Below are 564,423 nucleotides of genomic sequence, written 5' to 3' on the forward strand. Positions count from 1 at the left end.
GTAAAATCCCAGCGGCTAAAGGAGGAAATGGGTGTATAACCTTAGCAACATCTATAAATCAGCAGACATTTCCTCTTTTACTAACAAACCCTTTTTATTTTGTTTCAACAGTATTCAATAAATACAAAATACAAACCTGCTTCATATTTCACAATGATGAAAAAAGCAAAAACAAAAATGACTTAAAGCAAAATGGGAAGAACCAAAGCTGAGGCGAAATGATATAAACAGAAGGTGTTTTAATGCTCTGTCCCAGAAAAACTGAGCGATCCTGTCAGAAATGAGAGTCATACAGAGTGGAAATATTTTCTTACATCAGACAAAAGCTGTAGGCGTGTGGGCACAGATACGCTTCTTCTATTCACTTACTCACACTTTAAAAAAAAAACCCAAAGGAAGTAAAAGAAAGACACACGGATACCTACATTCACACACTCACGCCTTCTTAAGTAACATTTTCCATCGCTGTGTCCAGTGGGAGCCGCAGTAACTATGGCTGTGCTTCAAATATAAGCTCTGTCGATACAAACTGCTTTTTTCTCCCAACACTTACTATTTAAAATCCACCTGGATTTCAGTCCGATGAACAGCTGCGTTGGACCTACAGCTTCACCTTTCACCCGTTTAGGAACGGCTAAACTCCAACAAACATTGAAGGCAGCATGTGAGTAACGCTAGGATGGTCCTCTCCAAAGCTTTACCGCTTCACTTAAAGTCCTTATTTTGTATTTGAACTCCCTTCAGTCTCTGCACGGCTCTCCTCTTTACAATCTTGAAGCTGATAACAGGGTGGGTATTGGGTCAGGAGAGATAAGGGGGTCCCAGTGTGCAGCTCTGGGTATAGGTCCATGTGGGATGAGGAGGAGGAGGATTTCTAGAAAAGGGTCTGGGGCTCATTTCTAAAGTGGGGACATTCCACATCCTCATTGTTTCCAGGTTCGTCTTTTGCCTGGTGTTTTTGTCATCAGATCAGCTTCCTCTTTCTGATCTACGAAGAAGATAAGAAAATGAATGAAAAATGTGACGCAAAATTATTTGTTTGTTTCACAGATGTAACTGTTCTAAAGGATCTCTGTTGTTCTAAATGTTCTAGCTCATGTTTGATAGTCAGTCGTTCTGTATATGATGAACAAATATCGTACAGATACTTTAAAAACAGTCAAAACAACAAATCAAAAAAGCTTTTGAGTTAAATGTCAATAAAAAAGCTCAGAATCAGTTGCCAATGCTTGCTTGGTTAGCAGCTAACAGCTAGCCAGTTGTGGTTTTCCCACAGTGCTCATAGATTATTTGATCTTGTCTGTCACTAATACTTCTTTCTAAGACTAAAAAAAACAAACAATAAATGTTGCTGCACAAGCAGTTTTTAAAGTAGAAGGCGATTTTTTAGTGCTTATGTAATTGCGTGTTGTCAACCAGTATGGCAACAGGGTGTTAACAGCTGCCTCTGCCAACACAGAAGTGCAACGCTGTTGCCAACTCCACAGCAGGGATTTAGTCAACTGACCTAAAAGTTGCTAGAAGTCGCTAATAAGATTAAGGCCTAATTTGCAGACAATGTGCCTGGAAGCAGCAGCAGCAGAAGAGATGAATAATGTTATGGGTGAGACAAAAAAGATATGTAGAGAAACGAATTCAAATATGTTTAGAACTTTTCATGTTGGTTTAGTTTTCTGTAGGAAAGGTTGTTAGATTTAGTCTTATTTGATTTATTTAAAAAAAAAGGGTTAGATGGATCTGAAAACTAGCTAATAATAGCTGGAAACATTGCAATACAACTCAAGAACTACAACAAACAACACTTTCACATCTAGGCGGTGTTGGTCTCGAGAGACTAAGACCGGTCTCGGTCGACTCGGGATTTTATTTCAAGACCAGTCAAGATCGCAACTGTGAAAATATCACTAAACTTACAGCATACTGTCCAGTTTATTTGTTAACATGTTTGTTTTCACTGGATGCAAAACGCACCGATTAAAATCCAAGCAATAACTTGACTTACCAATTAATGTTTCTGTTACCCCCCTGCTCCCCACCTTTCACTCACACGCGGCGCTCCAAGACATGCGCAGTGGTTTCCTTTGAGAGGCAGAAGATGTCTGTCTAATCGTCAGTAATAGAATGGGCTCTTTGCACCTCAGCTTCCACGTTCGGGGAAAAGCGGCTCAATCTTTTCTGATCTATTGAAAAAGGCTCTTTACACTGGGTGTTTGCAGGGCTTGTACAAGGTAACAATTAATGATGAACATCGATCCGAAGCCCCAACAAGTAAGCTGGAGAAAGGTTTTAAGATGTTCGCCTTGTTATACACAGATACGAAGGTGAGTTTTACTTTTTTTAAACTTTGTGGCTAACATTAGCTTTAGCTTATGCTAGACATTTTTCTTGTAAAAATGTGCTATTTAAGTATCTAAACATTTTTCATCCATTCTAACAGACAATGTTTTTACTTTGTTTTCAAGTATATTATGTGCGTTTATTGGTTAGTGTCAGAGACCAAGTAACGGGGAATTTTACAGTTCAGGCTTTTAGCTTCTGAAGCCTGAGGAACAACAAGCCCATAGCTTAACAGTAGAGCAGCTCTGGTGTCAGAGTTCTAGTTGAGCTGACTGTTCAGGTTCAGAGTTGTTGCTTTTAGAAAAATATGGCCGTGTTCCTTAAGGTCTCCATGTTATTTAGCTTTATTAGTTTTGCATGCTTCTTGTGAAGCAGGACGGTGTTTACAGCAGTGTGTACAGGCAGATCAGTTGCTCGGCTGTCTGGCTCTGGTCTGCTCTCTCGTACACTCGCTCTTTCAGGCTGAATACATAAGTGATTCCATGGAAATAACACAGGAGGCTCCTTTACCTTCTTCTTTAGACTGAAGAAGCTGATCCGGAGTGAAGTGAAGGCTGTAAACCTTGCTGTGCAGCGTTAGCTTTAACTGGTAGCACCTCAGGACCGCTTGGAAATCCATGAAAACTTAAAAGCCCATTATAGTAGGAAGACAGCAATGTTCATAGTATTGTTTTATTTGCGTCTGAAATGAGACTTTGTCTTTTCTAGCTGTCATAGTAACTCAAAGCGGAAAAAAGAGAGCCGCATTTGCGCATGCGGTTGTGACGTCAGCGCAGCAGGTGCAAAGAGCTGCATAAATCATAAGAAATCCGACGGCGACAGCTAATTCTGCAGCGCTTCGCTTTCACAGGCGGTGGGGACTACGTCTAACGTTTTTCGTCACTTAGAAAAGAAGCTCAAAGAAAGGTAAGCTCCATTGACGTGATGTTAGCACAGCTAGCTGTATAGAGACACGTAAGCATTTGTGATGAAAAAAGAAGACACTCACTGCGCTGAATGTGAGGAGGTGTCGCCTATATGGGACAACATTGTGTCCAAAAGTCTGCAATATAGTTATGTGACATTCACGAACAATCCGAGTCTTCTGAACTTTTCTTTACTAAGAAGACAGGACTGTAGCCTCTCTGAGAGCCGTTCTTTGTTCTTGTAATGCTCTGTGTACACTACACTGCAGTAGCTATCATTATTTTATTTAATTATATACATTGGTATTTATTTAATTAGCAAATAAATAAAACACAAGAACGAAAGAGCACGCAGAGCATGCGCCTTTGATTGTTTTCTTTCAAAGTGTCAGCTGTAATGTTTGCCATGATGGCAGACGTTACAGTATTGTGCTGCCTGGCTTCATGCAGAGGGAGAGAGGGTGAGAACGGTCATGGTGAGCGCCTTGTGCTTGGTTACTTCTTGCGTGTTGCTCTTTGGCCAGTGTTCATAGTTGAGCGTTGTTTACCTTCAGGGCATTGCCTCAATTGCTATGTTTAATGGTGCAGACAGTGGTGATTTCTGACATGAATGATATGGGCAAATGCCCAGGGCATTATCTTTTTAGAGAAGCAGAACAAAGAGTTTGTTCTGCTTTTAATATTGGTTAAATTTATTTCAACTCTAAGTATTTAATATCTAGGTGTTTTTATGGGAATGTGAATCTTTCAGATCAATTTGATTAGCAATTTTGATCATATTTCCCATTTTATTGTGTCATGTAGCATGGGGCTTTGGTCTTGGTCTTGACTTGGTCTCGGACCCTAAAAGTCTTGGTCTTGTCTTGGTCTCGGGTTAGGTGGTCTTGACTACAACACAGCATCTAGGCATGCAGTAATAGTTTAGATTTGTTTTAAAGACATAGATTTGCATTTAAATATAAAATTTTAATGCACTCCTCATAAAAATATTGTCACTTTGCTAAAATAATGGCCTAAGGTATTATTTGCCAAAAATGATTTTCTAAAAAAAAAGACTTAGGTCATTATTTTATGAAGGTGACAATATGTAAATCAACATGTGTTCATTCCTTACCAGCACATTCAGGACAGCATGAGCTCTCTGTACGGGTGATATTAGAACAGGCCAGCACAGGACATTGTTTCCTTTGACACTTGGTAACTCCATGCTGTAGAGAAAAAGAGAATGAGAAAGCAGTAGTAAGAGTTTCTTCATTTGATGGGAAAAATTGGATTTCATTTGGGTTTCAGCAAAAACATGTAGCTCCTTCATGCTTACATCACACCAGCAGTTGATGCACTTCATCTCGCCCACCAGCGGCACCCAGGGGTGCCAGCTGTCGCTGTTCTGGTAGAAGTTCTTTCCAAATTTGCAGTACCGTGGGCCGTCCGCTTGCATCATGTCGCTGTGCTCCAGGCCTGCAGGGGTCCTCTCTTCTTCTGGACACTCCTTGCAGCAGTCAGAGGGGCTGCGTCTCACTGGGTGACTGCAAGTCAGTACGGGACACGTCACCTTCTCACAGTGGACCTCCCCAGTAGAGCCCTGAGGTTAAAACAACAACATATTGGAAACAGTTTTTCTTTAGAAAAATGTGACTTTTCTTTCCAGTTGTATGGACATTCTTAAAGTACAGAGGAGAATTTTCTCTACCCTTCACATTCTTTGCAGCCTAATACAACACAAACGACCCGTAAAGAGCCCCTGAGATGTAAACTCAGCCAGATGTGAGCCTATTTATTGATGTTTATTACCTTGCAAGTGCAGACCGCACATTTAATGTATCCAAAGGGAGGAACAAAGGGATGCCATGTGGTCCCTGGGGCATGCATCTTCTGGTCGCCCTCAAAGTAACAACCTGAGTGATGGGAAATGTAAGCCAAGAGGGTTGTCAGGGGTAAGACAGGGGCTTTAGAGTTAATCTGTGAGCTAAAATCTCATAAACAAAACAGCAGTTAGAAAACATAAAAGACAAAAGAAGGTAAAAAATAGAGTAGAGTTATAACACCACCTTCTAAATGTTCCTCCACCATCTCTGGTGTTTTTATGTCCTTGGGCTCCCTTCTTTCTGCACATGGAAAGAATAGTCATAAAACGATTAAACTTATGGATAGCAATGGAGAGCACTCTAACATCTATGAATTACTTTAAAATCCCCAACATAATGTTGACCGTACCATCACAGACGGAACAGCACTTGTCCTCGGGTTGAATGGTTCTGGAGCAGGTCAGCTCTGGACAAATAACTGGATCACAGATCACTGTTCGCTTCTACAGATGGAAAAAAAATGTTTTATGAAATCAGAGTAAATATGCTAATGTTAGATTAGAACTTCAGCAAAATGTCTTGCATAAAAACATTGCCATGTGCAGCAAGATGTGAGTGCTCTCTTTACCTGGCAGCTGCATGTGAAACACTTGTCATAGCTGGGAGTCCAGCGGGAACCATGAGCGTGATACTGGTTCTCAAAGAAGCAGGTGTTTGGGTCTTTCTTCAGCTCCTCTGGGTCATTCAGGAAAAGGTCATCAAACTCAGCCTCCTCTACCTCTGCTGGGGCACCAAGTTTACAGCTGTTTGGTACATGGACCTGGAAATGCATCATCAAATGGAGTCAGATGGAGAGGGATGGCATTTGAACAAAAAAGAAAAGTAAAAGTGTGTGTGAAATGTGTAGAGAATTAAATTGGGATGAAAGACGACCTCACAAAGTGATCAACCATTACACCTGTGGGGTTTACAGCCAACTGTGGTCTCTTTGTATGTTCCTGTGGGCCAATAAAATGAACTAAACGTCCTGTAGAGAAACAGCTGCCAGTGAAAACAATAAGTGATTAAAGAAGCTGCAGGACTTTTATAATGCAGAGCACCTTCTCTAAATGCCACATTTTAAAAAGCATAGTGCCTAGCCACTTTTGTGGATCAGGTCTGCCAGAACCCCCTCACCGACTGTTTCATAGCTATTTGGGAACCAGCAACCACTTTGATTGTTTCTAGCATTTACTCTTCCTGATTCTCAGTACCAGTGTTTAATCTGTAAAATCCCAAAGGAAACATGCAACAAATTATGTCATTAATTGCTAAGACCTTAGTAAGTATTGTGGAAGTTTGTGGCTTAACATCTCACTAAAGTGAGACAACGACATTAAAATTAGTGACTACGTGACTTCATTGCATACCTGTCCTCGTATTTCTCCCTGAGGATTCAGCTTGGTGCTGACTTGGATGAAGGCTGTTCCCTGGTCCAGATGTTGCAGTAGTTCAATGCTCATGTCCTTTAAAACCCCCTGAGCCTGCCGGGTAGATACAACACTTTAGATATCATATTTTATTGAGACATTTTTAGAGTGATGCTTGAAGAAAAGAATATATATATATATTCAAGTGTTTTCTTTCATTGTATATCCTACTTCCATTTAACCCATTTGACTGATGCCGAGTTAGAGATATTAGCAGTATTTAGTTTTCTTTTCCAACACAAACTTATCTTGTTTCTTATCAGGCACCATGTTTGATGCCAAATACTGGCTTGAATGGTAATAAAAATGTTTAATAGTAATAGTTTAACATTGCATATTTGCACCTAATAAGTGAGTCAAATGTGATTATTCATTTCCCTGCTTTAAAATCTAAATATTTTTGCATCGTTAATGTCTGTTAATATGAAATACAACTTTTAATTTTTTTATATTCAAAGCAAAACAAAAACTTTAACTTCTGACCTGAATGGTCTACAGTAACATTTGTAAGCAGACAAGCAGACGGACCTGAGAGCCATAGAAACCCGTCAGGAGCCTCTTGTGATTTGTGCTGCTGTCATCCAGCTCTCCGATCTCTGCCAGTCCGTGTAGGTGGGCGTTCATGGTCACGTCGTCCGTCTTACTAAGACCTGCGACGATTATCTCGTAGTGCAGATGACACTGTTTATCCACAGACACCCAGGCATGGCCAGATGCTCCAGTTCGTACCGGTGGAGACACAAAATGCCCGGCCAGAGGAGTGGGAAGCTCTTGAGGAGACAGAAAATGAAAGAAAAAGACAATAAATGTACGGTAGTATATTTTCAAAGCAGGTCAATGTGCTTTTTTTTTTTCTACTGTTTAGATGTTTCTTAATCTGTTTCTCCTCACTCCACTGGTCCTCACCATGTCTGGGTACCTCCAGGCCACTGTAAGGCAGGACTTTGATTTGCCCCCTGAGCTCCCCCTCCTGGCTGTGTGCCGTGGCCACATTGATGAAGAGCTCGTTTTGCAGCAGCATGTGGATATGTCGGGCCTCCGGTCGACTCCAGCTGCCCACCGACTGCCCAGTCGTCCTGCTGTACTCCGCAGTTAAATCGTAAAGGACAGAGCGCTTGTTTCGACGCCGCGGCTTCAGTTCTATTGTGAGACCCACAATGTCACTTGTGAGACCTGCGACCTGAACCTGCAGAGCACCAAGAGACCCAAGCATTAAACACCCCATTAACTCTAAATGTGCTTTTAGAAAAATATGAAGATTCTGCTATTTGACCCAACAACATTTTAGTATACAGAGAAGGTCATTGTTGAGTCTGTGGAATCAAAACCTCAGAAAGGGAAGTTTCCTGAAAACAAAAACACAAACATTGTTTATGAGTGAAAGAGACTGATACCTGGTAGTCCAACGTCCCGTTGCCATGGAGGTTAAAGATGGCAGAACCCACCCCTCCTGTCTTCCCTGGGATCAACGCATCGCCGCTGGACATCACACTCTGAATAGCTGAATTGGACAAAGACATATTCATGTAAAAATATAAATAACAAGGACTTCATAATTTCTCTCATCCATTTATCCATCACACATAACAAAAGCAGTGGAAATTAAGTTTTCTTTTTAGTTGAATGAAGGAAAAGAGACAAGTTATACCTACTTGTGTTCTGCAGCAGCAGAAGCACACATCTGAGTTATTTTTTCTTATAGCTTTGTCTCTTATTATGAAAAATTAAGTTTAATCACAGCCAAGAATCTATGTCTGCTTATGTCATACCAAAAGCATCCATGCTGCTGCACACAAACAACTTTGCATAAGAAAATGCTGAAGGTTAAATCTGAGATTGAGGTATATTCTGGTGAATGAAGTGAGCCTTATAAAGACTGAGCTGAGGGGGACAGAAGGTAATAAGTAACAGAAGTGGAGAGAAAGTTTTCAATATGAGACACAGAGGGAACAACAGCATACATGAGAACTGATGCCAAAGCTGCACAAAGAGGACAGCGGACGGAGGGACTGAGACATGGAGGAGACAGAGAGGGAAAGAAGAACTTTGGACCTGAATTCTTACCAGATTACGTCACATGCTGTTAATCAAAATGCTGGAACACCGACACAAGGAATCAGGTCCAGCACACTGACCTTGGCAGCAACCATGTGTGCGTGAGTGTGTGTGTGTGTGTGTGTGTACACATTTTACAAACAAGCATATATTTTTGTGATAAATCCCAGTCTGTGACAATAAAATTTGAAATCAAAGTATTTCACAGCAGTGGACACATGATGATTAAGTTCAAATAGTACTAGTGTGTCGCACAGAAAAGGACATGTGTTCATGTTTTTATATTTGAAGAAAACTTGGGCAGTCCACAGCATTCCTAAAACCCTTTTCTTACGGCTTCAACCACACACACACCCACACGTGTGCAGACCCTCTGTGAAGCAGCAAGTCCAACATTAGGTCTATAAACATAGCTTTCCCCACATCGATAAGACTTGAAAGGAAGGACGCAGAAAGAAAGTATTTTATGGAGGATGACACAACCAGCCACAGATGGATGAACCGAAGTACCGCAGCAACACAACCCCTGTTTTTAACTGTGTTCTTTTTCTCTGCTTCTCAGAACCAGATCCAAGAGTTTTAAAAAAAAGTACTTCTTGAACCTTTTCACATTTTGTCAAGTAACAACAACAAACTTTATTGTGCTTTACTGGGATTTTAAAATGGAAGAAGACTGCTACATCATTTCCAGAATTTTCAACAAATTAAGACATGAAAAGTGTGGCAGGCATCTGTATTCAGCCCACTGTAATCTAATACCTATAAATATAACTCTTAAAAAACTGCACAATTCAGCCATTAATCCTGACCTCTACAAATCTGCTGTTCATTAAAAATGTAAAAATTAAAGCCATTAGTTAAAAAGAAAACACATTAGAAGTCGTGTTTGGTCTAAGTCTAAAACATCATGAGTGAAACATGGCAGTGGAAGCATCATGCAGCATGGATGCTTCTCCTCAGCAGCGAAGAAGCATATTGACATTAGTATGACCCAGTCAAAGTTTAGACCCAAAACTAACTCAGAATCTGTGGGAAACTTCACAAGATGCTTTCCGTCCAATCTGATGCTGTTTGAGCTGTTTTGAAAAGAAGAATGGGAAAAAACTTGAGTCTCTATTTAAGTCTTTACTAGCCAGATGTCTGTACTACCAAAACTAGCAGACATGCCCAAGATTTGCAGCAGACTCCAAAGAATGAATACTAGTTGAAAATAACACTTTTTGTAAAAGATATGAAAAACCATTGAGCATTTTGTTCCTTTTCACAATAATGTGCTATTTAGTGTTTATCTAATACCTGTACCCCATCACTTAGTATTCAGGTTTCTTAGAGCAACATCACTCACTGTCACAAGATTTTCTCCCAGTGATGAAGCCAGAGATTTGTCGGGGATCCTGATCCTCGGTTGCCACGGCGATTTCCAGCTGACCACGAGATAACCAAAACAGCTCTCGGCTGTTCAGGTCTGTCAGCACCTCAGCAAAGTCTGGATCCTGCACAAATTTAAATTGTTAGCACAAAGCTAAAAGAGTTTTTGTGTCACAGAAAGCCACAAATGGTAAAAAAAAAAAAAAATACTGACTTCAAAAGCAGGAATGAAAATGTCACAATGAATTGTTACATCTTCTTGACATGAAATTTATGCAACATTGATTTGTCACCAGAGTAACCACCCCCCAACTTCTTTAAATGAAAGACAGGCTCGGTATTTGTGTCCAGCTCCATTTGTTTGTGTTTGTTCTAAACAAAAATGGAACAGAGAGCAAAACAAATCACGTGGCAGCTAAATCATCTTGAGGTTGAATAAATACGACAGTCGCAAAGACATGACAGAGTCCAAATCCATTAGAGACGCAAACATTTCTGCTACGCAACAACGCAACCTCATAATCACCCCGCTCACACACGCGCAATTCGACTTGAGGCAAAAATATGGTTCATATTTTTTTCACTGGTTTCACACTGAGAGGCCTCTGACTTAAAGCGGGACTGACAGTATTCCATGAAGACGTTGAGAAATGTTGGATTAATAGGACATATGTATGAGTGTGTCAAAGAAATGTTACTTTTATGACCCTCAGGCCTTGGTTCAATATAAATATACACGAAGCATAAATCCACAGAGCGAGCAGCCAAACAGCTCAGAAATAGAGGAGGGGAGGCACTGAGAGAGGGTTATGTTGCTGGAGAAAAAAAATGGACCGAATAATGAGGGGGAGGCAACGTGCAGATGGATATATTAGGGTCTGATGTTAATGGAGCGGGGCAGCAACACAGCAGTAATAAGGCTGCTTGTCTATGTCTACTATTTCACAATATATCAAGTTATAACCACAAGCTTTAATATACCTTATTGGGATCTTTTAAGCTAGACAAATCTAAAGCACGCTTTTCAACATATTTTTTTACAAAATAAAAACCTGAAAAGGTCCAGCAAACAATATCTGTAGATGCGAGCCTTATGTCTCTTCCAGCTTTGCACATTTAAATTCAGAAAATTTATACACATCCTTTTATACAAAGTAGCTCAAGCTCAGTCAAAAAGGAACATGAGCATATGTGAACAACAATTTTGAAATCTTTCCACAAATTCGCAGTTGACTTACTAGACCATTTTATAATATGCATGGCTTTATATGTTTAGAATCGGCATCCTAATGTAAACTGGATGTTTGCCTCAGATGATTTTGTTTCCAGTTCTGCCCTACATTTTCTGATCAGCTTCCTTTTTCCTGCAGGAAAAAAAGCAGGAAAAATGTTCACAGTGTAATGCTGGCACCACCATGTTTCTGTGTTGGGATTGTTACTGTCCAGAGTTAGTTTGTGTTTTGAAAATCACTCCAGTTTTGGTCTAATCTGATTAAATAATTTCCTAATTAATGCTGTTCTCCAGATGTGTCATACTTGCAAATGACTTTATTGAAGGCTATCAGAGGAAACAGGGCTGAATACATATTCACGGGGCATTTTTTAGACTTTGATTTGCAAAAGAAAACTTTACAGTAATTTTCCCTCCACTTTAGTGTGGCATCATATAAAATTCTAAAAAATACACTGATGTTTAAATTTGTAATGTCTTAAAATGTTAAAGGGTTTGAGAACCATGAACACTTGAAGCATATAATCTAATATTGTCTTGGGTTTGAAATAATACATTATATGTTGGGAGCTTGGCTTCTTAGTCATTGTGTAGTTTAATAGGTCAGAAAGCAGTGGCTAAGCTCAAATCTTACACAATATTTGTCAAGGACACATTCTGTAAACAGACGGATCAAAGGAGAAACATCGTCCCTTCCTGGCAGAATTAAAACCAGACGCACCTTTCAACACCCCCTCCACCCTCCTCTCCTTCTACTAAGCCCACAGACCACTAACCACTGACATGTGTGAGAAGTGGCGCATCCTTTTTTATCCCCACGCTTCCCTTTATGTCTCAGACCCTGCCACTATCTGTCTCATGCCAAACTCTACACACACACTTTCCCTTTTCCTTTGTGTCCTTGCACCTCCATAAATTTTCCCTCACTGTCTATCAGGATGCTGAGCTGTGATACAAGCGCCACGATAACTTCGCTAGGATGTGGCGAGAAAACCACATCCATCTCCTTGAGTAGTTGGGAACGGGGCGGGGGCAACAGTGGGACTCTGGCGATGTGACATACGTTTCTAACCCGAAACAAGACTTTTCTCCTAAACATTCAGAGCAAAATGTTTTCCCCTAAAACTCTGCCACTGTTTTATAATAGTCAGCATAAAACAAATCTTTCTCAAAATGGTTATTAGTTCTTTCTGTCTCTGACCAAACTGATAATGATGGATGTGTAATTGTTACTCACGTTAGATGTGATGTTGGACCGGATCTCTCTTAGGACATGTTGGCGGTACACCAGCTGGACTCGGATTGGGACCAAAACAGGTTCTGAGGAGAAAGAGTTTTAATATATTTTTTTCATTTAACTGACATAACTTTATTAAGAATCACATCTTAGTTTCAGTGTCCACTCTTGTGTGTCTCCTTCACCTTTGTCCTTGTGTCTGATGAGACCCTGCAGGATGAGGATGAAGTGAAGGTTGTTCTCGCTGTCACTCAGCGTTAGCATGGCAATGCCTCCCATTCCTGCATTCTCTTCCTCTGAGGTCAGCACTGAACTGAATGTCTCTGCACATAATAAGCATGCACAGTGGCATGAGTTATCAGCCCACACATTTAAACATTTTCAATCAACTTTCTTTTGCAATCGATGCGTTGAAGACAACAGAAATAAGAGTGCATGCATTGAAAACACACATGCAGTCTCACCAGCAAACAGCGCTCTGTGTTTGATGATCTTTCCAACCACCTCTTCTCGTCTGCCTGTGGATATGGTCATGCTGATGCGCAGTTGCTCAGACTGCAACTTTCGCAAGAGAGGTTTTGCCAAATTTTTCCAAACTCCACAGATCTGCAAACAAACACCGACCAAAACAGGTGCAGTGTTGGAGACATTTAGGATGCAAATGCACATGAACAACGGATTTAGAATACATCAGACCCTTTTCAGTTCTTCCTGGAAGCACATTTAGACAAAGTGCCTGCAGTGTTTAAAATTTCTTCTCAATATGAATCCATCAGTTCTGTGAAGGCCTCAGAGGCTAGTTGGAGAACATTAGTGAAAAAAACAGCATCTTGAAACATACAGGAACAAAGCAGATAGGTGAGGAAAAGTTAGAGCTTTAAGTCCCAAGTTTGGGATATTTTTATGAAAATGTGGCAGAAACATCAATCCTGTTTGGAATTTGCCTCAAGTCATGTAGGAGTCATATAAAAGTAAAACTGAATGTTTACATACAAAAGCCTATGTGTTGTGTGATGGGGAATTAATAAAGCACATCACTCCATGGTGGCAGCATCATGCCTTCGAAATACTGTTATTCAACAGAAATATTAAGGCTAGTCAGAGTTAAATCGGAGATATCAGACAGTTCTGGAAGAAAACCTACATTATGCTGCAAAAGACGTAATACAACCAGAGCTACAATGGAATGATTTCGATCAAGGCATTTCCAAATGTATTGAAGTGATCCAGTCAAAGTTCAGATCTAAATATACTTGAAAATCCAAGGCAAGCCTAAAAGGTTATACTCTTCAAAAATGGTTTCCATCCACTCTAACTGAGCTTGTCCTATTTTGTCAAGATTGAGGAAAAATGTTTCCATTTCTGTAAGTGGTAAGGGCATATACCAACGAGACTTGCATCTGTAATTACAGCCAAAGGTGATCTTACATAGCATTGATTTAAGGGGTTTAATAAAAACAAACATGCTCTTCAACGGTTTACTTAAAAAAAACATTATTTTTTTATTCCACTTCACTTTTATGCACTACTTTTTTTTTTTTTTTTGCCTTGTCACAACAAATCCCAATGATATACATTAAGGCTTGCTATAACTTGACAATATGTGAAACGTTTGAGGGTCATGAATACTTTCGCAAAACACTGTAAATAAAAGCAGATAGGGAACCCTTTGCCATCTGCTAGATCCATAAAGTTTTGTGATCGTGCATTGAACTCTTGGCCACAGGGCTTTAACATAAAACCAAAACTTCTTCCTCTGAGCTGAGGGAAGAAATGTGGCAGACTGCCGACACCTCATAACTCCGAGTTCAGGAGTAATCTCCATTTTAATTAGCAATACTCTCTGTCGCCATGCTAAGCAGTGATGTAATGTGTGAAAAATTCCCTCTCTTTCTTTCTCTCTCTCCCTTAAAGTCCTGCTTCAGCAAACTCCCCTCCTCCTTTCTATTTCAGAGCCACAGTGTTTTCTCTGAGGTCCTCTGGAGCTTGACTCTGACATTTATCTAAAAATAATAATAGGCCAATTTCTGGGACCTGTATTTAGGGGGCTCCTGTCTCACTGAACAGTGTTTGTGTTCAAAGTGGAATGTGAAGATGTGTGTATTTTGGCAGGAAATCACATATAGTAATGCAGACAAACCTGAGGGAGCATCCAGTGAAGTATAGGTAACCTGATTTATCAATACAAAACTGACTCAAACTTGAAAAGCTGTTGTGACTGACTGTGTGCTAATAATGACTGCAATCAGTTTGAAGTTCAGAAACGGGGCACTAAAGCCAATAGGAAGTGTCACCGACTCTCTATGTGTGTTTATTGTTTATGATGTTACTGTGAGTTATGAGAAAACAAATCAGAGCCTGAGCACACAATCCCGCTGTAAAAGCATCCATCATGTCGCTGCTTGGTTTCCCGGCATCTCTCAGGAAACACATGTGCGCGAAACCAAATACAACTCAGATGGAGCCAAAAGGATATGATTGTCTGCTCCCATGAAAGTAATGTCTTACCATGTCTGTCTGTCCTTTGGGGACTTTATATTCAAAAGCAGGAGTCCCATCTGAGTCCAAGATGGCTATTTTACTGGGACGGCCGATTCTGGAGAGCGAGGGTAAAGTTTCACTTATATGCGAGTATAAAAACAGGCAGCAAAACCAAAACAAAATCATTCTCATTCAGATTAAGAACACTTTCTCTACTCTATTTTGTCAACAGTCACAGCAAAAAATAGTTTTTGAACAGCAGATACAACTTGTGACACCAAAGAAAAGTCAAGGGAAATTAAACAAAAGACTTGTTTCTTCTGGAGAAATCTGGTTTTACCTTTGGTATGTAACAGAGAAGGTCAGCATGGTTCTGGTCAGAGAAAGACGGACTCTGGCAACTCCGCTGGAGCTGGGCAGCCATGAGTCTGTCACTCCGGTCAATAACGCCACAAAGTCTGTAGAGGGTAGGAAAGGGCGTAGCAAACTCATCACTCTACTCTGTCGATAGATGTGGCAAATTAAATATTATATTTCCATTTATTTTCCCCACCTGCATAATGAAAGAGTGAACATTGGATTTTATCTATTTGTGTGTGCGGGGGTGCGTGCGTGTGTCCTGTACCTGTGCGGCTTTCTCCGAGGCCTGTGTCCTCAGAGCTCAGATAGGATCTGTCATTGTAGGATTTGTGGAGGTCGTCCTCTTTGCCCTTTTCATGGAAATACTCAAAGGTCTCCAGCATAATATCAGTCTGCTTTTTGTCAACCGCACCTGCAGAATATAAAAAAGAAGTCACTTTATTGTGCTAAATTAAGCAGCTGTCCTATTTGTTGCCTTCCACTTATCAAAGATGGGTCGAAGTGGTGAAAGGTCAATTGACCTGCTTGATCCATACCTTGTTACCATATGTGGGTGTCTGTGGTCCTGATACTAGTATATTGAAATTGGCTCAGCTCTTTGTTGTCACAAAAGACAGGAACAGAACCTAGATTATTACAAATAAGTTTTCAGTCTGTCTATTCATGTCCCACTCCTTCCTACCCTCACTTGTTAACCAGACACTAAGATACTAGGACACTTTTGCTTTAGCCAGACAGAACATACTTAAAGGTTTCCTTTCTTAAAACTCAGGACAGAACGCCAATCTGCCACTCCAGTCTCTGTTTGCCATTCTAACTTTATTTTTAATTTTGTGAAGTCATTGTGAAGTCATTTTTGTTTGGATTCCTGAGATTAAACACTTTTTTATTATAATATTTTGGTTTTGACTTAGTACTCATCTTGGAAACAAGGTCAGTACCAGGTAAAATAAACCACATAAATCCAAACAATTCAAAACACATTCTGTCAGAGTGTCCTCTAACGTCTGGCCCACATATGAACCCAAAGCCTGGCCATTGTGCAAACAGTGTGACAGATAGGTATGTGAGATCTGGCAGGATTGAAACTGATTTTGGCTGATTAGACATATGACCAAAATAATATGGAGGTCTCCATCTTCCTGACATCTTAGACTTTCTCCCTCCTCATTTCTTGGCCAGGAACAGCTATCCAGCACTGTGTCTTATAGCTGATGAGCTTCAGGAGGATTGGAAGTGACACTGGCGTGCGATCTCAACAAAGACCCACTGTTCCTCACAAACTGCTGTGCATCCTGATGTAATGTGCAACCCTCACAACTCCACACACACATGCACAAACACATAGTAACACATGCAGGGGTGCTTGTTCAGCCAATTACAGTCTTCTGACATGTTCTTGAGAATGAAAACCACACGCTGCCTCTTAGTCATCCAAATGTTATTTCTCCCAAGGTTGTTTTCTGACATGCTCAGTCGAACTGTCTGCCTATCCTTCCTGTGTCTGATTTACACACACACAAATATCACAGGGGTGCACAAGTATATATATACAGTATATATGGCTGGCACAAAACACCCACAAGCCTCCTTCAACTCTTCTCTGAAGTTCTTCTGGGTTGCGTCATCCTCACTTCTCCTTGCTTAGCTATACTGTATCTTCAGGTGCACCAAGTAATAAAACACGCACATGTGCATACACAAACACACATTTTCCATCACTTGTACAAACATACCAGGTGTGATGGTGCCAAGGCTAAGACAAACACACTCGACCTTTTCCTTAAGACGTAACCACAACACACACACGCACCTCCCCACACACACACACATGCATACATAAAGGGGGTTGAACAGTTCTTACGAACACATACAACATAAATTACAACAGTGCTCTACCTTTACTTTCCATTCCATTACCAGACACCCATGGCAGAAAAACACCCACCCAGTGTGTGTTTGTGTGTTTGTGCAGGGCAGCTCTCCAGCTCTGTAATAAGGTGGAATTGAGTGTGTGCAGGATTGCAGAGGCAAGGTAGGTGGCTTTCACTTATGGTCAAATTAGTGGAAAATCAATTAAGATGTTGGATGCATTCACCAGCTGTTCTGAAATCTAACTAGTGAACATGTGACTACATCATGAATATTCATATGAGGTCAAAAAAAAGGAGACAAGTAAGAAAGGGAGTGCTTATTTTTTGCTGTTATGGTGGGATGGAATGAATGTTAAATTGTATTTTAAATATTTTTGGCTGAAACGTTTGGAGCGCATTTGTAATCGGGCACCTTTGCTGTGATACTTCTAAACACATTTAATAGCAATCAATTATTCTCATCAGTTTCCCAATTAGTAACTAGAGTCCAGTTGTGTGTAATTTGTTCTCAGTAAATCCAGCTGTTTGAGAATATTGGAGAACAAACAGCATCATGAAAACCAAGGAACACTGCAGACCAGTCAGGGAGAAAGTTATAGAGAATTTAAGTTCAAAGAATGATTTGGCTATCAGAGCAAGCTTTGAATATTTCACAGTGCCGTTCAATGTATCATCTGAAAATGGAAAGAGAATGACAAAACTGCAAATTTACCAAGGCATAGCTTCCCAATTACACTGAAAAGCTGAGAAAAGACTAAATTAAACTGAGACCAAAAGGTCTGTGGAAACTGCTGGCTGCAAAATGCTTAAGACTGACAGAGCTTCATCTTTCAGGACGACAAGGACCATGAACAAGCAACCATAGCTAAGATAAAACACTTTACACAAAAGCATATCACTGTGACATAAAAGCATTTTTCAGACCTATTAAAGCCAAAAATCATTGGATAGACTTGTGTGTTTGTGATGTTCACAAACACACAACATTTTTTTTCAGATTTCTACTTGAAATAACAAAAAAACAGGTATAGTTTTCCTTCTACAACTTGGTGTTTGTTTATTATCCAGGATCCCAATAAAATACACAAATATTTGTGGTTGTAATATGAAAAATGGAGAACAGCTCAAAAGGAAGCTTTTGCAAGACCCTGCCAGCCAAAAGATATATGCATTTAGAACAATCTAAACTGATCTTTTGTGGGGAAACAGGTGTTGAGTTTGAGGCAGAGCATGAGTACCTTTCTGACAGGTTCTGCAGCAGTGTCCGGGAAGCAGAACAGAGTCGTCACAGTCCAGGGTGGGACAGTCCTGTTTGATGTTTCTGCAGTTCACTTTACCCGACACCTTCCTGCGACTCTTTTGCTGCCAGACAAGCAGATACACCAGTAGGTTGAATGTCCTTTTCATTAAATAATGCACAATCTGCGATAGTACAGAGTGGAATCAGAGTCCAACAAGACTTACAGGTTCGCAGTGGCACTGGACACAGTGCATGACACCAAAGGGCTCCCCTAGATCTGGGTGCCAGGTCTCCTCCAAGGAGTAAAATCGACCTCCAAAGGAGCATCCTGTGAAACACCCCATACTGATTAAACATCATTTGTTTGAACAGAAAATAAGTAAATTAGAACACATATAGAACTTTATTAACAAATACATGAAACAAAAAAACAAAACAAAATGAGGAATATGGCTTACCACAGTATGCCAATCCACTAGAGGGCGTCACAAGTGTTAAAAAAACCCCAATTAGTTTTCCTTTGGTTATTCGCTTTTTCAGTCAAAATGAGTGTGCTTGTGTTATATGTGAGAAATATGTGACAGTATAAGTAGTGTGAACTGCATATGTGGTCAAAATATAAAATACTTATACTAGTTAGACTCGAATCAGATTGATCCACACTGATTGCAAAGATTAGTGTAAAATTAATTTGATTTTTATTTTAATTTTGAAGAAAAAAAAGGAAAAAATGACACGTCCTATGCTTTTTTAGTCATTAGAACCTCCTTGGAGTCATAATAAACAAAATAAACTGTTGGGTGTAAAAGTGGAATAACTGGTTCCAGAATTTAAGTAAACAAACCTGCATATTTTGACATTTTTCTTGATGACAGATTACAAGGACTAAACCACCATTTTAATACTTAACAAGCAATAGATCTCAAAAACTTTCCTGCCCAGGCATGTAGGAGTTGAACAAAACTTCCTGGATGCCTTTGGAGTTTTGGTGCCCCCATCCTGTCTAATCTAAATGAGCCAGAAGAAAACATGGGGGAGACCATGCCAATATTTTTTATAAAGTCTGCCATAAATCGCAGGAAAAGGCTCTTTCAGTTATCTTACCGTGCACTTTAAAGTTTATAGATAATACGACACCATAAAACACCAGTAAGACTTGGAAATAAATAGGAACACTTTTGCTTATGTACAGAAAAACTGTAAAACTTCAATACCCAAGAGAATATGAAAACCTCTTGGTTATCATGATAACCAAGAGGTTAATCAAATCCACGACGCTAAAATGTAAATGTGAAGTTTCTTGTTAGTTTAAGGCTCCTCAAGTACAGTCATGATTCTAAAATGTTCTAGTTGATCGTATATTGTTTTTATAGCAGATAAAATAGCACTTTGTGTTATTATTATTATTATATTTCTACAAGGATAATTGAGCCTTTGTCACATTGAGGCCCTACAGGAGTATTATAGTTACTCGTGTTTGGGGAACTGCCCACAAGCAGTGTGTATAACACTCACAAAGTTTTACCACGTTATAATTACAATAAAGTGACTGCACACTTTAAACACACCAACTAACTTACAGAGCCAAACTGTGAGCAGCTCGCTTCGCCTGCCACTTGTCTGTCTCTGCTCAAATAAATCATTCTGCAGGAGCCAGCGCTTGTAATGGAAAGTCGATTGATTACAGTTTCCAACTCTGAATTACATGGTATAAGGCGGTGGTTACCACGAAGCCCCTCACTAGTTTGAACTCTTAAGAGTAGTTACCTTATAAAAACCACATCGAGTCCTGCGTGAATCAAAAGGCATTCGCAGCAGTTATGACTCAGATGTGTGGCGCTTGCTTTAGGAGAAAACAGGCAGCAACACTACAAGAAGTTTGAAGGGAAACGTGTGAAGATAAAACATGTGTCATTAGACTGGGAGACTTTTAGATGTTATCTTTATTTTTATGTGAGTCTTACAGCCTTGACTTGTAGGAGCCACTTAGCAACACTCAGAAATTAGCTTACCATTTCTCACTTTAGCAGAGACTCAGAAATTGGTTGCCAACTTCAGCATTGTGGCCAACTTCACAAAACCCGATTCAAATGTTGACCAAGACTCTGAATTTGGCATCCTATATAAAATTTCAACATTGGACTAAAAAGTTATTTTAAATTTTTTTAGCCTGTTCACAACATCAGAGAATGCAATCATTTTATAAACTACATGTTAAACCTGAGGTTTAATTATGCTGCATTCAGGAGAGATTCCATAAAACACAGCCTGTCATTTGTTAAACCTTCATTTATTTGAAGGATTTGGGTTATCATTATTATTATTATTATTGTTATTTAGAAAAAGTCAATTTTAAGGCCATTTTGGCTTGTTTGCAACCTTTTATCTTAAAAACCTACAATACTATTAAAGCCCAAAAATTGCCCTCATTGAGTTTCCACAAACTTATTGAAGGTTTCACAAATCACACTGTTTTATAGTGTTACAAATTTTGACTAATTTATTCCAGGTTTGACCAGTCTAGGTAATATTGTTTTTAAAATGAATCCACCTTTACCTAGCAAACCAAAAAGAACACATTAGAACAGTTCCATCCAAGAAAATTACAATGCCAGATGTGACATGTCTAGTTTTTGTAGTTTTTGTTAAGACAGACGACATTCAAAAGACCCTAATATAATCACGTTTCCGTTTTCACAAGTTAAATTACAAGTTACAAACTGCATTTTAAGAAATCTGTAATGATTATCAAATTATAAATACCATTTTATAGAAAGCATCTTAGATTTTGCAAGAGCGAAATAAAGTCAATCCAGAGTTTTTACATGTGTTAAAATAGCCCTTTAGACATTTGACATATAAGAAAATAAGTTAAGGATTATTTTAGTTAGTTCTGTTTTCCATTGAATAGACTAATATTTATTTCTAAGCTTTCATTTCTTAAAAATCCACAAAATTTGAGCTTAAGCCACATCATGCTCAATGCTGCCCTCGGAGTCTGCTTTATGAAACGTTTTAGAATAGGTTTTGCGCTTTAAATAAATGTCTTCATTGGCTCTCTGTGTGATTTGCAGGCGGTCCAGAAGGCAGCCATATTTAAAAAACGGAACACATATGTAAGGAGTTTCGCTAGCCTATCACAGGGTCAAGTTCAGAGGCAGACAGTAAATATGGTTAGTGTCGGCAACAACGCTGATTCACTCACCTGCCAAGCCTTTGGAGGGCACCGGCTCCCTCTCGGACTGGATGGGCAGCGCAGGAGTCTTGAGGCGCGAGGCTGTCCCGGTGGGAAGCCACCACGCGCAGCTCAGCGCGCACAGCAAGCAGCGGAGCGCGCGGGAAGCCAGCATCCCAAACCCTCCACAAAGCAGGCTTTAGTTTCTCTCTCCTCAATAAACACCCAACAATTTCTTATTCTTTTGGAGCCTGTTAGCGCAAATTCTCACTCAACCTCACGGAAAAATTGTAACGCTTCCCCGTCGCCTCCAACTGTCCGTTTTTATTAGGTTAAAAGTCGCCTGTTTTAAATCATCAATCTCAGCCAAACAGAGGTATTTTTTCCCCTCAGTCAGGACACAAAGTAACTGTACTGTGTGTATTTCCCCCAAAAATGAGCAGCCTCTTCAGAGCCGCCCCTCTCTGTTTTATAGCCTCCTTCTGACAGCTTGAAGCAGCCACCGGTCGGAAGGAGGAGGAGGGAGAGGGGGCTTGAAGAGATGAAGGATGGGTTAGGGGGGTGATGGAAAGGGAAATGGACGCCTTGACAATTCACTACAGCCTAAGATATGGAAATGAGTCAGCGTCTGATTTATTGTGTCTACAGCTGCAAAGATCAGGTAAAAAAAAAAAAAAAACTTGTGGGAGAAAAGAAATTCCAATTTGCCAATGTTTTTTGACGCTGGATTGAGAAAAACAAATTTACTAATAAAACGTTTAAACTAGATACAAAAAAATAAATGTTGGAGTGTGTGAAGTATTAGGCATTAGAATGTTTTAATTTCAACTAGGCACATTAGTTTGTAAATATACTGTTCAAAACCTAACAATTGTAAATAAACATATGTGGTTTTCCAATCATATAAGAGGGTTCAGTTGGAAAAGGTGCGGTATCAATGATCTTATTGATACTGAGGACTGAACTGAGGAGACTGTCTGATTGAAAAACAGCATTTGCTTAAATCATTAAAAACAGTTTTTTTCCCTTTATGCTGCATAGCGCTACTAAAAGAAGTTGGGAAATTAAGTAAATTTAACTATAGCTTCTTATTTAATAAATGTAACATTCAATAATTGTTCAATTTTAACATTAGTTACTGATAACCAATCTTACCAAAACAATTTTATTGGAATTTAACTGAAGATGACAGCTTTTATTTCAATTGTTGACCAGCAGAGAATGGTAAGATTGATTAATATGGATTATAATTAACCTGCCAATTTATTAGATAATACTAATTGTTATATGACTTGTGATTGCTCCAAGACAAAAAAGGATGGATAAGTTTGTACCCATCTTTCTCGATAGCCACAGAGCAAAATTCAAATATAAAGAAGGTCAGATTTGCTCTAAAGCGTAAAATGCATATCTGACCTTGTTGGAAGTTTTAAAAAGTTTATTTGTAGTTCAGTAGCAATCTGTACCTTTATCTCAAACCATTGCCTTTGTGAGTATTTTCCCTATTAAACTCACATAATTTACAGATCATTTAAATTGTCCCAAATAGAATATATGGAAATTCTCACACCAATTTTATTGCCTGAAATTGCAACATTTTGTTTTATTGTATGTATGCTAAGATTTTCCAAAGATGAGAATGACTCTGAACATATATGGGAAAGGCATTTCTTTCCGTTTTTGTGCTTTAGCTTTCCCTAAAATTCAGTTTGTCCTGATTCTGTAATGACTATAAAACTAAACCTTGTATATGCTCTTTGATCATGCCAGTGTTAAAAATGCATCTGTTTAACACTGCAAGGAAGACGAATGTATTTCTCTAATTCAGTGTATTTCAAACCTGCTTCTCAAGTCACAATGCCCTTCATGTTTCAGATATTTCCTTGCTTTAACACACCTAATTGTAGTTCAGCAAAAGTCTGTTAAACAGCCATCAATTGAAATTAAGTGTGGTGAAACAGTGAAATGTCTAAAACATGCAGGACAGTGTGCCCTGAGGACCAGGGTTGAGAAACACTGCTCTAATTTAAGCAACCCGATTAAAATCAAGTCATATAAAATGTATGCACATTTCTACAGCAGTCTTACATTAATTAAATTGTCATTTTATTTCTGATAGAAATTGGCTTTTTTTTCAGTGTTTGGTTTTGATTGGTTGGCTTTCTGTGCACTTCTCGTTTGTGTCACTCTAATAGCTTTGACAGCACCAAATGCTCCACTACTTGAGTTAACTGCTCGTCTTTTGGTCCCTTCATGGATTTATGACTATCCTGCGCCTATTTTCACGCTCTGCAGCAATAAAGACTCCTCAGTATGATGGGAAGGACATCGAGGTCATCTGACACCCACACACAAAGCGCAGCTACATGATCTCTCCTGTTGAGTGAACGAGTGAATCTCCAGATCATGTACAGTAAGGAATGTCTGAGTGGTCGCCTTTTATTTTTATTTTTTTCAAATGTTCTTGGAGCTTCAGGGCCTAAGCTACTTAACAGAAACAAATGAAAATAGTTGAAATGCTTCACGCCAGGTTTTCTTGGCATTCTGTTCCTGCTGGATCGCCTAAAAGCTGGAGGAAGAATCTCTTTTACTGTAGTGAGACTTGCATTTAGGCAGCCTTGGCTGGACGCAGGTGCCCGAAGGCTGTTTAACCCCAACGATTTTACAGTTCACCGAGCTCAATATGGGGCTGCACAAGGGGGGGGGAATTTATTGGGACCTATTTAGATCTGCAAAATGTTCCCATCAAACAAAAGCTGCATGTGAGGTAACAGTCCAGTTCCTTGCAGTGGTCCCTTTTGGAGGGGGGCAGTGGGGGAGAGACAAGTGACACAGGTTTACATTACTATAGCTGCCCCCACTTGATTTATGGTGGAGAGTTCAGGAATTGTCAGGCCAGCTGTGTCCCTGAGCTGTTTGGAATAAATGATTAATCAAGGAATGTTGGGAAAGGATATTGATTAGGTTTGTGTTTTGGCTTGAGAGAGCCAAAAATCACTCAAAAAACGGGCTACTGGTTAATCTCAAGAGTCGTCTATAAAGGTGCCAAGAGTCAGAGTCAGAAGCGCATGAAGAGGTGCGAACTGAAGGTATCGTTTTTATGCACATTACGTGGCTCCTGTGGGAGCCACATAATGGCTCCCACACCCACTTCCACCTAGGTGTGAGGATTCACGCAGCCTACAGACTCTGTGTCCCACCCTGCCATTGGGATCAATGATGGGCTGTTTGCTGTTCATCATGGAGCGATAAATGACTGCTTTTGTTAAGCGCTGCGGTGATTCATTAGGCAGACTGGATGCTAAGTTGTCTATTAGTGCTAACACAACGCAGTACACACTGGGATGCTCACTGGAGCGTTTGATGTGTATTGAAGGTGGCCAGTGTGATTTCATAACAGCCATTTATCAAAAAATGTCAGACATGACCTTAGAAAAGTCTTGACTCTGACTGCGTTGCAGGCCTGTTTCCGGTCTATACCCAGCAACCCCATTGCGGTGGACTATATGAAGGAATTTTGGAGGGTGTTAAATATTAGCCATTGACATTATCTACACAATAACTAAGCATAATAGGATATACAGGGGTTGGTTGTCACACTTTTTGCTGTCAACACAGATACACTTTTAATTTTTCGCAATGAATTTTCACCAAAAAAAATACCCATCATTGACATTCTTAACACTTAATGACAAGCGAATCCAGCTCAGTTGGTTATTTGCATATCAAGGTGACTTTTATTTATTTTTTCTCATAAATATGTCAATAGGGTTAGACATGGGCTAGAGAGACCAGATCAATCAACACATATTTTCATGAAACAATGCAGTTTAGTTTATTTTTCAAATTACTGAAGAAGATGAATCTGGCAACAAAACTGTTTGCATTGAGTCACTGATTTGCAGGAAAAACTGCTGTTCGATTTTCATTAAAGTTATGAAACAGTAGTGGTATTCTTTTGTTTTTGCACCCCCCAAAAATGGTTGCTTTTGATGCTATTAATAAATTCAGGCTGTCAGGGTTTTTATTTTTATTATTATTATTATTATTATTTTGGTTTTTCAGTACCTGATTTGCCAATCATACAGCAAAGTTCTTATTTTTGTTACATTAGTGTTGTTAACAAACAAGATAAGCCAAATGATCTTAATTAAAAAGTATATTTCAAGAATTGGTCAAAATTTAAGTCTTTTAGCCTTTACACTTGCACCATTTTTACCCAGGAACACTGATTCAAGTTGACCCAAATAAAATGTACCACTTTTTTTTATTACTCTAACAGCTTGCCTTATCAGAGTAGATGTTGCTTTTCCAAACATCAGACCAGCTCCTTACAGATTTGAGAAAAGCCATTTTCATTTTTTGTGCAGTAAGATTCCTGGAAATTCAATGTTTGTGCAAAATCTGCCACGATTATTAAAACAAACAATTTATTAGCACTGTACGCATATTTATACTAATAGGCTTTATTTGTGTAAAGCTCTTGTTGAGAAGAAGGATAATGAAATCCACTAATTTATAAGTGTATTTTGGCCTCAGAACCGTGGCCGTCATTCAAATGTGGTATTTTAGTTTATTTGGTGATTACATAGTAATTTAATTTCAATTCGAAAACAATCCCATTGCTTTTGGACCGATAAAATCAACAGGGAAATGGCCAGAAGTCATCACTGATAAAACAAACATTCAAACCCAGAGAAATCGATTTAAAATGATCTGCGCGCCTTCAACTTTATGAGCCTTTTAACATTCCGATCAACGTTCAATCAGAAAAAATAATATATATAGTTATTCCTGCTGCGATCCCTGGAGAGCTCTCAGGACAACCTGATATGAATTCACGGCTGAAGCGGGGGAGATGGGGGGAATAGACGGAGAGGATTTTTGCAAATGTGACACCATTAAAATGATATTATCCGCCTTGTGTGCGTGGGAGGCAGTAAATCACGCACAAAGTTGCAGGATGGATCCCTGAATGATCGTGGAGACTTTATTCTCCCCTTGGCGCGCTGTGTCTGCAGCAGACATTTTTAGTTTGCAAGTGATAAACGCTTCTCCCTGCTGCAGGGCGCAGAGAAGCGGGGGACCGCATCCTGTTTGCTGCTTGGACGGGGAGGTGCGAGTCGCGGATGGCCTGGCAGATGTGCCGCACACACCCCACCTGTTCCTCATCACACGTGGAACTGCAGCGCTGGTGTGCGTGCTTGAACTGTTTTCTCTTCCTTCTGGGAAAAACATAGTCCTGTGGTTATTTAGGCCCTCAACTAATATCTCTCCGTCAACTCTCAACACCCTTTCATACCCGAGTGTGGCCATTTCGTGCGCTTCCTGTTCCGTTTCGTATCCACGTAGGCTATACGTAGATCACGTCAGTTAATTTTTCTGTTAGTATTTCCGCATTGATAAAAGAAAATATTTACTAATACTCAGATACAAATTGGTCAGATTTAGCCTATAGTGTCCTATTTCAATGAATAATTTGGATTTTTCCAACTCGTATCCTTTTGTTTTGCGTACAGCCCAAATACTTTACCGTACAACCCATACAAAACACCAGATAATCAACTTATGACCTCGATAACTCTAAAAACACACACTTAGCTTAAAAACTGACTACATTAATATTTACTTGAGGATACTGGGTTTACAAGTACGAAATGCCAGTGTACTCATTTGGCAAAAGTGCAAAAATGACCCCAGCGCAACAGAAATCTTCACTTCACGACAAATACTGTCCGAAACAAGGCGTGAAACGGTGAAAGTCCCTATAAGCTCTAGAAATTCTTGGAAACGAAACAACCGAAAATACAAAGGCAAGAATGGTGAAAGGGCTGAAATGACGAGCATTTTTTAAAACCTAAGCTATTTGTTTATAGGATGATGACATTTTGTTGCTGCAAAAAGCAAAGCGCGCCAAGCTTTTTATGGTGATATAATCTGATTTTTCCTTTCTTTCTTTTTTTTTTTTCCATAACAGGAAAGGGAACAACTCGCCTTTGCACTCTTTGGATTTGGTGCGCATTCAAGGTTATTGCATCAAAGGCGGAGATGCAGAAGAGGACGGCTCTCTTGTTCTTTCTCAAGAGCTGCAAACCTTCTCGTTGGCTGCACCAGGATGTAAGGCTGTAAAGAAAAGAAAGAGAACTAAAAAAGAAATGGCTCTAAAAGGCAAACCGGTGGAGTGACACAACAGCGGTGCGCACTGTGCTGTTTCCATCCACTGTTATGCTGATGCTCATCATGATGGTAACAAGAGGCAGCCCGTTCAGTTGTAAAACTAATTTCGTGGGACTGCTGTCCGCCTGGCAACTGGGGCAGGGTGTGGGAGGAGTGGCAGGGGGCTAATGGCCCCCTCTGTCCCTGACACAATATGCAAACGGGGGAAGTCTTGCGGGGCTGATGTTTATTCAAACAAATGGGATCAATTGGCAGACATGGTCGAAACTCTGAAAAGAAAAGTGCACCTCCTTTCTTCTCACCATCTCTAATTTCCGAAGCCAGAGAGGCGATGGAGCGGTGTTACAATAATTACTGCGCGCAATTAGCGACTGAGAGCCAGAATATACCGAGACCTGGGAGTGGAGGGGCCGCTTAGTTTATTTTGACACCTTAGAGAGAGTAGCTGAGCATAGGGGGAAATGTTCCCAACATTCCCAACATTAGACATCATGCGGTAAAAAGATATTCCTGCAGAGGGAATATGGCACGAAAGGCCATTAATTCTGGATGGGTTTCCAATAGAGAATCATTGATTTGGCACATAGAGCGAAGTGAGGCTTAATAAAAATAACAACATCCCACTGATTTAACTTTAAAAGTATTTACTAATTTTATTTTCAAAACAAAACCGGCCACTTCTCCTCACATTTTTTTTGCTACACTCCAATTTGCATTATGTGTTGCTATGAAGTATTGCAAAAGGAAGGAGCAAGAATGTCTTGTTTGAAACAGTGGCAAGGAGAAAACCTCTTCTTGTCTTGTCCTCTGCTATACAGGGAAGCTGTTCCATTGCTCACGTGCCTGCTGATTATGTCTTTCTCAAGCCAGAGTATGGGAGAACCAGCATGACTTTCATGCTATGTCAGATTATCCATCTTGGTTGAGATAATCCAGGCCTCTTGTGTTATATCTCAAGTGATGCAAAGTGGCTGGCTTTTTGTTTTCCTGTTCCCTATACACTCAGTTGGAGTTTACCTAAAGCCTCAAGCAGAGCATCTCTCTTACTTTCAAGCCACACCCTAGTTCAGAAACACTACCTGGAAAATTCACCTCATATGAGCTCATCAGCGGTTCTACACATTTGTTCCACTAATCCTATTAGCCTGCACATCTGCCCTTAACAGGAAACAAAGAAAGAGAACATTCATCCCACTAGGATCACTTATGTCCCAGCAAGCACCCTGCCACAAGTACGAACATAGTATTATTATTTCACCCTGCTTATTAACGTGTCATATTTTAATATATTTCTGTAACAAATTCAAACTCTCCAACTCTCTCAAACAAACACAGCAGCACAATTTAGGTTTGTACATTTGCATCCGAACGAAAAAAGACAGAAAAGATGTCCGTCAAACTGATGAGACCAAATTAGAGTTGGTTGGCCATAGTTCCTAGTGTTGTATCGGCTACAACAAATAAAGCAGCAGAACAAACAATTCTTCCCAGCAGTCAGGCAGAGTGGTGGTGATTTGGACAACTTGCAATGACTGAATCAGAAATGAACTCATCTGTTTCCAAAGTACTCCAGAGTCAACGGTCCCAAAAAAGCCATATAGAAAATGACTTAAAATATCTGAAAGTCAATGCTGTTTAAAGGCTGTTTACAAACTATTGGATGGGATGTACTTAATATTTCAAACACAGACTGCACAATTGTCTTTATCTTTGCTTTGTAAATACAAGACTGTGTGAAATCTGTTGTGATTTATTGGAAACCTGGCGTCATATTTAAGTAATTTTAGAATCTGGTAAAGATGAGATCATCTTTATGTCCCACTATGTAAAACACCTGGAGTTCTATTTTCTTTTTTAACCATCCACTCTTAAGCCCCATGTAGATTCTCTTAAAGCTCACATTCAGATAGCCAGAATCCATCCAGCGGAAACTGCCAGATTCAGGCACACAAGCCACAATGCATTATCCATCCTTCCTGGCAGACAAACCCCCATCCAGTCGGCTCTTTGAAATCTGCATCACTTTGGTCTCATTTCTGTTTACAAGAGTCAAATTGCTTCCACACACTTTATTTGTGAAAGCTGAAAAATCCACAGAAAGAGAGAGAGAACAAGGACAGACAGAGAGAGCTACACCAAGAAGCAGTCACAGCAGATGCATTTCTTAAAAAAAAAAAAAAAAAAAAAACTAGTGTGGTAAATACCTCAACCATTAAACATCAACACACACAGTCATTCCCAATGAGTGGCCAGAGAGGCAACAGGCTAACAAGCTTCTCTTTGACTCAGCACTTCTTTTCCCCATCTTAACCAAGTTCATGCAGCCACAAAATGATGGTCCCTCAGTGGAAAATTAGCTCAAACACCACAGACACTAGCAAAAGCTCCCCTTAATTATAGGACTCCTCCTGATATATGTTGTCTGCATATGTCAGAGCTCGTTGTTCAAGTCGTCATTATCAGTAACATTAAAATGCACTTTATATGATCTGGGTAAACACACTCGAGATCCCAAAAAGGCACGGGAAACAGGAAGCTTAGTATGAGCCTTGAAAGGATTGCTCACTTGGCTTGACCCAATCAGACAGAATGAGTGAGAACATAAGTTGTGCCAAGTGTGAATTGTTGTCGGCACCAGATTGGGCTTGCAGTCATGAAGATGGAGGGAAAAAAATGGGGAAAGTTTATAAGATGATTCGTCACTGTGAGTCACAATAAAAGAGCCGGATCCCAACACACAGATCCAGACGAGTGCAGAAAAAAAACACAAAGATGAAAGTACAAATGGTCAGCTTTTTCCTTCATTTGGCAAAGCAATAATGTGCAATTTACTTCTTTTTGTGCACCAGCTTAGAAACCAGGTAAGTGGATTTCATCGTCTCAACCTTTTTTATTCAGTCCATGATCAAGGTGCAAAATGAAAGAATGCACTTCTATAAAGTTAAGAAAAAAAATCTGGATGCTGTGACAAGAAACTAACTCACAGATCACAAATTATCTCTAGAGTTGGAAGTTAATAGGATTGCACAAACTAAAGGAGTCCTTATGAAAGCTCCTAGAAGCCTACCACTGCTGTTTCATAAATCAGGTCATAAAGGATGCAGTGGTTGAGTTCTGCATAATAAATTTGCCATAACATGAACAATGATTATACACATAACATAAAATTCAAAGAGCTGAGGTGGCAGCTTGTAAGACATGAAAAACTAACAACATCTTCAAGAACAATAAAACTTGAACGTCTGAAAAATAAAAAAAGGATCATAAGTCAAAAGCCTAATCTAACCTTTTGGCTTTTCATTAAATGCTTTACTAATCTCTAAAAGAAAGGCTGTCATCCAGTAAAACATAATATTTTCAAGTCAATCTGCTTTTTTTCTCCTGGATTAGAAATACCACATTTTTCTGGGGTCTGGAAGTGATTTCTGGAAAAAAACATTTATTTAGTTTTATTTTCGATGGGCAATGCCTTGTTTCACCATTTAAAAAAAAAAGAAATCCCATTCAGTTGTAAAGTTCATTCTGTTCTTTTGGCCACACTCTGATCCTCCACCAAACCTCATAATGTTAAACTGATTGGTTTTGGTCTTATTGTGCAGACAAATGACTGTTGTAATGCTAACAAGTGGTGCTGTGTTCGTGCTGTGTTCTTTCTAATTTGTAGTCTCTGGTGCCAGAAGGATTAACACTGAGACAATCACAGATGCTATTAACAGAATGTTTTCTTCGGAAAAATGAAAGCACTATGCAAAGAAAGCTACAATTTAAACACCAGAAAAGAAAATATAAAACAACAGGACACAGGAACAGAATGTAGACGATGAAAAGAAAAACTCCAAGTCCATTTTGAGAAAAATAAATTCTGACTAATCCTGGACCTTCCAGACACAAGAGTCTCTATGCTACAAGCAATTGAAACACAGTCACTGCACTCAGGTGATCTCGGAGATCACCTGAGTGACTGGCCACACTGACTGAGAATGGCCATTCTGCTCATAGAGAGACAACAAGCACTACTTAGGTGAACCTCCGTTGAATTGCGTTTGTCACTTTAAGGGGGGTGAATATCTTTGCAAACACTTATTTTTTTTTATCTTACGTCTTTTTTATTTATTATTATGCCTTTTAGAAAACAGTTTTATAGAGTTTGGCACAAACAAATGATAAAAACACATACACTCACATACATCATGTCACAGGAGGAAGTCCTTCAGGGTTACTTCTTTATATTTTCTTCATTTAACATCTAAATTACATGCTCTGTTTAGCTCCAGATACTGATCCTTACGACATCTATAACAACATTTTTCTCATGACTTTATCACAGTCCAGCATTACATCCCCCCAAACATTCACAATTTTGAGCCAGAAACTTTTACCACTGAATACAGACAAAAAACAACTGTTTTATGGCCCCAAACAGATTCGATCAAGTGTCAGTTTCCACTAATCTTTTATACAAACTTAACATGCTAAGAAATTGAACACAGTTGCACAACTTTTCTACTGTGACCTTTTGTGTTCAATCTACTTACTGATAAAATGAGCACACATAACCATTCACAGATTATTTATAAAAGTAAACATGTCATAATTATTTTTTGCTGCATCTTAAACATTGCATCCTTGAAGCAAAGTTTCTGCTGCTACATCTTTCCTACGTATTTGGCATGGAGCCCGTTTGGAATGCCTCTCTCGGCTTATTTTTTTATATCAATTCATCACCTGCTGACATGCATGCTGTTACTCTTTTTCCCTCTCTGTTCTCTGGCTTTCTCTTGGCTCTTTTGAAGTCGTTGGGTGTCCTGTGGTTTTCAAAAAGGTCAGAAAGGACAGCCCTACTGTTCCCTCGAAGACAGGCGGTGGGATAAATGTATGTTACCACCTGTCATTGCTGCTCCATGTCAACACCACTGGTGTCACTGTACTCACGCCTCATCACCTCACCCCCTGCCGCTCATGCATTGTTTCCTCCTGTGCAAACACACACCAAAATGCACGAGTGGCTGGGCAAACCTTTAAAGCAGCGCTATACACAACGTGTGTTTCCATAGTGTGGGACACCTACTGTCCAACAGCCGGCACACAGAGACAAATCAAGGAATCCTGCTGGTAAAATCCCACCCTTTCCTCACACTTCATATAACCCAGGACTCTTTCTGGCCCAAGCCCAAATCAGTGGGGGTGGTTCAGCTGAGAGAAAGGGCTGGATCCCAGGGAGAGAGTCAATTGCAGGTCCGGGTTCAAGTAGAGAATGAAAAAGGGCAGCCATAGTACGCCAAGATGGAAAATTAGCCTTTCAAATGGCAGTTAAACATCAAACCAGCCAGAGAAGCTGTGGGTGTTCCCTGTGAACAGAAGCTTTTAGAAGCTCTTCTTATTCTAGATGAATTTCCTTCAACAGACTCCACAGGATGATCCAAAAAATAAAGAAACTTTTAGTTTGATAATGCCAGCTTCTCAAACTTCTGGATCACTGTTTTCACTGACTGGAATGGAACCTCTCTTGTGGTCCAAACACTATTTGGACCACAAGGACCCCTAAAAGTCGAGTCCTTACCCAGAAATACATAAGGAGGTGTTGGAAGGCCGCAGTGTAGCCTCAGCTTGCCTTGTCCTAGACCCAGAGCCGGGAGTACCCCGGAAGGGCTGAAGCTGGTCGGCAGTGTGACAAGATGCTCCTGGGTCAGAGGGTTGTGGAAACTCAGAATCCCACCTTCAAAACTGAGGAATATCCCGAGGGTTTTGATCCTGGGTGGAACAGTGCCGATAGGCTCACAGCTTCCGTCGTACACTGCATGAAAAGCCGAGACATTTCTCTCCAGCCACCAGCCGCTACATCCATCTGATGAGATTAAACCTAGGAAGACAAACATGCAAAGATTACAGAGTGAAGTTAAAGAGATGTTCCTGCAGCCAATGCAGTGTTTAAAATTTACAATTTACAATCAGATGAATAAGACGACTTGAATAAAGTACATTTTGTTAAAAGGATTTTATTACTACACAGTCATTGTGTATGTCATAGTCAGCCTACTTAACCCTGGTGTTCACTTAGATCTGAGGAATTTTCCAATAAAGCGAAGAAGTGACCTAATTAGAAATCCCTCGATGAACATTAGATTGACATTTTGTGGACTTGTTTTCTCAGTTACTGCTTTTGAGATTAAGGTCACGTTTCATGACCCAGGATTGGCAAAGCTTCAGATGTTGGACAGACAATACACCTTCTGACTCAAGATAACTTTCTCCACGTCGGGTGATGGACTTCGAATAGCTTAAAAATGACCTCAGAACCCATCAGAGTTTAATGGGTTTGCTTCTCTACGTTCATCGCTGACGTCTTTAAGTATAGCTTGGTTAGCACGCATGTTTATGCTCGAGAGCACCTGCTTTTAAGAAGGCCGACCCATTTGCTAATGATCGGTAATAAGTGTAATTTGAGGTGCTTTTCCACTGGCAAGTCGTGCACCAACCGGTTAATGTGCGGTTCGGTTTTACCCCAGGTGGTGAGCTTTTCCATTATATGGTCTGTTCCTCACTATGGTGGGCGGTACATGAGCGGGCAGCAGCTGTGGTCAACTCTCCGCTGATGTTTGTACCAACACTCGGTATTGGAGAACCATGAGGTTCTGGTCCAGAGAGACTCAAATAAACCCAGATATTTCATGTTGTCATGTTGAAATTCATTGCTGGTCCAAACATGATGACAAAGACTAAGATCAGCTGATTATTCTGCTATACAAATAAATATATGCACATTACAAATTATAATTTTAAATGTGCAACCTTTTGGATTTAGGTAATGTAGTCAAAAGATGTAAACCAATAGCCATGCATGAACTTTATTATTATTTTTAATTCAAATAAAAAGTAAAATTCACATCATAATCTAACATTATGTAGGTCCGGTGTTTCACAAACTACATCTCCATCAGAAAGCTGACCACTGTTTATCTCTTCTTTATTGCTGACCATTTCACTGTAATCATCTTCTAGCAGAGTAGAAGTCTTTACAAACCAATGTTGATCGTCTTTGTGACTTTTCCAGCCATTGCAGGAGCCTAGACAACACTGAAAGGATGAGAAAAATAATTAGGATATTTTTTTCTGTATCCTGTTTTTAGAATTTCATCCTACCAATCGAACTCCTTGCTCTTACGTACTTAGAGATGGTGCACTGCAGTTACTCAGGTCAGGAGTATGGACTGTAAAATATTACACTTTGAATCCTAGAGACTATCTGAAGTGCAGCATTTGTACTTCAGTGAATCATTCACAGAAGAAAGCCTCTTAGGTTATCAACATTTTTGTCCACATTCTGTGTTTAGATTTGTGTTTGTTGCGTAATACCAACGGAGAGACATCTGATTTGTCCAAAATTCCCTCTGTTGCATGACAATAAACCCAAACATGCAAGGAAAAAGAAAAACAAAGAGTCGTGCAACAGATGGTACAGAGCCCTGATGTCAACATCCTGGAGTCAGTCCGGGGTTACATGAAGGAATTAAGGATGCTGGGAGTTTTCCTGGATTACTGTAGTGAGTATTGCTACCAATGCTTAAATAATGATCCATAATTGGTCAATGCTTCCAACACCTTTATTCCCACGACCAATGAAGGTGAATCAGAACGAGCCCATGTGTGTGTTCACTGTCTTTGTGCACTTTATTGTGGGTGTAGGTATAAACAAGCGCAGTCTTGCTGAGTAAGGGTGAGGGCTTCTGGAAGGAATGAATCAACTGGCATCAACCCAGTTCAACCACAACCAACAGAGTTCTTACCAACCCTGTAGACGGAGCTGTTACAGACATCCACCTCCCAGTAGTATTGCCCCCGAGCAATGATGACATCAGCGCTCACATGAGGAAGAAGCACCGTGGAGTCAGGGGTCAACGCAGGTTTTCTGATCCTAGGACGTAGATCTGAAGAACCACTGTCACTGTAGGTCACTGTGAGGAGGGTGTTGGACAGACGGAGGGGTGGTGGGACAGATGAAGGGTCCAGGGAGAAGCGCAGCCCTAAAATGATTCACATCAAGTACAGCGCTTAAATACTTATGCACATATCATCCCTCTTTTGTAGGCAGGAAAATTCAGCTTGATTTCTGACCATAGACACTCCGCTCCATCTCCTCTTCTAGCAGGTCTACAGCACCATCCTCTGGCAATACAAAGGAGCTGCGCGCAGTGGAGCCTGAGTCAAGCAGAAAATATTTGGTGAGCAGGTTAACTGATCCTAAAAGGCAGTAGGTCAAAAGACAGCTGAAATCATAACTTTTTGTTAGGGCACCTAGTAGATGTCGCACTCAGACAGTTAAATCCTTTCAGCTGTAGAAGGACTGGTCAGCCTCTACAGTGGTACTGGTCAATTGTGTAGTTTGCTTGGAAACATCTAGCCACTATGGCCACAATGACTAGAATGATTGTTGCAAGTTTATCTGAGCATCCCTCCACATAAACAATAGTCAAACTTTGTATAAAAATCTTAGAAGAGCTGAGAGTACTGTCATATCACAGAGGTAGATGTATTTCTGGGAACAATGCAGGAAAAATCCCCCAAGCAACAACTGAGCTTTTGCTTTCTTTTTAATGTTTACAGGATATGAGACAAAAAATGTTTGCATTCTGTCTTTTTTGTCTTTTTGTTTTGTTGAAACTAAAGAAGACAACCTTAAGCAGAAACTCAAAACTGCTTTACTTCTTGACAAAACTATAAACTATTCCTCAAAAGAAGCATACTATACTTACACCTTTTACTGCTTAGTGTCGATTTGCAATTACTGTCCTCCTATGGAAAACAATGACAATTCATTTTAAAGACAGAGCATGAAAATAAATTCATTGTTGGCACAAGACTGACATCAGATAAATTAATTGTATCAACGGAATTAAATAAAACCCTTGTATTGTAAATATTGAGGCAGAAAAGCAAACCTTGATGCAAATATTCTTCTTTTTGAGTTGTTGTACATGTCAGGGTATGATTTTAAAAATCTCCAGTTTCTGCAGTCATTACAATGTAGACCAACCTCAGCAGAATCCTCAGTCATCATTTATTACCCATACATGAATCCAGTACTGAAAAGCTTCAGTTAAAGTTAAATATCCTTGAATAGCCCATCGTCTAACTGTTTTTTCTTGAAAATAAGTTAGCCAGTGTTTCAATGAGTTTTACCGGCACAAGGAAAGATGAAGTTTAAAAGAAGCACCATTAACAACATTAAGTCTCAGAAGTTATCCTTCTATCTGACTCATTGAGTTTTTGCCGTCACTCTGGCGGAATTTTTCCCACACTGTTCTTTCCAAGTTTGCCTCAGGGAAGTTTGCTGGATGATTGTTTTCTGATAAACACTACACGACTGCTTGTTTTTCATTGAAATCCGGTGGAAGCAGCAAGGGTCTACTGAGGCTCACAACTTTAAAAAATATATTTTTTATATTTAATAGTGACAAAGTGAATTCTGTCTTGTGTTTTGTTTGCTGTGGGTTAGTTTTAAAACTTTAAACTTCCAAAGGAGCAAGTCTAGTACCACAAAACTCTAGCATTTTTTTTCTTATTGAACTTTTTTTTTTTTTATCATAACTGCTTTGTGAAAACAGTCCTACTCTGTCTAATTTTAAATAAACCCATATTATCAGCTCATAAAGCTGCCTACTCATGTTTCAACCTGCATAATTACTTAGCTACAATCTGTTTTCTAACTTTATTGTCATTTTTAGTTAAGTAATGCAAATTGATTGCACATTATTGAGTAGGAGAGTAATCAAAAATTTTTATTACTGTAAAATTTGACAAGTTGGACTTCCAGCCTCACAGACTGTGTTCTTGTCACTGAAGAGAAATAATTTAAAAAGTCATGAAAACATGTTAAATCCTGTTCAGTGATTATATGAAGGTTTTGGATGCTGTAATGCTAATAGATATTTTTCCATTGATTCTTTTTAGAAAGGGAACACATTTTTTATCAGAAATCTTTTGTGTTAAATGAACATAATTTCAAGTCGAAATCTACCCGAGGTAGCAGTAATTTTAGGCAAAATTGTATGTAAATTGTTTTTTTTTAAATACTGCTTGGTTACTGTACGTCCAATATCTCTTTAATTGTGGCAAGTATCTTGATCGGATCACATGGTTTACCTGTTCGTGGTGAGACCTTGCTGATCTGTATTTGAAGCCTGTATCCCAGTTTGCATATTCGGACCTCAGAGTGGGATGCTGAGGGAGACAGGAAGCGGCAGATGACCACGTCCAACATGGCAGCTCTACTGGTTGTCTGCAGCATGGGCACGGCACCGAGCAGATTGACCGTCGTGGGTCACGGCGACACACAGGATGCGACCCGGTTTCCTCTTCAGCTGCCACACATCGACCACAGATCGTATGAGAACAAGGTAAGATCAAAATGACGTCATATTCTTTGTTACAAGCTGGACACTGTGAGAAATCCTCCAAGCAATCCATGGCATGTTTACTTCTGGTCCCAGCATCTCTTTGGGTTTCCTTTAAGTTCTTTACTTTCTTTTCATTTTCTTCATCATTTGTCCGATACTTCTGATGCATTTCAAGAGAATAAAAATTCAAAAATGTGGCAGATTATCAAGTTTTTCAAGTATTTGGAAAATAAAACCTGATGAATCCATAACACTGGCTACATCTTGGAGCAAGAGGCCTCAGTCTCTTTCTTTGATGATTTCCTCTTCCTGGAAAACCACAAGCAATGACAAAAGACGTGTTGCTGCGGCACATAAAAAAAAAAGAAATAATCTATAAGGATAATGTCCTGGAACTGAAGTCTTCCTGTTTTGCTTTGTTGCCAGTCTCCCAGCTGGCTGGTATGGAGTGAAATGAGCAGGATGGGCTGAAAGATAAAAGAGAAAGAAGGAGAGGCCAGGCTTTTGAAAAGGTACTCATGGCTTGGTGTTGCCATGGTCACGGCTCATTCTGAGGAGACGCATATATAAATGTAAGTGTGTTGCATAGAACACAAGTACATGTATATCCACAAAGCCTTGCAGATGTTTTCACATTTTGTCACGTTTAAACCATTGTATTTCACTTATTCAATTGGGTTTGTTTTTTGTGTGAGACTACTGCACAATTCACATGTGGAAAGACGCTTAAATATGAAGTGGAAGTGAACTTTGTTTTATACTGAATGAATTTCCAAATATGTGTAAAGCATTTGTGTTCGGTTCCTTTGTAAATAAACTCCAGTAGAACAATTGCCTCCAAAAGTCACAGAATTAGTAAGGATTTTCTATATCAACTCCACAGAGAAACAGAGTGGTGGCAGCATCATGATGTGAGGATGTATAAAGCAAACTAAAGGCCAATCTTGGAAGAAAACCAGTTAGGAGCAGCAAAAGACTGCAAAAAACTGGGGAAAATTACCAATAAATTCAGTAAATCACTGAAGTTAGTGGTTGTATCACAACTATCATTTGTGTGTGCTCTGTAAAACCTAACGTGTCATTAAATTCAACTACTGTCATCAGTGAACAATGTTACTGTCAGTCAGACACACCTTTTGTGAGGATCTTGGGTTGGTTTTAGTTTTTGGGGACTTGTAGTTCAATTCATTTGTTATCTCCTCTTATTTATGCAAGATTAGCCTTGTTTCTGTTTTACTTTAGTTCGGTCCACTCTTAGTTATTTCAGTTATATCATGTTTATTATTTATTTGTTATGCTTAGTTTGTTTCTGTCTTGCTTAGATTTGATTTCCCAGTTTTCCTGTTTACGTTTAGTCCTCCTCATTTCTCTGTGCTGTACTTAATTTCTTTTCTCCCCACCGTCGTACTGCATTCAGACTCCCAGCATTTAATTACATCTCTTTCACTCACTCATTGCTGGCTTTCATGTCAACTGATTTATTTGAACGTGCCTTCCCTTCTGTCTCTCCGGTCTTACATAAAGTCAGGTTAGCACAATAACCTAATGTCACCTGAGATAACATAATATTTTCAAGTCACAGTGACAAAACAATATGGGCAAAAAAAAACTTCGAAAGATTATGCAACAGATAAGCTTTCCTAAGTCATTTTCCAGAAGTGTTACTCTCCCATGTTAAACTCTGATCGGCCTGGAAATCTGTACATCATTGAAGGAAGAAAGCAAAAAATAAATAAATAAAAAATTGTTTTCAATTGCCCATAATTCTAAGCCATTACATATTCCGAAATGTAACACTCTCCTGCATTTTCCCCAAATTGGTTGAGTTGCAAAGAGTTATTGCAATGCTTGACTGAGCAGACGAGGAGATGAGAGTATCTCCTCGTCTGGGAGGCGGGGTGAGGGGTGGATTTGCTGGGTTGACTTTGAAACCTATTGATAGCTTCTTGCAATTCAAGTTTAATTTTGCTGTTCCAAAATCAGATAAAACTTATGCGGATAACAGGACACAAACAGCTTATCCTTTTTTTTGTTTTTGTTGGAGTAAATGACTATTTCCTAACACAATATGCCTATGAACTCTGTTAAGGGTTCCAAGACATTGTGCAATATCCTACAAGTAAAAGTTTCACAACAAATACTGATGCCAAAGATAAGAGTAGGAAGAGAGGAAATCTTTTGTTTAACTTTCACATCTTTCTCACCTTGTGTGTTCATGAGTACTTTGTTCTGAAATACACTCGTAAAGTTACAACAGATTGTGGCACCAAAACAGAGAATCTATCTGTTTGTCACTGGAAAAGTTTGCCCAGTGCAATAGTTTTAAGTCATATTTTAATTATTTTAAATTTGGTTTCAGGAAACTAAAATTTGTTTGCATGTCAGCATGAAAAAGTGTTTTTTATATTACATATGAGAAAGATTTAGTATGCCTAAAAACTATCAAAAAGAGAGAATCTGATCTTGATTTGCAGATCCAGACATGTTTAATGATTTTTGAAACAGATTTTTATGCTTACTAAGAGTCAAACATTTTTTATTCCTTTTCAATTATATTTACAACGAAAACGAGACTCCATGTACTGCTGGAGATTATTAAGTGAAACAACTTTCTCTTTGTGCTATATGTTTCAGAGACAGATGTCTTTCTCAAGGAAAACCTGTAGAAGACAGTATCAGATTTCACTGGACAGGTTTTTAAGTGAAACTGCCACATTCCTTTGGTGCTTGCTTTTTGATTTTTGTAGTCATGTTGGTTCATTTCTTTATGTTTAATAGTTTTTTTCTAGGTTGTGCCACAATAGGAGACTTGTTTTGGTCATGAATAACTAAAAAAATAATTGTTATTAATAAAGCAAGACACTTAGATCAAAATGACAAATTCAAGGCACAAGAAAATATGAATTAAGTCTAGTACTGCATGGCGTCCCTTGAACATCCAGATGCAACAGAAAAACAGACATTTCTCACAAATATACAAGAGTTTCTTAACAAAAACAATTCAACTCTACAGTTAAATATATAAACAAACTCGTTAAACTATCAGTGTGCAAATTAAACTACTAAGAAAACAATAAAATGACTAAACTAACAAACTTTAAAAATAAACAGTAAATATATATGAACTAATAACATAACCAATGAAATGATGCAGTGGTCTCACAGTTCAGTTTTTAAAGGCGGGCTATTATGTACAATTGACTTTTTGGATCTTGTTATAATATTATTCATTCCCTCATCAAAAACAGACCTGAATTGTTGCTTTGAGTCTTTCATACATGTTTGAGAAATGCTTTAATCTCCCGTGGCAACAATTTGAGGGTGCCTAAATGCTTGCTCTCACAAAGCTTTTCTTACAGCCGCAGTCTCTAACTGAGCTTCTGCTTCACGCCTTCCCCACGACTCCACCACTCTGCTCCTCCAAACTAGCGGTAGCACCAATTAGCAAACACCTGGTGGAACTGGAAATTCTGGTGCGCTCGTCATTTGAACTACTTCTCAGTCCAACACTCTTCAAAACATCTGAAAACGGCATAATTGAGAAACACTGTTGTGATGATGCGCTGAAAGTGAAGTGTATGAAAGAGTAGGAGCTTCTTAAGGAGACAGAGGCCAATTTCAAGATTTCACATTGCATAAAGTGAAATTTCTCTTAAAAGGGCAGTATTATGTGTGGCCCAGGCTACAAAAAATGATGGATCTGCAAATTATCTGAATAAACTTCATTTTTATGTTTGTTGTTCTGATGTAAGGATGGCTATCTATAAGGTTAACTCTACCTGGCTAGAAAAAAAAACTTCAATTATGGGCTATCCTGTGTGTTTTAGAGTTCCTCTAGTCCCTGTAAGGCCTTGGAAAGCCTAAAAGATGATTAAAAAATGGATTGATGTAACTCCTTCAGCAATAGATGACTCTTTTTGGAGCCCTCCCAAGTTATTGTCCACGAGTCACTTATAGAAAAATGTCTGCGATGAGAACCTTGTGAATTGTTTGCCACTGTTATTTCTGCCTTCTTGAGGCAAAGTGGATAATATGGGCTTATATTACACAAACAAAACATCTGTTCGCTACCTAAACATTGTTGTTGTTGTCTTGTCTGCTATACATTTGTTTGCATTTGTCCTAAAGGAAGATTTCCATTACTATTTTTATAATATCACATTCTTTTGTGAACATGGCCAAAAATCTGTGCAGGCCATGCTAGTGATTATGAAAGTGGCATAGACAGTGCTGGAACTTGGGCAGCGTCTACGCTAATCAAACTAAACCGACAGACGGATCTCTCTGACAAATATGGTCAAACGTTGTCTCAAACATGACACAGCTGATCAGCATCAACATAACTAGGTTAGTACGATTTCAGTTTTATTTGTTTTGGTGACACAGGGTGAAACATTAACTTTAGGCTTAGACAAACAGACAGTCTACACACTCTGAGAAGTCATGCAGTAACACACATCACTCACGACATAGCATTTTCTCAAAGTGGAGGTGAATGCTGCTCAGCACCATCTCCACCTGGTGTTTTAGGTGTCGATTTGATTGAGATTTAAGGGCATAAAAAAACTTGCTGAATGTAATAGAATGACTTTCGCCTCTTTGTGACCTGAGGTGATTCTTCTGAAAGTTCATGGAAGAGCGATGGGGGCCAAACAACCACAAGTGAGAGACACCATGCCTTCAAGGACGGGTTATGGCTTATAGCAGTAAGTTATCTACTTTTTTATGCCATGCTAATGACAAGGGTTAGTTTATGTGTAAACTTTGATATAAGGGATGATGTTACTAATTTGCTATGTATTATAATTAACACAGACGAAAGCTTTTCATATGTTACTTTTAAAGGGGATTCCCCACATATCACAGTGTTTCCTGACACATTACTGGTATTGTTAAAATCCCCATGCCCACTAATGGAATTTGCTAGTATGATTTCCTAAACTCATTCAATTTTAAGCACATTCATTTAAATGCAGTTGCCTAATTTAGCAGGAAACACGTGCAGAGACATCTGCGAAAGTGAATTTGACAAGGCAACTTGTTGAGGCAAGATCTATGGGTGGAATTCTGGCAGAAAGCAGTAACGACGGGATCAGAACGAGTGACACTGTTCACGCTGTTGACTTCAAGGCAGACTATTAACAATAAAAGGGGGAGGCAGTATATACAATAACAAATACAGATAGGTTATACTGTGGTGCAGCATAAATGAGCTGGATGGCAGCTCCTCCGTTACATCCACCATGTGCTGCTCCAGGACTGCTGCTGCTGCTGCTGCTGATAGGAGCGACTGTCACCCACCTGCCTCAAGTAAGCGCAAGACCGATTGCCTTTTGGTGTAACACTGACGCTAGACAGCGCCTGATGATGAATTTCAAAGTTGAGGTGAGGAATTACATTTGTTTTTCTTGCATAAATGGAATTTTGAACCTCTGACATGCAGGCAACATGGCTTGCTTTCTGTCATTGTATTACCAAACCAAGTTTATGTGTTAAAGTGAATGGAAATTAATCTATTCCGTTGTACATTTCAAGTAATCTGCTTCACTGTATCAGTGCATCTGACAAAACTTCAATATTGATGTTTTCAGGGTAACTGCTCTGACACCCTGCTCTCTACTGTTGCTGTGCCAAGAGTGGGTGTGAATTCGCCAGAATATAAAAATTACACAGTAAGTAATGCACAGCATTCTTAAACACTAAACCTGCGTTAATCACAAATCTTTCGCCCAATTGTAAACGTTGAAAGACGGTGCATTTTGCTGTTCCTCTTCTTTGTGATGAAAGAAGAAGCGGTTTCTGCTTTCCCAAATTCCTCCATGCAACCTGATAAAGTTACAACAGCTGGATCCAGGCTTTAAATAATATTTTTTTAAAGATCAACTATCAGTATTTTGAATGGCAGATCAGCTTTCTTTCTAAGGAACAATCAACAATTTGTCAAAGAAATTTCCACGACATCAAAACTTTAACCTGGATGAGATCGACCTCAAGAAATGTTATAGCCTATATCAGCAAAAAGTAGTAGCATGTTATGTTTTGAGTAAAAAAAAACAAAACAACACAGAGACGTTTTTCCAGAGAACTTGTGTGTGGCTTCCCTTGTGCTGTTGCCAAAATTCACTGCTCTTCCGGGTTGGCAAGAGCTGGTTTCTCGCTCATGACTGTCTGGCCTAGGATTTCAAGAACATATTTGTAGAAAACAAAGACAGAGCAACACGCAACTGCTGCAAAATCATATCAAAGACACAGTCCACAAGAAAAAATGTTCATAACAAGTGTGGGGAAGGAAACTGACCTAACTGCACTGCTGCCAAAAACCTGCAGATTTTGTGTTTTATTACGCATAAATGCCCCAGATCGTCAAGCTGATACACGTATATATATATATCTAGATATATATATATATCATGACATAGTCATGTCATCTCTCAGTCAGAAAAGGGTTATACAGACATACTTATATATGTATAACTTTTTTCTAAAAGTTAAATACAGGAATTTACAACTGGTGAAAATTAGGTCAAAGTTTAGGTCACATAGATTGAAATATGAATTTTTGTGCATGGGTCAACAATTTAAAGTTCTCCATTTAAATCATAGTGGCACAATAAACCAGTTCACTTGTCCATACTATTGTTTGGAATGACAGTCCCTCTGTTAGTAGGTGCTGAACCTTTACAACTATCACTTTTAGTAGTCATGTCATCATATTTGCCACCTGTTCTTATACTTTTGAGTCTATTTTTAGTTGTACAGAGGGTACAACATAGCTGTTGTTCATTTGTCTTCTTGCCACTGTTCTTTGAAATCACAGAAATGAAATGATATGACTAGAACAAAGTTATTATGGAATTATAGAAAAATGCTGCCATTTAGAACACTGGTTGATGATCCCAAAGGTACCAGCCTTAAGTACCAAGAATGCTGATAAGCATTTTTGTGTAAGCTACAAGCAACACCAATTAATCAATAATATGCACTCATCAGGCATAACATCATGAACCACTTATTAGTAGGTAGGTATGGAATACATCAGACATTGAACTGATGTGATGGAAGCAGACAAAATGGGCAAACAGGTTTAAATGAGTTTGACAGAAAGCTTACTGTTATGGCTTAAAGACTGAGTCAGAGAGCATCTCCGAAACTACAATCTGCGGGAGTGGATTCTAATCTGATAGTCAGATTCTATTCAAATTAGCTCAAGGGAGGAATGACTTTGAACCAAAGACAGGATTGTTGATGGGGAAGGTTCACTGACTGATGTGTGGTTTGATCTCAAAATGAGTTGCTGCAGTTTTCATGAACTCTCTGAAACCATTCATGCTGGTTGTGACAGTAAGGCTTCTGAATGCTCAGAGTATTGCAAGTTATTGTGGATGGGACCAGATAGTAATTTCAGGGTACACATGCTGTCACCTGTCCATTGCTAACAAGAGTTAGCAGTAACAACAGTTAGCAGTAACAACAGTTAGCAGTGGACAGGATCTGAACTGGATCAAAAAGGAACTGCAGAGGTGGTGTGAAGCTTTGGACAATGTTTTACTGGACTATTTTGAGGCCTTCCCTCCATTTGGATGTTAGTTTTGCACAAAATACTTCCTAGGGAATTTCTATACACCATGTGCTGAACAAACAAGCCTGCTTCACATGAACCCCGTTTTGTTTTAAGTTACTATGTCACTCTTTCAGAAGTCTTCTGGAAACTATCATGATGGTTGCCATGATGTTATGCCTTCTCTATTTACTTTATATTTTATCAGCTTCCATTTTGCATCTTATAATTATATATTACAATTTTGCAGAAACAAAATTCTAATATAAAATATCAACAAAACGAGGAAGAAAAAAATTTCAATCATTCATGCAGTTAAGTTGAATTAAAGTTCAAATGAGTCATAAATTAGGCAAACCAAGCGTAGCATGCACAACTGAGGCAGAACATAAACTGGCAGACAAAAGTGTGGTGGAGGCTGCCAACGTACGTATTAAATCAGAAGTTGTAATCAGTTCACACATTGTTGGTTGGTGAGATATGTTAATTGTTTCCCCTATTTTGACTTTGTGGTATCAGGCTACTTCAACTATGTAGCCATGCAGGCAGATCAGAATTTGCTCTTGTTCTTTTAGCTTGTATTGGAATTGGTCCATTATTTATTGTGGAAAAAGCTCAAATTTTCTCCCATTTGAAGATTTGTTGGGTCTTGCAATGCTAGCTAGCACAAGTGTGCTAGCCTGCTAATTTATACAATGAACAGCATTGGTGTCTATATCCAGATGTCATTGGGTGAGTCATGGGGTACACACTGGACAGTTCAGAGTAAGAACATGTGAAACAAAACCTGAAAACCTTGTAAATTATTGATATTGTTGCAGCATTGTGATAGTTGTATGTACATCTGTTTGTCTAGTTACAGGAAAAACTGTCTGAAGTGCTGCAGGACTTCCAGGCATTCCAAGAAACTATCAAACATCTTAGTAATCAAACCAGCGCGGAGTGTGAGGATTTTCTGGAGAAGTTTAATTACAGTATTAAGCATTATGTAATGATTCTCAAACACCACCCACAGGTACAGCTCAAAACATGTTGCCATTCTATATATGGGCATACCTTGAATTTTTCTCACATTTTGCCATGTCATAACCACTAGCTTCTAAGAAATTCATAAGGATTTTATTTGAAAAAACAAAGGCAATTGTGACATTGTGGGGAAGGAATTATGCTATTTTTTATTAGTTATGCTACTAGGAATTGTGCCTTTTTAAAATAAAAACCTGAAAATTATGGATGTGGATTTGTATTAACCTGCTCTAAATAGAAAAGCAGATTTATATTTATTTGAAATAATCGAAAAGAATAAAAAAATATATATTTTCTTTCCCTTTGACAGAAATGCGCCACTTTTGTGTTGGTCTTTCACATAAGATATTAACAACATAGATTGTTGATACATATAATGTGACAAAATGTAAAAAGGTTCAAAGGATATGAATATTTGTGGAAGACTCCGTTCTAGAACTTCGCAATCTCCAATAGGAGCAAATCGTTAAATATATAAATCTATGTAGCCTTTAATAGTTGCTGAGTTAAAAAAAAAAACTTTTTTAAAAGTGTAAAGAAAATCAAGAGTAATATTGATTACCATGAAGCAAAACTCTGAATGAGAGTACTGTATTTGTAAACAACAGAGCAAGATATTAAGCTGAATTTAATGTACCTATGTACTTGTTGTTGGATCCCTTGAAGGAGCAATTATTGCCCAACCTTTCCTGCCACTGTATCATTGGTAAAGAATTCATAAACTGATCCAAAGACCACAAGTGGATAATGACCGGTTTTAAAGCACCTTCTTCGTTGGTGATTCATCATTTAGGTTTCTTCTTTGGACTATTCTTTGCCTCGACAACAGCAAGGAAAACCTGAATTTCTATTGTCCTTAGACGCTTTGAGCTGCTAAGTTGTCATCCTGCTACTGGCACAGTGATGCATTCTAGGTCTAGATTTATGGCTGTTTTATAACGGCCAACATTATGGTACCTGCTTTGAGGATACAAATGGAGTGTTTACCAGAGACTAAATATTTTAGCATTGCTTTGAAAAACATAGCATTAGCTGTACTATTGTTTGCTGTATTTGAATAGGTGCTGCTGGCAAAGGAATAGAAGCTTGATGCTAAAATTGTGAGTCTGCTGATATATGTTTACAATTGATTGTTCATTGTTTTTTCAAAGCTCTACATCACTAAAAGTGACCTCTTGATGCATTTTTTGTTGCATCAAAATGCATCAAGAAGCTAAAGCTTAACTCTTTTTTACAACTACATAGAAAAACACATAACAAGTAGAGAATTAATACTGATATAATAAAATGCATTCATTTTCTCATATTATAAATTTTTCATTATCTTAGTATAAAACTGTAAGCGGTTTGAACATGTGCTAGATAGTAATATCTTATGTATTGTTGCTTTCTTACAGAAAAACGGCCCTTTGCCTACTCCAGCTTTGCCTCAAAAATGGGATGGAACGCAGAAACTTAGTGTAATCTGGAAAATATACAGCAGGCTAGTCACAAAGAAGCTGGAAGGAGTTGCTTTGAAAACTGAGTGCAGCCATTACAAGAAAAGGAATGTAAGGCAACTTTAACCAAAAGGACCCTAATTATATAACTGTGTTACCTCGGACCAGATTCAACACAAAGTTGAAGCCAGAGGATGCGTCATGGTGACAAAGATGCAAAAACACTTGGAACGAACCTATAGGAATCAATCTGCAGTCAAAGATGAAGAACTACAAACCAAGATAGCAGAACTGAATCATAGGCTGCACAATGAGGAAATACATATTTATTGGGACGTCAGATGTTCTTCTATGGACTGCTGTTTCACAGCATTGGTTTCTACACTTGGGATTGAGGGTTCTGGTGTTCTGGAGCCACGATGACTTGCTGGATGTCACCAATATGTGACGAACTTCCATTTGGCAGCAATTACAAATCCTCAATATTCCACCAGAAATAATCTAGGAAATGCAATTTCAGAATTTATTTTATGTAATACCATGCTAATATTTGCAACAGAGCAAATGAGGGACACAGACTTTTTTTTCATTTCATTTCATTTGTGTGGCTCAGTTATGAGTGAGCTATTGCAATCCAGTCACAAGTTTGCGGAGAAGTGGGCTTTCCTAAGCTATATCTGTAGTTTACAGCAGCAGATATGGCAGCTATAAGCTGCTATAGCTAACATAGACATTATGTTAGCTATAGCATAACATAATGTTTGTAATCTGGGAAATACAGATTACAAACACCATGACGTCACATCATGTTAGATTTTCTACTCAAATACTGAAATGATATGTTCACTGAAATGTCTTAGAACAGTAATATTTTAGCATTTGAAAACTGAATTAAATGATGTTGCAGGAAATGTTGAATTGATACAAGATATCAAAATGTTCGAACTAGTTAAGTTCCACAAACCTTTTCTACATTAAACAACAATGGTAACAGTAAAACGTGAAATGCCCATTGCAAGTATCCCTATAGACAAAATAGCTATTCACACTCTGTTTAATGTGACATTAGCTTTTATATAGATGCTAAGGCTCACCAACAAGGGCGGCATCGCATTGGGAGAGTCACAAGACAAATGACCTGTCAGTTTTGACCTGAACAAGTTTTGCATTGTTTATTTGCTAGAGAGTGGGTAATAGATGCCCCCTCGTGTATTGCATAGTGTAAGCCTGCTAAGCCTTAAATCCCAACTGGACAATGAGTTTAAAGTTTTCACTTAATTTGCATGTTTCTATTAATTCTAAACTATGGGAGTACTTCTTACAGTTTAAGGAATATTTAATGGATTTGATTATCTTTGGTTAAACTTTATAATTCTACACTGAAGAGGGGTCTATCGAAAGTACAATTTCATATTCATAAAACATTTGAAATTACACACAACACATTGAAATCTTTTCGATATTATGACCACCATAGATTGCACTTTTCATATTTTTTTTTAAAACTTGAACTGAATTCTTTTTTTAAACACTGCTTACAAATTCACAAAAACAGTTCCTGATTTGCCCCAATATACTCAGTTTTCTCAGAAATATAGGTAAAATCCTCTTGTATTGTCTCATGAGTGAATGTACGATAACAACCCTAGTATTTGTGTATATACTGTACATTGGCTCAGAAGAATGGGATCCCAGAGCTACCACTCACTGTAGTTTCTACGAGGCGCGAAAGACAAACAAGCTATTGTTTTAGATTTCAAGACTGAACTTAGACTGACAGGCTGCTCTGAAGCTAAAGTAGTGTATCTGAGCCTTAAACCAGCTTCAATATTTACTTTAACCATATATTGCACAATCAGCTCATAGTGCAGCCAAACTTTCACTTATAGGTTGTTAGTGTGGCCTCAGTCTCATGGAAACTAATCTGAAAAGATTATGGTTCTATTAGTTTATAATGTGATTATCTCTAAACTGTGAGTGCTTTAGACAAATGACCAACCCTTTCTGAATGTGCTTCTGCAGAGCCTTTTAAACTTGTAGTTTAAAGCTACTGCAATATTGAAATCAAACTGAGAGATTAGCGCCCTCTGTAGGTGCTAAAATGAGAAGTGCAAGTGGTCAGATTTAGACTCAAAATATTCATCATCCTCATCACTGACTGCAGAAGAGTTGGAATTAAATCACATAAATTGCACTCTGATAAAGATCTTGTGTTTTTTTTTAAGAACACAATTTACTTTAATCTGCAAATGATCAATGTAATATGCAGTTTAAAATGTAAAAGGGAATGTTTTCTCAAAGTTCATAACGAGGTGAAAGTCAAATGTGAAGTATGTATAACTGCAAAATGTGAACAAAAACATTTATTCTGTCTCTGTACATATAAGTCGAATGTATTATAACTTAGATCATGGGAAAACGATCAAGAACATGCCTGTATATGAAAATAATTTATCCGTATTACTTTCAAATTAATCCTAAAATGACTATCTGTGAAATGCAGCTGAGTGTGTACAGTTTGTAAACGTTAAAAGGCTGTGTTTAAGAAACACTTACAAACTTATGTGTTATTTATTTACTGACGAGGACTTTGGACTATTTTAACTGGACATGGGCCATTCTTCTGCTGTGTGCGGCTCTGTACCACTTGGATCATCACTTTCATTATTAGCGTTCAAAGGACGCGAATTTTTCAAAATAAAAGCTATAGAAATTAAAAAGAGAAATCAATGTGGACTTTTATTTTGACATATATAAAAAAAAAAAAGAAAAGAAAAAAACTTGTCAGCAAGTGCGTTCAGCAACGTAACCCTCCTATTGGCCCGACTAACTTCATCATATGACCGAAAGCAATAGGGTGGAAAATGTGAAAGCAGGAAATCTCAGGAAAGCCCGAGTGACAAGTGCGAAAGTAAAGTTAGTTAGAATAAAACAGGAAGTTTTGCATAAAAAAATAAAATAAGATATAATCATACATGGCTCTTTTAAACTCTTTCCTAGTTTTTTGTTTGGTTGTTTTGCAAAGTTTTATAAAATCATTGCCCTCTTCTCACTCCTCCTCTTCATCAACTGTGGATTATAGCTATATCACAAACAGTTTGTTTGTGTCTTTGTGAAGCACTTTGTGGTTTTAATATCTGTGACTGGTGCAATTTAGATAAATACTACTGAAGCACAGACCCCACAAGACATTTGGAGGTGTGTGTTTTTATCTAGCATCAAGAGGTCAGCAGCAGATCATTTTGGTTTGGAAGGTGGAGTATTCTGATTTAGCTGATCCCAGAGAAGTTACATTGGATTAAGGTCTTGGGAATCTGCAAGCCAAGTTAACAACTCACAATAGATGTTGTTTATTCCTAAATCATGTTTGCTTCTTAGGATGGCACATAATCCTGCTGAAGGATCCCACAACAATCAGAGAATGGTGTGAAAGAACTCCCACACCCAGACTGCAAGAAAATAACAACAAAGTAATTTGCCCACAACCCTTGGAAAAACATAAGTGTGTAGTGTATATATGGACATTGTGTTTTATTGTTTAGTAGTTTGCAGCATTTTGTTGGAATTTGGGGTGGGGGGAATTTCATTCAGATTTATCCTGAGATACTTGCTTTAGTAAAATGGGTCTGGTACCACCTATCACCTCCTAAACAATCACTTTGCCTCTGCCAGCTTGCGTTCTTCCTGATCTGGATCTTGGTGATATGTTTTTCCCAGGGTAAGTGATGCATGTAGCTAGGCACCCATGCAATGTAAAAAAAAACAACCAAACAAACCAACAAAAAAAAAAAAAACACAGCCAGTGTTTTTGTTGACGAATCTTTGACCCTATAAACAGGATATACTGACAGGATGTCCAGTTGAATCTAATTCGTCATTAGATGCTATTGTGAAGAAATAATCAGTGTTTTTGACTTCACTTGTTAATGATCATAATGCTGTGCCTGACAGCATGTCTAAGGTGATGAATTGTTTTGCTCTTATGAAAAAAGTTGCACTAAATCGTAATTGGTTTTATTGTGAAAGGGCAAAACAGAAGTTTGCAGCAGAGACACGCATTGACGTTGCGGCGTCACATGATATTCTATTCCGTATAATCAGAGAAATGACACAGAACTACCATGGCCTCGCGCAGGTATCCTGCCGGGGATTTTATCTAACATTTTATTGATAAACGATCGAAATTTGTGCATCAGCGATTAGGCCAAACACGCTCTATTTAACTTATTGTGTTTATGACCGAAGCACTTGTTTGTTTTGCTATGTAGATACTGAACTTGCATTTGAAGCGGCTGACAATAAGGACGCGTCAATTCTACAGGGTTTTTTTTTTAATCCATCGCAAGCATTTATTTGCAAACTCTTGAGCTGTCCTGACAAAATACAGCGATTTTTCCGTCCCTAAATTTATCCGGGTTACTTTTTAAAGTTCGAGTCGACCTAAGCGAGCATTTGTTTTTGTTTTTGCAATGACGGAGCGGACTCCTCTCCTGAACTACCGCCTTGTCGCCAGCGTCAATGAGTCCGAGCCGCTGTCTGCTCCTGCCAGCCGGGCCCCGGAGGAGCTCCCGGGAAGCCCTCGGCCCAGGTCCTCGCCGAAGGGGCAGCCCAAGAAGCTGTCGGTGTTCTTCGGTGTGGTGATTCCCACTCTGCTGTCAATGTTCAGCGTAGTGGTCTTCCTCAGAATAGGTGAGTGGTGGCAGCAGAAATCACTACACTCAGTTTCGCACCGAAGTAGTAGTCAACAGTAGTAGCCTGTCACGGTTTCTATATTTTACTACTTCTGTGGTTGTTTGCAGTAGTTTTGGGAATCATTTTAGGGCTAAGCAATTATAATTTCCATTTCACACACCTCGTTTCTGTAATCTGTTTGTGGTTCTTTCTAAAGTTCAAAATAACTTTCGCTTTTTGTAATAAATGGAACTGCTTAGCAAAGATTTAAACATCGTTAAAAAGTCAGTTTTTAAGGTTAAATGCAAACAGAATATCTCTAATTATTGTGAACTTGTATGTAAAAACAAATGCTGCTTTCCAAATAGTGCACTATGCTACAACTCCCTTCATTTTTGCAATTGTGCTCTGACATGTGGCACAATTATTTTGTTAGAAACTGTGGAGTACTCACTTTTAACCCAGAAAAGGAATTAGAACAAACTTGGAATCCAGAGACTATACTTTATTAGTCTTTAGCTTATATTTTAGAAACTGTAGAGTACTCACTATTTAGATGCAGAGAGACTCCTATTATTGCAACCCAGAAAAGGAATTAGAACAAACTTAGAATCCAGAACAGGAACATTTAGTTTTTATTATTACTTAGAATCCATGGAGTACTCATTACTTTTACAAATTTAGAGCACACTTAGAAAGCCCAGAGAATACTTACTTATACTTATACCTATCTAGCATCCCAGAGGTCCAGAGGATGCTTACTTACTTACACTTATTTAGCAACCCAGAACAGGGATTAGAACTTGGAACCCAGAAAAACTACCTCAGCAACTACTTTTTAGAGTCCTATTTGTCCAAACCAGAAAAGGAATTTGAACAGAGGATACTTACTTATCTACCAACCCTGAATATGAGTATCTAGTTTATTTACCTTGGATCAACATCATTAGCTTTCTCTTCTTTTGCTCTTTCTTTTGGTTAGTTATTTTGTTTGTATTTCCTCTTAAATCCTGTAAGTTTATTTCTTAGAGCAGTATTTTGTGAATCTCTTACTGTGTGCAGTAATAGATTTATAGCCACAAGGCTGATAAATTTTAGAGATCCTTTTGTTGTCAGCTCCGTAATTCAGAAAAACATGATGCTGCACTTTTAAGGCCATACTGACTATTATTAGTATTGATAAAATCTTTTCTGTACTTTACTTTCCCATGCCCTTATATGGAAATGCTTTGTATGTTCCATCTGTAGTATCAGGAAGCTCACCAGAGGTGCACTGCCTCCAATTTCAATTTCTCACCTAAATAATCATTGACTTCTGTATAAATAATGCAAATATGTCAATGGTTTAAGAGTTCATAAAACACTCTTTCCTTTAAAACTGCTATGACATTTAAGACTGGAGTTGTTTTACAACAGTTTTTGCCTCCCTAAGACTAGATGTGCTCCTAGCCTTTAAGTTTAACTGATCAGCACTTGAAATGGCAGCGCCAACTGCTAGTTAAAAGATTAACTACTTAATCTTTCAAAAAAATCTCACTTAAAAAATTCTGAATGATCCATTTAAGCTACAGCTTTTGAAAGTTCACTAATATTTCAGCAGCAAACGGAGACTGTCGTGACTTTATGCTGTGAAAATCACATTCGTAACTCAGGTTTAGGTTTTGGTACAGTGAGGACTTCATGTCTGATTGTAATCAATGAGATATACTGTAAGTTCTCCTTTTTCAGTAATATTACTAAACTAGAAATTATTCAAGCCCATGAAATCCATGCTGCTGCAGAGACCACAGTTGGATTTGCAGAACAATAAATCAACTTTTCATAACCAACTTCATCTTTTCTCCTCACTTTTCACTTCTGCTTTTCTTTCTGATTTTTTTGTTTCCTATAAGTTTTAACTCTTTCAGTATTCTCATCTCCTGTCCTCCCAGTTCCCCTCCCAGTTCCCCTCCCAGTCTCGTGAGATGTCAGCTGCTGAGCAATGGATACTCAGAGAAAAAAATCACACACACACACCCACCCACCCCGACTCACATGGGTATATGTAGCTGTTGGCTGAAGACTTTAGACATTGTAATCTCAAGTTGAAGTGTAAGATTGCACAGGAACTGTGAGTGGTTTCAGTGCGGATGTGAAACTACTGTAAATTTAACGGTTTGACAAAGTGTCTCTTGTCCTGACCTGGATATCTTTAGGGTGTACCACCAGAACATGCAGATGCTTCGCAAGTTGAGTTTATTTCAGTTGAGCTTGAAATTTCAGCTCTTAAAGGAACAAAGTGAATTTTGTTTCCTAGTGAGATTTGGGTTTGTGTCACAGTGGACCTGACTGATGGCAGAAACATGCTGATAGTTGCTGATCAAAGATTAATGAGTAGCGTTAAGGGTCTAAGTGGAGGAATGGTACGATAATGTGGATAATTTGTGTGTTTGCGATACAGTTCAAAGTGACTGATGTGACGTTCACCTTGATGAGATTCACAGCATTGATCAATAGGACAAATTTGACAAATGTTTCAATTTGGAAAAGCACAAGATCGACTTGGTCGCTTTAGGTTTATTTACGTCCTCTAATTATTTGGATATTTTAGCCTATATATTATCTACCGTATTTTTCGGACTATAAGCCGCTACTTTTTTCCACACTTTGAACCATGAGGCTTATAGCCCGGTGCGGCTTTTCTGTGGATTTTTCTTTAACCACCATGGAGCTCTTTAGCAGGACGTGAATCATTGGAAGCCAAACTTGGAAATCAAAGAAGAAAGTGCTCATTTTCATTTAGAACAAGCACATGATAGCAATAGACATGACTGAGAAAGGTTTTCAAACTCCTACGCCCTCATCATGGAAAGCACACGAAGAAGTTCATATGATATGGAGTGAAAATAGTCTCAAAATATCTGCCTGTGTAAAAGTATCTGGGCGTGTGCAAAAGTATTTGTGCGTGTGTAAAAGTATTTGTGTGTGTGTAAAACTATTTGTGCGTGTGTAAAAATATCTGTGCGTGTGTAATCCTGGATTTGTAAACCTTTAAAAATAAAATAAATCTTCTACACCTTCAAATATTGAAAAAGTACTCACAAGTCATCTGGTACACACACACAAAACTGCATTTACGCACAGATCCAGTTACAAGTGCACAAGTATTTTTGAGACTCATTTCACGCTTCAGGAGCTCCCAGATTTGTGTGTAGATGGTGCTTACATGCTAGTAGAAAGCTGCGTCATCTGAATTTTGCTCTGAATCTAGTGTTTTTATCCTCTAAACGTTTCTCACTGTGCTTGTACCGAAGTGGCAAATACGTTAGTTCGGTCGAAAACGGTGTATCTCAGCACTTCCTTACAATATCCCAAAATTATTTATAGACATATTGTACATTTTTGAGCGGTACGGGAGACTAAGTGGTCTGAAAAATGACCGCTGGGTGGCGGAATGGTTCGCTGGCCGGAAAAATAGGCAGCCAAACCAAGAAGCAAGACTGAGCGTCCCGGTGGTCTGCCCTCAGAAGTAAGTAGAAGCTAAACCTGCAGGCTTTGCTCTCCGATTATAATGAGACATGGAGTAATAATAAATAATTTCAGATTACGTTTTATATGTCTGGTATTTTGATACTCTGCCCTCTTCATATGTTTCTGTTAGCGGGAGCTAATGTTTTTGTGAGCTATGCTACTTTAGCTGTTTGCAGCTAAGTCCGTGTATTTTTTAGTGTCACACTCAGCACAGTTTGAGTCTTTAATCCATAAAAATTATCTCTGGGTGGTTCTTACAGTATCTGTTTTGCCCAACAGGTTCCAATCAAATTCCTAAGTCATGTTGCTGACTGATATTTGTATTTATAGTTTGTGAGATATTCTGATTTGCCTTCTACTTTATTCACTAAGTGAATATAATTAAGTGAAATAAATTGCCTTTCGATTCTAATTTATTGAATTTCTATGTGTATAAATAACATTTTATATTTATTTGTACACAGGACAAAACGACTGACTGATGGATTGGGTCTCGTGTTATTTTACTTTCTGGAGGATCAGGATCTTTCAGATCTCGTCTACTCTCTGATCTGATGGAGCTGTTGCAGGAACACACTGATCCTCCAACAGGATCCTCAGATCCAGGCATCAATGTCTGGTGTCCTGCAACATTTAGATATGTCCTGGTCCAACACACCTGAATTAAATGGCTGCTTAGGACAGTCAAGTTCCCCAGAGTTGTGTTAATGACCTCTGACCTCATGATTTGACTCAGGTGCGTTAAAGAAGAGACATCTAAAAGTTGGAGGACACCGGCCCTCCTGAACTGGAGCTAAAACCCTGCTGTACAATTTTCACTCAATTGTAATCACATTTACTTGCATGCAGTGGAAACTTAACCTGTGTTGAGGTATATGAGGAGTATTCATAGTGTCTTTACTTTAAAACCTTTTTGGTTTCCATTTGTTGAAAGTAAATAACAAACATTTACTAATAGTTTGACCACTGCTTTATGGCAGAAAAAAAGTTTGATGTCACAAATATATGATTTTAATAGAGGCATGTTTCGATTTATAATGTAGAAGGAAGAAGACAAAAGTGTTTTCTGAATTAACTTTAATGTTCATTTTACTGCACACAAAGGACAGATTAAATATTTAAGATCGCAACAAATCTGTTGAATCGTTAACAAAATAGGTTCAGATTAACATGGGTGGCTTCACAGCTATCTAAAGTTAACAATGACATGTCTTAAAACTTACATGGATGTAAGGATAATGTCTACCAACAGAACAGGTTAACTACTGTAGTTGTTTGAAAGGCGTCTTGGTCCAGTTGATGGCTCAGTTTGAAGCTTGAGGTTTTGGTGTTGAAACTCCCAGAATCTCAGCTGCTGCAGACTGTCTGAAGATACAGAAAAAAGTACAAATATACAGTTAGTGTTAGAAAAAATTTATGTCGATTTTCCTGAACAGCTGATGCACCGACAAATCTGACCTTGACAGAACATTGCTGAATCTGGAAATTACTTGAATCATTACAATGTATGTAGAAATTTTTCTTTTTATGTCGATCAAATGTTTATGCATTAAATGTTTTGCTGTGGAGGCTATTTTTGCAGTGGTGCTTTAAATAAATGCATAAAATATTTATTTTCTTAAGTATGTGTTTATTAGCTGTTAATTGTGACAAAATATCAATTGAGAAAGAAATGTACTGCTTGTAAAAATCTAAACCATCTGAATACATTTTACTATCTACATTAATCAACTTGAATTAAGACAAACGGCAACAGCAGGTTTGTCCTGGTTTGCAGATGAGGTATATATTTGTTTAATGGCCGATGAAATGGGGTCTCTGTTTATTTCAGAGATCCATACACAAACGTGGTTTAGTCTGAATATTCTGAAGGATGTGTGAATATGATGTGCCATGATGAAAAATTTTACTGTATGATAAATTGTTCCAGAAGTTCTCAACAAACGATAATATTGTTTTTATGAGACCATTTTTTGAGTAATATAATGGTAATGACTAAATAATAATGCAAGAACACATTCTCAAAGGTCATTAAACTTTAAATTCTAATGAACATTTAACACTGGAACTGGAAGACGTTTTAATATCCAAAATAAATAAAACTAATGAATTTTGAAGTCTTTGTAAACAAAATTGCCTTTCAAAATGAGGGCTAGTTGAGACCAAAGTACCAAACTGAAGACTTTTATCATCCAGTTTTTGGTAGAAAGAGAAAAAAAGAGAATCGATAAATCAGGCCAATGGAAATGATTGAGTTTGTTTTAATTTATCATCCGATTAATTGATTTATTGATTATTGTGACAGGCTTATGTGTGGACATTAGACTAAATTCTTAAATATGTTGAGAAGTCAACATAGATGAAGTACCTTTCAGTTTGTTCTGGTGAATAAAGTCTAGCAGCAGATGATGTTCTTGCTGGTCCTGCAGGAATTCAGTATTACTCTATCAAATATCTGAACATAAAAAGAAAGTAGAAAAACTGCCTAATCCGTTCACCTAAAGCTGACATCCTAGGCAAGGTGAGCATTAATTAAACAACCAGCCAAGAGACCCACAGTAACTCTGAATGAGCTGCCAAGAGCCACAACTCAGATGGGAGACTCTAATCTAATCTACCTTCAATACTGCTGAAGCAACAAAATACGGTTTCAGTGATGGTGACTGTCAGGTTTATACACCTAGAAAATCAAAATACAGGCACAAGAAAGGACAAGAGAGGGTTAGTTTCTTGTAGCTCACGAGAACAGACAGAGATGTGTTTCAGTTACGACCTCTACCTATTCTGAAAACACATTCTGCTGGACCTCTCTTTTTATTGAAAATCATCCCTAGTTACAATGCACGTTCCAGCTCTTATCAAAACATATGCAGCTGCAATGTGATTCACAGTTCCAGAAGATAAACTAGAACATTTACTATGAACAGTATGACTGTATAAAGTTAATCAGCACCATTATGCTATAAACTATCTTATTATAAACATGAAGAATAGGATGTCCTTCTGCTGAGCAGCCTTCCGATTAGACAAACTGGTGCCGGCTGTCTCCACATCCTTCAGCAGGGCCTCCTTCAACATACTCAGAAACATACTGATTAGCATTTATATAGGTTATTATTTTAATTCTATCAGTGGCCAACATCCATAACTGCCATAATCTCCTGAACATGCCTGCTGACTTCGGCATCATAAAACTAGATCAACCTGGGTTAAAGTTAAGACTGAAGATAAACTATCAAACTGTGCTGAGTGTGACACTAAAAATACACGGACTTAGCTGCAAACAGCTAAAGTAGCATAGCCCTTCGCTGCGTCCACAAACTGAGAGCGGTGGAGATAGCGGCTTATGGCCTGGTGCGGCTTATGGCGTGGTGCGGCTTATACAGTATATGTACATTTCCATTTTTTTGTTAAAAAAAATCTTTGTGGGTGCGGCTTACAGGGAGGTGCTCTCTATAGTCCGGAAAATATGGTAATTGATTTTTTTTGAGTGTAGTTGAGGCATTAACTCCTTGTTCGTCAGACTAAAGAGATTTCAAATTGGTTTTATGTTCCAGATAGCAATATATCTACGTTGCAAGCATGATGGTACGATGTCAGCCCTATTTGGCTGAAAGAAGCAACGTTTAAAAAAACCTGGCCTTATGTGACCATTAATGGCTTATTCAGTAATTAGTAGTTATGTTATTCTATTTTTTATTTATCTCAGTATTCCTACAAGCAAACATCACCAGTCTATTGATGGTGTTCTAAACAACAAGCAGTATTTATAAATGTGACACAATGGCTAACAGCTAATCTCTAACCAGAACCAGGAATGCTGGAAAACTTGAATATTAGTTCAAGTCTAAAACTCTTTATTTTTTGGATAAATTCTGGGCAGTTCATTTCAAAGCATATTCTGCCTCATCAGCTGGTTTTTGGATCAGTTTATTGTGAGTTGACTAAAATACTTTTCCAGCTACTTAAAACCTGGAAAGCACAGACGGCAGACTGACCAGACCATCTGGTAGATTGATACAACCAGCTGGTTTGACCTGTATGAATTCACAGAGAACAGGCTTTCAGCTAACATAGCACTATATCTTACTGATTCCCACATTCTCAATTGATTACCATAAATTAAATCATGCAATCAGCTAAAACAGACTGCATGACTGTTAGTCTCCACTTCTCGAAAAATCAACTTAGTTTCCAAAAAAAACTGAGCTTAATTTCTGCTGCAGGCAAATCTATGATCAACAACATCTTCAAACTAAACCTTTAATCAATACAAATGTGGTCGCTTAAGATGACATATACACAAAGAAATGATGATAAGAAAACATTAACACCAGTTTAGTACTGGAACTAATTCAGTTGAGTCATCTAACCTGTACAGCAGAAGTACTGTATGGTCACAATGTATACAGACAATTCAGAAGCTGGAATCTCTCCTAGCATGTGATATTCCAATTTCACTTTTACAGAAAGTGAAACATTGTGGTGAGTCATTTAAACTGAAGGCTGTGTGATTTTCTTTTTTATATTTTCACTTTTAAATTCTTTGAAAACTGTTTGAAATGTTATCTAGAATTAAAAACCACGGACAGACATCTGTTGAACAAATAGATCTCTTGTGATATGTTGGCTAATTGTACTTTCACGATGCCTTAAAAAACCCCACATCCTCTTTTATGCTGGAACTTCCCAGAAATCCTTTAATTATCAGGCTCTTTCCACTCTGCTCCAGTTTATGGTTCTGCTTTCACCCAGGCACCAATCTCTCAGTTTAATTTACTTGTTCCTATTTTTTTTTCAGGGTTTGTGGTGGGACAGGCTGGATTGTACCAAGGTATTCTCATGTTTGTGGTGGCCTACTTCATCATCTCCATGACTGTTCTGTCAGTGTGCGCAATCTCCACCAATGGAGCACTGGACGCTGGAGGAGCCTATTGTATCCTGTTCACACACAAGCATCATCATATGACCATCTGCATGTGACAGTCAGTGTAGCGCCATTATAACTGTCAACAGTCAAGTATACAGAAAATCAGGGTCTGTTTCAAACAAGTGCTGTCTGTCACACACTACATTTCTATCCACTGGAAAAGTATAAATCAGATTTATTTCAAGTTAGGTTTGCTTTAATGTTCTGTGACAGTCAGCTTGACTACTTCAGCCACAGCTGAGGGTAAAGTACCAAGCTGAAAAAAAAAAAAAGAAATATTTTTTTAGTATCTGAGTAGCAAACCAGTGAGATTGCTTTTCACAGTTGGGAGTATAATCGGTCACTGCTGCTTAAGTCACAGAAAAATGATTTCTGATGTTATTTAACATACAGTACAGACCAAAAGTTTGGACACACCTTCTAATTCAATGGGTTTTCTTTATTTTCATGACTATTTATAAGGCAAGAAATCCCACTTATTAACCTGACAGGGCACAGCTATGAAGTGAAAACCATTTCAGGTGACTACCTCTTGAAGCTCATCAAGAAAATGCAGAGTGTGTGCAAAGCAGTAATCACAGCAAAAGGTTGCTACTTTGAAGAAACTAGAATATAAGGGGTATTTTCAGTTGTTTTACACTTTTTTGTTTAGTGCATATTTCCACATGTGTTATTTATAGTTTTGATGCCTTCAGTGTGAATCTACAATGTCAGTAGTCATGAAAATAAAGGAAACTCATTGAATTAAAAGGTGTGTCCAAACTTTTGGTCTGTACTGTACATGCTTAGACATGTTCACTCTCAGATATCGCTGTGCAGCATTAAGTTTGGATTGTTTGCAACATTTTACAACTTTTCAACAACGTTCATTTACAAATCTTGTTTTAGTCAGATTTGCATCTAAAGCTGTTTGATGACAAGGTGGAAATCTCAAAGTGTGTTTCTTTAAACTGAAAGTCAGAATTAGACTTGTAATGTGCTTTAGCATTAAACCAAGAGAAGGAAGCGCATGATTTAGTATAAAAGTTGTGAATTACCTGAGGTTTCTTTAATATATTTCAAATTCAGGTTTTGCAAAACATCAAAATACAATAAGTACATTTATACTTCAGTTCATAAAAAACAAAACAAAAAATGGTTTATTATGACCTGGTTATTATTGCTAAAGTTGACCAATAGCTTTTTGCATTTTGAGTGTATTTGGCAAGCCAAGCGTACCCCTTTCAAACACTTCAAATATTTCACATCAGTTCATGAGTTTGTTTTAAATGCCATGTACTTTGCCCTAACTTGAGGCACAGACATGATCAGCCGAGCTCTGGGTCCTGAGTTTGGTGGCAGCATCGGCATCATGTTCTTCTTTGCTAACGTGTGCGGAAGTGCCCTTTTTGTGCTGGGTCTGGTTGAAGCCATAATGGGCACCTTTGGAATACCAGAAGGTAAATTGAGAATTTCTTGATTTGTGTATTTATCTGTACCATGTCTTCCCAAAGTATTAAAAGTTATTACTTTAACAATGAGGACTCTACTTTAACAATGAGGACTCTTTAACAATGAGGGCTGATTGAGACCAAAGCACCAGACTGAAGATTATCATCCAGTTTTGGAAGAAAGAGATGGAGAAATGAGAACACTGATAAATTATGCATATGGAAATTATTACGTTTGTTTTAATTTATTATGTGACTAATTGAGTTATTGCTTTTTGAGACAGTCCTAACACAGGTGAAAGACTGGAAAACATGAGGCAGAAACTATCTGGGATTCCTTTTGTTATACCATTGTCTATCAGATCACAGCTTCCTAGTCATTACATTGCCTCTCATGTTTCATTTTAGATCCAACCGTGGTTCCTAGTACACATCAGGTCCTGCCATCAGGCTACTGGTGGTCCTTGCTGTACGGCACCGCTATCCTCTTGCTGTGCCTTATAGTATGCCTGGTCGGAGCCCACATCTACGCCAAGGCCACTTTCGTCATCTTCCTGGTGGTCATCCTTGCTCTGATCATGATCTTTGTCAGCTTTTTTGTTGTGAAACCTAAAATGGTCACGTTGCCAAGCCCCTTCAAGCCATCCAATGGAACGAGCCCTGTGTATCCCACCACAGCTAATTTTACTGGATTCAAGCTGGAAACACTGCTGGGAAATCTGAAGGGTAAGATTGAGTGACTAGAATAGAAAGCCTTGATTTTTTTTCTTCTGCCAAGTATTTTATTAGAAATGCAACAATCAGAGATTTTGTGACCACTTTCAAATCAATGATTTTTATAAAGCGCTGAGTTGCTTATATAAATTTTGACAATTTTGAATATTCCTCAAATATTTTTTTCACTTTAAATATATATTTATAAGTAATCAGGTCAGGTGCCAATGGGTGTTACATAGTTCTGTAATTAAACAAGATTTCTCTAAAACTTTAAAATATATTAATTTTTTTTTCTGACAAAATGGAGATTCCTGTTGGTAAAGGCTAAAGTCAGCTATTTTCAGTTGGATTTTTAGATGCATCTCTAATTATTACTTAAAGTTTTGGATCGAGCCTAATGTGTCATGATGGCAGCAGATGTTCTTGTGAAACAAGGGAAAAAGGAAGTGAGGGTTTGTTCACACAGTAGCCTCATAAGTTCTGAGACTATCAGCTCGTTTGTGGGTTTAAAGATAGAGTTTTACTAATGTTGACATCTGATCAGTGGCAGCACACATGACCATTAAACACTCATTGGTGATTCAGAAGCTTAAAGACATCTTCTAAAACATTTTAAAGCCATTTTTGTTTTAATGTGGCTTATGTTCTTTATTTCATAAGGTGCAAAATCTAAGTTCATTAAATGAATGTTTTCCTCTTTTAAACCGAGCCTGCTGTCCACCGGCTGTATATGTTCACCAGAGCAGGAATAATAAATATTATGGGCTTAATACCTCATTAACTCTGATGATTATTGGCAGCCGTTTAACCTTCTAGGATCTGAACTGGTTTCCCCCCGCAGGCCACACAGGAAAGAGCAGAAGGCGTTTCGCCTACACTTCCTGGAAGATCACAACATATTTGACTCATATTTGAGTGATGTAGGGCATGTTCTTTGGATGAGAGGATTTAATTTCAAGCACATGATTACTGAGCTAATTGCTTGTAACTCAGGCCTGTACTCATGAAAACTTTACACACACACATATATAATAATCCTGATTAATTTTACCGGCTGTTTACAAAAGCAATGTAAACACATTACCATTTCATGGTTTCAGTGAGCATTGTAAAATGTATCATGTTTATTGAAACCCTGTACTTTTAGAGAGAACTAGTTAGCTAAATGTAAAGAAGATTAAGGGTCTTGTATATAAAAATGAATCAAAAATGCACACAAAAGGACTGAATTAGTTAAAATCTAAGCCATTGAGCTAAGATTAACCTCAGCCTTATCAGAGTGAGTAATAATATCAAAACATTTGTTCACACATGAATGAAAGAACAGAATATATTTCTGTATGAACCTTTGTGGGTGTGAAATTAGATTTTTACCTGTAAAACTTGATTGTCGATACTGTACTCGATAAAAAAAAAGTTTAAAGAGGGTTACTTGTTCAGAGGCTTGCAGAGATTAAGTTTTAGATCCGGAGGGTTGCAGAGCTGTGTCTGTCATCAAACCAAGTTAAACTTACTGATGATGATGATGATGATGATGATGATAGAGGCAGAACTACAGTGACTTACTGGTATTTCTTCCAGCTGGCTATGTTGAAGACTACACCACTGGGAAGATGATGTCCTTCGCCACTGTATTTGCTGTGATGTTCAACGGCTGCACCGGCATCATGGCAGGCTCTAATATGTCAGGTAGATGTGGTCATGTTATAGCCTGATTATCTGTGAAGGAATCAGTCATCTACAAAAATTAGACCGTTTTCATTTCTAATAGAATTATCTTTAATAATAAAGGCTATTTCCAGAAGCACATTTATAATCTGCTTCTGAACTCAGAAGCAGATTATAACCTTATTAGTCTCGTTGAATGGGCCACATCACTGTGTCAAAACAATCAATTAGTCAGTTGAGGTCGATGTAGATGGCCTCATATTTGGCGCTAGAACATTATGGAATATTCTTGATTGACAATCAATCGACCCCCTGATGAATAAGGATGTCTGATGAATAAGGATGGAAAATTTTTTTTTTTTTCCTTCCATGTCTTAATTTATTTTCCACATTCCATTTTTTCCTGCTTATTTTTTCTTCAATATCAGGTTTAACAGGTGGAAATGCATATGTCTTCATAAGCTTAATGTAAAGAATCTCAACAATTTAATGGAAAAACTGATTAAATGTCTGTCAGTTTTTTTAAATAAGTGTTTTCTATAAAAGTAAGGGGAGCACATGTGTTTAAGGAAAATATTAAGAACTTGTTCCACTTTACTCATTTTCAGGGTGTTGCTTCTGTGTTTTTGTCTCCTTCGTCCACAAAATCTTTGCTGATCAGCTGTCTGGTTTTTCCACAGCTGCCTTTATATTCTAACAAAGCATTCCCAAATACACCTAGCTTTATCATTTACATATTAGTATTTATTTCTGCCACTGTTTGAGTTGGCAGAAGAAGTGTTACAATAAATTCAGTCCAGGTGCATTTTACTTTTGCTGGTCTTTGCAGAGTGAGGGGGTGATATGATGGGTTGAGAGTTTGCTTTTCTGGTGGTTCTACATCATTTAACAGAGTGTTTATCCAGCTTCATAAACTAACACTTTGCTTTCGACATAATTATTAATGACCTGTGTTATAGCAGGGTTTCACTTTTACTGTAAATGCTGTTGTAAAGGGTGAAATCTCTTATTGTTCGGGAAAACCTGACGTTGCTTGACTAAATTCATAACTTGTACAATATTTCACATTATACACTAGATCCCATTTTAATTGTTGGATTCTCCCCACATTGTCTGATACAGACTGTGACATGAGATGTTTGTTCATGTTGCTGTTCACCATGAACAAACATCACCATCAAAGACATTGTTCAGGACATCTTGTGGTGTCCATGGCCTGACCTCAAGGGGGAAGTTCCTGGGAGGTTGGATGATGTCTTAAAACTCTTCTACTTAAAAACTATGTTTGTCTTTGTTGAATCATGGACTCCAAATAGCTGTTAAATGACTTTAAACCCATTTCCTGATTAAATTACACCACTAACTGTTGATTGGAAATGTCTTAACACACATGAATTTTTCAGGCGAACAAACTCTGTCACTGCTAATCTAGTAATTTGTTCATTACATTAGCAGTCTAACCTCTTACTGAGGTAAGGATGGAATAAGTTTGTCAAAAATATTTCCCAGAACGATGCCATGCACTGCTGATCACCTGAATTTATATCCACCAAATTGTAGGACCTGATTAGTACCAGATTAGGTTTTTGTATTGAGATACGTAGATATTTTGAATAGAACAGGATGTACTTCTTATTTAACATGACTACATTTTAAACATGTACTATCCACCAGGTGACCTGAAGAATCCCAGCTTCTCTATCCCTCGTGGCACCATCACCGCCGTCATCTTCACATACATCATCTACAATATGCTGTGCCTTATGGTGGCCTGCTCCTGTGACCGGTTTGTAACATAGATTTTTTTTCATCCCCATCTATTTTTGCAATATTCCTTACTTTTAGTACTATTGATGTAATACACACCTTATTTTACAAGCAAAGCATAAGCACTGAATGTTCCCAAAATTGCCCATAAATCAACACATATTCAAGACAGCTAATTAAAGCTGTGAGTATTAACGCACGGTTGTAGTAATGGATGTTAGCATATTGTGTAGAAGAAATCAAATGCTTGGAGCCTATCAGATAATGCAGACAAAGTAAATTTTCTGCTTCATCAAACAGAACTGAAGCCTCTGAAAGAGGAATCCCATTTCAAACAGATTTATGCCGTCTGAGTGTATACCGATAATCCATGTGGGACTCTTTGCTTTTGCTCATTCTCAAAGCTAGATGTTGGGAAAAACTGGAAATTATCTGATCTTTTAATTAATGGCTTTTACCATGGCTACAAAGAACTCCTTCTTTGGACAATTTTGTGACAAAATGAATCAACTACCTTGGCTATTGTGACCAGTAAATTAATTTACCAAATAAAATAAGTTTGTTGTTTGAGATAACTTGACACCTAAACACTTAGAAACTAACAAAATTAGAGGTAGTTTGAAATTTTCCATAGTAGTATGCAAAATGGCATTGATAAATGCCATGGATTACAATATAGTGACTTCAATATTTATGCAAAGTGCAATATGAATAATATTTTTTTTGTTTTTAAGCTCAAAGAATTGGGTCATTTTTATTTTAAATTTATTGACAAATACTGTGAAACCATAGTAAATAATTCTACATTATTATAAGGTTGTCATATCTTGAGAATTAGATACTACATCATGCATATACAGATTATGTCCTGGTTTCTAACGTTTTATGTTGGGTTATTTAAAATGAACACTGATATTACTTGAAATGTGTGAAGACCCATCTGTAACCTGTTTACTTCAGTGGCAAGTTTTGTGCATTAACTGAAACATTTTAAAGTGTTCTTAGGCAAATTTAAATTAAACTTTGTCTTGTCAGGTGGATAGGCCGTATCATAACCTGGCACACAGTTTTTGATGCATGGCATTTTTTAATTGAGGGCTAATAGCCAGAATCAGGATGATCGGTTTGCAATAAAAACTCATGTTAGCGTTAGATCTACTAGGTCTCTAGAACTGTTAGAGCCAGTGTTCTGGTAGGTCTATTTATGATCTTAAAAATTTAAGGTTTGCCTGGAGGATTCTCACATCTGGGAACTAGAACAGTGAACAAAAGGCCTTCTGATCAGCAGTTTTTTAAAAAGCAATTGATGACAGGAGAATCCAGTATATCCTAAATAGTTGAAAGTATCATTAATGCATTTTTCAATTCAGCATGTATAGAGATCATTGCCAACATTGAACATTATTCTTGATCCCTTATTCATGATGTAACAGTGTTGGTTTTTATGAACCAGTCTTTAAGAACTGTTGAGAGAACAGTTGCCTGCTATTCTGCAAAACTATTCAAAACGTCTGAGCGATGCTTTAATCAGGCTGTGGTTGGCAGCTTCTTATTATTTGAGCTTTCAACTGTTAAAGATTTAATCTCTTCCAATCGGTTTCTCAGCTTACTGTGGTGGTTGCGTCTTCACCTTGCTCTTAAGAGAAGGACTGATAAGTGTTTGAGTCCTTGAAGAGGCAGTTGTTATTTACTTTTTTCTCTGTTTCTAACCATCTCTCTCTGGCTGCCAGCTGCAGAGTGCCAGAGTTCGGTATTGATGTAGCTCTAACAGCGAATGTTGCCAAGGTGCTAAACTGACATGACAGGGCTATAAAAGAGCATTGGAGATCAATATGGCCATCATTTACCCTGATGCACCGTCCTCCCTGCATCTACCTGCCACGCTTGCTCTGAGATAAGAAGATTCTCTAAACATTGCCTCTCTTTCCCTCTGGATGACTTGCATACATTCATACCTTTTGAACCGCTTCACATTTTGTCACAATACATCTACAAATATTATTGTTTGATATTACTGGGGATTTTATGTAACAAACTGATGGAAACCAGCACATACTTTCAATATGGAACTGGAATAATACATGATTTTCAAATGTTTTTACTAATAATATATAAAATGTGTGCCATTTAATCAGAGTTTAAGTCAGACAAGCATATTCTGGTCTGCAAAGGCCTTTTAAAGCGCCTGATTAAGCAAACAGCGTCATCAGAGTAAAGTTGTGGTTTAAGACGCGGCCAACCCAGAATGGATTGACCACGCATGCAAACCTGCCAACGCATGGTCTTCTACCTTTACTCACCCGCCACTCATTGTTTAGAGAGGCAACCAAGAAGGTCATCTAAATATCCAAAATAAAACACGACAATTAAAAACACAATAAAAAAAGAATGAAACCACACACAACCAAAACCCTGTAATAAAATGGAGTAAGATGTCTTTGTATACAAAATGCCCTTTACAAAATATTGATGGTCAAAATGGATATTATTGAGTTAATTTTAATTTATCATTTCATTTAGTTGATTTATTGATTTATTGCTTAATGTGATAAGCTTGCTTTGACTACACTGAACCCGTTATGAAACAATCCTGGAAGAAAACCTTTCAGAGGCCCTGGAACACTTGAGACTAGATTGGGTGTTCATTTTCCAGCAGCATAATGTCCCTAAACATACATCCAGTGCTACTGCTTAGGTTATGCAAAAACAAGTATGAAGTGGAGTATAAATCTTAATAGTTTAGCTACACAAGAAGATCTTTCCCAGTTAGAAACATCTGGCTTTGCAGACAGACTTCCTAGATACCTGGTGTTGACTTTAGTTCATTGTATCTCTGTCTTTTAAACAAAAAGGCTGGTAAATACTAGCAAACTCTATGCAGTATTATGTAGGTATACATAATACATCCGGAAAATACTAAGTAGGTTTTAAAATTCCTCTGATGTCACAGACTATGTTCTGTAAATCCAACCATATTTATGTTTTGTGTAGAATTCATGTGAGCTGGCTAAGCAACTCAGCACAGTGGCAACAGAACAAGTTCTTATTAATGTAGGACAGATTAGGGAACACCGGTGAAAATAAAACAAGACCTAGCTTCTCCATACCTATTGTTGTGTTACTTAATTCACTCAATCGTTGTTTGATTTTTGACTTTCTCAAGGATATTTGGACTAAATGTGACTACAGATGAACTCAGTGGGATCTAGCTAAAACAGTTACTCTAAAAAACATTATGTAAACAATATCTGACAGCTAGATCCTATTTGAAAATTTTTTTTTGCTCACCTGCACGTATTCCAAATTCTGTTTATGCAGACGTGATGTCAGAAGCAGAAAGAGAAGCTGTTTATTTAACTTTAGACTGGCAAAGTCTGATTTACATGTTTGCATTACTTATCTTGTTTTCTGGATTTTTATTTACAGCTGTGACTCAGACCATTTGTTTGCAGTTTTTCGGATGTACTTGCTCATGTGATTATGCAGTGCTGAGATAAAGTCACCAGACTGTCACCTCTCTCATAAAAAGCAGTCAGTAAATTCCCAACCGCCACAACCAGGAACTAAGAACTCATACTCGGATAGTGACTGCTTCCTCTTGTCAACAATTCATCAATTATAATATCGTTGAAATTTGACATAATGTTAGAAATCTAGCTTTACCTGTCTACATTCATAACACTCAAGGAAAAATGTTCTGACATTTGTTTGTTTTAATGATTATGGCTTAAAGTTAATATTCAGTTTCTCAGAATTAGAGTATTTCATAAACCCCATCAAAACTCAGTGGACCAACACCGGTAGGTGACATGGCTTCCCAAAACATCACTGATTTTGAAAGTTTCACACTAAACCTCAGTAAATTGGTCCTATGCTTCTCACTCCTTCTTCCAGACTCATATTTTTCACAGATCTTTGAAAATGAATGTTTCTTTTGAGATTTATCGCATTTGCATTTCATCTCCAACTTGTAAATCTTTTAATTGTTTAATGACGAAAACCTAAGGAAAGGGTTGGTATTTTACCAGACACTTTGGTGTCTCTTACTAACAGCCTAGCATTTCAAAACCCACAGTGTCCCTGTGTCCCACATGGACCATGTGGATCATTACCTTAACATTTTTAAATTCATCATGTTCAATGGTAGAGTTGAGAAAGCAACATAGAGCAACGTCAGTGTACCTTCCTGTAATCTGCTGAAGGCCTTCTGCTCTCTTGCTCTTGGTGCTAGAACTACAGACATGTCTCAACATGTTGTAGAAAATACAGTTTCCCTTTAAGTAGCATCTTGGATTTCTGTGCTTCCTCTTACTTCATTTTAATCACCTTGCCAACACTGTGAATATCTAACTATGAGCCTTCGTCACTCTATTGCACTTCAGATAACCAACAATTTTCTGTCTCTAACTCTAAACAATGCCTAAGAAACTATATTGAGTTTGTGCAAAGAATTCCTAGAAAATCAACCATTTTTTAAAACATTGTTTTAATTTTTCTAACATGCAATTGTTTTAGAAATCTGGGGGACAAAAATTGCAATGGGAATCTTTGTTTTTTGAGAAAACGGTTTTGATTTTTATAAAAGCTATATTCTAAACTACACACTCAGAAATAAAAGCTCTAGTTGAGTAAATAGACTTTGTTATTATAAACAATGATGCATGGTTAAACAAGTGCTTAATTTCTTGCAAATATTAACATCTTCTGCTCTTATGCAGGGCAAACTCAGTCTAATTTATGCACCATACACATAATTAGATAGAAGAAAACACTTTTTCATATTCATAAGTGCTAAATGATTCTAGAGGCAATTACACAGCAGTTATGGCAAATAAAGACCTTGCCAGCAGCTTCATAAGAAGAGTTGTAGTTGGCAATTATAGAAAACAAAACCATGCTGACAAACGGGCTCATTAAAGCCCAAAAGCTTCATGACACAAGAATACCAAATCAGCTTTTTTTTTTTAGAGAAATGACTGAAATAATTTGCATATTCTATGAAAATAATAAGCATAGAGATCAGAGAGTAGCTGTTATTTCACACTAAATGCAGACAAAACACTACATGCAGTGATTTCTAATGATAGCTTAGATATGCAGGAGTTAGATATTGACTGTATTAGGGTGTTATGAGGAAACTCCTTACATTTAGACCATAAATGTATCAGGTGCTTGCTTTTTATGGAGAGTGAAATAAAAACTAAACATGTTATTACAGCTGTCACCCAAAGGGTGGCAGTCATGCTCTCTCAACAAAGTCAGCGAGTCCTCAGCTGGTCAAACTAAAAGTAAGAAAAAAATTTCAAATCAGACTATTTATTTAGATTTCTGCCTCATGCAAATTCAAGTCCTTTTCCAGTAGAGCGGTATAGATTATAAACTTTTAGAAGCGAATAGGTTCATGGGTGCCTGGGCTACCAGAGCCGAGACAGTGGACGGTTTCCCAGCATCTCCCTTCACACAGGTGTGAGCCGTTGACAGCATGCACTCATTATAACAGGGAATGAGGTCAGGAGACTCAGAGTTGACACCTACTGAAATTGATTAGGCAGTGGTGTCCAAAATCAGTCCTCAAGGGCCGGCATCCTACATGTTTTAGTTCTTTCCCTGGTTCAACACACCTAAATCGAATGATGGTTCATTAGCAGGACTCTGCAGAACTTTATGACATGCTGAGGAGGGAGTTGGACCATTTGAATCAAATGTTGTTGAAGCAGAGATGCATCTAAAACTGGCAGGACACCGGCCCTTGACGGCTGGAGCTGGACAAACATGGGCTACAACATGTCTCAACAATCAGCGTCTTTCAAAATGTTGAGATATTTGTTTAGTGGGATTTTTAAAATGTCAGGGTAGATTTTAAACAGACAAATCACTTATTATTGTATGTTACCATACAGAACATTATGGAGTTTGACTAAAAACATTTTAAAAAAGTTTATTTTCTGTACCCAGTCACAACTGTCACAAATTTCCAATTTAGGAAATGTTTTATATACCTGCTTATAGTGAATCAGGAACCATACAACGTAGATACTCCTTTCCAGCTGCTGATAATTAACATTGTTGAAAGAAAAAAAGCTTTAGTTGTCTGTGCGTCTTCTTACAGACTAATGTTAATAGAGTGGACACAAATATAGTCTGTTTTGAGAAAGCATGCCAGAACATTAAAAGTACCGGGGAAGGAAAGGAGACTACCCGAGGGTATGTGAGGGGGGAATCTATTAACCTCTAGTGACCACCCAACCAGCCATGACTGATTGCCCTGTCGCTACGCTATCAACCTCTTTTAGTAGTATGTATGTAATGTGTAAATTTTATGTCTGTACTCAATTGCATCTACAAACTGAGTTGTTTTACTCTGATGTTGGCTTGGCATAGACAGGTATGACATTCTGACAGTTTCATAACACTGTGTGAACTGTTACCACAAAAACATAGACCTAAAATATATAAAATGATTGTGATTTGTCTAAAACGGCGACGCAGCAATTCTTATTGAGACAATATAACATATTGTAACATGTTAATTCAGCTATAATAACTTTTTATTATGATACTTATTTCAAAAGCTTTATTTGGCACTAGTGACCTTTATTCAAGGTCAGGAACTTCGGCTGATAAAGTGACGACATGCGGTAAATAGAGCTAGGAATCAAACCCAGAGTAGCTGCATCAGTGACTCCACACCGTCTCTATCCATGTTTGATAAACATCAAGATTTGAAAATGTAATTGACTAGCAATGCACAGCAACAAGTGGGGGAGGGTAACAGTGTGATCATTTATGCTTCAGGCATTAGTGTAAAAATTCCAACAACTCCAACACTTTCTCATTCCTTTGCATCTCAGGAAGAGTGTACATCCATTAGAGAGTAATGGTTTTGAAACTAGAACCTTTTACAGCTTTTATACACCTTGATGCAGTAATCAGCTCATAATATTTCTTAAATATGTACTTAGCTGAATAAGAAAGTTAATTTGCATTGGGTTTGTTGGGAAGCACCAATATAAAAATTTGTACTGGTATTAATATTTCTGTTATGGCTGATAACTGATATTTACTGATATAATATACATATTTTACTAATATTTTGTCGGGTTGAAAAAAAAATTACCACACCACTGACCACACTGTTAACATGGACTCAGTTTTATTTACTGGACCAATACACATACTTTAAAAAAGCTAAGATCAGCCAATACTGATGTTATTGACAATATCGCTTGCATCCCTAGTTTATTTATTTATTGTAACACTGCTTCATTATAATTTATGCTGCTCCACATGTAAGAGAGAATCCATTTGTGGGTTGAGCAGATGAGGAAGTAAGCAGGCTTTACAACAGGACAAGATTTACTGCTGAGATTTGTTACAACTAAGAAATCATCAGTCAATCAGTCAAGTTTATTTGTATAGCATATTTGAGCAACAAGGCAGTTCAAAGTGCTTTACATCATAAAAACACAAGAACAGTAAGTCATAAAAACAATATTCAGTCAGCAATTGAGAAACCAGTGATAAACATTACACTTTGAGTGACATCATCAAGCGCACCAACACACACGAATATGTTGCTTAATTTTTCATTCAGTGTAGTTCAAAAGCAATTCTAAATAGACAGGTTTTTAGCCTGGATTTAAAGGAACTCAGTGTTTCAACTGTTTTGCAGTTTTCTGGAAGTTTGTTCCAGATTTGTGGTGCCTAGAAGCTGAATGCTGCTCCTCCATAGTTGGTTCTGGAGATGCAGCGCATGCCAGAACCAGAAGACCTGAGAAAGAAATAATCACCCAAACTCAAACTTCTGTGCTTTTTGCATATAGTTTTTAAACTCTTTTTTTATAGTAATAATATGCCTTCCTTGCTAAAAATGTCTTATTGAATTATTTTCTATTTGACTTGACTGACTTCTTTGTGTGTGTGTGTAAGTGAACATATAATTGACTCCCACAATGCTGCATGTCTGTGACCTGTGGGCTTATCCTACCCTGTGCTACAGACGTCTTTGTATTAATAACCTGACTTGATAATGATATTAATTTGAATCTGCCGGGCCTTCTTTTGTGCTGCTATCTCTGACATGCAGCTTTGTGAATCTGGGTAAAATCCGCTCACCCCCTCCTCCCATACGAGGTGCTTCTGTCTATCTTGTCTTCTCAGCTCTTGTCTCCTCACATTCTGTGTCTGATTCATCTGTTTTCAAACAGTTTCGTTTGCCTCCATTCTCATAAAAACACATTTTCCATGTCCTCTCATGCTAACTTTGTACAATTTGTTTTTACTCCTCCTGAACCTCTGCCAATAATATGAATTTTCACCTTATTTTCTTTCTGCACATTACTGACTTTATCCCAATTCTGATGATAAAAATATCCAGTTATCCTTAAGATAGAACACATTTCTGGTGCCTATGTTCATTGGACCCTGTCTTTACCAACACAAGTATTTTCCAAAGCAATTACTTTTTTTGTGATATTTGAGCCTCCCATCCACATGTAATTTAAATATTTTTATAAAACAGGATCTACAGTTGTTTTGGAAGATTTTAAAAAAAAATCTTAAACCCTGGACTTCATGCTCAGGATCCTGTTCTTTAAATGTTGATGTTGTTGTTACTGCCACCTACTGACACAGAATAGTTATAACATTTTTGATTGAAATCTGGGAGACTGTCGGAATGTAGGTTTTTTTTTCCTTTTTCAAAACCAGGAAAAAAGAAATGTGAAACTGTAATTCCTGGACAGAGATAAGTCTAACATCCCTGCTCTGCTTTTTCCACGCTCTCGTCCTCCCTGTCCCATTGTCAGGTACTATCACCCAACAGCAGCTTTTTTGGCTTCCACTTCTCCTTCCTCCATCATCTCCTTGTCTATGATCCAACCATCCATCCATCAACCACGCTCTCTTTTTTGGTTATCTCTTCACTGCAGTGATTATGTTCACTTTTGAAGAAGGGAGTTTAACAATGGCAGGATCACAGGCCAAGTCTTCCAATGCTGTGTTCTTTCTGAATAAAAAGTTGCTTCCCTTAGAGAATGGAGCTAAATGAGAAATGAGAGTTGGACTGAATCTTGAAGATCTTGAAGAAAAATATTGGTCTTCTTTTTGCAACCCCAACAATCCATGCTTTGGAGCAAATATTAATATCCAAGTCAAGATAATGACATATGAATGCACTGATATGAGAATTTGGGACAATATTGATATCAGATATAACAATATTGACTGATTGTACTTACCAGTATTATTCCCTTTCTGCGAGAAAAATGACCATGCCATTAATATTCCTTCTCCGCTTCAGTGAAACAATCCTACATGAGTTGTTTCACTGAAAACATCACATGGCCACCCACTCAATGATGATATTAATGATACCATTGGTTGATATCAGCTCAACTTATAGGATCAATAAAGATATATTAAAAACATTACTTACATTGGCTGTATTGATGTTAATTCAAACACCACCTATCATGTAACCCTAAAACATAACTCCTTCATCTATCTTCTACTCCATGGCTTCATGCGCTGTTATTGAACATAATAATGAAGGAAAACATGACTGAATGTTAACCAGGTAGAGGAGAGAAAAAGATTTAAAGTCACGGTAGAAAGAAACTGTGCTCTCTTTAAATTTTATACAGCAGAACACATGACAGTGATGTGATCTAGTTTAGCTTTGTGCTGATTAAGTCTCAATTATATTGGCACAGGGATGCCATCCAGTCATTTTTGAATAATTTGTAGCTGACTGCAACTCAAAAATCTGTGGCCCTTTACTGACCATTGTTTCATGTTAATTGCACCAATTGGAATCAATCTTAAAATAAAACAGGAAAGCAGTTTTGTGACAATTTGAAAACTTTATGGTTGGAGCATTTTCTGTTTTGGTAGTGAAAGAGCTACAAGGTCAAATTCAATGAATTCATCAAGGTAACTATAAAAGCTGATTCAATGAAGATTTTCACTTTAGAACTGAAGAGATTAGAAGTTTTCAAAGGACATCAATGAGTCTATAAAAAGATGAAAAATATGAAATACTTTGTCACTTTGGGTGAGCAGCCCACCGCTGTAGTGAATGGTGGGTTTCAACACCTTTGGGAACTTTTGGTGTTTTATTAGGCCCAAACAGCGAATCACTCGCGAAGGCCTATTGTATTTGCAAGATTTCTCGATTATTATTTTGTTTTTTATTATTTTGTCTTGTGACACAGAGCACAGAGAGATGCACGTTGACTGAATTTGGCTATCACACTTGAGGTCATTTGATATGATGAACTATATTTACTTTAGCAAAAAACATTTCTAGTTTGGAGGTTTGTACATTGCCATTGCTTAATGTCACATTGAACAGATTTGTCATTGATCATCAGATCAGCAGGCTGCTTGCCCAACAGTTTCATAGATCTTACTATACAGAGCTTTGAATCAAGCAATTGCGGTGATGCTGAACAGATGGGGAAGCTAAGTGTTTCACCATCATCTTATGCAATAATGGAAGACAAATGAAAAAGGGGGCTTCACACACTTGTGCAACAAGTGTCAGAAATACCTCAATCAAAGCAACCTTATTTGAGGTACTTTGCTTTGAATCAAGCAGGTGATTAACAAGATGTTTCAAAGGGAGGATTAGTCCCTCTTTGTTGTTGACAATCCATAGTGTGTTTTGTAGTTTAGTTAAATAAGTATTTCTAAGTGTAAGAAAGTTGCTATTGCTGATTGGTTTTATTTTTCAGTTGTGTAGAATCTGGGAAGTAAATGCAGGCATTTGTTCCTCTTTGTGTCGCACCCATGTTAAATACTTTAATCACAAATTTTGGGCTCATAGAGATCACTATTTATGTGTCCAGAAATAGTGAAAAGGAGCGGCTGAAAACAGACTAAATGGAAAGCAGTATCAAGGAAAGATGTTCTAAACATGTACAAATATAAAGGAGAAAGACAAACCAATAGAACAGCTTAGACTTGCATCTGCAGTTTTATGAGGGAAGAAAAGGCTTGGGACTGAGGAGAGGATGATAGAGGGGAAAAAAGGGGGAGAATGTGTGTGTATGGGGATGTGCACGCAGAGGCCTTGTTAGTTATTGATCCCATTTAATAATCCTTAACCACAGTCTACTCTCCTGAGAGCACTTAACTCTGCTCCTCCCCTCTTGCCTCCCTCTCTGTCTCTTCCATCCCATCATTCACTCCGTGTTTTTGCTTTCTGTTTCGGTCCTTTCCCTCAGCTACTACTTGCTCCATCTCTGTGCATCATCCTTATCCCCAGTGCACTGTGGCTACACTCTGACACTACCTACAAGGTCAAGGAGAACTGGGTTTAAAGACCAATGTTAAATCCCAGCGGTGAAGGGTCTAGTTCTCTTCTGGTGCATTTGTTGCTATGGAGTCAATTCAGGCGTCTCTGAGAAGCTCATTCCAAGAAAACTGGTTTCAAATGCAGGCACTATAAAGTAACATTGGCCTTCTGTGAATATAGATCTGTGTGTTCAGCCAGTTTCTGCTCGGGTTTTTATTTTCAAATTGTGCTCGGAGGGTTTCTATTCTGCCTTTCCTTGCAAAACGGGTTCTTTATTGTACTTCACCACTGGCGTAGTGTAAAGTAGTCCCCCTTTTCATGTCTTAGAGCCGAGGTGGTATGCTTTTATATCACACTTGACATTCAACAATAGTTATGATTACGCTGCACTTGTAAGAACCTGGCACTTTTATTCAGACTGTTCTCTGTGAAAAATCTGATTCAACATATTCACACTGAAAAATTAATACGGGTCTTTTCACCTTGATCTTTAGAGTTTAAAGTTTGTAAAAGAGAGATTGCAGTAGATGGAAGGGGGCTTTTTACAAGTACCCATTTAGGAAATGGAGGCATTTAGTAAAATATGCATTTTAAGATTGTGGAGTTCGACCCATGCCAGATTTGAAAAAAACATCAACTTACCTTCCCTCTTACTAATAGTGAGTTGTTTGTTCCCTCTCTCCATGGAGTGCAGTAATTACCATCACCTCTTATACCAGGATCACCATTTACTTTTTAATTGCTGCACAAAATAAATGCAGTGGTTGCTCTATATAATTTTCTCACTCTACATGAACCATTGTGGAGATTGTTGCATGGTAAAATATTTTACACCAAAGGACTTGTTGAAATATGACCAAGGTTGAGTATTTCAAGGGCTTTTCTTTAATGTGGTGCTTTGCTTGCTTGGGTAAAGGAATGAGCACTTAAGGATTTCTTCATAACCTAATATAATGAAGCAATCCATTGAAATGAACCAACTTTTTAATTACACCAAGTTATTAACAAAGTTATCTTACAGTGTAAATAGCAGAGTATACTTGGAGAGGAAATTGGATTTCTTACATTTCTTTACTCTTGTATTGGACCATAAATCAAGATGCAAAGCCCTTCATAATCAGTTATTTTCTTTGATACAATAGTCTAACTTTACCTTTTTTTTACTTTACTCAGGTCCAGCTTGCACAGATTTTTCACAACATATGTAATCGACATTTCAGTTCCACATTTTCTGTTAAAGAAGTGAAATTTAGGTAGTTAATCATCATTAATGACAAGGAGGAACAAATCAGCAGTGAAATGGGAGAAGAAATTATTCCTACTATGATTAGTGGATATATCTTTGTAAAACTGTTAAGCTTTCCTGAAAGTATTCTCAGTTAAATGCATTACCAGCTGCCTCCAAGATTTTTTGATTATTTTGAAATTGACATTTCATTATACAGTAATTGTTAACATCCAGGATTTAATGTATTTACTTAGACTAGGAATTGTTAAGTTTTTACATATGTTTGTTTTGTAGCAGGACAGATGTAACAGACTGAAATTGTAATTTCTCATGTCTATTGTTTTTGTATTTATACTTTTTAGTTAGTTCAGAATAGTAAAACAGTTTGGGAGGTTCTCCTGTTTCTCCACCTCTCAGATGCTACTGAGCAGTGCCTACATCTGCTCTCCTACATCGTTGAGTAACAGAAGAGGGGGCAAGAGTGGAGAGAGAGTGCATGCGATGTATTACTAACTTCCTGCAGTCTTTTTCTCTCTGACGCCTATTTGAGGCCATGTCCAAACTCAGGTTCATTTTAATGAATATTGACTTTTCTGTTATTCATGTATTCTTTTAACACTAATGATAACTTAATGATGCTGTGAGTATGACAGCAATGTTGACTACCTGCCAAAACCCTCTGTGTAATTAGCGCTGATCACATCCGAGTCGTCAATGGGCATTCTACATGTGCATTAGACTGGATGATCTTTAATTGTTACTCTCACTCCAAGAATTACACAAGAACTTCTTGTGACTTCCAGTTGGTTTCTAATTTTAACACCTAAACGCATGTGTGCCGCCCGCCCTTGGTGTCAGCGCTTAATTTTTCATCCCATTTGAGAAATAACACATAATTAATCCATAATGTTCGACAAAGGCGCAGGTGAATTATCAGACACACAAACACACAGGATGATGGATTAAAATATGAATACGCATGAATACACAATTGATGGCATGAATAAAAATGGTAAGCAAATGAGCTGAAGGCTGGAGCTTGATGGCAGGAGAGAGAACAATCGACCGAACAATCTCAGTGGGCTCATTTTAGTCACTGAGCTGTGTTTCCTCCTCTTTTCTAAACAAGCTCCTTTAATCTCTCGCGCTTTTGTTCTCCTCTTTATTTCTACAGCAGAGCTCATTTGAGCTGGATGATCTGATCAATAATTACGATCACTAGCACAACTACATAGCCACCCACACACAGTCACATACATACATGTACAATATTCCCTGAGTAATGAATACACAGCTTGTAAAGGGGGAAAAACTTACCTCCATAAAAACATATTGTGCATTCTGCTTTAACCCGATATATTGACTTTACTCTCTCTCCCTCCCTTCTCTCTCATACAAACTCATACCATTTATCATCACTGTCGCCCAGTTTGCTGCCTCTTTGTTTTGGAGAGCCATTTAGGAAATGTCAAGCTTTCCAGATTAATTTAGCTTCTGTTCCACATCAAAGAAATTAATATTCAAGTGACATGTTTTGACCCTCTTCTCTGATAAACACACACACAAAGTTAAAAATATTTAAGTGGTTTGCACTATTTTGTTTTACAGACACATTCAGTTTAGTGACTTTCTTGTCTGTTGACAAGTATATTAATTGCGACCAGTTCCCTTAATTTAAGCTATCATAGATTTGTGATTATTTGTTGCTTCACGCTGCGTTCATTTGGAAGTTTAAATTCCAACAAGTTCTAAATTGTATAAATCCAGCAATCATATTTGAAGTTAAAAAGCTAGTAGTTCCTCACTGACCTTAACACCATTAAGGATCACCATTAAGGTCGGTCATGTTGTCATAACATAAAAACTTCACACTAGACCATGCACTGTGTCAACCTCCCTTGGAAAGGTAGGGTGCATTCAGACCAATCAGGATTAGAGTCCTGAATCAAACTCTAATCCGTTTGTCTAGAAAGTCAGATTTTTTGGGGGGAGGTCAGAATGCAAATTTGAATTCCAAAATGGACTTAAAAATCGAACTCTAATCCTCCTATAAACCTAGGTCTCGGTCCGGTTGAAGTGAACTCTAAAATGGTAGAAAACCTGTCTGAATGCAACCTGACTAGAGACCGTTTCAAAAGCAGGAAGTTGGCAACAGTGCAGGACATTCTGGTCAATATATTACTCTCTGCTCTGTGGGTTAACAAAGATGTTGGGTCGGTTGTCATGGCAACGGGTCTGCGTGCCAACACAGAAAGCAAGGAAAAGCAGAATATGAATGGTTTAAAGTTGTTTTACTGTTCAGCTTAAATCCCCATTACTGTGGCGCTCTGCAGCTGCTGTAATTTTTAAACCTTTAATAAATGACAAAAACGGGACTAATTGCCTCGGTTGTTTGAATATTTAATCATCAAATAGGATGACGTATTTCATATGTCCCATACATAAAGTATGTGAAACATGGTTTGTTACATTTTGACAAACTAATAAAATTAACAGCAATTATGTAATTATTCACCAACATAAAATAGCAATTTGCTTAGTCCTCTCTTGCATCTTGATAGAAATCAAACTGCTTATAGATTTATATCAAGGGAGAATACTTACAAACATCAGCAATTTTCTCAGCTTTAATTTAAGCCATATTTATGGAAATCGAGTAAGAAATAAAGGCGCTGCGATCATTTTGTGAGATACCTGCTCATCCCACATTGGAACAGCCTGGTTTAGTGGACAGACTGATGGCGTAATAATGGAGCCTGCAGGAGTGTCGCTATCGTCAGCGGCTAACTGGCGATGTCCAAACCAGTAATGTATATGAATGAAGAAGTCCTACAACTGCTAAAAAATGAGACACCTCTCCTTTTTTGCTTACTTTTTCTGAAGAAGGAAATTGCGCTGGTCTTCTTAGGAGGTTTTGTGTCGATTTCTTCAGTAGTTCTTGGTGCAGCGCCCCCACAGGCGACGGGGGGAACAGGTTATTCAGTTAGTTTTAGTCGTTTGACAGTGCAGTGTCAACGCAAACTACAGTTTTGAAAATGTAACAAATGTTGCAATTTAAGTCCCCAATCAAACCAAGTCTACCGGACTATCCGGTCTGAATGCACCATTATAGAGGGTTAAGATGACTTCTCCATGCCACCAATAGACAAGAGAGACTAATGACTAGGCATGCTAATCACTAGCCTCTCCATCGCTAATACAAGTTGACCACTCAGTTACTGGTGCCATCCTATCATTAATCATATCAGTAGCTGGCTTCAAGCTGGAAGTAGCCACTGCCATTTGTACAATACTCTTAATTTTGGCCCTAAACTCTATGCAGAAAGACTTTAGGCTGGGATTCAAAACCAGAACATTCTTCTTGTGACAAAACAGTGTTACCCAATGAATGGGTGCATTTTAGGCAGAACTGTAGATATCATCCTATTCCAAAAGCTTGGGTGATTCTGATTCACTAACAGATGTCAAGTCCCAACAACTACGGTAATTAAAAATTGACCTTAAAAGCATTTTACCAATATATGTCAGTGTATTTACTATTGACATGCTGGTAATATTCTGCATCCAAGTGGCAATGGAAAACTGTAGCAATGTGGCTTCTCTGCAGGGTCCTGGTTCATACGATTCACGCTGAAATCCTTTCTGTCGGTGTCTATGTGTGCTTGTGAGTGAGTGTGCTTACTGCCTTTTGGACTCCATATGAAATAATAATGTTCTCAGACATTTGGATGGAGTGAACAATACCTAATAGGGCCATAATAATAAGTATTAAAATCAGTGGACCTGAAAGAAAACGTGATGAGAGTATTAATTAGGAGGGAAGAAGGGGAGGGACGAAAAGAAAATGAGAGCCGTCACGGATCAGAGTTGAAATAAAATGAGGAGGACTGAGACAGAAAAGCTAAAAGACCTCTCAAACATCAGAATCAGGGAGATGGAGGTGATACAGGAGGGGAATAGATGGATTGGATTTGTGTGTGTGTGTCTGCAGGTGTGCGGGCGCGTGTGTGTGTGTGTGAGAGAGAATTGAGCCACAAAGAAAGATTGAGATGGATCAGGGGAGGGAGAAACCCTGTGCTTTAATTCTCATCTCCCTAGCTGTGTTGTATTGAAAGGAGGTGGGGAGCAAGCTATAATCACACACACCCTTCAGAGTTTTTTGTACTTTCTGATCTCTCTTTCTTCATGTATCGAGCACACACCCACGCACATTCATTGTGGTGGTGGTCTCTGTATATCTGGACCTCCTCATTAGACATCCTCAGAGTAATCATCACCTCAATCTTGTTCTTTTTCTAGTGGACACAAGCACATTTTACCCCCAGAACAAATGAGTTTTAAATGACAGCTACTCTCATTCATTTAGAGTAGGTGTCACTAATAAATGTGACAAAAAAGCTTTTTTATGTAGGACTTTAAGTTTTGTTTTCTTTGCTGTTCTGTGTAACACAATACTTTGCATTGATATATTGTATAAAACATCTGTAAAGTACATTTGTGGTTGTAGAGGAGGGAAATGGGGAATATTGAAGAGGAATGAATAGTTTTGAAGTCACTGTTTAAATGTTTGGTGAAAATCAGATTTACAATCCTAATTTAAGGGTTTCTTTCTGTTTTTCTCTTTATTTTCAACCCTGATGTTATTGGAAGGAATGCTTTTACCTGATTTACTAGAAGATTAACCTGAAAGTCAAGACATACTGGTATTTGTATCAGAAAAGCAAATAATTTACTTGCTTCAGGTAATTTATTTGTAATGTGCTTATATATATATATATATATATATATATATATATATATATATATATACTGTATGTATATATATATAGATTAGTATTTAATCAATTGACATTCAATGTTTATCTAATGTAAGTAACCTAAATGTTTGTAATGTTTTGAAATTTATTTTAGGTTCACAAATTTTAAAAAAGGCTGAAAGTGTTTAAACTTCTTAAAAAGTTCTGCCTCCTCGTGCTGCTTATTGTTCCTACAAGCATGTCTGCTCCGCTTTGTCTAACAAGGACCTGCTTTGATTACAAAGTGATATCATGATCATGTGGGTTAAACCTTTTACATTTTACTTTTGCAGTGTTCTCCTTCAGAGGGATTACAGTTTTCTGAGGGCCATCAACATCTGGGAGCCCGTCGTCATCATTGGAGTTTATTCCTCAACAATCTCTGCCTCAATGAGCAATCTCATCGGAGCCTCTCGCATCCTGTATGCCTTGGCGAAGGATGACTTATTCGGTGGGTAAAGCGACAAAGCTATGCAGTGGAGCAAATGCTCTTTTTCACGCTGATGCCATTTTGAAGCTTTAACATTAGAAGCTCCTGAGTTTTTGAAAGGGCGATGAGAGAGCTGTTTAAAGCAAAAGCTACAGCCTACAAAGTGATCCGGATATCTCAGGACAGTGAGGAGAAGTACGTGGTATTTCTGATGGAAATGTAATTTACCATTTGAAAGTTTAAACACAAACTCTGTCTCTGTGAAAGTCACTGGCATATCAAGTTTATGCAGCACGTGTGATTTCCATTACTTCTCTGTGTGAGTCAGTCCTGCCTGCTGTTTTTTCATTATTAATAATTGTGAGTGCCATCCTTCTCCTCTCTTTTATTATTTTTAAGCATATTTTATTTGTCCGCCTGTTTCCATTTGCATGTACTCAAGCTCCGGTGTGTACTTTAGGGGAGATAAATGAATTTATTAGCACAAGTTTGTCTGTAGAGTGATCAAAAGAAGCAGCTGACTCAGGCTTGCCTACACCCCAACAACCAAAGGGTTAACATAAATCAAATGAATTAGTTTAATTAGAAGTTGGCAACTGTGGAACCATAAAAGTTGAAGAGGTACAGCAGATATTTGTGACTGTGATCACACCGGTTGTCCGTTTGTGTGTGTTCTTGTTGTCATTCATGCATGCAGCTCGTTGCTTAACCTTGCCACTGTCCTATGTGGACTGACTGATGGATGTGCCAGTTTCCCAACACGTACACTCTGGAGTTTTCTTCCCACACATCTCAATCTCTTTCTTCTCTACAACTTGCTAATCTCCAACTCCTTCAGCGTTGTCCTGCCTCTCTCCACCCCCTCCCACATCTGCATCGATTTGACTTAAAAGTCTCACTGATTTAATTCAGCTTCTTTATCAGGTGTGAAATTTACTCTGAAACGCAGATTTCTCTCCATCACCCGCCACTTCATTCTACCTCCATACAGGGCTGTGTGTTTCTGTCAGTCAGTCATGAGTCAGCCAGCCACCTCTTAAGTCAGAATGTGATGGCCGAAAGAGAAAGTTGTCTGAGGTATGACAAGTATGTGGGAGCACTGTCTCCCAGAAAACCAAGTGGCGGTGAGTTATTAAATAAAGTAACTCATCGGCCCAGTTTATCTCTCTCACCGAATCTGCCGCCTACTCCAGCTCTCTGTTTTTAGATCAGACGTAAAGTTAATTACAGAAATCTGTTTAAATGTCAGGGTTATTAAAGTTTACCATTCCTAGTCTAAATACTGATGTACACTGGTGATCTTGTAAAAATTGCCAGGCCACTTTATTAGGTACAGCTTGTTAGCGCAGGTGTTTGACTTTGTTTCACCTTCAGAAATGCCTTAATGCTTATGAAACATTACAGCAATCTCCAGGTCAGGTATCCAAAACTTTCCCCAGAGTTTCATACTGATATGATTACATCACCCGGTTACTGCATGTTTTTTGGCTGCACATCCATCATGCAAAGATCCTGTTCCACACATCCAGTTAGTGCTCTGTTGGATTGGTGTGTATGTGTAAAAGATATGAGTACAATTACCAAATTAAACAAAAATTATTTTGAGACTGTTCAAGGTTCCACACTGTTAGACACCACCAGTCTGAACCACTGATTCAAGACGGGATCCAGGCTTGCATGTTGTTAATGATGAATTCTGGCCAATCCATCTCAACGTCGCAGTTCAACAGGCAATATTTTTCTGATTGGTTATTGTAAACAGTAGCAACAGTTTCCTGCCCTTATCTGATAAATGTCACACTCTACTTATGAGTGACAAAATTTTAAGTTCCTCAAAGTGCCCCTCATTTCTTCAAATACAGACCTTCATGTAAAAACTAGTTTATGGACGTTTTGGGACTTTTATTAGTAATCTAACCCTGCTTTGGTTAAGATTAAATTTTCCCCAAACTGATAAACACATTTGAGAATTATGGTGAGTTTATTTTAGCTGGTGGTCATTTTGTCACCTTTTGTACATTGCTTAACCTCTAATATTATTACACGCCCCCACTAAAGACATGTAGCATAGATGTCTTACATCTGCATCGGCATTCAGAAAACTGAAAATCTCCCCTTGAAATTTTAGTAATTTTTGAGGTGCACTTAATACTTACTTTATCTGTCTGGCTTCATTGTTGCTGGATAAACAATATGGTGAAGTTTTTCTATCAAAATTAATATTAAAATACTCTAACTTGGCAGAAAGCTCACCTGTTTTCCACTAATGTGGCTTCTTATGACCATTTAAAGTTAGTCAATTAATGTTTTTTTCCCTCTGAGAACTTTCTTATAATCTTTTATATTTGTCACTTATTCCTCCAGGTAAGGTGCTGTGTCTAGCTAAGAAGACATCTCAGAGTGGCAACCCCTGGGTCGCTGTGCTCATGTCCTGGTTCTTGGTGCAGGTTAGTAGAGATATACCAGTTCAAAACAAGAGATTTTAAGACTTTTAGAAGCAAAGAAACATTTCTTTGTGGTTAGAATATTATTTGTGGTTAGGTAGTTTGTGCAAAGTAGTCTTCAAAATGTCAACTTGGAGTGTCCTTTAAAGGAATTCCAACTTATGCCTCTGTAAAACAATATGGTATTTTCTTAAGCTAATTTAAAATCCCAAATATTAGACGTACAAAAATTTGCTATTAGGAAAGAAAATAAAGTGAAATAACCTTGTGGCAGAAGTGTGCAAAGGAAGGAGTCTTATCAGCATGTCACTTCTTGACTTTTTAGTATTGGTATATTCTAAATTTTGAGAGTTTTCTAAATCTATCAAAAATCTTATCAAATTATGAGCATTTTATTTTCAGTTTTCTGAATGCTGTCAGATGTAAGACATGTATGAAGGAAAACTGGGCTGTCTTGAATGATTTTCTTGATATTTCATTATTTGCATCCTGAAATGAAAGTCTCTGAGAGGTTAAAAAAGATAAAAAGTATCTCAGTGTTACATCAGTCAGGAGACTGATGAACAGTCTCTTGTTTATCAGGATTTTCATGACACCCCACAGACTTGTTTTCATATTTAGTTCTGGACTTTGGTGAGGCCTTTCATAAACATTTATTTTCTTTGGAAAATAAATTTGTTAGTTTGACTAACAAAGGAATGGCTCAATATGATGCAAAAAAAAAAAGGAAACGGTTGAGGTTTGGATCAAAACTACACACTGTGTGATTTTATTCTGCTTGACCTAAACCCAGTCCCATGTAATAAAGAATAGCGGGTCATGATGCCACCACCACCAAGGAGATATTCTAGAGTATCTGTTTGATGGTTTCTAAATTAAACATAGTTTAGAAATCAAACTTTATTTTTGATTTAATCAGATTTTGCAAGATTTTTGTCAATTGAGCATAAAAAGTCTCCTGCATTGCATCTTTACTCTTAGGTTTACACATCTGCAGAAAACAGAAGATTGTTCCCATATTTAGAACAAAGCTATGTTTCGTCTTTATCATTTTTTAAAGAAAATACATTTTTTTGTGTAATGTGACTTTTGTCTAATACTTTCTTTGACAAAAGAACAGTTGTTACAGTCATTATTCTCCTCACTGATAAACACTGTGATACTTTTTTCTTTTGTAACCTCTCAGAGACTTTAATTTCAGGATGCAAATAATGAAATATCAGGAAAGTCATTTGAGACAGCCTAGCTTTCCTTCATAGATTTCTTACATCTGACAGCATTCAGAAAACTGAAAATAAAACAAAAAATGCATATAAAAAAGAAAAGTGAATACTAAAACTGTATCAAGACTAATTTCAACTAAGTGTAAGCTTAAGCATCATGTTTTTTTTTTCCATCAGAAAAACTTTAACAAGTGTGTGCACCTTTCTATATCCACTGTATTTGCTACTTCTTTCAAATAAAAAGAAAATACCAACAGACTAATGACGACACATCTACAAAATACAACATTTGTGTTTCACCGTAGTCAGTTGCAAGTGATTGTGTTTGTGAAGTTGTTTTTTACAGGAATATACTGCACATTGATGCTATTTTTTTATAGTTCTTTCAATCTTTTTGCACATTGGCCTTTTTGTCTAATCGTCCTTCTTTGTCCTTTTAAAATAAAACACACTACTCACATATTTAATCATGAGCATGCTCAGTGACAATAAGTGTATTTTTACAGTTTATAAAAAGAAAGTGTGTCAATTATTTAATGTATGAAATTAAAGATTTTGCATCAAAGAATGTTTTTATTGTGAGTTAGCTGACAAATCCTTTGAATCCCAAACATAATCAAGCTTTGAAACAACTAATCTGTTCCTTTAAAGATGGCCCTTAAAGTAATCAGGAAAACAAAAAGATGCAGCAGAAAGTCAAGGAAATCTGTGTCATATTGTTGATGTTCATTTCAAAGCATTTTGTACTAACTAAGATTATATGTAGCTTTTAAAAGTTCAAACTTCAATTATTTCTTTTGTGAAAAAGGATTGAAAGCATAGCAAGCCAAAGAAATGACTACAGAAGAAATTGCAGTCCTAGACTTTTATTAACATAGTTTGCTGAAGTCATTAAAACAAAGATAATTCCTGCTGAGCTCTGAAAGCAGCAGAGTTCAGAGCAACATGAAGCTTCAAATGAGCGTCTTTTAGTTCTGGCGAATAAATGAAAGGTAGCCAGGATAGAGTGTGAAAATCAGCCCAAACTCTTGTTGTTTGTAGTGTGAAGTCTTGTCAGAAGGTTTTCAGCACTAGAGATCAGAGACCCTCTCTTCTTATACACCAAGCCTTTTGCTTCAGATTGAACAGCAACAGTTGGATTTCTGTATTCACTCTTGTAATATAGTTTAGTACATTTTGTAGACCTAATTAACCTAACTGTATCCTAAATCTAAACTTAAAATTTCAACCACAAATTTAGTTTGTGTAAAATTTATATTTGGATAATGTACTGTTTACAAATGGTTTACAACCAATGCCCTGATGAGTAATAAGGCTTGTGGAACAGAATTTATCTGTTTAAAAATCCATTTTCTGAAACTGGCTTAGAATGAATTCCAATTAGAAACATTTTTATTTCAATATTCACTACCAATTCATTGATCGTATATATTTAAAGTGATTTGGCATTAAAATGTGGATTTATAATACATAGTTTGTGCTGACCCATCATGACCTGGAGCTTCACCATAGAGTGTAAGAAGGATGTGGTAGCCAGGTAACCTAGAAGTGAAAGATCTTGTTAATTTTCCAGAGTTGAATAACCCCAATGTAGGTTGTAAAATGCTATACTTATTGCTGATGTTATTAAATAATTATAGGCATTATTTATTTTTTTATACACAGGTCTTAAATTGCAATCGTAATGGCCCTGAAAGCCCCTAAAACGTCTTGCATTTAACCCAATGAAACTTTCAGTAGGCTAACCTTGCCAATATCACAAAATAGCAGGCTGGAGATAAAGTTTCAAAGCTTAAACACAAACCGCTGTGCAAACCCAGGAATATTATTAGAGCACAGTTGAAAGAAACAGCTGGAACACCTTGTGGTGGTATTCATATATCACATGTTAAAAGTGGGGGAAAAAAGTAAATTTGAACTGAGGAGGAAAATATTGGCAAAGGACAGGAGGGTAAGGATAGAGATGAAGAGGAGGCGGAGGATCATACAGGCAAATAGCCCCGACTAAACCATTATTATCAGAGGTGAGTGTTAGAGGCTGAATGGCTTGTCATTATTGGCACCCTCTCTTTTTCTCACTGTCTGTGGCCCTCTTATCCTCTTCTCCTCAACCCGCGCCACTCTCTAGAAGCCGAGGAGAAGCAATTAGATGGAAATCGTTAGCTGTGTCGTTGCCGCCATCAGAGATCATTTGCTCTCGTCCTCTTTCTCTGTGTGTCTTCCTCCACCATAAGGATGATTAACTGATGACAAAAGTCTGATTGTAATCTGGCTTTGAACACTTGGACAATGCAGAATTGAAAAGAAAGAGGAGGGCGCCTTCTGTTATTATAGTTCTCAGAAAAAAAAAAGACCACGGGAAAAAAAGTTGGACAAAAGAAAAATGAGACGTACAAGAAGAGATTAGAGAGGATAAGGTTGTTTTTGTTTAGACCCTTCTTGACTGCACAATATTAGATTTGCAGTATTGCATTTATAGAAATCTGTTCTTGTAGCATTTTGTTAATCCCAGCTAGCCGTTTTGTCATGCCCAGAAAATTTTTTAATTCGGTGTCAAAACTTTAGATAAAAACAGAGAAACTGCTGCTGATAAATGATCTATACAACAATGCACGAGATTCATGGAAATTTGCCCCTATTTTTTTGCAGCTGCATGTAAATGACTTTCCTCTCACAGCTCCTCTAACTTCATGTAAATTCAAGTCATCTTCACTGATCCACTCATTCTCCGCTGCTCTTCATGGGTCAAGGATGCAATAACAAGGAGCTAAGAAAAGCACTCCTCCTTTCTAACCTCTTCTCCACCTCAGCGTTGAGGTCCCAGAATCACACTCAGACTGTGCTTAAGTGTATTCTGAGTGTGATCTCCACCCAGTTGGACATGCTGTTAACTGTTTCTCAGGGATATGTTCTCATTAGATGTCTGAACCATGTCGCTAGAGGCCATGACTCACTCTCGTTCCGACTCGATCCTTCTAGCACTTTGTTTCCAGATCACCACGGACTATAGTTATGAAGAACTTTAACTCATTTCTCTACTTACCATATTTCAACTACATGTGTTCCTAATATATCATCAAAAAGTGAAAAAAGACCAAAACATAGGGATGCAACCCTAGCAAAAAATAATAAAAGAGAAATTTCACCCTACAATGTGAAGCTCCTTTTTCAGAATACACTGGTCAGCAAAACCTTTAAACTGGGGGAAAAATTCTCAGACATTTATATTTTTGCAACTTGATTGTGACCAGTTGAGCTTGAAAATAAACTGGAAGCGACAGAAAGGAGAGCAGGGAAATGATTGAAAATGACATTAGGACTGAAACCGACTATTTATCATCCAATCACGTTTGTACCATACCCAACAAATCAGAACTAAAAGATTGAAAGAAAAAAAAAAAGGACTCCGCACTGATTAGTCCCACTGTCCTGGTTGATTACTTCAAAAATCAATGTAGGCACAGTTGACATGAGTTTTCCCAAATGGCACTGTTGGAAGTAACATTTTGTGCAAATATACTGTAGATCCTAGATCATAAAAACATGCGAGATGGTAGAAAAGTGTAAATAGGTTTAACTCAAAGCTCTATTGTTCCATTGGAAGACAAAGCTTCCTGATCATTAAAAAAAACCATTTCCAGTGGGAACTCCTGGTCATGGCAGTAACATTGGAATAATAATTTCTTCTGATTGGAGACTAAAACGTTCTTCCACCTCTAAATGTCTCTTGCTTTGTGCTCCCTTACAGTCCAGCCAGCCAGGTTTGCAGAAATGGAGAGATGAAACCCCAATTGAAATTGAGACATTGTGAAAAAGATAAATAAAAACAGAATACAATGACTTGCTAAGTATTTTTGTGCAAATACATTTTCACATTGCTCCACAAATTAGTTGCTACATTTTCTTTAAAAAAAAAAAAGTTAGATATTTAGCATATCCTTTGATTTGTTGAGAGTTGCATGTTATTTATAGTGTCTTTTGATTTCATCAAGGAGAACAAATTCAAAGTGTTTACTGTCCCGTTTGGCTACCAACATAGTTGATTTGCTCTGTTAATAATAAGCAGCACCTTTACAATTTGGGGTCTGTTGGTTAGCCGCTTTATTCAAAAACTCTGATAAAAGCTGTATGTTACTCATATCATATTTTGGTAACCTAAAAAACATACATTTAAAGTTGATTTAGAATCCATGTTTAATGTTAAAAAAAATTACTTGCAGGCACTGGAGCAGTGCTAAAAGAATCTCCAAAGGAGGCCCAGAGGAGGAACAGGCAACCTCCAATGTTTTGTTGTTAACCAACTACTAGAAGCTCTTACTGCCCAGGCTCATGCCAATCAATTTAAACTGAAGCTGGTGAATAAATATTTACTGAAGCTTTTGCCAGAAGGTTGTTTTACACCCTTATTTGCAGCTTAGCCACTCAATACTGCAATTGTTTAGGTATTAAAACATTAACATTAAAGCCGCTGTTGATTTTATTTTTGATCATATGCTCCAACAGTGGGACTATGAGTTGTTGAAATATGTATGATGACTGCCTAAGCTGTTTCACCTGAGCTTTTCTGACCAGTTTCTTCTCACTTTGTTGCATTTAAAATGTTTGAGCACAGATGTACTTTAGTGAAATGCATGACTATTTATGTGTGTTGCTTTCCAGTAAAATATCCCTCAGATGGGCAAGCTTGAATAATTCCCTCAGTGATTTATGATGCTCGCATGCACACTTGCACACCTCACAGTCAATGTACAGTCACAGCAGTCGTCTCTGCTAGCCTGTGTTTAAGTTAATGGCTAATTAATGCTCTGGTGGAGCAGGCTCCCAGGGGAGTACTGGAGAAACATCCACTAACTTTCACTGCCAGAGGTCAGGATGTTCTCTTGCCCACTTTCTCATTTTCATTTTTCTTTCCGTCTCCTTCACCTCACATGTTTCCCCTTTTTCTCTACTCACTCCTCCTGCTGCTCATCCCAAGACAGTTTCTCCCTTTTTCTAACCACCTGTCAATGTTACAACATTAATCTCAACTTCCTGTCATTAGCAATCCTCCATTCTCTCCTTTTCTTTTTACCTCAGCGTCATAGTTACAAAGTTAGTCTTCGGCAGGCTGGCACATCCCTCTCCACTCTGTAAACACCAACAACATGCCCTTGAGCTCAGAGAAATATGCTCCCACTCAGTGGAGCTTCTTAACAGCCAGTCATAAAACACATGATAATTGGAGAGAAAGCTTCTGCTCTGTGTGTGCACAGTGCAGCAGTTATCTTTCTGTTCTGTGGGATCAGCCTCTGCAGCTTGTATGCAGATAAAGAAAGCACACTTTATTATGGAAAGCCCACAGAGCTCAGTACAGTCGACCTCACGCTGAGATTTACACACCATCAGGGTGGTTCGTTACGATGGAAAATGTCCAGTTTGTTAAATTTGAACGTGTTGATGCCATAGACAGAAATACAGCTCATTGTTTGTAATGAGTTTCAATCGCACAGTGAACACACTAAATTACTTTGATGGGTCTACCTGATTTTATGCTAATGAAAATTGTCCAAATGTCTGAGTACAGCATTAAACCTAGAGTGCCTGTGAATAATTGACTTGAGCTGACGTTCCATTTTGTTTACACTTTGGATCCTGTTGTGCTTTAGTTTCAATCGTTCAGTCAAACTTAATTTATTCAGCACTTTTAAAAACAAAAAACATGCAATTACCAGCAATTAACAACACAGAGAAAATGAGAGAGGAATCTAGAGGCTAATTGGCACCAATGGAAATGTTAGTCCGATAAACTAGAATTAAATGGTTTTGAATCACATGCAATCTAAACTCCAACAAAAACATAGTAAAATATTAGAGCTTAAAATAAAGAGAGATTTTGCTGTTAATTACTTGCATGTGGATTTACTAACTTTGAAGGCTCAATACTGTGACGTCAATGTTGTTTTTTTTACAGTTATAAAAACAAAACCAAGATAAGTATAAAAACAAAGCACATGCCTGGAGGCTTGGCATTTGATGGAATAACTATGTTATTATTGTTATACATATGTTATTTTGTTGTTTGGATTTAAGCCATGTTTCTTTATCAGTAGGAAATGTGTGTTTATATGCGTGTGTGGGGGTGTGTGTGTGCATCGCGTCCAACTGGGATCTAGGAGTAAGGACAGAATACAGGACTTGGAAGGTGTAGAAAAAAATAATTCATTGTCATTGTGTTTTAACCATTCACATAGTGATGTTATGAAACATTCCAGCTGTTGAAGATTCTGGGAAATGTTCAGAATAGTTCAGTGGTAAGCGAACCAAGATCTTCATCAGCTGAGAGACGGACTGGTTGAGAATTCTACACATGAAGCAGACAGGATTTAGATAAAAAATACGACCCACTTGGTATGAAAGCTGGGGGTTCTGAACGATTTTTGTGGCTATGAAACTTGTGTTCAAAGCAGGTGTGCTACATTTATTTTTGTTATTTGCCACTTTTCACTAGCATCAGGCACACCCATTTTCCCTTGCTAATGACCCCATCAATCTTTTTAATTTAGTGGCAGAACCCAATTGTTTTTGGGTCAAATGTAAAGGACAGCTGTCCTTGAAAAATATAGACTGCTTAACTTTTTCTCCTGTGGTATAACATCGGGACACTAAAATGTCTCCAAGTTATATTTTTAATTATAGCTGAAATTCTACAGTTAATAAAAAAAAAAAAATTTATATATATATATATATGTATATATATATATATATATTTTGTCTTTATATGTATATATATGTATATATATATTTATATATATATATATATATATATATATATATACTCAGATTGCATCTGAGTTTAAATCTGTGTGGCCATCTGCATGACATCTTTGAATATTCTAACAATACATCCCCTGCAATTTTATCCATCATATGAAATGGAGAGCCTTTATAAACGTAATCCTTGTAAAATCAGAGCAAAATGAGCTGACATTATTCATTCAAAAATCTAAATTATTGAATGTTTTTAATGTATTCTGTGGTTGTGCATAGTGTTCCCAGGGTTTTTAAAAGTCCTGCATCTTTTTTAAAACTTATTTTAATGATTACTTGGCTGAGGGGGGCTTGTAAGAACCACAGGGTGCAGTGACTCCACTGAGGAACCAACTGGTTAAGTTGTCTGTGGTTTTTATTTGTAGATCTAATTAGAAATGTCACATAAAGTATTTTCATATAAAAATAACCCACAGGCTTATGAATTAGTTTGCCACAGCTTATCTGAGTGATTTATAGTTTAATTCTGGTTTATATTTCTGTTCTTAAACTGAGCTTATTAGCATAGCCTTGAATTGTGACTCTACATATACTGTACATTTGTTGTCCAGATATGAAAGCTTTTGATTTGCATTTGGTTTTGCTTCATAATCTCTTTGCTAATGTTACAAACATTTATTCAGCAACTTTGTGTATTTTTGTTTAAAAGTTTATAAACTATACTCACGATTTTGTAAATTACCAACATCTGACAATAATTACATCTGGCTTAAACTAGGTTTTACTCTTTTCTTTGTACTTCTGGAGTAGCTAAGGGTAAATTGTGCTTAGCTATGTTCACACATTTTGATATCAGTGGACATGGCAGGGAGCAGTACTCATATCATGGTCATCTTCAGAACAAAGCTTCTGCACCTCCAGTCTTATGCAGCAAGTCTCATTAGATGTACAACTCTCCCTCCAAATGAGCTGCTTTGAATTTAAATAACAAGGGACCAAACTTGGCTGTGCTGTCACGCAGCTGTCACAGCTAACATAACTGAGTTCATGTAGCCCAGCAGCAGCTTAGATACCATCTTAATTAAAAGTGAACCTTTGCCTCAATCAGTTGGTTCCTCACTGGAGCCACTGCACCCTGTGGTTTTTACAAGCCCCCCCTGGAAAATGCAATAACATGCATTTTTGAAAGTGTGTTACTCCTGACACGATGTATGCCTTATGTGATGACCAAAATTAACCAAAGTGTAACCAGGTGATTATAAGTAGTGTTAACTCTATCAAAAGTTTGGCTTTCTGTAATGTGTTTTTTCAAGAAATTTTGCTCTGGCTGAAAAGGGTTTATTTAGAAAAGCATTTCTTTTTCACAGGAGTCTTTTTGGAACCCTTCTTTGTTCGTCTCGGGACCAGTAGATTGACATCACGGCAGACACTTTCAGGTTCACTGTATTTATTCCAACAGGAAATCGAGTTGGTGGTTAACTTCAATCCAGTAGCTTCTGCTCGTATACATTAAATAAAATAAAAATAAATAACCCCAAACAAACTACTAAGCAATAGCTCCCACTGAGCAGTTAGCAGCAATTGACAGCAGTTAGTAGCAGTTTGCAACAGTTCACATTTGTAAAATTAAACATAGCTAAAATGGATAACATTAATAACAGTTAAAACATATATAAAACCCAGCATAATTGCTCGTGAAACACTGCACCATCAAATTTGTCTAAAATATATGTTAAAATATAGTACCAGTTCCCTTCTCTGTCGGGTAGCTGTCAGTTACTGGTTACTATGGTAACCACCAACTGATAAGTGCAACATAACTGAACTTAAAACACCAATAAATGTTTGAAGAAACAACTTGTTGATTAAACAGAATAAATTCAAAGAATAAACAAACAAATTTTGACAAACTTCACATTTATAATATTGCTAAAATGAAACTGTTACATTTTGAATGCACCACATTGTTAAATTAGCTTGCAGTTCTGTGTCACATGACGCTGCAGTATTTTGAGTATATTTTGCTTGATCCCAATTTTCCTTAAAGAACTGCAATAAAATACATAGCAGCATCTGTTTGTTTTATTAGTCTCCCTAAGTTGCAACTTATCATTAATTATTTTTTAGCAGATGTAGTGGCCAACTCACAGCAGTCACTGTAAAACATTTTTATTTTAAAATGAGGATCATTTTAAACTATCATCAACATTAGATGATAACAATTTAAGATGTCATCATCAAATTATGATTTGATGATGACATCTTAAATTGTTATCATCTAATGTTGATGAATTAACAGCCAGCATTACTAAAAAATGTCTTCCAGATTGTCGGAAAAGAGAGACATAAGGTAGATAATTACCTTAACTCTGAACTTGAAAAGCTCCATTGTATGAAACAGAGCAGCTTTGTTGTTTGTACCAGAAGAAAAACGGCGAGTGACTGAGGGTCACTGCGCGTAACACAAACCCTGTAAATTCTAGACACTAACAGGTACCATAGAATTGCACAAAAATCCGTGAGGGACGGCGGAGTCCTAGAGCGAAATTCCATGAAAGAGGTGTACAGAGCCTGGTGCCGGAAGAAAACCGGTGAGTGACTGAGGGTCACTGCACATAACACAAACCCTGTAAATTCTAGACACTAACAGGTACCATAGAATTGCACAAAAATCCGTGAGGGACGGCTGAGTCCCTGCTCAAAATTCCGTGAAATAGGTGTACGGAGCCTTGTGCCAGAAGCCCATTAAAATGCTGTCTACATCGTTTTAAACTGTGTGATTGTGAGCGTGAGTGGGAATAAAAATAGCAATAGGTATTTTGTTCCATATAACACAGTAGGAGTGTAACAGGTAAACTTTCTATGGATGCAAACTCGACTAAAAACCCACCTGTTTAGGATTGTATTTGAAACGTATTCAATTACAAATTTATTGATGGAACCTGACTTAATGTCGTGTTTTGATTGTTGATTCTATCTTGCATTGTGTTTCTGTGTTTGATATGATGCAAAGCACTTTGAAATGCCTTGCTGCTGAAATGTGCTATACAAATAAAATTTGATTTTGATTTGTACTTCGTAAAGCCTATATACTGAAAGTCTTGCTCTTTCTCGTTCTCCTTCAGCCTGAAATAGTAGCACTCTGAAAACTTCAAGCTTTTCAATAAGGCTTGAATTTAACCAAGCCACTAAAGGTGTTGTTATAAGCACGGCCTGTTAGAATATTTGTTTAGTAAGTTCACTGACCTGAAATAAGATTTGCTTTTCAAGTTTCTTACCAGCAACTGATGGATCGGGGAGTTCAAGTTAAAAATTAACTGCTTCCAGTCACAAGGCTTTTTACAAGCACATTGGACTAAAATGTTTTGCTAAAATGAATTGGGGTCTAACACTTATAACTCCACTTTAGAGGAACATCGCTGGTAGTTAGTGCATGTAACTCTAGTTTTGTGTGTCCTTTTAGTAACGAAGCACTGCATTTAATTGGTCTGTTTTTGTGAGAGCATGTGTTTATAAAACTACTAAAAAATGCACATTTCTTATTTTATTTGGTAAACGTAAAATAAAAAAGGAGCAGTTCAATAAATATTCAGAGGCAAATTTTAACTTTCTTTTAAACATCCTTCAAAAGGATTAGCATAATGACTTTTTCACTCCAATCCCACATAAAATTTAACGCTAAATGTTTGTATTTTATTTTAACTTGGTAATGATGTTTCTGTTTCTGAATGTTAATCCTCTCTTCCTGATTTTCCCCTCAATGTTGTTTTGTCCTTCCTTTCTCTGTAGCTGGTGCTGTTTTCAGGAAAGCTCAACACCATCGCCAGCATTGTGACCATTTTCTTCCTGCTGGTTTATGCTGCCGTGGACTTGGCTTGCCTTGCCCTGGAATGGGCCTCTGCACCTAATTTCAGGTACCCATACAGAACAGACACACACCCCAATTTGTTCTGTTTTTTTTGTCTTATTCTCTGACATTTTATATCTTTGTGTGGGAGAGGTTGTTTGCCTGCTCACTGCTGCTACAGTGATGCTACACTAATTAAAAAACATAAAACTGGCCAGTGCTTACAGCCTCATGGAGAACAGGGACTAACAATAAACCGACTGAGGGTGAGACCTGAGCTAGATGTGGGGGTAACGATGCGTGGTGATGCTTAGAGATTAAAATTTACAGTGTTTGTGTGTACAAGTCAATTCGTATTCCTTGGTCACTTGCAGTGATCCTGATTTATAAGAGCTCGCTGATAATATCCTCTTGCATCGCTCAGATTACCTGTGGACATGGTGGAGGTTTATGTGACTGGATGATATTATGGCACAGCCAGAGTTTGGAATTTGAATCACAACACACCTTTTTATGAGTCATTTCACATCTCCCTGTCAGCTGCTGATGTTGTTGTGTAGAAAATATCCTCCTCAATCCAGGAAACATACTGTTTATCCAGAGGGGGCTTCATCTTGCAGGAAATATTTAAAAAACTTGAGTTTTATTTGCAATGGAGGAATGAAATAGTATAAACATCACATGTTGCTTTATTGTTCTGACAGATTGCATCCAGTGCTGGTTTAAGAGTTGGATACTTTTCTGCGGCAATACTCAGAAATGAGTTGTAGTGCATGTTAACGACACTTAAGCTTCTGTTATCGCAGACACATCAGCAGACTGCAGCTCAAATGATCTTCTTGAAATAGGGAGATGCTTAAAGGATCCTAAACAATATGAAGGACTACTTGTTAAATACCTTTAACATTTAGAATAGCAACAAGCTACCTGAGTCACACTCAATAATAGTGATTATCAATTATTATTAATACAAGTCTGATCACCATCCAATCATCTGAATCCAAGTAGAGAAGGTTAGGAATGTAGTAACTTACCTGAATGGAAAGACTCACCTGTAAGATGTTTCCAATGCCACCTCCTGGCTTAATTAACTTCTGAGAAAAAAGGATGCAAAATATACCCATAAGCTAAGACATAAGAATTATTTTTAGTGGGTATGTTCTGGTTTTTCTTAAGTAAACATTTCAACTTGGCAAATATAAAGAAGCCCATCACTTTTGATTAGTTATTCCAATATCCCTTTCAGAAGTGTGGTCCAAAACTGCTTTACAATTTCTCCTGCAGTGTCTATTTTCTTAAAAGCTATTTAAAAAACTAGCTGTTTTGTTTTCAGCTTCCAGAGCAAATGCTAAATGAAATAACCAACTTCTGAAGATATTTCTTTAAACCATGTTGAACATGAAATAGAATAGAATATGAATCGATTTTGTGACTCTGTCTTCCACTGTGCTTTAGTACATGTGTGTCTGTGTGCCTGCATACTAAAGATGGTCATATTTACATTGCACAACTGTAGGAGCATCCAGTGGTGTAATGCAGCAGAACCAATTTTGTCTGGCTCTTTTGAATTATTTCACGATGAAATGGCAGTTCAGGTGCATTGTCAAAATTTTTTATTGGATTAGTGAAAGTACAGCCATGCCGGTTCTGCATGAATGAACTAGGCTGACAGTTCAGTAAATGCCTTATTCTGATGTATACCTGAAGCAGTGAAGCAGGGCTGGAGCATTGAATACGCACGGATGCCCTAATAACAATGGTTTCAGTCCTCACAGTAACAAAATAACATGCCAGAATGACTGTCATTGAACAAAGAAATGACCTATAAATCTGGTCATATGTAATGGATGGTTCATGAGCCTAATTATTCTCATTGTCAGATTTCCACGTCTGGTAATATCAGAACAGGAGTCACTGGTCTGTCTTTTGAAGCTCATTATACATGGATTTTTGCTCATCGTCGTCTAGGATTTAAACAGTTATCTCCCTTCCTTTGCTCAAAAAGAATCCTATACATTCGCATTCATGCTTTAGTCCCTAATGTAGAAGTTGCGTTTATCACAGGTTTTTAAAAATCATGGCCTATTTTGGTGTGTGCTGGTTGTAAAACAGTAGTGCAAACTGTGGATTTTATTTTGTTAATATTTTTTTCTCTTTTAACAATGCTTTTCACAACAAAAGAGAGACTGTACTGACTGCTGCCATCATCTGTATCCAGTAATCTGTTCTGATTGCTGTACTTAGCATTTCATTTATGAAATTTCCCATAGAAGCCAAATGATATTTTAATTGGTTACCAATTTTATGCCATTTTTTTAATGTGTTTGTGTTTATGACCCCTTCTTTCTATCTTTCTTTATGTTCTGACAGAACACTTTTTCTTGTATGAATTATGCATTTATACAATACTCCATAAACATCATGAATAATGCAAAACTAAAAGATCAAAAAACAGTTTAAAAGAAGCAGCACTTGGAGGACAGAATTGGGGCCACCAAAGGGGCCCCAAGTAAAATTTCTGGTCTGAATATGTAAAGGTGATGAAAAAAGGACATTTATTATTAACTGTGTTTTGTACAGTTAGTCAAACTACACTCCTTATCTGTGTATTCACACTTAATGATCTACTCAGAATCGATTGAATATCAAGGAAGAATATTGTACACTTTAGTTTGGAACAAAATCAGTGATCATTTTGAGGAGCAAGCTATTAAAAGTTACACTGCAAAAAGAGCAAAAAGTAAATAATAGCATTATTTATATTTGTCTGTTTTCTCTCTCAAGGTTACAACACCAGTGAGTGTGAGTTATTGAGGGTGAATGTTGCTGTAGTGTAAATCTATTTAAGTAGTTGGTAGGACTTAAAAAGTACTATACAGTATATGCACTCAATTTGCCTTTTACTCTTTTATATAGCTCTGCAGTTCAGTATTTAAGGTATTTTTAATGTGCATTCATCTGATTCTGAGTTTTCTATTGGTGCATGTATCTCGACTGCTTTTACTTAAACATTACACATTTTAATATACAGTTTGAGATTTCTGCAACTTTTTTTTCTTTGTAAAACCCAAAAACAACATTCTCAGTAGTGTTCTGTCATTAGGATCACCTCAGTATTAGTGTAAGAACTGCGGTATACACACTTGTCTCTTCAAATCCTACCCTCATGCTGTCATGAAATGAGTTGTTTATTCTGTATTGAAGAGAAAACATTCCCTGTTATCTATCTTTATGAAAAACAAACACACATGCATTTATGCTGAAATGTTTGCGGGTGATTAGTTTTTCTGGGAAGTTAAAAGATTTTGCTTTAGTCTCCAAAGTTAGAGTAACTTCTATTATCACAAACGATCAGAACCAGACTGCCAGGAAATAATAGTTTTCTCCAACAGTAAAACACTTCTAAGTTAGTATGAGAGAATAAAGCCAACATTTGCTTTGGTGCTTTGGATGTACAGAACTATGTACTATCGGCTCAGGCCTCATTATCAGTATGTGACCGCTGGCAAAGCCTGACACAAAGTTAGCTCTCTAACTTTTTCTACTGTCCCCTCCCTGTTGGCCAGGGGCCCTGGGGCTCCCAGAGCCGATAAGAAGACTTGTTGTCTGGATGCTTGCCTATTTTGGGCCTTCTCCCCTGAGTTGTTAATTCAGTTAGTTCACTGTTGCTGTGCCACCAGACTAATTTTAATGCCAGTTGTTTGTGTTTATTGGTTTAATTTTTCTTTTTTCTCCTCACATTTTTGGTGTGTGCTCTTTTCTCTCTGTTCTCTGTCTGGCGCTTTCCCACATCTCTTTCCAGGCGAAAAGAATTAAAAGCCATTTAGCGCTTTCTCTCCCCCTGAGAGCTGCTCTGTAATTAGCATAACTAATTTAGCAGAAATATTTCCCTTTCCCTTGAATTTGCTGCTGTGTAGGGGAGGGAAGGGGCTGAAATTATGATGTAGCGGAAAAGATGCCTGTTTGTTAAGTGTGTCTGCGTGTCTATGTGTGTTTCCAACAAGAGAACGGAAACTTTGGAGAGTGCTTTGTCTGTCATCATAGTCAAATTTTCTTTTTTCCGAAAAGTGTGTGGTTGAACGTTCTCATCTTAAGAATGTTTGTATTTTTATCTTTTGTGAGTGTGTCTTGTGTACAGTGACTGGTACTGGCTGCATCTTTATCACTGGTTCTTTCAGCTACAGGAAGTGTTGCTCAGAGGGTGCTTTATGTCCTGCTTCTGTGGCCACTTGGACTACAGACTCAAACACACTTGAATATTCACTATGAAAAACACAAATGCACACTATATTACACAGTCACTGGCCAAGATTTAATACACAAGTGTCAGAGGATATTTGCTGAAGCCAAAAAATAATAATAAAAAAAGCAAATGCTGTGACCTTGAGACAGACAAATAGCAATGTCTGAGAGACTTGACAAATTGAAAATAGATGTTCTTTATATAGCTTTACATAGTCATACCAGAAAAATACACCTGCTGGCAATCCCCATTTGTAACTTAGATGTTTTTTTTTCTTTGTTTTCAGTTTGTTTTATTTATTAAAAATTGTATTAAAACATATCTACATCAATGACAAACAACACAACTTCTTCGAACTTTAAATTTTTGTACCGCTAGATATTAACATAATTAAATTTGAATCACATTTGTATTAATCTTCAGATTTAGACAGCATTCATTGTATTGATGTGATGTAACTGGCCTTCGAAATATGCAACTCCTGAATTTGGGAATTTGGGAATTTTGGTACATAGAAAACACCATGTTTTCTATGTACAGCAGCCATATTAGAAGTTGAAATTTGGATTTGAGTGACTTCTGTGACAGAGATACTAGTTCTAGCACTGACTTCACTGGCATTCTTGTTTCTTCTTATTTTATTTCAAACTGACTACTCAAAATCCAACACCTTTACTTTTAAACTGGACACAACATTCATTCTGATTAAAGGGAGATTAGTTTTAAAGCTAATGGCAACAAAAATAGTTTCACTCATCTTAAAATACTTTCAGTCTCAACAAAATGCCACTTTAGAAAATCTGAAATACACACATTTTTGAGGTGAAGCGGCTTTTTTATTTTTCTTTTATCAATTGTCATTGATTAAGTTTTTTTTCTCTTTTCTGGCTCACAAGAAACCGTGATCAATGCCATACTTGAAATTTCAGAATGACCATTAAAATGCCTCCTTTAATATTTTTTTTCAGGTTTGGGTCCTTGACGGTTCACGAACCTTGAGGCTATATTTTAATAAGTTATACTGAGAAAAGCACTGTGAAATTTAGTCATTAATAGGTTCACAACTTCAAATCTTAGCTAAATTTCTCCAGGCGCTTTAAATACAACACTTGAGAGAATCTTTACTTTGCCCCATCCAAACTTGAAAGTAAACTCCAATTTTAAGTCACACTCTCCTTCATACAACCCTAATGAGGAGAAATAGTTGTCATTTACCAGGCTGATCCAATATCAATTAAGTACAGATTTCTTAAGGTCAAATCGGTCTAAGCTGGTCCCTCCCTGATGTTAGAGGCAGCCTGACGTAATGTCTCACACACTCAGACCTCTCACTTATAGAATGTGGCATCTCCTGGCAGTCTTCCCCTGAATGTGTGTCTGTCCCCACTTTCCCTTCTGTTATGACGTATGTTTTTTGGCTGCAAGTTAGCTTTCCACTCTCTATCTTAGCTGCTCCTCCTTTTTATATCTCCAAGGACTTGATCTGTGGCAAGTTTTTTCGTCTAGGGTGATTTTGCTGTGTCAGCTAAGTGACATCAGTTGCGGGAGAGCAAGCAAGATGGGAGATGGGGAGGTGGCTAAGTGGAGCCCTTCTGATCAGCAGCAACGGTTCCTGCAAAACTAAAAGGATGAGTGGGGGATGGTTTACCAGGTGGGCAGGCTTTTACTGTAATTAATTCCACTCTCAGATGGGACGGATGGGGGGAGATTGGAAAATGGTGGCCAATGCTTGCGTTAAGTGATCAAGTCAAGGGGAAATAAAAGTAAAGTTTCAAGACTTATTCAACAGCCAGAACAAACAAGGATGGGCTAAAATCTCTACCAAAGTGGAGCCCTGTATAAAGTTTTCCTTTATATAATAGCAATATAATAGTTTTTCAGGTACAATGTTAATGGAAAGTAAACAATGTTGGAGAACCTTAGTGTTTATCCCAGTGTTGCACATTCAGAAAGCATGAAATTCCAAATTATGACTGAATATTGCAATAGTGATGGGGATTGTGATTGTCCAACATTTTTATCACAAAGATTAACCATAAGCACACTCTCTCTCTGAATTTTATTATCTTGTTTATTCTGATTCAAATCAATTGGGAGCCTAAATACAATTAGACGTTCATCTGATGTGTCCAAACGCAATATTTGCAAGATGCATTGGAATTCATGGACCCTGAAATATTATACTACTCAAAATGGCAAGCAGTCCTTTTCCATTTTCCTGTTGCTCATTTTTGTTTTTACTGAGAATTGATGTATTGTCCGGCTCATGTTGGGGAACTGTAAGGCAATCAAATGCCCATCATTGTTTATAATTCTTATTGCATGTTAAATAAGACATGTTATGTAGGTAGAGAGAACTTTTTCTTTGTTGAACTTTTTCTAATATTGCCATTGTCCATTGCTGTCATCCTATGAAGGTTAATGTATAGTTAATGTCCCATTTAGGCTATTTAATGAAATACACAAGACCAAATTGTCTTCTGGACAATTAGGACATGAGTCAAAAGTAACACTTATTTGCTATTGGCCATTTTTTCCCCCAATCCTTAACATTTTTGATTTACTGTTGGTGGAGTCTTTAATTTCTGCTAAACACCAAATACAACTGAGCCTAAAGGAAATGCCAGTATTGTGCTATTGATTCATAAATCAGACTATTGGACAATATTTATCAGCGTTCACTTCATAAGGAGGGGTGTGGATGATTGATCAAGTAAACAAATTTTATTTTGGTCTCATTTGTCACCAACCGAATCTGTCAGTAAATGTAATTATTCATCTTTGATTAATGGACAGTTGTGGCTGAATGTTGTTTACAAGATGTTAGACAGTAACCCGATGCTACAGCCTCATCTGGCATTGGATATCTCAGTTAAGAAACTGTTTTAACTACAACGTCCTTGAATGACCTTCTGTGATAACTGAACTTTATTGGTCAATTGAAGCATGACTTAAAAGACAAGCAGACTCTCTTATGATTTTTTTATTATAAGGGAGGAACATCCTTTCTCATTAATCTTCTAAATTTTATAGGCCAATACTTTATTACAATTTGTATCTATCATAAAAGGTTTTCTGCATACGATACTGAATTTTCTATGAAATACCTTTTCAGTATTTATTCCGATATTTTAATCTGGACTTGCCTGGCATATGATGATGTTCAGGCACAATTACTGTCTGTTTTACAGAGGGAGTTTGTTTCAAGCCCATTACAAGAAATTACCTTTCACCATCTGTGAAAGGTAATTTCAAAATATCCATTTTCAGATTTATAAATTTAGATCCACCCAAGTTTTCATTGGTCTCATCTGTCAATCCCTCCACGCTCCAACTATTTTAACAACTTTGTGTTCTCAGTTCTCTCTTCTCTGCTTAGAGCTACTCATTGCTTCAGTTTCATGTTTATTGATTGTTCATTTTTGCCTCTTAGTCAAAAAATGTGTATTGATCTATGGAGGAAGCACCCACCATGTTTCATTTGAGATGTGTAATTAAAGCTTCTTCCATTTTTATGGCTGTTCATCTACACGCCTTCAGGTGCTGCAGGAAAATTGGGGTCAATTACATGATCCAGTAAATATTTTCACTTTCCATCCAATGTGTATCTCACACCTCCATCTAGTTCCTAGAATGTGAGATGAACAGATCTTTGTTTTACTAATTATAGGCGTCTGCACACAAACTCTAAGAAAGCTACAACAGCAAGCAGTGGTTAATTATCTGCATCGCTTTGGGTTTAATTGATCTCGTCTTCGCATTAATGCCACACTTGTTTTGATCCTAAGTCAATAAAAAAGGAATCTAACCTCTTAGCGACCAAGATCATAAAACTTAGGAAGTGTTGTGGGGGCTTGGTGTGATATGGAGGAGAGTAGTGAAGCTGATGCGGGCCATTTCATTGAAATATTAAACAAAATTGCAATTTCATGTTTCCTTAATATTATGCTGCCTGGGTAAAAGTTTTCTAAATGTAAAACACACATTTATTAATGGTAAATAATGATACAATTACACTTCTGTAGAGTAAACTATGAAGTTCCTTTTCTCATAGATTTTTGCTCCCTTGTGTTGTTTGTACCTAATATTTTGGAGAGTTAAAAAATAAATACAATAATATTTTTTTTAAAAATCAAGCCATATTTCCAGGTTTTGAAACTTGTAACAAAATGTGACTAAATATTGACAGTCTGGAGCCCACACTGAATGCTCTTGCTCAGCAGATGCCAAAGTCTTTCCCCAGCAGTAACAAGTTCCCCACTGATTTCCATTATGTCCACATTCAGCTACCAACTCTCATATGTAACCTACACATTAAACTTGGCTTTAATGTGCATTTTGATGCATATCTACAAAAATATTTAGTAGTTAAACAACTCCATCCAAAAGATGTCAGTCATTTGTCCAACAGGTCTTTCACCCAACAGGACAGGCCGTGCTGTAAATTGTCCCGTTCCGGTCATTGACTGATGTCTTGGTGCACCTCTATTTAAGATGTCCCATTAAACGTCTACTTTATTTAATTAAAATGTTTGGGGTTTTTTGAGCAATTACAATCTAAAGCACAAGGACAAAAGTTTGTTCTTGTAATTAAATCTCATTTACTTAGAGGAGCATATTAAAGTACATTACAGCTGGCAAGTGATGTGACCAACAAGTTCTAGTTCACTTATGATTCCTGTGTCTGAAACAAAAACAAGATGATTTGCTGAAATTTCATCCAAAACATACTTATCAAATAATTAATTTCAAAATGAAAACACCTCAACTAAATTGGAGACCAGAGACATAAATATCCTCTGGGGTATTTTGTATTGAAAAAAGTCTCTAAAATGGAAGTTTTTTATGTTTTTTTGTCTTTTTTCCCCATTGTGCTCTTCTTCGTGGAGATATTTTCAAATATCACAGGCCGGCATTTCTACTCTCGTGTTTATTCATTTTCAATTTTCTGCAACTTCTACTATGAGATTTACCTCCATCCCTCTTATTTCCCTCTCAGGCCCACGTTTCGTTACTTCACCTGGCATACCTGCATACTGGGCATCATCGGTTGTGCCATCATGATGTTCCTCATCAACCCCATCTACGCCTCAGCTAGCATTGCCTTCATGCTGCTCCTCCTCCTGCTGATTCACTACCTCAGCCCCACGTCCAGCTGGGGATACATCAGCCAGGCTCTCATTTTCCACCAGGTCTGACAAACACACACACACACACACACACACACACACGCATTCACACGCACGCCTACAAACGCAGACATGCTCTCAATACTGCTTGTCATTTCTATAGCAACTAAAATCTCATCCCCTCCGCTTTACACGATCCTGTAGCTCTGCCAAGCAATCGTTCTATGAGTTTTATAGATGCCCGTATACACACACACACACCCACCCTGTCTCACTCTCCACTGCCCCTCCCAATCGTTTTACATTTAGCAGAAGTACACACACGCGTTCTCCCTCTGCTTTTTTATTTTTCTCTACCATACACATTAAGGCTTGTCATTCCTACAGCCGGCATCTATCAAGTTTATATCAGGCTTACCAGACAGAAAAGCACACAAACACACACATCTGCATCTATTCCCTCAGTAAAACTCTCTACATTTATGGCACAAACACATGCTCTCCATCATTCAGCTTGCTGTGTCCTCTGTTGCCTGTTTTCAAGAAGAGGGGCCAATGTTGTCAGAAGGGCCTGCAGCCGAGGGGAGCCGTTGCCAATGCTTCAGGCGGGAGGTTACAGGCAGGGAGGAGGATGTTGGCTGGGTTTTCCAGCAGCTTGTCAAGAGACAGAACATTATTACAGTTACTTAAGTTATTGTGCTTTTCCTAACACGATTTTCTTTTTCTGTGCTTCTCACAACCCCTCCCTCCTTTGGTTTTTCTTCATCTTGACACAGTAGCCCCAACAACAAACTTTGTTCAGCAGTACAAATTTAATAGATGGATACATGTTCAATTCCACAAAATCATTATCAGATATAGATAGAGAGAAATAAATTAAAGGAATTAAACTGCAGTCACTTTAATTATTTTTATTTTGACCAGAAAAATATAACATTTTTCTTATCAGTTTTTCTGGTCTTTCACAGTGAAATCCATCTTAATCCATTGCACAGATCCCCTTCATATTAAAATAGAGAATCGAATTCACTTCAGATAATTCAGTACATGTGCAATATATCCAGCTTTAGCAGCTTGTAAAACAGGAATCAGTTAAGTTTTTCAAGGTTTGATTGCTTCGACTCTTTCTTCCATGCACTTTAATTCTTATCAAACTAGATTGAGACTGGAGAAGAACAACTACCTCTAAGCAAGAAGAAACCTTTAACAGGACATCTGTTAGCATAGCAACCCACTCCCTTTACCAGCTCAGACATGAGAGAAACACAAACAGAAGTCATGGGTCCAGAAGTCTATTTATTCTCATTTCTAATAGGGGAAATTTGAAAATAATTACAGCACTATAAATAGAAATTAAAGACAGTAATGACAAGGGAGTGGAGAAAAGTGGCCAGTAAATCATCCACCAGCATAAGAACAACAATTTTATTTCTATTATGTTTCAAAAATATTAAACTTTTGCAAAGAGGGATGGAAAAATTTTATTCTGTGGGATGTTGAGGAAAGTGATGTTAAAAAGCACACACTTTCCAATCAAATGACTAGAACAATAAGTCTTGAAAAATGTTTCTGGTAATTTAATTGTCATTCTGTTTTGGAAATCAACTGCAATTACTGTATTCTATAAAAGAAACTGCTAAAACCTGTTTTTGTTATTATAGCTTCATTAGTTGGTTCTTCATCAAGAGTCAGTGTGGATGGTACATAGAGCAGCAGGTTGGAGAGACCAGCTTTAATCAAAGGCAGCATAACCACAGAGATAGCTCAAGTTAATTTAACCACACATGCATTCCCAATTGATCCTTGTTGTCAAACAGTGCATTAAGCGCAGTTTGTTTTTCAAATTACTTTAAAAAGTTTTCTAAGGAAATGCAGGAGAACATGGCTCAATGCAAGCTGTTATCTACCACAACCGACTGGGGGTTTCAGAAGACAGAGCAGAATGCTCAAAAAAGAAACAGAACAACTGATATAAGGGTACTTTCTATGTTAATGAAAAGTAAAACGTTAATAGTTGGAGAGGGAGAATGCTTAATTGTTGACAGCATTATCTCAGCCGATGCCTTCCTCCAGAAAAGGCACGACAGCCAACATTAGACCAGGTGCAGCTTCTATGGAGAGAAAAACACTGAGAAAATATTAATTTAACAGTCGAAATAGCAACAAATAATGAAAACTGGAGAGCAGTAGAAGAAAAAAGTGAAGAAAAGCAGTCTGTTCTTTGAGAATCTCTAAGAAGCAAAGTCATTTTTGTTTTTATTGTAGATTTTAAACAAGCTTGAAGTAGCGTTAACATATACCTTAGAGTAACAATGGAGAACAATGATTGTATGGATTATATGTGGTGGCAGCATCAGTAAAAAAAACATGGTTTCCTCTTGAATTATGGAACAAATTGGTGTGCAGACTTTAACTCTGACCTCTGATTGGGATCTTTGTGTTTTTTTGTTGCTCTCAACGTAAATAGGACATTTGTCCACAAGGAAACAATCCAATCAAAACAAAACATGACAAATCTTGTGCTGTTCATACAAAGTTGCTCACACTCCTTTTGTTTTTGATATTCTATAAAATCACACAGGCAGAGCTATTTGTTTGACCACCTACAGTACATGGCTTCAGACATGCAGACAAGACAAAGACAGAGGTCTTTTTGCCACCATGTAATAGCAGCAGCTGAGCAGTTTAATGGTCATATTGAATGTAAAGTAGAAGTAAAATTAGCATTCAGCTGTTTTAAGAGTTTCACGGGCTCTTAAAACAGCATGTGAAGCTGTTTTAAGAGAGAGCTTTTTATATATTGATAAGAAGTATTTTTTTTTTGCTCCAGATGCATCATTTGCTACAATAGAGCATTTAAAATGGTAATACCATGTCAATGTAATAAACTGTTTGTTTGTTTTTTATAGGAAATTAATTATTTATTTGCATCTTTTACTTTATTTCTAATATTGTATAAATAAGGCTAATGGGTTAAATAAAAAATCTTCTGAATGTGCCAATATGGTTTTTTTTTTTTAGATTAATTGTCAGAATAATTAATTACTACAATAATTGTTAGTTGCAGCCCAAGTTTAATTTTGGTGTTTTTTTACTAATTAGAAAAGTATCTAATATTTGGGTCAACCAAACTAAAAAAATTTGTTTTTATTACTAGAAGACTTTTGTTTTAGTACATCTCCGATAAAAAATTCCAAAGGAAACTTTGGATTCAGACCATGATTTCAATGTTATTACCACCATTCGGGAGGAAAGGTCAGCGGGTCAGTGAAGAGGAATAACTTTATTAGGAAGAAATCTCAAACCAAACCAAGTTCAGGATGGGCAGCCGCCATTTTTATCAACAGGCAATAAATTATTGATCATAAGTGGAATCTGTGAAGTTCCTTTTGAAGTACAGACCACTCCTTCATATTCTGGTGCCACTGGACCAGAACCTCAGTATTAAAAGACACCAGTTTTCTGGTCAGTGTTGGTCTCAAGCCGTAGACAGTAACAAATAGCAGTTATTAGCTGATTTAAGGCATGTTGAGATAAGCTACATTATGTGGCATTCATTTAGCACCCTGAGTACACAACGTAAATATGGCTCCTGTATTGGGTTTAATGTGCTTATTAGGTAATTAATCATTTCTATGAACTTTAAATCTATGTCTTAACATCTTCTTATATTCATTTTACAAATGGGCCTTCTCATTTCACTGCCCCCACTTCTCATCATTCAGTGGAAGTGGGTTCTAAACCCGCCTCTAGCAAGAAGCCCACTTTGATAAAAATAATACAAATGATAGGCTGAGCTAAAGACCCCATCTGTGCATGTACACTGTGCCACATGCATACAGTTGCACCCTCCAGCAGTAGCCGGTGTACCGGAGTGCCAGCGGTGTGACATTGAGACGGGGATGAAAAGCACATTAGTGCATAACAACAAAGAAAGGCAACTAGATAGTAGGCGGTCGACAGCTGTTTTTAGGAGGGAATAAAAAGACAAAACGGAGGCAAGAAGTGCTGATTGTATCACAGGGAGAGAAGGTGGGAGCAGAATATAAGCAGGGGATGAATGATTGAAAAACTAAGTGATGGATGAGATAGAAGCAGCAGTGAAATGATGATAGTCTGATGGATGAGAAGACAGGGAAACAGAGATAAAGGGAGACAGATGATTAGCTGAGTGGAGGCAGTCAGACTTTGCTGCTGGGACCTTGTCTTTTTGTCTTTTACAGTTGGAGAGATTATGATGGTAATAATGGTGTTTGTATCTTGGTTTTTGATTGATAGTCACGCGGACACACATTAACTTGCAGTTTCGGGAGATTGAGCTGAACTTGCATTGCTCAGACATTATCGGAATGATTTCTTGTCTATTTTTTCAGGCTGAATCCTAAATCGAAACTCCAGCTCGAAACACTTTTTTTTTAAGGAAAGTTCCAGCATCACCACAAGCCAATAAAACATACCCTGAATGTGTTTTTATAATAAAATCATTTTCAAGTGTTTTTATCATTTCACATGGTGTTCTTCCTGTGTAGAGGTTTCCTCAGGCCAAAAAAGTGCAAGCTCTTTAATTGGCGGGAAGCACTTGGGGCTGTATTCATGTCCCACTCATCTAAATGCGAGATAACTGGATGACTCATCCCAAGTTATCTTTGTTCATATCACCTCTCTGCTGGTTTCTTCTGAGAAATGAAACTCTCCACAACTTTCCAGTAACTTCAAGTTTTATTAGCAGCACTCAAAAAGGTCAGAAGTCCCCAGTAGGATCAAATTCTCAATCAGCTGGACTTTTCTTCCAGAGTCACACTTTTATAATGCAGCTTCAAATAAAACAACAGACTTCCCAAGATTGGCAAAAATTCATTTTAGATTTTGGTTTTAGTATTTAATCCCACATGGATATACTGTAGTTCCTAAATAGTTCATTGATTCTTCTCCAACAGTAAGCATACTGATCAGAGTCCATATAGTTTGGAAAAATAGACTATTTGGCCATTTTCCATGTCTGGATTAGTCTGAACTTTTTGACATCTTTAATTTTCTAAAGACTAAAATCCTAATGATAAAGTGATGTATAGTAAAGTTTTATATTTCAGGGGTTTTTTTGTTGTTTTTTGGGGGGGGGCAAAAAGGGGCTCAGAAATTTATACTTGCATGGCATTTTGTCTTATATTTGTCACATCACAAATTTGAACATATTACATGTTTCAACATTTGGGTTTTTTTTGTTTTGTTTTGTTTTTTGACTAACTGGGCCACTTTACTACTTTTTGAACTTCCAGCTATTTCAAATTCATGTTGAACTGGACCTGTGGTTTTTATATATTTAGTCTTCATTAAAGGTTAAAAGGTGCTAAAGAGACTCGTATATCTTCTCCCAGGGCTTTGACTCACATGTAAAATTTCTGAATATGTTTTACCAAAGTAAAACGCATAACTGCAAAAAATATTAGCTGAATAAAATGTGTTTACACCAAATACAAGACAGAGTAGACATACAATACATTAGGCAGATCTTGAAATGGAAGATAAAAATAATGGTTTGTGTAAGACTGACAAATCAGTCACTGGTTATCTATCATTAGTCATAAAATGACGTGTGCTTGACTTGTCAATGTCCCTTATTAACTAGTTGATTGAAAACACTTAACTTATTTAAGCATTTAGGATTACGCTGGTTGAGATCAAATCATTTTCTAACCCATTTTTTCCTGCTACAGGTACGCAAATACCTACTGATGCTGGATGTCAGGAAAGACCACATCAAGTTCTGGAGACCTCAGATCCTCCTCATGGTTTCCAACCCTCGCAGCAGTGTGGGCCTCATCACTTTGATCAATGACCTCAAGAAGAGCGGCCTCTATGTGCTGGGACATGTCCAGCTAGGAGACCTCAGTAAGAAAATACTCCTGTTACTTTTACTTTCTGCTCTGAGAAAAGCAGACTTAAACAAAGTAAAGACTGTTTAAAGGGGACATATTATGTAAAATTCACATTTTGTATGTTTTTGTACTTCCATTTGGGTTACTACTGCTTCTCAAACCAACACAGGTGCTTAAAAAAAACACCCAGCTGGTTTTTAGCAGTAAGTTGAAGTTTTTTGGTGTCCAATTCAAAAACTCCTGGAATGTAACGTCACTAATGAGCAGACACTGCTCCTCACTTAGCAACCCCACCGAAAAAGAGCCCGTCACCTAGCAACCCCAGCAAAGGCCAGCCCATCACCTAGCAACCCAAGTGGAGCTCCTGCAAGTTTGATCAGCTGATTTTGCTGTATGCGCTGTACAATGGCTGCTGGAAAAGACAACAGTTTTGTTGTTGAGTCATCATCCACAAACCACTTGCTGCATTCTTGTTGGTTGTGTAGGAAGCTCTACTAATGCTTTTCAAAGATGTGCAGATGTATAATTGCCCATCTGTTTGCAACCATTTCAGGCGCGAGTGTAAACGTTGAGTTACACTCAGCCAGTGGCCAGCAACAGCTTATTTGAATTTAAAGTGACAAGAGATCCTAAAACAGCTCACTCTGACGGGAGTTCAAAATAGGCAAAACTGAGACTGTAATCTCATTATCTAAAAATGAATTTATGCAGAAAATGTAATGAACATGTTTTACATAGCACATAGACCTATCCTACCCTGTTCAAGGAAGCATAATAGGTCACCTTTAAGCTTTGTGTGGCATGTCTGAATAAAAGAATTGCAAAGTTTCACACCTTTCATCACACACCGTTGAATAGAATACTTGGTGCTTCTTCATGACATTGACTGACCCTCTACTGTCTTATTGTGAGAGCTGTATATAGTGGAGAACCACTGGAGAATCAGCTTTCTCTGACATGACGTCAGTATTCTGAATTATTTCAAGTAGCAGGGTCATTGTCGGACCTTTTCTTTGTCTTTGGAGAACATGTAAGAGGTTTGTGGGAAGAGCAGAGGGGAAGAAGGAAGCCGCTCTGAATGAAATCTTCTCAATCTGAATTCTCTTAAGTGTTGGGCAGCGGGAAAAAAATGTTTACTTGCCACAAAAGAGCCCTTGTCTGGTTCTGATGAACCACTTGGTCTTTATACAAAGAATCCATTCATTTAGGCTATAACAGGAGAGAAGATTTTTTTGTTCCAACATTCTCTGCAGAGGGGAAGAAGGAAGCCGCTCTTAATGAAATCTTCTCAATCTGAATTCTCTTAAGTATTGGTTAGTGGGAAAAAATTTGAAAATGTTCATTTACTACAAAAGGGCCCTTGTCTGGTTCTGATGAATCCATTAATTTAGGCAATAACAGGAAAGAGGAATTTCTTGTTCTGACATTCTCATTACACTCCTGGAAAATTTTACAATCTGTTTATTCAGTTTGTCTAGCAGCTATTTGCTGTAAACCTGAGAAGAGTACTTACCTATAATTTGCAACAATCACACTAAGAGCCCCAAAGACACTGGCTTTGACATTTTTCCAAGTACCTACAGTTGCTTTTTTGTGAGTGATAGATTACCCACCTTCCTGTTGTGTCTCTCTGCATCTTTGCTCTGTCCAACATTCTGTCTGCGCTGTCATCTGGAGTTCGATCTTTGTCTCTCTTTCTTCGCTCACTCCCACTTTTCAGCATCTTGTCTCACATCTTCGTCTCCCTCTGCCTCATATTTTATGTCAGCTATGGAGTTTTTCACTTCATATCCCGGTACCTTTGGGTACTAAAAATCTATATTTTATTCAGACCTGGAGACACTTTGTTTTACTCGTCTGTTTTTATAAACTCTAATAGATTATTTTAGTTTATTAGTAATATCAGAAATTGTGGAGTACGCACGATTTAGATCAACATTATACTTCCTAGATAACTTTTATGCAGAGACTCAAACTGCTACAGCCCAGAAAAGGAATTAAAATTAGAATTAGAATTACAACGAACTTAGAATCCAGAAATACAGGAACAGTCACTACTTAGTTACTTTTTATACTACTACTTGTTAGAAACTGTGACTACTCACTTTTAACCCAGAAAAGGACTTAGAACAAACTTAGAATTTAGCTACTCATCTTTAGATTATTATCAGTTATTTAGAAACTGTGAAGTACTCACTTTTAACCCAGAAAAGGAATTAGATTAGTCACTCTTAAGCTTATTTTTTCAGAAACTGTAGAGTACTCACTATTTAGATACAGAGATACTTTTGGATAGAGAATACTTTTTAGACTCCTGTTCTTCCAACCCAGAAATGGAATTAGACCAGAGCATACTTGACAACCCTGAACATGAGCACTTAGTATACATACTTCAGATCAACATTAGATTCTTTTTCTTTTTTTGCTCTTTCCTTTGGTTTATTTTGTTTGTATTTCCTTTTAATTCCTGTAAAGCACTTTGTATTGCCTTGTTGCTGAAAATGTGCTATATAAATAAAATTACCTTTACCTTTAATAAATAAATATGTATGCATGTAAGATTAACTGGTCATCCTTCTGTAAAAATATCTAGCTGCAAAATAAGCAAAACATGCAAATGGAAGGCAATCAATTGCTAATATGAAGTGGAAAAAAGCACTTCTCTGCTAAAAGCACTGCAAATGCATATTTTTGCAAACAAAAAAAAAGAAAGAGGACGTAACATCAACATTTAAAAAAGGAAAGTGGACGTAACATCTAAGTCATCTACTTTAGTAGTAGATGACTTCTGAAGGTCATCTACTGTATGAGCCCTTTATGTCGTTTGTGTTGTGATTACAGTTGTACCTGCATGCAGCATGGCTCTTATCCCTTCTGATTGGCAGTCAGTTGTGGTGGTGAAAAGGGAAGAGGGGCTTGTAAAGTTTCAGGAAATCCCCACATTTGCAGCTATTTTCCTGTTTTGTGAAAATATGGGCACAAATGACAACCCTAACAGCATTAAGATGTTGCAAGGGACACTCTAAAGATATGCACAGCGCCTTGCTAAAGTATCTATTCCCCCTTTTTTGAAGTGGAATTGATATGCTTTAACAAAACTACAAAGTTTTTAATACAAGACAGAAAAATGGCCCATTAAATAGAAATGTACAGTAATGAAGCTCCCTGATGGGGAAGCCCTGAAAGACTTATCATCCTGAACTGACCTGTTAGCAGTGTCTTTAGAAAGACAAAAACAAAAGCTTTATTAGGGATTTATAATAATCTCCTATTTATTTATTTGGCCTGAAGTCAGAATTTCAGGTAACTAAAACTATCTATTAAACTGTAATGAAGCTTGTTATAATCGCTGTTGGAAGGTGTTAAAACTGTTTGACCTAATAAAAAATATATGTCTGAGATAAAACACAATTTTTAGTTGAGTGGATTTAAAAAAAAAAAGATATTCATTTGGTAAGTTACTTGAGTTCACAAGTTTTGTTTTATTTTAATCATTCCCATGAGGTCTAAAATTAGCAAAGAAGATTTGGGCCAATATGGATATCCAGTATTGATATTGCTACTTTGGCTGATAACTGATATTTACTAATATATATTTCTCTACACTTCTGCTCTGCTTCTCTGCTTCAGTTAAACTCCCCCACAATCCTGTGCTGCATCAGAAACAAACATCAACAAGGTGGAAATAAACATGTTGTTATCGGCCCAGTTTCATTTATTTGACTTACACAGATGTGGTAAAAAATGTCTAACATCAGCGGGTACCAATGTTGGTGTCAATATATCGAGCAAGATGTGTAACTCATTATGCTCTTTGAGTTGTTTTACATTTAAGTTACTAAAACTTGCACAAACCTTGTCCTTTCCTGTCCTGACTATCGTACCTGATTCTCACATGTCTGTTTTTTGGTGTGTTTTTCTCTCGTTCAGGCACTTTACCGTCTGACCCCTTGCAGGCTCAGTACGACTCCTGGCTGGCCCTGGTAGACCATCTGAACATCAAAGCTTTTGTCAACCTGACTCTGGCAGATTCTGTCCGTCATGGCGTCCAGCATCTACTCTTCATCTCAGGACTTGGTCAGTACTGTTGCCAGTATCGTCGTGTGTGGCTGCAGCTGCACACCATGTTTGTGTCGTGTGTGAGTTTAAAGTTGCTGACTGACTTGGTTTCATATTCTAACATGATGAATAATTATGATGTCTGTTTCCAGTCGGTTTGATTGTTTAGTTTCTCCTTGTTGCTCCTGTTCTTCTAGGTGGGATGCGCCCCAACACCTTGGTCCTCGGTTTCTATGACGACTGCCTTCCAAAAGATAAGCTGATTGAATCGTCGATGTCTTCCACCGAGTCCACAGATCCTTTCAGTCCTTCTCAGGACCTCGAGCTGCCCCCTCTGCACCGCTTTGCCTCCCTGCGGGGATCCAGTGACGGACAAGATTATGGTGAATTTGGGGATGGGAAGGTTTTAGGCGCCCAAGAGTACGTCTCTGTTATTTCTGATGCCATGAAGATGCTCAAGAATGTGGTTCTTGCTCGATATTTCAATGACTTTGATAAAGCTCGGATCCTTTCGCCTCCCTCCATCCTAGCAAAAGGAAATGTGTTTGTTGATGTTTGGCCAGTAAACCTGCTGCGCCCGGATAGCTGCAGCTACGTCGACACCTGCTCCCTGTTCCTGCTGCAGCTAGCATGCATCCTCAACATGGTGAAAGCCTGGCGCAAAGCTACTCTGCGACTCTTTCTGTGCGTGGAGGAGGGGCGAAGCGTCAGGGGCCCAGAGGCCAAGCTCGGCCAGCTCCTTAAAGATTTGAGAATTAAAGCTCAAGTGAAAACCGTACCCTGGGACCAGGTGGTGGCGCTACACTGGCAGCGGCAAAGTGGAATCAACAAGAACCTGATGTCCAAGTCTCCAGACTTGACCGCTGATGAGATGGAGGCCAGAGCCATCGAGGAGGAGAGCGAAGAAGATTACGCCAACAGCTTCCCGAGCAACGCCACGCGTGTCTCCGATGACTACCTCGTGGCTGTCAACAAGCTGATCCTGGATCAGGCCATGCCACCTCCTGCCGTGCGTTTCCTGTATCTGCCCCGCCCCCCAGCCGACACCCGGCGGTACGCCACATACTTACACCAGCTGGATCTGCTTACTCAGGATTTAGGACCCACTCTGCTCATCCATGGGGTCACGCCTGTCATCACCACTGACCTGTGAGCTCTCCTCTTCCTGACGCGTTCAGTGAAGGGTGGCTTACACTCTGACAGCGAGCGAAGTCTGCAGTGTCCCCATTAATGTTGTGGACTACATCTCAGCATTGACCTCTCCATTATCACTGCTAGCTCACTGACATCACCTTCTCTGCCTTTATAATGCTCCTATTTTTTTTAACAATTTCCTTTTTATATGTCTTGTAACTTCCAAATAACTTTGCACACTCATCAAGTACCAGAAGGAACCTCTGGGGAAACCTCACTGTAGTTTTAAGCTCAGCCTAGAGTCTGATTTCATTGCTCCAAATGACCATTCCAGATGGTCAAAAAGTGCCTTTTTTTACTTGGGAAACAGAAGTTACACAATGTAAATGCTTAAAGCAGTCATTTCATTTTTCTTTTTCAGGTAATAATACCAGAGGTACTTCTACAATGTGCTCTTTTTTTATTCCCAAATGATATTATGCAGAATCTCAGGACATTATTCCTTTTATCCAAATGCACTTTTGTCCTCCCCCGCATTAGCCAAACTGCACACCGTGCAGGTCTTCAGAAGAAAACTTGACATTTTTCAACTCCACTAACTGTTCCAACTATCACAGAGATTTTCTCCATTTGTTTTTATTATCTCCTACAATCTTGTCACTTTCGGTTTACTCTCAGCGGCCATGTTGGTTGACCGGCCTTGTGCTAAATTGCCTGTATGAATTTAAATATCTGCTCATGTCTGCAGTCACACTCATTACCTAAAGTGCTTGTAACATTGAAAAAGAGTTTATGTAAATACTGCTTAACTGTGTGGACAAAGGAGGATTTATTGAATGTATGTAGGGGCAGAGCTGTGGAACCTCATGCCGCCTCAGTGTCAGCTTGCATATGTGAACAACTCAGCATACTCTGACAATAATGCTTCCTTTGTTATGCACTTTGTAGCATCTGTAACAACAATCTCAATGGTTTGATAAACCTTTCCTTTTGAATCATAAATCAGACCAGCTGCCCAAGGACTTCAGCACATTTGAAGCCAAACTTTTTTGCTGAAAAGAAAACCTGGTGCTCTGATTTCACTCTTAACCTGACATACCCATGCAATTTTTTAACTCATTCCGAATTGTGCTTCCTTGTGATCTTTTTACTTCCATTGTTTTTCTACTGATATGTTTGTGCTTGGACACTACACTCCTCTTTGAACCACTGGCAAAGTAAATCCTTTGTTTGGGATTTTTGTTCTCCATTTTAAAGGAGAACAATAAATTCAGTTGGACACACTTTCGTGACGGAATTAGTATTTGTATTACTCTTGAATTATGCCCAAACTGTAAAAGAGGTTGATCATGTTGATGCAAAAAAAATAAATAAAATAAACATCTTTTTCCTTTTCCACTTGCACAGTTGATTCTTAAAACCAATAGCAAACCCAGCAACCAGTCAGAGCGTGTGGACAGCCTTAGACCAGTTTATGCCACTCTGTACAGAGAACTGGGAGTTTTTGTGCCTTTGCTCACTTGTTTGTTCGAGGTAAACTTGAGAAATAAACCCTGAGATTGCTCAGCAGCTCAGACAGAGAGATACAAGAGGGTGCCAGCCAGCCAAATTACCTTGTCCCACAGCCTACCTCACTGCCAAGCAGACAGAAATGGATTCCATCTCTGTTCTGAGGTGAACAACGAGATTGGAGAAATAAACCCAAATAACCACTGGTATCTATAGGAGGAGAAAGCCTGACATTTATCAGGGAGTGAAAAACCCCAGACCCCAGGAGAACTAGCCGTGTAGGTTTGTGCTTAGGGAATTTAACGTAGACTTTCATGGCTAGCAGTTTTTTTTGCTTTTTGTTTTGCTTTGTAGGAAACATTTGTATAATACAAATCAAGCAAAGGACATTCAATGATAATCGGAATAAAAGTTGCATCTGCATCCATACTAAACTGAACAGACTAGGACTGTTTCAAAATACTCATGCTTATTTTATCATTGGTCTTTAGAATAAAGAAACAAACACTGCTGAATTTAAGGATATGTCTCCGTTGCGACAATTTATCAAACAAAATTGTCAGAAATCATGGAAACCCAATTTTCCATGATTTCTGTCATATTCAATAGCAAACCACAAGTAACTTCTGCAAATCTCCAAACAAATTGAGGACTAGAGTCAACTTTAAAATTGTCAACAAATAGAGACAGATGGACTTTATTGTCTGTCAAATAACTGATGTCCACCTACAACAGGGCTACATTTGAAAACGGATAACTTTAAGGATAAATCATAAATTAAATATTTTTAAACTTAAGTCTTAGAACTTGAGTCTGATCTTGCATCATAATTTCAGATAAATGGTACAACAACTATGTTATTTAAGACAAAACCATTGATGAATATTTCTCAAATTAACTAAGTTTAACTTAATATCTGGATGCATTTTACATTAAGGTGTCAGATCACAAAATAACATGCATTTAGGTTGCAGAAGTATAATGCAATCCAAATGCAGGAGCGCCAGACGGTGTAAAATAATGCCAAAGTCTTTTTTGTTGTTGTTTAAGCACCAAACAATTAAAATTATTGCAGCATGCAATTCATTGATCAATCATTTCTGTTTAAATGAACATCACATTTCACAAACTCAAAAAATTAGTTGGATATATTTTAAAGCATCAAATGTTTACAATTTGTGGCTTAAAAATATTTGCAAGCTATTGAAAATATAACCGTTTAATAAATAACACAACACCACATACTGACATTAAGTTAGCTATATTTAGCTAACTTAATATAAAAAAATGAAATTCAGTCACCATAAGAAGTCAAGAATTTTTATATGGAGGATCTCATGCCTTAAACAAGTCAGAAAAATAATGGTAGATTAATTGTCAGACAGGAAAATGGTCTTTATATATAAAAATAATCAGTCATACCATATATCCACACCATTACTGGAATGGCAGATGAAGCCAATTATCACAACAAAGCTCCCGGACCAAACAAAAGCTCTTACTGCGAGGATGCAGAGAAGCATAATAAGGAACTTTCTCGGTTTCTAAATGACACTTTTGTCTCTTCGGTTATTTACATGACGCACCACCTTTAGTGTTGGAAAATGTCAAAATCCTCCACCGCTCCCCAATTTTTTACAGGTGAATGAGAAGAGAAAGTGCTGGGGAACAAAAGTTGACTTGGTAATGATTAGAAAAGCACGGTATTTCTTTCAAGGTGTAAAGGAGAAAGGCAGTTTGGAGGGTAAATAAGATCTGTGAGGGAAGAAGAGAAGGAAAAAAGATGTTATTGTAGGTTTTCAAGACAGTTACTTCCTTGAGCTAAATGGAGGGTCTGTCAAGGCTGTAACACTCATTCATTTCCAGTTCTCAAGGGCACATGAGAATGTCACATTGCTCCTGATTGCAAGGATACAAGAAAAGGGACAAACATATATGCTGTAACACAGCCTCTTACTTGAGGCCTTGGAAAACTCCTGCTTTATACTCCAAACAAGGCAATATAGGGACAGGTTAAGAGAAGCGAAATGAAAAATAAATATTGAAGTATCTTAAGTAATTTTCCTTAAAAATTAAAGCCATTTTAATAACATATATTTATGTTTGCTGATCTGTAAATAACTTTAATTTCTTCTTGTTTTCTCTATATATACATTAAGGTTCAGAGATGATGAAGCTCAACTGTTTCAGCCATTGGTGTTTTCAAGCAACAACAGACTGTAGAATGATTAAATTCACCTCAACAAACAGGAAACAGGCAAAGTACTGCTTGAGTCATTTGTAAATATGCAAGAAACAGTCATGATGACCAGGAATTAGTGACACAGCTGAATGCTAAGTTTGGTTTGTCTAGTTTGTGAACTTCATTCTAAAACCTTGCTGCTGGCTGGGAGCCAATCAGGTGAAGCATTTTAAAAGCAACTAAAGTAATAATGTGAAGAAAGACCGGATGTGATAACAAACCTGTTCCTTTTTAAGGCAGAGGTTCTCTGACTCTTACACCAAGTATGGAAAATGTTTAAACTTACAGTTTCCTTCCCCCATTCTGTGATCTGAAAGACAAAAATTCTGAATTTCAGATTTCTTTTTGTATTGATTTACATTATCAACTCATGAGCCAACTGAGAACCCAGAGATAAATGTCCACACATTCACATATAAAAGAGTGCCATTATTCTGTTGGACCTGGTTTCACGCTGGACCTGAGATCCAGCTGCAGCTTTCAGCAAGAAAATCTTGACAGACAAACACTTGTGGCAACAAAGCAGCACAACGTCTATTTGTGATGTAGTGAAGGAAAGGCTCCCTCATTGCTGAAAGAGCTCTCAACTCTTTCTCAGCTGCAGTTCGCCTGACATGAAGAGAAACCATTTGCACAAGATTCTTTTCGAGGTTTACGTGACACCTTTCAGCATGTGCTCTTAAAGAGCCGAAATATAACGGCACACAATTGTTGTGCCTTTCCTGGGAAACAAGTGGCGCGACTCAGTTGGGCCAAAGTGCACAACAGATGTATCACGGCAGTGAGGAATGCTTTGACTGCCACTTTAATGGTAGAGTTTAGGAACTTTAGAACTCTTTAAAAGTGACTGTTTGGTTGTGAACTCCAACTTTCTGCACATTTGAATGCAAAAATGATTCACGGTAAGAGCCAGCGGTCTGTTTGACCTCAAACTACTTTAACTTGAAATGGAATCGGGGCGTAACTCTGCCCAAATCCCACTTGACATCCCCACCTTCATCCCTCTCTCCATAATCCATCTGATGACTTTGGTAATCTGCATGCCATGTACAATTAGGAAGATGCGGAAAGGCAATGAGGGAGATGAGATTTTCAAACGCTGAAGTAATCAGAACGCGGGCGATGTGCATGGGTGTGCTCGCCGATGGCGGGCCTGTTGGTTGGGACCATGACAAGCCGCAGAAGTGGCAGCGTTGTGACAAGTTTCCTCTGATCAGGACTGCAGACACGACAGAGCAGAGTGTGAGACTTGGAGGCGAAAACACACTCAGCCTTATGGTCTCCATCTTTATTTGGTTTGTCTCCCTCTCACAGACGCTCACATATTTTGGGAAACCCCTCAGGACGAGCGGTTCTTCTCCACTACCTCACCCACTCTCCTCGTTCCTGTCACCGTCTCCTCTTCTAGTTATACCCTACAGCTTCTTCTTCTTTTTTTTTCCGTTAAGTTCACCAAATCAAACACTTAAATTCAAAATCCGATTTAAGAGCCTTGAGTATAAATAAACAAAGTAGGGTCATAAAGTCAAGTGGAAAAAATTGGGACGAGGTTGAAAAAGAAATGTTCATATATCAACGATTGATCATTTTTAAAATTAATATTTATTTATTCATCTTTAGAAAAGAAAGTGATTTCATTTCAGGTCAGCACAAAGAATAACCTTGTTTTACTCATTCAACAAAAGGCGTCAAATTGCGAAGTCAAATTTTTTTACACCATGACTGTATGCTACCACCGAAGAAAAGTCAAATAATGCATGCAGTAAACTCTAATTCAATCCACTCAAATTCAAATGCACCTAAGGTGTACCTAATGTGGATGAGGAAGTACCTGAGGTAAAGTCACCATCAGTGCACAGGAGAAGTGAGGAAGGAAGAGCAAGCAGGTGTGGATGTTCACTGATGAGGTTTGATAGGAGAGCTGCAAATAAAAGAGGAGGTTCATGGAACATTAGTGAAAGCTGTTATGATGTTTGGTTAGTAGAAGGTGTCACTAAGAAAAAAGAAACCCAGCTGGTAGAAATGAAAATGTCAAGATTGATCGTTCATACTGGACAGGATTAAGTGAATATGTCAGAAAGGAAATGTTTTATACACATGTAAGGAGGGACAGAGGACATGTTGGACAAAGCTCCCTGGCAGAAGGATATGTAAGAAAAATACAAGGATTTATGGTTGAAGTGAAAGACAAGAAAATGAAAGAAAAATACAACTTGAACAGATTGGGTAACATTGTGTTTAAATGGTGCTTCAAGTTTGTGATATAATACAACCTACTGTGATAAGCTTCAGACTCAAAACAAACGTCCTGTCTAAATCTTGTGAATCCTATCAAGGATTTTCAGCTTCTTATACTTGTTTCAGTGGGTTCGTTGGACTCTTGGCAATCTTTGAACTATTTCAACCTTTGTGCTGATATGGTATCTGGGTAAAAAAAAAAAGCTCCCCGTTAAAAAATTAAGTTTGTATCTGATATCAATTTAAAGTGGCTCCTTACCAATGAGATTCAATGTGACATTTGGAAGAAAAAATAGTTCATTAAAATCTTCTGTGGACTGCAGCTCTCATATTTCAAAGAAAGTTCCTCTGGATTCCTTTGATGCCAGTTAACATCCCATGAGATTTGTATAATTATGAGTCCACTTCTGCTTCATCAATCCAGAATGAGTTTTGTACAGTTGTTTCTCTAATGGCCATATTACATAGTTGGATAATGTTGTTATGAATTCGAATGAGATCTCAGCAGATGTACTATGTTGCCAAAAGTATCGGATCACTTGTCTTTACCCACACAGGAAGTTGAGCTGTTATTAACCCAAAATATTATTTTGGTCAAATCATTAGTGACTATGGCAGCTTCAGCTCTCTGGTAAGACTTTCCACAGGTGTCTTTATGTACTTCCTTTTATGCACTGGTTTGCAGTGACATGGATACAAAAGTCACCATCCAAATAATTAATATTCTGCTCAGAACACTGCTGTGATTGAAGAACGGGACTCTAACAATCCCAAATCAACCTGGTAATGTTAGAAAGTGAAATAATTAAAGGGGCAGTATTTTCCAGGCACGTAGTGCCATTTTATAGTATAATCAAGTAACTATGTTGCCTTCAATTTCTGTATGTATCAAATATGACTTAAAATAAATTGGACTTTGTAATTTAATGCCGAGAAAAGTGTTTGTCTCTTAAAGAACTCCTGCCCTTTCTGATACTCTGCCATTAGGAAGTGATCACAACATCACTCCTCTGTTAATCTTTTTTTACCAGCGTTGCACTGAGAAGTAGCTCACATAATGAGCTCAGCAGATGTGCAGTTCCTCCAGGTGTCTGCTAATTGCTTCTGGCTAGTTTGAAGGAGCTTAGTGGGAGAGACGTGAGAGAGGGCAGCTCTGTAAGGCAGAAGCTCATAAGTTTAGAAACTGCAGTGGAGCTGCTTCTCAAAGGTGACACATGTTCCCCCCACCGTTGTGAACTGCTGAATGGTTGCCATGGGAGATTAAAGAATTTCTCAAACATGTCTGAAAGAATCAAGGCAACACTCCATGTATGTTTTTGATGAGATCACAACAATAAAAATTTGGATATTTGATCAAAAAACGCCCCAATCTAAATCCCACGAAGGAGGTGTGGTCAGTTCACGAACATGAAGATAAACAACAAGCGGTAATAGGAGCAGAGTGAGAATCAGTCAGGATTTGGCCCAGCAGATAAAAATCTAGCATTCTAATCTGCAAAAGATATGAAGTTGAATGGTCAACACTTTTTCTCTCTTCACACATTTGACATCTTATTACCAACAAATAATATTGAAAGCTATAAAGCAGAAAAAATTGTCTGTATCTTGAATGTGCTTTAGTGAAAAAAATATGTAAAATACAAAGTCCTGCAGCACATTTTAAAAATGAAAGCTTTATGCCCACTGGACCCTTTTACTCATCTTTATCAGGAGTTGAATAAGAGTGAATATATGCCGTGTGTCCATCAAGATCTTTATTTTAAAAAATACATAAAAGCAGCAGAACCACCATAATTATTGGTCAAAAATATAGAGAATGATCCAAATTATAATTAATTGTAATTACCCTATCATCCATGAATGCTCATCTGTGGCTCTAATCAAAATCAATTATATTCTACTGATGGTTTCAAGTGTTGTAATCAGGTCTGTGGAGAAGATGGAGCAAAATGAGGCAGTGACACCTCCATTCTCTGCTTTAACATCAAGATTTAGAATAAAAAAATATTCTTATGAGCTGATAGCAAATTTATGGCCTAAAAACCTGCATCATGCAGAACGCAACAGCAGTATCCCTCAATACTGGCTGTCCTTACAGCAGCTTTAAAATACTTCAACAGTTAAACGTAGTACATTGTTAAGTTTCTTGATTAAGGGAGTTTATTTGAGAAGGAATGTTTATTGACCTCATTACCAAGTAAGACTGAAATGAAAACAGCTTAAACAATCCTTTTTCATAAAGAACCTCCTCTGTTTTTTCTATATTGATGGCAGTGTCTCCTCTGAAACAAGAATAGCTATTATTATAAAATAAAATAATTGTGATTTTAAAAAAGAGGTCATTCGAATGGGCCTTGCTTGTTTCAGTATCTATTTATTTGTGGTTCCAGTGGTGAAGGGTCCCATGAAATAATTGAATGTGTCTCTGTAGATTATTGCACCCGAAATCTGATTGGTTAATCTTCACAGTAATGCCACATCTGACCAACTAGCTTGACTAAGTATGAATAGCATTGCTGGCTTGGGTTTATTGTTTAGACTGCTTAATTATAGTAGAAGGCATATATTTAAGTACATTTTACCTATTTAATTAATTATTTAGGTTTTCATTCCCGGTGTTAAATAACTAATGACTAATTTAAGTCTTCATTTAGTGGTACCTTTTTAATTGGTCCTACATGCCGAAAAAGTCATTTTGGGTATTTTAGCACAAGGAAAATACTAAACAAAACAAAAAACATAAAGAAAAGAAAAGATTGAAGACAGCAGAAATTTAAATTGTCACTGAAAATAATATTAACTTTAATAGGTTTATCAGAATTCTGTTTGGTTGTCGTCAGACTGTTGGCCGTAGAGTCTGTGGCTCTTAAAAGTTTACACAGCCCTGCTGAAAAGAAATGCTTTTGTGACGTTAAAAATTAGATCATGACAGTAGCAACAAGCACAAGAGGAACCCAGAAGCATCTGTATAGAACATCAAATACAATAGTAACAGTAACACAGGAAAACTGTTTTGGAAAACATAACAGGATCTGACAAGGCGGTAATAAAACTGATTAGCTCTAAACTGATGGGAAGGTGATTGAGTGGCATGAGAAGAGGGAATGAGACTGATTAATACAGAAATGAAACAATCTTACAAAACCAAATCTAAAGACTGACAGTATAACACACAAAGAACAGAACACAAGAAATGACAAAATATCAGAAAAAAAGAGTGAACCATGACACCATAAGTGACAAAAATAAAAATCTAGAATAATCCAACTAGAAAATGAAATGCTAAAATTTAGACCCAAGATCATGATGGGGGTTTTCTTTACATCTTGAAATGTCCACACTGCTTCATCTTTTGAAATTCATTTTTGTGTTGTACTTTAAATATGCCAGCTTGGATGGATGGACTTTACATAAACAGTTTTTAGAAAACTGATATCTTTGAAATCACAGTTGTGACCTAAAAAAGGAAACAAAATCGAGTTGATGGACCTAGTTGCTCCGTTCTACTTGAGTCTCATCAGTTTGTCATTATTTATTGCCTGCCTGTCTCCTCCTACTTTCGCATCACCTAAGGATGTATTCAGTAGTAAAGATTAAACTGCCCACCCCCTGCATCTCCTCCTGCTGTAACCGTCCATACCAGTAGAAACTAATTCTTTTGTTGTCGAGTGAACAAACAACTTATTAGTACTTACAAAGCCAAGACAAAACTGATGGCCTGAAATGAGCCAGAGTGGAGCGATAGAGAGGCAGGACAACTGCGGCACAGTAAAATTAGGAAAGGACCATCAGGGTTTGGATTTGTGTGTACTTACAGCTGTCATTATTGAATATTGCTGAGAGCAGAATGCTCGTGTTGGCAATAGAACAGGAGCAGACCAGTAATGGAACAGTCCCCACGCCAAAGCACACCCACTGGTTTCATTGAGTGCACAAGATTCACCCAATAAATGCAGAAAGTAGATGTCTCTCCTGCTAATGGCAGGCAAAATGTTCATTGGTCTGTGTGTATTTAATCAGACTTCAGGAGCTGAAAAGGCAACTTAAAATCATGCAAATTTGTTAGGAAGCAGTAAGAAGTGGATCACTGTTTTGGTTTCAGTGACTCTGGGTCAATGAGGAGACCATCACATAAACATTAAGGCACAGAACTGATTCCCAAAGAAGCCACTCAAGCCATAAATGGATGCATTAATGTCTCTCTGATGTGCAATGTTTTTTTGTTTTCTTTCACCTTTGCCTTTTACTACAAGACCCTGCAAACCTTTTCATACCCCTGAAAAATGTTTCCATTTTATCACAATACATACACAACCTTTGACGGATTTTATGCAAAAGAACAAGGCAAGAAAATTATTGCAATTTTTTAGTTTACATTGGTATTCAGTTGCTCTTGGACAATACTTTTGTAGAAAGGGTGTTTCATCCAATAGAACTACAAGTCTTTTGGTCTGTACCAGCTTTGTACAACTAGAAATCTAGCATTCCCACAAAATGGTGCTGGAATATAGTCATAAAGTTTTTCTGGAGATCATTTAAAAGTTTTGGTCACTTTGAACAAGATGTAACAGTGGTCATAGTTTTTTCTCCACTAAATATACAAATTGCATTTGGAAATGATTTCACACAGACAGCATTAAACCTCAACAAGGAATGACATGATGATGGATGAAGTTATCACTTGCTGAAAAGTCTAAGGACTGAATATGAAATCGAAGTGCAATGCTTGTTTATTGTGGGAGCTGCATAGGTAGACTGATTTCTCCTGACACTTTAATAGTGTGTTCCTTCGGCCCTGTGGAAAATAGGACTGTCGCATAAAAGCCAGTCATGCACAGCACAGTTCATACTGGCAAAAGGCAGGAAAAGAACCACACAGGACAGGGGGGAGGGAAAGTAGAGAAACATGAGGCATGTGGTGATCTTGGGCAAAGACCTGAAGTACATTGAGAAATAAGATAGAACATCTTCATTTTGTCTTAACATTGGCCTAACTGCACAGTATACCTTGCTCTACTCTGCTCAAGCATACTGCAGAAGCCTCAGCCATTCACACTAACAGATGGATTTAGACTCTGAGACTCAGGCACTCTGTAATATTTGCTGCCTCAGGTGAGATTTTTGAATTTTGGATTGAATCAAACATTTTTGAGATATGAAAAGTCGGCGTTAAATGGGATTTTCTTTTTTAATTAGTCAATCCAAAGCCATATTTGAGGGCCCCACCTGTAAGGTTGGTTGCCCGGAGGCTGTGAATTTGGTATATCTCTCATTTAGCTGCTATGAAAAGAAGGAGTCAGAAAAGCAGGTTCAGCATCTGAGCCCATACTAATGCATCCTGGCTGCTCAGAGGGATAAAAACATATTTTATCGCCATTCAGCCCCATCTGTCTCAGTCTGCCATAAAGGACACTGATAATCATTATCTTTAATCCTGGCTACAAAACTGGAGATCTACGACTAAACCATTTCGTTAGTCATGTTAAATTACAATATTTATCTGTCATTAGACTACTGGCTAGAATGTGGTTTGTGTCAGTGGTAAATTATTCAAAACAAGTCTATTGAACAGAATGCATTTTGTTAATATTTGGAAAAACAGTCACAATAATTTGAAAATGGCAGCGAACAAAAAAAAATTAATTATCTATTTAAAAAAAAAACTGCAAAATATAACTTCTTAATCCTTATGTATAAAAACAGCAGTTGATATACTGATGATAGAATATTTTGCTGCTGCAGGTAGTGTGTCATAAATTTTGAAGAGTTCTTTCGCGATGTTAACATACTCTCTCTGTTCTGATAAAAGCCAAAAGGGTTACATTTCTTATTGTAATATTTTCCTATTGCAAAATAGTGCAAAGAGTTATGAAATCACTCATCTGACCAGAGCATCTGTTTCACAGGTTTTCTGTGCCTCCTTCATGCCTTGTAAAAAACAGCAAATGTGACTTCTTATGACTTTAATTCATTTAAAGCCTGTGGTGTCCAAGCTGGGCTTATAATTTCCACAACAGTTCAAAAACTATGTAAACCACTATTCTCATCGACTATTATTTAGTGCTCATACAGAAGGATAACTTCAATCACCTTCCCTGTAACCCATTTTGTCTAAAAGGTAGGAGTTTTATGGACGGAATATGCAGCAGGAAGCCATTGAAAATAATGGATTTGAAAGAACTTTGATGTCATCTTGCCAGCAGGCAAGAAATGACATTTTATTTTCTGGCAACTGTTCAGTCTTTTACCCTTTTCAAAAATACACCTACCTTTACAAAAACCAGCATTAACTTTTCTGCTTAAAGCACTGAGACATATTTAATCGGTTTGCTGTAAGTCAGGTAATTTCCACGAATAACTTATAGGGCAGTTGAGTCATGATTACAAAATACTAATAGCTTATTTTAACATGACATCATATTTATTTTATCTTTTTAGATTTACGATAAGCTGTTTAAAGCTGTAGACTAAGGAGATAAATGTTTGCAAATTACAGTTAGTGGAGCTGACAATTAGCTCTTCAGATTCCCTCTAAGACAAACAACTTACATGTACAAAAATTAATGCCTCAAAAATCTTTGATTAAAAACATCCCAAACTGGATTTACCTATTACTAAACTTTAGGGATGACTTGATAACTTTCAGTTAAGACAGCACTGAAACAAATTGAGGGTGAGAGCGTGTCTTGCATCTGATGCGCGATAGATCTGCTGGGCCGAGTAGCTGCAGCCGTAGTAAGTCAGCTTTCCTGTCACCTGCTCCAATGCACAAACCCACCTCACTATATTTATCAGCTGGTGGTGGTTTATGAGGCAGTACTAGACCTGTTCATTATGGTGCTAATTTCATACCTGACCACCTAGTTCTCATGCGTGCCTGCAAACCTCATCAACTTTCCTTCTCAGTTGTGTGGTTTTATAAATAAAAAAAACATTTGCTAAGTAAATTATTATATTCAGTTCCAATGTGAGATTCGTGGAAACATTAAGACTGTACTTACTTGGCTCCAATAAAAACATAACAGTGTGTGTGTGTGTGTCTGTTTCTCTGTGAAGTAGGATTAAAAAAATAAGACAAGAGATGGGGGAAAACAAAGTCTTCACTCTGATTGAATCTGTTGAGGCGTGGCATTGAGATAGATAGGAGAAGATGTGTGTGTGTTGGGGAGTTGGCGCCTGCGTTGCCAAGTCTGACCAAAGTGGAAAAAGATGAAGCTTCACCTCCATATCACACACATGTCAGTATGTCTTTGTGTGTGAGTCTGTACTGGCACATAAACAGCCACTGTGGGACTATGTGTGTACGTGATAAACACATTAGCATGTGCATCCGCATTCATGCAGCTCAGTGTGTGTGATTAGATATTTACTCAGTGCTGCAGTGTGTGATTAGGTGTTCTTTGAAGCCAGTGCCTTTACACTACACCACGTCCTGGACTTTTCCAATCACAACAGCCCACATAGGTGCAGAAATCCCTGTCAAAACAATGCATCGTTTAATATTTACTGTAAAAGAGTTTGTGTCATTCATTGCATTACTAAAAACTGATGAGATAACTCTCCATAATTCGAAAACAATTTCGCCCAAGATATCAGTTAATTAGATTGTTTAGCTGTGGAGTTGTTCACATAAAGAAAAATCCAAGGTTTAGGTAAGAAATGTTGGGTCAATCAAGGATTTGATAGCTGAAAAACAACTATTTATAAGAATCTGAAGTCATAGCATAAGGTTTAAGAGTCATCTGTGTTAACAGACACTATAGTTCTGAATAAGATGACCAAGAGAAAGTAGGTAGTTCATACCTGTTAAAGAAAAAAAATAGTTTAAGCAGACTGAAACAGGCCGTTGTCATTTTTACTATGCTCCTTGAATGTCACAATCCTTCATTGTTTTAATCTTCTTCTGTTTTGTCTTGCATTGATTGGATGAAGCATTTTGCCTTGCCCAACTAGATGGGAGTGGGCGGGACTAATGGTAGCTACGTAAAAGATAGGTCAGTGTGCATGTGCAACCCAACAAGTTAAAGTACAGAGTGGAGCAGATATGGGACAATAACAGACTAAAGCTGTCCAATACTATGGTCAATGCAGAGTTGACGACTATGACGGACTTAAAAAACACATAAAAGGTAAATGCCTTTGTCTGTATGTTTTAAGCAGTTTCACAACCTTCAGGTGTACAGAAGGAAAGAATGCCAAGTGCAGCTAGCATTTTAGCATGCTAGTGCAGCCGTTTCAATGATGTAGCAGCTCGTGGTATTGTGTGTTTAGATGTAAATGATAATATTAGTGGCTTGTTAAACTCGTCATGGCACCATATAGGAAGAAAGTGAGTGTGCCTAAGGAATAAATAAGGACTGAGAACTGTTAATGTGTACAGTGAACCAGGAGTTACTCTTTGAACCTGCTGCAAAATCAAGGGATCTCCACATCTGCTTTTCCAGATCCAATCTAGAACTCAGAAGAATTTGTGAGTACAAAATTAACTACTGCACAAGCTTTTTATTTAATTGCTCAGAGAGTTTGTTTTTGGCTCCCACACATCGAATCATGAATTAGCCTGTACCAATTTATTTTGGGGGTTGATTTTATGTTTGCAAAGCTTTGGCTGAAGTGTGGTGGATTAATAGCTATAGCTGTAAAAATAAAATAAAACAAAAAAAATGCTGTTGAGATTTTTATTTCTATATTTGGCACAAATTAATCAATTCTGATTACATTTTTGATTTTACTAAAAGTTTTGCATCTGTGTTTTCAATACATATAGGCCCGTTATTATTTGCCCACATTATTGCATGTTTTCCTGCAGCTATCACTACAGCAGTGATGCTTGAAAACAACTTATAAATGTTAGTAAAGCTCATTCATCTGCAACAATAAGGTAGTAAATCTTTTGACAGACATAAGCTAACACTATCTGTTTAAATAGATGGTGTCAGTCAGTCTGAGTGTCGTCGAGATGCGCTTCTCAGCTACAAAAATGTTAACCACACAATGCTCTTTTTAGTTAATACAGGAAAATTATAAGCTGAAGATTCAGTGGGCTACTGAATTGTGAAGCAACAAAACAAACCAGTGCAACTCAGTGATGCTGCAGGAGTTTATCACCAAAGAAAACATAAAACCTGAAAATTTCTGTAAGACAGAAATTCCACAGGGCTCTTGCTGATTACATTTGCATGGAACAGTTCCTTCTTTACTCGGTAAAAAAAATGTTTTGTATGCTCTTGATCCATGTTTGTTTTGCAGGACAATTTATTTTAGTATAGAATGATACTTTAGTTGTCCCTTAACAGTAATATTTATTTTTATCAACAGCAAATGAAAACACACAATGGCACTAAAGGTAAGCAATTATAAGAAAATCAAATACTGTATTGGCAGAACTCAGAAGTGTATATTCTTCCATAAAGTACATGAACATTAAATGTTATGTTATCTTCTCTACTGTTTTCCAAGCAGAAAAGTGATTCTTTTGAATTACATATTTTTATAAATGGGAGCTGAACTGTTTCTATTTATTCTTTTTTCTTGTCAAGTAAAAATTGTCATTGTAATCATGTTTGTTGCTTTAAACTAAGAACCCTTTTCCTCCAAAAATATTGCGGTATCAAAAATCTTAGATTGTTTTTCTTAACATTGGTATTGAGCTCAAAATTTTAGTATAAAAACAACCTTAGTCTAAACCAAGGTGTTGAAAAGCAGGCACACATGTCTCATTTGATAAACCCTAACAAATTTTCAATTACAATTAGATGTTTAGATTGTTTCACTTACATCTATGTTATGTATTTTCAGTGACATTTGCCCTGAGGGAACAGTGTCTAAATATTTGAAACAAGTAAGCGAAAACCACCACAGCTTTAAAGAACCAAATCTAGATCATCTGTTTGTGTATGCAGGGATCTTATAACTGCCTGCACAGTGAAGACCTAAACTCAAATCTTTCAAAGCAGAGGTTTTTGCCTTTCTTGTGTTAACGGACTGCTTCGACGCTTGGCCAGAAAATGACCTGCTGAGTCCTCATCATTGAAGGAGTGTTATTCTGGTCTATTCAGCTCCTCTAGATGGCTATAAAATGACCAGACAGGGTTGGACACTGACAACCAGATTTAAATTGTGTTCAAGAAACTAATGTGGCTTTTCCCAAATTTTCCCCTCCCTTTAATACAAGAATATTATCTACACCAACACAAAACTGTGTATGTTACCTGCACAAAATAGGCACAAACCCAAGAGTCTACAATTTTGACAATGAAAGCAGGATGTTTGCCCTGGAAACACACACATATAGCTTCTACTAAAAAAGAAACATCTTGTTCTACAGACAACTTTCTTCAAACAAGACATTTCTGCAGACTAGTTTTTTTCTAAGAAGTGCATGTTTCATTATGTGCTGAGAGGTATGAAGTGAACATCAGTCAGAGCAAAAACAGCTACTGGATAAGTTTTTTAGCATTTCAAACAAATTCGTGCATTTGCGTTTGTAAAAAAAAAAAAGCAAGTGTGTGGAAATGAAGATGGAGTTGTCATCTAAAACAAGTTTATGTTCTGGGGGAACAGCTGTGTGTCTTTCAGATTGTCTCACTAAGGGATAAATTGCAACATCTGAGGCGATTCGACTCATCCTTTTTTTTTTTTTTTTTTTGAATTACCAGCTTCCAAATTGCCTCAAAGTGTTTGTCTGTCTGTCTTGTATGTTGCATGCTGCAGCTCATGTGACTTTTGAGTCACTGTTCTAATTTGCTCATGCAGTACCCAAGTACTACAAATGTACACTTTTAAATATTTCTTCTGCTTTTAAATGTTTTTTCTATATTGATAATCAAAGGTTTACCTTTTTTAGTATTCACATATCCTGAGCAAATACAAAAAGCAATAGGGTTAATTATAGGCCTAGTAATCGGCTGGTGTTGTGATTTATTAATTTGCGACTTAAGATTTTTTTAAATGTTTTGACTGGTGCCTTAAATGTTAATTCATACTGACTGACATGAACCAAGGAATAAACATTAATATTTGCGACTGCAGAGAAAGCTAATTGTGGGATGAAAAGAAGATGGTCAGAGAAACAAGCCCACAGAGAAGACACAAGAGGAATGTTTTGGAAGTTTTATAATCTGTTACATCTGGAGTAAAACTAACAAATACTTTTTCAATGCACTGTACCTTCCTAAGCCTTGCGATGACAGTAAATTCTACGCTCTAAACCTCTTTGGGCCAGTAGCACGGGCGAGGCCGCAAATCTTCACTCTTTCTTCCTATTTCTCATTTCATCTTCCTCCTTCTCCCTGTGTCTTAGTGGTCACTTCTGAAATACAAGCGTGTGTGTTTCTGTATGTGTACAGTGGGACACACAGAGATTTATAGGCCTTGAACATATGCTGGAGCAATCAAAGAATCACCTTCGACTCATTTCCTCTCTTCTAATAAAAGGAGACAGAGAGTGTGGGAGTAAAACGGAGGGAAGAAAATCATCAAGATGGAGCAGAGTGATGAGAGAGACCAAGAAGGAGAAGAAAGAAAACACTCCAGACACAGAGGGAGGGTTGAGAGCAATGGTGGAAATGAGCCGAGAGTAAAAGGGTGCTGACAAACCTGGTCTCATGGTTTTAGTTCAAACAAAAAGAGGATTAAAACAAATTAAATAAAAAGTTGGGACAAGAGGAAATTTGGCAGTTGTAGGAATGAGAAAAACCAAAAGTGATGGAAAGGTTGTCTTAAAGTGTAGGCAGATGTGGTTATAACTCACTTTGTTATAAAAAATGACAACTTGTTTGTAGCTTAACCTCCGTCGTCAAAAGATTGATGATTTCCTCGACTTTTATCTTTGTTTATATGTTATAAAATATTATGTTGTGGAATATTCTTAAAATGCATCAAACCAGTTTCTTTTGTCTGTACTGTTTTTGTCGTTAGAAAACTTCGGCATGCAGATGCAGTTGAATTTTGTTTGGCTCAGACGAGTCACTGCCCACCCACTTCAAATAAATCGTTTTACACACAGGTCCTCTTAAACCGCTGCATTATAGGCATGGACATAAAGGCAGTATAGGAAGCTCTGGGGATGTCATTCAACATCTGTATTTCAAATAAATACTGCACATCTTCTCTGCTGTGTTCTGTCCCTTTGCCTGTGGTCAGTCGCACTCAGTTAAGTAGGAAGGAGGAGCAGCAGCTTGTTTCTTAATCAACCACAGCAACAAAAAAATATTCGGCAGCTTGTAACCGAGAGTTGTTCCGTATCATTCATACTAAGATTACAATAGATATGATTCTGTCATGAATGTCAGTGTTGCATCATATTGTGAAATGCATGGTGGCAGTTTGTTGGAATATCTTGGTTACATTAGTTCTATTTTTTTCTTTTTGCAGACATTTTTTTGTTTTGTTGAGGTGTTGCATGTTTGGATAATTATTCCCTCTTGTTTTGGGTGCTGTGAAACTGGAAGGATTTTTGCTCTTAACTTTTTTACTTTTGAACAGTTGTTATGAAGCGAAACGGTGGAAGAAATGAATTGTTTTTACAACTTGGAGCAGCTTATTAGCATCTCGAAAGCACAAATAAAGCATGAACTATGGCCCCAAATCTCAGAGACATTGAATAGAAAGCTTGAGTATACAAAGCTGCACTAAAGAGCAGAGAGGAGGAGGAGGAATTTCAAACCATCTATTTCATTGATCATAATGAGCAAGGATCATATCCCTGACTCCCATCTCTCTGCCTGGCTTTCCAAACTTGTGGCCAGACAGAAATGAGAAAATGAGGTTGATTAGCAAAGATATCCAACAACTGAGGGCGACATCCAGGCCTTGTAGCTGAAATTTGTTGATGATTACTGGAAATCAAGCTGTTGGCATGCCACGACCGTCATGCATGACAGCAACAGTTTTTTGTTGGAGACCCCATCAAATTGGTTGGAAGATTGACTGCTACTGTAGATTCTTCGTGCTCACAGTATCACCATCCACAACAACTCTTTGAATATCCTTTCATGACATTAGTAAAATCCCCATCTGGGATAAATGAAGATTTTTTTTTATTGAATTTTATTGTAATTTAAATATTTCCTGGCTTTCAACCCTATTTTCTCCAAGGTTTCTCCATTAAGCTATGCAATGATGCTCCAATTGTTCCTCTGAAATTATAGAAAGGTATGGCAGCTCTGATACTAATAAATATATTCCCATTTTTACAGAAAATAACTAGTTCTACCAACACACCAGGATTGCATTGCTGCATCCTGGTTTTAAGGTCACCCAAGAGATTTCCTACCGCTTTGAAGAAATCAAAATCCAATTCAGTCCACAAAGTCAGCTTTTCAGATTGAAACAGAATATTACTCTTTCTTCTCAGCAGCTTTTTTCAATAAGAATGCATTCCTCTGACTTTCTAACACAGAGGCTTTAGAATAGGAGTCAGGTTTAGAACTTACTTCAGTGTCCTGCTCTCATTAAGTCTGAAAACCTCTGACACACACCATTACTTAACCCTGTGAGACTTGGTCACCCATTGTCTTCACTTGTTCGCGAGCTGAACATTTTTGACCTTTTCTTTTGAATTTCTTGGCTTCTCTGACTTTTGACCTTTTCTTTTCAAGTGTGTGATCCTTTTCTTTTGTTGTTTTGAGGATTTTCCAACTTTCTTTGTACAGACTGCTTTAGTACACTTCTGTCTTTTGCTTGAATATTTATTTTTTTATAATCTTGTTTGCATATTCCCTGCTAATATAGTTTTGACATTTCTTCAATCAATGTTTATATTTGACCACACCAGTTCTTTCTCTCTTCCTCCTCACAAATGGTTATAATCTGGGCTTGAAGCTAAATCTTTGCAACCCCTTAAGAAGAAGCAGGTTTAGAAGGAGGCTTTTTCTTTGAACAGAATCACATTTTGTTGTTGCACATATGCATTTCCAAACATTTTGACAGTGAGCTCTCTATCCCAAATATTTTATGAAACGGACTAAATCAACACAGAGTGTGAACAGAAAAAGATAATTTATCAGCAAATGTTAAACAGTCGTGATAAAGTAGATTACACTCTCCTCATCTCGGTCATAGATTTGGACAGTACCTGATTATTTTCAACTGATTTATTTAATTTACATGTATAAATATATATAAATAATCCCCCACAACCATTGAGGGGTTAATTTCTGTTGGGCCACTCTGAGTCAATGCTTCTTGTCCTTGTTTGTGGTTTTCTCTTTATATTGAGTTTTTTTTTTTTTGCATTAAAGCTTGGAAATTAATATTTTGAAAATGCAGAGGAAGTGAACAATGACATTCTCAAGTGTACAATGAAGAGCCATATCATTTGTCCCATGCAGTCTATATTCTGTACATGCAATTGTTTATTAGCTTAATACAAATGTCAACCTGATGAAGCAGATCTTTGTTAGATCCTCCCAAGCAATCATGGCACGTGTGACAGTGAGTGAGCAGAGAGGAGGGCCATCTGGTGTTTCAGATAAGCACAGAGTTCTCTCAGCAGCGCAACGTCTCAAATCACTCCTTAGCCTCTATCACAGACGAGCACAGACACACACGTTCACACCCAGAAAAAAATAAATAAACAGAGTCACTTAGAGTCAGCCATCAATCACTAAATTCAGATCTTGACCTGATAAAGCATGCTCATACAGCACACCTCAGAACTGACAGATCAGACAGTTTTTGCAGTGTGTGGGCTCCTCATAAAGCAGTTTGTGTAACTTGTGCTTCATGTACATCAGTGGCTCAGTTCTTGCAGACCAGATACTGCGAGTCTAAACAGACTCGCGGCAGTGCTTGTGAAATTCTTACTCTGCAACATGTGATTGCACTATTGATTTTTTTCACATAGTCTTACTAACTATCCTGCTCCTAATGTTGTAAGATAGGGGATGTAATGTGGACCGTGTCTGTTAGCGCTAATTGCCAATAAAACACATCAAGTGCAACCATATGCAACATTGAAAATCTAATTTTAATTACCACAGCTGAAGGGTTCACCATCTAAATTTTAATAATGAATGATCCAGTGTACATTCTGGATATAATTTAATAATCTACGATGTTACTCCTTATTCTGCAATACTACAAGTAACATCTTTCTAACAGGAAACAAAGGACTAAATTTATTTCCACTGTGTTTTATATAACTAAAACTCTCACTTTACATCATTTAAGTTAAATATGTTCAGCTGTTAGCAACAAGCAACTATCAAAAATGTCATTACATAATGCTATATTCTTATAAATATCAAAAACTATACTGACCATTTACACAATATCCAAGTCCAAGTTTTGTCAAGTGGTTTGTATTTGAGGGAGTGTGATGTGATCTGAAGTAGATCTGTAGGTTGATATTTGATGACAGTATAAATATATAGTAGGGTGACCAATGAAAGACGACACTTGACCCAGTCTGAAGAATGTCCATCATAATCTGTTTACTTTAAAAATACTTTTAATCTTAACGTATTTAAAGTGTGCCTTCTATGTTTGGTTAGAAATAATAGTTAAACAACAAATTTTAGATAGGTATGCAAAGTAAAAAAAATGACAAAAAAAAACTAGAAATGAAAAAAATAATATATAGAAATAGCCACTGGGGATGCATGGCATACCAGTATCCCTGATGGGAACACCAGATGATCCCAAAAATCTTCTTGATGCGCCTCAGACCGCTCCCTTGACAACACCCACCTTCTTTCCTCATTGCACCTGACTCCACCCTCCATCGCTCTCCATCACTGACCCATCCTGGAAATAAACAAAGAGGAAACAATCACCAGCCGAACACTCGCCTTGTTCTGCCAAACAACTCACTTACAGCCTCCACAGATTTGTCATCTCAGTTTACGAGTAGAACTTCTCCTCATCTTCTCCTGTAAATCGTCATCCAGCCTCCAGCTGTAATATTAATCAGTCACCTTCCCTCCTCTTGTGCACCTGGGTTAATCTTTTTCCCACTGGCAGCTCCTTCCTTCCTGAAAAACCAGTTCCTCGGAATAGAACTGTTAACCTTTCTTTTCTCTGTGTTCCCAATTGTTGCCTGCACCAGAGTCTATTTAAAATCAGTCATTATGACAGACACAAAGTGTGAGAAATTTACAATTTATGTTTTGAAGAAGTAATATTTAAACTTAAATAACAGTTTCAAGCAAAAGTGTGTAGCTTCTCGCTTTAAAGAATAATTCTCAAAAATATTTTTTATTTTAATGCATTTATCAGTATGCTGATATTTTAATTGAGTACCAGTTATCATACGATGCATTGCTCCTGTTCCGTGTTGTAATCTGAAATCATTACTTTGATTTTCCACCCGTCTTTTGGAAATAGAAAAGTGCATGTCTTGCAGCGAGGGTGCATTGCTTTCTCAGGACTAACACACTGACATTGTATTTATGTCCACACTGCTTCATGTGCAAAGGCTCCAAAGGTTTTAAGAATTAGAAGAGTTCAAAAACCTTAAATGAGATTATTTGCTTCTTTGTTGGTGTGTCTGTTTGTCTCAATCCAGCACCGTTCTCTGTGATTGTATAATTAAAAAGTAGTTTGATCACAACTTTAAAGCACAGATTTACTTCAGACATTTTATTTGACATAGAATTTTAGATGCATTGAAAATGACTGAATGACTTTTTTCTGTTATGTGCTATTTTTGCGTAACAGTCAATAAGCAAACACACATTACATATAATAGTAGGGAGCAATACTTCTTAAATGAGCTAAAAGAAAATGGCATGGCTTTTGCAATGCAATTGTCTAATGTTTGCAATCAGTGTGTAAAACCATACAATTCTAAAAAGAAAACACAAGAGACATATCTAATTTTTTAACTGATTTTTTTTTTTTCTTTCATGGCTAGGTTTTTATTTTTAGATTTAGACACAGCTGCTTAATAGGCAGTAAAGGAAAACAGTTTGCTTATGCTAGAAATATTGTCCATTTTCCTTACTGACTCATCCCTTCAGTGCGGCTGTTGTCTAACTCAATCTGTCAATGGCTGAGACGCAGGGTAAACCCTGGAGAAATCAACAATCTACCATAGCAGGATGACATAAATATGAGCAACAAAAAACAAACTTTTGGTAATGAAGATTTCTATGTTCTATTTGTTTCATGTTGCTCCACTGTTTTGCTCTACCCATTTCTGGTGACTGCTGATTGCTCCCACCCATGCTGCTGACTATATAAACTTCTGCTCAGCTCTCACTCAGTGCAGGATTGTCTGTCAAAATCTTTGTGATAGCCTTCTAGCGATCCATATCTGACTTCCTGATTGTGTATCTGACCCGTTTTCTGCCTCCTGATAATCAGCCCTGCCTGTTCCCTGACTGCTCTGTGAGTTACTCTGATATTGAATTTGAACCTTGCTTCTTGTACCTGGACTCTGATTACTGCCTTATGGATTCTCATTCTGTTCTGCCTTCCCTACCTGCTTTGTTGTTGACCTGGACCGTTAACCCGACCATTGAGCTTTGTGTTGCGGACAAAGTAACCTCTCACTCTCCCATGGTGAAACCAGAACACTGGATTGGAGTGTGTTATCCAACTTAACCTGAACTGGAGTTTCTGTGCTGTATGACATCATCGATCCTGGTTTCCATTGTATAGTAGACCTTTATATGGTCCGGCAAGTTAAATGATCCAGAGTATAAGAAAATATTCCAATCCTCTAAAGTTAATCTCCTTGGATTCAAGTTTGTAGAGGTCAGATTCTCCAAAGAGCATTTTCTGGAAAAGCACCTCTGAGTAATCTGCTACTTCTTGTTGTTTTGCAAGTCTGTCTTCGTAATAGAGTCTGACCAGAAAGTCAGTCGTTGCTGTCCGTCTTGCGCATTCAGATTTTTGTCAAAACTTGTTGAACCTTTGCAAATTACAAAAATCTGAATCTTTTCTAATTTTCACTGTCGTTTTTTTAGTCTGTCATAACTCAGGTTAACTGCAAGATTTTCCTTATTCCATATCCCGATTTTTTTTCTCTCTCAATCACAAAGACCAAAGTTAAATTTATAAAACACTGGTTCAAATCTGAGAATCTAAAGTTGTGGCATCAAGCTCCATGAGCTCCCACAGGGTGCGTTGGTGACCTCTGTAGTCCTGTTACACTTGAAGTATATTTATGATCTGAGTCTGAATCCATCATGTGAAGAGATCCTACTGCATAAACGCACATGAACACAACATTCAGTCACACAGCCAGTTAATGAACTGCCCATATTGTGTTGCCAGTGTGTGTGAACTTGTAGTCCGCCTCCCGTGTGGCACTTTTATGGATACAATTTATTGTCTACCTCTTTCTCTAAAGAGAATATTAATAGATTTATAACGTGGCAAACTGTGCAATTCATTTTATGTATGAAGGAGAGAGAGATCTGGTCTGTCAAAAAAAAAAACAAAGTGATGGTGTGAGAGGAAAATAAGATGATGGTTGGCTTCTCTGGAGAGCTGAAGTGTCTGTATTCATCTTTGCAAACCAAAGATATTTAATCAGCTGTCAGCTTGAAATATTATTTAATGCAACCTTTAAAACCACAGATGGAGATAAAAAGTTGGTCTTGCGGGTGACATGCAAAAGCAGCTTGTGGTCGGAGACAAGTGCCTTGCAAGAGAAATATTAATCAAACAGGAAGGGCTATTATAACTCTGGAGGAGCTACAGAGTTCCACTGCTAAGATAGAAGAATCAGTTAACACATTCATGTAGCTGTGCACATCTACAGATCAGAATTTTAAAGGATTTAGCTGGACAATGCCTGTGATCTGGAAGTCTCAAACCAGGTTTTTGGGTTTTCTTCCACGATTCCACGATTGTTTTTCTACAGCAAACACAAAATGTTTGCTGTAGAAAAACAACCCCAACCCCATGACATGAAACATGATGAAACATCACCAGGTTTCATCATGAGGATGTGATATTTAATGTGATGTGAGGTGTTAGTTTCATAACAGTTCATTGTTGTTGGTTCATCATGCTACAACAACCCAAACATTAAGCTGAAAAGAAAGAGAGAAATGTGGAGGAAAAGGAGGAGTTTAGGGTAGCGGAGGCAAAGAAGAATAGAGAGTGTACAGGACATCAAGTCTGCTTCTACCTGCAGAAAGAAAAGACAAAAGGCAGAGAACCAAGAAACCATAGAAACAAAAAACATGTGTATAACAAATACGACATCACTGATAAGGACACAGTACTAGTTGATACAAGACTTTTTCAGGAGAAGAAATTGTATTTATATAGCACTTTTTCAGCAACAAGGCAGTTCAAAGTGCCTTCTAATTTTTTTTTGGTGGCAACCACAGCCCAACATATCTGAAAACACCTGAATGGGTGTGTGTAAACATGTTTTTGCATAAAAGATTTCTCCATAAGAATGTTAAATAGAGAGTGTGGAGACCTATGAAGTCACCCATCCCAAAGGACACGAGGCAGACATAAGAGAGATTGGAACTGGTGTACTCATGACAGCTAAGCGGTTGAGAGAGAATATTTAGAATAAATAGTTAAAAGACCCAAATATATATGAGATTTATGCTTATAATGAGTGGACGTTAACCTCTGACCACAAAGGACACTCAAAGAGCAGTCTTTAATGTATTGACCAAAATGTCTTTGGCACGTATGGGGCAAATAATTAATTAATCTACTTGTTCAATCACACAAAAATGCTTAGGTCTTCTGCTGGGATTGGTTGAGCCACACTTCTAAACACCTTTGAATTATAAAGAAAAAGAGATCGAAAGACACCATTGACAGTTTAAGTGAGTATCTGTGTGTATGCAAGAGAACCTAAGGCTCATTAACAGGATTTTTTAATAGATGATCCAACTGGTTGAAGGTTGTAGGAAGGATAATGCTGCTTCTTAAGTGTGTCTCTTCCCCCATCTTTAAAGAAACCAGTCCTTTCTCTTGGCCTGCTAAAAGCACAAAAATACAATTAGTTTTGGCTGAGCTCTGTGCCAATGTTTTAAGAGTGGGGAGAAGAAAGGAGAGGGAATAAAAAGATGGGAAAGTGACAGGAGGAATTATATATATATATAAAAAAATATTGCGAGCTGTTTTATTTGTCTTGAGAGCAGCAGGAGTATTAGTACACTTTTGATTGATCCTCCAGTGGTTCTGTGTATCGCCAAGTGGAAAGCCTTGTGCTCTAAAGGAAACACACGTTTCCATCCTTTTGTCTGCCACCTCTACTGACTCACTGCTGCTTGACAGCGATCCCAGTCAGCTCCCACTTTGTTCTGTCACAACTATAAAAACTCATGGTGTCATTAGTTGATGCTATACGTTGTCATTAGGCATTTAGATTATAGAAGCAAAAAGAAATCATTGTTTGACATTGGAAACATTGGAATGTCTAGAGATGCTATGCTATTTTTTAGGATATCCTACCCCCAAAAAACACTCTATCGATAGAACTAATCTAAGACTCTTACGAGAAATCTGCAAACCCTAATGTATAGGCCATCTGCACATGTTGGTGTAAAGATGTAATTGATCACAAAGTCACACAGATTAAAAGAAAGCAAAATTTGCTTCATTCTTGAAATGTACAGATACAGTTTACCTGCAATCTGTTGTTTTATCTAATGTAAAAACAACAATTTTACCCCATTGAGTTAAAAGCAACTAGAATGCTCAGCAGCTTCGGTCTGCGGGCCATAACATTGTTGAAGAGTCCTTAACATTCATTTTGTCCAAGAAATACATGAACATATACCGGTACTACCTTTCAACAGGTAAAAATGTCTGTGTTTTAAAGAGCATCACAAGCCAGATGTTAATACCACATTGTCAACCGTGGTAGTTCATTCTAAACATATTTTGGATATTTTCTTTCTTTTCAGTTCTACACAGTTTAGGTACTGTTGAATATCTTAAGGAAAACATCTTATGTAGCCATTGTGTACTTTTCAAGTTGCTTCATTCGCCTATTTTTTTGATCTGCCAAATTATCTTTTTGAATATTAAAAGGGCCAGTTTTCAAGAGACCTTGGGTACCCAAAGGAAAGAAAATAGCAATGTTAGGAACAAAATAAGGATGGGAACTGGAAAAGAGGGGTATTAACTCAGACATGTTAACCCCCAGTTTAGACCTCTACTCACTCACAGAAGTGAAAGCTTTTTTAGATTTCTACATTGGATAAATTTCTTCCTGTACTTCTATCGGTATCATACATAGGAGTAGAAATTGTAATATTTTACTGTAAGAACATTCTGTCAGGAAATAGTAAAGTTCGTCTCTAATTTTAGATGAACTTGCTCACCCCCCCAAAAAAAAAAGATTTTACACATAATAGTAACATATAGAACCAAAATTAACTGCAAATCCCTGCATGTGAGGAGGTGGAATTAACATATGTATGCTTGCTAAAAACATAAGTGGAACTGTCACCCTTTAATCTCTGTTGTTTTTACAAATACTCCCTACCTCGGTGTCATGTGACTGCTGCAGGCTTTCGTTCTGACAGTAACAACAAAACATGTAGCTTCAACCTAATCTTCTACACATGCTCGGGTTTGTGCATCTCAAACAGCAGGACGTCCGTTGACACAGAGGGATTGAACGGTGTTCTTCTCTGAAGTACATACTCTAGACTAGAGTATACAAAGAAATAAAACTGTCTCATTCTTAACACGTTCTGTGACTTTACCTTACTGCTTGACATTTTGGTGACTTGTTATGTTGTAATCACTGGCTACGCTAGAATAGCAAATTCAAAATGCATCAAGTCCGATATCAAGACTGGGCTTATTTATTAATTTATTTTTTATATATATATATATTACATCCCATAACTGTAGAGGGAGCTCAATGGCAAAAATATCTGCCACATTCCTTTGTGCTGCTTCTTAAAGTGGTGTGGTTTGTCAGTTTTGTGAAATTCCTCTGTTATTCTAGAAAGTAAATAAATTCCCACATCTGTGGGAGGCAAACAGCTAGTCAAAAATTCAGCTTGTTTAAGCTGATTTTATATATTTAAAACAATTTAAACTTTCTAAAGAGAGCATTAGCAAGCAGCCATCGCAAGTTCAAATCCCGGCCTAGTACCTTTGCCACATGTCTTCCCTCATTGCTACATCATACTTCCATACTTCTTTGCTAGTTGAGTTTTCATGGGATTAAAATTTAGAATTTTGCATTAGACAGTTCCTCCGGCATGCCATTGAAGATGGATGAAGATAGATTTCTGTGCTTTTTGAGGTCTTGTAGTTGTTTTGGACATGTTATGGTCAATTAATAATGCAACCAGTTGCCATAACATGTGCAAATATATGTAGCAACGTAGTGGTTTTGTTGTGAAAACTGAGAAACATTTTTTGAGGGGAGGGGATGGATTCTAGTGGCCTTTATTAAAAAATGCTCATACAGGAAAGTAGGTAATGAGAGAGAAGACATGTCGCAAAGGTCACCAAGCTGGGATTTGAACCTGCGACGACTATGTCGAGGACTAAGGCCTCCTTATGTAGGTTGTGCTTAACCCCTGCGCCACCAAAGCACCCAAAACTGAGACAAACTTATCAGTATTAGTCATTTTAAATTTAATTTGATAAGCAGCTTAAATTAGGGGTTTCACTGTTATTTTCTACAAACTGTGTTATACTACAGTTATACTACTTTCTACTACAATTGGTAAATTTCTACTTCACAGAACATTCCTTCAAAAAATTTAAATTACTTATTTAATGGCATACACAAAAATTCAATAAAGTGAAAAACTTTTAAAATCATATATTCCTCTAGTCACACAGGGAAACCAGCAGGACTGAAAGTAAAAGTAGTATATCTATTTACTCCTGTGGCTCACATCCACTAATCAGTAATCTTCCTTCAACAGAGCTCATATCATATCAACTGCAAAATGTAAATACTAACTGCTGAACTGCATCCACAATGAAGTTTCAGGATTGATATGAGCTCATGGAAATTAAATTATTAAATAAATGTTATTAAGTTTTAGAATTTAAATATATACATACCGGGAGGAAAATAGTTAAAGTGATAATAGATGTGGTCCAAAATGTAGAGGCTGAAATATGAATGCAAAGAATCCCCAAATAAGAAAAATCCATTTCAGGATTCAATATAGCAAATATCCACTGTTGGTTCAATCTGTCAAAATGAGCTCTGTTGCTACTGGAACTGCTATGATGATTATTAATGTTGCCTACAAAGTCAGAAGCTTTTATTAACCCACAAATACTGCAGATACACTTGAACATTTTCCTGTTTTTTCACCTTATAAACACACTTTATCTATGTCATTGTGATTTTTATGGGACAGACCAGAACAAAATACCACACTGGTTTTAAAAAAAATAATAATGCAAACAAGAAAAGTGTGGCCTATATATGCATTCAGATCGCTTTACCACTACATAAAATCCAGTCAGATGGGGATGATTTGCTTAGAGTTTCAGCCTCTAAGCAAATCATCCACACCTAAAGTTTTCTATTTCTGCAAAAAATATTTTATTCTTTTATCAAACGCCAGTAATGTTGCATTTCTATTAAGCTTCTTTGTCCTGGCAACAGACTCTCCACCTGAACTTTGGGTCTCTGCAGCTCTGGCAGAGGTTGCTCTTCGTCTGGTCTGTCAGTTAAGATGGACGGCCATATATTGGTTGGTTTGCAGTTGTCAAACTTTTTGTTTTGTGTTTAATAGACTTAACTTTGCTTTGTGAAATGTTCAGAGTTTGGGATATTATTTATTAGTTCAACATGGCATTGACTCAGGAGGAAGCTGATTACATATGCATTTCAGTCAATTTTTAGAATGTCCTTTACCTTCCAATGTGTTTGCATTGTATTGCAGAGACAGTAACTTAAATTCTGATTCATACAGTGTACAGTTAAACTGTGGTATATTTTTAAATCAAGATCAAAGTCTTAGACTGACCTATATCCATCACTTGATTGCTTTTGTTTTTCTGGAACAGGCAAGACAATTAGGAATGTTGTGTTTAGACCATATTTTCCCCCTTTTTGGTCACTTTTTTTCTTGTTTAGGTCTAGTCCATCTGTTTATTTTCAGAGTTTATTTTGCAAAAACACTTCACAAACATTGATAAATCTTTTAAACGTAAAATCCCTTAAATTCAAGTATAAATCATTAAAGTGTCTGCACATAGCTGACATAACAATTAATGCTAGTTGACTGTAGCAAAGCATATTCCCTATGTCTCTGAACTGTAATTTCTTTCTGTGTGGATAGTTGGAGGTAGACCAGAAAAGGTGAGGGTAAAGTAAGAGTGATTGCAGAGCTTGTTATCAACAGATGGTTTCCTTCCTGGAAGTGTTTGTATGAGGAATCATCTCTGTAGCCTGTGCAGTTTGCTCATGTTGGCTCCAGTGACAGTTCACCTGTTATATTTGCAGAGGATGCATGTGATGTTATCAGGTTTTTTATTCTGCAACACCAAAAACAGTAACTCCCTCAAGGCTTGAAACATTTTTGCAAATAGTTTACTAGTCTTTTTATTCTGAATGATTTGTCTTTTTGGATTACTCAGTAATTAGTAAACTGGGTTAAATTTTAAACACAAATCAGACATACGTGAAAGTTGTTACACATGACTGAACAAAATAAACAAAACATATGGGATTTTTTCCAATAGGTGTGGAATGCTCCACACATATTGGGAATTTAAAATCTCAATAGCTTGAGCTTTTGCTTGTATATGTGGTTGTCACCTGACTTCAAACTTTGAAATATTGGCATGAAGCATTAACTTGTTTCAAATAAAAATGTTGATCTAAATATCATATACATACACTGCCTGGCCAAAAAAAAAGTCGCCACCAAAAAATGGTCACACTCTCTAATATTTTGTTGGACCGCCTTTAGCTTTGATTACAGCCCGCATTCGCTGTGGCATTGTTTCAATAAGCTTCTGCAGTGTCACAAGATTTATTTCCATCCAGTGTTGCATTAATCTTTCACCAAGATCTTGTACTGATGATGGGAGAGTCTGACCATTGCGCAAAGCCTTCTCCAGCACATCCCAAAGATTCTCAATGGGGTTAAGGTCTGGACTCTGTGGTGGCCAATCCATGTGTGAAAAAGATGTCTCATGCTCCCTGAACCACTCTTTCACTATGTGAGCCCGATGAATCCTGGCATTGTCATCTTGGAATATGCCCATTCCATTTGGGAAGACAAAATCCATTGATGAAATAACCTGGTCATTTAGTATATTCAGATAGTCAGCTGACCTCATTCTTTGGGCACACAATGTTGCTGAACCTAGACCTGACCAACTGCAGCAACCCCAGATCATAGCACTGCCCCCACAGGCTTGTATAGTAGGCACTAGTCATGATGGGTGCATCACTTCACCTGCCTCTCTTCTTGCCCTGATGCGCCCATCACTCTGGAACAGGGTAAATCTGGACTCATCAGACCACATGACCCTCTTCCATTCCTCCAGAGTCCAATCTTTATGCTCCCTAGCAAACTGAAGCCTTTTTTTCTGGTTAACCTTACTGATTAGAGGTTTTCTTACGGCTACACAGCTGTTCAATCCCAACCCCTTGAGTTCCCTTCGCATTGTGCGTGTGGAAATGCTTTTGCGTTCACAATTAAACATACTCCTGAGTTCTGCTGTTGTTTTTCTTCGATTTGATTTGACCAAACGTTTAAGTAATCGCCAATCGCGATCATTCAGGATTTTCTTCCGACCACATTTCTTCCTGGAAGACGATGGTTCCCCATGTTAAGGAAAAATGATTATTTTTAGTGCTTAATACAGTTAATCTTACGACATGTGTAAAAGGTATAGTCAACACTCTTAGTTTGAACAGGGCTGTGTTGAGCATTCAAAATTAAGCCAGATGGGAAAGCACCCACAGCACAGGAGGCCATAAAATTAGCATTCCCGGCAGGGCAGAGAGACTTTAGATTTCACAGGTATCTGTGAGATTTTATCTCAGGATTGTTCTGTACCCAGAATGGCCGTGGGAGCCACGGGGGGTCAGGGCCAGCGATCCGCTCTTTTGTTTTGTCGGAGACCAGATGGCCCTTTGATCTTTGCCGTAAATTAAGGGGAGTTCCAAGTTTCTCTGAGTGCTTAAGGGAGTTTCCAGTTGGTCAACAAGAGGAACGCCTTGAGTGCATAAATTAAATAGAAAAACACCTCCTTACTATAAGATTTCGTGTCAGGAGGAAAAATACAGAGAGCGGCCAACATTTTGCCTTTTTTACATCGGCTCTCTCCAAAGACGCGTCTTTGCTTTTTTTGTTCGTCTTTGCTTTTTTTGTTCATCTTTGTTTTGTGTTTGTCTGTCTTCCCCTTGTTTGTCTTTGTTTGTATAAGGTAAACGATGTATATCTCTGTTCCTCTGCAGCTTTGTTGATTGATTCATGCGTTGCTTTGTATGGAATTAAACTCTGTGATATGTGACGTCAACGCGCTTTGTTGTTGTTTCACTTTAGCAGTACGCCGCCGCCCGCTGAGGATCCGGGAGATTTAAGGAGGAAAGAGCCAAACGTTTTGTCCAAAGTTAGCATTAAATTATCCTCCTTTTAATACCCACCATCCTTCCAGTTTTTAATGATGCGTTGGACAGTTCTTAACCCAATTCTAGTAGTTTCTGCAATCTCCTTAGATGTTTTCTCTGCTTGATGCATGCCAATGATTTGACCCTTCTTAAACAGACTAACGTCTTTTCCATGACCACAGGATGTGTCTTTTGCCATGGTTGTTTAAGAAATGAGGAGTTACTCATTACATCAGCTGGGGTTAAATAACTTGTTGCCAGCTGAAAGATAATCGCCTATGCAGTACTTATCCAATGGGAGGCTTGTACCTATTTGCTTAGTTAAATCCAGGTGGCGACTTTTTTTTTGGCCAGGCAGTGTATATCATTTGAACTGCATGAAACCATCACTCCTGTGAGTATCACAACTTCACAAGATTGATCTACATTGCTTTTCGAAGCAAAGAAGATTATTGGAGCCATAGTACAACACTTCTCTGCCATTTTGGATCCAATATGCCATCTTGTGAACTTTTTCTGTTTGGGAAAACTCCTATCCTTCTAGATTTATACTTAACAAATTTAGGAGATATTAAATTATGTGGTTGTGATCAGGTTTTAATATCTGATTCCTAGCTGGGATTGTTACACTTCCCACAAGATCTTAGCTTAACCTAAGTTTCTATGTGACACCAGTCCTCCTTTGGCCCCACTCCCTGGGAAGGTCTTATGATGGATGCCCTTTAAACTTATCGGTCATAGTTTCTAAATTGTATCCGATCGCAGACCAGTTAATGTCACATTTTCCAAACATTACATTGAGTAGGACCTTCCTTACAATAAACATGCAATTTCTTCCAACAATTTGCTGAATGTAATGTTTACAGGGGTCGGGGCTTAGTGCTGTCTGTCAGCAAAGTGCCACTGTGAAAACAAAAGTCTACACCGCAAAAATATAATTTGAGTTTGGAAAAAAAAAGTTTCAAACAATATGATTTAATTCAGTGTACTTGGTAGTGGAAAGAAAAGGCACTAAAAAAAGCTAGTTACACAATTTTGTACACACTGCAAACATACTACACAGAAATGCAGAATTTGGTTCTGGTCGCTGATAACTGGCTATCTCTCCAAGTGAGCAGACAGGATAAACCCAGTTGTGGATAAATCTCTTTCACATGCTTTCTGTCCTTTTCAGCCTCTCTCCCTCACACACATGTAGCAGCTGATCCATTTCTTTCCTCCCTCTATCTGTCTCAAACACACATACTCGCTCAGTCTCACTTGCATTCTGTTACACCTCCCTGCTGCCCTCGCTCGCATACACTTTTTTTTTGCTTTTGACCCCATTTATTTCATTTATGTACCATCCCTCTCTCATCCCATAACTCTTATTCCCACTCACACTTCTTTCGTGCCTACATCTTCTTACCGTTTCTTTCTTCATATATCCCTCAATCTCCTTTGCTTACTTTTGCATCTGATGCATTATGGACTTTTCTTCCTCCATCCCTTCTTCCTCTTTCCCATGCCTTCTATTTTTCATCAGTCTCTAACACCCTAAGGTGCACCATGTGCTCTTCTCTTCCTAAGAGTGTTTTCACACCTAGTTGGTTTACAGTAGTCACAGACCTGGAGCAACAGCATCAGTTTGTGCTGTGAACAAAGGTCCCCCGAGAAATCAGTTTGCAGGCCCTGCGTACCACTGATATGACGGCTGGCTCAACATAAACAGGGTCAACTGAGAGTTAATGCTGTCGCTTTGCTTTTCCGCTCAGTGTACCGTTACTGTAGACTGAAAAATGCAGCAGGAAGGTTAGTCGTTTTTCACTTGCCTCAGTATTAAAGAGGAAATCCTGTACCATCTGTGGTTTCAATCAAAATCCTTCACAATTTCCAATGAAAACACATTTGTGGAGTTCTACCAGAGACTTCGTATGCATTCAGATTTCTACCATCACATCTGGAGAGAAGAGCCTTGTTGAAAAAAAGTGACTGGAACCTCTCCAAACATATCAGAGGAGTTGTAAGCTGTGAAAACTTGATCCAGCTAAAACATTATTCCTGCACTGTAAAGATTAATCAACTAGTCACTCTCAGCAATGATTAGTGAATGTTCCTGCTGGCAGAACATTGGAGCAAGGGTGCTGAAACAATATGCTGGCACTGCAAAATTCATATTACAAGTAAATTAAGTTTCTTAAAGATGAAAAAAACAGAAAAGAATTGGGGATTTCACAGATTTTAAGGTGAAGACAAAATTTAAAAGGCAGGTTTTAATTCGGGGCATTGATTCTTTTCTATCTTTTCCACTGTTGTACCTATTTGTTGGTCAAGTTCAGATCCTTTAGTTTAGACATCTGTACCAGATTGATAATGGGAAAACTACAAGCTGAAATGTATTGCCTGCATATTTTACCCAAACAAGAACAGAAAATCAGAATTTTACAGTCAAAAACAATCTATATTTCAAGGAATCATAAGAGAGACAAACACATATATAGGTAATAAACCCTTAAAATCTTCAAGAGGTTTGAGAAAACAATGAATTGAGCAACATTTATTTCAAAGCAGGAGTTTTTAGCATCCAATAATTATCATTGCACTGCTAGGTCAAACTGATGCTGTTTTGTCCCTTGTTTTTTAATGTGTCAAAAATTACTTAGTCACTGATGTACCACTTAGACAATATAAACTCAGAGTAAATTTGTATTAAATAATGTTAAGTGTGTCATATAAAGAAATCTTGAAGATTGTTCTTTGTATTTAAATCACTTTACCGTTTACTCTGATCAACCTAAGAAATTGTCCATAGTAGTTTGTTTTCTTTAGACCGAAGACTCTCTTTGCAAGCAAAACATAATATTGCATCCAGATTGTTCTCTTGTAACCAAGGCTCCCCCATAAGAAATAAAAATTTGACCAATTGTCAGCCAAGACTAACTTTGTGTGTGCTGGTTAATATCACAAGATATTAGATATTAACCAGATGTGGAATAGATGTGCACAATGAATTAATATCACAAGATATTAGATATTAACCAGCACACAGAAATTATTCTGATGATACCCTGGCCATTATGACGTGGCACACCAGCAGCTTGGTATTGAAATGTTTCTGTAGACCAACTAAGAACTGTTTGGTTGGGTCTGATTCAAATCTGCATATATCTTACATCTAAGAGTCTTGTATTTTTACTAATAAGATATCTCTTGACTTGTTCAGGGATGTAGAATCTAGAGCAACTGAGAGAGATTGATCCTCTTCTGACCAGAGCACTGGGGCAGATGACAAGAGTCTGACAGTTATTGAAATAAATTGTCTGCTGGCAGTTTGGAGATTCTTTGTACAGGGTAAGAAATTTGGAAAGCCATGCATTCCTCATCCAATAGATGAGCCCGTACTCTGTCAGGACCCCACTGACCTAGGAAGTATGTCACTGACACAAATATCAGCTACTGCAGCTCGTATACGTCCTCTCAATTGGTTTCAGAACAGATGCCTACCCACACAGAGCTTTTATGGACTTTACATGTGGTCCATGTCTCCTGGATCTATGGAAACATGCGCTATACGTGTGATCACTTCTCCAGATGTGGTGGGGTTTCCTCTATAATGAGCTCCAAAGACTGGAAAGCATGGGAGTGGCAGCAGCTTACCTTTGATGTTAACATTAAAAACACTCTGCTTCTTTACTGATATTCTCATTACTCTGGTCATACATATTCACACGCACACTTGACTGCAGTAACATATGTCAACCACTTCACATGCAACACACACACACGCAGAGTGGGTCTTTTAGGAGCAGAGTTCAGTCTGACTGATGGACTGACTTTCACAGATAGCTACAATCTGATCTGCTTTTCTTGACTTGCCCCCACACACACACACAAACTCACGCCTTCACGCACACTTGTAGAGGAGTCAAGGCAGTGAGCACAGCAGTCATTCACAGCAGAATGAGCTCTTCTCGGGTTGCAGTTTGAGCTCAGCACCACTGATGGGTCTGGCAAAGCAGGTCGAAACCATAACACGCACCATATGTCTCCTGGAAACCATCAAGAACAAAACAAAGCCATCAACAGACTGCCAGCAGCGTGCACACCAGACTCATTCGCCCCCAAAATGGCCTCAAATTCATTGTAGCTCACTCTGTGTTGACACAAGAATTCTTAAATGTTCTCGGCTCAGCTCACAAATGGGGAATTTATTCCTGCAATAGAACGCAGGCTCATAAAGACACAATACTGAGACCTTTCAGTAGCAGTGTGCCCTCTATTATTCATAAAGCAAAGTCCACAGCTGAACAATCAAAAAGTAACATTGGGTCAGTCTGCCTGCAGTTCTAATTAATATGTTATTGTTGGAATAGATGTGCGCAATGAATTAGCACATTGTACACAAGCACTCACATATCACATTAAAAACCTGGGTCAGAAGTAGCAGATGATTTCTCATTTATGTGTTTACAGTATATCCACTATCTTTTAAAACATGCATATTACTCAACTGCTCACATTTCAAATGTGGCCCTTGTCTCAAATACACCAGTCCAAAACACCTGTAAAAAGTTTCAGAACATCTGCATAAGTTACGTCATCTGCAACTTGTTTTGTTTAGTATTTTTGTTACAGGTAGTTCCCAGCAACTATTTATACATACTGAGCTAATATACAATGCCTTACAAAAGTATTTATACCATTTGACCTTTACATTTTGTCACATATTTTATTTAGATTTTTTGTGGTAACCCACAAAGCAGTAGAAGTGAACGATGGATGGTGCCTTGCAACAGGAAGGTCATGGGTTTGAATCCCAGGCTGGGGTACTTTGATATGAAGCTGATATGAATCTGTCCTTTCTTTGCCGTGCGTGTCTGTGTTCCACAATAATGGACAGGCACCCTGATCAAGTTGTACACCTCCTCTTGCACAATGACTAAACCAGCCCCCCACCACCCATCAAGATTAAGTGGATATTGACGATGGATGGATAGAAAAATTATCATCAAAACATGACACATTAGAACACTGAACTAACTGCACAAAGGCTTTTGTGATATCAGTATTTTTGTTCTAAAAATCTCTTTGTATAGCTAGCATAAACTTCTTTGGTTCCTAGTTTGTCCTCTGACATTTGAGAAGAGTTAGTAACTGCACAGAAACTCCCCATTCCATATGGCACTCATGAAAAAAGAGCTAAAGCTACCAGGTGAAATGAGATTTGGATATTTTACTTATTTCTTTAACTGACTTCAAATTCAGCAATGTACATTTATATTCTTTGTATTTACACTGATGTTCTGAGTGTCCTTCCACAAGCTTCTCACAGTTTTCTGGAGTTCAGACCCATTCCTACAGATAGGACTGGTTTGTAGACTGCCTCACTCACACACAATTTTTTAGATCTGCTCACAAACGTTCTGTGACATTGAGATCAAGCTTGGATGATGCCCACTCCAAAACTTGAACTTTGTTGTCTTTAAGGCACTTTGAAACTAATTCAATCGCATGCACTTTCCCCAAGCACAGGTTTTATCCAATACTCCAGTTACCTCCTATCCAAAATACAGATTTTAATAGGACATTTCAAGATGAGGGTTCAAACTGGATTGGGTGTTTGGTTCTATGCTATTTAACAAGGGTCAGCTTTTACATCATGGAGTAACAATGAACCACAATCTGGGATGAAAGGCTTTCAACATCTTGTTATCTAAAGTACTACAATCTTTTCTTTACACAGTTTGTGAAATTAGAGCTTTTGATTTTAGATGTATCTATGAAATTATAGCTATTATTTTAATCATTCACACATGATGTTCAATACAAAAAGTAAATGGACCAAAAAGAGTTATATTGAAAAGATCATTGTGAATTTTGAGCTTTACAAATGATTCCTAATTTTATGCCATTACAAATGTACAGGTCTATTTTAGGCTAAATATAATTGCAACAACCAGAGCTATTATTTACATTACAGTCAATGGATATTATCATCCACTGAGGAGAGTTCATGGAACCATACAAATTGGGAAAGTTGCCTCTCAGGAGCAACTTTCTCACATTAGATTCCACTGTGCAATTATATATGGATAAAATATAAAGGGTATGCAGTTAAAGAAAAGCATTATGCTGGTTTATTTGTCTGTGCAAAGTTGTGCTGAACATAAAAGTCAAACAATTTCTCAACCTTTGTAATCCAAGGACCTTTTTCAGGTTCCAGTTACAAATTACATTACCAATAATGTTACATTGTAAAGTTTATTTACCAAAATAAAAGCATGCCAGTTCGTGTAAATGTTCGCGAAAGCTGTTAAGCTACCAGTAAAGTTCCTGATTGTCATGTTAGGTCCAGTTTAGCTCTGAAACAGTATTAGCCTGGGACACAAAAACAGGTTTAAAAGATTGGACTGCAATGATTTTAGTGTTATTTCTTGATTCAGCTCCAACTTGGAAGAAACGAGATTACACTTCAAAAACATAACATTTTACAAAGTGCTTTTATGTAGTTTCTAGTGCAAATATCTTAATTATCGAATTATTAAATATCGAAATACGATAAAATTTACTTACAAGTAACTTTTTAACAAGATAAAGGAAGTTGTTTTAAGTAAATTCCTTAATGCTTATATTAAAAAGTACTAGTTCCACTCAGATTTTATTTATTACAAGACATTTTTCCAAAATTTTAATAATCTGCCAGTGGAACTAGTATTTTTTAAACAAATATTAAGAAATTATTGACTTAAAATAAGCTCCAATATCTAGTTGAAGAGTTACTTGTAAGTTGACATTATTTCGAATCTACCAAGATATTTGCACTAGAAGCTAAACAAAAATACATGGTAAGATTTTGTTTTTGTAGTGTAGCCCACTGGAACAGTCAGCAACTCAGGAAGGAAGGAAGAAAAACAAAAATAAATTTCTCCTAAAAAATAGTTTATTAAACATGCTCAGTCATTTACTTTGTCAAAAAAGCCACATTTTTGTTTATTGATATGTAAAAGCAATAAAAAAATGTAATAGCATCCTTGACACTTGAGCTCTTTGATTTGAAGCAGAAATGGTTCTAGAATAATGTCTCCTGCTGAACCTGCAAATTCATTTAATTATTTTATATTCCTATTTCAAGTATTTTATCACTTGAGTATTCAAGCCATTAAAGCATGTTGACAATATGAGAAGGAAAAGTACTCCAGCTTCAGTGTCCAATGAAAAACACCGGTCCTTCATATCAAGGCCATGACTAAGTTGTGTCTCTGTATTCCAGACCCTTAAACCACAAATGCAGCAACTAAATGAAGCAGATTTAAATCAAATGCTCTCCAAGTTTGTATGAAATGCATTCAGCTGTTCTTTGCAGCCTGATGCACCAAACCATTAAATTGAAGCTGAGTCATTGTGCTGCTTCTAAATTAATGAGGCCACTTTGGAGATTTATTCTTAAAGCTAATTACAGCATCTATGACTCTATGGCAAAATCAATCTCTGCTGCATTAATGACATCATAAGTGACTAAGCCACTCAGACCAATGACATTATTTCATAAATGAGTAAGAAATAGCTTTATCAAAGCTACAAAAGTGTGAGCATGAGAAGGCAAATGGATTACCAACATCTGCAAAATGTTTCAAGTCCATAAGATTCAATGTGAGCACATTTATCAGTGGTTGCAATTAATTAAGCACTTAATTCTAACGAGGTTACCGCATATTTACAGAATAGTTGTGTATTTTGATAAAACAAGTTAATGTCACACAAATGGATCACCAGACAACCCCACTGCCTAATAATCCCACCATTATTGTGATGAAATGCCGTGAAAAGTAAGAGTCTTTGATACATTTGTAATAAGGTACTATTTACAGAACATCACCAACTGATGCACACTGCTCTCATAAGAAAAAGTCACAGAATGATGATATACTTTGTCTGTTTTATACATTTAATGGAACTTTTCAAAGGATCTCGAGCTGCATGCAAATCGTTTTTTATAACTATTTGCTGCTAGGATTAAGGCTTGAGATAACTTGTTTTGGTTGCCAAATTGCCTGACTCTGTGCTTCTGAAAAGTAGCTTCCTCTGTAAAATTGTCATCACAGCGTACATAGAAGCATACATCACAGATAGAGAGGAATACAAGGAACAAAGGTAGAAAAGAGGACAAACAGAGTTAAGAAGGCATTCAGGGAGTATGGCTGCCTTGCAGTCAGAAACACAATGGGTAACAGCTTTCTAGATAAAAAGATTAACAAAAACAGGTAAACAACATTGGAAATAAAATTTCCTCCTTCTGTTCAAAGGTTTAGCCAGTAAGCACAGGAAGAACATGGAAGAAACTTAATCATTTATTCCCAACATTGCCTTTTTTCTGCTGAAAACAATTCCAGTAAATAATTGTATGGCACAGAGGGAGCACTACTAAAGTCAGAATGGGATCTAATTATGAAATGAATTTAATGTGAACTCACTACAGAACGCATTAAGATAAAAACACACGTCAGAGCTGTATTTTGAAAATCTCTTTATGAGTACAGAAACATTGTTTGTTATATTTCTTAAAATTTATAGAGTTAATTTATCAGCTATTCAAACATCATACCATCTGGACTAATATTAAAATTTGACTGTAGGCTATTGGCATTTCTTCTGTTCTCATTCATCTATTAGTCAGTTTAGTCTTTAATATACAAGAATATAATCATGTTTTCTTTTTTTTAGCAAACCAAGCGACTAGGCCACTCATAAATCACTTAACAATGAGATTCTAGATCATCAGACTTTCTGATTCCTGTCAGTATCAGATATTTAGTTCCAAGCAGTCTTTCTGCTGTTTTTACACATCGGACAATTTTCCAGGTAGTTGTGTTTAAACTTTATGTTTGTCTCCCCTCAACAGAATCTCATATTTTCCACTTCTTATTTTGTGTTTGAACACTGCTTATCCTAGTTCTTTAGGTATCTTTTTATCTGGCTTTCCAACTTTGTAAATTTCAGTTGCTATAATCACTCCATTGCTTTCTTTCCATGGTTTAGAATTAAGCAACATCAGTTCAACAGTATATGAAAGTTGCCAGAAGCCAAGAAACATACTGCCATTTTAGACGCACACTAATTACAAGCAGACAGGTCGGACTTGAGGATGAGGTGTTAGAAACCATATCAACTGTACGTTTCTTGGCCATTCGGGTCATACCCATATGGCCAAAGTAAGTAACGCTTCCAGCATAAAGGCAGACTTATCACTTGAATTTGACAGAAAAATTAATTTTGATATAAATCTTGTCTATCCGATTCCAAAATCTAAATATCAGAAGACAATAAGGCAATATACTGTATAAAGTTTAAACAATATGGCTTACAAAGGGTTTCTGTGGAGTGGACTCTTTGAGGACTGAACATTTCCTTTAAATTACATCACATCCCACCAGATTGGCATCCAATAAATTACTCAGATTTTATTTTCTCTTTGTTAATACAAGTTTGGGTCTCAACTCATTTATTTGTTTTCCACTTACGTACTCATTAATCTCTTTCTCCTCTTCTATTTCCTGTAATTCACAAATAGTTTACAGCTTATCATGATAATCACTGCTAGGATAATGGAAGGACAAATTATGTCTCATCTAGTTTATATGTAGGAGGTAAACTTGTTATTAATTACGTTTTGTTATTAGGACAGAGATTAGCTTCTGTGTGAGGGTTATTCCCTGAAGTTTTGAAGTCTCATATAGGAATAATTCTGTTTAGAACCAGGATGATGACTACTGCATATTATTGACCTGAAAACTCCTGCTAGACACCCCAAATCTGTTCTCCATGTTTGGCCTATTTGTGACTATGTGTGTGATACAGCTGCAGCTCTGTCAGAGAGAGGCTATGAGCCAGTCAGTCAGTCAGTTAGTCGGTCAGCTGGTCAGCAGGGGGAGCACAGCATCTCCAAGACACTGATTTATTGGACAATTTCACAGCAGTGTCCGTGGTAATGGGACAGGATAAATGGCTGCCCTCTCACTGGCTGAGCTTGACTCCTGGGGAAGAGCAAAGCTGGCTCTGGCAGTGCAACTTTGTTCTTTGCTCATCTTTTCTGTTTTTGTTTTTTTTCTAATTTTCAAAGTGTTTAGTCTTGTGACTGTGTGTTTTTTATACATGATACTGTGTAAATCGTCTAGAATGAGCTACCAACGCATGCTAAAAATTTCTCATGCCCTCTTTATCCCTCTTGACTATCCTGTTATGACTTATTGACTTTCTGTCTGTCGTCTTTTAACTCCATTTCTATCCATTTGCTCTCACACAACATTTGATTTCTGTCCCCATGATCCCCATTTTTTGTCCATTGTCCTACCTAATGGGTGTCTGAAGTGTGGATTTCTAGTTTTATTTTAACCTCATTTGAGGTTAAATTGGTGTAAACATGAAGGGAGACATGTAAATATTTACCAATAACTGTATGAGTGTATTATAAAAATTCTGTCCACACAGAAGACTTGAAGTGATTCATTAGTAAATTTTAGATATGTTTTTGCAGCCATTCACCCAGTTTGATCAGTGTCTCTATATGCATCAGGCTAGTTAAAATATTTAGCTTCTACAAACTTTTCAGTGGCTACAAAAGAAAACCAGGATGGTACATTTCAGCATCATCTGTAAACTAAATAATACAACAGGACTGAAACAATTTAAGTAACTCAAATGACTTCGGAAAAAAAAATATTGAGCAAAAATAGTTTAATCCTCACCAGCTGCCATTGTGTTTCAGGGGGGACAATTATTATGGTCACCCAACGTCTTTCTGTTTAGATTAAATGGGACTGAGGTAAACGGAAGGGGAAAAATCACCCAAATACCATAAATTTGTGACATCAAACAAAAGAAAAGCAGCATATTGGACAGTAGATTGAGAAAGCTTTGCATAATAAATCAATGTCAACAGCAACTTTGCAGATGGATGCATTTCTCATTTTTCTGCATAAAAACGGCACCAACCTTTTCACATAATGCTTAGAGAAGTTAGAGGATCCTGCATCATCTGCTATGATCCTGGTGGGTTGGATTCATTTTTTTGCTTCCTCCTTCCTTCTTCAGTGGAGCTGATTCTCCTTGGTAAAGTTGGTGGACCTGCAGGTAATCGGCATATCACCAGCAGATTATTTAGGATCAGTTCTCATTCTTTTTCATTACCTGGTTGTCTGCTCAGGTCATGGGGATTTCCAGGTTAAAACTTGGTATCCCTAAGGATGCCACTCTTCTGTGACTTGCCTTCAATAACTCGCTCTGTCCTCAAATGCTTGTCTTCAAGAATTAAGCCCAGAGAGGTTTGATACCTTCTTGTTCCTTTAGCCCAGTTCCTGAACTCCTTGTGGAGGAAAGGGTTTTGAAACCATCCAATATCTACTTGCCTTACCTACCTGTCCACCCTCCAACAATCAACCGTCTCCACTCCTCAGCAGTCACCTTCCACGCTCAACATTGCATTTAGGAAATAATTTATTACAAAACTCCTGTTACCATTGAAAATAACAAAAAAATATTTCTATTTTGTTTGAAAAAATGAAGTTAGAAAAATGCCACATAAGGATCCTGAGAAAAAATTAAGTCTCGTTGTAACAATGCTGATTTAAATCTCGAGTTTGTGGACTTCTGCCTTTCTAGCATTGAATATCTATGTGGCGGTATCAAGCCTTTAAATGGATTTGATATCAAATAAATACTTTTAAAACAGAAGGTTTTACAGTATCAACAGCATGCTGTTACACTCAGGATTTAGATTATCTTCTCACTTGATACCTGTTGGGGATCTAGCACCTTATTAGCCTCTGACATGTACATAGCTAGGCTTTAAGAAAAAAAAAGTAAAACTATTAAGAAATTAGAAATATTCACAGAAGCTTTTCAGCTGTTGAGTAAAACTAAAATGAAATTTAATGATAACACTGAAAGATATCGAAAGATGAGATGTTAATCTCCACGTCTTCGATCAGAGAGGTAGCATTTGATAATCATCTCTTATTTCCATGCATCACAGAACAAAGTGATTAAATGATAAAGACTTGAACAGAGCAGCAAGTTAAGCTGCCTGAAGATATGCTGTGATTTAGACATAATGTTGGTGCACTTAAGTGCTAAACACAGCAATGACATGTAGTGTGTCAGGACAGATGTGAGAGCAATACCTGTGTGTGCAGTATATCTATGGCAAGATTATATCCAATCAAATGCATAAACAGCATTTTAAGATATTAAAAAATTAGACTATAAAGTTGATGGTTCGTTAATGAAATGTGGTTTTGTATTAAAGGTATCAGTGATTATTTATGGATTGAAAAACTGTTTTATGATAAAACTGCATCATAAAATGCTCTAAGAACTGATTCAAAGCAAAGTTTTCTTGGGCACTATTAGACCATGTAAGCATACATACCGCAAGCTGACATCAGGCACATGCTTTCTTGTGCCGCACGAAACACGTTAACTGTAATGCTGTATATCTGTATTGATTGAGATTGTGCATAAAAAGTGTGAGACACTTTTTAAAAGAAAATGAATGAAAACAACACTTTCCCTCAGTTTCACATACGCACACAGGGGTGTATTTACCATAAACAAACACGCCATGCATTCTGTAATGAGACAGCTGCTGTAATCTCATTTCTAAGAGGCTGGGTTGTTGGCTGGATTTGGAGATAGAAATGGATAATCTCTTTGAAGTACAATCAATACATTTGTCATGAATAACGCCTTAGTTTTAAAATGATTGCTGTGACTTTATTCCTTTCATTTACAGTTGTTTATTAGTACTGTATCTGAGAAATGAATAAATTGTAGCAATGTAGAAATCAAAATCAATTATTTATTACTTTATGCTGTAAATAAATAGACAACTCACCTATCTAACCACCATGAAACAAATTAAATGTGGGCTACGAAGGTTTTGAATGTAGGTTCAGAAAGTATTCTTAAAAAAGTGCTCCAACTCAGACTGACATAGAAAATCATCTAAACCACATTAGGGAAGTTCCCGTCACACAAATCACTAAAAACTCCCCACTTGTTTCTCTTGGAAATCATCTATTATAAGTCAAGTGATTCACTGCTTCAGTGGTTACTGTTCCTCCGATCAGGTTGATAAAAGAAGATGCTCAGCGCGAGGTAGGACAGAAAAACCGTCTTCTCATCCATATTACATTTCTGTACCCACCTCTGTGGTCACCTGCTAACCCCTCATGTGAAATCCAGAAGTGCCTTTCTGCCTCAGTAACTACGAGGATGTCTCTGGAGATGAGATCTCTGATCCGCGCCCTGGGCATATTTACAGAGCTGGGTTTTGACAGGAAAGAATGAAGGAAGCATGGTGAAGACGAGCCAGATTGCAGTTTCCCGACAAAGAGAAGTTTGAGACCGAACAGGTTTGAGAAGCTGTCGCATTGTGTGTTTTTTGTATTTGAAAACTTATCTGAGGAAGTTAGATCTAGATCAAAAAGTTCACAAGTACACCTAAAAGTTCACTATACTGTCATTAATTTAGTGTTAGCAAAACCTTGACCAATGTCAAATAGTCATATCTGTTCTTTTTAAATTAAATAAATGTTACTATTTACAGTGTTCCCAGAATCCAAAAAAACTGACAGAAAATCAGAAAAGTCACTTGAAGAGAGCTGTGGATAAGAGATGTCGTCACAATCTGTCAGATTTGGAGAAATTTGCGAAGACACGATGGGAAAATACTGTCAGGATGTGAGACACTGACAGCCTGCTGCCAAAGAAAAGTGGATGAAAAGGTGCTTCAGCAAAGTGTCAGTTTAAGGGTCTGCACACACATGCAGCCAAGACATTGGACTATTTTTGTTTTTAATTTATTTTTTCTTCTGATAGATTTGCTTATCTAGCTGTCACGTTATATGTGGGACAAAGTATTTAAATCAAAGTTTCAAATTCTATATCACAGAAGCTTGGTATTGAAACAGGGCTGTATACTTCTTAGAGATACTTTATAAAGTACAGAGTAACTTAACGCATGCAGTGTGCTTAATTCCTTTTTTATTTAATGAAAAAGAAATATTCATGTTCAGTAAATTTCACCAAAACCATCTCCACTTTCTTCTAGCTTTGAGGTAGATGAGAGGGAGAGAAATGTTTGGTTTATGCTGGAGAAATCTGCCTGTGTGCGACTCCCCGGACAAGAGAGACCGAATCTTCTGGTGCCAAGGTGGGATTGTTTATATTACTGACTGTAGTGAGATAAAAAGGTCACAGATATTATTGCCACGAGTATTGCCTGTCTCTTCACCCTTTGAGAGTCAGATAGGTAATCAGTCAAGGCAAGGAGAGTTTCTCACACAGAGCAGAGAGAAAAGTCTGAAAACTCTGAGTCTGATTTGGTTATATGAGAGTTGTGTTTCAGTTTCACATTGTGCCTTTTAAATGAAGTTGAAGCTCAAAGTTTAAATGAGGAGTAGAAAATATTTCATTTATTATTTAAACTCTCAACAGTAGATGTAAATTGTTTCTTTCCTAACTCAATTTATGTTTCTCGTCATATAGACTAAATATATAGCTAAAAGCAGCTTTTAGTTTTTTTTGTTTTGGTTTTTTGTCCTCACAGCTTATATGTTATCTCCCTCTCTAGTTGCAGAAATAGATGGACTTCTCAGCTTTTTAAATGTTTGTTCAATGGGAGAAGTAAAGAATTAATCTCAGACTAATAATTAGGTTGTTTTAGTTAACAGTGAAATATGAGAGGGATTTAACTGTTATTTGATTGTGTAGTGTAATAAAAATAGTGAAGCAGAACAAATATTTAAAACATCAGGCTGTGCATTCTTCTAAATAAGGACGTTGGGTTGCTGCAGCTTTAGACAAGAGGGTCTGGTGGTTTCTTAAGAAAACGGAAAAATGCGATTAGGACAGAGAGAGACTCAAAAGGAGAAAAGATGGAGAGAAAAACAAAGAGCACTGTAAGAAAGAGAGAAGAGCAAAAGACAGCGCAGACAGTAACAAAAAGACAAAACAAAACCAGTCTGGAGTGTGAAAATGGCAATGTCAAAAAGGCAAAGAAAGAAAGGAGAAAGAGCGCAAGAGAAATTGAGGATAGAAAGAGCGAGGGAGTAGCAGTGAATACCTAATGGAGAGTGGTGGAGTCTATTGATCCAGTCGGCAGCGCAGGCTGTTTCATTTGGTCATTCAATTATTCAGTCATTTGGCTGATGTTGTTTCCCCCAGCAAAGGTTCAGAGCTTCCACTTCAGGCCACCCATGCAGAGCCGCTGAGCCACTCTGAAAACCATGAAAGTTATGAGTCTGTGGGAGAGTGATAGAGTGACACGGGGCTGTAGACTGGAAAAATGGAGTGCTTTAGCAAGTGTAGATCTGTCTTTATACAGTAGTCCCCAAAATGCTTCAATTCAGTGGTTGGCATATTTTCCTTTCTTCATACATTTTTCATTTTTGTCTCCCATTTTCTGGCTTCTGGCTTTCACATTACATTAGAGAGCGAGAGAGTCGGTTGTGAATTGAAAAGCTTCCTTTACGCAGATGGCGGTTGTGACTAAAAGCCTTTTTAAACCCCTTTCTGCAGTTACAGTTTTAACTTATATTTATGGTTACACTTTTCACTTTATGTTGACTTTTTTCCAAACAATTTTACAAATATGGAAAAATCTAAAATTTTTTTGACCAAAGAAATATTTAGCCAAAAACTGCTGAATATATGATGCTAGCCAGTTCTGTCAGTGGCAGCTGCAAATTTGCTGATTTCCAGAGCAATATCCCGATACCACCTAAATAATAATCCCAAATTATCAGTCATGATCAGCATAATTGGACCAGGAAAACATCCAAAAGAAGCAGAACATCGGACATCAACGCCTGGAACTGAGAACCTCTGGTTAGATCATAGCACATCCATGTGTTTGAATGGCCCAGTCAAAGTCCAGACCTAAATCTAACAGAGCATTTGTGGAAAGAATTGAAAACTAATGTTGAGATACCCTCCATCAAGTATGACCAGTTTTGAGCTAATCTGTAAAAATAAATGGACAAAAAATCCAATGTCTCAAAAAGCAAAACATACAAAAATGTACCTCAAAATACTTGGAACTGTAATTGCCTGAAAGGTGTTTCTGCATCGTACTGATCTGGTGAATACTTGCAAATGGCACACTCTACATTTTTATTTGAAAGTAAAATGTGAAAGCCATGGATTATTTTGCCCATTTTCACAAATATCTGCAAACATCAGATGTTTATTATAGTAGGTTTCGTGAAGTTAGCCAAATCCGGTTTACCATGATTCCATCGTGCTCTAAATCCTTTAAAAGACGCATTACGTTGAGTTACTGTCCTCAGTGTCAAACTTACCTTTCTTTGGAATTCCTTTTACCTTTAGCCAAACTGTTAACTGACTCAGTCGTCTGACCTTGAAGAAGCAGGCGGTCCTAGTGTTTAGCTCGGTCCTGTTGTCATTCGCCATTAGCTTCACATTAGTCCAGGAAGATTTGTGGACTGACCTCTCATCAAATCATTTACTTCAATGAATCAATTTAGCCTGACACATGCAGTATATTAATCAGCCGCCTAGGCTGGCTTAATAGCTCAATCAGAAGCTGAGGAGAGACAGAGAGAGAATTAGAGATTGAAAGAAGGTCGTAATGGAAAAATGCTATCCTCAAGTAACCTGCAGTCTGTTTGGATCACACATACTTACCAGACTCTCCTAGGCTTACCAAAGAAAGCAGGAGAAACAACAGGAAGCAATTCTTTGGAATGTGATTTTTAAGTCAATGGAATGGTTGGTGTATGAAATGTTCTACAATTTCAGGGTACAATTTCACATAATGCCACCCAGTAAATAAAGGTAAAAAGATAGAATCAAATAGATTTTTTTCAGGCATTTTCCCTGTCATTGCCAGGCTGCTTAAAAAGTGTAAAGGTTCCTGCAGGGCCAGCCCAAAGTTTTTGGGACCCTTTGAATATTTTCATTTGCACAGGGTCAAACTTACAACAAAAGTTCATCATTCCTAAACTCTACTTGTATGTGTAACATACCTGCTTTCAGCGTAATTTGTAATTGGCTTACATCATACTGGTGTTACTATGTCTGTTGATTTTAACTTTATAAGAGTAGCAAACTAAAGAGAAATAATTTCAGTTTTAAAATGCAGAATGTTATTTAAGTGTTTCATATTATTTTAACTATTTTGAAAGTGTCAGCAGACAAATACTGAAATCACAGTAAATAAGGTAAGAAATGTAATTATATTTCCCAATTAGAGGCAACAGGGAGAGATTAACCTATTATTTTTGTACCTACTATAAAAATAATATTGTTTTTTTTTGTTTTTTTTACGTAATAGCATTTAGTTTGAATTATTCAATGTTATTTTAAAATCCTAAAATCAGTGTCATTTCTTTAAAGCATGCTATATTGATGTTCTTGGTGGCCCCCTGGTGGAGTGGGGGCCCTAATTAGCTTCATTCCTTTGCTCCTTTGGCTGGCTCTGGGTGCCTAAACCCTCAAATCCATAACACTGCTAAACCTGAAGCTAAAGCTTATCCCTGTGTTGATGTGTTGGTGTATTTAGGTCATTGAATTAGTTATTGACACGGTCATACATGACTGAGTTGATTGCTGGCAGATATGGCAAAGCCCTGTGTTAACACACAGGCTCACACGACTGCTCACCATGGGCCGTTAATTCATTGACGGATGGCAACGTTTAGCTGCCACCCGTCCCTGCTCTCGCCATCTGGTCTAGCGCTCCTTCCATTCTTCTTTTGGCCTCTGCTTTTTCATTGTGTCCGTGATTGAGAAAATATGCAGAACAGTGGCAACTCATATGTTTGTCCTTCTAATACTTTATTCTTATCTGCCACCTCCAAACTTATCCGTTCACCCTGATACTACTATTATCTTCTTTACTCTTACAATAGATCACCTGTTCTTTTCCTTCATCTTTACTCTAGGACAAGCACCTTATGTGTGGAAAGTCTCCTTTTCTACTGTCTTTGTATACAATGAGCCTCCTCAATAGTCTTTGGCTTACACTCCACACTATTACCAACACATGCTTGTGTGCACATAACTGCACTCAAAGCAGAGATTACACTCACATCAGCCCGGAGAGCTGAGGCGCTAACTGGCTAACTTTCAACAACAAACCTGGCATCTATCTCACAGCAGCTCTTTTCAAGCAGACTTAGTTATACAAAAACTGCCCACTGTACAAAAGTGTGTTTAATGTGTTAAAAATGTTAAACGTAGCTTAATATCAACAATAACATGCTTTCAATGTTTGTTTGTTTTTTTTTTTTAAATCTACACATAGTTACGGAAAAAGTTTTCAACAATGTTTTTTTTCTCCTACTGCTTAAACGTTTCCTGTGTTAAGTTGGATTATTTATAAGATCATTTGTATTTGCTAAACCCTAGAAAAACAAGTAAGATAATTCCACATTTGTTTTAGCGTTGGACAGATTTAGACATTTACATACATTTTATTAGTATTTAGTAGAATTGCCTTTTAATCTGTACAACTTGGTTCAAACTTTGGCTCATTCCTCCTGGCAAAACTGCTGTAACCATAGCAGTCATGTAAGTCGCTCTGCTCCCGCACAACATACATTTTCTGTGGGACTGAGATCAGATGAGTGATAGCCACTAAAAGTAATTATTTTGTTGTTCTTCAAATTATTTCTAACTAATATGGGCATGTGCATGAGATCATTTTTCCTTTGGCAAGCCCATTCCTATCAAAGCTTCAACTTCCTGGCTAAATAAAGACTTTGCTTCAATATTTTGTCATTTTGTTCTCATGATCATACCTATTTTGTAAAGTGCTGTGACCCACACAGCATGATTGTTTATTGTGCTTCACAGTACAAAAGTAAAACAAACAGCAAATGACTAAAATGGTTTTCTTGTACTAGCAAGCTTCTCCCTTTTCCTTCTGAATGTGACAATGGTCATCATGTTTTATCAAATCACACATTTTGCATCAGTTTAAAATCATCTCTGGGACACAGGCATCGTATGTTTCCTGAACAATGTGATCACTGGACATCTAATGGTCTTCGTACTTGCATTTGCAGAGGTGCATCAGTTTAACTCAAATTTTGTGAAATATGGTGGCTTTGAAAGCCATGACCTCACTGAGATGTCCCCATTTATTTAAAGGTATACTAATCCTAATGTATGTGAACCTTTGACTTTCAAGAAAGTAACAAAAGAAATCCAAATTTAGCTAAATGAAATAAGTTTGGTAATCCTAACTCACCTAAAATGGAATAATTTTAATCACTGGACAGAAAAAAAAAAGTTCTGTGTTTATTACTATGCTACAGTGAATATACACATCTGGTTTTAGCTGTACAGAAGTGAACACCAGAAAACAGAGATGACTCATACACTGGTAGCTTTCAAAGATGGGGGAAAGGGAAAATAAGTTAAGTGTACTGCTGTTTCCTCTTTGGACCAAGAAAAGTCCAAGGGCTCTTAAGATAATCAGTCGATGTTTTACTCTTCAAAAATAAATATTGGAAATAGATGGAAAGCTAGTTCCAGGAATGCATCCAGTGAATGAGAGATGGTTTGTTCACAGAATATTTTAGCAATTATTACAGGTGCAGTAGTTTGGAACCAGCTTCAGAATGAAATGCAAACAAAGCAGTTAAATGATTATGACTTACTGTCATTTTACACAATAATTTTTTATGGTTGTTTTCATTGTAAAGTTGTTAACCAGAAATGTAACAGACACATCTAGTACATCAATTCTTGCACAATGAAGCAGGTCTGTTACCTTCTGTGCTTATAAAAATGCTGTATATATCAAACGTATCTTAAAAAAAATTTGACTTTTTGATTTAAAGCCTTGAAAATGGCCACTGTCTCTTTAAGAAGTTCCTGCTCTGACACTCCACCTTCAGTGTTTCATCACAACAGTGCATCTTATTATGCCGTTTACACCGTTCCTAGGAGTGTTGGACTGAGAAGTAGTTTGTATGATAAGATTTGCAGCTTCACCAGGTGTCTGCTAATTGCTGCTGCCGCTAGTCTGAGGAGCTGCGTGGAAAATGGCAAGCGTTTAGGCAACCCCAAATAGCTGCCACTGAAGATTCAAAGATTTCTCAAACATACGTAAAAGAGTCAAACACTCCAAGTATGTTTTTGCTGAGGGACTAACATTATAACATTATATAAAAATCAAAAATGTCAATTTTACATAAATAACCACAGCCTTTTTTAAAACATGTTTTTCCTTCTACTTCATAACTACGCACTTTGTGTTATTCTGTCACATAAAATCCCAGACAAATCCACTCAAGTTTGTGGCAGTAAAATGACAAAATGTGGAAAAAGTTAAAGTGGTGCTCCTAACCCACCCTGCCACTTCACATAATGCTTTTAATGTTTATGTTGTTCCACAGCAGACAGTCCCGGTAACTTCATTACTGACCGACCGTCCATTACAGTTCAGGGATACTTATGATTATTTATGCACATTTATGCCAGAGTGCGCCTCTGTGTAATTCACTGTAAGGAGGCTTCATTGGAATTGCAAATCAATGTCCCAGCAGGCTTTTCCTCAACCCCCTCTGGAAATACCTCTTCTCCTATGAAACCAACCCTCTCCCTCATTGTTTTCCCTCTAGCCAAACATTCCCCTCTCTGTCTCTATCTCCTCTCCACCTCTATTGGGTAGTTTGTCTTCCAGCCACCTTCTTGCCAGCAGTGCAGGTAGAGCACTTGTACCTGGGCACTTGGCCAATATCAGTCTGGGGTGGATAAGGAGGGAAGTCCATGGGGACAGAAAGATACTACGCCTTCCAAAAGTATTCATGCATCAAGAAGATTTGTACATTTTGTCCCATTACAACCATAGACCTCAATGTATTTTTATTGAGCTTTTATGCAATAGATAAACACAAAGTAGAACCCAAAACAGTGTAAGGGATACAATAGAGGAACCCATAAATTTAATATGAAAAATATGATAATTGTGGAATATATTCTGCCTCTGTCTCCTAAGGGTCATCCATACAACTAAAGAGAATCTACCTGCTTGTAATTTAATCTCAGTACAAATGCAGCTGCTCTGTTTCAGTGACTTATTAGGGAACAAACAGCATTATGAAGGCCAAGGAACACGTCAGACAGGTCGGAGAGACCGCCGTGCAGAAGTTTAAAGCAAGGTTAGGTTATAAAACAATATTCCAAGCTTTGAATGTCATGCAGAGCTTTGTCTAATCCATCATCTGAAAATAGGAAGAGTATGGCACAACTGCTTGTGCACTCTACAAATCTGGCCTTTAGAATTGTTAAAGGAAGCCATAAGAAGTCCCATTCAAAGATGCCATGAGCCATGTAAGGGAAATAGTTAACATATAAAGCAGAGATGCTCAAGTCTAGTCCTCTAGAGCTACCATCAATTACTGATATCTCCAACACACCTGAATTTTGCATAATGCTAGAAAGTTGTTTTAAGATATTTTTTAAAGATAGATGCCTTTGGTTTTCTAAAATGTAAGGCTTTGGAGATCATCAAATATGTAGCAAAACTGTATTAAAAATAAAATCTGAATATGTCTGGAGGGTAGAGTTCACATTGTTTCCTGTCTGTGGAAATTTACAAAATACTTTTAGGGAATAACATTACAACATGATCCAAAGCTTGATTTTACAAAATGCCCCTTTTGCAAAAAGGAGCTAGCAACACACACAGCTAGTATCTACTGCAGCATTATTAGGCAACCAATATTTTAATCTGTTTTCTGCATAATATTAAAATGAGGGCAAAAAGTAAAATTTACTTTTTTACAAAAATGTGTGAAGCATAACCTTGAATTTCTCCCCTCTGCAATTGCAATTTGTTTCACAAAGCATGCCACACTTTTCAGATTTTGTGCATAAAAAGGTGCCTTTTTGTGTTCAAATTCTTTAAAACGCATTCAAGTTTGTGTTTTCAACAGGACAAGCTGTAAAAAGATTTGTTGTTAAAGAAGGCTGGGAAGAGGTGGAAGTAGTGCTAATGTTATAGTACTATTTTAATATTTGTGTTTTGATTTTGCAGCAGGTCTGCAGATGATCCATCTTAAAAGTTACTGACATTGATGCTGGCCGTGGTCCTGAGAGCCGACTTGAGACTTCTCTAAGTGCTCTCCTGGCATGACTTTCCGGCTGGTTATGAATTGATGCAACATGGTTTACAGTTAAAATGTCTGGACTAGACTGCGCCTTTGCCATCTTTGATCATGACATGTTTTGGAAGAAGATGTCTTCCTTTTATGGTTCCACTTTGAATGAGAAGGCAGACTGCAGCTGAAAGAACAAATCGAAGGAGAGAGATCAGAGGAGGAGGGGGTTATTTATGAGCAAAATGAAAAAACCTTAGAAAAGAATATTGGAGCTTGTTCTAAACCAGAGCTGAGAATGTGATGGGAAAACCAGAGAATGCTGTCTCTTCTCCTCCCTTCCAACACAATTTCAGCCTGCCATACTTCTTCCTTCGCCTCCTGTAACTGAGTGTATCCTTCAGGCTTCTCCTCACTGGCTGCTGTATTAGAGCAACCTTTTACTGCTGCCTCGGCCGAATCAGTCACACTGGCTTCTTTCACTCTCTCTTCCACTTTTTTTCCCCCCAATCTTTCTTTTATCTTTTAACCTGAGATTCTCCATAGCCTACACCCATTTCTCAGACACTTTGTTCTTCTTCACCCTACCTTCTCTCTGATAAGTCACATCATTCGTTCCCTTCCTCTTCTCCATTACACACTGCTTGTTTCCTAAGTTTACAAATGGCAACATTTTTCTATCTGCCTTTACTACAAGCTGCTATCTCTCTGTTTATCCCTGTTTAACCTCTATTTACTCTTTCAATCCATCCTGCCCAGAGGACACATCTCCAAGGATCCCTTTCTTCTTCTCTCCTTTTTTCCTTACATTCTTCCTTCCCCTCTCTCCACCCCTGTGGATTTTATTTCCTGCAATTTCCTTGCATTCAGTCTCTCCCTTCACCAAGCTGAGCTCCACCATATCCTTGACAATTTTTTTACCCTCTGTTTTGGTTCCATTTTTGACCCTCAGCATCACATCCCTTGCCCTTCTTCTCTGCTGCTATTTATTTATTTCTCTCGTTCCATCACCGAGTCCGTCTTCAGGTCCTGCCACCAAATAAGATTTGGGGGCCGAGGCCCATGTGCTCCTCTCTGCTCTCAGATTATAGTGTGTTACTGAAGGTTGTATTCAGGACATTTTACTGAGTGTAACTCCCAAAGAGGAGAGGGAAAAGTTGACATCTGATCTGTAGTATTTTTTTAAAAACATATTTTTTGTTGTTTTTTGCTCTAAATGGGGGAAGAGAAATACCAATACCTGCAAGTTATTTATAAAAACTAAATGTAGAAGTTATGATTTTTTTATGACTTCAGGTTTTGTGTGCTTGACATGTGCCGTTTTCATTGGAATAAATTGTATTCGCAGTCCATTGTTGATCCTACATCAGCTACCCTATATTTCCCTAAACTCTCTACTGTACTGTCTTATCTGTATTATCCTCTGTCTGTATCTTACTTTTACTCTGTCTGACTAGTGGTCTTCCTCCAAAGGAGCTTATTGTTAATTTTGATATTAACTGCATCGGTACATCCTCATTTGCAAGTCGTTTTTGATAACAGCGTCTGCCAAATGCATAATTATAATCATCTTTTGATAGTTACTCCCAGCACTGCTTCCCAGAGCTTATACCATCTCTTTCAATGTTTCTTAAGCTTGAAAATGAATTCAACGTAGTCCAATGGCCTCTAACGTGATCAGATCTCAGTCAAATGAAATATGTTTAGGGTGTCAGTTTCATCATGCATGTGCTGCCAAAAAATAATAATAATAATTTTAACAACTCTGTGCTGCTCTCCTGTCAATATAGACTGAGATCTCAGAGGAATACTTACCACCCCTCTGTTGCATTGATGCCCCAAAGATTTAAGGCAGATCTGAAGATAAATGTTGATCCAAACCAGTTTTAAAAAGGTGTGCTTAACAGAATGTCCAGTTAATGTAGTGCCCACCTTAATCTATGTACAATTGTTCTGTGAAGGCCTCAGAGATTTGTTAGTGAACATTAGTGAATAACCAGCATAACAAAGACTGAAAACCACACAGAGGCTGAATACAAATGCATGCCACACTTTTGTTTTTGTAAAGGAATTTGAAAATCGGGTATCATCTTCCTCTCTTTATAATTATGCACAGCTTTTGCTGAGCTGTCTCAACATAGCACCCTCCTCCCCCCAAAAGGTTTAAGTTGGACAAAATGAAAAAATTAAATTTAAAGGATGCAGACATTTTTACACAGCTCTAGGTCATACGGACAGGTAAAGTTGAAATCTGTCGCGCGCAACCTCATTAGCATCATTTGTTCTTCTTTTTGGGTGTTTGTACTGACTGATACAGTGAGTGAGAACAGTAGTCGACACAGAAAGCAGGAACTAACTCCTCCTTGGCGATATCCAGTGGAGTCTTTACCGGAGCCAAACACTAACTGTCCATGACAGGTCATGGCAGAGGGTTGTTCAATTTTGGAAAATGGAGCTTGACTTATTTAGGTTTTTAAGCCCACCTAGAAATGTCCGCCTGTGTGGGAAACAAAGTTGCCTGCTGGGTGCAAACATGCAAGTAACAGTCAGAGGAGCTTCAACAGCTATTTTCAGAGATTTCACATAAATGACATCCAAGCACTGATCTGACAAGACACTTTGAAGAGAAACTGTTACTTGATATTTTGTCATGTTTAATATGTTCAAAATGATACGCCTGTGATAATATATGATGGTTATCTCTACTGAAATGACATGCAACAACAGTTTTCCTAAAGCTATGTTATAAAAATTACAATATTAGGAAAACAGTGGCCCAGGTCAAAAGTGACTTACAGTGATGGGATCATTTTAGTCGCAAGATGTTTTTCCTAATAAACATTTTTTAGAGGAGGTTCCAACCAGAATGCATCTAAGTCTGTTTTGGTCTATTATGACCATCCGTCAGCTTGTAAATGTGTTTCATCTTCCCTGCTTGAAGTAATGCGGGAAAGACCTGATTTGTAATTTAAAAGGCAAAATTAGAAGAAAAATGCCTTTATTTTTGATTCAGTAAATTAATTAAAGTCCAGTTTAACTCTGAACTTTAATTGATGGGGTCAACTTTTTGCTAAGTGCTTCAATCTTTGAGTAAAAATAAATTGTTCTGCCCATGTTTATTACCACTCCTGGTAAAGAAGTGTAAAAAATTTGAATTTTTTTTATTTTTTATTCAGTGGTATATATTACCACAGAAAAGTGATAAGACTGTGAGGAAAGCAATCTAATGAAAAAGCTAAATAAACTATTGTCTCTAACAAAACCACCTGTGGATCAAGTTTAGTGTCCCTGATAATGCATTGAAAATCATTTTTAATTTATACCTTTTTTTTTTTAGCTGATGAGTTTGATTAGCATCTTGTCCAGGATGTACCTATTGCCTGATGGATCGTCACCAGCACCCCCACAACCTTGCAAGAATAAGCCGGTTTAGATGATGGATGATCAGAGTTTTAAGAACATTCTAATTAGTAACCCATGACTTTGAAACAAGATTTTGTATGGTGTGACACGAAGGCTTGTTAATTTTAGACACTAACCAATATTAACTTGTACTTTAGCCATGATGTTAAAACCAAGTAATTTGGCATATCAGTTGTAGCAGGTGTAATCTATTGATATCATTACAGCTGTATCCCTTATTTGGTCATTTTACATATATTTGTGTCTCCAATTCCCCTGAACTAGCACACCTCTGGCTCCATTTCCCACCAGCAGGAAACTGATCCATCAAGTCAGACACAGCAGGATGCCAGCACTGGCCATTGCCAATATAACTCTTGGCACAGTGAGCCGGCCTTGTGCCACATCATGCCAGGAGGCCAGATTAGATCCACTTCACCTCATCCTGCTGGTATGCCAGTTTTACTTCACCTCGGTGCTCTGCCTGCGGGTGAAGAGGTGCCAATCCAGCTGTGTCTAACCCCTTTATACACTAAGCTGTGTGTGTGTGGGAGTGAGGGAGGGAGGGATGGAGCCAAAGGGCCAGAAAGAGAGAGAGAGAGATAAATAAATGGACAATGTTGATGGATATGGTTGTCACAAAGACAGGGAGCAGGATTGTAATTTTTAGCTTAAATGCTTTTTAAACTCATGTTTTCCATCTTTAGAAGGAAATATGAATTACAGAACTAAAATACCGACACACATTGATGCACCCATTCCATGATGTTCATGTCTAACAGTAAAATCCTAAATTCACCAAAAAAGATTAAAAATAGCAAAAAAAAGAAGTTGTGATTGTCATTTCATGTGCAATACCGACAAAGGGAAGCAATAGTGGCCATTTTTGTAAACAGTCACGTTATTGTTTTGCTTCGTCAGTCATCTAGGACACCACGATCTTAACACCCCCATCACATTACAAAATGTCTGCTTTGTGTTTCAATGCCCTGCTTTGCTGCCTTAGGTCAAGAAAACCTCATCATCAACTCTATGCATCTGACGCTGCAGCGTATGCAGTATGACCACCAAACAAGTCAGGCTGAGTTGTTTTTGGAAACAATTCTGTAGTATGACCAACACAACTTAAAAATTTCACAAATATACAATATATTCATAAACAGTAAATTGAGAATTTAATCATCAGAAAGAAATTATGTTGAGAATCAATATTTGTTTTTCTTTTTACGTGGTGTTGCAGATTTTTGTAGGCTGGATCTAAGGCTGGGTTAGTTTTTAGTTATTTTCCTCAGTGAAAGTTATTAGTTGTGGTAAAGCAAAACATGTTTGTTGTGACTTCATTCACTCCCTGACTTGACTCACCTGCTGTGTAAAAGCCTCTGGTTCAGATTCTTTTTGCTGCATTTGCCCATCACTCTATCAACTTTGCCTCTCTTCGTTTTCTCTACATTTTATATCACACTTTGCTTTCTCCTCTTTACCTCGGCTCCATTTCATCATTTTCCTCTTTCACGCTGTTTCCATCTTCCCCATCATCCTTTCCCCTGCTCAACCAGACTCCTCTGCATTGTAAATGGATTTATAGATACACACACAATCGTAGGTAAATGCACAAACACACATGCACATAGATATACACAATAATTTGCTTTGCTTCTTGTTCCAATAACCTAAGAAAATTCATATTGACGCTTCACGTGAACACACACATACTGAACAGTGTTTAATCAGTCTGGACCCACAGGCAGGAGCCCCTCTGACTGATGATGTTTATTCATGCAGCCAAATCTAGAAGCATATTTTTCACCCACACTGATATTACTGGATGTTAATTTACTCAGTGAATGGTCATGAATTTAGCTAATAGATAACTGTTCCTTAAAAGGACTCTTAGTATGTTACATTTAACATCAAATTTTTAGTTTGGAGACTCACATACTTCTATATGCAAAGTTTCCCCATCACATCTGTAAATTTAACATAATTAAGAATGTAAAATAATAACATATAGTTTATAGCCAAAACATGTTGTCCCAATATATTTCAGAAATTCCTTAAAATGAAGGAGAGAGAAATTACATTATGTCATTTCTAGTTTAGAAATCAGTCCCTTTTCTTGACAGCAGGAAGAGTACCTTCTTCCTCTACGGACATGATTTTCTAATATGTGCAGAAAGTGAAAATAAATCGACGCCCCTTATACAGAGAAAATGCAGTCGTGAAAGCAGCAGTATTTTTGCTCTGAAATATCCGAATACTAAAAGTTTCTTGAAACTCCTTTTTAGTATTGTTATTATTGGCACAGATGTGGGAATGGCATTGGTGTGAAAGAGGACTGGTGCAATCATTGGTCTGCAGAACATAACATTAGTTTCCTCTGAAAAATGCATCAGGAAAACGGATTTGTCTGACCGCTGTCCTAGTCCATGTCTTGACAGAGAGAATTTAGAAGCCTCAGAGCCCAGATAACTCAACAATTCCTTAAGTCTATTTAAGGATTCCTTCATGGAAAATAAATCTTGAACTGAAGCATCTGAATGTAAATAGGTGTTTTCAAAAGTAATGCCTTGGGGTGCATCAGTTTGGTTGTAGGTCACATTTTAGCTAGTTAATAGTTTATTTGCAACAATAGCTTTTTTAGGGCCTGATCTTCAAAAGGTTTGCATGTACAAAAACAAACCTGAACTGCAAAAAACACGCAGACAGGATTGTGTCAGCAAAAGGAGAATAGTAGGTGCAGTCAGTTTAGTGTGTTTGTCTCCATCAACATTCAAAACGTTTAATTGTCAGAAAGCACAACGGAATGAGAGGAGGATATGCAAATGTAATGACTTACCACCTGCAATGCAATTTATTAAACCAGAACCAGATAACAGGTGCTGTTTTTTGCGTCTACAATTTAGCATGGTTGAAAAGCAGGATTACAGAATAATTCCAGTCTACCGTTACTTTATGATATCACACTGTTACGTCTTGCTCGCAGGATCCCAGAAAAGGTGAGGCAGATTATATTGGTCTGCTGTATGTTCCCCAAATCTCTTCATGATGACAGCTCGTAGCGCACACACACAAAATCCTCAGTAAAAGAGGGCGGTCCGCACCACTTTTCCAAACACAATATCTGTAGTGAGCATGCAACATGCCCAGTTATTGTTTGTAAATTTTAGGGTGTTGGTTCTCCTTTCACTCGCAACCTAATGAAGTATGAATAGGGTGTGTACAGAGGCTGTGCTGTTATATCCGGCACCATGATTTTAGTGCCAGATCATTCAAGTGTTGTAAGTTGTAAGATGAGGCTTCAATTGATTTGTTTGTCCAGCATATTCCATGAATGCTTGATTGAAATTACCAGTCAATTATTTTGTGCTCCTCAAATCACTGATAAATAATGTCTGAATTGTGGCAGAAACAGACTACAGCCTTAATGAAAAAAGCTCCATCCATAAAAGGGTCTGCCTCAGTGTTTAGGTCAGAGATATATGTTAAAGCAACATGGGATTCGCAGCAGAACATTGCCAGTGTCACAATTATAAGTATGACCCTGCCTGTACCAGTTTGTCCCCTTTTAAAGTGGATTCCCCAGATAAGTGAAATATGTACACCACAAACCAAGAGATATAAACCCACAGCTTTAGAGATATCCTGATCTAGACACCAGGCATCACATTTTGACCCGTGTTTGTTCTATTTTTCCCAAAACAGACTCAGGGAAGACAATGTTCACTGGAAATGTTCCATTTTGAAGAAATAATCTGTAATATTCACTTCACCTCACTTCAGAGGTCATAATGTTATGCCTTATTGAGGGATTTTACTTTGTGTGTTTTTTATTTTTTATTTTAGTGATTTGAATAAAGAGTAAATATGTCAACTGAGATCTGTCATCATTGCTGACATCTCCCGTCGCTGATTTGCTCTAAGACATCTCTCACTGAATAGAATTATGGTCTTCTGGTCTCTGTACTTTCTGTGCTCAGATTCTCACTTGAAAATTATATGTAATCATCTAAATTACCTTTTACAAAGCCTTCTCCAACACTGTCATTTTATAACCACATATATTACTTCTCAACTCAGACATGTAAACATCAGCCATACATAAGAAAGTTTCCTCACGTCACAGATTTTAAACTCTCAAAAGTGCACTCACTTCAGTAAATATACCTTCATGTCCTAGATTGACCCTTTTTGCCTTCAGAACTGAATAAGTTCATTGTGCCACAGATTCAACAAGATGTGAGAAACATATTGATATGATCACAACATGTTCTCCATAGTTTTTTTTTTTTTTAATAAGCATCCATTGCAATGCTTTTTCTTGCAAGGTCACAGTTATCAGTTTAGGGTGTCCCGGCTGGAGACTGGAGCTCCTAGCTTTGGATAAATAGGTGGCACTTTGTTTGAGCAGACCCTAAGGGCTTGTATTCCACAAGAGAGTCAAGGATTTCTCAAACATACAGGAAAAAAATCAGAGCAACACTCAACTTATGTTTTTGAAAAGGAAATCTTATAATATGATATTAAGCTTAAAAAATATAAATATTGTGTAACAACTCTTGACCCGAAATTAAGATGTTTGGATCTTTTTGATACAGATTTTTGATTCATTTCCAGCCGAAAGGTACGATTAGAAGAAGCGTATATAAAGGAATGGAGATTCTCAGTCACAAAACTAAGGTAAGCTTCTCAGTTGTTACCACAATATACCAAAAACAATCTGAATGTTGCAGCTGCAGTCAAGATTTATCAAATCACACGATACTTTTCTAATCTGTTACTGTTTGATTCTGTTGTCTCAATCTCCTGTCCCTGTTGACCGGAGTGATCCAAGCTTTCCCTGCTCAGCCAGTCGTAACATTCATGAACAATTAAAATGGTTATTTACAGTGAAGTAATTGATAAAATAGATGAAGAATCCATTTTCCCAAAAGGTTATTGATTTCTGTCAAAAACTAATAAAGCATTCCCTCCTCATAATACAGTTTTGTCTTTGCATTTTGAAATAGAATTTGGAATACATACAAAGTGTCCAATAACCTAACATGAACATTTCTGGACTTTGGGAAGAGGCTGGAGCACAGTTGAGCATGTAAACTATACATAGATTTAAAACCAGGATGTTGTTGATGCAGCTCTAAAAACATTCCCATTTAAATTATTATGTACAATTAATCCATTGAAATAAATTCACCCCACCATGTACAGCAAACACCAGCTAGCACACCCCAGTGCTGCTTTCTCCTCTTAGTAAAGCCTGGGTAATTATCTAGTTTTACAGCTGTGATTACCACAGGCAACGACTTCAGGCTGCAGTATTAGTACATCCATTTCCCTTTTCCCCCTCTTCTGTCACGCTGTGGGTCTCCTGTATTCTTCTGTATTGATCTTGTTTGCCTCTGTGATGTGATCAGAGGCAGGCTGTGAGGCTATATCCACTCAATGACCAGCTATTCATACCCCTTACCTCAGCTGTGGTATAAAAAGCAACCCCCTGCTGACTAAATGGCCCTGACACATGCAGTGGCTGGGTTTTCAGTGGCCCAATAATATGCCTCCCTGCTGAGCGAGTGATGCTGGAATCGACTTGGTGTGAGAGGACACGCCCCTCAGCATCTCTGCGGTAAGATGCTGAGGGGAGAAATTCACATGTATGATGTGCACTAGGATTTGCTCATATTCAGACATTGAAAGGCGCATGAGCATCATCACACATGCCTTCATTGTGTGTTGGTGGAAGAATGTGGAAGAGTGTGCATGACAGGTGGGGTGCAGCAAGTGCCATTTTAATTTTAAAACTCACTGAAGTAGAGATGGCTCTAATTTGCTGTGGCCTCCCAAGTGGCCCAGCATAATGGACTGAAAATGGGCTCCAAATTAAAGTTAGGGCCCTCCAAACACAGCCAAATGGACTGGCCTGAAAAAGCCTCGCTCAACAAACACTCACACACTCCAGTACTCGCTAACCTTAACAGCACAACAGGAGTTTAATCACACCATCAGCAGGGTTACTGTAGATGAGCAAAAGTTGTTGATTTTGTTTACTCATTATATTCTCAGACCTCAACTTCAAACTTTTAAGAGACCACCCACCTTTGTGAGTTTTTGAAGTAGCAAATTATGTGAGCAATGGGTTGCCAGAACCTTAGGTGATTTAAGATTCACTTAAGTCCAATTAAAAGGAACTGGAAAAAAAAGTTTTGTTCAACAAAAGTTATGATCTTATTATTCAGATGCCAGGACATTGTTATTCAAGGGTTTATATCTTGTTTTAAAGGCTTTTTTTAAATTTTCTGCGTATAATATACTAGGGACTTTAAACGGTATTAAAACATAGTTGGCTCCTATAATCTGATTAAACTGCAGAATTATAAAATCATTTCCCTTTAGAGGTAATATAAAGTGAGTCACTTGCTGGCACAAGCAATAAATGAGTCTGTACTTTGACTCCACCAATCAGCTTGAGCTGAGAAAAAAAATCTCTAAGACACCGGAACATTCTTTAGCTGGTTTTAGGATTTGAGCTAAACGGGTGAATGCATTTCAATTGAATCCAGAATGTTGGAGGTCCACTGCCCTTGTTAGCTACTTTTGACATTTATCAAGAGATAAAACTACTTAGCAAAAGCAGTTCTTGCTGCGGTAGTAGCTTGTAAATTTTTTTGAACCAGGTTATCAACTTTTTTGATAACCTGGTTGTAAATACATTTGGAGGTTGCTCTCTGCTCTGTTTTGCTCAAACATTTTGTTTTTACATACTGACTGTAAAACAACAAATTATTTTAATAAAAAGACTGATCTTTAATTAAAAAAAATCTGTCATTTGATTACAGAATTAAGAAGGTTATGGCACCATTTTAACTATGAGCTTTAGCCTCATCACTACGCTTTCGGTGGTTGTTTTGGTCCACCTAAAGCGTAGTCCGACATGCTGAAGAAGATCTGCAGCAGAGTCTAGTCTACTTTAGATTCAGGCAATCATTTACGACATGCAGGACACAGGCCAGCAGGTACTGGACTTACCACCTGTTCTAGGCAGAGTTTTCAGGGCAATAAATCATTTGCTTTTAACAAAGCTTTTAGACATTCTGAGATCTAGGCTTAATTGCAAGGGGAATAACTTACAGTCCCAGTCTTCTCTTTTGAAGATTTTGAAAATTTCTTGAAAAATTCCTTTTCAAGAATTTTTTTGATATATAGTTTTTTCTATGACTTGGTGCAGCACGGTGGTCCAATGAGGTTGTTATAGGAAAAAAACTGGCTTGACTATTCATCCTGATCCACTTATTTCAGACCTTTTCTGAAAAGGCAGTTGGAAATAAAGGCACAATTACAGTAGGTAAGGCAGAAATGTCTCTTTTTTCCTTCATGGCCTTTGTAAAGCTCAGCACGTTGTCATTTGGATGACCTAGTGATGACAAGGAAAGGGTCAATTGCGACACTTCTGTGTTCTGTAGATTATCTGGTTTCAAAGTTCATGTCAAAATGAAAAATGTGAGTAACAATATGCGCTTATTATGAAGGCATCTTTTCACAGCCAAAACCAGGACAGAAGAAATATCCCTTAAATGAAATTAACAAATATATGTCCACTACTACATGTTTCACCATTGTCGGTTTTGTTTGTCAGTAATTTCACAGCTCCTAAAAAACAAACAAACCACTAGGTCCATAAGCTGACCTTTTTGAGAAGGAACTCGGAACAAACTGCCTTGCTTCACAGCACCAAACCACTCTGATTGCAGGTGGTAAACAACGTGGCGCCTCCTTTGTTCCTCTTATTGCGGTGTTTGTTCGCGCTTTTTTAGCAAATCTGCAGGTCCAACAAACAATGACTTCAGACGTGAGACATTTTTAGACTCTGATTTGTGTACCAGCTTTAACTGCTTCCGCCAGCTTATTTGCAATTCAGATTTTGACCAAACTGTTGGAATCTGAAAAAAACCCTTTATGTTTGTCAAAATGAAACAAAGTGCTGTGAATAGAAGGATGAAATCCCAGGTTCTCCCTGCAATTTGCTGGTGTTTGGACCTGCTTCAGACAGCTATGCTGGTGATGCGTGGAGTGAGTTAATTACTTTGGGTGCTGGACATGTCAGCAAAGACACTAACATATAGTTAGTACAGTAAAGTCTAGTTTGTTTCTGACACATTTTGTACCATACATTTTGGTTTTATCTTCACAATAAAAAAAAAAACAGGATTATATTCAGACGCAGTGTCTCTTGGCAGATTTAAATTCTTGTCAGCCAAAAACAGAGTGACAAAGTAATTCAAGTTCATTTGTATTGCACATTTCAGCAACAATGCAGTTCAAAGTGCTTTACACGATAAAAATATAATAACCAATCATGAAACAAGCAGAAAATATTTATTTATTTCATTTCCAAAAAAGTACAGGTTAATATGACATCGTTCTATGACGAGTAAGGACAGTTTTACTAATAATAACTTAAAAAAAAAACTCACATTACAAAAAATAATACTTTAGAAGATTAATCAAATTAGCAGAATTTGTCAACAGGTAATTTTCCCCCAAATCCCAGTACAGTTTGATTTCTTTGAAAACACAATTGCAAAGCCTGCTGGGAACTTCCTGTTGCAATCTGAGAGCTAAATTCAACAGTCAAGTGTTTTGAACTTCTGTGGTCAGGGTAGTGGAAAAGAAAACCAAGCCAAACTCATTTCCCTGTAACTCTAACACAAGATGCAAGTGTATTTAAGTGCAAGCAAACCAAATGATTAAATAATTTATTGAGCAATTATTGCCAGTTTTCCAATAAATGATGAATATAATATTCTAATAAGTTATCTTATTATAAAACATGTCTATGCCCACAGAACGCTGCAACTTTTCAGTTGCAGTTTAAATTTCTTAGAATTTACATCATTATCATTATTCTTAATACCAAAATGGCAAGACCTTGCCAAATGAAATGTCTGCTGAGTTTTGCACACAGTGCTGCTCTCCATCATCAAACAGGTGTCTTTGTGTGTGTGTGACCGAGGAGGAATGGATGCCCCGAGACTCCAGGGTCTGCTCTCTCTTCCAAACAAACGTTGCGCCAAAGTGCCTGTGAGCCTGAAATCTCAGCCTGAAGCCAAGCAATCTATGAGTCATTTGTATTGATTATCTGTGCTATCAGCTCGGCTCTGCTGATATGTTGATTTCCTGCAGTGAGAAAGGACAGGCGTGCATGCTTAAAAAAGGAAGAAGGCACAGCAGTTGAGCCACATTTGATCCTGATTACTGTGCAGTAGCACTAATTCAGTTTGTCAGGTTTACATTAAGGACAAAACACTCACAGATCCAATATGACGTGCTTAGACAAACAGAGGTCGACAGACGCATGCAGCAAAATAAAGAGCCGTTGAGATGAATGTCATCCAACGGCCCTGTGACAAACACAATTTATTAAATCATGCAAGGTCACGGCTGCCAATTAAGATTCACAACTTTGAAATAGTGTTACATGTAGAACAGATATTTTTTAAAGTAAATAAAGAACACTAGAAAAGTTTGATCTTTAACAGCATTGGACTCGGGTTTTAAAGTTAGCAATCACTGTTATACTTATACCAAAACTCAACTTTGTAGTACTTCCAATTTGATATAAATTCAATGTTGTTAATTTGATAAATTGAGCAACATGTGTTCTGTAGACTGAAAGTTCAAGTTTCAACAAAATAAACGTAGCTTTCTTTGGAACTGTCCCGAGTTCGTGAGTGAAGTATTCACAATTTTAGTAATCTAAGTGTCAAAACCCAAAGCTCCCAGCAGCTCAGCAATATATCTCCATAATAATCAACCTATATCTAATCAATGATAAATATCTGACTGATCTGTCAGCCAGCTGACGTATTAGTTGACCTTTAATGGTAGGTTCATAATGAAATGATTCTCATTTCATCATCAGAAACAATCTTAAAGATTTAAGATTTTGGAATAAAGTCAACTTCTCCTACAGGCTGAATGTGATGTGTTAGCAGTTATCAGTTCTCAGGCTGCCGCTGTGTCCCAATAAACTAGAGTGGTTGCAGGGCACTGACAACACATGGACAGAATCAATCATCACTCCCAATCAGGTTAAATGGAAAACAGTGCTTGGTTTAAGTCCACGGGTGTGGCTTTGCTGCTCTGAGTGTGAGAGCAAAGAGGCAATGACCTCCCATTGCTTGAGAATTAGATTAACACTCTCAGTAATCACTCTACTTGTGAGAATTTGTGAACTGATGAGTATCATTTTGCTGCACTATTCGTAGGTTCATTTTGTATGAACTAAATGTTATTTATTGTTATATAATGCAGATTAAGAAGAATCCATAGGTGTACATTGGCACATTGGCAAGAAATTGGTAGCTATTGTTATTTTCAACTGTCATTATTACTATTATCATTATCTTTAACCATTACTTTGTAACCATTTTGTCTATGTAATTTATTTGTTGGCTTGTTAGCACAGTATATTGAACATGCCCATAAATATTATTAATGGTTTTAATTACAAATATTTGATAATTGACTTTGTAAATAATATATTTAATTAAATTGAGATAAAATTGACAGGTGTGAATTTTTTGAGTTCACGCCTGTCATCAACAACCTGTGTCTTGTCTGAGATGAGAGTCAATGTTTCCCTAATAGGACCTGCCTTTTTATGGGTAGGGTTTAATGTGTTCACTTCTTACTCTTTTTCAAACAGGAAAGTAGTGGTAAACAAAATACTTTGTTCTTGGTTATGTACAGTAAGCCCATGTTTTCTCTGTTCTATGGATTACTTGTCTTCTTGTTTTTGAAAACCTGCTTTAAATAAATAAATCCAATCAAAATATGAAGCCCAGGAAAACTTTAACTTAACTGATAACTATGTAATTTGAACTGGAAATATCATAACACAATTCAGCCAGGTGAAACTCTTTAGACACAAGAAACTATTGGTTATGATGTCATAATGATGCAAACACTTGGTGGTACATGGAGAGTCATATGGATAGGGAAACTGCAGGTACTCCTTTTCAGAGGTTTCTGATAAATCATCAATCATTAAGTTCAGCTGAAACAACAACAGATCTTTTAAGCAGAAAAATGTCAAAAAAAAAAAATCGGAAACTAAAAAAGGTTGCACTCACAAACTAATTGAAAATTTTTTTGATTCAGATTCTCCTCAACATCTTTTTGAGTTCACACCTGGCATCAACAGCATGTGTCTTGTCTGAGATAAGAGTCAGTGTTTCCCTAACAGGACCTGCTTTTTTATAGGAAGTTTTGGTTGTACTTGAAATATGTCAACAAATATAAATATGACCAAAAAACACCAACCCTGAAAGTTCCCTTGACGAGGGTTGTGGACAAGAGCAGTTCTCACATTGTGAAAGATTTGTAAATCTTTTTTGTAAAGTAGAGAAAGTAAATATAGGCAAGTTAAGAGAGAAATTGCTCCCAACAACTGAATTCAACAAATTAATAATAGGATGAAAACTAAACCTACATATATTAAAATTTTGACAAACAAATTGATATTAGATATTATTTTTCAGTTGAAGTCTATCACATTAAAGGTGGGAAAAATAAACAATTGTGATCAGAAAAACTTAGCATTTCAGTAGTGTTTTCACTTTTTAGAACTGCTATGTTTCTGTGATCAGCACAATACTAGCGATTATTATCAGTAAACATACACAATATTTTTGTAAACCTTTAGTGTTTTTATTACTCTTAAAACTGCCCAATACTGTATCAAAACTTTACTTTAGTGATGTGATGTGTAGTAGAGCAGCTTATTCAGCTAATCGAAAGACAACACAAACAGGCTAATAATTTTTAATTAGCCTCACTGCACAGCATCTGCTGTCACATCTGCTAGGTGTCATCAGCAGTTTGCAGTGATAATGATAATGCTATTGCTGTCAAATATGAAGCCTAATTGTTTTGGAGAAAGCTGACATTTAACTGTCTCCAACATTTAAAGGTTTGGGGTTTCATTTCTCTGTGAGTTGATTATTAGACCTACCAGAGGTAGTTAATCAGAGTCACTGAAAGTCTAATTTAATGGGTTGTAACCTTTCAGGTTCTCCTTTCCCGTTCCTCTGACATCATTTGGACTCTATATGGATATCACATTTTTTTAGCATTCATATAGTATCACTCTCACATGCATTAGGGCAGGTCTGCAGCTCTTTGCCAGATCTGGTCTGCTGCTTAACAATCAATATGTGTCAGAGTGTAACCTCAGCGCTGCCCAGAGGGGCCTCATTCTGGTTCATTCATTCTCATTCACACTTTCTCACTCACTGTCTTTGTCTATCTTTCCAAAATTTTAGTTGCCTTGTGATGGATATTCTTCTATTATTTATATCAGTATGATTATTCTAACACAGCTTCCAAGCTGAACTTGCCACTCATCACTGTCCAAACTGCACTTAGAATGAATTATTTTATTTCACATCAATTGATTTAAGGTATTTCCTTAAGTTGACAACTATTTTGTGAAATGTTGAATCTAAATATGCCTTTCCCAGCTTACAGTTTGAATTTGGAGATAGAATATAAAGGGTCCACACAGGGTGGTCAAAAATAATCTAAAATTAAAGAAGACAAAGCTGCGTTGGATTGTGATCAATTGAGACAATGATTGTCTTCTTTCAGGAAAATTACGACAGAGAAATAAAACGTAGCTGAAGTATAGTGAAATACGTAATAAAGGACCAACATATACTTTTTGGTTTAAACGTTTAAAGAAAAAGAAAGTGAGGACCATGCTAAAGAAAAAGAGAAAAAGTTGACCGAAATGCTTACATTTCTTCAGAAGTAGGTCTTTTATAAACTACGTGTAACTACTGATGGTGGTAAGCTCATCTTAATTTCATTCGCTCGTTGCTTGTAGTGTTTGAAAATGATGTAACAACTGCTGAGTCAACATGCTTCCCATCTTTGCTCAGAAAATGCACATATCCGGAGGTCTAATTTCCCAAGTGAATCTGTAGTAATTAAGTCCAATTATCACTGATAGAGCATTTTTATTGATATAGAAATGATGAATTATGAAAACAACAACATGACCAATTAAGGTCGCAGCTCTGGGCTCGCACATTTTTTAAAAATAAATCATGTTTTTAATTGTTAAGTTGTGTTAAGTTTTCATAAAAGTTTGCTTATTCATTTCATTAAGGAAGATGAGTGTCAGCTGGTTCCTCTTCAGTCAATATATCTGAAGTGCTCAAGGCAGAGGATAAACACTCAAACAGAGCCAGTCCTGGGTAAGTAAAGGTAATGTAAGATCTCAGGTTTCTATTGGTGTGAATTTCTTCTTCATGTATTGTTTCAATACTATAAGCGGAGACTTAGGGAAACTTAGTCAGAGTTGGTATTCTGCAGCCCTACCTTGGTTGTAGCAAACAGTCAATCAGCCAGTTGTGGCAGTAGCTAAAAGCATTTAGGTATCTGGAGGTTGTTACGACAACTTGTTGGTGTTCAAACAGATTAACTGGTCTAAATATTTCAGAAGCTGTTGATTTGCTGGGATTTTCACTAGAAATTGTTTTTGTACTTTAGACTGGTCCAAAGAAAATGTCAATTTGTCTGGATAAAAATGCCTTATTGATGTCAGAGGTGCAAGGAAATGGGCAGAAAGGTTTGAGAAATCAAATAAGTGCTCACTACAGCGAAGGTCTGCAGAATACCAACTCTGAACAAAACTGTTGAACCTTGAAGCAGCCAGGCTAAGAGCAGGAACTGAGGCTACATTTAAAAATAGGACAACTTCAATATTTGGATGGATGAGCTTGGAGTGCATAGCAGGAAAGCATGGATTCATCATGTCTTGTATGTCTGGTGTAGGTGGTGCAATGACGGCCGACTGGCAATCTGTTTACTCTGGAGTAATCCGGAACAGAGTGAGTGAATGTGGGCACAGGTGGAAGCAAAGTGAAGTGAGGAAGGTTGTAGTTAGCGATAAAACCTGTCCTGATTTAGAGTAGCCTTATACTGTAGTTACTTACAGCGAAAAGTATTACAAAGTGAAGGCTTCTTTGATTCAGTGTATCTTGTAAGAAAAACGGGTGCAGTGTTTTACATCTTCAGTATGATCTTTGCTTGTTTTTTCTAATCTGCTCATAAATTTAGCCGACTCACTCTAGAGAGTGCTGAGCTGCTGTGCATTCAACACTGGTTGGCAAAATTAAGTATTTCGTGGGTTTATGGGTTTACATGCATATGTTCTACCTGCATTTTATGTCTACCTACACTGACCTTCATTGTGCCTCTCGTGAATGTTGCCACAGGAGATTCCTTGGTAAATTGGAAAGTTTGTTCTTTGTGAAAGTTGATGCTGGTCTGACCGTCGCCTCTCGTGACATCAGTCAGTCGCAGCATTACACACCCAGCTGCCCTCCTGCCAACCATTGGTTTTCCTTCCTCTAGTCTATAATAATGTAATCTTGAATCTACCCTCATTGCAGGATTCATGTTGCTCCTCCAGCTTGATTTGTTTCTACTCTGATTTCTGCTCTTGTGCTTATATGCAATGTCAGATATCTGCCTCTTGTAAAGCCCACAAATTGACCTCTCTCAAGTCCAATCCCAATTAAAAATTAGTAGTACAAAGAGATGTTTGTTGTTTGTGTATGTGATATGTGTACATCTTGGCCATGTGCACAAAAAACAGAGGCAAATTATTTTAGATTGCACAGATACAACCTGAAGATGTGAGGACAGTATTGTACATTTTAGATCTGAAAGTCTCTGGAATCATTTGGTTTATTTTATGTTTCAATTTCAGTCTCTGAAAATATGCAGTACCAAGAAACATTACTTAATCACTACACTGTAACTCTGCTGCAGCTTTGTAAAGGTTTAAATGACTTCAACTGCTTAGTACCTAAACTAGACTACAATTCTGTCTGTAGTGCCTAAAAATGACAAACCCATCTATAATAAAAAGCATCCCAGGAAAGTTGATTTAGATTGTTGTACACAGCAGGATTTGAATAAGATCAGAGTGGAATCAAAGCTGACTGAAGAATAAGTGGGCAACTGTAATTTGTGTCACTGGATTCCAAGAAATGATCACAATTAAATTATTATCAGAGGAACAAACCAGCAGTCAGTAAGACCAGAGGGAAGTGGTTCTTCTGCGAACTGAAAAAATTTGTATCATTTTGTTTCTAACCTGCATTAGGCTTGATGCTGTTCTGAAAAGTGGGCACGAATATTATCCTCATCCATTTAGTAAGAACTAAAGTCATAATATAATGCATTAAGTCTCCTCTCTTACCAAGCAATCTGGGTCACAATTTATGAGCAAATATTAGCCAAAACTGTCTAACCACCTTCCTAACAGCAAAAACCCTGCATCTGGGTTAAAATAGTAACCCTGTTTTTAATGTGTGATTTGGGGGTTTCTGTGGTGCATTTTGCTTTTTATGAGCTTTTTAATTTTTACTACATCTGTAATAAATAGATAGTGAAATGAGTGGTTCTATTTGTGTTTTACACCTACAGTTAGACTAAAATACTTTTAGAATCTGGTAAAGATCAGATCATTCACATTGTAAAACCCAATAAATGACAGAGGGCGTACTTTCTTTCTACGTTTTCAGTTTATTAGAAATGAAAGACACAAATAAATCTCTGAGAAAATGTTAAACATGTTTTTGGCTTTTTTTCATCGCTGCAGTGGGTAAAAGAAAAGACGACACCATATATGTGCATCACGTACTTTGAATTCCCCATCTCACATCACAATCACAGCAGGACTGAGACAGAAGATTATTCCTCAAGACAAACATTAATTCATGAAATGTTATTGACTCAAGAGAAGATATATCTTATCACTTGGTATTTTGGATGAGAGGTGAGGTGAATTAGAAAAGATGAAACATAATCCCTAAATTCATTAGGGTGTTTTAGGAATATGAACTCTTTCTCATTAAATATAACAAATAAGCTAGACCGGTTTTGTTCATGATTTGCAAACAAAACATCACTGTCACTACTCATAATATACCATATTATTTTTCTCAAGCATAGTTTTACACACACGTGTAAAGAAATGTATTTACTCTTCATTTCATTTACTCTAGTAGGACAAGAATGTATTTAATTTAAACCTGTGATTCAGTTTATCTGTTTGTTTTTTTTCCAATGAGAGTTAATAATTCATAATACAGCTCAAGTAATTTTAAAAGAAAACCATTGCATACACAAGTTTGATTTCATTGTGAGATTTTTCTAAACCACAAAGGGTTAAGACTTTCACCTCACTGAAATATTTACCCAAATCCACAATAGTTGTTCTTTTTGTTTGTTTTTTTCTTTCAAAGTCATTGAAATCATATGATTCATAATCAACTTGTCCCCCACCAAAAAAAGTTAAAATATTTAAATGTACAAGATTTACATGACATTCATACTGACAATGAACGAACTTTTAGAAGAAAAAAAATTACAATTGAACTCGTAACACTCCTTGATGCAATATTCACACATTTTGCAAACATTAGTAATTACACCTTGAAAAGAATACGTAGACACAGACTTGACAGCAAATAATTCCTCTTTAAACCTTAAACTTTTTCCAATTTCACTCTCAAAACTAAGAAGATCCTTGCAATGACCCTTGATAGTCATTGAGTTACTGGGTTTGCTGGTCCTTGGCATAAACAGAGACGTTGGCCTTAAGGCAGCTGGATGTTTCGGAGCAGCATCACAGTGATCTCTCAGCATCGCAGCTTCTGCCAGCAGTCATCCACACACATGCCATATGCCATGCTTCCCTCCAAACACTTCAGTAATCCTTCCCCTCCCTGTCTGCAACAACTGGAACAAAACTGCCAGCTCCCACCATGCAGGGGAGAAAAGAGAAAAGGCACCAACTTAATATTCTTTATAGGGATCGTTCAATTATGAGATGAAGGAACATGAGGAAATTGAATCCATGACCAGCAGAAAACAGGAAATGTGAGACTTCACTCACACATCTAGGATTAATAGTCTGCTGCGATGATCTATTCTTTATGAACTCAATACAAGCAATGAGGCTGAGTTCACATACTGGAAATGACTTGCTCACAGGATATCACTGAATGCACTGCAAAAGTTCCAATAAAATATCCACTGGGTTTTGCCGCCTTATTATTCTTTGTGTTAGCTTTCTCTTTGTAAATCTGTGTTCAGAGCTTTATTTGGTTTTTGAATTTCTTCAACTCTGCTTCTTTTTTATTCCTTCTTCATTGTTAGATTTAGCCCTTGGATTTCCCCTTACCTTAGCTAAGTTTACATTAGCAAAGTTCCTTGACTGCATAAAATGTATTTGGAATAAATAATCAGAATGTATCATTTACATGAGCACAAAATTAATTAATCTGGCCATGATGTGCGTTTACATGCACCATTCTATTCACATTAGAAGCACCGACATGCACAGAGTTGTAAACGTTCCCTAAAAACCCACACAGGAGTTGTAATTTAATTTGTGCTGAACTTAAAAACAAACGCAGTAGTGTGTTTGATCTGTCTTCTGAGTGCCCACAATCGATCCATGCCAGGTTCTGACAATTGAGATGTATATTTTCCAAGCACATAGTGCTATTTTATACCACAATCAACTAACTGTTACCTTTAGCTGTTCTAAAAAAAATGGTAGAAACATAAAAAAACAACTTAAATGAAATGTATCTTTTCATCATTGCTGTATCTGACATCTTGAAAATGGCCTCTGTCACTTTAAGAATCACTTACCGTTTGTGCCATTTCTCCTTCAGCATGCTATCACAATATTGCTTTATTGAGGCTGTTTACAATTGTTCTTCTGTAAAAAAAAAAATAAAATAAAAAAAATTTCAATTTAATCTCGGTTATATCTATTTTCAATGTCAATCTGAAATATCCAACTTCCAAAACTGGACTACAGAAATACTGTAAATGCAGAGAAGGATTTTCTTCTCCTCAGGAGTGGGAGGCTCTTTAAGCATGAAACTGAACACTAAATCTATAGTTACAGTTTAATAATTAAGACACAATGTTGTGAGTAAAAGAGACAATAATAAATGTCTTCATAATGACACATTTAGCTTAAGAGCAAGAGAAAGTTGAGGGTAAATTAAACTTTCTTTGTTTCATACAGCACTGAGTTGGAAAGACATTTAGTCATTCTCACTGAGCTGAAGGTAAAATGAACAAATTTTCATTAAAAAATATGTTCATTGGGTTTACCCTTTACAAAATTCAGTTCTGTCATATTATAATTAATTAATTCATGCTCATAGTTCACTATCCAGAGATTCTTAACAAAGCTCACAGCTCAAACAAGAACAAGTTCCCCTTCATCCAACATGTTTTGGCTGAAAAAAAGTTTAAAACAGTATTTAGTTCATGACGTCATTCACAAAGCTGTATATCGTTTATGCTAATACCTATGATCTGTTTTATTCAGTCTTGTTGTCCTTGCCCACATAATCTGCATGTTACAATGACTGAATTTCAAAAACAGCTGTTCTCATTCACAAATTTTAATGTTGAGTCTGAAATTGTGATTGAAAGCCTGTCAGTCCATTTAAACTACATTTGTAATTGTGGTCACTTTCAACCCTCTTATTATCATCCCATCAGTGCAGATAGAATTGGAATGAGCTTTTACCATTTTTTTGTTTGTTTTTTAGTGCAGTTTCACTGAATAACATCTTCATAATAAAATCATGTAAACTATAAACTGTACTGTTATTCTAGCTATTTACCTGAAGTGTTTCATAACATAGATAGACCTATATCTCCCTCCTATAAACAATGAAATTGCAAGCTAATTTCGAGACCTCAGTGAATATTCCTGAGTCACAGCATCGTCAAGTGTAAAGTCAGTGGAGACAGATTAGACTATCAATATTTTGTCCTCACAAAAACTTAGCAAAAACTGGGTCCAACAGCTGCTCACACCCAGACACACAAACACTCAGGTGTCAGGTTGCCTCATAGGAAAATGTTGTTGGTGTTTCTGCATGAAGTATACAAAGAGACAGCTTTTTTTTCACAGCAAATGATGCCCCAGGAAGCAATATTAGGAAGAGATGTGCTCACTGCTACTTAAGTAAACACAACAAAGCAAAAGAAAACATAAACGGCATCATCCCTTCTTAGACAAGATGTAGTGTAGCAAGTCTTTGGTGCAGGAGTCCATGTCAAGTCTGACATTGTCGGTTTTGTGACTGAAGTGCAACGTAAGACCAACGTTAAAACTTGAGTCACCATCTCTAAAATAGATATTCATATGATAAATTCACATTCATAACCATGTTAATGAAGGGTGAAAATGAGTCATTGAGTATAACATTAGACAGAACATCTGTAAAACATGGAGGTCCTCTGCCCCCTGCCTGTGGTCCTACTGCCAGCTGCAGAAATGCACCGCTTCCAGTCAAAAACAACAAAACGGGGACAGGAGGTAGGTCTGAGCTCTGTCAATCAAACTCATGTACGCGCTGCAGCTGTGCTAATGGGAGAGAAATAACTTGGCATTACAGGAAAACTGTTTATCAGCTGCCGTCGTTTCCATGCTAACTAGCTAGCTCCATTGTATGGGTGTGTGAGTGGTGTGAACACAAGCATGATTGACAGAGCCTCCTCCTGACTTCGATTGATTCATATTATACTGTCAGGAGACAGTGACAGTTTTAAGAAATACATTTTTATAAAAGTTACATGCAGCAGCTCTAAGGAAGGAGATTATTTAAATTAACATATATAGAAATCATGCTGATTACAATGAGCTTAGATAACTCAAATAACCAGATTTTTATTTTTTCATAGCGACTTTTATAAGGTAACTATGATTGCGCTAATGAAGTTATTTTGCTGTTTGACATCAAAAGGCTGGAAAATATGTTTAGTTGTCAGTAAAACAAAAAAATAATAAACCTCATACTCTTGTTTATGGTGATAAAAAACTGAAATTAAGGCTCTCTGCAACATCAAATGGCACTTAGGATGAGAATAAAAGGCAAAGAGGGGGAAAATAAATTTTAAATGAGTGGAACATTCTGAAAGGAAACAATCAGAGTAAAGTGAAGAAGCATATTGGATGTTTTAAGGTGTAAAAATTGAAAACGATGGAATAAAATCAGGATGAAACAGCCTGTTTGTGTCTGGGAGAAGGTGTGTAAAAACAATCGTTCAGCATCAGCTGCATCCTTTAGGCAAGGCTGTATTGACAGGTGTTGTCAGCAGGGGTCCTAATCTAGTTTGAGTTTTTTGCCAGCGGCGTTTGTACCTATGTGTGGGCAAAGACTATAAATTGGGTGGGGCAGATGTCTCTACATTCATTTTCTGTATCTAATATTTGTGGAGCAAACTATTGTTTATTCATGAGGAATATTTTATGGTTTGTGTGTGTAAGTTATGCTATGTCTATCAGCTGAATATCAGAATTTAAATAATTTTTTTCCTTATTATCCTGACTGTGTCCAGTTAGCTGTCTCCAACATCAAACAGCACCTGAATTATTGACAAGGGAATCAACAGACAATTAAAAATCAGATGGAAGACAGGGTTATTAATTATTGATGTTTGTGTGATTCGTTGAAATCAGTCTGCAAGATGTTGATCCTCCTCTCTGACAGCCCCCCACCCGACTGACTGAAGGCAAAGGACTTATGAGGCATGGCAGGAGGACAGCCTGCAGCTCCCTGCAGCTTTGATTGCCCCATTTGGTGGAATAGAACTATACCAATACCGATGATGGATGAGTAGGAAAATCGGATGGTGGCTAACCGTGTCTGAAATAACAACAAATATATTTTCAGAGATCAGAACAAGCTGTAAACATTAACTACTATATGTGGAGAATTGAACACTGTGCTGTGGCTTTCACTTTGTATGCTTTCAGCAATGATGTAAATGTGTGGAGATCAGATGACTGTTGCAGTTTTTAACCCCAGATTTTTAATGCAGCTATGCCTTTACATGTTCCTTATTTATACATTTGTAGACAGTGTTAACTACTAGTTTTATACAAACATGCTTGAGTGCCTGACAGTAGATTAAAGCAGCATCCTGTGAGAGAGACAACACTGTGACACTTTTCATTTGCGTCTTCATCATGACCTAAAGTTAAAGTCAGCAAAGGATAAAAATGAGAAAACTAGATTTGTTAATATGGGGAAAGGCAGAAAAAAAGTTTTGTAATTTTGATTCAGCTTATCCAACTGAATTATATATTTTTAGTGTGGGACTTTAAGTTCTTTGACTGCATCCAAATTTTTGCTCCCAGTAGTCAGAAAAAGCAAAACTCTCATTTGACATCTTACAAATGCAAACTGCTACATATACTTTGCACATCCCAGTTATCCTAGGATATGTTTTGAATCCATATACTGGACTTCCCACTCTCATGCATGAGTGGGAATGTGTAATAGCCACAGATGGAGAACCAGAGAAGCCAGAACATTAAATTCAACTCTGGATGTTACTTTTAATTATCAAAAAGACAATTTCATTCTAACATAATTAAGAAATAACAACACAATAACTGTCGGCTCATAACGGTGAATAATAAAAATCCCATCATCTTGTCAGTCTTCCAAATGCCAACTTCAAGCACTAGCTGTGATCACACAGCCAGTCCCTCTCTACCAAAAGAAATTACAGCAGATCGCCGAGTGGAGGCTCAACCAGTAAGGTTTCAGTTTTTCTGTTTCTTATAAGCTCAGTTGGGAAGGGAACTGAATTATTGTTAATGTCCTTTGAATAATTTGTACACTTTATGTTAAACTGAATCAGTTTGTGCTGTGCAGTTAATGAAGATATAGCAGATTGGATTGCTGTTTTAGCTCTGTCTGAACCTCCCTGACCCTTAAATCCCTTCTATCGCCTCTAGAAATCATCTTATTAGTTAATAGAGCACAACTGTGTGTAATTTAATCTCAGTGCAAACCCATCTGTTCTGTGAAGATCTCAGAGGTTCGTTAGAGATCATTAGAAAACAAACGGCTTCATGAAGACCAAAAATCAGAGCAGGGAGAGAGTTTTGAAAAAATGTAAGGGGGTAAGTTATAAAAAAATATTCCAAGCTTTGAAAAGTTCACAAAACATCGTTCAGTCTATAAACTGAAACAGGCGGAATTTGGCACGATTGCAAATGTTCCGCGTTTGTGGGGAAAGGCTTAGCTCTGGAGGATCTGCAGCGATCCACAGCTCAGGTGGGAGAAGCTGCTGGCGCGACACAACACAAAGCCTATTTGCAAAGCAAAGCTCAACACAAGACATATAGGAGACATGGCAAACATGTGAAACAAAGTAGTAAAACTGAAGTTTTAAGCTAAGTGCAAAATCCTGTAGGTGGCAGCAAACTATCACTTCATTTTCCAGTTAACGTAACATCTCAATGGTGAAACATGGTGGCCACATCATTATTCTATGGGAATTTATTTAAGCAGGGACAGCAAACTGGTCAAAGTAAATGGGAAATTGTATGGAGCTAAATAAAGGGCAGTAGTGGTGAACAAAATAGATAAATGCTGTAACAGACTGAAGAATGGAATGAAAGTTTACTTGTGAGGAGAATATTGGCCCAGAACACACAACCAGAGTAAAATATGGTTATGATTGAAGCATATTCATGTGTTAAATGATTCACTCAAAGTCCAACTCAATCTAAATGAGAATCTCTCCCATTACTGTAAGAACTGTAGCGCAAGCTCAGTCTGACTGAACTTGAGCTATTTTGCAAAGAAAATTTGTCTTTAGATTTGCAACGTTTGTAGAGCTATACCACGAGACACTTGTAGCTGTATTTTCATTAAAATATTGACTCACAGGAATAGCAATGCATGCCATAGTGCTTTATTTACAAAAACAGTTAAAAACCATGCATAGCTTCCCTTTAACTTCAAAATTATACGCTACTTTGTGTTGTAGTCACATAAAAGTAAGTCAAAAACGTTTATGTAATTTTAAGACATTGAATGTGATATTTATTTCAGTACCTGATAAGACACACATTTAAAGTGATACAATATAAATAGAAAAACAAGTTTATTAAGAAAAGGGTGATAGCAAGCAAGAGCTTGTTTGATTGTGTGAAGTCCAAACAGAACCTTATATGTGAACTGAATATCTTGACCATCTACAAAAATGGAGACACGCACACTGAGGCAGTGATGGGAGGAGGGCGATGTGATCTCTGGGAGCACATACAATTTAATTACAGCTGCCATCAGACTGATTTACAACTATACCTACACACCAACCTGTACCCCAGCCTTGCTTTTCTTTTGCATTAATTTAGACCTTCTCACATTTATCTCCGGACTTAAAACTCTGCCACATCTACTCCTCATACAGACACAGAGGTACATTTATGCCATCCAAGGGAGAAAAAGCTAATATGATATGATGGGTCAACTACTTGCAAGAGCACAACCAAGGAGAGACATGCATACGTACACTTTGGTAGTTTTTTTTTTTTTTAGCTTTAATGTAATCTTGCCTCAGCTGCTGGCTTCGTTGGACTGATGTAAATGAAAACGGGTATTTATGGTTTTCAGAAAAGATGGATTGAGTGGAAGGGGAGGTGGGGAGTGTGAGGGGGTTACAGCCCTGAACTGACTCCACTCAGCCTATCAATTGGTGGCAAGGGATGAGAAAAGGAGAGAGGTACTGTGTGTGTGTTATCTGGGGGACTGGGGTGTGTGTGTGTGTGTGCATTGGATCAGAAGTGGAGGATGGGTAAAGACTTGTTAAATGGATGGAAGGAGAGGTGGAGAGATTAGTAATAAAGGGGGAAAGGTGAAGAGATTGCATGAGGAGAAACGGAGGAAGGAGATGAAATAGAGATTGGAGACGGTGTAGATTAAACAGATTGAAAAGCGAGGGATTGTTTTTCCTTTTCATTTCACATTGGTTTAACTTGCCAAGAGGAGCAGTCAAGTCCAACTGTCTGAGTGTGAGTCTGTCTGTGGAGAGTGCAATGTCGCAGGGGAGTGTGATATACAGTCTGACTATTACATGCAGAAAATCCTCCCAGGAGGATGCTGTAATGTGCGCAGTAATGTAACACTGTGTCAACAGAGGAGAAGCAGGAAAAGCCAACCTATGTGTTCTGCAGAGATAACAATGATGACAAATGCAGAGGTTGCACACTGTCATGATCAAACAACTGACTTTCTAAAAGTTGAGTGCTTCAAGGAAGGCTTTGTGAGCTTTTATCACTGAAAGAAAAAAAATTGTCCCCTCTGTACCTACAAGAGTAACTCGACTGTATAAATAATTCACCTGGGATGGAAAAATACTTAAATACTAATAGAACTCCAAAGAGAAATCAGACAATGCTGAGACTGCAAAGTTTCAATTTAGTTTATCTATAGAGCACCAATTCACAACACATCATCTCAGGGCACTTAACAAAAAAAAAGTGAAGTCCATCCAATCACACATGTGTTATCTGAGTTTCTTTAGTCTCTATATGTGGTGATGGCAGCTAGAAGAAGAAAGAAGAATGCGCTGTTGCAGTCTGCGTGCAACAAGTCAGAAAGTGTTTCTGGCTAAAGACAGAGTTATTGTATAGTGCAGAGATTGCTCAGGACTGTTCATCATGTTTTCATGCTATGAAGCATCTTTCTCTTTGAGGCCATTCTCCACTGTTTCTTTAAACAGTTCAGATTTTTTAAAGTCACTGGCTTTGATGTTTCTAGTGTTCCTTTTATATGCATCACTTTTGCATCTTCAGTCTCGTCTGTTGTCCAAGGAAAAAACTTGAACAACAGACTTAGACCATAGATAATGACAAAGGTATTGATATCTTTCCTCACCTGCACCTCTTCTCCCTTGATAGAAATTTTGGTTCTGATGTTTTTGCTTCCTCTGCAATCTACAATCATCTCCTTTGTCCTTTTCACATGTTGTTTGGAAGTAAGAAAGATCGCAGTTCTTGACTTTTCTTGTAGTGCTGCTGTCTGACTACATTTGGTTGTAGTAAAAGAATTGAAGAAATCTCCACCTCTCTCACATCTTGTAAATGGTAGCATGATACAATTTGTGTCATCTTGTTGTGTCATCATGCTGTGAAAAAAAGAAGTGTGGATGGAAAACATACACCTGATTTCTAAGCACTCAAAATCCAGCTATGGGCTAATCTTCAGCCCCCAAATGAAGCTAGGATCCTATTCCAAGTTTCCTCTGACCTTTGAACTAAAGACCCATTTCACTGGTTCTAATAAGTCTGTGCTGATATTGTAATCTGTTTTTCAAGATCTAAAATACCAAAACTAATCAACGCTGAAGTGGATAATTCCATATTTAACAAAGATTGTTTAATGGTAGGGCTGCAAAGTATGCAATATGTCTTAATATTGATGAGCGATAGTCATTTGCCTTGAGATACATAAATAAAATATTCAAAACTATATTTCTGCTTTGGGTTCATAGCAAACATAGACCCTAGATAATGACAAGTCTGTTAATCTCAGTCACAAAGTTTCATTGGAAAACTTGCTTCTGTCTGACTTTTTGATGTTTTGGCAATGAAACAGTTCAGCTGTAGTTTCTTATTGACTTGGCCACCTCTTTAGCTTTTAAAACATTTTATGCTGCATTAAACAACAAAAGTTAGCAGATATATTTGGAGCAAACAGACTCTGAATGAATCATGCTTAAATAATTACCTAACACCTATTGCACTCCAGTCAGGGGAAGCACTGCCTCACTTGTCATCATGACATGTAAAGTACTAATAATGATAAGAGAAAGTCAATTTATTCACTTGACTCTTTAATAAATATATTTTTGCGTGATTTCAACATTTCTGTGGTTAAAACTGCTGAATTCATGCATTTCCTGTTCAAGTACATTTAAGAGGGAGGTGAGGCGGTGATGACTGTGACTCACCTTAGTTTTTATGTGTTTATTGTATGTGATAAAGCAAACACATGACTAACAAACTGTTAAAATTTGGTTCTAATTGCCAACCAGAATTAAGTACACAAAAGAAATTGAGTTTGTGGACAAAAACATGAGCAACAATGTGTTAAGATATTAAGATTTAGATACTTAATGGCTTTGGAAAATAACAGAGTTGTGGGAGAATAATCAAGAGATGCAATGTGGATGGAAAAATAGTATTAAATATGCACATTAGCACATAATTGAATCAGGGCATGCCAACCAAAAAGCATCAGAATGTGTATGAGAATGAGAAGAGGGGTGTAACTAGTTTAGAACAAACCTTACAGTACCTAATTAGAGAGCTCATTATAAAACACTAAATGTATTCTTTCACTTACTTTTAACCTTTATTTCTGTCATAGACAATTAACAATGGTCTAAATTTATTAAAAAATATCATCATGAGTAATGAATTATTATGGTTAATTTTCTGTTGCTGAGAGCATCAATAAAAATCAGTTTTAAAGATTTATCACTAGGTTAACACTTTGACTGGGTCATTCTAACACTGTTCAATTCATCAACAAGGACAGCAGTAAGCAATGTTACCTGTTAAGAACAAACCAACCTTTGTTTGGTACAAAGGTTTTCTAGCCACAGGTTCATTTGAAACCCATTTCTTGGTTGGACCTTTTTTAAAAAGGCAACAAAATTAAAATGAAACATTCCCATCACATACACAGATGCTATATTACGTTGACCATTAACTCATACATGAAAATTCATATTAGAGAAAACTAATTCTCCACAACAAAGTAAGTTGGTATCTATCAGCGTTCACATATTTAGTTTTCTTTCAGCCATGGATTCACTTGGGAATTAAAAACTCTAAGATCTGTTAACATTTTTAATTCTGATAAACTGTTCTAGATATGAGAACCTGTAAATAAAAAGGACATTTGAAGTAAATGATGTCTTGGATCTTACTGGTTTCAACAGATTATCCCACCAGGGCTGTGGATCTTCTGCAGCTCTGCAAGAGTAAGAATTGGACTCTTGGCTGCTTCTCCAATTTATGCTCTTCTTAATTGATATTCAGTATAGGTACGCCTAAGTATACCCATGGCTCCCCTCTGTTTGTTCCTCAAAGACAATGAAATACATTAAAATGTACAGCCCTTAGATGTTAACAGAAGGTTTTAAGAAAAAAATATTTTATTTTATTGAAGCACTTTACTCTCGTCCTCTTTGTCTTAATGTGATGGTGAGCAGTGATCAGGATGAGCTTCTGTCAGTGGGTTGCTGGAACTCCACAGTCAAATTAAAACCCAATTATGTTCTCATTTCACGCTTTTTTATTGGACCCATAATGGAGAATTTGGAAATCGACACAGTGGGGAAGGAGGACAGAAAAGGAGGGAAAATTGAAGTAAAAGAATCCAAACGAGGTGTAACAATTAACTAATCCTTCCTGGTTTCTTTTATTTCTCTCCACGTCTCTGTGTGTATATTTGACTTGCTGCTCTGAAAACCACAGTAACGCTCACAGGGATCATAAAAAATCAAACAGGCAACCAACAATGAACAGGATGCAAATGAAGGACTTGCGTACCGCAGCATTTCTATGTCAACATCCAGATTCAGCTGTTTTTTGTAGGTAAGAGTAGATGATATTTTAACAAGCACTAATTGTGACATAAAATTGCTTTCAGTCCTGAACCGAGATCGCAACACAACAAGGTGGACAGACTTTGTTTATACACCAGATACTGTTTTATTACTAACACAGAGACCCGTGTATTTTGGAGTTCGCTGAATCATGGTTCTGTCACAAATTTGTGCAATTTTAAAATTGTAATTGGCTTTATTAAGAGAAAAACCTACAAAACCCAGCCTAAGTATATGTAAATTAACAGTCTTAACTGGCCTGAAACAGACAAGTCATGCTGAAAAATCCTCTTTGGTTGACTTAAAACAACTCTGCAAAGAGAAGTGGAGCAAAATTCCACTTCTCCACTTCTCTAAACACAGATGTAGACTGATGTAAAAGAGTGACCTGACATTTGTTGCAAACTCTCGATTGCAGTTTTTTAATATGTTGTTTTATAAATAAATACGCAAACAACTGTAGATATTGATTAAAAACAATAAATTAGTATTTTTTGTGTTTTCTCAAATCAACACAAGCCACACAGGCTCAAATATATGCCCATACCCCACTCGTATTTAGTTAAATACCTTTAACAAGTTGCACTCACTCATACTTTTCTACATAAATGAAACTTCTGACAAAATCTTGGAGGAATATTTGACTTAAAATGCTTTGTTCCTTGACACTGGGCAAGTTTTAAAGCCCAGTTTATATAAATAAACAAAAAAACAAAGTGTCTATGGCATTCATTCCAAAAGAACCACCATAGTGATATTCCTAATAATTAAAAGTAGAAAAGTGGCTCTTCCAAGTGTGTGTGTGTGAGTCACATTCATAACAAATTCTGGATTGTGGATTATGATTCTTTAAAAGTAAAGTTGAAATAACAACATCAAATTTTGTCATGACTAAACACAGATATAGACTGTGCAACTTTCTACTGTTCTGCATCATTAAGTTTTCTAAACAACAACAAAAAAGATGCATGCACTCAAGCAAACACACATCTTCTCCTTTTTCCCTCTGGTGTCCTCTCTGGGATGACTGATTGATTGTACAAGAGAACACAACCAGCACAATTAGTTCATCTTGTTAGTGCTTCCCTGGAGGCCATGTTGACATGTTAGCCTCCCTCTTCACACAGACACACAACGGTTTCTCTTATTCCCTCCCCCACCCCTTTTTCATTCTCCCTCATCTTTTTACACTCTGCCTTTTGCCTTTTTTTGTCCCCAGCCCTCATTCACCTCATGCCCCTGCCCCACCTTTTCTCTGTCAATCAGCCAAACAGCACCTTATTAGCCAACACATCCACATCCTTGCTTCTCTCCCGCTGCTGCTGCTGTAACTCTTTTAATTACAATGAGTTAAAAATTACGAGCCCAGAACGCCGAGCCGCTTGGCAGGTTTGCTTTAATTGGCTCATGTAGTAATTCTGGACAGAGGAATGGGAGTGGGTCGCAGGGTGGGTCGCACATGGGTGGCAGAGAAAGAGATATAGAGACTGACTTTCAAATGACCTCCTTAATCAATTGACAGACGATAGGGAAGCTACTGCAGCGCTTGTTTCCACTTGCTCTACCCCGCCCTTCAACCACCCCTGATGAAGTTCCCTTCCTCAAACACTCATCTGAATATGTGCTGTGTAATAAGACCTGCATTGGCTCTGGTTTGCACTTTTAAGAAAAAGTGATGGCTGTATATCAGTGTTTGCCTACCAGCACCTCTACTGGTGGTCGGTTCTGTAATTAAATCTAAGCTGCGGGCCCCTTTTGGACGTCGTACGTTTTTAGATTCAAGATGGAAAAGGGTCCAAAGAAAAGTCGCACATACACATCCCAGCAGCATTCCACTTTCAGCCATGAATTCATAATGATTTGAAATGATTTATGGCTCCACCCTCCCTCATATGGTAAGCCACCTCTGGAAGCACTCTGCTATATTAAAAAGGAATGCACTGCTCCTCCACACCGCTGTAAGAGGTAAGGCTGGTCAGCCTAAACAAGTCATAAAGCTCTTCTTGCCTCAGTAGATCCTGAACTGTGGCTGCTCCACTGCAGTTCCTTCTAGGCTGGCTCCGCCCATGTAATAATACAGATATATTTGTGTCCTTTGCAGCAAATGTGCATTAAAATGTAGGTCGCTCAGAGGCTAAGTGGATATGTGTGTGCAGATGGTGACAGTGACAAAGATGTAAGTGATGATGGCAGCTGACCAAAGGATCCATATAGGGATGACATCATTCTCCAAAGGAAAAAAAAGAGGAGGGTTGCTTTTTATGTGCAAACAACAGGCTCAGAATAATAATGTAGGAGGAGATCTCTGATCACTGCTGCTCTTGAGGCTTCTAGCCCTTCAGTGTCCATAGCTCTTCTGTAGCTAGCCCTTTATCATGGGGTCCTGACACCTGTCCTTTTCACATGTTCACGAGTTTTTCCTCTGAAAGTGCAGGTTACTGGCCGCTAATCAGGTCTCTGCCTTCTCCAATCACTGTGGTGCCACTTCCCCTTCAGCTCCAATCTGTCTGTTTTTTTCTTCTGGTTTGTTGCATTCAGTGAACTGCTTTAAAGCTGAGCAGATGCCGTCCCTGACATCTTGATGAACATGCCTTGTTTGACTAATTAAATTAATTTCTTTATTGTATTATTGTAGATCTCTACAGTTACTATAATATTCTAGGCTGTTTGTCTGATTAATGTTTTTCAGAGGTGGGTATAATATCCAAAAATTATTTTCAAATAAGAGCAACAGTACTTCAACATATATTTACTCGGTAAAAGTAAAGAGTAGCCATCCATGAAATTACTTATTTAAAAGTAAAAAAAGTATTTGGTAAAGAGGCTTCTCGAGTACTGGGTAAGTGATCAAAATATCAATCATGTAATATTTTAAAATTGCATAATCAGACGGACCAAAATATAAAATTATGTGGAACTTTTTGTATTTTTAGAAACAAAATGAAAATTGTTATAAATAACATATTTACAAAATAAATAACTGAAAAAAAAAATCCAAATTATTTTCTTTCAATGTAAAACTTATGAAACTTTTTTTTTTTTTTTTCCTCCAGGGGGTCTTTTTGTGGGCTCCAGTGTCCCTTATATGATAGTAGGCTGACAGGAAACGGGGAAGGAGAGGGGGGAAGACATGCGGCAAATGTCATTGGGTCCGGGAGTCGAACCCGCGACGGTCGCGTCGAGGACTCAAGGCCTCCAAATACAGGTCGCGCTACCCTCTACGCCACCACGGCACGCCCAAACTTATGAAACTTTAACAAAAACTGCAGTTGTGTGTCTGTATCTGGTGAATTTTTGGTTAAAACAAGCTTCATTTAGTCAGACATTTAACTCAAGTAAGAAGCCCGATACTTCACAATAAAACCTCTCAAACAAAAGTAAAATAATACATGTTTAAAAATACTCCTAAAAGTACTTTTTTCCCACAAAGTTACTTAAATAAATATAACCGAGTAAATGAAGTTACCACCCAACTGTGAGGTTCTTCTTGCCCAGCCTGTTTGCCCAGGTGGGCTGCCATGTATTTCCAATTAAAGATGGCGGGTTGAACTGAAACTGGTTGCACTGGATTTTCTCTTGAGGTATCAGAGCAAAAAAGGATGACTTATCAGATTTGTGTCTGTAAAAAGAGAAAAAGAAAATCCAAGTATCATTTTCCTTCTATTTCTCATTTATTCTCAACTTTCTGTTGATCAATTCTAAAAAAAAAATGTAAATTTGTGTTGAAATGTTAGGTGCGGCACCCCTGCAGAACAAAAAGTGTTGCGTGCGTGTTTATGCTTTGAAGTTGTGAAGGTGTGAGAAGTCAGTAATCTGTAGGAAGTGCAGAAGCTGCTGTAGGCTGCCAGTCATGTAGAAAATGCTCTCATTTGTTTAGATTAATTATAGCAACATCTCTAAGCCATCGCCTTGCTTATTTCCTCAAGTCAAAAGGCTTCATGTTTGTCTGAAAGTTTCTTCTTGTGACTTTCTGCTTAGTTTACTTTCCTGTTTCTCCTCCCTTCACTTATCCACCAATTCTCTCCATCCATCTCCTTCTTTCTCAGCATATCTATCCTATCCATGTTGCCTCTCTTTCCGGCTGTTTGAAGGAGAGCTCTTTGAGGGTCCGCTGACTTAATTAGTGTAATGGGGTTTTGACACTTGAGACTGAACAAGTAAAAAAGATGTAGAAGAGGGATGGAGAAGGGGGCAAATGAAAGGACATTGTTATTAGTTTTATACAAAACCCTTGGTTCACAAATCTAACAAAAAACACTCAGTACTCCATGGAGGAATGGTTGGCTGAGACATTTGTTGCATTTTTTATAATTCCTTCATTAGTATGAATGCTTAATTGTTCTATTTATGTTTGCAGGAAATAGCAACTTTTTGGGCACATTTCCTCAGCAGTCAAGCATTCCCAAGCCTTTCTCAGAAAAAGAAAATCCTAATTATCTAAGTTTGTGATATTCACCTTTTTTATGGTCTCTGTTCTTAACTGCAGATCAAGAACTTTTCAGGGACCATTGAGGGGATTAACTTAGTTTGCTGGAAACAAATTTGTCAATTTTTCTTTTCCTATCAGAAGGAAGCTGAATATTTTGACATGCTTCTTGAACTTTTGTGTATTTTGTCACACTGAAAGGCACAAACATGTGTATTTAATTGGCATTTTATGTGGCAGACCAACAGAAATTAAGACATTACTATAAAGTAAAAAAAAAATGAGACATGGTTTTCAAAATGTTTCAGAAATTTGAAAAGAGTGGAGTTTATATTTACTACTTAAGTCTCTTTGGATCAAAGTTTGTTGTACTTCCCACACAGCTTCTGGTGAACAGCAAATAATACTCCATTCAGCTTTCTTTCAACAAGGGCTTTGTTTTTACAAATATTACCTAAACTTTACATTTAAATCCACAACTTATATTTGCCAACTCTCCAGATTCATTAAGGGCCTGCTTTTGTGACTAATAATATTTAGTCCCCATTAAAGCAGATTGAAGGTTGTGGTTGTTGTGAAAAAGGTTCCAGGGGTATGAATTCTTTCAGAGGTGACTGTAAATCTAACAAGTTTATATTCCTCTGGAAGTCTGGTTTCTACATGTTCAGCAGAAGATATTATTTACAAATGCTGTCCCTGGCTACACAATTTAAATCTGGACCTAAAAGAAAGAAAAGTAAACAAGAACAGATGAGTAAAAGAATGATATGCACAAAACAAAGAAGTCAGGAAGAAGGTAGTGGGAAAGAAGAAAATTGAAAGCCAAGTTCTTGTCCATCTTCGTTGGGGTTTATTTACATTTCAGAGATTTTCTCTGTATGCTGTCTGGCACATTCATAAGACGGAAAATCATGTGGCTTTTTAAAGCAAAGTTAATGTAGTTATTGTTTAATTTGAATTGAACTGAACATATGCAGTCCATATCTTTAAGCATATGTTTACTGCCATAAACTGTCGGAAGTCTTATACTATGACTGAACTGTGCTTTAATTCTACAATTGGTGAAAACTCATGCTTAGTTATATATCCACAGATCCATTTTCTCTGACCTCATATCTACTACTCATACTCATACAACAGTATATTGTGGTTTTACTTTTTACTCAGTTCTTATTGAAATGTCTTTCAATTATAATGTTGGGTCAGTATGCTATTTGTTTTCTATAGTTGACAGTTTGATACTGATCTGTGTACTCTTACAAACTGGAATACATTTGTTATCATGTGAGAATGAGTCTGTTGTTGTTCGGTCAACATATTCCCCACCTGGTTGTGCTGCTATGTTGTGTTCGGCACCCATAGTGGTACCACTGTGGGTGTCTTTAGAAATATAAGACTCAGATCTTTGAGGACCACAAATGTAGGCTAAGTGGGAGGAAAATAAGAAGAATTGAAATAAGCAGAGACTGGTTTTTCAAGGCATTTGTGTGTGCAGTGTTTGTAGAAATGTTTTGCAATATGCAAAGACAATTAGAAGTTATACAGTCATATTTCTTTAAAACTCCACCTCTTTTGGAAGTTGAGATCGGATTTTAGTTTTTCTTGCACGATCCATGCTCCCCTCTGCAGCAGGATGCAGGCATGACTAGGAGTAAGGTACTCTTGCTGCTTCCATAAGAGGGAAAATAATCAAATGAACTTGATTAATAAACTGCATTATCAGTAAATGTGACCACCTCTAAAAATTCAGGACTTTTAGCAGTTTGCTTATTTATTGCTTGAAGACGTTTTACTATGCCAAGACGGAAAGACATTAGTATTAACATGAGAAATGCAACTGTTGCCTGCCATCAATTTCAACCAGGGTTAAATGGCAATTTCCAAACAATCTATCATACTGAGTGAAAGGATGTTGAGTCAGAAGATGAATGTGACTTTTTTGGAGCCATATTCACCAGTTGACATTAGTAGTTGGAAAAAGTATGGATTGGATTTTCAGTTACTATTCAATGAATCGCATTACATCTCAAACAATATTTTCAGTATATGTCAGACCAAAGTAAGGCTGTTGGCCCACTGTGTCCTGCACCATTTTTGGGGAAAAACAGACAGAGCACATCGGCGCTAATATACCTACTTTCAGCCCTGGTGGTGGAGGGCTGATAATTTTCGGATTACAGAGTCAATTCCTGTGTCAAATGTAAAATTATCAGCAAGGCTGCAGAAGCCTGGCAGAAAATGGATCATATAACAGGACAATGATCCTCAATTAAAGCTGAAAATCTTCAATAGCATGGCTGGCAGATAGTTTATTTATTGAGTTTAAAAATATATTGTTCTGCATAAACACTCTTTCTCTCATAAACCTACACAGAAGTGTTGACAAAGCTTCCCAGCCTTTTATTTCAATTGGAAATGGAATAAAAGATTAAATAATTTGTATGGCTTCACATTCCTGCCAAAAATCTGAGGTGTGTATTAAATATGTATTAATCAAGAACACACAGAGCTGAACGTGGCCGCCATTACATTCATTAAAACAGAGAGTGAGCGGTTTATATGTTCCTCTGGCTTTTGGTAGGAATGTGATGCCATAAATTTCCTTAATATGAATTTGTGACTTACAGAACATAGAAATTACTATATTTATACAATAGCTGATTGACTGCAGCTGTAGAGTTTATTCTGAAACAATTGAAAGTGTCTCACTGGTCATTGACACTGTTCATAAACCTACGGTCATAAATTCCTTGTTTCCTCCCATGATTCATGTTGCCACTCTGTTCACAGCTCCTCCCTTTGCTGCTGATTAGCTCTTTGCTCTCACCTGTGCCTCTGCTTTAGTGCTGCTGATTACTGAATACTCTCACCTGTGCTGCTCTAAAACTCCTGCTCTACACTCACTCAGAGTAAGATTGTTGTCAGTCATTGAGTGGTTCTGTCCCATGGCCTTTCTTAAGAGAAGGTTCCATCACCCCCAGCCCTGCCTGCTCCATGTTTGTACTACTAGTTTCACGTACCTGAATATTGATTATTGCCTCATGGATTTCAACTTGTTCTGCCTTCCATGTCTACCTGTTGCTGGCCTTGAGTATTCGACCCACCATTGAGTTAAAGATTACAAGCACTTGGATCATTCATGTCCTCTTGGTAAGGCCAGATCAATGAAGTGGAGTGTGTGAATCACTTTACCCCTCTACTAAAGTTTTTTCTCTCTCCATGACATAGAGCGCACACAGTTCCCAGCGTAGCGTGTGTCCTTCACTATAAGGTCTTGTGGGTGAAAAAATCCCTGGATATGTTGCTTACCTCCAGGGATTCAAGACAATCAAGGTCAGAGTCACTGTATATCTGAAGAAACCACCTGTCAGTTAAACCATTACTTACACAATTCTGCTTCTTTGCTGCCATTCACTCACTATCCTGTCTTCTTCGAGTCTGACCAGGTGACTGCTTCTGAGAGACCGTTATATTCCAGCTTATGCATTTCCTATTGTTTCAATAAACATTGCTTTGACCTTTACTGGGTTGTAATTTACATCTTGAGTTCAACTTGTTGATCTGTAAGACCTTATACAAACTAGTGCTTTGTATTTTCTCTAAGAAATGAACACTAAAATTGTCTGAGATAACTTAGGCTTAGATGGACATTATGTCCCTCTGATTTATCACCCTACTTCAATCAACCAAACTTATAAACTGGGGATCCACAAATCTGGACCTGAAAAACCTACCGGTTTTATATTTGGCTCTGTTTCACCACACGCAAGTCAAATGATCAGGTCATTAGCATGACTATGGAGAAGTTGACTGCATACTGAAAAGGTAATTCAGCCATTTACCTGAAGAAGGTAAAAAGTCAACCATTTGAATTTCTCTCTTAGACAGCAACCCACTTCCTCCATTATTATTATTATTATTATTATTATTATTATTATTATTATTATTATTATTATTATTATTATATTCACAGTTCTGATTACAGATGCTCTCAGTGAGTGCCAGCTGGAAGAGGGTCCAAGTGGAAAACTACTTGGACCAACCCATTGATATAATCTGCATCAGAGGAAGGCCTCTGTTTGCGTAAACGGCAAACAGGCTGCTGCTGTCGCACGCTGGCATCTGCGTGCGACATGTTGAAGTAGTAACAAATCTAAAATTTGCAGAACACTGGATCTCGAGGCTTGGATTTGAAGACCCCTCCTATAAATGATCAATAAGAACAAATGGTATTTTGCTACCGGCCACTTTGTTCACTCTCCGTACTGATCTCACTCTGGTATGCTCATTCCTTTTCTCTGCAGCTCATTGCTGAACTCTTCCAGTTCCTGCTGGATGTCTCCTTTTGCCGTTGGGCTCATCCCTGAGTTTTGCTCCTGTCGGTCTGTCTCCATCCATCCTTCTTTGCCCTGGCTGCTCGGTCTGTGCCCTTGCTGCTCATTTTTTCTGCTTGTGCCTGCTGTCTTGTCAATCTGGTCTTTCTATGCCACTGCATCTTTTGAGGAAACACCTGCACATTCAGTGTCTTCTGGCTTGAATAGTAATTGGTAATGGCCTAAACTTTAACACAAATATAAAAATATATACTCAAACTAAAACATATAACACAGCGAACTTAAATAAATCCAAAGTTTCCATCCTCAGTTTCTGTCTGCCCTAAAGCTAGTGGGGAATTTTCATTTATTTCTCCACTGCACATTTGTGAAGAGATAAACTCTGAGGTGATTGCGAGAAGGTGCAAATTCACTCTCTGCCACATTGTTTTTTCAAAAAATCTCTACATATCTAGTGCACATATTCCAACTTTTAAAACTTATATTTAGAAAGCATAAGGAGGACAGATTAAAATGCAGCCTATAATCTCAATTTAGCAAAATATCTAACAGTGCTTTACAATGGTACACACACAGAGAGGGAGACACACACGCATCTGTTTTAACTCCTCCAGGGGCTGGAATCAGCCTATCCGACAGCTGAGGCAGGGTCCCAGTAGGGGTACAAGCAATATAAATGGTGCTCCCAGCTCCCCATTAGTCTGTCTGAGAGGAAGATGTAGGGGGTGGACACACAGGGTGGGGTGAGGCTCAGGTGCTGAGCAGGCAGGTCTCCTCTCGTCTTATCTAAGTTGTTGTACCTTTTGGGCAAACTGCCTCCATCCATCTTAAGCCAAACTAAACCCGAGAGTTACCTGGAGGCTAACTATCCAGTTCTGTTTTAGCCTTTGGACAGGAAGCACAAGTATATTATCAAGTGTATTATAATGTGGTTCACAATGGTTTGTGTATTCCTTTGAAATCAATTAGCTTAGTTTTGTAAGTTCTTGAAATACGATAGTCTTTGTGTTGGACTCCTCTCTCTGAGATTTCAGCTTCATTAGGGATCTTGGTGAATCAAGTGAACCAGGTCAAAGGAATATTTTTAGAAACTCAGAAATAGCATTGCAGTATTGAGCTTATTGAAACTCTTGGATAACTATCAAAAGATGGTACGTTTGCAGAGGTTTTTCAGACCAGCCTTTTTGTATGGTATTCAGTTTAGCTACTTTAACAATCCCCAGAGCCAATAGATCCCATCCCTGTTGCCTCAATATGAGGTAGTCTGGATTTCTAACTGAGAAGTGGTTTTGTGTACATTAAGGCCAGAAGTGAGCAGGTTTATTTGCTTGTCCTGGTGGGAACAGGTGTGTAAATAACATCCCAATATCAAATACGGATAAGTCAAAGAGCTGAAGGACTGGAACACACATTGCCTTCCCCTTCTCCTCATCAGCACATTGCTCCCTCTCTCACTCATGTGCTGGGCCACTTGTTATAATTCTGGGTCTGTAGGCCGCATGTGTTGCAGCATAATTTTGCAAAGTGTCCTGCTTACATGCAGGCTGACAGCTGCCCACATCCACTGCTTCACTGAGCCGAATTACAAGCCAGCAGGCCTGGTTTGCCTGACATTATTGTTTCCTGTTAGGAAAATCAGCGCATTGCATGGTGGGAAGAGTACAGCAGAATGGACCCAAAGAAAAGGTAATTAGGAAATCATTTTAAAGCAAGTTGTCAGTCTTGCAGTGGGTTGCAAAAAGTTATTATACTGTAACCTTTAAGGTTTTAGTACATTGCCGTGTTAGAATGTATATCACTTTCCTAAAATAATGGCCTAAGTCTTTTATTGCCAAAAATGATTTTGTAAAAAAAATCCACCTCTTTCTTTTCAAAAGATGTTAAAGGTAACAATTTGGGCAAAAACTTACTTAAGCCATTATTTCTAGAAAGGTGATATGTAATGGTGTATTTTTCTGGGATGTTTTGTTATAGACTATCATAAATAATACCTATGAATTGTGAGCTTATACTAGATCTAACATTTTTATATACATAAATCTGTAAAGTGTGCAATGTTGTTCAGTCCACAGAACAGAACACCTCTGTACACTTTGTAAAAATAATTTGTTCAATTCTTCCCACAAATCCTCAGTTGGATTTAGGTCTGGACTTTGACTAGTCCATTACTTGGTCCATTCTACAAATGATTTTGTGCTCATATTTAGCTTGACCCAACCTCCCATCACCTATCACCTTCTTCTCTACATCTAATGAAGAAAAGCATCCCAACATCATGATGCTGCCACTATGCATAGTGTTTTGCATGAAAAAAAGTTCTGTTTTGGTCTCATCTCACCAGAAAACATTTTTTCCAAATGTTTACTATGATTTCCCAATCTTCAAAACATCTCCTAGAGCACTACCCGATTCATCATCCAAAATTGAAAAGCCAGTATACCATCAATGGTGTCTAGCTAAACTTATGGGTGAGCAAGTATAGCATTAGAGAAGCACCTATGAAACATCATTGCTTTGTAGGAGCTGCAGAGATCGACAATTCAGGATGGGAGAATCTGCCAATAGGACCATTATTAGTCATGCAGGGGAAACAGAAAATATTTGGAAACACTTGTTCTGGTCAGATGTGACTAAAATGTAATTTACTGGTTTACAACTAACAGTTAATATTACCCTGAACACATCATTCCCATCATAAAAATAGTGGTGGTAGGATTATTATGTGGGAATGCTTTCCTTCAGCTGGGACAGAGGAAATGGTTAGTTGATGGGGAGACGGGTGATGCTGCTAAATCATGTAAATATCTTGGAATAAGCCTTGATAGAAGCTGCAAAACACTTTGCAGACAAGAGAGACTGGGGTGGAGGACAACAACCCTAAACATAAATCCAGAGCTATAGAGGAATGAATAATGAAGTTTTTAAGATAACAAATTAACATTCATGACCTGCAGATCAGTAAAAGGATTGATTTTATCCAGAGGTTTGATGGTGGGCCATCCTTTATTTTCGTCAGGTTTGAAAACTGTAATTGAATTTTAGCATTTCATGTAGAAAAACTGGTGTGTTTGTGTTTGTAACTCCCTGAGGGGCAGTTTATTTAAATATGCACGTGTGCACGCCTGCGTGCGTGTGTGAGTGTGTCTCACCTTGTTAATGAAGCATTCCCTCCCTCTCTCCCTCCTCCTCTGTCCTCATACATCGGAGGCTGTGCGCTGCAGCGGCCACAGAAAGCGCCGCGGATCCTGGTGTGTGCCGATCTCCGGAGGGTCCCGGATAATCCAGCTGGACCCTCAGTGGACTGGATCTCCCTGCTTACCCGTACTAAGCAGAAGTGGGGCTTTCACATTCCGTGCGGGGATTTTTAATTCACTCAGCGCAGGTAAGCCGTTTTAGTACCATAAGTTTTCTTCACTCCGCGGACACTCACGTTTCCACCGAGGCTGCTCCTCTAGGGGTTTGCCGTCTGAGAGTCACCGCAGATGGGGTTCAAATGATAGAGAATTATGGTGGAACAAGTGTTAGCGTTCAGAGATAAAGTGAATAAGTCGGAGACTGTGCCCTGGTCCGCTCCTGTCTCTGCGCACATGGTCTCAGTTTAGGATGCGCAAGCAACCGAAGTTTTTGTGTAGTCACCTGCTCATATGGAGACTGAGTCTAATTGTTAGACTAAATATGACATACTTTCTGCTCTTATTCTACATCAGGCATGCCACATTTAAATGCTCTGAATGCATTAATTTGCGAGCGAACCTGTTTCCAGTGTGAATTGTTGCGTCCTTTCAGAGTTAATTGAAAGATTATCGGAAAACATTTGTGAACTGTAGTGATTCAGATAGAATATATATTAAAAGTCTTTTGTACTGCAATGAGGTTGGATCCCCAGGCTCCCACCTTCCCCAAGTGCGTCTTTACGCGCTGTCAGTTCAGTCGCCACGGAGAAGATCGGACACCCAAGCGAGTGTTGAAGGAAAACAAATAGAAGAGTCATTTTTGTCCTTTTTGTTTCTTTTAAAATCTTTATACTCTACAGAAACTTCTGGAAAATTAGTTTGTAAAGCAGATCAGATTTTCTGAATACACAAACTGATGGTTCTCTGCGCGTTTGAGTCAAACTCAACCTTGTTTAAAGTTGACTCAAACCCCTTTATATCTCTAAATGATTTGTTTGAACTTACAAATGTTAAACGGTGGAAATGTTAATTGTTACAAGAAATATTAAGTGAATGTTTAAAATACGCAACCTAGTCAAAGAATAAACAGACGCATCAGAGTAAAAGTCCTCAGTAGTACGCTCTCACTTTTGTTTAACTTAAGTCTTAAATTATGTTCATAGCCGAACTACACTGATTTAAAATACATTTACCCAAAATGTTTGGTGTAATAAATAGCAAAAGTGTTGTCAATTTTAAACAATACATCTAAATATTAATTCAGCATAAATAACAAACTATTTTTCTCATTTTGTTATCTGGTTGGCATTCTGTGTTAAGAGAAACAAAAAGCTGAGAAAAACATAAAAAAACTGAAAGAAATGAACTGTTGTCATCTTTATTGCCAAGGAGACTTGTAAATCTTTTCCCTGACAAGATGCGCTGTTCATTGGTATTGACTGGCTCAAGATTAAGGAGCTCAGCCAGGTACCAAATTTCACTTTTGAAACCAACTAAAGTGGATTCAAGCTTACATTCTTGTTCCACCACAAAAACAGTCTCAATCAAAAGCCTGCTGGCAGTTCTTAGGTTTAGTAAATTATTACATACCTTCATACTAGAGCCCATAAACACTATCAGTTTTATCCTACTGTTTTCTGCTTGTTACCACAGTTGGCAACATGTTCATTTAAGGTTTAGGCGAGATTTGTTAACAAAATGAACAAGCTGATGTTTTGAAAATTGAACCATTATCAAATATTACATTTAAAAACTGATATGATTGATTGCATTTTAATTTGAATGGCTAATATTTCATGCTGTCCAAAATTCATTCATTCATTTTTACAGTGTATCAGTTGAGATTGGAAGCAGGTCGTGTATTTTCCCAGAAAATAAAGGACAGATCAATAAAAAGGGATTTGCATCAGTGTGGATTCAGAAGTGGCTACATTGTAAATAAAAGAATAGACTCTACTTCATTAACATTTTTAGATGTTAACATACCGTTACTGTCAATCCTGATACGTCAATCATATTTTTCATGTCAGAAATTATCTTCATCCAAGATATTATCACTTTGTGTCTTCTAATAAAGTATCACAATCTGACACTTGTCATTTTTAACTATTGTTATGTTATAATTAAAAAAGAGAACAATTGAACTATTAGAAATGCTTTAAATCATCTTGTGTGCAAGATTCAATACATTCGTGCTTAAACAGCTCCGCAGAGGAAGTTCTGCTTGAGTACAACTCTAAGTAGAATGTTAGTGCTCATGAGCAGTGTGTCCAAATGGGTAGCCCATACAAATGCAGCGCAGCGCTCTGCTGCAGCCTCTGGCGACTGGTGATAAGACTCAAGGGGTCTGACTTTCACTCTGAACCCTCCGAGTGTCGTAGCTATACTGCTCACGGGGAAAAGCTCGGTGACCATTTTTGATTAAGGGATAATAAACCCATTTATAGAGGGCTTGCAGGTGATGCAACTTGGCGGAGAGAAGATAAAAGAAGAGGGTTGCTTCTAAGCCCTTATTTCTGGGTACCACAAAATATCATTACAAACTGCAGCAAAGAGAGAGCAACTTTTTTTTTTCTTCACAGAAAACTTGCAGTTTCTGCTTGGAGTAAAACATGAGCATGATGTGTTCTGACCAGTAATTAGATGATGAGTGGTAGAGTTATTATTAATGTATTAATATCATATAATGTGTGACTCTGCTGTGAAGAGTTAACAGACAGTTTTAACCTCAACTGACTTTCATCATCAGAATGAAATCTACGAGACCACAGGGAGCAGTTCGGATCTCATAAAGTCTCAGCTTCCCACGACTCCAAAGCGAAACCATAATCAGCTTCCATTTGTCGAGAACAAGTGATATTCTCATTTTAGGTATCTGAATTATGTGACAGGTAACCTTTATGATCTGAAAATCGTCATCCATCAAAAGTCTTTGTGACAGTGATGTGAACCTGGTGCTGCACAGATGCTTCTAAATTAAGTACAAATGAATACAATGTGATTCAGAACTTCAACCACTGTTACTCTTAAAATAACTTTTAACATTTCCATCCATATTTGACACATTTATACTCTGACTTAAAGTTTGTTCTGTTTCTTGTTGAAGTTAAAGAAAACATTTCGTTTTGTCCCCAGTCACCACTAGTTCTTGAAATATTTTGTCTGATCTTTGAGAAATTCATGAATTTGTTGCTCTTGGTTTTGCAACAATAATTTACTATTTTTTGTTGCATCAAATGACAGTCATGTTGTTTGGCTGTCATTAACAAATACACAAAAGCAATTTGTGTATTTGTTAAAAATTAATTAATGAATGGCATTAAAGAGTTTGGATATACAACATGAAACTTTCACAATTCTTTTCATAAAGTTAAGATGACCTTTTTTTTGTTGCTTTTGCAAATAAAATTATTTTTTTTAAAATAAACACCAGCTTTTAATCTGCAGCCATTGTACAATAAAGATAACAGAATCAAAATATTTTCTAATTATAGAATGGTTCTAATGTCAAAAATACTTTCAAAAAATGCTTGTGCAGGTTTCAGTCAAACTATTTAGATTTTGAACAAGAGATGATCAGATTTGTTCAAGACTCAATAAAGAAATGTGATACATCCCCTTTGTTAAATGTCAACACTTCAAAGTGGAACCCCAATTAACAGTTTTTATTGACTAAAACTTGTTGTATTACCACAGTGTTTACAAAGTATTTTAATCTTGTCATTTTGTCAGTATTTCCATTTTCTAGTTAGTACCAAACTGAGGTGAGAGCGACAGCTGTGAGCGCTGGCGTGTTGCTACTGCAAGTGACTCTGTTGCAAATTGGTCACAGGTCCGTACCTGCAATGCTCTGAAAGGTTTTCTGCTGCATTTTATCTGATTTATGATGACTGCGAGAAATGCGTTGTTGTAACTCCTAAAAGCTAGTTCAGGTTCTGCTCATTTTATCTTTTCTGTCCACAGCTGTAAACTGTCACACAGAAGAGATCATGTTGAGCAGAAATGATTTTGTTCTCCAAATCAAACTGATGTTACAGCTGGGCGAGTTGGGTCCAATCAACTCAGTGTGAGGAACTGAAATATAGATGTTTTTTTTAAGAGGGTGTCATGAGAATTAACAGAGATTGTGTATTTATTTTTATTTTTGTCAGATTTGCAGGAAGTGCAGACTTGTTTGTTTGGGTCAAAAAGATTGATCTACAACTTTTAAAATGTTCAAGCTGTTGCTGCACTTGCTCCATTGTTTAGTCAAGTGTATTCATGCAAATTAAATGATAAAGAAAAAAAACAGTTCTTACCTACAAATGATAAAAGCAGTATATTAGCTGTTGTTACTGTTTTTTCCCTACTCCTTCTTTTAATTAGTATAAATGCTCAACAAGGAGTTGGAATCAGGAGTCTATTTTATTTATTTTTTGGGTCAAACACTGAAAAGTTTGCAAATCATTGTGCTAATGGACTACTAATGGGTATACCTACATGGAGGAGGGTCAATGTAGTGTTAATGGGATCTCTGTTCCCCCTGAATATTCCCTAAGCCACACTTTATATCAATAAATAACTGATGTATGGCGACTTTTTGACAACTGCTAAGGAGCGGACCATCAGCTGTGCTGTATCAGTGCAGCATTTGAAGGTGCATGTGACAAGCATGAAGGAGAAAGAGGGCGTGCATGTGTGAGTGTGCAGCTGCATTAGTATAACTCTCAGATATTAGGCTCTGTCATGTTTGGTAAATAGCCATTTATCACGCGAACCTCTCACTGCGATGGTACCCACAAGATCCAATCCATTAGCCATACATTAAATGTCCACCCAGCATGCGATCATCTGTTGTGTGTGCATGTGTGTCTCATAATTTATTATCACACTTGAGGAGTTGTGACACAGAGATGGTGTTTGCAGCGGAGGGAAGTTGCATGGAGAGTCGGGATACTTCATATTTTGAATTGCAATCCAATTTCCTTCACATTATAGTGAACAGAGGGCAGGAGTCTGTGTGAGTGGCTCTGCTTTCCTGGACCCAGAATGATTCTCATGGGGTGTGTGCATCTGTGTAACAATGCAGAAGATTGATGGATGATAGGGTGGAGTGATAATGACTCTCCACAGACACGGTATCCTTGAATCTCACTGAGTTTTCTTTCCTATTCTTCTCACTTTGATATACTCAGTTTGTCCTGCTCTGGACTTTTCACCTGCAAGTCGGGAGCAGCATTAAAATGATGTAAAGAGCAAGAGGTCACCATAGTTCCACAGGCTATGTATAGAAGATTAACGAAGCCTGAGTGTAAGAAAGGAAGCCTTGTGTGTCTGAAATCTTAGGCAGAAAGGGAGATTCCTCTGTGGTAATGAGAAATGTGTCGCTTTTATTACCTAGTAAGCATTTTCTGATGTTTTATCATTGCTCTTAAAAGTCATTCTCTGTAAACTAAAATAATCATTTATTTGATTATGATAATCAGAAAAGGTCATTTTAGATACCAAAAAGCCATAAACATATTTTAAAGTCACATGTATATGATTCTAAGCTGAAAGCTAAAGGTATTTGCAAAAGCAAAGACAGGAAAGCAAATCCTTGTTGGTAGTAAGAAAACGCTACATTTACACTTTGTGTAAAACGTGGTAAAATTGGAGATTTATTTTCAAATTAAAAATGACAAGTGGAGTTTCTTTCATTTTATTTGCCTTTGATTTAATTCATATATATATATATATATATATATATATATATATATATATATATTGTAATGCACTTTAGTTAATGCAAGGCATTATAGACTTTATTTAGGTGCTAAATAAAGTCTGTTATGAGTTTATTATTGGAGTAAAAGTACATATCCTTATTTCCTGTATTTAGCTATTAAACCAATCATCCACTAATCTTACAGAGTTCATTATTATCCCTCATAGAATAAAAAATCTGGGTTCCACTTTTCCTTGGTTGTATTTTCCTTATCTTTGTACAACACTTAAAAAAGTCAACCAACAGCTTGTAAAACAAATCAGAGCTGAACCTGCATTCTCAGTGGCGATAACAGGGATCAATTTTTACGAACTGCTTTCAGCAAGTGGGTTTCCACACACTAAGACACACTCACACACACTTTCTTTAACACTTGATTAACATAATGCATCATCCAGCACTTTCCACTAACATCAGCCATCCCAAAAAGTCTGTCCCTAATGAAGATATTGAAAACTATTTTTCCATTTTTTTAATCCCCTGTTTCAAAATTTTAAACTCCTTAAGTCTTAATTAGCTTAGGTGCCAAAGAAAGAAAACATTTCCGACTGTTTGTTTGTGATTATTAATTTAATCTAATAGGTCATTCTTTGAACACTGTCTTCTGTGGGACAGAATCAATTCCTTTTGTTTTAGAATTTGGGTCTTGCACAAGTAAGCTTAATAATACATCAAAAGAGAGAAGAAAAGCTGAAAAGAGAAACGTATGAATTACATAAAGAACTTAAATTCTGCATTTACTGTTTGAAAATATTTGTGTAGTGTAGCTCATACCTAATAAATTTTACTCTTTTGCATTATTCCTGGCCTCTTTTACACACTGTATGAGCTCTTTAAATAAGAAATTTGAACTGATGAAGGCTGGGTTATGAATAAGGGAAACATGTATTTGCAATTGCAAGAATTATCTACTACTTTTGTGTAAGTAGGAAAACCCGTTACCACATTTGCAGAACTATATGCCCAAAGTCAGGATCTCTTTTTTTGCACAATTCTACACAAGAGATTTTGCAGAGCAACCTGTGAATAATGTGATACAAATATTCTATTTTTAGTGTGTAAGTTTTGCAAATTTATTTCATTTTGCAAACAATCTGCAAAGCTATGCTAATTGTTGGAAGTGCCTGACAATATTTTCGGTTTACTTGTAATTCTAAGCAATCCTAAGAAAAACTGTAAACTTTTTTACTTTGACTGAATCAGCATGAGAAATAAAATAAATCACTGATTTAAAACATCTTACAAGTAAATGTATTAGAAAATAATTGTTGTAGACTAATTTACACTGAGATTATTGAAATATGATGGCATAAAATTCAATTAAGACTTAGGATGGAGTAGTTAAGAGTAAACCAAAAATCATCTCCCTACCAAGGATATTCAGTGTCTTACAGTGAAAATCTGGTTTTGTTCATTTAGAGATTAAGTTAAAGGAGATGGTTGTTGGTTGGGCTGGTTTTCTAGAGGTGGCCCTAGAAAACGACACTGAATCAAAGAAAAGGTTTCTGCTGCGCCTTTTGCAAGATCTGATCAACAGAAGAAAATTACAATGCTTGCTTTTTATTTAACTGACATAAATTTAAGCCATATAGGTCACAAAGTATTGAAAAACAATTAGTTCCTTAACTGAAGTATGATCAATCAACACATTAGAGATATTTTGAATTAAATCTTTATCTCCAATTGGCTAAAGGTAGAGCACAAATTCACACAAGAAAAACAACCATGCAGACACACATGACTAACATTGATTAACTTAAATGAACAGTATGTATTTTCAAGACACATAGTGCCATTCCATAGCACAGCAAGGTAACCCTGCTATCTTTGGTTTTAAAAATGTTGCATACATATCAAATATGATTTAAAAGAAATTTGACTTGGGAATTTGACCCCTGAAATTAGGTCTCTGTCTCTTTAAGAAACTTGTGCTCTTTGCGATTCTCCAACTTCAACACGTCATCGCAACATTTTTCCATTAATAGTTTAGCAGTACTCTTAGGAGTGTTTCACTGAGAAGTAGTCTATATGATCAGCTCGGCAGATACGCAGTTGAACCAGGTGTTTGCTTTCTGCTGCTGCCACTAGTCTGAAGGAGCTGAGCAAACTAAATGAAGGTAAATAAAAATGTCCATCCTTCATCCAATTAAACCAGGTCCTCGATGCATCCTGTTGTGAAAATGGCCTATTTTTTGTTAAATACCCCAAATAAGCAACTTTGCTGGTCTGATAAATGGTGGACAGGGTGAGAACATCTGTTTGTGCCTGTTGATGTGACAGAGGCAATAAAGTCTGGGTCCCCCTCCAGTAATATTAGTTTACATCAATTTGGACTGACACAAGTCAAGTTATGGTTATTGTAACACCTCTCCATGGTCCAGCTGATGCCCAGCTCTTTGCTCACCGTCTCCAGTGATATGCAGGCAATTTTAAGTCACCCGAGGGATACTCTCTGTCCCCTGAGGGATGACTAGCACTAATCAATTGAGCAGCTTGAGCTGACAAACAGAGGCAGACAAAGAAGGGAAAGAGGCGGCAAAACGGATGCTATTCTGTCATTCTCTGTTGTTGTGATGTTGGATTCAATTTCCTATTTCTCTTGTGAGTTACAGCCCTCCTCTGTCTCATTTCTATTTTTATTGACAGGTGACCTGAAACTGATTGCAAAGGAGGAGGACGGGAGAACAAATGGAAGGAGAGCAGAGAGAAAGTGGATAAGAAAGAGACCAGAAACAGGACCAGAAGGTTTCCTCGTGCAGAAGGGAAGTCTCTTTCAATACAGGGCTTTGACTTAAAAAGCAGACAGTTGGCATTACCAGAATAAAAAAAGGTAGGCTTTAGACACATTTTAGTCATGAGGTCCTTATTCTAAAGACAGAAAAAGTTAATATTCCAACTTTTTTTTTCCCTAAAACTTTCAGTTACTACCAGATCTGTTATAATGGAGAAGACATACTCCCTAACTGCCCACTACGATGAGTTCCAGGAAATCAAATATGGCGGTCGCTACAGCAGTGACATCCTCAGCAATGGCATGACCCTTCACCTGGGGGGCAGCCTGGACCGCCATGTGGTCCGAGGAAGGGGCAACACCTGGTCAAACAGCCGAAACAAAGACCTGAGCGGCAACAGCAGTAGCGGGGGCCTTCCTCGCTGGAGCAGGAGGGAGAATTGTCTCCTGTCTGCATTGGTCTTTGCTGCAGGCATGTGTCTCATCCTGGGGAGCATGCTGGCTCTCAAATACATTTCACTTGATGACGCGGACTGCAGGCAGGACTGCCAACACAAACGCTCCCTTATGCGGGCAACTCGCTTCGTTCAGGCTAATATTGACATAACCATACAGCCTTGCCAGGACTTCTATTCCTTTGCTTGTGGAGGCTGGCTGAGGCGCCATGGTATCCCCGAAGACAAGCTCAGCTATGGCATCATCACAGCTATTGGAGAGCAAAATGAAGAGAAGCTACAGCAACTCCTTCTGGAGCCGGTTCAGAGACATGGGCCAGACTCCGCAGAGCGGAAGGTCAAGGAGTTTTATCGGTCCTGCATCAACATCAAGGACATTGACAAACTGGGGTCAAAACCCATGACAGAGGTGTTAGACAGCTGTGGAGGATGGGACCTGGAGGGAGCACCTTCGGAGAAGGAGGACGCCCCCCAGAGGCCTGATTTTAATGAGCTGCTCTACAGGACGCAGGGGGTTTTTAGCACTGCTGTCTTCTTCTCCCTCACCGTCAATGTGGACGATAAAAACTCCTCCAGGAACGCTATCAGGGTGAGCTCAGAAAACTAATTAGGGCTTATAAATGGCTTATCTGTATTTGCGTGCTGTTGGCTTTTTATTGGCTCTTTAGCAACTTTAATGGCATAATCACCTACCTTAACAAGTTCTACTGTCTTGAGAAAGCTCTGTTTTAAATGCATAATATAATTTTTTGGTGAGGAAGGGAAAAGTTTGCAAGTTTTATGAATCTCAGGGTGTGTTTTAGCAATCTCTGTTCAGTGTAAAATTATCCAGTTCAGTCAGCTTAATTAGATTTTGATCCAGGGGTTGTAGGTCAAGTCCAGATTTCTTTTATAAAAATTGTGAAATCACCAATTAGCTTAGTATCAACAGGTAATTCTGATACAAATGTTAACATGACATGAAATTGTAAGTTTAGTTGTAAATTCCCACACCACACGTTCATCAGGTTGTATGTGTATAGAGAGCATGTCTGGATAAAGTTAGCCTAGTGGAACAGCACTTTGAGCCAGTAAGACTAGAAATGTGTCATGTAAGGTCAGCATATTTACCAGTTATTAAATTAGTCAGTTAAAGAAGATAAATGTTTCAAACATAAAAAAAGGTTGGCGTAGCCATATCTGGGCTCATTGTCATAGCTTAAATCCTGCTGACAGCAGCTTGACACCACTTCAACTTTGACATACATCACTATGTAGAAAAACGATGTTTTATTAACATGAAACCTCATGCAATGAGACTTACACCTCTGGTGCTGTGTAATTTTGATCCAGTCACAGTCGCATTTTGAATATGTTATGATGAACAATTATTAAATCTCAGAGTTCATAGACAAATGGATTCCTTGGCCTGTGGGAAAACTCAAGGGTTCAATTAACCTGAAAATAACACAACCAAAATCCACAAATCATGTTTTCCACAATTAACTGCAAAGTCTTTATCTTGGTTGATGTGTGAAAATAAGAGTTGCTTAACTGTGTTAATTATTAATTAAGTGTTATGAATAATTCTGACATTAGGCATTCAGTGTGTTGAATGAAATGTTGATGTTACAGCAAAGCTTTTAATCATTGACTAGCTCTGAATGTGCACCTATGGTGTGCTTACAGAGAAACATAGAAGAAAACATACTTAAATTTACATCAAATTGAATTCTTAACTTTTTATTTTTCTGTGTTTTTGCAGATTGATCAAGAGGGACTCACTCTGCCAGAGAGAAGCCTCTACCTCGGTCAGGATGAGGACAGTGTGAAGGTGAACAAAATTCAGTGGTTTTGCTTCTGTTTTATGTTATCTCTTATCATCTTTTCACCTCATTTTAATCCCTTCATTTCACCTATTTTAGTCCCCTAGTCTCCTCAAATTACTTATTCACAGTGCCTTTCAAACTTATTCATTTGAAACATCAACATTTTCACGTTTTGTCTCTTCACATACACATACTTCGATGCATTTGCCTGCTCTTAAGTGACAGACTAACATAATTGCATAATTACAACATGGAAGAAAAAATTGTTTAAAAATCTGAAAAGCTTGACATACATATGTTTTATCCTCCTTTATTCTGATACATTTTTAGAAAATGAGACGCAACCGACACAAACATTTTTTTCTGGTTTGTGTCACTTCACATCTAAGGGTGTTTTCACACCTTATAGTCCAGTTGACTTGGTTCGATTGGGAACCAAAATTGCAACATTTGTTAAATTTTCAGCTGGCAAGGTTTGCTTTCACGCTGCACTGTCAAATGAAGACATTAGTGCAACTTCCCTTTTTATGAAATGTAAATAAAACTGGAGTGGTATTAGATTTTAGCATTTGTAGGATTTGTCTTTTATTCTTGGTAAAAGACAACATGCCATTTCTCATGCCAGCACTACACTAGACACCTGCATTTGTTTTGGTTGTTTTTACCCAGAATTTCCTGCACTATAATCCGATTTGCTTGCCATTCACATTATGCATTTCAACTGTACCGGAGTTCCCTTCAACCAAACCAAGACCGAGGTTTCTAAGAGGACCAGAGTTTGCTTTTTTGGTCCACATCAGTTTTATTTTGCTTTCACACTTCCCCAAGCGAATCAGACTTTCTAGGCAAACAAACCAGAGTTTGATTTAAGCAGACTAAACAGGGCTGGAGTGAACTAATGACAGATAAAGCTTGGGATGTTCAAGAAAGATGTGCAGGGAGACTCTGTCCATTTCCTTACATCGCAGGAACAGGTTCAGGTTCAGGGACAGTGAGATGTTTGTTGACTTTAAGCTCATTGTAAAAATCCTAAATTGTTGTGATAGGCTCAGTGTTGGATAGCAGCTAATCTTCATTCAGAACCAATTTCTTATCACAGATGTCAGGAGCTTCTGAAAGGGAGTCATACAGCACTATAAATTGGTAAATGCTGGGCATCTCCAAGCAGGGAGTGAAAAAGAGTCAAATAAAAATAATCACACTGCGTTCAGCTTCTGTCTGCTTTATTCAAATCAACATGGAGGGCTTTTCCACTGCATCTGCCTTGTGCACAACTTGCATACTCACAAATCTCCCAGAACCCCCAGGGTTCATACCGAGTGAGTCGTATTTATGCTAGAGCCTGTCTGCTTTTTGTGAGTGTAGAATTTTCTCCCAGTCCTGTCCTTTCTTTAGCTGACAGAGATCTGTTGGCTTGCTTCAAGGAATCCTTAACTACGGTGGCTGCTTAAAACACAACAGCTCAGTTCATCTCTCTACATCTCGTCAAGTCCTGAATTCCTTCCTAACTCTCCTAACACCTGGTATCCTGCACACTCATTTCCTTCTGGTAAAAACCACTGCCTTAATTCAAAGCAACCACAAAGTGTTGAGTTGGGCAGCTGATTATAAATACATACATAAATACATAAGAGGCTTATGTTTTATAAATAAAAATAAACAGTGAGGAATTTTTTTCTTCACTTCAAAATTTGGCTGGTTTTAAACAACATTCTAAATAAATACCGAGAGGCTGGTCATCCCATTATAACAAATTGTGAAAAAGATGAGAGCTGTAGGAAAACTAAGAGTTCGTTCTCCACTCTCCTCTTAACCTCACCTGTAATATTTATTGTTGTTTTTGTAACTGGCCTTGATTGTTTTCCCTGCTGCCCCTCATTCAACCATTTTCCCCTAAATCCTCTCTGCCTTTTCTTGCCCCTCCATCTGGCCCAATTGACTCTCCCCTCATTCTTCTTCATCAACCCACCTGTTTTCTTCAGCCACCCACTGTGTTTTTGTTATCCCTTCCACTTTGCCACATGTCACCATCGCCACCAGTCATTACTGGTGCCGTCGCCGTGGCACCTCCTGTCCTTCAGCGCTGATGTCACTGTATTTCCCAGATCCTGGCAGCGTACAAAGCCCTGATGGAGCGCCTGCTGAGCATGCTGGGCGCTCACAATGCCACACAGAAGTCCAAGGAGATTATAGAGCTGGAGACCCAACTGGCCAATGTGAGCTGAAAGAGCACAGCCTTGTGCACATGTGCAATCATGCATGCTGATGCGTGTACATATGCATTGTTTAACCATGTGTTTCTTTCAACAGATCACTGTGTCAGAGTACGATGACCAAAGGAAAGACATCAGCACAATGTACAACCGAATCACCCTTAGGCAGCTGCAGCGCATCGCACCTAGCGTGAGTGTAGCACGCACAAACACACACACAGACAAGGCATTTATATAATATTTAGGTATACTGCAGGAAAAACGTATTTGTCTCCTGTTTTTCTTTTTTCTGTTTTTTGTCATGAAACATTTTCAGATCAACTTTGTTTTTAATCAGACAAAGATAACGTGAGTAAATATGAAATGCAGTCCTCAAATGAGGATTTTATTCATTTTGAGAAAGAAACTACTCAAACCAACCAAGCCTTATAGTTTAAGGCACAATAGCCCTATTGGGTTATCTTGGTCTGATATTTAAATTATATTGTATATCTGAATAAAAAATTAAACAAAAATGTTTTTTAGATGGGGAATCATTTTTCACAGCACTGTACATTCAGTTGTTTTTGATAAAAATTGGTTTAAAATTTGAGTTCCAGCAGAGCATTTTGTGTAGTGATGTTAGTGTGTATGGCTAAGAAACAGTGAACACACACAGAAAGAGAGAGGCCTAAGTGGCTCTCAAAAGCTGAGGTAGGGAAGCAGTCTGAGATGCAGATTGAAAGAAAATGTTCAAGAAACAGAGAAAATGAGGACACATTGGGGGGTATTCACAAAAATGGAGAGAAGTAGGAGGAAAGGAACAGGAGGTAAAGGTTAGAAGGAAAACAACGGGAAAGGAAGGAGAAGGAGTCTCTTGAGGTGTTTCTCCTTGCTTGGAAAGGATGGATGAAAGTTGACTTGGAAGAAATGGAAACTCGGCAAAAGACACAGAGCTGATTTTAAGGAGATAAGCAAACAACAGCTGCAATAAAAACTTTGCAAAGGCTTAACACAAGTGTCAATAAAGGGGTGTGAGAGAGCGTGACTGTTGTGTAGCAGATTGGATGATGCTTCTTAAAAGCAATTTGTCGCAGCAATTTATTCGGAATGAATTACTAGTTCCTCGCTGCTACCTCATTAACTGGCCAGGTTGGTCTTCTCAGTAGCAAGTCTGCAGCACACTGATACGCTAACTCTTGTGGATTTATACAAACATATATTGTAAAACAAAGTTACATTAAGAGGAGTGTTGGGGGACACTTCAAAGGTGGCGAGTAATGGCTGTGAATGCTTTGAAAAAAGGGGGAAGAGTTCAGGGTTTTTTTCCCCATCTTACAAAAGCTGACTGACAGCTCCAGGTAGCAAGTAGAACAAGAAGGGATAGTATTTTACGCTATTTTTAAAAAATTACATCGCTTTCTCTAGCATCTTGTAAAGAACAAAAATAATCTGTGAGAACACAATGATGCAAAAATATCCTGGAACTAGAAACTGGTCATGCCTGTTATTTAGTAGGAAATAACAGGATAGAAAAATGTTAAAACCAAAGCTCTAATCAGTGGAAAAATGCCTGGTTATCAGTAAAAAGGGCATTGTTACACACATAGTTGACATTTTTACCTCACTTTGGATGCACCATGTTGAGGTTTTCTGAAGCAGACCAGATTAAGAGCAGCTGTGGATAATCACCAATCAGAATGTGGACGATTTCTGTTTTTTGGAAAGCTTTGTTTTAAAATACCAGTTTTGTCTGATTCTGATTTATCAGCAACTTTCTTCTAACCACTTCAACCTCAGAAGCTGTGAGCTTTCAAAGCTGCCATGTGCCATTATTAATTATGCATATTAGGAGCAGGGTGGATGTAATGTTGCATATGTGGGAGAGCACTGGTTCCAAAATAGGGTTCAACCTTTTTAAAACAAAAGCACAACAATTAACTGTCATTAGCGTCTCAGATTAGCAATTACCAAAGTAAGTAAGGATATTATGAAAACCCCAGACTCCATATGCATGTGAAGAACCAGAAACTGCTTTATTGTGTGCAAAATATTTGAAGTTTGGAAGTGCTGACATCACACAGACATAAAGCGTAAATATAGTTTAGAGGAAATAAAATGAACAGCCACCACTTAATGATCTGTTTGATAACAAAAACAATCATGTTATGTGTTTTATATGATTCTAGATAAATACAGGCAGTAAGGTCTTTACTGAAAGTTGCTTTTGAGAGGGAGTAAGACTTTTGTGTTTTCTTCCACAGCTTCACTGGAAGCGATTGTTGGACCGAATTTTCCACGACAACTTCTCTGAAGACGAAGAGATCGTGGTGCTTGCCACTGATTACATACAGAAAGTCTCTGACATAATCAAGAACACTTCAAAGAGGTGAGGAAAGTAAAAGCAGTCCTAAGTGTGGAGAAAGGGTGGGGGAGAGTACAATGATGGTGGGGAAGTGTATGGAAAATTGATTTCATTAGACTCATGCAATTTAGAGTCGGGTTGTTTTGTATGTGGGCGTGTGTGTGTGCGTGCATGCAGGAGTGCACGTGCGCGTGTGTGTGTGTGTGTGGGCTGCCTGTGGTTGAGGCCTGTCACTGGCATTTGGAGCACAACACCAGTCACCAGATGTATAGATTAGCTTTTTAGTGCTGCTGTGCATGTATTTGTGTATATATTCATGTTTGTGCGTGTTTGGAGAGAGTCACTGTTGAGTGAACTTCCAGTTCTACTGCAGCTGATTATTATTGATCTACACCCACACCCTCCACACCTCCTGCAGTCCCAGATAGAGGCACATGAACAGACCCCAGTGCATGTACACATTTTCACCTCCTTCTTCTTCTTGACAGACTTCAGGGGAGGCCTTAGAGGGCTGCTGCACGTCAGGGTGTGTGTTTCAGCCAGTGACAGCTCGCCAATAGTCACTCTGCTCCACACATATACACAATGGCTCTCAGCCCCCATGCATGGCTGACTGGTTGCATGACTGGCGGGTGCATTTCTTGCTTGTCATTTCTGTCTGAGGCAGGATGCATGTCCGTGTAACAACATAACCGCTTTAGACATTTTGGTAATTTCATGAATGGCCGGTTCATGACGCTACCGTCTCATTTAGTCCTGCCATTCCTTCACCTCCTCTCAATGATTCAACCATGCCTCCAAATGTTTTATCCTGAAACTTCTGATTGATTTTGTGCAAATCTGGGTCTGGATAACATATTGATTGCTTATACACAAGATATAAAATCAATTTACCAGAAACATTTCCACTTAATATCATGGTATGAAATTGCAAATTGACAAAAGTCAGACTACGGTTGGAGATGACTGATGGCTTTTGTTGGTGGAAGCTAAACTAATCAGCTAATGCAGTAATAGATTACCTTATCAGAGAGATCAATGGAAAAAGTTCTTTGTTGACCTGTGTGTTCTTAGTGGTTTTCTAAGGATGAAATACCCCAAAGTGGTTCTTCATTTCTTTTAGCCACGGATTGTTTGTTTGGTTTCTGTTCTTGCCCACTAATCGGTCGCATTTTTACACTCAACACTGCTTTAAAAATTAACATAAAATTTTGAAAAATCACCCAGCAAGTCAAGGTTGTGAAATGTCTGTGTCCTGTTCATCCTAATGTGATTGTTGCTTTAAAAAAAAAAAGTTTATTTTGGAACCTTTTTTGTAATTAAAGACAAAGGATTGTAAGAGCAGTCTGAGATTTAAAAATTAAAAAGGATAATAGGCTAACTGTACCAAATATTTGTGCTTTGTGAGTTAAGAATTGGACAATGAATAATGAAGTAAATAATATTAATTTTGAAGATTACTGACACCAAATGAAGAAATGGGCCTCTTACCTGACATGGGTTTTAAAAAGCAAGACTGTCCACTAAATCTTCCTGCTGAGGTAGTGCAGACACAGGTCACTGGACATTTAGCGGTTCTTCACCTGCACAAGGAACCATAACTCAGATTTCTGCAGTGATCATTCATCTGCACTTTGATACCTGGAATGAGCAGATCTATTTCAAAAAGGTCATTGTGGTTATCATTGCGTTTTCAAATGTCAGCTGACTAATTTGCCTAATCTTTGCAGATAACAAAGACCAGCAGAGACCTTTTGTCTCTGAAAAGATATCCAAATGCTTTTGTCACAAGCAGCTTGAGTCTTTTGCTCACGATCAACTTCATTCTTCTTCAACATATGAACTTGTAGGGATATTAATAAATGTAGATTGTAATTCACTGTTAATAAAATGTATTGTTTTGCCAGGTTGAGTTCAGGATGTTCACCAATACTTTTGCTTTGCTGTGTGTTTTGGTTCTCCTTATGCTCTTTGAAGAAAGAATCTGATTGGTTCTTGAATATGTAACCTCTGAGCTCATTTGATCTGGTCCCTCTCTGGCCTCGTTTACACTGAGCTAAAGCTTAGATCAGGTCTAACCCGTCCGAACCCAATCAGATCTGACTAATTAACTTTAATTATAGATTAATTAAAGCTCAAAGTAAACCAGACATATTATATTAATTAAAATTGTACTGCTTTTGTTTAGAGCATAACTTGAGTAAACAGTGTAACTTCTGGTGTTTTTATCTTTTGTTTCACACCTTCCAACTCCATCTTCTCACTTGATCTAACTTCAGGGTGAGTTAAGTGCAAATCATCTGGGATGTGTGATTGATAGGAGCGGAGCAGGGCGGAGCTGTATGCGCATTAATGTGCAATGCACAGCACTCGCTACAGTCTAATGAATGTCTGCATCGTACTTACTTCTAATCACCTACTTAGACTGAAGTAGATTTGCACAACTTTAAATGGTGCGTTTATGTTTGGTCTTCTCTTTGCTGGATGTATTGTAGGTTTTTTTAAAGTCACCACAGAAACCATCAAGCAAATAATTTTTACCCATCCCGGCCCAAATTTTGGGTAGAGTTCAACAACTGTAACGTTTTTATTGTGATTCAGTCGTTTGTTTACACGTCTCCAGTGATCAGGGTCTCTGACATCGGCACTTTTTGCAACAAGGACTTTTGGGGAATGCCCCCCATGGAGGGATGAAGTTCTCTGCAGGTGTGAAAGGCCATACAGGTAATGTAGATACTGAACAGACCTGTGAGGCAAAGCAGAATTGTCGCCAGATGCTAAAATAACAGCGCCAGATAGTGGGCTGGCATGACATTGGATTTAAAGATTCTTAGTCTCATCTACAGTGATGTAGAGCCATGTAATTCTGGAACGTCTCCCCAATCGACATCAGAAAATACCAGCAGTTTCCAGACAGCGTTCTTGTGTAAACAAAGCCTCTGTCTTCTAAATTCCCTTCTAGCTGGAGTTGTCTGTGAAACAGCAGTGCTACCACTGGAAAGCATTGCTGTCTGAGCCCTTTTTAGGAAACTGAATGCCTTCTTGGAAATCAGAGGTTGTCCTCACCCCTGGGGCAGCTGGAGTAAAGCTGTATCAAAAGGTTCACCCTGGAGAGCAGGAGTGTCTCCATTTAAGTAAAAAATAACTGGGGAAAACAATTGTGGTTTTACAGTAAAAATAAAAGAATTTGGGCTAAAAGCTCCATTTGCTTTGCACAAATAATGTTGATGCAGGCAATACACAATAGTCTGCAATAATCAAAATAAAGACAAAACCTTTTACTGTATAATAACAACACTCTCATAAAAAGGCTGAGTAATTTCATCTGTGGATGACTTGAACATTGAATCCAAGTTTTGTGGAAGATGACTGTCCTAATGACATCATGTGGACTTGACATACTGTACGTAGCTGCTCTTTTTCATCCTAATATAAGAATTTTTATTTTGTGAGGCATCTAGTTGCTTCTTTAAATGCATCCTGTATTTAAAGAAGTGAATTTAAAAAGCAGCAGAGTATTTTTCAGAAGCTTGTTTTTTAGTCTTGTTTTCAGATATTTGATTTTTTATTTTTGTTAAATATGGCTACACCAGCTTCTCCAGACACATTTTCATTAAAGCACAGGCGTTGCACGTAAAAGAAATGAAAAAATTTAGTTAAGGGAGAAACTTATTTCCAAATGTAATAAAGTTAGTCTGTTTGCACAGATTCTCCGTCAATCTTTCGTACATGCTGTTTGCTTTAATTATGACTGCTTTACTGCAGGCCAGGTGACAGCCTGGTCTGTTCACAGAACAAGATAATCTTAAATGGATGCCATCTACAGTATTTTGCAATTTGTAGAAAATTAACTAATATTTAAGATTTTAAGACGTGATTGACACTGCATTCTGTCTCCCTGTTATTTGCACCAAGATATGTGCAAATACTGTCATGCATAGAGATGTTACATGGAAATGACTCATTAATATTGTATAGAGAAAGAGTAGCGAATGCTGCAAGTCAATGTCTGGTTGCAGTCTACTCGGTTTCCTTAGAAACTTTTTAAGCTATTTTGAAGAATTAATTTAGCGTATTGTATTGTTTGATAACTAGAATCAATTTGAATGTATGACTGAATCAAATATTTTTATTTTTTCTGTAAAATGCTTTGAGAAAGCATTTGTTATGAATGGGTTTCATATAAATAAACTGAATTGATGAAGAAACATCACATTTTTTTCACGTTTTCACAAAAACCTTTTTTTTTTTCCTAGGGCAAATTTGTTGTTGTCTTGTGATGTGATTTCAACTTAATTTTAGTTTTTTTTTTTATTTTGCTTTCCTTTTTGTCAATTATGTGCATGTTATCTTAAAATTTTGTTGGGTTTTTTTTGTTGTTGTTTTGCCCAGATATTAAAGGATAATCCACTTTGCTAAGTGCAGTACCATCCCTGCTTTCACATCCATTAGGCTTGTTTAACTCCTCTTGTAATGCTAGATCTGGTACCATGTTGTTCACCAATGCTGCCTCTCAGCTGTCCAACCATCCATCCCTCTTGATGGCTTTCGTAATGAGTTCTTCTCTCTATTTCAATCATCCCTCTCTACCTGTCATTTGTTTTCTCCAGGAGTGTCTATCTGACAGTATGCTTTTTCCATTTTATCACTCAGTCACCGTTTGGCAGAAATGGGTTCCGGTTTAGAGGTACAAACACTTCGTGCTCAAAAGATGCATTCATCACCTTGGAAAACTTGACTCTCCCCAGCCTTACTTCCATAAAATGATCACTGGTAAACTGCAGTGTGTTTGCTAGTTTTTTCCTCTCTTCCTGTGTCTGTCTGGTTGGTAAAACTCTTGTGAAGCTTCAGTAAATTCCTGGTTGAGACTTGTTTTCTAGAGCAGAGGGCCAGTTTTGATTAAACTTGGCCATTTGGGAACATCAAGGTTTCTCATGCAGCTACAGTGGTGAAAGAAAGATTGGCTGAACCAGGACTCTGTCAGAGTACACATTGTTCAATAGCAGTAAGGTATGCAGCTCGCTTTGCCAAAACTTCTCATATCTATAAAATATAAGTTGGAGGTACAGTCAGTTGTTAAAATATCAAAACCACATCAAATTAATATTTAAAAATTTCCAAACTTCAACACTCACCATTATCAAGTAGAAGTATTGTATAATAACACAGACATAGGCTATGCCTGCTTATGCTACCTTATATATTTCAATAAACCTAACCAAATCTCCAGTCATTTCTATTCTTTAAAAGTTTTGAATTTGAGAGTACAATTGAGTCAAATTAATTTCAGAATTTGTAAAAACATGCAATGAATATGTACTAAACCATGCTTGTTGTTTACTCTTACACTCATATTAGTTAATGTTGCTGTCCTGTAATGTTGCTTGCTGTTTTAAGTGCTGTTGTATTCCTCCATATCAGGGGTCTCAAACTCCTTGAGGGCCGCAGTCCTGCAACTTTTAGATGTGCCTCTGCTGCACCACACCTGAATAGAATAATTAGGTCATTAGCAAGGCTCTGGAGAACTGATCTACACAAGGAGGAGGTAATTAAGCCATTTCATTCCAGTGTTTTGTACCTGTGGCACATCTAAAAACTGCAGGACTGCGGCCCTCGAGGACTGGAGTTTGAGACCCCTGCTCCATATCTTTTGTCAGTGTTACTATGATGTTGCACTTTTACTTTCCCAGCATTAATAATTTACTCTAGTAGGACCTTGCTCTCTTTCCGACTCCTCCTCAGTCCTCCTGACTCAAAGTTTTCTCCCCCTCTCTCTTATCCTCTTCAAACTTTTTATCCAATCATCTGATCCTCCCATTGTGCCCATCTGTTTTTCTTCTTTCCAAACCTCTCTCTGCATCTGCCACAACTCTGTCTGATAAAATCTCTTTCCTTTCAGTTCATTTTCATTTCCCAAGCAAACTCTCCTTTCACTCTATCTAGAGTTCATCTCTGCCATGTCTTTCTTATGTGCAAATCTTTCTTTTCTCTCTCAGCTTCCTGTAACAATTAATATTTTCTTACACATCATTCTCTGTGAACTACAGAACTGGGTTTTTTTTTTACCTGGTTCTGATTCCTAAAAGATAAATTGTTGGAATTTTAGACAGACTGGGATCATAGAATTGATATCGCTTGTGTCTTATTTGTGTTATTTAGGACTTTAAATAACGACTTAATTAAACTCAATGTCCTCATAACAAAAGTTCTGTTTTCATTTTGTCTGCTCTTTTTTCTTTTTATAAAACGTAAGAAAACTTTGTAAGAGATGCATCCACGGTTGCCTTCTTATTGCAACTATATGAGGAGTTTGTGCTTGAAAGTTTTGATTCCTTTAATCAATGTAGAGCAATGTTGAACATATGAAATTTCACAAAGATGGTTAGCATTGATCTTTTTTTAATTTAAGGACAAGTCTGACATTTTGCTGCTGAGGGGAACCAGTCATAAAATGCGGCTTGTGCAAGTCAAACAAAAATACTCTAGAATAGATACTTCACTCACCTCTTAAATTAAATATACAAAATACTTTTCAATCAGGAGTTCAAGTTAATTGTTGCACTACATTACTAAAATACATTCATCTTTCTACTATGACTAGAGATTCCAGAGTCACCCACAGAACAGAGCCAATGTTTTATCAGATTGTTCCATTTATTTCTCCCATTTGTTTTACTGATCCTGGAAAAATACAACTCTTTGAGGAAGCTTTACGCAACAACTTGGTGCCAACACTAAACCTCAAATGTAGAGTCTTTCTTGCTCTTTCTTTAAAACATTTGTAACACTTCCCACTGAGCAGTACGGCATGGGTCGGTGTGGTCCAGTACGCTGCCATTGTGAAAGTGACCCATACAACCAATCCGTACCTCACCATTCCTGTGCCCCTTTCTGTTGTAGGACAATGGTACAGTACAATTAATGCAGCGCTACTTGGGTCACACAAAGTCTTTTGACTGGGGGACAGAAAAACTTCAGTGCTTGACTCCACAGCTCCAGGGTCATCAGTGCATCACGTCACACCCTGCTTTAACCTCACCGCCCCAGTGAGAGTCTAACTGGTGGTGGAAATGCTTTTTTGAGTATACAGACCATAAAATACTATACTGAACCGCACTGACCCATGCTGTACCGCTCGGTGGAAATGAGGCATCTCAGTATTGCATTTTCTCTCTAAGCTGTCCAGGTGAACAGCTGCACCTTTCCTCTTAACGGAGGATATTATGTATTTTCCAGGCACATAGTGCACAATGAAGTAACTATATTACCATCAGTTGTTGGAGCTCTCTGTTCTTGAAAGCTCAATGTGCAGTTTCACTAGGTGATCCCTAATTATTGCTGCCACTAGTCTGGAGGAGCCAAGTGTGGGAATCATGTGACAGGAGTGCTGTGTGGGGTGAAAGTTCAACTGGAGACTGAAGCTCCAAGGAGTAGCTTTGTGGAAATAGGCAGCTTTTTTCCACAAAGTGCTCCCAAGGATTTATGCACCCCTGAATGGTTGCTAGGGGAGATTAAAGGATTTCTCAAACATGCATGGAGGAATCAAAACAACACTTAAGCATGTTTTTGAAAAAATAACACTACAGCATGACGTAAAGCTTAAAAAAAATGGATTTTACATCATACCTGCCCTTTAAGATGAAAACGGGGTTATGATCCTTTCTTCTAATAAGACAAGCTTGCTTTTTTTCCACCTTCCAAGATGAGGTGATTGTATTCTCATCATGACACAAATCACACCACTAGTTCGGTACTCAGCAATGACAAAGCCCACAGCTCCAGGGTCATCAGTATGTTCAGTAAATGACCAGACTGTATGAGCTTTAATGATCCTCTGGAGCGAGGGATCGCTCTCTATGATGCACAACCTGTCCGTTTTAAACACAGAACCCTTTCTGTCAGGTAGTGAATAAGGTGTAGAGGCATCCACCTGTATTTTCTGACTAAATTGTGTCATAAGCACCGGGGAAATCAAAGAACATGATCCCCACAGTGCTCCCTGAAGAAGGTGGATGATAGCATCTTGAAGAACTGCCCCATGGCAAAAAGCAAACTGCGGTACGTCCTGAGAGCAGCCGACTTGCTTTCCAAGGTGCAGAATTTGAATTGGGCCAGGATTCTTCATGGCTCGGCCGTGACACACGCTTTACGCTGTGTCCTCATGGAACAATTGTCTCTCTTTGTCTCTGCCAGTGCCTGAGTTTGAGTTCTTGAAGTTAGCTGCTGTGAAGTTATCAGAATTAGGTCCCTTATGCTTGGATGTCGGATGTCTTTTGAGCTGTTTTTAATTGATTCAATCAGTCCCAGGATTCATTGATATTTTCAACAAACTCAGTGATATGACATCTTTCTACTACAGGTGAGAAAAGGCATTTTTGACAATAACCGCACAGAGATTCACTTCAGAAAATCCTAACCAACCAGCATTTTCTGGGCTGCAATTTGTGATGAACTAAAGCAGAAAATGACTAAAATAAGGGCAACACAGCATCTCTGATTTTAGTTGTAGAAAACACCATAATTTTCTATTTGAAGCTCTTGGTTAAATGAAAATTATTTTAAATCTGAGTCTGTGGGGGAAATTAATAATTTTAAACCATAAATCCCAATGGATGGGGTTACTAAAAAAGTATGTGACTATATTCTTAATCTCTTACTTGTTGCTTGTTCGCGTTTATTTCAGATCACTTCCTGTCTTTTTATCATCCTCTCCATAGTTACATCACAAATTCTTAATTTTTCTCCCCCACCCCATCATCCTCATACTTTCAGATTGATAAAATTCCCGTCATATAATTCTACTGACAATAACCGTCACCCCTTGATGTCTCCCCTTCATCCATCCATCACTTTTCTCCTCTTCTTTCTCCCTCTTGTGTGTGTGAATGTGTGTGCTGTTCCTCTCGTGGCTGTGAATGCAGCCAATCCCATTAGTCAGATGAGCGGACCTCCAATGAGGGGGAAAGCGTAATGACAACACCAGCGTCTCCTCCACTTCCAGCTCCCTCCCTTGCCACTACCGTCTGTTCTCTCCGTCACTCATGAGGGGGTGTGTATGCGAGTGTGAGAATCCAGTGTGTGTGTCTGTCTGTTTGGGCCTTGCAATCCAAAGCCTAGCAGGGGTAGTCTGTTCGCTGTGTGTTTACTTAGGTGAGTTGGCGTGCACTGTGTGAGTGTTCATGACTAATCCAGAGATGTAAAACAGCAGCAATTGAGAGTTCACTCCCTGCTGGGCCCATCAAGTACTTTCTGAGAAAGCTTTTCCCCAAACAGTACATTTTATTTTGCTGTGGCTGTCAGCTGTCAAGGTTGGAATCCCAGCAGGGCCTCCTGAGCTGAAAACACATGCCGTTCAGCTACCGTAAGGTATTATGTATAAAAGTCTTACTAAAAGCCTTTGTCTGTCTGCGTAGAGTTTGGGTGGACAGCCTGGGAATTAGCATGTATCTCTAATTACTCTAATTTAACATTCATAAAGATCAAACTCAGAGAGTTGCCCCCTAAGTGTCCATCTAAAATTAAAACGTAGCTGGAGTGAAGTTTGGAATAGAGGAGACCCTCCCTCCTCCATTACCTGCATGGTCATTACCTGCAGTAATGTGTTAATGTAGTGCAAAGGGACAGTGTCTTTTCATCTCCTTAACTAGCTCCATTAAAACCCATTCAGCTAATGAGCCTTCAGTCAGTTCTGTGGTAATTAAAGCCTATGCTGCTTAAACTGTGCAGCTCTCTGACAGACACTTTCATTCCCTTCTGTTGTGGCTCCTTATTCTCTGAACAAAATCTACTCTAATACAGTTTCTTCTTGTTTTAGTTTGTGCACCATGCAGGATTTCTAGAAGCAAAAGAAGATGCAAATGATAGAAAAATCTATCATTTTTCTAATGTAAAAAAGTAGGCCAATCAATAATTTCACAACTTTTTATACATGTGAACTATTTTGAAAGAAATTATATTTACATATTAAAAAGCTCTAACAACCTTGCTGCATAAATGTGCAAACTCCTAAATTGTTGGTGTCCAAAGATTTTGCACTGTAGGCCAAAATTTGAGAGCGTAGAGATTTGAGAGAGGATTCAGGGTCATTTTTTTTCCAATTAAGAGCAAAATAATTTTGTTGTTCTTTCTGTTTTACCTGCTTAACTATAAATAAAACATAAAATATTTAACAAAGCAAAATAAAAAATATTACATCTAAAAACGAGTCTTAAATAATGGTGAACCCTTTAAAAACATTGTCTAATGTTTTCTCTTTATTTGGTCTAAAATATGTTTCGTCTATTGCCAGTGAGTCATGCAATCACCTAGTAGTGACTCAATGAGCTTATAAATTTTGACATGGTAAAAATAAATAGCTGAAGGTCAAATTTCACATCAGAATGAGGGAGAGGAAGATTTCGAACATGTCATGGTTTTTGGTGGCAGGCCAGATGTGTTGCTTACTTCAGAAACTGTTTATCTACTGGGATTTTCTAACATAACCACCTCTCATATTTACAGAGAATCACAATGTTGCTTGTGTGTCAGATTTAGAGGTGTACCATGAACACATAAATGCAAAGGTTCCACTTTGTACTTTTGTATGTACAAAAATAGTGACTAATTGTGTTAAAATCTTTGACATGCTAAAATCTATCTAATTAATTAATCAAAATGGATACTTTAAGGTCCCGACCCTAAACCAAATATGAATAATTTACACAGACCACGCTTACTCTGTTATTGTGCATGCATCTTGAATTGTACTTGATTATTAAATAACAAGCCACAGAATTATTCATATACACCTGCAACAATGATAGGCAACAGAAAGTTGCTAAATCTGTAGGCAAGCGTCTAAGAAGGAGCACAACAAATTTCAGATTTTTAAAAAGCTGTTTTCAACTCTGTGGCTTTAATGGGGTGTATAGGTTACAAAATGGTCTGGAAAGTTACATCATCCAGCAACAAAAACACTCTGTGTACTTTAACCAATCTTGACCTTGGAGGGAGAAACTGCATTAAGCTACAAAACGACTGAGTCTTTTATTCTAATAAAAGACTCAGTCTTTACCTCTTTTACCTCAGTAAAAGAGGTCTTTACCTCAGTTTTACCTCTTTATGATGAGCAACTGTACTCATTAGCCCAGTCTGCATTGCTAACTCAAACATCACCCCCATATTTATATTCTAGATATTTACATCTTGTGTCAGTCTTCCAACAGACTGCCAAGTTTTTCAGATTCTACACGCTTCATGGTAAATCCACAAGAGAGAAATATTCTGCATTAGTTACCCTCATGCTTCCTCTGAAGTTGTGTGTTGCTGCTGCAGAGCTCCAGTTGTCTGTAACAGTCCCACACAACTTCCACTGCTCTAAATGTCTGCAACCGGTACACGCTGTAAGTGACGCCTGCCTGGCATTTTCTCCCTTTTAACACCAAAATATCTCTCTCTAATAGCACATCATTTACTGTTTCCAAAACAGACTCTGTTTTTTTAACTTTTAATTGTTTTGTAGAATCAATCAAATCCATCTACTCATGTTTGAAACATCTATTCACATGCAACATATAAAATGTATCCATATATTTTATTGTTTTGGTGTGTAGAAGAACATAACTCAAAATATGCCCTGCATCAACAACACAATCATGGTGTTGGAATTTGTGAATTGGTCGATGGCCTCAACCCACATTCAATCTAAGACTGATGTCAGCATGGGGTCTGATAACAATATTGAATCTGACTGGCCACGCTCCGCAAGAAGCAGGATACAAGTTGAATATGAGCCACACAGAATACTTTTCCTTGTTTATGTCACATTTGCAATAAGTATTTCTTCTTTTCAATTTGGCGAGCCATGCAGATGTCTAAAAAAGCGAACCTGAGAGCAGACTCTACTCCAGTAATTCTTGTTTTGCCACCTGCTGCATCATATGCCGCTATCTTACAACGATCCCAATGTGGCAGTCGCAAAGAACAGTAAACAGCCAAGAACACCCAACCACTGCTTTCCTGTTTTACAGTCTTGAATAACAAACATCTATAAATTAAATGGTTTTGTGGGGTTGGTTTTAATCATAATTACCTCATTGTGGAATGTCCCCAGACTGTCATCACTTTTCTTCAGAGATGCATCAAATAAAGCTGCTCAACCACCGCCCCCAGATACGCATCAGAGATATGTCTTAGTTTCACCATTATCATATAGATGACTTCCACATAAGTATGATAGCTTTACTTTACACACACACACTCCCAAACCTACACCTAAACCTAGCTGCAGTAAAAAGAGCAAGTCAAACCTGTAACTGCACTAACAAATATATTGTTATCAGCACATTGTCCTCAGCTGTTACCAGAAGTCCAGTAATTTACTAAACCACCCACCTGTCTTCCTCCTCCCTCCTCTTTCTTTGCCAGTTAATTAAATTGTCCTCACAATTCTGCTGTTGGACCTCAGGGTGGTGTTGCCAAGGCACTTTTGACTTAACATCTGTCATGCATAAGCAATATTATTCATAAAAACAGCAACAACAAAAAAACAGCAACAACAACAACATGCCTGAAGTTTAGCATGCAGCTTCACAGTAGGAGCAGGGGGCATTTGTCTCTGCAAGGCATATTGGATGCACGGACCCAGTGGGAGCACGAGGACACACCAGCGCTGCATCGTCTGGGGGGCAGAAGACGCAGCTTGAATACATACATGAATGATCCATTTTCTCTTCCTCTGCTTGACATTTTCCTCAGCCCTCTGCTGCCTCGCTCCTGTTAGTCAGTCTGGATCGGAGGGAGCTCTTAACTGCTGGATCCCGCTGATTTCTCACTGTTCAGCAGTGTTTCTCTGACTCTGCACATGAGAGAAGTAGTAGGAGGTGTGCTCAAGATACAGAATCCTGACTCAAAAACTCAGGAATTAAATAAATAATTAAATAATACACCTTGTTTTAATTCCCATATTTTCACAATTTATATGAAAAATAAGACAGGTATTGTAGTTGGATAATGCTGTGAATTTAGCTGCAGATTTGTCAGTTTGGGCTTAAAGCAAACTAAAAAAATGCATCCTCAGGCAACACTCTGAAGTTTTTCACATTTATAAGAGGATTTATCAAAATTATTTGCATTTAATCTGCCACCAAATAGGATTACTAAGGTAATGACATTGCATCAGTTGAATAAAGCTAACCTGTCTCACAACAGTCTAATTGCAACTCAAGGACTCTAGCTCTAGCTCTAATTGAACTCTAGCTTCAAGGAAAAAGTTAATGTGTAGTTTTTCTATATATGAAGCTTTAGGTTTGATTAACAACAGGAATGAAGCTAAATCCCTCAGCTCTTGATCTGTGATGGAGTGGTGGAGCAGCAGTACTGTGAAAGAGAGACGCATTCAGGATCTTCTGTAGGATAACATCACTAAAATTAAAAATAAAATGAGTGATAGATGAATAACAAAGTCTGGATTTCAGAGGTTCAGTTCAGAAAAATCATCACCCTTGAAATATAAATTTTGGCTTTTGAAGATCCCATTTTCAATTGCTGTGCATATACACCTAAATAAAGTGACACGGACAATTCCAAGTTTGTCCGTGTCCAAGTGACACAGACAAACTTGTCCGTGTTTGTAGAAATATACAAACTTTCTACATTTCAAAGTTTGTATATTTCATACTTTAAACTTATTTTAATTTTGTAACAACCATAAAGTATTTTTCCAGCCTCTAGCAATTTTTTTTTTTTTTTGCAGGATTTTCCTTCATTTCACTCTTTCATATTCCTATCATTGTCCAGCTTCCCTGTCGTGTCGAAAAAAAATCATATCAACAGCATTATGCTGCCATCACCATTTTTCACAGTGGGCATGTGAGCTAAAAAGTCTGGTTTAGGAGGAATTTCGTCAACATAGTTTTGGTTTCCATACACGACTTGCTGCAACATTTAATTGGGACTTATGTCTTTCTTTCAACAATGCTTTTCTTCTTGCCACTCTTGCCTAATGTAATTTGTGAAGTGCACAACTAGATGGTGGTCTGACATGTCTTGCTAGGTTTGCTGTTTTGTTTTTATTTTTGAATGAACCAAGGCCTTCCAGATTTTCACAACTAGGGATACCAAACTCTGCTTTGAGCTTCTCCACAACTTCGTCCCTGACCTATCAGGTGTGTTTCTTGGTCTTCATGATGCTATTTACTCAATAATGTTCTCTAACAAAGTGCACTGAAGCTTTTTTTAAATCATTTGTGCATTTACAATCAATAGAATAGAAGAGAAATGTAATTTATTGTCTCACAATTTCTGTGCAACAGTTTCAATTAAAGCAAATACTTAGATGCAAAATGAACATAAAATGTAAAAAAAACCAAACAGAATATAAAATAAAAATACTCTAGAGTACAGTCAACATTACATCAATACTGTGTAGTTTTAGAAAAAATAGTGTACTTACTCCAGTCAAAAAGAACATGCAACTGAGTTGGTTAATTTAAAAATGTGCAAAACATGCATGTCTGTAAAATATAAATAACTGCAACAGCAGAGATGTGCAGAGATCAGCAGAAATGTTATTCATATTGAGTAAAGTTGTACACATACCAGCATGGATGTAAACACTTATTGAGTTTGTTGGGAGCAGCGATGCATCAAATAGAGCACAGCAGTGTCAAATAAAACAAACCTGGACTTTGAAGCATGGTGTTGGCAAAATGTCCATTCAGCCATTTTCTTCTCCCAGATAATCTGGTTCAAGGGTTATAAGAGATGGAGATATTCCCAGAAGTCAATGGGTAAGAAATGATCGACATGTGTCGATCATGTCCACATGATGTATGTCATGGGAAGTGGAAGTAGTGTGTTAAAATAATGTACATGTTTTTGGGTATTATTATTTAATGTAAAATGGTTTATTTCGAAAAACTCTTGACAGAAAAAATGTTGTGGCAAAAGACAAATAATGTACCTATTTTCTTCTCTTCAGGGTTCTGCATAACTACATGCTGTGGCGCATTGTGGCCGCGCTAAGTGAGCACCTGTCCACCGCCTTCCGAAGCACCATCCACGAGTTTTCTCGAGAGATTGACGGCACCGAGCAGCAGCTGGAGCTGGGCCGGCTCTGCCTCACTCAAGCCAACAAGCACTTCGGCATGGCTCTGGGGGCGTTGTTTGTCAAGAAGCACTTCTCTTTAGAGAGCAAAGTCAAGGTTGGAATATATGCAGACACGCCTCTCCGTCTGATGGCTTTAATTTAATCCTTTATTTTTTTTAAATCACTTGTTTTCATGTGTCATAAAATATTCCACATTTAGGCTCACATTTCTGCCTAGAAATACTATACACTTACTGGCCGCTTTATTAGGTACAACGTGCTAGTAGGAGATTATTCCATTTCACCAGCTGATGGTGGTTATGGCGACCACTGGAGTGCAGTGAACTCACTGTCATTTTCAATGTAACAGTTTGAGATTTTTTGCCCTTTGGTGCATCATCCTGATGTAAGTAGTTATCAGAGGACTGTGGTCGATAAGGGATGAACATGATCAACATCACAACTAGTAGTTGTGAAGTGTAAACTCTGCTCAGTTGGTTCTAAAAGGCCCAAAGTATATTTGTCAATATTTCCTAATTCTAGGGAGTCTTACCATCAAAATGATAGAGGTCAAACCTTTTTGTCTTTTTTTTTTTGTGATCTTTAATGGATTGTAGCTTCAGCTTCTTATTTTCATCTGGAAAGTCTGCCCTGATCTCTGATCCCAACCAGACATTTTCATCCATTGAATATATTTATCTCTTTTGGACCACTATTTGTAAACCAGAGAGAAGGTAGTGTGTTTAAATCCAAGTAGATCACTAGGTTCTGAATTACTCAGAGCATCTCCATAAACAACCATATCACATTCAAAATTACCAAAATCCTCTTTTTTCAATTCAGCTTTCAACTTTTTACACTTCTAGAACAAAGTGGGTTTTTTTTTTAAAAAAAAACAATTATTTCATAACAAACAGTATCATCAAAAGACAGTACCGTAGACCAGCTGTTCTCAAACTTTTCCATGCCATGGGAAAATTTGGGCGACCAATGCAGCTTGACCACCCAAACTGCTCTGGCTTCTTGCCATGGACTCCTCTGCAAACTAATAATGTTATAAAGTATGAAAAGAAACATGGACTTTTAGAACGCTTTTCTCACTATAATCCGCTATTCAATAATTATTCTAACTTATATTTGCAGGATGATTGAAAAACAGATTTGATTTCATCTGACATAAATGTAGTTTAAAATTAATGTTTAAAAAAATTGTTGGATAATTTATTTATTTATTTATTTATTTTGCTTTGTTTTCCTCATCTTCCCTCCAACTTTTTGAGGCCTCAGTAGTGACTCCTGGTGACTGACTCTTTGAAAAACACCATATATCATAAACCACTAAAGGCAGTATGAATAAAAATGGTAGTAGTCCTTTGTCAGTTACGCATATTAAAGTTTTCAACAATTATTGTTCTAGAACCACTAAAATATTCTTACTCTGCTGGCATCTTGCCTGGCTAATTTAAATTAATCTCTATAAACACCTAAACCAACATATTAAAAGGACTTTGAAAGGTTCTAAGTTTGCTACAATCACTCTAACGTTATCAGAAGGACCCAGTTCGTTTTCTGTGAAAAATGATATTTCCAAAATGCGGTAAATATCATTTTTCACAATTTAACAGTGAACAAAAACACAATCAGCTTTGACAGCAGAAAATAACAAAGACTTACAGAAACAAAGCTTTTGTCAAAACACATTCTAGCCTGCAGTTACGGCAGCTCACACTGTGAAGTCTGAATACAAACATAAGCATATGCTCGCTTTCTGGTGAATAATAACTCTCTGTTTTACTTAGCAGTATTTTCCTGAATTCAAAATGTTATGTAATAAAATGTCCACTCTGACCAGACAAAGCTGAATGTATTTCTGCAATGGAAACATTCAAATGCATTTCAGCAGCCCACATCATACCTTCAATTAGATGTTTTCTAATAGAAAACTAAATCTCTTTTGGCTAATGTATCTTCATAGAATAACAGAAACATATTTTTGATTCAGCGAAACTGTTATGAACATCTATTTTCATTTTCCTTCTTTTGGAGGTCATCATTGTATTATCTTTATTTGAGTCTATAGAGATTATGTCCAGCAGAGTATTTTGTCATGGCTCAATGGCTCTGATGGCTGAACTGGGATGTTGAAATCCCACCAGCACTAATCTCAGGCATCTACCGTCTAGTTTTGTTTGCTGCTTTTTTTCACTTTGCTCTCTGCCTTGGTCAGTCCAAAACATTTGGCATTTACTGCTGTTTCACCTGAGTACTCCTCCATGATTTCCTTTGTCTGTTGTCTGTTCTAGGTCATGGAGATATGGATCCTAACGGGATTTCTAATCTCTGTAACTCCATGTTCATTATTTAAACCCCACCTTGTGTTTCCTTCATCTCCTCCAATACAGCTACTCAAGTCATCACACACATAGTCTCATATACAGCATTTCTGTTCTTTAACCTTTTAAACTTCTGCCAAACTGAATTTTAAAGCATGAAGCATTTTGACTAAATAAGCCGTAGATGCTAATTAATTTTTCTGGATGGTATCTTAATTGAAAGTTAAATTCCTGAGCTCCTTACGTTCCAGTTAAGATTCTAATAAGATAACAAAACTAACTTTCAGAAGTGCTCCAAACTAATGAAGCCTTTTTGATTATTGCTAGGGATGAAAGCTTTTCATGATCAAGCATTTAGCAGCGGCTGCTTAACATCTCAAAACAACAATGGTTTTGAAGCTTCATGCGTGTAAATCTTGTATTGTGTGGATGGGATAGAAAGGTTTGAGTGAACGTGCTGCATTTTTGTCATTGGCCATGCCAGCAGTGATTGATTCTTTGTTTAGCTTGCCTGTTGTTGTCATGACCACACAGGTAGCACACCTCATTAAACATCACTCAGGTACCCTACCTTAGGCCAGTGACATTGTGTGCAGCTTTCACTCATTTACAGATGCTGCTTACCTCAGCATGAACAAGAATTAATGAGCCTTCAGGAGCTGCAGCTGAACAACAGAAGGCTGCGCAAAGAATGACTGGCTTTCTTGCTAAGCTTGTTATGGTGATTGGCACATGTAGAGACATGAGCATCTCGTAAAAGTGGCATTTTAAAAAACAGACCTATAATATCTAAATAGGTAGCAAAAGGTTAAACACAAAGCACTTCTTCAGGAGCAGAGATGCTAACAAAATGTTGTTTGTGCAGATGCTCTGATTTTCTGGCAAAATTCAGATCAGGCTTCATAAAGTTTTGACCTGCTGATACTGATGTTATCTAATTTCTCTTTAGGAGCTGTTAAGCAGATATGTTGAGCGGTCAATCATATTTAAAGCTCAAGCAATCTTACACTGTAGAACAAAGAAGTCAATTTACTCTTACATCAAATACAAAATCATTATATTTTTGGAATACAAATATTTTTTTATTGTTAACATGATTAGCACTATGAAAAATGCAGTCAGTGTGCATACGATGAAAGTAAATACAGCTCTGGAAAAAAACTGGAGACTATTGCACTGACCCCCATTAAAAACCTCATGGTTTTTCCACCAAACATTGATTTCTGAACTCTTCCTGAGTTAAAACATTAGTGTTGTTATTTCTATATGAATATGATCATTTCTCATTCTCTGCAAATAAATACTCTATTTTTGCTTGGAATTTCAGAGACATGCATGTCAGTAGTTCTAAGAAGTACTGACATGCATGACATGAAAGAAAATTATTCTTTTATTCTAGTTCTTAGAATAAAGGAATAATGTTAATTTTACTCAACTATCCATCCATCCATCCATCCATCCATCCATTTTCGAACACCTTTATCCCTTATAGGGATTGGGAGGGATGCTGGAGCTGGTGCCTATCTCCAGCTGACGTTCCGGGCGAGAGGTGGAGTCCACCCTGGACAGGTCGCCAGTCTGTCGCAGGGCAACACAGAAACAGACAGGACAAACAGCCATGCACACACACTCACACACTCACACTTAGGGAGAATTTAGAGAGACCAATTAACCTAACAGTCATGTTTTTGGACTGTGGGAGGTAGCCGGAGTGCCCGGAGAGAACACACGCACTAACAGGGAGAACATGCAAACTCCATGCAGAAAGACCCTGGGCTGGGAATCGAACCAAGGACCGTCTTGCTGCAAGGCAACAGCTCAACTGCGCCACTGTGCAGCCCTTTACTCAACTATATACTTATGATCATTTTAAGTGGTCTCTTAATTTTTTCCAGAGCTGTATGTGTCACCAGAAATTGAATAAAAAATGCCACTGAAATTTTAATGTTGTATATTTGTACTTATTCAAATACTGGTGACACATATTCCATAAAAATGCTTATTAGTAAGCCCAAATATTCCAACCAACTTTCTAAAAGAAACAAAAGTATTATTTACCAAATCTAAAATCCACCATCAACTCTAAATGCTTTCTGAACCTTTTTACAAATTTATTGTGAATAATTAACAATTTTTGGCTGGATAAGCAGAGTTCACAGGGAGAGCATTGCTGAAAGGCTCAAACAGGGTGAATGGGCAAATGAGCTACTATTACAAACCTCCACTGTTACCCAGTTTGGACACTTATAACTTTGATGAAAGTACTTCCAGTTAAACAGGCTCTTGATATTATCTGCCCATTACAAATAATCCTTTTACCACCTTTTGCAGGAATCCTCTATAACTGCTTCTCATAGTTTTACATCAGCGGGTCACTTATTCGGGCAGATCAAGATAATAGTTGGTTGAGTCCACTCACTCTCCAATAAGCCTCATCATTGAAGAAAATAAAAACAAATAATAACCTGAAACACAGTTTAATTATAAATATATTAATACATCCCCAGGTGATATAAAAAATCCAAAGAGTGTTTATGAGCAAATGTTGTTGATAAATTCAGATGAAAGTAGTGGCTGGGAGTGAAACTGGGAGGTCCAATTACCCAACATCTTTACGTGATGTTTGGTAATAAAACAAATAGCAGGAAAATGAGAGACTGTGAGCTTGTGTTAATCCAGTGCTAATCTGTGCCTTTTATAAATATGGAGCTCTATATTTTAATTTGGGAGTTTTAAACATGTCACAGAAAATTTGAACTGTGTTTGGTCTCCAGGAGCCCACCTTCAATTCTTGATGAAACTCTATTTTTCTCTTCCTCAGGAAACATGGTGTCTGATAGTTTTATTTTGTTTCGGACTCAGTGCTTCTGGTGCGTGTAATACAAACTAACTGGCCATAACCAAAACAAGCTTTTGCTTGACATTTTCCAATTGTCTCTCGCCCAAAACATTCACTGATAGGCACCAGCACCCCTCCAGACCCCACTAGGGACAAGGGTGTACAGAAAATGGATGGATGGATGAATTTTCCCATTGTATTATATTTACCGAAGTTTGGTTTATTTTAGTCGACTCATTTCATAGCAACAAGTTTTCTGAAAGCGGTCCATCTGACAGAAGGTTCTGTAGCAAACAAAGCTCTGTATCAAATACGTGTTTCAAGGGAAAGTGGTTGGCCGGTGGACTGTTGCACTGACTTTTTTTTTCCATAGAGAATGCATTATGCAGACAGGACCAAAAGGAAAATGCCTGGTATTTATCAATGTGATTGGGTCAGCCTGGTGTTAGTGGGCTAGTGATCTACTGGTTTAGTGGGTTGGTCAGACCATGTGCACTTTAATAGCATTTTGGCCCACCGGGAAAATGCTCTGTACGCCAGATGGCGTACAGAGCATTCTTGTATCCACGAATGTTGATTTATATAACTTTCTTGAGCCTATATTTCAATCCTACCAATATCCCTGCTTCCCACTCTCCTACAAAGGATTACTTTTGTAGTTTCGCAATTATAAACTTACTGCTACTAGATCTATTTTCCCTCCAGGTACAGAAGTTGGTGGAGGACATAAAACATGCCCTGGATCTTCGGCTGCAGGAACTGGACTGGATGGATGAGGCCACCAAGGAGGCTGCCAGAGCAAAGGTTTGAATCCTAAACTGAACCCTGAAATCACAAACACGACTTCCTGTGAGATCCGATTAGTACTTGAAAAGGTTTTAATAACTTCTTTGTGATTCTTTTCTTTTGAACGAGACTAACTGATTGCTTGGTAAGATAGAAATGTGATAGCATACATCAAGGGCTTGACATTGAGAAGTGAGGATTGCCTAATCCGGATCTCTCTGTGGTGCTGATTTAGGGTCTGCACTGCAAGATATCCTTCTAATACTTTTACAATCTAAAGTTATAATCCTTTTACAGGGGCATGCTGAATATAAAGAGCTTCTCTGTAATCCTATTAGACTGGGTTTGCTTGATTAGTTGATGCGCACAAGAGAGCGGGTCAGAAACCAGGCACATATGTGTGATATTCAGTTGCTGTAAAGCGGATGTGGAATTTTGTTCGACCGATTTGTTTCTTTCTTTTTTCCATCATACCTCACTAATTTCATCTCCTCTTCTCGCAGCTGAAGCACATGATGGTGATGACGGGATACCCAGACTTCTTGCTCAAAGATGAACTCATTGATCAGGAATATGGGGTAAGTCATGGACCTCCTATTTCACTTTGGCCCCGTGCAGTCATCCAGTACCCACACATCATCCCCTCCAGTCATTCTTCCCAGCATCCAGCTCTTTCTCTTGAGCACTGGAAGGATTTATCTTCAGGTGGAAACATCATGCATCACCGTGATTGAACTCAGTTAGAGAAAAATCCACCATCATTTACAGAATGGTGATGGGATTATTTATAATAAAGAAGCAGTTACAAGGGTTGTTGATTTAGGTCCAAATAAAACTCTTGTCAAACAATATGTTTATAAAAGATGGCTGACAAATAACTCAAAAGAAATAAAGGATTTTCATTACAATTCTGCATCAAAGTGGTAAACATGAAAACTAGAATTAACAATGTCCTTAGGAGAGGCAAACTCAGAGTGGTTGGACACAACAGCTACTTAAATATTTACACAACTGGATATTTTCAGATTTTTCACATTGCATTTTAAGGTTTGTAGTTGTGAAAATCTGGACATTGGCCCCCAGACATAACAATTTGAAATGGGAAGACAATCTAGCTTTCCACTCAAAATATTAGCTAGAAACAACACTAGTGACCAATTACAGCACAGGGTACACTCGCACTGCATAAGTAGTATTAATTGTTGCTGTGAAAGTGTAGTTTCAAGACAACAAATGTTGATTTGAATGTGTAGATGTAAATCAAGTACATAGAGATTGCAGAACTTTTCTGAAAGCTAATTATGCTGTAGGAATTGGTCCTGATGATGGAGTATAATAGCTAAAAGCATGGAAGCTTGTGGGAACATTAGCTACAGAACAATTGCATAAAATCTCATCTGGAAGACAAACTAAGCATTTGTTTTAGTTTACTTATTTTCATATTTTACCTTTAACCGATTATGAATAACTGCAACCTCCAGTGTCACGTCCAGCTAACTCAGTTCAAGATGCTTTGATTTTCTAATTAATATTATGAATCTAGCTTTACCAATAAACACTGTACCACGTCTTCTTGAGAATTAGCTCTACTAGCGACACATCAACACGAAATCACTGCATAATATGGAAGTTAAAGTTTCCATCTTTAGCTAGAAGATATTATTAGGGGAGAGAAAGTTAAGTTTATTCTGTTACTTTTCTGAGTAGTTTCCTCTCCAAAAATCCTACAGCATGTTTTTAGTAAGTTTATGCAAATATAGTTCCCTATAGTTTCCTATCATAGCCCTTCAATCCGACATCTACATTTCAATTTCTGAGTTGGTGTGCACTGCCTACAACATCTGCAAAAAAAAAAATCTGCTTCACCTTATCAGTCCTCTGCAATTTAAGTAGGTAAACCAAGCTTGGAGAGATGCCTGTCCAGGGTGAAGAGGCAGATTCACAGTGAGATAGTGTCTAGCCTTACTGTTTTTTCCTTTTTTTAAAACCTTCCTGCTGTGAGTTGTAACAAGTATTTGTATTAGAATCAGTAAAGGAATCCAACTGCTATATTAAACAGTGTTTTACTAAATTTCCAATCAAAAAAAGGCGGGGGTGGGGTAGAGTTTGACATCATATATTACGATTATCAGGGCTACCATTACTAGAAATTTGTAATAGAAATTCTTTTTAGGTCAGTAACTACTTGTGAATAGTTTCTGATGAAGCAATGTTATTAGTGTCTTATATCACAATTATTTGTTTTATTTACCTAGCAAATACGTGAAAACACTGTTTCAGGGGTCAATGAAGTCGACCAAAGTGATTTTTTAAAATGTTTTTTGTAGCCTTGCTGATATTTTCTCTCTGTAATGTTCCCTCTCATTCTGAATAAACTACAGACAACTTGACAAAAAAGTTTTCATTATGTTGTCTACATGTGTGTTCTTCTGACTTCACCTTACAGTAGCACCCTTTACTGCTACTTTAAATGTTTACATTGTGTCACTCGGTAACAGCATCGACACTGAAAGAGTGTTGTCAGCTGGATCTGGATGGGATTGTACATGGTGCATTCAAAGACAGGAAAAAGATCATATTTTTATGTTTCCTACCGGATATTCACTGGTTAGAGCCGATGAAGCTAAAAATGGAAAGATTCTGGTTTATCAGTCGAACTCAAAGTAATGTTTAGAGCAGGAGTCTGCAAACTTTACAATCCAAAGAGCCATCTTTGTCTTTAGTTCAGTTACATGAAATTTGTTTAGCGCTGCAAATGTTACGGGATGTTTTTAAGAGAGAAATTATAAATATTATGAAAATCTACTGCAGGAAATGTTGCCATTCTTAAAAAAATTATAATTTATTTAAATGTTTGGTGTTTATAATAATTAACAGCATAAATTCTTTGCAAAACAGAGGATGAATATGTTTTCTTCTGTGGGATATTATTTTTTGGAAAACTATATTAAAAACACAGTTTCTAACCTAATGCAAAAACATTTAAATAGATCTAAGATGTTGTTCTTTTAGTGTCATTCTCTTGAAATTGCTACATTCTGCATTTTTTTTTTAATATAAACTCATTCTTTATTATTTTCACCTATTATTACCTTGTAAAAGGTCCAAAGAACCACTTGTAGCTCCAGACCTGCTCGTTGCAGACCCCTGGTCTAGAATATCCAACATGATATGAATCACATTTCTGAAATTTCTTTGTTTTTAACCATTTATTCATACTCAAATCTACACTGTTCCCTTGCTTTGCAGTTTGATGTGAACAAGAAGACGTACTTCAAGAATATCCTCAACAGCATTAAGTTCAACATCAAACTGTCTGTCAGGAAAATACATGAAGAAGTGGACAAGACAGCGTGAGTGTCACCTTTTAGTTCTGTAATTCCCAACATTATCCTGCATGTTTCAGATGCATCCCTTTCCCTGCTACGTGACTCTCATGTGTCTAACATGCCTAACATATGTTCCCAGAAATCTCTCTATTGCCACATTTGCTGATGTACCTCTAAATTAAACAAACAGATCCTAAATCAGCATAAACAGCTGCAGAAAATCCATTTGACATACTTATCTGTAGCAGCCAGGCAGCAGAAGAGTGCTGTGGGACATACGGTTCATTTTTCTAAAATACAGCCCTGCTCGGCTTGGATTGAGTGCATTTCTGTTATGACAACACATTACTGGCGCATTAGTATTCCAGCATGCTTGACACAACAGTATCGTTAGCCCACACTCACATACACCCTCTTTATCACCAAAAAGTGGACGTTCTATCACTCACTAGGTTTTGTCGGTGTTAAATAAAGACAGAAACCGTCTGTCTTGTCGCTCCACCGTCTCTCCTCAGTCCATGCAGAGCCATCACTCCTTTAGCTGGAACAAGGGCATCTTAGACTGTCGGAGTAAGTCATTTGGGGGATCTATGCCAATCGATTTTACTGGCTTTAAGTGGATTACCATAAAGGAACCATCCATGTTTTTGTATGCACAGAGGCACTTCAGCTGTGGAATGTTACAGAGTGGCTATCTCAACAGGGGGTTTGGAGGGATAAAGGCAGCAGTGTTTGTGATTCTGTTCGGTGTGTTTGGAGTGGATAGAGTGTGAGGGGATCTTGTCTCTAAAACCTTTTTTTGTCCAATTTTTTTCCTCAGGTGGCTTCTGCCCCCGCAGGCTCTTAATGCCTACTACCTCCCTAACAAGAATCAAATGGGTGAGTGCATAACTTTTCATCGGTCACAGCCATACAAGTGGCGGATTCTGCCACAAACAAGCGCACACACAAGGGAACCCTTCCTGTGTTTAGTCACAGACAATTACTCCATGTTGCTGTCTGTTTACAGCAAGTCAAAGACAATGACTTCTGGAGGAACAAAACAAAAAACATGTTAATCTCGCCATACCATAATCCCCCTCATTCCTCCCTTTCTACAGCAGTAGGATGTTTAATGCACCCCTGAAGGAAAAACAAGCAGTATCACCTTCCTGAGCTTTAACAAATCTAGTCTAGCGCTATCACCCCTTCCTTCGCTCTTCATCGTCTCCCAGGATCGCCCGCCGTCTGTGTCTGCCTGAAGGATTCAATCTCTTCCAGAAAAATCAATGGCCTGCTCACAGATTGATGCTGGGGGACAGAAGGAGTTTGACAAACGCAGTCATCAGATCCACTGGAATATTTTTTCTTAGCAGATAAGCTCTTACTCCTCTCAAGTTATCCACATTTTTTTCATTTTCCTTCTTTGTGTTCATTGTTTTTTCAAGTGTAGTCAAGTTTGATTTTAAGACCAAGGATTTCTGCTTTCTCAAAAGTTGCTGCTGTATCAGATTTCTGTCTCTCAATGTGAACCTTTGCAGGGCGTTTCTGAGAAAACAACTTCCAGTTGTAGTACCAGAGTGGTTTTGATAGCTCTACTATAAGCTGCTGTAGCATCTTTTCTTATCTTCCCATGTATTCTGGCAGATTAAAACCTAAAAATGAAACAAATTTTGTGAAACACCAAGTTTTCACCTTTGAAGTAGTTAGGTCGTTTTTAATGTACTCCTAGTTGGAATAGTCTGTGTATGTCTGGATCAGTGGTGTGGAGTGCATTTTGTTCAACTGAGTCAGAAAGGCATATTTTACTTTTCCATGACTTAACTTTGCTGTTTTTCATTTTTCAAAAATGTGCATACTAAGCTGACCTTCTAAAAGTAAAATTCCAATGATTAATAAAAGTTACAACGGAGTCAGATAATTACTCACTGAAATAAAATGAATGTAGCACCAACAGTCACGTTCACTTTTCAAAGGTATCAATAGGCATCCAAATGTGAAAAAATCTTTGGATTTCCATTATGTTACATGAAATATGAAATGTAAATATTGTGTGTGAGGACGGCGGCACACGTGTTTTGGACGTTTTTGACATTTGAAAAAATTCATGACACCTTGAATTAGACGAAGATCAACTTATGTAAGTAGCAGAGTTTAGAAGTTAATTCATTAGGAATGTTATTTACTAAGGCTATTCAAATGTAAGGTGGATGTGCAATAGTATGACAATGTATTAGAATTGTAAGCAAAACACATAGGCTTAAAGGCAACACAGAACTGCATTCCATTAAATATAAACTTTCTTTAATCCAAAACATATTCATGGATGGATGGATTTCTTTATATATTTTTGCTTTTTGAGAACATTAAAATAAACATCTCTTGTTAATTTTTGTATTCTTACCACCTCATTCATGTTCTGACCTGAGCAAATTATTCCCCATCTTCTTTTCATTAATGACTGAGTGGTTATATTCGGGTAGGATTTTGGCCTAATAAATTTCTAAACACTTGTAACTCTCTCATGTCACCTTTTTTTAATCTGTCTCACAGTTTTTCCTGCTGGCATCCTGCAGCCCACCCTCTACAATCCTGAGTTTCCACAGTGAGTATCCCCGCTGCCTCTCCACAGAGAGTCCACAGTCGCTCCACAGCTATAGCAACGGTCGTTAAAGACCACATTAGTCTGGAAACCCTCTGCTTCTCCTGATGTCCCAGCACACCTGATTAAACCAATTTAACTACCCACCAAGAGCTCAATTACTGAACAAGCCACTGCTAATGGAACAGGTGTCATTGAAAGGTCGTCTCCCTAAATGTAAGTCCGTCGAGTAATTTGATGGTGCATGAAAGAAGATCACTTCCCTGTCTGTGGTTGCCTGATCTAACTCTCTCACTTGAGTATCGGATGAGATTTTTCTAATAAAGTACTAAGGAATTACAGTAACAGAAATATTGGCTACAAAAATTTGTAATATTCAGTTGCTGTCAGAGGTTAACATATCATCATTTTAAGCAGATAGCATACAATAGAATAAAATTATCTTCTATTTGTCACTCAGAGAGAAAATTCAGGTCTGCTAGCAGCAAAGTGAGGCAGATTAAAGAACATATATACATTTAAAATGAAGAAATCCTATAAAAACTTTACAGTAAGATCACATATACAGTGTATGAAAGACTGTACAGAATAAAATAGCTGATGCAGAATCTAAGAAATGTGCAGAAGCACTAAGATGATCACCGATGCTAAAATAAATGAGAAACTAGAACGTCAGAATTAAAGTCCGTAGTGATTCTACTTTTACTGCACCATAAACTGAGTGTGCTGATCAAGAAAGAAAACCCTGCTTCAAATATAATATCTTTAAAGTTGCATTAGGTAACTTTTATTAAAGAAAATCATGTTTTTTTAAATTAATTAATTAATACCGTCACTATGTCATGACAATATAATATAAGACATAATATCTGTGAAAAAATTGGGCCCCTCTGCCTTCTCCATGTGATCCTACTGCCATCTCCAGAAATACACCGCTCCCGGTCAGAAACAGCCAATCATAGTCAGGAGGAGGATCTTAGCACTGTCAATCATTGTCTTCATTGTTGGCCATGCTAGCTAGCCCCATTAACGGCAGGCTCCGCTGCGAGAAAGGAGCTGTAGTGCAGCAGAGAGCAAGGGGCAGGGTGTGAGCAGTGCATACTCGAGGATGATTGACGTGAGGTTTCACAATGTAGTGACAGTTTTAACAAATATGTAAAACAAAAACAAAGAAAAAAACATTGTTTCTAAAAGTTAATTACTTTAATTTTGACTGAAATTTACCCACATAAACGTTTTATGGACAGATGAGTTAAAGACTCAGTTGTTGACCTCAATGACAAGAACATATGACTAGTCTAGATAATTCTTTCAAACAAAAATATAATTTTTCAACTCTCACATACTGTGAGACTACACTACACTATATCACCTGTAGTTTTATAACTCTCCTGAACAACAGAATACTCACAAGCGTAAAACAATTAGACCTAGTGGCTGGCGCATTCAGCTTTTTCTTATATTTTTATGTCTTCATTAGAGGTTATCACCACTACTTTTGCTAGTGGTAGCTATGCATGCGAATCGATTTTAATTAATGGCTGTAAAAACATACACACCCCCCACACACAGACACATGTCACCATAAAGTTATTACTGCAGTAGCCTCAACCTCCCATATAGACTCTCTCACACACACACACACACCTCTGCACTGATGTTGAGTATAATGAAGCTTCAAACAGCCTGTTAGTTTAGCAAGGGAGTTGGTCCAGTGTGAGGGAGCTTATCGACTAGCTGTCAGAAAGTCATTTTCAGATGTAGCCATGTGAATAGCCTTAACTCTACCCTCTCATCGCTCTCTGGATCTGCATGTACAACACACACACCTCTCCCGCTCACCACAGGGTTCAGGGAGAGGGAGGAGCAACGTGAGGCTTTTTGGGGAGGACATAGGAAACTTTTGGGAACTTACATGATTTGTGCCATTTATTTTTTCTTAATCAACAACTAGGGAAATTAAGATTTATGTTCCAAGTCCCTCTATGGGTTTGTGCATTGCTTGTGAAACATATATTTGATCCTTTCTAATTAATACAAGCATAAAAAGGTGGCATTGCTTTGATTTGTATTCAATACAAATCCAAAACACATGGATTCAAGCAAGGTCTCATTTGCTCAGTTTTGTAATCCTGCTTGGCTAAGCAGAATTTCCAATGAGGACAAAGGGACACAAGCAAAGAAAGCCAAGTAACTGACAGCAATGAGACACCGTAAATCGGTCAAATTGCTTTTTTTGCCAGATGCTATAAAGAGGTCAAGTGTATAGCATTAAATTTGAAAAATCTGTAGGATATTAATTGTGGGTTGTTGGGGAAATGCCTCTTAGAGGGCAACTTTATGAAAAAGTATACGGACAAAGTGTGGCTATTAGTAAATATTGATAAATGTCTTACGACATTATTTATCAATAAAATTATTCCCATCGCGCTACCAGTCAGCTACATTAGTCTTAATTTGTCAGTCTGTCACAATATGACACTTAAAGTGCTAACTACCAAGGTTATAACATCACAGGGTTTTGAACTAGCAAATTTTACAAAATACAAACAACTTCTTTTCAAAAACATTGGATTTTATTAAAGTAACAATTGAAATCATTGAAACACTTTATCTCTAAGTGCCGGTCTATTTACTAGATTTATAATTTGAAATATAATAAATATAATAATGTCTATGTATGATGGTGTGATACAAGGACAACAAAACATTAAAAGATTTTTCAAATTGCTGTCATCACCAGGTGGTCACTCCGTTCTTGAAACAAGATGGCTGCTGTTGCTGTGGCATAGGAATGTTTAAATAAGACCAGGACAAACTGAACTCATATTGTCTGATTCAAAATGTAAAAAGTTCTAATCTAACTCTCTGTAAAGTTCATCAACAGTTACCAACGTGAGCACAGCAGCTCATAATTTTGACTTTCCATTTTTTTAAAAAACGATTATGTCATCCTCTTTGTTGTTCAGGTATGTGTAGACGTCGATTAAGTTTCAATTTCAGTAATTTTCCATTTTCCCATTCTGCTTCCAGATCTCTGAACTATGGCGGAATAGGAGCTATCATTGGCCATGAGCTGACACATGGTTATGATGACTGGGGTAAGAATGAAAACCTCTCTGTCCATGTTTTATTACATAAACAAATGTTATTTTTTGCCATTTTTTACTTTGCCTCCTCACTGTGCTTCTTTATTATTTATTTATAACTTTTGATCCCAGTCAAAAACTACTATGATGCTCGTTTGATATCTGCTATCCACCTAGCAATCAATTGGACAACATAAGCTTCTTGAGATGGTGCATTTTGTGCTTATTTGCGAGATAAAGGGGTTTAATCTACAAACAAAGTAAGGGGAACTTACAGTATAATCTGTTCTCCAAAATCTGGAGCGACAGCATGTCTGGCTGTTCTTTGACTGTGAAGAAAAGTTATAATTATGCTGACTTCATGCTAATATTCAACATCCACCCTGCACTTTTGCCCTTCATCTTAGTGATGCAATGGTTCATGTCCCTAGGGGGCCAGTACGATCGCTACGGCAACCTCAAACAGTGGTGGACTCAGGAGTCCTACAGAAAGTTCCAGAAAAAGGCTGAATGCATTGTCAAGCTCTACGATAACTTCACTGTATATAACCAGAAGGTGGGCTTTAATCCATACAACACAAGTAACACTGACTGAAAATGCATTTATTTTTATTTTATAATACAGTTGATATTTTTACATACCTCTCATTGAAATATAGTGATTCTATTTGTTGAAATAACTTCTAAGCTCTTAATTTTTGTCCTGTTTAATGGAGGCAGGTGACTCTCACAATATATGATTGAAACTTACGATACGACTTGGGACAATTGATCTGAGTGTCCCGGTTCTGCCTGTTCTGCTTTCACTTCATTCATTTGTAAGAGATACAGAGTTAATAGCATTCTAGTGGACAAACGGCTTGGTAGTGGCAAAATCTTATTCTGCGGCTTCAGTATTTTTAGGTGCTTTTCAATATTTTGGGTAATAAAGACGTTCATTTCAGAAGTTTTAAGTGTTTTATCAGCAACAAAATTATGTACACAGTCAAATTACAGTGTTGATGCTTCTCCCTGACTGATGTTGATCTAATCTTTTGTTTTATTATACTAGTTTCATGAAAAATAATTAGAGATTCTCAATGGAGTACAGATCTGGAAACTTTTCCAGTAGAGGTGGGCAGATCGATTCAAAATATTCATAATATTGATACCGAGTCTATATCAGTATCCAATCAGTACTGCCATAAGATGGATACTGTAGTTTCAGATCCCCTCTTTAAATTTTACATTATTTTTGTATTGTATTTTCTCAACTCTGAAGTAAAAATAATTTTGCTTCAATTTGCTCTCATGACAATTTTTTGTACTTTTTTTAATTAGAAAACAAACCACAGTTAGTTTTGTCTTTCTGTTGGTTTTCTTTATTGTGTTAATGTTATTGAAGTATTGTTTTAGACACCAATAGTCTTTATCTGAATTCTGTCCTAGGTTTTACCAAAATATTTAAAAGGAAAAACTACAGTTTGTTTGAACATATATCATATTTGAATAACAAGTATCGGTAACTGTATGGGCAATGCTGGCTCTGAGTTTGCTTGGTTTCAGATCGGCATCAAAATATACAGTACCGTAACCTCAATTTTCCAGGCAACTGGTCCTAAATATCAGTTTTATTTGAGCTTCTTAGTGATCACTTTTTTCTTGTGACACCATGTTCTGTCATGGAAAATATTCAGACATCACTACATTATATTGATTCTCAGGATTTGAGTCAGTCTGCAGGTTCCCATGGACAATTTTTTACTAATTACATTTTTTAATTAACTGAATTCAGTTGTATTTCATTACAGTTTAACTAAACTGAATCAGACTGATCTGACCTACTTCACATTGAATTGTATTCAACATAATGAAGAGTTTTGGTCAGAGGACTCAATGCCGGTTGCATGACAGCCTCACTTCTGTCAGTCTGCCCTCTTACTTGATAAAGTACTATACAAATGCAGATAATTTCCCACTATAAAATACATAAGTATTCAAAAATGCCATTTAGAAAGGATTTGTCCACTTTAGTACGTCTCACAGGGTTTCAGTCCGTTCTTGATGTTTTTATTGGACACGACATGGTTTATGATGCCTTGTAAACAAGATGTCTATCTGAAGGCCTTCATTTCAATTTCTATTCAGACTATGCTGAGCAAGCTCTGCACTGGTGGGAACACACTGTCGTAGTGGGGTCGTCTGGAAGAAATGGTTCTGAACTTTTTTTTGTTGTTGCTCCACTTTTTGATCATCTTGAAAAAGTTGTATCCCATGTTAAATTCTTAGCACCATTTTCTTTATATGCAAGATCTTTTTTGTGAAGTGGTGAAGGCTTAACATTTTTTTCTAAAGGTTACTATTGTAAGCAACTATCATTATCATCAGCTGCTCATTCCTACTTAGGAATGTCTCCAGCTGTCAACATGTGAGAGAAAGTGTAGCCCATGAGCAGATCTGCGACGTGAACCCATGATCTTGCTGCTAGGCAACAGTGCTGCCCCATTCCTACCTAAAGATGCTGATGGTGCTTTAAGGATATCTGTTCTTTTTATAGCAATCTATCAGTGATTAGTTTGATAAACTGAATTCAGCTGGACTGTCTTACAGCTACATTTCTGCTTTTGATTAAATTCAAGTTTATCGTTAGCTCACTATTTTTCAGCTGGGTAATGTGGGGGTTTTGTTGTAAAATGAATGTTTTTAAATAAATCTCTGACTTAGAATAATTTGAAATGCAAACATCTTATAAATCTAAGCATCTAAAACACTATTAAGCATTTTAGCCACGACTGCATGAAGTCAAAGCTAGGAAATAAAACAGGAAGTGGTTCCAAGAAATCACAATATTTGTCCAGGGAACTAATATGATGACACATAACAAAAGAGCAATGTCCAATTTATGGCATCGTTTTAAAATTGCAAAATCAAAACAAAAATAACTGCTAGCTGTTTCATCCTGCTTCCAGATGTAGCTACATAAACTTGACTCCATTGTACACAACATGAAGGTTTGACATGCAGAGTCAAAGTGACCTTTGACGTGAGTCATGCAAAATTTCAAGCCCCAGTGGAGCATTTACCGGTGTTTTGTAGCATAGATCTCCTGGCCGGAGTGAACTTGATATTACAGCCCTTTAAAAAGCATTTTACTCTTTATTAATCTTTCGTCCTTCCTGTGTGTGCAGGTGAATGGCCGCCTGACTTTAGGAGAGAACATAGCTGACATGGGAGGACTAAAATTGTCGTACTATGTAAGTAAAAAAACTTTGCATTTATAATTCAATTTTTCCCCCGTAGCTTTCTGAACACTTCTTAAATCCTGTATTTGGTTTGAATTATTCTTTATAAACCACCCTAGTTTGTTTTATTAAATGAGTAAAAGCTGAACTGCACTAAACTCAAGATAAAAGATCTGATTTATTTCAATTTCATTCCTTCAATATTTGAGTTTCCTTAGAAAGACAAATGTGGATCTTGTATAATTCTCCGAGAATATCAAGTCTCCACTGAACTGAGGAGTATTTAATACTGGTAAATACAAAAGTTAATCTCCCTACAGTTACATAATTCACCTATAGTGCCGTGCAAAAATATTCATACCTCTTTTTCCATTAATATCATAAACTCTTATGCTGCTCTTTGGGATTTTATGTGACAGATAAACACAGAGTGGCACACAGCGACGGGCGGTGTGTACAAAGGGCAGGGACTTAATCAACGCGAACTTGTGACCCGCGCTTACTGGGAATTCCTCGTGAAGGAAGTACAGATTTTTCAGAAGAATAGGGTGCATTTTTATTCATTCTTAATTACTTTTACACCTCTAAATAAAATCCAGCAACACCAATTGTCTGCAGAAGTTACCTAATTACTAAATCAATTCCACTTTTGAAGGATTTATTCTCAGCTTAAATGCTGTAAAGAGAGAAAATGCACCTCCAACTTTAAAAAATTGCGGTAAATGATCACAAGTAGTGTTTTGTCAAAACTACTTTATTTATGTTTGCTTAACTTGACAACTTAATAATTAGAATAAATTAAGTTGGATAAGCTAAATGTGATTCCTTGTGACTAATTAATGGGCCTGACAGGTTTGTTAGAGTACATTGGTGAATAAACGGCATTATGAAGATTTTTGAACACAATAAACAGATCAGGAAAAAGGTTGCAGAGAAGGAAGAGTGGTAAGAAAAAAGCAATAGTTAGGAAAAAAATGGCCATAACAAACCTTCTTTGCAGTTTTCTAAAAGCCGTGTGGATGAGACAGCAAACGGGATACAAATACATCTCACACTTTTCTATTCACAATTCTGCACTACTTTGTACAGGTTCATCATATAAAAACCCCAATAAAATAAAGTAGTATGTATTTTGTAGCATGCTTGAATATTTTCTGTTTTCTTACTTTCCTTTGAAAAGTGAGGAACATTCTAACATCTAACCTGAAGGTTATTTGTTTTTCTATTTCCTGTCAATCATTATCCCTTCACTTCTCCTTGCAGGCATATCAAAAATGGGTGAGGGATAATGGTCCAGAGAGGCCCCTCCCTAAGCTAAAATACACCCACGAACAGCTGCTCTTCATAGCCTTTGCACAGGTGAGGAAGTTTGTCTGCGGCTCTGTTTTTCTTTACATTTACATATCAAATCATATCAGGTGCCACTCTCAGCTGGAGCTGGAAGGTAGAGGACAGGTTGTAGGTGTCACATACCAGCATTAGCTGATAGATACATTAAGTATTAGAGGGATTAAATCAGCAGAGCCTTGATGACAGCATGGTGTCTCCGAGCGCTAGACCACCCCTGATCCTTTTAAGTATTACAAGTCATCATTGAAATTCAATGGTTTCATTGAAATTCATAGCTTAATGTAACCGAGGCGGAATCTGAAAACACTTAAGAATGCAACGTGGTGTGTTTAGGCTCATTTTTTAAAACTCCTGCCCTGGGGGAAGTGTTATGAAAATCAGGAATATGTGCTTACATTCATTTCAAATGTCATATGCAAGTGTGAATAAAACGCTTGAGGCGATGCAATCACCTCGAACAAAATGAATCCGACCCTCCAACCTCCACAGCAGGCTGACACACGTGTCTTTTAAACAAAAGACTTATTAGGTGTAACTGTAAAACCCAAAATAAGTTAAGTTAAGTTAAGAGAAATGTGATCATTACAGCATGAGGACTTTAAAAGTATTAATCACAAACAAATAGCAGGGTTTTATTCCATTTAATTTGTCATCACCTAAGAAACAGAGTCAGACCACACAGTTACTCAGTGTTCCACCACATCAACAATAGAAAAACGTGAACCAGAAAAAGCTGTATTAGATATTTTTTTCTGTCAACATTTCTGGTCACTGTACACAGAGGAAGATTAGAAAGTATTAGAAAAAGAAAAGAAACTTTTAAACTAATTATTTTTTCTGTCACAGTACCATGATCCTACTCTGAAATTTCTAAACATGAAAGCTTTACCTTTATAGCTAACCCTTGAGTACTTATTTGTTTTTAATAAAGTGGCACAATTATTGGTATCCCTAAAATCCTTTTTAATGTATATTTAAATATTAGATGAGCATTGTTTTCAAATTATCACTATTTTATGTTGATCAGAATTCTGAGATCGAAGTAGGATCTACTGTTTCCTGACTTCTTGTTTCTCTGGGGTATAATTATGACATGACACAAAGACCAATTTCTCTCATCTACTGGCTGCTTCGCTGAACGATGACACTTATTTATCTTGCCACCATTCACAACATGTAATAAAGGTATAAAGTTGACAAAACTCTAACAGGTGAGTTTAGATGAGATTAAAGTTTAGTTTATAAGCATCAAACACCTCAGGTGGACGAGGCATGCATATTCTTTCAAGAAACAATGCTATTTTTGTTGATCCAACTCTATAAATAACTAGAGAGTATTTCAAAAACACATTTACAGTTTCGCCTCAAATTGTGTTTTTTTGGGGGGCGGGGGGTTGACATGTAAAAGAACCCTAAAGATGCACTTTATAGTTGATCACAATTTGTTGACTTTGGCTTGTCTTCCAGCTTCAAGTACTGACCATAGATTCTCAGAGGGGTTAGGATCTCAGGCCTTTCTTGGCTATGGGTCTGGAGTTTGTTTCTCATCATGGTGCTTCATTTTGCTGGAAGATGTTCAAGATAATCACCTAATTGTTTCTGGATCGTTTCTGGTCTGCCCTGCTGGGCGTCTTTATCCCACTCTTCATTCAGCATTGTGTCAGGCTACCTCACAACCATGGTGGCTCTGCTGTTCTTGTACTTCCTGCAGAGTTTCAATCTTTAATTGATGTCTTTCTTAGTTGTCCTAAGCTGAGAAATCAATGTTCAATGTGTTAATATACAACTAGCCACTCTGTGACTGCCTTAACATTTGTATGAACACTTCTCTCGTCAACTTTTTACTTGTGTGCTGTCTCGCTTCGTTGCACATTTGCTCAGCAAAACTGATGTTTAAAAGGCATAAGAATTTATCACGAATGCAGAAAAGCTGATTAAAACACCATAAAAAGTGGTTAAATAAAAGCACAGCAGAAAATATCAAGAAAAGCATAAAATGACCAGAAATACAGCTGCAGAAGCTCTGGTATTTTTTCTAATTTATTGTGATACAGGGATGCTTATAAGGTCAATGCAATAAAACTAACTGGAATTATATGCTGTATTCTTTTTATAGCTTTTCCATTTCAATTCTGTTCCAGCCTGTAGCTCTTGATATGTATATTTATTTTACATGATCACAAATAAAAAGAAACAAAGCTCGCACAATACAACCGACACAAAAGCTGTTGAAAGAGTGATGACATGGTGTTTGGAGCATTGACCTTTGACACCAAGGCATCACACTATGGCCACACAAGGCTAAAGAAAAATCTCCGGGGCGTTTTTATTATTTTTTTTTTCTTTTAATTGCAAGATTCCAGTTTTTTTAATATTCTGAGCAAAACGTCTACACCTTAGAGTTCTCAGTCCATCCTTTTTCTGAATTGCCAATAAGCCGCCACATACTTTTTTTGAGAAGGTCTTTTTTAAAAATCAAGAAAACAGCTTGTTCTCTGTTGACAGCCAGTATGGTTGTTAAAGTTACTATTTAGAAAAAAATCATTCTTAAGTCAGACTGTGATTTAAAAGTCTCTCATCCTTTACTATGTTTTCTAGCTCCAAAATGATATAAACCTTTCAAGCCACTGTTGTGTTTATTTTGTTTTGGGTTGTTTTCTGTCAGAACTGGTGTATGAAGAGAAGATCTCAGTCCATCTATCTGCAGCTGCTCACTGACAAGCATGCACCAGAGCACTGCAGGTGACATTTTTATTTAATTTTGGTTTTGAAAAATAATTCTACTATAAAACATTCATGAACAATGTGATGTTTTACACATTCCACATCACTTTTAACTTTATTTTATTCCTGTTTGCTTCCCCTGCAGGGTGCTTGGCAGCGTTTCCCAGTTTGATGAGTTTGCCCGTGTTTTCAACTGTCCCAAGGGTTCTCCGATGAACCCTGTGGAAAAGTGCTCTGTTTGGTGACCCAGTGACCCTCAATTTTCAAGATCCACACAAAACTCACCGTTTCTTCAGACACATCACATATTCCCATAGTTCATCAGGGAGGAAACAGTGTTCAGACCACTGCCTATGGGTCCACATCATCATCACCGTCAGTGACTGAGTACCACTGGTCAAACCAAGCATGAGTCATGTGACTGTAGCTTGTGTACAAATATCATGTGATTATAAATATTTTTCTATGTTTACATTTATTTTGAAATCATCTATTTTTCTATTTAGCAAATATCTCATACATTATGTTTAGGATTCATAGAGTTTTGTTTCAGGTTAGGCATTATGTTTTCTTGTTTGTTTTTTGTATGAAAAAGGCTTATTTCATATGTAATGAAAAAACAGTCAACTTAGAGTAAATATGGATTTGTAGCATCTTAGTGCCAGCCAAACATTCAGGAAGTATCCATCTGCAGATGCCACTCTCAGGCTCACTACCATTTCCAGTTCATAAATTGTTTGCTCTCATGCCAGGAAATTAAACCTCATAGTAACGTTGCTGTGGCTAAATTCCTATTTTTATTATCCTCCAGAGAAAACACGTTTACGGTACATACACTTTGAAAAGATGCGTATGCGTTTTGTTCGTTTTTTTCTCACTGTGTGGTATTAAAGCTAACTGAACTTTTTCTGTTTTAAATCAGTTAGGATTAACAAACTTATTTCAATTCGCTACATGGAAGATATTAAAGAATTTGAAGAAATCCAGATGATGTCATCCGAGTTAAATGGAGGCATACGTATAAACATACTGTTCAGGAAGGAGACAGGTTCTGTGTCCAAAAGATGAGCGTAGTTTGGTGTAAAATATTTTAAAAAACCAGAAAAAAAGCAAACCTTGTAAAGATGCTGACTGAAGCTTCTAGGAGAGTCATTATCTGCTGTGAAATGAGTCCTGTACCAGCATGAGGAGAAAGGCCCTTTAGAGAGGAAGAATCCTCTCCAGAAGCAACTCAAAAAAAAAGATTACAGTTTGCAAATGCACAGAGGGACAAAGATCTTAGTGTTTGGAAACATGTCCTGTGACCAGTGAAACCATCCCAACTGTGTACCACAGAGGTGGCAGCATCATGTTGTGTGTATTATGAGACAAAGGCACTTCACACAATAGATGGCATTTTGTAGAAAGAACATCATGAGTAAAAATCAAAGCAACATCTCAAAACCTCAGTCTGAAAGTTAAAATTTGGTAGCAAATGAGTCTTTCAAATTTACACTATACTATACTGACAATTAGTTACAAAGTAAGTTAAGAACATTAAAGTTAAAGTTTTGGAGTGGCTAGTAGAAATCCCTGATTTCAGTGGATTTGCAGACAGAGTTAAAAAAAAAAAAGTGTGTGGGTAAATAATAAGTAATAATAATATAATATAGTATAATTGGCTAAAATTCCCACAGTCCAAAAACATGACTGTTAGGTCAATTGGTCTCTCTAAAATTCTCCCTAGGTGTGAGTGTGTGTGTGTGTGTGTGTGTGTGCATGGTTGTTTGTCCTGTCTGTCTCTGCGTTGCCCTGCGACAGACTGGCCACCTGTCCAGGGTGTACCCCGCCTCTCCATTAGCTGGAGATAGGCACCAGCACCCCTCCTCACCCAACTAGGGACAAGGGCGTACAGAAAATGGATGGATGGATAAAATTCCACCAACCTATTTCGAGTCTCATGGAAAGAAACCCTAAAACAGTTTTAAGGCAATTCCACCAGATACTAAACAAATTCATGCTAACCTCTTATTTTAAAGTTTTTATAAAAAGTATTATAGTATTTAGCAAATAGAAATAATAATAATTCTGGTAACCATAACTGATCTAAACAGAAAAGGGTTAGTCTAATTTAATAACAGTAAGAAAAAAAAGATGTTCTTTTTCACATTTGTATGTGAATGTGTTTTTAATCATGAACTAAAGAACTTTGAACGGATTTATCCTTTCCAACACAACAACAGAAAATGACATAATGCGGATTGTAAGGCCCTGGAGTCGGGAACCTACAGTTATTAGAAAACATTGGTGTTTTCTCGCTCCGGGATTGGAATTTAATATGTGTTGCAGCGCTGCCCTCTTGTGGCCGCGGAGAGCAATGGTCAGTGTTCAGCTCGTCTCGACTGTTGTAATTAATGTTTGCCTGCATTGGTCTTTCGTTACTGTGAGTGTTTGTAAGATTTTTTTTTTTTTTTTTTGAAAAAACAAACAAAAACCTGTTGACTCATGCTGAGTACTTTTCTCAGGATTTGTAGCAACACGCAGCACCAAAGAGAGAAATTGTCTCTTCAGTCCATGCTGCCAAAACAGAAGAATTATTGGAGGTCACATGTTACATGTAACTCATCACAAAACCCAACTCCCTGTACAATAAAGTCCAACTGTAATTATAAAGAATCATACATTTGTAAATAGTGTTACTTTTCTATGAAGAATTTGTTAATTTCAAAACAGAAGAATGATTAGATTCTTTGTACAGTGAAGAAGTATATCAGATGTAATGGTTGTTGAAGTGAGTGCATGTTTCCATCCAGAGCAGCATTAAATCCTGATCGATTAACATGGAGGATCACACATGTGCTTCAGTGTACAGCTGCTAACAAACATGTGGCTGCTCTCTTTTCCTCTCTGTTGGTCGCTGTTTAATGTTCTAATAAAAAAACAAAGGCTCACTCACCATGTCCAGGTGGTTAAATAACTGCATTTTCATCCAGGTTCTCAAGCTCTGAGTGATGTGAAATAAAACACTTGGCTTAACATTGTCAGGCATTGAAAGTTCACCTCTCTCACTCTGCCTCTGGGTTGTTTACAACATGCAAAACCTGCCAGAAATCAATACAACACAATCTGTACACGCTAGGACTGTATGTTTTATACGACATACAGAGTCTTGCATAAGTTGTTACACCATGAACCTTTTTTATATTTTGCAACATTACAAAAACAAATAGCAATGTATTTGAGCTGGAGTGACTCTTTATTATTTTCACCCATGTTGCTAAGAATAATTGTGAAAAGTCCAAAAATCTAGCTAATATTTTTAAACATAAATAACATAATAAATGCAAGTTTGAGCAGTTTTATTCGTTGAACAAGTACAAACATTTTTTGGATCTATTTTTCTTGTCATTAGGTTGGAGTCTTTTTAATATCATTTCTTCAAAAATAACGTCCCATAAAAAAAAATTTATTCATCCTCTTCTTGCAAAGGTTTTATGCTTTGCCTTGTTATAAAACTCAAAAAAATTAAAGAAAGTGTTTGTTCTTTAAGAATGACAACATATTTCATGCTCTTCTGGATTAAAAATTATTCTGTTTGAGCAAAGTTATCGAGAGTATTCAATAAAGACAATAAAATAGCAGTAACTTCATAAACATGTTCTCACTGTCGCTGTGTAACATCCCTCCTTTAAACACAGGCTTCCCACTGGCAGCACAGAAGCAGTATTTAAAACAAATGCATTCATCGATAGATTTTCAAATTTGCCATTCTGTAACATTTAGGTGTGTGAGCACAAAGATAACACAACACAACTTGCAATTGCATTACCAAATTTTAAACATTTAGTTATTTTTTATTTGTCACACATTGCTATATAAATTTGCATGTTTTTTTTTTTTTTTACCATGTATTGTAAACAAAGCAAAAGTTGGTAGAAAAACGTCTTTAGTCTTCCAGCCTCCACTGATCTGTGTGCTGCATCAGAAAGAAGCAGCTCAGTCAGCACTATGGATTTTTAATAGATTGTGTGGAGGCATGAATATTTACACTGATGTGTAAATCACTCAGCAAATGATTCCCTACAAATAAGAGACCCTGTATGGAAGATTATGTTTGCAGAACAGTGTTTGGTGGCATAATTTCAATCTAAAATCACTGTCATTTTCTTAACCAGGATAAAACACCTGCGTTGTTTCTATGCTTGTGTTAAAATAGAAACATGACTGGTTTCTGCTTATGCTCCAACTAAAAACTTTTACCTTTGGGAATATGCATCTCAGATCTTCTGGAAAATAGTCGAGAAATTGAGATTTAGGAAGCTGGTAGATCTAGAAAAGAATTGCTGGGCTTTTTCTCATTTTGATTGTAAAATTTCTCACATATCCTTAAAAAAAGTGTGCAGAATTAGAAATAATCTGATGCTCCCAGAAGCAGGTAAAATATGCCATCCTTTTGAAGTGGTATTTCATACAAAGAGGGGACCTGATGACTTTAATCTAAAGTCCTCCTCTTGTTTGTCATTTTGTAATTAATAGGTCGGAGCCCATAACCAAATAAATGCAGATGTAGCAGCTCCCCAGCACTTGAATTACTCAGCCAGTCTCGACGGGTGAATTTAGCGTTTTATTTTTTTCTTTGATGAAGATCCACCATGATCATCACAGTCACCACAGTTACCTCAGTCACCGTGAAAACTAAAACATATACAAATATTAGAATACAAAACATAAACTTGCAATACAAAGAACAAAACAAAACGTACCTCGCTGCTTTCACTGGGGAACACTAACTGTTGATTTCTTTGTACCAAACATCTTGACAGTTCAAATCATTCATTGGTACAATGATTCTACCAGCTTTTATAGGGCCTGCCCTCATTAGCTACGGCAGCCTGTGAGGTACATACAAAAAAAAACCCCAAAACATTACAAAGTTTGGGGGAGGTACCAAATATCATTAAACAAAACAAAATATAAACCACCAACAGTGCTAATCAAAACAGACAAACATCCATAAACAATCTGCAACATTCTTAATTTAGAAAATTCACTTTGAATAATTTACTTTAGTCTACAAATTTAAATTATTTAGGCAATTTATTTTAAATAGCTCACTGTCCATTACAGCAGATATAAAGTATGCTTTGTTGTTGCGTTCTTGTATGAATTTCTCCACATCACTATAACCACCAATGAACTGATGGTGACCTTTGAGACCAGCTCTTCTTTCATAATCAGCTCAATTTGATTGCATTGTACTGTAAGGAGATGGATTGACATGAGAAGAATTTGGAACTGAATATCATTATAATTATAAATTCAGAAACATTTACGACAACTTATGGAATAGTGCTCTCTAATCAAGCTGAACTGAACTGAATTGTGGATTATTATGCACCGCTATAACTCAATAACACATTTTAGGACAGACGATATCTGGACTTGAGAATGTCTTCTCAGCAGCTGGTTTTGCAGCAAAGTCAGATGACATTAATTGTTTTCTAAATCACAGGAATTTAATTTTATACAAGAAAGAAATTATTTAAAAAAAAATTTAACTACAACCCATCTTATCTGAGAAACCTGCTGCTTTGAAATGTAAATTCAGTCTTCTTTCACACTATTTCATGGGGTTTTATTTTGATCAAAAAAGAAAAGCCAAAAGGAATGTGCAACAGCTAACCCAAACTCTTTCAACTCAGCTCACAAAACCTAAGACCGAGATAAAAAGAAAGAAATAGTAGAGCTCTACTTTCTTTTTAGATGTATTTTTACTTTGGACAAAAACAAAACTGATTACAGAAACAGTTTCAGTTTTGCTTCAAGAATTTTAAGAGGTGCTGTTCTAATAAGCAGCCATAATTTCCTTATAATTGATTTCCAAGAATTGGTTCTTTTGAAGTTATTATTGGTCATAAAGGGCATCTGCTAGAAACTCTGTGCTTGTGTTTCTTTTGTGAGACCTGATTTTTGAAACACTGATATTGTATATAAACAGAAGAAAAGAAAAGAAAAAAATACATATAAGTAAAATAAAATATGCTGGGGGTGGGGGGATTTTATGCATACTGTGACAAGAAAATCATCTAGAGAGAATTACAAGATTTTTTTTTTTTTTAATTAACGGAAGCAGCAACTGTATTTGACTTTTTTGGTATTTGAAACGTTAATATGTGAGTAAATATACAGCAGTCAATACAAATCACCACTAAAGTGCCTTCAGCGCCTCCCGGTGGTGAATCGGAATGCGTGCAGCCTGACGGAGCAGATGATTTTACTTTCTGTTTCGGAGAAACGTGATTGAACTTTGCGTTGACGTTTCAAGACAATTTTTCCCACTCTGAGCAACATCTGTCGATGGAAAACACAGAACCAACCCGAACCTGTGAAACATGGTAAGAACTGACACAGAACTGCATTGAACGATGAGTGATTTAAGTTTTGTTTTATTAGCAACATAAATAGCCTGAATAATAATATGGATCTTTGAGGTACAGATGGTAAAGACGCTTTCATTTTAGAACCAATTGTTTACATTTTTATCTCAGCCCAACATGAAGTTAAATGTTTGTTAAAAGCTCTTTAAGGTGTTTGACTTAAAGGAGCGCAGGTGCAAAAAGAAAGGTTTCACTTCAGTGTGGCCTAAGATTGAAATTACATATTTGGAGTCGCTGGGTAACTTTTCTGTAGCTCAGTGAAAACAGCTGGTCAGAATAAACAATACGTTTACTTTCAAGTTTTAAATGATTTCTGCCCCTCTGATCAGAGGGAGTCATGTTGTTATAACATTGTTAAAAGGAATAATTTCTGAATCCACTTTTAGGCTTACACGATATAACCCTGTGGAGTTTTCGGTCCTTGATTAGCGAACTTCCTGGTTCAAAGACTCAATCTTTACCAGGTCATAAAAGTATTTAAAGTTACCCTGAAGTATTTTTCTCGTGAACTTGTGTTTTTTTTTTTTTTAAAAATTAGCCACAAGGAGGTGGCAGAGGCCAACTTCCCTCTGCATGAGAGCCACTGCAAACGATTTTTGAGTGTCTGTCCTGACTGTGATGAAGCTGTCCCCAAAGACCAGCTGAGCCAGCACTTTGAGGAGCAGCACACCAAGGTGAACATCCGTGTATAAACTACACCACTTTGTTTTTTTCCAACATTTTCCCTGCACAATGAACCTTATGTAGTTATTTCCTATCAAACCATTTCTCTTCGTCTGAAGGTGAATTGCTCCAAGTGCAACAAGAAGATTGAACGGTGTCACCTCGAGGATCATGAGGTGAGTTTCTTTGAACTAATAAGAAGGTTCAGTACAATGTTGTGTGGAGGAACATCTCAAATCTCAACCTTGATGTCTTTCTATGTCTGTTTCTTTTGTTCAGATACATTCAGTCTTGCTGCTTTGGACTGAAACATTTATAAGAAGTTAAGATTAAGGAAGTTTAGGGCCGCTTATGATGTATATATTAACTAGAGCATACGCTCATGCCTTTAAATCTTCTGACATTACTAAAAAAAACTTTCTAGTAGCCTGGAAAACCTGGAAATCAAATTTTGTAATGTATTTGCAATAGTGTCATAAAGACATCAGCTTCCCTATTGTTTAAACTCCTGACATTCAAAGGAAAGTGTGAGTTCATCCTGACAGAAAAAACACTATTTGGTTTCATAATATATTTTTTGTGAATATGAAATTACAAATAAAATCATCCATTATAGTGAATTTTGTGTACTTTCATTATGTCATTTCATAAAATATTGTCTTTTAAAAAGTCAACAATTTCTTTGGTCATTTAGTTTGTACTGATATGTTGCATATCTGATATGAGCATGAACTACAGTAGTTTACATTCCATACCCTACTTTCATATTTCCACACTCCATTTTATCTATAATCTAATTCTGCTCAATGTATTTAAAATTTGTATAAGTCCTGTGATAGGTATTTTGTTTACCTAAATACAAAGAAAGAACCACAGACAACGTTTATGAGTTTTCAACCAAGCTTCTGCAGAAGGAGAAAACATAGCAAACCACTTCTTCAAGGTGTTTACCATGCGTTCTGACTCCCTGCAGCAGAGCCTGTCTTGTTATAAAGCAGGAGAAAGAAGGGAGTCAAGAGTGAAATGTGGGAGAGTGATAAATCAAAGAATGGCTATTCTGAAACAAGGAAGAACACATAAACTAACACACAGGCCCTTTAAGGAGTATCCCTAGATTAGAAAGCAGCTGCAGCTTCAAGGTTTAGGGAAAAAGCAAAGTTTGTCTTTCACACGATTTAACAGATTCTTCCTCCCTGGGGTGTGAATACTAAACCTTTAAATGAAAAACAAACTGGTAACTACTTATGTAAGAATGGTAACAAAACATAATTATTCTAACATCCTGTCTCATTAGATTTACAGTGTCCTCCAAAATGCCAGTGTTTTTTATTAAAGAGTCCAAATCAAAGTAGTGTACCGTTGTGAATCAGAAAGGAAATTATGCATGTTTATAACATTTGTAAAAACATTTTTTAAAATTAAAATCTAAAAATTGGGTTCACCTGTGTGTAATTTGATACAGTTTAAGCCATATGTTTTGTGACATTTATAAATGAGATAAAAAAATATATGATATCGCTACAAAAACAAAATCTATAATAAAAAAAAAAAGTTGTATCTTTGGGATCTCTAATTCTGCATGAACCTTTTGGTTCACCCTGACTTTAGTTGACTGAAAACTGATGGACTTTTCTTCAAAGCCCACTTAATGACTAGAATTTACCAATTTAAGTAAAACTCTCTTTATGCTTTTCAGTATAAGCCAAGTATACTTCACTATGCCATTCCTAAATATAGATTATAAACACTAAACTTGAAGTACACCACCTTTAATTTAGTAGTGCAATATCAGTGCATGCATTTTTACAGTCAGAAAAGACTGCTTGGATATTATCAAGGGTTAGCTTTGTCTGTATGGCTTTTTCTCATTATGATCTCACTGGATGCAGGTCTTAGCCACCAGTATCAGAAAGCTCATACAGACTGTTGGGGTTTATTTGATAAGGCAATTTCCTGTCAGATCATGATACAGAGTAAACGTATCGATCTGTGCGACAGAACAAATGGATCTTTCCAACTCTGCTCTGCTCTGCTTCCAGGCGGAGGAGTGTCCGGAGCGTCTGCAGAAGTGTACGTTCTGTGAACTGGAGGTGCCGTGGAGGCAGCTGGAGGAGCACACTGTGGTCTGTGGGAGTCGCACGGAGCTTTGCAAGGACTGCGGTCGCTACGTCAAACTGAGTGACCAATCAGAGCACAGTTCAACCTGCTCAGCTGCCGAAGGAGAGGACTCGACTCAAACTCTCAGCAGTGCACTAGATAAAAGTACTGAAATGGACCAATTCAGCCCTGAAGTCACTTATTGTCCAGAATATATTTCCCTCCTGTATAACCTGAGCTTTTCTTTGTCTCAGCGGAGAACAGAGTGAGCTGTAGAAACTGTGGGAGATCATTTCTGGAAAAAGAGATAGACCATCATAAGGTATGTTAAACATGCTCCATTACATTTCCTTTTGAAATTGTGAATTGGACCAAACTGTGTCCAATTCACAGTTTGATCCAATATGAATTATGCAGTTCATAATCCATATTTTGTCATAGTATTGCCATAAACCTCAATATGGCAATACTATCAAGGTAATGTGTAATTGTGAAGTGGAAGGAAAAGGATGCAATATTTAACTTTATTTATAATGGGTAAAAATCTGAAAATGTGGCATGCATCTGTATTAAGCCCCTCTGAGGCAGTGCTTTGTAGAACCACACTTTGCTCCAACTGCAGCTGCAAGTCTTTTGGGTTATGTCTCCACCAGCTTAGCCCAGCTTCAATATCCCTTGTCACCAGAGCATGCTACGGCCACTACCGTGTTTCACACATCTAAATAGTTCTTATCTGACCAGATTTTTTTCCATTGAGGCTAATTTACCTTTGGGCAGGTATTAAACAGACCTTTTATTAATCCCACACTGTAAAAATAATCAATAAAATTTATGGTAAAATTTTAAAATATCAACAGAGACATACTGTAAAATTCAAAGCATCATATTACCGTAGAAAATACATGGAATTAATGTAACTCAGTAAACATGAATTTCACTTAATTTATGCAGTCATGAAATTCAGAAGACACAGAAATTTATTGTGGACTGATATAAGACTTTAGTCTTAAATGTTGTGTTTTGTCATCTGCTGATCCTGAACTGCATCACCACAGTAATATTAGAATTTATAGCTTCAGGAATTCACTTTGACACGTATCTGTGTCTGTCTTCCTTTCTCACATGCAGCTGAAGTGTTATCAAGAATCAAAGCTGCTCTATGAAGAGGTTGACACCAAAGAAGAAAAGTGGGAGGATAAAGATGACTTATTCAAGCAGCAGAGTCAAGACCAGCTGAGAAGTGCTTATAAAGCCACTTCCCAGTCACATGCAGGGAGACGGGGTTTGTGGGTCAATGATGACCAGGACCAGATCAGCACCTGCCCACATTGTCATCTGGCTCTGCCGGTCCCAACACTGAAATGGCATGAGGTAAAATTCCTGAATCACACAGGTTTTTTATTTTTTGCTAAATATTTCCTTTGATAACAATGTTTTTTCTTCTTTTTCATGTTATAGGCAAAATGCAGAGTCCATGTTGTCTTGAAAGACAGAGAGGGCTAAGGACAGAGAAAAGTCCTTTGAATGGGTCTCCTGAGAGTAATGATCAACACAAAGGCCATCAGCTGCCAACTTAGAATGTGTTTACATTTTTTTGTTTTGTCATTTTTAATGTTAGCTAAATCATCTCTTAAAAGTGGGGTATTGTGTATTTTTAAGTCCTGTTTAAGTGCTGTTGTGTCCAAATTTTGAATAGTACGTCTGTACTGGGATGACGGGTGTGAAATTCACAGTGTTCTGCTGCATCAGTACTGGTGACTTCATTGCCTTGTTTTAGTTATTAGTAATGAATAGAATTTTATAATGCTATTTATTCCCCAATCAAATCCCCCTAGTGACTAAATAGTAATTAGTTGAATTATTCACCAAGAAGGCAACGCTATCAGCTTTAGCATCTCCAAAAATGCCTTTCATCAGCTAAGTTTTATCTTCATCACTGCAGACAGAGCTCCGCATGGCATAGCATGAGATCAAGTAATGTTATCTTGTCATTGCCACAACATTCGAGTAATACTTGTGTCAGTTTTGTGGCACGTTTAAGATGTATATATTAACTAGAGCATACGCTCATGCCTTTAAATCTTCTGACATTACTAAAACAAACTTTCTAGTAGCCTGGAAAACCTGGAAATCACATTTTGTAATGTATTTGCAATAGTGTCATAGAGACATCAGCTTCCCTCTTGTTTAAACTCCTGACATTCAAAGGAAAGTGGGAATTCATCCCGACAGAAAAAACACTTTTGGTTTCATAATATATTTTTTATGAATGTGAAATTACAAATAAAATCACCCAATAAAGTGAATTTTGTGTACTTTCATTATGTCATTTCATAAAATATTGTCTTTTAAAAAGTCAACAATTACTTTGGTCATTTAGTTTGTACTAATATGTTTGGAGCATGAACTACACTAGTTTACATTCCATACCCTACTTACATATTTCCAAACTCAATTTTATCTCTAATCTAATTCTGCTCAATGTATTAAAAATTTGCATAAGTCCTGTCTCATTAGATTTACAGTGTCCTCCAAAATGCCATTGTTTTTTATTAAAGAGTCCAAATCAAAGTAGTGTACCGTTGTGAATCGGAAAGGAAAGTATGCATGTTTATAACATTTGTAAAAACATTTTTTAAAATTAAAATCTAAAAATTGGGTCCACCTGTGTGTAATTTGACACAGTTTAAGCCATATGTTTTGTGACATTTATAAATCTACTTCACAGACTTTGAACACCTCACATTTCTTTGTTCAATCCGTCATCTGAAAATAGAAAGAGTATGGCACAACCAAGATATGGTCATCCAAATGAACTAAGTCATTCACAAAGAGGATTAATCTGAGAAAGCAGCCACGAGACCCATGGTAATTGGAGGAGATGCAAAGATACCACAGCTCAGGTATCTGTTGCCATAACACGTTTTAGTTGTCCTGGCAACTGAAAGTCCATAAAAATGAGTTAGAATGTCAAACCATGCATCACCTTCCTTCCTCTTCACAACAATCTCCTACTTTGTGCTGGTGTCTCACACAAAAGTCTCAATAAGCTACAGAGAAGTTGAAGTTCAAGAGGTATAATTATTTTTATGTGTGCTGACATAAAAGCTTTAGTAAGTGATTTTAAACAAGGAAAGTTTTAGTCACAGAGTAAAGAATTTGGTATGTTATATAACTGTATTTATTTTCTGACATATGGTACATGCCTGTATGTATCAGTAACGTATACACATGAAGCTTTGCTGCTGATTGGTCAGATGTGGCAAATGACGATGGGCTCCCTAAGCTGCATGCAGACGACCTCATCAATGTAGAGTGAGTTGGTTTTGATGTCAATGTTTTCCTGCAGCTCCAGCTGGCAGCGAACCAGCGCCCTCTGCTCCTCCTCAGACTGAGCCAATTCCTCACGCAGTCTGACAGAACAAAATAAAAAAACAAAGAGCCATGTCATGACGGGCTTTGAAGTGCAATTTTTATGAACAGGAATTCTGAAAACATCTATGAAAGTAGAAAAGGGACAGTGGGTTTCCAGTAATATTCCAGTAAATGTGCTCGGTATTTCTTTGAATCCTGTAGTACTCACTTTAAAGCTCTAGAAATGTTAGCCATTCAGACATTACCTAGCAATATTTAGCGGATAGTAGAAACTGGGTCGAACCGGAGATTTGACATGATTTTCAGATATAAAACATGAGTCCAAGACTATCCTAAACTTTCTAACTGAGGATTTTGTCAAATAACCAAGAGGCTGGAGGATAAGCTTTATCTTTACAGTTACTATTTCTGGAGCCAAGAATAATATTACTTAAGTTTTTTCTTCATTCAACTATAGAAAAATTCTTGCAGACAAGCAGCTTTTAATTTACCATAGTAAAATGTACCATTTTAAAACTTAATTTGGAAGATAAAAGAACTGGATATCACCTGCATAGCAATAATAGGAAATATCCTTAAAAGATGACAATATCGGGTCAAGAAGAAAAAGGTAAAGCAGACACAACAATGGCCCCAAAACAGAACTGAACGCCAAATCGAACAGCACAGGAAAGGGATCTGTAAATACATTGATCTATGACAAAAGTGTGAGCATAGACATTTTTAAAGATGATCTGTTATACTTCCTTGAAGTGGTTAGGGTAGATCAATACATGTTCATTACATGTTTTGCACAGAATCTTTCTTAGATAATGATATTTCAGTCTGGTCACTTCTGCCTATTTTGAGCTTCTTCCAGAATGAGCTGTTTTAGGGTCTCTTGTTACTTTAAATTCAAATAAGCTGTTGCTGGCCACACACCCAACTCAATGTTTACACTCTCTTGTGAAAATGTCTGTAATCAAATACACAATTATGCAACGGTACAAATTTGAAAAGCAGAAGTAGAGCCTTCTGCACATCCAAGCATAAAAGGAATGCAACAAGTGGCTTCTGGATAGCAGGTCAACAACAAAACACATTTCTTTTCTAGTAGTCATTATAGGGCGTATGCAGCAGTAAAACCAGCTGACCAAACATGCTGGCACTTGGGTTGCTAGGTAATGGGCTGGGCTCTGGGCTAGTTGAACGGCAATGCCTGCTGATTTGTGATGCTACGTTCGAAAGATTTTTGAAATGGCTCACTTTCCAGACACCAAAAATCATTAACTTATTGGTGAAAAATGGCAATAAGTGTTTTTTTAAACACTTGGGTTGTTTTCAGAAGCAAATGGAAGCACACTAACAACATCAATCAACATGTATCATATTGTAGGACTCACTTGGTGATGTGAAGGTTGAGCTGCTCAACCTCGGCGAGGAGCTGGACCTGGGGTGCGTCGAGACACTGCTCTTTGCCAGGCCTCTCTTTGCGCAGAAGGAGCCGGGCCTGGGCCAAACTCAGGAACTGTTCACTCTCTGCGACAGCTGCTTGCAGATCCTCTCTGATCCTCTGAATGTTGCTGATCTCACATATGACCTAGAGAGAAGCACCCATAATTTTAACCATAAATCCCTGCTGTCTCAAAGATACCAAATTAGACAATAAATCTAAAGCAAGATGCAAAGACAGTATCAGACCAAGTAAATGTGCTGTGTATTTCTTTGAATACACAGTACATTTACTTACTATAAGTCACTATTACTTCTTGATTTTGTTTTATTGTTGATATGTTTTTATTGATTTTGTTGATACTTCTCTTTTGTTTCTGGTGGTAAACAACAATCCATAACTGTCCTAAAGCTCTGCTAACTGTTGGGCAGTTATGGATTATTCTAAAACAAAACAAAAGTATGCATTTCCTTTGTCTGATTACAGACAAAGAACGGAAATGTTTCTGCCCCCTCCATGCTCTTGAGTCCACACCTTATCCATTTACTGTCTTTACAGCTGCATATGTTTGGTGGTGTCTCCGCCAGATTTGCGCACCTAAAGACTAAAAGTTTTGGATGAGGAGTAGTTTTCAAGTGAAGCCATGTATTCTAGTTTAGGTTTTGGCATGGACTTTGACTGAGCCATTCTAACATCCCCCTAACCAGATCACCTTGCTGCACATATTTGCTTTGATCCCTTTCAACAGTGGCCTTTCAATTTGATAAATTTGGGGATTGCATAACTAACAGTTGTCCTATTAGATACTATACATCCACAGAGTGCATCTCTGCAGCTGCTCCAGAGTTACCACGGTTCTCTTGGCTGCTATTCTGACTAATACACCTTGTCAGTTTTGGTGAAGAGCAACGTCTCTGTAGATTACTCTCTTCTCCCCATACTCTCCTTCTGATCTTGGAATATTGTTTGTGACTAAACTTTTCTCTTCTAACTTCTCCACAACTTTCTCTCTCTGACCTGTATGTGGTGTACCTTAAATGTCATGAAGCTGTTTTATTACTAACTTCTGAAGTAGACATCAGATTGTATTTAGAAAATAGTGATACACTATTTTGAGTTGATTAACCACACAACTTTACTAGAAAATACATGAAATACTTTAAGTTATTCTCTTCTTAAAATATACATATTAAAACACAGTAACAGTGGCTTTCCTCAGGGGACAAACGAGGAACATAAATCTCTCTTTACTATAACATCTGAAGAAATTTCTCTTTGCATCTCCCTTAAATAAACCGCACATTGAGCCCTACCTTGGGAAGCTTATCTTCCAGTTGGGTCTTGGCAGCCTTGAGCAGCTGAATGTTGAGCTGCAAGGCTTCATTAGTAGACCTGAACTGCTTCTGCATGTCGTCAGCCGATTGCGCCAGCAGAGACTCCACCAGAGCGCGCAGAGACAAAGAGTTATTCTTCTGCTGCTCTGCCCTGGCTATGTTGAGGTCTGAGATGTTCTCCCACTGCTTTGGGCTAACTGTTGCGCTGGAAGAGGAAAAGAAAACCATAAAAACAGCTTGGACTGAAAATACTTCACGATCTTCACCTAAAATCTTGACCAGTTTTGAAGATTTATAAGTCAAGTCTATAAACACAAATGTACTAAGCAATTCTCAAAAGACTTTGAAAGATGATGATATAAAGTAGTACCTTTTAAGTCTACCTAACAATTCTCCAAATCGATCAGACTGTGAGGTCTTTTCCTGTAAACAGACTTTTAAGTGACCCCCAGATTTTATGTCAGATTTAGTTCTGGAGTCTTATCTAAAAAAAAAAATTATTCCACAGTAAAATACTATCTCCACCATGTTTCCCTGCAGGTGTGGTGCTCATTTAGTGTCCACACACAGCTCTTGCAACCGTTGTCAAAAAGGTCGAGTTTTCTTTTATTAGACCATAACATATTCTTCCTTAATGTTGTGGGATATTTTAGCCAGATATATTTTTTGCAACTCTACTCCTTAGCCAAGACATTTGGAGAACACAGGAGATTGTTGAACCTCCCTGACCACTATATAACTTGCCTTTACAATAAGTTCGGCAAAATGTTCAGTTTTTGTAAAGTCTTTATACCATTCTATTTAAAATATGTTAACCGTTTTGTACCCTTCTCCTATCTGACACCTCCGAACAATTAGTTTCTTTTCATCTCTTGTCAATCTGGAAAACTTCAGCTGCTCGTTTGATTTGATCCAATTGTGCTGCAGCAGTGAAGCATCTATAAGTCTCAGCTCTCAAAGACACCCCTGGTGTAAATAAACTTAATAGGTGTGCACTCTTATACAACTGGGTTATTGCTTTTTTTTTGCTTTTACACTTTTTATATTTCCTGCACAAACACACACATCCTACCCCTAGCAGATGTATTTTTCCGTTGAATTTTACAGAACAAATGTCAGATTAAATGTGGAATAGATGTTTTTTGTTGTTCATTGTCTAATTCTTTACATCACAATGTTATTTTAGAAAGAGTGTGCACAGTTTTGAGACCTCACAGTTCCTGCAGTTTGCATGTTCTCCCCATTGATAATCTCTGGCTCTCTCCAGGTACTCCAGCTTCCTCCCACAATAGAACAACGAAATGGCTACTTTTTTATTAGCTTAACCTGTCTCCTTGTGTGCTGTTCTGTTGCATTTTGATCAAATGTCCAGTCCTGTCCAAACCCTCACAGCTCACCACCACAACAGGCAGGTATAAGAAATTAAGTGTACAATCATGGATGGATAAATGCTTGTAACATTTTGTCTGCAAATTCCGATTTTTACCTCAAGCCTGTTAGGGGCTTACTATTTTGTGTAATAGGTGCATTTAAAGTAATCAATAAAGAGGGCTTCAAATAACAGGCTTTAGAGTAGCTATACTATAATATTTCTTGTTTTCTGGGAACAACAAGAAGCTGATGGTTTACCTTGACAGCATAGTGATGTTTTTCTTGGAGAGTTGCATATTAGGGATTGTCTGCATGGTCATCAAAGCACAAGAGTTGTCAATGTTTTGAGCTTGAAATTTCTCCTTCAGATCCTGTTCTAAATAGAACTTAGCAGACCTGTTCAGACTGGAGTAATAAAAGAAAATCAGAGTCATTTCATGTTCTTGTTTATGAAATGTATACTCATTCAGTAGTATCATTATATAGATCAACACAATACACAGATATTAGTCAGAGTTCTCACCGTATCTGCTCAGCAATCTGCTCTAGCACAATCTGAAGTAGACCTGTCACTTCCTGAAACATTGAACATTCTTTCAGCAGCTCGGCATCCACCGCATCATGCACCCTGTCAGAAGGGGCCCGTTTCCTTCTGCAAGCCATATAGCAGAACATTTTCACTCAGCTGGGAGTTTAAGCTTAAAGTTACTGAAATTTCAGGACAGCTGCCAGATGCTTAAGACAGAAAAGAGAAAGGTAGGCCGTTTGCTTCTGATTTGGTGGTTTCACCTCGCATCCAGGCAGAGAAGAGTGACTTTCATTGCGTCTTGGTTCATCGCCAGGGCCTTCACCACTCTGCTCTGTAAGGCTTCAAGGGCATCAATCTCTGGAATAAGCTCTTCGAGCTTCAGCTCCACTTCCTTCTTTAAAAACTGAATGTCTCTGACCCGCTGATCTGAACATCAGGGAGAGAAAAGAAAAAGTCCACAGCTCAATTACAAGCAAGCAATTTCCTTTAATTCTAAACACAACCCCATCCTTCCCTACTTACCAAGGCGCTTACTGTCACCATCTTGCATACGGATACATGCGCTCTCAGACTCCGATATGAGCCTCTTGCACTCTGCTCGAAAGAGCTCAGAGCGGTTCAGGACAACCTCAGCATTGAGGAGATCAGGTCCATCAAATTTCGGAATACTCACGTCTAGGACAGACATGGTTCTGAAGAGAGATAGATGGAAAGGAGGATGTCAAAGGAGCGGATAGCAGAAAATCCAACTATTAATGGTTAAATATAAATAATTTACCTCTTTTATATCTGGGTTTTTAGATGTCTGGGAAAATTAAAAAATGTGTTGGTCTTTACCTGGTCTTAAAATTATTTTAAGAAATTTTTAAGTACACAAAAACACAATGAATTTCACTATGCCATTATTTATTAAACAAAACATAAATATTATGTCAGTACACTTAGAAAAGGACTAAGCAGGTGGTGCTTTCAGGGCTGAAACAATTAATCAGATTAATCATGATGAATCCGTTATTGAAATAACCTTCAACTAACTTAGTATTCCATTAATTTGAGCATGCAGACTGAGAAAAGGCTGTTTGCTGAAAGAACAATACGCAAAAAATATTTAAATTTTTCATTTAAGATTAAAAAAGCCTTTGTAAATTTGTTCTACTCGGAATTCCTCAAGTGGCATAATTTTAGCTTCTGCATGTTCAGATTATATTAAAAGATGTCCTTTTAAGCACCTTTAATCAGTTAATACAAACAATAGACAACAAATGATTCCTATCCTGTATTGACGTTAAGGCACACAGAAAGGCAAAAGGGGAATTTAATTATGTATTTCTATCTTTTAATGTATACTGGATAAAGAGGCTTGAATTAAAAATCTGTAGAATGTGATCATTCTTTTATCCAATTAACAGTCAGAATATTCGACTTATTAATCAGTTAATAAAATAATCACTTGTTGCAGCCCAAATTACTTTTTAGGAATGGCTAGGAATGAGACAAAGAAAGCTTTGTCTCTCTTAAAGCATTGTTTTTAAAGTCAAACAACTGACTTACTAAGCTATGTTCTTTGGACAAATGTGGTCTAAAGTGAAAATGATAGGTCATAATGTCCTGACCCAACCTAACCCAGCACATAGGCACAAATACTTCATACAAACTGTTCAGCAGTTTGAATCAATGTCTGCAGACACCGTTTGAGGTTAAAGGTGACGTAGTCTGCCAGACAGCTAAAGCCTGGCTGGAATTTCGCTATAAAACCACTGAAGCAGTCCTGCACAAACTGTGGGGAAACAACAATACGAGAGACAGAGGGTAAAAGTTACAGAATGAAATGCACAGTTTAAAACCTTATCCTGACTGCGGGGATTATGTTGTGTGTTTTCGAAAGGACTAAATAAAATACTATTTCCGAGTACTTAAAACCATAAAATCCATTGAACTTTCTTTTTACGCCGGAGTTTTTGTTCTTAAACAATTAAAAAAACCGTTGATATTAGCAACAGGTCACCCAAACCTGAATCTGTTAGCTAACCAGTGCGTTTCAATAAGAAAGTCACATTTTTATCTCGACATTAATATAAGTTTATGAATAAATAAGTTGCTGTGTGAAACGCACCTTCTTTCGCGCAGCTGAAACAAACAAAATGTAGCGGATATCCCGCCGACCGCAGGCACAAATTAACAAAACAAACGGTTACTATGGCAACCGGTCGGACAATCTTAAAGCGAGATTCCTCCGCGAAGAGGCGTTTCCCTACCAGCTGCACTTCAACGCAGCATTTGACAGCCGCGTTTTAACTCCATGGTGCGTTCAAGTCAAGTCGTACACTAGCATATCAACATTGAGATAACTCTAAAACGATTAAATCTTTAATTTTTCTCGTCAAAAGGTCATTAAGCTGTTTTACTACAAGTTTCACATAACATTATTTTTTAAGTTCGGTTCTGTTAAACGATCGAAATCTGAGGTGCTGCTGTCCATGGCACTGGACAGTCCGTTTGTTTGATTGGGAAAAAAAATATTCAAAGCTGCAGCAGAATCACAATGAAACCATGTGTGATGTAATGGCTGTTAATCTAACAGTTGAAAGCAAAGTGATTCAATTTTAGAACATTGTAAAAACCAGGTAGTATAGAACTTACTGTTCATTCAGATGAATATTAATGAAATGTATTGTCTATTTTTTATCAATTGATCACTGTTTAATTGGTTTATATTATAGACGATTCCTTAAGTTTTTTTCTGAATACATCAGTTCTCTGACATTTACCAAGTCATGTCTCCAGATCATTTCCATCCTGAATGCTGTTATTTACCGTCTGTGTTAGTAGAATATAAGTTTTTGTAAAGTATTTAAAGTGTAAACTCTTGAATGGTTGTTAACATTCCTAGATCATCTAAAAATTGTGCAAAAATTTCAGTAAGTTAGTTCAAAACTGATTTAAAATGCCTGTTACCAGTACACGCTGTACATTTTCCAGCATAAATACCAACAAATGAATAAAACCAAGACCAAGTATGGAATTATATAAGTTTTATTTTTGAAAAGTTTTTTTTTTTTTTTTTTACAGTACATTCGCAAAGAAGCAGCTGACAAAATAAGTCAACAGCAAAAAAAGTTCCAGAGAGCCGAGATGTGGCTCTAAGTTTAACAGAAAGATCAAACTGAGATCTGAAAAAATAAGCAGTAAAGATGTCAAAAGATTAAACATAAGGAACTGGTGATGAAGAGGTCAAAGTTACGGCAAGCAGCATACAGTTCAGTTTAGACAATAGCTTTAAAGGCACTTGATGAATTTGCCACAAAACATATACTGAATAATAATAATAATGACAAATTTTAAATATATATAAATGTTTAACAACATTAACAGGTCAAAAATGTTCATTAAGTTTACAGTGATGCCACAATCTACATTAAAAGGGAATGATTTCATTATTTTCTTTAAAACTCCTGTGGGCTGAAGTTGCAAAGCTGACTTGTAGTCATTGGAAACGGATCCAACTAATAAAACAGCAGTTCAGTTCTCAGTGTACAACTGGAGAGCTTTAAAATCCAAACTGTCAAATTGTCGTTTGTCTTTGTACAGCAGCTTGTCTCTACAACAATATCCATAATCACAAATAATTTAAAATCACAATCACATCTAGCTTTCACACAACAGCAGTGATTTTTTTCATGACAGTACACAGATAGAGAAGCATTCCAGAACAAAAACTTCTCATTTTTCTAAACGTTTCACACTTTCTGCACACTTTATAATTTAACAAAAGAATCTCTTTTTTTAAGGTTATTTTCAATGAGAGAAAATGCTGTAAAATGAGGAATCAGTGCTTTGCACAAGCACAGACTGGCTCTCAGAAAAAGCATATACTGTACGTAGTTACTGAAAATGTGAAAAGTGTTTACATCAAAAATGGTGTAATTAAGATAGCATGGAAAGAGAACAGTTTGCTTCCCAATTCCCTTTTCCACGCTGACAGTTTACTGGAGGGTTGCTGTCTTCTAACAGAGCTATATTTTAAGCAGAAAAGGTGCCATGGTTCCTGCATCCCTGAGCTGGTCTTAAGGAAATTCTCCAATATCCTTCGTCTTTACATCTATAAGCTATTGGACATTAGCCAGGTAATACTGCAGCAGTCGCTCTGTCTACCAGAAGACCACTCATTCCAGAAAAATGTACCAACTACAGAGGTGTTGGGGTCAGTCGGGATGAGATTCCTAATTTAAACTCTGAGCTGGAGGTCAAGAAACCGAATCAGTTACAGTCAGATCAGTTGTTCCACATATGGGAGCGATTTGCTTCAAAACTCTTCACTTCTTGCTATTCTGTCCAGTTCATTGATCCTCTCAGGAAACAAGCCTTCTGCCACAGCTACCTTGGACTCTTGGACCTAAAAATACAAAGATTTTTAAAATAAGAAAGTACATTGAGTTTTACGCGATTTCTCGTAAAAATTGTGAAAATCTGAGTAATAAAATGTTCCTTTATGGAGGGTTTTTGTAGATTTCACCAACCCAAATTTAAGACTTTTTAAGACTATTATGAATGAAATTTAAGACCTGTCTCCCAACAGAAATGTACAAAAGGAAATACTATGTTTTATATAATAGTGCCATGCGTTTTTTCCACAGAATGCATACTGGTTGGCAACAGAAGTGAACCAGAGGCACAGACAAAAGTCATGCAGCCAACTGGCGATAATTTACACTTACCAATGAAGATGAAGAAAAGCCAGCGAGCTGGGAAGGGTTTATTAGCAACTTAATCAGTGGTATCCTCAATAGCCTCAAGTCAGAACACTGAAGATATCTCAACTTTTGACTAACAGAAAGGTTCCATGAAAATAATTAACTACATAAAATATAGGAGATTAAACAGACTAGTGAGTATATAAGATCAACTTACGCATTTTCTAATGAATTTAAGACATTTTAAGGTCTTAATTTTAGATACATGACTTTAAGACTTTTTGAGGACGTGTGGATACCCTGCTATGAGTGCTAAGCAGACAGTAATCCAGTAGAAATATTAATAACTAACATATTGAAGAATTATGCCCCCAAATCAAAACACTCCATAAGCACAATCATATCATAATTTAATGCACACTTTTTTTCATATTAATGCGTGCTTTTGTTGATCACTCACCTTAAATGGTTCACTAATTCCAACGATACACTGCAGGTTGCTGCTATAGTAGCACAGGACACACTCTCCCCCCCTAACCGGGATTTCCTCTTTACTCATGAACACCTAAAAACAACAAAAGAGTAAAACGCCTCTGCAAACATTTATACTCAGACTCAGCAACACTCCAGGCTCCTTTAGCTGCTACCTGCATCACTTTGTCGTTAAAGGCCACTTCATCGTCTTTGACCCACGTGTAGGTGATGTAGTCCGACACGCTGCTGAATCCAACCTGAAATCCAGACATGGAGTGAGTGAGGTAGAAACAGAAACCTTAATGAGCTGCTGCTGGACGGATAACCTTGTAGAGTCCGATCCAGTCCCAAGTACTGGATTGGAAGGGCTGCAGGGGGTTGTAGAGAACAATGGAGTCAATGTCCGCACTCCAGTCGCCTTCTGCATGTAGACTCACCAGAGGAGTCTGGTGCATCTTTGTCAGCTTTAAGGACAGAGATACCAACTTTAATGGGTGTTTAACTGTTAAATACAATCATTATAAAGTCTCTAACACTGCAGGATGATACAAAGTGTATTTATTCATACGTCTAATCTATTGTCAAGATGACAAAAACAAAGTCCATCTTCATTTTCATCTCGTCTTAAAATGACTCAAAAGTCGTGGTTTGAAAAATTCTCTGACTTAATAACTGGGAAGTCTGAATCTGGGGAACCTTACAGTTAATTTTTCCAACTCAGAAGTCAGAATTTCTTAGGTTCTGAATACAAATGGACAGCAGCTCATCTGCAGGTTAAATCTCATATTTTCAATAGCAATTCTTAGCATTGCTATGAATGCAATAAGAAGTTTCAGTTTACGTATGTAGCCCTCACTTTGGTTCCAAAAACAAAGGCCTTGAGCTCAAGCTGTACTAATGCAGAATGAAGGAACAAAGCAAGAGAACTGCACTCTGATTCATCACATTTCTTCCCACTGGATGGAGTTTCTCACCTCCAGGGTGAAGATGCCGATCACAGGTTTGTGATCACTGATGCTGTACTCCATTTTGCTGGTGTACAAGTCCTGCCGGACCTTCAGAGGATACTCCTCTTCCTCTTTCAGTTGATTCCTCTCCTTTACATCGTTTTCATCTTGCTCGTCACTGGATTGGGATTTGGGTCGGACCCGCCACAAAATCCGGTCGGTCCAGGCAGGTTTTCGTTTCTTACCGCTAGACAGGTGATCACAGACAAAATAAGGATGGAAAATGTCAGTTTGGCAAATAAAACAAAGTGTTTGACAGAGAAATACCTTGCAAAGGTATTTATACCTGTTGAACTTGTTTACATTTGATGAAATAACAACCACAAACTTTATGCTTTGGTAAAGATTTTAGGTGATCAGCCAGCACATGGTGGTGCAACATTATAGAGGGGAAAGAATAAAACTTTGTCTATATTGACATTTTGCTCCATCAAATATTTGAATCTTTTATTTCTGCTAAGGCTGCAGATGTTTAAAGCATGTAAAACATATTTATTTCCCATCTTTTAGCATGGTTTGTGTAGCCAACTGGTTGTTTCTACTGTTAGATATAAAAGCAAAGTATTCAACCTTGAATGATGCAGAGAGCAGCGTCAATGTTTTTATCCACTCAAGGATCAGACTTGTAAGGGTTCAGAACCCTAATGGTCTAATCTTACAATCACTCCTGTTAAAATTATGAAACTCATACAGTCACTGGTCAAGAATTGACGCAACCTCTATTTCTGTCCACACGTTAGATAATAAGCCAGCCATATTAGAAAACATGTTCCTTTTTACATAAACAATCCTGAAAAGTAGCAGTATGGTGGTAAACAGTGAGGGTTAACAGAAGTTAATGCAGGTAACAGATACCAATGATGCCTCACAATCGTATTTCTTATTCATATAGCATTTAACATATAATCCTCACAAAAAGTTAGGAAAATTTGGCTTTGGGGTGAAATATGTAGAATATGGACCTGTGTTGCAACCTGCTGATGATGACCAAAACTCAGTGAATTCAATTCAAGAACATCCGGTTTGAAGCCTTGCAAACTGAATGACTTTGGTCTCATGATTTCAAAAAGGGTACCAAGAAATTCATTGATTGAATCATGGATCAAACACCTGTTGTGAATTTTGTTGTTAGCTCTTTGTTAAAGAACAAGAAGTTGAGCAAAATGTACCGAAACATTATGCAGTTGGACGTGTGCAAAAGTTTAGAGAAGGTCACATTAAGTTCATTTATAAAGGTTAAAATGATTTGTAAGGGAATTTCATCCTAAAGTAAAATATCTCTAACTCTTCATGAGTAGTGTAATTTCACTACTCATGTATATGTGACATACTTTTATGATTTAAATATATTACATAATCTAATGACAGCTCTTTTTGTGTCATAGTGCTTCAAAAGCCCAAAGGGTCCTTTCCCTAACATCAGAAATTAAGTGGAAGAAAAATATCTTAGACTTTGTGTGCAAAGATACTCTGAGTTTAAAACTCATTACCAGCTCTGCTTGTTTCAGTCATCTGCTTCTATCTCTTAGCAGCACAACCAAGGTTTCAATATGACGCCTACAATGTCACTTTTACTAGAAAGTAAAAGTGGTGTGGTACATATGCACATTAAAGCATGGTTAGGTGAATTAGGTACAGCTAAATACAGAGCCTAGCTAAAGTATTCATATCTCTCAAACTTTTTTGAAAGCTGCAGTATGCAACTTTTATAAAAATATTTTTTTTATATATTTCTTAAAACTTTCACTATGTCCTGATGGCATACCAAGAAATAGAATATCTGTGAGAAAAATTGAGCTCCTATACGTCCTCCCAGTGCTGCTATTGCTGGCTTCAGAAATACAACGCTCAGTCAGAAACAACCAATCAGAGCCAGGAAGAAGGTCTTAGCGCTGTGCTAAATGTGATCATGGTGGAGAAAACAACTTCCTGTTACAGGAAAACTGTTTATCCTCCATCATCAGTGTCCATGCTAACTAGCCTGAGTATTCAGGCTCTGGTGTAGGAAAGGAGTGTAGCCCAGCAGACAGCTACAGCGCTGAGATCCTTCTCCCGGCTCTAATTGGTTGTTTCTGACAGAGAGTTGTATTTCTGCAGATTGTAGAAGGACCATAGAGCGGAGGCAGAGGAGCCCAATTTTTCAGATTATCTGTTTTGCACCGTCAGGACATAGTAACAGTTTTAACAAACATGTAAAAAAAAAAAAACGTTTTTCATAAAAGTTAAAAATCAGATTTTGTCATGTTACAGCAACAAACTTCAATGTAAATTTGAACCCAAAATTATTCATACCCCTGGCAGATTTAGCTCTTAAGAGCATGTTGGAAAAACAATAAACCTGCATGAAAAGAGTATAGATATTTAATCAAATCAAAATAATTTACCTAGTTTTATTTACAGTTTATTAAAAATGTCATGTCAATAATAACCTATAACCTTATAAATAATATATGGCAAGATATTTATTGGCAATATAACAATGAAGTCCTTCTTATAATTCCTGATCAGGAGTCTGACTGGGTCACTCCAAAATTATTACCGTTGCTTCCAGTCAGAAGAAACATGTTGGTAAAATTAAATGACAACTAAAACTAAATCTGCAACGGATATGAATAATTTCAGTCTCATCTGTATCTGCAGTGAAAATTGTGTTTATAACATGGCGAAATGTGGAAGAGTTCAGGAGTATGAGTGACTTTAGAAGGTCCTGTATTGTAGGGAAATGTGCATATGATTAGACTTTAGGAACGCTTACTTAAAGCCAAACCATGTTGTGTAGAATCTGTAAAGTTAAAAAGAGGTGAAGATAAAATAAACACAAATTGGAAATAAAATTATGATTTTAATCATCATGATGATTTCAATCTGAGTACCTGCTGTCATAGGTATCTGAGTTCAAATCAAATTTGTATGTGGGCTGAAAGTCCAGTGGTCCTTCTTCAAACTCCTGCAGCAGCTGCTCCTTTTTCTTCAGCATGATCAGCTGAAAACACAACACGTTTTTCACACAACCTCGTCATAGTCAGCTAAGTACTGATGGATTCTCCCCTGGATTCTCTCACAAATACCAGCTGAAAGACCATGAAAGAGTCCAACCTGGTCATGACTCCACAGCAGGTTGTAGGTTTGGTTGTTGATACACGAGCGGACAAAGTGCATGCCATGGTCCTGGATCCTGAAGTTGAGATCTCCGAACCAGAATACTAGCCTGATCAGAACGACAGCAGAAATTAATAAAACATGCTACCTATGCTGTTTGAGCCACGTGCGTTTTCTCACCTGTGGTCAAATATTCTTGGAGCTTTCTTGCAATCGAAGGTCTGTGTGTCCATGATGTGCTCAAACTCATCCACCCTTTCATTTGCATACTTCATATGAGCAGCCAGGTGGCAGTTGAGGAAGCAGAGCATGTGTCCATAAAAAGACAGGCGAACCGACACACCGCCTTTGTTACCCTGACAGACAAACAGGAAGAGAGAGAAATAAAATAGTCAAACATGCAGGAGTAAGAGTAAAAACACATGAAGCACTGAAACGTACAAAAATTTCCTTCTGCATTTTTGGTTCGCTTCATGAATCAAACAGAATAATAAGGATGAAGTGTGGCTTTAGGAACTATTGTACTAAAAATATAAATGTGGAACCTCAAGTTTCTGAGTGCACATTTGAAAATGTGCTCCTCACATTTTTCACATTACAGTTTTCATTTATTTAACAACAAATAGTGACACATTACTGTTTTCAAACACTCCTGGTGAGAACATAGCTGGATTTAGAAACAGCTTAGGCCCTCTTTTCACCCGATTACAAAGTCCTAATAAGACTAAAAGTACAAACGTGTGTTTGTGTGTGCGGGTGGGCGTGTGTGTGGGGTAGGGGTGTGTGCGAGCGGGGGTGGGCATGTGTGTGTATGTGCTTCAATTCAAAACTCAATTTGAATTAAATTTAAATTTTCTATGTGTGTATTTACTGCTCACCCAGTAACCAAATATGCCGGTGCGGGTGTAGGTGGCCTGGATGTCTCTGATGAAGGGGACGTGCTCCAGTTTGGAGAAGAAGAGCAGCAGCAGACCCTGCATTCTTATTGATGACAGCTGAAACATGTCGTTTCACAACATATGCAACCCTTAGTTTGAAAGTATTCATTGTTTAGTAAGACAAATAATAAGAGATAGTAAGCAGTATAGTAAGAATACCATACTGCGCAGAAGTATTCTTACTAAGCAGAATATGTCCATTGCATGGCTGTGTATAAAGAAAATGTACCTTGACGTAATTCAATGGAGCTAGTGCGGAAATAAACAGCTGACTCCATGGGTCGTCAAATATCATATCCGACACAAACCTCACTGGTCCTGAGTACACTTCCTGCAACCTGCGCACATACAGGTATGACTATCAATCTGCCATATAAATACACACAAAATTGTTGGCACTCCTCTAGTAATGATGGAAAAATCTACAATGGCCACAGAAATAACTTGAAAGCAATAAGAGTAATAACATAAAAATGTACTGAAAATAGCCTATGAAAATCTGACATTGCATCTGAATTGTCTTTCAACGGAATAATTAAAAAAACAAACGGGCCTGGACAAAAATGCTGGTAACTGTAACTTTATTGTAGCTCAATCTTTTGAGGCAATCGCTGAAAAAAAACATTTCTGTAACTCTTAATGAGACGACAGTGTATGACTTTCATTGCTTCATTTTCACTACTTTGGTCAGTTTCAAGTTATTTCAGTGACCATTGTGGGGCTTTTTTTTCATTAACATAGGCCTACCAACAGTTTTGCCATTTGTACATATATGAAAAAGAAAACTTCAGCCGTACCCTATGACATAGAGGTCAAGAGTCTTTGGTGAGTTCAAATGGAGAAGTGAGGCCACATCATCAGGAGGATCAGCCGTCGCCACGTTCCACGTCACCATGTGAAGTCTGGAAGATGGGAAAAAAAGATTAATCATTCTGCTATGACTTATTCTGAAAACTATTTTTGTCAGTGCTTCTCTTTAACCACCAACCAAAGAAAAGCTCGTCAAGCCTGAGCGTGAAAGCTGTTACAACGGCAGCAGTGAGATACCGCCGCTAGAAGCAAATCAGGCTGCTACAGTTTGTTCAGACTCAACTCAGAGCACGGACTGTCCTGATCTTAACCAGAAAGACGAAAGGAAATAGTTAAACTGGAAAGCTACAATTAGAAGAAAAGTGGAGGAAGTTATTAAGGAGAAATAAAGAAGTTTGTTGAGAACACAGGGGGTATAGATATAAAAAAATAACAAACAGAGCAAAATTATTTCTCTAAAAAACTGATCTCTGGGTTCAGCTCCTTATTGTTCCACCTGAAGTTGTCCTTTTTTGGCTTGTTGGCTCTCTTGGCACAGGACAGGAAGGCACTATCCAGGGTCTTGATCATTTTCTGGTGCAGCTCGGTTTTGGGGTCCAGGTCATCCACACAGGTCATCAGCTGGTTTAGCCTATGGCGCAGAGCCAGTTTGCTCGCCGTTGACTGTGTGGCATCAGAAGAGAGGGTGTCACTGCGGACGCGCCCCATGGTTGCCAGCATACCGCTGATTTCGTCCATTCTGGCTCGAGATGCAAAGTCCAGTAAGAACTCCCTGAATCCCCCACTGAGAAGGTTCTAAAGTTATCTGAAGCACTCGGTGAAAAATATTAAAAACGAGTTGATTAAAGAGTGAATCAGGGGAGCCAAGAGCGCTTTTGGTGTAGAATCAAACCACTAAAAGGGAAGCGGAGAAAGCCCAGGCTGGGTAGCTGGACAGGGAGATTAGGGAATTGGCTCATTTGTCTACAAGTCGTCTTTGTGCTCTGAACTCTACCTCTAATCTCACTGAAAAATGTCCCAACAATAGGCCTATTAAAATAATTGAGAAACCACATTGCAAATGAGAACAGAACTGCTCCTGCCTCAGCTGGACTGCAGCACGCTGGCCGGTTGTTTCACTCCAAATCCGCATTAGGTGTATGTTGTTGAGCAACCTAATCCGCCCATCAGAATGCAGCAGAGTGGTAAATAGTGCTCTGGGTTTAGTGTTACAGCACATTCAATCCTACATGACTCTCGCAATCAGGCTTTTTAAAGAGATCCCTGCAGTACCAGGCACAGCACAAAGAGCAGATGCACTATTTACACCAAAACCTTTGATTGAGAGAAGAAGGAAAACAGCTTCTTCATGTTGACACTTGATGAAGATACTTTTTAACTTGGTGCTACAATGTAAAGTAGGATGTCATGATGAAGAGTTTTACCCTCACTTCACCTATAATTATGATATCTACTGTATATCACAACAGAAATAACAAGACCATGAAATGAGCTTCACCAGTAGAAAGGCAGCATTAAAAAGAGTCAGCTGAGTTGGTTCAGACATCTGATCAGGATTCCTCTGACAATCCAGACTCATCCCAAAGGAAGAAGATCCTATGGGAGGTCCAGAACTCAGTGCAGGGAAAACATTTTTGTGACCTTCTGTGGAGCCCTTTGTGCTGATGAGTATGTGGCTATAAGTGATTTCTGTCCAATCACAACACTGTAAACAGGGTGATCCTTGGTGAACATCCCAAATTAAGCAAAGAACAACGGATGAATGAGTAGATGGATCCATGGAGACCCTTCTCGCAACTTCCAGGTCTTAAGAGATCTAATGCTGACAGCTTAGTACTAAATATAGCAGCAAATACATGCCTATAAGTAATGCTATGGCTAAAAATTCTTAATTTTGTGCAACTTTTTAAATACATTTTTATCTTTGTGTGAGCTTACATGCTTCGATCCTGGTGTTACACCTGAATTTTCCCACCGTGGGACAATAAAGGATATTTCTACTCTAACAGTGCAGATCATAGGAAGTATTTCAATTCTGTTTGAAAGATTCTAAAACATCACAGAAGTGCTGCAAGCAATATAAAAGCAATGAACAACAAAAAAGAAAAGCAAGATTAACTTTCTGTTACTGAGGATGTGCACCAAGCATCATCTCATTTCACCCAACACTGTTTACCAGGTAACACTTATTACCTGGTTTCTAACTTGTGGCAGATCCACCTTCATTATTACAGAGCAGGACATCAATATGACTTCATTTACTTGTTTATTAACCGGAAGAAGATCCTACCTGAATCTTTCACTTTCCTTCTGCAGTGGCTGATGATCCTCTGGTTGCTCCTCGTTCTCCATCCTCTCCACACCTAGCAGCACCAGGTGTAACAGTTCAACTCCAGATTCGTGTCATTGTAAACAGCTAATCAGCCAATATCAGACCTAATATATTTTATTATTTTTTTCTTTGCTTCTTTTTTCTTTGCTTATTTATTACAAACCGTTGGTCCCAAATACTCTGGTGATGTGCTATTGTAACACAACGCTAGCTGCATTGCGCAGCAAGCTAAAGAGGGTCCTGTTTTAAATTAAGTACCAAATACCCGAAGCAACAAGATGCACTAAAAGTTATATTATCACGTACAACCTGAAAGGCTTTGGTCAGATTTATTTTGGCTTTAAAATCAACTTACGAGAAGGAGTGTACCAGTCAGAAGCCGCAGAAGTGCAGTGTTGTTGTTGTTCCCGCCCCTTACCGAAAAGCAGGTAGTTTACTTTCAAAATAAAAGACTTACTCTAAGAGCTGCTTCCTCTATACGTCAGCGTGTTGGTCATATTATGAGTGGCAAGGTCGTTTAGCTACCTCTCAACAGACGTGTGTAGCGTCTGGGTTTTATAAATAAAGAGGTAACTAACATCCGGATTTAATTATTTCCATTTATCGGTTTATTTAGTTCTTATAACATTAATGATGATGAGACAAAAAATTACTTAAACTAAATCAAAATATGAAAAAAAAAAAACAGCATTTCCTGTTTATATTCTAAATACTTTGGAATATCCGTCCCAGTAGGGTTATTTTCTCAGATTTAAAGTGCATTTTGAAAATAACCTTTAGGCAGATAAACAAGCTTTTCATTTAGCCCGCATTGCAGAATTAAACTTTTTTTTTTTTATTGGTCTATATTGCAATATTCTAATAGTAAATGTCGTGTTGCTTAAGCTCAAATCAGAAAGTTATTTAAAACATAAATTGTAGTTATATATATATATGTCCGGTTCCAATAAGAGCATGAGAAATTTGATAAATACCAAGTTTTCAAGGAGGAAATAGAAGTCGGAGAGTCAAGTTCTCAGTGATCTTCGACTTTGAGCTGCAACCCAAACTGAGGGAGTGGTTACAGGAACAACCTCTATCTCTAGCCAGAAGAGGGCAGTCCTACGAACATGTAAGATAATGATAAGATTCAGATGCTCAACAGATGTATTTTCTGTATGTTCAAAGTTGCAATACTGAAGCAACTCATCTATTATGTACAATATAGAAGCAACAGCTTATCAATTGCTGAGAGAAATTGATAAGCCTCAACCTCCCTCTCTAGCTCTGCCCCTGCCAACACCACCAAAAGTTGTCACCAGGCAGAGCAACCAAATCTTACCAGTTTGCCCCACCATGCATGTGCCAACAATATACCCTACTATTATCATCGTTCCAGTTAACTGGAATCTGTTAACTGGAACAAGTATGAGTTCAGACATCATGAACAATACTGGCAAATCACACAACTATTAAGTGAAACAGGTCTAAGAGCATTTTTATCATTTTCTGAGTGGAGAAAAGGTTAAAGAGATAAAATATATATGTGGGTCTAGAAACAAATGTATAACAAAGCTCTGCAGACTATCACTGCCATAGTTTGCTTCAGCTTTGCTATTGAAGGCAGCCTCTATAGGGTAACAAAAATAAGGTTGGCAAATGGCTTCAGAACCAATGCCACAAATCTGCAAAACGTTGTGCGTCTACCATATTGTGTACAAATGTCAGCAGATCAGCTGCCTTTTGTGATTTATATCAACTCTAATGTGTATAGTTTTGTTCTCCAGTGTGCTTTTGAAAAAAAAAAGAAACAACTTTTTTGCGCAATCATGCAATGAAGATCCACATTTTATTATCCAACTGTGTTTTTATTGTCAATGTACATTTGCAGCTGCAAAAAAATTATGTTGTATCCTTAAGTGTTCCATTGTGGAAATTGTGCAAAAGCCTGTTTTTTCATTCATAGAAAAAAATAAGCTAAATCAAAGTCATCTTTATTTTGACCATTACAGTAACTATGCTTCAATGTTGAATCAACTTTTTTTCATGCAAGCAGGGAATGATTGTCTGCTCCTCTTAATGTGCTTCTTCCAGAACTCAATGTCAAACTACATGTTGCCAATGAAAAATGTCTTTAATACAATGCACAAATCCCATAAAACTCTAGAATATTTGCAATTGACATGTGACAAGACTCATAATGACAAAATATTTTTAAAATCTTTAACCATTTCAGCTCCTTGGAGACATAACACTCAAACCCTAATCTTAATTATTAAGTATCCAGTGCTGGTAGCTCATGAAAGTCAGACCATCACATAAAAGGGTCATCATTATTAAACACCCTTATGTGTATAAAAAAACATCTATCCTCAAGTTTTTATTGTCTCAGTCAACCATGGCATGATTGAAGGCACAAAAAGTGGAGCAAATGATAATTTGGACAAAATTAGGAAATATCAGTGCCATAGAAAACATCACAGGAAGAATATTCCTGATTCCTCTAGTTACTTACAGTACAAAAAAAGCAACACTTACAAATATTGACAGAAAAGTTTTCCTTACTGTGGAAAGTAAACAATAAATCAGAGAAATAATACAAAATCAAGAGGATTAACAAATCCTTTATGCCCAGAGAACCCACACCAGTATATTTTAAAAGTTGTTAGGAATAGGCATACCCAAGAACATTTCATCCAAAAAGCAGACCTTTTAACTTGCATCTTAAATAAAAAACTAAACTAAAAGCAGCCGTAGTCAAATTTAATATTGCATAAATATGCACGAGTGCTTTGCAATAATGAGCTCTTATTAAGAGCAAATCTTTATTAAGATGTAAGGGGGAGGTATTCTTGATTATGCCTAGGAATTCGCTGTAGTTCCAGTCAGCCTGGTGAGTGCAGAGCAAGCTTGCTGGACAAGGTCAGCTCCTCCAGTATCACATGGGTCTGGGTAGAAACACAGCAGACACAATAAGACTAATTCTGTTTAGAGAAACATTAATTCAATAATAAAATGATTTCTGACTTACGGCTTTGACATCACTCATCAGAGGCACCCATTCCTTTGACCTCCTCATTTTCCCTCATCTATTGACAGCGAAACATGGTAGTGAGAAGTGTGCACAGTTACAACTTACTTTTCTTATTTATACATGTTGAAGACTTTTTATTTCTAGTGTTAAAAATGTAATCACTGTAGAACAAATGATTCCCACTGAGTAAATGCTGTAGAATCATAGGAACATAAGAACTATGTTGTGTTTTAATCACATTATTACTTATTTGCTACAATAAAGGAAAAGTTCAATATTCTTTGTCATAGACTTCAATATGTGAAAATTATCTAATGTCCAGATTCATTACAGAAAGCAATATTTCAAGCCTTTATTTCTAGTTATTTTAATGATTACAACTTACAGATCATGAAACCTCAAAACTTAGTATCTTGGGAAATTATAATAAAGTATAAGATCAATATAAAAAGGATGTTTTAGGCACAAATGTGGATAGCATGTCAATGCACTCAATACTTGGTTGGGGCTCCTTCTGCATGAATTACTGCATCTATGCAGCTTGGCATGAAGGCAATCAGCCTGTGGAACTTTATGGATTGAATGGATTTTGCTCGACTATTCTCTCAAGGTGACACCTGATTACAGGTGAAAACAGTTAAAAGTATAAAATACAGCTAATCTCTCCTTCACACCAACTTCAGATCCTGATGTTGATACAGCCTTTCTATCCATTGAATTTACTGTGGATATGCTCAGATCCAGTAGTCTGAACAACCAGCTTCTTCAGCCATCACATTTTGGAGCTTACCCTCCTTGCGGACATTTGTCAAATACATGATTGTCTGACCATTACATAACCTTTATACATTAAAACTGTTTTTCTTTAATTGGGGTAAAATCTAATATTCTTTTTTTTTTGCCATAATCAAAATGACAGTAAATGAAGACTTAAAATATTTAATTTCACATGTATTGGATTTAAATGAGTTTCACTTTCCTGAAATTGGGCGAAAATTATGAAGTCATGCTAATAAGTCAAGTTAGTATCTTAAGTTTTGAGCTGTACCTGTATGGAGGAGGAAGTGGAGATTGCAGTTTGATACTCATCACTAGATGTCACCATAACCTCAAACTTAGACTTAAAAAAGGCATTTCTCAAGGTGGATTAATTTTGTTTGATCCATTCAATACATGCAGTCAACGGTGCAGTCAAATTTAGACAGATTAAATCTGCCACATGATACTTTAATTTACTCTTACAGCACACAGTCCAAAGAAGCTGCTTTTAAAATATTTGTATCAGGTCATTTCCTTTGTATGAAGGGATGTACCAAGTCTTGTTTACATTAACTGGAACTAGAGCTGCATCGACATTTCCACGTCGAAATGGAACAAATGGTAACATTTGTTCGGGCTGATATCTGAACAAATTTTACTACATTTCATTCACCTGATCTAGTTCCTTCTTCGTCTCCTCCTCCATACGCCGTATGTCGTCCATCGACAGCTCAATCCATTTGTCAATCCAGCAAAACAGCTGCCTGTGGAAGTGGGTAAACAAACGCTTTTCCACCTGGACACAGTGGGATAAGTGGGAAAAGACAGAAATTGAAATGGAGGGAAACAGAAGTCAACAAACTTTACGGCAAAAGCCCATGTCTACAACAAATCAAAATATAACAATTATAAAATTTATTTTACTTTTTGAATGAAGCTCTCCATCTTGTTTTGTAGTCCCAGCCACTTGAATTCAACAGTGACTAACTTGTAGGCACACATGTGAGGACAGTCTTTGTTGTTGGCAAGCTCATTCTGCAGATTTAGACAAAAAGCAAAAATTAACAAGTTAAATAAAAAATCTTTAAGGCATTTTAATTATAAAATAATATCCTGTACCTGCCACCCAGTTTTCAGAGGGCCTCTTCCTGTCTTCTCTGATTTAAAGATGGCAGGATCTTCTTCCTTTTTGTAGTCCTGTAAAAATCAAGGAAGCATGTAAAATAGCATTGAAACAAGGGAATAAGTAATAACTCCTTTACTGAATGATAAGCAAATACATTCAAATTTCCTGGGTTCCACCATTTGTATTATTTATATATTTGCATAAATCCAAGTAGATTGAAAAACATGCATAAAATCTAGATATACAGTATGTATTTTCAGCAGAAATTTCATTTTTCATTATTCTTTTCTTCTTATCGCTAACAAATCTGTTGGACATATGACACAGATGGCAAACTAAATGGTGCCATCTTTGTCCCTTTATTATTATAGGCCATTATCTACCAATCAAAATGCTTTTTCCCCCTTATTTCTTTCTTTTAACAAAGCCATTATAATTTAATTTCTGACCTTATAACTTCCATGTTTTGGAATTTGTTCAAAAATTTATGTTTTATTTCTTAGAAATGTGAAAATATTTTTATGGTAAATTTACAGAGCTAAAAGTGGAGTCTACGGGGTTAAAACTGCAGAAAATATGACTGAAGATCTCTTATGTACACTTTAGAAATAGCTTCATAAAAACAAAATATATTTTGATCCATCATATTTCTATGACAACCCATTTTTATGTATAAAGTACACTGATAGACCAAGTACTATGCATAAGCAATAAAAATAATCCTAATCAATATTGCTACCTATTTTTTGACACGCCAAGGATCAAATAACACCAACACAAAAAACTGTAGATTAAACACTGTAATTAAAAGAAAACAAAAAACACACAGCTAGACTGACATTTAAGAATTTTAAGTGAATAAAAATTCAGAAAATGTATGAACATTTGCTAAATATGATGAGGACTGAGAAGGGATAAAAAAACATTTGAAAGCAACAATCTGAAGCAAGTTATTCGTACAGCATTCTGTAAAAAGGTAAAGTACTAAAAACGGCCTCTGAAGGTTATATTTAGAAGCATTCATCACGAAAGAATCTGAGCTGAAAACTGGGCTTGTTAAAGTTTCTAAAATGTTTTCTTACCTTTTCACTGATGCAGCTGTTATCTGCAATGTCAATTTTAACAACTTCCACTGCATCCCATTTCTCCACTTTATGTACCTGCAGAGTAGTAAAGAAAGAAATTTAATGGTTTTATTGAACACAGAGGGCACAAATAAGTGGCAGTGTTAAAACAGAAATAGCCAATTAAAAAGCAGATAAGCTCTATGAACTCTAGTTCTTGCATTGATAGTCTCTGACAAACTTGTCAAATGGGGAAGCAATCTAAAGAGAAGTAGTTTAGATCCAGGGGTTTCTGGACAACTGAGAAGGTTTTCTGTTTTGCTTGTGTCGTCTTCAACCGACTGAGGTGGCGCGTAGTTTTGGAAATGTGGACATCCAGCTGAAGGTCACACTGATTTTCACTTTGAAAATTACTGCTAAATTTCTTCTAAAACAATCTTCATATGTACGCTAAATGTATGAGCAAAGAGCCATCAGAGTGGAATGAAAAATCTGTAGATGTGCCAATTTTTTATCCAATTAATTGTCAGAATAATCAATTACAGAAATAATTGAAGACCTAATAGTGACATACACTGGGGCGTGGCAGTGGCGTTGGGGTAAAGCATGACCCACGTATGGAGGCCTTAATCCTCAATGCACCTTCATGGGTTCAAGTCTTGATTCAATGACCTTTGCCAAATGTTTTCCCCCTCTCTCATAGCCCACCTTCCTGTCTGACAACTGCTAAATAAAGACTACCAGAGTCAACAAAACCCTAAAAATAAAATGGTAGTCATTTCACACAATATTCCTTTTTGTAATTCAGCTCTTTATAAACTAATTAATATAACAAGCTGATAGCTATTCAGGATCTTTTCTTGGGTAAACATGCTGCTTAGCAGACATGCAGGTAAAATGCAGCACCGCACATGGAGATCTTCATGGCATGTTTATTCACAATGTCTTATTTGTTCATTTTAATGTGTTGATTTATTACCTGGTGGCCAATAAAAACACAAAAAGCAACTTATGTGTAGCAGGATTGTTTGTATTTCAATCATTCAATGAAAAGTGAAGTTTGGAAACAACTGATCTGTCTGTACATCAGAAACCTCAAGCATCCTGTGTGGTTTTTAGCACCCTCATTCACAACTGCAGTGGAGCTGCTGGGTTACATGCGCAGTTTTCGTGTTTCGTGTCACATTAGGGCATAAACACAAAGCTTTATTGTGTTGTATTAATAAGTCCCAGAACTACATACAACATGGGTATACAATGACTTCAGTTATAAATGAAGGACAACATTCATAATCTGAAGAGTACAATATCTGCAGGTTCTTAGAATGTTAAACAACCACTATTTATTGATATTTTAACAGTTCATTTGGATTTTTCAATATATCCAGACACAACCAGCCATTTAAGAACATTCAGACTTTTAAGAACATTCAGTCCCAAAATGAAAATTTGTTTTACACCCCTGCCTTAGCACTTCCGAATAAAAAGTTTAGCCAGTACTTTCTTGGGCTTGTATCAAAGATTGTGGTACACTTTTTCTGTTCATTAAGTTGACTGACAAGATCATAAAAGTCCCGTCATAACCCATTTTAAATAGTCACATTAATTTTTAAAATGATAATGACTGTGGCCTAAATCCACAGTCTCACACATTCCTCCTGGTCTGCCTGGACTTGAACTGTGAGCCCACTTGTGTGTAATTTAGTCTCTAGCTGCAGAAACTACTGGCATAAAGGTTTTGGGCTTCTGACCAACAGATTTCCCCTCTACACATCCAGGCTTTTTGATTACATGTTCTCTGCAAGTTAAAACTAAATCTAATAGCAGTGGTGGACATTGTGACTTACATTCACTTGCTCGCCCATATCAGGCTTGTGCCACGTCTCAATCTTGATCATGAACTTTTCTTTCATATAAACGTTCTGTAGTTGCAGGACAGAATGGTCAGTGAACAGGGAATATTAGTGTGTTCAACTTAAGTATGATTCACAAATACTTACTGTAAGGACTGTTTCAGAAGAAGAGGTGGATGGCGATGGAAGAAGAATTATAAGAAGAAATTTAAAAAGATGTAATTATAATCTGCAGATTTCAACATAGTCATACTTTTTTGCACTGAGGTTTATCTAAATCTCAGGGAAACAGGTTTTCAACTGAGAAGGAGTTGATCACCCATGTGCAGGGTACAGTGTGTCACATGTTGCTGTATGTGTGCTCTGCATTGTGACTTACTTGTACGGCAGTAGGGATATGCATTCCAGGCCTTCTCGTGGACCTCAAGAGAACCTTTTGGAGCGATCATGCGGACAAATGACGGCACTTTGCTACAGAGACAAACATGAAAAGTGAATGTTTTTTCTTGAAAAATGTTCTTCTGTTGTCATACACTTTATGCTGTATAAATTGAACAAACCCCACTCCATATGCAACATTTATACAGACTTACTAGTAGAGATTAATTTAAGGTTTTGCAAAGTTCAACCATAATTAGCAACAATAATGGTAACTTTGACATGAAGGAAAGTAAGAGGACTGTGACATGCATGAAGGGTTTGGTTAACCAAAGGTCACCTACCTTTGCAGGTGGTAGACCTTATGGGTGTATTGCCCCTTCTCTCCATTCTCCTCGTATGGCTCGTTCTTAAGAACCTCCACACCTTCTCCCCCTCCTGTCTCATTTTTGCTGGCTTCTGCCACTGCATACAGCTGCCCCACTTGGTACTGAAAAGAACCAAGAAATGTATTGAAATATTTTTTAATTTTCTTTATTGGAATAACACAAAAGGTCAAAGAAATAATTTCTATTTAATATTTTCACATTACAACCACAAATGTCGATGTGCTCCAGGATTTCCCCCAGTGAATTATAAGCCTGGCGGGTCACCAGTGAGGACACAAGTAAAGCCCTACTAAGCATCGTTTAGCTATTTAAGTTTTTTTTTTTTATGTTTGCATTTTTTAAAGACTTTATAGTTGATGTTCAGGTCTTGAAAGATCTTCCAATCTTTCAAGAACTCATAATTATCAAGTGACACATTCAAATTTCCTGTCAACTTTAAACATTTTTAACTTAAAAACACGATGAGCCGGTGGAAGAATGGCTGCCCCAGCGCCCTACCACCAGGCTTAGCAAGCTTTTTGGGGGGGAAGCCTTGTATTCTATTTTGATTTCCTGTGATAGAAAAAACAAACAGTAGTGCATAATTGTTGAGTAAGAAATAAAAATCTAAAAAATGTAGAATACATTATTCCAATATGCCCTCTGTTTCCAACCGCCTTTCAATGTAATTACAGCTGCAAGTAACAGGGTCCTTCACCACTAGGGATCCACCAATATAAAAAGAAATTTGGGCCAAACAGCGGCTATGGCCGATAACCAATATTTACTGATATATTCTATATATTTCCTTACACTTTCAAAACTGTGTAAACTCAACCACACCACTTACATCGCTTTCCTGCTTCAGTTAAACACTCCTACAATCCTGCACTGCCTCACCATCACTGTTACATGATCGAACAAATACCACACGGTCCCTCCAGGAACACGTAAACAAACAGCAATATAATGGAAATTAAAATCAGTTGTCAATATCAGCCAATACCGATATAAAACTGGATGGATCGTGCCTGTAAACAGAAATATTCAAGTTTTACAAACAGATTTTTAAGTGGATTTAGGTCTGGACTTTGACTGGGCCCTTCTAAACTTTCCTAGCTACTCTGGCTGTATGCTTAGAGTCGTCATCCTGCTGAAAGTTGAACCTAACTCCAGTATTTAGCTCCACCACCTCTGATGCTGAAGAAAGGTATCCCCACACCATAATGCTGCCAGCACTGTTTCACATTGGAGATTATGTGTTCATGCCACAGTATTCTGCAACACATGTGCAACACGTTTGCTGTGTCACTACTTGGCTTATGTCAAACTGCCAAGAAGATGACTTCTTCTAGTAATTTCCTTTTTGTTTGTGTAGTGCATGACTAACAGTTGTCCTTCAACACCTGTGGCTCTTGTGGAGTGTGGCTCCACAAGAGCCACCCTCTACTACTTAGCTGCTTATTTATGCCTTCTTTGCTGAGGGGTCAGTTGAGATAGACGGCCAAGTCTAGGTAGGTTTGCAGATGTGCCACGCTTTATTTTCAGGCAACAGATTAAACAGAGCTCAGTTGTTGAAATAACTATAAATAAATAAGTACGGTAATCCAATAACCGTTAACAGGAGTAAACAGCCTAAAAAAAGGCCATTTGTTGAAAGAACACTGTCATAGTAAACTATACAAAAAATATGTTTTACATTAAAGAATTAAAAAAAAAACAAAAAAAAAAACTTTGAAAATATTTTCTATCCAGAAACCCTCAAGTGGAAGTTTTAGCTTAACCTATTTCAAATTCTGTAAAAAAAATAAATAAATAAAATAAGTCAAGTTTAAGGGCTGAGTTTTTCCACATGTTGATGCTAGAAGTATTTTTTTTTAGCTGCAAATGCATATAAAAAATAATAATAATAATCAGAAAAAACCCTTCATAATAGGGTTAGAGTAAAGGAATTCTCTTTTTGCATTTTAGGAAATAAAATGTTTATTTTGTTATTTTAAAAAGCTTTTAAAAGATTTTTTATTGTATAAAAAATCTTATATGGCTAAATGAAAAATCTGAATGTCCAAATTTTTTTTACCTGATGAATCACACTAATCAGTAGCTTAATCTATTACTAAAATAATCATTAGCTGCAGCCCATGTTGTTTGTTCACTAAAAAAATCCTCTGAGACCTTCACATAACATCTGGATTTATACTGAAATTAAAATTACACACAAGCTTGTTTTGACTGTGGAAGGTGAAGTTCTGCCCTGGCCTCAAGTCTTTCTCGGTCTCCGATAGATTTTCCTCCTAAAATCTTTGACCAGTTGGAATGATTTGCTTAGGGGGATTTGCAAGATTATCCTTTGGAGTTCAAGTTCATAACACACTCAAATAACATTTTCTTCATGAACAGAGTCGCCAAAACATCTCAGCACTGAGGCACTAATTATTCCCACATGCTAAACAGCCAAGGCTACAAAGTTAGAGTTTAACTAGGATGATAAATTTGCCAACTAAAGTCAAGGATCTTTCTAAGCTGTTGCTTTGAATGTTTCAGAGTGTGCCAACATGACTCAGATGTAGTCAGAGATTTACATCTGTTTAAGTTTCAGAGAAGAACATGTGATGACTATGTAAAGCACTTCTAGAAGAAGACAACACAAATAATACAGGTTGAAAATATTTAAAAAATGTCACTCAAAGTGCTTTGAATGGCAGGAGAGCTATGTAAGAGAAGCTTATAAAGAGCAGCACTGACCAATCATAAACAGTTTTCCAGCCACTACCAATTTAATGCTTTTTCAGAGGAAAAGCAGCTGGGTGAGCTTCTTTCTAACTTGGCTTTCTTCCTCTTCCTCCCAGGTCAGGCAGAACTGCTGTGGCACTGGAAACAGTGACTTGCACCTTGGGTGTAGTCGGCTTTATCACACACTGACAAAACAAAAAGGCTTGTCGACTGTTTTATGCAACGCTGAGACGCCTGGTCCACCAGGGCAGCTGCTGTGTCATCATGAGGCGTGCTTACTAGTGGGCTACAGTTGAAAAGGACATGCCACAGCTGGTGCTTCAAACAGCCCGGCCACACACATAAAAAGCCATAATCTTGTATTTGGATTCAGACAAACCCTCTGCTACTCAGAAGCAAGGCGTTGCTACGGCCCGACAACTTGTTTTGGAAGCACTGGATGTTCAGTTTCTCCTTTGTGACGAGGAATGTTACCTGCCATGTAGAACCAGTCTGACTTACCAACGACAAAAGCAGGCAGCTTCCAGAAGGAAACAAACGGTCATCAGCAAGTAGCAACCAGAAAACAACAACCGCTACAGCTTCAGGCACAGAACTGCGTCTAACAGGCTGGTCAAAGAAAAAGACAGCCTGCTACAGACTGACAGGGACAAGGTGTGTGTTTTAAAGTTGAACAAGAGCCATAATGACCACGGTAAAAGGACTGAGTCATACAAATAAACCTCAGAATCAATCTGACCAAAACTTCAAGCTCCTTTTTGAGTCAGACCTGAATAAACATTCTGCCATTCAGAATTTGTGTCATTTATTTTTTGATGCAATAATAAAATTAGTCAGGCCTTTCTGTTTTAACCTCTTTTTCATTGGATTCATCACAGATTCAAGGTAATTCATTTAGGAAATGTGCATTTTGGATCTCTGAGGATTTCAAGTCAGGATTTGTTGTTATTTGATCCAGATTTCAGACATCCAGCCATCATCTCTATCTAATCTGGGATCTGTTCACAGCCACTTGACCCAGATTCTCTGGGGGAATCCAAAGCCAACAGAGAAACGGATTCCCTACAGCGTGTCCTGGTTTCTCTCCCTCACTATGGAGTAGGGATGCAAACAATTAACCAGCTTGCAATTGTTCATTAGATTAAAATTAGTTCCAATCGATTAACTAATAATGCCAGGGCGATCCCAGATCAGCAAAATAATAATAATAATAATAATAACGTGTAGGATGCAAAATGCAAATTATACTGTTCTGTTTTCAAATATAAACATTTGATATGTTCATTCAGCCGAGCTGCATGATGGCGCGGCATCAACTTCTCAAACGAAAATTACTGATGTGCTACAAAAACGAAAATATGATACTAATGTTTTATGTAAACATTCAAACAGAAACGGCTGATTCCTTTCTCTGACTTGTGATCCAGAATGTCCATATTTTGACAACAAACTGGACACACAAGTAGCATTTTTAGACTCTGGTTTCTTGCAATTATCTAAACTACTGTATTTTCCGGACTATAGAGCGCACCTCGCTATAAGCCGCAACCACAACGTTTTTTTTGAAAGAAAACTGGAAACGTAGTACGGGCTATAAGCCGCTAGTATCTCCGCCGCTCTCGGTTTTTCACAAGGACGCAGCCCTACGTCTAAAAACACCGAACCATGGATTCGTTCATGCCGAACTTACGTGCAGCGGCTATCGATCTGTACTGCATCATATGAACTTCTTTGTGTGGATTCCATGATGAGGGGGTATGAGTTTGAGAACATTTCTCCGTCGTGCCTGCTGCTAGCATGTGCTTGTTCTAAATGAAAATTAGAGCTATCTTCTTTGATTTTCAATTTTGTCTTCCAATGATTCACTTCCTGCTAAAAAGCCCCCTGGCGGTTGAAGAAAAAAACCACAGAAAAGCCTCACTGGACTATAAGCCGCATGGATCAAAGCATGGGAAAAACGTAGCGACTTATAGTCCGAAAAATACGGTACAATAAATCCTGACCCTTTTCATTCAGTAATTCAGCTGATTATTTCAATTTATCTTGTTTAAAACATGATAATCTGATAGATTCAACTGACTCAAAATTGAGAGTATTTTAAATAGAAGGTTAGTCAGTAATTCTGAAAGAATAATATATAATTTTGATATAAATTACTGGCCATAAAAACACAATCATGCAAGCCAAGGCCAGAATTGAGCTCTATGTTTCTCTGACTGTAGACACCCTTGATGCGTTACCATGCATTATTAATTTGTAACTCCCCAGATGAAAACTTCATGAAACCTGATCTAAAGGAAGGGTTCCACATTTTTACCTGTTTAGCGCTAGATGAGAAGCCTAGCTCTTGTGTCAGAGTGATACATTCATCTGACCCAAGCATAGTGTAATAGGAACCAGGTCAGCCACTAGCATGGCTGATCCAACTTTGGGAAGTAAACTCTTTACCTCCACTCTGCCAAAATATAAAATAAGTAACAGCCATCCATTTGGGTTAGATGATTTTGAATGTTGAAACTGCAAATCCACAATAAGCATTAGGATTGCACATAGCATCCCTAAATTATATCCAATGTAGTCCAAGTCAAGATGGCGTAAACATCCCTATTGCTCAACTAACAGGTGAACCAACTTTCCACACTGAGGGGAGAAAAAGCCGGTCTCACGACAAACTGGTTACATGCTTGAGTGAAATGCTGGCTTCTGCTCTGTGTGACACACTAGAAAAAAAAAAAAAAGACTTCTGTGTTTTAAACGTCATTTGGATTAAAATGCACAATGAATGAAAAAGGGAGGGACTCATCTAACAGCGCAGGGAGAGGTGAAGAAACAGAACCTGCTCACCTGAATATTCAGGAAAAACCACCATTACGGTAAATTAATCCCAACCAAACACACTCCTGGCTAACACTTAATCTTCAAGAGCGGCGACCAATATTCTCCAACATGAATCATCTTGGACAGACAGCAGGGTCAGATTCACAAACTGAAATAAGTCAGTCACCGGCATTCACTGCTCTATCCCACTGTGGTGTTAAGCCATCTTTGCTCATAAATAATCACCATCTACTTAGGCAGGAAAACTAAAAAACATATTTTCAAAATCAGAATGAGCAAAAATTCCTACATCTTAGAAAAGCTGCCGATAAAAAATTAGGCACAAAATTCTGATAGCTGTATCGCTGACTGTACAACAAGAAAGTGACAAAAACAAAACATTCTGCAGATAAGACAGTGGGAATCCAACACATATCTAAATATAAAACATGTACAGTCTGTTGAAGTCAATAATCTTGTATTTTTATTGATATGATTGAAAGTGAGTTAAATAAATGAGTACCTCCTCGACTGAGATGGGCAGGACAATCTGGCTGTAAGAGAGAGGGAGAGGAAAAACAAACATAACTCATTAGAGTGCACACATCAGCGGGAAGTGATGAAAACACACTAGTTATAGATTTACTGCTGAGACATCACATCTGTACAAAGAGAAATTATAAAGCTTTTCCTCTTTTCAAACAGTGATTACATAATCCTGTGGGGTTTAGAGGAACAGTACAACTTGCAAATGCTAATATTTACCCAGGATAATTAAAAGTTCCCAAGAAGGTACAGTAAAGGCAAAGCCTGGAAAAGTCACTTTCAGATTTAAGCCGAGTTTATTGTAAAACTACTAACTACCGGTACTATATATACTTCTTTTTCTGGAAAGAAAAAAAACACACATTTGAGTAGTATTAAACATTCCTGGATAGTATCTTTGATCCACAGTGAAAGGATGACCTTCATGGTCCACTCAGAGATGAGGAAACAGCTGTATTTATGGGCCATGGCTTTTACTTTAACACACAACTTATCTAACTTCCATTACACGTGCGCTGAAATATACAGTAGGAGATAAGGTTTGTCAGGCACAGGCGAGTAAGGTCAATAACAGGTGAAACCAAGGCCTCACCCCATGGATCACACAGTTATGAAGAAAAGATACAAACATATGTTTATTTTTCCTATTTGCACACTGTACAATCAGAACGTCAATGAAAAAAGTGCACTTATACAATACACACTGTACACTGGGAAGTAGCAAAGCATGTGATCTTCTGCTGGAGTCTCCACTATCACAGGAACTAAAAGAGCAGGAAGAGGAAATTATAAAGCTGCAATCAAGACGTGTCCCATAAAGCGAACAAACAAGTCTGGAGTTTTTAGTGGAAACTTTGCCTTTGAGTGTCTGTCTGCGTTCTTTGTCCTCCTATACAATAGTGAATTAATGACTCACTGTTGTCAGTCTAGCGGAGCTTGAATATTTCATAAGACAGATCAGAGTGGAAGAGGAGCTTTTAAGGCATCAACCTGTTGCCTACTGGGCTAAAAATAAGATCAGATGATCGGATTCAAAAGAAGAAAAGAAACAGTTCAAATGGTTTCATGTTCTTCTAGCACTAGTATGACCTAAAGGCACATCCAGCTTTATTAGGGATTGTAATTAACATGGCTGAGCCTGTTAATGTACTTTGTACCGTGGTCAGATGACAGTCAGAGATGGATGTCGTCCCAGCAGTGATGTGCATATGACAAGAAGTGATAAACTATAGGAGCCCATAAGCCCAAACACTTGTCTTGTAAGAAAAGTTTTAAAAGAAATGCAGCAACAACGTCCTCTTGAAAACTTACGGCATGTTTCATTTAATGCAATCCTAGATCTTGTTAAATAATACTTATTTTTAGCGTGGGATAATAGTTTCAGGAAAGGAAATGGAGCGGGGAATGCCTCACTGCTCCGTTAGCCTCCGTCTTCCTGTTCATTAAACCGCTGTGAAGTCCAATTTCAACACTTAACTCCATTATATCGCTGTTTCAGGCGCAATTGAGTAAACCTGCTTAAGCCGAAGTTTCATATACTCACGTAGGCGTTCAACCGCACTTATTTCTAAATACTCTTCTTTGCACATTTGCTAAATCAAAAAAATTGAGAAAAACAGGAAGAAATCTAAATGAAGTCCTGCGTTTAACAACTCCGGGATTATATTCTAAAATATGTGAAAAGACGCCGCTTTTTGAGGGAAAAAAAAGCAAGTAAAAGGGAGTCATACAGCATGAAAGATTCATTTTAATTTTTTAATGTCTAGTTAACAATTTACTAACAGTTCATTAGATTTTATTTTAGTTCAAACTTTTCAAGTCGTCGAAGTGAAATAGAAACAAAGCGTACTTACAACTCTTTAATCAGCATGGTGGCTGTGCGTCCGTCCAAACGTCCGTGTCTGAGTGTGGAATGAGCCGAACCGAGCTGTTCATTCACGGCTTTGAAAGGGTTCTTCTTCCTGTTAGATGCCGTGTGTGTAGGCGCGGCCGAGGAGGAGTCCCCACCTTGTTTCAGGTAACTAGCAGTTGCGTTCAGGTTCTGTCGGGAAATAATCAACCAGCTTTACCAGTTTTTCTCGAGCCACACGTTTCGCTACTGGTTTAAATACAAACCAAATGTATGCACCGCTCAAATAAAATGTAGTTTCATAGTGCTCTATATTTTTATATCCACCCCTGAAATTATGTGAAATTGACGAACCAGAGCCCATTGATATGCCCAGTGTGCAGTGGCGGTGTTTCCGATATGGGCGACATGGGCAGCTTCCCAAGGCGACTTTTTGTCCGGAGCGGCCTGAGCTCTCGGAATACTCCCTCCTCCTCTCTACACACATACACGCACACACCCCACGCCCACGCACGTACACACACACACACTCACACACACACACGCCAACACACAGACACGCCTTCTAAACCTCAGACCCAAAAGTTCAAACCTCTCTTTAGTCTAAACAGAAGCAGTACATCCATGTTCATAGCCACCAGGAAAATGTTTCAAATGTAGTCCTTAAATAAAATAGACAAAAAAATAATGAAAATTCAACTGTGTTTAATAGAGTTATTGCATGTGTTATTATTGACCCTTATGAGTTCTATCTGAATCTTGTCTTAGTTTATTGGAATTACAGTAGCTATGTTCTGTCTATAAAACATTTTATTTAAATACATAAATAAGGTAAAACGAGCTGAGTAACATTCATTTAGTCATAAAATATATTTGATAAAGTTCTGTTTGGTAAAATTGGGTCTCAGAGGTTTATTAGAGAACAAACAGCATCATGGAGACCAAGGTACACATCAGAGAGGTCAGGGAGAAAGCAGTGAAGTTTAGATTTTAAAATAATATGTTACATATAGTACAAGTAAAAATCATGAAAAATAAGAGGTCAGTCTTGTGTTGTTTTAAATGTTGAAATTTATAGCTAAACTATTTTCCTTTATTGGAAAGCATTGTAGATGTTCAGAAGCAACTTCCTGTCAAACTCTAACATATTCTGTGCCATTTAGCACAGAAAATACGCATACCCAACCTGACATGAAACCAGCAACAGTGTTAATCCCAAAAAAAGCCCACATTTTCTATTATTTTTTTCTGGTCTGGGAACTAAAACGCTTCATCACTCAGCCTGAAGGTCTGTTGAAGTCATCCAGAAATCATTCATACTGACTATGTGCTTAACTGGGTGACTTGCATTTCTTACTATGTTTAAAATGAGTTTCACTCAGAGTGAGTGATACTCTGAACACGATGAGCACAGGATATGGTCATCGTGTTCAGACCATATTCTAGACATGTACTTCTATGTGCTTCTGGAAACACACAGCCTCATGTTCTTCAATGAGCTGCCTCATCCCTTTATCACCACCTCTTTGTCTTCTATGGGAGATACAACAATAATAAGATAAATTATGTTTTTCACCTCCTCATAGTTGTTGCTATAACCAAATGTACATTTTCTTGTACTGGAAAACAAGAGTAGATATAAATATCACAAATGGGAAAAACAGCTCATAAAACAGATTTGAATGGAAAATTGTTTACATATGTGCATTGTGGATTCTTTATGGTCAGCATAGTTTTAAATGAACAAATCCAACATTCATTCATTCCTTTCTACACAAGAGAACTAATGAATTAACTACAAAGTTATAAAACATAGTTATGTTCACTTTTTTAAGTAATAAATCACAATGTGAATCTCAACTATTCATGTTTTTTATTATACTTCTTTTTAAAAAAATATTCAGGCCATTTTATTATTGTACTTAATCATGCATTTATTTTCCTTGGTATTGTTATTTTCTTTTTATTGTTTTGGTTTTGTAGTTTCACTCATTTGTCCATTCACACCATTAGCATGTCACATTGGATTATGGTATCCGTTTTTAATTGTTATATTTTCCAAGAGTGTTATAAATCTTTCAGAAGGACAACTATGTGTATGCTTATGCTTAACATTATATTTCTTAATAGTTCTGTCCTTTTTTATTTTTTGTTTTCTACCAAATCGCTTCAAGTTTTCTTCATCAAAAGTGTGTGCTCTACAATCTTCCAATTTTGCCAGCTCTTTCTCAAAATTTTAGACAAACATCCTGGAAACGACTGTTTTGCAGAACTTCTGGAAGGACTTTATGTTTTCTGTTGTTTCAATCAACAGTTCTCTTGCCAGATGTTCCTACGCATTAAGGTTTGCAAGCAATCGCTTCTACTAAGAAAATCATTTGCAGACTAAGACCGGAGCCAGCATTTGTTTCATTAATGCAAATTACAAGTAATTCATTTTTTAACACTAGATGGTTCAAGTATTTTTTCTCTGGTTGATCTGGAAAAAAGGTTGTAGTTTTAGTTGTGTCAGTCACTTAACTTTGTACATTGAACAAATAGTTTTAAAAAGTATTTTAATAAAAAAAGAATTTGGGTCAATTTCTTAATTTTTTTTTTTTTTTTGCAGCCCAGCTGTACAAACATAACAATGCTGTCTAAATATTACCTTTAACATGGAAGTCTGACACCTAGTGATTTAGAAAAGTATTGTCTCTCCTTTTCTAAATCACTAGAAAAGGATTTAGAAAAACACTCAAACGCTGCTGTTTTTTGTGCCATTAAAAACAGGAGACAAATATACAAATGATTGTTTATTTAATTTCATATATTCAAACTTTGTTTTTCTTTCAGTTGAAAGAACATATTTTGAAAAGTCACTGACAATAGTTATACTGTGGAAAAGACAAAAAAAGTCATACAAGGTAAAATATCATGGAAATGCACAATCCTGTAAAATCAGAATGGGAAAAAAAGTAAAGACAGTAAGACACTATAGTAAAAAAATACAAAATGTCAAGTGGAGAAAAAAAGGTATATGTTTTTTTCCTCTTATATCCCCACTTTTACGCATCACACATACATAACTGTTAAAAGCTAACACCCAAAATTCATTATCAGAAAACAAAACAATCCACTGAAATGAACAAGAATACACAAAATCGCTTTAGGGCTCAGGGTTCGGTGGGGACGAGGTGAGTAATCTAAAGAAGTCAGTGACTCCATTTCCATTTTCTCATCGCTTGTTCAGTACAGGCTCAGGTCTCACATTGGTAGCAATGTTAGATGACTTTCCTGTAAGTACTGCTGATATATTACCAGGAACTCGGAAACAGAACACTTTAACCCAAATTCCTGCCTCTGAGCTTCTTTTTCATAACAACCCCAAATTATTTAAGGAAGGAGAGGAAGTGTTATCAAAATTAGATCTGAGTGAAGGACAAAATGGGTATTTCAATTTAAAATGTCTGATTTTAAAAAAATAATGGGCAATTCTTTTAGTAAAATAAGAGTACATTCTGTCTAAAAGGAATGGATTGTGAACTGAGAGACAAGACTCTGCTGCACCTTCTGTGTGAATAAAGGCCAAATGTGAAGCAACGCCTCTTTTTTTTCTGATTATAAAAAAAACTAAAACATCTTTTAGCTTCCACAGCATGAACAAATCTACATCCAAAAGCCCTGGGTCTACATTCTTTCCACTGTGCACCACCATTAAGGAGTCGTGTGTTAGAAACAACAACAACAAGTTGTGCAGGTATATGCAAATAAGGTCCATTTTAGACATTTTAAAGTGCATTATGTGCTTTTTTTTTATCCTCACTGAAAGTCTATCACTGGGAGTACGTGAAGGCAGCAGAGTGTCATCTCTCAGTTCGGGCACCTGTAAACAATTTAGGTTGTGTTTTCAGACGGGGGCAGCTGAAAGTGATTATCAGACAATTTTACAGATGGAAGGAAAGAGAGTCTTCCTGCCTTGTTTCACCTTATGACAAGCTTCACTGTGTGGCATTTGCAGTCAGCAGACTGAATAATATCCAGCACTCCATGCTTCTGTTTTATTTGTCTTTCTAAAAGACAAAGAGTCTTGCTTGTCTGTGTTCGAGCTTATTACATTCAGCTTTTTTTCTCTGAGAATAATGAATCATTATGGTTTTCTCCTTTAGGAAGAGGCCTGTTGCCATTACAAAGGTTTTAAAACAGTAAAAGTAATTCACAATGTTTATTTAAGTACTTGTAATGAAAAGACACTCACTAAAGAAGTACCACCCATTGTTCTTATTAAGGTAACGCTGTTTTAAATCTAGTTGGAGAGCTACGAGTGTGCAGAAGCAGACTGCAGGCTAGCTACCAGAGCTGACAGCTGAACTAACCAGCTATCAGCTCTTATACTTGTCTTTTAAGAGCAGAAAGATAAAACAATATTATAATATCCTAACATAAAAACTAAATGTTGTGGTTGTGTATTCAACATAATAATAATTTTGGCCATGTAATACAGTTTTGTGCTAAATATTTTTGCAAATACTGTGAAATTGTGTTAGGTTACCACACTATGAGAATCTCATACCAGCCCATGCCTAGTTAACATCAAGCAAATTTCTGTTCCCAGGTTTATGACAAGGAGTCAAGCTTCCCTGAGCTGCTGATGCTGTACATCAGGTTTTACGTTGTGAAATCACCATGAAATGCATACGAAACAGAAAGCAAACGCTACATGAAACCACAGCTACACTAACTCTTTGGAAATCAACCTGTGAAGGAAAAAATGGATATTTGATTTGTTTGTTTGCAGTATGACCACCTCAGCTGCACTGTGAAACACAAACACATTTCTGGTATTCTAACTAGCACCGTCCACAGTGTAAGAATAGACTTAGTGAAATGAACACGTATATTTGGATGAATGTCCAGCGCCCACCACTGAACTGAAATGCTTATTGCTGAGATGAACAAATACTACAGTATAATTTCATTGTGTATGGACACTACTCCGATGTTTAAAAAATGTGCTTATCTGTCTGCTCTAAACATTCCTTCATATTACTGGATCATGATTGAACGTCACACAGAGACCCTTATCTAAACTAACACAAGAGCTGACAGGTTTGTCAAACACAAGCTGTGTGTAGATCTGTTTTCCTGCTCAGGAGGCTGAGTAAAACATACACAAAGGATCAACACTGTCACTGGGATCATGCACCAACAATATAACACAGACACAGGGGCTGCTGTGTTTCCTCAGTGACTTATCAGTGTGTTGTGTACTGATCTCAAAGCTGTTGCATTTTGGGTTTCTGCTGAGTCCAACAGGAGGAAGTGGAGATGACAGCGCAGAGAACGCTGCTCAAATTTCTTTGTGTGTGTGTGTGTGTAGGCGTGTGCGTGTTACTCAAAAAAAGCTGAGTAAGTGAGCAGGAATGCACTGCCCCCTGCTGGTTAAATTCAGATCCACACTGTTGATAGCAGTCAGCTGCCATTTTCTGTGCTTTTGAATACAGAATGGCAGGAGTGAGAAGAAGAAGGAAGAGGAGTGATTAAGGGAGAAGTGAACTGTCTTTTCTCTCCCTTTTTAGTCAGTTTTGGATCATGATTGGAGGAACTGTCATCTCCCCGCAGTGTTTGAGTTTGTGTTGGCTTTATCACAGAGCATCACAGAAAGTGAAACTAGTCATCACAGTGTTCACGCGTGCAGAATCACCAGTTCAATATATGTGTCCGTGTACAGGTTCGCCACACGTTCATCCTCCTCTCTGTGCCTTATTTATTTATAAAAAACAAAAATGTCTTCATCCTTTCTACACGGTGGCCTCTGGTGCGCTGCCGTTGTTCATCTTTACGTAGACCTTGGGGTCGTCGTTCTGCTCATCTCGTAGGCGCTGGAGGTGGCGGCTGTGGCACAGGAGGTAGAAGGGCAGGCAGAATCCCAGCATACTCAGCACTAGCAGGCCCACGTTCACCTGAGCATCAGATAGACAGCATGATAAACAGTGATGAAGAACAGGGAACTATACTCTGTCATGCTGGTGTCTCAATGCGTGTCTTACCCATAGAGGGTCTCCCTCCAGGGGTCCCAACATGGCCATGAAGAGAGGCTGCTGCAGCAGAGCGAACAGAGCGCTGATCAGGGACTGCATGCCTGTCAGGCTGCCAAACTGAGAGGATGGGTACCTGCAGAGGACAAACAGAATGTGAGCATATTTGGACTGAAATGATGATTTGAGTTGGTCTATCTCATAAAATTTCAGAAATATAAAAACGTTTTAGAGGAATGAATGCTTTTTCTATCCCTTTATAGCCCCTTTTTTGCTGCAATCGTCTTTTAAACATGCCCCACACTTACACAGCAGCATACAGGCCTCCAACAGCAGAGTGGATGAAGCCTCTCACTATTGTGTGCAGGACGAAGGATAGAATCTGTAAAGAAAAGAGAAAATAGACATGCTGTCCTTTAGCAGTAATTTTACAGCACAGCAGGTCTATATTTAGCACCAGCTGGCTTTCATCTTTGATAAAGGCCATTCAGAACCAAATGGATAAATAAGAAGCAATATTAATTTTGCCCAGTAGGTGTCAGTAAAATACCAAGAAATATATTTTGCTTCAGTGTTGTGCAACTAGGGTTGAGAGAACTGCCTGTATCTGCAGTGTTACCCCTGGGTGGAACAACAGAGGCACATGTTTGGAAATGTGAATCCCCAAATATCTATAACACTGCAGAGCAGTAACACATGCACACCCACCCCCACATACACACACACACACACACACACACACAGTTTCACACCTGAAGCGGGAGGTTTGGTATGATGCATGTGGCCCCGAAGCCAACCAGCAGCAGGTTGGTGAAGATGAAGGCTCTAGTTGCATTGATGATCTTCTGAATCTTTTTGGTTGGGCGCCGGGGCTGGCCGGGCTCACTGATTAGATGAAAAAAAAAAAACAACAAAAAAAATCAGAAAATTAAATAAAATATGTTTTAGGGCAGAAACATTTAATCGGATTAATGGTTTATTGAAATAATCCACTAATTTAGTAATCGATTAATTGTTAACTTGGCAGACCTTGCTGAAAGAACAACATATCCAGAGCAGTAATTAATCCACAACTATACAAAATATATACATTTTGAATTAAAAACGTTTCAGTTTGTTAATGTGTTCTACCCAAAACTGCTCAAATCATAGATCTAGCTTCACCTGGTTTGTAGAAAAGAAATCTGTACACTTCCTATTAGGCACCTTTTCTAATCAACTATTAATTGGTTCAATCAAAAACTAGTCAAAATATCAGCCCAATTTTTTTTTTAGCTCCAGGTGCATCCTTTATTACAAGTGATCAAGCATACACTGAAGTAATTCTATTTTAATGCATTTCAGCTAATAAAATGTTTATTGTATTATTTTTAAAAAGGAATTGAATTATTTGTTTATTTGTATTTTTATGCATTTCTAATATTGTAAAAAATAAGCTTTAGTGGTTAGATGAAAAATTGCAAGTCTGTGGGAATTTTTTATCTGATTAATTGTCAGACTAATTGGTAGAACAATTAATTACTAATATAACTGTTAGTTGCAGCCCTGCTATGTTTTATCCTGTTTTCCAGCTGTTGTTTCTGAAACTCTAAGAGCTTGCACTCTCACCTTTTGACAGTCTTGTCGTTCTCATCCTCACAGTCTTTGAGCTTCCAGTCCATGACGTAGCCAATCACAGGAGAGGTGACCAAACACAGGAGCTGGAGCACACCGAAGATGGAGGTGTAGAGACTCACTGAGGAACACACAGCAAAAACACATTTACTTATTATTCTTTCAGGCCAGACCCGGAGCACAACAGAAAAATGATCCATGATGGACAGCAAAGACAGCTGAGGAGGACAGACAGTGGAGGAGGGGCTGAATGGAGGTGATTAACCAGGCCTCAGAGCTCTTATCCACTTGCATCCTCTCCACTGTAACAGCAGCAGGAAGCAGGCATGATAGGGATGTTCAGAGTTTAAAGATAAAAGACACACAAAGCAGCTTCTGCATTTTTATGTGCAGCTTATGGGTGGTTACACTCACCTGTGTCCAGGTCTCCGTCTGTAAGGGACTCCAGGATGGTGTTCATGGCTCCCATGTAGAAGATGAGTCTTAGCTGTGTAACGCACATAGTGATGAGGCTCAGCAAGAAGATGGGACTGAAGATGCTCCTCATGAAAGACTGGGCTGCAGAGGAAATGAGGCGAGATTTAATAAAATGCTTTAGATAAGTGATCAAAAAGATATGAAACATAACAAAAAGTGTGATGTTTGACTGGTTGTGGTGAGTGCAGGTGCTCACGGCGGGTATTTATTTGGAGATATTTTAGAATTTGCCCTCAGTGTACCCAATGCAACTCTGCTCTCTATAAATTACTCAATGATTCAGTTATGCAACAACCCCCCCCAGGGCAAATCTTATAACAACCAAACTTGATTTTATCTTATTCAGCAGCAGGATACCACTTCTGTACTCATAATCTCTCACATTGTCTTCTCATCACATCAACAGAAACACGTTGATAATGGACATTAACTGAGCATTATGTGAGGACTGAGGTCAGAATGTGGCTCCCCTTAGAAGAACTGATAATGATTCTAACAAGTGCTTAGGCTTGTAGAGATTTGTCTAGTATCGCCCATTGACACATTTTAATTATGACATTATGCAGGTAAACAACTTTGTTTATAATCAAATAGTAGGCTGTGATAATAGGGTTTTTTTTAACATTCATATTTTCTTTATTTTGGTTCCCACTGAATGAATCAGATTGCAGCTTCTACAACATTTAAGATTTTGCTGGCATGTTTTAAAAATGCATACATAGCCTATTGTAAATTTGAACAAACTACAAGTGTACCCTCATCAACACATGCTTGATGAGTGGTGATAGTATGGTGCTGTGTCTAATATTTCAGCAGCAGAAGATCACAATGTACCTTGCAGACGAGTACGAGCATGCCTGACTTTTGGTTCTCTGCACTAATTTGACGATATAAGACTGGTCCAGTCGCTTATTTTCAAATGCATCTGTCTTGAAAAGGTTTTCTATTCTCTTTGAGTTTTACACATTTTGTCACTTTACAATCTCAGACTTCAATACATTTTAAGATTATCGGGATAATTTTAGCATATTTGGTGGACAACTGTCAGCTGGTAGGATACAGGTGGATTTCAAAATTTCCACAACTAAAAATCTGAAAAGTGTGGTGGTGAGTTCAGACACTTTAAATTAATGCATATTACAACCACTTTTTATTCTTTTTTGGTTTACGTCAATATATTTTGCATGCAGGTCAAAATGTTTATCCTGGGTTTCATTTGACCAGAGTCAATTATTTAGCAGTAAACTGAACTTTTTATGGTGTCCTTATTGTAACTCTTCCAATAAGGCCAGCTTGGTAGATCAACTTTATTTATACCATTAGGTATATTCAATTACTTGGTAAACAGTAATAGTTTTCCAAAGGTCAGGTTGTCCTGTCATCAGACTCTTCCATCTGACCTGTTGCTCTATTACAGAGTTACCACCAGCATCTTGGCTGCTTTCCTTACATTCCCAGCGGCCTACTGGTTAAGAGGGACAGCGCTCTACATGGATTAAACAATGCTCTGTGAGATGTTCAAATATTTATTCGTTTCCTCCTCTTTGTTTGGGCCTACTGTATAAAATCTCAGTAAAATATATTGAAGTTTCCTATTTTAATGTAACAAAATGAAAAGTTCAAAGATTGTGAATAATTTTGAAGTAGAAATTGTCATCTAAATATTTCTGTTGCCTTCAGGTGCCATGGTGACACTTCTTAACCTGAATTAGGAACAGGAGGATCCAAAGAAAAGCAGACAGTGGGTAAAGTTGATCATTAATGAAGCTTGTGAATATAAATGGAAAATGGACACTTCTGTCCATCTGGTGAAGTACAACAACATCCAATTAGTGGCGAGTCCACAGATGGACCAGGTGGGTTTATTGCCTTGATCAACAGATACCCATGTCGGGCTAATCACTGGAAATGTTTGGTCATGGCCACAAGAAATTGGGATGTTTTCCAAGCCCTTTTAGCCATGAATTATTAGAATCTGATCACAGTCCATTAACCACGGCATAGGGCAAAGAATGAGCAACCTAGGACAAATTTGTTGCAGGTTTCCATTGCAGCTGTGCTTTTAGACACACAAAAAGAGTTTGTTTGTTTCTGAATATCAATCAGCCATAGAAAAAATAGGTCCTTTCTTATTTCCAGAGAGGGAGGTTTACATACCAAACTAGTACACGCTGGTCTCTAACAGAGAGTTTGTTATTACATCCACATAATTTATGACTGTTACAAACATATTATGAGCCATTTTTAGATAAAAGCCAGAAACTGATTAATAACTAGCTAAGTCAGAAGAAGGTCATGCTTCTTCTCCATATTATTTCCATTAAGAGAATCAATCACTTCAAGAAACTCTTGAAGACCAATTTCTCATTGGCTTTCAAATGCAACCAGATTTTGTTCTTAGAACTTCCTTCTGGTATTACTGTCTTTTATTCCTTTCTTGTCTATCCTTTGTTCCTATATTGTTCCTTGTAAAACGTTTTGGAGCTTATAAAGTGCTACATAAACAAAATTGACATTGACTGTACCGTTCCGGACAGCTGCTCTCAATAGGGTATGCAGACATAAATATGAAGTGCACACATGTTTGAACCAGTTAACCCCAAACAATGTCTCTTGGAGCTCCCTGCCAGAGCGCCACACCTGCTGAGCGACTTTCCTAGAAATTAGTCGGAACTGGTTCTACGGTCTATTTGGTATCAAAAGGATCAAGAGGGAACCCACCAGCCTACCGCTGGGAGAACCTGACCCGGAGGAAGAATTTAGAGGCCCAGGAGAGGCCTGGAGCCACAGGGTTGACAGAGGTGACAGGGGTCGATGTAGTGTGGAAGTGGTGTAACTGCTGCATAGGCCAAATCTCTCTGTTTATTATGTAGGGCTTTTATAACTAAAAATGTGAAGACCGTACAGGTGTTTTTACACATTTGCATAAAAAGAATGCGTAAAATGGTTGTTAGCTTGGCTAACCCATTATTGTCCCATTATTTTTCTTTTATGCATCAGTTTAATCTACAGTTTCTATCACTAAAAGACTGGGTGCTAAGGTGTGTTCAGCATCTGGCTGCTAATCAGGCACGAGCTAAGATTCTCACAGTAAAAAAAAAAAAAAATAAATAATATTGTACAACATTATCTAATTGATTTATTAAAAAGAGAAATGGAACAATTATTCCAACTGATATTAACTATTTTGGCTATTAGCTCCAGCTATAACAGCAGTTCAAGTTAAAATTTTTATTGCTTTCATTGAGCAAAAACTTGTAAAAAGAAAAACCAAAAAACCACTAAAATTAGTTGTGTTTATTTTGGCTCTTTAAAGAGTGACACTATACAACATGTAAACTAGTTAATCAGTTCTCAGTTAGGGTAGCTAGCTTGCAGCCAACTGGCTAACAAGCTTGCTAACTGTGGTTTATAAGCAGTGTTACCTTATTAAGGCTAATGAGTGGCGCTATTTTAGTCTGTTCTTCTGGACCTGAAATATTACAAACAACTGAATTCATCCTTTTTTACCAAGGGAAAAATGTAACAGCTTTCTTTTAGCCGGCTGACTGACAGTGTGCAACATAAATGCCTTAGGCGAAGCTTCACTCTAGCTGGAGAAAGTTTGATGTTCTTTCAGTCGTTATGCCATGTGCATGTATATCTGTATATGGTTACATGCCTAATTATTTGGTTGCCACTAGCTTGTTCGTGTTAAAGAAGTTAAAATTAGCTTAAAGTGATATTTCATTCTAAGAACCTCAAAGTCATGAATCATTTCCTTCATGGCTTATCCAGCAATCTGATACCCAAGATGCTCACATGCACATGTTTAGCTGACCCAAAATAATTGTAGATGATGCTATTCGGTACCAAATCATTTAGGCACATGTTATCAGTTTTATTTTGGGAGTCTGGCTCCCTCTCAAACGAGCATGCTGTTAATATCAGCTTGTTCAGATCAGATGGGAATAAAGTCAAAAAAGAGAAGCTGAGACAGAAATCCCCTTTCATGGCATTGCTTTGATTTTACCACACCTTCAGAAATTGGTTACCTCTTACTTTTTACTACCAACTTCAGTCCGATCTGCACCATTGCAGAATTTCAAAGTGAGATGTTCCTTCTGTGACTTACACTCTCCGGTGCCCTTGCAGTTCACCTCCAGGTCTACAGTGGACAGGCACAGTTTGTTGGCGTCCTGCGCTGACAGATCTGTGGACGGCTGCTGCGGCTGCTTTATTGCATTGCCCACACTGAGTCGGCGGCCCACCGTGGTCACCTGCCGGTAAAACTGTTTCCCAGTGATCTTGTGGTCAAAGCCCAGCCAGCTGAATTTGATCTTTACCCTAAAGGGACACATGAATGAGTAAGAGACACACAAGGTTTTTTGTGAGCCCATATATCTTGCAAACATGCAACATGACAGCTGAAAAAATATAAAAGTAAGAGGAAAATCTGAGCGAACAGAGAAAAGAGAGAAAACACCCTTAAAGAACCGTATGAAAGAGAGCAAATCCCTCCAATCTTCTGGCTTTAGGTTCTTTCCTCTTTAGGGCTCAGTGGGTTCTGCTGCTTTACAAGAGGATTTACCATATTGAAGCAAACTGGCATATCTATGCAATCTGCTATGTGTGTATTTGAGGGCTAAAGTATCAATGTCTTGTTTTGTAACAACCACAAACTACTGTGTATTTTAATGGGACTTTATAAAACAAGTCAACACAAGGGGGGGAATAACAAAAATAATTTGGATTTTTTGTAATTAGTTCTGAGCAAATCTGACTAGAGCTGCAGTGATTAATTGTGATTAATTGATTATTGAAATAATTGACAAATAATTTAGTAACTGAAAGAACAACATCCTCAGAGCAGCAATTATTCAAAAACTGTACAAAAAAATTCATATTTTAAGAAAAAAATTGTATTTTACAGAAAGTATTTACAGAGTGAGCATGTCTTTTGGTCTTACGTAAAGTCCATGTCCTCTGGACCTGGGAAAGGCTCAAGAGGCCAGTTGATGAAGCAGTTGAGGAAGACGAGGCCAGCGCAGCCGGCCCAAACCACCAGGATAGAGATGAAGGGGGCACCTAGCTCATAAATCACCTGGAAGCAGCAAGACAGAAGCCAAACAAAAACATCATAATGAAAAATCAATAACCCATCTTTTGCTGTCTTTTAGGAAAGAAATGATGGCTGAACAAACTGGAGCAAATCAAGAATGGCGTGAAGTTTGAGGATTTACCTTGATGCCAGGAAACGTGACGGCAGAGGAAGCATAGGATCCAATCATCAGGGCGATGAAGGTTGACCTCAGGTCTCCAAACATGTTGGGAAGCTAAAAAAAAAGCACCTATTTGTGATGGACATATTTCTCTCCTAGTCAGATTTTCAGGGTTAAAAGTAATCTGACAGGTCTTGGTGCATCGCTTCTATTATTAATTTAATGTTAAACTGGAAGTTAACAAGCATAAATAAGGTTATGTGATTCCATAAGAAAATGGTTCCAGCATCAACATAAAACGCAAAAATGCTCTGGAGGAAACTAGATAGTTGTTGATTTTTTTTAATACCAAAGAGCAAACAATGCTATTTTGTGTATTTTCATTTATGTTTTTTAGTCTTTTCTGTCTCATCTCACCGGAGAATCCTCTTCCACATGTTTACTGTATCCTGAGTTGCAACCAGTCAGTCTTACTGACTGGAAAAGACTTCACCCTTTCTGTCTGCTATTTTCTTTAAGTCTTAATGAAGCTGGTGATTATTTAAGGCACTTCTAAATAAATCACTCCGAATACAGATACACGTCAAACTTTTCATATTTTTACTATCAGCTACAATTTGTATAACTTTCCTTCTATTTCACAATTGAGCCCAATTTTGTTGTGTTAAATCACAAGAAATTGTCATGAAACGTTATATTGATTTGTGTGATTGTACTGAGACCAAATAGTGAAAAAGTTGAAGCCGAATGATTGCTACAGTGTACTGAATGTGAGCTGAATGTTTTTCTCTGCAGGAGTAAAGCTTTCAAGCTGATACACAAAATTATATCTATTGGATTTCCTTATCTAAAATCAGATTTTAGCTTGTGCTTCGAACAGCTCTGGAGGCTCTACACCAATCTTTGTCACCCAACAAAAGGTCACTGACTGGAAAAGAATGTGGTAAAATACACACATGTTGGCAGACGATGTTGAATCCCACAGATTTCTGATAAAGCTGTTCAGTAGTAAATTGAACTGGCTGAATATCATACCATCTGTGTTCTGGTGTTTGCAGCAGTGGAGTGAAGAAAAAAAGTTGGGGTTGCAATAAGTCATGCACAGCTCAAAAAGAGGACACCATGTTCTCAACCAGATGAAACAGTAAGCAGTTCTCTTCAGGAAGTCAAAAGCACAGAGGAGTGAATACATGTCTGAGTGGTTAATTATCTCTGTGATGTATGTCAGCCTAAACATTCTTTGTTGTTGTACTTTTGTGACATTTGAATTATTTAGAGTGGTTTCTAGAAGCTACAGAACTCAGCAGCAGTGAAACAGATGAGGCTGATTGTTAAAGGCAGTATTGTGGGTCACGTATAGTTTTTCTATCCTTCTCTAACTTGTCATGATTTATCCATCCAGATAAATTGCTCACCACATACAGTATGTCTAGAGTAACCAGCTTCCTGAACCTGCTCAGCCCAGACAGATGTCATCCTTTGGACTAACTGGAGCATAAAGTGAGATACCAAGAATCACCACAGGCTCCACAATTGAAAGCAAATTAAAAACTTTCCACATTCTCTGCAGCAGTACAGAACCAAATAGGTCTAATTTGAAAACCATAAAGGGAGAGATAGGGTAAGATGGCTAACCTACGTTCTGACCCAAAGCTGCTTTTTTTTGTCAAAATGCGATCTATGTACCATTTTTTTTAAATTACTTTTTAAAAATAGAACATTTTATCAGCTCTAGTGGTCTTTTTTTGATAGTTGTCAGACAGGAAAGCGAGTTGTGAGAAACGGGGACATGCAGCAAAGGTCAGTGGACTGGGGCGGCCATGTTGAGGACTAAGGAGTCGCATATCCTTTACCCTTGCACCACCAACATGCCTGAAAATATGTACTTTTAGGAATATTTTTACCACACTGTACTATTTAATTTTACTCAAGTAAAATTTCTGGATACTCTGGCAACTGCGACAACTTCGCTGAACGAACAACGAGTTTGTTTTAACCATAAATTCACCAAGCAATGACACCCACCAGCAGTTTTTGTTTCACAGGCTTTACATTGAACAAAATTGAGTTGTAAAAATGTTTCTTTCTTGTTTATTTTGTAATCATGTTATTTATATGAATTATTTTTCATTTTGGTTTTTAAAATACCAAAATTTCCACATGATTTTATATTTTGGTCCAACTGATGCAAGTTTTAAATAATAAAAGATTGATGCTTTCATCAGTTACTCAGTACTTGTGTAACTTCTTGGATGGCTACTTTTTACTTTTACTTGAGTAAAAATAGGTAAAATAATGCTACTCTTGGTTACAATGTTTACATACTCTACCCTACTATACACACAGCGAAGCACAGGCCTGTTTTTATGTCACTCCGAGATTTTCTCAGGGTTACTATGAGTTTAAGTCACAGCTAAAACCAGCATTTTCCAAAAACATGTGACAATCCGGTCTGGGCTGCTGCTCACGAAAGATGCAGTCTGGATTAATGGATTCGGTCGCGATGTGAAGTGTGAGTGAGCATGTAGCTGGGAGGAGCAGCTGCTTGGCCTGATGAGATGAAGATTAAAGTGTTTTTCTAGCTGGAGGAAAATAAACCAGATCAGGCAGGCAGTCAGTGGTCTGTAACTGTTATACATGAAGGAACAAAGAAACAGCTGTGGGTTCAGACCACAACGCAAACAGCTGTAACTTTAACAGGAACAGTCCCAGAACAGAAGAAGCGAGTACTGAGATGAGATATGACTGATTCTGAACACGCTTCATCAGCTGACTAACATTACTGTCATTTCCTAAAACGAAAGTAAGAATTTTTTTTTTTTAATGTGCTTACATTTAGACTCCAGGCTGTTATTCAATTGTACAATTTTTCAATAAATTTAATGACCCGATCTGCTCCTTTTCCAGGTTGAAAAAGTTACGTGACAATTCTGTGAATTTTAAACGGATTAGGTTGAATTTATTGCAGATTATTTTTCATCCACAAAGGGTCAAAATTGTATACACAAACTCCAATATGAGATTATACCCCCACTAAAGTCTCTTGAGGCATCAACAAGCTTCTGGCGTCATTCTAGCTCAATATTTGATCACTTTTCCTGGCAATAAATAAGTACTTAACGGGGCTGAGCAGGAGCTTTAATGTTATCCTCTTTTATCCAATCCAAAATCTGTTTTGATGTGTGTTTGTTCATTTTTCTGTTGAAACGCAAAGTTTTATCCAAGTTTAAACCATCTCAAACGGTCACTTTTAAATGAATGGAAATGAATTAGAAAGTACAAAATAAAACAACCAAGTAACCCTCAAGGCCTAAACAAACACCAAAGTCAGAATATGTGAAACAATATGAAAAAAATTCAGCTTTAAGGACTAAGATGAATCCAAAATTAAGCTTAGTAAAAATTTTCAGCAAAGTGTATTTGGTAGTAAACTCTGATAAAATAAGACAAGGAGATCGTTGGTCTCTTTGACAAAAAAATTAAAAGCCCCAAATTAATGTAATATGTCACATAAGTGGATATAAATTGATCAGAACTGTAGATTACAACAGGGAAAGTGTAGATTCACTTGGGAAAAAGCTGAAGGATTTAATAACTCCCAAATTTAGAAAAACCATAAAAATAAGAAAAATAGTGACTATTAAAATTTATGAAGAGTCTTGAAATGTCTTCAATACTTATATTTAATTTCCCTTTGGGATTAATAAAGTATTTTAATTTTGAATTGAATTGAATACACTGCAAGTTATTGTTGACAGTAGGCATCACCCAAGCTTTAGCTTTTATTTTATTTTATATCCATGTTACTGAATATTACAGCTTTGATAGAACAAGAATTAGGGTACCACTAGCAGGGTACAGTAAAGTTTAATGTTTCAGTTTATAGCTGTTTTAGGATGTTATCACAGTCGAAGACATGAGGCAACTCTTTGCACTGAAGGTTAAAATTACTAGATGATCTAGAATCAGGGCAATCTTTGTTTTGAGTATAACATACAGTCTGAGTTAAGATCATTAATTTTGAATTGCCATCATCTGTCCCCAAGGCTATCTTAGTCTCAAGGTGTTTTTCATGTTGTGAATTCCAACTAGATTTCCCAGAAGAGAACAGGGGCTTGTGTTGGTGACTTTTAATCATCAAAGGAATGTGTTTTCTATGTTTCTCAGCCTTCAAAGTACGTCACGTGACTCCTGATCAGTCTTTTAAAGTGTTTGTTTTGGAGATTTTGGCCCTTCTTTTACCTCAGCTGTTCTTTTCTGATTTGTCACTTCAAGACTTTACTAAAAAATATTAACACCTCTATTAGTTTTATAACCTATGCTACAACACAAATAATAGGTTTGGGATGTTCTTCTGCACAGATACATCAGGGATGGTCTTTGCTATTGCTTCTTGACAGAGTAGTTTCTTTGTTAGCTTTCCAATAAGTAGATCCAATGCAGGGAATCTACTATTTTGCTTAACCAAGCTTCTTAAATTCATCTTAAATGTGTTGGTTTTTTCAATGCTTTGTCAAAATTGCAGTGCTTCTCAGTCTCCACTTTGTGTTTCGGCTTTTATAAAGGCTTATCAACATCCTATAGATTTTATTATTCATCTGCCTTACAGGCAAACGACCTCCGACCAACGTATTTGCTTTTTCCTTGTCAACTGATGAGTCATTAAGGCTCTTCTCTGTACATACTGCACATACAGGAGTTTTAAAACTTTAGCACCAGCTCTGTGTTTTGTCAGCCATCATTGTTTAGTTGAGTTGCTGCAGGCAAAGGGAGCAGCTTAAATATCTGTGTTTGCAGAAATGTCATGCAAAATTGTATGCTAACTTGGGTAGCTTAAAACAGAACAAAATATTTTCGTTCTGTTTATATTGGCTTTTTAAACAACTCTACACTTTAATCAAACTGTGGTTTGTTTGTCAAAAAAGTCCGGTTTGTTTGGAAAGGTGTGAATGTGCCATCGAACTCTGATGTGGACCAAAAAAACGGACTCTGGTCTACCTAAAAACTTAGGTCTCAGTTGAAGCAAACTCTAGCACAGTTTGAATGCATATATGAATGGTAACCAGACTGGAGAACGCTCCAAAAGCATGAAGGGTACTATATAGCGCAGGGCATTCTGGGTAAATACAACCAAAACATACATGAGTGTCTAGTGCTAGCGTGAAAAATGGCTTATGGTTTTTGCCAAAGAAAAAAAAAGAAATCCTACTGCAAATCTGATGCCACTCCGGTTTTGATAACATTTCGTCTTCTTTAGAGGTTGTTTGTGTTGTTTCCTTCAGTGGTTCTCAGTCCAGCTCCAACTCAGGTGAGGAGGTTAACAGGCTTTTAAAAGGGTTTGGTAGTTTGATTCAACAGTGTAGTGTGAAAACGAACTGCACCAGCTGAAAATGTAGCAAATGTTGCCACTTTGGTCTCCAGTCAAACTGACTCTACCTAACTAACAGGTCTTAAAACACCCTGAAAGCAGCTGTCAGTAATGTTTACCTGCTTCAGTCCTGGTGAGCTTGCATTTAAATGTGTGTGCACCATTCATCATTATTATTGAGGGTATTTCAACAATTCCTCAGGCAGAAGTGACACTTTCCTAGTCTAACCCTTGTCTCAAACTGGGAACATGTTCTGCAAACAAGGTTTCCTGTGCGTATTGGAAGTGGTGTTAGATAAGACTGTGTGCTGAGTGTTGAAAACTAAAGTGGATAAAACAGATTGCATTATGACTATTTCCTTACATAGCCCAAGGAAAAGAAGGGGAAACATGCTGAGCCACTTAAACTTACTGAGTAAAAAGAGGAAAGAGGAAAGAAAAAAATCAGTAACGAAAGGAGGAAGAAGGGTTTTTTGTTGTTGCTGCATCGAGTGGAAACTTCAGCTGCCAGAACCAGCTCTGACCGGTCCTGTCGTGACGCATTAAGCGGGACTCCTTCCATCATAAAGAGCAGCCAAGTGGACTGGAAGATTAGCAAACACCAGCTGACGAACAGCAGACAGCATGCCTCCATTGACCTGACGTCAGCTTCTTGTCCATCTTAAAACACATTCCTCTCACTGCAAGGATTCCTCATGAGATTACATCCGTCATAACTCTTTGGTTCCTCTATCCAACCCTTACATCCTTAATATAACGACTAACTTCTTTCAGTTCCTTCTACTTTGAAGCTCATTCATAAATACTTTGAATGTCTTAGAACCATATCAGCTTCTGCTTCATCAAGAAGGGTGTGAGGAAGATGATCACTCGTGTGACCATTTCACACGGTCCATACATATGAAATATGGTTGGTGCTGGGTAACAGACAGAGCCTCACGTGTTGCTGTGGGTGTGGACGCACTGCACAGATTCAGATGTACTGAATGTGTACCATTACCAGCATAGAGGGAGTTCTATTTAAGAGTTTTTTAAATGACAAATAGAAGGGCTTCATGCTGTGTTTTCCACAAATAGAATAGGATGTCATTCCATCCAAATACAATCCATGTTTTCCTTAGAGGCTAAATGTGGCCAAAGAGAGGGGAGGATATGGAAGGGAGGAGATGATTGGGAAAATAACAGACAGGCTAGAAAATAATCCAAGAAAGAAGGACTACATTTCTGCAAAGTTTGACTAACTCTAACTAGTGATGATGCTGGATTCGGAGATCCATTCACATAAATGACAGAAAAGGTTGTTAAAGCTCTCACTGTTGGCTATGTTTAATAGAAACAAATAAAAACAGCAACTAATTAAAAACTTTTTGCAGGACCAATGAGAAGCTGTAAACCACAGCCTGTACAGACACACCTGCACACACAGCAGCATGCACAAACTGTTGCATGTCCATGACATGCTTTTAATAGCTGCATGTGGGTCCCGCCTCGACAAGACGGAGGAGGCTAAAAGCAGGAGAAGAGGAAAACAAATCTAAGATTGGGAGGGGGGGGAAAGGCAGAACAAGACAGATTGAGAAACAGGGGTGTGTGTGTGTGTGTGTTAATTCAAGTCCCAGCATAACAGCAGAATTGGGTGGAGAAATTCTCTTGTTGCAGCTTCCTGTTTGGATCTTCCTCGCCAGTATGTCTCTGAGTGCGTGTGGGTGTGTGTGTGTGTGTTTGTCATTCTGTTGTGACAAACAGAATGTCCATTCTGCCACAGTTCAAGGAAAGCACTATCATGCAGGAGTAATGTACCACAAACCCAAACACAGATTTTAGGTTAAGTGTAACTCTCATATTGTTGTGTGCTATTAAGGTCAATGTGCATCTGGCAAAAATACAATAATCCATGTTTCTTTTGCGAATGAAATAGTAATGAAGAGTTTTCTGGCTTCAAACCGCAGCAGTGAAAAATAGATCACAGAAGCTGCCTCCATCCTTACATGGTATCTCCTATGATGCAGCACAATCTGAGTGATGATATCATCCCAGCCACCATATCTGCTGATCGGTAACCTGCTCTACTATGCACACATCTGCTCTTCCCTTTCTAAACAATTCTGCACCACAATCCCTCATCTATCGTCTCATCTGATCCTCCTGTCTAAAGTATCTGTCTCTCCATCTCCCCTATTCCTTGAAAGTGGACTAATGTACTCTCCTGTTCCACTTCCTCTCCTGTTCAGCTTCTTCTTTTAATGTCTGCTCCTTATTCCTAATAATGTCTTCTCACCTTCGATCCAATTAGTAGTCTACTTTTATTTATTATTATCTATAATGAACCTATATTTCCTTTAAAGCTATATATAAACAAAATTTCACTCAGATGCCCTAGGAAATCGGCTCAACCGGTCGGAAACTAAAAAATACCAACAATTTGCAATCACTAAATACAGCATATTCAAGCGTTAACAGATTGCCATGACAACACTTTTCAGTGTGGAAGTTGTTAATAAGAGAGAAGAAAGACTTTACAAGAAAATTACACTTTCTAAAGTATTTTAAGACATGTCTGCAATTTACTCAATCTGCAAGAGTAAAAATTTTAATAAGATAACTCTAACTCTAACTTTTATCTTTTTTTTTATTTGATTTACACCGAGAACGCTCTATCACAACAGCATGACATCACCAGAGCTCCCAATATATTTGATTAATTTACATCAAAGGAATTGTAGAAATAAAACAATGTCTCTAAATTTTTTTTCTAAATTTAAGTCCTTAAATGGAAATCAGAAACAGACACAGGATTAGCAGGTTAAAGCTTCAGAAAAAGTTTTAAGAAATTTCTAGTCAGCTGTACCCCCAATCAGACAATATTTAGAAAGTAGGTCTTATATTCTGTACTGCTTCCACGGACTGGTTTTATTGAGCAAACATTAATGGTTCTACAACTTTGAGATCTTTTACCTTTGAATTTACAAATTGCATGACTATGTTTAAAGAAAGGAACTGTGGAAGAACCGTTTGAGTTTTACAACAAACATCCTTATGATTGGTTCATGAAATGTTCACTGCCATGTCCTAAAACAAGATGGACGGTTGTTAACCCCAAATTTTAGCCGTTTTACTCTGGAGAGTCACAATATTTCCCCTTGAGAACAGAATCTGGAGCTATGCTGTGAATGTATAGATTGTTACACATTCTAACAAAATCATTGTTTTTAGGACAAAGGAATAACAAATAAGTAAAACCTTTTTGCCTCTCTAATTAGTTCTCCTCTGCATTTGCACTTGTAAGTGTAGCTAAAACAGGAAAATATAACTCGTTCTTACCGTCAGAGAGGTAAAGGTCATACACATGCCTCCAAAGCCGTTCATCGCCAGAGCAAAGAAGATCAGGATGGAAAGACCTGACAGTAAAACAGGACAGATAAGCCAAGTCCGGCTTGACTGAATAAAATGTAGATGTTCGGGATCATGGAGGACCAAACAGAACACAACAAGATACGTACCGTTAGGATCGCTGGCACCATAAGCAATTAGGAGGCAGGACAAGGAGAAGCAGGCACTGGGAACACAAAGTTTTAGTTATGCATAAGAAGAAGAAGAAGACATTTTTAATGAAGAGGGAGCTTCTTCTCCATCCTCACCTTCCTAGAAGTCTTAGCTTACGCGGGCCATACTTGTCCATGACAATGCCCAGAGGCAGAGTAATGGCTGACAGCAGGAAGGAGCCCACAGTGAAGGCCAGATTCAGCATCTCATCCTGGTCTTTGCAGATAGGCCACTCAGTCTTAGACTGGGATGAGTTAGAGATGTTGAAGTTGGAGCCGTTTTCTACAAGAAAGGAACAAGAGAAAAACTTTTTTCTTTACATGCGAATATACATATTTTTTATTCTTACATTTACATCTCAACTGCTTCTAAAACAACCCAAGCACACACACACGCGCGCACACACTCCCAGCAGTTTGCTGAAAATCAGTTACTGTTTTTTGGTGTCTGGAAAATGAGCCTTTCCAAAATCCTAAATCACAATTGACCACTGCACCATTACTTAGCAACCCCAAGTAGCCCAGCATAGCCTCAACTAGCAACACAAGCAAAGTCCAGCTAACTACCTAGCAGCCCCAGGAAACACCAGCTTGTCACCTAGCAACCCAAGCAGAGCTCCAATACCTTTGATCAGGTAGTTTTACCGCTACACGCGCTATACAATGGCTGCTGAAAAACTGTATACTGTTGACTAACTATCCAGAAACCACTTCCGGGATCCTTGTTGGTTGTGCAGGAAGATCTATTAATGATTTTCAAATATGTAAGGTTGTATAATTGCTCATCTGTTTGCAGCCATTTTCACGTGTGAATGTAAATGTTGAGTTTGGGGACCTGGCTAGCAGTAGCTTATTTAGAGTTTAAGTGACAAGATGGCCTAGAACAGCTCATATTGAAAAAAGTTCAAAATAGGCAGAACTGAGCAGACTTAGGTCTCCTCTAAGAATAGCTGTGTGCAAAGAATGTAATGAACTTGTTTTGTGACCTATTCTAACATGTTCAAGGAAGCATAATAGGTCACCTTTAAAATACTTGTTGCATTACTGTTCATTTTAACCCTGAAATACCAAACTGTAGTATTACCTAGTGCTGATATACTCTCAGGACATGTTGGTAATATCTTAGCTTTCAGACATGTCATTGGTGTACATTTAAAGTATTGCTTGCTGGGGACCAAACCTCTGTTACCTCACTGCCAATGTCCCTTGCAGCCGACTAGCTGATTGAAAAACCAATGAATTAAAGGTTGAGTAAACAATCCAGAGGGGGGACAAACTCAATCCTGGGTAAACAGCCCCCAGAAATAGTCATCATCTGAACTTTGGCGTGGTGGAAGGAACTTTCTGTCTCACTCCCTCAGCTGAATCACTGGTAAACACAGTCCACCGAGTTCATTTGGAGTCTATTTCTGTCCTGATGCTCTATCGGTGTGTCAAAATCTGTTGGTATAAACAGATAGATGGTGTGCTGGGAACACAGCCGACAGGGGAACAGCTCATCCCCCACCTTGACTTGCTTGCTATAAAAATGTCAGAGAGCCTCATGGAGAATCTACATATCACAGCCCCTCCAAATGCAGGGAAACAATTTTCTAGAGACAATTTTATTTCAGTTAAGAGCTTAGCTGTCAAGAACAACTAAGCTCTTAACTTTATCTATGAAGAACAGATCTGAAACTGAGTTTTCTCTCTGTGCTCGGGCTAAGAACGTAATGTTGGTTTCTCTCTTCGCTGAGTCAGCTCACAGTGAAACAGGACAGGGAAGGAGATGTTGACGCCAGCAGCCTTCTGGAAAAGGGAGTTGTGGGTGGGTTCAGAGCAACAGGAAGCTCCGATGTCAGATGAAATACTACCTGAAGTAGAAAACTTGTTTGTGTTTATAAAAGTTTAAGTAGGCGAAAGGCTAACTGGACCTAATGAATATCTGATTGCTGAAGTGTTTGAATGCGGATGCATAAATTCACAGAGGGATGTGAGAATGGTGGATTTTGGCAGGCTAATTTTTAGTTCCCACAGCCAAAGCAGAACCGAGGTGATCAGTCATCAGAACTCAGCAAAATGGCTGATATAAATGTGAGGATGTAGCATCCATCAATACTCAGTCAAATTTGGCCACTTGTCTTGTGGTCAGATAGGATTGACAGCACCTGTAAATATATTATGTAAAATTTTGCAACAAATTCTCAATTGGATTTAGGTCTGAAACAGATGTGAAGGGGTATGAATACTTTTTCTTTTTAAATCAGAGTCGCAGACTGCCTTTATAAGGTAGAACAGATTTTGCTGAGTCAAATGATAAAACATTTCATACTTTAAATAGCGTCTTAGCATTAACAAAGTTTAATTAAGTGTTTCCACTTGGTATTTCCAAAACTTAGGTGAGGGGAGTTTAAAATGGAAACTTTTCAGCATGAGTTGGATGACTTGTTCTCCCAGCAAATCTGGTATCTGAAGTGTTTTTTGAGCATTAAGTGCTGACTGTGTGGCTAAAGACAGCCAGCAGCATCTGTCCCTCGGCGGCTCCGCCTGCTGACTAATCAAATGATCGCAGCAAACCTGAGTCAATAGGGAAAGAACCTTGCACACACACACACACACGCCAATACATGTGCGCACACCCACAAAGACCAGGCAGAATTGATCCTCCTCAGTGAAAGGTCTCTCTGTGTTTACTGCACACCTGCTAAACTTTAGCGAACTCTCGTGTCAACACCATGAAGAAAAACCAGTGAGTCTGTCTTTTCAAATGACCTTTTCTTTCACAGCTTGGTCATGTGCAAACAAGATCTCCTCCAACACATTTGGATTACTCATTAGAAAATTGTGCCAGTAAAAAGCCGTGAGATACCGCTCACAGTAAAAGTTAAAACAATGCCGTGGCAGAGACGCAGTCAGAGGGGAGATGTCCAAGAGATAAACTTAACAATGGTTGTTTTAATAAACAACAGAGGGAGGAAAACCTCCCAGAAACAGGCTTCTGTTCGGACAAACAGTGCAGGAACTATAGGATATAGTCATTATTATGCACATTTAAAATGACCTATTAGATAGTTATCTGAAAACCTACATAGAAACAGACATTTTTACCATTCAAATGTCCCGTGTTTGTCCTTTGTTAAAGACTTTCTTCTTTTAGTCAGAAACAAGCTTTTCATATGACTGATGATGAATATTTGAGCAATGAGGGACACTGAGATGACACAGAGCTTGCTTCATGAGTCAAGTTAGAAACATAAAGTGTTATGCATTTCATGTCTGTCTAACCTTTGACACAGATAAGCGAGACACCAGCAGAACAACCACAAAATGAAACCGCAAGGCCACATAATAGAAAGACACACTGAGAGGTACAAGAAAACAAACCATAAATAAATACAACCCACGATGTGTACAGGTTGTTTTCTGCTCATTCTGTGACTGAATCTTACATCCTTTTAATCGTTTCACTCCAAGACAAATCTGAGAACTGTCTTGCAGTCGTATGACTTGAAAATTTAGGTCAGTGGTAAATGTCTTGGGGCTTTAGTTGGCAGCTGACTACATCAACAGAAATCCCAGACTAGACTTCCGCTTGTGTCAGTCAGACTTCCCCCCAAAAAAGTGATTATAAGGCTTAAATGTTGCAGAGTGATGGTTTTGAGGCTAGGTTTTAGATAGTCTGACAAAACAATGTTCTAGGGAAGTATTTGGCAAACCAAAAAGCTGCAGATCTGCTGCATAATTATGTATGCTTATACATTCACAGAGGTTTTTATGAGTTAGTAAGAAGCCAGTAGCACCATATCAGAAGCCATAGCAAACATATATGCTATGACATTTCTTGTTATGATCTTCAGACACGGGAGTGATGTGAACTTTTGTGGGTTGAGTCACTGTAATCTGTCAATCATAGGATTATTCAGGTGCTACTTTTCTACCTTCCACAGCAACGAGATGTACTGCAGTGCAAATTTTAGCTTGTACACCAACAATAACGAGTGACTAATTGGTTTTTACAGGTCTCAATATAAACTTTGACATAAGTGTTACTTGCTCACCACAGTTTAACATTGTAAATTTTAACTTTTATTTAACAGGTTTCATTTACATATAATTTAAGGAACCAAATTAGTCAAGTTGTATTAAAGGAGTTAAAGAAGTATTTCAAGGTCTGTTCTTTGAGCTACAGGGAGCCAGTAAGGACTTTAAAACTGCAGTGATGTGCTCTACTTTCCTAGTTTTAGTGAGAACGCAAGCAACAGTGTTTTGGATCACCGGCAGGTTTTTGACTGATTATTTTAGGCAGACTTGTAGGTTTACAATAATGCTTTACTAATCCAACTGAAGGGAACATTTTCAGTAAACTTTTTGCTGGAAAATATTAATTAGTGGATACCCAGAAGGCATTGTAATACTCTTGGCTTCAAATGGTTTTCTTTCTTAATCAAATCTTAATGTTTTTTCCAGTGCGCCATCACAAGGCACTATAGCAGACAGCAAATTGAAGTGGAGAATAGCAAAAAGCAATTTAGCTGAAAGTCTGAGAGTCATCTGAGAGTAAAGGATAGAAAGGACCAACCGGTTTCTTTTCCAGTAAAGCTCTGCTTATTTTACAGTTACATTAGTAGAACAAAGGTCTGCTTGTTACACAGGAACGATGACGGTGATGCACATTTGCATTTAGAGCAGGTAACTGAGATGAAATCACAAGAAGTCATGCCAGTATTTTTTATCTCTACATGACAACACATGAACTTCCAGCCTTGTATACAACTCATTATATGTTAGATTAATAGAATATGGTCCTCGACAAAGGTCTGTGTAATGAAGTTGGTGTAAAACTACAGCATTACTTCCAAAAAATAGGCTTTTGTTCACAGAATGTAAAAGTACTTATCTGAATGTTCTCTTTTAGTGCAAAACAAGAGCTATTTTGTCCCAGTAAATAGTTTGAATCACATTTCAAACATTTAGGACTCTGCTTCATCAAATATTATGCTAGTAATTGAAAAAATAACAACTCTGACAAAAGATCAGATAATGCACGCAGACAGGTGAGAAAAAATAAATTATTTCACACAAATAGCAGATTGCATTTCTATCTTTCTCCCTTTGCAAAACAAAAGAAAATGCACAAAAATACAATAGGAGGGTGAAAGAAATCTGCTAAGCCAGAGATCATGTCGTTGATGGAGATAGACCAGCTTTTATTTTATATCCTGTTGCACTTGCACAAAAACACCAAGACAAAACCCCTTTAAAGCCTAATAATGCCCCCCTGAGTGCAGCAGCTCACCACACATCCTTTGATCATGGTGAGCAAGGGACAGAAAGAAATGATAATGAAATTATTTTTGTTTTGTTTGACCATTCAGAGCTCCATATTAAGCTTATTTAGAGGCAGTTCATTACAATTCAACATGTTAAATAAATAAGAGTGCTCATACGTTTGCTGATAAATCTGATTTCATCACACCTCAGGATACTTGCTGGTAAAATTACATAAAAATAGGTGTGGTTTGCCCCAAAACCTGCAGAAATCATCAAGCTAGCACAACACAGAGGGTGTTGCAACAGGCCTGTTTGGATGGTTTTCTCATTGTTGCTTTGTGCATACCCTGAAGCTCCATAAAAATAACTTGCAGTGTCCAGACAGTGTTTTTTGGGAAGATAGAAGATGAAAACAGGCTGGCAGCAATTAAAATACACAAAAAGCCCTGCCTGTAGATTTCTAATGCATCACAAACAGCCAAAATCGATGTCATTTATTAGTCTGATTACTTCAGAATACTGCATTAGACATAACAAAGAAAGACAGACATTTGCACCGATCTAACCCACTGGTCATAAATGATAACTCAGGTAAAGACAGACACACCTGGAGCTTTGCACAGGTAGGAATAGAAGCCCTCAAACTTCAGCATGATGAGCAGGGATGACCAGCCGAGCAGCACAGCAGAGAAGAGCAGGTTTTCAATGACCGCCGTGACGGCCATCCACCAGCGGCGTCTGAAAGCTGTAGAGAGGGTTGGAGCCATTTCTGCTAGCCTGGAGGCACACTGACCGGACCTGATCTAAGGGAGGCTGCAGGTGCCTTAAAGACAAGAAAGGGAATAGACAGAGAAGAAGATGAGTCTTAATCACATTAAAATATGTCAAAATGTCGACAAGAGAAGCTCTGATCTCCCTTTTCTTATTAAAACCAGGTGAATTCATGTTTTTTTAGGTTGTCAGTTTGTGCTACAGTAATTCCCATTCTTAATGTTTTTCTCCCCTGCCCTTAAAAGACAACTATGGAGTGGAAAGATATAATTTGGCTTCATTTGTAACAAACCTAAGTGACCAGCTGAGTAACTGGAATCAAGAGACTTAATTTATTTATTATTTGGAATTTGAAGCAAGTTTCTTGAAGCAATAGCATTAATTTCAAACTTTGCAAATTCATATCCACATTTTGTCCCTATCTGCCTTCATTTTGTATTTAATTCACTCTCATATCAACGCATTTATGTTTGGAGTTCAATATTTTTCTGAATTAAAGAAATAAGTAGTCACAAAAATATGCAAATTGTATATATAATTGAATGTAATTTTAGATTTTTCCCAAAAACTGAATTGGGGTGTTATAATTGACAGATTGACACCCGGATTAAGCCAGAATAACTCAAACCAACTTCCTTTCTGCAGAAATTATCCATTGAAGTTTTCTTACATGAAGTACGCAATTTGCTAATAATGAAATTAACAAATTTAACTTCATTTCTTAATGGAAAACTGTTTTGGATCAGAATGAGGAATAAGTCAAGATTTTTAGGATGACCTCTTTCAAAAGATTTATAGAACAAATACTTGGATTATTTTCACTAAATAATATATTGCATGTTTTAAAACTGCCTGAACAACAACAGCCTTCAGGTGACTTTTTATGCAACTACCAAGTTCAACTCTTTGTTCCCAGCACTGTAATGATGGTGGAGAACAACAAACAACTGAAGCCTCAAACCCCACCTTTAAATATTTATTACTACGCCCACATATATTCTGATTGGCTGCAAAGTTTAAGGTCTCTTCGCTCATTGGCTGCTCAGGACATGGCTTCAAGTTACTACACGTGAGGCTGTTGCTGCATTCTTGACTGATAGGAAAAGATTGCATCGAGATGTTTTCCTGACAAAAAAAAAGACTGCTACAGTTAGCTCCTACGCTTCAAACACTCATGTACAGAATTAGCTTTCTCATTTCATATCAGTGAAGCCGTACTCGGTTAAAGAGCGGCTCTCGAGGTCTGCTAGGTTAAAAAGGTGGCACCGTAATTCCGTCATGAAAAAAACACCCCACTTTAAAGGTCAACGCATTTTATTTCAATATTATATCCACGAAGCGTGAAACTTGTATGTGCAGTTAAAGAAAATACAAAACGACTGAGTGGAGGGGATTTTATTTTTCTTTAAGAGAAAACGTGTTGTTTACTGGAAACTGCACTGAACGTGAATGCAGCGCGAGCTGAAGCCAGTTCGAACCGGTACGGCGCGAGACTGCTCTGTAGTTGTGCACGAGCGCTGCTGTAGAGATGCTGGCAGCCGCAGCAGTCAGTGTGTAGGTGTAAAGTGAGCAGTAGTTTAACTGCATTAACAGGTAAGGCTCATGATTAAAAACAAAAATAGTGCAGTTTGCAACAAAGCATTTTGTTAGCAGAAAATTAGTACGCGCTTTGTGTGCGCGCGTTTCTGCATAAACGTAACTTTTCGTCTCCCACATGTGAACAATAAGCAACATATAAAATAACAAAGGCGCCATTTTACTCTCATTTGGCATACCCTTTATCGCTGTGAGAACAATTAAAGAATATAGAGCTGGAGGAAATGCTGCCTTGAAACTGGTCTAAACTGGACTGAAATCATCTGCACAATAACCCCCCTTCCTCTCCTCCATCACACCCATCCATCGCTTCCTCTGTGAAGTTAACTACGACGCAAACATAGCGCTTCCGCCGAGGAGTTTTAATGTCAGAAAAACACATTTATTATTTCCTAATGTGAATACAAATATATGGTGTTGAACTTCGACGCCAAATTGTATGACTCTTAAAAAGAATCAGATGCATTTTAATTTGCGTGTTATTGTTCGTGGAATTATTCATTTGATTTCGATGCTTTTATTGTGAAAGCATTTATTAGCTTTTTCTGGATTTCTTTGTGTCTTGACAGAGCAATTAAAGCGCTCAGCTGTTCAGCGATAACAACAGCAGCGAGCAAAACATCCTCCTCCTGGAACAAAGACAGTTCATCACGGGCAGCAAAACACAACCAATTTAAATTATACATAGTTACATACTAAATTTTAAAATGCACGATACGCCCTTTCTTCTGCATTTAACAAATAACTTTAATGCAGCACTGAAAAATGTCTGACTTCCAGAGTCACAGATATCTGTCAGCCTATATAACTAAAAATGGCGACAGAGAGATAATTTTACCGCAATATATATTTTTTTCTTATAGTTACAACGTTAACGACCAAAAAGCGGAAGCTGTCTTTGCCGACAAATAGTAACAGTCCTGAAGTTCGTATACAGTGTTTTCGGACTGTTGCGCCGTCATTTAATGTCACCATGAAGCAGAGATGAAGAGGAAGCGACTCAGAGGTGACCTGAAAGCCACAAAATGCCTCTAATTTCATTACACTGTGCTTTCTCAAAGCCAGCCGCATTAGGAGACATCCTGTACTCTTCTGCCGGGGCTGTGTGTGTGTGTGTGTGCGTGTGTGTGTGTGTGTGTGGAGCATATTCGGTAAATGCGGACAGCCTCACCTGAGCGCGGGGATGCTCGGGTTGGGACAAGCGGGACAGCTCCTTCAGCTCTGTCTCCGCGGCTCCAGGCGTCCCTCGCTGACAAACAGACTAAGCAGGGATGGACAGTCACCTGCGGGGATGTCTGCTCGCTTTTCTTCTCTCACTTGGTTTCTGTAAATTTGGTTCTTCTTTCATTGCTGCTGTTTTTATATCAGCTGCAGCGGCACCGCACAAACAACCGAGCCTTCGTATTGGTCCGTGGCTAAGCTGAGAGACCACCCTCAACCAACCATATTACATAGGTGCGGTGTTTCCCAATGTTTTTGTTTAGCATGGAGAAACGTTTTTTTTTTTTTTTTTTTTTTTTTTGAGAATGACTGGATGCAGGGATAATTATCCGAACCAAAACAACTTTTAAATCAAAGCAAAAAATTATACCCTATATTTTAAAAAAATATTTACCAAATCTGAAAACTTCAACAAAGATGGCTGATTATTAAACACACCAAGATAAACAAAGTTCTTCTATTTCACAAAAGTGACTTCTTTAATCTATGGATTCTGCAGCTAACTTTACATCTACTTTGCTTATTTTTATTTTCATACTTTAAGCATTCAATATGGTTTGTATAATTTTTGTTTATTCCGACACTTGTAAACACTTCCCTGTGCTGCTGCTAATACTCCCTTAGTCGTGTGAGTTGACACCCTGTTTACATCGCTTCTTCATACCAAAAGTGTAGTTCCTAGAAATCAGGGTTCACATGTTCCGACTGGAAGAGAAGAGGGGGTGAAGACTTTGGGACAGGAAGGGCGACATCTAGTGGCTACTTATTAATAAACAGGACATTCAATACTGGAACACCTTGCAAAAATATCAACACCCTTGATGTATTTTTACAATCAAGAACTGCAGCGTATTTTAGAGGGATTATGCGGGAGAACGCCAACTACCACATACTTGCAAAGTGGAAAAAATTGTGTCTTTCAATGTTATTTTTTTTATATTTAGAATCTAAAAAAAATGTCAGTCATTTGTAGGACCACAATTTTTTGCAACCACAACCACGGTTGGAGTTTTTTTTTGGTGTGTTTGTATTAGTTTTACACATAATGAAAGAGAGGGAAACAAATGGTTGCCACATTTTTCAGAATTTTACTTTTTTTATAAATAAAATCAAATTTTATTTTGTACCAATAGATTGATCTGTCACATAAAATCCCAATCAGTTTTCTGAAAGTTGTAGAATGAACATGACAAAATCAGAAACAGTTAATTTGGTGTGAATGCTTTTGCTGGCAGTGTAAGACAATCTTATAGTCTGAATTGTGTTTATTTGTATATATTTTGTTATGCATTGTAAAACAAACTAAAATCTCTTTAATTATAAGATTTTACCTTTTTGGACATCATGAAAAATTAACGAATCTTTTTGATGACCAGATGGAAGTCAGTCCTTTGGCAAAAGGATTGACTTTTACAGAAGCAGCGAATAATAACAATGTTCACTCTTAACTGAACTGTGAGAACAATCTGATTTAATCAGAATTTATATGATTTTATATAGGTGTAAAAATATTTAAAAACCCTAAATCATCACTCCTCCGTCACCATGCTTTAAAGCAAGTATAAAGTTCGGTCTGTTTCATGTTGTGATTTATGGCAAAATGTTTCAATTAAAGGATTGTCCGTCCTTCAGACATTGTTCCACAAGTCTTCTGATTTTTTCAGATGAACCTTTCCAAACTAAAGTTACGTTTACAGAAGTGCAAGATAACACCTGTCAGGACGACAGCACAAAATTTGCACCATACAGTTTGCAAACTGGGCACCACTTAAGTGCCCAATTTGCACTTAAGTGGTGCCCAATTATATAAGATTTATTGTCAATAAGCACTGTTATAACAGTTTGTCCAGAATCAAAACAAAGATTCTGGATAAAGTCAGTGTAGCAATGTTTTTGGAAGAGATGGAAGGAGTTTTGTCGTTGCCTTTCTCGTGATGAAATGATTTGGCGCCCCCTTGTGCTGAGTACATGCCCACTGTTTTCTGTTGACAAGGGCAGCAGGGAACCTGACTGACCTTTCAGCCCATCCAGCCTATAGGACAGGGGTCTGCAGCCTCTACAAACCAAGAAGCAGATTTTGCTCCAGTCCAGTTAAATAAAAGTCATTAAGAGCATTGAAATGTTATGACCCTTTTGTGAAAACACAACTTTTTACTTCTACAACTTTTAACTTTTTCAAAATGTTATATGTTTATTACAAGAAAATTGTGGTCTTTTTAAATGGCTTAAATGTTTTTCGGTTTCGGGGGTTTTAAAACACAGAAAAACATAAAATCTTATAAAGATAACTGGCACATTTTCTTCTAAAATAACTTGATAAGGAGAAAAAAAATATTACTGCAAATTCAAAGGAAGATTTATATGGGAAATACTAAAAGAAAACCTGGTAAAATCTGCATTTGTTATATCTAGATTTTTAAAAAATATATATTTATTCTGCACTTTTTAGCCAATACATTAAGAGCAGTGGTCCCCAAACTACGGCCCGCGGGCCAGATGCGGCCCGCCTCCACATTTGGTCCGGCCCCCTGAACAATACCAGAGTATTTTCATATATGTGCATTTTTATTTGATAAGTTGGACTTTTGCAATAAAATAAATGTTCCTTAGTAATGAACTTTATTTATTATTAACTACTAGTTAGTAACTATTTTATACATGCATATAATTGACCCTAACCGTTTTTTTATGTGGAGAACCCAGTGTTATTTGGTTATTATTTATTTCATAAATAGTGTTATTTCCTGACTTTTGTTCTCTGAAGAATCCAGAAAAGGTTATTTGATTGTGGTTTCTGAAAAACAATACATTTTTATGTTTAGCACTCTTACAATCGTCACACTTTTTCTGTTACAAACTGACCCCGGCCCCCCATCAGAGAAGGGACAAGTTATGTGGCCCTCACAGGAGAAAGTTTGGGGACCCCTGATTAAGAGTCATTGTGGGAAGCCCAAAGAACCATATAATTAGATTTTGAACTGCAATGGTGTCTCAGTCTTAGAAACTAAACTATTGTCATTAAACAGTTTCACTAAGCTCCCAATTTTTAAAAACTCAAATGGCTAAGTAAGTAAAAATCCCCAAACAAACACTCGCAAGCTAGTATTATTTTTTTAAATTTATTTATTCAAATTATAAGTATTATTTAGTGTGTTGGCATAGTTATACATTGGTTGTACAGTAAAATGAGCCTGAAAGCAGGAGTGTATCTGTAAATCAACAAAAATTGGACTTGGTTTGAATAAAGCTTGTACAAAAGAGCAAACCACAGACGGTCAGAGAGGGATTTCTATCAGCCTGACTAAAAGAAGGCACATGAACACAAAGTTTCCATTAAACACCATTAAAAGCTTTTTTTCCCCTCCCTCATCAAACCTCTCTCTACTTGAACAGCTCAGTTATAACAGACATCACAAACTGTACATCTACAAACCTCTCCCCACAGAGAAACAAACAGGGCATTCATTACAGACACAATTTAGCGTATTAATCATACAACACTGAATCACAAGAAATCAACCAGATCTTTGGCTAATAAGTGCAGCGGCACAGTCTAATATCGTAGAACCATGATGCAGATCAAGAGGTCTTTCATGGAGTGAATTTTGGATAAAATGTAAAATATTTATATATATATATAGGCTATGTATATACTCTGAGATTTGTGAAGTTTTTCACCACCAGTCTTTGGTCTAAAAGAGGTGAGAGCTGGAGTTAGGCAGCGTTGGTTGTTGCAGAACTGGTCCTCTGGGTGCCTGGGATTAAAAACTAGACAAATCCTCTACCAAAAACTCCAAGCTATGAATTTTTAATGTTAAAGGCATCAGTATTTCTTCTCATTTCTTTTCTCTCTAGAGCAGCTGGGCTTCAACAGACTGCTGTGTCATAAAAACTTTTCTAGTTAATATTTGTGTAAGTGATGAGCTTGATGCTAACAGAGACATTTATGCTAGGGTAGAGAAGCTACCTCTAGTATGTAGCTTCTTTATGACAGAGTGGCTTTATCAAATCTTCACCCAAAATGTGAAACTAATCCCTTAAAAATAAAACATTTTTACAACATATCTATATCTTTCACTTGTCATACTGGTGTTTTTGGTGTTTGTTTGTGAGAAGTTTAGCTAACAAGTTAGAGTCCCTAAAGTTACAAAATATAGCCTGGAGCCAGAAATGAGCCTGTTTCTGGAAATACAGATACACAAGAAGAAAATATGTCGAAATTAATTATCGCTACTGTTTGTACACGTTGCTCAGACTCCAGCCAGATGTTTCCATTAGACCAGTTCAGGCATTGGGGATAAGGAGGACAGCGAGACTGAAGCTGCAATTTAACTTTCAGTCAAATAATAACTTTGTGAGAACAAATCTCTTCTCTGATGAGTGCAAGAGTTTTCAGAGTTGTTAAAACAACTGATGAACTGTTATGAAGAAATTAACCAATGACAATAAAAACCAGGCTGCAAGGTAAAACATGGCTGTGCTTTATCGTGTTTTTTTTCCACCGTTCTCTTATCCACATCTCACTTACTTTGGTCATCTTCATGCAGCTCTTTCAGCAAACTACAGCAGCTGTTTCTGTGTTCTAGGCCTACTGATGAATTTCTTTTCCTCACCACTTTGCCCTTCCTCACCCGCTCTCCATGCTTCCAGCCTTGATCTGTGCACCTTCATAACATGTCATCTTGCCCAGAAAAGCAGAAATTAAGCAAATTAGAATTAGAAAGCAAATAATAAAAACAGCAACAGGTTACTCTGATCTTCTCCAGAAACTGTTCTCCTTGGTCTGTCGCTCACTGTATTCTCGCTCCTGAATAAAGCACAATAAGCAGGCAAGGTGCAAGAAAAATGCACCAGAAATATTTGTTATTCCTTGGCCTTATACATATACATATATATATATATATATATAAAATCAGAATATTCAAACAGCAAAAGTATTAATCTCAAAAACATTATATATAAACATAAATATATCAATTAGTTTAGCTAGATTTTTATCTGTTTTTTGGTTTAAAATTTTAATTGTATGCACAAGCCCGCAAATGTAGAGACAAGTGGCGTCTGATTGGCTAAGGCAGGGCGAGGTCTGCATTCGTGTGATTGGAGGATGAGGAGCTTAGGGGGTTCCTGCTACGTCCGGTCAGGGTGGCCATCATCTGGAGTTCAGTCTCGGAGCCGTCTGGGGAACAAAAACGAAGTCAAAGCTCAGCAGGATGTGAATAAAGATTCTGCAGCAACTAAGAGTCGGATGCAGCTGGGGAAAAAAAGTACTCTGCAGCTCAGAGTACTTTTCTTGAAACATCAGACTGTCATACTTCTATAATGGGATGTAAACTGAAAAGAAAATTCCTCTCTCACCACAGACAAGTGTCCGTTCTTTGCCTTTTCCACGTGTAGTTCTGACCCGGGCGTGAAGTCTATAATCCCTTCTTTCCCATTACCTGCTGTAAACTTTATACTGCAGGAGCAAAACAGATGATAAACGGAGTTACAACAGGAAACAGAGAGAGCAAATTTACAATTTATTTTCTCTACTGCTATACAGGAAACATTCACAAACACACGATTTGGTCACAAGTGAAACTCCGGGAAAATAAACGCGTGATCAAACTTGTGACATATTCATAGATCGTCTTTGGTATTAATTAATAATATTAAAACTGGAAGAATTTAAATCCTCCTACAACCACTAGAGGGAGTTATTTTAATTTCTCATCAGAGGAAAACATTCAGAAGGCTTGATGTAGGACCTCACAAACATTTCACAAGAAGTAAACCATTGTTAAGTCAAGGTATAAAAGCTAAATTATACTTTACTGGACAATTCTCACATAAGTTAAACACAGAAAAACAACAACAAAAAAACCCCAATTTAACTGGTAATATTGTTAACATTTTTGCAATGACGTGGATTTTTGCATCATCAATCTGAGGAACTCCAAGATTGACAATGGCCATTTTTTGATTTTCTTATGGAACTTAAACTATCAATTCATAGATGATCAATGCTTGTTGTGAACACACATTTAAAGTTAGTTCTGCTGTGTCTGTTCTGACTCTCACCTGCCCTGGTTGATGTTGATGCTGTTGATTTTGTCGGCACAGATGGCGATCTTAGTCAGGGTCTCGATCACATGGTCGCTCTGCAAAACCACGTCCCCCTGGGTGTAAACAGGCACACACACATTTAGCATTTTCACACAAATGAAATGAGAAACGTTCTCAGGAAGCTTTTGTGACTCGTCTTTGGTCTCACCTTTTGTTTGTTGTCCTCACTGGGCACATGCAGAACAAACAAGCCATCACTGAGAGAGCTGACTGAGATGCCTGAGACACAACAATAATGACAATAAATCAGATCCTAGTTCAGTTTGATCATTTTCCATCTATTCCCTCTGATTTATTTCTCTTTAGAGGCATTTCTCACCTTTCAGGGTTCCGTAATCGATGCGCTGTTTGAGTTTGCCCTCCTCGACGATGATGGCACTGTTGGAAGTGAGGAGCAGCTGCCGGGACCGAGACTTGTAGCCCTTCCTGTCATACTTGGTGACCGGCACTGCGTACTGAGATTACAGCAGAGACACGTCAGCATAAAAGCAGAACGCTTCAGCAGTATGAAAAAAAAATATAAAGGCTACACTAACCTTCATCTTCTCACTGCCCAGAGCTTGTATTGCTTTGGGGTTGATATCCTCTCCATCTGAGCAGCAACAGAAAAAGCAGAATTAGATTAAATACTGGATAAAAATTGGCATCGTCTGAACGTTGAAGTCTTACTGAGTCTTGTGCCAACAAATAGCTTGGGAACACTCTGTGGGTAGTTGTCCTTCTTGTCCTTGAAGAGCTCGCTTGCAATCATTTTCTGTTCCATCTAATTATATACAAACCAGAGATGAATAATGAAGCAAATTCAAAGAGCAGCAAATACAAAGTATAGATTCTAAAGCGAAGGTTTTGACTGGTGACATTTCTCACCTGGTGTTTCCACTCAGAGCTGATCTTCTTGCAGTAACTCCACACCATGTTCTGCATGCACATCTTGCGCAGAAGCTCTGATGCCTTAAGAAACAGTCAAGGTTTTCACAACATTGCATATAAGTGCCGTGTAAAAGAATTCACCTCCCATAATCATTCACATTTCGTCACATTACATACACAGACTCCACTGTATTTTATTAAGAATTTATGTGATAGACTTAACACAAAGTAGTGCACTCTATAACTTGGCTGGTTCTTGGAATAATGTTTTTCTTACAATGTTCTTTTTAGTTGGCCATGTTTTGGTAGGTTAGTAGCTATAACATCACAAAAGTGAAACAGTTCAAAGGGTATAAAGATTTGTGTGAGGCACTGTATCTGATTTATAAGAGTCAGTAAGTTTTCCTTTACTAAGTTTATTGGTTAGTGCTTTCTCTTTATTTAAGATGTAAAGAAATGATTAACTCAAGCGTGCTATCTATATTAAATTAAGAATGTCTGTAGTTAAACAAATCCAGATTCCCACCTCAGTCAGAGCAGCCGGAGGTGCGGGCCAGCTTTTGTCGAGGACGTTCTTGGGAAGGTTCCTGTGCAGATTCATGAGGAAGGAATAACGCACGTAGTCCAGGAAATACTCGTTCTCTGGACAGCGTTCTTTGTGTCGGTAGATGAAGCCTTTGATAAACCTGAAGAAAATGAGGAAATCATGCTATAATCAGTCTAAGTAAGAAGATGGCTTTAAAATAAGTATTTATCTTCCTTACACCTTTTCTTATATCCTGACATACTGCTGTATAGTCTCATACCTGCGTATAGTGTTGGCTGCCTGTCGCCGGCGCTGGGCCTTCCTCCTCGCCAGGACGCCCCGCCACCAAGCCTGGATCGCAATGGCTGGTTGGGACAGAAAAATAAATTCATTGGACCAATGACATTTAACTGTTGTTTAATGTGAAATGCTAAATGCACATAAGACATGCAGAAATGGTGGCTTCCTGACCTGAGGTCCTTAGTTTTTGGAATTTGGTCTTCTGGCAATAGCCTTTCCATCCCGCCTGTAGCTTGGTCGCTGTAAGGCAGAAAAGAGATTTAAAGAAATAAATTAAAACTGAAAAGTTGATCAATCTCGACAGAATATCCTGACTCTTACCAAGGCCATGTTTTCTGGTCTCCAGCGCATCCTCGGTGGCAAACAAAGTCTTTGGGAAGCGGATGAAGATTTTGGATCTATTGCGTTTAGAAATTAAATGTTACTTTTTACTCTACATGAATAACCAGATCACTTTGTAACAACACACACAAAGTTCAGGTGCTAACAGTAACCTCTTTCACAGATTTCTGTGCAGCTCACCTTCCCAGTTTGTACTCCTCAGGCTTGTATCCCATGTGTTTGACAAGTGTGGACACACCATCAGACAGCTTTCCATTCCAGTTAGGCCATGTCTCTGGGCACAGGGACTTGTACCTAAACACAAAGAAGCAAAACACACAAAACACCAGCATGGTTGTTCAGATATGAAGCTTAAAGGTTGAAGAGGACACAGTGATGGTAAAAGTTTGCTTTTTAAAAAATCTCGTTGGCTGCAGGTTCTTTAAAGCTGACCTATTATGCTTCCTTGAACAGGTTATGTACGGTGGCCGACAGGTGCAAATGCGCAGCAAAAGAGAAAACATGCAAACAAAAAAGAAGACACCCCCGAATGAAATGCAGCAAACAAAAAGAGAGACGCAAACACCCCCGAATGAAATGCAGCAAACAAAAAGAGAGACGCAAACACCCCCGAATGAAATGCAGCAAATAAAAAGAGAGACGCAAACACCCCCGAATGAAATGCAGCAAATAAAAAGAGAGACGCAAACACCCCCGAATGAAATGCAGCAAATAAAAAGAGAGACGCAAACACCCCCGAATGAAATGCAGCAAACAAAAAGTGTTGAAAACGGAAGTGCTCCAGACCACTAGGGGGAGTCAAAGAAAATAGTATTCATTTCTATGGGACCAGATGCAAGATTCAGAGAAAGAAATTTGAAAGAAAGTAAAGGTATCTCTCTGAATCTTGCATCTGGAAAGTGTGATTATTGTGAGAAGTCTGAAACAATAGAGCATGTTATTTTAGAGTGTTGTAAGTATGAAGAAGAGAGAAGATGCATGCTGAGAGAGTGTGTAGGTATTAAAGAAAGGTTTAATTTAATAGAATTTTTGAGGAGAGATTTCGGGAGTAGACATATTCAAATAATTATTCGGTATCTTAAAAAAACAAAGCTATTTCATAGGATATGAGTAGAGCAAGTTGGGTGTGAATGTGTAAAGAATATCAAAGAGGGGTATATAAAGTTATAAGCAAGTTGGATAATATAAGCAGGTGTGTATGTGTGGGGGTATGTTTAATCAGGAGTTAATGGAGGGAAAAGGTAGAAAGTGAAAGTTTATAGACCATCTCGAACCACACTCCATACTGGTAAGTGGCGGTAATGCTACTGTAAGTTTGTTGCCAACCGCCAATAAATACCAAGAAGAAGAAGAAGAAGAAGAAGAAGAATCTTGCATCTGGTCCCATAGAAATGAATACTATTTTCTTTGACTCCCCCTAGTGGTCTGGAGCACTTCCGTTTTCAACACTTTTTGTTTGCTGCATTTCATTCGGGGGTGTTTGCGTCTCTCTTTTTATTTGCTGCATTTCATTCGGGGGTGTTTGCGTCTCTCTTTTTGTTTGCTGCATTTCATTCGGGGGTGTTTGCGTCTCTCTTTTTATTTGCTGCATTTCATTCGGGGGTGTCTTCTTTTTTGTTTGCATGTTTTCTCTTTTGCTGCGCATTTGCACCTGTCGGCCACCGTAGTTATGATATACAAAATGTTTATTTAATTTTTTGCACAAAATTATTCTTGGATATTGAGATTTTAATTTGGTCAGTTCTGCCTATTTTGATCTGCTTTCAGAATGAGCTGTTTTAGGGCCTCTTGTGGGACGGGATGGGCTCAGCTGGGGTTGCTAGGTAACAGTACAGTACAAAGGTTTTTTGAAAGGGCTTATTTTTCAGATACCAAAAAATAAATAAACTTACTCCCAAAAACAGTTAATTTTTTTTTCTTTTTTTTTGTTGAAACACTTGGGATTTTTTTAGAAGCAGTTGAGATCCAAATACAAGTATAAAAACATTCAAATATGAATTTTTGCATAACATGCTTCCTTTAAATTATTCTTTCAGGAATAAGTCTGACAGTAGTGAACTGTCAGAGTAACTGAGAAGCAAACTAGCCATCAAGGCATAGATGCTGATAGATTGAGCATCCATCACTTTATCTGAGGGAGAAAGTGAGAGCTGCATGCAGAAATGTTTTCCTGGTGTGTCTTCATTAAAAAGAAAAAGAAAAAAAAAAAGAGTGGCTGATCACCTCTGTAGGAAGATCTCATAGCGCCGCCTGTAAGCGAATCCAGCCCTCCTCACCCTCAGGTTCTCCATCAGTCCCAGATACTTGACCTGGTGACGGATCAGCACCTCGTCAAACCGACCTGCAACAGAGGAGAGAGAGAGAGAGGCAGAAATGAATCAGCCAGCTGGTCAACATGAAGCAGGGAGAGGAGTACGTAGATGGTAAGCAGCAGCAGTAGGAGTAACAGAGGACAGAGGGACAGTGTGGAAACAACAAAGGGCCAAGTGTGGAGAAAAACAAAGGCAGCCACACAGAACTTCATACTGTCTCTCCTGATGCAGCAGAAATCGGACTGTTTGGGTTGGTACTGGTAAGATCTGCATCATCACAAGGACCAGATCTGCTTCAGTGGCGTTTACAAAAACGTCTTAAAACTCTCACACGTTTTAAAGAATGATTTCAGCGCTACTGATGTCATTTGACTTCACTAATCCGAATATTAAATAAAAAATTCAATTTCTACAATTTTGGAAAAACATAGCTGCATGAAAAAAGATGAATTGTATAGATGCACTAAAAGTTGTTTGATGACCGGCTAAAAGTAGATCTTTTTGTGTGATCTGTGAATGCATAATATCTACGCAATACATCATGCCACATTTTCACAATAAAACAAGGAGTCACAAGCCGCTATAATGGATTACCTTGTACTTTTACATGATAAATGTTTTTCTGCTGAGATCATGGACTGTGCTGCTGCAACAGTTTTTGTTTACCACGTCAAGGGTCTGAAACCTGAAACCTCTTTTGACCTTTCACAGTGTCTCTTAGACACATGGATAAAAGTAATGAAGAATATGCTAATATTTCTAAATATAATTATAATTCAGGATGTAAGAGAGTGAGAGAGAGGAAAACTTTCAATGAAATTACCATGGCATGTAGGCAAAATCAAGAGCAGAAAACTATCGTTTTAGAACATGCTGAATTTGGAAATGTTGGCAGTCTTCTGGAAATTTTACTTAAGCTCAGCATCTTCATTCGCTACAAATTACACACAAAGGCTTGTATTTTCGTAACTAGTCATTTTTTTAGTTAATGTTAAATTTAAAAATATAATATCTAATCACTTTATAATTGTTTTAAGAGTAAAAAACAGTTTTACAGTTTCTGACCTGTAGCACATTATCATATTGTCATCTCTGCAGCTGCTGTAACCAATTAATTACTATTTATATAATTTCATAAAAAGAAAATCAGAATTGGCGAGACGAGCAGAGTCAGAAAACTGGTCACAAATTTCTGATCGATGCATCTCTGAATAAACGTCTAACTAGATGTTAAGACAATAATGCAAAGCTTTATTTTTTTTAAATTTCTACATCCAAAAAATATAATTCTACTTTCACTTTCAGTGCCACATCTTTATTTTAAAACCAACTAAAGAGCAAAAAGGCAACATAAATGCAGTAATTCACTACATTATACATCAGTAAATAATAAAAAGACGAAAGGATTAACACCCTACTTGCTTGTTTGGAGTCATTGGGCTTGATGCAGCGGACGTACGACGGCTCCTTGGACATAAGGATATCCATGAGTTTCGCCAGACTGGCTTTGAACTGGGTGGCTGCCTGAAGGGGCAGACACAGACAAATAAAAAAGATTCAAGAATGTTAGGAAGGGATGGACGGGAAGGCGACTGGCAACAGAGAAGAGCTGGAAACGACAAAGAGGCGAGCAGCAGCTTAGGTCGCGCTGAGGAGGACGATGTTAGCACAGCGATGGTCGATGCGACTGGACACTGGGATCACTGTGGAGGACTGGGATGCTAACTTACCAGCTTGTGACAGTGTCATGCATCATTATGTGTGTGTGTGTGTGTGTGTGCGTGTGCACCCCTGCGTGTGTGTGTGCGTGCTGGGCATTCCTCAGTGCGAAGGCAGCTGAGGAGAATCCCCATCAAACAGCCCACTTAGCATCAGAGAGGGAAACACACGGCTGTTTATTGTGCTGTGGGAAACTATGCTGAGAAGCATTCAACCAAAACCAAATCATTCACTCAAAACCAGCAGAGAAACCTCATGAGAGCACAAACACAGATGCAGGGTAGAGGATAGCTCACCGTGTCAGGACGTTTCTTGTCACTCAGCTCGTCTCGGTCAAAACACTGCGTCAGAATCTTGTTCTCAGACATGCACATAACCTGCAGATACAAACACATTGACTCACCTCAAGCTGTAAAAACAAACAGGAAAATGCATTGTTCTTTATTCAGTCAGTTTCTAACCTCTTTTAAATTCCTGAAGAGAAGATCGTTGTTTTTGTCCAAAAATCCTAAAGAAAAAAAGAAAGTTTCATTCATCTAATCACAAAACAACTCGTACCAGCTTCTCTCCCTACTTCCTACACTACAGTAGAAGGTCACATATGTTGATGGATAAAAACTGAACTCATCTTCTAAAGTCTCTAATAATTACAGGATGCTTTGTGCAGGAGAAACTGGTATACTTCCTAAAATAAATGGCATCATGACGAAATACAATTTTGCAAAAATATTGAAGCAACATCTCAACACATCAATCGAGAAGTTAAAGCTCACATTCAAATGGGTCTTTCAAGTGGACAATGACCCTAAACATACAGTCAAAGTGTTTACAAAGAGGCAACAATTTACAGAGACCATCACAAAGTCATAATCTCAGTTAGAAAAATAAACATCAGTTCTATCAGCAGGAATGAGCCAAGATCCCAGCAATGTTTTACCTAACTTGTATAGCTCAGAGGCAGCGCTACCAAACAATAAAAAATTGTATGTTTCAACTATTTAAACAGAAAAAAGCAATAAATGATTGACTGTACAATTACCTGATGTATTATTCTGGAATTTGGCAGAAGGAAATAATTTCAGTCATCTGTAATTTATCCTTCATAATTTGGGATAATATGAATTGCTATTATTAGGGCAGTACTATGCATTTACCAGGCATCTGGTGCCATTTTGAAGCATAATCTTGTAACGTGTATGTTACCATATTTGTATGACAACTTCATCATTTCTGAGTTTTATCACACATAACTTAGAAGAAATTTGACTTCCCAACTAGACACCCTGAAATTGGCCTTTGTCTCTTTAAGAAACTCCCCGTATAAGTTTTGATGAAAATGTAAATACAGTATGTTTATCAAAGCAGGAATCCATTTATTTTGATAAAACAATCCATTCAGAAAGTACACACACCGTTAACATTATAGTTGACCTCCCCAGCATAGTGCAGCAGCCTGAATTCCTCTCGGCCCATCACCTTCCTGGTCTTTCCGTCCGCCAGCTTGTGACTGAAGGGACACACACACACACACACAGAGTGAGGATAATCAGCCACATTAATGACACTTCTTAAGTCACCTTGAAGTGACCTAGCAGCTCATGTTTTCTAATCTGAGACCAAACTTGGGTTGAATGAGTGTCAGACTGACGTGACGAAGTGCGGGTGTCCCCCCAATGTGTCCTCCAGCTTCTCCAAGAAGGTGAAGTCACTGGCATCTCCAGGTCTCAGACATTCCTCATCCTGTAATGAGAGGACAGGGTTAAGATCTCAGAGGAGAAAAACTAAATTTACATTTCTGTTTACTGGATGTTCAGCTCTGCTATTATTATGAATAATAATATATTTGTGTACACTGTATTATCAGGCTGAAACACTAATTTATACCTGACAGACACAAAGCAGAAAAGTTTCTGACATTCTGAATGTTGAGAGAATGATGAGCTTATGAAACATGAAACTTTTAATTGAAAGCTAAAGTATGGTGAAAGCTAAATAATTTATAATAATAATATATACATATTTTACATTTAGATCTTTAATGTGTAAGAAGAGTTCAGCTTATCAGAGTGTTTTGGGGATTTCTTTTCAATTGAAATACATTTTTTTGAGTTGGGTAAATCAAGTTAAAGGAAAATTAATTTAAAAAAAACACATTTTGCATTCATAAAACATCTTAATCAAAATTATAATTTAAATGAGTCACAACTGTAATGGAAATATAAAACTACAACTTTCTACCTGCTAAAAGGAGCTTCAAAGAGTGAACTTCAAGTCTTAAATTTGCCAATGTACTTAAAAAAAATCTCAATTGTGCTTAACATAAAATGACTAAATAATGCAAAATGATCAGATATCATTTTGACTTGTGCTCCATTACATACTTATTTATTGAAGAGATTTTATGTTGGCAAATAATGACAGAGAACTAAGTTCTTGATGTTGCTATAGCCAATTTCCACCATGTAAAACATACTGTGAAGCATCATATAGTCCTCAGAGGTCAGGAGTATGAAGCCTTTTTCATTTGTTGAGATAAAAGCTTCAAACTTGCAGTGTTTGAATTAGTGAAAAGGCAAAGTTTAAATTATGTGTTTGGCCTCACCAGGATGGAGATGATGCCTTTGAACTTCTCCTCCACCAGGTCACAGATGATCTTGTTGTTGAAATACTGGACCGGCTCCCACTGCAAACACACAAATCATTATGTGAGAGCAGCAAAAATTAACTGATTGTTGGAAAGGTCATGGGGGACAAAAAGCGAACACTGATATAAAACTGGAGCTCCTCTAAAGAGGAACAGCTGGTAGCAGCTTTTCATAGTTCACAGTTTTAAAGATTCAGAGAATGCCAGGAATCCTGGCACACAGACACACCCTGCACCTACATATATGTGAACACACACACACAGAGACACACACACACTCAGAAATGTTCCACAGGCACCATTAGCTCATGTTAGCTTCGAGAGTCGCATCTTTTCCACAGAGACACCAGAGGGAGCAACCCACGTTTGTCATGACGCATCATAATGGGCTCTTTGAGAGGCAAAGCCAAGATTCTCCCACAACTTGTTTGCTCTTGACACATTTACATTAGACTGAAACCAAGAGGTCTTTGTTCTGACCGGGCAAAACAACACTTTACAAAGGCAGAAACAGGGAAAGACAGAAGAGGAGAGAAAGAAAAAGGAGACACATCACTGGGATCGGCTTTCATTACAAGACTGTTCTGATATGAAATCTCCTCAGGAGGTTTTACCTGAGAATGAATTACCAAACAGTCCAGCATGTGGGAATTCAACTATTCATGGGGCAGATTCTTTCTAAAAATATATGCACTCAATACTGATGGATCCCATTAGGAGAACGCTGCAAAGTTCAAACCCAGACTGAGAAAATTTAACAGTGATGATAGAAGGTGATCAGCTTTTTCCTACTGGAAATATTACACAGGTCAAGGTAGTGAGTCACATTTTCACATTATTCTGTGGAGATTGGGTGAACAGTGGGTGTGAGTGTATGGGCAGAGAAGCTACTGACTGTGATGCCTTCAGCTTCGTACTCCTCCTGCTCTGACTTCAGGGTGAGCTCGATGAAGAGCTGCTGCAGCTTCTCGTTGCAGTAGTTGATGCAAAACTGCTCAAAGCTGCCGAACAGAGAAAATCAGGAGGATCAGATGATCTGATTGAGCAAAACGTAAAATGAACGTCAATATGTCGGACAGTTCTGCAGGTTAATTTTTAAAAATGTTTAAGGACCAGAGACACTCGCTGCACGAAGAAAATCAACCAGGACTTAAAAGGTTTTCCACATTTTGTCACATTATAACCACAAACAATACCAAGGAACTAGGGCTGAAAATAATCATGAATATTGAAACAATTGTCAACAAGAGCATAAAGACTCAGAAAAAGGCCAATTTCTCAAAGAACAACATATTAAGAGCAGTAATTAAGCCCAAACTGTACAAACTAGATATACAGTTTGCATTTAAAATAAAAAACATTCTTTGTTTGTAAATCTATTTTACCTGAAACTCCTCAAGTGGTGTAGTTTTAGCTTCACCTGGTTCAATTTCTGTACAAAAAAAATCTTAGGACCTTTTTTATATTCAATTATTCATCATTTAATTTTTATAAATTGCCCATACACTGTATTGACATTAAGCTAAGCAGAAAGGGCTGAGCTTTTCACATGTTGGTGTTAAATTTTCTTTAGCTGCAGATGCATTCTTTGCTCCACATGCAACAAAATGTTAAATTTTGTAATTAAAAAGAAACTGAATTATTTCTTTATTTGTAGTTTTATGCATTTATAACATTGTATAAAATAAGCTTAAGTGATTAAATTAAAAATCTGCAAAATGAGCCACGTTTTTTATCTTATTAATCAATTAATTGTCAAAATTGACAGAAAGGTGAGTGGGGCTAAATGTAGAAAAATCCTGAAATAAAACCTGTTAGAAACTGCTCAGGTTTCAACAGGACAAAAGCCTTAAATATACATAGTAGTGGCAGCATTACTCTCTTTCAAATGTAAAATTGTGGACAAATTTGTGTTTGTCCATCACAGCAAATCTCAACAATATATATTTTATCTTGTGGTTATAAGGTGATGGATATATTAACACTTTTCCAAGGAATCAAATTTGTTAGAGTGGAGTGAAAAAGTGTTTGCCCTCTTTCTGATTTCCTCTCTTTTATGTTTTTCACACTGAAGTGTTTAAGAACCTCAAACCAATTAAAACATTAATCAAAGGGAAAAAAAGAAACCAGGAAAAAATTATTTTACTGTACATTTTAGAGAAGCTTTTAGTAGATACATCTGAAAGTGTTAATTTAAAACGTAATGCTAAAACAAAGAAAACATGGAACTATCTTTACCTGTTGTGCTGGAAAACCTCAAAGCCATAGATGTCCAACAGACCGATAACAGATGAGTTCTTATGAGATTCATCCTGTTGGAGAGGCAGAGAAAAAAATCATATTTGGTACTAAAACCCCTGAGAACATCCATGTAACTAATATTGTATTATTATCAATGAGATTCATGCATAGTAGGGAAGTAGCTGGTTATTTACATGTATTTGAGTAACTTTTTGGAAAAAATAAAAAATTTTAGGAATATTTTTACTATGTTGAACTTCCTACTTTTACTTTTGTAATTTTATCATGAAGTATCGCTACTCTTAATTGAGTAAAAATTCTGGCTTACTCTACCCAAAAGTAGAGCAGCTTCACTGAATGAAGATTGTTTTTAAAAAGATTCACCTCGTAATTTAAAAGTTTCATATGTTTTATATTATACTTTGCATGATTTTATTTTGTAATTACATAAGTACATGAATTATTTTCATTCCCAAGATTTCTACATAACTTGAAATTTTAGTCCACCTCATGATGTAACTTTTAAATATTAAATGACTGATGTTTTGATCAGTACTTGAGAAACCTTTTTACAAAATACTTTTTCACTCTCTTACTTGAGTAATATCTAGGACAGGTACATCTTTAAGTAGTGCTGCTTTTCCTTATCCATAGTTCTGGGGCTCTCACCCACCTCTGGATTTAAGTAGTCTGGCTATAAATGATAATCAAAAAGCAGCCCTTTATCTATAGAATATATTTAAGTTGTGGCCACAAGGTGGCGCCATCTAGCTACAGAATAAAGATGATCCTTGCAGCAAGCACTGTTTGGTCAGTGAGTTTATACCGTGTATGTCAGCGAGGTGTTGATTTTGTTGACCAGCCAGGTGAAGGTGCGTCCGTACACCGCCTTGGACAGAGCATCCCGAGCCGACGACGCCTGCTCCAGGTTCAGAGGGCTCACGAGCTGCATACACACACACACACACACACACACACACACACACACACACACACGCACACACACGACCGCACAGGCACACACACAGGGTGACAGTAACTCAAAGCTGAGCTGGGACACTTACACATGTAACAATATTATTATTTCTAACCACAGCAGACATTACACAGACAGGAAAGCTTTGTATACAAGTTCTTATCACACAGTGACAGTGTGTATCCAAACCTACCTCCTCTCCCTTGGCAATTATCTTCTTATGTGTGAGTGCCTCTGTCAGCACCGTACCATTCACCCCCAACAACTGGAAAAGCACAACAACATTAGCACACACACACACACACCACTAGTAAAACCAGTGACAAATCCACCTCTTCCAGAAAACAGACAGGCGTCACACCAGTCTGCAGCCAGAGAGGTTTCTCTGCTGCCTGCTTATTATGTCTGTGGTTGGTGGGGCCAGCAAAAACAGAGGTGAAAATGAACTGAGGGACAGAGATGATCTGTTTTATTGTCTGTTGATTCAGATTTGGAGTCGAGAGATAAAGAGAGGAAATAATTTGTTAGCACCGGTCGAGGCGCAAACAATGAAACATAATACATAAAATGAGTATGTGACAGAAAATACATAAAGTTATCATGTATTTTTAGCACATAGTCCCATTTTGTAGCAAAATCAAGTACCTATGCAACCTTCAGTTGTTATAAGAATGCTGTATATATAAAGCATAACTTAAAAGACATTTGACTCCTATAAATTGTCCTCTGTCTCTTTAAGAAGCTGCTACTATTCCGACACTCCACCTTCAGCACGTCATCACTACATGTGTGTATGTGTCATAATCTGAATGCCTTCCTATTGTGCCTACTTTATTTTCATTTCCTCATAAGAATTTTTTATACACTTATTAAAATCTTATTGTTTGATCTGGAGTGTTCATGAACCGGCTCGGCGTAGTCTTACCCTGGCCAGGTACTTGATCTGCGTATCTGACGTAATGTGAGCGTAGCCTTCTTCCTCACTGTATTGCACATTGCCGAGGTGAAGCACACTGGCGATTATGTTCAGCAGCTCCTGCACAGAATAAAAAAGCATTAAGGATGATGCAGTGAAAAAGATGAGCTGCAGAAGGACACGAAGGGAACAAAGGTGAGAGGATAAGAGACGGCGGCGCGGTAAGATCAGAGCCATTTTTACAAGCGGCTCAACTGATAAGCCCCACTTTGATTAAAAACTGGACAAAGATCGGAGAGTCCTGGGAATGTAGCAACCCGCACACACTCACACCTGCTGCTCTCTCTGAGAGTGGGAGCTCCAAAGGAGCTTTAGGAGCAAGCCCTTACTCACAAACGTGTAAGAAGACTCCCAAGCCCAGCGAAAGTGACTTATGACTACATAACAACAGCTACACGCCGTTCTGTCATCCATATAGAGGCAAAAATGGCCTTAAAAGCACTGAGAGCTCCACCTAAGTTAATATAATGGTTAAAAGTTATTATAGGTTAATATTGTTTTCTGTATTTCTTACAATATATTTATTCAAAACATTCTTATGGACTAAAAATGGCAAAACCTCTACTAAACCATAAAATGAGATTCTACAATCTCTGGTGACCAAATATAAAAACTGTGACATATATAAGTCAAATTTAATTCATTCATTTTAAGAAAATGTTTCTAATTTCTGCATTCAGGTGATTTAAAGTATTTTGAATTCTATGAGATTTAGAAAAGTCCAAATAAAAGTGCCATTAACCACCTGATAAACTGTCTATATCTTAGTTAGGCTTCTATCTTTGTCATTCTGTGCAACTTTTTGACATTTCTGTTAATTTGTTTAGTTCCGCATTCATTTGCCTAAAACCGTCTCAGGCCTGGCATCATTAGGTTGAATCGTGCCTAAGCTGTTAAGTTCTCCGATTTGTTTAAAACGGATCGGCTTTTCATCACACAGTACGACACGCAGCCCTGGTGGCGAGTCAGGAGTTAAGATAGTGAACTTTTATCAGTAGCGTTTCTCTGCATGTGTGATTTATTTGCAAAGTGGACTCAGAGTTGGATGGGTCTCCTCCACTCAGATTAATATCTGAATGCTGTAGGATGGACTCCGATGCAAGACTGACTGCAGTACTTATGAAGTGAGAGAGGTTCACAGCAGAACTCTGTAATCGCACAGGACAGAGCGCAGCGGCAGAACTGCTTTCATTTCGCCATAAAACCTTCCAATAACAGAAAGACGTTGCTAGATTTGTAACTTTTTAAATAGAAAGTTGCTATAGGGTCTGAGTAGTTGCTAAACATTGTGACACACCGGATAAGTAATGACACAACACAACAAAATTTTGTGACTGAAAATAAAAATAACTAGGTCATCAGCATAAACAGCAACTTTAAGTTCAAACCTCCTAAGGTTCTGTTGTTCTGATATCAATTAAGCAGCAGTTAAAGAAAAAGACGATTCAGACTTTTTCACAGGAACACCAACTCTACCCACAGTCGAAACACAAATAAATGAGGAAGAGGCGAAATAAAGGGCAACTGGAATGTCTTTCAGTTCCTGGGTTTCTTTCTATGAGACAAGATATGATTTGGTCCTTAACACAAATTAATGCAAGGCAAATACAACCTCAAAAACTACAACACATAACATAAAATGCACAAATATGCAATCATTAAGCATTTCAGTTGAGCTTCTGTTATCATGTCATAAATTATGGCTGACCTGAGGTTGCATATCCTTAAATTTAATACCCATTAAGAACCAGATTGTAGTTTGTGTTCTGATGCATAAAAGCGAAGGCTAAAAAGTCTCTGACTTTATTCTCACCATAATTACATTGTTTGTTTCTTACCTCCACTTCATCGTCATTGAAGCCAATGACAGTCAGGGCTTTTCTCACCACCTTCCAGTCGCTGCGGTCGTTGATGGAGCTCACTTTGGGACAGTTGCCCTGTGGGACGCATCGGACAAGTTAAGCTCAAATTTGGAAGCCAAATGAAGCAGAGTTCATATTTTTTCAACCATGAAACAAACATGTAAGGCAGAAATTCACAGAGCAGGTGACGCGCAAACAGCTGTTTACAGCTAAACACCTTTGTGTATGCAATATAAACGCCTACTTAGACAAACACATGTGGAAGGTGCTTTGGTTTGGAAGGTGATGGAGTTTGTGTGAAAAGGAGTGTTCAGCAAGTCCCTTAGGAAAGATTTGTCCTCTGAGGAAAGCCCTTACGCTGCTCTGAGCATTGCTCGCTCTGAGCCTATTAACTTGGCCGTCCACTGGGACACAGAGGCAGGCGTTCAGGACAGACCAAAAGCTTCAGGCAGGTTGGACCAAACAGGGCCACTGAAGTACATTTTGCTCTAATAGCTAAAGCTGTTTCACAAGAATGGCACAACCTTCAAATAGTGTCATTACCCCTTTAACTTTTTCACTTTTTGTCAGGTTATAACCACAAACTTGCATCTGTTTCATTGGGATTTAATGTGACAAAGTAATGCATAATTGTAAAATAGTATTTGCTAGTCTGTATGACCCAGTACTAAGTAGAACCATTTTTGTCTGCAAGTTGAGTTAAGTTTATTTTTACAGCTCGTTTCAGCAACAAGGCAGTTCCAAGTGCTTTACACCATAAAAACATGAACTTTAACCAATTATGAAATAAGTAATAAACATTGCATTTTCTCAAATCATCAGGAATAATCAATACATTGATCGACATTCTACTAATTATGAATCAAAGACAACTTTAAACAGATAGGTTGTTAGCCTTGATTTAAAGGAACTCTGTGTTTTGGCTGTTTAACAGTTTTCTAGAAGTATTTTCCAGATTAGTGGAGCATAAAACCTGAATGCTGCTTCTCCATGTTTGGTTCCGGTTCTGGGGATACAGAGCAAACCAGAACCAGAAGACCTGAGAGGTCTGGAAGGTTGTTACAACAACAAGCCTTTCAGTAATTTATAATCTCACAAAAGTTTTTTAAAATCTATTTTCTCTGAGCCATTGTAAAGACTTTAGTGTTTTGGAAAACATCTCAACTGACATTGTGCTTCTTAGCAAAGAATTATTGCCCATTTTTATTTGCTCAGTCTCAATTAGACTTATGTTTGGACTTTGACTAGGCTCTCCTAACCAGGGTTTGTGTTCTACTAGCATGTAACCTCAGTTTTAAGTCTTTTGAAGCCTCCAGCTGGTTTTGTTTTGTTTGTTTTTGCCTCCATCCATCTATCAATTAACTCCCTGTTAAAGAAAACCATCAAGCTGCCACCATGTTGTTTCAAAGTGGAAACAGTGAGTGGAGGAACATCAATGCGTTTGTCCCACCCTCACCTTAACCAGGTACTGATACTGCTGGGTGTTCCTCTCCAGGCCAAGCCGTCGCAGCAGGTCTTCTTCGCCTCCTTCTATCATCTGATAGAAAATGTGGAAGTTTCTCTCCCCGTGGTTCTGGTGGACCACCCGGGACTTCTCCAGTAGGTAGTTGATGATGTGGCCGCCGACCGGAGCCCCCTGTCGACGGGACAGAGGCCAGGGACGGCGGTGGGAAGAAGACGAGGAGAAGGAGGATTGGGTAAGGCTGGGGTACTGAGGTGTAATAAAACATGCAGGTTCCAGAGGGATTTTGTTGTCCATTAAATATATAGTGCACTCATAAAAAAGGGGAGGTGTGGATTAGATGTGTTATAACTTCTTAATCCTCAACATATTTTCAATTTCTTTATAAATTTCATTGGATTTTGGAGACTTTTGTCTGCTTGTTACTCACCTTAAAGTCAAACTGAACATCCATGTACTTGCCAAAGCGGCTGGAGTTGTCGTTACGCAACGTCTTGGCATTCCCAAAGGCCTGGAAGGGAGAAAGACACAGCAGATAAGGGAAAGAGAAAGAGGAAAGGAGTGATAAGTGATGGATTGTGGAATAGAGATAACAAGATAGTGCAGATGAAGGAAGGTGATAAAGATAGGAGAAGAATAAAGAAAAAAGGTGAGAGCGTAAAAGGAATGAAGGAAATTGACAGAACTTGTTAAGAAACCTACTAGTAAAGATAATTTTTTCAGTGCTTTGTTCTATAAAAATACAGTCAAATACAGGTACCTCCAGCACTGGGTTGGACTGCAGCAGACGGTCTTTGATGGTCTGCACTTGTTCGCTGGCTGGACAGGTGACGGCGTAGTACTGCAGGATCTTTTTGGACGCTTCCGTCTTCCCAGCGCCGCTCTCCCCTGAGATCAGAATGCACTGGTCCTTCCGCTCCGTCCTCATGGAGCGGTACGCATTGTCTGACACAGCATAGCTGCAGGAGGGGAGGAAGGCAAGAGTAGCAGAAGATTTGATGTCTTAAGAGAAGAGGAAGATATATTTGAGTCCTTAGTTTGCTTTAATCAAACTCTAGCTCATTTACCTAGAAAGTTTGATTTGTTTGAAAATGTGTGAATGTGCAATTGAGCTCTGTTGCAGACCAAAGAAGTAAACTCAGGTCCACCTAAAAACCTAAGTCTCAGTTTGGTAGGCTTGAACTCTGGTGCAGATTAACGACTTGGATTATAGCACAGGGTATTCTGGGTAAATACAACAAAAACTAACAAGAGAGTCTAATCCTAGCAGGAGAAATGATGCATGGTCTTTTACCAAAGACAAAAGATTAATTTGAAAGTGGCTAAAATCTGATGCCACTCCACTTTTGTTTGCATTTTATGAAGAACAAAGTTGCGCTCAGTGTCTTCATCAGATATTTTTGTGTCGTTTCCTTCAGTGATTCTTGGTGCGGCACCACTGCAGATGAGGAGGTGAACAGGTATTCAAACGGTTTGGATCCTTTAACATAATGCTGTGTGAAAGCAAACCGCACCAGCTGAAAATTTAACAAATGCTGCAATTTTGGTCCCCAACTGAACTGAGTCTACCCGGCTATCAAGTGTGAGATACCTTTAGTTTATCCTAAGACAGCGACAAATCAAATATAAGCTTGTTTTATAATGACTGTTTCTTCACACTTCACTTCTTTTTCAGGGATGAAATCAAGCAATTGGAAATTCACAAAACTCTGCGCGTCTCTCCTTATCTAAGATCAGTTAGTAGGAGAGAAACCCAAACATCCAGATCATTTTGGAGGATCCCACCCAATCACAGGTCAGATTAGTCTCAGTAATCCATTAATTGAAAAGGAATGCATATCAATTCAGTACCGAAGTGAAACAATTCTGTTAAAAAACTTAGAAAAACAATAAAAATCCAGAATAAGAGCAATACATCCCTTTACTGGATGACAATGTGTTAAAGAAAATATTGACTTTGGAAAATTCATGCTTGGAATGTGTCATATGCTAGCCCGTCACCGTCTGAGTATAAGCATGAATCATAAAGACCAGAGCGAAACCCAGCTTGTTCCAGTTACACCATCGCTCATCAGCTCTGGATCGCTATCTTCCTGGTTTTGTTATTTCAGCATGTTTTGACACATTTCTGACAGTGGACTAATCGGTGAAAGATAAAAAGCAGCAGCTTGAACGTTGTTGCACTTGCACTTGGTGCCGTTCGTGTTTGACACAGGAGTCTGAGCGGGGGTCAAGTTCGGGTCAGAGGAATTCCCTCTGCAGGGAGGAAACCTCTCGCCTGGTACCAACGCATGCTTACTTTTCTTCCCAGCTCCCCCCCATCCTCCACCCTTCTAACCTCTGCTCTTCGCTGAAGCACATCTCTCTTTCCACTCAGAGGGAGAGAAAACATTTAGCCACACGCTCGAGCGCAGACAACGTAAAATAACAGGCTTGTGAAATGTTTCAGTGCAGCTCCTCTAGACTCTTCATAATGTGCTGGATTGTTTCACTGCAGGTCTTTGAGTTTTGGAAGGATTTAAAGGGAATTCCCTGACCCTTCCTGTGGCAGCATTTCAAATGCTCAGACCGCAGTCATGACGAATAGAGAAAAGGACACTCAGACTTGTAGCTGACCAACTATGAGAAAAGCGAACAAAGCAAATATTTCAATACATTTTATTGCTGTGACAGTATTTAGCACAGCTATGTCATTCTAGAAAAAAAGCAAGGAACACATTATTGCTCTCTGCTGGATTTGATGGATTAAATAGTCTGACTTTACACATTAGTAAAGGAAAAAAGTAGGATTCATAAAAATCTGTTTCAGCGTATTCACTGTAAGCCTCCTTCACATTCTGAGGAACCTGCTGACTCCTCTATGCTGCAGGTTATTTTCTTTTAATAATCAATTATTCTGATGACTAAGTAGATAAAAAGATTTTCACATTCTGCAGATTTTTCACTTAAGCCTTTTTCAAACATTAGAAATACATGAAAAGATACAAATTCCCTTTTCAAATAAGAAAATAAAACATTCACATGTGAAAAACCTTAACATTAATACAGTGTAGGGATGATATACTGAGCATTATTTTGAGTTAATTGGACAGTATAATGTGATTTATAGGAGATTTTCTTTTTACAGAATTTGAACCAGGTGAAAGATAGAATATATTCACAGACAAATATGGATTAATCTTATATATATTTTTGTTTAGTTTTGACTCAATTAATGTTCCAAGTATGTTGCTCTTTCAGCAAATGGCCTTTTTTGAGTCTGTATGCTCCAGTTAATGATTACTGGTTTACTAAAGCAATTGGCAATTATTTCAATAATCGATTTAATCTCGATGAGTCATTTCAGCCTTTCAAGACATTCTGTACAGAAACATCTCAGACAAGAAGATTTGTCCTTTAATGGAGCGACAGCTGCAAACGGAGAGATTTGTGCACTTACATGTGTGGCGAAACCTCATAGAAGTTGACGCCACGGTATCGCTCCATGTGGTTCTTGGTGTAGATCTCCAGGTCTTTATACGGGTTCACCGATACCAGCACAGAACCGATGTAAGTCTGAGGAAAAGAGAACGAAGTGGTCACATTGTCATAAAATAAAAATGGTTTTATAAGAACATGTTTGAAAATTGTCAGCAAATTTCTTACTTGTGTAAATTATAGCTCTAGCAATTAATTTAGCTAAAGAAAGACTGTAAACTATATTAAATTTTAACAAAATTTAAGAAAAACTCGGAATCCCCCTTTTTTGTTTTTTAAAATAAAAAGGCGTAAACACATTTGACAAGGGTTTAAATTATAAAATGTAATCTCAAGAGGTCCAAATGCCCCAGCCACAAAAAATAAATGATTCATAACAATAATGTTTTCAAGATCCTAATAAGTTTCAGAAATCTTAAATTGCTTACAATTTTTTTTTTTTCAATAGGGCCATGCAAAACCAATTTCCACGACACAATTTACAATTAAAACCATATATTTTTGAATTTCAGATTCATTTAAACGTCCCACAGCAGCTTAAGAATCGGTAGCTGGTTGTGTTGTACAACAAAATTATGTAGACCGACTTTCACAACCCAACTCAAGTACTGTATACAAACTTTTTTACTTTAAAATACATATCTCAAAACTAACTCTCACTTTCATAGTGAGAGTTTAGTCTTTTTTCATCTGAAAATTGTGATGCTAACAGATAGCTGCTTCACAAGAAACATTGAAAAATAATGGTGGTGTTTCGCCATTGCTGTGTCTTATTAGAAAAAACATGGCACTAAACTTAAATAATCCCATTAAAATCAGGAAAGTTTTGCCTAATACGTGCCCCTAATCCTCATCATTGACTCACATAGATCAGGTTCTCCTTGAAGCGTTTTCGCAGGTTCTCTATGAATGCCGCCTCGCTGGTGTAGTTCTCCAGCAGGACGAAATCCTGCACTCCCACCCGGTCTCTGGCTGTCAGGGCCGACTCCATCATAGCCCGGACCCCGTCACTCGCCACCACCTGAAACAAGAGGATCACCATGTTTGTTAGTGTAACACTATAATAGTGTAACTAATTATAATCTACAAAATTATAATAACAAAAACAAAACCTAGAAGTTATGACCCTTGTTTTTGATAGTTAAACACATTTAGTGCATTTAAAAAACCCACATCAGACGGCCAAAGTGCTTCACAGTTACATCCACAATCGTAAAACACTAAATGGAGGAAAAACAGTAACAAAAAGTAAGTAAAACACAAAATTAAGATTTAAATTACTATCAAACATATCAAAGAGATGAGTTTTTATCTGCAATTTAAATTATATTAGAGTCTGAGTGGGACAGACAGGCAGAGGTAAGATATTTCACAGCAGCATGTTTAAAGCTTTAAAAGTGAGGAGCAAAATTTCTGTGTTTGTGCTAGAAAGAAGTTAATTCAGGCTGCTACAGTGGGAAGCTACTCCTGATCATTGCACTCCTTTGACCAAAAATGCAAAGGTACAAAATGGTGAAGCCACAAATCTTTGATCAGTGCATTTAAAGAGGTAAAGAGGTAGAGATATTGCCTGGTTCACTTTTCCAACAATAACAACAAATCTACACCAGTTCAAATGCATAAACAGCACTTGGTAAACTATAAGTGTGTGGATGTAAATGAAAGAAGCACTGAAGTCTTTCCACCCTCTAAAACACAACAATAAATACATTTTCTGTTTTCGCTGAAGAAAGGCTTGTAAATAAACTTCTCACTTCTAAAAAAGCGAGATCGAACCGAGCCCAGATGTGGATGGGGAAGTGTTGTCGCCCCAACCCAAGTGAAAAAAAAGACCCATCCTGGTTTCACTTGTTTAAGAAACACCAGACAAATTTAGCATCAGATGTGCAAAGTCAAAGCGCAGCACTCACATGTCTCAGCTCATTGAGGCGTTTGCCCAGGAAGCCGTTTTCTAAAATAGTGGATTGAGTTTTCCGCATAAGACTGGCGAAGTTACCGACATCCATTGTTGATATGCAGTCAGAAGTACAGAGTGCAAACTAAAATAAGTTGGAGGAGGAAGGAGCCAGACTGAGGACAGGACAGGGCACAAGACACACAGAGTAGCACAGCAGGTGTTGTTGTTGTGTTAGGCAGTGCAGAAGACGTCTCCCCCAGGAGACTACAGTGTAGACTTGGATCGAGAAAGAGTTGAGAAGGCTTGAGGGAGGACAGAACATATTAATTAGAGCAGAGGGAAAAACAGGAGAGGGAGAAAAGGGAAGGTGAGGCTGGCGGAGGCCGGGTTGTGACTCCAGTCCAGCTCCATCACTGCTTAAACCCTCCTAGAAACTCCTCACTACAGCCATATTGAGGCCCATTAAAATCTCCGCACACACAAACACACACAGACACGCTCTGCATCTTGTTCAAATTTCACCCAAGTATGCAGAACCACATTTGATCTCAGCCCAAGTGTTCGGTCGGACTTCCCCAGCCTGAGTCAGTCCATGTCCCTGAACGCATCGCCCGGCATCAGGACAACAAACCTGACACAAACAGCAGCTTCCTGAGCCTAATAACATTAGCTAACACTGCCTGCTCCATTTGTGCTCTTTAATTAACTGAACCAGCCTGTAATTTATCTTTACAGCCTCTCAAAGAGGCGAGCGGCTGGGAGGGAGGGAGGCTGCTGGAGTCTCTCTCTCCTGATGCTCATTCACTGTTGTCTCCTTCAGGTCAAAATCAAAGCTGTAGAGCCGCCAAAGGTCTGAAAAGCGGCATAAATTCAGGGTAAATCCTTCTGATTCAATCCCCAGCCATTTTCAGTACCAGTACCAGAAGTTTAAAAGGTCAGATCAGATAATTCAGGCTGCTAAAATAAGAGACAGACCTCAGCCAGAGCTGCTCATTTCACTTTTTGGTCATTTCATATCCAACTTTTTTTAGATCAAAATGGTATCAGATACCCAACCAGCAATGACACTTTCAATACCATTATATCTGAGATATATTACAAAATAAAATGTATTCCTTTAGAATAGAATAAAGAATAAAGTCCTTTTGTCAACCTTTTAACACCAACTTAGACAGATTTCTGCAAAGATGAGGCTAAATTTATACAATTTGGCTTCTTTATATAAATAACATTTCACCAATTGGCTTTTATGATGAACTGAATCTGACTGCAATGAACTGTGTGACGGTTTTGACCAGGAAGGATTTGGATTGCTTATTAAACAATTATTCATTTCCTGAGCAATGAATCAAATCTAAAGACAAAGTTTGGTTTATTTCAGATTACCTTTGTTAGCATCAGGTCATAGCAAACATGGGTTTTGGTATTTATATCTCTTATTTTGTCTTTGGGTGTGAAGCATCCTAGTACTGTGGGGATATGCAGCAGATTCTCTCTCCTTTTAAGCCTTTAGAAACAAACACTTGATATAACTCATCCTCTCAAGATATTTTCTGATTAAACACATCTAGCACAAATCCTGCCTGAATGATTTATTTCCATAATGTATAAATGATCCTTTGCTTTCTTAACACCCATGTTATCAATGCTACATGTAAAAACAAAGTAAAGCAATGAATCAGAAGTCTAGAAAGTTGGGAGAACACCTCTGGAGATAATAATTGTGTGTTGATATGTAACTTTATCCCACACAGCCGTGTGTCTCCCACCTCTCAGCTCTGTTTGGACAATATGAGCTCTGGTGACCTATTGTTTCACACAGAAAACAGCAGCTGTGAGCGTGTGTCGCTACAGCTGAGTGTTTTAATATCCTGGTACTCAGTCACCACTTTGACTTCATTTTATTTGCTCTTCTCACGAAGCTTCTATGTTCAGATATTTTACCAGTTTAGATCTTTGAATTCAAACGCGTTGCTGCTGCGGAAACGCGACTTCCTCCTCAGAGGATTGTTCATGGGAAAGTCTAAAGTAGCAGGAGGTTCAGCCCAAATGTGAATAAAGAACCAAGCAGATTTTACTGTAAAATAGAAGAAAATTTACATGACTTTGCATATTTTATGAAGAGACAGCATAATTAGAGTGGCCAGGACATTTATTCTTCTTTAATACTTCCTCATCTGTGTCGCACTCATGCTCCATTACTTCACTGTTTCCCAATTCTTCTTTCACTGGCTGGCTTTCCTGAAGGTACTGTGGACCTCCACCCGCTTTCAGGAACTCAAGACGTATGTGCCTGCCTGGTTGCCACTAGTCGTCATGTTTTCCAAATCCTGTCCAGCAAACAGAGTCGCTCGGCGCCAGGATGGAGGGAGGAGACCTGAAAAGGTCCCACACTTCTGAGATGACTGATCGCTCCAGTCACTATCGCTCAGACTAGGGCTGAAACGATTAATCAGATTCATTGTCAGCTGATTTAGTAATCGCTAATTATTAACTGGAGTATGCAGAAAAAAGCAGAGCAGTAATTAAACCAAAGCTGTACAAAAATATATACATTTTGCATTTAAGTTAAACAGAAAAATTGTTGTTTGTCAATATGTCCTACCCAAAAAGTAATAAAATGTTTATTTTCTCATTCTTCTTATGAAAAAGGAATTAAATTGTTTGTGTCTTTTAATGCATTTCTAATATTGTATAAAAAAGGATTAAATGAAAAATGCGTAATGAGGCAATTAATAAAATAATCAATAAATCAATCATTAAATAATCATTAATTGCAGCCCTAGTTCAGATTGAAATATCTCTACATCATCAGATCTAATGTTATTTCTGCTAATCTTTAATTCATCTTTAATCAACATAAAGTACCTCAACACCAACTGTCTCCAGATTTATACTACATGTTCATGTGTGTTATACTTAGACCTTATTTAAATGTCTTTTTCTGTAAAGTAGATAAAATCATCCACTTCTAAAAGGAGCAATTACCAGATTTATGTGCAGTAAAGTTACTGTAAATGGGTAATCTAGTATTATAGTCTTGCAGCTCTATAAATTTGGAAGAGTCAGAAGAAAAGAATTAAACCATTATGATCAGAGTTAAGTAGAAGAATCCAGATTCAGCTATTTAAATTCATAAAGCGTCCCCAGCTGCACATTTGAAACAAACTGCATTTGTTTCCCTGCCTGTCTGGAAGACCACAAATGTTAAAAGGACTGAGTTTATTTAGCACTTTTCTAGTCAAACTACCACTTGAAGCGCTTTACGCTACAGCCGCATTCACACACAGTTCAGTAGGAAACTTGAGGTTGAGAGCTTTGCCCAGGAGCACAGAGACAGAAGACACAAAGCATTTAACACACAACCCTCCAGCTGCAAGAATCTACCCACTGGTTCAGATGGTCACTATTAAAGTTTATTACTGGGGAGTCAATGCACAAAATGCAAAAAAAAAAAAAATCTTACAAAAGCATTCTTTTCTAATTTTATTAGCTTACAGCTGTAAACATCAATATATTTTATTGGAGTTTGTTCTGAAAGACCAACACAAAGACATGCATAAGTATAAACAGGAAAGAAAACAATCCATAGTTAAAAAAAGAAAAACATTTAAAAAAATCTGAAAAATGTGGTGAGCAACTGTGTTCAGCCCCCTTTACTCTGATTCTCCCAAATAGAATCCTGTCCAATGTCTTCAGAAAAATCTGGTTAGTAAACAGAAGTTGAAGAGGAGTTTAAAGCCAGGTTATTAAGAAAAATCTCAAACTTTAAGCAGAGGAGAGGGAAATGGGAGAGCCTAATAATAAGGTCACATTGTGGGTTTTTTTAAGTTATTCTTTATTTGCTTATTCTTTGTTCTTCCATATACTATTATTCTTTGTCTCCCTCTCTTTTCCACTTCTCCAAAATATCTGTTGATTAATTAAAAAACATAAAAAATTATTCAAAGTAGAAAATAACTGCTATGATTAAAAGAAAAAAGTATATCCTAATTAACAAATTAATCAATTTCAATTTTGTTGTGGCACCAATTGATTATGTTCTGTGTTTCACTCTTGTTTTGAATGTATTCATTTTAATGTACACCTCCTTGTTTGTTTGCTTGTTTTGTTTTCTGTTTTGGTCATATTATTTTTATTGCCCTTACTCGTTCTATTATATGTTTAATTGTTTTGTAGATAAATACCCTTTCTTGCTTTTTGTCAGTTTTTAATGTTTATTGTATACAGACTAATTGGGGAATAAAAAACAACTCAAGGATCAATCTATGATTGAAAAATCCAACGAGTTCAGCACAACTTAACCAGAAAAACATGTAATTATGATACGATGGAATAATACTCAAAAAAGTCCATTTGACATATTATTAATTTAAAACCTCCAAAATATGAAAAGGTTTAGGAGTTGGCAATACGTCTACAGGACTCTGTGTATCTGTACTCGTTGGCTCGATACTTTAGCATAAATTTATGCCATGTTCAGTAAAGCTTTGTATTAACCAATCAGACCCCAAGGCATGTCAGCCACCTAGAGTACAATGTGTAATCACATAAAATACAGATAACGTATGCAAAAATGTCTTGTTCTTTCTTGTTCACATGATTTGCAAAAAAAAAAAAGTGTGTAGATTTGCACAGGTCTGACTAATTTAACTGGTCTCTCAGCGTTTTGCCCCTTTTCCACATTTTTCATCTTTGAATCAGATTTCTGGTGCTGATTTCTCCCCTCCTCTGGTTCTGTGCTGGCTGGTTGAAACAAAAGGGAGCAGACTGTAGAAATAAAGACTTCAATTTAATTCAGTCTTAATTTGTAAGTGACTGAGGTTTTAAGTGAAAGCTGGAGTAAAGCTAAACATACTGTGACCCCAGAAGCTATGCATGAGCTGCTGGTTTTGTTAGGATCACAAGCCAACCACAACATTTTATAAACAAGGAAGAAGGAAGAAAACACAACAGAGATCTTTTGCAGAGCTTCCAATCAGTCAAGGTCTCCCCAAGCTTGTGTGAATGTGGAGTAAAACATATCCCACAAGTCTGTGCATGTAAAGCTTCTCAGTGCTCGAAGCATTCTCCCACTGCTCACCTGTACAAGACGCAAGCCGTATTACCATTATTTTTTAGTATTACCATAGAGATACTCCTCCAGCAAGCTTAGATCTCTCCACAGAGCATAACAACGCTCCGCAAAGCAGTCAAACAGGTGGAGCGAGCAAAACTTAACCACCCATCTAAGGGCATGTGGGCTAAACAAGCTGGCAGCTGCTAAAATCCTCCTAATTTTCTTCCACAAAAATCTATTTTAAACAATTCATATTGTTTATTTACTCTATTCTCCACTAGCAAGGATCCAGTTCATAAAAACAGGCAACACATGATATTGGTTTTCACAAGGAGGAGACAAGCTTTGAGATTTAATTTTGGACAATCGAAGAATTCTGCATGTCTACATAAAAACTGCCAAGTCATGTCCTGCACACCAAATCTGTGCCAATGCATCAAAATCAAAAGAAGAAAAACAACAAATATCATTAAAAAATGTTTTATAACTGTGATATGTTATCAGGCTGAACTCGAGAGGTCAAATCTTACTTCTTTGGAATTATTTCAAACTATTCTTAAGAAGTAACATCTATTATCCAGTGTCAATGCTCTTAGGATGTTTTCACCCCTGATAGTTTGGTAGATTCAGTTCGATTGGGAACATTTGTTACATTTTCAGCTGATGTGCTTCACTTTCATACTGAACTGTCAACCAAACCAAACACTTTGAAAAATATGTTTCACCCTCTCGCCTGTGGGGGCGCTGCACCAGGAACCATTGAAGGAAACAACATGAAGAAGAAGACACCAAGCGCAACTACTTTCTTCATAAAAGGTAAATAAAAATTGAGTGACACCAGTTTTTTTAAAAGATTTCTCTATTTTTTACCAAAGACCACAAGTCATTTCTTCCACCAATATTGGACTCGCACATTTGTTTTGGTTCTCTTTACCCAGAATGCTCTGGGCTAACGTCGGCTTTCTGTTTTTTGAGCCGTTTCCAATCTGCTTGGCTTCGACCCACACCAAAGTTCAGAAACGGTATCGACACCAAATTATACTGGTCATACTCAACCAGTCTAAAAAAAGTTTTGATTTTGAATTAAAACTTACCATTAAAGGATTAGCAATGTTAGCCAGCACACAGTTAGTTAGTCACAATATTCTCAATTTTTTTTTAAATCACATCTTTCTACTCAAAATGTCACACAATCCATTCAAAAAGGGTGGAGACCATTAAAATACCATTAGAAACGGTGTTTCTAATCAAATGAAGTTAGTTGAATCTGTCAAAACAACCAGGCAACTCAAGAACTACTTCCGTTCTTATTTGAAAATAAAACTTTCCAACATGGAACCACTTACCTCAACAAACTAAGCCACATTTTGACAAAAACTAAATAGTGCTTCAAAAGAGAAGGTACTTTAATGAAAAACATTAAAATCAAGAGATCTCCTGCCACACCCCTGCAAAACACCACCGTCTACTTTCATTAAAAAGAATCAGTTCCTGTCCTAGAAAACTGAGAAGTAGCGGGTACTGTTAACCTACAAGTTAGCATTTATGCATTAGTGAAGAACAATTTGTCATTCAAACAATCTGCAAGAATCCACCAACTTACCTGGCACCAACGAAACTCCATGGAGAGAGGCTGCTTTGTGGCATTCATATCATTAATCTTTACCCTCACCCTGATTACATTCCCTTACAGAGCAAAGAAAACCTTTTCACAACTCAAGTTTGCTACAGTCTGCAAAGTGACAACCGAGGAAAGCCTGAAGAGAATGAGGCAAGCCCAGTATCAACTACTTTCTCAGCTGAAGTCAAATGCCTCGCAGGCAACAATGACAAGTGTCAAGAATTTCTTGGAGTAATATGCAACTCTGGCATGTGTCAGCTATCTGTCGTACACGTACATACCCTGCTGAGGCTCAGTGAAGACTTCTGATGTGGATGAAATCCTTATGGATGTCCCAAAGCATGAAAAAAGTCCTGACCCGCTATGTCCAAAGTAATAAGCAACAAGAATCTACTTCACATTAACACACTGACTCTTTGGTTCAGTGAATGTGCAAGAATGCAGCACGGCTACGCAACACCACTGTGTGACTGCCTCGCCCTGGGGCACTGCAAATACACACACATGCAGACACACTCAAAGGTGAGGGCACTCCCTTGCAGATATCATGAAGGTCCAACATCACTGTGACAAATACAAAGCAAGATGTGCAAAGATGCTAAGAGGAGACAAAGTAAAAAAAAAAAAAAAGCAGAGCAGGTGAGCATCAAGTTATTAAATCTCACCTGTGTCCTTCAAGTCCAAAACTGTACCATCAAGGTTGTTTCACAATCTGAAGCAGAATGTGGGAATCTTACTTCACAAGTCAGACGAAAGTAACTCCCCTCCTAAAGATTAGTTCTTACAAGTTACCTCTAATTGCAAACTAACAAGTCCAAACTTGACCGTCTCTTTTGAGATCAATCACCCATTAAAAGCCTCCTGATTGACCACATCCACAACAACTTTTTCCTCTCTTTCTTACCAAAGGTCTGTATTTCATGGCTCCTGCCCAGCTCTCCTGCGATCTGAACTTGTTCTCTTTCCCACTGTTCCTACAGCCCGGCTGTCAGGAATGTGGCCTCCAGCGCTGCGTCACGACCACTATTTAACCGAGAGTTTGTTTTTAGAAGCTCTCCCCTTCGTCCTGAGAGCCAGCTGCCATGGCTTCTCCTCTTACTACTGCTCACAGGCTCCGAGCGCACACCTCACTCTGCCTCCTCTTACGCCCACCACGTTCACCCAGTCTTCCTCTCCCTCTCTTTGGAGGAAACAATCCCTGTGTTTTTGTGACACAGAAACCCCCCCTCCTTTCTTTTTTTCTTTCTGTAAGTATTTTCCCTTTTGCCCCCTCAATCCAGTGGACAACTAGACTCTAAGGGAAAAAGATCGAAAGCATGCTCCTCATCTTCTTATCGTGTGCACAAATACACATCTGGCCCTAACCACCACTGGAGAGAAGAAAGAATGAGAGGGAAAAACTGCATGCTGATGCCACTGTGGTGAGGAGTGTGTGTGTGTTTTTGTGCACGCATCCAAACTGAACCGTGTTTGCCTTCTTCAGTTCCTCGCCTCCACTTAGATTTTCTACTGGTGTTTGCTTATAACCGTTGCTTACTGTATTTAGCAAACATCCCATATACACACATGCAAAGTTGGCATTGTTCAATCAGTATCGACACAAGGAGGGTAATTTGTCCAGACCAGTGCAACATGCGCACATACACACCCGTCCGCTGCAGATCAAAGGTCTCTGTGGTCTAATGCATCTGCTTGTTAACACTAATAACATCTGGCATCTCACAGGCAAGGGGCGTGAGTGACTGTGAACCAAGGAGAGATTTTACTACTTACTGGACTATGTTGGTACAACTTTAGTCATCATTTCAATACAATAATTTGATAATCTTACAAGCCACTTGAAGCACTTAGTGGTTTTCTCTGTATTCTCAGAGAACCGGACAACGTTTTGAGACTTAAAAGTAGCATTGGACGTATTTGATATGTTGTAAAGAAAATATAGGGTCATGTTATATAAAAAAAAAAAACAGCAATCTTTTAGCTAATGCCAGTGAGCTGGAAATTAAGTGCTCTGAAACAACATTTTAAGAAATAAGTGGAAAAGCCAACCTTGGATTCTGGTCAATACTTTTGAAAACGATTATGTCATATTCCCACCTGACTCGAAAACCTGCCAGAATGTTTTATGGAGGTGGGAACTAGAGCCTCCTAGTGAAATTTCAGAAAAGTGGGTTCAGCCGAACACATAGCCTGAAAAAGTATTCACTCTTGACTTGAAAGTACTTGATATGTTACAGAAAGTGGGAAAAATGTGTCATACATTTCTTATATCAACTTTATTACCAGGCAGATTGCACCCATTTTACAATAGTTTACACTAAATACCCCAAATCCCAAGATCTCTCACAAAATAGAAACAAGCTTCAGAAGAATCTGACACACAGTGAAGTACTTTTAAAAGTCAAAACAGGCCTTTGAGATGTAAGGATTGCTCACACTCATATTGTAATGACGACACAGTTGTGATATATTTTGCAATCCGAATAGGTATTAACATGCATCCTGGCGGATACAGACAAGTGCATTAGGCATGACACACTGCAGAAACCTCGTGCAGTATCCCTGCCAAATACAAATAAATTAAGACATAAAACATGCATTCTTCTCTTCATTTAAATTGACATGGTTTATACTAAAGTCCACTCATGTTTTGCAGATGAGTGAATAAATGAATTTTTCCCTGAAGAAAGCTAGCCATGGCTTCTTGCTTTGATGGAACAATAACCTGCATAAAATTGTTGTTTTAAATGGCAGAGTAACAAGATATTGCAGTGGGAGATCTCTCCATACTCAAATGATAATTCTTGTCCTGGGAAGAGCTGCCTAATTGCTTTCTGAGCAAATCCATTTAAGCTACTCTGAGTCATGGGTAACAAGGTGTGTACAATTGTGTTGATGTTGCACAATAAACTGTCTCTGTCCAGGGAAAACCTTTGCAAGAATAAACAACTACAAAAACTGTGTTTTTGGTTTCTTTGATCCAACAGGATTTGGCTTGCTTTACTTTACTCTCTGAGGTAAACATCTCCTGAACAAGCTTTGTGACAGAACCAATCAGCAGCAACCTCAGATCAGGAGAACCAATTAAAGCGGGACAGTCTAATCAAAGCAGCAACAGGCAACATGTTCAAAGAGAGGAGCGCCAGCAGGAAAAGCCAAGTTTTATAGACCTCATTAAGATGCCTCGCTTCTTTCTTGTTGGTCCGACAGAATAAGCCTCTAATCCAAACAATTAGCACCTGCTTCCTTTGAATGTTGTCTCAACATCTCACCACCACATGCATTTTTCAGTAGGAAGAAGCAGAAAGCAATGTGGAGAAGAAAACAAAATTTGTAGAGAGGTTTCTGTCTCTCTCAAAGCATTTCATTTTACCTCAGTCAGCTCTAGCGAGGCAAAGTCTTCCTCAAGGTTATCCTGTTCTTACTTTTAATTAATTTACCTGAAGGTGCTCAGTCCCAAGGGCAAAGACCGAGTCTCCTCAGGAGGAACAAAGGCCCTATTCAACACCGGTAAACTGAGCAAGAGACTCTAGCACTTATTTGCCATCACAACTCTTGACAGCACCTCACCATTATGTAATTTTTAAAAGTGGAATAATTATGTAATGGTCATCAACAAACAGTCATGTGGAAAAAATTCACATTTTGCACATTTTTGTGCTTCCAGTTGGGTCTCTACTGGTTATAAAAACAACCCAAACACTTACAAAAAAAGGACTATCAGCTGTTTTTTTGGTGTCTGGAAAATTAACTATTTCAAAACAAGTTAATAGTTAAACCACATTAAACAGGTACTGTGCTGTTAACAGAGATGGACAGAGTACCGAAAGATTTTTCTCCAGAAAGAGTACCATTACAAGCCACTCAAGAAATTACTCAAGAGCAAAAAAGTATTTGGTATTGAGTAGCTCAACAAAACATCTATCAATTTTAAATATTTAAAAATTGCATCATCAGATGAGCCAAAACATTTTGGTATTTTAAGGACCAAAATTTAAATAATTTATTGAAATAACAATTACAAAGTAAAGTCAGACAAAAGAAAAAAATCCCCAATAAATTTATTTCAATAAAACTTACAGTGCTACATTCAGTAAAGTTACTCAGAGTAGAGCAACTAGAAATGTTACTAAAGTAAGAATATCAATACTTCATAATAAAAGTCAATCAGGTAAAAAGTACAGCACATAATAAAAATAATCCTAAAAGTTCATTTTTTCCAAAACGTTACCGCAGGTAAATGTAATTGACTAAATCTAACTATTTACTACCCAACTCTGGCCGTTGCCTAGCAACCCCAGCAAAGTCCATTTCTGTTACCTAGCAACCCAAGTGGCACTCCAGGACGTTTGATCAGCTTGTTTTACCACTGTATGTACAGTACAATGGCTGTTGGAAAGGACAAGCATTTTTCTGCTGACTTATCATTCAGAAACGACTTGCTGCATTGTTGTTGGTTGTGCTGGAGGCTCCACTTCTGCTTTTCAAAGATATACCGTTGTATAATTGTGAATCTGTTTGCAGCCATTTTCACGTGCAAGTGTAAAAGTTGAGTAAAAGCAGCTCATGCTGAAATAAGATTTAAAAAATAGACAGAAATCGTTAACTAAAACTAATTTTGTGGAAAAAATGTAAGAAACATGTTTTGTGTAGCCCATAGGCTTATCTTAACCTGTTCAAGGAAGCATAGTAGGTCACCTTTAACTCTTGTCAAACAGAACAAAAGAGGCAGAGAAGGACAATGTTACACAGTCTAACCTCTAGCACGCCCTCTACTGGCCACCTCTTGCCTTTTCTCATCTGCAGACATTAAAGCAGCTAAAATGTCTGAAACAATAACCTGTGTGCTCAGCGGTAGAAAGAGACAACAAACCCTTCATGTGGGTTACGTTGCACTCATTCTTTGCCAGTTTTATTCAATGGCCCCTTCCTCTTCCATTACCAGTACATTCAAAGCCTCTGCTGCAGGAATTTGAGTAATGCTTTCCAGACGCTCTCACTCTCTCCCTTTATGTGTGTCTCACTCTCACCACAGTGTGAGAACACCGTGGTCAGACGGAGGGAAGCAAGCACTGATACAACACCAGATAGTGGCTAACACTTGTTACACAATCAACAGATCCTGCGAGTTTCAGTCGTTCATCCCTGCCACCCACTTCTGGCTGAGGACTGAAAAGGTGTGTTTCATGCTGAGGCAGCATATTTCAGCTGCGCTGTAAGAGAGGAGGGGCTACATCTGACCACCACTATCTCACTCAGCTCTCAGACTTTAACCCATTAATACTGTCTGCTGTTATACCTTAGCAGATCCTGGCACTGGACTGAACATCCGGCAACACACCTCCAATACGGGGATTGTATTTGCTTAGTATCTAATATGTGCATTTTATAACTAGACATTTATAAATGATGGGGCATAAAACCACTGAGAGGTTATAAATCCATGGAAACAACACAAACACTGGTTTATACCTGCCTTTTGTTCCAGGGTGGAGCATTCAACCACAGCCCTGATAGCCTAGTGCTGCAGCAGGTCCATCCACTTTACAAACAAAACTTTGGTCACTCTGGTGTTAATCATTACAGGATTTACTTTGGTCCTGGTGTGCATTTAAGTATGCCTTCTAAGTGAAGCCCTACTCTGATTTGTAGTTAAATGCAGACACGTAACTTTAGGGAGAAAACAGTGTTTTTATTTGCGTAAAAAAAGTTTTCAGGTCAACGCGTGTGATCTCAGTTCCGTGGGAAATGAGAAACGAGAGCCTGACTTTCCCCTGAAGCTCCAAGCCTCCTCTCTCCCCATGACTTAAATTCTTCTTTCCTGTTGCACTTCCTGTTCAAAGTTTGCTCAGAGTCGTCTTGGATATAAATAGCAACTTTCCGTTCTCCCCGCACTGAGGGCCCAACAAAAAACTACGACTTGTAAAATGTGCCGTGTAATATGATACACATCGCTCTGTCATATTTAGCAGCTGCTAATGCTGCACTGCAACGTCACTAAGCTATAAGATTTATCTGATTCAAGGTGTCCTCTTAGCAGCCAGTATGCTGTGAATATATTTCCAAACTAAAATGACTTTATAACATCTCATCTTCAACTTATTCAATGCATAGAGTTGAGTCTTTACACACGTTGTTTACAATTACATAAAACCAAGCTGAAATGTATTTAGGGCTGCTGTAAATTATTATTTTACAGAGCAATTTAAAAAGGTCCAGTTCTACTAAAAGAAATGCATCAAACTGATAAAATGCATTTTATTGCTTAATGCAATGTGATTCAAACATCACTTTCAGTCTTAAATTTGAAGTATGAAAAACTTTTTTGCAAAGTGTAAACACAGATGAGAAATAGATCATTTCAAATAAAGTTTTAAAGGTTAAAAAGAAAATGTTAACAAGGCAATGGTAAATCCAGCTTTTAATATTTTATTTCCCTTTCAGTCTCAAGTTCATAGTATGGAAAACCATAAGAAAGTAGATATTTCTAATCTACTTTGTTTTTCTTCCTCGTGTTATTACTCTTCTTGATCAGCAAGTGCATGCAATGTTAGCTGAAATGTATTACAGCCCAGATTCTTTACTAACAATCACAGATAAAAGTAAGGTTTTGCAAAGTCTGTCAGGTTTTCATTATAAAATATATTAAAAAATTAAAAAATCTTCCTTCCCGTCACAATGATGCACTATTTTGCGATGGTTTATTACATATTCTATTAAAGTTTGTGGTTCTAACATCACAAAATTTGATAAATATTCAAGTGGAGCTTCTGCAAAGGGTTGTATTTACCAGAAATAACATGCTATTACCAAGTCATGAGCTTATTTTTTATGCTCATTAGTCTGTGGTGCTGCTAATGTGTTTTATTTGTCTTTCTCATTTCCTCAGGTGAATTTATGTAGGAGCAACAACAAGCTGTCAGTAAGATGAGCTCACATCCCGAGTTGCATCACCGATCTGAGCACACCCTTGACTCCAAGGTTGCACAGCTCATTTTTAGCCGATGCTGTAAAGGTTTCATCCTCCACAGAAAGAACGCTGATAGATACTCAGCTGAAATGTCAGTAATATGACTCCCTCACTGCTGATGAACAACACTAAATCACAATCATCTTTGGCGTCGTGGATATTAGCCTGGAACTCAAACATCATGGTGGAGGAGTAAAGCAAATATGTTCATGTCTGCTCGTCTAGAGCTAAATCGAGATGGACAAATTAAAGATTGATCTCTTAAGTAATGATTCAAAAATTTCTTCTATCCCTCTTCTTAACAGCCAGACAAAATAATCTGTAAGATATTAAACTCATGACCTAGTGGGCACAGTTCCAACATATTTGTCTTTCATCTAGAAACAACATATCCAATACTGACACAAGTTATGTCAAAGAAACACATCTATACAGGGAGGAATTTGGCCGGCTGCAACGTGATAAAAGATTGTCGAGGGATCTAGTCAGAGCGCCCCTGACATTTCAATCTCAGTCTAAATCTCAATGAAAGATACAGCAAAGGAAGGAAAACGAGAAATACTGTCGTCATCAAAATTTAACAGGAAATGTTTGGCAATTTCTGGCCTTCTCTTTCACTCATTATGTCTGTATCTGCTGATGCAGAAATACTCCACGGTTTTCACAAACGTTGCTCTTGTACAGTAAATATTTCACAACAAAAAACTTTGAACAACAGCACTTGAAATAACTCAAAACCTCTCAACATTTTCTCTGTTTACTATGCTACAACTAAAGGCTAAATACCAAAGGTTACATACTGGAGAACCCCACAACTTTTACATTTTCATCTGCAAAAACATTTAAATCCACATTTAGAGAACACGTTTGGCCCTTCTTTGTTGCTCGATACTTTTCTCAATGAAGGGTGTGACAATGGCCTAAAGGAGGATCAAACATGAGCATAGCATCAACAAATCACAGAATGAGGAAACAATGTTTACTCTTGAAGCGTTAAATACATAAATATATCCTACATATCTGGACAGAAGGGAGAAAGAGATCCTGAATTGACACAGGAGGCAACGAATCACAGAGAGTAAAACACTGGAAATGCAGGGCAGCTGTGATGTCAGAACAAAAGTATGTGAGCCATGTGGGCGGCAAGCGACAGATGGAGGGAGCCGGAGAGAGAAGTGTAGAAGAAGAACAGGAAGAAGCAAGAGGCTGGTTACACATGGTGAAAGTGTGACCGTAAAATAAAAAGACTTGAGTCAGTGAATGAGTGTGTTTGTATTCTCTGAGATGACTAGCGGGTCTGACAGGCTGAAGAGATCCAGGCCTATATTGACACAAGGGGGTTCCCAGGAGGCCAATTCGCTCAAACTGGACTGCCACCCACTTGGGCTGCCTCTCTTCAAGGCCCTGATGATCTGGATTCAGTGAGAAACCACAGTGGGTGTGTTGGTGTGCACCAGACCGTAGCAAAGTGAGATTCTGGCACAGTAACACTTAAGTGACAGGAAAAGAGAGCAGCTGGCTTAAAAATAAGTAAATGAAGGAAACTGAGCTGCTGGTTTTTTTTTTCCGCTTTTCAGTTCACACACCAAATATGGAGACGCTCTGTGTCCTTCGCAAATAAACACACCCACTTTTCCACTGTGGCAGCACTTTGGTCATGAAGGCATTTCCTAAAGTTTCCCATGTCTATCATTGAGGAGGAATCCATAAGCTGAAGTACAGGGACATGTTAGCAGAGGGTCTGAGTAGAGAGCATTAGCATACAATCAGAAATACCGTTTTTAGCACCTTTGGAGTCCAGACAGGCGCTACACAAGGTTAAAGAGTTTGAAGCTCTGATACAAGCCTGTGCATGCATGTAAGAATAAGGCAGAGCAAGAGTTAGCATCAGTCATGAGCCACATGCTAGTGGGATTTAATCAGAGTCAGCACCTGCAGGATTGCTGGAAAACATGGAGAAATTATATCAGAAATAATCAGATTGTGGTAAATATGATCCTAAATATCCACCATAATATCACTCTGAAGCCGGACAGGCTAATCTAATCAGTGAATGTGGACCTCTTGAGGTGCTACATAATTAGCAGGCTGGTAGCTCAGTATCAGTCCCAGTCAATCATTAGTTCTTACACTTCATGTTCAAGATTTAAAGTCCACATTCTCTAGCATAAACAACCACCAAATGATGAACAATGCTACCAGTCAACAGTCAAGATCTTAATGTGGACCAACTTATCAGTTATCAAACTTTTTCACTTTTTAAAATGTTTTTATTAAGACTTAAGGACCAGAACCAAACAATAAGAAGCAACATTCAGTTTTTATGGTCCTCTAATCTGGAAAAAACCTCCAGAAAACTAACATTTTTAGATTTTGATTTGAATCAAGGTTAAAAACAATTTGTTTAGCGTCGTCTTTGACTAATAATAACTTGAACATCATAAACTGTAGTCCACCTGTCACTGTTTTTTCTCATTTTGGCAATGAAATGTTTTTATTTTTGCTTGTTTTCTTGGAATTGCCTTGTTGCTGAAAATGTAATATATATAAAAAAACTGCCTTGTCGTCTCCTTCATAGTTTGTCATAAATACAACAAGAATTGAATTTCACTCAACAATATCTCACTTCTTTGCCAGTTTTCATACCTAAGCTGCAGCCCCTCTATAGTAACTGAATACCTTTAAGACTTTGAAATTATGTAAAAACTACATTTTTAATACATTATTCTAATTTTACAATGCCAGTTTTTAAAGAGCTTTATTTTACTTTAATTTCCAACACAATTTTATCAGAAGACGTAAAAAGGAATCTGTTTTTTTTATAGTTTGATATTTTTATCTGAAGTCCTTGTTCTGTATTGGATTTCTATGGCAAATATGATTTCAAAAACAGATTTAGCATTCAGAGTAGCTTTTATAAACAGCCTGTTAATTAAATCATATCTACACTGAGGAGCAGAACGAGGAATTCATAACAGGCAGATAAACTATTTCAGCTGCAGGTAAAGACTTGTTGGACATTTTCTTAACTCTCCAACTCTCATTCCACCATTTTTTTAAAAAATAAAGTTTACATCCGTTCAGCTACTCTGCAGATATTCCTACATCCAAATCTCATAGTGCTCTTCTTCTGCTGCATGTAGAAATGCCTCATTGCCCTCCTGGTTGTATTAATACCCATTACGATTTAGTTGTGCTGATAATTAGAGTCATGCTGACAAATTTATCACAACAGAGCCTAATAAATTAACACTATGAACATATCATGTTGTATTCATAAATTGGGTTTTCACTCGTACAGAGACGCTGTTCGGCTGGTTCCTGTGTCAGTTTGGGTTACGTTGGCTGTAGATAAAGTTTAGGCTAAAATGAATCAGGAAATGTACGATCAGATTTGACTAACTTCATGAAAATTGGACATGTCAACATGTTTCCCAAGCCACTGTTTCAGTATAGCATTGTACAGACAGAGCTGCTAGATTTCCAAACAGTGAATGTCCTGTTTACTCGGACCACTTCCTTCAAGCTAATTAGGCATTATTCACAGTAGGGACAAAACAAAACCAGATGATGATGACTAAACATCATAAAAAGCCGGTGTATTCTCTACTCTCACACTGGGAATCCCTCTACTATCTCTCTCTTTCCTTTTTCTTCAAATGTAAATTAGATCAGCACTTCTGATCCAACCAGGAAACGGGTGAAGCACACCCTCTGTTGGAGCTGTGCTTCAAATCTGTAAATAATCCTGTACTTTATTTTTATCTGGTTAAAAAAAGGTTTCATGATAAAAATACACACAAAAGTTAACAGGAGAGGCTACAGAAACACACAGTGAAATGTGAATGGTGAACTATTAGAACAAACAGCTGCCACTAATTAAGTTAAGATTGGAAAAATAAATGCATTTATGAAATATCTGGTGACCAGAAGAGGTTGAATTTAAGATGATCTTGATTGACCGGCCTAAAGCCCAAAGACCCAATCTTTAATCACCAGTAAACATTAAACAGGTCTCTGAAAATGTAGGAACTGAACCCTTCAAAGGACCCAGTTTTTTTTATAAAAGTAATTGAAATATTTGTTTATTTGTGTTCAATATATCTAATATTGCATAAAACATCTTAAGTGATTAAGTGAATAATCTTCAGAATGTACCAGTTTTTTAGCTAATTAATCACCAGAATAATCAATTACTAAGATAATCGTTAGCTGCAGCCTTACTTACATGCTGAGCTTTTTATGCATTAATTCTTATAAACTAATATTTACATTTCACAAAAGTTATATTTAAAAAAAGTCTGTGCAAATGACAAAATCCTAACAACACAACCGCTGTAATCTTTTCATCTTTGTACCATCATATTTTGATAAATTAACATTTAAAATTTTCCGCTTTATCCACCATCGTTACAAGAACAAAAATCTCGCATTTGGCCCGTGAGCTGTGGCGGATACACCAGACCCATTCTTCAAATCAGGGGAAAAGACAAATGCATTTGTGGGCACAATTATAGAAATCCTTGAAATTGGGCAGCTTTGGTTGCACTGCTGTAATTCAATCGGTCTTCGAAGGTTCCAACCCCTGAATTTGGACAAACCCTAGAGCAGTGCATGAAAAGGTCATACTAACAACAATCTCCAGAGTGGAAGAAGTCTTTAAGTTGATGTTGTATTTTCTACAGCTTCTCGAGGCATGTTTGAGGTTTATTTGGGCTGCAAGAGAGCAAGGAGGAGTAAGACCTGAAGCAGATAAGAGGAAGGTTGAACAAAGTGCAGCACACTTGCTCTGCTAATTCTTCTATGGTGTCCTTTTCCATCTTTGAACATGCTGAATTGGATCTAAATCTGTAAGGAATATACATGAAGATGAATGCTTCAGTAATGTAAGATGCTAAAGAAACTTTAAAATGTCAGCAGTGGTAGTTTAATGTTTTGGTGAAAAATATAAGAACCTCAGTTTTGACCATCTTTATTAGCAAGAAGGCTGGATAAAAAAAAGAAAAACTGCTCATAAATGCCCCTATGTTACAGTTCTTCAAGAGAAATTGGAATCTGTTGAAATGTGCATCAATCAGTCGCAGTTTTACAATACCCAGCAATCGGAAATCAGCCACAACACTCTGATTGTTGCATCTCTAATTTGAAAGTGTGCCCTTTAAGAATACAGCTCCTCTGAGGCCATCGGTTTCTAATTAAAATGCAGTTGCACTCAATGTAAAACTGACAGAAGTGAATATTTATGAGTGAACAGCTTAAATGGAGAAACTTAACACAGACCTCCTCCCTGCATAAGCGGATGACTCAGCAATTTGATCATGCAGGCTTTGTTGCAATATCTCAATCTGAAGCCTCAACACACACAGTTTCACAAAAACACACTTCATTCTGAGATATACATCACACCCATTTCTAAACGCAGCATTTAACCTTCCGCTTTTACTTTTTGTTTGCACTCTGCAACACGTAGCTAACATAAAAATAATCAGAAAAAACACACACACACAACTTCAATTCACACACACAGGATTGCTGTTCAGGATGCAGCAGGTCATTTGGTTAGAGTCACCCAGCGGTGACCAGACCGCTACTCAGTCCTTGACACAGACAAATACCTTGATAACAATAAGACTGGCAGACGTGGGTTATATAAAAACAAACATGGAAGGAGCAACATGGTGGGGAGGGGATGTGCTCAGATCCAAGACAGCTTCTGCAACACAAATCATGCAAATAATTATTTATTATAAGCCAGCAGAAGAATTTATGTGAAAGTGGAATGGAGAAATTGATGGGAAATGTTTTAGGAGGTTCAGTTCCCAGCTATGACGTCAGATCACATTATAGAGCCTCATTTAAAATGATGCTGACTGATCATTAAAAGCTTGTTTAATTGAGAATACTAATTCAAAAAGTGAAGGCGGTGTGACAATTACATGTAAGTGATCTGACGGACGGTGGCATTTCCTTTCAACATTCAGAGTTAAAGTGGAGTTTTGTGCACTGCCACACCCACAATGGCTAAGTCCCACTGGGCAGAGATCTAAACAAACAGCTGCTCCATCTCTCCTGAAAAGCAGGATTCTAAAATTCTCTGTCTCGCACACACACACACACACACACACCCCCTCACACGTCCACCACCCCAAACCCAAACCACCAGGGAAACGCTGAGCAGAGCCACCGGTCCATGTTGGACACCAAGCAAAGACATCCGAGTTTGGGGACTTAATTTATCACAATATTTTGTGATAATATTATGATAGCAACAAAAGTGATAATTAACTATTTATTACTTTTTGAATGACACAACAATCACAGCCTCACACAAACAAACACTGTTCCCATTTGAAATGTGCTTTTTTAGGACACCACAGAACAGCAGCACCGTTCTGTGGGGTTGACAATCACTTACCAGCTGTGGAGAAACACACCTAAAATTTGACATTCTTTAACATTTACATTTAACTATCTATATATTTATGGTAGATTTAGAGTTTGTAAAAGTCAAAGCCTATATAGATGTAGAAAGTACATCCTTGTTTCATACAAGGAAGAAAGGAAGGCTAATTTGTCGATGTGGGCTTCACTGGTAAAGAGAAAAATCAAACAAACGCAAAAATATGTTTCCAATACACCTAAGACTCACCAAGACTGAGCTTATGGAGAAATACTATGCACTAACGCTCATTGTTTTTAGGTCAAATAGAGATGGAAGAGCATAAAAAGAAAAACTTTAAAGCCCGCAGCAGCTCTGAGTCACTCCAATGGACTCCAGATGAAGGTGAAAACGATTAGATGGGAATTCTGCACATCGACCTTCTGTGCCATGTTAGGTTAATAGCTTTAGGGGGAATAAATGTTACAATGTGTGCAAAACTTCCACATTCTTCAGCAAACAGCATGATGAGGCAAAGAGTGAATGATTAGATGCTCCACACTCAGAAGTTTGCTTCAGCGCTTCCATTTCTTTAAATGGGACTCGTCTTTGCTTTCAAGACCACAAAAATGTTCCCCTTCAAACTACGGTAAAAACTTTAATTTTCATTATTAATTATATAGATTCTAATGCCTTAACATTTTTAACGCAATCAAATCATGTTTTTCTTTCTCTTGCACGTAAAGTTTCCAGCCAGAACTTTTGAATATGAGCGTTTCTGGTACGGCTGTAAAGCAAAACGATGGATGACAAAGATGTTTCTCTTAGTCCAATGGGGGTTAAAATGATTTGATGGATGCTGGAAAAAAGAAGCTATTTAACCCTAAAATGGCATTGAAATGCTAAACATGTTGCAGCAGCGTAGACATACCCAACGCTAACGTTAGCATCTACAGTCCACATTTCTAAAGTAGTATTTTTTCTAAATAGTTACATCAGGTGTTCCTGAAACACTTGAAAGCTGAATGGATATAACGGCACTTTGCACCAATCTTGAGGTTGAATTACCTAAATAACACATTAAAAATCATAAATATCTTTGTTGTCGATTTATTCAACAATTTAGCAGCAAAATTGCTTTGTTAATTGAAAATATTGCTCATTTTGTCGCTAGTTTTTGATTAAAATGTGAATAAATTACAGATTCTGCAGTTAACTATATTAAAAATATTAATCGAGTTCCACCAAAACTTCCAACACTTTGTGCCATTCTACCTGTGTGTCCAGCAGCTCCGATTCTGCTGCCATTTGGTTCTTTTATTTACTCAGTCCACCTCATTCTTTGCAGACCCAGGGACACACCTGCCTCCACTTTTGTTTATTTTATCCATGTTTCTAGGAAAGTCTTGGTTAAAGGTTAACAAAGAGGCTCTGAATGAGCCAAAGCCATAACCAAGGACAGTGCATTGTCTCCCACAGCAAAGCAATGGAAAACACACCCACTAAAATGCACTACACTCTACTGTAGGATTATCACCTTAAGCTGATCCACACTGCTGAATTTGCCAATATTTGTTGCTGTGAGCTAAACATGAATTGTTTTAAGCTACTCAATAATGTCCATGTGATAATGTTGCTCATTGATTTCCTGCTTGAGTCAAATAATTAGCCTGAGTCACCACCAAGCAAATCAGTATGGAACAAGATACGACCATTTCAGCAGTTCATACAGAGTCAAAGATGGGCAGCTGGTGGATTTTACTTTTAGAAATCAAAAATTTCCAAACATTTTGCCTCCTGTGACTCAAAACTCTTACTTTATCTTTTTAAATAACCGGAATATGGTTGGCTTTGTTGGTGATCAATGAACAACCATCAGCAGGTTAAAAAGGGGTTCATCTTTGAGACTTTATGTCAGAACTGTTTTTTGAAAGAGGTTATTAAACTTTCAGGAAGAAATGTTTGAAGCCTATCCTGTGTCAAATGACATGCATCGTATATAATTTATGTTTGTAACTCCGCTACTTATGATTTTGCACTTATAGTTCATTAAAACCTGACATTTAAAATTAGAACAATTTTTAAAAAAAATTTAACAACAGAAATGAGGTATTAATGTAAAGTATAATTAATATCTGCTCAAATGTTACGGTACATTTAATCTGACAAATGAGACTCATAAAGATGTACATTCTGATTTATTGAATATGATTGTATCTTATTCTGAGGCTCCAAATGTGTTCCACTCTACAAATAATTAGCATTATCTCCAGCTAATTTTGAGTCACTCAGATCTCTAAAAATAAAGATATCAAGGAGACTAACCAGATGCCTAAAATAAGCAAACACAAATGTACCATAACCTAATATAAAGCCAAACTACTTTTTAAAATAGCGTTCATTATGAGACACGTTTTAAGTGGTAAAAAAAAAAAAAACATGAATTAACTCGGCTGACTTTATGGTGCTTTAAAGGCTTTTTCCAAGGACTGAATAAAGTTTACTTTCTCGTTATTTCTCAACTTGAACATAAACCATACCCATGTTTGTTTAAACTGTATATGAGGGAGTTCAATTCTGCAAAATTCAAATGATCCTATGAGCTCCAGAGGCATTCATCAATGCAATACAAGCAAACAAGGACACGCCATACAAAGCTTTGTTTCCACAAGGTCTCAGATTTGCCTTTGGTGTCATATCACAGTAATTACCAGGTAACCAGGTGTGTCTCAGTACAGAGTGTATAGATTTGGATTTGAGGTCACGGCAGGAATGACATGCTATCAAATCAGCTAAGCTGAGAAAAAGAGTCAAGAAAAATAATCTGCAGATGAAAACAAATCTGCCGGGTCTTAAATGCTGCTCTGATTTAGGAACAAGTCCAACAATAGAAAGGTGAGAATATTAAAAGGTGACCTATTATGTTTCATTGAACAGGTTAGGACAGATCTATATCCTATCCAAAACATGTTGATTATACTTTTGGCACAAAATTATTCTTAGATAATGAGATTTCAGTCCTGCCTGTGTTTAACTCCTTTCAGAATGAGCTGTTTTCATGCATCTTCCCACTTTAAATCCAAATAATCTGCTGCTGGCCACACCCCACGTTTACATTCATAAATAAAAATGACTGCAAATAGATGTGCAATTGTACAATTGTATATCTTTGAAAAGCAGAAGTAGCGCCTCCTGCACAATCAAGAAAAATGAAAGAAGAATGTCAATAACTTGTTTTTTCCAGCAGCCATTATACTGCGCATACAGCAGTAAAATCAGCTGACCAAAGGTGCAGGAGCTCCACTTGGGTAGCTAGCTGATGGGCTGAGGTTGCTGGGTAACGACAATTGTGACTTAACATTCAGGAGGTTTTTGAAATGGATTGTTTTCCAGACACTAAAAAATCTTCAACTTCTTGCTATAAATACAACTGGGTAGGGATATGGTTGTTTTTAGAAACAGGTGAGACCCAAATAGAAGTACAAATCATCCAAAATGTAAATCTTTTATAATAGGTCTCCTTTAAGTTCCTAAAAAGCTAGGTTCTGGTTGTGACTGACATGATTTATGTGAATAAACAAACTGCTTTTATTTCTGAGACCACCTATGCTCTCTATGCATGGGAAACAGCGCCCCAATACAATGACGCACTTCAAGATGTATTTAAATAAACATCTTTTATTGTGCATGGATTAATGTTGGAAGCTATGCTGACTGCACAGTCACACTCTCATGACCTAGTAAAATAAGTACAAGGTTAAAAAAAAAAATTGGAGGATTTTAACCAAACACATCCTTCAAACAATCTCAGACCTCTTCTCTGCCAGGCCTGGCAGCAAGTACACGCAAAGCACAAGACCAGATGAAACGGGATTACCAGTTATCTTGTTTGAAAGGGGTTAATCTGGGTGTAGGTGAAGGTGTGAGTACAACCGAGCAGGATTATGAAGTGGCTTGGTCAGCAGTGGTGCATGTGAACATGAATGAGCAGTTCTGTCCTCGGATGACGCACAGCAGTGCATAATGTGAAGCAGGTTATCGAGGTTCAGGAAGTCTGTCCCTCGAGAAGACTTTAAACACTGCTCATGATGCTGTGGTCAGTCAGAAACCCAAAGACTGATTTTATGACACACAAAGTGAGCTGAGTTGGCTGAATCTCTTGGCTCAGTTTAAAGATGTTTCTTTAAAACCAAGACAAACAGGGGGGGAAATGGAAAACTCCATTATTTTTGGAGTTTTCTGAGTCGTTCAAGGACCTCCCACCTCTTCCAGCTCATGTCCAAAAATGGCAGTGAATCTGACGTGGGTTTTCACTCACACCCAGGGTGTTTTCCAGTCTCTAAGCAGTCCAGACTATAAAAGCAAAGAGGAAAGGGACAAGAACCTCTCAACATTTGTTCCCAGGAGTTGGGTGCTCACACTGTACTAAGTCGGCTGCTTTTTGCCACAGCAGCATAGAACACTCTTTACAACCTACTCGTCATTTCCCAGGTAACAGAGATGCTTAGCTACTTCAGACACACCCCTCTAATTGCTGCCATTCTACTGAAACGCTCAGCAGAAGTTCCCACACACTGCATCTGCAAAACACAGACCTTCAGCAATACTGAAAACAGTCCAACAGTTATTGTACCTTCATCTTTTTAACCAAAATAAAAAAATTCATTTGACTCATATAATCTTTAATTTTAACACAGTACCTTGCAAAAGCAAATGATTACATCAATATGTCTGCTAATGTTGAAAAAGCTGCTCTGAGTTGTCTGTAAAGAGATGAAACTATTATAATAAACCCAGAATGCCTTTCTCTGTCTCCAACTGTCTCTGCCAAGGTTCAAGTCGATTGACATTTCCCTCCAACACATTCCCATTTCAAAGTCTGACTCAGTTTCTGAGCAGCAGCCGTCATGTAAACCGTCTCCCACACATACCATCAGCAACGCTTACTCAGCTATGTTTTATCCACTTAATGGAATTGCAGTCTAACCTGATCTGATACGTCTCATGTTGCATTCTCTAGATTTGTCTCACAGGAAGCATCAAATCAGTCCGCAGACATCAGATCATCACTGTGAAAAAGAAATCTATTTGTCCCTTTGATACAGCTTTACCGACAAAGAAACTGAACATGCGCCATGTTTAGAAAAGGTAGCATTTCTAGAACATTTTGATGAGAATGCAAAACAGAAGGGAGATTTTAAGATTTTTACAAAATGTAACACTCTCCCAGGTTTGGCCAACATGCTCTAACCCTCCATGTATCAATAAATCAATCAAAAGATTGACTTTCAGCTCCAATAGCTTTAGGTTCCCATCTATCTTACTTCTGGATCAGATTAACCCCTGAATGCATCTTGGTTCTTGAGTTGTAACTAAACGCACACATGACAGATTGTAGATGAGGCATACAGTTTTGGGAAGAAAACAACTGCCAACATACTGTAGCTCCAGGAACAACTAATTACATCTTTGCTTACGACCTACAAGAGAAAGTAACAGCCATGTTTTGAGAATCAAATGTAACTAGTTAACTTATTATCAGTATGTGTAGCCACATCTCTAAAACCCAGGGTTTATAAACAGTGCCAAGATGGATACCAGAAATGATACACGAGATGATGACCAGCACATTCACCCCAAGGTTGGACTGTGCAGAGAGCAGCAGCTGCAAATTGCCTAAAGTTCCTTCTCAGACACTACAAGCCCATGTTGGCATGTTCATGTAAAAGTTTGATGACAAACTTTGCTTTTTCAACAAAGTGTTTGCTGAAAAAGAACCACACAACCTGCTTTGGACAGATAAAAACTACATATTTGAAAAAAACCTGCCCTGTTTAATCCGCTTTAGTTGAACTCTAGTTGTGAATGTGCAATCGAACTCTGATGTGAACCAAAAAAAGTGAATTCTGGTCCACCTACAAACCTAGGTCTCAGTTCAGTTGAAGTGAACTCCGGCGAGGTTCAAATGCATATGTGGATGCAAGTGGACCGGAGCCCACTCCAAAAGCAGGAACCAGATTACAGCACAGGGCATTCTGGGTAAATGCAACCAAAACAAACGTGCATGTTTATAGTTACAGAGAGAAAAGTTATTTTACCAACTACAAAAGAAAAATTGTGCAATCACTAAAATTTGACACTACTCCATTTACGTTTACATTTTGAAAAGAATTAAGTTGGGCTCACTGTCTTCTTCGGGTTTTTCAAAGAGTGTGAAACCAAACCGCACTAGCTGAAAATGCAACACATGTTGCAGTTTTGGTCCCCAATCAAATTGCATCTACCAACCTTTTGGATGTGAAAACCCCTGAAAAATAAAACAATCTAGATTTGCAATGGACCAGTCATATTCTAGACCTCAATACGAGTAAACTTTAATCTTCCAAACCGGTTCACATTTTAGGTCACTGAAGTGGAAATAACCCACCCTGACTGTTTCCTAAAGCACAGCACAGGTAGTAAATGTGCCTATGCGAGTCTGTTTTTCCTGTTGCAGAGGTGATGATGCTGATGTTTCTAACGGCCAATCGGTTTGGGTGTGTCCTGTGGGAAACTATCAGGATCCACCCGACGAGTAGCTGACACCATGTTACCATGGAAAAACCTTCAACCTGTCAACGGCAAGTCGCGCTTCCCTCAAAACAAAGCACACATTCCCTTTGAAGCACTTTCTTTGTACTTATAGTTCACAACTGGATTTAGTTTTTTGTACCTAATTTCCTAAGATGGTTTGTGATAAAACAAATCTGCCGTGAAATGTCCTTCTGTGGAAAAATGGAAGACTAGAGTTTAATCAGATAAACAGTCCAAAGCAAGCCAGGACCAGTCTACTCACATTTTTACCCAACCCTTCGAATACTCTTTAAGTGTTCCCACATTCTCATTTGGAAAATGAAAGGTAATTGTATGGACATTTGTTCTCGTCTATCTACAGTACTATAGTATTTATCCCTTACAGACTTCTTCTGTTTTTCCTCTTGTTGTCGAACAACAAACTAATTTAAATACCACATGTTTTAAAATGGTCATTTTTATTTATAAGGAAAGTGAAATCTATCCAAACCAATCTGGCACTGTGTGAAAAAAAATACTCTCTAAACCTATTAACTGGTTGTTCTACGATTGTGATGAGTTTGTGTTAACTGTCAATGAGTGTTTTATTTCTAGCATGAAGAAAACCCACCAGCATCTCAATCACATTTAAGTCCATACTTTGACTAGGCCACAACAACAAAAATCTTTGGATTTTTTCCCCCCTTGCATTCACAGTTGGACTTGCAGGTATGCAAATTTTTTCTGTTTTTTTGTCTGACCTCCTTAAGGATTTTACTCCAAAATTCTGTAGTAACTTTGGGAGGCTGGCTACTTCTTTGAAGGTTCACCATTGTTCCATGTTTTTTTTTTCTTCCATTTGAAGATACAGTAATTGTCGTTACTATGGTTCGCTGAAGTCGCGACTGACAGATGTCTCTTTAGCTCTGGGCATCATCTGTTTATTGGGTTGTTTATAATTCTACAGACTCAGCAATAATCATGTCTGGGTTTGGCTGGTAAAACTGAATCAAAACAATTTCACTAATGATTTAACACATGGTGCCAGATCAATTTGGATATATTTTTTGTCTTAGCGATGTATGACTACATTAATTATATTAATCCCCTAAAATAAACCCGTAGCTATCTCACTGATCTTTGTTGTTTTAGTGATTATAGATTCCTAAACAAAGTTGAATTTGCTGTTCTGGCTTTAACCTCTAAAGGTGACATCTAACCAAACCATTCAGAGGATATGAAGCCTGTGTTTCATGGAAAATCAAAGACATTAATCACAGTGCAGCATGTCCCACTGGAGGTCTGTTTTGGAAAAACATATTGACAGCAGGACATTGATGTTTTTTCTCTGCTGCTTAGTTGTGTTCAGGCAGAACATTGTGCCTTAGGAGGCATTTAAAGAACCAAAGTTCCTAACCCTCATGCCCTGCTTCAAAGCCAATTATTTCTAATAACAAGCTGTCATTAGCTATCTATTCAATCTGGGCAATTTTTAGGAAACTTCAGGCACTTCTGATTGGATATTTGACCATTGTTCTCAATAGAAAATTAGTTGGTTTTCTGCTGCAGACCTAGCTTAGAAGTACACAAACTTTTGATCAGGTCTAGACAACCTGGATACCAGAACTGGAGGACTGGAGTTGAAGACCCCTGTTTTGAAGAAAGGTTTTATGTGCATGCAAGACTAAGATTGATCCTGCTTGCAACAATGTTAACAGTAGTAAAACCAAAATGTTCAAACTTAAGATCACCAACTGACTGCCTTGGCTGCAAACTATTAGGAATGGTGATGGTAGCATTATGCTGTGAGGCACGAAATGGACACATGACGTCCAAATTCTTCAGCTTTACCGCAACAGAGTCCTGGAAAGCCTTTCCAAAGCCCCAGATATTAAGCATACTGAAAGTTTATGAATTATGCTCAAAAGTTAGGTACACTGCAAGAAGCCAGTGAATCACAGCAAGTTCTCCACTTTCCAAAAGGTATAATGATCAAATAACCACGCAGTGTCATGGCAGGATCTTGGTGATGCCTTAACTCAGCAGATCTAGCTATCTTACTAGATTAAATCTGCTTCATGGCAGGATCTTGATGATGCCTTGACACCTCAGCAGATCTAGCTATCTTACTAGATTAAATCTTCTTCCCTTTGAGAACTTTCTGGCAGAAACTGGTTTCACCAAAAGGCAGGTGTTCTGCAAACCTTTCCATGTTTACAGAGCAAACATACATTAACAGGTGGACTGTTGACTTCAAACTGCAAAGACAGGTGTCCAGTAAATAGGAGTCCAAACAACTGGTGAGATTCTTGCAACACAAAGCCTTTCATATATATGTGAATACCTCATATAACTATAGGTTCTCTAAAAGCTCAAGAGGTCAGGTAAGGCAGCATGTATTACCTGTTTATTCATGCCGTCTCAGAAGCGTTGAAGAAGGATTTTCAAAGCAAAGTTAAGAGCAAATATCCCCATGTATCAGTACAATAGTAGATCTAATAGTATAAAAATGTCTTCTCCCATCAAGTAACCTCTCAGCCTCCTGGTGCTGAGGTGTGGGATACTGTTTAGTTAAGAGTCTTAGTTGGTGTCTGGGTGGAGTCTATAAAAAGACAACCACAACCTGAAGGTTGTGAGCCACAAGTCCAATTAGCACCTCTAGTGTCTGACAGTCAGCCAATGGGGAGCTCAGCTGTGTGACACTTAAAATGGGATTACACCAAATCTATTTCCATCATTAATATTATTTGTATTCTTATGATTGCTTCTTAAGTTTTTAAAAAATCTTGACAGCGTTTGTCACATGGCGTCCATTCAACCCACGCACTGAAACATGCTACAGTGACACAAACTACTCAGCAGAATCAGTCCACATGTCCCGCAGAACTGTAACAAATTCTTCTGTTTTGTCGTTCAAGGTAGGCAAAATAAGGTTAATAACAGCCTAATTTAGAACAGGGTGAAAATGATGACGCTTGAGGCTAAAAATAAGAGTAATTGTAGAAAATGTAAACATACCTGAGGTCAAAAACAGCGTGAGTTCCTCCGTTCAAAAGGAGACACGACAGACCTGTGGTTTACGTTCAGTCCCCGCGTTGTGAGACAGTCAACCCGGTCAGCTCCTTCTCTGTCAGTCTGCTGTGGCCCAGTCCTGCCGGGTTCTTCCCGACCCTCCCACTACCACTCCCAGCGGTTTACCCACAGTGGACTCTGCTACAGCTGCGGTTTCTCTCACAGCGCCGCACAGCGCACCGTATCCAGCCGTTCACCCGCAGGAAACCCCGGTCACTCCCATAACCAGGACCCGAGTGAAGTAGAACAGCGTTAACGGAGCCAGCTGTCTGTCAGTGTGCAGCTTCTGCCGAGATTCGGTTCCCCTGGATCCGCTGTGGGAGTGGTATGGCAATTTCCCCTTTCCTTTTCTGTCACTGAAGGACAGCTACACCCAGAACTACCAGGAAGTTCACCAAAAACCCTTCCCACTCCTGCTGCTCGAGCCGAGGCGTCTAATGGCAGCAGAACCGAACCAGGTTTTATATCTCAACGTGAGCGCTGGTCGTCGTCATTAATAAGAGTCTGATGGGAATAAAATATCCATCCATTCATTAACTTTATCGTTCGTTTTTAATTCTGCGCGTTTGCCCACCAAACCATAAATCCCAGTCATAGAAAAGTTTTATTGGTCATTTTTCGCTTTAATTAAACTCTTTTTCTTTCTGAATGACTTTAAACTTAAGCAGACAGATAAAAACATATTAACAAAGTACTTGTAATGTCGATTCAATTCATGTCCAGGTTATGCAGATGTTTCGTGAGAAATGTCGAAACGGCTTTCAGAAGTAGCGCCTAGTATAAAAGGAGCTCTGGCGCCATCTGCCGGTAGAAAAGATGCTGTTACTGTGGTGGGAGTGGATATTACGTCTCTTCCAGTCATTTGGCTCAGGAGGGCCACTGTGAGTCAAGCGTATTCATAATTATAATCCAGAGAAGGGTTCCGATCAGTCTCGTTCGTCAGATTAAAAATATTTTGTGAAAATAGAGTTTAAGCAGGTACTAAATATTATTTTTTGATAAATCTAAATTTCTGTTTTGAAAATATTTTTATTGCTCTAATCTCGCTTGTGCTTAATTATCTGAAAGCGAAAATCGTCAAAAATGAATAGTGTGTCTTATTTCATAAGTTTTTTACATCGTGATTTGAGTTACTGAAGTAAACTTTTCAATAAATTTTTAATAAATAATTTAGTGATCAATTACTCATTAACTCTAGTACAAAGACTCATAAAAAGACCATTTGCTGAAAGAACAATGTACTCGGACCAACAATTAAAGCAAAAACTGTACATAGAATATATACATTATACATTTAAGATAAAAAAATAAACCCTGTCTGTTCTGCCTAGCACTCCTCAAGTAGCATAGTTTTAGCTTCCCCTGATTCAAATTCTTTAAGATGTCATAAATATTGTTGTCTTTAGATGTGCAAGCTGGTGGAGATATATCCAAAAAGACTTGCAGGTGAAGTTTCAGGGACTGACTCAGTGGAGCTGAATTCAGAGGCACACCACACTTTTTAGAATTATTAGTGGAAAAAAATACTTATGTAATATAATCAATTAATCATTAATCATCATTAAGTCCAGATTTTTTTTTAAATGTTTTTTTATTTTTCTAATGTAATATTATAATTTTAAATGGAATGTTTTCAGTTGCTGTAATTGCAAAATCGTCATAATTAATAGAAATAAAGGTTTCAAATATTCTTCTCCATATAATGTTTTACTAAGTGATAAAGTTTCTGAATGAAAGTGACTTTTCAATAATCTAATTTATTGAAGGGGCTTGTATTCACAATCTTCTGGTAATTGATCACAAAAATAAAATATACAGAATATTGTAATTGTAAAATGATACAAGGAATGAACACTTTAGCCAGGAACTTATGGTAAAGATGAATATTTCTGCATTTTGGACTTTCATAACAGAGCCTTATGGGTCACACAGATAGCAAGGTTAAGAGCAGACTGTGTCTTTGTGATATTACTGTGGTTATGCAATGTGCACTCTGCTCATGTGGCGGTGACCTCAGCCAGCTGGACAGATGGGAGCACATGAGATAGACTGTAATATGGCTGCACTGCCAGAGGGGGGAGTGATCGATCCGGAACAGAACCAGAATCAGTCAACATACACTAACACATGGACGGTGTCCTGTACACAAGGTCATGTTGGACTGTCTGACTCTAACAGAGGGAAAGGTTGTCAGCCTTTTCCCTCTACTCCCCACTTCTGCGTGTATCATATACCGACGGTTTTCTGGTTTTGCTGTCTCATCATCCAACTCTGTGGGTATGATGCAGAGAATTTAAGAAACAGGAACTATGTCTTCACATCATGATGCCTTCAATGGGTTTTACAAGATGGCTGAAAATGCTAGGTTACACTTGACGCAGGGCCCCAATTTTCTTCATTATTATAGTTTTTTTTTTTAATGAATGCATGTTTTGCTGACATTGCATTTTATATAATACCCATATCAGGTGAGTTGTAGTAATATTTGGGAATTTTTATTAATGTAAACAACACTCAAAGATTTGAAATGTATGAAATTACAGTAATTGTTTGGAGAAAAATACAAAGATTTTGGTCAAGATATGTATTATTTTCAGTTGGTATCATCAGCTCATACCCAATTATGTAAAGAACTACCTATTAACTTATTGTAATTTGTATTAGCAAAGGCATTTTTCTTTAATGGATAAGGCACTAAATTGGTTTCCAGGGGCCCACATTCTTGTAAATGCGGCCCTGCACATGGCACAGGTATAATCGCCACAGATCCTAATGACTCGGAGTGATCCAGCCCTGAAGAAATGTCGGAAGGAGAACAAATGAAGTTCAGGAATGTGTTTGTCGTTTCCTCTCTTCCAGGCTCCAGTACATTCCACACCTCCCCAGTCATCACCGAGCCGGGCACAGCCGGTTGCACTCAATCCTCTGACTGAAACTCTAAATCTTACATGAATCCAGGATTTAACTTTACCACATGGTGCCTTGGACCTCTGAAGGTCTGCTTTTTAGAGAGCTCACTCCCTTCATTCTTCAGATGCTCAGCTCATACCTCTGTATGAGCTGAGCATACAGCTCATACAGTCCGTTCAACACATGTTGAACGGACTGAGTGGTACATCTTCTGTTTCCTGCAGGGCAACTCCACAAAGGCAGAAGCTAAAGGTTGAGACCAGAGGATCTCAATCAGACGTCAACGTTAACCCCTTAAAGAAACCAGCAGAATCCTAGCAAAGATTCATTAACTTGTTAATAAGCCTTCACAGATATGAGCAATTCAAGCAATGTTTTACAAAAACAACATAATGTAGATTCTGAGCAAGCAGCCATTGCAAAAGTTCAGAGTCGACCTTTAATAATGAGCAGGTTTTTTTTCTTATTTGTTGCTAAATGAAGTCATAGAGTGAAAAGGACTTGTGGGCCAAAAATTAAGGGAGAAAAAGGAGTAAAGTAATAATGACTACAGTCAAATTGTTTGTTGGGAAGGGATGTGTAAGTTATTGTTGATCCAAAACATTAAATAAGGATTTAATAAAGTTTGCCTTATTATAAAAAATAGAAAATGACTTTTCTTGTCAATTCTGAGCAATAAAAAACATTATTAGGTCACGTTTGTTGTAAAGTATTTGATAAATTCATTAAAAGCAGATCTGGGTGCACCAAAGCATGCTGGGTAGATGTGGTCCTCATAAAAGATTACAAAAAGCCTGTGTACTGAATACTTTCTGCTGTAGCAAACATTTTCTATTGTAAGACTTTCATTTGTCTGTTCTGTGCGGTGGGTTAGGGTGGCCAAACTTGTGTCATTCTTGAATTGCAGTCATGGGCCACACAAAATCACTCAATGAGCCACTTTAGGCCTGTGGGCCATAATATAGCAAATATTTTCAAATGAAGACTGACCTACATTGTAATTTATTGCTGAGAATAGACAAAATATTTTCTCTGTATTTTTCAATCAAGCCCAAAAAATAAAAATAAAAAAACCGGATGCTTTTCATTCAACAGGGAAAAAACATTTAAAGTTTTTTGAAGTTTACAGAAAAATGTAAATATTTGTTTCATTAAAGTACTTCAAGCTTGGTATATTGTTGAATAGGTACAAAAATACATTTTGGTGATTTTAGTCTTTAAAAATTATATATATATTTTTTTTACCTTTGAGTGCTTTTGAGCTGGTCGTTTTTACCCACATGACAAAAAGTGAGGACACCCCTGGTCTAAACCCATCTGACCTTTGAGCTTACCTTGCAGCTGTGGCAGTAGTTTTCTCCATTCTTCCCCGGAGGAAGGATTATTTCCCCCGTTGGGATCAGCTGGATCCTCAGCTCCATCATTGTTCCCGTCTCCCCCTTATTCCTGTGCTCTCTTTTTGAGTTGATTTAATCTTCAACTGAGCCCAGAGAAAGCCTGACAGAGTGAAAATGCTTCTTTCCACTGGTGTGAAGGAAAATCCTTCTGGATGCAACCCCAAGCAATGCCTGAAAAGAAAACAAGTAAACGTCAGAGATCTCCTTTGTGACATGCCCTAGGCAATGTTTCCATGGAGAAACATGAAAAGAGGGATTGTAGATGTCAGTGCAGAGCGTAGCGGCCGGGGTGTTACCTGTTGCAGGGCGCTGAACCTCAGTGAGGGCTGCTTCCCCTCGCTGCAGCCAGAGGATGTTGCCTCGCCGGCTGAGGGATCATGGGGAGGATATGGAGCTCAGCCGGACTGGAGATGGGTGTCACATGCAGAGGATGTGTGTCTTTTGTCTTACAAATGAGTGGAAATGATGATTGTGCCTGGATATACAAGCTTCACAAGATGTGTAGAAAGATATATTTATTGAAAAAGAACCAATATTAGTAGCTGTGTTGTTCTTCTAAAGGCGAAGAATACTGTAATTACTTCATGCGTTCAGCATGTGAAGTCACGTTTTCACAACATGACAGCTGGGGACGGTTTCAGCCCAGATTCAATCTTCATAATTATTTGCATTGAATAATTAAACAATAAGCCAATATTTAATGTCAGTTATTATATGAACTACTGACAACATATCGGCTAAAATAACAAAGACAAAATTGCAGGGCTTTCAGACCTCAAATAATGAAAAGAAAACAAGTTCATGTTCATTTAGAAACAACAATACTAAAGTTCAGAAATCAATATTTGGTGGAATAACCATGAGGTTTTCAATGGGGTTCATTGCACTGGGCTCTCATTTTTTTTCCAGAACTGTATGTATATACATTTAAGATAAAAAGACCCCCTTTGTCTATAAATATGCTCTACCCAGAGCTCCTGTAGTGGTATAGTTTTAGTTTCACGTAGTAAAAATTCTGTATTTTTTTTAACTGAGACCAATTAAATACCTTTTTACCCTAATAACAATTGAATAGTTGTTATTCAATTGTTCAACCTATTTTTTCTAGGTTAATAGAAAAAAAAATGTTAACATATCGCCCTACAATGTATTGATGCTAAATTGAGCAGTAAAGTCTGAATTTTGCACATTTTGATGTTAGAATTATTTATTAGCTGCTGATGCATCCTTTGCTTCAAATGATAAAGCGTACACTGAGGATGTGCTGTTGCATTTTCGGTAATAGAATATATATGTTCTTATTTTTTAAATTATTTGAATTATTTGTGTATTTATATCTTTTTATGTAATATTGTATAAAAAAAGGTTTAAGTGGTTAAATGAAAACTCAGCAGAATGTAACCATTTTTATCCAATTAACTAATCAGTGGTCTAATAGCAGGAAAGCAAAACAGTTCAAAAAAATTATTTGACTGCATTTTGGTCCCAACAAAATCAGTTTGATACCAAAAAAGGTCCTGAGAAGTGAACATAAACAAGACTACAAACACACACACATACCCCGCCCCCCCCACACACACACGCCCACACACACCCACACACACACAGTTGGTCTGAGCAGGAGTTTCCTTATGGAAACAGCATCCTGCCTCAGACACTTTCTGTGTCCACCCTGAAGATTTAGTGTGTGTGACGTATGTGGCGTGTGTATCACCAAACTCTCTCCTCAAAGACCTAGAAAAGCGAGAGCACTCGCGTTCTAAAAACAAATAAGGACTTGCGCTGTCAGAGAAACACTTCCTGTCCCTACAGACTATAGACAAACCGCGATATTTACACTAACCACACACACATATTCCATCTGACAATAGCATCTATTAACAGTGAGGTTGGTTTCCAGGGTTGAAATGTAACTCAGAAGCTCCTGTGTGTGAACAGAAACTATAAACAGCTCCATACTGACAGACAAACATTCGTCATTCAGAGGATCTTCCTGACACTTCCGATAACTCTGTGTTCCTGCTCACGCTACATCCAGTTTATCCTGCTATTCATAACATTGTTTTCTGAATTAGATTTAATCCTGGATGAACTCGCTGTTCTTGTTTTTGAAAAGGTTTCTGTTAAATGTACCCTAACAAGGGCTTTACAGATGTTATTTGACAGATATTATGTGATGAGTGGTTCAGTTGGCATTCTGCACACTGTTGCTGAGAGAGGGGAAGGGACAGACACAGACATCCTACGACCTCTGACCCTGGCTGGAGGCATTCTCGGCAGCCTGGCATCAACAGGAAATCTGCAGCCTTCACACACTCCTGTGAACGCACACACACACAGGCACAGTCCTTGGAGAACTCACATCTCCTCTCAGCGCCGTTTTCACACAATGTGAAGGGAATGAAAGTGAAAAGACACAATACAGCCTGCTTGGTAACTAAACTGAAGGTACTGAAGGATGTTCATGTAGAAAATCCTCCATTCATGAGTATAAAGAGCTACAAATGAACCCAAACCTGCACTAAGGTTTTCTCCTCTTTATATTATTATTATGATGGGAAGAAAGTGTTATTATTTTCATTTGTTAACAACAGAATTGACATACACCTAAGAATGTTGATTACTTATGTAGATTCTGACATAGATTGACACAGAATTAGAATTCTGAGAAAAATGTCAGAATTCTGAGAATAAAGACAGAATTCTGGGGGGAGGAGGAATCTGAATTCTGAGAAAAAAATGTCAGAATTCTAAAAAGAAAAGTCAGAATTTTGAAATAGGGTCAAAATTCTGAAAATAAATAAATGAAATCAGGAAAAAAAGGCAGAATTCCGACGTAAGGGCAGAATGCTGACGGAGAAAATATTAAATTCAGAATTCTAAAAAAAAATAAATAAATTTTGACCGAAAAATTCGGTCAGGATTCCGAAAAATTCCGACCTCACAGAAAACTAGAATGTGTTCCCTTTGTTTCTGCTGGCCCTAATCCTCTTCCGTAGAAGGCAGAGTTGTTTTTAAGGGAATAATCCTGGGAGAGGAAAAAAAAAAACATAATTTGTCGACGCTATGTGATTTAAGCCCACCTCTGGGCTCTGCAGAGCAGTTTGAAGGGTGTGTGCAGGACGAGGAGTGCTTCATTTTACAGCCTCATCCTGCCGTATATATCAGTGGCTGCAACCAGATCCCGCTCAGAACCCACCGGCCTCGGGGTGAGTAAATCTCACAAGTGCTGCCTGAAAATAGCCCTGGCTATTAATAACTGCTGTCTCCACTGCAGGGGAGGAAGTTACTAATACTTCATTGACGTTTGTTCCCTTGGTCCCACTTTGCGAGCAGGAATCTCGCTCCCAACAACAGAACACTGAGGCAGTTTCCAATTTCCACAGGAAGCTGCAGGACGCTGATCTGGCTGCAGATGGAGCGGCGAGCGCCACCGGCTCCTCGAATGAAACACGCCCTGTGGAGAACGGCTAATGAGTGGAATGTTGCGCCGTGTTTTGTTCACTCGCAGCGCCTCCCAGCACCGTCTCCTGTGGAAACCTGGAAACCATTGCAGGATGACTGATGCATTGTCTGATTAGATGGAACCTGCTGCCCTCTTGAGGTTTCACATTAGAGCAGGACGAGCCAACCTGAAGGCAACACAGCAGATTTACAGGTGTGCGTCTGCGCCAGATCAGTACATGACAGGACAATTTTAGTATTAAACTTGTTAAATAAAGAACAGATTTTGTACTACTGCAAAATAACTTATTGCTTGTTTCTACTCAATATCAGATCTGTCTGGTATTTTCGCCATATTCATATATTTATCTCATAGCATTTTATTGCTTTATTGATATTATTACATACTTTTCATTTAACCCACCGTACACACAGTTTGAGTGAGTAGATAAAAATCAGGCAAATGAAATCTCTGTAAACTGCAACAAACTGATGTCTGCAGGCATCAATCAAGGAATGGAATAAAATTAATCTTTTAAATTTTAAATGGTAAGTGTCCCTCATTCCAAGAGATTTTAATGTATTTAACCGAAAAGGTGTCCGTCTAAATGTACCAACTGAACTTCCAGAAGATTAACACCCTTTTTATCCTGATTTTAAAATTATCCATATAAAATAGAAATAATCTCGGGAAATGTGACAAAATGCTTTCTAAAATAATTTTTAGATATTATGTATTTCATTAGGCTGCTGCAAAACAAAAATGTAGCTGTTAAAGAACACCTACTACACCTAAAAAATGAAGCTATTATGTTTTTCTTTCCATTTTAAAATTATATTGTATTTTTGTCTGTCTATGGAAGCCCTGAAAAGGTTAAAAAATACTTTTTTTCCCCTTTTTACAAAGATTCCAATTGCATTTTTCACAATTTTTTTTCAATGTTTTCTCATATATTTATAAGTTTACATTGTGTACTTACACACAATGTATAACCAATACATTCTTGGAAGCCAGACCAGCTGTTGAAGGTCTGTGGTTTTCCTTCAGTGCCTCTAGTGGTAGAAAGAGGTATTACATGAAAAAAAAAACAAAATAATAAGCATGTCAAAAAATAATAATAGCTCTCATTTGCCTTTAACAGTAGTTTCTGTTTTTAGAAAAGAGAGAAAAACAAAAAGGAAAACTAGGCTATAGTCAGACAGACTTAACAAAAACCACACTTGATCAGACATTTTGTATGTCAATAGATTATTTTGGGAAAGGTGAGTTTTCCTCACATTTCAGAAAAAAAAAAGTTCCATGGAGAAATCAACAAAAAAAACTTGCAATAATTTAATCTAGATTTTTTTTCTGATATCTTCTGAAGTTGCCAGGAGAAGAACATTTTTTAAGACTTAGAAAATTGTTCTTTTAAAAAAAAGTTAATAAAATTGTATGTACTTCTCAGGGCTCCTGCATCTGTCACATAAAAACACAATCAGATATATCAAAGTTATTATTTGTAACATGACAAAATGTGAAAATGTGGGGTACAAATACTTTTGGAAGGTGTTGTAATATTCAATAATAGCAAACAGATTTTACTGATCACTGTAACACATTCTGAGATGCATCCTGTTAGTTGTCTGGTTTCACTTTGCAAAAGGTAAAAAAAGATCGAGATGTAAAGATTGTATCTTGAATACAGGACGAAGTAAAAACATTCTTGATACAAAACTGGTATTGTCATCATGTAAAAATTCCACCAGTCAAACCATTAAAGTGATTCATCACAGTCTCTGCTGTGGAGCTGGTTTGACATGCAGAGGGCACCAGAGGAGCTGCTGTACGTCTGACTAGCAGCGCCGCATGATCCATATCAGCTCTGTCCTCCAGAGGAACACACTAATTCCCTCAGACTTCACTCATGTTACAGCAAACCCTCAAGATGGACATAAAATGTTCTGACGGGTGAGTTCAGGAGTGAAGCAGACCTAATCATTTTCAGATACAAACACACCATTGTTGCACTTTAAGTTTAACTGAATAATAAAAAAAACTTCCTCAAAGAAACATCAATAAAACAGAGACTTTGAATATAATAAAAAAATATTGAAGTGCAGCTTTAAATAATAGTCATTCTATCCCTCTATGGCATGGCGTTGCCCTCAGGCAACAAACCACATAGCTGTACCTCACATTGCTCCTTTATTTTATTTTTTGGGGGGCATGATTTTTGACATATTTTTGTCCAAAAAATAGTTCTTTTATGAATATAGTTTTTGTTTGATTTGTATTTCATTTCTCATAATCAGTGTAGACAATCTTGGTGTTCTAGACCAATGTTACCCTGAGGCAACAAACCCAAATCTGGTTCCAGGAGGTGTCAGAGTCCGATTTTATGATTGACATGTAATTAGGGACCACCAAGCTCCCAAAGAATGCAGGAAAATATTTCTTCCCCACAAAAATAAAAAGTCATGCCATAGAGGGCTATCTGACTACATTTTATTTCTGTATGCTAAATTCTGAACAACTAAGTTCAAACATTAGTTTCCGGAAGTTATCATGACTTTATTGAAATCTGTCTGGAAGGATTTGACTCATTAACCAAAGTTGGTGCCAGCGGGAATGTCTAAAGATGACGTATAACCTTTCAAACCTTTGAAGCCTTTAAAACAACATTACAATTATGGAAAAAACAAACACTAACTTAAAGGAAAAGGTGAGCTTATGTAACTGATGTTATTAAAAATCTGAAATGAAAATGAAAAAGTTCATTCCTTAAAGAGCATTAAAGTATTTGAACATTTTCTGTGGCGATATGCCTTTTATATCAAATCTTGTTCAAGATGCTAACTTACCATAAACTGTCAGAAGACCTGACAAGTCATGTGGCTGCACATGAAGCCCACATCATGAGGCTTCCATCACCGTGCTTTGCAGTAGGAATGAGGTACAGGAGCCGATGTGGTACTAAGCTGTCCAATTTAGATTACCTTCAAGTTGAAGAACATCCCTTATTTTAATTGCAAGAAAATGTTTTCCCCTATAATTCTTCTGAACAAGCTGTAATTGCTCAGTCTCTTTTTTTAGTTTATCCATTTCTAGTTCTCTAATGACATTAACTTTGTCGTCCACCATGTTAGCTAAGACCAATAAGGTCTGAAATGCCACTCTTTTTATTGTCTGAGCTGGAAACGTCCTGGGTTGTCCAAACAAAATCTGACATAGATTGACACAGCTAATTTTTGCTGCACCTTTTAAAAAGGTGTTGCAATCAAAGTGACTTTTTATAATCTATGTGAGATTTATACAAAACATTTAGCATAGCAAAATGAACATAGACAGATTGATTGAAAAAACCATGGCTCAAATGTAGTTAACAGCCCTATTAGAAAGGTAAAAGTCAAAGGTTACAGCTGGATGGATCCAGGAAGCCCTTGCGGTGTTAGCGCTGGCTCAGACATCTGGTCAATTATTTACAGTAGTTAAATAATTTTTAGCTACAGTGCAGGAATAATATTTAAGAGTAGCTTGAGATCACATTAACAACTGAATTATTAAAGTTTTGCACAAACTACAGTTGAAATAGCACTTTTTGTTATTCGCCGTAATCATAGAGAGAAGGGGGAGACACGCAGGTCTAGAGTTCAACTCCAGAAAAGCTGCTTCAGGAAAAAAAAATAGCCTGGCTGTACCGGTACGTCATGTTGCACCTCTAACAGTAAATACTTAATAATGCAAAGAACTGCTGAGAACTAATGACAACATAAAACCATCTCTTCAGCAGCAAATGCAACCTTTGCAATGCTCGATGCTCCGACAGTTGCTGTCTGAAAGGCTCCTCTACTTTCAGTCCAGAGTCTAATTTTAGCGCAGGGCGGCTCTGCCTGTTAGGGTGATGTAACTGTATCACAGAGGTTAAAACTAAAACTGAGGAGGTAAAAGGTTAAGGCCCCTTCAGAGCGACAGAGTGTGAACCAAGTGTTAAGAATGAGATACTTTCTGGGTATAAAAAGATAAAAGCAAAGATTTTTGTGAAAACTAAGACAGAAACCTCAGCTGAAGTGTTGAAGTGGGGGCTAGAGAGTGATCAGTGTCTTTAAATGGTGGCTTCAGCTGCCTCTGCTCATCATACTGCTGTGCTCACGACATCAATGCAGAAACACAAGCACTTGACTTAACTCTGTCTCTGAACCTGGAAATAGAAAATATGAATTAATGAGAATCTAAATCAGATTCTGGGGAAAAGACATTTGCCCTTAATGGTAACAAAACTCCAACATTTGTCCATTTGCACTCATGTATTTAACCATTAGGAATTATTTTCACAAAGCATTTTTCTTCCTTTTTGTTTACTACTAGACATCCTGATGGTAAATGTGTCAAACTCAAGGCTCGGGGGCCAAATCCAGCCCACCATAGCTTCTTATGAGGCCCTCTAGATTCTAGTGAGCCACATAAAAGGAACCTTCAAAAAAACAGTTTTGTGCTTAAATATTTATTAATCCAATCCAAACCAATCAGTTTTTATCTGAATACTGACAAATTAGAACAATGAGAAAAGATATTTTTGTTTCAACAGTTTGTTAATGCTTAAGTCTGAATGGGATAAAAGTAAGAATGCCTCTGCTTCTTTGTTTGCATCGGTTGGTCTTATTCCTATATACACAGTGTTAGCCTTCAGTCGGGCAGACAAAAATTATTCAGGACGTATCTCAATTTTAAAGTTACAGTTTATGTTTTTGGTCTGTTAAAATCATTAATAAATTTTACTTTTCTCAGCAGTGAACAAAGGAAGCTAAAATATTTGGACAAGAATTACATTTATTAAGATGTTCTACAATTTCAAAAATGTTCCACATACAGAATTGACTGAAGATTTGGTTACTAACTGCACCTGAATGCAGCATAGAGGGGCAGGTGTTGAGAAAACCCCCATCACTGCCATTAGAAAAAAATTGTGTGAACATCAATTTCCACAATGTGGGTGACTAAAGAATATTTATATTCTGTACTATTCAATATTTCACTGTGTGATGAATCTAAATGAGTTTCACTTTTTGAAGCGAGAAATTACTTAATTTTCCACCACATTTATATAGTTTTTAGATGTTACAATAGTAAAATGTTCAGCTTTATCAACAAAAAGTCTAGTAAAAAAATCAACTAAAAATCTGAATGGGCAGCACAAACATTTAGCTGTACAATTATGTACAAAAGAAACACAAAACCAACTGTTTTAATTTATTGTTTAATGTTAATGCCATGCTGTGTTTCAATAAGAACGTTACAGATTCCCTGTCTGTGGCTCCAGTCAGATATCCAGTAGTACAAATCAGCTCCAAGTTACATATAATGAAGCAAAAAAAAACAAAAAAAACAAGAGAGCAATAAATGAAACAGAGCAAGAAAAGAAAATCTGATTCTAGAGGAGCTTCAGTAAAAGCAGGGGAGAAGCAGCAGATGCTAACGTGTTGCCTCGTGTCTGTGCTGCCCAGGATCTCAACGCTCTGGGCAGGGAGCCGGGTCACACAGACACTTTCACACAGGTGAGAAATCTCCCAATGTTTGTAAAGAACCAAACCAGCGAGAAATAAGTTAGTGTTTAGAGATTTAGCATGTGTGGACAATTACAGTATTTCAGCACTAAACACAGTCCAGGAACAGCTACACAACACAAGACTAACTGTAGTGTAAAACATTAAGCACTTCTTTGCCCCACATGGATATCACACATTCTGCCAAATTCCTCAGAAAAAAAGACTGTCCTAACCTAACAAAAAGGGCGTCTGGACTACTCCAATGCGCCCATAAAAAGGTCAGATAATCTGCTCGACATGTCACTAAAAACAGAGATAAAATAGCTCCTATAACTAGTATTCAACATTATTAGTAATAAAAGTTAATTTCTGTAATTACATTAAGAAAAAAAATCTCAATACATCCAGCAACTGATAAAAATATGGAGGAAAAAGCAAAAAGAAAACAAACAAAAAAAATACAATAATGAAAACAAAGAACATTTTGCAGAACTGCTTGTACCAGGACAAAAAACAGCAAACAGGGACCTCTTTCTTTCTCTTTCTAGCGTTGGACTTCCTTTAATTAAGTGGTATTTAATCAAATGGTGTCAGGGCTAATACAAAAATAAGAGAAAAATAAACTCATCAACTCCGTGGCCCTGCTGGGTCAGGGAGCTCCAGAGGTGAGGAAAAGGAAAAAGGAGGGGGAGGCGGCGGAAAAGGAAGGTGGTAGGGAGGGGGAGGATGAGGAAGACAAAGGCAGAGGGAGTGAGGAGTGTGAGGAGGTGAAGGGCAGAGGGGAATCAAGTTGTTGGCTGTTGGTGGCATAGTCTCACTGGGCCTCGTCCTCAACGTCTTGCAGTGTCTCTTTGTTCTGTTCTTCACCTGGGGGACAGAAAACACATCATTAGAGTTGCTCTGAGACAAAACGTCCACGGGTAACAAAAAGATGCAGGCAGGTTTTACATTTTGTGTGCAAGCGTCTCAACCTGGACAAGAAGGTGAAATGATACAGTGTGTGGTTTAATTTTGATGCACAGGGAATTAAAAAAGGAATTTCAGGGAGAACACTACAAGAAAACTGACCCAGACAATGACATTCATTAAGCTGTGGAAACGACTGAGCCACCTTGTGTTTGGGAGGTATAACTGCAACAAATTTACCAATTGTAAATTTCTAAACTACCTCGGTCAAGTGGATTTACAGTTTCTGGACAGAAAACATTGGAGATCTTATTGAAGATGTCCTAATCCAATCCTAAGTGTCCAATCAAAGTCCTGATTCAAAAACCATTTTTGAATGCTCAGCATTAAATGGTGGTTTTCTTTCAGCCACACCCAAAGAGAGTTACTTGGCTGAAAAATAACTTTAAAAAAAATCACATCCTACCTTTGTGTTGCAAACTGTGTTCTACTGTAGGCCTGGAGCATTATTTTGGCGACCAAACAAATCTTGATTTTCCCTAAAGATCTCTATAGGGAAAATGCTTTTTACTCGTCCTGTTTATCTGTGTCACCTGACCTGTTTGGTTCTGTGTGCTCTGTCCAGACAGATTTTAGTGGAGGAGAAAGCTTTACAGAAAGCGACAGAAGCACAAGTCTTTGAATTTTACAATTATCAAAGCAAAGTGCCAACAAAGCAGGAAAACATGTTTCATCTGCATGCTCAGGTTGGAACTGCAGTGAAATGTCAAATTATCAACAAGTCATATCAAAACAGCATTAACATGCTAATGTTAGCCTAGCATGTCAGAAAACTGCTGTGCATTAAAAATCTTTAATTTTATCTGTTGGCAAGAAATCCATTGCTGTCCAGACAAACGGACATTGTAGCATCTGGAATAATGCTGACGAGTGATTTATGGTCATCAATAAGAACTAAAGAGTACAGCATGCTATTTTAGTCCCTTTAGCTCCTTAGCTAGTACCTGCACTGCTGCACTTGGCTTTTAGTATTTACTTGACTGAGTCAAACTAAAAATGCAACGTTGGAATACCGACCGTCATTGATTGGCTATGAGACGATGTCCAGAGCAACGTAGTTACAAGAGTCAAACCTGGCAACAGCGAGTGAGCGTACCCTGAGCTTCAAAGAAAATGGCACCCTGAAATCAACATCGTGATCCAAAGACGAGATTCAGACAATTTTGATGGCTGATATGAAACTACAAAGGGAATTAGATGATGGCTTGTCTCATCTAATCACATCACGTTACTTGTGAGGTTGTTTAGCTTCGACGACTCCATATCGGCAAATGCCAAGGCATAAAATAAATCAATAGCAGGGACAATAACATCCTGATGGGACATCGCCTTCATGTATTGCAAAGAAAGTTTGTATGTTCAACCAAATGCATGATACTTTATCATTGTTTTAAAATTTCAATAGTATTATAGAAGTATTCTAACTAACGAATAGTGCTACTTTGTAAGATGCTGATCAGTTTAACCTTAATCTCAGACTATTTTCAGGAACTAAAAAAAGATCACAAAACTAAAAGAGGCAGATCAGACTTAAATTTAAAAATATTTAATGACTAAAAAAAACTTCTGCAAAATGACTCTAAATACTAAGTAATTCAGTTCAATAAAGAACAAAAAGAAAAAAATGCAATTTTATAGTTCAACACTTTCTGCAAGCAACAGGATAGTGTCTGATGTGGTGATATTATACAGGTTATTCAAAAGGGAAGTCTATGATTAAGTGGGAAAATAAACGTATTAAAAAGGGCAATGATGAAGGAGTAAGTATAAAAAGTAGTTTTGTTAAAGTTAAATCATTTTGTTTCATTGTGAAATCTCACAAACCTCAATCTAGTTTTAGTCGGCAGGATTTCAAATGGCATTAAAGAATCTCTCACTAGTGCTGCACAACAGATCCAAGATATTACCATTATTGTAATAATATATCAGTAGGAACCTTATCAATATTGCAACAACTGCTTGGACCACCATGTTTGGATTAGTTAATCATCTAAGTGCATGCAGTCATATTCTGTGGCCCAATAAAATACTTGCCAATGCATCTTGCTTAGAGTAGCAGAATATGTTTAACAGGAGAATTAAACCATTAGAAACTTTTTTGCCATGTTGCTTTATCTTCACAGTACATGTACGAACATGCAGTAGCAACAGCATCACATAATGATAATAGCAAAACAATAAACCTTTAAATATAAATATATAAAACAATGAACGACTGGATCAGAACTACAGTAATGCATTTCTCTGAATGTGGTGGAAAATAGACTAAAACAGCATTTTCAAATGAGCCGGAGTGACAGACAGGCAGGTGAGTGGACACAGGTATTAAACTACAAGTGAGTCGGTGCAGAGACGTCACAGAAGGCAGTTGTGTGAGTACAGAAACAGGTAGAGCAGGGTGTGGGTGAGCAACACTTACAAAGTACAGTTAACATGAGAAATGAACAGCTTTGATTCCTTTAGGGCTCTACAGCAGAGGGAATGAGAGAGAGACAAGAGACATGATGAGCAGTCGGTGAGAAACCCACTGCACTCCATTCGCCTGGCGTCACATCAGAGTCAGAGTGACACTTCTAGACAGCTGATGAGTTTAATGAATCTGGCAGCCATATTGGATTTGATTTGTGCTGGAGAGCTTCAAAAGTCTAAGTGCAGCTTGTTCGGTAATTTTTTTTCCCTAATCAATGAATTACATTTTTATTTCAAAGAACAAACTGAACAGAACAGAGTTTAGATGGCGGACTTGAATTAATTTTAATGTTATTTAGTAATTCTGAAGGGAAATTAGAAGTAGGAGCTCTCATTATCCATTCTTCTCCAGTGAGTCATTACAGATGATTATATTTGTGAGAAGAATAGTTCTCCTGCAGCCTTTGGCTGAAATAAACTGTAGTTAGAATTAAAGTGATGCCCCCCACCCCCGGATATATTGTGTCAGAAAACAGAAGCAGAGATCAGGATTTGAACCTATGACAGCTATCAAGTTAAAGCAGTCTCTGTGAATGGGGACAGCCGTTTTTCCGCAAGACCATGCGTTGCCAGAGTAACAATTTCACCGTTTCACACCTACAGTCACTTTTAATACTCCATATTTACTCAGAAAGGATAAAAAAAATTTATTTAATATGCAGTGGAGTTCTAAAAGGCAGGTCAGGGTGGTTCATTTTATGTGCTAATGCAATAAAAACAAAAAAGGTTCCAATATAGAAACATGAATGTAATCACACGTTTGCTTTATTTTTATTATTTATATCAAACATTCCCAACATGAAAGCATACCGAAGCACATCACAACTGTTTCTCCACTGATAATTCTAAGAAATTGGCACTAATCTTCAATATTTCCAGTACATGAATTAAGAAAAAAAAAAAATCAGTTAAATTTAATATTTGATAATAAATGTTTAAAAATACAATTGCCTGATATATTTGTTTTAAGAGTTGTGTTTCTCTCCATCACTGTCATCAGATTCTTCCATAGGAGGGAAACAAGTTTGCTTATTACCGGGGCTGCATAAAATGTTTCAAGTTCATTATCGTAAAATCACTGTAGGCAACATGAACATTACAAAGAACCACAGAATGGGTTGGCCAATGATGGTTGTATGATGTACAATGCTATCAGGCTCTCCATGTCTGTCTCCATGTCTGTAATATACCTGGTTGGTTAATGCAGCACTAACGGTTTTATAAGAAGTGATATGGTACGTAGGACTGATACTGCCAAAACTGAGGAAACAAAGATGTAAATAAAGAAATTTTAAAAAATGAGGAAATAAAATTGAAAAACCAAATATATTTGTAAATAAATAAATGGTTTAATTTCACATTTGTTTGTACTACTCCTTCGACTATTTTCCCTCAGTAATATTATAATGAGGTGGGCATTTCCATCACCATTGCTTAGGCTGCTGTCTCTGCGACCCGATCCCGGATAAGCGGAAGATAAAGGAACGGATTCCATAACCAAATATTATGCAGCGCTAATTTGGCATACATTTTTAGTAAAAATGTAGGTTTGCAGAACAGACTGCCACAAGAGATTCTTCCTGCTCACATTGATAATGACTGAAGGACCTTTGATTGTAAGAATGTCACACAATTCTGTACGGTTTGGTCAAGTGTTACTGAATTTAAACATTTACCTAGATGTATATGAAAGTAAGAAATTGAGAGTTATTTTAAAACATTAAATTGACTTTAAATGTATTTCCATATGATTGTATTAACCAACTATATATGTAAAGGCTATTAATGATTGAAAAGAATGATTGATAGAGTGCAAACAAAAGGAAGCAAAATACATCTGCCCATTGCTTTGATTTATACATTTCTTTGACACTCTGTCAAAAGTCCTGGCCCAGGACAAAATTTTAAGCTTGAAGCATCAGATGTAAAAGAAGAGCTGTGGAACTGGAGGCTGTGAAGGTGCTCATCACATCCACCTGCAAAGCTATCATTATCTAAAACAGCTGCAGTGAATCGCTACAGTTTGTCATTAGAGGAACTGACTCCTGCTCAGTAAGTATAACAATTAACCAGAGTAAAGGGTACTGAAATTTCCCCTGAGTGGTTGCAAAGGAAAGCTCACCAACATCTGCACTTCCTTATCTCTTTTGGTTGCTGTGTTCAACAGACGTTTGAGAAATTCTCTTATTTTAATAGTGGGAGAATAAAGTCACAGCATATTGAATTGACAAAGTAAGAAAACAGGAGATGAGTGAGAGAACTGACCTGTGCCAGCAGCTGAGTGGCAACAAGACGGTAGACATAGCGGCTCATCACAGAATCATAAAAGCATGACTGTTAAGCTAAAGAAATGGCCGTGCGAGGTTTACTCACCCTCTCCCTGCATATCTGAAGTCCATAGTGTCAGGTTGTCACGTAACAACTGCATGATAAGTGTGGAGTCCTTGTAGCTTTCTTCACTCAGCGTGTCCAGTTCTGCGATGGCGTCATCGAACGCAGCCTTTGCCAACCTGAGCAAACACACTCCTGATTAAAACCCTTTATTTTCACGTCCGAGTCACATTTCTCGTTCTCATGAAGCATAGTATCAGAGATCATGTTCATGCGTCAGTGTGGTGTGGAAATATTTTTTTCGAATTTCACTATTCAAATTGGGAATACATTTTTTAAACATACATATTTATCCTTAATATTTATGCTGATCCTATTTAAAAATACAGGAAAACATAATGTATTAAAAATCTGATGTCATTTAAACAACATTATTTTCTGACTCATGTGCTGCTGTGCACCATAAATGTGCGAAAGCCGAAAAGCCCACTTATGACATCATTTCTCTTTTTACTTTCTTTTAAACTCCTTACAGTCTTCCAGTTGGAGACAATATTCAAACTTTAAACAGATCGCGAGACATAGTGTCATCTTTTTAAGATTACTTTTTAATGCAAACTATTGTCATTCTCTCCAGTGTCTACAGGTGTTGGGATCATTGCTATGGAAACTCTCTGTGTGAATAATTAAAATGGAAAAAGTAGAATTAAAAATCAATCAAGTAAAGTGGAATTTGGGACAAAAATAAAATGGATTTCATAGAGTCCTGTAATAAATGTTCCACTATGCAGCCCAGTCTGTATAATCATTCAATAAACTGTAAAATGATATGAATATTTTTCATGAATGATTTAACTGTGTATTTAACAAATTTGTGTTGAATTTTATTTATTTAAGCACCTAATTAATAATGAATCCAAATTTTACGGATTTATTTATTGAATTAAATCACTATTGAACTGAAATAACACCAAATCTTAAGTACTTTTGGTCAAGTTTCTAGTGCAAATATCTTAATACATTTCAGTTAAGACAAAACTAATTTAGAAGTAATTTTTCTGCAAGATACATACTTATAACAAGACACTTTTCCAATGTTATAAGTGAAATAATCTATAAAAAAAATCTTCTATATCTTGCTCAAAAGTTATTTGCAAGTTATTTTTGTCTTAATTGAAACAAATCAAGATACAGTACAGACCAAAAGTTTGGACACACTTTCTCATTGAATTCAATGAGAAAGTGTGTCCAAACTTTTGGTCTGTACTGTATGTGCACTAAAAACTAGACCAAAAACACTTGGTACGATTTTGTGTGTTTGCAGAGCAGAACTCTATTCTTCCTATGGTAGTTTTGTCACAATCTGATGGTAAGCAACAAGCAGCCTGAGGCGTGGTGCTCAACTAAAACATTCCATCCTGAAATCACTCTGAACTGTCAGCCGACTTCCTTCAAAGACAAAGTCATAGTGAGCTTGTTTAGAAGAGACAATCACCTGCAGGCACGGTCGGGCGAATTGAGGATCTCGTAGTAGAAGACGGAGAAGTTGAGAGCGAGGCCGAGGCGGATTGGGTGCGTGGGCGGGAGCTCCAGCATGGCAAGGTCCGTAGCAGTTTTATACGCCACCAGGCTGTTCTCTGCAGCCTCCTTTCTGTTGTTGCCAGTGGCGAACTCTGCCAGGTACCTGTGGTAGTCCCCTTTCCTACAAATGGGGGGAAATGCTACAATATTACAACAGTTGAAGGTGTTACAAACTACTGACCTACAGATGAACTACAATATCCAGAAGATAAACATATGGAGAAATAAAACATGTTCTGTTTGTGAAACATGGAGCAGGTAGTTTCATGGTTTAATGTTACATTTTAAACAGCTAAATGGAGAAGACAGGCAAATCCTTCATAACACAGCAAGGCAATAGGCTGAAGATACAATATTTAAAGCAACAGAGCAGATCACCAGGATAAAGTTGGAAACAACTGACAGAGGCTGCAGTGAAAGGCATAAAAGCAACGATGAAGAGATCTGACAACATCAGTGGTTTATAGTTCATCTGAAAATCTTGTAAAGTGTCATTAGAAAACCTGCAGCGTCAGCATTGAAAACCAAAAACTGCAATCTTGGCTTTCGTGATTACAGAACAGAAGTTTGGCATTTAATACTACTTTTATTGTTGTAAATTTAGGACTTCGTACAGTTATTGTATATAGGAAATGTGTGGACTTTTAATGCATGTTTTATGATTTTAGTCTGCATTATTAACTCTCCTGCTCAGGGACTACAGATGGAAACTAGTTCAAGCTAAATCTGGTGTAAAGCATCTTTTATTAATGTTTTTTTGCACATTGTCCACATTAAATAAACTAAATTTGATCAATTTTATACAAGTTGGGTTTGTAGTTAAATATTTCTTTATTTCCATTTATACAACTCACATCCTCTGACCCCTCAGGAGATTCATTGAACAATTGAAATCAAGGCTAAAGTTGTGATTCCCGTTTCATATTTTTAGATCAAATCTGCACCTGCTGTTCAAATGATCCACAGCCGTAAGCCTTCAATTGTTGTATAGCTTTCTACAGTCTAATATGACAAATGAATAAAAAGCTTTATGGGTTCTGCTGTCAGTGAGACGTTCCAATGAAATTCATCACACATCATTACTCCGTTTTCTTTCTGCCTGTTCAGATTCAGCAGAAGGTTTGGCATTAGGCAGCAACTTGCATCGGAAGGTCTTTTGGCTTGTTCAGCTGCTTTCACATCTTAATGGTGCAATAAAACCAGTTAAGAGATGTATGCTTAATGAATACGCTAAAAAGTTTCCTCTGTTACTGGAGCATGGGTCAAAACACTTACAACAAACCAAGTGTGCTGTAGTGATAAGAATCTAAAATAGTTTCAAGAAAGCATATCTTCTGTGCCGCTGTCACAGTTCACATGAGAGCAGCTGAACCAAGGAACCATGATCTTTCAGGGCATTTGATGTTTTGGAAAGAACTGTCCTGTAGCACCGATTCAGCAGCTTTCCGCATCACGCCTGAATAAGTGCAGCCAAAGTCTAACAGCGAGTGTGAGCTTTGAGTTTTTAACCCAGGTAAGGAGCTTGAATGGTGACATGTGTGTAGCCATGATGGGGGAAACACAAGTCTCACCTGAACAGACATTTTGGTATGTAACGACGCTGTGGGCCGGATCAGAACAAGGTTTTTCTGAGGCCTGACGGTTTTCATGGCAGACTGAGCTGAAAACCCGGTGGCACATCATGGTTTCTAATCACAAACTGCTGGTAGATCATGAAAACAAAGCTGAACTATCAGCCTGTGTGACCATTATAACCAGTGGTGGGAAGTAACGTTACTTTGTGTACAATCTTAAGTACACGAAGATTGTACTTAAATACAATCTTCGTGCATCTGTACTTTACTTAAGTAGATTTAATAATGGATACTTTCGACTTTTACTCCACAACATTTTACAGTATCTGTACTTTCTACTTCACTACATTTCTACAAAACTGTCGCGTTAATTGTTACTTCCAAGTCGCATTGCGCTTTTTTTTCCTGTTAAAATGTGAAGTTCAGGGACTTGAGGCGCTGTAAAATCCAAGCAATAACTTGACTTACTAATTACGTGTCTGTTACCCATCGCCTCCTCCTTTCACTCGCACGCGGAGCTCCAAGACATTCGCAGTGGTTTCCTCTGAGAGGGAGAAGATGTCTGTCTAATCGTCAGTAATAGAATTTCGCTACATAAATCATAAGATTTGGCGACATGTAAAATCAGCAGCGCTTCACTTTCACAGACAGTGGGGACTTCGTCCAACTTTTAGAGTCACTTGGAAAGGAAGCTTAAAGAAAGGTAAGCTATGTGGACGTCATGCTAGCAAAGCTAGCTGTACAGAGACACATATGTTGCATCTGCGATGAAAAAAGTTGTCACTCATCCGCTTAATTATTGTGTGGAAGTGTTGATTGAGGTGTCGCATATATGGGGCAACGCTGTGACCAAAGACTGCTATATATGATAGTGAGGAACGATCCAATTCTTCTGAACGGATTTTTACTAAGTCCAATAGGACTGAAGCCTCACTGAGAGCCGTTCTTTGTTCTTGAGACGCTCTGCATACACTGCAGTAGCTATTATTATTTTATTTAATTAAAAAAATATATAGATTTATTTAATTGACGAATAAACAAAACAAGAACGTAAGAACGCAGAGCATGCTCATTGCTCTTTGATTGTGTTCGTCACCTGTCATGGCAGACAGGGTGAGAACAGTTACGGTACTTCTTGCTTGTTGCGCCTTGGATAGTATTTATAGTTGAGCGTTGTTTACCATTGGGGCATTGCCTTAATTGCTATGTTTAATGGAGCAGACAGTTGTGGCTTCTGACATGGGTGATATGGGCAAACGTCCAGGGCGCTATCTTTTAGGGACGGCAAGAAACCACAGAGATGGCACAGAGATGGAAGCAAAGTAGAATGAAGAAGAGTTTGAATTGATAATGATACTGGTTAAATTTATTTCAGCTCTAAGTATTTAATATCCAGGTGTTTTTATGGGAATGTGGATTTTTCAGATCAATTTGAGAAGCAATTTTGATAGGTGCACTTAATTTTATTGTGTCATGTAGCGCGGGGTGCTGGTCTTGGTCTTGACTTGGTCACGGGTTAGGTGGTCTTGACTACAACACTGCTACGTGGCTCCTTGGTTGTATGTTCTCCCTCATCTACCTTCTTTCCATTCCATTTCTGTTGGATTTCTTTCAAAATAAATGCCATTAGTGGCAAAAAAGTGAAGTTCATGCTATGTTAGGACAGGAGACAAGATGTTTCCATCCCTGAAATTATGATGCATAGAATCACATATCTAAGTCTAAACTGTCACAGAGAGTAAACACAATAAAAACATGCTTTATCTGTGGCAGTGTTAATTAAAATGGCACATATCTGATGTATTAAAATTAAATACGATAGGTACACTTAATGGTATTGTATTAGCGATTAGGTAATGCATTCAGCAAGTACTTTTACTTTTAATACTTAAGTATTTTTTAAAAGCCAGTACTTTTTTTTACTTTTACTCAATGAAAAATGTTAATGTGGTACTTTTACTTTTACTAGAGTACATTTTTGTCTGTGTATTTGTACTTTTACTTAAGTAAATTTTTTAGTACTTTCTCCAACACTGGTTATAACTCTCTGCATTCAAGCAATTATATTTTAACTTCAAAACTGTATGTAATGAAACTAAGGCTGCAACTAACAATTATTTCAATAATCAATTATTCAGGATATGAATCGGATTTAAAAAATTGCCACTTTCTGCTGATTTTTTATCCAACCACCAAAGCCTTTTTTTTTTTACAATATTAGAAATGCATTATAAGACGCATATAAACAATTTCCCTTTTACATAAAAAAAACATTTATTACCTAAAATGCAACAACAGCATTGCATTAGTGCGCGATCATTTGCAGCCATGTGTGCATCTGCAGCTAAACAAATACTTCTAATGTCATGTGAAAAGCTGAGATCTTTCTGTTCACTCATCAATATAGTATTTTTTCTTATCTTAAAAGAAAAGTGTATATATTTTTGAACAGTTTTAAAATAATGTCTACTCTCAAAGTGTAATGTCAGTAAATGGCCTTTTTTATACTCCAGTAACCGACTAATTATCAAGTCAGTTGGAGATTACTTCAATAATCAATTAATCATTTCAGCCCCACATGAAACAGGTCTTTAAAGTTACCCTAAAATAAATAAGTGTTTTTCCCTAAGAAGCAAACAAGCCTTTGCTACAACAAAAACAGTGCTTCCTGTCCTCTCAGTGAGAACCACAGAGTAATAATTCATTAATATGTTACCCAACATTCAGAGTGGAAAGCACGTACATTTTGTTGTAGAAGACCTTAGACTCTCCCATTGCTGCAGAGGGGAGTAGGTGTCTGTCCAGCGCGTCCAGGATGTCACCACAGATCGACTTCAGCTCTTTCTCCACCTGCCAGCAAACACACAAGAAACAGTCACTCACAGAAATCGTTTCAACAGCATTCTTACTGCTTGAGCTTTTTCAAAGGGGGAGAGATGTAAACAAACTAGGGGTGCACCAATTGCAGCTTTCTGACTAGACGCAGCAAGAAAGTTGATGAGTTGCCAACAGTGAGATGACTATTGTTAACTGCAAACATATAGACCTGGTCTGCTGGTCAAAGCTCTCTCAGAGCAGAAGAAGATAACAGTTAATCTAAATGCCTTTGCCGAAGTAGATAAAATCAGTAGTTAAGATCGGCTTCAAATGTAAAAATCGGCCGATTACCGATTTCCCAAGATTAGGGAAATCATCACCGATAAATCGGTGCATCCCCAAAACAAATGCAAGATGGCAGAAAAACGCCTAAATATAAAGTAACATCTATATAGGCCAGTGGAGTTCAAACGTTTTGCCATTTGGTCCAAAAATGTAAGGTTGAGTGTACTTGAGGGCCACTTTCTTCGATTAAAACTGAAAAGATTTATTTATTAAAATACTTGTTTTTACAATATACCAAATAGGCTATATTTTAATAAGGTAATAAAGCAAAGAAGTCTAATTTTTGTAGAAAATAAATCTGTGAATCATTGTTGGTAAAAAATATACAGAGTATTGAACAGCTGCTTTACCAAATGACATATAAACAATTTCTAAAATTTTTGGGGCTTACTATACTCATTTCTTTTTATCTTTTTACATTTGGCAAAAAAGGTTGAGCAACACTTGCTGGTATCAGCAAATTGTAATCAATGGAAACATAAACACTGTTTATTAAAAGAAAAATACTTTGTCTTGTACCTAAATAAATAAATGTTTAAAATTTTATGTGTCTGTAAAAATGTCAAATTAATCAAAATTTCCCTCCATTCTCAAAGTGTTGACCGAAGGGACAAACAAAATCATCCAGAGAAACACAAATGGCCCCCAGGCCACACTTTGGACATCTCTGATCTAGAGCAAGGAGCAAAGTGTGATGGTGCTCACTGCAATTCTATGGCTTTAACTAGACCATTATGATGTCTGAGGAATTTCATATCAACAATGGACTGCAACTAACAATTACTTTAGTAACCAATTAACGTGTCGATTATTCTCACGATTAAACGACTAGAACAAAATTGGCACATTATTAAACTATTTAAGTCTTTTCTATAAAATATTAGAAATGGATTCAAAGATTGAAAAAACGAATAATTAAATTCCTTTTTTAAATAAGAAAATTACCGTTTTTGTCAAACTATAAGCCGCTACTTTTTTCCCTTCCCTTTGAACCATGCGGCTCATAGCCCAGTACGGCTTTTCTGTGGATTTTTCTTCAACCACCAGGGGGCTCTTTAGCAGGAAGTGAATCATTGGAAGCCAAAATTATTAAATCAAATAAGAAAGCGCTAATTTTCATTTAGAACAAGTACATGCTAGCAGCAGGCATGACGGAGAAATTTCTTCAAACTCATACCCCCTCATCATGGAAACGACACAAAGAAAAAGATGCCCCTTTTAAGTGGAGGGCTATCGATCTGGCAGTACAGGAGGGAAATTGAGGCGCTGCACGTAAGCTCGGCGTGAACGAGTCCATGGTTCGGCGTTGAAGACGCAAGGCTGCGTCCTTAATAGCAGATTTATTATTTATTTTCCTTGTGGAAAACCAAGAGCGGCGGAGATACCAGCGGCTTATAGCCCGGTGCGGCTTATATATGTACGTTTCCAGATTTTTTTTTTCCCCAAAAGATTTGTAGGTGTTGCTTATAATGACGTGCGCTCTATAGTCCGGAACATACGGTAATCTGTTGTTCCTGAAATGCAATAACATAGTATTCCTTCAATGAATTTGAACCAGGTGAATATTAAAAAATGCCACTTGAGGTGTTTTGAGTAAGACATATTGACAGACAAAGATGTTTCTATTAAACGAATATAAAATGTACATATATTTGGACAGTTTTGGTTACTGCTCTAAATGTTTTTTTTCAGCAAGTGGCTATCTTTTGAGTCTGTATACTCCAATTAATTAATCGATTACTAAATTAGTTGACAAGTATTTCAATAATCGATTCGTCATGATTAGTCTGATTAAATCAATAACATTTTTAAAAGTCCTACTTGAAGCTTTCCTAGACAATTATATAAATGAAACTGGGATCCATAAGCTGCAGTATTATTCCATGAAATGTTTTCTCAAATGGAATAAAACAGTGACTCTGGAAATGTAGGTGTACTCATCTCGGCATGCCATTAGATCACTGTCTGCAGTCCGGCTGCCTCTCCCAGTATAATAGCTGCTCTTATTCCTCTTCATAAAAGCATGAGAGAGTGCAGGGAGGACCCGGCAGCGATGACTCAGACGCTGTAAGGTCCAGTAGCCGCTCAGCAGCGTGCATCATTCACAGGAGATTGTGAGATCACAATCACCGGGGCAAATCACAGCCCCGTGACGCGCACAGGCAAGAAAACAAACCGGCAGCTTCCTCTTGCCGTGTTTACCGTTTGCCTGTATTCCCGGATCATCTTCAGCTTCTCTTCGCCACCCTTGTTCTCTTCCCTCTGTTCGATACTGCTGATTATCCTCCAAGACGCTCTCCGAGCCCCGATCACGTTCTTGTAGGCCACCGATAGTAGGTTCCTCTCCTCCACTGTGAGCTCCACATCCATTCCTGCCACCTTCTTCATAGATTCCACCATCTCTGTTAGAAAGGAAAAAAATTAACACTTTACAGAGCTAAAACTTTTACTGACAGTTTATAGCCTTTGGGTCTTAGAAGGATCATTCATGATAAGTAGCTGACTGACAGGATATCCGCTGTTGGTCACCTATGCTTCATGACACAATGGCTTCATCATCATACTGAAAGCGGTTCAGAAAAAAACATGACTATTGTAGACAATCGGCTGAAACAAATTATTTAAAAGGGATCAAAGTTGCTATAATGTGACATGTTTGTGACCAATTTAGGTTGACAGAGTGCAAAAGCTCAAGACCTTTAGTAGATAACAGGAAGGGCAAACTTGATACTTTTTATTCTTTTAGAGCTTTTAGCCTCTGTCATATGATAGGTCTGGAGTGGGTGAGGGTCTCTGTTTTCTAGGGAATACACATGGAAACTGTTATTTGTTTTGTAGACAAGACTGAACGTATTTGATGCTAAAAATGGTATAAAACATGATGAAGGAGGCAGACTAGAAACAAAAACAACCTAAAGATGCCCATCTTATATGTTCATATATTATAAGAGAAAATTTGAGACACCAAGTTGTTGCTCTGCTCTTTGTAGTTATTTAGCATCTTTTACCAAGTATGTGCTTTTATAAATTTCTATTTGATCTATTTCACCTTTTTACACTAATCAGTTTAACGATGAATGCCTCGTTTGGCTGTGAGCCATTTATTTTACTATAAAAAATTACAGTAAAATGACTTTTAATGCTTCACCATTCAGCAACATGTGAATTTAGGATAACTTTTAGGAAAGGCAAAAGTAACTTTCACTACATTCCAGTGAGGTTACAGTTTAGCCACCAAACCATAAATCACCCCCCCCCCCCCCCCCCCCCACAAGAGGTCTCGGTCCAGATCCTGTGAATGAGTCATGGTGCATTCACTTAATGTTGCCGGGCAACGAGTGACCGGTGGCAAAGAAACCCGTCCAAAACAGCCCCCCTTTAACGGCCAGTAAGCGGCTATGACAGCGGCAGGTTTGCACCGTGGTGAACTCGTCTTCTGTGATCGATCCGCGCAGCTCGCTCGCAGGAAACACCCCACCAAAATGAACAGCTGCGCTCCCACTCCCACTCAACAGGCTTCATGCGACTAATCGTGCATTGTAGCTAGCATCGAGCGAATGTTGGATCAGATGAAACTGTAGGAGACGTTCAACAGCAGCTCGGTGGTTTTATATCCTGGAGATGCTTATATGGAGCTAACAAGTGGAGCTGAAGCGTTCAGATCCAGAGATAGCGTGGGGTAGGGGAGGCAACCCCCCTGACAGCTCACGCTTCACTGATCCGCCATTTTGTTGTAGCCACATCGCTAATGTTAGCTGGAGTCAACAGCATTCCTACGATATTATTGAAACCAGCTAGCTTTGTGACGGTTGGTAGGGATTTAAAGTAACGTTTCTCTCATTTAACAATAATAAATGTGGCGTGTCAGTAAATAGCTGGCTAAAAAGCGGTGGGAGTAGCAGAGTTAGCTCATCTTTAGCTGCCCATAGCTATTACTTCAGCTAGTGTTGCTTGGGGGAAGAAAAAAAAAATCCGAGACGTGAACGCGTCCCACTCCCGGGCGGCCCCTAGACTCTCACTTACCGTCATATCTTTCTGCCTGTTCGGCAAGTTTTGCTTGATAAACTAGGTCTTCTCTCTCTCCCATTGTTGAAAAAGATGAAAGGATAAGCTGGCAAGTTGGGAAATCAAAGTGTCAGATCTCTAACGAGAAGTCACGGTGGTGTGCCAGGTCTGTCGGCGGTTCCTAGAAACCAACTGATCGATGAGGAGTGTTCCGCCCCACCGGCAGCGCTGTGTAGGGATAGAAGAAAGATGGCAACCGGTCCCATCCGGGTACTAGGGACACGGACCACCAAAACGTCTTTTTTAGTATGGCAGGCCGTTTTATCACATTATCTATTGCACTTCATCTGTAGTAGATAGCAAAGTATGACATCCAGCCTTGTAAAGGATATTCCGAAATTTACACAGTGAAAATGGTGACAGGAAATATATTAGTAAAAATACATTAAAATGGAATATATCTAAACAGTCCGTGTAAGTGAACATTTCAAAATGCATGGCAAAAGTGAAAAATGTGTAGCAATAATCAGTAAATCAAAGTTTCCTGTTTGTGAAAAAGCATTTGCCCCTTAAACTAAATAACGTGTACCATCCTTGGGGGGAACACCTACCATCAAAAATGTGTAATAATCAGTCTTTTGGATCTCATGGTGGATTATGTCTAACATTAACATTTGTTTGATCATGTGAAATGTTTGAGAAAAAGGGAAAACAGTATAAATCTGCAAAAGTTCAATTGATTTGTATCAGAAATAAACATCTGTAAAGTCATTTGCAGCAGTATGAGATGCATTGTTTTAAACGTCTGTGTTTAATATAAACCCTGACTGTACTAGTTTTCATCCTGATCAAGGCATTTGAGAAGAATTTGATTTCCTGACTAAAATCAACTTCTAGTCCCTGCAGTTAGCATACTGTTAGCCAGCAAATCATTGTGCATTTTGTGTGGCAGGTTTTAATTAATCACTCCTAATGTTTACAGTTTTCAAAAATGTACTATCAAATTGCTTTTTACCTTTTACAATAACAGCTGCAGTTTTAAGAATATTTTTATTCAACAAATATTTCAAGCTGTTTTGCAAACTAAATTTCTAATTATAGATATGAACTTTTGATTTAATCCTGACTGATGACCCATTCTTAGTACTTTGAGTTGCTCCGTTTGGCTTCCATCTACCCTCCTGCTTTTAGATTAATAACTACATATTATAAGGTAAATATCTGAAAGGACTTCTGGAAATTTTTCATAGCAGTGGAAAATGTGAAAATCACCGTCAGATCTTACCTACATTGTTGCTAGAAGTTGCTCCTGTCGAATCTTTAAGTTCATGGAAATGTTCATGGGCAGAATTGCAAGGAAGCACACTCCCATAAAGGACAATATATATAATAAAGGTATATAAGGTATTATAAGGGTTGGATCAGGAAATTTGGAAAGACATAGGGGGTCAGTAAAATGTTTTTTTTTTTTTTCCCCATTATGGTGCTGTAATAGTAGTTATAAGCCACTACTTTCAGCTGCCACCAATGCTTTTTGAATATCGACCAAACTGCCTTTTCTTCCGCTCAACTTTCCATTAAAATGTTTGCATACAGCACTTTCATCTAAGCCATAACATCCCTTTATTAAAAAATCAATTTGTGGTCTTAAAGAGTTCACTACTGTTAGTTTTTTGATGATAACCTAATTTTCTGGGATGTTTCAAAACCTTCTAGTTTTTCACTAAATCAAAAACAGGAAACAAAAAAATCAGTAAGTCTGTCATTTTTCATAGGTTTGACTTTATTTACTAGTATATTAACACATTACATGCTACTGAAAATAAAAAGGTAATTTCAATTGTCTTGAAAGAATATAGTGTTATAATAAAATGGCACATTTCGATATTACACAGTTTCCACTGGCACTCTGCCACCTCCTTCCTTCTTCTGAAAGGAAATGAATGACTTCATGCAGGGCTACTAAAAAAATACTTCTTGGTGGTTTCATTGGCAACACAATTTAGATGATGAGTTATGTGGCAGAGCACCTGCTGTATGCGGAGTGAGAGAAACAAGGCGGATTTGATCAGAACCACACAGATAAATGGACTGTATTAAAAGCTGGCAGTAAATAAAGGTTTCTCCTCAGAGTCACTACAATATTACAGAAAAAAACAGAAAAGGAAAATAAATGAAGGCAAGACAGAAAATAAGGTCAGAGAGATGTCTGGGGCCACCTAAAGACCGACAGCACCGTAATGCAAACGGTGCATTTAGAGAGGCGTGAACATTTATTAGCATCCTTGATAAAGATGTGTAAAAAGCCTTAAAATAAACTCAGCGTTTTTGAAGCAGCACTAGATCGCTCTGAAGTAATTAGAACAAATAACAGCCTTTAACGTGAGTGTATTCATTTAGTTAGGGTGGAGGTTCTCCTCTTTAAAAAAATCACCCCCAGCAATCCCTTCAAAAGAAATGTAACTTAAGAATTTTAAAACTTTTTCAGTGGCATACAGTGAGTGGCATCTTGTGTTTCCATAGAAACTGCTAGATCTTCGTGGATGATCCAAATAAACAATTAAATTCCCATTTTAAATGAGACATTTTTTAGCTTAAAATGTTAAACTGTTTGTTTTTGGATTAACCGATTAATTCAATTGCAAAAGGTGGATAATAGGTGAGTTTTTCTTTTCAGGTGAAGCTTAGACTCTAAAAATTGAGGAATTATAGGTAGAACATTTTTTCAGACAATTTATTTATTTTTTATCTTAAACTGAAATTGTATATATTTTTGTTCAGTTGTGGCTTAATTACTGCTCTGTGTTCTTTCAGCAAAATGGCATTTTTTGAGTCTGTATGCTCCAGTTAACAATTACTCGCTTACTAAATTAGCCGACGATTATTTCAATAATCGATTCATCGCTTCAGCCCTAGTTTGGGATTTTCTTAAAGGGTGTGGAAAACACACAAAAGAAAGTACAGTAGAAGATCTGTGATGCTATAGGCCTGATTTTCATCCACATTAATCCTTGTTAGACTGTTTAGTGAATTTCCAGATCATTAAATAAAAACCAGTTGGTTTCTGATGGAAGACTGACAACAAAACCGTTCCACACAAGATAATGATTAAAAACATGAGCCAATAACAAAACCCAACCTTCTTCCATGCTCATCTTATATTACTAACTAAAAACACCCATTCAGACTTGATACCATTGAATCTCTCTCCCCACTAAGTAAATACACTGAAATTAAAGGTTTCGGAGTAGAAAGCACTCTAAGGCATTGTACACATCTTTACCAGAGGAACCAAGAAGCCTCCCCACCCCTTCACTGTCATCAGGACATGCAAAACATGATCCCATCTGTCCGAATGTTGCTGCAGCGCCATCTGCAGGTGGCTGCAGCACCACAGAGAGGAGGAGAGGATGAGTTCCCACAGATCACGCTTAAAGGTTTTCAGCTTTTGTTCACAAGTCTGCGTCATGATAAATAGTAGCGCTGATGATTGTCACAACAAAACACCTTCCTAAAGGGGCGAAAAACATCATGAACTACAAACCTCAAAGAAATGGTGAAAAAGAAGAGGTAAAACAATAAAAAGATACAGTCTGCTTGGGCCTGTGCTTTGCAACTAAACAGGACTTTTAAATGAGGAAGAGCAAAAATGTAACTAATAAAATAAAAAAAAAGAACTAACTTGCTCAAGAAGTTCACAGAAGGCTTTAAAACAAGAAGGACAGGTACCAAATAACACCACTTTCTCCTTCCTTTGACACACACGACGAGACGTGGACACACCGCTGTCAGCTTTAGTAGGGTAAATTCAGTGGGCTGAATGCAGGACACTAACATGAAAAGACGGTTCTAACTAGAGTGGCTGGCAGCCTCCTACATTCAGTCTGTTTTACTTCAATTGTGTCCATCAGAGGCAGAGTGAGAACATGCGAGGGTCAGTCAGTTCCTCTACCACAGAGATGTAGTGCCCTCCCGATGTTAAAATCAAAGCAGCTTTGAAGACAACTAGTAAGATATAAACAATACTCAGCATGAAATGAGAACCACAGTTACATCATTCCATAACAATATGTTCTATGTATCCTACAAAGGACTACTTGGTGGTGCGTGGTTGGAGGTGATCGGTGGAGCGAGGTTCAGGTGAGAGAATGTAGTGTTGCCTTTATCCCACCTCGTCAACAGTCTCGCGGTTTCTCCATTGCTGCGACTACATCCAGTTGCTCTTGCTGTAGCTGCTGGTTTGGACTCGAGTGTTCGATACTCCATTTAACCGAGAGGTCTATGCCTTCCTTCATGTCTTTTTGGAAACGGTTTGCTGCTGAATATGTGCCCTGCTGCTTCAGTCCTTCAAAGTCAGGGGTTCACGCAGGATATTGCTGCATTCATGGTCAGTAAAGGAAGGAGTCCTTCAACAACGAACCAGAGCACGCCTCAGATCGGGGATGAAAACTCTGAGTAGCTCCGATTGGCTTTTGTGGTTTCCGTTAGTTTTCATCAGAATCAATGCAAATTTAAATTAGAGAAGTATCGAGAAATCAGCCGGCAAACAGAACTGACCGATGATGGTTTGCATACTGAAATATCTCCAATCTTCGGAGTGGAAGCTGTTATAGACGCAATGTCATTTTTCATACCAGCCCTGGTTAGTCCGCTTTAATCAAACTCTAATTTGTTTGCCTAGAAGTCCGGTTAGTTTGTGGAGGTGTGAATGCACAGGCAGACTCTGATGCGGGCCAAAAAAGCTAACTCTGTTCTGGCTAAAAACCTAGGTCTCGGTTTGGTTGAAGTGAAGTCTGATGAGGTTTGAATGCATAATGTGAATGGAAGCGGACCGGAGACTGCTCAAATGCAAGAAGTGCACAGGGCATTCTGGATAAATACAACCAAAACAAACGTGTGATTCTAGCGCTAGAAGAAGAAATAGCTCATGGTCTTTAGCCAAAGACAAAAGAGAAATACTACCACTGCAGACTTTTCAACCAATCCATCAATCAATCAATCAATCAATTTTAATTATAAAGCACTCTTCATGCTGGTTTGGACTCTTCATACTAAAAGCAGCTCAAAGTGCTGTACAGATTAATAAAAAATAAACTGGTATGGAAAATGTATAAACTGATTTCTACATTTTTACACTGAGATTTTTCAAAAATCTCAGTGTAATACACAATGAGACAGTTGTTCTTGTCAAGCTAGCTGAGCCAAAGGCAGCTCAAGACATCAACTATAATCAGTTTCTCTTGTAAAACCGTTTTCCAGTGAATGACATGACGTCATCTCTTCTCCTAATATAATTTCTAATGGCTGAAAATGGCAGCCAGAACAGAAATACATCCTGTTTTTATCCCTAAGGTTCCTAAAGAGAAACTAGAATCAGCTAAAGTTGGTACCAGCAGGTGAAGTTATTTAAAATCAAGATTGGTGAGCCTCTACTTCAAAGAACTTCATGAGGAAATTTGAGTTCACACAAACAAAGCTGGAAAGATAATGTCAGAACTGTGAGCATATTTAGTTTAAAAGGGATTTTAAAAAATAGGCTTAAATCGAGACGGGAATGGGGAACAGACACCTAAAATCTGTCTCCTGAAGCTGCAACTTCACATGTATGATGAGGATGCAACAAGAGAACTAAAATCATTTCTCCTTATTCCAATACATGAAGATTTGGATGTCAAAAATCAAGTTGAATCACTAAAATCTTTGAAGACTCATGGAAACCAGTTATTAGAGCAAACGTTCTGTTTTCCCATCTGGCATGAATGCAGCCTGAGTGACCCTTAGTGGAAGATAAAAAAAAAAAAAAAGAAAAAAAATGACAGCAGCCATTACTGGTTCCCACACAGGAAGAGGAAGTGGTTGAACGCTACGTCAAGGAGTCTCCTTAGGAGCGAGCGTCGATAAGCCGTCCACGGCAGGAACGAGTTACAGGGAGTGGTCGCCGAGTCTGTGGAGCAGCAGAGGCAGGTTCATCTTCCGTGTTGCAGTCTGGGAGAGCAGGAAAGACGACGAGGAAGAGGAGGTGATTATTAATACGAGTAGAAACGGATCACGCGAGGGTGGAGGGGGTCCGACGAGGGCCTGCTTTGTTCTTGGTGATTCTCAGAAACTGTACTTGGTGCGGCTAAAATCTCAGGGAGGAAGGGGAGGGTGGGGGGAGTGAGCAGGACGGGTGGAGGGGGAGTAGGTGAGAAAAAGAGAGGTGAGGAAGGGTCTAGTACTAGTGTCCAGGTGGTGGAGCGGCGGTCCGCCCTCAGCTCAGTTCGTCCTCGGCGCTGTGCTGGTCCAGCAGCTTCACGTGCGTGAAAGGAAAGTGGCCATGCTTGCCTTTACATTCGCCCTCCCACTGGCCATTCACGTTTATTTTGGTCACCTTCACCATGTCGCCCACCTGGGAGGGAGAAAGAGAGAACATGAGGAGCAGAAACACATCAAACAGAGCAAAGATCAGAGTTTATACAGTAAAATTCAAGCACTTTCAAGGTAAGTTTTCACACTTTTCCAACACCACACAATACATATGAACTACAACAGACAGTTTCAAGTCACTATTATACATATATCATTAATATTAATAATGTCTTGTAATAGTATTCTACGCCCTATAGCGGGGATAAGATAAACTAAAATATAACAAAGTCTTATGTTTTAAAATGTCTTTCACAAACACCCGGTACATCGCGACAAAACAAATTTAACAAAAAAATCTCCCAATTTCTATAATGTTTTATAACATATCAAATATAAGTTAACATTTACTTCAATTGCACAGATCAATAACTCATTAAGCCATTGGGAATAATGAATATTCATTATATTGAAACAATCCAAACAAATTGTGTTCTGGTAAATGGCCTTCCTGCTCATATTAAATGCTTAAACACTAGGGGTGCACCGATTTATCGGTGTCGATTTCCTTCATTGTGGGAGATCGGTGATCGGCCGATTTTTACATATGAAGCCAATTTTATCCACCAATATTATCTAGCTTGGCACAGGTTCAAGAATCAACCACTGTCCTCTTTTTCTCTCCGGTGAAAAAGATTTGACTGACAGACCGGCCCACCAAGTTATGTCTGCACGTTTACAACTATACTGACCCCCCCCACTATTGCCAACTCAATAACTTTCTTGCTATATTGAGCAACATTTCAGACAAAACAAATTGGCACCAGCCAAAATCGGAATCGGCAGGATAAGCTTTTTAAAAGATCGGTAATTGGTGATCGGCCAGAAAACTGCAATCGGTGCACACCTACTAAAAACATGGGAAAAAAAGATTTTCTGGCACTTAGCATATAAAAATAATTTTTGGTCATTCTAAATGACCTGAAACAAGAAAAGTTTAGTCTGATTTAACTTCAGACAGTGAGGGAAAAAATTATTGTGTCTTTTTATCAGGTGTATGGAAATATCTGGGTCAACTGTAAATAACGCTTTCCACATTTAGGCTTTTAATCAAAGGTCATTGCACAAAACTGTGCAGTTTGAATATCAAGTACTTTTATGGACTTTACACAGAAATCAAGGACTTTTCAAACTTGGAAAACACCTACATGACATTGAAGTTTTTCAAGCACCTGTCTTGTACAAAACCTGCATGTTGACGTTTGACCTGCACAGGGAGAGGAGCGTCTGGTCCTGCTGCAATTAACCTGAGCAAACAGGTGGTAGCAGACAAGTACAAAGTTCAAGTCGGCATAGAAAGGGCAGAAGAGGAACAATCTGATAACTCAGAGTGACGATGCAGATACCTGATGATTCCTGACAGGAAAGGGCAGATTTCTGATGAGATTGCGTGTTAGGATTCCTCACAAAACTAATTCTAACCCTTTAACTTTTGATTTATTTTACATGTTACAAAATTTTATTATGTTTTATTAGGATTTGCAATAATAGTGAAGCAGGATTTAAAAAAGATATATGCTTGTCTGCACATCAAGTGTTTAATTCAAGATCCAAGGATTAAATGCTTTTTATTGTTTTTATAAATAAATTGTAATTTTTATAAACAAATTGTAAAATAAATTTTTCTGTGATGGGACTCAATTAAAATTAGTTAATTGCAGGGTTTGTAATTAATTGATGGAAATGAATTTTAATCAAAAATCACATTTCCACAAAATAAATATTTTCAATTCAAAAATCCTTTTGCTGCTAAATTATTGAATAAATAAACACATGAGCTCAGCACCAAATAAATTAATTTTTTTCCAGTGTCGCATTCTTTAATAAGTTTAATAAACTTGAATTATTATTCCATTATCAATACATTAATCAAAGATGGTCTCAAACAACATTATCGCAATAACTACTGGAACAATTCCAGCAATATTTGTTATCGTAACAGGCCTACTGATCATTTAAAAATGTTTTTATTTTATAAATAGACATTAGATCAGGAGCAGTCATAAGTTTATTCCACTGGATTCAGAAAACCTACAACAAACCAGAAACTGGCCTCGACCAAACGCTTGTTAACACTTTACTAAAAATAGAAGAAACATCAGCATTCATAGAGAAAGTTAGTCATCTTTACAAATGTTTTAAAGTAGCTCAAGAAAACATTAAATCTGTTGCTTATTTAGATGCATGAATAAATTAGGCACTGCAGTATTTAAATAAATTATTATAGTACATGTCATTTGTTGGTGTGTTGACAGAAAAAAAAGATGGGAATTCTTAGTTTTACAGCATTTAGTTCAGGATTTCTAAATGCTATAAGTGGCTAGCTATCGTCCATATCAGTCATTTTTTAGCCTGTTTTAAAAGAATAAACAGAAATAAAATCATTCAAGCAGATATTTCTACAGTTACAAGATCTTTAATATGGAACTTGTAGTAACTGCAGAGTGGAAGAGATCAGGTGGATGGACAGATTGGTTGAATTGGATAAAAGAACATATGGATGATGTACAAAAGAAAGGTGGATGCATAAAAAGAAGGAAGAAGTTCTCCAACGTCTCCTTGCCTGGCTTTCTAATCACACACCCAGATAGAGATTTAAAGCAAACGATGTGGATTAGCAGAGCTTAACATCACCTGATAGTGCCATCCAGGATGCGTTACTGTGTAATGTCTTTTCTGTTGCCCAGAAATTGAGCTGGTAGCATGTCATGATCGCCATGAGACTGTTATACAGTCTTCAGTCAGAGGCCTCTTCAGGTTCATTGGAAGGCTGACTGCTACTGGAGCGTCACCATCCACAACAACACTTTGAAGATGTTTGGATCATGATGATGAGTTAGAACATTTAACTTCTCTTTGAGAGAGATAAAGTATTTGTAGATTGGATGAATCTGAAAAACAACATTTTCAGACTGCCAAGGAATTGTGGACCTGCAGTTTGAGTTTAAGTGTTTTTCAGGTGACGCAAATGGCTGAAAGCACTGGCTGGTTCTGCTTATAACTCCATGGAATATGTTACATAATCAAAAGCTGCTTTCAATTGCTTCGTATAGATCTTTAAATTTTGGTTTTTGGAAACAAGGAAACGTGAGCTACTTATTAACCACTCAGTGCCAGCATGCTGAGTCACTCAGGCCAGACTCCTGTAGGATACAGGTTTCTTTCCACAGAACAACTTCAAACAAATTTGTCCTGTTTTCAACCTGGTAGATGACTAGCAAAAAGAAAAATGAGCCACAAGCACATTGCTTGTGCTTTGTCAAGACACAAAGGGCCAAACACTGGCTCTGGATGTGCAGCCGCACTGTCCAGCAGCGGGCCGTGGGGCGGGGGACAACGGGCGCATTTCGCTTGGCCTGCCTGCTCATCCCACTCCTGGCTCAGCTGGATTCCAGGCTTCACAGAAACCAGAGGAAATGGTCCTGTTCCCAAACACAAACTATTTCCTTCCCCCGATGACCTGCTCCGTGGGAGCCCCGCTCTCACTTCCGCTTCAGTTGAACAGCCCAGGCACAAAGTGCAGCTTGCCCAGCATTAGGAGCATATTTTGATAGCGTTTGTTAGATTCAAAAAGCCACTGATGCCAGATTTTGACAGAGCAGATTTTGAGTGAAACGGTAACATTTTTGTTTCGCTCGCCTACACAAATACAGAGTTTATTCTACGTATGCATGGGCAGATAAAAACAATGGTGGATAGCACTGTGATGTGTTGCACTACTTAACCTGTTCGGTTAAACACAACTTCTGAAATGTATTCTATGTGTTGCAGGACTTCTTGGTTCATGGGAAACAAACTACTGTTTTCTAATGAGGCAGAAACTAAAGATCAAAAGCGAATGTGCGTTTGGGCGACATGCTAAGATCATGGCGCCATATTAGTGGCCTGGCATGACAACTACAGCAGCCTCAAGATGTGTTCGAGGTTCGGCAGTTTCCTGACAGCAATCTTGTATAAATGTAGCCTAAGGCTGCAATCACAACAGTCCTGTTTAGTCTGCTTTAATTGAGCTCTGGTTTATTTGTCTAGAAAATCTAGTTGGTTTGGGGAGGTGACTGTTCAATCAAACTCTGATGGGAACCAAGAAGCAAACCCTGGTCCACAAAAAAACCTTGTTGGCATTCAAGTCCAACGAGGCTTGAATGCCAAAGGACCACTCTGAAAGCAGGAAGAGGACTACAGCGCACGTGAGTCTAGTGCTAACGGGAGAACTGGTTGTGAGTCATTTGCCAAAGATGAACGAGAAATCTTACAACTGCTAAAATCGGACTCCACTCCATTTTGTTTACATTTAGCAAAGAAGGAAGTTGTGCTTGTGTCTTATTCAGAGGTTTTCATTTAGTTTCCTTCTGTAGTTCTTGGTTCAACACCACCACAGGTGAAGGGGGAACAAGTTGCTCAAAGGGTTTGGTTATTTGACATAGTTCAGTGTAAAAACTTAACATATAATATTGTGAGAAAACCTGATTGAGGCCACAAAAGACTTGAAACTGGTTCCTAATTCTAATTCCAGGTGACTAATAACCCTAAACAGAAATAGAGCTATTCATGGAAAGTTTGAATCAAAGCATTTTATTGTGTTAGAATGGTCCAGTCAAAGTCCAGATTGAAATTCAAATGAGAATTTGTGCATTGACTTGAAAAATTGCTGTCTACAGACACTTTCCACCTAATCTGACTGAGCTCGAACTGATTTGCAAATATGAATGGACAAAAGCATCAGTCTAACGTAAATCAAGCTCTAACTTGTGTTTGATGCAGTTCAAAATGTTAAATCACTTCAGTTTATGCACTGATTTAGATTGATCACATAAAATCCCAATAATGCACACTGAAATTTATAGTTGATAAATTGTGGAAATGTTGAGTTAGAAACCGTTTTCAAGGCACTGCACTGAAATACGTGGAAAAATCATAAGAACTTTGATTAAATTCTGGAAATGCGATATCAACCTTGCTAAATGTTAAAGACTTGGCATCACATTTCAACAATAGCGATCTTCCTGCAGGTAGAAAGAGAGCAATGAGATCAGTGAAAGACACCTCTATGACTCTATATTTACCTCCAAAGCCAGGGCGGTCTTGTCGTAGGCGTTGGGCACCCTCTTCTGTATGGCCCTAGCATAGACTGGTCCGTTCTGGAGATTCGGGAGGGGAGTGGGCTGGGCGTACTGGCTGGGGTCTCCTGTCAACGGAGCGCCGGACTGAGCCGCAGAGCTGTCTGAGTTCCCTGCAGGCAGCACCGCAGGCACGCCGGCCCCTGCCATCGCGCTCGGAGACGCTGGTCTGAACTGCTCCACGTACGGGACTGGGATCATCCCCGTTTTTCCTTCAGAGTTCTGGGCATTCCACCACTGCTCCTCAGGCTTCTCCAGTACTCTGAGGATGTCCCCCATCCGAAACGGGAGATCCTCCTCGTCGTTGCCGGGGAAGTCGAAAAGCCCCCGGACGTACTCATCTTCCAGGCGTGCCGGGGGTTTGGCCACGCCTCGGGCGGAGCGGGGATTTTTGGACTTGTTCATGGGACCTATCAAAGTGGTGGTGTCCAAGTAGTGGATTTTGTAGAACTCGAGCAGAGCGGGAAGAGACTCAAACTCCTGGTCACCAATACGAAACTTGTGGGGAGGCGAACCTGGTCCGACACAGGAGAAAGAGGGAAGTTAGAACAAATTTTCATTTACACTAATTTTGTTCTTTTGGCTGAAACAATAGAGACCTGCTCTGATGGACAGTCAGTGTCTGAGGTCCAAGACTGTTGCAATTAATCAATCGCAAGATAATTTTAAATGATCTCAATTATTTCCATTCTAATCATTAATATCTTTTCCAGAAGCATCGTTATCCATTTTACTTAAAATATCTTTCAGTTCTATTATTAAGCGTTGCTTACAAAATTAAAGTTTGTCTCTGACAGGATGAATTTGCATTTTTATACCACTATCAATACCTCAAACGTCAAGGTTATTGTTTATCACAAAAACTTCTGGGACAATTTATTGTCCAGCAAAAAAGAAAAAGGCCAAGTGAGGTCCTGAACAGAATTTTCTTGCTGGCCTTGTTATAAATATATAACTATAATTTGAATGCAACTACAAATTCAAAGTTGAAATTTTTGAAACGACCAGGACTCCTGTAGTGTTTTGGTTTGCTTGTGCCATAGGCTGGCCCTGCTCGTTTGTTTTGATATGTAACATGTAGACCACATGTCTCGAAAAGGTGGATCCAAACTTGTGTCTAGAACTTTGGATCTTTCCACAAACATCTTGAATCCACTTGTTTTGGTATACATTGATCCTCAGTACTTCCAAACTTGTTTTTTGTTGTTGTTGTATTACATATATATTATATGTATATTTATTTCTTACATTTCAAATATTCACAATAAACAAACAAAAACTGAAAAAAATGAATTATGAAGTCTCTATTAACAAAACTGTCCTTCAGAAAAAGGTCTAGTTGAGATCAAAACACCAGACTGAAGAATTATGTCATCCAGTTTTTGGTAGAAAGAGAAAACCTTTAATCTATCATGCAATTAGTTGATTTATTGTTTATTGTGACAGGCCAACTAATTACAACCCATACCACATGCACAGCTTACTTACCGTAACCCAAACAAATTTGATTTAGAACAATAAAATCAATGTATGCGCATAAATGTCATCGTGTCTGATCACAAACCATGAGGTTTGAGATCTGTAACTATGTGTAAATTAAAATGCATTCTTGAGCACCCCAAATGCTCAAGAATGGGCCAGCCCCGTTGATGATGAGTTCACAAGTGTAACATGCGAGACTGGACTATTTCTGTAACTAGTCATAATGTTGGTGATTTCCAGAGTGACCAGGAAGCATCTTGGTTTCCTTATTTTATGTTTTTCCCTCAAATGTTGAGCATGTTGAGGGACAGGTAGGCCTGTTGCAATAAGAGATAAATGAGTTAATTGCATAATAAATTAAAGTGATCTCAATAATTTTCATTTCGATGATTTATTGGTTTTTTTTTATCTTTTTCTCCCAGAAACTGGATGACAAAAGTCTTCATTGGTCTTAACTAGTTTTAAAAGACAATTTTGTTCAAATAGACCTTTTTTGTTTCTCTTGTTTTGTCTATTTATTTTGGATATTTAAAATGTCTTCCAGTTCCAGTGGTAAATGTTCATAACAATTTAAAGCTTATTAATCTTTGAGAATGTGTTCTTTCACCATTTTGAAATTACTATTACAGTACTTGAAAATGGTCTCAAAGCAACACTATTATCGTTTATCGCAATAACTTCTGGGACAATTTATCGTTCAGCAAAATTTGTTATCGTGACAGGCCTGGGACAGGAGTCTTAAGCGTCAAACTAAGATAATTTGAAGTTCTTGTGAACATTACCTGCACTTTCTGGAGGTATATTTCTGCGCTGCAAATTTTGCTCAATCTGTTAATGAAGCTATATGATTTTTAAGTCATCCATCTCTAGACACAATGATATGCTACAACAGACCAGATTATGATGGACTAAAGCACGTCTCATTGTGCATGGCCATCTATATTCCCTATGCTGGAAAGAGTGCCACTATTGCGCCTCTTCTATGGTGCAAGTCATGCAAGAATGGTCCCATCGGTGGCACCACAGTGCACCGAGCCCCTCCACGCCCCCTCTCTGTGCTCTTACCTGGCTCGGGCTTTCGGCTGTTCGTGTTAATTATATAATGCGAGACTCTGGAGTTCTCCGACACCGACAGCACGTAGTCGCCGGGGCTGGTGATGGAGTCCCGGACCAGAAACACGCCGTGCCGCTGCCCCTGCAGCATACACACCGTCTCCGCTCTGGTCAAGCGGCCCCAGTACCAGCTCTCGCGGTCCGACGCGTCAAATCTTCCGGCCATGATCACCAACACAAAGCCGAGGCTTTACCCGTGGCCTTCCCTGCTCTCCCTCCTGTTATCCACAAGCGGAGCCTTCAACTCATACAAAAAACTTTAGCGCCGAGAGCACGTTCAGTAAACAGGCGACATCCACAGCTGGCCGTGTGGGCTCCAATCCGCAGATACAGGAGGAAAACCGCGCTGTAAAAACACCTCCGGTGTGGTCTGTGGTCAGCCTGCTGGTCTACCAATCATACAGCTTCTTTCAGAGGCACGAATGCTGCTACAAACCAGCCGCTGATGACAACTAACTTCAAAAACTGAAATGGCGGATATGGGAAAACAAAAAAGGCCCCACTCACCGGAAGGGACGTAGACTTTGGACGCAGAGCACGCACGACGTCAAGCTCCAAACGTCATGATAAACAGATAAACGCAAAGTTATGTAAACACTGAAATATGCCTGCAACTATGTTGTTTCTCATACTCTCTGACTGTAAAAATTATTTTAATATACCAGAAAATTTATTTTCCTTTTAAAATGTCAGATTTTGTTGTGGTTGACTTCGTCACGACTTCATGGTCCCGTGTTTGACCAATATATATATATATATATATATATATATATATATATATATATATATATATATATATATATATATATATATATATATATATATATATATATATATATATATATATATATATATATTAGCATCATACCTGAAAAATATTGGCCCAGTAGTCACCGAAATAGGAACATTTAAGGTTTCTCTAACAAGTAATTAAACAAAAGCGTGCACATTTTCAACAAGGGAAAAGAAATATGAATGTGCAATTTATCTTAATGTCCACTAGATGTCACTAAGCACACATTAGTTTTGGTATGTACTGCAACTTGTGTGATATACACTTTCATGATTTGTGAACGTATTGAAAATCCATCTATCCATCCATCCATCCATTTTCTAACACCCTTGTCCCTAGTGGGGTCGGGAGGGGTGCTCTTGTCTATCTCCAGCTAACGTTCCGGGCGAGAGGCGGGGACCCTGGACAGGTCGCCAGTCTGTCGCAGGGCAACACAGAGACAGACAGGACAAACAACCATGCACACACACACAGCTAGGGAGAATTTAAAGAGACCAATTTACCTAACAGTCATGTTTTTGGACTGTGGGAGGAATCCGGAGTACCCGGAGAGAACCCACGCATGCACAGGGAGAACATGCAAACTCGTGTTGAAAATATTGGAAAAATATTTATTTAGAAATAAGTCAGCTGTAGTGTGTTCCTTTTGTCTTATACTGATCTGAAAAGGGATTACAGACTCATGGAGAGATGTCACAAATCATTTTCTACTGTAATTTGTACAGTGACTTTGGATATTGTGACTGGTTTATGAGGGGTTTTTTTTCTCTTCCCAATTTCTGAAACATAAAAATAATTTGTAGCTCTTATACAAGATGTTGAAAATAATGCCTCGTCATATTTCGAGGTTTTTAAAATCAGTTCACCTTCAACTCAAGAAAAGTAATTTTCGGCAATGGATGTCAGATAATTTACTTTCATTATTCAAAGAAGCTTAAAAATGCAAAAAGAAATTAAAAAGATCCAAATTCAATAGCTTGCAAAAGTTTTCATACCTCGTAATGTTTTCTCATATTTTATCAAAGTGCAACCACAAACGTTAGTGTATCTCATCGGTATGTGACAGACCAGCACAAAGTAGTGCGTTATTATTTTAGTGCATTAAGGTTTTAAACTAATATATATGATTAAAGTGTGTGTTTGTGTTTCACTCTATGAATAGAAAATGCAGTTAGTTTAAGGGTGTAAACATTTATGCAACCAGGTTATTGTAGCTTTTTAATATCCCACCCTCAATTGACTTTTTGGGTTTTCTTGTTGAATTGAACAAACTGTCAAATTACATGTCAAAACAAAGCCCTCCTTTTTTAAAGCTGAAAAAAAAAACTTTTTTGAAAGCAACTGCATAAATACCTTTGCAAAGTATGTCATTTACTATTTTAACTTTATCTCTAGCACTGTCTGTTTATCTCCAATTACACTGAAGAAGCAAATCAGAGAAGTGGCTGTTGCAAATGAAAGGAGTCACAAAGACAAAATAGCTGAGTTATTCTTCCTCTTATCATAGACTTTATTGGTCAGACCCAAGGCAAAACAGCAAATCACAGTCATACAAATCATCTTGGATTTTAGTAAGTCTATAAAGTTCTTCAAAACAATCATATTGACAAAAGTGACAAAAAATTAAGTTAGTATAAAGAATATTACAGAAGCATACTGTAGATTGAGGAGCGTATAGAGAATAAAGAATCACTGATCAAGAAACGATCCAAGGCCATTCATGCCTACAGATTCACTCCAATGTTTATTTTTCTACATCAGCTCAGTAGAGTCCTTGAAGAGGATGTACAGTATCTTTCCTTGCTTTCTGTAAGTCCAAGGTGAACGCCACGATCGTCTTACTGTAACAGAGAGGGACTCACCATTCTGCCTCTGGAATCCTACACAGAGTGCAAGAAGGAAAAAAAAAAGTACTTCGCTATGATTTAAAACTTTGCCCTGAACTAACCGACATATGAGCTTCTCTCACCAAAAAGCTGAAGTACTGTCAAGATAATTCTTTCTATTGAATTTCCTGAATCAGAAGATTCCAATTAATCGCCTCCATCTGTTGATTTATGGAGCTAATTCAAGCAGCGGTCTGGTTGTTTCGATTTGCCGTGACCTTGACATTAAAAGCAGACGTGTGCGTGGCGGTAGCTCATTATGATTAAGTACACGTACCTCCGGTTGGGGCTCGTTGCGAGCGGTTGGAAGGCAGTCAGAGTAATCACCGCAATGAACCTGCAAGACCCTGACCCCAAAGCACTGAAATAAACAAAGCCTGTTGCTCTGGCAGAACAACACAGGATAGTTCAAGTACAAGATAGCAAGCAATATTCAAAGTCATTTGTTTTTGTAAAGGGTTCATTCTTTATAAAACTGGTTTTGGAGACTCGCTTATTGTTAGAGTGGATTAAAGGGATTAATTTTTCTTTGATATTAGTTGGATGTGCAAAGCTGTTAATATCCTGCTGGTATCAATGAACATTAACACCTGTCCATAAAAATGTCATCCTGTCACTGATGAGATGAAGATTCAGTTAAAATAGACCACCGGACAGTTCTGGATGAATTTGTAAGGCTTTACCAGAGGGAAAACATATATTTAACTTTGGTAGAGAGTATTTGGTAAATCTAAGCTCAGTCCTACATTAAAGTTATTTTATGACGTTTAATTTATGGCTGTCTTCTCCATCTGTGATAAGGGAAAGTTTTCCGACCCTCCCAGGGAAAGGTCCAGACTCAGGTGTGTTATCTCCAAGGTTTCTACAAAAAAAAATTCTGTAGAATCAGGCCATTTTAAGTCCTGGTTGTTTTTCAGATGTGTTTTCCTGCCCTAAGATAACCCAACCTTGAGAGCCCTCATAGCAATCCTCCTGTCACTCTGTCTCTTGTCTTGCCATATATGCAGGCACATCTGTGGGTCTAAATGTGAGGAAATTTTGCTAATTTTTTTGATGTTCCACATACCTTTGTGGAACATCAAAAGTATGTCTGTGAAGAATATGGATCAGCTGAATGTTTTGTAAAGTGCAGTGATGACTAAATTTTTACCCAGGAAGTACAAAGGGGAAAAAACTCGGGCTCCATGAAAATAAGATTCTTCTTTTCTTATTAAAACCACCAATATTTTTATTGTAACTAATTGTCCCTGCTTAACAAAAAACTTAATATAAAATTTAAAAAATAAAGTTGAAAGGGAATAACAAAATTATAATAGATCCAACTTATGATAGGGTATCACATGTTTACCTTATTAAAAGAAAGACCTTAAATTACATAAATGTTTTGGGCATAAAAAGTTTCTGTATTTTCACACTCTTCAAAAATGGTTGTTTTTCTCAGTTAAGTTTAATGAGTAACTGCACCTATGTCGGCTTTTGAGTATGTTGCTGCAAGGCAACTAACTTGTACAGTTAGTTGCAAAAGGGTACTTTTTGCAGCAAAAAGGTACTGGTTTGAATCCCAATCTACAGTTTGCATATTCTTCCTGTTCATGCATTGGTTTCTCCAGATGCTCCATTTTCTCCCACAGTCCAAAAACTTGACTATTAAGTCAATTAGTCTTAGGTAACAATCTGAAGATGGAAGTAAAACTCAACCTTAAAAAATGTAAACATATTAGACATTGTTTCTCACTTGATGCAGACTTTATTTAAACAGACTCTAAAAGCCTTGAATAATAAGCCACAGCATTCCCACCACTGTAGAATTCTAGAGAAATACAAGTTTATGAGTTGTAAATATGTTAGATTATTTTGTAATTTGTGTCTTGTTTATACAATTGTAAATGATCTGGCCCTTCCTCTGCTGTCTGATTTTATGCATACTTGCCCTTTAGAAATGATTCAATCAGTGAGAATATCATCTGGGAGAAAATGTGCATCCTATTTCATCGTACTGCTACTGGGAAATTGGCTTTTTCTGTAAAGGCAACTAATGAGTGGAAAATATTGCCCGATGATGTGAGGATCATTAGATCTCTGAGGTTTTTCGAATCTAACTTGGAAAAATAAGATAAAAGCTGCTTAAAAATGTAATCATTAACTATAACTGTGTGTGTGTGCCAGTGATCAAGTCTATACGTGTGTTTGTCTGTCGAAACTAATCTGCACTGTTGTATGTTTCTGTTTTGTTTTACTGTTTTACCTTATCCTGTAATCTGGTACAGAGCATCAGATGGTGACCACAATGTTTGAATTATTCTGAATACTGATCATAATGGCATTGCAAGAGAAACTATGCAATAGTCTGATACTGGTAAAACAATCACATAATATTTTCCTCTATCCACCTTTCTCTAAAATCCACCTGGTAAAATTTGGGTTTAATAGATTCTGGTTTAAATTACATCAGGTAAAAGGATTTAAAGCCTGATAATCATTTACGGCACTTCTGGTAGAAACTGATCCTGGGAATATCCTGTTGAGAGCAATAAAGAAACACCCCACTGTCTCAAAATTAAATGGGTTATTGTCAATATTTATCCCCATGCTGCACACATTAAGTGTTACACAGTATTCCAGTATTCCTCCCTGTGTCTGTGCTTTGTAAAAACCCCTCTTTATTTTACATAACTGAGACTTAATTAACGAAACACTCCAGAAACATGCCATTGATTGGTTAGCATGGGGTTCAGTGTTCACTGAGCCTCTTATTAAATACACAGTAAAATAAGAAGCCTTGAAAGAGTGGGAAAACCTTTTATTGGCACTGTACGGCCTTTTTTCTCTCTCTACTAAAGTGTTTTAAGTTAGAGAAATGTCCTGAAGTGATGTCATTTGGCCCATCGTTTGATCACTTAAGACTGAAGTCATAAACATAAAAAACATCTGGAGCTGTGGTGGTTCAAAGAGACCATGGTGTGCTAATGTCTGACTGACGCTACAGTTTGATTTGCCATTATCATGATGTGGCTGAATCTATTAGAAACTAACTGCAGTTGTGTTGTGTCAGTGATCGATGTCGTTAGTAAGTTTTACAAGAGAGAAAGTAAGAGCCCCATCTTGCAGAGTGAACCTGTTGACTCTAGATGAGAATAAAAACGAATCTTTTCCCTTTTTAAAGCTTATTTAGTTCCACTCGAAGATCAAGTGACTGTACTGCAATATCGGGTCAAAATGAGCAACAGAGGCACATTGAAGATCTCCTCTCAGCAGTGTGAAGCAGCAACACAAGCAAGAAATAAGTGCAGAACAAAGTCCAACAGGTGGTGCATCGTCAGCCTAGATCTGCAGAAACTGGCCTTAGCAGACCCTCACAGGGTCTGTTAATGTCTAAACTGATAGCACTCATTGGATTGGGGATTTTGATTGGGCTGGACTTAAACATGAAGCAGGCACCTAGTAGTACATGGGTGCTCTCTTGTTCACTGTAAAGTGCTCATCAGGTAAGGTTTTGTGCCCAGGGATGCGCGTTCCTGCAGCTTTTAGACGTATCCTGAATGAATTGAATGACATGGTGATGAGGGGATTCAGCCATTTGTGTGTTGAGACATGGGTGCATCTGAAAGTTGCATGACAGTATCTCTGACGGACTGGACTTGCAAGCCCTGGTCTACAGAAACCGTGTGAGCCACTCTGCTGGAAGTTAGCAGGATGACTCACCGAAATTATTTTACTGTTGTAGACAGAAAGAAACACAGAATAGAATAGTTTTGTATGCAGTTATTCACTACCGAAGCAACAATACTGCTTTGAACAAATGAAAAACGTGAAAAATGATAAATGCAAAAGCAAAAAAGACAGGAAAATGATCCCATCTCACCTGTCCTGCTTCAAAAATGATTTACTTCAAACAGCAGTATTAGTTTGTTAGTCAAAAATAAATATTTAACTTAACAAGAAAATGTTCTGCAGACTTTCTTAATCCCAGTTGAAATCTGCTGTCTTTGTTAGTCTTAATTTTTCACCAACATATAAGGAGAAATGTACTGAACATTTTTAACTCATAGGGATAACCACAAAGCATTTGTTCTTAGGGTACCCACATGGCCCTGTTCACATTTCTTACTGTAGGTGAACATTGAACATGATCTAAAAGCTGCCTTATCAGGAGCCAAAAATATACACAGCTCTCAAATAAATCCTTGCAGACTCAGGTTTATGATTTTCATTTTACATCCAAGGATAAACTTGGTGCTCCTTAAGTTTTTTCTGTGTTTAGCGAGATAGTTAACCAAAAAAACCTTTACTTTTGTGTCATTATTTTCAGTTTGTAGATAAAAAGTACTTCTGAAGAAACAGATTTTTTAAATGTAATTTCAGTGAGAGGATTCTCTACTAAAAATAATTAGATCTTTTTCAAGAACTTACTTTTCTATTTCTTGCATTTCTGCACAGAAACAACAACACAGACAGTTAAAAATGATTTTTTTACTGCTTGCTGTTACCGTTTCATCAGCATTATAATTAAGGCTTGGTCTTGTCGTTTAGCATCTAGCTTGGACGGATCCACAGGCTAAAGTTAATGGCTAATCTGAGAAGGGCCAAGATCAAAACTGATTTCTAACATCTTAAAACAAATTTAATATCTTAAACCCCTTTAGAGGTTCATGAAAATGTTATTTAATAAACCTTTAAACAGTTAAGATATTTACTTTGGATGGTTATTTACAGAGGAGCCAATGGTTATTCACACAGAAAATGGAGGTTGGAGGCTGAATGTCAACAGTGATTCTCCTGAGAGAAACATGCAATGAGAAAGGAATATGGAAAGGTTTCCAGGTCAATATAACTGCCTGATGTAAGAGGAAAGTGGTGCAAAAAGCAAAAATTTGTGCATGCTGCGTCGTAAGTATGAGTTTCGTTTTTCATCTAAATAAACAAAAAGTGAGGCCATGAAAATATCTACCTTCAAAGGTTCATAAAACAGTGTTTGTGTAAATCACTATGATGTTTTTAAAACTTTAGCAGTTTTAAGCCGGCCCTTCTTGGACTAGCCGTTAGCTTCATTCACTAGCAGAAAGTTATATGCTAACAGAACCTTTAAGCTTACAAAACACAAGAGGTACTGGCTACAAATGAAATATTTCTCTCTAGGTTCTCGTTTTCTCTGATGTTTCAGTTAAAGTTTAGAAATACCAGATTCAAAGCTTATGTTTAAAGCTGTACAAAAACTTTCTGTTCAGGCTTCACAGTTCACTTTGTAGCACAGACTTCCTGACTCCCACGTGTTCATTGATCTTCCCTTTATAGTCTGTTTGAAAACGAATAAATGCGATACATTTGTTTCTCACCAAGTATTATGTATTTTTGTCCCTTTAGTGTTTTGTATCTTTGCAGCTTGGATCGCTGCATAACCCACTCTTTGATAAGATTTTCAGCATGTTTTGTACCGACTATTTGTCAATTAATACTCACTAAAGAATGTTTCCTATTGGCTTTAACAACTGATGGAAGTTATTCTCCATTCTTGTCATCTAATATAAGGAGACACAATCTACTGGAGGATGTTGGACAGATATTAGCTTTGCCTTTTAGAAGACAGGTCATGATTGCCAAATGTTTCTAAACATGCATTTGCTCTAACATTAACTAGTTTCGTTGCAGCTGCTAGGGGAATCCTTCGAAAATGGAAAAGTGAAGGTGGACCTGATAAAAACTGAGTTTGCATCTTTTGAATTGTTGACTGCCAAATGTCATGATTGATAGGTCTCATACATGCCAGACTGTATTTTTGTTTTTAATAAACAAGGTTTAGTCTTTATGGGATGCAAATGTATTCATATTTTGTTATGAAAGGTGTGTACATGCTGTTTTGTTTAGACTGTGATGTTAGTTGTATCTTATGTTGTTTCTTTCAAAAGCTCTTTAAAAATCAACAAACATTTCAATAATAAAATAGGAAGATTGCTTGGAGTTATTGTAGATGGCTTGGGGGTCATAATTTGTCCTATTTGATAAGAGTCAAAAGCCTTAAATAGAGTGAAATACAGTTTTCAGATAATAATATAGAACCGGATTAAATTATATTCACCATTTGAGCATTTCTGGAACCACTGATTCCAATTATTGAGCAATGGAAAACAAACTCCTACATCATGGTTTAGTACATGGATACGAAGTACGAAGGGACGAAATGGTGATGCGTATGTACCAAATGTTTGTGTGAATTTTAAAAGAGGCAAACTAACTTTTTAAGTCAAACCGGAAAGATGACTTCCTTACATGATTACCTGGTTGTTCAGCTCCACCTGTGAACAAGGCAACACCTGACTTTCTACATATTTACTGCATTTGGATGAAGCTACGTTTTAATTCTCATATATTTCTCTACATGTCTAGGTCTGTCTCTTTGCAACAATACAACTTGTTCCCTTATAAAATATCTAATAGACTAGTTTAGCTCACAAATATTGCTGCTCCAGACTCCAATAATACTAAATATGAGCTCTTGGTTGTCAGAACCTCAGAACTAAGCTACACGGTATCTCCTCAAACATCTTATATATATTTTGATATTTATAGTACAACCAAAAATACAGTTGATCTGTTAAAGTTCTGCATGATGTTACGCGAGGAGGGAAAGCACAGCTGGGTGAAAGCTACATACTGCTACCTGAGTGCAACCATAGGGGTGGTGGGGGCTATATATAAACACAGCGCTGTAAGCATGTGACGCATGCTCGAGTACTGAACCATGGAGTAAAAGCATGACCTAGATTATGAGGAAAAATACTTCTAAATGTTTCATGTTTAGAGACGTGGTCGGTCCTAGCACATCTATCCTCTGTACACATTCAGTCTAAAATAGCAAGTTTTCTTTTTTAACTTCTTCATGGCGACTGGTTTGCTCTCCGCCTGTGAAACACTGCGCACCTGTTTGGTTCGACTGCAGCAGCAGATTTACACCGATGGCTTAACTTTTGATTTCTGCTCGTCTTCTGATCCTGCCAGTGCTGGTTGTGGGAGGGAAAAGTTCTCCAGCTTGGTTTCATCTCATTTTGAACCAGCAAACAGAGGTGCTACAGGCACATGTAGGTATTAGCACAATTAAAACAAGGAAGGACCTGATTAAAGATCAACATTCTGCATTGAGCCTCATCAGTCTATTCTGTGCATCCTCAGGCGTATCAGATCGGTTGGTCATAAATCATCAGCGGGGGCTTGTTCATGAGGACCGCATGCAACGCTGCAGCCTGTACTCCCATTGCCTCTGTCCACACAGGACGGGACACAAGAAGGAAAACGCAAGCAAATCTGGGAGCAACACTCAGGTTAAATGTTCTGATTGGTCCGTCATGTCCTCCTCCTCCACTCTCATTGGCTCAACTACAGCAAAGGAGTGTTGAGACTGGCTGGAGAAGGACAGGCGGGATGAACGGCTCTGTGTGTCGTCCTCGTCCTCCGCCATCACCGCCCTCCTCCCGGGTCTTATGTCTCTCCTCTGGTCCTCCTTCTCTTTTTCCTTCTCCTTCTCTTCCTCCTCTCGCCAAGCTCTCCTGCTCCTCACTGTCGCTCTCCGCTGCTCCCCCAGTGTCCACATGCTGTCCTCCTCGTCGTCTTTGCCCTGAATCTCCCTGTCGAAGTCCAACAGCTCTTCCATCATCTCCTCAATCTCCGTCTCTCCGTCCATCTCCTCCTCCACCTCCGATCGGAGCTCGCCCATGCTCTCAGTCAGGTTGGTATCATCCGTCTCTTCCTCCTCTCCGAGACCCCTTGGCCTTTCGGGAGGGTCGCTGGCCTGACTCTCGCCAAACTCCAGGATGGTGGGCAGGTTGCCCTGCTTGGGGCAGCGCTTCCTCAGGCTGACCAGGAAGGGCTGAGGCAAGGAGAAGATGTCCACGTTGTTCCCCAAATCAATCCATGTCACACTTGGAAAACTGCTTGGATCCTGAAATGGAAAATAATCACATTAAAAAGAGATGTTTATCTCCATTATTTTTTATTTTTGAGAATCCACATTAGCTGCATTAGGTTTAAATACTCTAGTCTTTTAAAAGACCTGAAAAAATTAATTTTACTACACCTATTATGACTGCTGATAGTGAAAATAGGGAAGAGCCAAAATAAAAACGGCAACATGGAATGGTGAAGATTTACTTAAACTTAAAGACTTGACATGGACATAAGTGTTCATCAAACTACAGACATGAAATGCATAAGAATCCCAAGACAAAGGAATGAGTAGAAATTTCAATACTATGTGAGACAGGTGAGGCAGATAACTGATCAGGTAACACAGGTCAAACACATGAGCTAAATTAACAAGACGAAAGCTGACCTCAGGGAAGCAGACTAGAGAGAGACTACAGGAAATAAAACCTTTCATGTAAAGGATGATAGAACCTTCTCAGCATAAATGAAACTAAAGAAAATCAAAACATGGAAACTGGAACATAGCAGGACTGAAGCACAGGGACAATAATAATCAAGACTAGAACAGAACCAAGACAAGAGAGACTAGGATAACAATGAACAGAGACGAGACCAGCATGGGAATTAGATTAGCAAGAAACTACATAACCTAAACAAAACTTTAATTTAAATAAAACATAACACAAATGGGAAATAACCTAGAGAAACAAAACATGACACCAGGACGACTATAAAGCTTAACCCACAGATAAATAAGCGAAGACTATGAATAACATAAGCCCTATGACAAAAACACCAATCCCCCAGACATCACAACAACACCTGGTTATTATCAATGGTATAAAAAAATAAGACAATCCTTTTTGACCTTCAGGGCATCAGTGAGCTCCTTCAGAATAGCTCTGGTCAGTCTGTTTCCGTTCAGAGCCAGGGTCTCCAGGTGCGGCAGAGCAGCCAGCGTGGGGAGGAGCTGGAGGAAAGCCTCGTCAGTCAGCTCGGTGAAGCCCAGCTCCAAGCTGACCACGTTGGACGCGTGACGCTGCAGGTGTGCAGACAGACGCTCCATGTCGCGAGTCGTTAGAGGGATGCCAGACAGATCCAGGGCGCCACTGGACAACGGGGCTGACAGCACCACCTTTAGGCTGGAGACACAAGAATGAAAAACATCTAAGACGGTCTGGATCAGATCCTTTTAGCGATCACTCAAACTGTTCATAATTTTTCACTATTATAAAGTCACACCTTTTGCAATTAGAGCATTAATTACCATCACTGGTTTTATAAGACTAAAAATTGCACTATTTTCACAATACATTCTGCACATAATAATCATTAGTAGGTCACCACTTGAACTATATAATAATTATATGCATATTTTTCAAGTCCAAAATGTAGCAAGTAATTTGTATTTGCGCAATAAGGAGGTCAAACCCATATAAACTGTGCATAATTATTTGGCAGCTTCTTGTTCTCAGACAAAAATGAGCTGAAAATCAGATTAAGCTGACTGAAAAATATCTGTCTGGCTCTGACTGGTTGTTTTTGTATTTCTGCAGATGGCAGTAGGACAACAGGGAGAGGGCAGAGTCTGATTTTTTTTCACAGATTATCTGTATTGGGTTATACTGTCATATAGTTACTTTTAACAAATGTAAAAAAAATGTTTATAAAAATGACATACTGCATATTTAAAGTGTAGGAAATAAGAAAATAAAACTGTTAAAAAACAATAAATGTTTGTCTGTTGGGGTTGTTTGTCTCGAATGCTGTTTGAAAATATGTTGGAGTCAAAAATAAATGTTGGTGTCTGTATCTGGCAGCGAATTAACATTTGGGTTCTGACACATAAAGGGAAAAAATTACTTTAGACGACATATTGAGAAACAACTAGCCATCTTGTGGACTGCAGGGCTGAACTGTTATCACCAGTTAGCAGCTGAATACGTTTTATCTGTTCGTGAGCCAGAGGGACTTTAGGAGAATCTAGGACACAGCAGCCCAAAGCAAAAAGAGAGGTCAAATTTAGCTTCCCAAAAGGGTTTTGTTCCCTTTGTCTGGTCACAGAGACAGTCCCTTGCGATTGAATTATATTTTAGATTTGATTTTAAGATACCGGTTTCTGATTGGTTAGGTCAAAGCACAGGGATGTGATGCACTTTTGGGTTTCTTCATATTTTTACTGCATCTCTTTAACATTCCATGTCGGTCAAGTAAGGACATCTTCTGAGGATCAAACATTTGTTATCCATTCTTCTTCTGTATTTGTTATACACTGTGGCTGCCACTAATTACCCACTGAAATGTAAAGATTCAGAGATTTTCAGAATGTTTCGGTTTCAGTCTGAACTCCTGTTAGTATTTAAACCAGGAAATAAAAAGATTATATTGCGTTCTGAACTGACACTGATTGAACAAGCAACAAGTGGACACGTCTGACTGAACCTCATCTTATTTCTTTTGCATCATTTCTGTGTTTCCAGCTAAGGACATTCGTCTCGGTCGGGATCAGAAGGATTCTCTCAGGCAGAACTTTACAATCTGGGGTCTCGGGGGACTTAAACCATGAATCTCATTAAACTGCAGTTTCCTTCTGCTGTTTCCTACATCTCCAACAAGCCTCTATCGTAAGAGGCTTCTAGTCAAAGCAAAAGTATTAAAAAAGTGAAAATGAATCTGTTTTTGTCCAAGCAAAATAAAAATACACCAGTGCCCATGTAATAGGGTTTTGTTTTAACAACATTATAAATATGACGATTCTCAAAATGCGTTTGTTTATTCTTTGAATTCATTTTATTTAGTCAACATGTTGTTTCTGCAGACATTTATTTGTGTTTTAAGTTCAGTTATGCTGTGCTTAACAGTTGGTAGTTTCCATAGCAACCGGTAACTGACAGCTCCTCCCCCTTTTTGTGTTGCCATCTGTAACTGTGATATGTATAATCAGCTTTGTGTTTTCTTTACATTATATTTTAAAATATATTTTGGACAAATGTAAGAATGTACAGTGTTTCATGAGTAATTTTGCTATGTTTGGTATATATTTTAACTATTATTAATGTAGTCCATTTAACTATTTTACAAATGTTAACTGCTGATAACTGTTATCAACTGTTCGCTGGGAGGTATTGCTTTGTAGTTTGTTTAGGGTTATTTATTATATTTTATTTAATGTATAAGGGGAGAAGCTGCTGGACTGATGTTAACCACCAACTTGATTTCCTCTTTTCTCAGAATAAATACGGTGAACCTGCTGTAGGCATGTTGCTGCTGTAGACAAACTGGCGTGACTCATGTGATGCGAAAGAACTTTATTTTAAAATGTGAGTTTTTCGAAATTGCTGTGTTTCCACAGAGGAAATTTTTGTATGGTCAATGGAAACGCACCTCTTGTTCTGCTGAATCAGGATGGGGTTCACAACTGTAGAGCCTCAGTGCATTTTTTTTTCATAATTAAGGACCAACTGTCTGTCCAGTAAATACATTTTAAAGAACATCTCCAAGCGGTCAAATACCTAGGAGAAGAATTAATCATAAAGTATGTCAGTTTCACCATTAGGTTAAAGCATTCAGCATGCTGAGGTGAGCAAAGAATCTATAATAGAGAAACTTGAGATTAGGCAATGTTGTTAGTAATCAAAACTAATATTTTAACTATAATGATGCACCTGGGGAGATTAGGGAGGCACAATATATCTGCAATAACATCAGTATCGGGTCGATATTAGTCATTTTTTAATATATTGGTATCCATTTGATGAATAAAACTGGACTGATATTAACAACAATTAATATTTATTTCCAGCTGGCTGCAATTTGTTTCTTTGGTCATGTGACAGTTATTGTGATGTAGTGTTTTTTTGTTTTTTTTGAAGTGTTGAAAGGGTAGTGAAGTGTTGCATCTGTAAATATTGGTTATCAGGCATTACTGCAATATCAACATCGGAATCGATATTGGTCAAAATCCCTAGTGGAGATAGATAGTAGGATGATTCCAGGAGGTTATTCTCTTCAGAAATCATGTCTTTCTACGCCACTGAAATGGAAAGCAGATATGCTAGGGTGTAATGGGAGTGTAAGGGAAAAAACATGTAAGTATATGTAATAGGTAATGAAGTGCTTTAAAAAAACAAAAACACCTTGAGGGAGATGATGCTGCCCCTGACAGTCTGGGCAAGTGATCTCCAACTACTTCCCACAGCAGCCCTGGAGGGACGCGCACCAACCCCAGTCCAAGCAGACCATTTCCTCCTCCACGCTAAGTGAAAGTGTGCTAATTAGTTGACACAGCTGGTGCGGTGATGCCCTCGGCTCTCTGTTACTCCAAGATTGAAAACACTGATCTAATCGTTCCAGTCCATAATACCACCTCCCATGTTCAGCAGCCCCTCCTCTTCCACTCTGAGTTCACAAGACCACCAGAAAGTAAAATTACACACACTTAAACCCAAAGGCAATCTTTTAAGCGCTGCATGCAGTCTGATGTGCTATCAGCATGGAGGGATTTTTCTCCTATGGCTTCATGGTTTGCTTTCCCATGGTTTAGAGCCCCATAGCCTGCATGTCACAGCTCATACAGCTTCCAGAGGTGCTCTCTTCTCATCGATTTGAAGCAATAAACAAGAGCAGACATGAGTCGCAGAGTGGAAATAAAAAACAGATGAGAAGCTAAAGGAAGTCATGGTGTATTTGGCTTCAGACCAGAATCCCACGCCATGGAATGTGACACACTCCTCCCAGCTTCAAACCAGGGTCATCCGCCCTCTGTCTCAACAACACCCGGCGATACAGTGGAAGGGAGGATGATTCTCCACTACGAATCTCATTCTGGCTTCATTCCTGGAAAATAAAAGTATAGATTAAATTTGCAGTATGTAACTTTTATAATAATAAAAAAGTTTTTTACATATTTGTTAAAACCGTCACCATGGTGTGACAGTTTGTTATTAGACGGATCATCTGTGAAATGATCAATCTCCTCCACCTCCTTCCTGAGCTATCAATGCCATTTGAAGAAATGCACCGCTCCCGACAATAAACAACCAATCAGAGCCAGGAGGCGGGTCTTAGTGCTGTCAATGAATCTCTTGTACTTGCTGCTCAATGGGCTAATGGTGGAGAAACAACTCATCGTTCTGGGAAAACCGTTTATCTGCCATCATCAGCATAGCAGAGAGCAAAGGGGCAAGGGAGAGTAGACCAGCGCCACACAGAGGATGACTGACAACTCTAAGACCCGCTAAGACCCGCCTCCTTGCTCCGATTGGTTGTTAGCACCAGAAGCGCTGGGAGAAAGCAGAGGAGCTTGACTTTTTCACTGATTATCCATCTCATACCATACAAGTCATGACATAGTGACAGTATCAACAAATATGTAAGAAAAAAAAAAAAATTTATGAAAGTTGCATGCTGCAGTTTTAAGTAATGGTGAGGCTCGATTAAAATTTTTAATCAAGTTGATTGCATGGGGTGTAATTAATCATAATTAATTCAAATTTTAATTTAAACTCTTATGTTGACAAAATAAGCAGCATTTTTAATTCATGGCCTCTTTTTGATGCTAAATTATTAAATGAATAGACATATAAGCTCTACAACAGAGATAATGTTGGCATTAGTGTTGGGGACATCTGTGCTGCTGTAACATGTTTTGCATTGAAATGGTATTTTAGAGTTTAATAGCGCCGGGGATAGGTTGCCTCCTTTTAGCACAACTTGCACTCAACATTAGTTCTTTTTTAACAGTCTCATCAGACTGTTTTTTGAAGCAAAAATTAACTGAACAACACCCAACTGGACTTATTTAACTGAAGTCAAGCTAGCTCAGTTGGAAAAAACTCAAGTTATCTCAGTGGCACTACCGTTCAGTATCTGTGTATGTGCATAACGTCAGTCTGTTGTTGCTTTTCTGTTGTTCTGGTATAATGAGGAATCTAAAATAAATGACCAGAAATCTGTTAGAAACCTGGCAGAATCAGAGCAACATCTTGGACCCTGTGCAGCTCTGATTATTACAGTGACATTATAATAACTTGTGACTCAGCAGCTACTCCTCCTCTTGTCCCCACACTACGGAAACAGTTAGGTAACAAGCCGGATGTCATTACTAACATTTCATACTGTTCTTGGAATATACTTTTGAAATGGTTCATCTTAAGTTCACCACCAATAAGAAAAAATCTGTAACATTTTCTCCTAAAGTATGATGAAGCATAGTGTATTTCCACAGCAATTCCTAATATACAATTGTTTTGATCACTTCTCAACGGCCTGGAACTGCCCACTTGTTTCCTGAAAAAGACTCATAAACAAATTCATGCCTGACGTATTTCAATAAAGCTGTGGAGGCAGAATATGCATTTATGATGTTAGGATATTGCTTTATCTGAAGTTTACACCATCTACACACCTCTTTAACTTGTTTTCTCAATTAACTGTGTGTTTTTGTTACCTGGGAGGACACAGGAAGGTGAGGGAGGCGGAAGAAATTATCTTTAAACTTCCGTACAATAAGATTCACAAAGATAGCGTAGAGGCTATGTACAAGTAAGGTTTGTGTACATTTCCACGTCAAGAGACGTCACCGACTGCAATGTAATTACCTTGTTCAGCTTTATCAAATCATTTACCATCAGGAACTACTTCTATGCACAGTCTGACTTAATCCAATCATTGCAGCATGTCATTAAACTGATTAGGTCAATTTCAACCAGAGGCAAAGTGAAAGATGAATCTGATGCTTAAGTTTTTTGGTTATCTGGGTGAGAATACTCCAACAATATTCTTCACTGTTGCTTTGTTTGAACCTTCATATTGCCTAAATCAGAAACTGATGCTGCCTCATTGATTTCATCCTTCATTCTTACATCTTCATTTAAGGTACCAGGACAAGATATTTCATTCACATTCAAACATATTTTTTTCTGTATAGTTAACAAAGGTAGCATGCTACTTTTCTTGCAGAATGTTCATTTTTTACACGTTATTGTCTGATTTTGGATTTAAAGAAATAGTCTTTAGAGATTTGAGATATTAGTTTATGAGATTTCTGTGACATCTGAGCTGTTTATGGTAATCTGAGAATTATTACTCAGCATTTTCTGACTCAAACACTTACATGTCAATGTTTATGCAGTTTTTGTTTATTTTGTGCATATAGATAAGTATTTATGTATGTATTTATATTAAATAAAAACCTTGATTACTGGCCTACAAAGTAATCAGGCTCTGCTTTGGTTTCTAGGTGATGGGCTGGGCTCTGCTTTGGTTGCTAGGTAACGGGGCAGTGCCTACCGATTATGATGTCCAGGAGAAGTGAATGTTGCAAATCAATGACTCTCGAACTAATAAGTGCTGAATTTTCTTAGAAACCTTTTAAGCTACCTTGAATAATTAATCGAGTTTAATGCACTGCTGCTCTGTTTATGTCTGATTAAATTGAAATGATTGTTTTCTAAAGTGCCGTGAGACGACATCTGTTGTCTCACGGCATATAAATAAAACTGAATTGAATTTAACTTAATTTTTGAAAATGCTTGTTCTTTCAGGCACAAAAAAACATGAACTTAATGCCAAAAAATGTCTGTGTTACTTTTTAAAGTGTTGTGTATTTTCCAAGTTTTCTTCAATTGTTATAAAATTGCTATACATATCAAATATGACTTAAAAGAAATTCAATATTGCAATATAAAGCCTTGATATTAGTACTTTGTCTCTTTAAAACTCCTGAAAGAATCCAGGTATGTTTTAGATGAGGCAATAAAAATATGACATGATGTAAAGCTAAAAAGAGGCTTTACATCATAATAAAGCCTGATATCATAATAGACACCAGGTGTCCAAACCCAAATGGAAATACAAACACATACAAAAAGTGATTTTTCCCTATAGGAAAATTCCATTGAAATACAAAACTTTCTTTTATTATCAAATCCATATTTGGAAAAGAGCCACTTCACAAATGTCTGTTGTTGACATTGAAGTTTGTGGTTGCAGCATGTCAAATTGAGAAAAATTTCAAGGGGAGTGAATACTTTTTCAAACCATTGTGACCATTCGCTTGACTGGAGAGACACCCAGTGAGCTAGCTTTGAGGTTTGTATAATCCCATATTCTAGTTAAGAACTGATTACTTTATCTTCCCCAAGCAGCTGCGTTTGAGTTGTTATCGCATCCTGACAAACAGGACTCCATGTGTTTGTCCACAGCAAAACCTCAGATGTTATATTCCAACATCTCGATAGAAAGAAGAAAACTGACCAGAACACTTTGCTTTCTTTCATTCATTCCTTGGATGGTGGATTTTTTTTCTGAGAGCAAGAGATGTACAAAGTGTCCTTTTGTGCATCTGCCAGCAGTGGGTCTCAGTGGGTAAGCCCATTATTCACACAGCTTCCAGGGGTCACTGGGAATAAATATGAGTCACAGACAGATGACAGAGCTGCACTGTGCAGGAGGAACGGACGTGGAACTAGCTAAGCATCAGGTCTTTCTTATCTGATTGTAGCGTGCTTATGCACTGATATGGAGCCATGGCACTGCGCTCGCTGTGCGGCTGCATGTCACGGCACAGCGGCGGGCTTTACATGCCACATACCGAGAGGAAAGGTTACCTCTAAATGCCTTTATTCAACAATAATACTTCATATGTCTTGCTGCATAATGAAGAATGATCTTCTGAACTGGTGTGGTATGCTAAGCAGAAGAGAGTGGGCAGCTCAGAGTTTTTGCAGTATTTGAGCTGTAACATGAGCTCCATCTGGACACAAATTAAAATAATTCACAGCTATTTTTTTCCTAAGAGAGCAGATCATTCAAATTTATCAAAAGAATATTCCTCCTAAAAATCGCACTGGGTCTTGTTCTTTCTCCACCACTCAAGGCTTTGCTGGCGGCTCTGTTAAAAGCCAGTGTATTTTTAGAAAATGGATGTTTGATTGTTTCCCGTGTCCTCGTCTTTATGGCATGAACACACCAAGCCGTGTGCAGCTCAGTGAGGACGAACCGAAGTGTACAATTTGGCACCTTGTATAAAAGGGCAGAAAGAATGACTCATAGGATGAGTCAGAGGAGCGAGCAAGGAAGAGAGAGATGAGATTAGGATTAAAATGGGAAAAGAAAGTGTATCCCAGTGCTTTCAAAGAGCTGAGATTAATTTTTAGTTTTCACTGGCTGTGGACTGTAAATTATAACCTGGATTAGAACAGAATTAACAGCCGAGAGTGAGCAGCTTGAGAATATCAGTGACCAGTGTGGTGAGAGGATTTCATTGATCTCAGTGAGCTCTCGAACATTTATTAGAGACTAAAACGCATTTTAAACTGCCTCATCTGGACTTTTTATGTACTACATACATGCTCAGAGGATATACAGTAAATGAGCCAAATTTATCTCCTGTGGTGTCTAATGGAAACAAGCCATGCAGGTGCAGATTCTTTCTGAAGTGATGAAGTCCAAAATCAGTATTTTAATCACTGCACTGATTGCACCACTCAGGAATTTTTCTCATTAAAAATCTCAGGTATTGAAACAGGTATATCACTTTTTTACTCTTTTTTAAACGTTTTCTGCACAGGTGGACAACATGATTTTGCTCATCTAAATTACATTTTATATTAGCAATAAGTATCTTTAGGAAATATAGCTTTATTTAAGGAGACAAACACTTCCTTGAAAAAGGAAGTGTTAAAAAACAATACAAAAAACGTTTTTTAAAATGTTTGGAAAAAGTCATTCTCAGATGATGAGATTTCACCTGAACTTGTAGTGCACTGTCGGTTGTTTTTAGCCCTTCATGAACCGATTCGCTCAAACTACAATTTTCTTTGGCAATGTAGCAGGGACATTGCTAGTAAAAAGTTACATAAAGCCAAGCAGCTCCATTTTGCCATTACTGGAATGAACACGTTGTCCATTGCAGTCAAATAAAATAACATTGTCCTTTCCAGCAGTCATTGTACAGCGGTTAAACCAGCAGACCAGATGTGCTCGAACTTGGGCTGCTACATGGGTTGTTGCTAGGTGACGGGCTGGGTTCGACTGGGGTTGCTAGGCAATGGGACAGTGCCTGTCAATTGTGACTTAAGCCCCACTCCCTGGAACCCCGAGAGCTGTGGTTCCAATCGGGCCGGCCAGACCGGGCTGGTTTGAAGTTAGCTGCTGATTAGTGGGACAAAGATCAGATCTCTGGGTCAGAGGAGCTCTAGACTTTCTCCATGGCTGTCATTTCAATATGCTGCATCAATAAATTCCCGTCATAATCTATTCTTACCCTACACTGGGATTACAATCGCCTCTTCAACCAAAGACTTTAATGGTAAATGTAAATAACATTTCTCCAATTGAACAGATCAGAAGTCAGCAAGGCTGTGAACGAGGGGATTTCCACATCTGGCATCGCTCCAGCCAGGAAATCCTGCCTACTGCAGCAGTAGTTCCACAGGCCGCGAGTCCAGCTCAAAGACGACATTCAGATGAGATTTTTTTTTCCTGTTAAACGTAAAGTTGAGGTAAAAGTTTCCCTTTGTTTCCTCGCTCATGAGCGCATATAGAAAAAATGGGAGACCCAAGAAGAAAACTGTTCTGCGGTCGCTGGGGAGATCACCTGATTAGCTTTAGCAATAATTCGATTTGCGTGACGTATCCAGCTCAGTGCAAAACGACCAGGGCCATAACACCAATAGGACTGGGTCGAACGGAGCCGGGCTGGTCCAGGCAGTGCAAAAAAGGCTTTAATTATCAGGAGTTTTTTTTGAAATGACTCATTTTCCAGACACCAAAAAACATTAGATTATTACCAAAAAGTGTCTTTTTGGATGTTTTTTTTGTTTGTTTGTTTTAGTGCTTAGACTGTTTCTAGTAGTAGTACAGACCCAAATGGAAGTATAAAAACTCACAAAAAGACAATTGTGGGTAAAAGGTCCCCTTTAAAACATTTTTCATGGGTATTTCTCAAAGAATGTGAAATGTTAGATGTTCAAAGAAATCTGTCAACATTTCCAAAGCTGCTTGGAAATGAGCAAACAGCTTAAAATCTTAACCTGCCATCAGTCTCGCTCTCTCTCAGCCTGAATAAATCATATGTCTCCACATGTGAAAAATAAGTTCCCTTTAAATAATAGGATTGCATTTGTGTCTTTCTTTTTGTGCAAAACTTCACGGATACATAAAATAGCAAGCCATTTCTGTTTAGTTTTTCACCAAATGATGAAATCATGTTAACACATCAACAAATCCAGCAAACTCCAGGGCATGAAGCACCTTGCAGCAGTCAAAGAGTAGAGAGTGTTCACTGCAGTTTGAGATCGCCTGTGTTACTACAGGACCTTTTCAAAGAATCTGCTGGCCCGGCATGCTTTGATCCATGGCTGGAACAAAGCAAGCAGAGCTGGAGTGGGAAAGGATACGACACGGCAAATCGATGGCCTCCTGCAGGCAGGAAAATGGGTTAGAAACTGGCAATGATGCATTTCCAATAATTCTGTCTGACACCGTTCTCTGCCAAACCATAGATCCTGCAAGGTCTTTTTATTGTACTCTAAAAAGCTGATATACTTATGTTAAATGTTGCAATATATTATTTAATTGCTGCTTTAGATTAAACAAAATCATTAATTAACCTCTTGTTTACTTTTCAGGTCTCCATTTCTCTTATGCAGGGAAAATCTTTGATGGTAAACAAAGATCCAATATCCTCCCAGACTGGTTCTGTCTGATAGTGAGGAAACACAGAAAAAGTGGGAAAGGCTCAGACAGGCTGAGTCAACATTTAACTTCTCCCTCTGCTGGCAGCCAGAGCTCAGGCGGGAGGGCGACCAGAAATCTGGTCGGCGAAGCAGCGACTGCCACCAAGTCGGTGGGCGGCAGCCAGACAGCAAAAAGATCCAAGAGGAGAGAGAGGAAGAGAGCAAGAAGAAAGGTGTGGGACTATCTGACGTAACAGCGCTCTGTATGCTCATGTAATAGTGGTTTCCATGGCAAACAATGTTATAGTCGGACAAAACCTTAGAGAGACCTCATTATTTGGCAACATCATGAAAGCTAAACGAGCTACTTGGAAAAGGAGACACAGAGTTGCAAGACCCAGGAGGGACACACCGAGACAGACTCCGGTCCAGGCCAAACGGTCAGCAGTCAGACTCTGTTTACATGCTGTTTATTCAGTCAGAGAACATTGAAGGGAATGAAGCTTCTTGGTGTTCGGTCCCTACAGACCTGCAGCTGCTGCTGCTGAGTTCACTGCAGACAATGTGAACTTGTGCAGCCCTGCAGGTACTTTATGCTACTGTTGACATGTGGAATCCATTTTAATTTCTCTTTTACACTTGCAATAGTGATGTGAAGTCAAAAGCGCAAGTCTATGACTATTATATCTTATTAATTAGGCCTGCAACTAACAATTAGTTTATTTTTTGTTCTATGTAGTACGTATTTACACACAGAAGGTTTTTCATCTTAATATAGATGAATATATATATATATATATATATATATATATATATATATATATATATATATATATATATATTGTATAGTTTTGGCATAATTACTGCTCTGAATATGTTGTTCTTTCAGCAAATGCCCTTTTTGAGTCTGCATACTCCAGTTCATGATTAATCGATTACTAAATTAGTTGACAACTGTTTAGATAATCGATTAATCACAATTAATCATTTCAGCCTAAATGCATTCTATTTCATAGTGCTATGCTGCAGAACAGCATGAATTTATTTTATCTCTCTGCCTTACCATTCAAAATCACCAGCAACAAATAAATCAATGATGATAGATCTGCAGCTGGTGATTTTAAATTGTTAGTTGCTGTGCAGGATAACCAATCGAATGTCATGTTAGGGCTTATTTAATGAGACACAGAAGTTGTTTCAATTATATAATAATACATATGTAATATAATCTAATAAAAATACTTTTAAAATATGATTTTGAAAAATATTTGCTAAAAAAATAATACTTATATTTCCAATTTTACTCAGATATTCACATATTATTATGTAGCAGGAATATCATTCAAAGCCAGACCTAAGACTTCTGGTTTTAAAGTTGTTTATTTTTTAACTATCTTCACCTCACAGAAGCAAACAAATCCTCTTTGTCTGATTCCCAGGGAGGATCACCAGCACTTATTTTTTCCTCAGACAAAAATATATCAGCCCTTCTTACAGTTTAGTCATTTCCTTTTCTTGTTTATGTTTTTGACAGGCTGAGGCCCAGTGGATTTCATAGTCAGAAGAGATTACCACAAGTTTGCAAGAGATTATACAGTTGCTTCAGAAAACATGGAGAAGACATGTCTTTTTCTGTACATTTTACCTTGATTAGATTGTTATACAAGGTAAAAAAAAAACATACTTATTTTGTTAGTTTATCTCAGTCTTTGCTTTGACTCTTTATCCTGATAAAATAATCTGTTTGTTCTCATTAATCTTGATGTGAACCTTCTGCTGTCTTCCGCTTTTTTTCTTTTCAAGAGCAGGGGTTCTTATGCTTGACTTTAGAAAAGAGTCTGGAGCAATAACTTTGCCAACAACCAAAACAAATGTCTCTTTTAGCCAACCTGTGTTTGTCGACTCAGGTAAAAGTTTCAGATATATCCCAGTAAAAACAGAAAGGTGATTCACACAGGAAACACTCATGATCAACAGATACGCAGGCAAGCTGCTGCTGGAATGATAACTGGATGAGAAAAGAGATTAATATGGATTTTAAAATGCATGACTAAATCCAGTAAATTGGAGCCCTGAACCCAAAGTGCATTTCTCATCACTTTAAGTGACTCTGGGATATAATTAGTCAGGAAATGTTTGTTTTGCAGGAGAGGAAGGTGTTAATGGTGCGTGTGCTCCGTTCCAACAGAGGAGCCAATATAATATCTCCCTGCGAGTCTCAGAGTAAATGGGGTTCGTCTTTCCTCCAGTTAATCAGTCTGGCTGGACTTCCTGACAGCCTCAAGTGACGACGGCAAAGCTGCATTGATTAAATCCCTTCCACCGGAGCGGAACCACTTCACTCATTTTAAGTTTCATCTTTTGGTCTCATTTTATTCCAACAAACTGTGAGTCACTGCTTTAATGGCATCACCAGGAGCCCACTTGCATTGACTGTGAAGCCACTGACACACACTCTAAAACACACACAGCAGGGGTCCAGTCTTACGGCCGGCACTGAATTGTTATTTCTCTGCTTCGACACTCCAGCATCGGGGTGCAAACGCCTTTAGAGAGGAGGTGACACCTGTTGTTTATGTTCAAAGCAGGAGGAGGAGACATTTTTATTTCCGACTGATCCTGCGAGGGGGAATTTGCTCTCCAAGCGTCTCGCTACAAAGTTTTTTCTCTACCGTCTGCTCCCAGCAGGACATATTTCATGGCCAGCCTCTGTGTTTCGGAGCTGGATTTAGACCGTGCTGCAGCACACAGGGACAATTCGATACTGAGTATGAAATCACTCTGTACAATGCATGGGCCCGTTTCAGGCTTAAAGGCTAAACTCGCTAGAGTTAGTAGCCAGGTTTCCATCCAAGGGAATTTTGAGCAAACTTTTAAAATGTTACAATAAACACAACGTGTTTCTATCACCTGGGTGAAGTTCGCCCCCCCACCTTCTTCAAATCAGACAAAATTGGTGTCAAATGTTTGTGCTGGTTTGAGCAGCAAATTTTTTTGTTTGTGCCGCTGTTTGTCTGATTTGAAGAAGGTGGAGGAGGCTGGATGCATTAACTCTTTATCATGAAAGTCAAAAACCTCCTCTAGCAAGCCTACAAAAGTTTTTGCAAAATTGAGAATGTTTTTCAAATCTTTACCATTTCCATCAAAAAATGTTGATGGAAGAAAGGTTACCTCAGTGATTTTTATCAATTTTTTCTAGAAATATTTTATGTAGATGCCTATTAGCTATGTTGGTTACCTGCAACTTTGCAGCAGGACCGTTGGACCTAAGGAGGCTGGCACTGAGACGTTTTTAGACAAAATATTGTAGAAATAAACTAAGGTAAGAACCCTAAATCACCTATTCAGACGGCTTATCAGTAAAAAAAAAAAAGTTAATTTGGGGATTAGATACTCTTTAAGGAACATTTTGTGGAGGTCGTTATAATTATTCTTAGTGAATGTTTCAGGTATTCACAGATTTTAGATATTCGGAGTCGCCTTAGGTCCACTGTGTTTAGCTTCAGTGATCTCGTGACCTGGAGCAAATAAGAAAAATTGAACAACACAAGCAGTTATATAATGTCAAGTCCGAGCTGCTCTTCAGATGGGCACTCGGAGCACACCTGAGAGGATTTCATGAAACAGGCTCAAGAAGATTGCTTTCAATCTGAAATCTGTTACTAAGTACCTATTGGATTTGGGGAAATATGGCATCAGAGCCAAGACTGAGAAGAAACATTGTTCTGAGAGTGAGAGTGTTTGCTCAGCACTGAATAATATTTAATGTTGAGCACAGCTCTGAGTCTTTAAATAAACCTCCATCTCGTGCAGAGCTGAGCTGGAGAAGCAGGTGGATTAGTTTGTTGCTCTTGATACCTTATTTGCATATTGTGCACCCCAGCTGTGTATAAATTAAAATTCAGTCAGGATAGCTGCCCTCCTTCGACTGCGGCCTTTGAAAATGAGCGTTCTCTGCATAATGCAGGTGTGAGGAGAAGGAGCTGGCTGCTGAAATGCAAAGTGGACAGAAATCACAGCTGTGCCTCACAGTTAAAACTTGGTTTATGTCAAATCTAGACAAAAAAAACACAAATTAAACCCCCTTCAGTGTAGCATCCTAAGAGAAGAAAGTTGTATAATTTAAAAAAAGAACAAGACTCAGAAAGGAGGACTGATTTAAACTCCAACTGAGTGTATGACTGAGAAGAAACAAAGAGACATGAGCAGATTTTTCCACGGCTTCCAAAGGGGCAGCAGATGATGACACACTGCTGACATACTGACATGCTAGCCAAAATAGCGACACATGGCACTCCATGAGTACACCCCATATCCCTCAACAGACACCCACACACCAACTCACCAGGCCTGAGGCTTCCTCTTGAGCAGTCCCTGTCTTCTCCACTGGGAGTGGGGGCTGAGATGGTACGTCAGCTGACGACAAACCTTCTCCATCGCCCCGAGAGAGTCTCCTTCCTGTTACACACACAGACAAGAAACGCACAGCAATCAGCCCAAAGGCAGCGGGCGGCCAGGAAATGAGGGAAAATCACAGGTGCTCAAACAGATCTACTGTCATTTGTTGTTTTTTCACATACATCTCATTTCTGTAACTCTGACCTGGTTAGGTGGGTAGCCATAGCGATGATCACGCCTACTAAGAAGAAGGCGCATGGCAGCAGTGGGAGAAAACCTTATTTTGCATCGATTGAAACATGAACGAAGTGATCGTATTGTTTACAGAAAGAAGAATTTATTGAAATATATGTGAAAAATTAAAGAAAAGTTAGAGGCGTATAATATTTACATTTCAGCCAAAGTTCAACCGAGATCTTTCCTCTAAAACTTTTAGGACTGATTTGAGTTCAAAGTTGCAGAGAAACGACACACTCAGCTCCGTAAACGAGACTGTTTCTTGTTTCTTTTTGACAGCAAGCAAGAAAATCTTATTTTTTTGTTTGTTTTTGTCTTTTTAAATGGTTTCACATATTATAAACATTTGGAACCTCCATCTAATTTTGTTCGTTCACAAGCACAGACCTGTCCCAGTGAAACTCATAGATGTTTGAAACCCCCAGTAGTTCAGCAGTTTCTGAGAAATAAGTGACCATTTAAATCCACCTTTTTTTTATCATTCTGGTGGATGAAATGTAACTTCAGCAAAATCTTTATTGTGTCTAGATACTTAAATTCACCAAGTTGCTGCTGTTTGATTGCCCGAGTTGTTCACTTGTTAAAAACTAATTAATTGTTTTTAACATAAATGTCTGGCAAGTAAATATTAGAGCTTCACAATATCTCTCTAAGCAACATGTATATGAAAAACATATTTTTGCCTTATAACAAAGTATTGAGTTGTGGACGTTTTCAACTGGAAATCCACTAATCTTGACAGGCAGGGTAATTACAAAAGAAAATCAGAATTTTTTCAGTATTTGCCAACAAACAGGATGCTTGTTTGTTGGCAAATAAGGCCAACAAAGTTGGCCTTTCTTTCTCTGGTATAGCATCATGATACGCCTTGTTGGAGGTTATTTAGTCCCTTTAAATTGTGCTAATTTGGTTGTTTGACCTGCATGTTTTCAGTTTGCACTAAAGAAATTGGGCTTACAAATAAAATCTGTTTTTTCACATTTTTGCTTGCCATTAGAGATTATTTGAGAGGTGTCACGTCGCATAAAAGATTGTCATAGAATGAGAGCAGTGAAGTGTTACAGCAGCAAATAAGGGGAAGAGAGCCACTGGAGCAAAGAATTAGTCAACGCACCTTCAGTCAACTTATTATTGTCGATATGGGAAACACACACACACACAGTCAGTAAGTAACGAGCTGTACATGACGCACTGATTGGCTGTACATACGTCACTCTCCATTCTCCACCAGGTGTGGCAAATTACCATCAATTTCAAAGTGTGAACTGCGCATTCTGGATCATGTAGTGACTGTGTACAAATCAGTGGAAAAGATGAAGCACTTTATCACATCTGTTCACAACAAATGGTGACACATACAGAGTTTTTCTATTATTCCTTAAGAAAAGTTACATTTTAGAAGTATTGCTTTGGATCATTAACTGACTCATTTTTTGGCTATCTGCAAAAAATAGCTGAAAATAAAATGATCATGTTGGTCTCTAAAATCTGAATAAATCTGATTGTCTAAAAGCACCTGGCAAGTAAAGTAAAGTCACCACAACCATGTCATTTACACTGTAAAACATTTATTCAGGCAGCAAGTCAGATTTTATGTGCTGCTGTTAGGAAATAAATACAGACATTCACCGACCCCCTAAGGATCTGGATATTTCAATCTTGCTTTGTACTCAGGAACAGGAGTTAGACACTAAAACAGAAAAATTATTTCCAGGCAGACTATTTTAGAAAATCAAATATTTTCCCCATGGGGAGTTACATCACCTCTCAGTCTGCCAAACAAAGTTCTCATTTTTTAAATTAAATGGAGCGATAATGAATTCCCTGAAAAAACTGTGAAGATGTTCCAGACAATGGACCTGCTACAAATTCTTATTTGCTCTGCTCTTCTACGTCCATCTATACATTCGGTTTTGGTTTGATGAGACATTACCATGGCCACAGTGATTCTGTCAGGGTCGAAGGAGAAACACAGAAAGGAAATATAATCCTCTCAGGTCCTCTTCATGAACAGCCTTTTATGTGTTTTTGTTGTCAAATTGTGGAATTATCTGTGTACGTTTCTGTCCAGGAAGCGCCCAGGACCAGGAACGGCAGATGAAAAAAAGCTTTTTGGCTAGCTCCGGTAAATTTGCAGCAATGCTGTTAAACTGCAGAGCTCCTACCAAATGAACCAGTTTTAGGGTGCATTCACGCCAACTCTGTTTAGTATGGAAGCCCATTTCCGCCACTCTGTTAAAAAAATGTAATAAATTATCTCATTATACTGAGATATATATATATATATATATATTTTTTTTTTAAAACATTTTAGAAGTATTGCTTTGGATCATTAACTGACTCATTTTTTGGCTAGCTGCAAAAAATAGCCCGTTGGCGCAAAGGGTCTTCCATAGTTTAATCCACCTTAATCAAACTGAAGTTTGTTTTCCTAGAAAGTTGGGGTCGTTTGGGGAAGTGTGAATGTGTAATCAAACTCTGATCTGGACTGAAAAAGTGAAATCTGGTCTCGGACGGGAGACCGCTCCAAAAGCAGGAAGTGGACTACAGCGCAGGGCATTCTGGGTAAATACAACCAAAAGAAACGCGCGAGTCCAGCGCCAGCATGGAAAATGTCTCGCTGTTTTTTGACAAAGACAAAAAAGAAATCCTACAACCACTAAAATTTGAAACCACTTAATTTATATTTACGTTTTGTGAAGAAGGAAGATGCGCTCACGTATTCTTCAGAGGTTTTCATGTTGTTTCCTTCAGTGGTTCTTACTGCAGCGCCCCCACAGGTGAGGTGGTGGACATGTATTTCAAAGAGTTTGGTTTATTTGACAAAGGCCAGGATGAAACCAAACCGCACCTGAAAATGTAAGAAATATTGCAAATTTCTGCTAGACTCTCACGTGCTTGGAGATTTTCTACACAAAAATCATTCTGAAGAACAAAAATTTGTTAAAAACACTGGGGGAAAAAACTGAATACTGTACTTTGCTTCATTAGATTTACTTGGTTATTCTCTTGTCTCTACACTAAAACATAATCATGTATATAAATACTGGTATTAGGGGTAAATTTAATATCAATGGAAATTGAAAAACATCCAGCAGCATTTTGTTTTTTAAGGTGTTGTATAAAAATATTTAGCTGCAGTATGTAAAAAGTTTTTTTCAATGAAATGAAGACAGATTCCTATGAACAGATACTAAATATTGTGCCGGAAATATTTTTAGACCCACTTTACTTACTGGTGTTTTTATACCAAACACTGGGCTCTAGTTGTGTTGCCTCTGTTACCATTTATTGATATTTTGCACCAACCATTAATGCACAGGAGCCAGAAAAGAAATTCAGCAGCAAAGATTTGCTGACATTTTGTCTATTAACCAGCTCCTCCATCACTGTCTCCCTTTTTCATCCGCCTGTTGTGATTTCTCTCGATCTCTTTCTCTGCTGATGTCTTCCTGTCTCTGTCTTCCTCCCCTTTCTTGTTCCATTATTGATACAGAGCACATCTGTGAGTGTTCCCTGTCTCCAGAGAGCTGATGACCTGTCCTGTCTTCCACTCATTCAGTCTCTTCTTTTCATTTTCGGGATGCTTCCCCTCCACTTTAGCCCCTTCGGCTATCTTTCTTATACAGTTAGTTGACACAGTACAAATTGAACCATTACTTTAGTCCTATTTGTCACTGTATGGCCTGCACACTCAGCTAAATTAGTGCTAACCTCTTCCTCCGCTCTGCAGATGAATTGCTTGGATAATTCAATCTACTTGCTCTCGTTTTAGCGGTCAGGAGTGCAGGGGAAGACCTGGCAGACAGCTAACTGAGAATTGTGGCTTGCTCTCAGGAAGGAATCACTTTATGCGCTTCATAATCCAAAAGATGCCGCAGATAACCTATTTCAGCATTTTCTTTACTGCCTTTAATGGAACAAAATCAGATAAGATCTGTTGGTGTGTTGTGGAGAAAGCACAAAATGCACAAAAAATAGTTTTCAGAGGCAGAAATAACAGGGGGAGACTGGAAACTGGCCTGTAAACATAAAACCTACCCTTTAATTCAAAATCAGTTCAATTGACAAATACCTTATTGATCCCAAAAGGAAATGGAATGTTGTTGTACCTCATAAAATTCAAAATTCTTCAAAGAATCACTTTGAGTCAAAACTGCATTACTTTACAATCAGGATACATTAAAATTTTTTGCTGTGGGCGGAAACAAGACATTTCCTCCCAAACTTCCCTCTCAATCACATTTCTTATGAAGAATGAAGAGTCCCAAATTACAATAACTGAATAACTTACAAATAATTATTTAAACTGAAAATAAGTACAAAGATAATGTATTATAGACAGAATGATGAACCTACTTCGAGCCTGACTCTAAAAAAATATTTTTTACCTTCAGACTGACTAAAATAACAAGCAATTTAAACATATTGTTTTGGTTTTACAAACAAGTCACTGTATGTTTTCTAACATTAAGTAAACATTCTGCATGCTAGAAAGTAACATGGATGAACAGCATGCTAAAAATGAAAAAGGAAAAAACGGTGCATGTTAGGGATACATTTTGCAAAAATAAATTGACCTGCATGCCAAGACTGCAACGCATTGCTCTTACTGATATTTCACCTCACTTTGAGGATGACAGGACAGTGTCAGATGTAGAAGATAAAAGAGCTTCAGAAGAGATGCAGCGATGGGATAGATGAAATGTTGTGTGAATGAGCGTGTTTTCTGAGCACTGTCTGTGTGTTTGGCACAAAAAACATAATGAAACACGAAGAATCAATAACTCTGCGACTATTATTCTTCGCAGACACGGAGTTGTCAGTGGGTGTAGTTCGGTTCACATCTCATTTTGTTTAAATTGCTCCATCTTCCTTTGTCTGAATCTATCAGGTCTCTGAAATCTGTAGAGATGAAAAGTCAGCCATTTCAACAACCTGAAATACTTTTATGTTTTCTAGAAAAGTAGAACCTTGAGCATGTTTTCCTCAATTTGTTCCATATGAACACAACTTCTAATATTCTGCACTATAAACTCTTTACCATTGATCTATTGCTACTTTTGTCATATCCTGATGAAAAATGTGCAAAATGTTTCTTTATTCTTACTCCCTCCCCTGATATGCACTAACGATAATTTCAGGTCTGATAGTTCGGTAGACTTGATTCAACCGAGCACCAAAATTGCAACATTTGTTGCATTTTCAGCTAGTGTAGTTAGCTTTCACACTGCACTGAATCAAACAAACCAAACTCTTTGAAAAACCTGTTCACCTCCTTGCCTGTGGAGGCGCTGCACCTTGAACCACTGAAGGAAGCGACCCAAAGAACTCTGAAGAAAACACCGAGCACAACTTCCTTCTTTATGAAATGTAAAAAATGGAGTGGTGTCAGATTTTAGCAGCTTTTTCTTTGGCAAAAGAAGCTAGACTTGCGTGCTTGTTTTGGTTATATTCACCCAGAATCCCTTGCTCTATGGTTCATTTCCTGCTTTTGGAGCGGTCTCCAGTCTGGTTGACGCTCAAACAGATTTCACTTCAACCGTGAGACCTGGGTTTGTAGACGGACCCGAGTTCACTTACTTACTCCACGTCAGATCTCGATTGTGCATTCACATCTCCCCAAACCAATCTGACTTTCTAGGCAAACGATATATTGTTTGATTAAAGCGGATCAAACAACGATGATGTGAATGATCCCTAAAACTTTGGTTTTGAAAATGTGGAGCAGCTAGCCTCCATCAGAAAGCAAATCAAATCCAATGTGAAGAGGGTGTAAATCAAATTTAAATGTAACAATTGAAATGTGACGGACCCAGCTCGCTGTCAGAGGACATATGGATGAGTGGGCTGAAACTCATTAAAGACATCTGTTGATTCTCCCATCGGAACATTTTGGAACAGTGACATTTTATTAGTTGCCATCATTTTTTCTTACCATGGCAGCGCAGATAATCAGAGGATAATCAGATATTATTCATACATAAAGTGGGAATAGCTGTGTCTCTAATGAAACTGTGATACATTGTTAGTGGAACAAGCCGGTTATGATTTCTGATGAGGTTTTAAATGGTGGGAATGCTTTATAACAGATTGGTAATAAACTGAGGGGAAAGAAATGGTAAACATCACAAACAGGTTGAGGAAGAACACCTTTAACAGACTCACTAACAGCATGTGCCACCTAATGAATAGAAATATGCTTTCACGCCAATATTAATGCCATCCAGCTGGAAGTGGACGAACTAACATGATTTATTTCTAACTTAATAAAAGAGACCAGTCCTTTCCCTTAGATCAGTGGTTTCTGTACAAGGAAAGGAAAGGTTTGCCTTCTGATCTGCAGTTTCATAGAAGAGATTGAAAAACTCTGAGGTCCATTTTCCACGTGCAAAACCCCAGGACTACTGGGTTATTTAAATCCCTCCAGCATTATTAAGATGCCAGCTTGATGGGAGGGATCCTGCTGAAGCAGAAGGTGCATAGTGTCTAGTAATATGGCAACTGATTGAGTTTTGTTGCGGTGAACATAGAGCTGAGTAAAAGAAACAATCTTAATTTACTGATCTATCAATGTTTCAACCCCCAGAGATCAGATATGGATCATAAACAAAAAAAAGAGATGCTGGGTACATTCAAGAGATAGCAGTCCGGTTAGCTGGTTTGGACATTAACTTCTGGAGGTTTTTCCTGCACATCCCACCAGGAAGTGACCTAGAGGCAAAATTACAAGTAGCTTGTAGGGACAGTATGTCCATTTTTGCCTTTGGACACTTTAGGATTGTCCAAAATAAGCTGCAGAATATCACTAGTAAAAGGGATGTCAGGGATTTTACTCTTGCAAATGTTACTGCCAGTGATCTGATCTTGGATTAAAGGGAAGACAATTGGTTAATCCAAAAAATAGTCAGCAGATTAGAGCTGCATTGTATTATTGTTAAATAAAGAAAAAAAGAGATGAGCGTGTCGATGTTAGAAATACTTTTTAGCTGTAGATGCATCCTTTGCTCCAAGTGATAAAGCGTAGATTAACAAAAAAACTAAATAATTTGTTAGTTTGCATATTTTGTCTTTTTAATATATGTAAAAAGGCTTAAATGATTACATGAAAAATCTGCAGAATGTGCCAATTTTTGAACCTGTTTAATAAGTTAATTCATTATTAAAAATGCAGCCCTTCGAAAGCCTGACAGTATTTGATGCAGATCATCAACTCGGATTTGATATTCCTCTCCGGAGTCAAAGCCCGAGACAGATATTGTTTTCAAATGGGGAAATCAGGGAAGCTGCTGGAGTCACTCAACTACAAAAAAGATGAGACATGGATGGATGAAGCAAATCAGAAGATGCGTTAAAAAATAGACAGGCTTTGAAAGCAGATGAGAGAGTACCTGTGAGGTGTGAAATGGGGGAGAATTAAGAGAGGAAAAAGAGAAGAGAATCAGCGCAGTCACAAAGCAATGAACACACATCTGACATCCTCCAAGAAAGCTGCTGGGTTTTCACACAAAGTGGAGGAAGGAAAGTGTCTGAATATTTTTACACACCTGCTCTATAGCAACACGTGCCTGTCTGTATGCCAGTGTAGGTTTTCTGCATGTGTTTTTGAGCAGTAAATATATGTAACCAGTGGGGATTATGTTACTTCCTGGGTGTTTTTTTAAAGATAGAGGATGTTTGTCAGGTTAGACTCTGCAGAGGAAGGCTTATCGCTTAAATAGGATTAGCTGAACTAAAATTCAGAAATCCAACCATTTCGGTTTTTCCACATGAGCTTCAGGCTGACAGGTTCCTCTCTCTTTCAGGACCTACTGATATAGCTACCAGTAGTCGTGACCAAAGGCTTTGGCAGCAAATCAAATGTTTCACAAACTTTGCAGCCTGAGTTTTTTTGGATACCACTGGAAGCTAACAGACTCTGTGACTCATCAAAAATGTTGTTTATATGTTGGTTATTTTTGTATTTTAGTACTTATTTCAGTATGTTCAGCAACACAGAAGGAGCTGTGAAAGAGTTCAGTTGTAAGAGGTTTCCCAAGAAGCATGAGGTGAAGACTTTCAAAGAGTGACAGCAGGACATCTTCTTTAAAAACTTACAAAGCCACACTAGAGACAGAGACTGCAGTTCTGCAAGAAGTACCAGGATGGACAGCAGAAGAGTGGCCTTTATGGAAAAGTGTCAGGTACAAAGTCATTGTTGGAAGAAAGTCATAAGAAGTCCAGTGTGCGGTTTGTCACACACCACAGTCCTGGTCAGATGAGACCAAAATTAAACTGCGGAGGAAAGATAACAATGCATATATATAGTGAAACATGTTGGTGGCAGAATCATGCTGTAGAGATGCTTTCTTTAATAGAGACAACGGAGGCTGGTTAGAGCTGAATGGAAGATGAATTTTGATAAAGAAATAGCAGTAATGTGAGAAAAGCAATGTCACATTGAAGCACATGTACAGTACATATAATATAAGAACGACCCAGTCAAAGTCCAGACCTTAATCCAATTCAGAATCTGTAGTAAGATTTGGAAACAATTATCCTCACAAATGCTTCTCATCCAGGTTTTTCAAATGGACAAATTGTTTCTTCTTTTCATGTTGAAAGCTGTAGATGCAATAAAAGCCTTGCAGCTACTAGTCATTTACCCGTTTCCTTCTACCTTATAATTATGCTCTGCTTTGTGCTGGTTTGTCACATACAATCAACAAAAAATATGTCAAAGTGTGTAGCTGTAACAGGCTAAAATGTGGAAAATTCAAACGTTATAAACACTGTTTTATTATTTCTAACTTCTTCTCAAGCGGCTGTCTTTTCTAACACATCTTTGTTTTCTAGCCTTTTTGTCACCTTTGTTCGTTTGGCTCAAAATGCTGTGATGCAAACTGGTGAGAAAACAAAGAGCAGCAGTTGCTGCTGGTCAGCAGCAGGTTAGATAAAAAGCTTCAGGCCACAGATGATTCATTTCTACAAGTGACCCGCAAATGCAACATCAAAGGCAGCAACACCTTTTCAAAAGCTGCTCCCATGTGCGATTTCACAGCAGATCCAGTTGGATTCATAGTGTTGAACAAAAGACATTATATATCAATTTGTATGAAGAATCTTTCTTTTAAAAATATCAGTGTACTCTCAAATGTGTCAAAGCAATAATAAAAAAAACCAATTTGGTTTCTCCATTTGCTGAAAGAAAGAGTCAATCAATACTTTCTTGATAACTGTTTAAGCAAGGAAACACCAGGCCATCCTTTATGAAGGAAGTGAGACAAATCCATCACATGCTTCTTTATGCTTTATTTTTTATCCAGTTGTTCTCTACAGATTATTGCTGCTGTGAGATTCTTCTAGTAGTGAGGACATTATCTGCCTCACTATCAAGAAAAAACTGAACTGGAACATCACAGGTATCTCACTAAATATCTAACTGCATCTTTAAAATTAGAGCGTATGTTTTCATAAACATACCATACATGATTTTGGCATTTGTAAAAAATAGGGACAAGACTTTAATATGCTAATTTTGATTAATTAAATACATATACAACAAATTCAAAAATCAAACACAAATAATCAATTTTTTTTAAACACAAATGTCCCAAGCTGGAACTTTTATTCATCTGTAAAAAAAAAGCGACACTGGGGGATTAATTCTTGCTTTAAAAAAAAAAATCTGACGGGACGCTGGAAAAGACTGTTGTTGTCTGCATGTTGCGCTAAAAGGAGTTAGCCTGTTACCAAAGTTATTCAAGCCTAAAATATAATTTCAACGCAAAACATGTGGAAAGAGAACAGACGTCCACGACACTAATGTCAGCCTCCTCAGCCCACATTTTTTCAAAGTTAAATGACTGGTGAGGGGTTCCTGAAACATTGGAAAGCTAAATTCATATAATAGCACTTTGCACCAATCTGTGACAGACTAAAGACAATAAATATGTTTGTTGTTGTAGAGAAACTAATGTTAGTTTATTACTTAGTTTAATGTTAGCAAGAATCAAACATGGAGAACCGACATTTTATGAAAAAAGCTTCAGCTGGCAAAATATGATTGACATTGGCTGTCCAGGAGCTGACTATGGTTACCTGGGCAACTGGCCCGACTAATTGGCTAGCAATAAACCCCCCATAAAACAAGTCTCCCTTTATAAAGAGCAGAGTGATGCTAAGAACTAGTATCTTAGTCTGTAAGCACATAACTGGTATATAAATTTGCTGTACTTTTTTCTTTCTTTCTGTACTTAAAGACAGCTTTATTTATTAAATAATTCTAATGTTTTTAAGTTTTGATATTGAGGTAATAATATTAATGTGTTGTGTGTTTTATTTGAGAGATTTATATGAGGAGACATTTGTATTCTACAACTGGATGAAGACAACGAGCATCTTAATGTAAACTAAGATGAAACTTTGCTTTTTCATAAAAGTGAAACTGTGAGTTGTTCACCATTGTAATTCCCAAACAGAGCTTCATTCTCACACAGCAGCAGCGTCTCAAAGATGGCAAAGCTCTAGCAGAATATCTCTAAGACTCTTTTTCTTCAACATGAGTTGTTAATATAACCAAAAACAACGTATTATGAATTAAAAAGCAGAATAATCTGACATGGAACGTTTCTAGTCACCCTGACCAATAAAAACATTTTTAAATTTTCAAATCTCTCTACGTTGATAATTCATACTAAGCAAACAGAACAGGATTGCAAACAAATAGCTCTGCAGAGAGGATCATTAAAGCTGACCTTCTCGCCATCCAGGACTTGTACTGATCTAGGGTCAGGAAATGGGAAACAGCTCTGCAGACCCCACACATCCTGGACACAAACTGCTTAGACTTTTATCTTCAGGTCACTGCTACAGAGCGCTAATTGCAGAAACCAGCCTCAACAGAGACGGCTTCTCTCCTCAGAAAGACACAAAGAGCACCAAATATTCTGCTGCAAGCATCTTTACGGACTTTTTAGCAAAAAGTACATATAAATATGCAGAGTTCTTTAGGTTTGGGTTTTTTTTATATCTCCTCTAAAATATTAGCAGTTTCTCTGATTTTACTTTTGAAAAAGATGCAGTGCTTTCAGACCTCAAACAATGCATAGAAAACAAGATAATATTCATTCAGAAACAACAATACTAATGTTTTAACTGAGGAAGAGTTCAGAAATCAACATTTGGTGGAATAACCAGGAGGTTTTTAATGGGGTTCAGTGTAGTGGTCTCTTATTTTTTTCCACACCTGTTTTTGTATTTATGTCTGTACACAGTGAGTCAAATTCCTTGTTTATAAACCTAAATTCAGCAATTAAAGCTGATTCTGAGTTTGATTCTGAATATGGTGGCTTAAATATGACTTATGCAAGTTGCTCGATTGGCTCATAATCACATATTCCATTTCATCGTCGTGTCTTTCAAACCTTTTTTATTAGTTCAATGATCCAAATCAGCCCTGGTTTCAAATGATGCAATCAAGCGACTCTTTTTTCATTCATGCAGCACTACAAAAAAAAACATTTTTTAATCCGGTCTCTTAGCTAAACAGGTTTTCAGCCCCCTTACTTATTCATGAAAATCTGTGACTAATCCTCCACCATCTTTCTGTGTTTATATATTTCTCGGACAGTTTAATCAAGCCGGTGACAGAGTGACAGGGTTCATTCACTGGGCTATTTGTATCCCAGACTTCAGCATTGACTAAAACATTAGCAGCTGACAGAGAATCTTCACGTGGAGGCGGACTGTACCTCCAAAGGTCATGTCGGCCTCTCTTTTCAAATGCAAAACAGAAACAGCGGAGAAAGTAACGACTTCACCGGCTGCACAATTTCTACATGGTTTTCCACAAGCCCAGCTGTGTTAAAGGCAGCAGATGGAGGTGAAAGAAACAGAGCAGAAAAGCAGATATGATGGAGAAAACAACATCCACTGGGAAAAAAGAGAAGCATTCTCTCTGTATAAAAGCAGCTTTGTGTTATCGGGTGGCTAAATGCAGAGCAGGTTAAGTGTGCTGGATGTAGTAGATCTCAGAAAACATGCTTTTATGGTATTGTATGATGGAAATTTCTTGCAAGAAGGAGAGCTGTCTGTACAACAAAACGCAGGAATTAAATCTGAGTTTTTCAGCTCCATCAATCGTATGAATGTTTTAGAAAACAAGACTTTAAATATAGATAATCTTATATAAACTCTTAATTAAAATAAATTAACTGTTTCTTATCCAACCATTAGATAAGAAAAAAGAATAACTTGTCTAATATCAGTCGTTTAACACAGCGTAATCCTGAAAAACAGGAAGACAACACCTCCCTCTGACTCCCCTTCCGATGTTTTATTCACCCCTGCTCTGCTCTGTTCAGCCTCTGTCTATTCAGCTACTATGAGCTGCACACAAAACCCAATGTCTCCATTTCCTCTGTGGCTTTGAGAGGTCAGCTTGATCCCTTGCAAAAAGCACTTGTGCACAAAAGCAGATTTCTCAGGTGAATCTGTGTAATTTGAAGCTAGAATTTAGCAACCCAGTTTTTTCAGTATTTGTTGGTACAGGTTATTGAATAATTAACTGAAGTTGACAGCCATGTTTGATAAGTAGGATTAATTGGAAAGTATGTACAGAACTTGAAATCTCTCTGTAAGATTGTCTGACTGATGAGTTGTGAATTGACACAATATAAAAAACTGAATTCAATATTGATTTAGCAACTTTCCAGACTTATGAGGCTCTGAATTATGAAAGAAATTGGTATCGGTCAAAGCAGCAGCTCAGGTTTTGTAAACTACAATCGGGGCACTGCTAATATCATGGATTATTTCTTTTTATTTCATGTCCCGAAACATCTGACTCATTTTTCCAAAAACAAACTAGCTGCAGAAAAAAGTCTTTAAAACATTCTTTTCATTTAAATTTGATCTTTTAATTTTTGATCAAGTTTTATTTATTTATGCACTGTAAAAGATTTGTGCTGGATTTATTTGAGTCTTTAAGTCAAATAAATTTAGCAAGTTTTAGATTTTGAATTTAACCCTCCTGTTAAGTTGCGGGTCAAATTGACCCGTTTTAAAGTTTACTTGTTTTTTAAATGTGTGAGTTTGTGAAAGATAAACTTGTAGTAGTAAGTTGTGTTAACTTTTTTTAAGGTAAGGTAATTTTATTTATTTAGCACATTCAGCAACAAGGCAGTTCAAAGTGCTTTACATGAATTAGAAGGAAATTCAAACTAAACAACAAAACCAAAAGAAAGACAAAAAGGTAAAAGTGACCCGAGAAACAAATTAGCACAAGTGTTAAACTCAAGACCCCGGGGCTAAATCCGGCCCGCCACATTCATGATCTTGATTTGGCCCAAAAGGAAAATGAGTTTGACCACACTGGGAGTTCAACAAAGACTTTGTGAATTTGGGAGAAAATGTATTTGGTACAAGTCAGGAAGTGAAATATTAAAAACAGCTTTCTGATAATCCTACATTTTTTATTATTGTTCGAATAAAGTCTTTATTTTAATCCCACCACTGCATCACTAACTGTGTTACCTCAGGCTTCCTCTTACATCATTTGCCTGGTGGGAATGATGCTTTTAACAACTGCCCCCAAATTACACATCGGGCCTTTTAATTCCTATCTCTATCACCATCTTTCCCTCCTTCCTTCCTGCATTATTCATTCATAACGACCGCCGCCATCTTTTGCATCGTCCTCCTTCTCTCCCATTAACATGATGGCCGACACAAAAGGACAAACACAATCTGCAGCGGTTGCCTCAAGAACGCACGCAGACACACAACCACTTAGAGCTCTTCCATAACCTAATAGTGTCAGACAAAATGAGTCAGGAGATCATCTGATAGCAGCAACACAGTGAATCATATCAGTCAGCACGCGCGTGAGCATGCTCAGTCGTGCTTACTGTAGTCTGAAATATTTATTGCGTATGCTTCATGTTAAACTGTTACTGTGTGAGTGGATTTAATTTTGCTAATTTATTGTTATGAGGAGCAGACGCTGATTTGCAATTGGAGCTTTGTTCAGCTACGGATGGAGCTTTCAGCTGTAAGGGGTCATGTTGGGGTCAGGAGGTCATGGAGGTGACGACCTACCGTCTTGGGGCAGTGGACGTATCGGGCGAGGCTGATGATCAGGTCGTGTGTGATGGGGTCGACCAGGTTTCTGAAGCTGGCGTAGCGATACAGAACGTCATCCAAAGACGTTGACTCCATTCCCAGATCCTGCACACATAAAACAGAAACAATATGAACTCTCTAACCACCTGAGAATGACAAATTCCAGCCTGCACTGCTTCCTGCGGGGTAGGAATATAAAACAAATAGGATTACGTCTACTCACAGACACAAAACTTAAGGATCCTCTTGTTCTTTTTCTCCAAGCAATTCTGGGTGTGTTGAATAACATTGTTAAAATTTGACTAAGAATATCGATTTAAATTTCTCGTTTGTTGTCATTTGATTTCCATAAATTAGACTAAAATGGCTAAGCTACACAGAAACACACCCATATCTGTTCCTAAAAGCAAAAATATGAAAACCAGACACTTAAAACATCTTGACATTTTAGCCCAAGATGCATTCCTTTATTTATTTTGGACAAGCTACCAACTTTTTATTTCATATGTGACAACCAGAAGGTACAGCTTACCCCACATTCAAATAATGTGGCAAATACATATAGTTTTTACTATATGAAATGACAGTGTGAGTCTGATAAATGCGTTTGAAAACTTCTCCAGTCAACCATTAAAAGGGGTGGTATTATGTATTTTCCAGGCACAAAACCATTTTTAGCACAATAGGGTAATTATGTCACCTCAGCTGTTAAAAAACCCATCAAACATGACTTAAATGAAATTTGATGTCATAAGTTGTCATGAAGTGGGCTTCTGTTGCTTTAAGAAGCTTCCACTTTTTCCTGACGCTCCATACTCCAAATGCACATTAATACACAGTGGAAACTGTTTTAGCACCACTAAAGAAGCTGATATCCACAGTTAAGAAGCACCATAGGCTCCATTAAATGCATCAAAGGTTTGACGCGTAAAAGCCTATAAAGCACTATACTGTAAGCCTTTATATAGCCCTACATAGGAGTGCCAGGCATAAATTAATCATTTCCAGTTTTGCTGTTCCTGTTGAGGTGCAAAACAAAGGAGAAAAAATTTGTGAGTAAAGAAAAGACCTTGGGATTCATCAGTAGCACCAATCTGCTCGTTATGTTTCCATTTTACAGTCAGATTACGTGGAAGCTAAACATTTTTGTTTTGGCTCTTTGAGTACAAAACGACCATAGGTCACTGGTGAGTGGGTGGGATAGTGGGTGATTTCAGTCATGTATTGATAGGTACCATCAAAAACAAGTAAACAACTTTTTATGTGTAGAAAGCTACACATAATCAATGAATCAATTTAAATTTGTAAACAGATATGAACTAATCTAATGCATTTTCTCAGATAAAAAGATGTAATTAAAAGCTTTACCTCCATTATTAGCTAATGGATGATATGATACAAACAAGATATAGTGGTACTTCACTCAAGCACACTCCACTGCCAACAAAAGGTTATTCTGAAACACATTTGTCTAAATAAATTAATAAAATAGTCTATTTGTTGTTTTCTTTAAACATTCCATAACATTTTAATCATTTCAGCTCTTGTCAAACATCTACTATGATGCCAAAAGTACTGAGGTGCTTACAAAACCAACCACTTTAACAACATACCAAAGCAAAGACATTGACTTTAATATGGAGTAATGGTTGGTGGTGATGTTGCAATGGTATGAGGGATATTTTCCTGGCACACTTTGGGTCCATTAGTACCAACTGAGCATCGTGTCAACACCACAGCCAACCTGAGTATTGTTGCTGACCATATCCATCCCTTTATGACCACAGTGTACCCATCTTCTGATGGCTACTTCCAGCAGAATAACGAGCCATGTCATAAAGCGCGAATCATTTGAGTTCACTGGACTTGAATGGCCTCCACAGTCACAAGATCTCAGTCCAATAGAGCACCTTTGGGATGTGGTGGAACGGGAGATTTGCATCACAAATGTGCAGCTAACCAATCTGCAGCAACTGCGTGATGCTATCATATCAATATGGACCAGCCTCTCTGAAGAATGTTTCCAGTACCTTGTTGAATCTATGCCACGAAGGGTTATGGCAGTTCTGAAGGCAAAAGGGGGTCCAACCCGGTACTAAGAAGGTGTACCTAGTAAAGCATAGTTTCTAATTTTTGTCTCCAACCCTGCTACGTTTTCATGTTGTATTAGCATGAACGTTCGGGTTGGTTTTGCAAACAATTTATTGTCAGTTCAGTTGCAGGACTGATTATTGGATAAGCGACATGGACAGAGATGCTCGGTCTCTTGTAGAAACCTATGACTCACCGAGTTTTCCTTGCTGGCTGTTCTGCGTAGGCGGTGAGGCGCATAACGACAGCAGGTTTGAATGATTGACATGCATGTATTAATTAGCTGCTCCATTTTCAGGTTTCAGAAGCAACAAAGCAGATAGGAGAAACCAACAATTAGTCTATAAAGTAGCTGTCTGGTGGCACGTTATGGTACTAACCTGGAACTGAAAAAACGTCCAAGTCTTCAGGAAATCAGTTTTTTCTCTTCCCTGCAAGTTAAATTTAGAGGAAACTTCTCTTGTTTTAAGTCAGAGTTACCAAAATTATTTGTATTTGCTAAATGCCACAATAATGAGAGAAAGAGGAAAGTTCACTTCAAATAGACAAGTTTTAGTGTAATATATAAGTAGGCAGGTAGGCATATATGTGGGTGGGCCTGCATTGCATCAATGCAAGGTGCGATGTAGAAGGTCATAGGTGTAAACAACACGTAAACAACATGTCTGTAAGTTGTTAATATGTTTTTCACATGTTGTTAACGTGTTAAAAATTCTGTATTTTTGACCTGAATGGACTTTAAAACACCTGGCCAACACAAACATCGGCCTGTCAGTGGAGTGAAAGGAGAAAATGAGAACAACAGCTCAAGAGGAAACTGTGGATTAAACAGGAAAGGTCACCTCAGTATTTCAGATAGTTAAAACAATAAACTAGTGAATAATTATTGATATCAACTGAAGAGCTTATATCATGATATGTTTTTCAGCCGACCGTCCTATCCTACCTATGATTTAAGTATTATGATTTTTCTAAAATGCTATGTTGGTTTTACAACTGATCTGCATCCATTCTAAAAAAGTTTCTCTTTTTTAGAATGGAAAATAGAGAAACTTTTTTCCATTCTCACATAAAATTTCTTTTATTCATCACATAAATGTCTTTTATGTGAGACATAAATGTCTTTTATGTGAGACATAAAACATAAAAATGTGAGACATTTTTATGTTCTTTTTATGGTTTTTTGCCTCTTTCTATTGTTGAATCATAAACTCTTGTGCTTTAGATGTGGTTCCTGGATTAGTCATTGTTGTCCTCTTGGATTAATTTTGGTAGACCTGCCACTACTGGGAAAACTACATGCTTTCTCCATTTATGGATATTGTTTCTCCAGAGACCAAAATTATTAGAAATGACTTTTTAACTCTTTCCAGATTGAGAAATGTTAAAGATTTTGGTTTCTCATCATTTGTTGAATTTCATCAGGGATGGGCTTCATATATTAATAGTTTTTGATATTTTTGCTCTGCTTTATGCTTTCAGACAGGTTTTATTCTGTCTGAAAGTTAAGTGATGTCTGAATATTAATGGAACTGCACTAATTATATCAGGATTTCAGGTGCAAATGAAAAACAGCTACGCTAAGGTTTGTGTCTGAAGTCAAACCCAAATATGAGGAAGTTTATCAAGTCAGTAATTCTGATGAAATTGTCTCCAGTGATATAACAAGCTGAATCAATGCAGAAAAAAGATTACTGACACCAAATAAATATATATTTTTTTTGGTTGAGGTTGCAAAGGCACTCAAAGCCCCTCATGAAATATACATGAGTTTCCTCGATTGGACTCAGTTTTAACTATAATCAGACACTTAGAGTAATTTGTGCTTTCAGAAAACAGTGTAGTCTTTACTTTTGCTAGAGTAAGAGCGGTCCACATCAAAGAAGAGGTCTGAACTCAGCTCAGCCTGAACAAAGGCAGAACTGCAGTCAGACATGGAGAACGCTGCGACTCAAAAGCTTTAGTTAATAAAGGGAAGTGGTGTCCGGTGCTGGAGAACTCAGATCTATAAACACTTCACAGCATTCTCACCGACCTCTGCTGAGAGACAGCTTCATTGAGTCAACATTTTTTTCCAATTACAGAAATTGGGAAAGCACCTCGATCCAGAGTCTGGCTCAACGGCACATGGCTGCTGCCAGTTGTTGTAAACTCTCTGCAAACTCGACAGGTTATATACATAAACCCAATGCCCGCACAAGATGTGAGTACTACTACATTTGATTTGGTGGTTTCAACATAAATAAAGAGATGTCAAACTGTTTAAAATATTAATTTAAGCTTAAAAGGAATTGCTAAGTTTACTTTTTGAGAATGCGAAGAATAATTATTAGTTATAGTTGTAATCTGATGCTACAGGTTTAATCTTTCCTTTGTGTTTTGAGCTTGGCCTGTTCACAAATACATCTCAGCAAATAAGAACCGATTGCTTTTAAGATGAACCAGTCAAACTTGAGTTCTTCTCCTAGATCTTTCTTGAAAATGTGTTTTCACACCAGATGGTCCATAGACTCAGTTCGATTCGGACAAAAACAACATTTGCCACAGTTTCAACAAATCAAATCTTTTGAAAAAACTGATCCAGCCCTTCCCCTGTGGGGGCGCTGCACAAAGAACCACTGATGGGAACAACACAAAAACCACAGAAGACTATATGAGTGCAACTTCTTTATGCAGAAATCTAAATAAAAATGCAGTGGCATTAAATTTTAACAGTTGGCAAAAGACCACAAGCTATTTATCCTGCTAGCGGTAGGCTTGTGTGTTTGTTTTGGTTGTATTTACCCAGAATTTCCTGCAGTGTAGGCTAATTTGCTTCCTGTTTTTGATCTTTTTGGCATTCACATAAATTCAAACAGTGCCAGAGTACGCTTCAACAGAACCGAGACCTGGGTGGACCAGAGTTCACTTTTTTTTGGTCCACTTCAGAGTTCACATCACATCTCCACAATCAAATCGGACTTTCTGTGTAAACAAACAAGAGTTCAGTTAAGGCGGACTGAACGGGACTGGTGTGAATGCAGAATCTGTTAGTGTTAACAGGAAGTGGGGTCCTAAAACAAAATCTGTTTAAGTCCCCATAAAACTTTGGGCGAGCCCTGAATAAATCCACTCATCTGACATGCACATAGTCTTGGAAGAATGAAATCTATATTTTGTTCAGGCAGCCATGTTGCTCTCCATCATTTTATTCTGTGAGCCCATTCAAGAATCTGAAGTTGACGGTTGAGTCAGCCTGAATTCAATGTAGCAGGAATCAGGGAAAATAAATATCAAAATATTTCTGAAAAATACTCAAGATTCTTCTTTTTACTATGTAGTTCAGATGTTCTGTTGTGTATTGAATGAGTGTGAAACTTTTACAACGTATCCTTCCATCTCAAATTCTGAAAAGAGTCCATTTGATCAGCTATCTATGAAAACATGTGTTGATGGATGTTTTTATGTAGTAAGCTCTACTGTTTACTATTGCTGCCAAGGTGGAGCTGTTTAAAATTTAAATAAAACATTTTAAGAAACACAACTAAGAAAAACATTTCCTTTTTAAGAGAAAAACTGGATGAGCACCGACTCTGCATTATTCTGCGCTCCATTCACGTTGGTAGTCATGCTATATTCAGTATATGTTATATAATCAAATTGCTTTTACTTAAAAGAGAAAAGCAACAAATTATTTCTTCAACCAAAACAACAAATTGATTCTTACAGTTAAGTCTCTGGGTTAACTCCACTGACACTTTCTTTGGCATCTTATTAAAAAACTTTAGACCAAAAGAACAGCAGGACAACATTTTTTAAAGAATTTGACACTACGTCATTCACAGTCGGTTATAAGATTTCCAGTAATTTTTATTTTACTTTTTGATAATTGTTGTGTGTGTCAGATTGGTTGGTTGGTGATATTCTGTTTTGTTTTATCTGGACCTCGAGTCTGAAATAAAGTTTCTTTCAATGCAATTTCAATCCACTGGTTGCCATGGTACTGATTATCCACCTAAGTTCAACTTGTCATGCACTCAGTATCTCTCACTAAGATCAGATTAGAAAAAATAATAATATTCCATGCAGAACTGTTTGTGTGAGATTATCAATGACACCATAAATAACCAATAAAAAAATTCAACAGGTATATATTCTATATTTTTGCTTTCTTTTGTGTATAAAAGTCAGAGTAAGAGTAAATAAATATGGATGCTGTTAATATAGCCTGAACATAACATATACTGTTATTTTAGAAGCAGTAGGAATAATTGTTGCCTTTGTGATCTACATACGACAGTTAGATCATGTGATACATTGATGTTATTGATTTTCAGCAGAGTTTTTTGTTGTTTTTGCCGTTCGTCGTCAACACCTTTTCAACTTTTCCTATTCCAGCTGTTGCACTTTCACTCTGCTCCATCCCTTTGTGTCTCGCCACACCCAGTTCTTCCAGTCTGTAGGTTTTTCCTTTCCTGCTGTGGCAACGGCTGCAGCCAGCCGAGCCGAGGCAGAGTTACGCTGTAAATCAGAGTATTGTTTACCGTTACAGCAAAGCCACTCTGAATATAACAGCTCCAATCATCCAGGAAGGGAGGTGGTTATTTTACTGAGCATGAGGACATTGAATTACTCACTCAGTTTATTCAGCGTGTAAACAGGCAGTGAGAGTCTGGCTTTTGCTTCAGCGGGAGTAGTAAAAATCAAGGAAAAAGGACAAAAACAAACAGAAACAAGCAGAGGCGCTGTGACTCCTGGGAGGGTTGTACCCACTCTTCTATAAGCCTGTCACAATAATCAATTAATCGAATTAAAGTGAGCTCAATAGTTTCTATTGTGATGATTAAGAATTTCTGAAGAGGGCATTTTGTTTACAGACTTCATAATTCATTTTATTTAGGTTTTCAGTTGTGTTTTATTTTGGATATTTAAGATATCTTCCAATTTTTTTAGAAAATTAAAGTTTATTAGTCTTCGGGAAAGCAAACATCCATTATTACCCAATTATCAATATAGTCATTGAAAATGGTCTCAGAACAGCAATATTATAGTTTATCGCAATAATTACAGTGACGATTCATCGCCTTGTAAATTTTGTTATCGTGCCATGCCTACTCTTCAACACTGATTTCCACAAACACAGCAGTACCTACCTGTCTGAGCGTCTTCAGCATCTCTGTGGCTTCATCCTGCTTGCCCTGCTTGGCCATCATCATCATCTCCTGGATCATCCCAATCCGGCGCTGGTATGGCGGCGGCGGTGTCCCCGCTCGGTTCAGCCGGTCTCCAGACTTCAGCATCAGGGAGGCCAAAATGTCCCCCTTCTCCTTGGTGGGAGTCCGTTTCCAGCTGTGCTGAGGACTGGCCCCACCGGGCTCCTGGCCTTTGCTCTGCTTGGCCCCCATGGAGCTGCCTCAGTATGAACTGTGATAATAAGGACACTGGTCCCACCAAGCAGTTTGATTAATATCAGAAATGTTCTGCTCATTTAGATCATTTAGACCAGGTCTGCAGCTGATCACATCCTTGTAAAGCCAGAGGAGCTGATGTTTGTAAAGTGAAGTAGCTGCAGAGCTGAAGAAACATCACCAGTATCACAGCAAAGGTTGTAGTTTCCTGTTTCAGACATCAGTTCAGCTCAGGTTGGGAACAGATCGCAGGATGCTGCCTGCAGCATGGCCGCTCAACATGACCCCAACAAAGTCAGGGTGTCCGATCACTAAAGTAGGCTACAGAGCAGAGTGTGGCCTCCCTATCCCGAACACAACTCCAAAAATATTAACTCCGAGAGCGGCGATCCCCTAAAACAGAACCCAGTGTCCTGGGCTGGCGGCGCAGCAGACACAGAGTCGGAGGAGGTGCTGCATGAGGCAGGGCATGGCAATGTTTACACTGCAGATCAGCATCGTCCTTCTTCGGTTCGTGTCGCAGGAAGTCATGCGGTACCTGGATCACGCGCGGCGCTCGCCCTCCTCCAAGGTTGAATCTCCATCCGTGCTGGAGCAGCGAGCTGGACGCGGCCGCATCAGCGCCTAGGTCCGCGGGCTGCGCAGCGGCTGCAGCTCCGGAGGCTCGGCTCTACTGTAGGGGCGAGTCTGTGGCGTCCCCGGGCTGGAAGTGAATTATGCATCGCAGCCTCTGTTCAGCTGAGAAGGGGGCGACTGTGCATGAGCTCAACTCCTATAAACACACGGAGATGGAGAGAGGGAGCAGGAGGAGCGGAGGGAGCAGCAACACGGCCAGGAGAAGGAGAGAGGAAGCAGAGGGAGCTGCAACACAGTCGAGCTGGCGGTTTCTGGGAGTCTCTCCTCCGATTTCCACTGAAAGCAGCGTTTTATTGTTGTGCTGTACATTAGCAGTGGCGTGTGTACTGCAAGCATGAGTCACATAGCTGGAATCCTTTTGCAGACAAACAGAGGAACAAAAGTGTCACACTTTTATATATTACACAGGGCCGACCCAAGTTTGTAAGAGGCCTCAAGTAGAATGTTATTGGTGGGCCCACTTCCGGTTGGGCCCACCAGCTGACATGCTTTTTATATTGAAAATGTTGGAACTTTTGAAGGGTTTCCCCCCTTCATCTAGTATTTCACATGTTTTGCAGATTAAATAAACTAATGGAAAAGAATGCATATTTGACAAATATGATGCTAATTTTACATTATTCAGAGCTCTTATGTGTGAACAACTTGGTCACAAATGTGGCCTAATTTCTCAATAGTGTACCAAAAAAAATTACCCCTATTTGAGGAAAAAAATAAACTCTCCAACACTGGATGTCTCCCTGTAGTTTAATGACAGACACACATTAGGCCTATTTTGTGGTCTAAATCAATCAGAAATAGAAAATTACAGAATCAAATTAACTAATGAATGACAGAGTTGGTATTTAAAATCAAGCATTAGCATATTGTAGCAGAGTGGTTAGCATGGCTAGCATTCCAAATCTCTTAGCCATTTTCCACAACTTTTTTTCTTATGAATGGAGGGTCAGGTTACTGTAACTAGTGACTCCACCCCCTACCCAATCAGTTACCAAAAGTCTTATGACTTTCTATTTATGGCCAGATGAAGTTGCCGTTCCTAAATGGTGTTTATCAAGGACCTATTTGGACAAAATTAACGTATGTCCTTTGACCTTTTTTTTCCACTATTTCTACTTTTCTTTTCTGGCATCAAACTTTTATTTATTTACTTAGCTTAGATTCATAGTATCTGTTTAAAGTGTCACTCTTTCTATATCTAGATAAACTAAATGTTGCTCCCTCAGTCAGGGTTGCCAGATCTGAAAAGTAGCCCAAAAAATGTAAAATACATCCAAACTTGATCAAAACCAGCCCAAATCTCAATCTTTGTTGAAACGTGTTGTTGAATAAAGATGCAGAACAATTACATGCATAACAAATAAAGTTGTGTGCTAGCTGATAAGCTAGCACACAACCACACTCAAGTAAATAAAAAAGGTTGCACAGACAAGCTCCCCACAAAATATGCAAATCAGGCAACCAAATAACCTACACACAAAAATCCCTTTCACTAGCACGTTGTCATAGCAACTGCAAAAGAGTTATCAATAGCCTATCGACATAAATTCTAAATTCAAATTGAAAAATACTTTGTTGATCCCAAAGGGAAATTAAATAAATATAATTTAATATAAAATTTCAATTTAACATCTCTTTTTTACACACAGCACACGTTTTTAAGTTGATAAAAATGAATCAAGGTCAAGCAAATTGCATAGAAACTGATTCTAAACATTTCAAAATAAATGAGCTAAAAAATAAAAATAAAAGAGCACAGACATGGCACTTTATCAAAATGTAAAAGTTATTTACTGTTCTGCCACACAATGATTACTTTGGTAAAATTGTCCTTTCTAAAAACTTACCTAATGTTATGAGAAGCAGCCTAAATTTTATAAACACACCCAAAGCTAATTTTTTCCAACTTTAACAGTTTTAATTAGCCCATTTAGTCTCCTCTAATGTCCATCTGTAATATTCCTAACTCCTTGATCATAAAGTGAAAATTAAGTTTTAGTAAACATTTTCCTTTACTTATGTTTGAACGAGATTTAAATCTATTATTAAGTTGCCTAAAAGTAAGCACGCACATCTCTTGAGGCTCATAAAAACATGGAAACGTTTTACCTGTGGAGTGACTCTACTGACCTCTGGTGGTGATGAACAATAAAACTACTGCTAGCAGAAGTTCAACATTTACAATTCATTTGTTTTTATCCTTTAAACTGAAAAACTTTACATTGTATCCATATTTTCTACACGAGAAAAAGCCTAATCACAGAAAACAAAAACTTACTAGTGATCCAGACATTTTTGAAAAGGTTTATTCCTTTTACTTTTAATTACATCTCTATTTACAGTATTTCAAACATCAGAGTTGCTTCAAATCGCTCACTAAAGTAGAAATGTTAGCTTCTATCTTCACTTTAAGGGGGAAGTGTTAGGCTCATCTCTCGTTCCCTCTCAAAGTTAAAAACACCCAAAGACATCCATCAAATGGTAAACATGTCTCTTAGAACACAAAAGTTCAAACCTGTCCTCCTCTGATGCCGCTTCTCAGGTGCGATTTCTGTTATTCCAAGACTATAAATCCTGGCCTTGAGCAGGAGGGGAGTTACATTTGGCTGTCAAAGCTTGATAACACTAAATCACAGTGGACATCTTCATTTTTCTAATTTAGTGATCATCACCTTCCGCTCCTATGCTGTCCAACAGATAGTGTTTAGATCAGCCCAATTCAAATTTGTACGAAGTATTACAGCTAAATATTTCTTCTGTTGTGTGTCTAATGTTAGACAAACAAGGACAGAATAAAATAGCTGTGAGCAGAAACCTCACCAGGATTCCTGTGAAAGCTAAAAAAACAAGAGAGGACCTATCAAAGGCACGTAAAGGCAGCAACAACAGTTGCAATACAATTCAATTTATCTAATGGCTATTATTAGAAACTTGAAGCCACATTTAACTCCAATATCAACTAATGGAAATCAAAACAATCAGGAATATAACTTATGTTTCTAAAGGAACTAACATGGCTGTGCAACACAAACCCTGTTGGTGGTTCTTTTCCAACTGTGTGAAAGTTACTAGAAAATATTAAATATGTACTTTGGGTTCAATTACTAGAAGTTACTGTGATAGGTTTCTGCTGGTACAGGAATGACAGATCAAGTTAGGATTGTATGCAGTGCATTTCATTATTTTTATGCTTGTTTAGTAGGAAATAATGATGTCCACTGTGCTTCACTGTTGTGTCACTCTTACACAACTCCGAACCAGGTAGGCTGATGCTTATAAAGCATGAGGAGAAGGAAAGGGTCCAAGTAAAATTAATGTTATAACCCCAAAACAGATGACAACATAGAGATGAACAGTTTTCAGCTGGCAAATAAAAAATAACTTACTGGTTCAAATTGAGTCCCTCTCCATTTTCTCAAACCAGAAGCTCAGCAGGAAATCCTCCCACTTACAAGTAGTCGGGTCAGTGTTTCAGTAATTGCCCGTCAGAACCAAATCTGCAGTAATTCTATGTTTGACCCAAGTGTCCGTGTCTCAAGAATGCACAGAACAGCAGAGTGAATTTCCACTCTGTCATTTAATCGATCCCACTCTGCTGCTGGGTGCAGCCTGACAGCCAGAGTTTGGATTATGTCGACACTCCTAAAGTTTCTTTTTGACTGAAATTGACTGAATGCTGAGGCAGGGCTGCAGAGGAAGGACAACTGCAGAGATGACCCAGTCGGGAACTGGCGTGGTGGCCAGCCAGTGCCAGTTAGAATGTGTAGCCAGCAGGGGGCGCTTTGTCATCTTTGTTGCTCTCCAGAGAGAAAGGGGGAATCCTGACGTCAAAGTGGGAGCCATCGGTTCTCTCAATACGAAACGTTCCCCTGGAGAAAAACAACAAGAGTGAATGACTACAGAATCAAACACTTTGTTTATAACGCATTTGTAGACAATCTATAATTCCGGTCAGACACATGGAAACCATTATTGCCAATGACATGAATGCTACATTACTCTTGTTTTAGCCTATTTAAATGGGTCAAATAGATTTTTATGTTCCTGTGTTTGTAATTTTGTTTAATCAAAACATGAATCTCTTGTAAATGAGATCTTGGATCTGCATAGAAGCAGCATTCAGCTTCTATGCACCACAAATCTGGAATAAATTTCCTGAAAACTGCAAAACAGCTGAAACACCGAGTTCCTTTAAATCCAGACTTAAAACACAGCTACTTTTGAAACATTATAAATGAAACATTGATAAATATTCTGACGTGTAATAATGTCACCAGACAAAATGTTATGTGTCTATTGTTGACTGCATCTTCTGACTGTATTTTTGTTTTTTTTACGATTTAAAGCAAACTGCTGAAATGTGCAAATAAACTTGATTGATTGATTGATTGAACTAGACGACTTGTATAAACAAAAAAGGTTAAAATAAATAACTATGAACTTTTATTTTTACCTTCTAACTAAACATGTTTAATATAATGTACAACAAAACACAATGTTAAGACAATAAATAAAAAAAAATTGAAACTAGGGGTCTTTATTGAACCAGTACATTTCCTGTAAGTAGAGAGACAGGAGAACTGGAACACATGCAGCAAACGGCCTCAGACCGGAGATCGAACCACATCAAGGACTTCAACCTCTGACTGCGGGGCAGTAATTTTTTAAACAGATAAACTGCATTGAGTTTATATTTCTTCCAACCCACACAGCATAAAAATAACACAAACTGCTCAAATACATAAACATCCCTTCTGATATTTGGATAAATGTCCTTTAGTAAGTTGCAACTCAACCTGTCATCAACAAACTGTTTGCATCATTCTGGTTGGACATATGACCAATCAATCCATCAAAACCAGTAGAGATCATCTAAATAAGATGGTTTTTGTGGCATGGACTCAGTTTTTAAAACTAGGCCTAGTGCCAAACTTCATTTTCTTTCATCTGATTGTTTGGGTTGAATGGTTGAAACTTGAAAACAACAGGACAATGTATGTGTATGCTGAGACTGCAAATGCAGCGTGTGGAGCAGCGTTCTCACCACATATGACCACTTGGCGCTTGTAGAGACACATGGCTGCTGTACTGGAAGGCTGGCTGCTCTTTAGATAGCACAGGCTCCTGTAAGCACAAACACAGAAACACTGTAAACAGGAAACAATGAAGACACACAGACACACACGCATGCTCTATTTTTATCCATGGTAAATAATAGCTGTACAATAACAGGTTCAGAATAAAAAATAAATAAAAAATTTTTAAAAAACAGCTGACGTTTATTCTGATCTTGAAGAAAACCTCTGGGTTAACCTCTGGGTCTAAACTGAACACTCCCACTTGGTTTAAACACGTTTTAATCATCAAAATTACAGGAAACTATGACTTGAAATATTTCACTATGTGATGAATCTCAATACGAAAGATTCATCATATAGTGAATGAATCAAGTTTCACCTGAAATAAGTGATAAAACCCCCCCGATCTTTTTCAAAATGTACAAATTTTTTGAGGTGTAGCTGTATGAAGACAGCGCTGGTTTTAAACTTCTGTATGCAGAATATGAGCTTCCTGTGTTAAATGCCTGTCAGAGTAGATACAACAGTTAATATTCTTATACTTTTTATAATTTAGCTACATGATTAGAACAGAGCACATTAATCAACATTACCACATTTGTAGCAATGTAAAAATTTGTAGAAATTGGCACAATAACTAAATTTCATCATTTGTCCTAAGTTGGCACAAAAATCAAAAACACAAAATTCACAGGACAGATCAGTGTTACGCCATAACACGGTCTGTGTATAATATTCTGCATGATAAGCAGTAGAAAACAAAATGTAATGAGTGTTTACTTTATATTTTTGTGTCAGCTTATGATTCAGGATCAATATAAATAAATGTCATAGTATTTTTATACCTGCATTACCAATGTAGTTTCTAATTTAATCAGCAGCAGGAGGGCCGTAATTGTCGCTTTTCTGTTTATTTGGACACCGTTTTGCTTTTAAAGAGACCTCTAGGTCAGATACACCTACCCCTTCAAAATAAAAGCACGCTGCTCGGTTACTCACCCTGCCTACGACGCCTCGGCCCCGGACCGTCTCCAGGGTTCCCGACAGGCTGAAGATCCTCCAGTGCCTCTCTCTCAGCTGAACCACCTCGCTACCCAGATTCTCCAGGCGGATACAGTAGCGCCACTGCAGGAAGGCAACACATGTTCAAACTGTTCACTTGAAGCTGTCGTCGTTTCCAACACTGCATGTAACTCACCCAGTACACGTGGGAGTTCTGGGCCTCCTGAGAACCAGAAAAACAAATCATTAGATTTTCAGTAGAAAGAAAACAACAGATCAGTTCCTCCAGGACGTTGCCATGTTTCTTTGTGATTGCTAAGGCATAAAGTTACTGATGTTGTGGCACTGCTTTCTAAACGTTGTGGTCAAAGTTGCACATTTTTTGCCAAAGTTAACAAAGCCAATATTTAAAGTACAAGAACCATTTTCAAGTACATTCTTGAAATAGTTGCCTTAAGTCCCGAGGAGGAGTTAAAGTGCAAACGAATGAACTGAATGTGTCAAACTGAAGGTCTGGTTGCCAAATCTGGCCCAAAATAGCTTTTTACGTGTCCCTAGACTCTAGAAAGTCCCATAAATAGATCCTTAAAGATAAGAGTTGTGTGTTTAATATTATTTCATCAATTTAATCAAAGCAGTTTTCATTTATACGCTGCAAAACTACATCAGTGTGAAAAAATGTGAAACATTATTTCACTTTAATTTATCACTGAATACAGACAGAGCTTTTTATTAATATATTAAGAGTCTCTTAATGGGTTTTATCAATACTTTCTGCCACAACTGGCTCTTTTAAAACATTCATAATCTTGATAAGGTCCAAAATGAAACTGAGTTTGCCAACAGAAAGGGGAAAAAGGTAAAATGTTACATGTTTTCATCTTGCAGGTTCGGTTTTCAAGAGATGTGAAACAGGAAGTTAAATTACAAGAGGGATATGAGGATTGGTCAAAATTAAGTCGAGTTGGTCAGAAAAGAAGGAAATACAGAAAACGTTGCAGTCAGATTAGCAGAGAAGCCACAATGACTGGTGAAAATGGTAAGATTATCGAACGATGAGTTTGATTTAATAATTGCGATCGCAACACCTTGATGAGACTGACATACTGAGGAGCTCTGAGCAGATGGACCCACCCTCATTCCCATGTAGAAGGGGATAACGGTGACCCTGATGTTCTCTGTGGTCTCCCTGTGGACGTCAGACAGCTCCAACCAGGGGTGGTTCTTCTCCTGCCAGGCCTTCAGGGTGTCTCTGGGTGTAAATGGGGGAGCTAAGGTGTGAAGATGACAAAAACACAAATTTACCATTAACTTATTGAAATTTACTTTAGTTTATAACACCTACATGCACAGATTCTAAATCTACAGTCACTAAAACAAACAAGGAGGCGGCCATCAGTTTTCTAGAACAGGAATCTAGGAAAATAAAGTCTGCTTATAATTTTTGATAAATAGCTACTGTAGAAAATGTGTTCTCACGCTTAAAGAACCATCATTTCATTTTTTATTTTATTTGAATATTTGTAGAAAATGTTATAAAACTGAAGTTTCTATATTTTTACCTGATGTCTAATATCAAAGTCAACATTTTAAAAGCTGATTCTGAAGAAGCATATAATTTTCAACCTAATGACAAAAACAAACACCTAAAAATATTACTGGTTGTTTTTGGAGTCATTCAAATCATTGCAATTATTCCATTAAAAAAAATCTGAAAAATTGCTACAACCTGCATTTGTTATTACATCTTTACTTAAATACATTAGTTAGTTGTTTATTTCTTTTTGTCAAATTCATGATGAGCCACTGTAGAAGGTCCAAAGATCCTTGTTATAGAGGAAAAACCTTTACATCTGCTTCTCTTTTCTGATTCAACTCAAAGCTGTCACAGTGATTTAGCATTCAATGTGAACATGAGAGAAGTCTGATGCTGAAAGCAGAAGAAGACAGTGAGTGTTTACATTTTGCCGGGTTGTACATGAGGAAGCGCTCAAACAGTTCATGCTGGATTGGGACCTGCTCTGCTGAGTTGTAAGGCAGGATGTCTTCGTGGCTCACATAGTCCAGACCTGGAGGAGGAACGAACACATGAACACACACGGTCACATGACAGCAACACACAACAGTAGGAAGCCTAAACTTCAGAGCTCCGTTTAAACATGCAAGTAAATTAAATCAAATCACAGATTCAGTCCAACTCCCCTCAATTAATTGCATGGTAGATTAAAGCAAGCTCAATAATTTGTATCAGCATAATTTATTATTTTTTCTTTCTACAAAAAACTGGATGACAAAATGATTCAGTCTGGTGTTTTGGTCTCAACTAGACCTTTTTTTAAGGACAATTTTGTTTACAGAGACTCATAATTCATTTTTTCCCCTGTGTTTGTTTATTTGGATATTTAACATGTCTTCCGATTCCAACGTTAAATTTTAGATTTGTTAGAATTTAAAGGTTATTGATCTTTAAGAATGTGTTCTTGCATTATTATGTCATTACCATTACATTGCTTGAAAATGGTCACAAAACAACAATATTACCGTTTATCGCATTAATTTCTGGGACAATTTACCATCCAGCAAAATTAGTTATCCCGATAGGCCTAGATATCATAGACCATTCTGGGCTTTTGAGTAATAACTTTTAGCCATTAAGCTGCTTCAATATCAGTCTTGTTATCTATAGTTTCCTGACAAAAATTAAAAACACAATGCTAAAAATACTTTAAAATACTGTTGTTAGTTTATAAATCACTGAACGGCTTAGCACCACAATACATTAAAGATCTGCTGTTGTTGTATCAACCTTCCAGACCTCTCAGGTCTTCTGCTTCTGGTCTGCTCTGCACCCCAGAACCAGAACCAAACGAGGAGAAGCAGCTTTCAGCATCTATGCACCACAAATTTGGAACAAACTTCCAGAAAACTGTAAAACAGCTGAAACACTGACTTCTTTTACATCTCAACTAAAAACCCACCTGTTTAGAATTGTATTTGAAATGTAATCAATTACAAATTTATTGATGGAACTTGACTTAATGCTTTGTTTTGATTGTTGATTCTATGTTGCATTGTGTTTCTGTGTTTGTAATGATGTAAAGCACTTTGAAATGCCTTGCTGCTGAAATGTGCTATACAAATAAAATTTGATTGATTGATTGATTGAATGCTAATTTTGCAAAGTGGATGGGCTACTTCACTGCTTTTTTGTATCATCTGAACTTATTTAGACCACTTTAGTTTCCAAATCTGTAACTTTAGGTCAAATAAGTATCCTAGATTAAATATTTATTACTTTGAGCAGTTTATGAACTTTGGTATCTTTATTTTTGTTGACTAGACCCAAGGACCACAGTTTAGCTTTACTTCATATACGGATGAAACAGGGAGTAAAATGGTTTGACTTTTTAAGTTAATTACAATTTTTATTAATATTCAGCAAGTCAAAACCAAAATAAAACATGCACAAATATTAAATGAAATGTGCAAGTTGGCAAATTATAGAAAATGATGTCGAAAGGACAGTATTTACAAGGTGCTAAAAGAATTTTGTTGCTTTGTTGAAGAAATAATCAAACAGCTAATACATATAAAAACAAATCCTACCTTTTCAACCCTGTTTAAAACATTATATTAGAAATATGTAAGTCAGATCCTTGAGTGTCAGTATTGCTGGTTACCTGGGATGGCGTACAAGGCTCTGCTGTCGTCATGATTGGCCAGAAATGTCACTGCCTCAGTCTGAGACCTCTGAGACTGTCGAACACAGAACAAATTTACAACTATACACTTTGAAAAATACCTGCGACAATAACATTAAATCTAACGCACAACAACAATGTGTCACAGCTACAAAGATGTCTAATGTGATTTAACTTTCAGAACAATAATAAAAAGCATTTAAATAATGGTTATTAATTTAAGGTTATTCACTGATCAGCAAATATTCTTCATCAAAAACAGCTTTCTGAATCTATTAAAATGCATAAAAATATCTATTTTAACTGACGACCATCATTCGCCCAAACATCTTCTAGCTGTAAACTTATCAATAAGATTCTGCAGCTAAACAGCAGTAAGAAAGGCACCAGTATTATTAATGTTCTTATGTATAGTTGCAGTTAATTTACATTATGTGTTAATAATTTAATGATGCACTGAATGCATGTGGAGAAAATCCTTAGTGTTTTAACCTGAAGCAAGATCCGTTCTGTTAGCTTATTTTGTGTAAGAGCTGAAAGAAATACCTCTGGTTCATTATTTAAATGTAGATCAACAAAGAATATTTTTTAGATTAACTAAAAGAACCAATTTTTCTTGACAATATTATAATTGTCTTAGAGAAATGACCAAACAAATCTTGGTGTCTTTACCCAAAACAATTTGACAATTCCTGTTTGGACTCAATATTCTTCAATACACAAAGTTTTACTTAAAAACAAACAGCAGCAGCTACAGGCTGAACAAAATGGCTGCTACTTACTATGTGAGGGCAGTCCCTGGTGTCAATGAGGACCTGGTAGTAGGTGTGAGTCTTCCCCTTCACCTCCTTAGAGCCGTGGGCTCCGGGCGGCTCGGGTTTGCTGCGGGAGGAAATTTTATTTCAATAACCTCTCAAACAAAGCTACCAAACTTTAAGAGCAAGTCTGAAATGCGGGGTTACCTGTCGGACACCGGAGGAGTGATGTCCCGGTCATAGAGGCGGGCGTGCCACGGAAACAAGACAATGCCTCTATAGCCAAATACACTGTGGAGAAATAGCTGAGAAGACAACAACAACAAGGAAAGAAAAATAGATCAATCCCTGAGATACAGCATAGATTAGATGGGATTACACATGCAAAAACAAGACTGACAGATTTATTTATAAAAAAATGTTTGAAGTGTAATGAAGAGATCTTCATTACTGGTACCATCTTTACTTAAGTAACTTTTAAGAGCACCTTTGCACTTTAAACATGGATTTGCACATCAATAACAATGTGTGTACAAGTTTTAACTATTCAATGCTCTAAATCCAGCCACTAATGGCCGCCATGTCAAGCTACGCGCTCTGCTGGAGGATCATCAGAAAGCCTTACCTGTCCTGTTTCATATTTCCCATGCTGCTTCACTGCTTCAAACACACCGACAGGCTCCAAAATCTTTCCTTCAGGCCTGTTCCTGCCAAAATACAGGCAACACAGTTACACACACAAATAGACACAAACACGCAGCTACGAGTCAGTCGGTATTAACCACAAAACACAAGGTGTGGTAAAAACAACCACTGATTCGTAAAGAAAAAGGCCCAATCCCAACCCCAGCCCTGACAGAAACACCAGAGTGTGTATCTTCAACACACAACGCTCGAACAGTGATGATGACGATAACAGCTGGTCACTTCGAGTGAATAACACTCACACTTGTGAAAGCTAATCTTCACAGCACAGATGAAGGGGCGGATTAATGATTGGGATATATGGACGAGAGGATTTAATATCACGCAGTAAGTTGCTTTCAGGTTTTGGCTTTTGACTATTGCAAAAACAATCACCACAAGGTAACTGGATTTTGCTGTGAGAAATACGGTTATAAAAACGAGCCAAGCTCCAAATCAATGATTTTAATCTTAAATGAAAGGATAAACATTAAATACTGCCAGAAAATATGTTAAGATGTATTATTATTTTAAGATATTAGAGAGGAGTACAACAAAAAAAAAGGAAGTATGAAACGACATATTTTTCTGGGTAGGTGGAAGGGCTGAAACAATTAATCAAATAAATTTTGATGAATTATTAAAGTAATTAATCTAGTAATCAGTTGTTAACAGGAGTATACGGACTCAAAAAAAGCCATTTGCTGAAAAAACAACATATTCAGAGCAGTAATTAAACCAAAACTGTAGAAAAAATAATAATTTTGCATTTCAGATTAAAAAAAACTTTTTGTCTGTAAATATGTTGAACGTAGAACTCCTAAAGTGGCATAGTTTTAGTTTCAAATCCTATAAAAAATCCTCTAAGCATATTTGCTATCCAATTTTTTATCCGTTAATCCAAAAATAACCAACACTGTATTGATGTTAAGATCAGCAGAAAGGGGGCTCTCACATGTTAATAATCGAAGTTTTTGAAAACTTTATCCACATATAATAAAGTTTGTGGTTGTAATGTAATAAAATGTGTGTTTTATGTGTTTGTTGAATCCTGTCTCACCCCTGAGAGCCACAAACATCCGTTTGCTATATTTAAGTTTCTCTAGGCTAAAGGTCAGCTGCTAAACCTTTGAGTGACGTGCAAAACTAAACACCAACTGCTATTTATTGCGTGTAAACAATAACCAATAAAGAGTCTAGAAAATATGTGTACTTTTAAACAAGAAAAAAATGATTTATTATAAGAAAGTTTAAGATTTAACAACAATTAACGGATCCAATAACCGATGCAAAATGCGCTGGAATGACCTCATGCACTGAAACATATCCCATCTTTTAAAAAACAAATGCCACGACACTAACCCCCATAAATTCACCTTGTAAGCTAACAAAAATATGACAGCAGTAAAGGGTAACTAAAAACTGGAGAACTGTTGCTATTGCAGAATCAGAGGGGGCTCAAGCCCACCCACATCTCCTGGTGATGTATAAAGTTAACAGGATCCCTCTTCGTTCGATTTCGAGAATCATTTCTGGCTACACCGACTGACTTTTCTGGAAAAACACCAATTTCCTTAAACTAACAAGTCACAACTGCAGCTCTGAGCTCCCAGAAGCAGCGCCAACCCCATCAAAACCTGTTCAGGAAGCAAAACGGTCAAAGTCAAAATGAGTGTGCCAACGTTTCTATTAATAGTTAGTAAGCCTGGATCACATGACCGGATTAAGAGAGGCAAAAGACACAAAAATGTGCTGGGTCATGGTTTGTTAGGATAGCTTCATGTGTTATCTGGTCAAAACAACACAAACACACAAGATGAAAGTTGAAGTTAAAACACTCACTCTAGCCAATACCAGCAGTTCTCACTGTGGAACAGCTTTTACAGAAATAAGCAACATTTTTCTGACTTTTAAAGGCAATTTTGTTTTAAAATAACATGAGCAGAGTCAAGAACATCAATCTCCATTTCTACAGCCCAACATTTCCTTTACCCCTCTTACTAAAATTTCTTCAATGCAAAATATTCCTTTTTGTAGAGAAACCTCAAACTGAAATCTGATCTTGAGAACGTTTGCACAAGCAAGCAGACTTCAACATGTTTCATAACAAAGAAAGTCTGTGGTAAGTATCTGTGGTTTAATTACATAACTCAGAGAGGCAACAGTTTGTTGCATCTTTTCTGCAAATCAGAAAGCTTTTGAAAGCTTTTACAGCTGTCATAACGAGGATAGCTCGTTGTGAGATGTGTTGTGAGGATTATCAGAGGATGACAGGATGTCCTCTGCAGTGTAATGTTTGTTTTATTGTTTCCGGAGCTGACTGTGTCTGATAATGGTCAATTCAGCAGTTAATCCATTCACTATTTTGCATCCCAAACTTTGTTTTCAAAACACACCCTGTTCCGATTAAATTGGCTCTTATCTCTCGATTCGTGACATATGATGGATTATAGTCCTGATTAAACCAAAACAACAGAGTGACCTTCTCAGCATAGATATGATTTCCTTACAGTTCACAATTAGTAGATTATAGAAAGGTATTTTCTATAATCTACTAATTATAGAAATGTTCCACTACAAACTGATGCCTTTTGCATTTGATAAAAACAGAAAAATCTCCAAAGGTACTACAGTGCTTTGCAGTACATTCATTCGTTTTTAACAGGTTTTGCACACATATAATGTTGAACACAAACATTTTCAGAGAGCCATCAGGTGTTTTATAGGGTACAATCTTTAGTTTCCTTGTGCTGGCGTAGTGAAGAAAACATCTGCATATCCTCACAAGCATTAAATGTTATCAGACATTTTATATTCTAAATGACATCATAAAAAACAACTTGAGTTGCATTATTAACAAGGTAGTGCTGGTGACTGACCATATTTGATGTTTCAGGGGTATTCAAGTCAGTTGTCTATCTTCCCAGTATTGACCTATCACTCTTAAAAGTTCTCCGTTTTGCCTGGATTTGCCAGAATGCACAAGTCTCAACAAGGGAAAATCCTAACAAACATTACCAGGCACTTCACTGGTATTTGTGAAATCATCATAGTCATAATTTACTATAAAATATATTGCGAGGGAAGCAGAGATTTAAATTAATATCAACAAGGTAGCAATTATGGTTGCTACTTTGTTTGTTTTTAAAATACATAATTGCTAACGTATTTAAAAATAAACACACAAAAACAAACATCATCAAAATACAAAAGGCATTATTTACATGCCTAAAACGGTTTTCTTCCCATTACAATTAACTGGCCTTTACTAAATAGATTTAGGATATTATTAAGGCTCCAGAAAAGCTTCTTAGAGGCTAAGCTAATCAAGTGGCCACTGACGACATTGTCTCAATGTGGAAGCGGTGTGTTTGCCAAAGTTAAACAGACAAACAACCAACTGACTTAAACGTTTTTAAAGTAAATATGCAACAATAACACTGTGGAAAGTTGACTGAAAGTTTGCACAACTTATTATAATCACATTAAACGTGTTTTGTTGTTTGCTGATAGGAAAAACAACAGTGGATTTGCAATCCGGACTCCACTTAACAATTAAGTTTAGCAGAATGCATCTGCAGCTTTTTAAAAAATTCTTCCAGATTGCATTCAACTCACAACTTTTCTAGAGAAGATGACTTCATAAAATATGTGGGGGTGTTGTTCATGATATCCAGCATTCAATGATTTGACTTAGCAGGCTGGAGGCGCTTGGATCAGGCAGTTGTTGCTCAACCCATGCTGGCTGCTTGACTAGCTAGCATGAACTGGACGATCAGCAGATTTCTTGTTTTCTAACGCCGAATATTATCCCTTATAGTACACCTAGCGTACATAATATCCAAAAGTCTGCTCTGCGAGAATGACCAAAGCTTTGCTTTTCTGGGGCCAGATAAGTAAGCTTGACGGACCTAGCTACAGCCTCTCGTGTGTGTATGTGTGTGTGTTAGCTTTGACAGAAGGACGCTATGTCTCTTACCGTGACGACATAAACCTCTTTTGTTGAATACCGCCAAGCAGCCCGCAGGCTCGGCATTGTAACCGTGGCTTGTACACCTCAAAGCTGATGTTAATGTCAGTGACACTCAGTATTCTATGGGAGTGTTTTCTGCTGTATTTGCTGACACCGCTAAGCAGCCCTCTACGTAGTGCACAGGCGGCCATCTTTCCTTTCTGCCTGAGCGATCGTACGCGCACACAAACCGGGATGCTGCCTTCACGGAACGTTCATAAAGTGGCAGTAACGAGATTCTGGCCGCTAAACTCTGCATTCCGCATATATTTTTTTTATTATTTTGCTTCTTGAGGCAGTTATAAATTGCTCATATTGATACACTGAAGAAAAACTGATTGGCTTATATGAATTTACGCAACTATGCACAAACTTGTCAGAAAGGAGTTTCCGGTAAACGAGCGAACCATGAATGCGCCAACAATGTTAACGTGTAACGTAACGAACAAAATTCGTGGTGATAAAAATGGTATTTCTGACATTATTAACAAAACATAGCAAAAAAAGTTTATTTCCAAAACCCAAGAAGGTTCTATATTTAAAATATATTAAAAAATAAATAAAACTTGTCACGTGGGTCTGAGTGTTGCTGCGTTCCAGTTGTACTCAGAACTTGGAAATTCCGACTTCCCAGTGGGAAAAATCATCTGGAAAGCCTTCAGAAGTCAGATTTCCCACGGATAAATTGGGAGTACCTCCTGCTATCCCCAGTTACGTATTGTAAGACATGCTTTGCGTTTTAATATGGCCGCTTCTCGCATCAGCAGTAGTAAGACGTGGTAGAAACACGATTACTTTACAAAGCCCGCATGTAAGAGTGCGTCTAAAATCAGTGCTACATGTAGCATCCACAACTATAAACTGGACTTATAAGAGGTACTGCAAATGTCTATGAGCATCGCTATGTTGAAATTCCGCTTTAACTGACGTCAAACCCAGGTTGGAGCTCAGACTTCCGAGGTAACTAGAACGCAACATGTGTCACAAGACAAACATGGCCGCGTATATTTTTATAACATCGAGCTCCTAGTATTCGACGAAAGCCAACATTGAATGACCTCAATTGTTAATACAAACTGCGCGTCTCCTGGCACTTTGTACGTAATTCAGAGCAGGACTGAGGATTTACACAGCTGTGTCGTTTAGCGATCCTCTTCTTAGTCTTTATTAGCTTCATTAACATTATGGCATCTTCATTTGTTGTTGGAGACAAATTCAGAAGTCGGGTGACAAAGTTGCTGGGAACCCCGGACTCATCCCTGCCTGAAGGACTTAAAGAAGAACTGAAGGAGATCCTGAAAAAAACACAGCCAACAGTCCTGCCTTTCAGCACAGCAAGGAAACTGAAGAAACACCTTCAGGATAAAGGTGAACGGAAACACGACTGTGGTGCTCAGTAATAATATTACATCCTTTAGTGCACATTAAGTAACTCTTTATGGTATTTTTAAGGCCATCCTTTCTATCTTCATCAATTACTGGAAGACAGCTCACTGCACCTGCCTGAAGTCGTGAAGCCTCCCAGAGTAAGAGCATTACTCTACATAACATTAACTACACCTGGCCAACACTACATAATTAATATTTGTTGGAATATTATTCCGTATGTTTTGTATGTTATTGCTTCAGGGCCACACATTGATGACAGATATAGCAGTGGCTAACATGCAGCTCATATTCCACATCTTAAACCAATAACATTTTAGCACCTCCCTTTCAAAAAGTAAGACCATGCACGTCTCTATGGGCCTTACAAGATGATTAAAAGTAAAGAAAGAAGTAAGAAAAAATTATTATATTGAAATAAGTTACATTAAAATATAGGCTTTTGTATTACATACATTTCACATCTAAGAACCAATTACAAATAAAATGACCAAATACTCCATTGTGGCATAACAGCAGGAGGTTCTTTAAACCTAACTTGCCAATACCATTTTTTTTTATTTTGTAAGTTACTAATATTGGGGTGAGTATTGTTAACCACATTGGTTTCAGTCACTAAGAATGAAGTCCTGAGGAGCTCCATATTTGATCTTTGTTTGCTGATATTTACAGTTTTTCACAAAGTATCTTCAGCCTGCAAAGTAAAATTAAACTGTTTCACCACAGCATTAATAAATCCTAACTACTTTTCTAAACTATCATTCAGTGTATTATAATCAACTGTATCAAATATGGCAATAAGATCTGCCAAGATGTAAATTAAAGCACAGAGACTTTAATTAAAAACTAGTTTCATTATTGTCTTAATGAAATTAAAGTCTGACTTTTGGTTCTTATTTCAGAATCCTGAGTTAGTGGCCCGTCTTGAGAAGATCAAAGCAAAACTGGCTAATGAGGAATACAACAGGATGACGCGTAATGTCAACACTCAGGTGCATGTTAAGATTGTATGGATGAGAAAACGCAATGCTGAACTAAGCCTGCATCCAAGTTCTTATCAAAAATATTTCTGTTTTTATTGTTAGGAAATTAACCGAAATGGTACACTTGCAGATTTTGGTCAGCAAGGTCAGTGTGTGACACATTCTTTCTTTTTCATGTTGGTAACAGGCTTTAAACTGTGTGACTTGAACTGGTTTTATTCCCTTTTCTCCTCAGTGCGCTCGGTAAAAGCAGTGGTGGTGACTGTTTTCAACTTCCTGGTGACTTTAGTTGCTGCTTTTGCTTGCTCCTACATGGGAAGCCAGTATTTATTTACTGAAACCGCAGCGGTAAGGGAACATTCAGTCTTACATGAATTCTAATCTATTGTAGCTATTGCATTTTCTTTAATAACAGTGTAGATTTAAATAATTTTTAACAAAAAAAAAATTCTGGAAATTGTGGTGTGCATGTTTATTTATACCCCTTTACTCTGATACCACCAAATGATACCAATTATTTTGATGATTAATTAATTTAATTGGATAAAACATTGACAAATTTTGCAGATTTTTTTATTCAATAATTTTTTTATACAATAATAGAAATACATTGCGTTATACACATAAACAAATTATTCAAGGTAAGGTAATTTCATTTAGCACATTTTCAGCAACAAGGCAGTTCAAAGTGCTTTACATGAATTAGAAGAAAAAGCAAGTGAAACAACAAACCAAAAGAAAGACAAAAAGGTAAAAGTATAAAACTACATATTGGTTCCCCATGTTTAATAAGAATAAGTAGTACATAATTTATAAACTAGTGGGTGTTTCTCTGGATTCTTGTTCTGATAAAAACTAGAGTTTGGTTCTCTATGTTTGATCTATAATGTTGAACAAACATACAATTCTAGAACAAACTGTCTATGTTTGTTCTAGATTTGGAAACTAGAAGTAGCTTCTCTAGGTTTCAATTCCTTTTTTAAATAAGAAAACATTTTATTGCTTAAAATGCAAAATCATTTAGTGTAAGCATTTAGTGCATCATTTGTTTCAAAGGATGCATCTGGAGCTTAAAAATAATTCTTACATCAACATGTGAAAAAGTAAACCTTTTGCTTGACTGAACGTTGATACAGTATAATGCTAATATGTTGATTTAGTATACGTTTTTGCTCAAACATTTTTTACTCATGAACCTGGCAAAAATAGTTTATTATTTTCCTTCAAATTCACAATTATTAAATTTTTGTATTGGTCTGTCACATTAAATTGAAATAAATTGAAGTTTGTTGTTGTAATCTGACAAATTGTGAAATATTTACATGTGAATAGTTCAATCAGGCCCAACCTTTATGCTAATAATTTCCTCGGTTTAACAAAACATTTCAGCTGTTTATACTAGAAACTACATTTACTCATGTTCTTTTGTTATTGAGTTAAATTTGTCCCTAACAGGCATCTGTTAACTATTATTTGTGTTTGTTTCAGAGGGTGATATCAGCTGTGATTGCTGCATCTGTAGTTGGACTGGCTGAGCTCTATGTCCTGGTCCGGACCATGGAGGGAGAACTAGGGGAACCATAGCAACTGTAAAAAAAAAAAAACAACATACAGATGTTTAGATTTTTGTCTTTTTTAATTCTATTTATTTTAAATTCATTTGTTGAATTTTCTACAGTCAAACATAATTCTGAGTTTTATGACGTTACTTACATTCTTCACTTATTTGTTATTCCAAACTTTTTGTTTTTCTATCCTGTTGATGTTGTTTTTGTTCAATTGTTTTCAAACACAATCATATCTAATACATTTTTTTAAGACTCAATAAAACTAGAAGTTATTTTTTTCCAACTACAGAAAAAGTTGAAAATAGATGTAAAGTATTGTATTTTCTTTAATTCAGGTTGATGTTTAAATCATTAATTGGCTGTAATATCAGATTTTTAAACCTCGATGATCAACAACATACATCTAATTTAAAATCTGATCAGTTTTTTCCTGATCTCTTCTCCAGATATGAATTCATGTTTTTGTAAACCACACCACTCTTGTCAAGTCCTGATATATCAGTGGATGGATTAAAAGATGTAACCACATCTGGAATACAATAAAGTATCCTCCTAAGATCTGAGATTTGACACCCGGATTAAAGGTTTATTGAAAGATTATTTGGTATTAAAGATGATTATGATATAGAGCGATCTGTGTCCAGCTCTCCTGTCTGTCATGTTTGCCTCAGTATTATACCCCTCTCATGTAATATTTCAAAACTTAAATCCATGCCAAATTACTCAGCCTGTAAGCTGATAGACCTTGAGCTCTGGCTTTAATTTAGTTCTTATTTTTCTTTTTTCATTTCCTCTTGTTCATCTAAACCCTCTGATTCTTAGAATACAGAGAGTTATGGAAAATATTTTGATATAGGAAAATAATTATTCCTGTCATCATATCTTACCCCAAGTAATCATTTTAATCGGCATTACTTTGGAAGGATAATACTCATGGGTCACAGCAGTTAAACATGTCATGCAGAAAAACACAAGCCTGCATCTGGGAGGACAAAACTTCGCTTAAGGTTCACTTGAAGGTGGATCAAATGGTTTTATATATTCTAAATATACAAATAAACATTTAGAATAAACAGATTTATGTTTGTTTGCTGCTTGTTGTTGCTTTTAATCAGCCCACGTCCACATTCAAAGACACTACTAGCAAAGATGTATAAAAAAAATCCCTAGACTAATGTGTCTGTTTGGATTAGTTTAATGTTACCTAAACTGTTTTTAAGTTCCTGCATATTGTGGATGATTGAGAATGTTTTTTTTTCATAAAGTAAAATTGGCCATTTAATTAATCTGGCATTATTATTGATGTTCAGCTGTATAAAAAAACTGTCAAGTAATTGTGTAAATTAGTTTTGGTTGAAGGCCTTTTTTATCAGCTGAAAATAATTTAAAAATCTTCATATTTTCATGACATTATTTTAAGCCATTATGCATTTTACTATGTACTACTACATTACTGAGCTTAAAGCAGGTTAAGCAGTTACAGTTTCATCAGCTACACCAATAGGACACTAACGTTTAAGCAGAACAATGTTATTCAAATAATATAAGTGTTACTGAGCTGTAAACTGCATGTAAATTGTACGTATTTATTTTTCTTATGTTGAGCTGTTGGCACAAAATTCATTAAGTTTTGACAAAAAGGATTAAAGATGTTTTGTGTTTTCTGACATGTTTGAAATAAATCTCTAATAATCCAATCTGATTTAATGCAATAGTCAGAAAATTCTATCCAACTTTTTTCAATTGGTAGTTGAAAACAAAAACACTGGTGTGCTCTAGGACTGTAATATTTGTCAGATTTGAACATGAGGTGTGTTGCTTTTGACATTTTATATTTTACTTTATGTTACCAGACAGATTTTACATTAAATTATTAATTGACTCCACAAGCAAGAACAATAGCTAAACTCAGCTTTTCAAAAATAAAATAACACTGGCTAGTCAGTTAGCTAGTTAGCTAACTAGCAGATTAGCTAGCTGGCTAGTTCATCAAATAATAACCAAACAGTTAGCAAAACAGTTAACCAAAAATAGTCAAATTGCTAGCCTGTTAGTTAGCCAGTTAGCGAACTAACTCAAACCCGATTTAATAAAGGTGGGGTTTACTTTGTCACAAACAAAATAACCATTCTCCATACTGTGGTTGACTTAGTCTGATGTGAAATGTAGCTCAATAATCTGAACATTTAATGCTTCATCCCTGCTATACACAGGAATTCTGGAGTCAAAAAAGTTCAGTAAGGCTCAAACCTGGTTTAATAAATTACTACATGTGTAAAACCAAAAATACTTAGCTTCAGACAAACATTACAATGTAGGTGTGGGATAATATCCTAATTTTTTTTTAATATTAATTACAAAACAGCATGACAACCTGACAGACAACAACAACAGCAGTACTATTTAACAATCTGGTATAAAATCAGCAGGCAAGAAGGATAGAAACAAAAAAACAAACTTGGCGGTTTTAGATTATATTAATAATCTATTACTATTATTTCAGTAATAGATTATTCTGTCCGTTTCATTGATGTTTAATCGATTAATCAGATTAAAAAATATTTAACCATTTAAGTCTTATAAAAGCAATTTTAGAAATACATGATAAGATGCAAATAAACATGAATCCATTCATTTTTAAATAAGAAAATAAACATTTTATTGCCTAAAATGCAATAAAATAAGTGTATTTTCATTTATTGCATGCTTGATCATTTGTAGCTAAGGATGCATGTGCACCTGAAAAATATTTCTGCTTAACTTAAAATCTCCACAGTGTAGAGCTGATCTAATAATTAGATGTCAGATGAATTTTATATACAGAATTTGAACCCAGTGACGCTGTGCCACTCGAGGAGATTAGCACATTCACAGACAAAGGTGGGGGGGATTTTAATGCAAAATGTGTATATTTTTTGTACAGTTTTGGCTTAATACCTGTGTTTCTCTTTCAGCAAAATGGCCCTTTTAATTCTGTATACTATAGTTAACGATTAATCAATTGCTAAATTGGACAGGAATGGGTCCAAATATGTTCATTGGTCATCAGAACTCAAGAAAATTGGTCACAATGGCAGCATTGTAGATCAGATCTGAGATGTAACCCATGGAAGTCTGAGGTCCTATTTGTGGATGATGATGATGATGGCGGTGGCCTTGACCCTGAGTGACCTCCCAGTACATTGGTTGAGGGTGTGAAGGGACAACCTGGTCTACTGAGCTGTGTCCTCCAGCTCCAGAGTTGCCTCCATACATGTGCTGATGGGTCAGAGGTGGAGCCAGGCTCTGAGTTTTGAAGTTTGTAAACGCCTGGTAGGAGCGCGTGGAGGGATGGTGATGACTCTGCCTGCTGATTGGCTGCGGAAATGATCCAGTAATGAAGCTGCTGAATCTCGAGCCCAGCTGCTGCTCTTCATCCCAGCGGTGACCGTCTGGTGCTTTGGAGCAGCTCTGGAGCAGCTTCGGCGGCGGCTGCTGAGGAAGGGACGGACACGAAGGAGGCGTGGACGACGCCTGGTTGCTATAAATCTGGATCCAGTCTGAGTAAAGCGGAGGCACCTCCTCACAGGAGTGGCTCTGGTCCTGCCTGAATATATCTGTCAGACTGGTCGTGGCTGGATAAGTGGAGGCCCCATGTCCAGCAGGGGGCTCCAGGAAACCCCGACCCCTGCCTTCGGACTTGGTGGGTCTGCTGAGTCTGCCTGTTTTGATACTTCTGGCTCTTCTGTTCTGAAACCAGACCTATTAGGGAGAAAATGAGGCTGATCATGGTCTCCGTCTGTCAATATTTGGATCTAATGGGCATTTCAAAAGGAACCGGGTTAACGTAACTTTAAATTGGACTTTATGGGCTTTTCTACAGTTGAATATAAATGTGGGTAGTTTGTTTTTTTTAAAGTAACTCAAGATTATATTTGATATTAATTGGTTAAAAACAAATTGAAACACTTTGATGAGGTCAATTGAACACCCCAATGGCGTTTTAAATTTTTTCACCATTTAATATTGGTGACAATATATATGTTGTCACCAATATTAAATGGTGAAAATGCTATTATCACCATTTTAGTTGGTGAAAAATATTAATTACATTTTATAAAATTTTATTGATATTACTTCCTAATTACTCCTAATTTATTCACATAACTATACACAGATAAACTAAAACTGAATGGAAATACACTGAAAAAAGAAAATAGTTGAACCAACTTAATTGAATTGCTTCAATTGGTAACAAGTAATTCAATTGGGTTTATCCAACTTAAATTAAGTTGGTTTAGCTTGACAAATTTAAGTCAGTCTTACTCAAATCATTTAGTAAACTAACAAATTACATTTTTATAGGGTTATTTTGGCTCAGGCAGCCTTTATTTGAGAATAGTTAGACAGGAAATTGGGCAATGAAAAAGAGGGAATACATGCAGCTAAGGTAATCAGGCCAGGAATTGAACCTGCGGTGACCGCATCGAGGACTAAAGTCTCCTTATGTGAGTTGTGCTTTACCCCTGCACCACCCTGGTAGGGTCTGTCCCTGGTGGAGCTTGTGCCATGATGTCAGAATTAGGATACGAACATGGTATTGAATATAATTGTTTCAAGTAAAATCAAAGTAAAATGTTTCTTTAAGTTAAAAATGTATAAGTTAAGTTAATTCAACACAGAAAAGTAAGTTGTCCTCACGAAACTAAAAGAATTAAGTGAGATTAATGTAAATAAATCCATAACATGAACTACAGCTCAAATACACTTTTTAGCATGTAATGAGCGTTTTAGCTCCTCACTAACAGCTAGTGTACGACATTCTGATTTGTTAAAGTTGGAGACTGAATCCCACCTGTATCTTGCTCTCTGGCAGGTGTGTGTGTGCAGCCAGCCTCTCCCTGAGGGTGATGTCCGGGTACGGAGTCACAGCGAAGGCCTGCTCCAGCTCAGATAGCTGGGCTCGACTGAATATTGTCCTCTTCCTTTTCCTCTGGCCCTCCATCAAAGCGGGGCATCTGTCTGCCTCCTGAGAGGACACAGTGCTCTCACTCTGACCATCTTAGGGCAACAAATCACACAGAAAACTGAGAAACATAAATACACTACAATATTAAAATCTTGTGTTAGAAAAATAGGGAAAGAATGGAGAACTGTTTTGGTGGACGAAAGATTTATATAGAACACATAACTGTACAAGGAGAATTTATGTTTATGTTATGAATTTTAAAAACGTATTTATTTCTTGAACCAGGCCTTTTTAGCAATTTTACAGTTTTTACTATTAAAGCTGGCATCTACCAAATAGCAAGAACAATAATAATCATAAATGGACTGAATTTATTTGCTGCTTTTCCATTCATACCAACTCTATGTTGCACAGATTCATACACCGATACACGCATCAGCAGAAAACTTGTGGCTAAGTGCCTGGAAGCAACTAGGACAATTAATCAGGTTAAATAGTAATTAACCTGAGTTAACCTGAGTAATTAACCTGACAAATCAATTATTGAAATAATTGTCAACTAATGTAGTAGTCAATTAATTATTTACTGGAATATACAGACTCAAAAAAGGCTATTGATTGAAAAAAAACCTAATTGAAATCAGAGCAGTTATTGAGCTAAAACTGTTCAAACTATATACACATTTTACAAAAAGCTTCTTTCTTCGTAAATATGTTCCACTCAGATCTGTCGAAAAATAATCATTCCCTACAATATATTGATGTTAAATCAGGCAGAAATAACTGAGCTTTTCACATGGTGACATTAGAAGGTTTTTTTAGCTGCAGATTCATCCTTTCATCCTTTTTATTCAGAAACCTGCAAAACAGCCGAAACGTTGAGTTCCTTTAAATCAAGATTAAAAACCAAACGTTTAGTGTTGCCTTTGATTAAAAACAACTGGAACATTGATTAATATATTTGATAATAATTATTCCTGATGATTTTAATGACAACATTTGACAATGTAATGTTTGTTTCTTGTTTCATGATTGGTTACTGTATTATGTGTTTATCATGAAAAGCATGATAAAAACATGCTTCAGCAGTAACTCCCTTACTGCTGAAATGTGCTGTAGAAATAAACTTGACATGATTTTGCTTCAAACGATCAAGTGTACACTAAAGGAAAGCAATGTTATTGCATTTTAGGCAATAAAATCTTTATTTTCTTATTTTGAAAAGTAATTGAAATATTTATTTGCATTTTAGGGTATTTTTTAAATGTACAAAATAACCTTAAGTGGTTAAACAAAAAATCTCCAGAATGAGCCATTTGTTTATCCATTTAATTGTCAGAATAATCAGTTATTAAAATAATTATTAGTTACAACCATAGAATCAACTACTCCTTCTCACTGAGCCACATATAATATATGTAATAATATTTCTTGTATTTTTCTTTTTTCAATTTGAAAATGTCTTCAACTGCAGATGATTAACTTTGACAGTTTTATTGCAGTAATGTAACTGTGGTCAGCAGACTACAAGCATCATCTCCTCTCACCTTTAAAGGCCTCCTGTTCTCCAAACAGCATCTTCAGATCCACCAGCTCCTTCTGCTGCTTCTGCTTGATCAGAGGGAACTCAGAGTCCAAAAACACGGCCATCGCTTTGTCACCCACGCAGAGACGCAAACCTCTGCTGCGCTGCGTCCACAGAGGCTGACGATGAGGAGGAGTCGGGAGCTTGTTATATCCTGCTCCAGATTATACGGGGCTCTGCAGATGAAGGTGTTCCACGGACCTCGATAATCCTCAGTTATTGACAGGCAGGTTTTCATGTCACACCAAGATGTCTTCAGCTGTTTCCATCATATTTACACAGCTCTGCAGCTTTGTTCAACAAACTAATATCAGGGAATTCACTTAAAAGAATGGATGTTTATAAAGCCAGTATTATTCCCTTTTTGTTGACCAAAAAATTCAGTTTGATGCTAAAAAAAAAAAAAAAATCTTTATTTTTACCAAATGTTGAATATTTTTCTCCAAGTAGGTCATGAGGTTTTTTAATCTAGTAAACTCTGAACACCCCCATTTCCCCACAAACAAGTCCCAGATTAAGACTCCTGATAATCTTTGGGATCAACATGACATCATGCCGTCATATAAATATACCTCATTTCAGAGAATATATAAAGTATCAGAACATTCTTAAGATCTCTGAACTTGATTGAGGCATATTTAAATTGACGATGCAGTTTTTATCTTTAGATTCCACTGCGATGCATCTTTTAAAACTTTATATGTTTCCATCTTTACTGCATTAAATCTTTTCTTCAAACCCCTTCAGAGATGTAACATTTTCATATTTTTTAAAATTGTTTCCATATTTTTATGCTTGTTTTGTCGTAAAACGTCTACCTGGAACCAAAGAGATGGCTGTAAACCTTTCAGCAAGGTGCTGTATATTACCACTCTCACAACTTTTATTTCCTTATTGAATTATTTTTATTTCAGTTCTTTTTTTTCAGCATCCTAACAACACAACACCCCACAGCATATCCGAATGGAAATATCACTCAGCAGCTCATCACATGTATTCTTGGTTAACATTGGGTCAGACGTTAAAACAACAGGTCTGAGCATCGCAGACACCTAGTGATTTTAGTCATTTTATAAGACAAAGCATATTTCTGCTGACGAAAAAAAAACAACTTTCAACATCTACAGGCATGCAAACAAACACACACACACACACACACACGCACACACACACACACACACACACACACACACACACACACACACACACACACACACACACACACACACACACCAAGTCAATAAAAAAACCTAACGACTGAAAATCAGCACTAACATCTGTTGCAGGTTCATCTTTGTTGTTGCTGATCATATCCAGTAACAATAAATCTCTCAAATGTGTACCAAGAGTCCAGCTTTTACAGTCAGCAGCAGCTTCTTTTGTGCCGAAGAGAGAACAGTACATCAGTTCACCACTAGGGGGCGATCCAGCCTTTCCAATTTGGGAACTACTGAACTCTGTGTTTCATAGCTGATATCAAGCCAAGTGGTTAAAAAATCCCAAGTTTCACTCGAACTTGCGCAGGTGGTTGTAGAGCGACTGGACGTAAGTGAAGACACACATGGGGTCTGGCTTGCGACCCATGATCATCATGTCCTCCACCTCGATCAGCCGGTCACAGCCCGCCTTGGTTCTGAGGACGGGAACAGATGAAGACGAGTCATAACAGAAGAATAGACAGGAAACTAAAATGCAACGAAGAGCCTGACTTTGAAGAGTGGATGCTTCTACTAATTTTGCACATCTGGAGACCAGAGTGTACTATTATTGATTATTATTGTTATTTTAAAAACAGCTCTGGCTGGATAAATATGGCCTGTTTTTCAGGACTGAATTGAATTCTGACTCTGGACTTTAACTGGGCCGTATGAACACCTGAATATGATCCAAACCAGTAGTTCTGGCTGTATGTTTTGGTTGGTTTTCCTGTTGGAAGGTAAACCTCTGCCCCACTCTCAAGACTTTTCAATCTCTTTCAGGTATTTAGCAGAATCCATCTTCCCATCATGGGAGTAATGAGTTCACGATGTTGTGGCTTGTAATCTCTCTAGCACACATGGTTTTACACGAGGAGCATAAATTTTGGTCTCTTCCAACCAGAACACCTTCTTTCTCGTGTTTGTTGTGGTTGGTGATAAACCTTAAACGGGGCTCATTATAGCTTTCCTTTTAACAATGGCTTTGTTTTCTTCTCGTCCTTTTTCTTTTCTTTTCTTTTCGTTTTTCTCCTCCACAGAGGCCTGTTTTGTAGAAGAAATAAGTAATATGTGTCCTGTTGACAGATTCTCCCAGCTGAGCTGTGGATCTCCGTCACTCCTCCAGAGTCTCGGATTAATTAATGCTCTTCTGACATCCGTTTAGCTGAATTACCATGTCTCTGTAAGTCTGCAGGTGTTTCAGATCACGTATTGAACAGCACTCTGTGAAATGTTCAAAATTTGTTATTCTGTTTCTAACATAACCCTGCTGTGCACCAGGGATCTGCAACATGCAGCTTCAAAGCCACAAGTGATTCTTTGGATCTTCCACAGTGGCTCTTGATAACTTTGTCTAAAAATTAAAAAGAGCCAGCTAATACTTAGATATAATTAGATATAATAACCAACACATGTTCTGACAGTTTTTTTAATTGTATTTCTGCAATGTTTGCATTGAATTTCCACAATGAAAGACTCTAAAAGTACTAGTAATGTGCTTAAATCACATTTTCTTGTCATTAAGGCTACGTTCACACTGCAGCATGAAGTGACCCAATTCCGATTTCTTGCCAAATCAGATTTTTTTTGGCATATACATATGTGACTGTTCAGACTGTCAGTTGTCCTTGACACTGTGCTTTTTATATTTTTTAAAAATAATTTTCCATCCCACAGAAAAAAAATATCATGCTTTTTTGCTAAATTGTATGTTTATTTTAAATCATAAAAATAGAAATGAAATGGTGATTATTAAAAAAAAAATTACAACAAATCTCAGACAGTAGAAATTTATCTAAAATTATAAATTGTCTTTTTTTTTTTTTTTTCCAAAACGTTGTGTGACATTTGCAGCTCGAAACAAGTTTTGTTTGACTGGTCTGGGAGTAAAAATGGGTTTTGAGGTTGTAAAAGTTGCAGACCCTGGTCTAGAAGCTGGCCGTGCTTTTCAAATTCACTTTACAACTACTTTATATTGGTCTACCACATATAATCTCAATAAAGCACATTAAAGTTTGAGGATACAACACGACAGAACAGGAAAATGTTTTATGAAGTCAGCAGTAGTCGAAGGATAAATAATTCCCAATACTGGCTGGTGCCTGTAAGCCCTGATCCATATGTATGATTGTGCAGCAGGCTGTGTGATGTCAGATCTACAGCTTGCAGCATGTTTGTGTGCTGCCACAATAAGCAGGGATTTAAGATGTCATGGACTCAGACAGAAGGAATGCACACCTTTCGCCAGAAATAAGCAAACAAAAAATGATATCAAACACAAAGAAGACACTTTTATGCCGTCATCAAGATGTAAAATAAATAAATAAAACTGAAATTGTTCTACTCTGATGTTTAGATTTGATAGCATTTTATAATTGTACAGTAAAATGGAGATGCTTTTGTTCATTGAATGTTTTTTTAAGACTGATTGTATGACATGCATAATAATTGCTGCTTCAAACTAAATATCCTGCAGGGGTTTATTATTGAGAGTAAAGTTACAACTCTACATCTAATACAGAATGTCATTTACCTGTTGCAATATTTAATAACTAGTTTTTGCTCCCTATTAATCTGGGAAGGGTTGTTCGACCCCATGTAAAGTCAGACATTTTTTCTCAGTTCTCGGCGTTCCCAGTTATCAACAGCTGTTTAACTTCTAGCAGCACTTTAAACAAGCTGCTGCACAACCTTTGCTGCAAAAACCTGCCTTAAAATTTTAGACCTGTGTCCAAGCTAACCGTCCTTCCAAAGGCGCTGGAAAAAGTTGTTTTTAAACAGCTGCAGTCATTCCTGATGAAACACAACAATTTCAGGAAAAAAAAAAGTCTGGATTTAAACTCATTACACAGAGTCTGCCTTTACTGGCTGTGTTTGGACTGTTTTCAGAAACAATAAAGACGTAAATGGAAGTATAAAAACGTGGGAAGAAGTGAATTTTAATCATGTGAAGACAATAACCCTAAGAAACACAAATTGTTCCAAAGTGCAGATCAAACCGTGGCTGTGTTTTTGATGGATTTGGCTTTAGAAAGATACTCCTGCTTTCATCTAGGTATGTAAAAACAAAATAAGTTTTTATTTTGTCCTTAAATAGAAATTTATAGAGTTGAAGTGCCAGCAGTTTCTATATTAATCAGTAACTGTAAAACCGTGACACCCCACAAACTCCTCGTGCTTCAAAGCAAGTACCATGAAAAGTGGAGGCAGTATTCTAACAATATTTATTAATCTCTGAGGAATCAGTGTTAAGATTAAAGTTAAATCTGTTCATCTTTACTCAAACTTAATTAAATTCTTCGTCCTGCATCCTGCTTCTAAACCTCAGCCCCTATCAAACCCATCTGTCTTATTTTGTCTACAATGATGGAAAACAGAACCAAGTACACTAACTATATTTGAATACATCCATTTCCTGTCAGGTTGAACCAGCATTTTAGTTTCATACTCACTCTGCAGTTCCAAAGGCTAGCTCAAAGTTGTGTTTGCGATTGGCCGGTGATAAAGCGTTGTAGTCAAACTCGGTGGGAAAGAAGGAGTGGACGAGGGCGCAGAAAGCCATTCCATCGCTCCAACTGGACGAGAAGTTTTGGATGTCGATATTCTGCAGAGAAACAAACAGGAAGGAGATGGAGATCTAAGCATGACAGAGAAAACGCTAAAATATTTAAAAGTAAAATTATCCAGCTTGTAAAACTACCAAGCAGCCAGTTGTAGCTTCATAAAGCCTGTCTCATCGCTCACTGTCTCGCCCATAATGATGATGGGTTAAACAGACGTTCCTCTCCCTCACTGCTCTCAGACACTTTCAAGAGTCTGCAATCGTTCCATGCAAAGGCTGCACTTAATTCGTCTGGAGTTTGGCTTAAATCAAAGCGTAAGATGTCAAGTAATCAAACCAGCGTCTCTCAGTGGTGGCTAAATCTCTGTGAGAGCCGGGGCTTTGCCACGCTTCTGTGACCAAAAGCAAAACCACATGGAGGAGCTGGCATGAGGTCCGACTTGGAGAGTCCAGAAATGAATCAGGACATAAAATAAATTACTGGATTCTAGAAATTTTAAATATAACCTCAAATCACCACAGAAGATTCCACACCATCACAAAACCTAAGATGTTTTACCTGGTAGCCTACGGTCTTGGAACGACACCATTCAAGGAGAATCTGCTTAATGCTGCTGGCGGTCGAGACTCCAAAACTCTGAGAGCGCTTGAGCCCCGCTGGTTTAGGACGACTGCGCACAAGGAACACAAAAAAAAGACACAAGAGAGTGATGCCCAAGTACAGAGGTTTCAAAGACAAACCATCACAGATCAGCTTTATACTCACCTGTGACTGACTTCAGAGTCTAATCTCTCGAATATAGATCTCCGAGCCTGAGCGCCGATGTTACGGGGAAGAGTCTGTGACCTCACCAGCTCCCGCCTCCTCTCTCCCACCTGGCTGAAGGCATTGCTTTTGTCTTCATCTCTGCGAGATGCATTGAAGTCACATCAAGTAACACAATCGTCATTTGTCCTCAGAGTTTTTGCCTCACAATAACTCACCTGTCATTGTGCTGCAGCCCTGAGTAGGTCACAGACTTAAAAGGAGCTGAGTTTGCCTTGTCTGGTGAAGAGATCCATCAAAAAGAAATCAGCTAATGCATGATAAAGGTACAGAATGTAACTCTTACAATAAAAATGTTTATAACTGTCACCATGTTGTGAAATTATAATGCGAGACAGATAATCTGTGAAAAGATCAAACTCCTCCACCTCTTCCCTGCTGCTATTGCCGTCTGAAGAAATGCACCAGTCAGAAACAACCAATCAGAACCAGGAGGAAGGTTTTACGCTGTCAATCAACCTAGTGAAGGCGCTGCTAAATGTGCTAATGATGGAGAAACAACTCACTGCTACAGGAAAACCATTTATCTGCCATCATCGATGGTCATGCTAACTAGCCTTAGCATTTGTGACAGACTCTGCTGACAAGAAGAAACTGTGTAGTAGCAGAGAGCAAGAGGAGGAATGGCGATGATTGACAGCACTAAGACCCGCCTCCTGGCTCTGATTGGTTGTTTCTCATTAGCACTGGGAGAAGGTAGAGGAGCTCGATTATCAATCACGTACAATAGAGACAAATTAACAAATATGTAAGAAGGTATTTTTCATAAACGTTTATAAACACACTGTTAACCACTCACCCTGGAGATTTGGAAATCCCAGAGATCGGACAGGAGAGGGGGTCCACGTCTTGGCAATAGATGCTGGCAACAGGGAGGCCAAAATAACTTTGGGTCAGAAGATTTTTCAACAGGATATTTAAGTATGTCTAGTTGATTATAATCTCACACACCTGGTTGAAGAGCAGAACTCTCTGCCGGCTGTGGACGAGAGATGCTGGGTGAAGCCTCGGAGGATGGGGAAGACATGGAACCAACAGGGCTGCTGGGAGAATTAGTGGAAGCCTTGATTTCAGTTGTCTTGGTTGTGGCTGTGATGGGAAGGTGGGGCATCCGCAACGTGACGGGCGCCGCGTGTTCAAGAGGGCCGTCTGTGGACGGGGAGACCTTTCCCTGCACCAACACCGAATGCTCTGTTGGAAAATATAACGAATAACACTGAGTCAGTGATTAGACTCAAAGCGCACTAAGTCATCAAATACTGATGATTTAATCTATTATGCACCCCAGGGGAAACAAAAAATATATTTAATTAGTAAGTTTTCTTTAGAAGTCAGTATTTTATAGCACAATCAAGTTAAGATGTTACCGTCAGTTGTTAGAAAAATGCTACCCCTGCAAAATTAGCAGTTCTTTGATTTTACTCTTTGTTTTTTTATTCTGTGAATTACTGACGACACGTTTGTAAAAATCCAAGCAAAAATGTATTTATTTGCACAAAATGAGAAATGGTCAAAATAACAAAAAGGATGCAGTGCTTTCAGACCTCAAATAAAGCAAAGAAAACATGTTCATGTTCATTTAGAAACAACAATACTAATGTTTTAATTGAGAAAGAGTTCAGAAATCAATGTTTGCTGGAATAACCATGAGGTTTTCAATGGGGTTCAGTGCAGTGGGCTCTTAGTTTTTTCCAGACCTGTATATCAAACATAACATAAAAGAAAGTTGACTTCACAATTTAATGCATGTAAATTGGGGCTCTCTGTCTTTAGGAAGTTCCTGCTCTTTCCGACACCCCACCTTTATTGCTTCATCACAACAATGCTCCTCCTTGATGCCTTTTACAACCATGGGAGTGTTGAACTGAGAAGTAGTTTGTATGATAAATTCAGCTGACTCAAATGCTTATAACATGATGTAAAGTGCAAACAATGACTACATCCTCATATAATCCAGTTCAGCAGGGTTTGGGGTCATTAATGTCTGACTATAGAAGTATTTTATAGCAGATTAAAGGTGACTGTGTCATGAATTGCGGGTGTGAGGTGGTGAGGCAGATGCAGCAGACCCAGGTAATGTGAGAAATGACGGTTTTAATGATAAATAAGTCCAAAATAGTCCACAAACAACCAGGCAGCACGACTGAGCAGAAGCCAGGGCTCAATGCCAGTAGCAACTGGTAAATTGACTGGACAACACAAAGGACTGAACGCACATAAGACGAGGACCCGACAAAGAACAGACACACAGGTGACACTAAATACACTGGGGGTAATCATGGAACAAGAAACACCTGGGAGTAATCAAAGGGAGACAGGACAACACGGAGACTCAGAGACACAGGAAACTCAAAATAAACACACAGAAAAACACGGAACATGACAGACTGATGACATCTTTACATCTCCTCAGAATAAAAAAGAACTGGTAGAAACAGCAAATCAACTCAAACACATAAATAATGCAGAATAATTACATCACTGGGTACATTTTACAACTGAGGACAGAAGAAACCATCCTTCATCTGTCATGTAAAATGTGATTCTGAGCAGACAAAGCAGTTCTTTAATGTGACGTCCCTGTTGGACATTTAATCACCTGATGGGTTAGCATGTCCGTTCTCCTGTCCAGCATGTGTAGGCACTGGGTCAACGTCTATTGGCTCTTCCCGCTCGATGCTCTGAAACACACATGGAGTTATAATTAGGAACACACAAGCAGCCTTTCATTGATTTAAATGGGATATGAAGTCATGTTTGACCCTCGGGGGTGGAGTCGTTTTTCCACAGCGGGGAGCAACAAGCTGGAACACAAAACTGGAAAGCCACTAACTCTAGAGCCAAAACACTTAATCCTACATCGACCACAAGGAATGATGTTGTGTTTACAATACTCACAGCTAAATGAGGCACTGGATCAGCGTTGGATCAGACAGAACAGAAGAAACAAATAAAGCAGAATATCTCAGGATATCAAAGAGGGTGTTTTACAGGAAAGCTCCATGGTGTTCTGTTGTGTTTCACCCTCCACCTCTCGAGATAAGACCCAAGAAGATTAAAGTCAGGCAACACCGTCTCTGATGTCCTGCTGAGAGACCAACATTTTATAGCAAAAATGAAGTTTGGATTTTACTTCTTTCCTCTTTCTACTCAAAACATTTGGCTAATAAACAGCTATCACAATCCAGAGGAGACACTTCAGTCTCAAACACTTTATACACACGGAGCTGCTGATTCACAGAAGGACGAGCCGTCACTTTCCATGCAGTTCTGTCACAGATACACAGAGCTTAGAGAGTTGATAACCAGCCCTTCTAGTACAGAACAACACCACTGAGGTCAAAAGTGCGCTGGTGATAGCAATGCATGTTTCTTTAAGCTCAGCTCCAAAACAGAAACCACTTAGTACATTTGTTGGACCACAGCATAACAGATCCAGAATCAGGAGGCTAGCTCTTCCTTCTGCAGCCACGTAGAAATTCCTCCTTACTGACATTAAAGGGGAGATGTTATATATTATTATTATTAGGGATGCCTACTTCTACAATTCTTTGGGGCTGAATTCCTTCAGCTCCTCCAGACTAGCGGCAGCAGCAATTAGCAAACATCTGGTGGAACTGCAGGGCTGAAAACCTTTGCAAAGCAAAATAGTTAATATTGTTAAAATATTAACAATAACAAATGAATTGAAAAGGCATGCCCACCCTGTGATTATATGCCTTAAAGGACCATTGTTCCCAGAGAAACAAAGGTCAGCATGCAGCTTCAGTTATTAGAGGTAGAAATTAGAAATCTGGGTGTTGTGATGGCCTCAGACCCGAACATTCAGAGCCACATAAAGACAGTTACAAAGTCGCCCTTCTATCATCTGAAGAACATTTCCAGCAATAAAAGCCTAATGTCCCAGCAAGATCTAGAGAAACTCATCCATGCGTTTTTTCTTCACAGATCTAATCAGAAAGCAGCAGCAAGCAGCAGAGACTCTGCAAAACACTTACACTGGAACCCTGTAGCTCAGAGAATAGACTTTAAAATATTTAAGTTAGTTCACATGTGTCAAACTCAAGACCCACGGGCCAAATCTGACCCGCGATAGCTTTTTATGTGGCCCTCTAGGTTTTAGACTAAACACTAAGTGTGCTTGAATATTATGTTATCAGTCAAGTAAGGAGTTTTTATCTGCTTACTGAGAAATTATATCAATCAGTCCCTCCAGTTTCTTGAGAATTATCTTGGAAATTAATGCAAAATCAACGAGTCCCTGCACATTTTTGCACTAATAATTGCAAGTTTATTGCAGATCTTTCTCAGAATTTCTCAAAAACATATTTACTTGTACTAAACAACTGCCTCAGCCTTAACTGATGACAGATTATAGTCCATAATCTACACAGTGAGTAATAAAAAGTCACATTTACCACCATAAATAAGCACAAATATAGCAAATATTTCCAAATTAGTAACACAAACACTGATTTTTATTGAAAAACTCACAAAACGTACCACAAAATCCTGGAGGGACTGAAAAGATGCTCAATAATAATATTTAATTTTAATTGATATTTTCAGAGTTTGTGAACAGCCCTTTAAGAGCATACATGATCTTGATTTGGCCCAAAACGAAAATGAGTTTGATCTCACTGAACAGTTTAGCACTAAAATACATTAAGGATCTACTGTTGTTGTACCAACTTTTCAGACCTCTCAGGTCTTCTTGACTTGATGCACTAACTGCTCAGACATGTAAAGTTAAAGACTAAAAGTCAGACCTACATTTGGGGCCAATTTAATACTTTTAGAGCTAACTATACATCATGAAAATAAAATGACAACAGCTCCTCTGCCCACATGGAAAAATTTAATATTCTACTCATGGTGTGAGAAACTTGAGGAAATTGCTCCTAGTGTAAATGTGCGTCTCTTTGCTTTAGCTCATCATGTAGGAATGCTGGTAGGTCATGAGTGTTAAAATAACGCAAGAAGAGACGCTGTGTGTGGTTCTGCGCGCGTACGCTTGTGGTGAGAGGTTTCATAAAGTGCAGTGAACCCACTTAAAGAGGGGAAAGGAGCACAGTTCTGCAGAATATACTGGATATGCAAAAGAAAAGTGCAGTGGAGTCATTTTATGCTGCAAGATTGGAAATAATCTAAAGGGGCAGTGAGCTGGAATCGCGAGGTGGAAACAGCTGGCTGTCCAGGGAGACAAATTGTTGCCTGGCTTTGGGACTGGGAGCTCCCTTAGCTGAAACATTCAGATGCCAGCCGTTGTTTTTGGTTCAGAGGGAGGAAACATGATAGCCGACACGCTAAGGTTTTGTAAACTCTCTGGTATCTCAAGGTCCAGCTTGCTGGCAGAACACACTGACTTTTGCTTTGTTCTTCATACAACAACTCCACATTGGTCAAGGCTGAGCAGAAGGTGAAGGACATCCAGCACTCATTATGAAAGCAATTGTTTAAAGGTGCATGACACATTAGCAGAATTACTTTAAATAAAGCTAGTCTACTTTGGAACATCTGAAGAAATCCTTTTAATGGTTCCAGGTTTTATTAATCAACTGGATGTCTGTTTAGCGTACTTTAAACCTTAAAGGTCTGAACCATTCTTTAAAAATAATTGGATTCTAGCTGTGTGAACGTCATTGTACATTCAAGTGGGAATTGTTTATAGGAATTTACCTTATTTTCTTCTAACCATGAAGACCAGGAAATAATCAAAGAGATGCTCTTAAAGGTCGATACTGAGGTTAGCAGCTCAGCGTCACATTTTTACAGTGAAAATGTCACATATAACCTGTGCAGACACTGAAAACCAAGATAAATATGCAGCTGCTTCACACTAGTTGAAAGCGAAGAGGGAAAATAGATATTTAAGATGTGTGTTTCAGACATTATTTGTATAATTTTAATTAGAATCTATATAATCTAATCCATGTTTTAATTTTTCATCGCCAATTCTACTTTGAAAAATGTATCCCAGATAAAAATACTCAAACTTACAGAATTGGGCTTTAAAGTTTCTCATATTATGTCATTTAATTACCAAAACCTTTAAGGATCTGAAAAGTTTTGCTTTTCTGTATGTAATATGTTCTCAGTATAAATGCAGCTGTCCTGTGAAGGCCTCAAAAGTTTGTTAGAAGACATTGGTGAACAATCATGAAAACCCAGTCGGACAGGCATAAAAGAATATCTGTGAACTATGAGATCCATCTAATAGTAAATGGAAAAGGTTACTGTACAACAATACCACCAACATAAACAGATGCCCTCAATCCAATCTGATTTAGCTTGAGCTGTTTGGAAAATAAGCAAAAAAAAAAAAAGGAAGGTGTTTCTATGTGGTATTGAGTCGACAGCTTGTATTTATGTAGGTGATTTCTGTTCATTGCATTTAATTTTATTTGCTGGTATTGGTGTAAAGGGGGCTATATGCAAATAAATACATTATTGTTATTTGTAAAACTTTATGAAAACATAAATCATTTTTCTTCCAGTGTAGTTATGCGCTACTTTGTGTTGGTTTGTCATGTAAAATCCCGATAAAATACACTAAAAATGATTGGGTTTGAATTCTTCTGCGGGACGATGTAAATATATTTTTGCTTTACCTGATTCTATTGCAACTTCAAATTTAATTTAGACTTTTTTTTACTTAGTAAGGAGATAATGGGATGCAGTGTGGCAAGATGGTACAGAGACAGGAAACTCTCAACACATGATGGACTCAGTGGAAACTTTTTTTTTTAGTTCATCTTCACCCTAATCTTAATTTTGTTAGTTTTAAAAGTGGACCTAACATTATCAAGGTGCAAAGGGAATACTCCACCCGCCTAGTCTGACCTTCTACAAGCAGCTGTTGCCCCATTTCTGTAATATGTAGAATATAAACCCACATATGCAAAGTTCACCTGCTATTACAGACGCACCTGTTTTAGAGACGCATGAGAAAAAGATCCCTTTTTCCGTATTTGCAAAGCAACAAATCAACTTCTATCTGAATTTGCGTCACTCGTGTATTAATAGGAAATTGTAGAACATGCAAACAAAATAAGACACAGACAGAAAGTGGGTCTAAAGAAAAACCCAGCATATAAAAGCAGGAACAGGAAAAGATAGTAGGGGAAAGAAGGAAGTTCAATTATGAAAAAATGGAAATTTAAAAACACGGTATATTATGAAGCTCGAAGCTGTTCTGTACCAGGGGTTATTAAAGTTTATTATACCATTATTCAAATACTCTCGTCTACTACTGGTCTGTCTGTTGTGTTGTGCTGTTATAATGTTACTCTGATTTCCATTATTTTGTATTTTATGGTTCTCTGTCTAACATTTTTGTCCCCATAACAACCCTGGATGTCATTAGAAAGAACACAGCTTCAAATAAATTGTTTTAAAAATCTCTTATGTAGATTCTTTACATATAGATAGAGGAAAATATTTCAAGCCATTATTTCTTATAACTTTAACAATTATTGCTTAGAGATAATGATAACGCAAAACTAAGTGTTTCAGAAAATCTCACCAATTTTAAAATAAGCATTTTTAGTGTACAAATGTTATGTAATATTACGGCAAGAATGAGCAAGAAAACAGTTACTGACATCCAACATGTGGAGAGTAAGCTATGAAAAGGTCATTGCTGGATCCAAGCATATTCATAGAAAGTTGAGAGAAAGGAAAAAGTGTTGTATAAGAAAAGGTGCACCAGCAACAGAGATAGATGGATGAATGGTTGAAATAAAATTATAAAAGATCTGAGTTTGACTTTCTGGAATGACAACAGAAAACATAGAACCGTGCTGTTTTGTTTTTGCCAACATGACAGAATCCAGTCATGTTGGATTATGAAGCCACACGCATATTACACTGTAAAAAATTTGGGCTGCATTTAGTTGTGTCAATAAATGTAGGAAGTTTTAGGTTATAAGAAGATAAACTTACAGCGATAAGTTGTGTAATTTTATCAAACCTCCAAGAATAAGCTAGCGTTTTTAGGTTAGGTTAAAAACTGAAAGAAGAAACAGACAAAAGTGGAAACTATTTCCCAGGATGCTTAGCGGCATGTTTTTGTATCCTGAGGTGGAAGTGCGTTACATTGATTTGACTCTTGTGTTATTCAGGCAAATGTTTATTTTAAGTTTTCAAAGCTTGAGGATGACGTTCTATTCACACTAAATGTTTCTGAGCAGAATTCATTGTAATGTTTTAATAAAATTCAATGTCAGATCAGAAATTTTGTTCATGCAATTTGAAACAAAAATGTTAATTATTCTAAAGTAAAATAAGCAGTTATTTTAACTTGATATTGTGAGTGAAAGTACTAGAGAAATGTGTGCTCTTTAGTGAACAGTTTTTTCTTGCATATTGTGAAATAATTATTTGGTTTGATTGCAGCATTTACTTAAAACTCACAATTCAAGATTAACGAACTTAACAAAACCTATGTTTAGACTTGTTTCTAAATTAACTTCATGAACTTTAATTTCTGAGTTAAAACCAAAGCAATTTTCTTGTTGACTTAAATTGCATTTCCAAGGTAGCAGGTGGACTTTCTTTTTCAAATTAAACCACCACCAAATGTTTTACAGTGTACTATGCATCCCAGCTACTGTGAAACTATGAGAGGAAACCTTTGGTGACCAAGGACTGGTGTGGCATAATTTCCTGTTGGGGAGGGGGAATCCTCTCAGAGGAAGAGAAGCTCATTAAAACCACCTGTTCCTCAAGAACATTCACGCAGCCTGCAATTTGTCTCCAGGAATGATCTCAGGGAATCCCGTTCTGGGTCAGGAGTGGAAAGAAACAATTAAAATCTTTGAAGTGAGCAAATATAAAACGGTAATTGCAGGTGAGAGTCACTGTACAGAGAACATCGTGCCTTATAAACGTTGCACTTCTGAAAACAATTTATGACTGCTGACATTTTTTTTTGGAAATTACCTCTTAAAAAGAAGTGGTGAAAGCCGGATTTCTGTTTTTTCTTTTAGTTTGGACATAAGCCAACAACGTCTTGGTTCTCGCTGGAAAATGGAGTAAACAAACAACAGCAAAGAAAAAGGCGGTGGGGGGACTCGGTGCTAGATGCATAGCCAGCCAAGTACTTTAATAAATGCATTTCACATTTACTGGGCAGTTCAACCTCTCTAGGGCTTAAGTGGTAAAATATATGGACTAACACTTCATAAAATGCCATACTATACATCCACTCCCAATCTGTTGTTGATTTAGTCTGATTTATTTCCTTTTTGGGACAGTTTTAGAAAATAAAGCTTAGATAAATCTGTCCTTATGACAGAAGGGAATAAAAAACAAATGTTCTCTCTACGTGTATTTGTAATAAGCAGAAACTCCATTTATCAGCAACAATGTAACTTATATTTCTGTTGTGTTGATATGACTTTTTAAAATATTTAACTACACTGTTAAATCAGAACTGATTAAACCTACAATTCTTAATAAAACTCAAACACATGGCATTTGAAATGCATATGTATGTATTTTAGTAAAGTACACTTTTTTACTAATTAAAGAAGTAAATCAGGGCAATTAAAACCAAAATGTTTTACCAAATTTGTTAAACGACACATAGCAGGTCTTGCAGGTTCAATTCTGATTTTTTTTTTTTTTTTTTTAATTTTCTGTATGGTCGCTCATGCTACTAAGCAGATCTTAACTGCGACTGCAATCAGACTTCTGTGTGAACGGTTCATCACCCCAAAGAAATCTGCATGCGCAGAAGATTCTTATCATTAGATACTGATAATTGTTGGCAACGATAATTATTGATTTGCTTTTTCATTTAAATACCTGAAATATTGCCAAACTGATCGAATGACCTTTCCTGTTTTATCCACAATGTTTTTATTTTGAAGTACGGTGGAGAAACTTTAAACTGCTACTGCACAAGTTACTGAACAGGTAACTAGGGAACCAAAAAGTGAGTGAGTTGCTAAGTAACCAAAGAGTGAGTGAGTTAGTTGATGCCACCAATATTGCTTAGTTCTCTATGAGAGGCTGAGTAGCTAAAGCTTTTTCTCCGCCTACACCTCCCAGAATGAATACTTTATATATTGAATATTCTATCTGATGTATTATTTATTGATATTAATCATGTGCCTATCAAAATATTTGTTGATTTTTTTGTCCAGCTTTATGTAAATGTATACGTTATGTCACTGCCATCTTCTTGTATGTAAAGTCAAAACTCTTCTTTCCAACCACCAACCTTTTCACAATGTGCACCCACCTCCCACAACAAATTTTCCTCAAAGTACCCTCTGGGCATGACTCCAAAACACTGCAGCTGGAGAACAAGGAAATGAAATCCAAGAGTTCCCAGGGTGGATTATCTGACGTTGTCAAGGAGCTTAAAATCTATCATCTCCTCAAACTGAGTGCCAGCAAGTCTCCCTGGTCCTGCAGGGGCAGCGAGGTTGAGCTGTCCCACTGGTCGGTCACTTATTATTAACCTGTTTCCACAGAGATGATGACGGGAACATGGCCTATTGTCTGGAAGTCATTAAGAGAGCCAGGGGTAGCCAGGGAGTGGTTGCATACCTCTGTTAAACCCCCAACATGTACACACACAAACCCTGGTTACAATGGTGCTCCATTTAAACTTCTACTCATCTTTTTCATGTCATTACACATCCATTTTAATATCTAATAATGTTCCTTACTGGAAAAGGTATTTAGAAAAAGACCCTGATAAGCAGCTTGAGCTGCCAAACCACAACTTGAGAGCAGAAATGCCCCGGCCAAGAAGAGTTGCGAGATAACGTAATAGTATGTGGTGAAGTGATGCACATTCAGGTCAGGTTGGGATCACAGATGGGCTCACACTGTTTGCATAAGTCTCCATTATGAGTCATAAAACTGTATTTTCTGCCTCACTCGTGACTGTAATGTCAACCACAAAACAGATAGATTCCAGGAATTGGTCTCAGAGCTTTTCTTGCTCTGAGGGGGACCAGAACCGGGGGAGGGGGTTTAGAAGTGAGTCTTGGGCCACAGAGCACACGGAGGAATGGAAGTTAGATTAGGATTTGTTTGTCATAGTTATCAGAAACAAACGGAAAACTTTCAGATACCATTTTCATGGAAATAAGCCCCACTGTACCCACCTGTATCTACTTTCCTTCACTTTATCTCCTAGGAAAGTTTAACTTCATCTAGTTTTTACATCCCCCCTTTTTTATGAGCAGATCTTTTGTAGAACAGATAACCCAGATTTTCAGTAGTGCTGGGACTATAATTAATTAGATCAATTAAAAATTTAAGCGGAATTAATCGCGAGCCGGAACCTTGGATGCTTGTTTCTGGTATGCCTGTAAATTTGACGCGCAGGTGACATCCGCAAACAAAGCAATGGATGATAAAGCTGCTTCTCTTAGTCCACCCAAGTCTCATTTTTCCTTCAAAAGATAATTTGATGAGATGTTGGAAAAGACTTGTGTGTCAGTTGTGCAAAAATGAGCTTATCACCAAAAAATACCATCTCAGTGCAAAACATGTAGCAAGCACAGATGTCCCCAATACTAACGTCAGCGTTCATGGTCCACATTTCTGAACAGGTATTTTTCAAAGGAAGTTACATGAGAAGTCAGATTTTCCTGAAACAATTCAAAGCTGAAGGATTATAACATCACTTTGCACCAATTTGATGGTTGAATCACCTGAATAACAGATTAAAAATAATTATCTTTGCTGTTTTGCTGCTACATCATTCAATAATTTAGCAGAGGTTTTTAAATGTGTGTTTTGTTGATATATGATTTTTTTTTTTTTTTTTTAAACATTTCTAGTTTATTTTCCTAAAAAGTAAACTTTGTTTTGGAGAAGAACGAATTCACAATTGAGCAACTGATGCGGATCAAAAATACAAATTCTAGAATGCAAATGTGAAAGCCAAGTGGACCGAAGCCCGCTCCAAAAGCAGGAAGCAGACTGTAGCTCAGGACATTCTGAGTAAATACAACCAAAACAAATGGAGAAATGGCTCATGGCTCATAGAGAAAAGAGGAATCCTACAACTGCTAAAACTGCCACAGGTTTTTCAAAAGGTTTGGTTCATTTCACACTACACAATGTGAAAGCAAACCACACCAGGTGGAATTGTAACAAATGTTGACATTTTGCTTTCCAATCAAACCAAATCCACTGGACTGTCATGTGTGAGAACAACTTAAAAGGCTCCGTGCAAATGAGTAAGAGTGGTGTAATTCAGTTTGGACAATGATCATGACATTGAATTTCTCCAAAAGCACAATCTGTTCATCATCCTGATATCATAACCTGACTAATCTAAAACAGCGAAGAGGAGAAAGTGCTGCAGCGGCCTGGTGTTCATATGAGGACATGTAAAGGTTAAGGCAGAGATAACATCAGGTTTGAGTTGAGTAATGTTTCTGGAAGGTGGAAGTGAAGGCTGGGCTCTAGTTGCTGAGACAAAAATGAGCATTTTGCTGACTTTGTGCAATTTGGGAGCTTAACACTCAAATAAACTTCTAACATCACCATGAGATTTCTCTAAGATCCTTTTATGAGTATGTGTAATGTTTCTTGCAGAGATTAGACAAAGCTTGAGACAACAGTCAGCTTCAGACTTTCAGGAGAGGTAGTGAAAGTGCAGATGTTCATCAGAATTAAAACCACATTTCCCATAAATCTGGCTGCTTGCTGCTCGAGTCCTTTGAAAATGCTTTTGCCTTTCATTCCTTCCTCCGTCTGCCACCCCCAATAATAGCCTTCACTGAATTTTGCAGCAGACGGCTGACAGAGAGAAGGCCACAAAGTGTGCCTGGTGATGATTTATCTCTGTTTAATTTGCTGCTTTTGTGCTGTAGAGTGAAAGTTTGTTTGACTTTACAGCCTTTAGCATCTACAAATGTCCTAAGCTCTTCTGAAGAGCCCCCGATGTATGACGTGAGCGGTGCACTGAGCCATAAATCAAGTCTCTCAGTGTTGATGTTGAGCGTAAGTCGGGCCTCTGACCTGCCACATCTAATCTGCTCTGTACATCTGCTAATTAACACAAGCAGCAGCGTCGGAATGTGCCCAGTGCACTGGAGTCTTTATTTGTAAAGGTGTGGTTGCAGAAAATATTTGAAGGGGAAGAAGGATGAAACTAATGCACCTTCCCGAAAACTTCTGCAGTACGGCAAAAGTATTCATACCCCTTAAGCATTTGCATATTTGTGTGCTATGATCTTCCATGTATTTTCTGAGAATTATATCTGATGAAACAACACAATGTTGTGGAAAGAAGAAATTTGAAAGAAAAATGATAAATGGGTTTATGTATTTCCCAGTAACAGTCCCATTTTATAGCACAATCAAGTAGTTATGTTATTATAATATTGTGTTATTACAAAAACGCCGCTTATATTGAATATGACTTCAAAGGTATCCGACTTCAGAATTTGATGTCTTGAAACTGGGTATCTGTCTCTTTAAGAAGCTCCTGCTCTTTCTGACACTCTGCCTTCAGGATTCGAAAATGTAATCAAATCAAGTATTTTGACAGCAAATTATTAAAAAACCTATCAGAAAATTCTCTTTTATTTAATGATATATATTTTTATATAATATAAATAAAGGTTTGTTGTAAATGTTTTTGTCAAAAAAGCCACATTTTTTTTGATCACGATTGACTTGTAAAAACAATAAAACGGATAAAACATTAAAGAGGTGATAAATTTGTTTACGTCGTGGCAGATGGTGGCTTGTACTGAGCCAGAAGGTTTCTTCTGTGAAAGGGAAGTTTTTCCTCTCCACTGTCGTTGCATGCTTGCTCGGTATGAGGAATTACTGGAAAGTCAACAACACAACGTAAGGGATTTCCTGCCACTTCGTCACAGCAGTTGTCAATGATTTGTTGTAAGTCATTGACTTGATGTAAGTCTTTGACTCCTGGTGTTTATGAGTTTCCATAAATAGAAAAGTATGTAACTAATTTGAATAATTAACTGAGCTTGCTGCCTTGTTTGACAACTTGAATCAGTTGGAATGTATGTGACTGAACTGAAGTTACTTTTTGCGAGGTGTATTGAGAAGACTGGTTGTGAATTGGCGCTATATAAATAAACTGAACTGAATCAAAGGAATCAATGAAAGACGAGTTGATTAAATGAGACAAAGAAGAGCTGGTGTGGAGAGCAGCAGGAGGAGGCAGACAAACACTCTCTAAACAGAGGTGTCTGAGCTAAATGAGAGGAAACAGCTGATTGACGAGTTCATCATGTAATGAGGAATTGGCCGAGCTTGGCCTTGGGACAACCCGAATAAAACAAACAAATTCAAATCATCTTCTTTTTTTTAAATGACAAGGTAAGAAATAAGAAGATTTTGCCTCCAGGAAGATATTTGTTGAAGTGAGACAAGGATTGTAGTCGAGAACAGGAATGTAAGGAGTGATGACGAGGAGGGTCCATGTTGTAATCCCTCCACACACCACATACTCTCAATGAAGCACAAGAATGCACACAATGGTCCACTGGGCCAGCTGCACTGGTAACACTGGAGTTGTCTGCAGAAATGTTTTATGTGTGCTGCAGATTGTGAAGCGTGGAACAGGTTCAGAAACAGAGGAAGAGGACGCTGGGGACAGGTTTTAGATCTTTGTCCTCGCTCTAACCTCAGCTAATTCTTGCTCCAGAGAGCCATCAGAGAATGCTAGAGCTGCTTCCCATCAGAACTCCAGACCTTCCAGATGGAAACACACAAATACAATCACAATCTCACAGATGGTTGGGTTTTCATACAAGAATTTTTATGCGAATTCTGCTGTAGAGAATCAGAAACATGCAGCAAACTGTGAAAAGGTTTCATATAAACATGCTGGAGAAAAAGTAAATAACACGCAGTACATTCTGGGTTTCAAAGGAAAGGCTTCATTTATCGTAGAAAGCGATTAGCAGTCACACGGGTGCCTGGTGCAGGTGTGCGGTACTGGAAGGAGCTGGAAACGTGCGTGTGTGTGAGTGGCTTTTTACGATGACTTGGCAAGTCACCATGACGCTGTACGGTAACAGCTGGAGAACAGGCTGCAGGACAGACACGCCTCTGCACATCTCCAACTTCCAGCTTTTTACTGTATCTATTAGGAGAAGGCCTCCATGTTATGTCAACAGACCTGTTTGAACAGCGAGCTGAACTTTATGAACTGGATCTACCTCATCTGTCGTTGACAGGCAGACGAGGACGTGGCGAGGAGAGCCAGGCGTAATTAGGGTTTTAAACACAAAGGTACTAATTTTACTAAAAAATTAAGTATTACAGTAAAGTAGTACTGGCTGACCTTTGTCCTCAGATGTAACACAGCGGAATACACCTGAAGTGTGATGTTGTGTGTTGTGCTAAGTTGACAACAGGGGATCTCCCACAACTTAGACACACAGAAACAAAGGTGGCCTTGTGTTGATTTGGCTCTGATCACCTGATTTCACAGAAGATAACATTCCTCAGCTCTATCTGCTGCATGCTTTGGAAATTACAGAGACAAGCGGGAGCATCCACTTGCAAATGATTTTTTTGTGTGTATTACTTGCTGTATATTTTGAATACAAGTTTGTGTCGTAGTGTAGTGTGAATGCAGAATGAGTTAAAGGAGCTACATCTGTGTGTTGAAGTGCCTTGTCCTTTTTTAGAGTGACACTAGGTGTGGGCATTTATTGTATTGTGTATCATTCATCATAATACATTTCTTAGCATCATAAGAATTTTATCGTTGTCCCAATAAATTCCAATTAATGATGTTTAACTCCCCCAAAACTGTCCGTATTGTCGGGATTGTTAGTTGTACAATTTTCTCTGTTTGTTATCATAGTATCAATAAATAGCAATTAATTTGCAGTTTATTGGTTCAAATCACATTTCTTTTTGTGACTGGTGTCCTAAAAGAAACACATCTTAAATAGGTATGTTTTTCAAGAGCACTATTTGTGTTTGTGAGGCTGTGACTGCTGTAGAATTACCTTAAAAGAAAAATATTGTCACTTTTATTAACACAATATTACCACAAAATATTGTGATGAAACTTTAAGTCCATATCACAAACACCTAAGTGATACAATTTGGCAAAAACAAAAAAAATATGAGCCTCTTTTAATCTGAAGCCCCTAAAGTAATCCAGTGCAACCAGTTGCCTTCAGAGCCCAAGTGGTAAAATCTGTCTGTAATTTAATCTGTAATTTAAGCTGTTTTCTAAAGTCTTCAGGGTTTAGTAAAAGATGGTTAGAGAACAAACAGCATCACGAAGACCAAGAAACACAGCAGAGAGGTCAGGGATGAAGGTGTGGAGAAGTTGGTTTGGGTTTAAAACAACATAAACTTTGAGCTCCTCACAAAGTTCTGTGTTAATCCATCATCAGGAAATAAACTGCAAACCTACCAAGACATGTCCGTTTACCTGAACTGACAAGCCAAACAGGAAGAGTGTCATGGCAACAGAACCAGTATCTGTGTCATTCTTCAAGCATTCTTGGAAAGATAAAGGATGCATGCAAAATCATGAATTTAACTAAAAATACAAAAAATGAAGACCCAAAGTCTCTCATTCCAATTTATTTTCCTTCTTTCCAACAAAGCACAGCACACCCAGTCACAAACTGTTTTGGTTTGTGCTTCTGCAATCCTTCTGCAGCTTCTGTTTTTCTGACCTACATTCGACTCAACAGGAAGTAACACTTTCAAAATAAAAACAGGAAATTCACAATAAAGTTAACCTAAACTGATATTAATTGTACATCCTGAGCATTACAACAAATCCAAGACAAAAATACATTACACAAAATATATAATGTGAATAATCTTTTTGTCTTATCTTTCTCAGATAAAAGAAGGAGCCAAGAGGGCCTTGTTATCTCTGGACAATAATCAACTACACCTTGATTCACAGCTTTAATATCACCCTGATCACATTATCCCCACTAAGGAATATTGTGGTAGCAACATCATTCCAAGCTATACTATGAATGTTTTCTTTCAGCAGGGACAGAAAAGCCAGTCAGAGTTCATGGACAGATAAATAAAAGCCAATCCAAGAAGAAAAGCCTTGCAAAAGACTTGGCATTTAGACAGTGAACTTAAACGTACAGCCACTGGAATGTTGGAATGGTCAAGTCAAAGTTTAGAACTAAAGTTTTTGAAAATGTTTTTCTGGGTAATATATGAGAAAACTAAAAGAATTATTCTTTTAAAAAAGAAGAATAGACAGTTTCTTGAGTTGACTCTAAATAAGATCAAAATGCATTTAGTTTTTTTTAACTGTATGGAAAACAGGTGTTAAAACTACAGAAATAACACATTTCCTAAAATAAAACTTGCATTCATGTTTTCCATTGCAAATCCATAAAAGCCTAACAAACACCTTAAACTCACTTATCTAGCAATAGAATAACTTTGAATAATCCAGCTGTTCCTCAGCTTGTATTTAGTCTAAATATTTAGAAACTCTGAACATAGTTTCCATTTCATAAAGTTGTGATAAACAACTCGTATATTTCTGATCAGGAGGCAAGAAAAACGTCTTGCTCGTCATTAACTGATGAAGTGATGAAGAAACCAGGAGATTGTTTTTTTTTTTTGGTTTGGTGTAAAGAAAATCAAGCCTAGGAAATAATTTAAAACCAGAATAGAAGAAAAATAAATGATAGGATTTTGAGAGACTTTCAGATGAGTCTAATTCCAGAACATCCCAGCGCGACAGTGAAACTGTTTCTGATAGTAACTCCAAACCACACAGCAATAAAGCTCTGACTGGAGTTTTTAGTCATCATTGATGTTGTGAAGAACTATGATGAAATGCAGACTTGGATCATAAAACCAACTTTTAGACTGTGCTAGAATCAAAAGAAAAATCAGCCAGTAGAGGAATTTGCTGGTTTTTAGTTTCACCCATCAGTTCTTAGAATGAATCAGTGGATTTAAGATCCTCTGAAAACCAGAGAAATTTTAGTTTGAATCCAGAACCATGCCATTACTAATGCTTAAATGAGGAGTATTATGTGTTCTCCAGGCACATAGTGCCATTTTATAGCACAATATGGTAACCCTTGTTACATTCAGTTGTTATAAAAATGCTGTATATATTAAACATGACTCAAAGGAAATTAAGCTTCACAATTTGATGCCTTGAAATTGGCTCTTTGTCTTTTTAAGAAGCTTCTACTCTTTCTGACACTGTCTTCAACATGCCAAGGCAACAAGATGCATGTTGAATGGTGAGTTCAGCAAACTTACACCTTCACCAGGTGTTTGCTAATTGCTGCTGCCGCTAGTCTGTAGGAGCTGAGATGGTGAGGCACGGAGACACCAGTAGTAAGTAAGCACCCTTGAATAACCGCCATAGAGATTCAAGGATTTCTCAAACATGCATGAAAGAATCAAGTCAACACTCCAGGTACATTTTTGGTGAGGTAATAACATTGCAACATGGTGTAAAGCTCAAAAATTTTGATTTTGCGTAATACCTCCCTTTAAAAAACCACTGGATCCACATGGTTCAGGCAGGTCAAACCCAACAGTGACTAACCAGGGCCTGCATTTCACAAAGTTGATTTCAGATATTTGTTTCAGGTCTGAAAAACCCTTCAACCGCACTAACCTCACCTCCCAAGAGCCTGCTCGGCTCATATTACTGCACTTCATAAATCCTTAAGGATCCTGGCAGAACGCTATTGTGCAACCACAGCGACACAGCCAGTGTCTCCTATGACACATCCACACAGCCACAACGCAAGAGGGCTTCATTCAAACCACCAGCATGTGGTAAAGTTTCTCTTCACCACATGCTGAAGCATCCCTTTCTGCTTTTGTATCTTAACTTTCCATCTATTGTTACACAAAGTATTTGGCATTCAAATGTAAGGTAGAGGTTGAGAATAGTTACAGGCCAACGGTGCATAGACTGAAAACATTTGCATGGACGAGAGTCTTTAACAGTTGACGTCTCAGCCGTTTGGAAGATGTAAAGCGATGAAGGCACCGAATAATCCTGATATGGTGTCAAAGATGCTAGAATTTTTCACAAAGATGTATGAGCTCAAGCTCACATGCACTAAACAGTACGTGTAGAGCAGCCTAGTCAACAGAAATATGAGAAGTCTAAAAGCAGTGAAAACAACAAAAACCTATACATTTATCTGCAAAATACTAACATTAAGAAGAAAAGCAATAATTGAAGCTATATAAAGTTATATAAGAAGTTATATAAATGGTGGTAAAAATATGGTGATTAAAAATGTAAAATAATTTGAAATTATTAGCAACCCACAATGCATCCTGGGAACGTATTGAAGGAGGTGCAAACAACTGTAAACATAATGCATGATGCACAAAGTTGTACGAAGTAGGAATTAAAAGAAAAAAGTGTTTCCACTAAACAGGAAGTCATTTTTTAATGCTACCACATACATGACTCATCATCCATGATGGAAAACATATTTTGCTTCCGCCGGTAAAGCCACTTACAGAGTTATGTTGAGTTGTATGGTTTCATAAGCAACATACTTTAAATTTTAGTGAATAAAGAGAGGTAGGCAGCATGAATGTTACATGGAAAGATAATGGTGGACCATAAAATGCAAATATAGAATGAGTGGTGGACGTTTACCTCACATTTACCCCACATATAGTACAGCTTAAAGTCAATACATAAAAGAACTGAACTTTAACAATTGTAAGTACCTATTGAACTGAGTTAAAGTTATGCACACCATTAATGATAACAATTTTCAAGACCACGTAGTTCTAGTTTCCATCAGTATCATTTAGAAGCAGAACCTGCAAGGTGGATTACTCATCTTTTAAAATTAATATTTAGCTTAGTGGAAACAAAGAACGTCACTGCTATTTTCCACTTCCAACAAACCGGAAAGACTACTCTAAGGCGCTAGCTACTAGATTATTGTTTTGTTCTCCTGTCAACAGCACCTCATAATGTCTCAATCACAATGATGTTGCAAATTAACTGTTAAATGACTGAAAGTCACTGATCAATGTATGAAACTGATAACAGATGAGCTGAGGGGTTTTTTTTTATAAAAAAAGAAAGAAAGAAATGTCAATGAAAGTGGCAGTAATTGAAAAGTTACCTCTCTGTTATAGTTACATAATGTTAAAATGTTTTAAAGTGGAAGTATTATATAAAATTTAGGGGGGGGGTTGCTTTATATTACTAATACTAACATTATTCTCTCATCAATAACATGCCTGGAGTGCTGCTTTGATTAGTTCATGCATGTTTGTTATATCATTGAATCTCCAATGGCAGAAATTCAACGGTGTCTAAATGTTTCCACAAAGCTCCTCCTTGGAGCTGCAGTCAATTAAAATGAGCTCAATAGTTTCCATTTTAAAGGAATCAAGTAATCAATCATTTTTGAAGGGCAATTTTGTTTACAGATTGTCAAAATACATATTATTTCTGGAATCAGAGACAGTGACTTGCATCTCCGATTTTATGGACCCAATTGCAAAGTCAAATTTCTTTTTTTAAGTTACTTTTAATATATGCAGCATTTTTATAACAACTGAAGATAACATTTTATTTTGCTGTGAAATGACACAATGGGGCTAGAAAATACATAGTATCCCCCACTTAAAGGGTCATACAACACGATCAATACTGTAAAACTGTAGAGTCTAACTTTGTAGTACTCACGTTGGTCTTGCTGGAAACAGCAAAGGTAGCTCGGCTGGAGAAGCGTGTGATGGAGGGGCTGCTGCTCGTCCCTGGGCTCATCATCATGGAGGAGCCTCTGGAGCCAGCAGGAGGACTGCTGGAGTTTGTGGGGGAGGAAGTGAGATTGGCACGGGTCGATGAAAGGCTTGACTGACTGCTGTAGGGTTGTGTTTGGTTTTCCAAAGTGAAGTTCTGGGTGCTGGCTTGACCTCTTCCGTAGATCACCTCCTTCACATCCTGATGGTTCTCCTGTATGTCGTGCAGCTCGTTCTTGTGATTCTGACTGTGGTTGTTGGTTGTTATGTTCCTCTCACAAGTGAGGCCGTTCAGGAGCTCCACTTGTCTTGTGAGAGCTTCCAGCTGGATCCTGAGCTGACGGTTCTCCTGCTGGAGCTGAACCACAGCCTGTCCAAGCGGACCGCTCAGGTTGGCGGTCTCATCACAACGCCTCTCTATATCGAGCTTAAAATTGCTGACCTCTGCATGGATCTCTCTGATCGCATCCCGCAAAGTATTCTCGTAACGAGTTAGAGCTGAACACACGGTTTCCCCCTCTGGAGAGGGAGAACGGTGGTGACATAAGTCTTCCATCTGAGCCAGGGTTTGAGCCTCCATGAGCCCAGCTGGTGACAGCTATGGAAAAAAGCCTCACTGTGTTTGAGTTAACGTCTGAGACTGAGCTTACTGGCCCCTTGAGACACTCCTCAGTCAGTCTGCTGAGGGAGTAGGGACTGATGCACACCAGGGTTGAGAGGTGAAACCTAGAAGGATGGGGTGGGGTGGGCCAAAGGTCTGGACTGTGTTATACCCACTCCTCCAGCTCTGTCCTGATATGAGGCTTCCTGACGTCTGTCTTCTTTCTCAAGCTCTGCTTTTCAAGAATCAACGTCTCCTACTGCAAAAAGGAGACGAAAGATTAGAACATGAAACATTCATTCAGCAGGAAAACAATTAGGCAAGTCCTCTAAAATCCCCAAATGATGTCAATCTAAACACAAAGAAATACTGAATTCAGTTTAAAAACATTACAAGACAGCGAGAGAATCTCATTAACCATCTCATCAGACAAGATTAGTTTTCAATGCTGCAACAAAGCTTTGTGGTGAGGTCATGTTCAGCTGCAGGGAAGCCTACCCCAGCTCCAATCCGGAGGGTTTCTTTGAACAGCTGTATGAATCTGTCCTGGAGTGTGTTCGCTGAGCTCTGCTGTGCTTTGCCGGCTCTCTCAGGTTGAGCACTCCTCTCTTTTGGGCCGGAGGAGGGAGGAGAAAGGGAGGTATCAGGGAAGAGGGCGTGTTAGTTTGGAGAACCTCACTGGAAAGAGTAGTAAATGTGACGAGACGGGGGACAAAGAACAACTTTCTCTCTCTGTTTCTACTTATCCCTTTCTATTTACGTAAAATAAAATACAATATGAATAAAACTTATGTCATGAAAAATGAAAGAGGACCTGAAAATCTTTCGCATTTAGCATAAAAATCTAACATTTTGTATGAATTTGAAGTCAAATTAAAGCACATTTCAGTGACAAGGCAGTTCAAAGTGATTTACATGATAAGATCATCATGATTGCGAAACAAGCAATAAACATTACATTTATCAAATTCCATCATCAAAATCATCAATGCACATCAAATATGTTGATCAATGTGTCATTTGCTACTAACTGTAAACTGTAGGGCCTTTAGTGTTGATTTAAAGTAACTCAGAGTTTCAGCTGTTTTGCAGTTTTATGGAAGTTTGTTCCAGATATGTGGTGCATAGAAGCTGAATGCTGCTTCTCCATGTTTGGTTCTGGTTCTGGGTATGCAGAGCAGATAAGACCCAGGAAAACTAAATGTTCTGGAAGGTTGATACAACAACAACAAATCTTTTAATGTATTTTGGAGCAAAGCCTTTAGTGATTAATAACTAATGAAAGTATTTTAAAGTCTATTCTGAGCTACAGTGAGTCAGTAAGGACTTTAAAGCTGGAGTGATGTGTTCTATCCTCCTGGTTCAATTTATATTTATAGACACTCAATTTATTTATTTAGACAATTATATGCTTAAAGGTTATGATTGAAAACAGAGGACCACCACCCTCTAAGAGTAATTGGACCCCAAGAGAGCAAACATTCCTCACCAGATGGCAGTGGCGTGTGAGTGCCAATGCTACTGACAAACTCCTTCAAATATGTTGACACTGAGCCCTCCTGAAAACTGTCAACAATCTGTGTGTGTGCCAGTAAGTGTGTGTGTACAGGGGGAGGTTGTCTCCTCATGAGTGCATTTATCGCTTTCCTTCAAACACACAGGGGGGATAAGTACAATGCAAGCCAAAGATATTAGCTTAATTGGTCAACTGAGGTAAATAAAATGGATTCGCTTTGACATAATTACTAGAAAAATGTTCTAATCTAACCAATCATTGCCTTTGTCTGCCATAACGCACCAGCTCAGTTGTGATTACTGGTGTCCCTAACAGGGGGATGTGTAAATAAAAACAGATTTGTTAAATGTTTAACCATCACCCCACCAGTGAGAATTGTATTGACAGTGGAGATCATGACTATATATCAGTGAATTTCTTTCGCAAATGATTTGCTTGTTATTAGAATTTTGGAGCTAATTGAATCCACTGTGGTGCCTGGCTCAGGAAAGGTTAAAGAGGCATCATCTATACCATTTTGTGCAAGTCTTATGCATACAGCAGTTCACAATCCAGGAAAATACTTTCCTCCAATGGAAATCTCCCCAGTTCTGATGGAATTGAGAGAGAGAGAGAGAGAATTGTCACCAGACTTGGGAAAGGAGTGTGAAATATCATATTTACTGGAAGCTATATTTATCATGATTAGTGGTTTTGTTGCTGGTGAGGTAGACACGGTGGACCCAGGTTTGTAGAGTAAATGATGGTTTACTAAAGAAGTGAACAGAAATCCAGGCAGCACAGGTAAACGATGAGGCTAAGAACTCAAACACACTGGTTACACGACTTGAGACAATGACAACAGATGACTCCATAGAAACTACAGGGATCCGACAAAGCACAGGGAATACAGGTGGCATTAAATACACAAGGAAGGTGATAAGGGGAAATGAGGGACAGCCGGGGACAATCAAGGGGTAGAGGGGACAGAAACTCAACTGAACACAGAAACCTAAATTAATACAAAGAACCAAATCCTCACAGTATTAGTCTGGCTTGTCTCGTTTGGTGGCAAAATAGATATGGAAATGTACAGTGAAAACACTTCCACAAAATGTAAGAGGGATTTCTTAGACCTCTTGAGTAGCAGTCCACTCAATGCCCTATCCCATATCATGGCACCCTCCTTACCCCCGTTCTTATGGTTACACTGGTCGATGAAATTTTCCGTTTTCTAAAATCCAAAACTTGACAGTTATGAGTTGCCCAGGCATTTCAGTCATATTGTGACCAAGTCAGAACCCTATTAGACATACTGTAGTTAGATCAGGGGTCTCAAACATGTCCGTGTCCTGTAGCTCTTAGACGACTCTCTGCTTTAGCACACCTGGCTCCAATATAAGCTCATTAGCATAGCTTTGTGGAGCTTGATTGCATGCTAGTGAGGTAGTTTCGCCATTTAATTCAATTGTGTGGGACAAGTTATAGAACTCTGAGCCTTGAGGAATGCAGTTTGAGACCACTGCTTTACAGTAACAATGAGTCGGCATGTAATGTAGTCGGACCACTATGAACCAGAGTTAACCCACTTCAGCTGTAGTCACAACAATAGATATTGCTTCCCATGTTACCCCCCCCCCCCATGTTGAGCTTTTTCATTGTTTAGAAAATTAGCAAATAGGCTTGATATTTCCAAACCCAGTTCAGTGCAGAGTTGAGATTTCAGACATTCCATGATTATTTATGAGGATGGATACTTCATTTTCTCATCTGATCTTCACAAAATTCAATATTCACATTTACAAACCTCCTCCATTAATACAGAAAGACTGTCTAAAGCTGCTTTTCCACTGACCATATAATTGTGCAATTTGACATTTTGAAAACAAATTTGATGAATGGAAACATGCTAATTTTGAAAAAACTAGTTTTTCAATAAAACGTTTGGCCATATCAAAAAGGATTTATTTCACAAAACTGCAATGGAAACACCTTTTCGCTCCGCGAGTCACATGATCAGCACTGGTACAAACCACATAGAAGAAGATGACAGGAAGTAGTTGGAGGATCATGGTGCAGAATGTTTTTTAATGAACACACTTATTGATGTGCAATTTTAATAGTTTTTTACTTTGTTTTTGACATTAGCGGAATATTGACAAACATTTACGCACTTTTGTAATGGAAACAGCTTAAGTTGTATTGGATGAAAACTAGAAAAAAAATACACATGCAAAGGAACCTTAAGAAAAGTCTCTTTAGTTCTTTTGGGCTTTTTTTAGTGAAATATTTTTTTCTGTGGAAAAATCCATTATATTTAAAACTTTTTAAACATAAATGAATGAGGAAATAATTGCTGTGAAATGGCCCAAAAAAATAAACCACTTCTCAGTAATGCTTCATGGGAGCCAAGTGTCGACGTGCTTGTTGTCGAGCAACTCCCAGCTTTGTGATGCTCTGTTTCACATGCTTGTTATGGAAGGTGTTTCACTGGCCCGTCTCTGAATGCCGTTAAACATTGCAACAGTGAAACTGGAAGAAATCAGATGTAATCAAGCCAAGCATAGATCTGCGGTAGAGATATCTGCCTTCAAGTTCATGCCACTAAGTCAAAACAAGGGTAGAAATCTTAACCAGGAGATGACAGATTCAGATGGCGAGGCAGTTCTCATACTGTTCTCATTGTGGCGTTTACAGGAAAACCATATAGCGGTGTGATTCACAGAGCAGTGTTCAACAGAAACTAGTCTGAGGTTCTTCGTCTTCTCAGTGTGTTCTTATTGAACTTGAATGCTAAAAGATGTTGGCATTTATAGTCTGTTAAGTAGGATACAAATGCTAAATAAAAACTATTTTAATCTGCTTTGACAGGCCTCTTGTTCCATTAATTTATTTTAATGCTGTTTAACTTGCTTTACAGCTGGTAATAATTTCTGAGCTGTATGCAAAGGAATAATGCCTGCTATAGAGTAATTACTGATTCTGTTGTTTCTAATTATGCTGTTAATTATAGAGGCGCTAGCATACATATGGTGAAGCAATACAGCTAAAGATCCCAACATAAACCACATTCTTCTTACTACTCTTTAATTTCTCCTCCACAGTCATCCACCCTGTGCCCCCATGCATTTCTTTAGGAGGGTTGGGGGCATATACAATCTTTAGCTCCTCCTAAACATTAACAAGAGGACCCAGAGATCGGTGTACGTCAGCGCAGCCATTAAACACAACACAAATATGTCTGTTTTGCCCTCAGCCTGCCTTCCATAAACAGACACACAGACTCACACATGTACAGATGCAAATGTTGCATACAAAAAGCATAACTGTGCCTGGGTGAACTGCCAAACGGTTCCAGGTCTAAAGATGAAAATGAGTCAGTCTGCACGTGGTTTAGTTTAAGCAAAGCTGCCACTGATAATCTGTATTTCTGCAGGTTATTGTGACACATCATTTTGGTTTTTTGATTCATTTCGCATCAAGCTCATTTTAATTTCAGGCATGCAATTTAGGTGCAAAATTTATCCAAAATGCGACGCTAATTTAATTGATCATAATTCGAGTATCGGATGGAACTAGAGTTATGTTCTCAACTAGGTGGTGTGCTATAACTTTACAGATAAAACGTTTTATTTATTCCCCACAACATGAAGTTAAAAAAGACAAAAGGTGGTTTTTAATGTTTGTAGTGGAAAAATTAAAGTAAGGTCACACCTGCTAGTTGTATTGCTATATGTTTATTCTAAGTTCCAGTATATTCCCACCAAGTTAAACTATTTTGGTTACATGTACAAGGTTGGACGTTGTTTTTCAAAGCTGCATGGGAACCAGTCTGTTTCCCATGCTTAAGATCCTTTATCCCTTTGTATAAAATTAATGTGTTGTCTCTGCCTGGCAGAGCTTTTCATCCAGACCTGCTTCATTACTGATTGTCCTACAAGCTCTCTGTATTGTGCACAATATATGAATAAACCTGATTGAGCGATTTCACATGAACAGTGCTTGGAAATAGTATTTCTTCCACGACAGGTCAAAGAATCCACTCTGAAAACGATATGTTAAGGATTTATTGGGATAATCTTTCCTTAACCTTTTCAAATTCTTAAAAAATATTGGCATGTAAAAGGTCCTAAATGTCCTGACATGTTTGAAACACAGCACTAACAGCAAATAAAATATCTTCCCTTTCTGTGTGGGCTTTATTGGAGTTATATCTGCCAAAACACCCTGAAAAATAACTATACTTTATGAGGAAACATAGCACAGTTTTCACACACTTACAAAAAATATCCACAAAAAGTCTCACATTGTTTCTCTTTTGCTCTGCCTCTCCGTGCTCCACATGCAACTTGTTAAAGTTACCTTCTGAGGTGTTAATTACATCATAACTTGGCTGCAAACTGCAAGCCAGTTTAGACAAGACAGATTCCCACTGAAACCATTATGTCACTAGTTTAGGGTGTTTGACGTTTTTGGCAGGTATTCGGGTGAAATGTGATGTCTGATGTTAACACATCGGCAGGAACAGAACAATGTGTCAGTTTTCTGGGATTAAAGCCAGCAGGTACAGTGTCTGTCAAGCTAGAGAGTCACACAATTGACTTTGAGTCACAACACCATGTGTAATGTGTCTCACTGTTGGCTGTTGCCAGTCTGCAAAAAATTTAAAGTGTGATGTATTTAGCCAGGTCTAGGAGAATGACCTGGCTAAATACAACTTTCCTGGAATATGATCGCATTTTAGGGAAATTCATTTTTGACCTTTTCTTGGTGATTGACACCAGACTCAGAACTAACCAGATTTGTCCTTATGAGGCTTAGATTTTCAGAAAATTGTGGGCATTAATTATTATTCATTTTTGGCTGAATGGGTTCATAGGATTGAAATGGAGATCTCTATTTAAACATTTTTAACACAATATCTACTCCTTGTAGTGCCATTTTAGGAAATACGCACAGTGGCGCAGTTGGTAGCATTGTTGGTTTGCAGCAAGAAGGTCCTGGGTTTGATTCCCGGCCCGGGGTCTTTCTGCACAGAGTTTGCATGTTCTCCCTGTGCACGCGTGGGTTCTCTCCGGGTACTCCGGCTTCTTCCCACAGTCCAAAAACATGACTCAAAATTCTCCCTAGGTGTGAGTGTGTGTGCATGGTTGTCTGTCCTGTCTGTCTCTGTGTCCAGTGGGTACCCCGCCTCTCGACTGGAACGTTAGCTGGAGATAGGCACCAGCACCCCTCCTGACCCCATTAGGGACAAGGGTGTTAGAAAATGGATAGATGGATGCACTTTCAGATACATAAGGACTTGATTGTGTTAGAAAATGGAGGAAGAAATGTGGAAAAGTCCCAAAACAGCACCCAGTTCACATTACACCACAGAATAAAAATTCTCTCAGATTCAACAAATACATTTTCTGCTTGATGTGAACCCCTACAACAAGATCTCTCGAATCCAGTCACCAAGAGCTACTATTTTGCAACTTTTAGAGGCATTTCTTCACCAACACACCTGAATCAACTGGCTGATTTCCCTGATCAACATGTCACTCAGCTCTGCATAAACAAACCATTAGTTTGATTCAGGTGTGTTGGAAAATTGTGCCAAGAGAACAACATGGCTACGTTCACACTGCAGGCTTTAATGTTCAATTCTAAATACCTGTGGAATCTGATTATTTTTGAGTGGTTGTTCACATTTCCAAATTCATGCGACTATGTTATGTGAAGACATGGTCTTCTGTTATGTAAAGAGCAAACGATCCTAGACGTTTTTTGGTTGCATAGAAAATGCATTGCTGTCACATGTAGTGAGCGTATTGGCCAAAGCGTTTAGTGGGGCAGTGGCAGTAACATCCGTGCACAGAAACGTATGGGTTCAGCGTTGAAACCAGGAGTGGTAGGATACTGATATCAGTACCTTTAATGATAGGGAGTTCATTCATAATTTTTGAATGACAAAGGCAAACTTAATGTACCTTTATGAACGATTCTCTTTTACGCTTGCACGTCTAGACACAAGTCTTCAGCGACCCATACCAGTGAACAATTTGTACTAAAGTTAGTAGGACTAAGAGAATTTAAAACGGTAATCGAATCAAACTATTACATCTATAGTAATATCAAATATATTTTATGAGCCTTTTTAAGAAAAAAGAATTTCAGGAATCACATATAACCTAGAGATGCTGTAGAGATTTCTTGAAAATATCTAAATCTTAAAGGGGTAAAGGTTTCTTTAAAATCCTTACCACTAATAAAAATGAAAATAATCTTTGAAACCTACTTTCCTGAAAATGATTTGGTCAAAACTAACTCTCAGGATGAGAGCACAGTCATTAGGAATGATTTTTCCAGTGTTCCCAAGTAAAAAACTATCCCGGACAGGAAAGTTTTCTCTGAGGAAGGGAAAGTTGACTCTAAGACCACAGCTATCGCTTTGGCAAAGAAGACATCACCAGAAGGTACGTTTTACAGTTTTCAAGAATTAAAGGTGAACCATGCTGACAAAGCCTATTGAAAAAAAGAAGCACAGTTTTTGGGATCACTACCACTGATTGTCAGAAGAAAATGAAAAGTCTGAATTATTCTCTGAACAAAAAGAGCTAAGAACCCAGTTAAATAAAAGAAATCAGGATGCAATCACTGTTCAGGAAAAATCCAAGGAACTTGCAATTAAACTACGGTGTATTAAAGGTAAACTTGAGAAGACTGAAAGTAGTTTGCAGACACGAGATCTGAAAATTCACATTCTTGAAACAAGATGTCAAACAAAGGACAAGGTGGCATCGTGACGTTACATCGTGACGTTACATCGTGACGTTACATCGTGACGTCGCATCGTGACGTCACATCGTGACGTCACATCGTGACGTTGCATAGCTGGTAGATGTGTTTGTGTGTGTAACAAACAAAGATCTCAAATTCTGTCTCTAACATGGACACAAAAGCTATAAATGCCTGGGCAAAGAGAGAGTTTATCTATTAAATTGACTAAAAGCTGGAAAATAGACTTTTTCTTTTACAAGCATATTTGTGAGTCTGCCTCCTTATTGTTAAATTGAATATAACTTTAGAATTTTGTATGACTTTTCTTCAGGTTAACTTAGAAAGTGAGCTATTATTTTTACAGGTTAATTACTACAAAGGAGTAATTGTCAAATATAAAAAATTGGACTGATGTTGATATGAGATAGTAATACTGCTGTTATGTTAGGTTTTCCCATGTTTTTTTTTTTTTTCCGATTACTCAATTAATCGTAAGAATAATTGATAGATTACTCGATTACTAAAATATTAGTTTACAACAGCCCTTAAAGGAACTAACCAAGGGTGAAAAATTTGGCCAGGATCTTCAGGTGTTTCAGAGGGGTGAGTGAAGCTTTTGCCTCTCGTTATATTCGAGAGGCAAAAGCCAAGAGTGCTGGCTTGCAGCTCTCTGGGAAAAAGTGGGGATGACAAAAGTGGATGTAAAGATCCGCGGGAAGCTTATTGTGCTCTTCAAGACGCTCAGAGAAAACAAGCTTTCAATCAAACCGCTTCAATAATTTCTTCAAGGGCGCTGCAGGACTTCACTTTTATCGCCGTGATTTCATCACCTTCTGAAATTTAAAAGTGCTCTGGCTGATGCAAACAATAACGAAATAGACATATTGATAACTGCTTTGGCTATTTTCTGTCACAAAGTAACAGGACCCTATTGGATGCTACAGTGAGGTTTGATGCAGAAAATCCCAGGCTGGGATTCGAACTGTTTCCACGTGCAGCCCGACTCAGGAAACCAAAGGGAGACAAATGCTGACAATAATCAAAGAAAAATAAATTCCTATATACAAGAAATAGTACACCAAATAACTGGACATAAAGGAATACATTAATATGGCCTTGACAAAAATTGTAAAACATAAAATCCCAAATGTCACTCAACTTTCCCAATTGAAAAGGTAAGTGAGCTCTCTGATGGCTATGTAAGGGTTATCTTTATATCTGTGTGAATATGGTTAGGTTTATTTTGAGCTTAAAGTGAAGATTTTTATTGAAATTAGGAACAGACAGAACAAGAGCCACAGACTAATAATATTCTCCATTTCAAGGCAAGTTTCCACAAACATGACAATCGAGAATTTGCAATTTGCATAATTTCTTTCTGACTGCAGCAACTTTATCCAGAGATATTAAGACATTCAGTTGGTTTGCTAGACAGAAGGCAAGTTAGAGCCGATACCACATTAAATAAACTGAAACACACAGCTCTAATCTCTGGATGCAGGAAACAGTTCTCAGAACAGTGACTTCAACGTACTTCACAAGCATGATAATGATGATCTAATCTAACTGTATTCATCTTTGACTTCTCCTTACCTGTGATGTTATGTCTCTAGGCTTGCTGTTACATGTCAAGATATGATTTGGCTGACTGAGGTGTATGAATAAAGTGCAGCATTTGGTGATTATTTAGGGCTAATGATGTGTTTATTGTTTCATTTTACTGTCTGAAAACATTTACTTTTTACGCACAGAACAGGAAAGACAAAGTACAAACATAAAAATCACCTTTGTGCTGTTTCACAAAATGTTGTCTATGGAAACTAGCAGAAAAGTCTTGCCATGTGAACTTGGCATTAGTAGCTGTCACACTAATCTGTTGATGATCCCAGAAAATCCCAGAACATATTAGGAGCTAAATGTCATCTAAAGATATTTATAAAACTAAATTCAGTTATCCATCGTGGATCTAATATTTTTGCTAAATATGCATAGGTTGGTGTATTATTTGACATCTTAAAATGTTAACATTTCAACTTTGCTTCTGTGTATTCTGGATTTTTCCAGAAAACTTAACACTTTCTGCAACACTTAGTGCTACATATAGGGCAGAGATAATGATTGGAAAAAGTTAAACATTTCATTTCATCGTTTTCTTCTTCTGATTTGATAAAACTGATTAAAGCTAGCTCAATGCCACATTATATTTGTATTTTTAACCCCTGGTGCTCATCAGCTCAGTTGCTTGGTTTATTATCCATAAGCTTTCAGACACTTAAAGAGAATACTGTTCCTTTTGCATGAGTGTTTTAGTGCCTAAACCACTGATATTTACAAGAACTAGTGCTAAGTTAGGTCTTGCAGTAACATAGCACAAGAACCACTTTGGCAGAAAATCCCTCTGAGAGTGTTTTTGACTTGTGATCCTAGATTTTAAAGCCAAACCACTGGCTCACATTTAACTTCTGTGCTGGATGATGATAATAATCCACGTACAGCTAGTGGAAAATCTCCTCACCCAAGTTTGTTTTGGAGCTTGTGTTTGGTGGCTTTCAGTTTTAAACTGTAGCTTTTTTATTTTTATTTTATTCCGTCAGCCTTCTGCTCCTGAACTGTTGGGATAGATATTGAAAAACACCAGAAAGATTTCCAAAACCCAGGGTTAAAAAAAAATAATAAATGATTGCATCATTTATCTAATATCACCAACGGACCTTCACTCTGTTTTCAAACTTAACATTCTTCCTTGCCAGTTTTGCTGCTGAGGTCATGTTGCATGAAACTTTAGCACATAATAAAGAAAAAAAATTACATGCGGGCCATGAGCTCATGCTTGCAGAGTCTGTCCTGGCTGACAAAGTTCTTCTACAAGCCAGTATATCACAGAACACTTCATGGGTTGAAAGGTCTATCAGTAGAAACATTATAGCAATCCAGGAAGGTTAGAGTGAAACATAACTGAGGTGTTGCTATTTTTTTTAATTTTTTTTACCCCTCCAGGGGGTCTTTATGTGGGCTCTAGTGTCCCTTATGTGACAGTAGACTGACAGGAAACAGGGAAGGAGAGGGGGAAGACATGCGGCAAATGTCGTCGGGTCCGGGAGTCGAACCCGCGACGGCCACGTCGAGGACTCAAGGCCTCCAAATACAGGTCGCGCCAACCGCCACGCCACCACGGCACGCCCCGAGGTGTTGCTATTTAAGGGTTTATTCACACCAACCCTGTTTAGTCAGCTTTAATTGAACTCTGGTTCGGTTAAAGTGAACTCTGGCAGACCAGAGACTGCTCAAAAAGCAGGAAGCAGATTACAGGGCAGAGCGCTCTGGGTAAATGCAACCAAAACAAGTGGAGGAATGGCTAGGGGTCCACAAAATCCACGACTGCTAAATTCTGATGCCACCACACTTTTGTCTACATTTGTGACAAACAAATTTGCCCGCATGTGTTGTTCAGAGGTTTTTATGTCATTTCCTTCAGCAGTTCTTGGTGCAACGCCAGCACAGGCGACGGGTCGAACAAGCTTTTCAAAAGGTTTGGTTCATTTGACACAATGCAGTGCGGAAACAAACCACGGCAAATGAAAATGTAACAAATATTGCGTTTGGTCCACAATTGAACAGAGTCTACCTGATTATCAGGTGCCAAAACACTCTAAATCTAATTCATAATCTGTGGCAAGACTTTAAAGATTCTGTTCCAGATGCTCTTCTTCCAATCGGACTGAGCTTGAGGTAGTTTGCAAAGAAGAATAGACACAAAATTCAGTTTGTAGATGAGCAAAGCTGGGAGAGACACCCCAAAAAGGCTTGGAGCTGTAATTGCAGTAAAGGGGGTTCTACAAAGTACCAAGTCAGTGGACTGAATACCAAAACACAATTACTTTTGAAACGGACAGAAGATGTAGATCTTTTTGAGATAAAACTCCCCTAAAGAACAAGCTAGATGGTGAAGAAGTAGAGATAGAAAAGTACTGACTGTCAACAAACATCAAGTTGAAGGAGGTCGTTGATAGAGGTTAATGATGCTGTATTTTTACCGTCTGTTTTGTCTCCTTGTTTATGTTTACATGGAAACTGAAGGGGAGTACCAGTAAATGATAGTGGCCCTTGGAGACAACAGTGAAGGAGTGTAGAGGCGTTTATGCCAACTTCATATCAATTTCAAGTCGCTGTACTGTTCTTCAGCCGAAAGCTTCAGTGATTGCTGGATTTACCCAAACAGAATCGTTAGACTCTGAGGATAAGGCTCAGTTCCAGAGTGGGTTCAACAGGACCAGTAGATAATGAGGATCCTTGGTAACACACATGTTTTCTTAATGCTGGGTGTTTGTTGTGGTGTGTGGACAAACAGTAACAGGCCTGCCTCTACAGCTATCTTCATCTGCAAGCTGAACTGTGCCAGCTGGTTCACCACGTAGCTCATAGACTCTGAGACGACATCAGAGCTCTGTTATGTGCTTGTGTGTGATTTTCTCGAGGAAAAATAGATATGTGCAACACTGAGGAGAGAATGTGCGTGTGGCCTCTTGTTATTTTTCACCAAGATACCACAGTTTTACATAAAAATGGTCATCAGATAAGCAGCAAACAACACTCCTGAGCTGTTTGGTCATGTTTCAGGGAATTCTGACGTCAAGAACGTTGCTTTGATATTTATATGACAGTATCAGATGCACGCAGTCACTGAAATTCTCAGTTTAAACAGTACACATTGTTACTGACAAAATCTACATGTATTCTGCAAAAAAGAATGTAAATATACCTCTATAATTGGTGTTGACTTTATGGGTGGGTATAACATTTAGCTATAACTTTTCCATGTAAATTTATGCATAAATATATAAAACTATCATGTTTTTGGCATATAGCAGGGGTCTGAAACCTTTATTATCCAAAGAACCATTTTACCTCTTAGTCAAGCTAAATAAAACTGGCTTAGAGTCACAAATGTCATATGATTATTTAAAAAAATAAGGATTTGTTTTTTTCTGTGTGTTAATTTGGTTCCTGTGTCGGCTCCTGCCCCTGATTGCTCCCAGCTGTGCCTCGTGTTCCCTGATTACCTTCCCTGTGTATTTAATCTCACCTGTGTCTATTGTTGCCTGTCAGAGTCTTGTCTTTGCAGTCGTGTCTCTGTCCTCGATGCCTAGTTCAGTTCCAGTTACCACCTGTGCTCTTCGTTATCACCATTAAAATCATCATTCACTCTACAAACCTGGGTCCACCGTGTCTAACCTCACCACCTCACAACCCGCCATTCATGACAGTTAAACTGTTCCCTTGCGGCAAGAAGATCCTGGGTTCAAATCCCAGCCTGGAGTCTTTCTGTGGGGAATTTGAATGTTCACAGATACCCTGGACAATAATTTAACATCCACGTTTTAGCTTTGTCTGCTTCCAACCTTACATTCTGCATTCTGTTGAAAAGAAAACCATATAAAGGCTCTCAGCGCTTTCGGGTGATGTGCTGCTTTTTCTGCTGAGTGGGCGATCCCTAGGAAGGGAAACCAGTTTCTGTCTGGGATGACTACCTTTGAGCCACTCCTGTCTGAACCCTCAACCTATCTAGACCAAAACACAGCAAGAGAGGCGAAGAAGTGAGGCTGCCTTTAGTGATTCATACTATTTTTTTTTAAGGTTTTATTGGCTCTAGATCGCTTTATTTGATAGTGAATCGACTGGGTAGTGGGTAATGAGAGACTCAAATCTGTGAACCTCTGATACGGCACATTAAATACAGAAGCAGTATTGCCAATACTGATTCCAATATCAATACTTTTTCTGCAATTTTGATACATCATCAGGCATTTGACATCTGTGTGTTTTTTCATCTTGAAAATGTTTTGTTCAAATCTATGACAGAAAATGGACTGCAAAATACTTTAACACATTAAGATGATGAACAGAAACAATAGAAAAACAAAACATACTTATGTGTGTTTTTTTCTGCATAGAAAAGAAGAGGTAGAGTTGAGAAACAACAAAACCAAAAGAGAATCTGAAATTAAATGACACACTGATATCAAGTTGGTACTGATATTATTAATATTTATAGACAAAAATAAGAGACTGAACCCCATTGAAAACCTCTTGATTATCCTCGGTGTTGA

At 37.8% G+C, this 564,423-nt stretch overlaps 17 protein-coding genes across 28 annotated transcripts; 4 read left to right on the forward strand and 13 right to left on the reverse strand.

Moving 5' to 3' along the window:
• Positions 1-219: 219 nt before the first annotated feature.
• chrd (chordin) lies at positions 220-22,022 on the reverse strand. The gene is made up of 21 exons (XM_005805884.3): positions 21,568-22,022; positions 18,587-18,690; positions 18,361-18,484; positions 15,514-15,660; positions 15,229-15,346; positions 14,916-15,003; positions 12,872-13,013; positions 12,593-12,730; positions 12,408-12,490; positions 9,917-10,064; positions 7,911-8,017; positions 7,423-7,702; positions 7,045-7,286; positions 6,457-6,570; positions 5,676-5,867; positions 5,457-5,550; positions 5,291-5,347; positions 5,034-5,137; positions 4,561-4,824; positions 4,357-4,450; positions 220-988 (listed from the first exon to the last, which is right to left on the reverse strand). The coding sequence occupies exons 1-21, from the start codon at positions 21,710-21,712 to the stop codon at positions 924-926; spliced, it is 2,850 nt and encodes a 949-aa protein (XP_005805941.2). The 5' UTR covers positions 21,713-22,022; the 3' UTR covers positions 220-923.
• Positions 22,023-35,454: 13,432 nt separating this feature from the next.
• On the reverse strand, positions 35,455-38,183 carry LOC111612079. The gene is made up of 4 exons (XM_023352099.1): positions 37,855-38,183; positions 36,465-36,504; positions 35,827-35,910; positions 35,455-35,735 (listed from the first exon to the last, which is right to left on the reverse strand). The coding sequence occupies exons 1-4, from the start codon at positions 38,176-38,178 to the stop codon at positions 35,473-35,475; spliced, it is 711 nt and encodes a 236-aa protein (XP_023207867.1). The 5' UTR covers positions 38,179-38,183; the 3' UTR covers positions 35,455-35,472.
• Positions 38,184-52,235: 14,052 nt separating this feature from the next.
• LOC102223213 (solute carrier family 12 member 9-like) lies at positions 52,236-120,673 on the forward strand. Its single transcript, XM_005805883.2, has 13 exons — positions 52,236-52,820; positions 61,114-61,248; positions 62,544-62,681; positions 63,081-63,398; positions 64,971-65,078; positions 66,732-66,843; positions 84,441-84,598; positions 86,942-87,024; positions 98,781-98,905; positions 108,081-108,273; positions 113,925-114,099; positions 118,017-118,163; positions 118,343-120,673. The coding sequence occupies exons 1-13, from the start codon at positions 52,601-52,603 to the stop codon at positions 119,296-119,298; spliced, it is 2,868 nt and encodes a 955-aa protein (XP_005805940.1). The 5' UTR covers positions 52,236-52,600; the 3' UTR covers positions 119,299-120,673.
• Positions 120,674-133,305: 12,632 nt separating this feature from the next.
• On the forward strand, positions 133,306-270,912 carry ecel1 (endothelin converting enzyme like 1). Of its 3 annotated transcripts, XM_023351777.1 has the most exons (25): positions 133,306-133,397; positions 133,649-133,738; positions 134,587-134,614; positions 181,885-181,947; positions 190,436-190,523; positions 215,192-215,247; positions 216,769-216,943; positions 225,127-225,310; positions 225,402-226,255; positions 227,411-227,479; positions 229,580-229,690; positions 229,785-229,877; positions 231,931-232,055; positions 246,991-247,213; positions 252,976-253,074; positions 253,560-253,634; positions 256,306-256,409; positions 257,206-257,264; positions 258,918-258,969; positions 262,000-262,067; positions 262,487-262,611; positions 265,223-265,288; positions 266,540-266,635; positions 269,292-269,368; positions 269,496-270,912. In XM_023351777.1, exons 9-25 carry the CDS (start codon positions 225,422-225,424, stop codon positions 269,593-269,595), a joined length of 2,376 nt encoding a protein of 791 aa, XP_023207545.1. In that variant the 5' UTR covers positions 133,306-133,397; positions 133,649-133,738; positions 134,587-134,614; positions 181,885-181,947; positions 190,436-190,523; positions 215,192-215,247; positions 216,769-216,943; positions 225,127-225,310; positions 225,402-225,421; the 3' UTR covers positions 269,596-270,912. The 3 variants fall into 3 exon arrangements, with proteins under 3 accessions (XP_023207545.1, XP_023207546.1, XP_023207547.1); XM_023351778.1 differs by lacking the exon at positions 190,436-190,523; XM_023351779.1 differs by lacking the exons at positions 133,306-133,397; positions 133,649-133,738; positions 134,587-134,614; positions 181,885-181,947; positions 190,436-190,523 and adding exons at positions 208,053-212,377; positions 212,456-212,560.
• Positions 270,913-275,598: 4,686 nt separating this feature from the next.
• Positions 275,599-280,847, forward strand: xaf1 (XIAP associated factor 1). The gene is made up of 7 exons (XM_014470810.2): positions 275,599-275,724; positions 276,305-276,440; positions 276,549-276,605; positions 278,469-278,691; positions 278,781-278,848; positions 279,655-279,897; positions 279,985-280,847. Exons 1-7 carry the CDS (start codon positions 275,687-275,689, stop codon positions 280,027-280,029), a joined length of 810 nt encoding a protein of 269 aa, XP_014326296.1. The 5' UTR covers positions 275,599-275,686; the 3' UTR covers positions 280,030-280,847.
• Positions 280,848-281,526: 679 nt separating this feature from the next.
• On the reverse strand, positions 281,527-288,769 carry tekt1 (tektin 1). 3 transcript variants are annotated; one of them, XM_023350856.1, is made up of 8 exons: positions 288,681-288,769; positions 287,090-287,259; positions 286,828-286,993; positions 286,562-286,690; positions 286,297-286,443; positions 284,647-284,872; positions 283,284-283,480; positions 281,780-281,939 (listed from the first exon to the last, which is right to left on the reverse strand). In XM_023350856.1, exons 2-8 carry the CDS (start codon positions 287,253-287,255, stop codon positions 281,780-281,782), a joined length of 1,191 nt encoding a protein of 396 aa, XP_023206624.1. In that variant the 5' UTR covers positions 287,256-287,259; positions 288,681-288,769. The 3 variants fall into 3 exon arrangements, with proteins under 3 accessions (XP_005804604.1, XP_023206624.1, XP_023206625.1); XM_023350857.1 differs by lacking the exon at positions 288,681-288,769 and adding an exon at positions 287,346-287,387; XM_005804547.2 differs by lacking the exon at positions 288,681-288,769 and having other exon boundaries at positions 281,527-281,939; positions 287,090-287,255.
• An 840-nt stretch (positions 288,770-289,609) lies between these two features.
• On the reverse strand, positions 289,610-300,978 carry LOC102235414 (inositol polyphosphate 5-phosphatase K-like). Of its 3 annotated transcripts, XM_023351328.1 has the most exons (15): positions 300,893-300,955; positions 300,274-300,331; positions 299,877-299,949; positions 297,574-297,678; positions 297,006-297,114; positions 296,717-296,833; positions 296,019-296,194; positions 295,836-295,947; positions 295,613-295,722; positions 295,495-295,521; positions 292,707-292,926; positions 292,059-292,196; positions 291,906-291,989; positions 291,719-291,823; positions 289,610-290,960 (listed from the first exon to the last, which is right to left on the reverse strand). In XM_023351328.1, the coding sequence occupies exons 3-15, from the start codon at positions 299,936-299,938 to the stop codon at positions 290,871-290,873; spliced, it is 1,455 nt and encodes a 484-aa protein (XP_023207096.1). In that variant the 5' UTR covers positions 299,939-299,949; positions 300,274-300,331; positions 300,893-300,955; the 3' UTR covers positions 289,610-290,870. The 3 variants fall into 3 exon arrangements, with proteins under 3 accessions (XP_023207096.1, XP_023207097.1, XP_023207098.1); XM_023351329.1 differs by lacking the exon at positions 300,274-300,331 and having other exon boundaries at positions 300,893-300,978; XM_023351330.1 differs by lacking the exon at positions 295,495-295,521.
• Positions 300,979-302,012: 1,034 nt separating this feature from the next.
• LOC102235661 (phosphatidylinositol transfer protein alpha isoform-like) lies at positions 302,013-316,556 on the reverse strand. The gene is made up of 12 exons (XM_005804511.2): positions 316,429-316,556; positions 314,553-314,583; positions 308,456-308,601; positions 308,113-308,204; positions 307,881-307,888; positions 307,728-307,802; positions 305,899-305,976; positions 304,810-304,887; positions 304,615-304,725; positions 304,364-304,486; positions 302,929-302,986; positions 302,013-302,845 (listed from the first exon to the last, which is right to left on the reverse strand). Exons 1-11 carry the CDS (start codon positions 316,443-316,445, stop codon positions 302,939-302,941), a joined length of 807 nt encoding a protein of 268 aa, XP_005804568.1. The 5' UTR covers positions 316,446-316,556; the 3' UTR covers positions 302,013-302,845; positions 302,929-302,938.
• A 2,647-nt stretch (positions 316,557-319,203) lies between these two features.
• Positions 319,204-347,649, reverse strand: LOC102222878 (large neutral amino acids transporter small subunit 4-like). The gene is made up of 14 exons (XM_005804548.2): positions 347,429-347,649; positions 344,498-344,713; positions 338,737-338,923; positions 338,599-338,654; positions 338,420-338,496; positions 329,752-329,844; positions 329,479-329,612; positions 328,644-328,855; positions 324,467-324,610; positions 324,047-324,173; positions 323,191-323,323; positions 322,747-322,820; positions 322,451-322,574; positions 319,204-322,363 (listed from the first exon to the last, which is right to left on the reverse strand). Exons 2-14 carry the CDS (start codon positions 344,655-344,657, stop codon positions 322,202-322,204), a joined length of 1,683 nt encoding a protein of 560 aa, XP_005804605.1. The 5' UTR covers positions 344,658-344,713; positions 347,429-347,649; the 3' UTR covers positions 319,204-322,201.
• A 4,779-nt stretch (positions 347,650-352,428) lies between these two features.
• myo1c (myosin IC) lies at positions 352,429-409,317 on the reverse strand. 5 transcript variants are annotated; one of them, XM_023351232.1, is made up of 32 exons: positions 409,088-409,317; positions 374,159-374,314; positions 373,256-373,371; positions 370,577-370,775; positions 370,247-370,327; positions 369,811-369,990; positions 368,331-368,429; positions 366,442-366,552; positions 365,710-365,781; positions 365,367-365,486; positions 364,538-364,611; positions 363,195-363,300; positions 362,258-362,338; positions 361,304-361,395; positions 361,068-361,162; positions 360,117-360,163; positions 359,952-360,032; positions 359,355-359,460; positions 357,848-357,965; positions 355,805-355,918; positions 355,604-355,680; positions 355,454-355,522; positions 355,263-355,347; positions 354,983-355,142; positions 354,454-354,537; positions 354,256-354,349; positions 354,123-354,178; positions 353,906-354,041; positions 353,735-353,805; positions 353,542-353,639; positions 352,837-352,936; positions 352,429-352,657 (listed from the first exon to the last, which is right to left on the reverse strand). In XM_023351232.1, the coding sequence occupies exons 1-32, from the start codon at positions 409,175-409,177 to the stop codon at positions 352,631-352,633; spliced, it is 3,195 nt and encodes a 1,064-aa protein (XP_023207000.1). In that variant the 5' UTR covers positions 409,178-409,317; the 3' UTR covers positions 352,429-352,630. The 5 variants fall into 5 exon arrangements, with proteins under 5 accessions (XP_023207000.1, XP_005804569.1, XP_023207002.1 ...); XM_005804512.2 differs by lacking the exon at positions 409,088-409,317 and adding an exon at positions 404,790-405,196; XM_023351234.1 differs by lacking the exon at positions 409,088-409,317 and adding an exon at positions 382,775-382,973.
• An 8,498-nt stretch (positions 409,318-417,815) lies between these two features.
• LOC102236163 (14-3-3 protein epsilon) lies at positions 417,816-434,464 on the reverse strand. The gene is made up of 6 exons (XM_005804513.3): positions 434,227-434,464; positions 432,406-432,605; positions 429,785-429,891; positions 425,382-425,588; positions 423,929-424,065; positions 417,816-418,987 (listed from the first exon to the last, which is right to left on the reverse strand). The coding sequence occupies exons 1-6, from the start codon at positions 434,288-434,290 to the stop codon at positions 418,935-418,937; spliced, it is 768 nt and encodes a 255-aa protein (XP_005804570.1). The 5' UTR covers positions 434,291-434,464; the 3' UTR covers positions 417,816-418,934.
• Positions 434,465-439,287: 4,823 nt separating this feature from the next.
• On the reverse strand, positions 439,288-448,851 carry crk (CRK proto-oncogene, adaptor protein). The gene is made up of 3 exons (XM_005804514.2): positions 448,278-448,851; positions 445,677-446,245; positions 439,288-440,596 (listed from the first exon to the last, which is right to left on the reverse strand). The coding sequence occupies exons 1-3, from the start codon at positions 448,489-448,491 to the stop codon at positions 440,459-440,461; spliced, it is 921 nt and encodes a 306-aa protein (XP_005804571.1). The 5' UTR covers positions 448,492-448,851; the 3' UTR covers positions 439,288-440,458.
• A 1,759-nt stretch (positions 448,852-450,610) lies between these two features.
• Positions 450,611-498,109, reverse strand: lrrc75a (leucine rich repeat containing 75A). The gene is made up of 5 exons (XM_005804549.2): positions 496,561-498,109; positions 489,314-489,442; positions 474,945-475,057; positions 459,787-460,060; positions 450,611-458,934 (listed from the first exon to the last, which is right to left on the reverse strand). The coding sequence occupies exons 1-5, from the start codon at positions 496,810-496,812 to the stop codon at positions 458,314-458,316; spliced, it is 1,389 nt and encodes a 462-aa protein (XP_005804606.1). The 5' UTR covers positions 496,813-498,109; the 3' UTR covers positions 450,611-458,313.
• A 1,630-nt stretch (positions 498,110-499,739) lies between these two features.
• Positions 499,740-512,856, reverse strand: poldip2 (DNA polymerase delta interacting protein 2). Of its 2 annotated transcripts, none has more exons than XM_023352049.1 (11): positions 512,651-512,856; positions 508,613-508,688; positions 508,195-508,292; positions 508,015-508,114; positions 507,212-507,287; positions 505,493-505,600; positions 504,666-504,802; positions 503,728-503,754; positions 503,529-503,654; positions 502,496-502,575; positions 499,740-501,320 (listed from the first exon to the last, which is right to left on the reverse strand). In XM_023352049.1, the coding sequence occupies exons 1-11, from the start codon at positions 512,833-512,835 to the stop codon at positions 501,206-501,208; spliced, it is 1,128 nt and encodes a 375-aa protein (XP_023207817.1). In that variant the 5' UTR covers positions 512,836-512,856; the 3' UTR covers positions 499,740-501,205. The 2 variants fall into 2 exon arrangements, with proteins under 2 accessions (XP_023207817.1, XP_005804572.1); XM_005804515.3 differs by having other exon boundaries at positions 508,613-508,694.
• A 782-nt stretch (positions 512,857-513,638) lies between these two features.
• tmem199 (transmembrane protein 199) lies at positions 513,639-517,695 on the forward strand. The gene is made up of 6 exons (XM_005804516.3): positions 513,639-514,051; positions 514,136-514,209; positions 514,972-515,061; positions 515,155-515,197; positions 515,288-515,400; positions 516,541-517,695. The coding sequence occupies exons 1-6, from the start codon at positions 513,868-513,870 to the stop codon at positions 516,634-516,636; spliced, it is 600 nt and encodes a 199-aa protein (XP_005804573.1). The 5' UTR covers positions 513,639-513,867; the 3' UTR covers positions 516,637-517,695.
• A 1,920-nt stretch (positions 517,696-519,615) lies between these two features.
• Positions 519,616-523,218, reverse strand: sebox (SEBOX homeobox). The gene is made up of 3 exons (XM_005804550.2): positions 523,116-523,218; positions 521,455-521,660; positions 519,616-520,361 (listed from the first exon to the last, which is right to left on the reverse strand). Exons 1-3 carry the CDS (start codon positions 523,216-523,218, stop codon positions 519,666-519,668), a joined length of 1,005 nt encoding a protein of 334 aa, XP_005804607.1. The 3' UTR covers positions 519,616-519,665.
• A 1,119-nt stretch (positions 523,219-524,337) lies between these two features.
• Positions 524,338-550,663, reverse strand: smtnl2 (smoothelin like 2). Its single transcript, XM_014470812.2, has 10 exons — positions 550,558-550,663; positions 549,403-550,318; positions 531,337-531,418; positions 529,689-529,928; positions 529,537-529,599; positions 528,896-528,956; positions 528,678-528,818; positions 528,471-528,582; positions 527,802-527,953; positions 524,338-524,786 (listed from the first exon to the last, which is right to left on the reverse strand). The coding sequence occupies exons 2-10, from the start codon at positions 550,036-550,038 to the stop codon at positions 524,660-524,662; spliced, it is 1,614 nt and encodes a 537-aa protein (XP_014326298.1). The 5' UTR covers positions 550,039-550,318; positions 550,558-550,663; the 3' UTR covers positions 524,338-524,659.
• Positions 550,664-564,423: the final 13,760 nt, after the last annotated feature.

Source organism: Xiphophorus maculatus, chromosome 18, assembly GCF_002775205.1.
Source record: "Xiphophorus maculatus strain JP 163 A chromosome 18, X_maculatus-5.0-male, whole genome shotgun sequence".
NCBI lineage: Eukaryota > Metazoa > Chordata > Actinopteri > Cyprinodontiformes > Poeciliidae > Xiphophorus > Xiphophorus maculatus.

Coding starts and splice junctions, on each gene's coding strand:
- chrd (XM_005805884.3), bottom strand. CDS start 21,712: ATGCTGGCTTCCCGCGCGCTCCGCTGCTTGCTGTGCGCGCTGAGCTGC. Junction 13,014..14,915: donor CCAAAGGACAGACAGACATG/GTAAGACATTAC, acceptor GTTTGTTTGCAG/ATCTGTGGAGTTTGGAAAAA. Junction 7,287..7,422: donor CCTGGAGGTACCCAGACATG/GTGAGGACCAGT, acceptor TGTCTCCTCAAG/AGCTTCCCACTCCTCTGGCC.
- LOC111612079 (XM_023352099.1), bottom strand. CDS start 38,178: ATGGATTGCTTGGAGGATTTCTCACAGTGTCCAGCTTGTAACAAAGAA. Junction 35,911..36,464: donor GACACTAAGCAGTAAAAGGT/GTAAGTATAGTA, acceptor TGCTTGACTCAG/GCTCCACTGCGCGCAGCTCC. Junction 35,736..35,826: donor GATGGAGCGGAGTGTCTATG/GTCAGAAATCAA, acceptor GAATCATTTTAG/GGCTGCGCTTCTCCCTGGAC.
- LOC102223213 (XM_005805883.2), top strand. CDS start 52,601: ATGACGGAGCGGACTCCTCTCCTGAACTACCGCCTTGTCGCCAGCGTC. Junction 52,821..61,113: donor AGTGGTCTTCCTCAGAATAG/GTGAGTGGTGGC, acceptor TTTTTTTTTCAG/GGTTTGTGGTGGGACAGGCT. Junction 63,399..64,970: donor ACTGCTGGGAAATCTGAAGG/GTAAGATTGAGT, acceptor TATTTCTTCCAG/CTGGCTATGTTGAAGACTAC.
- ecel1 (XM_023351777.1), top strand. CDS start 225,422: ATGGAGAAGACATACTCCCTAACTGCCCACTACGATGAGTTCCAGGAA. Junction 226,256..227,410: donor CCTCCAGGAACGCTATCAGG/GTGAGCTCAGAA, acceptor GTGTTTTTGCAG/ATTGATCAAGAGGGACTCAC. Junction 253,635..256,305: donor TCATTGATCAGGAATATGGG/GTAAGTCATGGA, acceptor CTTGCTTTGCAG/TTTGATGTGAACAAGAAGAC.
- xaf1 (XM_014470810.2), top strand. CDS start 275,687: ATGGAAAACACAGAACCAACCCGAACCTGTGAAACATG. Junction 278,692..278,780: donor CAGCAGTGCACTAGATAAAA/GTACTGAAATGG, acceptor TCTTTGTCTCAG/CGGAGAACAGAGTGAGCTGT. Junction 279,898..279,984: donor CAACACTGAAATGGCATGAG/GTAAAATTCCTG, acceptor TTCATGTTATAG/GCAAAATGCAGAGTCCATGT.
- tekt1 (XM_005804547.2), bottom strand. CDS start 287,255: ATGTCTGTCCTAGACGTGAGTATTCCGAAATTTGATGGACCTGATCTC. Junction 286,994..287,089: donor TGGTGACAGTAAGCGCCTTG/GTAAGTAGGGAA, acceptor CCTGATGTTCAG/ATCAGCGGGTCAGAGACATT. Junction 286,444..286,561: donor CAGATTGCTGAGCAGATACG/GTGAGAACTCTG, acceptor TTATTACTCCAG/TCTGAACAGGTCTGCTAAGT.
- LOC102235414 (XM_023351329.1), bottom strand. CDS start 299,938: ATGGAGAACGAGGAGCAACCAGAGGATCATCAGCCACTGCAGAAGGAA. Junction 295,948..296,018: donor CCAAGAATATTTGACCACAG/GTGAGAAAACGC, acceptor CGTTCTGATCAG/GCTAGTATTCTGGTTCGGAG. Junction 295,522..295,612: donor TCAGATACCTATGACAGCAG/GTACTCAGATTG, acceptor TTAACTTTACAG/ATTCTACACAACATGGTTTG.
- LOC102235661 (XM_005804511.2), bottom strand. Junction 304,888..305,898: donor ACAGCTGCATCAGTGAAAAG/GTAAGAAAACAT, acceptor TGATTTTTACAG/GACTACAAAAAGGAAGAAGA. Junction 304,487..304,614: donor TGGAGAGCTTCATTCAAAAA/GTAAAATAAATT, acceptor CACTGTGTCCAG/GTGGAAAAGCGTTTGTTTAC.
- LOC102222878 (XM_005804548.2), bottom strand. CDS start 344,657: ATGGCTCCAACCCTCTCTACAGCTTTCAGACGCCGCTGGTGGATGGCC. Junction 329,613..329,751: donor TCACGTTTCCTGGCATCAAG/GTAAATCCTCAA, acceptor TGCTGCTTCCAG/GTGATTTATGAGCTAGGTGC. Junction 322,821..323,190: donor TACCAAACCTCCCGCTTCAG/GTGTGAAACTGT, acceptor TTTTCTTTACAG/ATTCTATCCTTCGTCCTGCA.
- myo1c (XM_023351232.1), bottom strand. CDS start 409,177: ATGATGGAGCTGAGGATCCAGCTGATCCCAACGGGGGAAATAATCCTT. Junction 370,776..373,255: donor TATGAGGTTTCGCCACACAT/GTAAGTGCACAA, acceptor CCCCTCCTGCAG/CTATGCTGTGTCAGACAATG. Junction 355,919..357,847: donor TATGAGATCTTCCTACAGAG/GTGATCAGCCAC, acceptor CTTTGTGTTTAG/GTACAAGTCCCTGTGCCCAG.
- LOC102236163 (XM_005804513.3), bottom strand. CDS start 434,290: ATGGGAGAGAGAGAAGACCTAGTTTATCAAGCAAAACTTGCCGAACAG. Junction 432,606..434,226: donor ACAGGCAGAAAGATATGACG/GTAAGTGAGAGT, acceptor CCTTTCTAACAG/AGATGGTGGAATCTATGAAG. Junction 418,988..423,928: donor TTCAGATATGCAGGGAGAGG/GTGAGTAAACCT, acceptor TCTGTCCCCCAG/GTGAAGAACAGAACAAAGAG.
- crk (XM_005804514.2), bottom strand. CDS start 448,491: ATGGCCGGAAGATTTGACGCGTCGGACCGCGAGAGCTGGTACTGGGGC. Junction 446,246..448,277: donor CAGCCGAAAGCCCGAGCCAG/GTAAGAGCACAG, acceptor GTGTCGGACCAG/GTTCGCCTCCCCACAAGTTT. Junction 440,597..445,676: donor AGACCGCCCTGGCTTTGGAG/GTAAATATAGAG, acceptor TCTCCCTCCCAG/GTGGGCGACATGGTGAAGGT.
- lrrc75a (XM_005804549.2), bottom strand. CDS start 496,812: ATGGGGGCCAAGCAGAGCAAAGGCCAGGAGCCCGGTGGGGCCAGTCCT. Junction 489,443..496,560: donor TGCTGAAGACGCTCAGACAG/GTAGGTACTGCT, acceptor TTATGTGTGCAG/GATCTGGGAATGGAGTCAAC. Junction 460,061..474,944: donor AAGAGGAAGCCTCAGGCCTG/GTGAGTTGGTGT, acceptor TTGTGTCTCCAG/CCTAAAGGTGGTGCTGTCAG.
- poldip2 (XM_005804515.3), bottom strand. CDS start 512,835: ATGGCCGCCTGTGCACTACGTAGAGGGCTGCTTAGCGGTGTCAGCAAA. Junction 507,288..508,014: donor CCAGGGACTGCCCTCACATA/GTAAGTAGCAGC, acceptor TGTGTTCGACAG/TCTCAGAGGTCTCAGACTGA. Junction 502,576..503,528: donor GCCGAGGCGTCGTAGGCAGG/GTGAGTAACCGA, acceptor TTGTGCTTACAG/GAGCCTGTGCTATCTAAAGA.
- tmem199 (XM_005804516.3), top strand. CDS start 513,868: ATGGCATCTTCATTTGTTGTTGGAGACAAATTCAGAAGTCGGGTGACA. Junction 514,052..514,135: donor GAAACACCTTCAGGATAAAG/GTGAACGGAAAC, acceptor GGTATTTTTAAG/GCCATCCTTTCTATCTTCAT. Junction 515,062..515,154: donor CGCGTAATGTCAACACTCAG/GTGCATGTTAAG, acceptor TTTTATTGTTAG/GAAATTAACCGAAATGGTAC.
- sebox (XM_005804550.2), bottom strand. CDS start 523,218: ATGGCCGTGTTTTTGGACTCTGAGTTCCCTCTGATCAAGCAGAAGCAG. Junction 521,661..523,115: donor AGAACAGGAGGCCTTTAAAG/GTGAGAGGAGAT, acceptor TGTTGCCCTAAG/ATGGTCAGAGTGAGAGCACT. Junction 520,362..521,454: donor TGCCAGAGAGCAAGATACAG/GTGGGATTCAGT, acceptor TCTCCCTAATAG/GTCTGGTTTCAGAACAGAAG.
- smtnl2 (XM_014470812.2), bottom strand. CDS start 550,038: ATGGAGGCTCAAACCCTGGCTCAGATGGAAGACTTATGTCACCACCGT. Junction 529,929..531,336: donor CGGACATGCTAACCCATCAG/GTGATTAAATGT, acceptor ATTTTCCAACAG/AGCATTCGGTGTTGGTGCAG. Junction 529,600..529,688: donor GAGTTCTGCTCTTCAACCAG/GTGTGTGAGATT, acceptor CCCTGTTGCCAG/CATCTATTGCCAAGACGTGG.